The 442,996-nt window shown below is 40.0% G+C and overlaps 68 protein-coding genes, 2 long non-coding RNA genes, 1 other non-coding gene and 1 pseudogene across 119 annotated transcripts; 36 read left to right on the forward strand and 36 right to left on the reverse strand.

Moving 5' to 3' along the window:
* Positions 1-562: 562 nt before the first annotated feature.
* On the forward strand, positions 563-1,805 carry LOC133845160 (neuropeptide-like protein 32). Of its 2 annotated transcripts, none has more exons than XM_062279528.1 (2): positions 563-857; positions 906-1,805. In XM_062279528.1, the coding sequence occupies exons 1-2, from the start codon at positions 647-649 to the stop codon at positions 1,001-1,003; spliced, it is 309 nt and encodes a 102-aa protein (XP_062135512.1). In that variant the 5' UTR covers positions 563-646; the 3' UTR covers positions 1,004-1,805. The 2 variants fall into 2 exon arrangements, with proteins under 2 accessions (XP_062135512.1, XP_062135513.1); XM_062279529.1 differs by having other exon boundaries at positions 915-1,805.
* Positions 1,806-9,741: 7,936 nt separating this feature from the next.
* On the forward strand, positions 9,742-10,322 carry LOC133843986 (neuropeptide-like protein 32). The gene has a single exon (XM_062277765.1). The coding sequence runs from the start codon at positions 9,823-9,825 to the stop codon at positions 10,177-10,179; it is 357 nt and encodes a 118-aa protein (XP_062133749.1). The 5' UTR covers positions 9,742-9,822; the 3' UTR covers positions 10,180-10,322.
* A 3,000-nt stretch (positions 10,323-13,322) lies between these two features.
* LOC133843987 (uncharacterized) lies at positions 13,323-13,804 on the forward strand. The gene has a single exon (XM_062277766.1). The coding sequence runs from the start codon at positions 13,383-13,385 to the stop codon at positions 13,689-13,691; it is 309 nt and encodes a 102-aa protein (XP_062133750.1). The 5' UTR covers positions 13,323-13,382; the 3' UTR covers positions 13,692-13,804.
* Positions 13,805-14,584: 780 nt separating this feature from the next.
* Positions 14,585-15,557, forward strand: LOC133839966 (odorant receptor 47a-like; annotated as a pseudogene).
* An 845-nt stretch (positions 15,558-16,402) lies between these two features.
* Positions 16,403-16,955, forward strand: LOC133839967 (putative odorant receptor 98b). Its single transcript, XM_062271622.1, has 2 exons — positions 16,403-16,664; positions 16,765-16,955. The coding sequence occupies exons 1-2, from the start codon at positions 16,403-16,405 to the stop codon at positions 16,953-16,955; spliced, it is 453 nt and encodes a 150-aa protein (XP_062127606.1).
* A 109-nt stretch (positions 16,956-17,064) lies between these two features.
* On the forward strand, positions 17,065-17,727 carry LOC133839968 (odorant receptor 47a-like). The gene is made up of 2 exons (XM_062271623.1): positions 17,065-17,616; positions 17,677-17,727. The coding sequence occupies exons 1-2, from the start codon at positions 17,170-17,172 to the stop codon at positions 17,725-17,727; spliced, it is 498 nt and encodes a 165-aa protein (XP_062127607.1). The 5' UTR covers positions 17,065-17,169.
* A 57-nt stretch (positions 17,728-17,784) lies between these two features.
* LOC133844412 (cuticle protein CP14.6) lies at positions 17,785-19,407 on the reverse strand. The gene is made up of 4 exons (XM_062278373.1): positions 19,303-19,407; positions 18,576-18,754; positions 18,440-18,515; positions 17,785-18,328 (listed from the first exon to the last, which is right to left on the reverse strand). Exons 2-4 carry the CDS (start codon positions 18,749-18,751, stop codon positions 18,173-18,175), a joined length of 408 nt encoding a protein of 135 aa, XP_062134357.1. The 5' UTR covers positions 18,752-18,754; positions 19,303-19,407; the 3' UTR covers positions 17,785-18,172.
* Positions 19,408-22,862: 3,455 nt separating this feature from the next.
* Positions 22,863-23,650, forward strand: LOC133844869 (larval cuticle protein LCP-17-like). The gene has a single exon (XM_062279144.1). It carries the CDS (start codon positions 22,916-22,918, stop codon positions 23,528-23,530), a length of 615 nt encoding a protein of 204 aa, XP_062135128.1. The 5' UTR covers positions 22,863-22,915; the 3' UTR covers positions 23,531-23,650.
* Positions 23,651-24,438: 788 nt separating this feature from the next.
* LOC133844870 (endocuticle structural glycoprotein SgAbd-9-like) lies at positions 24,439-25,138 on the reverse strand. Its single transcript, XM_062279145.1, has 2 exons — positions 24,985-25,138; positions 24,439-24,902 (listed from the first exon to the last, which is right to left on the reverse strand). Exons 1-2 carry the CDS (start codon positions 25,093-25,095, stop codon positions 24,513-24,515), a joined length of 501 nt encoding a protein of 166 aa, XP_062135129.1. The 5' UTR covers positions 25,096-25,138; the 3' UTR covers positions 24,439-24,512.
* Positions 25,139-27,077: 1,939 nt separating this feature from the next.
* Positions 27,078-27,787, reverse strand: LOC133844871 (larval cuticle protein 1). Its single transcript, XM_062279146.1, has 2 exons — positions 27,600-27,787; positions 27,078-27,535 (listed from the first exon to the last, which is right to left on the reverse strand). The coding sequence occupies exons 1-2, from the start codon at positions 27,609-27,611 to the stop codon at positions 27,146-27,148; spliced, it is 402 nt and encodes a 133-aa protein (XP_062135130.1). The 5' UTR covers positions 27,612-27,787; the 3' UTR covers positions 27,078-27,145.
* A 3,813-nt stretch (positions 27,788-31,600) lies between these two features.
* LOC133844350 (nuclear transcription factor Y subunit beta) lies at positions 31,601-33,066 on the forward strand. Its single transcript, XM_062278293.1, has 3 exons — positions 31,601-31,731; positions 31,798-32,229; positions 32,320-33,066. The coding sequence occupies exons 1-3, from the start codon at positions 31,699-31,701 to the stop codon at positions 32,953-32,955; spliced, it is 1,101 nt and encodes a 366-aa protein (XP_062134277.1). The 5' UTR covers positions 31,601-31,698; the 3' UTR covers positions 32,956-33,066.
* A 1,119-nt stretch (positions 33,067-34,185) lies between these two features.
* On the reverse strand, positions 34,186-35,333 carry LOC133845465 (uncharacterized). 4 transcript variants are annotated; one of them, XR_009894777.1, is made up of 4 exons: positions 35,193-35,332; positions 34,884-35,099; positions 34,713-34,826; positions 34,186-34,464 (listed from the first exon to the last, which is right to left on the reverse strand). It is a non-coding gene; the product is annotated as an uncharacterized LOC133845465 (long non-coding RNA). The 4 variants fall into 4 exon arrangements; XR_009894779.1 differs by having other exon boundaries at positions 34,884-35,031; positions 35,095-35,314; XR_009894778.1 differs by lacking the exon at positions 34,186-34,464 and adding an exon at positions 34,645-34,663.
* Positions 35,334-35,895: 562 nt separating this feature from the next.
* On the reverse strand, positions 35,896-41,441 carry LOC133843318 (uncharacterized). The gene is given in 4 exon segments (XM_062276820.1): positions 35,896-36,198; positions 36,201-37,502; positions 37,557-38,187; positions 41,179-41,441. Coding segments are annotated over 4 exon segments (2,010 nt in total). The 5' UTR covers positions 41,194-41,441; the 3' UTR covers positions 35,896-36,136.
* A 2,152-nt stretch (positions 41,442-43,593) lies between these two features.
* On the reverse strand, positions 43,594-44,909 carry LOC133844638 (troponin C). The gene is made up of 4 exons (XM_062278720.1): positions 44,762-44,909; positions 44,492-44,666; positions 44,175-44,426; positions 43,594-43,780 (listed from the first exon to the last, which is right to left on the reverse strand). The coding sequence occupies exons 1-4, from the start codon at positions 44,771-44,773 to the stop codon at positions 43,752-43,754; spliced, it is 468 nt and encodes a 155-aa protein (XP_062134704.1). The 5' UTR covers positions 44,774-44,909; the 3' UTR covers positions 43,594-43,751.
* A 4,021-nt stretch (positions 44,910-48,930) lies between these two features.
* LOC133844450 (cuticular protein 47Eg) lies at positions 48,931-49,518 on the reverse strand. The gene is made up of 2 exons (XM_062278449.1): positions 49,391-49,518; positions 48,931-49,319 (listed from the first exon to the last, which is right to left on the reverse strand). Exons 1-2 carry the CDS (start codon positions 49,400-49,402, stop codon positions 48,975-48,977), a joined length of 357 nt encoding a protein of 118 aa, XP_062134433.1. The 5' UTR covers positions 49,403-49,518; the 3' UTR covers positions 48,931-48,974.
* An 832-nt stretch (positions 49,519-50,350) lies between these two features.
* Positions 50,351-51,160, reverse strand: LOC133845928 (trafficking protein particle complex subunit 2-like protein). The gene is made up of 5 exons (XM_062280585.1): positions 51,049-51,160; positions 50,818-50,987; positions 50,670-50,757; positions 50,528-50,607; positions 50,351-50,454 (listed from the first exon to the last, which is right to left on the reverse strand). Exons 1-5 carry the CDS (start codon positions 51,079-51,081, stop codon positions 50,409-50,411), a joined length of 417 nt encoding a protein of 138 aa, XP_062136569.1. The 5' UTR covers positions 51,082-51,160; the 3' UTR covers positions 50,351-50,408.
* Positions 51,161-51,222: 62 nt separating this feature from the next.
* LOC133845926 (protein Vhl) lies at positions 51,223-51,965 on the forward strand. The gene has a single exon (XM_062280583.1). It carries the CDS (start codon positions 51,349-51,351, stop codon positions 51,895-51,897), a length of 549 nt encoding a protein of 182 aa, XP_062136567.1. The 5' UTR covers positions 51,223-51,348; the 3' UTR covers positions 51,898-51,965.
* Positions 51,966-52,095: 130 nt separating this feature from the next.
* On the reverse strand, positions 52,096-55,769 carry LOC133845922 (WD repeat-containing protein 48 homolog). The gene is made up of 9 exons (XM_062280580.1): positions 55,522-55,769; positions 55,127-55,346; positions 54,083-55,074; positions 53,916-54,020; positions 53,716-53,855; positions 53,458-53,653; positions 53,210-53,404; positions 53,034-53,139; positions 52,096-52,874 (listed from the first exon to the last, which is right to left on the reverse strand). The coding sequence occupies exons 1-9, from the start codon at positions 55,561-55,563 to the stop codon at positions 52,831-52,833; spliced, it is 2,040 nt and encodes a 679-aa protein (XP_062136564.1). The 5' UTR covers positions 55,564-55,769; the 3' UTR covers positions 52,096-52,830.
* A 509-nt stretch (positions 55,770-56,278) lies between these two features.
* LOC133845927 (uncharacterized) lies at positions 56,279-57,396 on the forward strand. Its single transcript, XM_062280584.1, has one exon. The coding sequence runs from the start codon at positions 56,279-56,281 to the stop codon at positions 56,732-56,734; it is 456 nt and encodes a 151-aa protein (XP_062136568.1). The 3' UTR covers positions 56,735-57,396.
* On the reverse strand, positions 57,232-61,413 carry LOC133845921 (F-box/LRR-repeat protein 6). The gene is made up of 9 exons (XM_062280579.1): positions 61,081-61,413; positions 59,499-60,552; positions 59,223-59,433; positions 58,987-59,156; positions 58,780-58,920; positions 58,539-58,706; positions 58,249-58,481; positions 58,050-58,184; positions 57,232-57,984 (listed from the first exon to the last, which is right to left on the reverse strand). The coding sequence occupies exons 2-9, from the start codon at positions 60,540-60,542 to the stop codon at positions 57,792-57,794; spliced, it is 2,295 nt and encodes a 764-aa protein (XP_062136563.1). The 5' UTR covers positions 60,543-60,552; positions 61,081-61,413; the 3' UTR covers positions 57,232-57,791.
* A 362-nt stretch (positions 61,414-61,775) lies between these two features.
* Positions 61,776-62,974, reverse strand: LOC133845924 (CIMIP2 protein GA14893). The gene is made up of 3 exons (XM_062280582.1): positions 62,829-62,974; positions 62,356-62,770; positions 61,776-62,300 (listed from the first exon to the last, which is right to left on the reverse strand). The coding sequence occupies exons 1-3, from the start codon at positions 62,867-62,869 to the stop codon at positions 61,785-61,787; spliced, it is 972 nt and encodes a 323-aa protein (XP_062136566.1). The 5' UTR covers positions 62,870-62,974; the 3' UTR covers positions 61,776-61,784.
* LOC133845923 (NADPH:adrenodoxin oxidoreductase, mitochondrial) lies at positions 62,897-65,001 on the reverse strand. The gene is made up of 4 exons (XM_062280581.1): positions 64,694-65,001; positions 63,968-64,340; positions 63,740-63,911; positions 62,897-63,680 (listed from the first exon to the last, which is right to left on the reverse strand). The coding sequence occupies exons 1-4, from the start codon at positions 64,930-64,932 to the stop codon at positions 63,028-63,030; spliced, it is 1,437 nt and encodes a 478-aa protein (XP_062136565.1). The 5' UTR covers positions 64,933-65,001; the 3' UTR covers positions 62,897-63,027.
* LOC133845929 (uncharacterized) lies at positions 64,395-64,915 on the forward strand. The gene is made up of 2 exons (XM_062280587.1): positions 64,395-64,536; positions 64,589-64,915. The coding sequence occupies exons 1-2, from the start codon at positions 64,455-64,457 to the stop codon at positions 64,675-64,677; spliced, it is 171 nt and encodes a 56-aa protein (XP_062136571.1). The 5' UTR covers positions 64,395-64,454; the 3' UTR covers positions 64,678-64,915.
* A 337-nt stretch (positions 65,002-65,338) lies between the features above and the next one.
* On the reverse strand, positions 65,339-65,894 carry LOC133843831 (CIMIP2 protein GA14893). The gene is made up of 2 exons (XM_062277570.1): positions 65,743-65,894; positions 65,339-65,690 (listed from the first exon to the last, which is right to left on the reverse strand). The coding sequence occupies exons 1-2, from the start codon at positions 65,756-65,758 to the stop codon at positions 65,422-65,424; spliced, it is 285 nt and encodes a 94-aa protein (XP_062133554.1). The 5' UTR covers positions 65,759-65,894; the 3' UTR covers positions 65,339-65,421.
* A 185-nt stretch (positions 65,895-66,079) lies between these two features.
* LOC133843829 (uncharacterized) lies at positions 66,080-69,501 on the reverse strand. 6 transcript variants are annotated; one of them, XM_062277566.1, is made up of 3 exons: positions 69,235-69,501; positions 67,211-67,631; positions 66,080-66,444 (listed from the first exon to the last, which is right to left on the reverse strand). In XM_062277566.1, exons 2-3 carry the CDS (start codon positions 67,536-67,538, stop codon positions 66,341-66,343), a joined length of 432 nt encoding a protein of 143 aa, XP_062133550.1. In that variant the 5' UTR covers positions 67,539-67,631; positions 69,235-69,501; the 3' UTR covers positions 66,080-66,340. The 6 variants fall into 6 exon arrangements, with proteins under 6 accessions (XP_062133550.1, XP_062133551.1, XP_062133549.1 ...); XM_062277567.1 differs by lacking the exon at positions 69,235-69,501 and adding an exon at positions 68,713-68,842; XM_062277565.1 differs by lacking the exon at positions 69,235-69,501 and adding an exon at positions 68,176-68,278.
* Positions 67,945-68,026, forward strand: Trnas-cga (transfer RNA serine (anticodon CGA)). Its single transcript has one exon. It is a non-coding gene; the product is annotated as a tRNA-Ser (tRNA).
* Positions 69,502-69,852: 351 nt separating the features above from the next.
* On the forward strand, positions 69,853-70,196 carry LOC133843833 (cytochrome b-c1 complex subunit 9). The gene is made up of 2 exons (XM_062277571.1): positions 69,853-69,988; positions 70,059-70,196. The coding sequence occupies exons 1-2, from the start codon at positions 69,857-69,859 to the stop codon at positions 70,092-70,094; spliced, it is 168 nt and encodes a 55-aa protein (XP_062133555.1). The 5' UTR covers positions 69,853-69,856; the 3' UTR covers positions 70,095-70,196.
* Positions 69,863-70,870, reverse strand: LOC133843827 (large ribosomal subunit protein uL18m). The gene has a single exon (XM_062277557.1). It carries the CDS (start codon positions 70,774-70,776, stop codon positions 70,207-70,209), a length of 570 nt encoding a protein of 189 aa, XP_062133541.1. The 5' UTR covers positions 70,777-70,870; the 3' UTR covers positions 69,863-70,206.
* An 80-nt stretch (positions 70,871-70,950) lies between these two features.
* LOC133843817 (tafazzin) lies at positions 70,951-74,999 on the forward strand. 2 transcript variants are annotated; one of them, XM_062277541.1, is made up of 5 exons: positions 70,951-71,469; positions 72,649-73,012; positions 73,833-74,069; positions 74,130-74,518; positions 74,584-74,999. In XM_062277541.1, the coding sequence occupies exons 1-5, from the start codon at positions 71,323-71,325 to the stop codon at positions 74,629-74,631; spliced, it is 1,185 nt and encodes a 394-aa protein (XP_062133525.1). In that variant the 5' UTR covers positions 70,951-71,322; the 3' UTR covers positions 74,632-74,999. The 2 variants fall into 2 exon arrangements, with proteins under 2 accessions (XP_062133525.1, XP_062133526.1); XM_062277542.1 differs by lacking the exon at positions 70,951-71,469 and adding an exon at positions 72,431-72,573.
* On the forward strand, positions 74,972-77,388 carry LOC133843816 (serine/threonine-protein kinase mos). Its single transcript, XM_062277540.1, has 4 exons — positions 74,972-75,111; positions 75,172-75,329; positions 75,385-75,598; positions 75,652-77,388. Coding segments are annotated over exons 1-4 (1,209 nt in total). The 5' UTR covers positions 74,972-75,109; the 3' UTR covers positions 76,487-77,388.
* A 590-nt stretch (positions 77,389-77,978) lies between these two features.
* On the reverse strand, positions 77,979-127,662 carry LOC133843810 (uncharacterized protein DDB_G0284459). Of its 5 annotated transcripts, XM_062277528.1 has the most exons (9): positions 126,995-127,662; positions 113,980-114,731; positions 100,012-100,192; positions 93,129-93,197; positions 83,355-83,407; positions 81,871-81,940; positions 79,179-79,745; positions 78,337-79,116; positions 77,979-78,276 (listed from the first exon to the last, which is right to left on the reverse strand). In XM_062277528.1, exons 2-9 carry the CDS (start codon positions 114,012-114,014, stop codon positions 78,028-78,030), a joined length of 2,004 nt encoding a protein of 667 aa, XP_062133512.1. In that variant the 5' UTR covers positions 114,015-114,731; positions 126,995-127,662; the 3' UTR covers positions 77,979-78,027. The 5 variants fall into 5 exon arrangements, with proteins under 5 accessions (XP_062133512.1, XP_062133513.1, XP_062133514.1 ...); XM_062277529.1 differs by lacking the exon at positions 93,129-93,197; XM_062277530.1 differs by lacking the exons at positions 81,871-81,940; positions 83,355-83,407.
* LOC133843836 (uncharacterized) lies at positions 85,909-86,554 on the forward strand. Its single transcript, XR_009894544.1, has 2 exons — positions 85,909-86,033; positions 86,113-86,554. It is a non-coding gene; the product is annotated as an uncharacterized LOC133843836 (long non-coding RNA).
* Positions 127,663-133,933: 6,271 nt separating the features above from the next.
* On the reverse strand, positions 133,934-134,557 carry LOC133843830 (uncharacterized). The gene is made up of 2 exons (XM_062277569.1): positions 134,250-134,557; positions 133,934-134,177 (listed from the first exon to the last, which is right to left on the reverse strand). The coding sequence occupies exons 1-2, from the start codon at positions 134,461-134,463 to the stop codon at positions 134,026-134,028; spliced, it is 366 nt and encodes a 121-aa protein (XP_062133553.1). The 5' UTR covers positions 134,464-134,557; the 3' UTR covers positions 133,934-134,025.
* Positions 134,558-135,451: 894 nt separating this feature from the next.
* On the reverse strand, positions 135,452-137,792 carry LOC133843811 (uncharacterized). The gene is made up of 6 exons (XM_062277533.1): positions 137,515-137,792; positions 137,143-137,457; positions 136,771-137,085; positions 136,399-136,713; positions 136,027-136,341; positions 135,452-135,969 (listed from the first exon to the last, which is right to left on the reverse strand). The coding sequence occupies exons 1-6, from the start codon at positions 137,579-137,581 to the stop codon at positions 135,626-135,628; spliced, it is 1,671 nt and encodes a 556-aa protein (XP_062133517.1). The 5' UTR covers positions 137,582-137,792; the 3' UTR covers positions 135,452-135,625.
* Positions 137,793-138,919, reverse strand: LOC133843821 (uncharacterized). Its single transcript, XM_062277548.1, has 2 exons — positions 137,887-138,919; positions 137,793-137,829 (listed from the first exon to the last, which is right to left on the reverse strand). Exon 1 carries the CDS (start codon positions 138,871-138,873, stop codon positions 137,953-137,955), a length of 921 nt encoding a protein of 306 aa, XP_062133532.1. The 5' UTR covers positions 138,874-138,919; the 3' UTR covers positions 137,793-137,829; positions 137,887-137,952.
* Positions 138,920-149,349: 10,430 nt separating this feature from the next.
* On the reverse strand, positions 149,350-150,854 carry LOC133843826 (uncharacterized). Its single transcript, XM_062277556.1, has 2 exons — positions 150,325-150,854; positions 149,350-150,269 (listed from the first exon to the last, which is right to left on the reverse strand). The coding sequence occupies exons 1-2, from the start codon at positions 150,733-150,735 to the stop codon at positions 150,111-150,113; spliced, it is 570 nt and encodes a 189-aa protein (XP_062133540.1). The 5' UTR covers positions 150,736-150,854; the 3' UTR covers positions 149,350-150,110.
* A 5,669-nt stretch (positions 150,855-156,523) lies between these two features.
* LOC133843822 (epimerase family protein SDR39U1) lies at positions 156,524-157,915 on the forward strand. Its single transcript, XM_062277549.1, has 4 exons — positions 156,524-156,655; positions 156,725-157,173; positions 157,230-157,460; positions 157,713-157,915. Exons 1-4 carry the CDS (start codon positions 156,634-156,636, stop codon positions 157,905-157,907), a joined length of 897 nt encoding a protein of 298 aa, XP_062133533.1. The 5' UTR covers positions 156,524-156,633; the 3' UTR covers positions 157,908-157,915.
* Positions 157,916-158,782: 867 nt separating this feature from the next.
* LOC133843825 (general odorant-binding protein 67-like) lies at positions 158,783-159,726 on the forward strand. Its single transcript, XM_062277555.1, has 3 exons — positions 158,783-158,900; positions 158,962-159,171; positions 159,231-159,726. The coding sequence occupies exons 1-3, from the start codon at positions 158,853-158,855 to the stop codon at positions 159,606-159,608; spliced, it is 636 nt and encodes a 211-aa protein (XP_062133539.1). The 5' UTR covers positions 158,783-158,852; the 3' UTR covers positions 159,609-159,726.
* A 409-nt stretch (positions 159,727-160,135) lies between these two features.
* LOC133843828 (general odorant-binding protein 67-like) lies at positions 160,136-160,879 on the forward strand. 4 transcript variants are annotated; one of them, XM_062277561.1, is made up of 3 exons: positions 160,136-160,232; positions 160,289-160,421; positions 160,524-160,684. In XM_062277561.1, the coding sequence occupies exons 1-3, from the start codon at positions 160,185-160,187 to the stop codon at positions 160,544-160,546; spliced, it is 204 nt and encodes a 67-aa protein (XP_062133545.1). In that variant the 5' UTR covers positions 160,136-160,184; the 3' UTR covers positions 160,547-160,684. The 4 variants fall into 4 exon arrangements, with proteins under 4 accessions (XP_062133545.1, XP_062133542.1, XP_062133543.1 ...); XM_062277558.1 differs by having other exon boundaries at positions 160,137-160,232; positions 160,289-160,465; positions 160,524-160,878; XM_062277559.1 differs by having other exon boundaries at positions 160,169-160,232; positions 160,272-160,465; positions 160,524-160,878.
* A 309-nt stretch (positions 160,880-161,188) lies between these two features.
* On the forward strand, positions 161,189-162,528 carry LOC133843172 (uncharacterized). Its single transcript, XM_062276601.1, has 2 exons — positions 161,189-161,772; positions 161,827-162,528. Exons 1-2 carry the CDS (start codon positions 161,376-161,378, stop codon positions 162,471-162,473), a joined length of 1,044 nt encoding a protein of 347 aa, XP_062132585.1. The 5' UTR covers positions 161,189-161,375; the 3' UTR covers positions 162,474-162,528.
* Positions 162,529-162,877: 349 nt separating this feature from the next.
* On the reverse strand, positions 162,878-165,413 carry LOC133843820 (putative uncharacterized protein DDB_G0294196). 2 transcript variants are annotated; one of them, XM_062277546.1, is made up of 3 exons: positions 165,262-165,413; positions 164,543-165,208; positions 162,878-164,102 (listed from the first exon to the last, which is right to left on the reverse strand). In XM_062277546.1, the coding sequence occupies exons 2-3, from the start codon at positions 164,613-164,615 to the stop codon at positions 163,045-163,047; spliced, it is 1,131 nt and encodes a 376-aa protein (XP_062133530.1). In that variant the 5' UTR covers positions 164,616-165,208; positions 165,262-165,413; the 3' UTR covers positions 162,878-163,044. The 2 variants fall into 2 exon arrangements, with proteins under 2 accessions (XP_062133530.1, XP_062133531.1); XM_062277547.1 differs by lacking the exon at positions 164,543-165,208 and having other exon boundaries at positions 165,262-165,393.
* On the forward strand, positions 165,269-171,912 carry LOC133843806 (nucleoporin Nup188). Its single transcript, XM_062277509.1, has 8 exons — positions 165,269-165,570; positions 165,630-166,867; positions 166,922-167,031; positions 167,094-168,052; positions 168,113-170,171; positions 170,241-170,395; positions 170,452-170,665; positions 170,913-171,912. The coding sequence occupies exons 1-8, from the start codon at positions 165,545-165,547 to the stop codon at positions 171,837-171,839; spliced, it is 5,688 nt and encodes a 1,895-aa protein (XP_062133493.1). The 5' UTR covers positions 165,269-165,544; the 3' UTR covers positions 171,840-171,912.
* Positions 171,913-172,340: 428 nt separating this feature from the next.
* Positions 172,341-181,609, forward strand: LOC133843808 (glutaminase kidney isoform, mitochondrial). Of its 9 annotated transcripts, none has more exons than XM_062277516.1 (7): positions 172,341-172,782; positions 175,865-175,971; positions 178,487-178,516; positions 179,208-179,447; positions 179,506-179,879; positions 179,940-180,970; positions 181,044-181,609. In XM_062277516.1, exons 1-7 carry the CDS (start codon positions 172,525-172,527, stop codon positions 181,197-181,199), a joined length of 2,196 nt encoding a protein of 731 aa, XP_062133500.1. In that variant the 5' UTR covers positions 172,341-172,524; the 3' UTR covers positions 181,200-181,609. The 9 variants fall into 9 exon arrangements, with proteins under 9 accessions (XP_062133500.1, XP_062133503.1, XP_062133506.1 ...); XM_062277522.1 differs by lacking the exon at positions 172,341-172,782 and adding an exon at positions 175,471-175,615; XM_062277524.1 differs by lacking the exon at positions 172,341-172,782 and adding an exon at positions 175,747-175,767.
* Positions 181,610-182,045: 436 nt separating this feature from the next.
* On the forward strand, positions 182,046-195,274 carry LOC133843823 (uncharacterized). Of its 3 annotated transcripts, XM_062277550.1 has the most exons (6): positions 182,046-182,271; positions 185,352-185,499; positions 194,145-194,368; positions 194,428-194,650; positions 194,724-194,888; positions 194,956-195,274. In XM_062277550.1, exons 2-6 carry the CDS (start codon positions 185,393-185,395, stop codon positions 195,095-195,097), a joined length of 861 nt encoding a protein of 286 aa, XP_062133534.1. In that variant the 5' UTR covers positions 182,046-182,271; positions 185,352-185,392; the 3' UTR covers positions 195,098-195,274. The 3 variants fall into 3 exon arrangements, with proteins under 3 accessions (XP_062133534.1, XP_062133536.1, XP_062133535.1); XM_062277552.1 differs by lacking the exons at positions 182,046-182,271; positions 185,352-185,499 and adding an exon at positions 189,025-189,308; XM_062277551.1 differs by lacking the exons at positions 182,046-182,271; positions 185,352-185,499 and adding an exon at positions 193,514-193,648.
* Positions 195,275-195,893: 619 nt separating this feature from the next.
* Positions 195,894-197,072, reverse strand: LOC133843824 (uncharacterized). The gene is made up of 3 exons (XM_062277554.1): positions 196,779-197,072; positions 196,463-196,717; positions 195,894-196,400 (listed from the first exon to the last, which is right to left on the reverse strand). Exons 1-3 carry the CDS (start codon positions 196,797-196,799, stop codon positions 195,990-195,992), a joined length of 687 nt encoding a protein of 228 aa, XP_062133538.1. The 5' UTR covers positions 196,800-197,072; the 3' UTR covers positions 195,894-195,989.
* A 126-nt stretch (positions 197,073-197,198) lies between these two features.
* On the forward strand, positions 197,199-199,832 carry LOC133843809 (zinc finger and SCAN domain-containing protein 12). The gene is made up of 5 exons (XM_062277526.1): positions 197,199-197,433; positions 197,494-198,871; positions 198,935-199,255; positions 199,317-199,386; positions 199,451-199,832. Exons 1-5 carry the CDS (start codon positions 197,430-197,432, stop codon positions 199,697-199,699), a joined length of 2,022 nt encoding a protein of 673 aa, XP_062133510.1. The 5' UTR covers positions 197,199-197,429; the 3' UTR covers positions 199,700-199,832.
* Positions 199,833-200,662: 830 nt separating this feature from the next.
* On the reverse strand, positions 200,663-214,760 carry LOC133843807 (V-type proton ATPase subunit C). Of its 6 annotated transcripts, none has more exons than XM_062277511.1 (12): positions 214,597-214,760; positions 210,486-210,628; positions 210,268-210,421; positions 207,047-207,205; positions 205,861-206,938; positions 204,986-205,287; positions 203,054-203,240; positions 202,858-202,956; positions 202,533-202,788; positions 202,360-202,457; positions 202,133-202,271; positions 200,663-202,067 (listed from the first exon to the last, which is right to left on the reverse strand). In XM_062277511.1, exons 2-12 carry the CDS (start codon positions 210,615-210,617, stop codon positions 201,969-201,971), a joined length of 2,703 nt encoding a protein of 900 aa, XP_062133495.1. In that variant the 5' UTR covers positions 210,618-210,628; positions 214,597-214,760; the 3' UTR covers positions 200,663-201,968. The 6 variants fall into 6 exon arrangements, with proteins under 6 accessions (XP_062133495.1, XP_062133496.1, XP_062133494.1 ...); XM_062277512.1 differs by lacking the exon at positions 214,597-214,760 and adding an exon at positions 211,144-211,162 and having other exon boundaries at positions 204,986-205,083; XM_062277510.1 differs by lacking the exon at positions 214,597-214,760 and adding an exon at positions 211,144-211,162.
* Positions 214,761-215,293: 533 nt separating this feature from the next.
* On the forward strand, positions 215,294-220,038 carry LOC133843814 (hydroxymethylglutaryl-CoA synthase 1). Of its 2 annotated transcripts, none has more exons than XM_062277537.1 (2): positions 215,294-215,433; positions 217,968-220,038. In XM_062277537.1, exon 2 carries the CDS (start codon positions 218,066-218,068, stop codon positions 219,458-219,460), a length of 1,395 nt encoding a protein of 464 aa, XP_062133521.1. In that variant the 5' UTR covers positions 215,294-215,433; positions 217,968-218,065; the 3' UTR covers positions 219,461-220,038. The 2 variants fall into 2 exon arrangements, with proteins under 2 accessions (XP_062133521.1, XP_062133522.1); XM_062277538.1 differs by lacking the exon at positions 215,294-215,433 and adding an exon at positions 216,628-216,790.
* A 3-nt stretch (positions 220,039-220,041) lies between these two features.
* Positions 220,042-222,834, reverse strand: LOC133843815 (alpha-N-acetylgalactosaminidase). Its single transcript, XM_062277539.1, has 11 exons — positions 222,326-222,834; positions 222,236-222,265; positions 222,095-222,142; positions 221,532-221,709; positions 221,230-221,468; positions 220,844-221,170; positions 220,701-220,773; positions 220,521-220,637; positions 220,423-220,458; positions 220,281-220,356; positions 220,042-220,215 (listed from the first exon to the last, which is right to left on the reverse strand). Exons 1-11 carry the CDS (start codon positions 222,412-222,414, stop codon positions 220,184-220,186), a joined length of 1,245 nt encoding a protein of 414 aa, XP_062133523.1. The 5' UTR covers positions 222,415-222,834; the 3' UTR covers positions 220,042-220,183.
* A 653-nt stretch (positions 222,835-223,487) lies between these two features.
* On the forward strand, positions 223,488-224,791 carry LOC133843819 (nuclear pore glycoprotein p62). The gene has a single exon (XM_062277545.1). It carries the CDS (start codon positions 223,588-223,590, stop codon positions 224,740-224,742), a length of 1,155 nt encoding a protein of 384 aa, XP_062133529.1. The 5' UTR covers positions 223,488-223,587; the 3' UTR covers positions 224,743-224,791.
* A 152-nt stretch (positions 224,792-224,943) lies between these two features.
* Positions 224,944-226,642, reverse strand: LOC133843813 (U3 small nucleolar RNA-associated protein 18 homolog). Its single transcript, XM_062277535.1, has 2 exons — positions 226,569-226,642; positions 224,944-226,504 (listed from the first exon to the last, which is right to left on the reverse strand). Exon 2 carries the CDS (start codon positions 226,493-226,495, stop codon positions 224,987-224,989), a length of 1,509 nt encoding a protein of 502 aa, XP_062133519.1. The 5' UTR covers positions 226,496-226,504; positions 226,569-226,642; the 3' UTR covers positions 224,944-224,986.
* Positions 226,643-226,692: 50 nt separating this feature from the next.
* On the reverse strand, positions 226,693-229,314 carry LOC133843835 (sodium channel protein Nach). Its single transcript, XM_062277573.1, has 7 exons — positions 229,056-229,314; positions 228,511-228,999; positions 228,357-228,453; positions 227,684-227,787; positions 227,546-227,624; positions 227,134-227,488; positions 226,693-227,075 (listed from the first exon to the last, which is right to left on the reverse strand). Exons 1-7 carry the CDS (start codon positions 229,262-229,264, stop codon positions 226,837-226,839), a joined length of 1,572 nt encoding a protein of 523 aa, XP_062133557.1. The 5' UTR covers positions 229,265-229,314; the 3' UTR covers positions 226,693-226,836.
* On the reverse strand, positions 229,250-231,293 carry LOC133843818 (putative gustatory receptor 59e). Its single transcript, XM_062277543.1, has 3 exons — positions 230,298-231,293; positions 229,458-229,613; positions 229,250-229,391 (listed from the first exon to the last, which is right to left on the reverse strand). The coding sequence occupies exons 1-3, from the start codon at positions 231,213-231,215 to the stop codon at positions 229,308-229,310; spliced, it is 1,158 nt and encodes a 385-aa protein (XP_062133527.1). The 5' UTR covers positions 231,216-231,293; the 3' UTR covers positions 229,250-229,307.
* Positions 231,294-231,361: 68 nt separating this feature from the next.
* LOC133839971 (putative gustatory receptor 59f) lies at positions 231,362-233,385 on the forward strand. The gene is made up of 4 exons (XM_062271624.1): positions 231,362-231,432; positions 231,910-232,822; positions 232,875-233,027; positions 233,084-233,385. The coding sequence occupies exons 1-4, from the start codon at positions 231,362-231,364 to the stop codon at positions 233,177-233,179; spliced, it is 1,233 nt and encodes a 410-aa protein (XP_062127608.1). The 3' UTR covers positions 233,180-233,385.
* On the forward strand, positions 233,244-234,244 carry LOC133841907 (eukaryotic translation elongation factor 1 epsilon-1). Its single transcript, XM_062274751.1, has 3 exons — positions 233,244-233,438; positions 233,503-233,808; positions 233,866-234,244. The coding sequence occupies exons 1-3, from the start codon at positions 233,358-233,360 to the stop codon at positions 234,016-234,018; spliced, it is 540 nt and encodes a 179-aa protein (XP_062130735.1). The 5' UTR covers positions 233,244-233,357; the 3' UTR covers positions 234,019-234,244.
* On the reverse strand, positions 234,063-237,328 carry LOC133841906 (serine-threonine kinase receptor-associated protein). Of its 2 annotated transcripts, XM_062274749.1 has the most exons (4): positions 237,194-237,328; positions 236,614-237,097; positions 234,636-235,301; positions 234,063-234,571 (listed from the first exon to the last, which is right to left on the reverse strand). In XM_062274749.1, the coding sequence occupies exons 2-4, from the start codon at positions 236,732-236,734 to the stop codon at positions 234,372-234,374; spliced, it is 987 nt and encodes a 328-aa protein (XP_062130733.1). In that variant the 5' UTR covers positions 236,735-237,097; positions 237,194-237,328; the 3' UTR covers positions 234,063-234,371. The 2 variants fall into 2 exon arrangements, with proteins under 2 accessions (XP_062130733.1, XP_062130732.1); XM_062274748.1 differs by having other exon boundaries at positions 236,614-237,235.
* A 1,567-nt stretch (positions 237,329-238,895) lies between these two features.
* LOC133843812 (membrane-bound alkaline phosphatase-like) lies at positions 238,896-240,760 on the forward strand. The gene is made up of 3 exons (XM_062277534.1): positions 238,896-239,337; positions 239,403-240,093; positions 240,152-240,760. Exons 1-3 carry the CDS (start codon positions 238,945-238,947, stop codon positions 240,655-240,657), a joined length of 1,590 nt encoding a protein of 529 aa, XP_062133518.1. The 5' UTR covers positions 238,896-238,944; the 3' UTR covers positions 240,658-240,760.
* Positions 240,761-242,395: 1,635 nt separating this feature from the next.
* Positions 242,396-244,274, forward strand: LOC133845564 (membrane-bound alkaline phosphatase-like). The gene is made up of 3 exons (XM_062280055.1): positions 242,396-242,918; positions 242,974-243,664; positions 243,718-244,274. Exons 1-3 carry the CDS (start codon positions 242,532-242,534, stop codon positions 244,221-244,223), a joined length of 1,584 nt encoding a protein of 527 aa, XP_062136039.1. The 5' UTR covers positions 242,396-242,531; the 3' UTR covers positions 244,224-244,274.
* A 72-nt stretch (positions 244,275-244,346) lies between these two features.
* Positions 244,347-250,293, reverse strand: LOC133845560 (DNA repair protein RAD50). Its single transcript, XM_062280042.1, is given in 12 exon segments — positions 244,347-245,011; positions 245,071-246,670; positions 246,726-246,828; positions 246,894-247,154; positions 247,214-247,383; positions 247,445-247,801; positions 247,854-247,920; positions 247,985-248,955; positions 248,957-249,155; positions 249,218-249,431; positions 249,485-250,055; positions 250,127-250,293. Coding segments are annotated over 11 exon segments (3,930 nt in total). The 5' UTR covers positions 250,196-250,293; the 3' UTR covers positions 244,347-245,011; positions 245,071-245,722.
* Positions 250,294-250,580: 287 nt separating this feature from the next.
* Positions 250,581-255,496, forward strand: LOC133845563 (potential E3 ubiquitin-protein ligase ariadne-2). Its single transcript, XM_062280054.1, has 3 exons — positions 250,581-251,704; positions 253,063-254,420; positions 254,488-255,496. Exons 1-3 carry the CDS (start codon positions 251,626-251,628, stop codon positions 254,638-254,640), a joined length of 1,590 nt encoding a protein of 529 aa, XP_062136038.1. The 5' UTR covers positions 250,581-251,625; the 3' UTR covers positions 254,641-255,496.
* Positions 255,497-255,582: 86 nt separating this feature from the next.
* LOC133845565 (uncharacterized) lies at positions 255,583-256,583 on the reverse strand. Its single transcript, XM_062280056.1, has 2 exons — positions 256,112-256,583; positions 255,583-256,052 (listed from the first exon to the last, which is right to left on the reverse strand). The coding sequence occupies exons 1-2, from the start codon at positions 256,478-256,480 to the stop codon at positions 255,618-255,620; spliced, it is 804 nt and encodes a 267-aa protein (XP_062136040.1). The 5' UTR covers positions 256,481-256,583; the 3' UTR covers positions 255,583-255,617.
* Positions 256,584-256,688: 105 nt separating this feature from the next.
* Positions 256,689-260,410, forward strand: LOC133845561 (transcription factor SPT20 homolog). Of its 8 annotated transcripts, none has more exons than XM_062280049.1 (6): positions 256,689-257,315; positions 257,374-257,487; positions 257,549-258,719; positions 259,299-259,592; positions 259,660-259,836; positions 259,902-260,410. In XM_062280049.1, the coding sequence occupies exons 1-4, from the start codon at positions 256,902-256,904 to the stop codon at positions 259,565-259,567; spliced, it is 1,968 nt and encodes a 655-aa protein (XP_062136033.1). In that variant the 5' UTR covers positions 256,689-256,901; the 3' UTR covers positions 259,568-259,592; positions 259,660-259,836; positions 259,902-260,410. The 8 variants fall into 8 exon arrangements, with proteins under 8 accessions (XP_062136033.1, XP_062136034.1, XP_062136029.1 ...); XM_062280050.1 differs by having other exon boundaries at positions 256,690-257,315; positions 257,549-258,707; XM_062280045.1 differs by having other exon boundaries at positions 256,692-257,315; positions 258,753-259,592.
* On the reverse strand, positions 259,548-262,023 carry LOC133845562 (solute carrier organic anion transporter family member 1C1-like). The gene is made up of 6 exons (XM_062280052.1): positions 261,854-262,023; positions 261,564-261,793; positions 261,176-261,493; positions 260,264-261,114; positions 259,897-260,207; positions 259,548-259,831 (listed from the first exon to the last, which is right to left on the reverse strand). The coding sequence occupies exons 1-6, from the start codon at positions 262,021-262,023 to the stop codon at positions 259,633-259,635; spliced, it is 2,079 nt and encodes a 692-aa protein (XP_062136036.1). The 3' UTR covers positions 259,548-259,632.
* Positions 262,024-263,572: 1,549 nt separating this feature from the next.
* Positions 263,573-268,567, reverse strand: LOC133841901 (solute carrier organic anion transporter family member 74D-like). Of its 3 annotated transcripts, none has more exons than XM_062274742.1 (7): positions 268,446-268,567; positions 265,913-266,110; positions 265,626-265,855; positions 265,243-265,563; positions 264,344-265,185; positions 263,982-264,292; positions 263,573-263,908 (listed from the first exon to the last, which is right to left on the reverse strand). In XM_062274742.1, the coding sequence occupies exons 2-7, from the start codon at positions 266,044-266,046 to the stop codon at positions 263,701-263,703; spliced, it is 2,046 nt and encodes a 681-aa protein (XP_062130726.1). In that variant the 5' UTR covers positions 266,047-266,110; positions 268,446-268,567; the 3' UTR covers positions 263,573-263,700. The 3 variants fall into 3 exon arrangements, with proteins under 3 accessions (XP_062130726.1, XP_062130728.1, XP_062130727.1); XM_062274744.1 differs by having other exon boundaries at positions 268,520-268,557; XM_062274743.1 differs by lacking the exon at positions 268,446-268,567 and having other exon boundaries at positions 265,913-266,401.
* A 189-nt stretch (positions 268,568-268,756) lies between these two features.
* Positions 268,757-273,485, reverse strand: LOC133841900 (solute carrier organic anion transporter family member 74D). The gene is made up of 7 exons (XM_062274741.1): positions 272,310-273,485; positions 272,019-272,248; positions 271,618-271,950; positions 270,564-271,429; positions 269,688-269,849; positions 269,311-269,630; positions 268,757-269,247 (listed from the first exon to the last, which is right to left on the reverse strand). Exons 1-7 carry the CDS (start codon positions 272,708-272,710, stop codon positions 269,073-269,075), a joined length of 2,487 nt encoding a protein of 828 aa, XP_062130725.1. The 5' UTR covers positions 272,711-273,485; the 3' UTR covers positions 268,757-269,072.
* A 24,122-nt stretch (positions 273,486-297,607) lies between these two features.
* Positions 297,608-354,314, forward strand: LOC133841496 (homeobox protein 13). 2 transcript variants are annotated; one of them, XM_062274021.1, is made up of 6 exons: positions 297,608-298,958; positions 323,719-324,430; positions 349,105-349,314; positions 349,400-349,629; positions 351,625-353,498; positions 353,585-354,314. In XM_062274021.1, the coding sequence occupies exons 1-6, from the start codon at positions 298,890-298,892 to the stop codon at positions 353,742-353,744; spliced, it is 3,255 nt and encodes a 1,084-aa protein (XP_062130005.1). In that variant the 5' UTR covers positions 297,608-298,889; the 3' UTR covers positions 353,745-354,314. The 2 variants fall into 2 exon arrangements, with proteins under 2 accessions (XP_062130005.1, XP_062130006.1); XM_062274022.1 differs by lacking the exons at positions 297,608-298,958; positions 323,719-324,430 and adding an exon at positions 335,219-335,246.
* Positions 354,315-364,147: 9,833 nt separating this feature from the next.
* LOC133840170 (uncharacterized) lies at positions 364,148-367,758 on the forward strand. The gene is made up of 6 exons (XM_062271854.1): positions 364,148-364,165; positions 364,315-364,429; positions 364,750-366,025; positions 366,087-366,303; positions 366,364-366,623; positions 366,685-367,758. Exons 3-6 carry the CDS (start codon positions 364,752-364,754, stop codon positions 367,646-367,648), a joined length of 2,715 nt encoding a protein of 904 aa, XP_062127838.1. The 5' UTR covers positions 364,148-364,165; positions 364,315-364,429; positions 364,750-364,751; the 3' UTR covers positions 367,649-367,758.
* Positions 367,759-367,971: 213 nt separating this feature from the next.
* Positions 367,972-386,365, reverse strand: LOC133840171 (protein windpipe). 3 transcript variants are annotated; one of them, XM_062271857.1, is made up of 3 exons: positions 386,055-386,365; positions 379,835-379,873; positions 367,972-370,793 (listed from the first exon to the last, which is right to left on the reverse strand). In XM_062271857.1, the coding sequence occupies exon 3, from the start codon at positions 370,741-370,743 to the stop codon at positions 368,638-368,640; it is 2,106 nt and encodes a 701-aa protein (XP_062127841.1). In that variant the 5' UTR covers positions 370,744-370,793; positions 379,835-379,873; positions 386,055-386,365; the 3' UTR covers positions 367,972-368,637. The 3 variants fall into 3 exon arrangements, with proteins under 3 accessions (XP_062127841.1, XP_062127839.1, XP_062127842.1); XM_062271855.1 differs by lacking the exon at positions 379,835-379,873; XM_062271858.1 differs by lacking the exons at positions 379,835-379,873; positions 386,055-386,365 and adding an exon at positions 385,243-385,261.
* A 6,177-nt stretch (positions 386,366-392,542) lies between these two features.
* Positions 392,543-394,926, forward strand: LOC133841655 (OCIA domain-containing protein 1). Its single transcript, XM_062274284.1, has 3 exons — positions 392,543-392,696; positions 392,751-393,240; positions 393,301-394,926. The coding sequence occupies exons 1-3, from the start codon at positions 392,637-392,639 to the stop codon at positions 393,543-393,545; spliced, it is 795 nt and encodes a 264-aa protein (XP_062130268.1). The 5' UTR covers positions 392,543-392,636; the 3' UTR covers positions 393,546-394,926.
* LOC133841654 (cytosolic non-specific dipeptidase) lies at positions 393,560-396,752 on the reverse strand. The gene is made up of 6 exons (XM_062274283.1): positions 396,577-396,752; positions 394,628-395,396; positions 394,493-394,560; positions 394,144-394,408; positions 393,832-394,083; positions 393,560-393,769 (listed from the first exon to the last, which is right to left on the reverse strand). Exons 1-6 carry the CDS (start codon positions 396,612-396,614, stop codon positions 393,725-393,727), a joined length of 1,437 nt encoding a protein of 478 aa, XP_062130267.1. The 5' UTR covers positions 396,615-396,752; the 3' UTR covers positions 393,560-393,724.
* A 2,200-nt stretch (positions 396,753-398,952) lies between these two features.
* On the forward strand, positions 398,953-402,636 carry LOC133843834 (disks large-associated protein 4). Its single transcript, XM_062277572.1, is given in 7 exon segments — positions 398,953-399,172; positions 399,459-399,678; positions 399,722-399,806; positions 399,808-400,845; positions 400,904-401,000; positions 401,065-401,219; positions 401,285-402,636. Coding segments are annotated over 7 exon segments (2,181 nt in total). The 5' UTR covers positions 398,953-399,006; the 3' UTR covers positions 401,705-402,636.
* A 404-nt stretch (positions 402,637-403,040) lies between these two features.
* Positions 403,041-423,543, reverse strand: LOC133841852 (protein apterous). 2 transcript variants are annotated; one of them, XM_062274627.1, is made up of 8 exons: positions 421,782-423,543; positions 418,958-419,169; positions 418,682-418,898; positions 418,327-418,466; positions 405,309-405,482; positions 404,987-405,243; positions 404,523-404,719; positions 403,041-404,460 (listed from the first exon to the last, which is right to left on the reverse strand). In XM_062274627.1, exons 1-8 carry the CDS (start codon positions 421,818-421,820, stop codon positions 404,287-404,289), a joined length of 1,410 nt encoding a protein of 469 aa, XP_062130611.1. In that variant the 5' UTR covers positions 421,821-423,543; the 3' UTR covers positions 403,041-404,286. The 2 variants fall into 2 exon arrangements, with proteins under 2 accessions (XP_062130611.1, XP_062130610.1); XM_062274626.1 differs by having other exon boundaries at positions 418,958-419,172.
* Between the last annotated feature and the right edge of the window lie 19,453 nt (positions 423,544-442,996).

Here is a 442,996-nt window from a genome sequence, read left to right on the forward strand (position 1 = left end):
GTAAACTGCTAAACAATAGAGCTGTTAAATGTAGCTTTTAGCAGGGCAAATGCTAAGCAATTGCATCCAAAATTTGAGTTTTAATTCACTTTCGTTTTTAAATTCTTAACTATATCAAAGTATTATGCCATTTAAATCACGCATATAAAAATGAAAGTATTAAAATTAGTACAAATTAAAATAATAAGAATACAAATAATGCAAGAATTTAATCCGATAGCAATGGAAACAATGAAAATAATGCACATTCATGGCAAGTCGCACAACGGAGGCTTGCTAATTGGTAAGCAAAATATGTGCTCTACATCGGCTGGATCTTCGAGTCCAGCAACAACAATGTGTGTAATAACAAACGAAAGCAAACAGAGATCGCCAAATTAGCAATACTTGACTTTAAAAAAGTACCTTCTAATTTATATGCGGCTTACACACACGTAGGCATACACAATATATCTATTGTACGTACAAATATACGATAAGTACTTGAAATTAGGTGATACAATGAGAACAGGAATGACAGCTCATCCAGCTTGTTTAGAGAATTTGATGACATATAAAAGGCGGTTGCATTGCCACTGAAAGCAGCAGTTACACCGAAAATCTCAAGCCTAACGCACATCAATTGCAATCGAAGTGAAAGTTCAAAATGCGTCTCTTAATTGTGGCGCTAATCGGCGTGCTTTGCATCGCCTACTCTTATGCCGCAGCTGCTGGAAGTGCCGCTGAAGTCGAGGATAATGCACCGATCACGCTGCTCGATGTGGCCGAAGGAGAACAATACGACGCCAACGATGCCAGCAGACAGGCCCGCAGTTGGGGCTGGGGAGGACGCGGCTGGGGCGGCGGCGGCTGGGGCGGTGGATGGGGAGGACGAGGATGGGGCGGCGGCGGCTGGGGAGGACGAGGATGGGGAGGCGGCTGGGGTGGTGGCTGGGGAGGACGTGGCTGGGGAGGCGGCGGCTGGGGAGGACGACGATGGGGTGGCGGCTGGGGTGGCTGGTAGAGCTATGCACTCTGGACATAGCAAAGCTAACCAAACTGCCTAACTTTGCCTACCTGCCAACGTCCTGAACCGTTTATGTTAAACTTGTATGTAAAATGTTTGTCAGTTTTGTGTGTGTAAATAAAGAACATTCCGAAAAAAAATCAATGTTGTAGGAATTTTGATGGATTACAGAATTGCGTAGCCCAAATTAATGGTTTTTTGGTCTTATATTAAGAATTTTCAATTTTTCGGCCTAATGTTCATAGTTTTAAGAATTTGTTTTAATAACTAAAAAAAGCAATTAGCAGTAAAGACAGGTTATTTGAAATACTAACTTTTGTGTTTATATTTTAGCGTTCATAAAATAACATATGAGAAAATTCTTTCATGAAATATAGCCACAATAAACCAACAATAATTTCATTGACGGCATCAACTCGTTATATAATTACTATATAAGTTAAATGTATTTTTGGTGCTCACACTGCTCGGGAATTTTTAATTAGCAGCTATTTTAATTATATAAATCACTTAATAAAAAGCTGGGGAAGATTTAACAATATTCTAAGCATATATCAATTTTAAAGATGTGGATTAGCAATATTTGATGCACAAACTCTTCATGTGAGCCTCGTGATTGTCTGCCACTCCTGCAAATAGCTAATGATAAAGGAAAAAATGTTTTGAAATTATGTATCAAATTAATTATTTCAAATTTCGTCATTCTATTATAGAGATTCCTAGTTTGTTGTCAGCTTAAAAAAAATATATAACAAGAATAAAATTTAAGGTGAAAAAATCTGGTTTAATTTAATCGCAACTTTTTTAAATGCTAAACATTTTATTTTTTTCTCCAAGCTTCTGCTGCACCTTGCAATTAATTTGAGAATTTCGATTGCGTCGGTCGGTGCGCCTTAAAAACTCAACCACATGCATTCTTATAGATACTATGTGTGGTCGTTATTTGGGCTACTTTATATTCCATATAATATCCCTAGCAACAGTCAACGTTAACAGCATTTTAGTGTGACCAAATTTAGGAAGGTCTCTAAATTATCGGAAGTATATTTTATGGAATTCAATGCCATCAGTTCAAATTATATAAATATCTAACGAAGAAAATATTAATAGTTATAATTATACTCATAATAATTATAACACTTTGTTAGAAGATTATAAAATAAGGATTACATATTAATTTTTCAGGAACTAATTACAATTATCAGTTGTTTCCTTTCTTATTAAAACTGTTTAGAATTGAGCATTTATTTAGCCTAAAAGTATGACTTTGTTTTTATTAAAAACTTTAACACGTAAGTGTTAATTAAACTGTTTAATTACTGTATAATTACAAATTATTTGCTGTTAAGGGAATTTTTATTTGTTTTATAGTAAATCGCCTCTACAATTCATAGAGCTAGGCAACCGTTACTATGTTATTATGCACTTCACTATGGAAGCAAAGGCAAATATTCAGACTTAGACGAAGTCATACAATGCCATTTATGGGGTGTCAATACATCTTTAATTAGAGTCCCAAAGTGCAAGATCTAAAGCTCAGTACAAATACATAAAAGTAGCAGTAGGACCTCTATAATTTATAGAGCTAGGCAACCAGTTACTATGCACTTCACAATGTAAGCAAAGGCAAATATTCAGACTTAGATCAAGTCATTCAATGCCATTTAAGTGGGGTGTCAATACTTCTCTATGAAATAATAAATATGATAAACAATGAAATGTGTTGATCTTTAAACGCCAGGTCAAGGGCTTTAATGAGTATATAGTACGTGTGAAGTGCATAGTGAGTAGTTCTCAAGTCATTTCACAAGTTCATCTAACAATTAGTGACTAGGCCAATATTTCGATTGTTTCTCGACTTTACTGCTCTTTGTTATTGTTAATTAGCTACGGTAGAAGAGGGAATCACACTCTTGTTGTTGATATTGAAATTGATATCAAAGAATTTAGCTTTTTGCTCAACCCCTTGACTTTAAAATATCTACACTACATATAATGCAAAAATAAGCGTTGTTGATTTCGTTCTTTCGAATTAACATCGAACAGTTTAAGGGTATAATTAACAGGATTTTTATAACCGCTACCCATAGGGTAGAAGGGTATTATAACTTTGTACTGGCAGGAAATGTATGTAACAGGTAGAAGAAGGCATCTTCGACCCTATGAAGTATATATATTCTTGATTAGCGTCAATAGCCGAGACGATCTAGCCATGTCCGTCTGTGTGTCTGTCCATCTGTTGGTATGAACACCTAGATCTCAGAGACTTAAGAGATAGAGCTATAATTTTTTTCCGGCAGCATTTGTTATGTATTACGCAGATCAAGTATGTTTCAAATTTTTGCCACGCCCCTTTTCGCCCCTGCAAATCAAAAAAAACGAATAACAAGCGTTATTTTAAAGCTAGAGTTACGAATTTTGGTGTATGCAATAATTGCTATAGGAGTTATGATTTCTGAAAATTTGGTTGCGATAGATAAAAATTGTTGAAGTTATTAAAGAAACACTTTTGTATGAGGAAAAATGCCTACTTACTAGGGGTCTTAGTTGCTTTGGCTGACAATCTGGTATATTGTGCCGTCTATGGTATATTTTGAATGCGGTACTATATCGATATACCAAATATACGATTTGGTATATTTTTAGTATTTTTAATATTTTGAAAAATATACCGCAATATTTTGCCTTTATTAAAAATGGGTAGCGGGTATCTCACAGTCGAGCACACTCGACTGTAACATTCTTACTTGTTTTTTGTTCGTTGTATTATTGTTAGTTTAGATTGTTTAGTTCATTTTTAAATGAATGTTTATACTAAGGGTTGTAAATGTATAATTATAATTATAATTATAGCAATTAAATTGTCGAGAAAATTGAAAACAACAGCTTTTCTTAGGCCCGCCTAGTACAAATAAGGCAACATTTATAGGCAAGATTTTATTGTAAAATTGTATTTACTTATAAAATTTAATGATTTTGTATTTCCCGCCAAGCAGATACAACCATACCTGCATACGTGTGTATGTATGTACATATGCTTGTTTTGATCGTCATTCATAGCAAGCATCCTGCATGCATGCGCAAAAGCTCGCAAATTATTATTTCTCCACAGCTACACCACAGACAGGTCAATACTTCTCTAATTAGAGTCCCAAAGTGCAAGATCTAAAGTTCTGTACGAACACATAAAAGTAGTAGTTGGTAGCCAAATGGTAGACAGTTAAATTTTGAATCTTCGTCAGCGTGAAGATTGCAATCTTACTCTCCTTAGCAATACTTAGCTTGGTCTACGGATTGCCAGTTGCCATGGATCAACAGTTGCTGTCACAGGAGCAAGGAGTTCAAGAGGCGGTGGCCAATACTGATGCCATGGCAAGTTTAACAGAGTTGTCGGATTTGGGTAGCCAACATTATGGAGAGGGAACACGAAGGGCACGATTCCTGTGGGGTGGTATCTAGGCAGGGTCTTATTGGCCCCTTTATTACTATAGCTACTATCGTCCTTGGAGCTATCGCTATTGGTGGTAATTGTACAACAATAAAAATGATGTATGAAATAATAAATATGATAAACAATAAAATGGGTTGATCTGCTAACAATTTGTATATTGATTGTATTGCAGTAAAGATATTCTCGTCTTTCTTTCTTTAAGTATTCATTTGCATAACGAACTATAATTATTAGAAGCTGTCAGTCTTGTTAAGAACATTGTGAATATGATTTTACTCAGTTCTATACAATTTTTGTGCAAACAACTTTTTTTGATGCAACCCTCTACATTTTTTTAGTGTCTAAAATGTTTGACGCTTGCTAATAAAATTTCAAAAAAAATATTTCTGAAGAATTTTGAAAACAAAATATGTTTAGATTTTGGAATAAAAGACGCGTGTGTTCTATGGAAGAGCATCAATTGCAAAGGAAAACATTTGAAAGATGCGTCTGTTTATCTCAACCTTCATTGGCATGATCTGCTTTGCCTTCAGCTATGCTGCACTTACTACTTATGGCAAAACAAATCCAAATCCTGGTGTTGGAATCGGAGCAAATATTGGTGCTGGAATCGGTGCAAGCGATGGAGGTTATGGTGGTCAAGGTGCTGGATTAGGTGCTGGTATCGGTCTTGGTCTTGGTGGAATTGGTGCCAATATCGGTGCTGGAGTCGGAGGCGGTGAGGATATGGCAACCAAGGTGCTGGATTAGGCGCAGGTGTTGGTCTTAACGTTGGTGGACTTGGCGCAAATATTGGCGCTGGTGTCGGAGGCCAAGGAGCTGCAGGCTATGGCAACCCAGGCTACGGCAATCAAGGTGCTGGACTTGGCGCTGGTATCGGTGCTGGATTTGGAGGTCTTGGACTTGGATTGAATGCTGGAGTTGGTGCCTATGGCTAAATGTTCAGAATGTGTTTGCTGCAGTAAAATATAATGATAATCGAGAACCGCTATTTCTCATTTGAATGAATTTGTTTTGCCAATTAAAAGCTTAAAAGCTTAGACGTCTATTTTTAAGCAGTTGCCTCTAACATTCCATCCAGAACAACAACTCAGTGACGTTAGTGAAATTACACATACATATGAATTTCAGTGTCTCCATATTATAATATAGAATAGGTTTTGTTCATTCATGCCTTACATTATAGAGGAAAAATGTCGGTACCCTTATAGAAAATTAATCGCTCTGATATTATTCGTAGCGGACTTTAAAGATTGACAGGCATCGTACCATGATTAATTAGCTAATCGTTGAATGAGTGGTTTTTCAATTAATTTCCCTGAATTGTGAATAAAAGGCGACTGCATTACAATGCCTAGTTTCAGTAGTTCGGTCACGTTTGGCTTGAAAACAAACTAAGTTGAAAATAAAGGAATTTACAACCGTAAGCTGTTGGAAGATGCGTTTAACACTTCTATTACTTGTCGTCGCGCTCAGTGTGGCATACAGTTATTCACTTCCTGTGAATGAAGAAAATGTCCAGGATGAAAAAGTGAACACTTTGCTAAATCTTGCCGATCAGGGTGAAGCTCATGCCAATGCGAGCACTCGAGCGGCACGCGACGGTGGCGGTTATTGTTGTGGTGGTGGACACGGAGGAGGAGGACATCGTGGATACGGTCATGGGCATGGTGGATATGGTGGACATGGCCATGGTGGATATGGTGGACATGGTCATGGTGGATACAGAAAATAAGCTGTGTAAATCAATGTGTTACTGAAAAAAAATGAGAAAAGTGGATCTAATGATATACATAAATGTTTTCAAAAAGTGAATAATTAGTACGGATTTTTTTTACCATTTTTTGTTAATCATATATGTACATAGGTAGTGGTTCTCTTAATAAATATTCCAAAAACTTTTTTCTTGAATACAGATAAATAAAGGTTATGTAATAAAAGTTAAATTTGATTGTTATGTCAAACTTATTTATTTTGTGAAATTTTATTTAGCAAAATAATTTTTAAAAGTGGTTCATTTTTTGGTTTCGCAGCTGAATGTTTCCAAATGAGTGAATAAAAATGAATTATGGAATACCTTCTTTTGTGCTTCAATTATATTGACACTACTAATAATATAAACCAGCAAGTTATTTAGATGTATTAAAACAGCCCTGTTATTAACAGAACTCATAGCAAAAACAGTGCTCTTGAATGGTAAGACTCTGCAGCAAACAAAAACGTAAACTGCTAAACAACAGAGCTGTTAAATGTAGCAGCTGTTAAATTTAGCAGAGCTACTGCTAAGCAATTGCAGCCAAAATTTGAGTTTTAATTCACTTTCGTTTTTAAATTTCTAACTATATCAAAGTATTATCCCATTCAAATCCAAAAATCCCGCATATGAAAATTAAAGTATTAAAGTCAATACAAATTAAAATAATGTAATGGACCCATACAGTAAAGAAAAACAACAATAAAATGTAAAAACTTAAAATAACCCCAAAAATAAATAAGACGTTAGATTTTAATTTAAATATTTAGGCGCGCATAGGCGTACGTTAGATATGTGGGTGACAGTGAAGAGTTACAGCGTTGTAAGTGACAGATGCAAATTCACCATTTGGTGAATTTCGCTCTCAGTTGAGCTGGTTAATATCTGCACTATTACACATATCTAACGTACGCCAATGCGCGCCAATTTGTCCTTTTTCCGGACAGATCTGTCCTGTTTTTAACGCTTCATTGAAAATCATCCGCATACCTGAAATCTGTCCTTTTTTTAGATTTTTCATCCGGAAATCTGTCCTTTTTTTAAAATCTAATATAAATTCTTTATTTTTCTAAAATAGTTGCTTTCGCGCTCCAATTTAAATTTATTAGTAGCTGTAAAATTTGAAACAGATGGCAACTTTTCGCGGCTGCCATACTTATATCGACAGTTTGGTAAAAAATGAATCGAAAAACTCTATTCACGGTTTACTTGCACTCTCTGTTTCGGTACTGAACACACAATTATTAAATTAAAAATGTCAAAAAAAAATGTATAAGGAAAAGTTTCGGGACTGTTGGCTACTGCAGCCCGATTTTAAAGTTTGGATTAGCCGGCATAATTCAGACGTTAACAAGGCTTATTTCAAATACTGCAAATGCAGTATTAATTGTAAAATTGACCAAATAAGAGTGCACATGACGACAAAAAACATACGCAAAATACATCAAGTTTTGTGAAACAAAGTAAAATTTTTTTCGAGCCGGTTAAATCTACAGAAATTTGTCGCCAAGAAGCTGCGATAGCTATGTTTATAGTCCAGCATTGTGCTATTGAGCCGGTGGGCCACCTAAGTGAATTAGTAAAAACACATTTTGACGCCAAGAAGGTTAAATTGCACAGAACCAAGTGCACTAACCTTATTAAAAATTTAGTGTCTGACAGACACTGTCTGTGCCTGAATAGTATCTCCAAATAATTGGCTCCATGGCTACTTATGAGGACAGCAATAATGACGAATTAAAAATAATCGAAGCTGCCCTAAAACTATTATCTTAATAATAAAAAATAAAATTACTGTAAACAAACTTATTGTCCCTTTATCTATCCTTTTTATAATATTTTCATCCTATTTTTCCTGTTTTTTGTTCTCAATCTGTCCTTTTTTTCGATTGGCATCAGGTTAGATCTTTTTCTATCAAAATCGCATAGGGAGAAGACGTCTTGGAATAATTCTGCGAAGGAAAAAAATATATCCAACCAGAAGTCCCAAAAGTCTTAAGGCCTCGTGGCCAAGAAAATAAAAAATTTTCTTATCCTGGACAATCTTGTTAATCCCCGCCGCTTTTGCCACAAAAAGCTGGCATCGACATAATACTCCACAGTGCCGTCCAGGCAAGGTAATTATTATAAAACAAGAAAGCTACAGTCGAGTGTACTCGACTGTGAGATACCCGCTACCCATTTTGAATAAAAGCAATATATTTTGCGGTATTATTCTCAAAATATACCAAATATATTACAAAATACTAAAAATATACCAAATGATATCACATATATATCGATATAGTACCGCTTTCAAAATATACCATAGGCGGCACAATATACCAGATTGTCAGCCAAAGCAACTAAGACCCCTAGTAAGTAGGCGTTTTTGCCCATACAAAAGTATTTCTTTAATAACTTCGACAATTTATATCTGATCGCAACCAAATTTTCAGGAATCATAACTACTATAGTTATTACTGTATATACCAACTCTAGCTTTAAAATTACGCTTGTTATTCGATTTTTTTGCTTTGCGGGGGAGGAAGTGGGCGTGGCAAACATTTGAAACAAACTTGATCTGCGTGCAAACATAACAAATGCTGTTGAAAAAAAATTATAACTCTATCTCTTATAGTCTCTGAGATCTAGGTGTTCATACGGACGGACGGACAGACGGATAGACACACAGACGGACATGGCTAGATCGTCTCGGCTGTTGACGCTGATCAAGAATATATATACTTTATAGGGTCGGAGATGCCTCGTTCTACCTGTTACATACATTTCCTGCCGGCTCAAAGTTATAATACCCTTCTACCCTTCTACCCTCAGTCCTCTCCATTTAGGTACACTGCTATTCTTGTGAGTTTTCTTTTCAGTTTCAAATTATTTTGTTTATGTGTTTTGTTTTATTCGCATGAGGATCGTTTTATGCATATTTTATGAGAGACTCTATAATAATTCACCGCTAGCATAGCGATCATTAGTAACAGCAACAATCCCCGCACATCCCGGAGCTAAGCTTAGAGCTAAGGGTTCAAAGGGTCCCGCTCGGCTGGTGATGATGATCGAGGACCCGCACACGCAATTAGGAAAAGAAAAGCAGTGTGACGGCGCCGCATGCTGTAAGTAATTCTGTCGCCCAAAGAAGGGCCAGAGATATTATAGGAATTTGGCCCAACAACGTGGAACAGATATTACAATAATAAGAATACAAATAATGCAAGAATTGAATCCGATAGCAATGGAAACAATGAAAATAATGCACATTCATGGCAAGTCGCACAACGAAGGCTTGCTAATTGGTAAGCAAAATATGTGCTCTAATAACAAACGAAAGCAAACAGAGATCGCCAAATTAGCAATACTTGACTTTAAAAAAGTACCTTCTAATTTATATGCGGCTTACACACACGTAGGCACACAACATATATCTATTGTACGTACAAATATACGATAAGTACTTGAAATTAGGTGATACAAAGAGAACAGGAATGACAGCTCATCCAGCTTGTTTAGAGAATTTGATGACATATAAAAGGCGGTTGCATTGCCACTCAAAGCAGCAGTTACACCGAAAATCTCAAGCCTAACGCACATCAATTGCAATCGAAGTGAAAGTTCAAAATGCGTCTCTTGATTGTGGCGCTAATCGGCGTGCTTTGCATCGCCTACACATATGCCGCAGCTGCTGGAAGTGCCGCTGAAGTCGAGGATAATGCACCGATCACGCTGCTCGATGTGGCCGAAGGAGAACAATACGACGCCAACGATGCCAGCAGACAGGCCCGCAGTTGGGGCTGGGGAGGACGCGGCTGGGGCGGCGGCGGCTGGGGCGGAGGCTGGGGAGGACGAGGATGGGGCGGCGGCGGCTGGGGAGGACGAGGATGGGGTGGCGGCTGGGGTGGTGGCTGGGGAGGACGTGGTTGGGGAGGCGGCGGCTGGGGAGGACGAGGATGGGGAGGCGGCTGGGGTGGCTGGTAGAGCTATGCACTCTGGACATAGCAAAGCTAACCAAACTGCCTTGCCTTGCCTACCTGCCAACGTCCTGGAGCGTTTATGTTAAACTTGTATGTAAAATGTTTGTCAGTTTTGTGTGTGTAAATAAAGAACATTCCGAAAAAAAATCAATGTTATTTAAATTTTCTTTTGAACCCTTTTCAGTTTCTTAAGATATTTCAGCTACGGTGAAATTCTTGCAGCTAACCAGTAATAATCTAGAATCTACCTTTAATGGCTGCAAAGGAGTCGATTCAATTGAATTACCCGCTCATTATTTGCAGCACTTATATTAAGTATATTAATCGATTGAATGGAATCGTTCAACAGTGAAGATTCAATGCAAACAACTTTAAGAATACAAATAAAATTCACATCTCTCAATCAGACTTATCCTATTTTTATTTGCTCTTAACTTCCAACTAGCAGCTGGTGTTTATTTTGACTCAACTTAAAATACGTCACTGGTCTGAGAGATAGCAAAGCTGATGACACATTCACAGTGGATTCAGTTTATTGTTCTGCTAATGCCATAAATTCAAAACACTCAAACATAAACTAAAATGTGAGTTATTTTTATGCAGATAATCATCACAGATAATTAGTCTACATTTTGCATAAGTCATTGTATGACGTGAACCATCTGCGAATGGGCGTGTCATGCTCTCTTTTTGTATATGAGTCGAAGAATATTCTACAATCTTTTTTTGTTTGTGTCCGACTGTAATTGTTTTGATTTTCAGTTCGGCATTGTAAAATTCCATTTGATTTTTGTGGTTTCTGACTTAGGTGATTTTTTACTGTCAACACAATTCCACATCTACGTACATATGTACAGTGGCGTGCAAGTGTGAGTACATGTTTGCAACTACTGACTTTGGGTTCGCATAAAAAAGTTATTAGTAAAGTAAATGAGTCCAAATTTTTTGTGATTATTCTTTGAATATTTATTAACAAAATCTTATACAAAATATACCAAAAATCTTTTGGTTTATTTACGAAATAAAAAACAAAAAAAACTCGCATGTACTCAGTTATGCTCATTTTGAACACTTTTCACCAAACGTTTTTTTTTTTAATATTTGGTCCAAAGACCGATATTTGTAATTGTGATATTTATTAATTCTGGTATATTTTCTACCAAATTTGGTAATATTTATTTTAGAATAGCTCTCCATTCGTGCTGGACTCGTTGTTGTATCTTGCGCTAACTTGCTGGTACTGATTCGTAGAGTCCCAATCATTTTCTCATTATCGACCACAAATTTTCGATTGGATTTAGATCAGGACTCTGTGCTGGCCACTCCTTTAACTTAAAATGTTGTTTTGCGATCCATTCCTTGAAGATTTTGGACATGTGTTTTGGACCTCCATCTTGTTGAAATGAGATGTCTCTCCCCTTATATGCCCATTTGTCAACAAAATCGCAAATATGGGTTTGCAAAATATCTGGAAAGTCTTCCTTTTGCATAGTATCATCTATTTTCATAATTGGTCCAACGCTCTACCAAGTAGAACAGCTCCAGGCCATGACATTTCCACCTCAGTGTTTCGCAGTTCCTTGTACGTGGCGTCCCTATAGCGACTCTTCAGGTTTCTTCAAACAATATTGTTTACAATCCGACTGGAATCGATTGAATTTCGTTTCATAAGACCATATAACTATTTTCCAGTCGTCCAATTCCCAAGTTTTATGGAAGAAGCCAGAAGAGTCGTTGCAGATAGGCCACGTACAAGGAACTGCGAAACACTGAGGTGGAAATGTCATGGCCTGAGCTGTTCTACTTGGTAGAGCGTTGACCAATTATGAAAATAGATGATACTATGCAAAAGGAAGACTTTCCAGATATTTTGCAAACCCATATTTGCGATTTTGTTGACAAATGGGCATATAAGGGGAGAGACATCCCATTTCAACAAGATGGAGGTCCAAAACACATGTCCAAAATCTTCAAGGAATGGATCGCAAAACAACATTTTAAGTTAAAGGAGTGGCCAGCACAGAGTCCTGATCTAAATCCAATCGAAAATTTGTGGTCGATAATGAGAAAATGATTGGGACTCTACGAATCAGTACCAGCAAGTTAGCGCAAGATACAACAACGAGTCCAGCACGAATGGAGAGCTATTCTAAAATAAATATTACCAAATTTGGTAGAAAATATACCAGAATTAATAAATATCACAATTACAAATATCGGTCTTTGGACCAAATATTAAAAAAACGTTTGGTGAAAAGAGTTCAAAATGAGCATAACTGAGTACATGCGAGTTTTTTTTGGTTTTTATTTCGTAAATAAACCAAAAAGATTTTTGGTATATTTTGTATAAGATTTTGTTAATAAATATTCAAAGAATAATCACAAAAAATTTGGACTCATTTACTTTACTAATAACTTTTTTATGCGAACCCAAAGTCAGTAGTTGCAAACATGTACTCACACTTGCACGCCACTGTATATCTGTAGTATTGTTATAAACAAAGATGCATTGCGAGAGACCCGTTTGTCACAATGAGTCGTGATATTGAATGTTTGTTTACTCGTGACTCGGTTGAACCCGAAGTCAAGTCGAGCCAAGTTTGAGTAATTGAAATGCTTAGGATATCTGTGCCGAATACTAAACAGGGTACTCAATTAGGTTTAGATAATCAGCTGATTTAGGATTTTCAGAACCATTTGGGATTTCTATGATGACAAGTTCTTATTTGTAGTGTGTACAGATTTGTTTTGGTAATTAGAACATTTTAACGCTTTGAATAAATTAAATTTTAATTATATTATGTATTAATTAATTAAACTGCGCTTCAACGGTGTCCCAGTTGTTTGATGGACATTCGAGTTATCGCATTTAACAACCGCAAATGACAACAACAGGTGTAATAATCTTTGCACCAAAACACAAATAAATAATCTCTGTGAAAGTAACAATGCCTGGCCTCGGATAAAAAAAAGCCCCCGCCAATATACAAATATTCGAATGTATGTACTTATGTACATATGTATCATATAATAGGTTGAAGTATACTCAAAAGACAAGCACTTGGAATTAGGTGATGCGTTTTAGAACAGGAACGTTAGCTCATCCGGTTATTTGGCGTCTCGGATGCCAAATAAAAGGCCGTTGTAGGGCTCTCAGAGGCATCAGTTAACCAACAATCATCAAATCAAACGATTCAATACTTCAAGATGCGTCTTGCACTTTTTGCCCTCATCGGCGTGCTCTGCCTCGCCTACTGCTATGCTGTCGACCCGGAATACGAGCAGATCGGACTACTGGATGTGGACGCCTCAGGAGTTAGCCACGAGAATGTCGGCGAGCGAGAGGCCCGCCAATGGGGGGGCTACGGTCGCGGCGGAGGCTGGGGAGGACGTGGCGGCTATGGAGGCGGTGGCTGGGGAGGACGTGGAGGCTATGGAGGCGGTGGCTGGGGCGGACGCGGAGGTTATGGAGGCGGCGGCTGGGGCGGACGCGGAGGTTATGGCTGGGGAGGTTAAGTCTTAGCTTCAGCCACAACTGCTGCTTTCCTGCCAACGCATTCCGGCGTCCAGACACAGCGATATCCTTCGTATCCTGTCTGTGCAAATAAAGAACATTTCGCAAAAAAAAACAGTCTTGTGATTCTAAATATATTTTTCAGGTTAAATCCGCTTTGAAGGGTTTGCAATGTGAGGATATTCCTTTAAGGATTTTTCAAATTCCTAAACGAATTAGTAAAATTCTCATTTAATTTCTGCGTCGTCTTCGCCATTTAATTATAGCAATTAAATCGATTAAATGAAGTTCAACATATGCAAATGTCAAGCCTAATTATATGCTCATTAACCCACGGTGCACAGTGGTGTAAGTAAAGTCAACGATTTATTTAATATTTAAAATTTCATCAGTTGTCAAAAATATAATATGATGGGTTCCCCTGATGAGGATAAGAAAAAGTATTTTGAAATCTAGAAATAGTATTATACAGTTTGAAAAAAGGCAGCAAATAAATCACAATAATAGAATCATTAGATACTAATTAACTGGAATCACTGTGCACTTAGTTTCCATATAAAGAACAACACTCAGATGCGGAACTTAATTTGTTTCTGATATACCAACAGGATGCAAACATTGTCCGGTAATTTTCTTAAGCTGCAAGTCAAATACTTTCGTGTTATAGGCTTTGATATAATCGGAAGCAAACGCAACTGGCTGCAACCTTGGAAGACTATTGTCTTGATGGTTTGCGTATCCATAACTCAGTTTATGGTCGTTTCCTTTAGCATTGTCAATTTTGAAGACATTGAAAAGCTGACCGATGCACTGACCGCAATGATAATGAATCATTTGTCCTTGTTGAAGTACGGTTTGATTATTTGGTTGCGAAACGACTTCAGACGGATTATCCATGAATTTCATAAGATTCTCGCAAAAGGTATTTAAATGTGATTTAAGTAAGAATTTGTCTTAAACTTACTCATTCAAAGAGTACAAAAGTGAAATTGCCGCCCGCATTATAGACCAAGAGAATCTACGTGATCAACGCATAAGCAGCGTCTACGCAAATTGTTTTCTACTTGCCGCAGTCTTGAGCGCTTCGAAGCCTATAATAAGAATATTGCTGCTCGTTGTGACCTCAGCGGAAGTACAACTAGAAATGAATATACCCTGCTAGTAAATTGAACAGCAAAAATAATTTAAAAAAAACATTAAAAATTTGTATTACTTTCAGTTATTTGTGGGACAATCTAAAGCTGCACAATTTTCTCATTTCCTGTGGAATATTGAGCACTGCCAGCTTTGGAGTTGTTTTATCCACAATCGCTCTAGATACTTTTTACGTATCTTTAACACACAATTTGGTTGCTCTCTTCAAGACAGCGCAGTACAAAATGCAGTTCTTCGCGGTGACAACGCCACAAGAGACAAATGATCGACTGCGTGACATTATATATCTCTATAAGGTCAGCTTGGACATGAGTAATCGGCTGAAGCACTTCTTTCGTCTACTAATCTGCATTCAAATGGTGCTCACCTCGGTGCATTTGTGTGTGCTTAACTTTACACTTTCCTACAACTTTGGCCAACCCCAGATGTTCTTCTATATCGTTTTTATTATCGCTGTTCTAATCCAACTTCTTATATATTGTCACTGCGGTGAGTACCTGAAAACCACCAGCCAAGGGTTTGCAGTGGCCATCTACGATAGTCCTTGGTATGAGACAATCGCAGTGAATCCAGCAATTGGACGGTATCTGCAAATCTCAATGATGCGATCTCAGCGTGCCATTCAAATTGATGGATATTTCTTTGACGCTAATATGGAAGTTTTTCTATCGGTGAATATTATAAATTCCAGCAATTTCATTTGAATAAATATATTTTTTGTAATCTACAGATTGTAATGACAGCCATGTCATATCTAACGCTATTGCGCTCAGTTTCTTAAAGGAATTGTAATAATTTTAAAAATTTATTAAATAGAAAATTAAGTGAAAAACGCTTAACGCTACTACGATTCGTTTTTCAAAAGAATTTAAGGACATTTATTTCGTTAAGTATTTCGTTAGCGATACTATTTCCTAATAGAATTTAAAGACATTTTGCAAGCACATTGTTGAATAAAAAATTAAATTGAAAACGCTTTAAGTAGCTGACCTCTAATTACAACAGACACGTGAAGTCTACAATATTTATAACTAAATTGATCTATGATTACTTGATATGTACGTAGTATAGAATGCACCCAAAAAGTACACAATTTTAAAGCCTTATCGATTAACTAGCCCGCAGCTATATTGGCGATAATTATTTCGCAAGGCATTAGTACAGTGTGTATTGGCAATGAATAATATTTCAAATTCAATTTGTAAACCAAACTGAAATTAAATACTTGCATGCAAAAAGAGAAAAATGAATAATGCGTTTTTTATAAAAATTAGTTGAAAAGAATTCTAAATTGTATAAATATATCTATAAAAGAAACTATAAATCTAAATAATTTAAAACAAGAAAACTGAATACTAATTATATGCAAGCGCATAAAAGTATGTTTTGATTTTTTTAAATGCAGTCGACGCGATTTATTCTACGTCATGGAGTCGACTTGTATATTAATTAAATGGGTGGTGTTAAATACATTAAATATTCACGAATTTTTGTGATAGAACCGGTTAGCTGCAAACACTTTGTGCACTTCTGTCAATAAGCTTGCCGAATTTACAGAATGTACACGTTGACCGAGGACTTTTTAAAGGTGCAGGGCACATATTTTCGAGTTTTGGGATTTGACATAGTCGATGGCAGAAATGGTTGGCTGCATCCGTGTAGAACTACTGTGATGATGACTGCATTGATTGTAGTACAGCCTATGATTGTGGTTTTCGTTCTACAAAATGTGGAGAACTTGGATAATCTAACCGATGGCATTGGATCAATGCTTGTCGATCTCTTGGCGCTGTTAAAGTTCAGTATAATTATGTGGCTACGTAAAGATTTGAAGCGATTAGTTGCGAAATTTCGCCATATGCTGGAAAGAGGTAAGCTTTTATGATTATTAAGTAGTATTTTATGTTTGTTTTTTCACAGAGTGCATAGATGAGGTGTCGGCCTCCATCATCAGACAGGAGAATCAAAGCGAGCAACGTGTGAGTGGCATTTACAAGAACAGCTTTATGCTAACCGCAATACTCTCCTCTCTGATGCCCATTGTGAACACGATTATTTTCTATTGGCAGACTGGCAATGTGGAGCTGCAGCTGACCTTTCCCTGCGCGTAAGTTGTATCTATCAATAAAAGAGATGTTTTGAAGTGATGAGAGTAACTTTTTCAGTTATCCATGGGATGACAATAAGATGTCCTTTGCTCTGCTCTCTTACGTTTTAGTAGTTTGTGCCAGCTTTGGCGCTATTCTTCCCACCATCTGTATAGACACATACTTTACAGCATTGACACACAATCTGGTTGCATTGTACAAATCGGCACAGTATAAAATGCAATTGTTTGGCGTCGAGACTCTTGAGGAGACACAAGAGCGTCTCAGTGAAATTCTGCAACTCTACAAGAACATTTTGGACATGAGTGATGTGTTGAATCGTTTCTTTCGTCTAACCATCTGCATGCAATTGATTGTCGCCTCATTGTTGCTCTGCTTTATTGGCTATACGCTGTCTGAAAACTTTGCCCAACCAAAGACGCCATTCTATGCGACTTTCATGTTCAGCGTGTTGGCACAACTCTACATTTATTGCTATTGTGGGGAGTATCTAAAGACCGAGAGTAGAAGATTCGCCAATGCCATCTACAACTGTCCTTGGTATGAGGCAACTGCAGTCAATCCCACGGTTGGACGTTCCCTCCAAATCTCAATGATGCGCGCTCAACGAGGCAGTCGCATTGATGGCTACTTCTTCGAGGCCAACATGAGGGTGTTCCTATCGGTAAGCAGTAAAGAAAATGGCTATTACCTAAAGAATAATTAATATTTCTTATGCTTTTAGATTGTAAAAACTGCCTTGTCATATCTAGCACTTTTACGATCGATTTCTTAGGTTCTCATTGCGTATACTTAATGTGCTGCAAATTGGAAATATAAGTAGAAAATCCCATTTACTTTCGAGCAATATTTGTTTTATTGCATAGCTTGCGTTTTATCGTACGACATTTAACAATCAAACTTACATTATGTACAAAACATATTTTACACAATTCGTTAAAGTCTAGGTGGGATGTGAGCAGGATTGGGAATTGGAAATTGGGTGAACTTTGAGAATGCATAAATATACACATTAAATGCTGTGAGAGTCGAAACATGAAGAATAAAGATGCGTGTCTCTGCGTGTATGTGTTTTTTGAGTGGAGAATGAAGAAGCTAGAAGTGGTCTGTGAATAATTTGTGGCTGATCACCAGCTGAGCTTGTTGCCCTGAAGCTCCATCGGGATGCGCTATCATACAAGTTAATCCAATTAAACATAATCATTCCACGGTCACATCAATTACTTGAAGAATCTGCCCGGGCCGCCAGCTGGACGAACTGGAGGCGGTGTTGGAATATGGGCACCTTCGGCACGGAATCCGTTCTCATCAGCGATATAGGTAATGGTGTAAACGATGCCATCGGGTCCAGTGTACGAGTACGAGCCTTGCATTACCTGTCAGAAGCAGAAATCAAGATCAATCGAGGCACCTCAAAGTATACAACAGGAAAGGTGAAAGTATTTAAGGCAGCACTCAAAATGCGGCAACGAGGTTGGAAGACAAACCTGAGCTTCGATCTGGGAACCGGGATTCTTCAGGTAACCCGCCTCATCGGCGCGAATGCCGTTGCTCGTTTCGTAACTGGCAAAGTGAATAATGCATTAATATTAATCATATTACGTATACGTAGCGTTAACTTACTTGTACTGATAGGAGCCATCCGGGTTCAGGTCGAAGTTTTGCTTCAATATCGCTGCGTTGGCATCGAACGAGTTGCCCCGTGGCTGAGGCAGACCACGCTGAGGCTGTGCGGCAACGGAGCTGAGGCAGCAGATCGCAAGGGCAGCGACAGCGTAGGAGTAGGTGAGCATCTGCATGACCTTTTGGTTGGTTCGTTCGTTTGTTCGTTCGTTCGTTGGTTGAATCGGCGCCGGCGCCAGAGCATCGTGCGAGAGTTGTAAGTGGAAGACAAGCGAATTAGATGATTGGTAGATTGAGACATAAGTTTGATTCGACTGCGTCAATTTGTTGACCTTTATAAAGCCAAGCTTAGATTGGCGTAATTATTATATGATCGTTATAATAATTTGCCTTAATCTTTTAGCAGTTTTCGAAAGTAAATCAAAATGGCAATGAGATGGTTTAAGCTTGGGAAAATATGCATGTGCTTGCAAAAGATTTCCCAACTTGTCAATAAGAGTAAAGCGTATTTTAGGATATCTTAATTAATTCTCTAATATAAACTGAGCGTGAAACAACACAATTCAATTATCCTTTTTATAATTTTTTGGATTGTGAAAAAGTCCTTTCAATATTTAAACTGAATTTTATTTCGATTTTTTGCTTTTCAATATTAATCCTTTTCTTTGGTGATTCAGATCCTTGCACACAGAACACCACAACAACAAGGAACACTATTAAAACTCACTTCGAACTTCGCGACTTGTTTCGTGTTGGGAAGAATGATTTTGGTAGAGCGATCTACTGCGCTTGGAAGGCTCGTCAAAACTGTTTTGACTTGACTGCAGTCAGCACAAAAGTTTTTATACCAAAATTGCATTCACTGCAGTTCCAGTCTCAGATGCAGCAGCAGCAGCAGCAAGAGCAACAGCAGCGACAGCGACAGCATCCGTAACAAGAGCAGCGCAGCGCAGCGTAGCTATCAAATGGCTGGCAGCAGAAGCGGCTGAGGAGGGCGAAGAATGAGAATAAGAAGAAGAGATGGCAACATGCCAAACTGACAGCAGTGGCAGCAGCAACAAAATCGGAAGAGGCTGCTGTACCATGCGGCGTATGCGCAACGAGTTTGAAATGCAAATGGGCGTTGCGCATACGCCGTGTGCTGCAGTACGTATACAAGCAGCAGCATACAAGTGTGAGTGGCAGTAATATTATCAGCTACTAGACTCATTCTGTGGGTGCGTCAAAGTATGTGTGTGTCTGTGTGTGTGGCACGCCAAGTTGTCTAGGTATTAATTTATGTGAATTAGCAATACGAAGTTCATTTGATTAGCCCACGCTGGCGTTTGTCCGAGTGTGTCACTGTGTGTGTGTGCGAATGTACAAGTGTACGCGATTCAATTTGAGATGCGCCGCAACATGCAATAATTTGTTAATTCAAATATTAATTAAAAGATTAATACTCGACAGCTGAATAGATGTTGCAATTGCTTAGCTTGATGAATCGCCCATTTGGTTTTGTAGCATTTCGAATCAGATTCAAGTGGCTTCAACTATCCGTAAGTATAATTCATGTTGTTGTTGTTGTCGTCGTAGACTTCTTCGCGTTTTTGTCGTTTTTATTGACATTTGCAATACAATTGCAACAAACAGCGACTCAGCCGCGGGGCGGGAATTGCCACAATGAAATGTTTGCCCACTTGTTTGTGGTCTATAAAAATTGTGCATTGAATGCGCCGTTAAAATGCTTAATGCACCTCATTGTTGGTTTGCCATTGTTTGCCGATGATGCATCATCATCATCATTATCATTATCGTCATTGGCGAGCAGCATCTGCAGCCGATGATCGTTCACCATTCAGCTGCTGCTGCTGCTGCTGCTGTGCAGCAAATCCATACACACAATTTAGACATTTTAGTTGGCCAACTGCTGACCGAACAAATTGCCACTCCCAATTGCACCAGTTCCCACTAAAGGTGAACCAAATGACATGCAAGGGACCAGAGCAAAGGCGGGGGCTGTTGTTGGTTAGTTATGCCGGCCGGCGCAAACAAATTGCAATTTTCGGCTTAAACTTTAAACTTTTGCCGTCTCTTCTTGTCTTCGTCTTCGTTTCGCTGCAGTCGAAGCATTAGCCGGGACAGCAACAACAACAGCAACAGCGACAGCGTGTAGGAAATGTCAGTTGCAATTCATAAAAATTGCAGCAATAACTGCGGCCACAGCAACAACAGCATTAAAGAGTGCGCGATGATCACGAACATGCCATGATGAACATCGCACGAGATTAACGCGCCTCCAACAACAACAACTACAGCAGCAGCAACTAAGACGACGCCTTCTCTCGCAGCACCTCCCACCTCACTCCACTCCACTCCACTCCACTCTACTCTACTCCGCCCGACTCCACTTCACTTTACTGTGTTGCCACCCTTTTCTAGTTGCTTTCGGTGGATTTTACCTTTGGATTAGTTGGCCGCCTTTTTATGTTTTTTTTGTTGTTGCTGGCCTTCGTCGTTAACATAGTCCGCATCTTTCGCTCAGCCTAAGTGTATTTTTCACATTTGACATACGAGCTGGTCTCACACTCATATTACACAGTTGCCTCTGCTCTCCGAGAAGTTTCCCGTGTGCCCAGCGTTCAGTCTCAGCTTCAGATTCAAATTCAAACTCATTCAAAGTGATGAATGAATCGCATGTGGTCGCGTTGTTTTAGTTGCTGCTGTTATTCATTTCTCTGATTCAATCAGCGCATCTTAAGTGCGCTTAATACCTAGCTTAATTTATGTAGCTTTGTTTACGTTGTTTTTTGATTCTTTCTGTGCTTGCTGTGCTGTGTTGTGTTGTTAGCCAAGTTACTTTTAGCTGCAAACAATGCGCCAACTTTATGCTAATTGCAGTGCAGTTTCCTAAACAGTTTCCAACGATTTCCATTTGATACATGCACCGACTACTCTTGCAAGAATGACAAATTGTTGTGATGAAGTCGAAATTATTTGGGAAGAATTGAATAAATATTTATACTATTGGTCACAATTTCGATAGTAGAACGAGTCTTTAATAATTTGTCACTCTTTTCTAGGCTAGTAACAGGTGAGGAAATTACCCAATCTAAGCCCTAAAATATAATTATATTTTAAATTAAAGTATTATAACTAAAACCCATAAAAAATAGAGCTAAAGGTCTAACAAGTTAATAGTCCACAATATACACAGTTCCCTTCTCTTCCATAATTCATATAATCTTAAAGATTGTCAAATAAAATTTAAAAAAACAGGTAAGAAGGTTTGCTCGACTGCGACCGCTTCTCATACAACAAAATGACTCAAGTTTACCCATGGCTATATTTGGTATGTATTACATTCAAAATATACCAAGAAGTACAAAAAACCCCAAATTGTCAGTCAAAGAAATTAAGACTAAGTAGGCGTTCTTCCCCATACAAAAGTATTTCTTAAATACCTTATACAATTTTTATCTGAGTTATAATAACCCTATACCCTATCTGTAGCGGGTATAAATATATACTTTATATATACATATACTTTATTTTGTTGTTGAAAATATAAATGCTTCATGCATATAAAAATATTTGTTATTTTTCAATTTTATTAAGCAATTTAATTACTTTCATAGCTTAAAAACATTATTTATTATTAATCTAAAAATAAAGTTAAATGCTGCATTCAAATATTTTAATTATAAACAAAAAAAAACACAATTTATTTGGCAATTTTGTAGCTAGTTCTTCATTAATTTTTTTAAAGTGTAGGTGGGATTTTGAATGTTGTGTTTTGTTAGCGATGCAAACGAGTTTGTGACGTCGATTAATTAAAAATTCAAACATTTTGCGGATTCCGCAGACCCAAAAGACATCATCAGTCATACCGTAGAGGTGACCCAAGTGTGTGAGATGAGAATTTTTGTGTGGTGTGCCATGATTGATGGGACAAATCAATTAGTCAATTCGGTATCAGCATCAAGTGGATCGATCGTCATATTATTGCCAGGCTACTTGGCAAGACGACGGTAGATGGAGGATGGCAGATGGCAGATGGTGGATGGTAGATGGCAGATCGTTGTTGATATTTCGCCACTCGTTGAATCATAAACACTCGCAGTTATGCAAATGTTGTGAGCTGTGAGTGTTTTATTAAAGCACATTAGGTTCGTTTCTAAAGAATTTCTTTTATTTTTCGTTGGTTTCTTTTCTTAGTCTTTGTGGTTTTTTCCTTTTTTCTTTGGACAGATAACGTAATGGATGCTAATTTTTTGTTGGTGGTCGCTATAAAAGCCGAGGTCTTTGGTCTTCTTGAGTCAAGTTAAGTAGCAAACATTGTCAGGAACGCACCACGCAAAATGCTGAAAACTATTGTCTGTCTGTTTCTGGTGGCCAGCGGTGTTAGCTGCGCCTCCGTTGGAAGCACTGTCAACGTTGTCGGCAACTTCGGCACCGTTGGACGTCAGGCCAGCGACATTGAGAAGCCCATTGTGCAATTGTTGAGCTACAAATCTGATAAGAATCCAGATGGCTCCTATAGCTTCGCCTACGAGGGTGACGACAACTCCTACCGCCACGAGCAAGCCAGTCTGGCTGATGCTGGTACCGAAGACGAAGCTCTCGAGGTGCAGGGTTCCTACCGCTACGTCGATGCCGATGGACAAACTATCGAGGTGCATTACACCGCTGGCAAGAATGGTTTTGTGCCCTTTGGCACCAACATTCCCAGCGAGATTTCTCTGAATGCCAAGGCTGCTGCTGACTTGCCCAATGTGAACACCTACGAGGAGGAGCAGGAGTTGAAACTGAAGCAACGTCGTTCTCGTGCTCAAACCGATGTGAAGCAACACACTGAATCCAGGCCACAGCTGAAGGCAGCCACATCCCAAATTGTGCCCGTCAAGGTGCTCGTCGAGGAGAAGCCCGTCGCCAAAGTTGAGCAGCCAGAGAAGAGCAAGAAAGTCGCTGTCTAAGTAGTCTTTAGTTCTTAACTATTTTTAGTATTATGTATACGCAGCGGTGTACGTTCTAATTTAACTGCTAAGCAATAAAATACCTATGTCTTTAGGCAAAATCATAGCTGTTAATTTACTGATGATTGGCACATCAAAGATGCCTATAGAGATAATAGACTGACTGACCTATGAAAAATCAAACACGCAATCTGTGTGTATTGCAGTTTTTTTAGACAACAACTTTATGCTAATTGACGGAATGATGATGTCATAAACTTCATGGTGAAGGCAGAGATGTGTGTTTGTTTTTTTGCTGATGAAACACTGTGTAAATGGCTGAGCCAAATTTCGTTGTAGTTTTTATTGATAATAACAATGGTAAATATATTTTTATAAAAAATACAAATAACTTTGTGGCGGCAACTTAGTTTGGCTGGCAAATTAAGCGAATTTTAAATCTCTTCACTAATCACTAATATTCTTTTATATCGCATTAATTTGGCTGCAAAGTCTGATGATCTTTCTCTAACAATATTTGCATAATTACCAACTTAATTAATCATGTGAATGTTAGTTTATTGATAATAAAGACCCCATAATGAAGAGCCCCAACTAGTGATAGATGAAAGCAATACGTCATCTTAAGTCTGGTGTGTGAATTAATCAACACTTTATAATATACATATAATATATGTATATATATAACACCTTTGGGATCATTGCGTTTTGCGTCTGTGCCAAATTGATTTTCAAGGTCTTTTGCGTCGGGAATTTCTAATTTATCCGCTGGCACTATTTGAGATTCACAGTTAGATTGAGAGATGCAAAAGCAAAGTCGCAAAACACGAGCCACAAATTATTGAGCAGCTCTTTCGTGATAATAATAATAGACGATATTTAATTTATGTATATGAGCTAGTAGTTTATTTTTATTTTACATTTACATTTTAATCTCACTGGCATTTCAGAGTTACACAATTATCTACATTTTGCTTCTAGCTTATTCCTCAATGGGAGCCTCACGCTCTGGCTTGGGCAAGTACTGAGCATCAGAAGCAACCTGGGAGATTTCTGGGTTAACAATTGTTCCCACGGGAACATATCCATTACGGCCAGCGGTGTAGTTGACAACAACCTTCTCGTCGTTCTCGTTGTAGTAGCTGTAGGCGCCAACCAGCTCGAGATAACCATAACCATCTTCATCGACGACGTTCTTGGCGGTCTCCTCGCGGAATGTGCCATCGGAGTTCTCAAAGATGGAGTGGTAACCACCATCGACATCCTTGGTGATTTCCGATCGGACAATCGTCACGATGGGTTTCTCCTCTCCCCTATCGGTAGCAGGTGCGGCCAAAGTGCAGGCGACGCATCCCAGGACGAACAGTGGCAGCTGCAAATCATTTGAGTTGTGTTTGAGTCACATCAATTAATAAATCACACACAATCACTATCCAATCGCGATGATTACTTACGAACTTGTACATCTTTATATAGTTTTTTTTGTTAGTTTTTTGGTTGGAGCTGGAGCTGGAGCAGCTGAAGGGAACTGGAGCACTGAAAGCGAGAGTTTGAGTGAATAGCATTTTGTGTGTTGGCTTTTATATGCGCTATGCGCTGCGCTTCGAAAGCGACGCAACACGCAATGCGATCGAAATATCTTAACGCCTCTTTCGCTTAAACATGCCAAACATGTTTGCATCCCGGTTTATGGCATCTGCGCTACGGGCCAAAACTTTAAACGATGCTCGAAATTGCTTCACTCTAAATGTCAGGGTCAACTTCGACTCGTTCGCACTGGTCTCCCTCTCTCTCTCTATCTCTTTCTCTCTCTCTGTCTTATTCACTTCCAGTTCCCCGCATTGCATTGAGAAATGTGTCAACCACCTGGCCGGCTTAGCGATGTCTGTCCCAGTCGATAAAGACAAGACGACAACAACGTGCCAACCATTCCAGTTATTCCAGAGACATTGCACAGCCACTTCCGTACCGCATTGACTCATGACAATTGAATCTTTATTTTTTTATTGATGGCATCCATCAATCGATCAATGCAGCCATTAGCGCAGACTTTTTTGCAGTGCCGCGCAGTTGCCATTAACTTTCGATGCTTTTTGATGCCGCTTCACCCACTCTGAAAGTCTTGAAGGTGTCGCGATTAATTTCCACTTGACAGTGGCATAAATGTATGTGTGTGTGTGTGTGTGTGTTGCCGTGTGGCATCGGCATTGGCATCCACCAAGCCCACAAATGTGTTTTCATTTAGCATGTAAAATGTCAGCGCTTTGTGTAATGCTTCTCGTAATTTATTAACAACTACTCACTCTTGTATCTGCATCGTGTAATGTGCAAATTTCAGCCAATGACAATTGCAGAGGAGGAGACGAAGGAGGAGGAGCCAGAGTTCAGCAGTGAAGCATTGACACAATGCTCCGAGCCAAAAACACCCACAATCCCATGATTCATTCCAATTTGTAAGGTGTATTCTTGTATCTGACTTCGCGAATTATGTTTCACATAGGAATTTTTGATAATTCCCAGAACAAGTTGAACTGGAATTCTAACGGCAAACTAAATTGAAAACATAAACGAAAAAAAGCAATATTATAGATTGAAATATTCATAAATTAATCAACATAAATTTGTTAATTTTTAGCATCGTTGTTTATTATTAATTACATTGTACTTAAGCTAGAGTTTAACAATCAAACCTTAACTACTATTCAACTACGAACTTAAATTGACAAATGACGCAAATTAAAATTCAAATGAGCTGCATAAATAAATGCCAATGCATTTTATCGCCTGCACCGTTATTATTCGCAGCATTAATTCAATTAACAAGAAATATTCAAAACTATAAATAAATTAATACCGTTTCTTCTAAGAAAATGGAAAGCACGCTCACTGACTGCTTCGAGTTTATTTCGAATCGAATTTCGATTTCATTATTCGCGCGTCAACTGTGGCGAATAACAGACGACATTTGGCAAAGGGCAAACTCTATACTATATTATGGAAGAGTCATCATCAAAAGCTTAGCTGTAGACATTGCCCTGGGTTACTGGGCCTCTCTTGGTTCAAGACTGACTGAAAATTACCATGTTGTGCATAGTGTCAGAAGAGGGCCAATAAAAATTGCAACAATTTATATTTCTGACAGCCAAACGAATTCACATTAAAACCAACAACAACAGCAGAGCAGCAGCAGCAGCAGCAGCAAAAGGCAAAAAATATGTTGCATCGTCAACACGATGAACATTTTAAAGTGCTCAGCCTCCAAGCTGATGATGAAGATGCACATGGAGACGACGAGGTGCTCGAGGAGGAGGTGTCTGCCGGCCACTTGGCCAGGCCACTTGGCAACCACTTGGCCATATGGCGCTCCTCATTGGCATAGTTTAACGCTGAGCTGGCGCAGCTTTTGATTTGAATTTATTGGCCAAAGCCTGTGGAGCTAGCCTCGGTATTGTTTATGAGTCGCTTATTTCGATAATTGTTTAAATAACATTTGCCGAAGTGAGCGCAATCAATGCATACGTAACACGATGCACCACAAGAATTCATGTTAAACAAATCATTAACTATTTTTTACTACTTTAATAATACTCAATATGTAGTTTCTTGCAGTGTAGCTTAACTCTCTGCAGACTGCCTCGCCGCATCGCTAATCTCCTTGGGTATATTTGTGCCCACGGGCACAAAGCCATTCTTGTCGGCCACATAACTGACCTCCACACGCTGCCCATTGCTGTCAATGTAGCGATAGACACCCGAGATCTCCAGTTCCGTCTCATCATTATCATGGTCGTTGTGATCATCAGTTGGTGGCGTGTTAATGTTGTTGATGCTCGATCGCTTCACAATTCCCACCTCTTCCCGGTAGCTGCCATCGGCACCTTCATAGGCAAAGAAGTAGGAGCCATCGTTCTTCTGCTCTGCGACTGACTTAATGATCGGCACCGTCAGCTCCGTCTGCGCCCCTTCAACGCGACTGCCGCTCAGCATTAAAGTCAAGATCAAACACTACACAGATTAGACATTAGTAGCCAACTGGAGTTTAGTTTGTATCTGCAGTGCTTCTGCTTACCAATGCGAACATATTTTATGGACGGCTCTTGTGAATTTATGCTAATACTAAACCGCAGACAAAAGAGTTCTTAGCTTTATATACAAAGACGTTGGAGTCAAATCATTTCTCTGCTTATGCTGGGTCAATAGAAAGTTGCGGCACAAGTCGAGAAATGGCCAGCGGCAGTTTGTTGAACTGTTTCTATTTGTTTCGTCGTCCGATTTGCAATTTAAATGGCAACGGAGTGTGTTTGTTTATTATGTAACTAATTGGCCATTGTCTGCACTATGTTACAGCGTCAAAAAGAACTTGGTGCGTACTCTAATATGCGTGTGGGAGTGTGAGATATTTGTATATTACGTATACGAGTAGTATGTTATTTAACATATGTGGTGTGGGTGCAGTTTGCTAATCAAATTTGTCAAATTGCTTGTACAAACATGTCGCCTAGTGGGCGGGGCGTGCCCCGAAAGCGAAAGGTGCAGAAAAGGTAACGGCTGAGTGGCTGACAAAATAGCTTGCAACGTGCTGCAGTTGCAGTTGCAGTTGCAGTTACGGTTTTATTTGCAGACTTGTAAACGTTTTCCACTTGACTTCCATGCAAATTCCGATCCATTGCCATTCTGTGTTTCACTTTCCGCTTGCTCTGCATTCAGTTTTGTGGCCACATTTGAATTTACAGCCAGTTGTCTAGTTGCCAGTTTCCAGTTGCCAGTTTGCATCGAGTCTCGTCTTGTGGCGTCGCGTCGCGTAGCCTCAACTGTTACAGTGGGTGGGCACTGAGAAGCGACTAACATTTATGCCACAAGAATTTAATAATAATTTTAGCAATTTCGCAACCTTACGACACTGTAACTGCAGCAGTGGCAATTCATAGACCAACACCCTGTATCCATGTCTTAAGTGGGGAGTAGCTTGAATGCCAATTTGTAAATGTAGATGAATGCAGCAGAAACTTCTAGCTTATATTGTTTACAGAGTATCTTTCAGTCATTGCCATTTCCCAACTCCCAATTCAGTGCTGGCATTTGCCTTGGCGCACAAAAGGCGTTGATGGCGACACGCCCAGTCGCGAGAGGCCCAGGCCCAAATCCGAGCTGCACAAAAAACATATTAATAAATTGATTCTAATAATACGATTGCTTTGCAGATGTTTGCAAAACTTGTCCATTGAAGTTGTAATAGAAACTCATTAACGATCCGATTGCAATGCCAACGAGTGTATAACTTAGATGCGACACATTAACCTTTAGAAGATGCAAACTGAGCACAAGCAACTTGATCTGAAACCGGAACAGCAAGCGGGATACGCACAGATCTTGAACTGAATTAATTTTTACAGCATTTCGTTGGCGGTTTCGTTACAAATCATAAAACTTGGCCTAATGGAACCACATTTGCAACTGAGTCAAACCAAAATGTCAAATGCCTTCATTTCAACTGTGAAGCCCACAGCGATTAATAATACTCACAGCCGTGGGAGGTGTGTCCAGCTCCGGTTCCAATGCAATTTGTTGCTTGAAATCCCCATCATTTCTCATTGTTGGGATCATTTGCATTAATGCATTAATTTCAACAGCATCTTCATCTGCACCTACTTTATCTAATTCAACACGATTACTGCTTGTCTCCCAATTTGATGTAACAACTGAATCGACTTATGCAATACATTAAGACAGCGACAGAAAAAGTCAAAACTGAAAAAAATATTTAAATTGAGAGCAATGCAAGTAACAAAATGGAAACAATTGTTAACGAATTCTCTGCTTAATTATTAATTATTTGCTTAAGCGATAACTGATCATCGATTAATTGCACATCTATCTCTCTCTAAGGGCTTTCATAATCAGTCGATGACAGTTACTAATTGCAAGTACGAGTATAAACCAATACACAATTACAACATGAATCGAACATCTTTGTTTTCTCATCCACTTACTGATCTCATCTCATTGTAAACATTTGCATAAATATCGCATATAACGAAATGAACAAATTTCTTTGCGCATTTGGCTTTTTGCAATATTTGCAGATTGTTAACTAATCTCTGTGTAATGTAGTTGTCTTCGACATTTCAAAAAAGAGAAATTGGTTGAAATTTTGAATTTGATTAATTAGCGTTTAGCTTCAGTTTCAATGTCATCAGTCGATGCAATGCGTGATCGAATTGTCTAATAAAAGGAAAATTGAAGTAAATATGAAAAAAATATAATTTTTCCTAAAAATTAGTTCTTTACATCAGCAAGTCTTAACATATCTAAATATGTATACATATATTAAAATTATTGTGATCTGCAAAAGTAAGTAATCTTCAACTATATTACAGAACACCTACATGCATTGCTTGTAGAGGATTCAGCAGTTGTTAATGACTAAAACCATTTTAAAATTATTTTAAATTTCCATCACATACTTTTAGGTATTAGTATGAAAATTTTAAGAATATGTTGTATAAGTTGGGGCGAAAATTCAAATATTGATTTTAGTAAACGCGTCGAAAAAATACAGCTAAACGAGCATCAATAAGTTGATGTTGCCAAAATATTTAATAACAATACTTCAACTTGAAAGTAAGATGTGCTATAATTCGTTTTCGCTTTTCCATTTTTTGCATTTTAAATTTCAACAGCATAACTAAGAAACAACTTCTTCTTAGAGTTAAAAACGTAAATACTCTCAAATAGTATTTAAAAATAAAGTAACTGCTTTCAAATAGATTTTAAAATAATGTAACTTCTCTCAAATAGTAATTAAAATCTACACAACATATAATCTCCACTGAAAATACTTATCGTAACCATGTGAAATGCAATTTTTGGACATGGTCATGAGCAACAGAAGCCATGACCTTGCCTTTGCCGCCGTGAAGTAGAATTAAAAATCCCATAAAAATTAACACATTCAATTAGGCAGTCGAGAATATGAACATAAAAGTAGGTATGTTCAGGTTAGCTGTGTAAATTGCAAGCCAGAACGCATGACAAATGTGAAAATCGCATTAACGTCGAGTGAGTAAAGGCAAGGCAGTGTTGTTACAAAAATGACTTATTGCAATCATAACAGATGAAGCCAACAACTGGCAACGCCTCGATGTATGACGAATGACAAATGATGAACTCCATCCAACTGACAATGGACAACAATGGATTATGCTAAATCTTTGGGGGTGTCTGAAGTCTGCCTCCTTGATAGATAGACAGTAATAAATGATACGGGAACATGCGATCTTTTATATTCAAAATTAGCAAAGTCTCTTTAGTATGGGATTAACCTTGACTATTGGAAACAAAAAATTGCGTATACGGCCCAGTAGCCCAAAAATCAACTGATGCCATAACTCACATAAACACCTTAAGAACAAAAGACAAGAGCTAGAGCAAAAAGTGCGGCATTTGCATACGGCAATGTATCTAGTGGCATCTATCTGATGCATGCAACATCATAAATACTGACTCGCTGTGCGGTTCAGGAGAGCGACGGAAAAACTCAAGACTCAAGCATGGCAATGCCAGCTATGAAGTTCGCTAACAAATTTATTTGTCCTTCTGTCAATGGCCAATAAAAAGCCAATAAAGCTGCCAACCAACTACCGGCAACCGCCAAGCTGGCTGTTGGCTGTTGGCTGTTAACACGATTCGTATTCGCGGGCCGTAGATAAATTACAACCCATCTTGTATCGTCCATCGGCCAGTAGCAACAACAAGATCAAAATCAAGATCGCCAACAGTTGCGGTGCAGATGCTCAGATTCTTGATACCACCTAGGGGCAAGGGGCATGTGGCATGTGGCAAGTGCATATGCACACAGGAAGCGGCCGCTGGGCGCCGGCGATTCTTATGATCGAGCTGCGCTTTAGGGCTTGAGCTTGGGCTGCGGCTTGGGCTGCGACTGTTGAGCTTGACTGCCTGCCTCGGATAGCTGTATAAATAGAGCTAGCTAGATGTGATGCAGTTGCAGTCGTTGCACGTCAATCGGCAAGTTCTAGTGGCACCAGCAACAGCAGCAGCATCATCCATTCCTTCCCATCACAACTCAGCGCGAAAGTGAAACGTCAGATTTATCGAGCGTGTAATTTGCTAAACGTTTTGTGAGATTTATGACAACGTTGACAGCTTAAATGCCTTCCAAGTGCAGTGTTCGGCCGATGCGGGTAAACATGATCTCGTCTAGCTGCAGTTCCCTCCCGCATCACCAATTAAATATGTCTCATCTACAGTGCCTAGTGTTTTCCGTTTTATGGCTGGCGCTAATGAGCGCTGGCCAGGCCCAGATTCCCCAAGCGCCCTTTCAACAGACGCCGTTCCAGCAGCGACAGCAAGGATTACAGCTGCAACAGCAGTCCGCCTTTCAGCGCCAGCGACAACAGGCACCCGGACAAGGCATCTTTCCAGCTCAAGGCACTGCGCTGAATCCACTTAACCCACTTAACCCGCTCACCTCACCCATAACACCGCTTGGCGCTGGCGTACAGAATCCATATCGATACAATCAGTACAATCAGGGCAACTACGTTCCCATCACAGCGTATCAAAATGAACTGAATCTCGATGGAAGTTTCTCTTATGGCTATGCAGCAGCAGATGGCACCACGGCCCAGGCTCAGGGCTACGTCAAGAATTTGGGCTATGGCGAGGGTGTCGAGGCGCAGGTGATTACAACTGACGACTGGTCACTCTAATGCTAGACTACTGTAGAAATAGTGGCATACTCTTAGGCTTAATTATACTTTTATTTACAGGTTATACAAGGTTCATATTCGTACACTTCTCCCGAGGGCACGCCTATAACTGTGCGTTATATTGCTGATGAGAATGGCTTTCGAGCCGAGGGAACTGGCATCCCAGCGACGCCGCAATACTTTGTGGGCGCTCAGCCATATCAACAGGGCGCTCTCAATCCGAATTTAAATCCCTATCAAACCCCGTATAGACAGTTACCGCCATCGTCTGCCGCATTTCGTCCAGCACCTGGACAACAATTGACGCCACTGCAACAGCAGCAGCAATTGCAGCAACAACGAAACTTTCAAAACTCCGGACAATATCAACCCGAGCAACAGTTTAATACGCTGCATTCGGGCAATTTGCCCGCCCAGTATGCCGGACAGTTTGGTCAACAGCTTGGTAATAATTTAACGCCACAGCAGCAGCAACAGGCACAACAGAATCTTAATCAGCAGCAACAACAGCAGCAACAACAACAACAACAACAGCAGCAACAACAGCAGCAGCAAAAGGATCAGCGCAACGAGCAACAGCAACAGGCATTAATCACACAGCAATTGCGAGGCAGACCAAACCAGTTGGTGGATCCCTTTGGCTATAACCAATACAACAGACGCTTCAAGAAGTCTTCAAAATCTGAAAAGCAGTAAAATTCATATCTGAGTTGTTTATTTCCAGTTAATCGACACTAACTTAATCGTTAATTATGTACATTTAGTCGCATTCAAATGCATGAAATACATGCCCATGAAAAACTAAAACGACTTTTTATTTTTGGCAAATTTCAGATACTCCAACTGTAATTGCAAAGTTTGTGATTATTAGTTTGCTATAGCTCAAGTATCAGTGGAAATGCTAATGTAAACAAATTAAATCTGAAATAAATTAGAATCACGTCCAAAAAAATTGTATGTACCAAAATTTTGAAAAAATTGACCAATTTTAGCAGAAACGCACCACAAATTTTTTCACCAAAGATTTTTTGTATTTCACAATATATAACCTTAGATTGGCACATACATATTTTCTCAATTGACACAATACGTCGCCAACCGACTGTATGCGATATTTTCCAGTGTTTTTCAGTGTTCATGGTTCACTTTCTAACTGATACAAAATTTGTGTCTGGTGGAATAGACCCAATATGTGTGAACATAAAATTTTATAAAAAATTGTAGTCCAGGCATATTGAAAATGTACCAAAATTGGCAACCCTGATCAGATGTGTTTAATAGAGCCTTAGATTCCTCTGACCCACTGCTTTTAACTATAAATCTAAAGGGACGCAGCCTACTAAGAGATTTTATAGCTCCTGACAGATATCTAAATCAAATTTAAAAAGCGAACTTGCTAAAAACATATTAATTAAATATATATATATATGTATGCTTTCCAGATATTTGAAAATATGGTAAAAAAAAGTTGCACAAAAATATGCTTCCGAACTGAAGCTGACATAACAAATAGTCAAGGCCGAAAAAATTAAATTACAATAAGATGCGTTGATTTTTACGTTGTTAAGATCAAAATTTGAGGAAGAAAAAAAAATATTCTAATAAGTAATAAATAATCCTTTTGCAAAACGATTCAAAAAAACAAATCGAAATTTCCGCGAAATTGAGTTCGCCTTCTGTTGTTTTCCTTGACTGCGTTTCGCAAATCGTTGGTCTGTCACGCTGCAGTTTATACGAGAGTTTATCCTTCAAAAGCGTATCCAGCTTCCTTTGCATTGTCAGCTTGCAGGTCACCATTTTCCTGCTTCTGTGCATCCTTGGCCGCAACTCATTCTTCTCATTCCTTAGCTTGTCTGCCGCCTTTTGATGCGCTTCCACCTGCCTTCTCGATGGCAGCCCAATGAGTAACGATATCTTTAATTTGCGCCTTATTTTCCGGTTCGAGTGCGACCTTCTGCTCTTTCAGCTGAAAGAGCAGAAGAGCGCACTGAGTTCTTCCTTCAGGTTTTCCAATTGTGCTTGAAGTTCTTCCAATTGTTTTGGCAAGTTTTTCACTTTTCTGCGACAGTTTCAGCTCACTTTCGGCCTTGACTATTTGCTTTGTCAGCTTCAGTTCGGAAGCATATTTTTGTGCGACTTTTTTTTACAATATTTTCAAATATCTGGAAAGCATTTCATTTTTGGCCGCACTTAGTAATAGATCACCTGGAAGTATAAGTTTTAAACAATCCTTTTTAAGTAGTGTTGTGTAAATACTGCTCTTTTAGGCGAACACTGTTCACTTGTTCTTTGTTTTCAAAAGAGAAAACTCGCTAATATTGCTCAGTTGCTCATTGCTCAGATGTTGAGTTGCTCACTGGTTGTTCAGTGCATTACCAAGCCAATGAGCACTGCATCTCAACGACTTTTCAAAAATATATTATGTTACATATGTATTTAATTTTTAAACTTACCGATATTTCTAAGTTTCAATTTGTGGCAACACTTTTACTCTCTTCATTGGGCATTTAAAAATAGTTAAATAAAATCCTTCATGGATAATTGAATTTTCAAAAAAATGTAATATGCTACAAGCAATGAAATCATTATTATTAAAATTTAACATTTTTAATTTTCAAACTTACCGATATCTCTGCATTTGATTTTGTGCTTCGTTATTTCACTTTTAAACATCCCGCATCGTCGACTTCGATATCGTTCTCATCTTTTATATCGCCTCGGCAGATGTCGCTGATCAAGAATATATGTATACACTTTATAGCGACATCTACACTACTTAGTTGATGGTCGATGCATCAATGGCTGCATTCTATTCACTTTTAATTCGCTGCTTACCGTTACTAATTTTTTTAGGAACACGTTATGTTGGTTAAAATTTTAAATGTTGATTGACGGCACTGTGTACTATATATGCGTGATTTGTTGGTATTTACTTGATAAAATAAATTAATAAATATAAAAGCGCGTTAAAAGTGCAAAGGTAAGGCAAATATAATTTTAAAAATTTGTAATGTTGAAATTATTCCAGCGATGTAATCGGCACAAAATATTGTTTTCGAATGAATGTGGAAGTTAGCTTCAGCTTACTGAAAGGACTCTCATGTTTGACACTAAATTCAAAGGTAAAATGATTGCAAGTTGAAGCTGAAATTTGTGATAGAGTAAACTGAAATTAGACTCAAGTCACTCTGATACTCTTTCATCTCTTACTCGTTGCATATTTCTCTCATGTGATTTAAATGCGTCCTAAAAGTATCCCATTTATATTGGTAGCTAAAATTCTTCTGTAGCAGATAACGTAGCCATCTATTGTAAGAAAATTAAACTATTTATTGTTAAGGACAAGCCTAAAAGTATGCAATGCAAAATTATTCAGCACAGCGCAAACATACAAATAATTGGTGTCAGCTTAGAGTCACTAGAAATTTTACTTAATGGCAATACTAAGTAAGTAATGCCACGGCAAATACTTTAATAAAGTAATGTGTAAGGGTAATGTTTACAGTTTCAATACCATTTTCCATTAATAACATTACTCAAAAATAATTTTAATGGTCTTCAATCAAAACTAATATAAGCCCACTTTGCATAATAACAATCCCATTAAACTCTTATTAAAACAAATTATTTAGATGCCACTAGAAACATTTATTGTAAATTCGAAAACCTGAAATCTCATCTTAAACATACATTCGAGAAGATCATAATTTTGCAAGTCGCCCTCAAACTGTCTCTTAACATCCGGGAAGCTTATTTACATAAATATTTAAAATTATACATCGAAAATCTGGGGAATCTCTTAAAAAACTACTTCATCTAAGAGTATTATCCGGCAGAATGCGTCCTATTGAGATGTTATCTATCCAACCTAAGATGTCTAGTAGATGTAACCAGACTGTGGATCAAACTCGCCGTTGCCTCGTCCTCCGCCAGCCGCAGGGGGGGGATGTATTGTGAGCCAGGTCCGCCAGCGCCTCCACGTCCTGCGCCACCACCAAAGCCACCTGCTCCACCGGCGCCTCCGGCTCCGCCAGCACCACCTCCAGCACCTCCTCTACCGGCACCACCACCGAAGCCTCCAGCACCGCCAGCGCCGCCACCGAATCCGCCAGCACCACCTCCAGCACCTCCTCTACCGGCACCGCCACCAAAACCTCCAGCTCCACCGGCGCCTCCAGCTCCACCAGCACCGCCGCCCGCGCCTCCTCTACCGGCACCGCCTGCGCCACCACCGAATCCTCCAGCACCACCAGCGCCGCCTCCAAATCCACCTGCTCCGCCACCAGCACCTCCGGCGCCTCCACGTCCTGCTCCGCCACCGAAGCCACCAGCACCTCCTGCGCCTCCGGCTCCTCCAGCTCCAGCACCACCGCCATATCCTCCTGCACCGCCTCCTGCACCTCCGGCTCCGCCTCGGCCAGCACCGCCGCCATAACCTCCAGCTCCTGCACCACCGGCACCGCCTCCATATCCACCTGCTCCTCCGGCTCCGCCGCCGCCAGCGCCGCCACCTCGGCCAGCACCTCCGGCTCCTCCAGCGGCGCCACCGAAGCCACCAGCGCCTCCTGCTCCGCCGCCAGCTCCCGCGCCACCACCTCGTCCGGCACCACCACCAAATCCGCCAGCACCGCCAGCTCCGCCTCCATATCCTCCAGCGCCTGCACCGCCGCCTGCTCCTGCTCCACCGCCTCGACCGGCACCTCCTCCGAAACCTCCAGCACCACCAGCGCCGCCACCGAATCCTCCAGCACCACCAGCGCCGCCGCCTGCTCCTGCGCCACCACCGCGACCGGCACCTCCTCCGAAACCTCCTGCTCCCGCACCACCGACGCCACCTCCATATCCACCTGCACCTCCTGCGCCACCTGCGCCTGCGCCGCCACCTCGTCCGGCACCACCTCCGAAACCTCCTGCGCCGCCAGCACCACCGGCACCGCCTCCATATCCTCCAGCGCCTGCGCCGCCACCAGCTCCTGCGCCACCACCACGTCCGGCACCACCTCCGAAACCTCCTGCGCCGCCGGCACCGCCACCAAAACCTCCAGCACCACCAGCGCCGCCTCCTCCTGCGCCACCTCGACCAGCTCCTCCGCCTGCACCACCTCCATATCCTCCAGCGCCAGCACCTCCTGCTCCACCTGCACCACCTCCATATCCACCTGCACCTCCGCCGGGAGCTCCACCACGGCCGGCACCGCCACCACCGCCATATCCTCCACCACCTCCAGCACCGCCGCCAGCTCCTGGAAAATAAAGTTAGAACCACTTTCTCAAAAGTAAGTGCACAATAAACTCACCAGCTCCGCCAGCACCTCCGCTATAACCGCCTCCTGGAAGCGGGGAAATACCTTGGGCAGCCAGAGCCTTTGCGATTGCTTCCGGAATAGGCGGCGGAGTGGGTAAAGCAGCTCCAGATGGCACGAATCCATTCTCATCAGCTGTGTACGAAATCTCGACAAGTTCACCTTCCGGATTGGTGTACGTATATGAACCCATCACGGATGGAATCTCGTTCTCCGAACCCTTATTCTTCACGGTGCCCTCCTCCTGGGCCTTGATGCCGTTACCCGTCTCGTAGCTGAAGCGATAATTGCCATCGCCGTCGTTCTCATTGACAAATGACAGAATTGGGATCTGTGGTCCAGGTGCAGCTGCTGGACCGGAGGGTAGACGTGGAGCCGAAGGAGCTTGTCCGCCAGGTGCAATAGGTTTGCCACCTGAAAAGCCACCTAATCCATTATTAGCGCCGCCTAATCCATTGTTGCTGCCTCCAAAGCCGCCGCCACCGCCACCACCACCTGGACCGCCTGGTCCCTGGAGTCCAGCGCCGCCTCCCGCAGTTGCAGCATTTGCCGGCGGGGGCAAGTATTTGTTATCCAGTCGCGCCCCTTGCGTTTGCGACAGCGTCAAGAGAAGCGCCAACAGAGCCTACAACAACAAAAAAACACAACGCCATGTGGCATTACTAATTTATGCAAGGCATTCGGCATTCTGCATTCTTCATTCGGCTGACTCAACGATGCGGGCAGACAATGTGGTGCTGTTGTCAGTGGGTCAGCAGTGCATGGCAAAGACTCAGTGGGATCTCTGCACAGCGGCTGCACAGCTGAACACCATAGAGCAGAGCACTCCCCAATACAAAGACTCGTCTTTGTATGTCATCATGATGCACGTTTTGCCAAGGGGGCGTTGCTTTGCCGGCTTACAAGCCATCAACCTGACTGAACTTTCAACCTAATCCCAAAATACGAACATGGATTATGATAATGAATTACTATAAAGCTTATTAGCTAAAAGTATTATTAGTCATTCCATTGCTTGAATTATGATAATGCTTTACTATTAGCTAAATACTACGAGTATAAGTTAAATATTTGTGAATTAATGCTCCAACAAGATTTTTTATATTAATACCTTTGACAGTAATACAAACATCTTTATTAGTGATCACATCCGATCAGCTTTGGTGTTAACAAGACAGCTAACAACTTAAAATCTTAAGTTTTTGTATACCTCAGTTGGTTACTCCTTTACTAGTTGTAATTATTAGACTCTTTCAGATTTTCTTTAATGCCTTTAATACTTCACTTTAGAGCAATCTAATAATATACCCCAGTCTATACTTTGTAATCATTAAGAATCGTAAAGCTAACAGTTAGTTTGTTTGATAACCTCAGGTTCACAATTAGCTTCAACTATAATGACATTTTCATTTAAAACTGTGCAGCAAAGCATTTGTTAACCAGCATTAAGGCGGAGATACAATTGCATTTTGTTCACCTCACTTCTGTCTGAGGTCTACAATCTTTTTTTTTCGCTAAATATCAGAAGATAATAGAGACCTGTTCTTTTTTTTGGCAATAATAATGAATCATTGAATCACTTGCTGACAGCAGGTGAGCCGCATGTAAACAATGTCAGATGACTCGACTGTCGTCTTATGAATGAATGAATATATTCAATTTAGCAACGAATCGGTAATTCATAGTTTTGTTTGAAAAACTTTTGGTATTTTTTCAATGCGATCACGTTTTTCATTTGGGTCTATTAGCGCTCTTTTTGTGATTATTGTTGTTAAATGCGAGCTAAAGACGACTATTAGACTATCATCAGCATCATCATCATTGTCTTCTTCAGCTGTGTCGAAGTTTGCGTTGCTGTCATTGCGGCAATATCAGAGCTTTGCAGCCTGCAACGAACTCTGGTATTTGTAGTTGGGACTGGGAGTTGCAGCTTGCCAGTTGCAAGTGGCAGTTGCAGCAACAGGCGACAGCCCAACAGCGTGTGAACCACAAAGAAGACATTGGCAGATGCTGCCACAACTTGTTGCTAGAAGGTTAAGTAAGCGTTTGCCAACGGCAAGTGGCAACTGCGAGTGGCACCAGCCAAGCTACTGCAGCAGACCGAGTGTCAAGTTGAAGTTTAAAGCGTTTAGTTAATTGGCCACAGACACCGCACAGCTTTATGGACAGCTTCAATCATCTTCGTAGCCAGATACTCGTATTTCTCGCTGAAGCATCGGTCTGTCTGCCAATAATGAAATATTTGACATTTAAAGGCCCAAAATCGTTGTGGGTTTGAGTCATCCCAGCACCACAATTGCGATTGCATGTGTGCTGCATGCAACGCCTGCGCCCCGAGGCCCGAAGCCCGCTGTGGCCTGGTCGACAGTTCGTGACCAGATTGCGGGGGATGTTGTATGTAGTGGCATCCAACGAGGTAATCCGACTCGAGTCCGATGTTTATTTTCCAATCTTGGTCTGTTTATTGCTGCTGCTGTTGATTGCTGATTGTTAATTTTGCTTGCCACAAATATAATTGATGCAATTTCAAATGGGCTGACAATTGGGTCGACGCTGCATTCATTTTCAGCCAACACAAAAAAAAAAAACTCGATCTTCTTGGGGGCGGAGGCGTTCACGATGCCCCGCGATGGGGCAACTTTGCGTGCTGCTGCTGCTGCTCAGCTGCTCAACTGCTTAGCTGCCTTGGTAATTTTCGGCTTTTCACATTTTCCATCATCAATGAAGCAGCTGAGTTGAAGCAGCAGAAGACGCTTTGGCTTTTCAACTGATTTTGCTGATGTTTTTTTTAATGGCCTTTTAATTTATGCGTTTCGGTTAAATCTTTTTGCCCCATCGCTTGCTGCAGCTGCTTGCAACATGTTGCAGCAACACGGGGTCTTTTGCATTAGCATTGCGTGCGGCAAATAGCGCAAAGAACGGAAACAATACATTGGCTGGCATTTGATCTCAATTGGGAAACATTAGAAGACGATTTCAGAATCACAATGCACGATGTGAGAAACATAAATGAATTGCAAATTAAACTCAATTCACTCAATTTTAATTGATTGTTTGGTGTGAAACAATCATTAAATTAGAATGCAATTTGAATTATTGTAAGAAGCGGATCACACAAGTCTCTGAATTTAATTGCTATACTAATCAAGCATATAATAAAATTTCAGAATTATGATGAGACTCGTGACACAAGTGCTGATGTTAACAAAAGCTATAAAACTGAGATATCAATTTGGTTGCTATTAAATATCAATAAAATGTAAATGTTATGAGGTTAACTATCCGAAATATGCAGAGCGTTTCTTTGAAAATGATTTAAATTTTCAATAAAACTGTTTTAGCACCTTGAACTGATTTCCATAATTTTTTTCAAAAGTGTCTTCAAATCAAATAAAAATGTTAATTCCCAAGTGTTGGGCTATAAAATCCTTCCAGTAGCTGTAATTTTTTATGGTTTTTTACTAGTATATTAAAAATGTATTCAGCCAATTAATAATATAACTTTTAATGGACACTTAAAACTGGGAAAATATTTATCATGCCTATAAATATAATTGAATGATCCAAAGTACTATACATGTTTAATCCGAGTGTTTTCGCCAGGCTATAAACTCACCAATTTCAGCTCCATGTTTGTTGATTTTATTCCTTACTCAAAGGACAATGTCTTAAGTATATGTTAAGTGTACTAGAGACACACACACTCACACTGTGTCTAACACAAACACACGCACACACAATCAGTTCACAAATCACAGTAGATGCTCCTGTGTCATCTAAGGAATCCTTGGAGCAAAGTTAAAGTATTTTATGATTGAGTTCTTTGCTCGGGAGTGGAGTTGTGGCCTCGTCTATTGTCACGGAACTTGTGCGCCGATTGCAACTGAAGCTCTCCAGCTTTATATAGCAAATGCACTTTATGCCGAGATCGGTTGGGCACCAAATGCAATCGAATGGAATGGAATGAACGAAAACGCTGCCCAAGCTGCGACACAGCTAAAGATGCAGACGGAGAGGGAGGCAGCAACAACAGCAACAGCAGCAACAGCCACAGCAGCAGAGACACAGACAGAGGCTGGAGCGGAGCTTAGATTTTGATACTTTATGGCATTTATTGCAATCGTGTGCAGCTTTGTTTGTATGTGTGTGTGTGTGTGCTGCAGCTGGCAAAAACAATTGCATGGCGCTTGGTAGGGAGGCAGACACGACAGCAACAACAACATCGACGGCAGCGTCAGAGGCAGCAACATCTCTTGGCTATGTCCATTGTGTTGGCGTTTGCTCAATGTGACTTTGCTAGATCAACTAACACTCTCAACACTCATCACTCAGTAGTACTCAGAGTACTCAATACTCAGTACTCGGCACTCTCGTAGCACATCTTCAATTTACTAACAAGTTGCCAGTTGCCAGTTGTTAGATTTTTGCGCTCATAAATTGAAAGCCAATCGAAGCTGAACGCTTGAGCGATGCTCGGCCGCATCTCATCACATTCGATTGCACGTTTGCCCAACCAATTTGAATGCGCTTCCAATGCAACACCATCAGCAGCAGCAGCAGCAGCAACTACAACTGAAACTATTTACAACTGCAATTGCAATTGCAATTGGCAAGCAGATTCTTACAGCTTCATTGTGAAACGGATGTCAATAAATCTGTGGCTGACCCTTTGAAGCGTGCAATCGAATGTAATTCTTACCAGAGCTTTGCTGACCAGTCCCTCTTTGACCTTTTCTCTTAGTCTAGCTCTCTTTCACTGCCTGGTCATAAATACTATTAATATCGACAGCGACACCCAAGTGGCTCCAGGGCAACAACAAATTGCGAAAACCAGTAAATTGCCCCCTTTAAGCCTGGCAAAGGGCAGTTGTAATCGAATTTTACTACGTTTTTGGCGACGACTGTGTCATTTAACTTCTTTTTTTTTGTGTAACTTGTTGTTTATTTATTTTTGGTGTTTTTGGGTGTCTATGGCCAAGTGCAGAATGTTTAAACAACAGTAACAATAATAGCAAAAGCCACATACATCATTTGGGCTGTGCACATTGACATTTTGAGGAATTGCTAGTTTTTTTTTTGTCGTCGTTGTTTTTATTGTGATTTAGAAAGGCAGCTGACGGCAGCAAACAATTGAAGACGAGCATTTTCAGTATGTTGTCAAGTCTTTTTTTGTTTTCAGTTTTTGCTTTTTTGTCTTTGTGGTCTTTGTGGTCTTTGTGGCATGCATTTTTGTCATTTTGCATCTGGTGTGCCAATTGCGGGGCGGGTATATCGCTGGATCACTGGATGCTGTAGGTGTTGTTTAGTGTAGCATATCTGGCCGTTGAGCATTATGTACACAGACTGTGCGAATGCAACTGGTTGTGTGCTCATTCACGCCCAAGCAAACAGCCAAACAACCAAACAACCAAAAGCAACATTGACCATTTTGACGAGTGTTTCTTTTGTTCTTGCCCCATTCAATTATTGAGGCAACAAGCCGTGAGCTACTTGCAAGCGAAGGAGAGTTGAGAGTGGCAGAGAGTGGTGGAAAAGACCCAGAAGGTTAGCCAAGTGGCAAAGGAATTTCAAACGCACGTAACGCAACATGGTGCGTATACGTGTTGTGATGGTATGTACTGCATCATGCTAATGCGATGTTTATCATACGCCGCATTGGCCTTGCCAAATTTACACAAATTAGCACATAAATGCAACGGCTGCTTAAAGTACAATGCATGCGAATGTATAGATTCTCAATCTGAGACGATAATTGATGCTTACGGACATCAATTAACCCGTGAGTCACATCAGCAACAGCAACAGCCAAATGATGCAATGAATGAGGCAAGTGTTTGCCGCCTTCACCATGTCACTCCGTGTGTGTGTTTGTGCTTAGCTATTGGATTTTCCTCAACAGCTCAATCAGTTCCTGTTGCCAATTGTTTATTGTTATTAACAATAGATTGCTTTTAATACAAACAGCCAGCGGTTGGTTAGGCAATTTCTCTTGACACAATCGCAATTAGAATCGGCATTAAATGGATCAACATTCTTTTTGATATTATGAGATGGGTGATTGTACTCGTATTTTATTTAGCCATTTAGAGTGTGGGGGAAGGGAGGGAACTCTTACGATAAGATAAACATGATTGAAAAAATAAATATTTGTATATTGAATTTTCTTTGATAGCTCCAATTAGTGTTTGTTTATTCGCCTGTCATCATTTCCATGAATTCTGTAAGCAAAAGAGAAAGAGAGATACGAAATTAGTGAGCCGCAATGGATCACACGCAGATATCATGGTCGAGCATTTAGTTACAGCTCTATGCTGTAGATATAGATACTCTCAGACATGGATACATATAAAACAAAAGATACCTATAAATAGATAGCAGATGGCAGACTAAGCATTGTTCTGCGTGTAGAGGCAGACACCAATAATTTTTTGTGGGCGATCAGCCCGATTAATGGAGAAGAAGGAGAGCATTATGTCGCCATGGCCGCTTTTAATATTGGCTTTGGGCCAAAGTGCCGGATACTACTCGCCACTGATTTGACAGATGCGGCATTTACTAATTGGTCTCAATTGTGCCAAAGTACAAGTATATTATATATCGAAGTGTACTCACCATCGAAATCAACGGTGCCGGAGCCGTCAGAATCGATTTCCTCAATCATGATGTCCAATTCCGGGTCGGTCAGCTGATCGTCCAATTCGCGCAGGATTTCACGCAGACAGGAGGTGGGAATGTAACCATTGCCCTGCTTGTCGTACAGGCGGAAAGCTTCACGCAGCTCCTTCTGCATGGCCTCGTCATCTTCCTCCACAATGAATTTGGCGGCAAGCTGAACGAATTCCTCGAACTCCAGGCGACCGGACTCTGCACAAACATAAGCACACTTTTTAGAGGGAGGGATTTACAAAATGTAGTGGGTGGAAACTTACTGTCCTCATCGACCTCATCGATCAGCTCCTCGAGAATCTTCTTGTCGAAGGGCTGACCCATCAGACGCAGAATATCGGCCACCATTTCGGTGGGAATGCTGCCAGTCTTTTGGTGATCGAAGCTGTTGAATGCCTTCTGCAGCACAGCAATCTGCTCGGGGGTCAGATCTTCATCCTGCAATTGTGCATTAGCATTGCATTTAGTATTTCATTTTCATTCCAAGTTTCAGCATTCCAAAGCTATGTAAGTGCTCGACGTGTTCTACTTACAATGTTGTCCATGTTTTGAGATTTGTGCTTTGTGCGTTCTTCACCAGAAAGATCACTGCTAACGACTGTTGCCACTGCGTGCGCCGCCCAACTGAATTAGTTCCTTAATTCTTGATATGTTCGAAGCACACCCGCACCACACACACACACACACACTCACAATCACAAGCACTTTCTCGCTCACACTCACGTCAGTGAACGCTGCATTCCAAAAGTAACAAGCTAATTTATGGTTTTCAACAGCATTTCGAAAATAAAAGCAGGCAAAACAAACAACTCACACACACACACACTTGTATTCGTACAAGCACTCTCTTCTACACACACACACACACACTCACATGCTCAAATATTATGAAAATTTGTATTTATTTTCGAAAAAAGACTGTAAAACCATTGAGCATTTGGAGGTCTTTACTGTGCTGTGGCTGGCCAACAACACTTCACCAGCAAGAGCAAATAATATATTCTTGATTTTTGTAGTGGTTTGCTAAGCTTAACGTGGAGAACAATGATTATATTTATACTATCCACTGCGAGAAAATATCACCAAATAGTTTGTGTAATCTAATTTATAGTTGTTTGATCTAAAATATATTCACAGAGTTCTTAATAAAAAGTAATTTGATATATATTTATTTTCAGAGATTTTTCAAGTATCTTAGACTTAATTTATGGAGAACTTACCAAGTAGGAATACATTATTATTTCTAAAATAATAATATTTATTTCCTTTTTTTTTTCTTACATTTTACAGATCAATAATATATTATATATTGTTAACTTTACATGTAAGACTCTTTTTGAAAATTTATTTAATTTGAATTTAATCAATCCGAAATTTCTTTCAGTGCATAATTTTATGCCCGCTAAATATGTTAATTCAATTACAATCTCAATTGCAATTTCACACTCTAATTTATGGAGCCAATCAATCAAAGGCGCCTAAAACACATCGTGCATGTGTAAAAATTATCAAATTATCAGATGATCAAACCAAATTAATTAATTGGTTGAAAGCATATTGCCCGCCCGCCCACACACATGCGTTCATCAGAAAATTTCCCAGCGTCCCACACACTTTTTGTGGGCCAAATGAAATCGCAGACATTTTTATAAACGATTCGAAAATTGTGGCATTTCGTGTCTCATTTCCTTATTTAAATTTTAATCGGCAGTATTATTAGCACTTGTTTTGCTTTATGACAAAAGCAATATATGCACACACATTTAGAACAGTATTAATTGATTTATATATGACATTTAAATAGCATCTATATCAACATCTATATCTCTATCTCTATCTCCAGCTGCATCTGTATCTGTGTTTTGCTCGGCGCTTGTATTTTAATGAGATATTTGGTTCGGTTTCTTTCAGAAATTTAGAAAAAACGCGACAACTTTTTTATGAATTATGAAAGCAGCACAGCGGAGAGAGATGACAATAATTTTTGACGTCATTTTGACATATTGGCCATTTGTTTTATATACTTTTAATTTGCTGCTCGGTAAAATATTGGGCTAATAACTTAGCCTGTTTCGCATCGCACTTTACTTATGGCCAACAGCTGCCCAGCAGTCAAAACAAACTCAAGACACATTTGTAGTAACAAACATGATCTATAACTGCACGATTCGATTGCACTGTCCGCGCCAAAAAGAAAGTGAATGTCGTTGAATGTGTTGCTTGTTTGATTTGCGACCCGATTGTGCTTGAAGCAGACTCGAGAACAATTCGTTTGCAGATTTCCGAATAGGTTTATGCTCAAATTCACTTCAAGTATTTTCATGCTGCATGAAAGAGCACTCATGATGGACATCGTCGACATCTGGACTGACATGTTGACGTCTCGGCAGCTCAGCAACTCGACATTGGCATCGCCAACATCGGCAACTTGGTAACTTGGCATCTCAACAACTGGGCATAATGATGAAAATTTGTTTTCGCTTACACTCTGTCAATATTCTCATGTTGAGCTTCTGATGCGATTAGCTGCTATGTGTTTTGGAAAACCAGAACAAACAGTCTGATCAACGGTTTCAATGCTGTTGTTTTGACATTTGGCAACGGCGACGGCGACGACGATAGCCAACCTCTGGCAGTTTACAAGAAGATGTTACCTTGATCGTCGCCTAAGATCACTTTTACAGACAGCGCAGACGAGTCTCTATTTTTATGGGTAATTGATGATGGCAACCGTTACGGCATTCACTTTACGAGCATAGTATAGTATAGTATCTAAAGCTCACACCAATTTGCCAGTCGTTAAGTTTGCCGCTGTGCTGGCTGTGTGGTGGCAAATGCTAAACGATCTCTACACTGATCGATTGCCATTGTTGGGCTCAAGGGCTATCAGAGTGTCAATCGGCATTATGAAAAGAGGCAGCTAGGATTACGCTTTATTGTTGTACATGGGAAAAGACTTTCAGACCTTGGGATATTAAATATGATCAGTTCAACAATTTTAAAGGTTTAAATTAATTCTTAAACGTTGTTGAAATGCAAGAGTTCAAAATGATTAGTGCTGACAATATTACATCATCTGCAGGATCAGTTTACTGTTCAAATATAAATTGAATGCTAAACAAGTAGTAAACAAGATAAAATCGAGTGTGCTGTGAGATTCTATATTTGGTTTATATGCTATTTCAAATATATTATATATACTCTATGGGTAGCGGGTATAAAAATGCAATAAATAAAATTGATTGGCTAAAGCCCTGTTTTAATAGTTAACGAGTAATCAATTCTGAGACAATAGCGTAGTGCCATTTAAAAAAGAATAATGTCCAAGTTCAAGGGTAGTAAAAACTGAATACCAAATGAAAATGAAATCAAAAGTGTGATGTTGACGTTTTTGTGAGCCGACCCAAAATACATGTCTGCTGTTTAAATTTACATATGCATCCATACATATTTATAATAATGCGTGATTAAATTGCCCCTCATTTGCATGACGATTCGTTAATTTGCGAATAACTTGTTTTCATACCCTGTGAACATTGAAAGTGAGTAAAATGGGTATTCTAATTTTGTGCATCTTTGACCCAATGAAGAACGTCTATATTTATCTTATGTCTGTCTGTGTGTCCTCATAAATACATAGATTATAGAGATCTTTAGAAGCTGGGAGTTTCAAGTTTTGGTTTGTAGCTTCATTACGCTGATCAATTTTGAATGTCACGTCAGTTACTTTCTACTCACATTTTTATGCAAATTGCTTATAACTAATGATGTGTAATTTGGAAAACAATCAATAATTTTGAATGAGTAGAACAAAAGAAACTTGTTTAACAATATTTCATATTTATTTATATATTTCTACATCTTAAGTTTGTTTACTGCACTAATGGGATAAGTGTTTTATGATTACAAACGTGATCCACTGGGTATCTCAAAGCGTAGCACTCATGACTAAAGCGTTCCTACATGTTTTGATACACGTATTGCTTATTTATCTATCACAACGGAAACGCATGTAGAATTCAAAAATATGCCAAATAGTTAAATCAATTGATTAGAATTTAACTAATTAAAGTGAGTAAAAATAAATATGCACGGTATTAGGTAGTAAGCTGAGTTAACGAACAAGTAGTTGATTTTAAATATAAAATCAACTATGTTTATAAATACATATACATATGTATATGAATACAGCTGGTATGGTACCATGTTTTTGTTTATCAGATTACTTTTGGTTATTGCATTTTTGGTTAACTTTAAGACTTACTTTTATATATATATTCACATATGTATATTATATATTGACTTTCTTACTGTAATAAAAGTTGTATTGGAATCTATAATTTATTATTTTCTTTAGCGCTGCTAATAAAAAAATTCAACACTTACGGTATTCGTATACAAATATTTTGGACTATAACCACTGCATATCAAGTTCTTGTAATATGTAAGTAAATTTCAGAATTTAGATTTAAACTTGTGTTTGTCGAAAAAACAAAAACAAACATAGTCTCTTTAAATCGTAGGACCAGCGTGATTACTGCTAGCAATTTTGGGTTCCAGCCGATCTTCTTGTTTTTTGAGTTCCATGGACAAACAGAAGTTTTAATGAATATTTGTCGACCCCTATGGGTAGCTAAATAAAATTACAATTCTGCAAATTCAATCGAACTTAAGGTGATGGATAAAAACTACATATTTTCATTTAGAAATGCTTTTTTAAACTTTTATTTTTTCCATAAACTTGACTTATTCTTGAGAGGGGTGGGCTTCGATGTAAGCAATTGCCTTCAGAATGGCTTCTGGGATTGGAGGAGGTGTGGGCAGAGGAGGATTGGCACTAAGAACTTTGTAACCATTAGCATCAGCCTCATATTGGATTGAAATTGACTCTCCTTCAGGGGAAGTGTGGCTAGCTGCGCCATTCACAACCCATTCCTCACCGTTCTTCAGATCTCCACTTTGTTCAGCCTTAACACCATTGTCAAGTTCAATAACATAACGGAAATTTTCGGGATTGACTTCTGCTTCCGACCTAAGGACACCAGCATCTTCATTGGCGAAGGCCACGGCCAAAAGGCATGCGAAGAGAACCTACAATTGATTAAATGGATGAAAGGAATTAATTAATCTTTGCATCGTCGGCATTAGGATGAAATACTCACAAAGAATTTCATGTTGATTGCTTGAAGACTTAGTAAGACTCACTGATGGCTACAATGTGCAACAGCAAAGCTTTTATACCCAGGCTCAGAGTTTGAAGCATTTGATTAGCATGTATTATGTTAATATATTAATATTTTGGATACAAATGAATGAATACTTTTTTCTTGGTCAGCTGCTAAAAAAAACGCATATCGCATATCACTTCAATTTACCTCCGAAGATACTCGTTTCACATTCAAATATAACAGGTTTACGGCATTTGAATCAAGCGGAAATTGATGTGCAAGACTTACACTATTTGTCAACTAGAAAATATCCACGGACGTCATAATTATGCTCTTTTCTTAAAGTATTTTGATTTTGTCAAAATGCGTAGATTTCAAGATTTTCAAGACTAGTATTATTATTGTTCCACAACCTATTTAATTTATTTCAATTTGACTAAGCAGTTCCCTGTTTAAATCATAATTAAATCCGTACGTAATCAAACTTGTTCAACTACAATTTAACATTAACATCAACTTTTTTCATAAGACTTGGTTTCTTTGGGCGTTTTTCACAAAAAAATAACCGAAATAATTATTATACATTTTGTACCGGAAATATACTTAATGTAATAAAGAAATTTTTATAAATGTCTTAGATTTATATTTGCCGCTTTACATATGCAAATTTTTAACGTCATTATCAAAGGTTAAAACAAATTTCAAATAACAAGGGACAAATGAAATTATTAAAGTAATTCATTTCAATTGATGCTGCAAACAGTTTATTAAAATGTATTTCAAAATTTTCAGTCTTTTCGATGTTGTGGGACAAGCTCAAAATATTCTTTTTTTTTTTGTCACTTAAAGTAGGTAACGTAATAACACTTTAAGTCCATCCAAATTCACCCAATTTTTAATAAAGTAAAAGATAGAACTAAATATTTTAAATATAAATAAAAAATACATTGAGAGTAATGTTAATAGTACTGTATTTGTATTTATTTTGAGTAATTTCTATGTACTACTTAAATTAAGCACTTCCGTTCATCAATTTTTGCACAGCTCTATCAAATTTCCTGCAAAACATTAATAAATAATAAATTAGAAATACATAGTATCAATTGATGTTATAAAAGAGATAGCACATACTTCGAGACCAATTGCTCCCCCGGAATATAAAACGGATTACAAACAGCATCTGTATAGAGCATATGCAAATTGCGAAATATCTAGAGGGGGACACAAATACTGTTGCAAGTTAAGAGTCTATACAAATACTATGAATACATACCGCACGAACTTCGTTCTCCCTCAGAGCAACATTGCTGGAATCGATGACGACTATGAACTTGACTCGGGAATTTGTGACAAATCCATAGCTGAAAGTACATTCACATATTTAATTATAGAATTGAATTAGACTAATGTAATGCTCTTACATTTTGTGAATCTCGGTGGAATAGAGCAATCCCAAGTACAGCTCCTTAGAATCTGGAGCACCCTTGCCAATTAAGCACTTTTCCTCGACCACGTCAAGAGCTGCATGAACATGATATTGTAAATCCAATTCCCGCTCCAAGTCCGATGTGGCCAAGTATAATGGGGCATTCTAGAACATAGATATATCATTTAATGCACGTTGCAAACGCAATAATTTACTTAATACATACATCCTTGCCAATTACAGCTATACAAAATGCCATTGTCGTGTTTTAAATATTTGCTTGTATTTTGTAAAAACATAAACAGCAGTCAGCTGATAGAATGCTCATAATAACAGCACTGCCAACTTAGCGCATTGCAGCGATGTGAATGGCAAAGACGCATCCACCGAATGTGAACGGTGGAAAAAGAAGAAGATCCGTATACACACTTGTACGCTTTGAAAGTTTTTAGACCCTTCGGTGCAACAATCAAAATAAAGAAATTAAGCATTTCTTGTTATTACCATATTACATTCCCAGCTGGAAATGTATCTACAGATTGCGCCCCACCAAAACCGCAACCTGCGGGAATTGGCTCAACAAGGACCGCCACAAGATGAAGTCTTGGTGTACGTGCTGTTTGTCAACACAACGAATCGCACTGTCGATTTGTATTGGGTGCGTGAGCGCGAAACCGAAAATATTCAATACACCTTAAAGCCGTTTGAAGAGGTACGCGTAAATACATTTAATACGCATACCTGGTTTTTCCGTGACTACTATACAGGCGAGCGGATGCATGTTCGCTCCCAGCGTATCTTTTGCCCTGTGCGCATACGCATGCCAAGAGATCCACAGCGTCCCGAGGAGCTATGCGATGTTCGCAGTCAGGTGTTGATACACTTCCCTTTACGAACCCTTAAGGAAAACTGCTTGTGGCTGATCGTTAAATGGTTAAAGCGTACGTGCAACGCACCGCGAGACTACATCAACAATTACATGATACCGGCAACGTTGAAGCAACAGTTGCTCACAATTCTGGCCACCATCGAGGTTTACTGCAGCCAGGCGCAAGCCGCCCGAATTCGAAGGTGAAGAAGAACATCTAGACAAAGGCCAGTTGAACATTTCCGCTACTGATGCTGATCGAATCGGCTTGAATCCTAAATGTATATTATGTATTAATCCGTAGTTCTTAAGACAGAAAGCAGCGACTATTACGATTGAAGAGTGATAAGATATGTGCTATATTGTATCGTATTGTACACTATATTGCGGAAAGAAAAGCCAAGCTTGATTTCCAAATAATTTAATAAGATTTTGATTCGATTTTTATATTCATTTTGTTTTTACTTATGTACAAATTGGCTGCATATATGCGTTTATGTTTCCTTCTTTTTTTTTACTACAATTGCATTGTTTTGTGTAATTTATCATATAACAGAATACTTAGAATTATGTTTATATGTATATGAATCTAATTAAACAACTCGGATGACGCCGAAGCGCTTATTATATACCTTTGTATGCAACGCGCGTCCGTCGTCGTCCATTTGATGCTTTTTGTCAAAACTTTTCAAAGACGATGTTGTTGTTGTTACTGTTCTTGTTACTGCTGCTGATGTTTAAGTTTTAAATGTATGTATTTATATAAATGGTATGTATATAAGTGTGAATACAGAGTTAAATTCAATATTCAATTTGTTATGTACTGTTGCAAACCTCATTATTTAATTCTCAAATATGAACTTGCTAAATCCTACCAAAAAAAAATATATGTATAAAACAAACCATTCTATTACTTGTATTCTAAACATAAGTGTTTGAGCAAATAAAATGAAAGAACTTGATAGTTAGTTCAAAGGACAAACAAATACAAATACATATCTTGCGAAACATACATACAATAAACACAAATGGTTGATCAATGTGTATAGCTCATATAATAACGAAAGATCACATGCGTCTTGGGGGGGAAAGCAACGCCATAGGTAAAGCACAATACTCTGGTAGCTGGTGATAGCGCGTTTAATATTTGCGAGTAACACGCTCCAAACTATCACCGATTGAACCTATTGGGTGGATAAATACAACTAACAATTAGGCTAGAAATTAGCAATATTCATAAATCTCTGTGAATGTGTGTTCGTGTGTGTATGGAGTATTATGTTGATCGTGTAATATTGTTTCGTGTATGTGTGGATGATCTGCTTCCATTTCATATTATTTACCATCGAAATTAAAGTTTTGCTTTGTTTTATATTGAAATGTTAAATCAGTCGATTGCTTCCATATAAAATGGCGAACTGTACGAAGATCCATGTTGGGATCAACAACCTAAACAAAGAGAAAATAGAACGGGTATAATATGATTTCGTTGGAAAGCAGAGAAATGCAGTTAACTGACCACATCGTTGCACCACAACTCAATGCGCTCCTCCGCTGGCAGCTGAGATCCCTCCGAATTGGCATCGCTTTGACTATTTTGTAATGAATTATTTGCATTGCCGCCGCTGGGAGTTGTCTCTGCGTTAAGCACTTTTTCAAGGACATGCTCACAAACCTTACGGCACTGAATAAACTCATTGGCCACCAGACGATCCTATAAATAACAAAATTTAGTTTACATTTCAACGAAAAACTTTACTTTGTTACCTTTTTAGTACGCTCCGGCTTGGTCATCTGTGGATGTGGCTGCAGGAAGAAAGGTATTTTAAGGAATTTTGGTATATTCCTCTCGATCACAACGTCCGTCACCCATTGCGGTGCTGTCTCGTGAAGCAAAGTACTTTCACTATCGCCGGCAGCATCGCGTACCAACAGTCGACACACAGTGCGACCGCCGACCTCGCTAAAAATATAATTGAAAAATCAGCGATCAAACTGCAAATTTAATATTTTCGATTCACCCACCTAAATATAACTGGAGTGTGCTTTGGCACTTGAAAGTAGCCGTTGCCACGCACGTCAGGCTCCATTTCATTCGGTGGTATACTGTGCGGTGGCGTCCAATACTCGAGTAATGCCTCAAGCAGCAATTTTCCATAGTTAATCTGGAATATGACAATAGTAAATTCACTAAGCAAATATCCCAATCCTTGCGATCAACATACCTTCATCTCAGTTGTCGGTTCATCACACTCTGGAAGGCCGGCCTCTATGGATACCCAGGCCGAGAAACAATCAACTTCCTCTTGGCCCAAAACTATCGTTGGCATCTATACAAAGAAAACAATACTTATATGTAATCTATAAAATACGATAAGAAAACCGCACATACGCCTGTTTTTAGATCGACTGTAAACCAATTTGGAATGTAGACTTGTTTGTTGCGCTTCTTAATCTCCTCCTCATAGTCGACTGGGCCCAGATCTTCTTTCTTGATCACGCGCAGCACATCATATACCACCACCTGATCCTGTGAGTCCTTTGTGATAATATATCGTTTATCGTTCAGTACAGTGCACTCTTTAATGGCAGCTCCACCTTTAATGCAAGCCAATTCCGTGCCACCCTGCGTCCATTGGGCATCCATGCCTCCAGAGCTGAGAGTACATCTGTCATACATGGGCAGCTTCCAGCAGCGAATATCTGAATTCCATGTGGTTGCCCAGACACCGGTTTTGTCAATGTTGTAGCCCAAACTGAGCACTGGTGCCTTCTCCTCGCACACAAGCATCTTGTTGCTGGGATTGCGCATTTCCGTTACGATAATGTTGCGATCCCTACTGCCTGATATTATATACTGAAAGTTCTCACTCATCAGCAGCGACCACACGCCCTCCTTGTGTACATGTATAGTCTGTATGCAACGCTGTTGGCCCAGATTCCACACCTTAATCGTGCCATCCGAGCTACCGGAGACCACTTGATTGCCGTCGGGCGAAACAACCAGGCAGCGTACGTTCTCCGTATGACCGCGCAGTTTCATGCTACGCATGCAGGTGCGAGGATCCCATATACGCAATATGTTCTCTGTCGAGCCACTCACAATAACAGTACCGGAGGGATTCATGGCCAGGCTATAGATGGAGTCCTTCGAGCCTGTTAGACTAGAGGTCGTCACGGTGTTGTTGCTGGCAGTCAACGCAGTGAGCGTATTCACGTCCCACAGAAATATTGCTTTGTCTAGACCGGCACTAGCCACCTGTTCGCGATCCTTGGCGTAGGCCAGCGCCTGTACATAATCTCGGTGAGTACGTAGTGTGGACATGCAGAATCCCTTGTGGGCATTCCACACCTTGACGGTAGTATCGCAGCTGGCGCTGATCACTGCAAGAAACATAGTAATACATTTTCCCAAAAATTATTTGGTTGTTCTTACAATTTCGACCGTTGCAACAGAGCACAATGTCATTGACCCAATCGTTGTGATGCTCCATGGACTGAATATATTTCTCATTGGACTCTGTCCGTGTGTTCCATACACGAATGATGGCATCTCGACCCGCTGAATACAACTTGCCATTGTTGGCATCCAGCTGTAGAGCATTGACACCATTCCTATGCTGTTTCTCCTCTGCGTCTCGTATCACAAAGGAGACCTGTAATCGCGAATAGTATAAATAATAAATTGTCTCATTAAAGACCACATAATGCTAGCGTAAATTCGTCCATTTTGAATTCCAATTAGCAAAATAAGGCAACCTCCTTTTTTTGCAATCCATACCCGGTGTTTCTTATTGGGGTATCGTATCGGTATCATCGGCTTTTACTCACCTGCATTTTTTTCCGTGCCTGGCAAGTTTTGTGCGTCAACATCTCGTAGACGGGCCAAGCCTCTGAAGCAGTTGTAGTAGCGGGAAATTTGTGGTGACTTCACGTTGACGTTGTCTCCTTCTGCACATTAAATACGCGCATTAATTAATTTCTTATCCTAGTTGCAAAAAAATTTAGCACTTTATACGATTTAGTTCAGCGTGACCGCAAGTTCAATTGCAAAATATACTAATTTAGCGTTGCCAAAAAATACTAAAATGTACCGTAGCTTGACTGAACTTCATATTATTTTAATTTTTACGTCTATGACAACGCTAAACATCTTGGCACAATAAATTTCGTATAGACAATATGATTATCAATAAAGACCTCATGCATGTTCCAATATAATAATAAACACAACATGAATTCATTGAAAGCTTTGAAATTATTACCTGTGTGCAGCGCTTATTGGAATTTTAAAAACAAAGCATTGCCACTATGTTTTTTTTCGTTGCCGGTTGTGGCGGATGTACCAACTCTTCATTCATTATTTCAACATACATTGTATATTTAATCAAAATCAATGAAAAAATAAAATACAAATTACGTACACATACTGATTTTAAAGCTTATGTGTATTAATTGTTGGTAAACAGATTCAAACAAGAAAACCGGCATTATTATTTTATAATTGAACCATTTGACAACACTGACATTTACATAACTTAAGAGAGCAGCACTTTTTTGCATTTACTGCATCCAAAAATTACAAACAATGGCCAGCACACAGAATAAAGGTTGCACCATTTGTGAAAAAGTGGGTTTGAAACCCTTCACCAAGGAGAATGTTTTCAACTATTACATACCGCTGCACGGTGTCGTCAGCTATGGAGCACTCAGTGTCAACGTCATGAATCCCCAAATCGTTCCACAGTTGCTGCCCAAGAAAGATCTGACAAATGTATTTCTCATTTCGGCAATTGTTGGCAGTGCTTTTTACATTTACGGTCGTCCACACTTGAAACACGTTAAGAATGGCAAACGAGGCGCATACGCAATACTTGGAGCTACTCTCTTCAGCATGGGATCCGTGCTTGCCTGGGCCCTGATTAAGTCAGCGCTGCCCAAAGATAACGCACTTCTGGCCACAGTGGCTGGATTAGGAACAGGCGCCGCTATTGTGAAGATTGGCACGGATTACATTCAAGAGGTGGACCAGCTGAAGAAATAGGATGGCACGCACATTCGTTTTGTAGAGTTACTGACATGCCCCACATACATACATAACTTGCTCATAATAAACTGATAAAATAAAGTGTTGCAAACTATGTACGTAATTTGAATAAAATGAAATTATTTAGTGAAAACAAACCATTTTCTAGACTTTGATATGTGTACCCATATACTATATGTATAGAGAAAAGTTTGAAGACTAGTTCAGAATATTAAAATTTGTTTTATTTAAAATTAAATGTACCTTTAATTGCCTTCTCTTAACTGCTAGTAATGCTTAACAATTGAATTGTTTTGTTTTCCTTTTTTATTTATGTGTGTTTAATTAATATACGTGTGTGTGTATGGTGAAATCAAAGTCATTGATATATATATTTATATATATATATATTATGTATACTATGTTTTCAATTTGAATAAAGAATGATTCTTAAGCGCCAATACTTATTTACAAATTTCTTGCTTGGTTAAAACATCCTACAAACTGTCTTAGTGACATTGAATTGACGACTACTTTTTATTTGTTAATAATTGTTTTGTATTGCAAAAACATACAAATTACTCTCGTTAACTTAATCTTAAATATGCATACATATTTTACAAACATACAGTGGTCATCAGTGGCTTAAATATGTTCTAATCAATCGATATATATATATATATGAAAAAAACATTATCTTTATAATCATCTAAACACATCACTGTTAATATTTTCGATATTTGATATTATTAGTAACGTGAAATGGTTTTCGCGTCAGACATTCGAAACAACTAAATTATATTGCATTTACACAAAAAAATAAAATAATAACTCAAGGGTGCTGCCTAGAAACGAAAATTGAAAGCATGATTGGAAGATGCGAAGCGATTTTCGACTATTGCATTGCTGTCCCAACTCGAACAACAACATTAAACCATTTTCACAGGTGATGAAACAAATGAAATTAGTTGGGTGGCAATCCAATTACGCAGAGCTGTTGGCGAACTGTTGCCACGACATCTGTTAATTTTTATAGCTGCTACTTCACTCTACTCCCTTCCGATCTTGAGTGCATCTACTGCACTCGCAATTGCACTCCAAGTACCTCACGCAATTCGTGCAGCTCCTGTGGTCCTTGCATTAGTCGCTTCACTCCTCGCGGTAATCCACGACACGACGCTAGATTAATTGAGCTCATGTGGACGCAATTCGTGAGTATTTCCTTTACTGCCTCCTCAGAAACGGATGATCCACACAGATTCAAATGACTGCCAGTAAATGGAAAAAGAAATAGTCAAAGATTTGTCTGACATGCCGACATTCATTTACTTACGCCAACGGAGACTCACTGCCCTTCTCCGCAAGTGCACGAAGTGCATTGTCTATGGGTTGCTGGACATTTGCCCAAGCCAGATCCAGCTCAATAAGACTATGTGCCCACTTCGATGCAATTAATTCTAGTCCAGAGCTGCACAAACGCAAATGAATGTTATTAATTAAAACTAATTCTAATAATTTGTATGACAACGTACCCCACATCACGGGTAACCGAGCAGCCCGAGAGAAATAAATGTTTGATATCCCATGCCGGTAGACGAATTAGACTTTCGTGTGTGAGGCGAGTGCAATTGCGTACATCAAGTAGCTTCAACTTTGAGCTGCTCTTCAATATGCGCTGTAAATGATCATCGCTAATGATGCGTGCTTCATCAGTCAGTGCAGCCACGGACAGCTCTTCGAGATCGGGAAACCCAGGTGAGTCCATCTGTGAAAGACGAAATTAATAATCTCTAATACATAAATTATTTTGTCTGCTACTTACAATCTCCTGCATGTTAGCTGTGCTTGGTGTTATGTGTGAATTGGTGACACGAAGCACCTTTAATTTCTGGCATCCATGCTGTAGTTTCTCGATATTTAGCACGCCGTGTGAAGTTGCCTGTGTGGTGACATTTGAGAGATCCAGGAGTGTCAAGTTTGGACAATGCGCCTGTAATTTGGAAATGGAAGTATGCATTCAGTTAATATGCTTTCCTTAACACTTGAATCCATTATTACTGTACCGCAAGTATGCTGACAATATTGGGTATGCCCGCAAGACGATTGTGTGCTAAATAGAGGTGGGTCAATCTACTGCCCATTACTTGTAATGCACTGCAAAGCGAATTAATGCCCACAGCGCTCTTGCTGGCATTCATTTCCACCTATAATATGGAAACAATTAATAACAAACGATTTAGATTTGGATGAACTGCATCTGATTAACATACATTGATAGAGCTCAAGTCTATTCGCTGCAGCTTTTGCATGTTATCGACCAGAAATGACAACTGATCTGTTGTCAAACTTTTCCAACCAGCTAATGTGATGCCCGTAAGATTGGGACAACCATTGGACAGTTTAAGAAGGAAGCAATTAATGTCTGTTACCTTCCAATTGGCTGCGAATTACAAAATGACAATTGGGTTACAATAAATATTGCAGTTAAAGATTACAAGCTACTTACAAACATTCAATTCAGTACAAGCACTGCAGCGATTATCCACAAACCATTTAAGCTTGAGTTCCGTGCGATACTTTTCTTTAATCCAGGTGGTCAAATCCATGGTGCGCCACAGTGTTGGCCTCAGTGAAACCTGTCGCCACAGCGAACACACTCTACCCAGGCGAAATAGTGTCGGCAAACAGCCCTCCTTATCGACAACAAGTTGAAATATCTGTAAATTGAAAGGAATACGTAAAATAGACTTCTAAAGTTCTTTGTCCGACTTCGTTGTCTTACACGAAAGAGCACTTCTTCAGGTAACTTTAGGCCCCACGCACTCTGCTCGACTGGCTCCTTGTCCGTACTGCTGCTTGTTGATATTTTCTTCTGTCGCTCCCCATTGTTGCTGCTTCCTCCGCTGCCGCCTCCTCCACCTTTTTTCTTGCGTGGTTCAGACTCGCCGTCATCACTATCTTGTGGCTTTGGTTTGCGAACGCGTTTCCGTGCTGGTTTCGATGGAGCTGCCGGTTTGTGGGCCACCGTTGGAGAAGTTACTGTAGCCGTCGCACCCATGGACAATTCTGTTGCCGTGGCAACAGCATCTGACTTTTTGATACACAACTTGATGCCCACTTTGTTGTCACTGATCTCGCTCTCGTACATGGGCAAAGCCTTCGGTTTGCGCGTTCGTGATGCACGAGGCGATGTTGATGCTGACTTATTCAGTTTCTTGTTGAGTGCCGTGACCAGCGGTTTGCCTCCCGACTTTGGAATGGTGCCATTGACCGTCGTTGCCGTTGCAGTTGCCTGATCCAACAGCTCTTGTTTTGGAGTTGTTGGCTCCTTTGCTTGTGGCATCTGTGTTTCCGTTTCACCGACTGGCGATCGCTGACCTTCGGATGCTGGGGAGCATGATGTCGACGTGGCCGTATTTGTTTCATCCGTTTGGGTCTCTGATTTGGGTGGCGATAGAATATTCTCTGGTATGGCTGATGTTGTTGCTGTCACTGCTGCTGCAGTTGAGGATGCTTCAGCCGCCAGCAGCTGTGGTGGCGTCTGTGAAGGTGTCGACGGAGTCAGCGTATTGATGTCCACTATGGCGTTGCTCACTGTGGCATTCAACTGTTTGACACTCAAGCTGTGATCGCTGTGTGCCTGCACATTATCCGTGTCCATTGGTTTTGCTTCTTCTGCTGACTCGACGATATCTTTGGATGATGATTCTTTAACACTGGTGGCCACTGATGGAGCAGCTGCGTCCACTTCTTGATTTTGCTGCACTTCACTCTTCACTGCATCGTGGGGGGTGGTCGATTTCTCGATGCTTTGCGTTTCACTCATTTCTTTCGTGCTGCAATATTTGAAAATGCAAAAATGGGAGGATTAATAATTATTAGGCGGCCGGAAAATCGATGCAAAACAAACTCAACCCATTTTGGCGGTTTTTCCAAGTTCTCTATACGTTCTCATTCTTGAATTTCACTCACTTCGCATTCTCTCCTATCAACAGAGCAACTCAACATGCAGTCGTAAATCTCACCTTCTATAGCAAATTACATATGTGTATGTATGTGTGTATGTATTTTTTTGTTTTTATTTTTATTCGTTTGTTCGCCTTTAATAAACAAGTTGCGGTAGGATCACACCGACCGAATTATAACCTCTTCGAACCTCTATTTCTCTACTCGAACACCGTTTGTGATTTGAACTGGGATCTGACACAGAATCTTTATCTTTTGCTGATAAGAATTTTCAGAGAGTTGAGGCACAAATCGTTGATACATGTTGATTTTCACTTCTTGTTAGCCCCACAATTGCTGCACTTATATGCCGCGCGCCACAATTGCGTGCAGGGTGCAATAATCGGCATTCAACTCACCACTTGAAGAGAGGTAGGTACACAAATGTATGTTATCTCCGTACAGTACTGCTTAACTCGCTCACACTCACTGCGGTACGTATATTAGGTCGACGGTAAAAACAGTGCGGCACTATGTGTGTGTTTGAATTGTTCGATTCGGAAGAGATTTTTTTCTTTTGGCGTTCATGGAATTTTTTACGCGTTTTGTTGTCTAAACTGCAGCGTTTACATTTTTGCCAAGCACTTGAGGCACTAAACAATAATTGATCACGGCATTGACATCGATCCGAATAATTTAAACACCTCAATTCGATGAAAACTTATTTTACTTAACCACTAGTGCAACGACGTAGAAGCTATTGCTAGCTAGAGAGAGGATGTGTTGTTTGTGTGTCAACACACCACTATGGTGGTGAGTTCGGCGCTTAAATTAACATTTCTAAATACTGCAATTAACAGCATCTATAAATTATCGGTAAACAAAGTCGAATTATAAATTAGAAATTATTTTAAATTAACTTTTGTAGAATGGTTTAAACTAATACTTAAATTAACTTAATGGAAACAATTAACAGTGGCAAATGAGCTGCAACAGTTGTGCCTTTACGCAATGTTGCTTCAATGAATGTATCGATACACGTTATCGTTTTATGGCGTATTATTTAAAAAACAAAATCGGCGGTCAGTTTTTATTGTGTACATTTTATTTTGTGAAGCGAAACCTAATATTCATAATCTAAATTGGCAATCTCAGGCAAAACAACAAGATCCTTATGGATTTCCAACCACCGTTTCGCATGATACGTTGTCTTACCATATGTGCGACCAAATTTGTATAAATGTCCCGGAACATGACCGGCATAGCTGGGATTCATGCCATGATCGTTGTGATAGAGCACAAAGTGACCAACCGGCGGACATTGGATGGCGGGTGTGGTCAAGTCCTGGCCACAGCACCACTTGTCGCGTTTCTTCTTATACATGTAGTTGGAGAAGCTGCAGAGAGCATGATGGGTCAGCACCTTGCTTGGCTCTCCGAACCGCGTCACAGCCATTGGAATATGTGCAGCATAGCCATTAATGATGAACTTGTCCTTGTCGTCATCGTCCAGGAAATGTGGCGTTGTGAACTTGCTGTACTTTAGCTTCTCTGTCGTTGGCGGACACTTCTCCTGCTTTATGCCCTTGGAACGTCCAGTTACCGGTATTAATGGGGCACGATAAGTGGTTCCCGGTAGCTGTTTAGAGGAGTACATATAGCAGGAACTCCCTAAACCCTCTAAATGTACTCACCAATCGCTCATTCAGTTGGTGCTCGAAGAGACCGTTGCCACTCTCGAGCAGATCACGATGACGCAGTGTGCGCCTATCACAGCGATAGCGTTGCATGAGGTCCTCATGTTGAGCTACGCCTGCAGTGGCGGCTGCCACATACCGTTTGCCGGTCTGTGTAAACATGTTGGGTACAAAACCCGCATAACCGGGTATTATGGGATGCCTGTAAACGGAGTCAACGAATTCCTCGCGATCACGCAGCGTCTTCAATTCACTCTGGGTGGGATAATCCTTGAGATCGGGCTTAGCGTCGATGGGCGTTACAATTAGCTCTGGCGCATGGTTAATGCATGGATCGATAAGCAACTTGTGCGTCTGGATGCCATAAGATTTGCCAACACGATCGCGATTCTGGGCACAATGGCCAGTATAGCTAACAATTGGAGGTGACTTCTACAAATGCACAGAACAATCTCTATTTAGGGTCTTACCCTGGTACCAGATGAGGTTCAGGCGTTATAGTTTGCTCCATTTTGCAATTAAATAAAAACACTGGGAATTTGGAAAACTAGCTTTTATCTTAGCACAATTAAAATACAATATGAAAAGGCCTATTTACAACAACATTTCTACGTCAACATTCTATAAAAACATCATGAGTAACATGATCCCTGATTCTTAGCACACATATTAAACACCTGCAATACGCAGCATCTCTGGAATACTGACTATCTTCTCCCGTGGCTTGCCCTTCGCTTTTCCCGCTTCAGTTTCATGTTTGTCAATGCGCTGCCATCCTTCCCAAGTCACAATAGGTTTGTTGCTCGGATCAAAACCTGGCTTGAGAGATGTTGTGTCGAAGGCATTCGCTGCAATGTCATCGCAAATGGTTTTGGCCACGGCAAAGGCGCCGTTCATGGTGGTCAAGATGACACCTGTTGGTCCAGTACCCAGCCAGCCAGCCACATAGAGACCAGGTGCCGTTTGCTTTGTTTCTTTGTCCTGCAAGACGCGACCTTGTTCATTGCACACTTGACCTCGTCGTGCATCGAAATTAATGCCTGCATCCGCACAACTCGATTTGTAGCCAATGCTGCGTAGTATCAGATCTGCGGGCAGTTTTTCTGTTGCACTGGTCGCCACCGCCGAGTTCTCCTGCACCTCGGTAATCGCAAATTCCATTTCACGCTCGACAATCGCTTTGGGCGCTCGCAGAAAGATGGGCAGAAACTGCTTGCTGATGTCTCCAGACTGGCGGTTACTCTGCTCCCCCAGACTCTTAAGCATCAGTTCAGTAAGTCGCTTGCGTGGACGCTGCAGTTTGTCCAGCTGTGCATCCACACCTTAAAAGTGGTCAAGAGTCAATAAATGGCTTAAAATGTCTTGTGACTTGTGATTTTACCCGTGAAATCCTCAGGACGCCAGCGAGTCTCTACTTGTGGTAACTTGAGCATCTCGCGCAGCTCTTTGATGGTGAATGCAGCTTGCAAAGGACCTCGGCGTCCCACCAGATGCACTCGCTCCACCTTGCTGTTGGCCAGCGCCTCCAGTGCGTACTCTGTTGTGTCTGTCACCTATTTAAATATACGAATTAGTAATGCTTTTAAATTGAATTGCTATTCTGGGACACCTTTAAGTTATCAATTGGACTGAGCAGCATGCGAGCCACATCAACGGCAACGTTTCCTTGGCCAACAATCGTCACATCGCGGCCACTTAAGTCCGGCTGCAGCTGCTCGGCGCCCGGCAATCCATTGTACCAAGCCACAAATTTTCTCGCCGATATGACATGCGCCTGTTGCTCGTTGTGCAGTTCCAGCTCGCGATCCTGATCCGCTCCATAGGTGAGCAGCACGGCATGGTAACGTTCTCGTAGTTCCTGCAGAGTTACATCTGTGCCCAGGGTGACGTTACCGAAAAAGCGTAATCGTGGATTCTCTGCTGTTTTCGTAAACGTATTGATGACGTTTTTTACTTCTGGATGATCAGGTGCAACACCAAAGCTGGAATGTCAATAATTTGCATAATGACCGAACTCATTAGTTGATAAGTCGCACAGAGATTCAATATAAACACCTAGAGTTAAGTGGCCAATCGCATTTCTCGCTGGGCTCAAGATGTGGACGGTTTTATTAGTGATCGTCTGCTTGTGGACCTTAGCAGCTTCTGCTCCCCTCTGGAGTCCCGAACAAGTGGGTGGTAAGTACAATAGACTTCCCTTTATTCTCTATTCAATCATTTCATTTTGTAGATTATTTTAATGGCATCTTTCGCTCTGTTGTTGGGCCGCTCTTTGGCCTAGACGATGGCAATAATAATACTACACCACCCAGTAACTAATTAATCTCAAGCTTACCGCACCAATCCAAAAGGCACCGGCAACTTTTCGACGATGTCCACAGAACAATCACTCAGCTGTTTAAGTAAATATTGCGCCGCATAGAATCCTGCTGGACCAGCGCCCACAATACAAATTCGTTTGGGTTGCGCCACTTGTTGCACACTTTGTGATTTAATTGCACTTGTACTAAAGCTGTTGTTATAAACATTAAAAAATTGGCGTCTGCAATATCGCAAATTTCTTGTGTAATTCATGATTATTGGTTTGTTTACTACTGTACAATAAAGAAAGCTGTGCAACGGTGACTATTTGTTTCTCAACACCTGCGTCGCAGTGTGACCACAATCAAACTTTCTTAAATATACCAAACACACAGTACATTATTGAATAATTGCCACCTGGTTACATTTTCACTGTAACGACGATATAAAATGGCGCGTGAATTTAAACATATTACTTGTTTTGTCTAACTTATCAAATTTTCGATGAAAATAACATACTTCGGAATAAAGAAAAAGATCCACTCTTGAGAGAAATCAAAGAAACACTTGTTTTTCAAGTACTTTTACATTTTTAATTGCTTGTGCCCTTTAAAGTGATTTGAAGATTGATGCTTTATTTATTTAGATGATAAACAAACTCGAAAAATGGTACGTACGATTAGAGGCAATAACAATTTTTATTAGGTGCTAAACTAAGTGTACAATAACAATTTGGAAATGGTGATTTTCTGTGATTCAGATTTAATCGCGGTGCAAAGCCAGCCAGCGTTTGGCATCCACTGTAGAGCTGCCAAAAGAGTGACCCACATTAAAGATTTCACCGGGTACATGTCCTCCATAGCGCGGCAACATGCCGCAGACACGTGGATAAATAACGCCGTTGGTAATTGCAGACGATCGACCTACGCCAGCACTCCGGATGGGAACCCATTCGACACTGCGACGAAAGTACATGTCGTCCTTGGGATTGCACCAGCCGCCATCCGGTAAATGGAAATCAAAACCATAACCTGGTCATAACAGGATTAGCTCACATTATGGAAATGCAGGTGCAACACTTACGATTGGAGTAGGACATAATAATTATATTGTGTTAAAAAGCAGACGAATCCCATGAGCGGAACAGTTCCGAAAAACAACTACGACTGCCCTCAACTGACGGAAGTCGCTTCGACAAAACGATTTATTTATTTTCCATGGCAACGGGCCTATGAGTTGATTGGGTGCTGACAGGCCATAAATGAATCTAAAGGCCAAAATCAGGATGAAATAGCAACAAGTTCTGTTAAAGCCGTTAAAACACGGTCACGACACGACATGTTCATGATGTTTTCTTTAATGGCATTTTATAATGTCAATAAACAAATAAAGTCACCAATGAATTAAACACGCACTCAAATTTCAATGTATATAACTTGTATATTAAGTATTATGCATATTTTCTACACGTACACACGGGAGGGGGGGAGATATACAATTTTATCATTTACAGGAATTTATTTAGATTTTCAATTCTCTCAATTTAATATAAATTTAATGAATCTACGCTCGGTTGCTTTTGCCTTTATTGCCAGTATCCAGAAGTATTAAAATCTATAGCCATGTGCTGGCTTCAATTCACCATCGTCATCATCATCATCGTCGTCGTCTAGTCAATAAATCAATTCGACTTCTTAGCCTTCTTCTGTTGCTTGCTCTTGAGTTTCTCCTGCTTCTTCAGCTCCTTCTCCGTTAGCGATTTGTACAGCTTGTAGCCAAAGAGAGCTGCAATTGCATAAATTGTGGAATGTTAATGAATATTGTTTTAACAATACTATTAGGGGCACGTGTAATTAACCGAATACTGAGACGATAAGGAATATCACAGCTACCAATATGGAGGTGGAATAGGTTTGAGCAAAATTCGTATGTGTCACCAATCGTCGCTCAATGCGAGCGATGGCCTCCTGAAAGGATCCTTTCATCTCGCTGACGAACGCGTGTCGATCACTCTCAGTCAGCGATTCCATTTTGGTTTGAAGTCTGTTAATCTTTTGCATCAGATCTTCGGCAAACTTGCTGTTGGGTCCAGTTTTGGCCACAATCGCTGCCACCGAGTTCTTCAGCTGCTGAACGATGGACTCATCGCCAACACCGACACTAGAACTCATTGTTGCAACGGGAATTTGGATAATTTGGTGTAAATTATTACTGCCAATAGGTTGATCGGCATAGCACTCCACTAGAAATGAGTGGGTAAAGCTTTTATCGTGACGATTTGCCGCGTTTAACATGAAATTTTGTGGTGGATTTCTCCTATCTTATCGAAAATCGAACACCTCTCCAATATAAACCAACATTCTCAGTAAATGTTTGCATGTGAGTGCTTTAACAGCGCATACTTTACGAGTAGAGTAAAACCAATGTGTAGTTGATGGACACATACACAATTTCAACATAATTGTAGGTGTCACATTTGGCGAGGGTGGTCTTAATAATTTTGATTGTCATTTTTGGGAATGGAAGTTTCCTTGTGGTTGTCGCTGCTTACCAAAGACGAGCAATATGAGCGTTATCATCACAAAGAACACAATATACTCTCGAGAACTGTGGCCGGGATGTCCATACTGCCTCATGAAATCCTCCGGCGATGGCGGCTTTGGATTGAATATACTTTCGCGCAGCTCGGCACGCTCTTCATCCGAAATGCCTTCCATGGACTCGACCATTTTCCATATCTCATCGGCGCTGGGCATTTTAAAGTCTGGACTGCCGGGACCGGCGCCAGGTGGCGCTACGAAGCCCTGATCTCCGCCAGCTGCGGCCGCGGCAGCCACATCATCGGCGAATGCTTGTTGATTTATTGGATCTTCTGCCATTATTTATTCAATTCCCTCTCTCTCTCTTCTAATCACGACGCTGCTCTTAGCTTAAGCGAGTTACGAGTAGTTTTGCTTAACGGTTTATTGTGTCTGCATTTGGGGGGTGGAAGGTATAAATTCTTAGAGTTGAGTCGCAAGCGCCACGAAAACATATTAAATAATTCACAAAAAGTCTTCTAATGTTGATAATCAATCAGATAATCAATTTACAGCATGCAAATAGTAATATTGCTGACAATTATAATTTGAATGTAACATACAACAAGAAATTTCATTCATCGTACAGTGTAAATAAAATACACTGCTATGAAACTACGTGGCAGCAGCTGATAGCAAACGAACATTTCAACCCCCAGAGGCAAACTCGCCACTCAAATAGCATTTTAGACGATTGCCATCAACAGCAGTCGTGGCCGAGTGGTTAAGGCGTCTGACTCGAAATCAGATTCCCTCTGGGAGCGTAGGTTCGAATCCTACCGGCTGCGATACAAGTAATTTTTTTTTTACTTTTTTTAATTAAATAAAACATTTTCTTTTATGCTCTTTTAAATACAACAACATTTAACAACTGACTTTAGAAGCACAAAATAGAAATTCGCGCTTTTCATTGAATTATTGTTTGGGAGCTACTAACGTGTTCTATAGACCGCTGCCTTGGCAAACTGACTGAACGCTAATTTCAAATCTAAAATACAATTTGCCACTTATTTGTAATCTCAGTCCGCTTATATTTTTTGTTCTCTTTACTTATTTGTGAGAGATATGTGCTTTTAGTTTCGCTGCGCTTTGTATTTTGTTGTCCAGCGTCAGCATATTTTTAAAGGTAGTCCGCAAGAAGTCAGTAAATAAAAATAAATAGAAACAACTACAGCTACATACGATATGCGATAAGATTCCTCAATACTGCTTATCAATCCAAGCAATACACAAGACTGTACAGTAATGAATGAAGTTTGTAAATGAACCATGCAGCTGAAGCTTTAGCTAATACATTGTAATAAATGCAAATTGATTTGTGGGCATCAACTCTCAACATTCAGCTGTCAACACGTGTACTACAACCAACAAAAACAAAAAAAACAATATACAATATACATATATAGTCAACAAACATGTGCGGTTGCCCCACAGTTCGAACTTGTGTTTGCTGCCTTCGCTTATCACTACATACTTATCATTTAACAATATTGGAGCGCCAATATTTTTCGACAAGAAAACTTGAATACGTGGGCAGAAAATAAAAACGAAATTGACCAGATAAGTAGAGTAGGATGTCTTCTCAACGTACACGTATTCACTACGTTTGAGCACTAGCGAGCTTTTAGTTTAATGCTCTTCAAATCAAAACATTGCGATAATGCACTCTTAGAAAAGAAGGCAGATAATGATGGCTGTCGAAACAGTAGCATATGAGAGTCAATGGCAGAGACAGAGACAGAGACATAGACAGATACATTAAGAGGGGGACACTGAACCTGGAGTTGGAAGCGAACCAATTCTCGTTTTGATTGTGTGGTGAAAGTTTCGTTTTGTTTTTTTTTTTTGCGACCCAATGCCATTCTTTTCGGCTCTTTGATGTTGATTTGATTTTAGTAGGGACTTGGGAACGAGTAAATTGGGGTTTAATTCATGCGTGACGCAATATGAAGGAAATGCATCTAATACAATGCATCTATCGCAGACTCAGACTCACCTGCTAATCCGAAAACAACAACAGCCGGCACATAAAATGCAAGATTGGGAATTGACTGTTGGAATGGTGAACCGGCATCAGTTAAATCGACCATGGTGTATTAATTGTAAAAAAACGAATAGAACTTTAAGTCAGGCACGTTCGGAGGCAGCAAAGTAGGCAGCTCTGTTGTCGTCACACTTTCAAGTTTATCTCAAAAATAGCCGAAACCACGACTCAAGATGAAAATATTTTGCAGTCCTTGCCACCCTGTTTGTTTGCTAACAAGGTTGCCATGCTTTTCAAGTGTTCGACTACGTAGGTTTATAATATTTTACTACAGTTTTGTTTTGAACCTTTGAAACAGATAAGGAAGCCGACTACATATACATCATTTGTAATATTTAAATGTACTTTTTTTTTAAAATATATAAATTTTTAATATTATAACGCCATAAAAATCGATACCTAAAATATATCGAAACGTAGACATAATAGTGAGACCGCAAACTGTTCAGAACATATTTATCGGCGTTAAAGCGTGTATCTTAAAAATATTTCTTCTGGTCACATTCTGACAAGTAAAGTTGTTTGTTTCAGCTGTTTCGTGCTCGAGTTTTGGAAAAAATAAAATTTTTGCAAAATGAAGGTCATCTACAACACTTTGTTCAAGCGCACATCCACCTACGCAGTGGCCATCATCGCTTCGGCCTTCTTTTTTGAGCGCGCCATCGATGTCAGCTCCAACGCGATCTTCGATTCCATCAACAAAGGCGTAAGTACAATTTGCTGCTTATGTAAGACTTTAGAATGCCCATTAATATTATCTCGCATTTTGTTTGCAGAAACAATGGAAGGACATCAAGAGCAAATATGAATAGACGTGCTTAAGAACGCTAGTTATAAATAAAACAGTTATGATGTTTCATTGTAATTAACATAAAAATGCGACGTTTATTGTAAACGTAACGAAATCCCAATAAGGCTTTGTTTTTATTTTTGTTTATTTTGCGTAACAGAAGTCACTGATTGCTCCGACACCTCCCAGGGCTTCTCATGTCGATAAGCATCCCAGGGCTGGGTGTTTGGCAGTCTGGCGGGTTCCTGGAAACTGATGCCACTGGCCTGCACAGCTTGCAGCAGCTTCTCCAATTTGCTGCCGGCCACAGCCTCGACGTTACAAGTCATCTCGGTGATACCGGCGTGAAGGCATCTTTGGGCTAGAACGTGTCCCAGATTCACAAATGCCGCAGTGTCGTTGGTCTTGAACAATTGCTGTTTAATCGCCCACTCTGATGTGCTAGCACTCAAGATGGTACCGTTCTCGAAGTGTTTTACATCCGCACTCACATAGCGACCGCTGGTATTGATCTCGAGGGTATGCCAATAGGAACGACCAGGCTTTTCCAGATGATAGCCGCTGGGCTTGTATGCAATGCGTAACCTCTCCAAATTGCGGGGATTGCGGTTTGTTACGTATGTTGTGTCGCTTGCCGGCGCCGTTAGCTCCTTGATCTTGTGCAGCACTCGTGCTGATGTCAGGGGACGTGCACTACGAGACATTATTTATTCAGAATCGACAGCGAAAAAAATAATTTCTGTTTAACCACGTTAAAAATAATAACATCAATAACTTGACTCGAAGTGTTGTCGATATATTGTATATATTGGTATCGATATTTTAGCTCTAATCAGCTGACATCAGTGGCTTATGTAACTGTGGCCCTGTGAATGGCTAAACTGATCAGCTGTTTCGGCTTGTTTACATTGAAAATTTATAAATTATTTCAGATTTCCATTTGGCCTAGCGTATTTTTATTGCTCGATTTGCATTAATCATAAAAATTTAGACATGCGCGCTTCGGCCAAAGTGCGCCGAAGGCACAAATTCATATTTTACGGGCCGGAATGCGCGAACATTTGCCAACCGCTCGCTCAACCTTACAAGACAATCGTCGTCGGTGACGGCTGAAGCGCAAGTCCAAATTGTACAAGTGTAGCGCGTTAAAGATAAATTACGCTTATGTAAAGTGCGGGTGCAATAGTCGAAATTTGCTAACTACCATTATATTATATATATAAACATATCAAGCAAATTGAGTGTTCATCATGTTGATGGCAATATTTACTACAAGCGCCAGGCGGATACGTCCTGATCACCTGAATCATCTGGCCACGCGGTGCTTGTGGCATTGGGATCTGGGGCACCTGCAGCGGACTATTTATGGACAGCGAATTTACGCCTTGGGGTCACGGGTAAGATTGTATATTTAAAGCTATGTGGCCAAGGCCTCTGCCATTGCCATCGATTTTCGATTCTATATAGTAGATGGGGTTAATAAAATTCATATATTTTATGCATATAATATATATGGGGGCAAAAGAGGCCACGCGTTAAGGCCCCAACGATATAGGTGCTTTCTCACCAATCTGTAATTCACCACAGTGCGACCAGGGGTGCATTTGTATCAGCATTTTATTTTGGCGGGCTATTCAAAATGCACATTGCCTGTTAGCTGCGGCATTCATCTCTGTTGCTGTTTCGGTTGCTTATCTCCATCTCTATCTCAATGCAAATAGTATGCAAGGTTAAACAAAGCGAAAATATCTGTGAAAACGTGCTTTCACTGCAACACTTTATTTGAACTGATAAAATGTTTACTGACTGATAGCATTGCGAGCACTTGACTGTTGCTCAAGCTCTCTTTCGGTCGAATTCTCTTTGTGATCAGCATGTGCGCGCCCTTCTACGCACCTAGACTAACACTAACACTGCATTTGCACTTGACAAAATTCTCAAGTCTAAAATCAGTTACACTTTCAAGTTCCCAACGCGCGGTCGTGTCTGCAATCTCTTCCGCTAATATTGTAATAGACGACGACGACGACAACAACGAACGGCAATCAAAAGAGAACTACGAAATCTAATTGAAAAAACGTATATTTTTATTTTGAATTAATTGAAGGCGAGTCAATTAAATATTTGAAAGAATCTTTTTGATTGAACTTTGAGTGCCTAACAAAAATCACTAGAAACGCAGAAATTGTCGCGCTTTTTGCACTGCGTATTTTTCATTTTCATTCTACGCGTTCTTTGTGCTTTTGTTTGCTTTCCACATAAAAACAAACAACAAAAAGTGAAGAATAATATGCAGTTTCATGCTGAGGAAACATTTCTCTGCTTATCTCTTGGAATAAGCCTTTCCGTATATCTCATGCTGAGGTTCAAAAGTCCTTTTAAATAATGTGTGTGTTCGAGTGTGATTTAAGCTCAGTTGAATTTGTGTATTAAATCAAATTTTGTATGTGAAATGAAGGCAATTAGAATAATTAGCAAAACAAAGTAGTCGTTGACCCTCCGTAAGTTGGTCATGACTGACTTGTATTTAGCTTGTTTTGTTTGTGATGTTAAACTCCACTTCCATTGACTCGCAGCATTACGTCCAGGCCCCAGAGGCTCACCCCTTGCCAGATGGTAAATCCCCATCCGGACTGCAGCATCAGCAGCCGCAGCAGCAGCAGCAGAAGGGAGAGCAGCGCCAGCAGCAGCAGCAGCAGGATAATCTTTCGCAGCATCTATCTTCGCATAGCATTCGGCCGCCAACGGATAATCCTGTGAAAAAGCAAGACTCTCAGACGCAGGGACGACAACCTTCATCCTCAAGCATGGCATCAAGTGTGGATATTCCCTACGACATCAGTTGGATATTTCCCCGACTGCGAAATCCCTCCAAGCTGTGGTATGTCGTCAGTCAAATTGTGGTCACTCTCGTAGGCCTCCTCAGCAAGGTTATCCTCGGTAAGTTATATTCCCCGTTGTCATAACATAAATTATTATTTATGTTTGCATTTTGTTCCGATTGAAATCGAGAAACAACACGCAACAACATCTGTTTTCGTTTATTTTAAGCGTAGTACTTTTTGTCGGATTTTATTTTTGGTTGCGTTTTGTGCTTTTCGCACTTCGGCATTTCTCGCCCATCTAAATTGTCCATGGTCATGATTCTTGGCTATAAGCAAATCTGGCTGATAAACGACATCTCTTCCTGCATTCGCTCGTGTATTTGCACTATGCCTATCTTATATATAGAATCTAATAAGTACGCCATAAAGTTGCATATAATATATGCAAATCCACATATACTTTTCATTAAATTAGATTAACATTGTGAATCGCTGGGTCACATGTTTTTAATGCATTGTAATGTAGCGAAATCTTGTTGAAGATCTTTAGAAGATGTGGGAGATTATAATACAAGTCAATGCAAAGTATTTGCTTTATATTTTGTTAAATTGAAATCTTAAAAAGAAAAGAGAATACTCTGACCTTAGTATAGCAACTTAGCAAGTGTGAAATTGAAAATTAGTCTTGACAATTTTGTGTTGTTTTAAGTGAAGCATCCGTGACAAAAGAAAATAGAGCCCTAACATCACAGTTTAAAATTCTTAGTAAGGAACTTTGCAAATAAAAGAACTTAACCCCATTGCTTACTAATATTAATTGAATATTGAAAATGTAATTGGTTTTTAATATTGTGGGGCGCCTTAAAGTATGCTATATATTTTTAGGTATTTGCAATTTGAAAATTCTATTAATGAGTTTCCCATTATTATTGCAGTCGTGTTGAATCATACGAAAGTGTACAATAAGGACCGACTTATCGCTGCGGTGGGCAAACGTCCCAAGGGCGTGCCGCTCGTAACCGTTTCCAATCATTACTCCTGCTTCGATGATCCCGGAATATGGGGCATTTTGCCCATGAATTTGGTGTGTAACACTATGCGTATTCGATGGTCGATGGCAGCTCATGATATTTGTTTTACGAAAAAGCTGCATGCGACCTTCTTTATGTATGGTAAGAGAACATCCTATTTGAAATTAATTTAAATATTAATTTATATTCAATTTACAATAGGAAAATGCATACCTGTTGTGCGTGGAATTGGCGTATATCAAGATGCCATCAATCTGTGCATTGAGAAGTGCGCGTTAGGAGATTGGGTGCATGTGTTCCCCGAGGGTAAAGTTAACATGGAAAAGGAGGAGATGCGTCTGAAGTGGGGAGTCGGTCGGATTATTTACGAATCGCCCAGAATGCCAATTGTGCTTCCCATGTGGCACGAGGGCATGGACTCTGTGCTGCCCAATGTGGAACCGTATGTGTTTAAATTCCGCAAGAATGTCACTATCAATGTGGGTCAACCGTTGGATCTGAACGATTTCGTTCAGGATCTGAAAAATAAACAAGTGCCCGAACCTGTGGCGCGAAAACTCATCACAGACAAAATACAAGAAGCCTTTGCTGTAAGTTTAAATAATGAACCACCCATTAATTGTATACTTATGGTGTTTATTTTCTTTATTTGTAGACTCTGCGGTTAGAAACCGAAAAATTACATGAGCAGCGCACTCAGTGACCGCGTGGAATAATAGCTTATTTATTTTGATAGTATTAAGCCTAAAATGATGCCTCGATAAAATGTTATCACTATATAAATATTATTTTTAGCATTTTCTTCCTTCCAACATGCTGCAATAGCATTAGTGAGGCCAAAAGCTGCCCTGTCGTCTGTTATTGAACAAATTATTGCTTTAAGTAAAAAGAGTGTGAATTGAGATTAAGTGTAAATATATGAAATCAAGTCAAGAAGTACATTAGAAATTTTTCCGATATTCTTAATATTTACAATTATAAGATTAAACAACTTATGTGGGATTAAGAGAATACACTGTATTACTAAAACTTGGAAAAAGAAAGGTACATTAAAAAGTCCGTTTTAAAGAAGTGCTTGGACTTTTATTTTAACAGAGTGGCAGCTTTGCTCAACGCGTTGCCAGACTCGCCGTTCAAATGTAAACAAAGAGCAAGCACCGTTAAATGGCACAAGTGTAAAAATGTAAGCAGAAATTTTGAAAATAATACTTTTAAAGAAAAAAACTAAATTGGAATAATCTAGGTCGTATATCAGAGTTATTAATAATGAGAATGCCATAGTGTTGACCACACCCAAGCGCAATGAGCTGCTCCGAGACGGTCCAACGGAGTCCATGTCCCACAGGTGCCACGTTTTGGGTCGCGGCGCTTACGGCACCGTGTTCAAGGCAATTTATCGAGGTGAACTTTAATGAATATTTATGCAATTAAATTCAAATTAATTTCTTTTCTCTAGATCACTCTGTGGCACTGAAAGTAATTAAAAACAGCGCTATATCCACTTTGCACAACGAGTCCCACGTTCTCAACTGGAAACACAAAAATATAGTTCGTCTGATGAGAGTCGAATCGAATGCTGAGTTTGGATTGCTCATCATGGAGAGACCCAATGGATTGTGTCTACAACGAGTGACGGACACGCTTGCTTTGCCCATGGTGCACAGAGTGATGTAGGTGGAATAATTTCACTTAATTCCATAACTAATAATCACTGTTTTTCTAGTATTACGCTTGATGTGCTGGCAGCTTTAAGTTACTGTCATGGTCAGGGTGTATTGCATCTGGATGTCAAGCCACCGAATATATTGATTGCATTGGGGGCCAAGTCAAATCCGATGGGAAAACAATCAGTATATTATCGCAGCTATATATGCAAACTATGCGATTTTGGCTCCTCCATCAAGCTGGATGAGCTGTGCAGCAGTCAAATGAATACAAAGGGCACGCTGCGATACATGTCTCCAGAAGCTTTGCGATCGGCGCCTTTATCATGTGCCTCTGATATTTATTCCTTGGGGATCACCATGTGGCAACTGCAGGCACGTCGCCTGCCCTTCTATCAACTCAACTGCAATGATACCATTGCCTATCAAGTTGTGAAATACGATCTACGACCTGATAACTCCGCACTACTCGAGGAACTACAGCTCGGTTCCGATCACACCGAAATTGTGCCCTTAATCAACTGCGATTGTGAGGAGCGTGGCCAAGGTATAAAGAATAACAACGCCGTCGATCGCATGTGTAGATACATGAACCGAAATAATCCACAGTTGGATGTAGTACTATCAACGGAGTTGTACAAAAAAGCGCGTCGCAATCTCAACTTTGATAGCTCACATGGTCGTGTGAGCAAGCGAACACTTAAACAGCGCAACAAGAAACCCAGATTGGCGAATTATTTCGATAATCTGTCAACTATTTCAGTCACATATCTGGAAAGTGCATATAGCGAACTATATAAAAGCTGCTGGCTCAGCGAACCTAAGTTGCGTTTAAGCTCACTTGAGCTGCAAAAACATCTCGAGCTGATTTTGGCTAAATGCTTTGCCAACTAGTTGTAAGTTAATTGTTTTTCATATTTGTAACTGTCTAGTATTTATTCTTTTTATTGCAACGATTAAGTTTTAACTGTATGTAAATTGATTTTATACCCCTTCATGTATTATTTTTGTTAGAGTAATAATTTAAGAGAGCACTTTGTTTTGGTTTAATAATTTATTTTTCGTAACTCTTTTTTTTATTTTGTTTTGTTTATTTGTACTTGCTACGCTAAGAAAATACATTTATAATGTTTATACGAGCTTAAATTTATAATTTCTCATTTTTGTCGAGCGTAGTGCGTTTGCTATGGGTGTATATATCTGTATATATACTATAATATATGTTTTATGTATGTAACTTGTATTTAGGATGTGATGCAAACACGAAGGAACAAATAACTAACTTGTTCACTTTGCTTTAGGCTGATTTTTAGTCTCACATCGTGGCTACTTTAAGAGGGACTAACTAGAGTTTGAAGAAGAGGTTCTCACCCTTATATATACGCGATACGCTCGTTCATTGACTTTATTTACAAATTATTATTGTTGTCATTTGTTTTATGTTCGCTTCGAAACCTTCTATATGCATGTATGTACCTTTATTAGTATTTGATTTGATTCGTTATTGTTATTATTGTTATTGTAAAGATGTCTAAATATTTTCACCCATTTTCGCTACACTTTCGTATCCAACTGCGCTTTGACTGTGTGTTTGTGTGTGTGTGTGTTTGGTGTGTGACTTTAGGAGTTGAGTAATGCACTCTACAAAACTGTTTGGTGTTATCTAACATATCATTGCTGATAATCAGAGATAACCTACATCTGATGAATACATACATGCTCTTTACTTTTTATGCTGTTGTGCGGAAGACTACAATTTTATAATATTACTTTTACATCTGCTAATAGTTTGAAAAGGTTTTAGTTGCACTCTGCTCAGATACTGAACAAAGCTTTGGCTATTCCAAAATTAATTATCATTATATTGTATACAGATTATATATATATATTTTTTAAGAGAAATCTATTCAGTTGGAAATGCAATTTTCGAACACATGTCTTTGGGAACACTTCGTACGTCGTTCTACAAAATCATATAGAGCGCGTCGAGTGCGTTTGCTTTTTGTTTTCTTTTGTTGAATACTTGGAACAATTGGCAATTACAAAACGCTAAATCGGGGAAAACATTCTCAAAAAAACTTACAATATTCAATATAAATATGATTCGTATTTCGAAGATACGCAATTTACTTTTGCCTTCTTCACTCTACTTCTGCCTCTGTCTCCTCAGTTTTAGTTTGAATATATCACAATTTAGTCTTTTTAAATCTTTAAATATATATATATATATATATATATGTGTATGTTGTGGAGTGTATTCCCCAGAACTATGCGCGTACTCTCGATTTGGGAATAGTAACTCTACTCCACTCCGCTTACGCTTAACTTATACTTATAGGGTTTCTCGTATCTTTTGTCGTTTTATTCTTTTTGAGATTGTTTTTGGTTTTTATGTTTTGGGGGGGAAGAAGGGTTCATCGCATGGGGGCGTCTCTTTAACTGGCGTAGGAACGACGCACAGGAACCGGCGGTGGAATTTTGGATTTACGTTGCGGCTGCTGCGTTGTCAGTTTTTGCGGTGTCTGCGGCGACGGTGACGATGGCGACGATGACGTTGATGATGTTGACGTCGATGTCGATGATGAGGAGGATGTGTGAATGCATGTTGGAATTCTTGTTGGCGGCGCTTTGTGGCAGCTCTTTGGCAGCTCCGTTGCCGTTGCCGTTGCCGTTGTCTTTGTTTCCTGCAAAATGGAATTTTGTGTGAATTGTGCAACAAACAAATTTGTCATCTCCCTTCTTACCTTCTTTGGTGAAACAAGCGCAGCCGCTTGCACGGGCGACGTCACACGCTTCCAACCGTTGCTGCGTCGCCACGAATTCGCTGGCGGCGCATGCCGCTGCAACAGACGTTCCTTCAGCTTGGTGACCACGGCGGGAGCTGGCGGTGGCTCCTTGGCCATTTTGGCCATCAGCGAACAACTGATGCTATCGCTGCGGACCACGCTCGACTCGAGTTCGCGTCGCTGATTGTGGCGCAGTATGCAGCTGGGCTCCTGATCCTCCAGCACCGACTTGGACTTGACCAGCACGTGGGGCGGACGACGCAGTTCCGTCTTGATGATCTGTGCTATGCACTGCTGTTCGTTGAGCAGCGGTGCGGTGACCACAGCATTGATTAGCGGCACATCCTCGATCTCAATGTCGCTCACACGTCGTCGGCACTCCTCAATCACTGCATAGTCGTGCTCCTCCTCCTCCTCCACCTCTTCATGCTCCGGCTGTGGCTGTTGCAGTGATGGTGGCGGATGTGTGACTGAATGCTCATCGGTTTCGCTGGAGGAGCAGCTCGTCAGTTGCGCCCGTCCCGCCTCGCTGGGCGTGGGACTGTCACGCGCCTTGGCCTGGCTCTCCGACATGCTCGAGTCCTGCTCGTCATCTTCGTCCTCATCGTCCTCGTCATCGGTCTCGCCCTCGAGGTAGGAGAACAAGCTGCGCGACGAGTTGGAGCGTATGTTGACCAGCTTGTAAAAGTCGTTGGTAAAGTCAGTGCAGGCCACCTCCTCATCCTCCGAGTAGACAATCTGTGCAACGCATTGGAATAAGTAAATGGGAGGAAATAGATTTTAGGAAGAGTTTTCCTTACCTTCTGCTGCAGCAGCTGCGCGATGCCATCGGTCAGCGAGTCAGTCTCAACGGTTGTCGAATTGATAAAGTCACTCGAGGGCCAGAGCCAGTCGTGCTCTCGCTTCCTTCGCTGCAGCTGCAGTTGCAACTGTTGCTGCTGTTGATGCTGCTGATGATCGCGCTCATCGTCGAAGGTTATCACAGCCAGCTCCTCCTGCGACATGCTCCAGTCTTCCATTTCAGTCGAGCACGGCTCCGCTGGCAGCAGCCACTGTTCCGGCTCCTCGGGCAAATCCTCCAGATGCCCATTCGATGGCTGCGGCTGTCCGCTGCTCATCGTGCAGTAGCCCTCGTCCCTCCCCTTGACCGGACTCGCCGATAGCGCCGCATTCTGCGCCTCCAGATCACGCACTCGACTCTTCAGCATGCTGACTTCCTCGCGCAGATTATCCTCGGCCACAATGGCGTCCACCACCTTGCGCATCACATCGTCCAGACAGTGTTCGTATTGTCGGATGCGCGTCAACAGCGCTCGATTCTCCTGCTGCATCGAGTGCAGTAAACTCTCTTGGCGCGCAAAGCGAGTCTGTAAAAGAGAGAAGGGAAGGGAAGGGGTTATTAGACACTTTTGTTTGGGGGGAAAACCTTGAGGTGGACAGCTGCATTGACGAGGGTCGCGCCCCCACCCAGAGTCATTTATCACACACACACAATTTGTGGCACTTGCAATTGAAGCAAAGTGCTAAGTGAACAGTTGTTACATGCAGTCCCCCAACCCCCAACCCCCAGCCAAATGTTCAGCAGCAATCCATCGAGTAGTTGAAAAACCCATGAATTGATCGAGCAAACACACAGCTGACAGCCAACTTGTTAACTTGGCCCGAAGGTCAATGCAACTATCGAGACATGTTAAACCTTGGGATTGGTTTCATTAGACCCGCTTTACGAAAATTCAGTTAGCTTTGGCTTCAACACACACACACGCCATTCAATTGGGAAATCTTTGTTGTTGCTTAAAACCCGTATTCCTTCTGCGGTGGGTAATGAAAAGATGCCCCCCTTTCCCCCTTCCCCCTTCCCAAAACACTCTCGCTGCTCAGCGAAGCGCGTCTAATGCGAACGCTCAATCAATTTCAGGACTTACCCAAAACAAAACCAAACAAAAAAAAGAGCAACACTAACACAACAAAAAAGCAGCAAAGAAACTAAAACAAGAAAGAAGCAAAGAACAATTTAAAGTCGCGTCTCGAGAACAACAACAACGGCCCAGATAAGCGACAATTTGTATGCGCCGAATATGCGAGCGAGGGGAAACATTGTTCTTAAAAATGAATTTATGCGTTTATTTATGACTTCGCTGAGACTTCTCAACGTCTTCGTCTTCGCTTTCGACTTCAGCTCCACCTCCAGCTCCATTTCCATCGCCATCTCCATCTCCATCTCCATCTTTGGCTGCTACTGTCGTCATCGACAGCAACTGCGACTCCAACTTCCAACTTTTCATTTCCAAGTCGCAGACTAAGCGCGCGGAAAACTCCAACTGAAAACTCTTTGCCGCAACGCGGCGCAACAGTGCAAATTGTTTTTTCACATGCTGTGCACTGCGAGGGCGGTTTATAGAGTTGCTGCCTTATAGAATGTGGAAATAACCGTTTGACTTGGAAGAAGCTAAGTAGAATAATAGCTAGAGTAATACTTTGCAAATTACTCTTTCAGTTCTTAGGCGATTTCTATAAAATAGTTTCATCTTTTTGCTATATAAGCCTTTTGTTTAACTTGATAGATGGAGTCATTAAAGATGACTACTAAAATAGGAAAAACTAAGTAGAAGTAGTAATAATAATAACTCGACGAATACCTTGCGTATTATTTTACCAATTCTTAAGCGATTTCTTTAAAATAATTCCATCTTTTCGCTATATAAAGCTCCTGATTTTCTTGATTGAAGGAGTCATTGAATAGGACTAAGAAAATGTCTTCAAATAGGAAAACATAAGTAGAAGTAGCAGACATAATAACTCGTTTAATAACTTGCAAGATACTTTGTCAATTTTTAAACTGTTCATATTCATCTTTTCTTTGTAAAAAGAACGAATTAAAGTAGAAGTAATTATAACTTACTCTATATCACATATGAAGCAGCTTTAGGCAAAATTGTTTAAAAATGTCGAACGAATATTCTTCCCTAATATTTCTACAAGAAAGGTGTTCATAATCGACAAGATAGATTTTAAATGAAATGTAAATATAAAATAAATTATATGAAGTATAATTTATTTATAAAAATTAATTGAAATACAAAAGAGATTAATAAGGAGAGCCACAAAACTGGCTTCCGTTTAAAAACTCCTCAATTTAATGCCAGGTTTTCCGTTATTCATATAACTTTTGTTGAAATAAAGGCAGGTGCAATTTAGTTTCGTTCAAGAATCTTTGAAGGGTTTTCTCAAATTTTTTCTATATACTTCAGATTATATGCTTCACTTGATGGCAACTTGTGATGCTGCCCTCGCAGTCTTGCTGTCAGCGTGACCCCCCCAAGCACAGCACATTAGCAAGAGGAATAGCAAATTGAACAGCATCACAGCGCCACCGCCAAAGCCACCGCATCCACCACCACCACCTCAGACATTAAAAAAGGAGCAGCAACATCCGCTGCATGTAGAGACAGAAAGAGAGAGTGAAAGAGAGAGAGAGATAGAGATACATACCTGGAGTGCCTTGTGATCCCGACATGTCTGCAGTTGTTTGCGTTCTTTGGATTTCATAATGCGATTCATGCTGAAAGCGGACGAGGACGAGCAGCACATGGAGAGAAGAAACACACACAGAAAATAATAATAAAATAAATGTTGAAATGAAAACAAGTTGCAAAAACGATGCAATTATTTTGTTGTGTGTGTGTGTGAGTGAGTGTGTGTGTGTGTTGTGTAGTGAAAAGTGCGTGTGGCTAACAAAGTTTTCGGGCCAACAAAAAACTATGCGCGAATTTGAATTGCCCCGTAATTACATTTTGGCATATAGCGAGAGAGAGAGACAGAGAGAGAGAGAGAGGTGAACTCGCATTTTTCGCTGGGCTGCGGTCAGTTTCAGTTCAGTTTGGTGCGGCACTGATGGATGGCTTTCCGCGGAGCATGTTTCTAATGGATAATGCCTGGCCCTGACTGCGAAATAAATGCTTCCTGCTGTTGGCTTTGATTTCAGTTGCTGCTGTTGCTGCTTTCCAGACCATTCGCTCTGGTTGTAGGCAATTCTTCTGGCGCTGCTCAGTAATTTGGAAAATTGCATTCAGTGCCGTTAACTTGCCGTTTCTTCAGTGCTCTCTCTCTCTTTCTCTCTGTCTCTTTCGCTCTCTTGTTGGGATGCGTAATGGGCTGGCGTTGACTGAGGAAGTTAAAGGCGTTCTCAGTCACGAGTTGCTATGAAATATTTACGTACGTATTTTGTGCCCAAAAGCAGCGCGAAAAACTGTTTTACAATTGCATAATTATGTGGGATACAACCACGGAACAACAAAATATAGAATAGAAAGAAGAATACAGCCCAACAAGAAAGAAAACAATTCATTTTCATGCTGTGCCAAAATTTAATGCCGAGCACAATTTTCTCTACATTGCAGTTCAGTTTTTCTAATGGAATGCATAAAACATAAGGCGATTCCAGAGCTCGTAAATATTTAAAGCTTGCCACCATATCATTTGCATAATTCTGCTTTTGTTGTGTGTGTGTATGTGTATGTGTGTGTGTGTGTGGCTATAAATACTTGTGTTTTGTAATCATAAATAAGCATAAGTAAAATATACTTATGCATGGAGATTGTGTATCTCACAGATACTGCGTATCTTTATGCAGTTGCTTCATTTTGGCATTGTCTTTTCTACTTTTATTATATTTATGCCAGCTGCAGCTAAATTTATTTCTTTAGTCGAATTAATTGCTTAACTTTAATGCTAATCTAGCTGTTGATTTAGCTAATCTAAGTCTTTGAGATAAGATAACTAATATTATACAATGATTTCCTTTAATATAATACCCTGATAATCTGTAACTATTGTGTAACAAATTAGCCACGTTTTGTGTTCTGAATAAATGAAAATAAATGGTGTATTACATGCTCACATTACACACTCACACACTCACACTCACACACTCTTGTGTAGCTTTTAAAAAATACATTTGATTTGTTGTCACTTACTTCTCAATTTGTTCGCGCAGCTCCTTCTCGAAAGTCGGTGACCCGCATTGGCTCTGAAAAAAGTGCATTGAAAAAGCGTCCAAGTGAGGGGGAAAAATGGAACATAATAACAACAGATTAAATGAAATGCGAAAGAAATTAAACACAATAAATTAATACGTTTTTTACAATGAATTAAGAACGACAATTTAATTGCCAGCGACTCTCGCTATCAGAGTGCGGCAATCAGATGCACTTACAACCAGCAACCAGCAACTAGCAACCAGCAACCATCAACGGACAGCTGATGGAATAGTGACTAAAGTGAGAGCGGGTGGTGGAGACTTAAATGAAATTGATTAGAGCGGCGAGGTCGAGGTGTGCAGACCAATGAGACACAGTCTAGATATACACAGACGAAGCTCGAATGTGGAATTAAAGTTGAGGCGAGAGAATGCGGAACTCTGGTGGCAGCAACAGCCAGAGCCAGAGCCAGAGTCAGAGCAACGGCAGCTGACAGAGACGGCGCTGTCTGTTGCATGCAACACAATAAATCACCAGAGTCAACAACCGACACGGAATAGCAGCATCAACTCCCCATTCCCCATTCCCCATTCTCCATTCCCCACTCCTCCCCGCAGTTGAATCCTGACTGCTCTTTTTGGCGTGAAATGTAATCGATAAAAAGTTACATCACGGCGATTTCATCTGTGTGACGTGACGACAACTCGAGACAACGAGACTGAGACACACTTAAAGATACAAATACAGCTAGCTGGAGATACATCCACAGCTTGTAATAAATCGTTTAGTTTAGTGCAAATATAATGAATGACAACAGCATCAAGTGTAAATGAAACTGGGCAGCTGATTGAAGTGCGATGCGAAGTGAGATTACAAACTGTTTGTCTTCTTACATAATGCTGGCAATCACGACTAAATCAAGTAATAAGCAGATAAACAGCTAGACAGATGAGCAGACAATTGAGTTGCCTGTAAATTACTTCTATTGTCTTTAATATAATTCATAGAATTAAATAAAAATGCAGAACCTTATTGCTCCCCTCCTTCCGTTTCTATTATTAAGAGGCCAAGTGCTTTGAGTGCCAATATTGAAATATTTGTAAAACGCTTTCAACTGCAGACATTGCATAAAACCAAGTCTCAAGTTGGTCTCTAATGAATTTCGTAAACAAAACTGCTTCTCTAGTTCATACACAGCACACTCTCAAATCTCATCTCAGCTTCCCCCGAATGTGTTGTAGGCAGATAAAACGATAATAAAAGCTTGTGGCACGCGCTATCAAAATGCCTGCAACAGACTGTGGACTGAGAAGAACTCAAGTGGAGGCGCAAGTTGTTTTCGTTGTTGTGTGTTTTTTTTGGGAGTTTGGGGATGACTGAAAAGTGCCGTCTGCTTTACCCTCCCCTCCTCTACCCCATAGCACATTCAGTATAACAAATATATGCAATAATTTTTATTAATTCGCCCGCCGCCAGCTACATGCTACAATATTAAAATGCCGCCGCCAAAAAGTATGGCAACAGCCGTTGTCATCGTCATCGTCATCGTCATCAGAAATCAGGCGGCAAATGACTAACCGAGTCTCTCGCTGCTGGCAGACTGATTGCCGTCCACATCTCGTGGGGTAGGCTGGGGAGAGGCGCCACTTGTGCCCCACCAACTGTGCCATAGAATGATGAACGTGTTAATAAAATTAAAGCCATCTCAACAGTCCCCCAGTCCCCCCATTTCTCTTTTCTCTCTCTTTCCTCTTTCCCCTTGGCAAATGCTATTTTGGGCAACTGGTGCGGCTGTCGACAGCTGTTGACTGTTTGGCTACTGAATGCCGTCTTGGGCCGCATTCTCATTCACATGCAACACAGTGAGCCGCATAAATATTAATTGTGAATTTTTGGCCATAAAACGAGCCTAGACTGGAGGAGCTGGTCCCATTGATTGTGTTATAAAATCGAACGAGTGCGTTTTGGCCTTAATTAATACAGGCCAAGAGCTGCTGAGAATGTTGGACTCTGGCTTAAAGAAACCCAAAACTGGACCCCACAAATTTCCATAAGTTTCAATTAGCACATGACATACGACGCCCCTGTCGTTGGCAGTTGTTGGTTGTCCAGTGTGTGCCAGGGTTGCCAGGCCACTTGCCAAATATGATTTAAGGGTGCAGCAAGAAATTAACAAAACAAATCCCGGCAACACGTTGCATAACACCATCACAGGGGAGCGCATAAAAAATAACATCGAAGGGTGTTCAGATCGTAGCACAATTTGCACCCGCAAACCAACTGTAATCCTCCGGATAAGAAGCCAACCCCGTCCCAAACGAAACCTGCAATATTTTGGGGGAAGTTTATTAAACGGGGGAACGAGTGCTCAACGCCTTCTTGGCTGATTGACGATCTGACCTGGCTGAAGTAGAAGTACTAGATGTAGAGTATATGGGGAGATTCCATTGAAAATATGAACATGCTTATTATTAATTAACATGCGGATTGAACAGCGGGTGGCAAATACAAAATATTCATAGTTGGCCATAAATGGGGAGAACCTTTGACTGTCATTTTGGACTCACTTATAAATAAGTTATAAAATAGTATACTACATAAGCGAGTTATTTCTGGATGAGAACATCAAGCAATTATTTTTACGACTTACAAGCTTCGAGAATAACTGACTTTAAGGTGAGCTTGAGACAGCTTGAGGTCAAAGCCACCCGATGTTATTTTCCATTCCGTAATTATATTTATCGCTCTAAGTCAGCATGAAGATAAAGAATAACTGACTTTGGGGAGCTGTAGCTTTTAAAAAACATTCTATGACAGCTTTGGGGTCAAAGTTTTCTGCTAAAGGAACTATTCATGCTCTTCTATGGAACGAGATACACCTTCAATGCGATAACAATAGCCTGCAGATAGGGTAACAAGATGTGAATAGCCTTGGGCAGCCTTTTAACTGTCGTAGTCACAAAGTACTCGTACTTTGCCGTCGGGGATATTGTCGTAAATCGCGTTTGGGGGCATGAAAACTTATCCAATTTATATCGAAATCTTACCATTTCAATATCAATGACTGTTTTTTATTGTTGTTTATCTTGCTGGTTTCTCTGTGTGTTGGTGTGTAATTTGTGCAAAGTTCTCGTTGGCTTGTAAACCACAAAACCGAACCGTAAAAATAACAAGCGGTCAAAAGGCCACAACAGCAACCGGTAGCAAAAAGATTTCTATGTACATTTGTTGCACAAGTATGCGTGTCTCTACATTACTTAATGTGTGTGTGTGTGAGTGTGAGCCAAGCCAAGCCGATACAAACAACGCGACACAAAGGCGACCACGACGAACCGTAGACTGAGACGGGGCGATGAGGAGACAAACAAACAACCCGGCGTGCCGCAGCCCGGAGCTGCCTGACTGGCTAGCCTCGAGGTCTGTCCCCAAGCGTCATAATGTTTTGGCGTACGGCGGGCCTAAAAAACCCCCAAAAGCGTAACTTAAATTAGAGGTAAAGTTATAATTTCCATAGCCCAAAAAATAATGTAGAAGAAAAATGGGAAAAAATAACACACACACACACACGCGTAGCACAGACGGCGACAACGCGACCGATAGAAACTGTTTGGGGCAGCACAGCCGGCGGAACACTGAAAACGGGCGAACGAGAAAACAACCCTCGCTGTAAGCGGAGAGCAACAGCTTACGAATTCGCCGCAGGCAGCAAGCGAAAGAGAGAGCGAGCAAATGTCAAGCAGCTGCCCGGCAAATTCACGATGGTTCCTCTCCCACTCTCTGCACCCGTTGACAGGCTGGCAACCGGATCAGCATCAGCTGAGTCTTGTTCCACATTACCATTCCATTCCACAAGCGATACGCTTTTTGATGTATTACTTTGGCAACGAATTGGCTGTTTTTAATTTAATGAACCGCGACGGGCGAAACATCAAAACGGAATTGTAGAAGCAACCAAGAGATGGACAGAAGGATGGAATGAGAGACAGGAAGAGACACAGCCCCTGACCGAATGCTTTTGTGTGTTGTGTGTTTGGTAAACAAAAAAGCAAACATTTTGCAGATGTGCCACAGGGTTGACGTCGTTGTCCTGGCACTCGCTGCTCCTAGGGGTGATCTATTGCTGACTGTCCTCTGACTGCTTCAAAAGTTCTCTGCACACATTAAACGTCACTTCAAACCGTGCACGGTTGTCCATCCCCCCACTTGAATTTCGCGAAATTTCCATCACATAAGCGCAAAATTAATTGCATTGCACTTTTTTGCTAAGGGGTTTTTTATATTTAGGACTGTGCAAACACACAAGTCCTATGCGAGTATAGAAGAGTATATAGTCGACAGACTATATATATTTATATATAAGAGACTTTAAATGCATATATAGTGGTGGTAGTTTTCGCATTCATAATTCGGATGGTTTGAGTGGGCGTATGAATCATCGGAACAGCAGTTAAAAAACCGAAAGGGTCTTGAGGGTCAGATGGAAGAGGTACGAGTAAGAACACATTTATAATGCGGACATGGGGTTGCTTTTTGCCCAAATGCTTCAAAGACTTTAAATGAATGTGCAACAATCAAACTTTAAAGGCGACCTACCCTAAACAAGCTTGAAAAGCGACATTTCTCACATTTCATTTTTAAGAATGTTTCAGAAACAATTTAAAATATTTGTAATATAGAAAATCTTACATACTTTTTTCTGACGACCCCTAAGTAAACTTAAAGTAAGTTTTCTACATTATTCAAAGAAATCTCTGTATTAAATACATCCAAATTGTTAAATTTCCTCTGCCTCTCCTTAATTCCTAGGAACTTAGCGTTCTATAACATAGTTCTAGGAATCTTTATGAAAAAAGAATTATATTCATTAATTTCTTGCAGCTTAATTTAATTCTCTTTTTGAGTTGCAGCAGTGTCGCTCTGTCAACTTAGTTGAAATAGCTAATGGAACAGTTTAGTTGAAATTGAATTATACGATACATTTAGCCTTTAACTAATTGCCTTTTAAGTGCATTTTGTAAGACTTCGTTCGCCGTTCTCCGCGAGGGAGTGAAAAAATGTTTAATTGGGCAAGGGACACAACGATGCCGACGATGCCGGCTTGCTCTTGCAAGTATTCAATCAAGTGGCGCACTCCATGGGGCGTCTGCCCTTGAGCACACACTGAGCACTGAGATAGAGACAGCAACAGAGTGGAAGATACTGGATGTGGATGTGGTCGCTGACGGCGCCTTCATTTCCGAGTGAGTGAACCATCAAACGTTTGTGACAAAAATTATTAGCAATTCAACGTTGGACGATGGACGCTGTGTGTGCTATACATACTTATACATGTATGTACATTCATCTTCAGCTACAGGCAATAATGATAATGACGTGGAGGATGAGAGGTCGTTGGGGTAAGATGTTGATAATAAAAAGTGCTCATGTTGCGACTTCCACACTGGCCGCTAGCTACGAGACGACACAGTCAAAGCTAAAGCTCTCGTAAGCGACCAAGTGCCACTCGACGTCGTCGTCGTCGTCTTCGTCAGCGAAAGCGCCACAGCGAAGGCACAGAGACAACGCCGGAGAGCTGCCGCCAAGTGCCAAGTGCAGTTGCCCAGCGCCCAATGGGGCACGTCGCCTTGACAGTGACAGTTTGATATTCTTTTCAATTTCTCGGTCTCCGCTACATTTTTTTTTGTTGCCCTGCCCTGCCTTTCCTTTCTTTTCAGTCTGCATGCAGCTGAGCTTATTAGGGCGCAGATTTTCAATGGAGTTGGGATTTGCATAGGAGGGAGAGAGGGGGAGGAATAAGGGGCGGAACTCGCGACGACGACTCGCAATTTAAATTAAAAATTGAGCACGTGCTGGTGTCGAAACTTGGCTATTGTTGCGCTTTGACGCTGAGCCGAAGCTGCTTGCGTGTGGTTCGTGTCACGCGATCATCTCTAGCACGACGCGGACGCGTGCTGTCGCATGAGTTTGAGTCCTCACTCAAATGCAACGTCAGGCAGAGCGGAGCTGAGCTGAGCTGTCTGCCAGTTTTGTGCCTAATAAATTGGCTCGCCACATTTATGAACGCACTTCGAACGCCTTTAACTTCTTCCTCTTTTTTTCGTTTTTAGCCTTTTTGGACTTCATTAGCAAATGGGCAACCCGTCCACAGAAGCGATGGCGGAGAGAGAGAGGGAATTTGCGCAGTTTGCATTTTCCGGCTGCTCGGCTTGTTGATTTATCACTGATGAAAAGCACACACAAAAACCAAAAGCAAAAATACAAACAAACAAATACAAACACAAACACAGCGACAAAAACAAATCCCAGTTGTTTTTTGACACTCGTCCGACTGTTTCGCTCTTACTCTCTCTCTCTCTCTCTCTCTGTCTCTCTCATTCGGTGTCTCTCTGAGCTTTGTGTTGTCCAAGCATTTCTAATTTCATGGCTAAATATTTGATTTCCATATCAACAAGAGAGCGAGAGCGAGAACGAGATAGCAAGCGAGTGCCCACAATTCTCATGCCCATTGTGATTCTCCCTGCAAAAGGGATTAAATGTCACATGAACCACTTCAGCTTCAGCTTCAGCAGCATTTCTAGCTTCATCTTCAGCTCCAGCTTTGAGCTGGTGTCCCCTCGACACCCAGAAGGAGAACTTGCCGGGCTCAAGTCCCGTCTCAGCTGTTGTAACAAAATAGCCAAATACAACAACAGCTGTCAGCAATTTGAGTAGGGTTAAGAGCTTGCCACATCAAGTGGCATTCAGACCTCCAAGAAGAATGGAGTTGCAAACTTCAAGTTGTGTCTATGGTAAGCGAAACGACGCTGTCTCTGAGAGAAACAAAGCCCCGAGATCACAATGTACAAATCACTTGAAGCTGCTGCGATTTCGCTAACAAATCTTACAAATTTGCAATCAATACAAATAATTGTATGCCAGCAATATTGAATATACAAAAGAACTTATTTTTTGCTTACGGTTGATTTTTTTATAATAACAATCATCAGCAAAATTAATGCTGGATTATAAAAACCTAATGCAACCTTTATATACAATATTCCCTACTTGATTATTTTTCAAAATTGAATGAAAAGCAATAAAAATGAATTAACCTTTGTTATATTCCCTATTTCAAGATTTCGCACTAAGATTTTGACTATGAATTTTAATCTCAAAAGTGTATCGCGAACACGAGAATCTTAAAAGTTTGAAAAGGCAACTTGATGTCGAGAACATATTTCTATTAATAAAAGAGACAAATAAGATCACAAGTATTACTATAAAATTACAAAATATTACTTTTTTATGAATAAATATTCTAAGGAGACAACTTCTGAGGAAGACAGTTTTTAAATCAAATTCAAACTTGCATTTTTCCAAATTGAATACTGTTGCATATCTAAATGTCTATTCAAATTTTGTTCTTGAAGAAAAACTTTCCTTGCTTTTTTCGCTTCCCCACAAACCACTTCCACAAATTGTGGCGCATTCATAAAAGGGGCAGGAGAAAACACAGCAGCATAATGCAGCATTCCATTTTGCGCCTCTGCTGTCTCGAATACGATGCTGCTGCAAATCAATAAATCATCTTTTGTATTGGAAAAACATTGACATTGCGGTCTCCGCCTGGAGACTGTTCAGCCAGACAATTGATAAAATGCATTAGACAATGGAGTATGAAGTAGAGACGGAGGAACTTGCAACTTGGTTACGACTATTGTACGACCCGTAATCAGATGCGAATCAATTACGTTTCGACTACGAATCGAGCCGTAATCCGAGCACTTGCTTTGCTCTCCTTCTCCTTCTTTTGGCTTCCTTCTTGGGTCTAGTTGATGTGTTCTCTACTACTCAGCAAGTTGCCCAAATTAGAAACAGATGATGATGATGATGTGAATGCGAATGTGAATGTGGAGATGAGGATGATGATAAGAGCATGGCGAATCATAAGATGGATATTCATTGAATCGTGCCATTTATTGCATGCCACATGGCCGGCAAGCTGTCTTGGTTTTCCCTCCGCTCTCCCTTTTTTTTTTTTTGCTCATTGCCCTTGCCACAACATTTTGCAACATTCACACTTTTGGGCTGACTTGTCATTGCCTCCTGGTGTCGGTCTCGCTTTCTCTCCTGTCTCTGTTTCTCTGTTTCCCTCCTCTCTGATCCACGCTGTGCATAAACTCGACGAGCCACTGATATGCCAATAACAATAAAGCACACACCCAGCGGGCGTGCCACACACAGCAAGTACAAGAGCAGCAGCAGTAGTGGGAGGTGGCAGACGCCAATGCCAAGTTTGTCTAAGTGAAACCAAAGGACAGTGGCAACACAAGCAACGAGAGTTGGGCTGGCAGCAGCAGCAACATAGTTAATCGTTATTTACAGACAGATAAAGTGCAGAAATATTGTCGAGCAGCAGACGTCGAGGAAACGGTAGCTCATGTATCTCATACGACGACCACCAAATGTCGAAGTAAAAGAACCAAAAGCAGCACAGCAAAGCAGCAAAAAAAAAATAAAGTAGCAAAAGTGGCAGGAAAAATGCGCATACGGCCAAAGTAATCGGATTCCCATGCATGAGCCCGAGTCGAGAGAACACGAAGGCGAAGGCGTGGTGTAGTGATAACGAGGCTGAAGCTGGCAGTTGGAAGCTGGAGAGGAAGGAAGCCAACTGGCGGGTGGGCTATTGCCATTGCCAGGCTCGTAAATTTGCGCTTTTGCCAGGCCAAGAAATAGAATAGAAAATCAGGCTTGGCACAACAACAAGAACAACAACAACGACGACGAGGAAAAAAAAGCACTCGCCAAAAATGTATTTCTGGGAGGCTCTACTCTTATTTCTGGGCCATGTTTTTGTCTCCGTCGCTTCCTGTGGCCGGGCGTCAGCAATTTCGTTGCGGAAATCATTGGCTAGAAAGAAGCAAAGCCCATTTTCTTTGGGGGCCCGACGCACGCTGCGCCTTTTCACACCATAAACTCTGTGCGTTTAACTCGTTGCCCATTTATATTTGCTGGGTGGGCGTAAGGGCGTTTGGGGGGAGGGGGGAAGGGGAAAATTGGGCCAACGCGCACTAGCTCAGTATTTTCGGTCTGTTATCAAATTCAATTACCTAAAGCCGGAAATGCGTATGCGAGCATTGCGCCGTGTCTCCGGCCATAAAACTTGGGTTAACTGCAAACTTTTCTTCCTGCCTGCCTGATGCCTTCCAAGATGGGCAGTTTAGATTGAGATTTTTGCCGAGATGATGCGTCGTCGTCTCTCAAGGTGTTAAGCAAGTCGTTGACAATCCGAAAACCCTTCGAAAAGGGACATCAAGCAAACTGAAACCCTTGAAAACCAAGAGTCGTCGTTGTCGTTGTCGTATTTTGATAATTTCATTTTGGATTCGTGTAATTAAAGCGTGTAACTTTTAATTACTGACCTTCTGTATGCAAAGAGCTGATCCCCAGACTGGTCAGAGGTTCTGTGTAGTTGACCACATAAACCACAGAGCGCAAACGACTGTAAGCAAAATGCCAACAGTACGATTAATGACCCGACGACCGAGTCTCAGGCAACGCCTCTACAGCCTAAGCCTGCTCACAAAAGGAGGGGGAAACTGACCATTTCCATTGGCATGTGAACCAAGTTTGAACATAATACAGCAGAGTCGTCACCACCCGTGACCACATACAGGAAATTAAAATCGTTTCGGGTATTTTGGACATTTGGTTAAGCGAAATAGAGAGAGCGAGAGATGCTTGTAGCTCGTTGTAATATCCGGATGGAGTTGTAGCTGCTGGAATACTCACTTTGTGAAACTGCTCCTGCAAACGCAGCAGCGCGCCTTCAACTTCAATCATGCGCTTTTCCAACACATCCTGCAAAACAGCAAAAAAGAAAGAAAGAAACGCAAACTGAAGAACGAGAATGCCAATGCTCTATATCGGACAGTTTCCCAATTAGCTATGAATACTATATAGTCTAGCGGTGCGGCATGTTTGAGTGTGTGGGTGTGTGTGGGTATCATGTGTGTGTGAGTGAGTGTATCGAATGAACCCAAGCGGCGTATGCGTGATATTTATTATGAGTCTGAGTTGTGTGGTTGTGGTTGTGTGTTTGTGTGTGTGTTTGTGCAAGATAAGCAAATGTTAACAACAACCAAAGGCGAGAGTAGTTTACATACGTGAGTATAAGTACAAATATATAATTCTTTTTATATAAGCAATTCAATAATTTACTGGGAATTTTGTTTGTTTTATCAGATGGAACCCAACAACAAAAACTAAAAAAAGAATAAAAGAAACCAGATTGCTAAACTGCGATTTGGCATTACAAATGTAAAGGAATAATTTTGAAAAAGTCTCGCGTAGTATTTGAAATAATGTCTTGTATCCAGACTTCAATCTGCAGTCAGCATTATTATTATTTGCCCCACTTTGTGGCAGGTCAATAGAAGCAAAATTTCAAGAGATTTTTATTTTAAATAAATTTACGAGCTTGTCATTCGGTTTCACTCGAATCGCTTTAAGCTAAATCGTAGTCGGACTGCTTGTTTGTGCCACACAATGGGGCAAGCAACAGCGGCGACGGCAGCGGCGGCGGCATTACAAATAAAATTTACTTAATCCGCACGCGATTTGGGTAAAGGTCTGGGCTGGCAATGGCGATGACGACGACTGCAACTTCAACTAGATTGCAGGTGTGCACGTCCAATAATTCACCAAGTGTGGCAGCATGCAACAAACTGTGGCACGAACACGCCACAGCCAAATCACTTGCCGTATTGTGCCATGCAACAGCCCCCAAGTAAAGAGCGATCTCTTGTAGAGTTGTGCACAGCGAGAAAACAAATGATCGTAGATATATAGTAGATGAAAAATGTAGATTATATTCATCCAAATTAGTGTTGACTTTTTATAGAATGTTCTTAGGAAAACATTTAAATTCGTATTCTTTATACACTATATGTTTGTATAACTAAATGCTTTAATTTGAATTTATTTTTGTTTATTACTTTCTTTTGAATACTGTTACAGATTTTGAAGATCTAATTCGATTTTCATCTTGATTTCAAGTTCATGATTCAATGATTTTTATTTAAAGTACACTGCATTTAAATTAAATTACATCTCTGAGTTCGTTTTGATTTGAGATATATTAGTACAACCTTTTTCGTTGTTTAAGAATTTTATACAATTTGCAATTTAAAGTAAAGCAAAGTTCAATTGATTTAAATGCTTTGTTTTGTATTAAAACAAATTTAGAAAAATTATGCAAACTAATTCTAAATTCAAGAATTCTTTTTGAGTTCTTTAATCGCAAACTTGAATAAAATGAAAATTCAGATATTTCACTTTGATGTAAGATAATTAATACTTAATAATTAAATTCTTAACTTGCAGTTAAACGTACATGAAAGTGCAATTTGATATCGTATTGTTAATCCTGTTATTGAGAGATTTGAATAGGTTATAAAAACTTGTCATTAAGTCCAGAATTCTATTCGAGTTCGTTTCTTGCAAATTTAAATAATGATGTAATAAAACAACCTAGTTTTTATTTTGATTTCAGATGGATGTAAAAGATTAATATAAAATGTACGCTAAATTAAGAATTCCATTCGTATTTATTACTTTCTATTTAGAGTACAACAACAAGAGTTAATTTTCTCTTCCAGATTTAAGATGGTAATTTCTCTCTGTGCTTGCATACCTGATGCGATGCGAGTATCTATAGTGTGCTACGAGTATGGATTGACTCCACAATGGATCCCCCCATATGGTGTGTGCATTGTGTTTGGCGTGGGCGTTGTGCGGTAAGCAGGAAGTGGGAATGACAGTTTCATAATTGGAGTTGCAGCTATTTTACGGGCAGTTGTCGCCAGCCTGGAGAGACGTTCGACGGCTTATTAGCCCCAGAGTCTGAGGCGTTGCCCAGGCGCTTGACAAAGTTGCGGCCACAACACAACACAACACACAACAAAAAAAAAGGCCAAAAACAAAACCAAAAAAATACTTATTTAAGTGGCATCGTAAAAACAAATGCCAAAAGCAACAACAGCGAGCTGAGAACTGTGAGAGACAGCGACGACGAATGAGGCTCGTAAAACATTTTTCTAAAACACTAAAAATTAGTTGGGGAAGTTGTAAAAATCATTATTATTACTTGAAGAAAAAAAACCAAATGCAATAACAATATTGAAATTGTAAATTGTAAATATTTTGCAATAGACAAATTTGTTTTAGCGTTGCCACATTTGGTGTTCTATTAAATTGTGGCACAATAAAATGCGATTATGGTACGTGCATCGAGACGTCGACTCCATTCACCATGAAGGAGTGCGCCCACAATAAACACGAGCCTGAACCTGGCTGCGAATATATAACCGAGTACTCATACTATATAGTAAGTATGTCTGTGAATGCCCATGATTTGTGGCAGGAAATTACGCAGACGCCGAGTGGGTAAAGTGCAGTTTGCTTTTTTGTTGTTGTCGCTGTTGTTTTTTATGGATTCACAGAGATTACATACATACATCACATGCATCACAAAACATGCACTCGCCATACATCAGAGCTACATAAACAATGAGATCGTTTTGTTACAAATGCGACTGGCGATAAATACTAATGCTGGCCTAACCTATTTGCTGCTCCACCGGCTGCGTAATCTCGACTATAAAACACCCGAACGAGACATTTATTTATACATAGCAGAGTTTCTTTCGATAGGAATCGCAAAAGTGCACATTTAACAAACTGAACAAAAAGGAGCAAAAATGTTTGGAAATTTATTTAAGTGTATTCGACTTGCAAATACTGCAAATATACTGCTTACGTTGATAATAAAATACTCCAATAGCAACATATTTATTTTAGATTCTACTATGTTCAGGCTTTAATAGAGTATGCTCGACTTGAATAGGTTCTAGTACAACTAAAATATTAATGAAAGAACTTTGTGTTTATTTTACTGAGTAACTTCGACTTAAAAATACTGCAAACATACTTTTATGTCGTCAGTAAAATACTCAAATAATAAGCCTATGCTTAGAAATGAATAGAACATATTTCACTTAAAGATGTCAGAATATGAGAAAACGAATTTCGCAGCTATTTTACTGAGTATATTCGACTTAAAAATACTGCTTATGTTGACTGTAAAATAAAATATACATATTAGCAAATTTTATGTTGTCACTCTAAAAGAGATTTGAAGAGATTCTTACAAATCAGTTTTTTTTTAATGAATTTTTCAGAGTAAGAAAAGGTTTCTCTTAAGTTTAACTTTAAGATCATCTCCAACCCTCCAACCCTTAGTAACGCTCTTTCTTGATTAGTAATTATTTAAGAGTCAGACTTCACTCTCTAGCTTAAATACCCTTCGCAAGCATCAACTGCAGGGTATACAAAGTGCTAAGTTCCACATAGACACACACTCACATATGTTGGCAGCTTTAAAGCCATTCACAGATATGCACGCAGTCGTTGACTTCTGTGTGTGGCAACTGTGTGCGCATGTGCAACTGCAACTGCAACGGCAGCGGCAGCAGCAGCAACAGCTGAGCGCATGTGAACCCAAAGTTGAAACTGAAACCGAGCCGATACTCAACAGGCTGAGAAATAAATAAAAACACACAACAATAACAACGACAACTACAACAACAACAACAACAGGGAGCGAGGAACAAACGTTGCACATAAATTGCATAACGTTCAATGAACTTTTTCAATCACACGTCGCACAAGAGCAACAGCAACAACAACTGCAACAGAGGCAACTGCAACTGCAACTGTGGCGGCATCCACGCAATGTGGATGTGGACACGAACGTGACTGGGTTCTGGATGCCAGTTCTGGCGATGATGATGATGCAGGGGATGCAACAGCAACAACAGCAGCAGCAGCAGGTCTATTGTATGCGACGTCTGTCAGACGTGGAGACTGAGCGACGGCATGTTTCAACAATAATCAAGATGCCATTTAGCGAATTTGCAGGCTGACGAGACGGCAAACTGCAACGGCAGCGATTGCAACTGCAAACTGCCGAGAGTGGGTGTCTCTTTGTTGCAGCATGTGTGTGGTGCACGTTGGTCCCCCTTCCCCCACCGCACCACTCTCTTTCGACGCTGGGAACATTCTGATGCGATTATTATGCTTTAGTAATCGATACACGCAGCGCGTCAAAGTCGTGGCCAACAGCTGCGCACTTGGCTTAGAGCAGCTTCAATTAGGCATCGCTGCAGCTGTCCCCAGTCTCAGTCTCAATCTCAATCTCAGATCCAGTCTTGAATCTCACAGGAGAGAAAGAGTTCTGGGAAGAATTACAGCATTTACATAGAAGACGTTTCGCCAAGCTCACCTCGACTCTAGAGTTTAGTTCATTTGCAGCTGCTTATGGGCCATGGCCATGGACAGAGTGAACGTTGTGTTTGTTGTGTGTTGTGGCTAACCATAAATCAAGTGCTCCATCCACAGTTCGGGCATGCGCCATACTTAGCGCTATTAAAGCGTCACGGAAGTCCGAACGTGATCGGTGAACGGCAGCAACAACAACAACAACAAATCGGCCTTAAAGTTGCCTTTGTTGTAGTATGTAACATAGTAAATGCAAACACTTAACTACTAAAACTCTTAGCCATGGGAACAGCGACTAAACGAGATCTAATTCTTCACAGCTGTTGTTGAGCCTCAATTCAACTTAAAAAGGGTTTAACATATAGTATCATCCATGTAACTTTATTCACAGAAAATAAAAAAAAAAAGAAGAAACAACTCAAGCGAATGGCAAATGTCAACTTTGGAATGCAAATTCATTCTCGCTTCTTGAGTGGATGGATGGATGGAGATGGTTTCAATTTAATTACAGTTCACGTACAGACTACAGTTTGTTCACAAAGTGTTAGCGACACACACTATAAGGCTATTATTTACCATAATAGATGGACAGCTTCTTGCTGCACAAAGCTGGCAACATTCATTTTAATTATATAGTTTAGTCTAAGACTTTTGTAGTTGCCGGTTATTAAAGTAGATTGATTGGGTATTAGCGACATTTGTAATTACATATTATTGCACATTAATCTATAGACAAAGAGGCTTGTTTTTAACTTGAAGATTGTGAACATTCTAATGCTTTGCGATTGCAAGTTAAATATCATTGCTTATCACTCAAAGTGCATCGGCTCTAAGAAATTCTTATATAGTGGAAGAATATTATGAATGATGGCTCCTTCTTCTCGAATGTGAGATAGCTACTACCCTTTGTGAAACACTGCGGTATTCATACCACAAAAATGCTAAAAATATACCAAAGACTACATCTGGTATATTTAAAATAACCCGTTGAGTGGAAAATATACTAGATTGTTGACGATTAATGTATTAATTTTAAAATATACCGAATTTATATACCATAATTGCTAAAATATACCAAAGGCTACATTTGGTATATTGATATAGTAATACATTCAATTAAGTGGATATATACTAAAAAATATACCAAATGATAAATTTTGTGTATTGATACATTCAAAATATACCATATAGTGCAAAATATACCACATTGTTAGCCAAAGCAATTATCGACGGACACATGGACACGTCTATATCGTCTCGGCTATTGAAGCTGATCAGCAATATATAATATTATATATACTTTATAGAGCCGAAGATACCTTATTCTGCCTATTACATACCTGGAGGCACAAAGTTATAATTCCTTCTACCCTATAGGTAGAGGGTACTCTCAGTGATTGCAGAGATTCAAAAGGGTTTTCAAATCTTTGCCTATAACTATTACTTAAAGTTATTCTATAACAATTCAACTTTGAAATTCACTAAGGTTATAATTTAGATGCAGTCTTGGCAACCCATTCTAAGTAAAAGAATTTCTTTGTTTGTTACTGACAAATCGCTATACCTACTTAGACAAACAATTCGAAGAGTATCTCAAAGCGTTTCACAAATGCAACAATGACATTTTCGGGTAATTATTGAGTAGCACAACACATGAAGCATACGTGCAGCTAAGATCTGAGGATGCGAAACACGCTTTCAAAGGAGACAAAAGAGGCAGCTGCATGTTAAGTTCACATTGCTCATTGCAGTTGCTGGCGGAGTTAGGAGAGGGCGGAGAGAGTTCATCAATCTCTGTGCCGCTGGCGTGATGTGTCTTAAATGGCACGTTAACGAGTTCAAGTGGCTCTCCTCTACCCCTCTACCTCTCTCCTCTCTCTCCGCCTCGTCTACTCGGGTTCAAAGGTGTTTGTTTCACAGGCTTTGTTTGCATGCCAAGTTTTCTCGCACGCCACACGAAAACTCGCCTGAAATTTGTATGCATTGCACGGCGATGCGCTTTTCCATTTTGCATTTCCACTTCAAAGCACACTCCGCTGCAATCAAAGGAGAAGACGCTGGGAAAAGTGGGCCACAAAGCTGGATGCGCACATAAGGATGCGAAGAAGAGATGAAGTTAGTCTGCAGCGGGCAGGGTTATCACAATGACAATAATGATGAGCAGGAATTTGAGTTTCTGTTTTGAGTTTCGATATTGTACAGAATGTTGAATGGGATATTGGGAAGCAACTACATCAACCAGTTACCCAAAAGCAACCATTACCAAGGCAGGTGTTAGGGGCAGGTGGTAGATGGTAGATGTTGTCAACTACTACTATGATGGATTATGACTCACCTTTTCGCCACGCTCCAAGGTCAGTGTGGCGGGACTGCGACTGCCGGTCATCTCGTGGTCCAGGGAACGCGGTTGATGCACCAACTGGATCTTGCCCTGCGAGATTTGTATGTAGTTGGGTGGCGGCATTATGTCATGCACATCGTCCTTGTCATCCTCGTCGCAATCCTTTTCGTTCTGCCTGCAAATACATTGCAAATAGAGCGCTCGATTAATACAAACTGACAGCCTTCAAAATGTGTGCTCCACACTAAATTATTTCCACACACACTCAAAGTGCAGCCGCCAAGTCTGTGGCGAAAACTTGCTCGACCAGCTCCACTTCACATACTAGAGTGGGCGTCCGGTCTGTTGTTGCTGCTGTTGGTCTGGCTAAGACTCTGAAGAGTGGAAGTGGAGATCGTATCGCTTGGTATCGCACATTGCTGCATAGCTCAAATGTTTCCCAATCGAGCCCATAATCGGCCTGGCACCCCCAAGAAGTGTCAAAATTATTGTGTTGTGTGGTGTGGTGTTGTTGGCCCAAGCAGGCAGCTGGCCGATAATCTGGAACTCGAATGTTGCAACACACACACACACACTTACACTCACACAAATCTCCAAGTGCTTCAATGAGCACACTCACACACACACACTCTACATTCGCTTACACACAATAATGCAATCAAAATCCGCTGCACACTGATTCGACATGGCCGCAATAAGCTATACAAAATTTATATGACAATTATCAAAGGAATATTGTCATAAAGAAATGTGCAACATATTCTGCATAAATAATTTTGAAAATAGTGGACGACAATGGGGAGACAAATTGAGAAATTATGATGTGTTAATTAACGCTCTACGCATGTTTGAAGAGAATTTTGATATAGCTGAGAATTAATCATAAATCCTCTAAAACGTTTCTTCATCACATATTAGAGGCTTAATGCTCTTCTATGAGAAATGGCAGAAAATTAATAAACTATATTTTAAAATAAATAGTTAAATATGAATAAAATGTAGCAAAATTCAATGATCGGTTGTTTTACAGTTTGACAGGAGTCAACAATACACAAGGACTTGTACTCATATTTGCAGATATTCAGTGTGTTTTGTTATTACTATTATGATAAATAAAACATTGAAATAACGAGTAGAGCATAAAAAAATCCATTAAAAAATATGTTTGAAAAGTAATAAAGAATATGTATTTTGTAAAAAGGTGTATTGAGAGAAATACTGATGGAGAATTTTGTTAAAACTTTGATAATTTTGAATTGATTCGATATAAATTCAAATAACAACTTAAGTTCTACTTGAAGTAGTGCAAATCATTAATTTAACCATACATCATGTTCTTGATAGTATACGATATTACGTAATGAAACTGAAAATTCTTAATAAATATAAAGTTTAACAATAGATCTAGTTCTGAAAATAAACTAATGGAGTGTAATTTCATAATTCCTTAATAAAGTAAAGATTTGTGATTTTACCCTTTTTTTATATTTTACCCTAAAAATCCTTTATAATTTGATCGTTACATTACTTTTCTTTAGTTTCATTATTAACTCGCTTGAAGAAGAAATTGTCCTCTTCCCAAAATTGCCTTGACATCTGTATGCAATATTATAAATCCACATTTAAGTACCTGTCAATGTTAAATATTTTGCAAATAAATTCTTCTACATAATTTAAAATGAATGAAACTTTAAGCTAAACAATTGACAAGCAGATTTACTTTTCATAAATCGAAAGGATTTATTATTGATTGGCAACCACTGTTGCTGGGTTGACCCAGTAAGATATATATTTTAGGTTCTGCTGAGACAATTGCTGATTTGCTGCGTGGTCTGCGGAGTATCGACGTGACCCAATACGGCTGGGAACCATATCGATTATTGCACCTGCGAAATTGCAACGGAGCAGAGGCACATTGAATGGCATGGAAAGGCATTGGACATGGGACATGGGATGGGAATCGTTGGACTGACTCTCTACTAGTTTGCATGTCATATTGAATGTGAGCGGTTAGCGTGCACACATGTCGACCATAACCCGATTGCTAACAACAACAACAACAACGAAAACAGCAACAACAATTTGCTCGTTATTTCAAATTGAATTTGCGAGTTAAGTGCAAATAATTTGATAAAATTGGCACTTGGAGGCATTCGAGTGGGCAAAAGCCAAGACACCAGCTCCAAGCTACAACTGTGGCCAAAATGCCACTCGACTCCACTTCTTTCGAAGCCAAGTAAGTTGCAATCCAGTTTGGTCAACGTCGAGCTCTCCTCTCTAACTAGAGTCAAATAAATGGACGTACAAAGCAGCCAAACAATCTTACAAGCTAATCGCACAAAATGTTTCGTTTCGTGTTTGATGTTGTCGTTTCAGTCTCGCGCCTCTTTCTCTCTCTCCCCCCATTGGAGTTGCGAGTTGGGGAGTTGCAAGTTGGAGTTGGAGTTGACGTTGACACCGCTGCAAAGTGGGCAGTTGACTCTGCTGCTACTCGGATTTCAAAGAAGTGTGTGTTTTTGTATCGGCGGCCATCTGTGGCAAGTTTTTCACTTTGCTTTTCAAATGCTGTGGCGCCCACGTGCTGAGCTCTACTCTGATCTGCTCTGCTGGTCAGAATTTCTATGCGCCTTTGATTTATGGTCATCAAATAAAGCAATCAAAATCAATTTAACTGTTATCAAGCTCGCCAAATGGCAACTGGTTGCGCCCCGCTTCTCCCCCTCTCTCTTTCCCTCTCAGTTGCGTGTTGCACGTGAGTCATGCCTCCATTCGATTAGATGCAAACTTAATTAGTGAGGCATCGCTGCTTGCTGCTATCGATGGCAAGTCAAAAGGCCAACTAATGGCATTACAGCGCCTTAATTAACAGTCAACGATGAGCGACATTCCGCTCTCTCTTCTCTCCACTTCTTTCTTCATCACACACTCTCGGCAATCAATTGACAGTGAAATAGTGCATGCAGCAAATAGGTGCAAAGTGCAGACATTGCACTTTGGGAATCTAATTTAGCAACGCGAGTGACTCATTCCCCAAGGCGTCCCTTTTAAATGGTGTCCACCACGCCCAGCTGAAACAACAGAACTCAGGCAGCAGTTCCGTCAGTCAGTCAGTTCGTCAGTCAGTCAGGCAACAAGCCACAACATTTGCATGCCTTCCAGGCAACTGCTGGCTTCCGTTGGCACATAAACCATAAAGAATGCAAATATGCATTGACTGTGTGCACAGCATAAGCATACGCGAAACAAACTGACAGCAGGATGCCCAACTAGCATATACCCTTACTTGGACATTGTATTTGATTTTTATCGAATGTGGATATGAGAATTAGCTGCAATTGTAGTTTAAAGTTTACATTTGAAGCATTGCATACAATTTGTTGGCATAAATTAATTTCGACAATACACAACTATTTATTTCTTGTACGTGAGAATGAATTGATTCAGCAGTTCAGACTAGAATTAAATAATTGTGTGTGCAGGGGGAAATTGACAGCAAATTATTTACAAGTAACAGAAGTATTGGCATATTCCGTTAAGAGTATAGCATAGTATATATTAATAGCTCAATATTATAATATGGTAGATAGTACTAACACAATATTATACCATTATATATATTATACCGTAGTATATACTACTATCTGAATATTATACCATAATATAATAAACTACTAGCTCAACATAATGCCTTAGTATATACTATTAACTCAATATTATAAAATACATAATAAATGCCAAAATTTATTGTGTAAAGGTTTAGTAGATTCCTTTAAGATTATGTTCTAGAACCTCAATATTATAAAATTCTTGACAAACGCCAGAGTTTATTGATCAAATAGTGGTGTATAAATATGTGCGTATAAGTCCATGTCCAAGCCTGACTAATTCATACCGCTTCGATTCAAAGTAGCACATTATAAACTGAGATTTTCTGTACGACATTCTCATATTTTGCAGATTTTCATATAAAGTCAGTATATTTAAAGTATAATTTTATTTTTGATATTTGTATTAATTTTATAATTGAGAATTGATATTTATATTATATGTGCATTTAAAAGATTTACACTCTTTAATATAGACGATTCATACTCACACTTCGCAGTTAACTTTTATTTATTTATATTAAATGTTCTATATTTTTTGCAATTTAATTTTGAGTACAATTTAAAATGCTTATCCCGTTTTCTTTTATTTGTGGACTGTCAATTGTTGACGTTAAATAAATACAACATGCTCGCACACAAACATTAGCATGTCACAAGCATAAATGCTGTGTTGTCGAAGGTGCCACATGGGGCACAAGCACTCACAGACACACACTGTCAAGTATGTGTGTCCCTGATAAGGCGGACAACGTGGATGTTGCACATTCGTCAAGCGAGCACAAACATTTCCACAGCGGAAGGAGAGAGAACAAGGAGGTGGAACAGGCGGAGTTGTTCATCCGTCTGTCTGTCCGGCTGTCCGTCCGTTTGGTCATTCGGTTAATCCGGCACTCTGTGCCGCATTCATTTACTGATTATGCGTTTTATGTGACGACCATAAATTTCCGCTGTCGTTGTCCGCCCCCCCATTCGCCTCCTCCTTCTCCTTTTGCTGTTGCTGCTGCTGGACACTCGTCCGGCGCTTATCAATGGGCATTGCAGTTGGCATATAAAAATAAATATTGCACGAAACGAAGCAAAAATAAGAAGTCGCAGGCAACCAACACTTTGGCTTGCATTTAATGGCAATTTCTTTTTGCCTTTATATTTTTAATGCTAGCTACAAATAAGCCACAACAGAAGCCCCCAACATGGAGCCGACCCCATTAAGCTTCATCCCAAATTTCTGAGACCCTTAAGAGCGATTTATGGAAAGTAATTATGTTGTGCTCAACTTTCTGGCGCTTCTTCCACAATAATTGTGGGTTGCCCACTGTGGAAGCAGATAAGCTGAGCCTTCGAATCATTCGTTCACTTTAGTATAATTACAGCCTCTTCTTTTGCAAAAAGATGCGAAGATAAATAAATATACTAAGAGGCTTTTAAATGTGTCATTCAACGGTTCGTTACTTTAACCAAAAAAAAAATGTTGAACAATTGTTGACCGAAAACTTCTTGGCTAATTAACATTTGCAACATTTACAACTTGATTGCAGTTGAATTTTAATTAAAAGCTGACTCTTGACTGGTTTAAGTTAAGTACCATCAAACACACACACACATATGTATAATTACTGGCTATTATAGAGCGTTTACACCTACTGTGCCAATATAAAATGCGAATTTTGCATAAAACGCGTTGAATTAATTCGACTGACACGATAAACCCAAAAAAGCAACAAAAAAAAAAAAAAACGCCCGAGTCAATTGCTGTGTAAAGTGTGTGTGTGTGGAGTGTGTGTGTGTAGTTTGTGTCCGTATGTGTAGACTTAGTGTGTCCGTGTGCAGTTAAGTTTTAAACCGCTGACAATGAGGTCGACAGTGCAAATAATTTACAGTTCTGCAATAATTTTTGACTGCAATTCGAAAGCTGCCTTCGTCTCCACCTCCGCTTCCGCCTCCATCTTCATCTCTGTTGTCGCCCTCGCTCCATTCCCCCGCTCCGCCCTCGTTGCATGTCGTCGTGTCAAGCGTATTGAAAATCGAAGCTGCAACGCCCAACTGTCCAACTGTCAGACTGCTCTGTGTTTGCTCAGATCTCCGCTCTGTGGTTCTGTCGTCTAGCTGCTGTCTCTCTAGTGGCTGCTGCTTGTGGGTGCCCAAGCTTTATTTGGGGCGTGGGCGCCGCCCAAATGGCCACTGACCACACGCAAATGCAGTTGAAGTCGGAGTTGGAGTCGGACTTCAACATGGCACATGCGAGATTTAAAGCCAGCATCCTCAGGCCATAAAAGTTTTCCAAGAAAAGGCAACGAAAGGAAAGAGGGGGAAGGGACGAGGGAGAGATAGTCACGCGGCGAGTGGAGCTACTGTGTCTGCGAGAGGAATTTTGATTTGTAAATTGCATAATTTATGCGACTAAAGATCGATTAATGGTGGCAGCGTATTGGCCTTTTATGGTAATTGATTAAGAGCTGCACACAGAGAGAAAGAGAGTTGGGGATTGGCAGAAAGAGAGGGACAGAGAGAGGGATACTGATTGTATTTAGTATAAAGTGCTTGCAAATCGGAGGCAATTGTTAATTTATTCATGAGCGAACTGAAGCGGGCTAAGCTTCCGTTATTCACTCGTATTCGTATTTGTTATTCGCATTCGTGCTCGTATTCATATTCGTTTATTCGCAGCCGTTCTCGTAAATCGCCGTGTTGCACGCTTCGTTGCACATTCTAAAGGGCCGTTCGCTCAGTTGTAACCCATTTTTGCAGCGAAATGAAACAAAATCCGAATACACTTAGATGCACATGTACTCATGTGACGGGTACTCATCCATGCAGCAGCAGCATAACCCAAATAGGCGTGTCCACCAAGTCTGTTTACAATGCAAATGGGGTCTTCACTCTTTTCTTTTCTTTTCTTTCCAAGTGCAAAGCGTGCAAAAGTGTGAAGCAAAGTCAAACAAGCACACCAAGTGGCAAAACACAGCGTGTCAACCAGCCTCCCCTCCCAAAAATACAAAAAAAAAAGGATCCCATCACTCGCTCTTTCTCTACACATATTTAGCAGCTGCTTAGAAGACGCATCGTTCCTCTTCCCGCTGACTGTGGGTGTGATTAATGTAATGTGTAATTTGAGTTGTTGTTGTTTTTGAGATGTTTGTGCTGCATGGTGCATGCATCTCATTTCAACACTCCTTTGCACGCTGACAATGTGCTGACTGTTGACAATCTTGTCGAAGACTCTACTCATATTAAGAGTATACATGTATGTATATATACATGTATATCGATGACCCAAATCTCCCTCTCTGTTGTTTTTTTTTGGGCATCTTCCGCTTGTGAGTATAACTGATTTTAAGCCCACACTTGAAATTTGCATAATTTGACGACATGATACGAAAGCAAGCACATTGAAAATATCTGTGTAAGATTTATTATGGGCACGCTCACTCTTATGTGCTCTCGCCCCATACTCGAATACGGGTAAAACTGATCCGATAACCATCATATAATTGTGCTGCGGTTTGTGGCGATTGACTCTGCAAACAGGAAACCATCTATATAGCATACTCTCTTTGCAGCCACGACATAATTGAGTGCGACGTCGGCGTCGGCGTCTGATCGCATCAACGTAATGAGATCCACAATTGTAATTGTAATAACAAAAAAGAAAAAGTAAAGCAACCACAAGCAAGAAAAAAAGTGCATGAAGTTGGCTGCGTTGCGCTTTGATTACTGTTATCGATATCGCTATGTTGATTGGGTGGCAGCCCCAACCAGTGAATTGCAAGCGAACATGTAATCGTTATCGATGTCGATATGCCATAAGCCATTGTGAATGACATTTGAAGTTTATTGGGTGGCAAAACAAACAGAGTCTGGCAGCCCGACCCAGTCAATTGACACTCAAATGGGGCGCCAAAGCGAAATGGAACGATTGCCGCGCACATTTGTAAATATTTATGCAAATATCAACAATGAACAACAAGGGAAACCGACAGACCGACGACCGACACATGTATGGTAAATACCACCACAAAATATGGGGAATGCCTATGCAAATGCAGCGAATTAAACCGCAGAAATAGAAAAATAAAACAAGCAAGCAACTACTATTTTAGCCGGCACAACAACATTGTCGACGTCAGCACATGTCACGATTGGTGTTTGGTGTTTTCTGTTCGTTGTTCGTTGTTCACTGTTGCGATTCCGGGAATCGTGGCAAGCTCACGAAGCAATCACAAAACGGAAGTCAAGTGGACACTTTGTGTTTACCTGGTCAAACACTTCAAAAGTCAACTGATTGACGTATACGCCTTGGAAACGAAGCCAAGCCTAAGCAAAAAGTGTAGAGCGGAGAGTAAAGAGTGGAGAGTGTGTACACATTTGCATCTTGAGCTTGTGCGCGTCTCCACACATAAAGGAAGCCGTCAAGGTGCAGCCATCAGTTTAGAAAGTTATTTGCATGCAGCAAGTCCGCCACATTCAATGCACATTTCAAACAGATAGCGACAGTTGGCAACACTGCTGAGTATTAGCTATCAGTTATCGTTTGCTTGGGCCTCAAGGACAATGGCATGCTAATTATTTGGAGAGCGCGAGCAGGGTCGCAATTTAACCTGAAATGTTTGTGGCTGACAAACTTGGCCAGCACCCTAATGACCTATAAACACAAGCTCAATATGCCATTTCCGACCGTTACCGCGATAGATAACGCACTCTCCCCATTGTTGTCTCTTCTCCCCACCTGCAACACCCAGTCATAAACATATACATACGTCTATGTGTGTATGTCTATCAGTGTGTACCTTTTATTTATCAGCAAACAAACGCAACAACAATAGTTGGGGCTGGCGCTCAGCGGCTGTAAAACGCGTCGACGCCCCAAAAAGTTGAGGAGGGTAAGTGGGAGAGAGTCGGAGGGAAATTGGGCGTGTTTTTGTTGCCTCTGGTCACACTCCCAGCGCCTAAAACTAAACCTAAAACCTATTCACAAAACAAGTTTGCGTTTAAAGCAAACGTTAAGGGCAAACTTTTAATTAGAAAACAAGTACAAACTGCTGGTAAAAAAAAACAACAGCAAATGGGGAAAATTCTATTCTATACATACTATATAACTATTTATATATGATATATACTGTGTACAATGCTATATATACGAACATGTGTATATTAGTTAGAAGGAAGGAAAAAACGCACTTTGCATGTTCAGCTGCAATAAACATAACAAAAGTGAGCAACTATTTGGGTAGGTTAGGGTCATTCCACGCATTGAAGGTTGGAAATTTATGATTGAAGCTTGCGGCTAGATGGATGTCTGCAAGAGACCCGCCTTCAGCTGCTCAACTCTCTGGCTTTGTGAAGCGAATAATAATAAATCGCTTGGCTGACATTCCCCTTCCCCACTCCTCATTCCCCACCCCAGATATACATGCATATTCATATGTCAGCTACTCATTAAAAAGGTATTCATCATTATGGTGACTGCGAGACGCGTCTCTTGCTGCAATTGTCACACCCAAATTGAATGTGTATCGGTGTCCGTTGTATCTGCATCTCTCTCGAATGGCTGAAGCCAAAGCTGAATCTGATGGTGATGCTGACGTTGATGCTGAAGTATTGCTTCGTCTTGGTCTCTGTGTGCAGTGTGTTTGCTGTCAAAATGCTGCAAAGACAGCCGACTATTTGACGCTTTCATTGTCCTCAATTGGCATACACTGCTTTTGGGGCATATCGATCACAGTTATCGATAACTCATTTTCGCTAATTACCATTCACATTTTAAATGTGATAACCGATCACAGGTATCGATAACTACTCTGCGCTAATTAGCAACGACATTAACCAACACTGCAGCAAGTAAAACAGTTGTTCATTAATTTGGAGCAAATTAAAATGTGTTCAAGTTGTTTAACTTTAACTGTGCAATTGCAGTAAGTGCATTTGCTATTCGTTGCGTTGTTGTCTGTGCCTGATTTGTTGTCGCTTCGTTTTCTTTTTGAGAAATTGTTCAATAATTTTCTTTTGATTTGGCCTGTCTCTGTGTCGCCCCTGTCGCCTTTGCCTTCGCCCTCGTCTCTGTCCCCTTTTTGTGTCGTTATGCGATATGTGCGCCACTTTGGCTTATGATGGAATTGACACTTCAGTTGCTCTGACAGCAGCTACAGCTACAGCTACAGATACATTCACAACTAAATATACAAATACAAATACACATTTGGCTAGATGTGCGATAGTGCACAGACTGAGACGGAGATGGAGTTGGGAGATGGAGATGGAGACGGAGACGGCGACGCACTTGAAATGCATAAAATGGCATTTCTTTTGTGTGTGCAATGAATGCCACATGGAGTAAGGGCTGAGATGCGAAGAGGGGAGTGCAGAGGGTAGAATGGTGGGTGGTTTGAATGTGGGTGCGTTGGCTAAGTGAAGTTGAAAATGCGTTGTTAGCTCTAATGGCGCATTTATGACAGCCAGACGCTGAAGAGACTCGTCTCCTAACTAACAAAAGCAAAAGCAAAGCATTGTGCGATGATATATAGAGAGTGTGCTCTATCTGCATACATATCTATCGATCAAGTGGCAAGGCACACGCCCCCGAAAAAGAAGGGAATCGAGGCAAACAAACGATGTTCTTGTCAAACCTAAAAGAGACTCAACTGCGAATATGACACAATAATGGGCCAAGCTTATCGTATGTCTTATGCTTCGTTGACAGTCGACAAAATGTCACAGCAATTAGGCAAAACAAGCGAACAAATTTGATATGTCGAATCGCAAGTTGATCAAAAACTCAACCGCGGCGCATATCCGGCCAAAAAAAAAAATGCGCAGCCCCAGTTCATTTCAGTTTAGTTTAGAGTTGCCTAGGGCATACATAAGTATATTGTAATCTAAGCTGGAAATTAGCGCGAGGCTATCAACATACTGCAGATACAAGCAACAAGAGTCAGATACATGCCTATTACACACACGCCTAAGTAGTACACACAGAGTGTCGTGTAACTGTTGACTGCCACTGTGACTGCTACTGCTACTGAGACTGAGACTGAGACTCGCAGTTCCCACCGCCTCACGCTTTGTTGCATCACATTTCCTTTTAACCCAACACACACACACAGACACACACATATGAGTACAAATACAAGTGAGAAGTATGTAAGTGGCACATGCGCAGCGTCAGAAGTTGTCAGTTGTTACAAAAAAAAAAAAAAAACTGAAAGAAAGATACATTTGATAAGTCCACAACGAGCCAAGAACAATGAGACCAAGGCGAAATGAGCACAAAATGGAAAACGCCGCTGGGGCTCGACTAAAAAGCAAAAAGCAACAACACTGACAATCTCTTTGTTGTTGTTGTAGTTGTTGTAGTTGCTGCTGTATCCGATTGTGGCAAGCTCATTGCAACAGGAAGCAGTTTCTAAAACTAAAACTAAATCTAAATCCAAAACTTATCTCAACCGCTCCCACATTAATAACTATTGGGTCAGGCAGTGTATATATATATTTTGGAGTCGTTTACAACATTAGCTGCTGCTTCCCGTATCAATCATAATTAGACATGCAATAAATGCAACTTCTTGAGATACTTGGATGCGTGTAATTATATCTTACAGATGCACAGAGAGAAAACCATCATAAGACAAAGTATTTGAATTGAATTGAAGATACTGAAAATAACAAATGCCTCTGAAAATAGTAGAGCTAAATTTACATATTTTCTTTTAAAATATAAATAAAAAATAAAAAGTACACATTTAGTATAATAATTATTTTTATTTATTTAATATAGTATTAAGAATTTATAAATCAAATTATTTAAATACTATGTAATTATTTATTTTAAGAATTTAAATAGTCTGTTTCTGTTTTCATATTTGTTGTTAAGTTGTTCTTGCTTGAAAGGCAAATCTTTACTTTTATTTTCAAACAAATATAAAGAATAAATAAAGAAAGTATTTTTAAATATTTTTTGGTGTACATTTTAATATATTTTCATTTGTATTTACCAATTTTCTTTAAATATTTTATGGTGTAGATTTTTAGTTTAAATTACTTGCAAAAATAAATAGATATCAAAGATATAAATATTTATTTTAATTATATTTTTGACTTCAACTTAAATTGCTTTAAAGTGATGATATTTTGTATTGATTAGAAATTATATATTTTTTTAGTTTTAAGTAATTTGCAAATGGAATTAGTTAAATAGTCTTTTGTTCAGATTGTTTATATAATTACATATATTTTTATATTTTAATAACTGCTATTATTTTGTTCTAGATATTATTCTTTAATTTTGAAAACAAACAATTTTTGAAATAAACATTAGCCGAATGTATTTTTCTCAGTGTACACTCTCTCATCAGCATCAATTGCCATTGGAGTTGAGCGAAAGAAAGTTTTTCCATTCGTTTGCGTTGTTTGCTTTCCCGCGTCATCTTAAATGATCTGACTAAGCACTAGTCTTTATATGCGTGAGAATCCATCATATTTTGGCTCTGTTATTTCGGGAAGTTGTTGGAAGTTGAAGTTTATGGTTCTTGGGGTCTGCGATGGACTGTGGCTTGTGCTTGGGGTTTTGCTAAGTTGGGGTTTGGGTTCGGGTTTCGGGGAGTTTTAATGTTTGTGCCCACATAAAATGTTTAATGTTTAATAAAGTGTGTTATGTCTTTCGTGTAATTATTTTTAACTTTAGTCGCGCTTGATTGCCACATTTGCCGTGCCCCAAAAGCTGAAAACTCCAAAGAGATGGGAGGGAGGCAGCAACAGCAAAAGCAACCGCATCGGCAACAGCATCGCCAGCATCGCAGGCGTTTTCTAAGCGTTTAATTCCAACGAAATGTTGTGTGTGGGCCTTTAAGATGTTAAGCCACAGCATGCCGCAGCATGTGCATCACGACGAGTAATACAAGCGTTCAACATGCTGATGAGAATGCCACCTACTACAAGCAGCAAGTTTAGGCCTTTTGAATTTTCAATTTGGGTTCGGTTTTTGGGTTTCTCGTTTGTCGGTTGTCGTTTGTCGGCTGCTCGCTTTTCTATTTGCACAGGTGTTTTTTTTAGCACCTGGGCTCCATAGTCTATTGTGTTGTGTTGTTGTGTTCACTTTGAGCGCCCCCTCGGGGACGTCCACAGTGGACGTTAAGTGCTAAAAGGCATTTGCCTGCACTTTTCTGTAATAATTAGCACATCATGACTTGTAAACAACTAACAACACACACTCTCCACTCCCCACTCTCCACTCTTTTTGGCCATTCATCTGGCTGAGTGGGTGTGAATTATGTAGGAGACTCGACGACAATATTGGAGCAAGAAAACCGAGCCAGAATAGACTCAGAATCAACTCTCTAGCTCTCTCCTCCATAATGATCTACAATTAGAGGCCTATTCTCTAGTCGAACTTTCCACGAGTTTCCCACGAATAGCAGTAAGTGTAATTACCGGGTATTTGGCAGATGATGTTTTGATTGCAACTCCAAAAGTTAATGTTGCCTCTCTTCGTTTTGGGCTTGAGGCTAAAACACGCGTCCGCAAGGCAGTTAAGAGTCAATTTGTGGTATAATTCAATTTTGTTTATGGATAAATGAAACCGGTTTTGTGGTCAGCAAATCGGCTAATAATAAAGATTTTAAACTAATTGGCTCATTTACCAATTTGAACAAAAAAACAGAAAACAGAAAACTGAGTAAAGTGAAAAAGTAATATTCATAAAAAACTAAGCAAAAATCATTATGAAGCAGATGAATGATGATTATGCTGATGGGGCTGCTGTCGAAACGTGCAACATTTTAACAAATCAGCAAATTCATGAGCTCCAATGTCAAATGATGCGAAGCTCTGATGATGTTGACTGGCAATTAAATGGATAGAGACAAGACGAACCGAGACGAAGACAAAAACGAAGACGAAAACGTAGCTGAAGGTGTCCCCATAGATACAAATGAGCTGATTCTTACAGTCTGCCACAACTTCAGAGCTCAAGCTGTGCTACAAAATTAATTAGACAAATAGAAATAGAAGCAAACACATTCTGTGTTCGTTCGTTCGTGGGTTCTGCTTTTTTTTTTTGGGACATTGTCCGCGATTTGGGGCGTTTTGCAAATTGAAAAGCGCCCCGGCATGTTTGGCTCCCCACTGACCTTTATCGCGAGGGTCATTAACAGCGGAATTGGGCCATGAAAACGAAGGGACAACATTGATAAAAGAACAGGAAGCAAACAGTTTGATAACGCACCTAGAATACACTTTCTCTCCCTCTGTCAGTCAACCGAAATTAAGTATGCGCCATGTGCAACCAAAGGAGACAATTTTCTTATAGGCATCATTGAGAAGAAAAAGGAAAAGAGAAACGAAAAATATTGTGCACTTTACTCACTTGCGTGCCAACCGTTTCCTGATGCCCGCGAACATTTTGGCAGCTTCTCCTCAGCGGATTCCTTTTTTTCTGTCGTGCTTAATTTCTGGATCGGGATCTGTTTCTTTTTATGTGTTGTTTTTCCACACTTTTTGCTTTCGTTTTCGTTTGAGTTTTGTGTTTTTTTGGGGCGGCCCTTTAAATCGTCTTATTGTAAATTAAATTGCTGATTTCCGGCTGGACACACACACACACGCATTTACACACGCACACTCGCGACGGCAACAGAAACGCTTCAAATTAATTAAAAAACGCGCGTAGCAAAAAAACGCGCCCGAAACGCGCACGCAATTGTCGCCGAATTGTTGTTGTTGTTGTTTCTGGGTATTGGTAAATTGTTGTTACTGCTGCTGTTATTGTTATGGTCGCTGAAACGCCTCATTGCATTGGCATTGGCCCAAGACAACAGCCAAAGACAAAGCCAAGGGAAAAGCAACAGCAAAAGCAACTGAAATCAATTAACCAAAGTAACAAAACAAACGACACGGAGGCAGTTGCAAGTTGAGCTTGTTATTTGTTGTTGTTTGTAAATTGTGCAATCACGAGATTATTTTCTTTTATAGATGTTTAGCTGTTTATTCAGTTGACGAAATCAATAATCTGCCTTAAGCTCCACAATCCCATTCCCATCGTCAGTGTTGCGCTTTTCTTTACATTCACTTCGCTTGCGCTTTGACAATTTGTCTTTTCTTCTTTCCAGTTGGTCGCTGACACTGAAACGAGCCAAAGAGAAATTCACACATTATTTACAAATTTATTTGGTGTGCATTTTATCCGAAAAAACGAGACAACGAATGAATGCACGCAAGACGCAGAGCTATCTTCAAATATGCTGTGCGTATAATAAATAACATTCGAGTGCTCTAACTCAGCGAAAGAGCGTGCTCGAATGAAGATGATCTTTGTGCGTAAGGAAAGTTGAGATCAATAGCTGATGAACAAATTTACTTAAGAAATATTATGGAATAAAAAGTTCGAAATTTATTTTGATTGTATTAATAATATTAATTTAATCTAAAACCTTTTTATATCTTTCTCTTCACAATTTATGTTCTTTTAATCAATGTGCTACACAAATGAAGCATCATAAATAATAATTTTCCAGCATTCACTAAGACCTGATGAACAAATTCTTGCTAAAAATATGATACACTTACATTTCGAAGAAAATCGTGATTGATTTGTAAGTATAAATTATGAAAAAAATCCAATTTACCAATTTTGTTCTTGCTAGTATACATAAAAATAAAATCATAATAATATTTGATCAATTTATGTGCTTTTAGTTTTAATATCAGCAACATCAAATTTAAATTCAGTTAAATTATTTATTGGATTTACGATATCAACGAAAATGTGATTGGATTCTTGAATATAAATTATGAAAAACCTAAACCTAAATTGTCTTAGTTGTTCTAACTAGTATACATTTTAACATTATATTAAAGTGAATTCAGATTATAATAATCTAGCATCAGCATTTTATTTTTCGTCCTCCTTTCTATTAATTTATGTTATTTTAACCTGTATGCAACATTATTAATTAAAAATTTGCAGCATTTAAAAATATGAGCAAGTTAAGAACCTATATCAAATATAAATAATGTAAAGCAACTGGCCAATTTGTTTTTGTTGTTCTAGTCATTATTATGTTTTCCAGATTAATAGCTTTCATATAAATAATAATTAACCATTAAGTATTTATTTTTACAATATTAAACCGAATTTGAATCGAAGTATTTTAATATCTTCCCTCCTAATTTACCCAAAAACATTTTCATTGCCTTTCTCTCTCTTTTCTTTGCAAATGCAACATCATCAACTATAATGTCTTCAGTATTTATATTCCTTATAGAGCATTTGACTGTCGGCTTGCCATTAAGCAGCTTCGTTTTTTCTTTGGTTCTTACGTGTCATGCAGCACATAAGCGATTTATATAATTGACGTGTCGAGTGACAAATTAAAATGTGTCGGCAATCCGCTGCATGCTTGTGGCAAGTGGTTGTTCTAGAGACTTCATATGTGTGTGTGTGTGTGTGTGTGAACTGCAGCAAGATTTATGAGCTTTAAATTTGATGTAAGTAAGTAAAATGAAGTAAAGTAATGTGAGGCAAGCGCGAATTTTTGTGAATGCAGCTGTTGGTGGAGTGGACACAAGAATCGAATCGATTGCGAAAGCAAGAGAGCAAGAGGATGGCCTCTTAGCCACATGCCGCATGCCACATTGCCGCATGCCGCAACGGAATTGGGCAACTCGCAAAGAGCCAGAGAACAACATCAATCAAAGCGCGTGTAATTAGAGTCCAAAGTAGCCAAAAAAAAAACCAAAAAAAAGAAAAAAAGAAAGGGGCGCAGCAACTCTAGATACATTAACAGAACCAGGCACAGATACAGATACGAATGCAGCGCATCGATGTAATTATGCACGGTGTGCCCTAATGACGCATTTCGTTAGCTGAAATGGGCCAAAGGGCAGCCCCATGCACTTGGCTCAGATACACAACAACACAACGCGAGCTGCAGATACCCATTGAGAGAGATACAGATACAAAATGTGGCATGCCAAGCAAGCATGACAAAGAACATGTTTTTACATGAGAGAATCAGTTTGCCGTGAAAGAAGCAGCAAACGCACAAAACTCACGCACACACACCGAACAAGAGAGTGTGTGTGAGTGTGTGTTAGTGTGTGTACTACCATTTGTATCTGTTGTTTGCCGGGTGGTGAGTGTAAGTATCTAGAATTGTAGATTGCAACACGTACAATTCGTGCATACAACAAAAAGCTGTCGCGGGCAATATTGACGAGCTACTCTTAGTGTAGTCCAGCTCTCCCCCTTCCCACTACTCCTTCCCTTCCTGTTGCTTTACCCCTTGCTGCTGATGCATGTTCCGCATTTGGTTGTGCCGCTATTTTAGGTCGTTTCTCCCGGTTTTCCAACGGAAACCTGCAACATACGATATGCTTCAGCGCGCGTGCAATTACCACCGCAAAACATCGCATCGAAATGTGAGAGCGGAGAGAAGGGGCAAATACATAAAGTAGCGACTGTGAGTATGACAAAGTGAAATTCAAGTGGCAACACAGCCCAAAAATAGTGGCATACTATCATCATCAAGTAGAACTCTCAGCTGAAGTGTAGACAATAAGTTTGGCCAAGCGCAAGATACAAATGCTTTCTAGCTGTTCGTTTTTGGGCAGCTTACAAGTGCCACAATTGAATAACAAATAACTGAATAACAATAGCGCTCTGCTGCTGGCGTCAATTGTGCAACGTGCTTGTGTCCGAGTTTGAGTCTGAGTCGCAAGATTAGAGCACAATTCACTTAAAATGGCATGGAATTTGCATCAACTGGATTTGCTGATGATACTCGGCATTTATGACAGACTGACAGAGACAGATACGGATACAAACTGTGCACAATAGCAGCGGGAATTTCGCCCAGCTTCTCTCAGCTCAGATTACCCATTATCCATTAGCGCACCCACATTTCTCAACTCCAGCCATCTAGCTAATCTTATTCTTATTCTAGAGAAAAATAATTTAATTTAATTGCAATTTCAGTTTATTTTGTTAGCTTAACTCAAAGCTGAAGACGGGTAATTTAAATGTCCGTTAGACAAAAGTTAGAAGAGCATGATGATTTTGTAGCAAACGTAAATAAATGAAGTAATTATAGTATAATTTTATGCTAATCAGTATATAGTATGAATTTTAAAATATATTATAAAATAATAGTATAATTTATGGTATCATTTTTATACTTTGTTAGTATAAAATTATAGTATAAATTTTATACTGCCATATAAATTTATACTATGATGTGGACAGCTTTAAGGGTAAATATCATACGTCAGCTTGACTTCGTAGCTAACTTAATTGAATGATTGAATTATAGTATAAATTTTATTCTATGTCAGTATAAAGTTATAGTATTCATTATAAACTACCTTATAAAACCATAGTATAAATTATAGTATAATTTTTAAACTATGTCGGTATAAAATTATAGTATAAATTTAAATTACAGTATACATTTAATACTATGTCTGTATAAAATGTCAAAATAAGAATATGGTATAAATTTTAAATTGGAGTATAAATTTTATACTGAAATAGTCAGTATAAAATGTCAAAATAAGAATATGGTATACATTTTAAATTGGAGTATCAGTTTTATACTGACATAGTATTAATTATAATATAAATTTATACTCTCATGGAAAATATATACTACATTTTAATCTTGAAATCAATTAATTCATTATATAAATTTTACACTGACACAGTATAAAATGTATACTATAGTTCAGTCATTCATTTAAGTTTGCTACATTCACTTAAGCTGTTCACTTTGTAGTATAAATTTAAGTGTAAATACGTCAGCTTGTCCATTTGCAGATAGTTCACAAATTTGCAAACATCAGCAACATCATTTAGCCTACGCAATTTTGAAATTTAGCACTCATTAAAAAATTAACATAAATACTCATTTTTAAAAACAAACTTATAAGGCTAACAAATGATTAATAAAATACCAATACCACTTAAGTGGTCAGCACTGTAATTTATGAATATTAATATTTGTAGTTTCTTTTTAAAATAATTATTAAAAAGAGAATTTCAAGTTCCTTAACCTGCTAGACAACTTCATGATTTTGATAATTTCATTTGTTGTGCGTCACATTTCCGTATATGTACTCATATTTGGTTACCAGGTATGTCGCAGTTGAGCAGACTCCACAGCAACATGCTGACTGCTTTGTTTAAGCTGCTGCTCAAGTTCATGCCGGGGTTAATGCAACAAACAAATCGGATTTAAATCGTCGACTAGTCTGCAACTGATTTAATTACAATTAATACAGTGCGCAGACAAGTCAAAGTAAGAATATGAGAGAGAGAGAGAGAGAGAAAATGAAAGGGGAAAATGCTTGGATGAAAAACGAGCCAAGAAAATGCGACGCGCAAATGTGCGAAATACAAAATTTCATAACGTGAAATTAGCGCAAATACCTCGTATGCAAATGCAATTTAGGCACGTCGAAGCAGCAGTCAGATAAATACGCATATATATATGCGTATATATACTGCACAGATCTGATGAATAGGGAAAAGAGAGAGAGACTGAATTTGGTCATAAACGAAGCAGCTGCTCGTTGCTTTGGTTTCGGCAGTTTGAACTCAGACAACTCAGACTCTGGGGGCAACATTGCCATCGAGCTGAGGGCGCCTTTGGGGCTATATGTGGCAAGTATGATATAGTAGTACTCTATATATCTGGGGGCATCTCGGCGAGCTAATGGAGCGCCCGCTTGTCTCTGACGTCTTGTTTTGCACTGCGTTGCGTTGCTCGTCTGAGTCTCGGCAAGAGTTTATAATTAAACATAAACGCACTCACGCACTCATTTATGAATTTGCCAATATAACAAGACGAACTGCACTCACACACTCACACTCATGCACTCATACATATCCATATGCATTCACTGCACTCGCTGCAGTTATTAAAAGCAACTCGCGTCCTCGTTCCAGCTGCCAATGCAGTTGCGATGCTGCTGACAGCGCATTTCAAATGCTCGGTGAATGTGAGTGAGTGTGCGTGTGAATGTACTCACATACACTCACTCTGCAGCTGCGAATGTGTCACCAAGTAAACAAACTTAGAAAGTTGCGGTCAGCTAGCTGAACTTGAGCATACCCGAAAATTCATGGCGATAAATAGCATAGAAGATGAAGAAAATCTATTCAAATACTCTACTAATCATAATCATTAATACACCCTCTACTTTTCATAGCTGCCGGGTATCACAGCAGTATGCAGCGAATATTGAAAACGAGAACGCAAAATAAACAAATCATAAATCTGGAAAATATGCGCGATCTTCTCGACCACCCAAAAGATCTCCTCTCATTCCGATTGCATCATTTGTCGCAGTCTTCACTCTGCGTGTGTGTACGGGTGTGTGTGTGTGTGATCCCTGTGATCATTTTGCTCGCTTTGCTTTGCTGCCCGTTTGTCGGGCCATCAAAATACCGCAAAAGTTGTCAGCGCTTTATTTGAAGTGCCATTTGGGTTAATTTTTCGTTCGTCGTCGTCGTTGAGAGAGATTCTCGTAAGATTTTGATGTACATGTTTATGATGTGTCCAATTAGAAGAAGGCAAGGCACACTTTGCCTTTGGGGCACAGGTGTGCTCCTCACACACACACACACACGCACACCCTAATAAATTTTGTGTGTTTTGTGTTTGCTTTTCATTTTTTTGGGGCTCTCTCTTAATCGAGTGTTCAACTTGCAAGTTGCAATATTTGCATATGGCAGAAGGTAAAACTTTTGCTGGCACAACTGCAATCAAATTTCCATTCAGCTAGCAAAATAACAAGCAAAGTTTGGCAGGCAGGATGTAGAATATAGGAGGGGGCAGAGGGCAATCAAATGGCGTGTTAAACTCGTAACTAAAACTCAATTTCCAAACTTGATGATGTCAAGTTTCAATCGAACCGGGAGCCAGTGTAATCCACTCCAGAGGTGGCAGGTGGCAGTTGCCGGTTGCCACTTGGCAGGTGGCATGCTTCCAGCTTCTGGCATCCGAAAAATGATAGAAGCACATTCGCCCGCTGGGACTTTAATTGTTTGCCCTTAATCCTAGCGTTGAATGTTATTTGCCCAGGCAAATTTGTGAACTGTAACTGCGACGGTGTCTGCGATTGTGACTGTAACTGTAACTGTGGCACACCCAGTTTGTTGTGCCATGCCACACACACACACACATACTCCGCACCGCACCGAAATAAAAAGCACACATAGAGAGCATTCCCATTGTTATAAATCAGTCTGGCCTTATCTAGAGTAAATGGTTTTTTACTTTTGCCGATAAAATGCGCCACTCAGCGAAACTATGCCAAGGCAAAGACTGAGATGGAGACCGAAACCGAGACGAAGATGGAGACAGTGGAGCCACCGTGTTGTGTTTGCCACAATCTATCCACGAAATGCTGCGCATGAAGATTGCCGGATAACGAGAGCCAAAGCGAACCCGGGAGCCAAAAACGTTGCTCTCGGCCATTGGATTAGCATTGAAAATCTCCGCATTCGTATTTGACTTTATTTGCCAGACATAAAACTGCGATGATGCTGCTGATGCTGCTGCTGCTTCTGCTCTTGTTGCTGAGCTCTATTTTGGCCCACAGTTTGTTTAAGTAATTAGCGTAAATACGAGACCATAAACTGGCTTAGACTGTGCGACTGAGACTGACGGCTGTAAATTTGCTTTGGCTCTAAGCTTCAGTTCTATTTAAATAGCATAGATATAAAGCGCTTGATGGCACATCAAATTATTGACTTGGCTTCTCTATTTTATTTACTTGAAATTGCCAATGACTTATTTCACTTTTTGCAACTTTAAGTGAGTCTACTAATAAGAGGGAAATAGATACAGCATTAGCATCTGAGAGATACTTTTTGTGAGCCGCTTCTAATAAGATTACTGCCTAATGGACAACGTGATATTTGAGGGAGTGTTAATTGAATTACTAAAGTGTGAGACATATCAAATTATTACGCTTGCATAAAAGAAGAGGTGCTCCATAAATATGAATGAAGTAAGGCATTTATGCAATAGAATTATTAAAGAATACAGTTTATATACTCTTTAAATTAAATTTCTGATACAAATACAATGAAAGTATTTTAGAATGCGTACCATTTACTCGACAAATTATACGCTTCGCATTAAAAATATAAATGAAATATTCTATCATACAGTTGACATGTTTAAGAAAACATTCCATTTGCTTGATGAATAAATCTTTCGTTATAAAATTAAATTGTGGATGCAATATAAGTACTTAAAAATGCATATCATTTGCTATTAAACTTTCATTATCAATAGTATAGAAATTGATGCAACACAAGCAAAAGTATCTTTAAGATACACTAAGCGACAGCCGAACCATATTATAATGCTTGAATTAAAGAACATATCCATTGAAGATATCAATGAAATACACCACTTAGGCAGGTCATAAGAACAGCATAAATAGCGAAGAAAACGTTTCATTTATTTAATTAAAGGATTCAAGAATTGACATTCCATATGAAATACAGATACAATTGATAATATTATAAGAATAAGTGATGTATTACCAATACAGAAAAGCAAACTGAATTAATTGTATCTTTAAGATACACCAAGCAAGCTGCTTTAATGGGATTGCCACAAAAGTTGCGCGGATAATTGCGAGTGTGCTAATTAAATGGCTGAAGTGACAAGACAACAGCAGTTGGACAGATATGCGTATACACGTTGTCAGCCTTCAATTATGGCCAAGTCTTGTGTATAGGCCATATTGATCCCCTCAACAAATCGCAGGCGGAAGTGGCTGTCCATAAAGAGGCAAGACTGATCCGTTTTGCCGAAACGGCACAGAACACACACACACACACACTCACACATGAATAGTTAGATAGACAGTCTGTCTGTCAGGCAAAAAAAAGTCTTAACACACATATCAATGGCTAAATCAGTTAGACAACCAGTTGGACGGCTTTTGGGCCACTTTGGATACAAATTCAAACTCGCAACTGAAGGCGACAAATGTTCTTGGCAAAAATGATTTTTATGCACAACGAAAATAAACTTGCTGAATTATCATCATCAAAAACTACAACGTCATCATCATCATCATCACGATGACGCTGTGGATGCTGTGGATGATAATAATGATGTTTGTGTTTTCTGTATTTATGGTATTTTGGTGTTTTGTGAAACCAGTTCGGCAACTTGTTTGTTGTTGTTTATTTATTTGCTTAAATTACGCACAACAACACCTACAGCTAGATTAAGTATATATTGAGATAGAGATACATATATGAATATAGTAGATAGACACATGTATAGTTGGGAGTGCAAACAAAGCGGTGTTGATTTCAATTGTGAAGTTGAAGCGTAAAATAGGCGGCAAATTGCGGACACAGTTCCGATCTCTCTCTCTCTCTCTGAGTTGAGTATAAAAGAGGTGTCAAAGTAACCTTGCGACTGTGGCGCTATGCTTAAATTTAAATGAATAAAATGTAAAGAAATTACCATAAAATGCGAAACGTGCCCGTTGACAAACAGTCGACAGTAGAAACTTTGTTGGCCAACTAACCAAAAACTCGCACACTTGACTCCATGGCTTTGAATATCAAAATTAGTGCGTGCCTCCAAATGGGTTTTGCTGGGCCCAAAAAACACCGACAGACAGACAGACAGACAAAAGGCATATCAAAAAGTTGCCAAAGAGACGACAGAGAAAGAGAGAGAGAGACAGCGAGGAGACCTCTCTAAAGGCACTTTATGGGGTTGGGGAGGTCTACAAAATTTACGAGCAGCCCTATGAGATATGGTTATGGCTGATGTGTTTATATTGTCAACTGAAACCGAAACTGAAACTGAAACAGAAACACACACTCTGGCAGCCAGGCAAGCAGTTAGATATTCATAAGACTGGGATAATCATAGGAGGAGCCTCGTGCTATGTTTGGGGCCTATGCAAATACAAACACAGATACGAGTATGAATGTGAGTACTCACGGGTATGAATACGAATAGTAGCTGCACACATGAAGCTAAAGCTAAAGCTGGAGCTGGAGCTGGAGCTGTGACTTTATTTATTTGCCAGCCACACGAAAAGTTATGTTCTGTTGTGTTCTGTTTTTTTTTCTTTGCCCTGATTACAATTTCTCCTGCTCCCTCAATTCTCATTCTCATTCGCATTTGAGAGTTGAGAATAGTTCGTCAGTTTGCTGTGTGAGTCAACGCTGTCGTTGCCTCGATCTGGCCACAGATTAGCCCGATTGTGTTGAGGCAAAACTTTTCGAGTGAGACAGACTCCAGAGTTCTTTCGTCTACCAGTTACGTTAATTGGCTCAAAAAGTTCCCACAATGTCCGGCGTTTAATTTGATTTTGGGCCCGTTTTAATTACGTTTTGTATCTGCAGCAAATGTCTTTATTTATTATGCAAATTTCATACAAATTTCATATGTAGCAACATTTTAATGTTCACTTTGTCTCGCACGCACGCAGTCAACGCTGACGTCGACAGCGACGCCAACAGCGACTGCGACAGCGACAGAGGCGCACCTTTCTTCCGGTGCCGCTCGAGGGGTCACTCTTCGTTTTGTCAATTGCCTCAATGCTTTGTTGTTTCTAATACCCTAGCCTAGGCTAATTAAATGGGTATACCTTAGTTTTAATGTATTATGAAAATGTTACAAATTTTATATTCATTTTGTAAATTGTATTTAACGAGCTTAAAAACCATGTTTTACATTTGAAACTTTTTAAAAATGGTTTTGCAAACAAGACAATTTCCAATTGAAGTAATATAATATATAAAATATTGGTTTTCTGCAATCTAATTATGTTTTCTATTTATAATAACAAAGTTTTTGGACTTGCTTCTTTCTATCGCATATAATTAATATATTAACTATCTGCAAATTTTAATAATTTTTTAAAACTGTACATTTAAAAATAAACTTTCAAAAAAATAAAATTTTATGTTTGAAAAATAAGTTTTTTAGTAATAGGCTTCTGCAATCTAAAATTACATCCCAAACTTTAAGGTTAAGAATATATTTGTTATAATATAATATATAAATAAAAAAGAGCTTAAAAAACCAACTATATATGACTTTTAATTATTATATCAGCACATCACAGCACTAATTAAATTATTAGGTATTTGCAAGTCGCGCAATTCGCGACATTTTTCTGCTTTCCCATTTGTTTACATTCGTATTCTAAACGCATTTGGCATTTTCACTGCTAATGTTCATATTTTCCAGCCGGGTCGCAGCACGTGCGTGAAAATCTGCCCCGCTATTCCCTTTACCCCTCTACCTCTACATCCGACGCTAGGTGTGTGGCTGGGGCAGACCATTATGATTGTTGTGGCAACCATAATTAAACGCCAAAATGCTGGAAATTACAGTCGACGGTGTTCTATGACGTAGCCTATTATTGTTCGTTGTTCGTTGTTCGTTGTTGTTGTTGGCGGTGTTCGTTGTAGCACGTTGCGTTGGCGTTTGCTGTTGAGTTTTTTATTTCACTTGTAGAAATCGAGGCGAAGATTGCATAATTACGTATACGACAGCGACACCAGCGACAGCCGTGACATTTTTGCCATGCCTTTTAATGATGGAAAGTGTAAGTGCGAAACGAGAGAAAGAAAGACTCGTAAAGCAAAACAAAAAGCAGAAGCAGTTCTTGACAGCTAAGAATTTGCTTACTTCCCCGGAAATTTGACGAACTTTTAGACGCAACTTGATATGTGTATGTGTGTGTGTGTTAGAGCCGTGGTAAGTCATCCATAAAAGACGTAGGAGCATTCCTCACGATTGCGCAGAATTCATTAATAATTTCCACTGAATCTAATGGCCGCTTAATCTTATCAGAATGCGTTCGGACTATGAGCATTACAATTACCATTACTCATGACGCTGGAATTGCGAAATTCCAAATGGGAAATCGAAAAAGGGAGAAGGGGAAATGGAAGTGGAAGTGGAAGTGGAAGCAGAATGAAAGCAGTGGCCACTGCACTGCGTGTGTGTGTGTGTGTGCGTGTTATTAATTGAATCAATGACAAAATAAAAATACACAAAAGAAACGTATTCGAAAAGCGAGTTATCAGCTCGGCGCCATGTGGCGTATGCGCAATATTATTAACCATACGACAGCGGCGACCCCGAAGAAGAGAAATTGTGCAAGCGGCGAGTGAAAAGCAAACAAATTGAAGCATTTTCGCAACCCAAAACAATTAACAATAGCGCAACGACCATAAAACATAATGGAGGGGCAATATTAAAAAAGAAGTCGATGTGGGGAGCGAAACTATAAATGGGAAAGTAATAAATATTTAACTAACCAATCGAATGCATAATAAATGTCACTATTTAAAGCAATTGAATTGAATTGATTATTTAAAAAGTTTTTCAAGTGCCACAGTACTTCAAATCATTTAATATCAGTTTCAATTTCCGTTATCTTTGGCATGTTCTCTCTTCTTTCTTTAGGTAAATAAATGACAAGTATTTGTTCAGTGAGTTTACTCATTTTTATGTGCAACAAAAGCATTTGCCCGGTTGCGACATATTGGGGCAACGGTTGCCATTGCCTGGACACTATCAGTGCTTGATATCGGAAGCGACTACGTCGACGCCGTTGTCGTTGTCGATGTTGCTGATAAGGCGCCCTGATAACGATGACGACGACGACGACGACGCCGCAGTCCAAGTCAATGTGGAATTCGTCGCCAAGCACTCATTCAACTCGCACTCACTCAACACTGGCGCCGCAGGGCGTCCAATAATAACAAGCAAAGAAACTGGCAAAGGTTGATCGACTTAACGATTGCGCTGTAAATTCGATGATAAGCAATCGATTAATCGATAACGATAAGATGAAAATCAATGCTACTTGTAAATTAAATAGCAATTAAACTAAAATGTATTTTAGTAATTAAGATACCCCTTTGCTGTGTTGGTTTTACAGGGTAGACGGGCAAGCAATAACAACATCATCAGCAAAGACACGACAACAATCATTGAGCAATTGACAAGTTCATTTGGGAACTGCGACACTCGCTTTATAAGGCTGTCCAAGCGGACGCCCTGCAGCCAAATTTGAATTTGTCTACATATGGAGAGATAAAGTGAGAGCGGGAAGGGGAGATAGAATGGACTGTGGGGTGAGAGCGGGACACGGTTTATGATGTGGCAGCTGCTGCTGTTGCCTGATAATGTTGTCAAATTAACATATTAGAAGTCAAAGCGACCAGATAATTATATGTAAATGGGCGCTTTTGTCGCCTGGCTGTCTCTTATCAGGTGGTTATAACCCATTATGTAGCATAGACAGTCATTGAACTTGGACTAAGAATAGCAATCGTAGATAATCCCCAAATTGTAGAGTTTGACCTCTGCACTTACGTTCAGTGTTTTGTTTCCACTCCAGTCCACTCCACTCTGAGATCGTTGTAGTTTTTTTTTTGCTGATGAAGTTTCACACTTTTTCGACAGCTCGCGAAACCGGCAAACGTAAGAAGGCGAAAACCAACAACAACAAAAAGAAAACCATGCAAGAATGGGAGCACACAACAGACAGGCAGCAGGTGTGTTTGCTGTGTTTGTCTTTGTCTTTGTTTATGTTATTTATTTGTCGTTGGCTTTTTTTTTGTTTTGTTTTGTGCAACGTTCGGCAGCCAAGAAACCCAAAAGGCAACGGGGCAAAGCCAAAGCCAAAGACGATGGTGAAGGCAAAACGACGAAGAAGCAGAATAAGACGTAGACGATGCTTCAACGGCGTGCGGCAGCTGTCAACACAACGCGAGCGGCAACTACGACGACGACGACGACGTCAACGATGGAGTTGGCTGCAGTTTTTGAGCGTAACGCAGCAAAATTATCGCATAATTGTAATGCAGCAGCAGCAACTGCAAATTTTGTGGTGCATAGAGAAGCACACACACACGCGCACGCACTTTTTCACACACACACTCAGACACTCGTTCGTCAACTCGCGATACGAAGCAGAGCGTCAAAATAGACGACGACAACAGCATGCAGCGTGCACTACTAAACGAACTGCTCGCGGCGAACTCTCCAGAGAAACTAAATGCTGCGTATAATCGAAACTGTTAACGATTATGCTTGCGCGCTGTTATTGCTAAATGTTAAATCTACCCAGCTGCTCTTATACGCGCGCGCACTCTTCTACACGAAGTTAACAGCAGCGCAGCGAATTCGCCGCACTCGAACAGCTGAGCTGCTGCTGTTGTTGCCGGCTTTTTGCTGCTGCATGCATTTTACTGGTGGTGGCTGGTATAAGAGTCATTGACGCGCGTATAAGACGATGACAGTCACGTTTACTGGCTGTATAAGTTTGCGTGTGTTTGCTAAAGTTAATTGTGATTAAATCAGATCAATACACTAAGTGTAAGCGAAATCAAAGTACTCACATTTTCAATGCCATAAGCAATCCATTAGCCCAGCCATTGAATAAACATGTCTCGGTATTCACTATTCAGTCGACTTCCCTTTCATTCGACCATAATCAAATCATTTAGCCAAAAACTTATTCAAAATTCATAAAAATACAAAAGCCAAAAAAAAAGAAAGTAGAGAAAAGGATACGCTCAACTGCACAGGAGCTGACGGCAGTAGCGACAGCAGCAGCCTGGGCCAAGTTGTTGCTCTGCCTGCAAAGGACCTTTTGCATTGTTGTAAACAATCCATCATTATCGCATAGACTTCCGGCGCAGGAAACGCAACAACAGCAACGGCAACAGCAGCGCCACAAGGAAGCAAAGCGAGGGAGTGCCAACATTGCATTACAATTTGTGGCTGCTCTCCACTCCGCTCGCTTCTCTCTCCCCCCTGCTATCCCCTCGCGTCTGCACTGGCGCACACAAGGACACACAAATTGCTACGTGGCGCACGTGTCTGACAGCGCTTGCTGCGGATTACGGACAGGCGAGGCCCAGGCCCAGGCCCAAAGAACTTTCGGCCAGCCAAACAGCCGGGCAACAGCCACGAAGCGACGCGACGCGACGCGACGCCACGCTGCGAAACCGAAAGTGAGTCGCGTAGCAGAAGTGTAAGGATATACGGGCGAGCAGACTGCTGGACTGAGAGCCTGGCAGACTGGCAGACTGGGAGCGAGTGACAGACGGACGGATGGGCAGAGTAACTGCCAGCTTGACTGGCAGCAGGGCTAGCTGCGAGACTGTGAGACTGAGGCAGCCAGCAAGGCACTCAGTCAGTTGGTCGTGGTTTTTTACTACCTCGCTTAGAGGCAAATAAATGGGGAATGCTCAATATAGAACCGCAATATGATAATAAGGATATATTATTAAATACATAATAAACAGAATAATTTACTTAAGTGTATTAAGCAATATACTTTGATCCGAAGTGTCTTCTAAATGTAGCTAACACAATTGTAATAATAACTTCAGCTAAGAAGATACGATATTTTTTACAATCTTTTTTTTATAATACTGTACAATAATTAAGTTGTTTATTCTTTAGTTTTAATTCAACTCGATTGCTCTCTTACCTTTATTTTATTTTCTAAAATGATAATAATACATTTCAAAATATTTTACAAAATATATTCTTCAAAATATTATACTAGAACGCACTTTAATAATATTTGTTTAGGAAAGTATGCTTTATTTATTAAATGCACATATAAGAAAGATATGTGTTATAGCGAAAAAGTTAGATTTTTAACGAATAATTTTAGGAAATAGTCACGTTATCGATAATTCTATAAGAATACCTTTTATAATTATTTTCCAATTTTAGAATTCTACTATTAACATACTAATATATAGTCTAGTATCATAATAATACCGCTAGAATTCATATTTATACTATTATCATAGTTTTCTTTTAAACACTGTATAAGTATGAATACTACTTGTATGATTATTATTATTATGATTATTACTTTATGAAACAAATGAAAAACGTTCTTTAGCACATCAGCTCTGATACCGGGTATTTTGCTAGTCAACCCCATAAGTTTTGCAACACGCTGCCCGCCTATGCCTCATCACATTTGAAAGTTGCATTTACCAGCAATTTTCCAACGCTTTTTTTTGTTGTCTGGGGGTGGTTGTCTCATGGGTTGGGGGCGCTTAACTTTCAGCCACGGCGGTTGTTGCGGTTTATGCAAATTAGCAAAGTTAACATTTACCAAATTGTTGGCGCTGCTGAAATTTCATTGGCCAACATACTCCACCACATTTGGCTGTCTCTCAGTCTGCAATTGCAACTCGTATTTGTTTGTGCGAAAACAAAAAGAAATCTTGTCTCCAGCAGTGCGACAGGAAGCGTGGCAACATGCCCCAAAAAACACGGAAGTGCACTAGCTTAGCAGACAACGAAATGTGGCCAAATCAAAGCGTTTGCACGTCTCCTTTTGATCAGTGAATGTGTTAAAAGATAAACCGACGCCCCCGATGGAGTTGCAACTTGCAATGCAGCAGCGTTTATGCTGTGGCTATTTTCGACTGCTTTATTAAGCTGATTCTCGAGTTGACACTCGGCCAAGTGACGGAATGCACCTGCAGCATGCCACATGCCACATGCCACATGTCGCATGGCTTGCCACACGACTATCTATCATAATTAGAATTCAGTTTTTTTTTTCGGGGCCGAACAAATGTGCTGACGAGTCGACGCCAAAGTTGCCACGCTGTGGCACAGCAAAATGCGTGCACATAAATTACATCGTGTGGCGACGTAGACAGAGACAGAGACTGTGCAGCAAATAGAGCGTCTAATAGGATTTCGTTTAATTTCCTGCCACAGCCGCTGCGGGAGGAGCGAGCCTAATGAGTTTTTTAACCTGCAAAGCGAATCTTCGCCCACTCTAAACGTGGCTTATGCCGCGTATGAGCAATGTCCGAGATGCCAATGTGGATGCCAAGGCATCCACGTCGTCGAGGAGTTGCACTAATTGCGCCCAAGTGTGCCGTTTAAATTCAGGCAAACTTCAGATGGAATAACTGAATAGACTTAAGGGTCCATAATAAAATGTCAAATGGCTGACAACAGCAACAAATATGCTCTGCAGGACTTGCTTACCTTTGACAGCATAACTCAGCAGAGTGAGAAAGATATAGAGGAAGAGAGAAAGCTTATGATAAACAGATGAAAGGATGCACAAGCTTGTGCCCTTTATCCTGCAGCGTGGGCGCTTTGTCTGCACTGTTGTTGTTGTTTGTTTGCCAACAACTTGGTTTAGTTTTTGGAGTTTAGCGAACCCGAACTCCAGTCGCTGGCGCTGTTGCTGTTGCTTTTGCTGTCGGAGTCGAAGACCCAGACACTTGGCTTGACTTGGCTTTGGCTTTCTTTGTGTCTGCCACAGACAATGGGAACAGCATTTTGAATCCATTTCGAGTCCACGTTGTCCGCAGCTCTTGAAGAACGCATCAGCAACAGCAACAGCAACGCAGGCAATGAACTTGCGATACAATTTATGCTGCTAATGTGCACAGTGCACATAAAATAGACAACATCAAGCATAAACCGAAGCATTTTCATAAAATTTATGAATGTGCCGCACACAGCGTGTGTGGCAATTAGTTGGTTGCACGTCCAGATTCCAAAACGCAGTAACAACTACCTGAAAATTTGCATAAATTGCACATAAATAAATTAACATACAATGTGCGGCAGTTTGCATTAACTATAATTAGGCATCTACTTGTAATCGGTCTCTCTCTCTCTCTCTCTCTCTCTTTCTTGTATTCTCCATCTCTTTCGCTGTCCTTCTCCCTTTGGCTGTCTTATAATTAAATGCTGATGAGCTGCATATATGAGAAGAGCGCACCTGAAGCAGCTGCCAAAACTAAACTCCCATGCACCGACAACTAAATAAAGTACAAACACATTAATTACACACACAATCACACACACATACAAGCACACTCTATCGCATACTTTCACACAATTGAGGTCTACATGCTTTGAGGATGTTGTTGGGTCGTCAGAGTTATGCCTGAAAGCTGCGAACTGGGAAACACAGCACGAAATGAACCATCAAATGGCAATTAGTTGATTTATACCCTCACCTCTAGCTGAAGTAATGGTTATATTTTACTTTTTTTTATCTACGTCTTGACTTTAATATGTATGTTTAACTGAAAGAATTCCTAGTTAAGTTCAACCATCTTATAATTGAGCAATTCGGAATAATCAACACACTTCGTAGTATAAATTATATGCTGCTCATTTTTAGAGCACGACGGTTTTTTTTTTCTATACTATTATTTGTTGAATAACTTAAGAAAATATAACTGTTTGGTTTAGTTTCATCATAAAAGTAAATCAGGGCTTACAAAATTTCGAAACAAAGTTATTTTCACAGTTATATTTATGATTATTATTTCAAGATAGATAAATATAATTTTATTATTTTATTAGTTACTTTACCATTATTTTTAGCTACTATTTTAAAATACAAAATTAATTGTATGTATCTATGCATTTAATTAATGCATTGTTAACACAAATCTTAGTTCGAGCTTTTATGGTCGAACAGTTTATAACAAAAAAATAGACAAACACAAAATATATCATATAGTACAGTATATATATGGCATATATACTAAATATACCATATAGTATAGTATATATATATGGTATATATACTGAATATACCATATAGTATAGAATATATATGGTATATATACTAAATATACCATATAGTATAGTATATATATATAGTATTTATCTATACTTGGATTCCCTAATTTGTTACTTTATGGGTAAGCAAGTCTTTCATATCAGGTGCAGGTATACTCTAGTCAACTTGCAGACTTTTCCTCAAGCTTTTCTCACCAGTTGTGTTGCAATTGGGGAATGTAAATGTTGCAAGCTGCTGGGAGAAAGTCTTGTAGCTGTGGATTGCAGCTCGTGTTTTGGGTGAGAGAACAATGCAATCACTGGGAGACGCCAACTGCGCACTTGCAGCTCCCCCTCACACTTTGCAAAGACACAACTCCAAAATATTATTGGGGTGACCGCAGCTGAAGAAACAAATCCCTTTCGAGGGGGAACGGACGGGCAGGCAAGGGGAGCACTTAAGTAAATTAAATCCTTTGCACGGCTCTGATTTGAATATTTGTCGTTGTTGGAGAACAATGTTTAGATTATGAATTCATTTATAATCATTTAGTTTGAGTTATGCACTCGAACATTGAAACACACTCAGGAGTCTCGAGGCGAGGCGGGAATTTGGCTCGCATAATGAGCATATTCTATTAGGTAAAGTTACCCTTAAAAACATGGCCAAGTTACAATTTACCCTTAGAGCAGCTCTTATTTCGGGGGTTGGCATTGCGCCGTGGAAATTAACAAAGCAAATCCTGGACACATGTTGCATTCAAAACAGTCAGACAGTCGACTATGTTGAAGTCGGTGTTGTAGTTGGGAGTTGGGGTAATGCCATGTTTTGACAAACCCCAAATAAGCAAAACTAATGATGATGATGCTGATGGGATGGCGATGAGGAATCCTTTTGAAGATGACAACCATTTGCACCCGCTAACCACCCAGAGAAACCATTCCATCAGCATTCGTTGCTTTTTTTGGAGGAGTTGACAACCACTCCCGGACTGCATTCACCTAAACAACAAAACCGCCACAAAGGGTTAGCAAGGATGTAAACAGGACAACCCCAAAGCCAAACACAACTCAGCACGGAGTGGAGTTCGCTTCTTTTTTTGGGGGGGATTGATAAATGATACGGAAAAGCGAGAAAGACGTATTTATTTAGCATAATGGAGAGTTGATGCATTTAGAGCTGTGGTCTCACTTCGTTGAAAATCGAATCAAATCGCGTGAAATTTAATCAACTTAACAACACATCGTCTCGCTGTTGGAGTCGCCAACTTCTAGTTGCAATTCCCCAGGCGAGAAAGAGAGAGAGGAATGTGAAATCAGGAAATGGAAAATTAGCACAAATCCATGTAATAAAGTTGCTGCTATTTGCATTGAATTGAGTTACTAATGGGAATGCTATAGGGATCGATGGGATGGCCGAAAACAGGAAGACAAAAGCAAACACAGCACTAAGCCCAAAAAACATCCAACACGAGGGGGCAATGGCTCCTTACTTTCCTCTTTCCACACTGGTCAAATGCCAACACACATGAGATACTAGAGCCAAGAGACCAACGACGACGACGACGGCGACGACCATAGCCATTAAATAAGACCCAAAGCCGACGCGACTTGCTGGCGGATGTGTAATGTCCGTTTGGCCAAATAGACACGCTGTCCATGCTTCATGTCCGAGCCAGGAAATTAAGCCCTCTAAGCGGATTTGCTACTTAGAAACGTTGACTTCGTTCGCTGCGAGTTACACATTCGCATTCACTTTCATTGATGGCCATTTATTTGATATCATTCAAACACACACGCTAAGCTGATTTACATGTCCACTACTACTTGCTGGGACGGCGTCGATTGCTGCCAAAGATGCGCAACTGTTTGCTCCGTGACAACTCCCTCGCCTCACGCTGGCTGAGCTCATAAAGCTCCGCTTCCAGCTCTTCCAAGTAGATGGCCAAAGCAGGCGGCGGCAGACGACTTAACTCTGTAGATGGAGCAGTAGGCATAAGAATTCAGCTGAGATTTAAGATTCGGAATAGACTACGCATTCACTTACCCTGCGCTTTTTGCTCATCTTCTTTTTGGGTTTTGGCCTTGTTGATGTTGTTGGCCTTGGCCGCTTCCTGTTCGGTTTTTATGGCCATCTCGATGATGGAGCTAACACTTTTGCGTCCACGGGGACTTTCCTCAATGTCCGCATCGGCATCTTCTTCGCTGTCATCGTTAGATGATGAAGATGCTCCCTCAACGTCATTGTCTGCCTTATCCATTTTTCTATTGAAATTACAAGTTGCAATGCGAATACTGCACTTAGATAACTGCTAAGCTGTCGTTCGTTTAATTTGACACTTCATCAGTGTTGCTCTATTGCAGCAAAGCACTCGATAACTGCAAAGCGTAATTTCGATCAATTTATATCCGTTATAGCAAGCCATTGATGCATTAGTTGGATAATGAGCATACTGCCTCTACATCATTGTCCGTCTTATTTTTCGACTCAAATCGTAAGTTGCAATGTGTATATTACAATCCGATAACTGAAAAGCTTGAGTTCGATTAATTTGACAGTCGATCAGTGTTACTCTATCGCAGCAAAGCGCACGATAACTGCAGAGCGTTAACTCGATAAATTAACAGCAGCAAACCATCGCTTCCATAATTAGACGATGAAGATGCCATATCATTATCTTATTCATACCTTATTCATTAGTGGCACTAACCGAGAAACAGGCAGAGAGAGAGAGAAAGAGATAGCAACTGAAGTCCCGAGTTGCAGCGTCTTATCAACAGTATCAACTCATGCAATGCGTGTAATTGCGGGTAATGTAAACACCAATAAATATTGCTTCAAATTAAACATACTTCATATAGTGTGTAATATAATATATCATTCTATATGTGTATGCTGTTCTTTAATATTTTTTATTAATTTCAAATTAAAAAATGTTATATACATATTTTCAAACTTTCGTTACGTTACGTTTGTACAAGAAAATTGTGCAAAATAAAAAATAAACTGACTGTTCCCTGAAAATGTTTTGATATATAGTTTTTAAGTGCCTTTGAACACTGTATGAAATAAAATAGAGTGGAAATTGATTCGATTCAAATGTACTATATATATATATATATATAATATATTATATCAAATATCCGACCTATCGTCGGCTTTTCTGACATTTGTCGAATTTTTAATTAACAATCTTACATAAATATGGATTAAAAAATGTCCTAATGGGCATATCCAATATATGCATCTATCAATATTAGAAATATATAACAATTTAAGCTCCAAACATTTTCTATTAAACTGAACCACGTTTTGATCTACAATATTATATCTACAATATTTATAGTTGAAGTCGTACTTTATGATCCCGATGGCAATCCGGTTATAAGAAAATTGTATAAGAAAATTGATAGTCAATTCTCTTAAACATCTCTCAAGACTCGAAAATTGACGATAACCGGATTGCCATCCGGATCATAAAGTACGACTTCAACTATTTCATCGGGACCATTTTCAGCTTCCCGCTTCTCTGGGGTATTGGGATGGAAGTCTTCATCAGCAATATCTATGAAATCGACACTCTTTTCTGGAATCTTGGAAATATCAGAGTCAATCAAGCAATTACCACTAAGAGACGGCTTCGAATAGTTAGGCGAATCGTTGTAGCATGGAGCTCTAAATATTTGCGAACTGGTCGAAGATAAGTTATCATTAATCGCCAAATCGGTGTCAAGAATCTTGTGAGCATGGCTTTCTTGTGAATCTCCTGCAAGGGTTAGTATTGTTTTATTCCCATCTAATTTATAGGGGCTTAGTAACTTACCCAATGACCAATCTTTTTCTGGGCTAAACACCGATTGTTCATAATATGATTGGTTAATTATTTTCATTATGATTTCGGGATCTGATTCTGAATTCTGAATTAAGGATTTATTTACGAATAATTCGACACTCTTTTCCGGAATCTTGGAAATATCAGAGTCAATCAAGCAATTACCACTAAGAGACGGCTTCGAATAGTTAGGCGAATCGTTGTAGCATGGAGCTCTAAATATTTGCGAACTGGTCGAAGATAAGTTATCATTAATCGCCAAATCGGTGTCAAGAATCTTGTGAGCATGGCTTTCTTGTGAATCTCCTGCAAGGGTTAGTATTGTTTTATTCCCATCTAATTTATAGGGGCTTAGTAACTTACCCAATGACCAATCTTTTTCTGGGCTAAACACCGATTGTTCATAATATGATTGGTTAATTATTTTCATTATGATTTCGGGATCTGATTCTGAATTCTGAATTAAGGATTTATTTACGAATAATTCGACACTCTTTTCCGGAATCTTGGAAATATCAGAGTCAATCAAGCAATTACCACTAAGAGACGGCTTCGAATAGTTAGGCGAATCGTTGTAGCATGGAGCTCTAAATATTTGCGAACTGGTCGAAGATAAGTTATCATTAATCGCCAAATCGGTGTCAAGAATCTTGTGAGCATGGCTTTCTTGTGAATCTCCTGCAAGGGTTAGTATTGTTTTATTCCCATCTAATTTATAGGGGCTTAGTAACTTACCCAATGACCAATCTTTTTCTGGGCTAAACACCGATTGTTCATAATATGATTGGTTAATTATTTTCATTATGATTTCGGGATCTGATTCTGAATTCTGAATTAAGGATTTATTTACGAATAATTCGACACTCTTTTCCGGAATCTTGGAAATATCAGAGTCAATCAAGCAATTACCACTAAGAGACGGCTTCGAATAGTTAGGCGAATCGTTGTAGCATGGAGCTCTAAATATTTGCGAACTGGTCGAAGATAAGTTATCATTAATCGCCAAATCGGTGTCAAGAATCTTGTGAGCATGGCTTTCTTGTGAATCTCCTGCAAGGGTTAGTATTGTTTTATTCCCATCTAATTTATAGGGGCTTAGTAACTTACCCAATGACCAATCTTTTTCTGGGCTAAACACCGATTGTTCATAATATGATTGGTTAATTATTTTCATTATGATTTCGGGATCTGATTCTGAATTCTGAATTAAGGATTTATTTACGAATAATTCGACACTCTTTTCCGGAATCTTGGAAATATCAGAGTCAATCAAGCAATTACCACTAAGAGACGGCTTCGAATAGTTAGGCGAATCGTTGTAGCATGGAGCTCTAAATATTTGCGAACTGGTCGAAGATAAGTTATCATTAATCGCCAAATCGGTGTCAAGAATCTTGTGAGCATGGCTTTCTTGTGAATCTCCTGCAAGGGTTAGTATTGTTTTATTCCCATCTAATTTATAGGGGCTTAGTAACTTACCCAATGACCAATCTTTTTCTGGGCTAAACACCGATTGTTCATAATATGATTGGTTAATTATTTTCATTATGATTTCGGGATCTGATTCTGAATTCTGAATTAAGGATTTATTTACGAATAATTCGACACTCTTTTCCGGAATCTTGGAAATATCAGAGTCAATCAAGCAATTACCACTAAGAGACGGCTTCGAATAGTTAGGCGAATCGTTGTAGCATGGAGCTCTAAATATTTGCGAACTGGTCGAAGATAAGTTATCATTAATCGCCAAATCGGTGTCAAGAATCTTGTGAGCATGGCTTTCTTGTGAATCTCCTGCAAGGGTTAGTATTGTTTTATTCCCATCTAATTTATAGGGGCTTAGTAACTTACCCGATGACCATTTTTTTTCTGGGCTAAACACCGATTGTCCATAATTTGATTGGTTAGATATTTTCATTACGATTTCTGGATCTGATTCTGAATTAAGAATTTATTCACGAATAATTCGTTTATTTGCAAGGTATTTTTATTTTCAGTTAAGGATTTAGCACAACTTTTGATCTGTAGCGCAACCAACTTATTTATGTCTTTATAATTCATTAATCCGTCAGTGACTGAAGTAATTTTGAGAGCCTTTGTATTATCTATGTTAGAGAAGATGTTGTTAATGATGATTAGATTTTGTTGCATAAACGTCGATTTCTCTTTATTTTGGTCTTCACGCTCTGCACTGAGATGTGTCATATGTTCCTGTATATTTGAAACGTCATCTTCTTTAGCATAGATATCATTATCAATGGGCAACATCTCATCAATTGAATTGTTTGTTTTCAAGTCATCAGAAACTGAATTATCGGCTATGCTTAAACATCTCATCAAGTTGTTGAGGTTTTCAGTATCAATCAGTAATTGTTCCTCTGTAGTGATGGTCTTAGATTGCGGAATCTTTTTTTGTAAGGCGTCAATATATCGATTGCCTTTATGATCGACTTCTGGATCGGCATTGTGATTGACTTCTTTAACGACTTTAACTTCTCGATCGACTTTATTTCTTGGACTCATACTATAAAGTTCGTCATCGTATTCATCATCTCTTCTATTGCTACGCCCTTGGACTTGCCAATTCTTCCACATTAGTTTCTTCCACATCATTAAGGCATTTATTGCAAAGAAGAAACTTGCGACAATGAACATTAGCATGATGATTGTTAATATCGGCCATAGCAACGACAATTCGCATCGCGTGTCCGGTTTATATTCTGTATAGCATTCTAAGGATTTCAGTCCAAATTGTTCTTCCTCATAATCTTGTCCTGAAATCATCCCAAGCGATATAATTGAATAAATCACGATTTTGGATAAAAACACACACATCATTGGGTTTTTTTAGTTAAAATATTTTGATTTGAACTGACTCTGAGCTCTGGGATTATATAGTCTAGGTAACTTTACTAAGATTATGTTTGCAATGGTATCTGAGATAAATAGAATATTATTTCACTTCATTTCGACTTGTCATCAAACTTGATAGATCTAGGTATGTGTTTTTTTTTATGAAGATACGGAAAGATGAACATTTCATTGACATTTATATTTAAGAATTAATAACATTATTATCTCGTTTGTTTTTGGTAAATATACGAGTATGTATCTGAGATTGCTCATCTGAAATTGTAGAAACTACGCACTATGGTCCAGGAGACCACTTTTTGTGGCATTTATTAATAACTCCTGAACTAGATAAGATTTTTTGATGTGGTTTTTTTATTTTTGTGGTGTATGCGTTGCGTGATGTGTGCATATGAACTGACTTTATTAAATATGTATGTATAAGAAATTGGTGATTACAGAGTTGCCAGATTATTATTAGTATAATAATGTACGATAGTATTATTGTTAGTGAGGAGAGATTTTAAAGTTTTTAATTTCAGTATATATAACACATCTCCTCCCTAAATTAAGAGCGATTGTTAGTTTTTGATTTTCTAAAATCTTTTGGCTGGAATCGGTTAACTCCTTGGCGAACTCGTGTGCTTTGGCGGAGTGGTATTCCCGATGGACGTCGTGCTGGTTGATCTTCCTTGGTCTGTTGGGTTACGGTTGCTGGTGTATCAGGGGCTTGTTTCTGAGCGGATGATGAGTTTAACGGTTCATCTCGGTATTGAGACTCTGGACTTTTAGTAGGGATGTCAGGTACAAACCAGAAGTTGGTTGATTTGTCATCGTCGTTATCATTTGAGGATCTTGATTTGAGCTGATTATAATGGCGTTTAACATAGCCACTTTTGGTGCGAACTATGTACATCATTTTCCCGACTGTACGATCAATTATTCCTTCAATCCACTTTTCTCCCCTTGAAAAGTTTCGAGTGAAGACCGGCTGATTAACTCTGTATTTGGTGTCTTCATGTTTGTGTTGCACAGGCTTCTCAAATATTTGGCTCAATAATGTTCGAACTGGTCGACCGTGTATTAATTCCGCAGGGGTTTTTCCTTGGGCATTTGGTGTAAACCTGTAGGATGCGAGGTATTTGGTCACTGCTTCTCGAACTGTCAAACCATCAGATAAATTTTTCTTTACAGAAAATTTGAAAGTCTGTACAAAACGCTCTGCCAATCCGTTGGATGCGGGATGAAACGGTGCTGTAGTAATGTGCTGTATTCCATTTTGTTTGCAAAATACTGCGAAGGCGTCAGCAGTAAATTGTGGTCCATTGTCACTCACTATTGTTTTTGGATATCCCTCAATTGCGAAGATTGAGGATAGTGCTGCAATCGTGTGGACGGTTGTAGTAGACGGCATTTGAACAGCAAATGGAAATTGTGAGAAAGCGTCTACGCAAATTAGCCACATGGCGTCGAATATTGGTCCCGCGAAGTCAATGTGAATACGTTCCCAAGCTGTTGATGCTTCCGGCCAACTGTGATATTCTCTCGGCGGTGCTGGATTGTTGCATTTGCAAATGGTGCAAGAATTGACAAGATTTTTGATGTCTTGGTCAATGGTAGGCCACCAAACATGTTGCCTGGATAGCTGCTTCATACGAACAATGCCCCAATGTCCTTCATGCAGGAGCTGCAGAATATGGGCGCGAAGATCGGCTGGTATAATTACACGACTGGCATCTGTGTGTAAGCAAAGTAGTTGTCGGTTAGTAGTGATTGCAAACCTACGATTAAAATATGGCAACAAATCGTTTTGACTCGGTTGAAGTTTTTCTGGCCAGCCTTTAGTGACGAATTGTACGACTTGTTTGAGAACTTTGTCGTTGCTTAAGTGTTTGTGAATTGTGTCAGCATTAATGGGCGGTGACGATTCAAGAACTGTGTTGCAGGCTTCCTCTTCTTTGTCGAAGTCTGAGTCCATACCTACTGGAAGGCGTGAAAGAGCATCGGCGTTGCCATGTGCTGCTGTGGCACGATATTGAATCTCAAAGGTGTATGCCATAAGAATGATAGCCCAACGTTGTAACCTATTTGATGTCATCGAAGGAAGATGCTTGCCTGGATTGAAAATAGTTACAAGTGGCTTGTGATCTGTTATCAACGTAAATTTTCTTCCATATAAATATTGGTGAAATCGTTTTACTCCAAAGATTATAGAAAGTCCTTCCTTTTCGATTTGGCTGTATTTCACCTGGTGTTTGTCTAAAGTTTTTGAAGCGAAAGCTATTGGTCTTTCTGTGCCGTTATGCTGACGATGGGAAAGCACTACTCCAATACCAAACGATGATGCATCAGTTGCAAGTATTAGCGGTAAATTTTCGTCGAAGTGGGCTAGTTGCGTTGCATTGATAATGTGCGACTTTAAATCCGTAAATGCTTGTTGCTGCTGAGGTCCAAACGTGTAATCTACATTTTTCTGCGAAGTTGGTTCATGGGAGCAGCCAATTGCGAATAATTTGGAATAAAGTTGCAATAGTAATTTACTTTACCCATAAATGCTTCCAATTGCTGCAGATTCTCAGGAGGTTTCAGTAGTTTAACCGCTTCTAGGCCTGAGCTGTCTGGAAGAATTCCATGTGCGCTAATCTTCATCTTCGAAAAAGAAGCATTTCGCGATTTTGCATCTAATTCCATTTTCCTGAAGGATTGCTAGAACTTGGTCTATTCTCTTTAAATGTTCTTCACTGGTCGGCGCTGAGATGATGATGTCATCCAGATAATTTCCACAACCTTCTATCCCCTTTAGAAGTTGCTCTAAATATCTTTGAAAGATTGCTGGTGCGCTGGCTATGCCGTATGGAAGACGCTGATATTGGAAAAGCCCCAGCGGTGTGTTCACGACCATGATTTTCTTGGATTCCTCATCCAGTTCCATTTGTAGATAAGCATCCTTGAGATCTATTTTGCTAAATTGCTAACCATGACGGATGATATGAAATAGAGATTCCTTTGTAGGCAACGGATACTGTTCCACATCGATTTGTGCGTTTACTGCTTGCTTAAAGTCGCCACAAATCCGAATTGCTCCACCTGGTTTTGGTGCTAGAACAATTGGGGATGCCCAATTGCTGAACTTGACTGGTTTCCATATTCCGGCTTGTGTGAGCCTGTCTGCTTCTGCCTTGAATTGCTCAATTTGTGCGAAAGGAATTTGGCGGCTTTTGTAAAATTTTGGCGTTGCTGACGATTTTAGGACTATGCTGGCTTTGAAGTCTTTGATAGCTCCCATTGCTGACTCAAATACGTCTTTATATTTTTTGCAGATGTCACTCACTTCGTTACTGCGCACTTCATTAATGTTCGACACTGGCATTATATCAAACCCGAATGTTTTGAATAAATCCATTCCGAAAAGATTGGTCGAATGTTCCACATTTGCCACAATTATGATTATTTCTTTTTCATTTTTGCCACACTTCGCGACAGTGTGCAGCTCTCCGAGTAATGGAATTGGTGTATGTCCAAACGCATGTAACACTCGCGAGCACTTGTGCAATACTGGTTTGTTTAAAAGCGCATATGTATTTGAATTAATTACAAAAGCTGTTGCTCCTGAGTCCATTTGAAATGAAATCACTTGTTTAAGTATTTCAAGATCAATGACTTTTTTGTTCATTTCACTTTTACTACGCCTGTAATACTGTTCACTGCTTCTATTGCTTCTATTTCGTTTGTTTCGCTTTTGTTTTGTTTTGGCCTTGGAATCTATTTCGCAACTGTGTTTTGTCTTGCTTTGACATACAGACGACAGCTATATGTCCTTTTCTACCGCACTTATGGCATTCAGCATCGCGAAACTTGCACTTCTCTCTTTTGTGAGAATGTCCACAACCCGAGCACGATTTTAATGCGTTTTTGTTTGAGCTGGTAACTCTCGAGTTCTTTGAATACGCGTTTACTGCATTAAGTGGAATATTTTTTTCAACATTTTCTTTCAGCGTTGCTACGGTTTTGTCGTTGTCTCATAGGTTTCTGCAACTATGAGCACATCTTCCAGAGTTGGCTGTGACTTCTGAAGAGCAGATGCACGAACTGCATCGTATGGAGTATGTACTATGATCTGATCTCGTATCATTTCATCTACATATTTTGACAAACAACCTTCCGATTTACATACAAACTGACATTCACGAGCGATCCCGCGTAAATCGGCTACCCACTCTCTATGTGTTTGTGAATGTTGCATTCCTCTTTTAAAGAATTCGTACCGAGCTGCCACAATGTGTCGTTTCGTTGTGAAATGATCTGTGAGCTTGTCTGTGAGTTGTTTGTATGTATATGTGTTCAAATTGTTAGTGCCGAACAGATTTTTATGAGTTCAAATATTGTTACACCACACCACGAAAGAAAATAAGCTTTTGTTTTGATCTGCACTGACCGAATATGCATTAAAATGTTGCGATAATTGTTCGAGATATGACTCCCAATTTTGTATTTCTTTGTCAAATACATGAAATGGAGGACACAGAGATTCACCCGCGTGGCTTGAATCACTCACATTTGGAGCTGCGTTCTTTTCTAATATTTCTTGCATCCAATTGCGTTGCTGCTGCAATATCGCTGTTGTAAATTCTTGCTGTTGAGCAAGAATTGCTTGTATTAAGTTGTCATCTGCCGGCATCTTGATGAATATCAACGACTACGCGACACGATTCACTTTTATTTTATTTTTCTTCGAATTTTTCTCCTCGTCGCCAATAATGTTGTGTATGCGTTGCGTGATGTGTTCATATGAACTGACTTTATTGAATTGCCAGATTATTATTAGTATAATAATGTACGATAGTATTATTGTTAGTGAGGAGAGATTTTAAAGTTTTTAATTTATTTATTTATTATTATAACAGTTTTCAATATCAATCAGTAATTGTTCAAGTGTAGTGATGGCCTTAGATTGCGGAATCGTTTTTTGTAAGGCGTCAATATATCGATTGCCATTATGATCGACTTCTGGATCGGCATTTTGATGGACTTCTTTAACGACTTCTTGATCGATTTTATTTCTTGGACCATCACCGTATTCATCATCTCTTCTATTGCTACGCCCTTGGAGTTGCCAATTCTTCCACATTAGTTTCTTCCACATCATTAAGGCATTTATTGCAAAGAAACTTGCGACAAACAACATTAGCATGATGATTGTCAATATCGGCCATAGCAACGACAATTCGCATCGCGTGTCCGGTTTATATTCTGCATAGCATTCTAAGGGTTTCAGTCCAAATTGTTCTTCCTCATAATCTTGTCCTGAAATCATCCCAAGCGATATAATTGAATAAATCACGATTTTGGATAAAAACACACACATCATTGGGTTTTTTTAGCTTTTTAGTTAAAATATTTTGATTTGAACTGACTGTGAGCTCTGGGATTATATAGTCTAGGTAACTTTACCAAGATTATGTTTGCAATGGTATCTGAGATATTTTAGAATATTATTTCAACTTCATTTCAACTTGTCATCAAACTTTATAGATCTAGGTGTGTTTTTTTATGAACAAACGGAACGATGAACATTTCATTGACATTTATTTAAGAATTAATGACATTATTATCTCGTTTGTTTTCGGTAAATATACGTATCTGAGATTGCTCATCTGAAATTGTAGAAACTGCGATTAGAAGTTCTAATGTATGTTATGTACTATGTAAATATTATATGGTTAGTGGTACTACATCAGTACATTAATAGTGTAACTCCATTTTAGTAGCAGTGTTGTAAACCTTCGCAACTCTGTTATCGCTGCCATCAAAGCACACATTATTATCCTAGGCAAGTAGTAAACATACTCACACCTATTCAAACTATTTGAGTGCCATAATTTATTGAACTTCGAGCTGCCCTTGGGCACTTTCTCCACTCGGTATCTTGGGTTGCCATCTTGTTGTGTCGGGCTCTCAAAGCATAGTTTAATTTATAGTTGCAATCGACTCACCTGCTTATGTTCCGACATATTTTGAGTTCATTGTAAACATCATTTCCTGGCATTGTCTGGCAATGGCTGCGTAGTAAAATGGCAACGCAACTGGCCTAAAGCGTTAACCCAAACTCACAAATCGTGCGCATATTAGCTATCTGGCGGCGTCATTAACTTTTATAAAGGGCAACTGGGGCCATTGAATATCGCCCGCCCCATCCCAAGCCATTAACTTCAATTTGTTGCCACATAAAGGCAAAGTGGAGATTTTTGAGTGTATTGCGTAGCAGACGTATCCTTTAAAGCCAGACCGGAGCAGCCCCTTTTGCCATTTTGGAAAATATGTTTAATGAGCTGCACAAAATTAATTGTCGCAATGAAATCACGTGCCCAACAAAAAAAAGGACCGCAAGCATCGAGGCCACAATTCTGGTTAAATGGCGGAAATGGAAATGGCCATATTCAAAGTTCGAACTGAAGGTGAAACTGAATGGGGCAAAAATAATCGAATACGAATACACGAGTACTCGACTACTTGTTTATGCAAATTTGCAGCTGTAAAAGGGTGTCGCCACCAAAAGAAGCCCTGCAACCTGGCTGTGGCGGGAGTTAAGGGAGCAGAGGACAAGGGGCATTCAGCAGCTATTAGAAACCGTTTCCAAAGGACTCAAATTCTTGTAAACAATCCATCATTAACACATGCAAACACTTCTCCACTGTCTCTCTCTCTGTCCCCTTTAAACGTTCGATGCTGCCCCAGGGGGTGTTGCACGTGTCCGTGTCTGTTTGCGTTGTTGTCAGCTTAGACGACAGTCAGACAACGACGACAACACAACGACAGGGACATCGAGAGAATGGCAACATTTTGCCCGAATATGTGTCGTGGCCAGGACACAAAGGACGCGTGCTTATTATTCCTTTATTCGTATTGTTGTTGCCGCTCTTCTTCTTCGAGTTGTGAGCGTTGTTGCCACCGCTTGTGGCATGTGTTTTGTCTGTCGCCCGGTTTACTTGTTTGTTGTTGCTGCTGCTTTATGACCAAAGTTCGGTGTTTAGAGGCAAAAGTATCGTTTTTACTTTTACTTGCGGCTCATGCAAATTGTACAAGTTAAAATTTCAAAATGTTACTTTGCCCCCATTCCCCCTTCTGACTGCTACTGCTGCCCCTCATCGCAAGTTTAACCACACTGCTCGCCTCTTACTACTTTCACAGTGTCTAAATGATGGCTCATGTTATGTTATGGGCCTTGCTGCTGTCCGAAATCGCTCCCCAGGGAACTGAGACACTCTACTGTGTACTTTACGAGTATGTGCGTACACTGGCAGAAATTTATGAGCATCATATTGCAATTCAAATAAATATTTCATGAATAAGGCGTATTTATGTTCGGCCAGTTAGCATGTTAATTTGTAGAAAATAATTGTTTTATGAGTCGTATACTTTATTTTGACTTTTATTTTTGCTGTTAATGTTATAAGATTGGTAAAATACACAAGATTTTAAACCTTAAATCTTAAATGAAATTTCTTTAAAATTATGAATATTATAGATGGTTTCTATAGCAGCTCTATTTGTTTTTAATATCATCCTAAAACGTCATCTTATGTACTTAAATTAAAAGAACAAATTGAAAACTTTAATCGAAGGTGCTCGACTGTGAGATATCCGCTAACCATTTTCTATAAAAGCAAAAATATATTAAATAATTAATATACTAAAAAAAATCAAATATATATGGATATACTATTAGGTCATAGAGTACAAAATATACCAGATTGTCAACCAAAGCGAATAAAATCTGAGAACAGCACACTTTTAAAAGGTAAAAGCATAAATGAAGCACCATCTTGACTTCTCTCAGTGCAGCTTGAGTATGTAGAATGAGCACATTACACTGCACTTTATTTTGCAAGGATTTCCATGTTATCATCGTGCGGCACGTGGCGCCGCTGGAGTTGCTGTTGCTGTTGCCTTTGGCTTTGATTTGTTCCGTTCTCGCTGGAGAGGAACGGCTTTGAATGCCTTTTTAAATGGCTGCTGGCGTGTGACCCGGACTTGGAAGGAAAGCGCAGAAGGACGAAGGACGGGACGAGAAGACTTGTTGTGTGCCACATACAGAGGAGTATAATAGTATGTACGTAGGCAGCAGCTGCTGTTGCTGCTGTGGCACAAGAAATACGGCCAGCGGGTTGAACAACCTAAACAACAGACCAAACAACACAACACAACAAAACAAACATGCAGCGAAGCAGCCAAAACAAACTCGCTGACAGGGCAGGACATTGCCCCAAATTGTCGAGGCTCGAGCCTCGAGTGCTGTGCTAAACGAATGCGTGTGGCATGTGGCACGATGCACTTGCAGCAGCAGCTGCATAATGGCTGCTCCCAATTGGCAATTACCAAAAGCATTTCCAAGTCCAATGCCTGCCTCTATTTGTTGTATTAAATTAATGTTAATTGCACTCAGCGCTTCCAATTTTAATTAATAACGTTTCGAGGTTGCATCTCATTGTTGCTGTTGCTGCTGTTGTTGCACATGCAAATTGCGCATTTAATTGGATTAACGCACATTTCCTACGTCGACTACGAGCGATGTCTCCTCGCTGCCCAGCTGGCCAATTCATCATCGCTTGAGTTTATTTATGTTGCGTTTTAATTATGTCGCAACCGAGTCACCGTTGGAAGTGTGCCATGTCTGACTATGGAAAACGTAATGGAAATGGGATGGGGAAGGGGAACGGTAAGCGGGGGATGCGGATGTGCGGCTCGTTGCATATCTGGCGCATAATTCATATAACTTTGACTTGCATTGCGTCTTGATTAGCCACATTTCACTTTTGCACGAAACGAACTCACAAGTGAATAAAAGAAATCCATCCAGCTGAGCGACTGTCGATGCCAATTGATACCCTTTAACAATTTGTTATGATTGCCTTGTATCTGATTGCATTTGCAATCGCCATCGAGTACTCGTATTAACTCTCTTTACGGCTCACTAATTTTTATGCTGGCAGTTGCAGAAACCCAATTGCCCGATTCCCGATTGTTGTTCACCGATAACAATGAAGTTTCTGCTGCTGTTGTTATGGTGAAAGTAAATATCTTTTTCTCTCTTTCATGCTCTGAGCTCAGCTGCCAATCTGACAGTCAGTCCACCGAAAGATGTGTAGGCAACACAGAACTCCGATAAGTCCCTGAGAAATGCAAAACGCAAACCGCAAAAAACAACAAAAAAAAACCAAAAACAAAATGACAGCGTCATAATGCATAATCCTCAACCGCTGACATCAATACGCCAGTCAAAAGAGCACTCGTATTTGGATTGTGATCTCTGTGGTACTCCCCTTCTTCTTATTGTTGTTGTTCTTGGGTATCCAATATTTGCGCAGATTTGCATTGTTGAACATTAAGTGTGCCAAAATGTTTTTGTTTATGCGAAAATCCCATGAAAACTTCACGAGCATTGGCAAATTTTGCTGATGATGGGAAATTCTACGTTGTGATTGCGGCAATCGCCTGAGGAATTGGGTTACTCTGTGTGTGAGTGTGAGAGAGTGTGCTTGCATATTCATTCGACGCAGCTCATTCACATTCAAAGCTCATCAAAATATTCCTTTTAATGTGCACAATACTCATCGTAAAATGGCCCTTCACACAGCAGTATATCCACTTCAGTTTGCAGAGCGTTGACATTATGAAAGGGCCATGTCAGAACAGGACTCGAGGCCATCAGACATCAGCCATCAGCCGCCTGTTGCTGTTAATCTTGTAGTTATAATTGCTGTATTTTTATAAAAATGAAAGTTGATTCACGTTAAAGAGAATCCTTCAGCGCATAAAACTGGTCGCCAACTTGTCTCATGTCTGGCGACATTTATATATTTTTTTTCTTTTCCCTTTTTTTTTGGTTTGTGCTCGCCGTTGACAATTCATAATACATGCTTAGTCCTATAATTATCCTGCACCCTTTGCAGTCTACGACGTGGCTTGGCTTGGCCATTTTGCACCACCAGCTAAGTTAATGTCAACTCGAAAAATTTACGGTCACCTTTTCGTTTTATTAATTGCCGTGGCGCACGAAACTAGCAACCGAGTCCTGGGCCATGTCCTTGGTCGCTTTAGCTGCTTGTCGTCGCCAAATGCAAATCATAACAGTAGCGTTAAAGCTGAGCTCTCAACTATGTTATACCTGCACCTTTAAGAAAGTATATATTTAAATATTAATGCTAAGAGTATTATAAGCGAGCGAATCTTCTCCGTGTCTGAATATCTGCAACTTAATTGAGATACAAAACATCGAGGGAACTTTAAACAACCCCTAAAGATAGTCTAACTTTTCATATTCATAACTTGAGCATACCCTTTGCATGTGTTTCTGGGACGCCCATCGAAAGCATAAATATTAAAAGCCTAATTAATTTAACCCGGCATTCCAGTTTATTGTATTTATTACATTTCGTTGCCAATAATTGTAGCGCAGGCGCAGCGCAGCAGGTGTGAAATATTCACTCGATTTTCAGCTCCTTTTTCAGGTCCTTTTCAGCTGCCACACGACGACGGCACGCAAGTCGCGTTTTGTCATTTTACATGTAATAAACATTGTTAAATAATTAAAGTAAATTTTACAAGGATTACAAGACGAGTTGTCAGCCAAGTCTACCAGTCAGCTGCCTAAAGTTGGCTAAATGCGTCGGGACATGTCTGAAAGCTTCTCTGCAGCTGCAGGGCAATTATCACGATTTGATAACGATGCCAACTACTCAAAGTTCTCTTTCTACTGCTTAACTACGCTCTGTCTAGTCCATGACATGTCTGTTCTCCAGCTGCAATTGCCACGTTTCAGCCAGAGCAAATGATTGATGACGCAGGCAACATCTGAAAGATACTTCTGCATCTCGTAGATACTTTAACTTTAAATAGAATTTATATCCATGAGGCATCTCTCTAGATTATGCACACTTAATTTCAAGCCACTTTTACTCTTCGTTCAACTTCTTTTGTTCAGTAGTTGGCAAGTAGGTAAAAGTAGTTCGTCTAGTTTGCTCACAATTGAATGGCAAGCGCCAGGAGCAATCAATGAAATGGCTGTGTCCATATCCAAATCGATATCGCCGCTGGCCAGTTGTACTTTTAGTTTCATGAGTAGTCTACAGCAGGTGCTCCATGCGAAAGGCTTAAGCTCACTTACCCATTCACTATGCGCCATACTCTAACTTCAAGTCTACGCAACACATTGATTAAGATTGTAGTTAGTGCCATATAATATTAAAATCTTCTTGAATTATACAGATCACATAGACTAGAATTTGCGAGAGAAAGGTGAAGCATAGCCGACGATTAATGGTCACCTGTCCATAGAGACGAACGTCTGTCCTCTCCAAGCTGAGATGTAAACCCAGCAAAGAGTTCTGTAAGAGGTAGTTTTAATCTTAGGATATCTTATACTTCATTACAACAACTTACACTTCGTTCCAGCAATTCAGGCTGATCACATGAGCGACGCAAAATATCCTTAGTTTCCTTTGAAAATTTTTCCATTCGTCCTGTGGCGCTTCCCTGTGTAAATAGCAATAATATGCTGTTGATGCACAACGATGGCATTAGTAGTTGATATTTTAGGGGAATAATCATTTTGGGCTTCGAATAATAGATGCGTATGGTAAAATATAAAGATGTCATACAAAAATACGAAGTACGCATCAGAAAATAGAATAAAATGTGACTATAAACCGATGAAAATGTCTTGGTTACATTAATCAATTGCTGATGAATTCGTTGCAGACGTCGTAACTCTTTGTACTCTAAGCAGCGATGTTCCAAATCCTCCAGCCAACTTAGCACATTACAAAAGCATCGCCTGATGTTCCAGAGCATATATATACCAAAAATATAGGCGCCATTTCCAATCACTGAGCAACAAAGTTTATACACTCTGAAAAATTTAAAGTGCGTGGTGTCATCGCAAGTGACCAACACTATGGCATTCGATATGACGAATGCCATATCTCTCCAAAGATATAGTTTCTCTAGTTTCGGACTTTTGGAATTCATGCCAAAATATTTCTGAATTTTCTGCAATTCGCGAAATAATTTAACAATTTCAATTTGATGAAACTGAACCAAGTTTACGTAGACGCAATACCATCCGACATATTGATAACTATTGACAAAACTAAAAACACGTATAAAGTTGCTGCGAATAGCATGTATACGATCATGTTCATAAGTTGAATATATAGAAAAACACAGTAGACACAGTCCTAGGAAGTTTACAAAAACTGAATAATAGCATAGAAATCGCGATTTTCTTAATTGCCCGATGTCCATGTCAAAGTAAAACTTGCTGGATCCAGTGAAAGCGAAAAAGTATGACACCCAGGCTAACAGTTTATTCCTTGGCCAGCTCATCGTAATGACTATCAAAAAGTTGCAACGTGGTAGCTTGATAACTTAGTTAAGTTGCTTATAATAAATGCATGGATGTCAACCAAGTGACATTCGGATTATCTGTTGATAACGAATCAGCAATTTGTGTAAATTAAAGTCATCTTTATTTACTTAGCAGCAATAGTAATAATAAAGAGCAAATATATTAAAATTAGATTGGAGATTTGATAATAAAAATATGAAAGTGTGTTTTTCTTATAATTATGGATTTGATTTGATAATACAAATTTGATATACATACATTTAGTTATGGTCAACTTATCTATATTGAAAATAATTAGGAAATTTTTTGGATGATTGAAAGAGAATTTTTATCAATTAAAATTTAAAAAAGTAAATTCTAAAATAATAAAATAAAGAATATTCAACAGTCGATGCAACTCAATTTATTCCCAGTTTTTTGATGCGATGCTGCTTCTGCTGCTGTTGCTGAGGCGGTTGCAACTTGCAGCGTTCATGTTCATATGGTTAACGATATTGATGGATAACAAGTTTGCCGCTTAGCACTTGGAAAGTAGGTGAGTTGGCCAGGCCAGTGCACGATTGGGTGCATTTGAAAAGCTGTGCGGTGTTGTGTTGTGTTGTGTTGGGCATTGTGAATGCCATGAGTCATGAATAGTAATGAGGAAATTGCTTTGCGCTTAAGTTAATTGTTAAACGTGCATTCATTAACCATTGTGCCGCCTGAGTGAAAACATTGATTGAAAATTCTTCATTTTTTCTTCTTCAATCAAAGCATTTCACTTTGCATTAACTGCTTGCATCAAAACGTTTTACAATTAATCAAAGCTTAATATTTACATTAATTATGTTTAGAAAGCTCTTCAAAATATTATGGCTTGCAGTGTATCACATTTGTATATCGATAACTTTTGGTAATTAATCGTTTTTATGAGCTTGCTGTAATAATAAATGTGTGGCAACACTGTTAAATTGTAAATACAAATTAATCATGTCATTAAATACAATTTATGTTCATATGTAAATGAGATGTTAGTTTTAATAAGAACCTAAAAATGATTATTTTGATAAACATTTTAAATTAGAAATACAAAATAATCATGTGATTAATTATGAGTTGAATAAGATGTTCCATTTGAAAAGCTTAAATTAAAAATTTGTTTAATTTAAAAATGAACATGTCATTAATTAAGATCCAAATAAGAAGTGAATGAAATTGTCTTGAAAATGTTTAGTTTGGTATCATTTTAAAACATTGCAAATTCGAAAGCAAATTAGACTAGCTTCCCCAATTGAAAATCCTGAACTTCTTAAGAAGTCTTTGATCAGCAGCAGCGTAACTGATCGCAATTGCAAACTGTCAGACTGGGAGATCCTTTAAATCTGTTGTCGACTGCATCCGCTCAGCCGTTTGGCCAAAAGCCATGCCATCCTATGCCATGCCATGCAACGCCATCTCATCGCCCTTTTGTTGCCAATCCCATTAAGCGAGCGAGCTGACGACTCGTCGTCACTTTGAAGTGCCACAAATGAAGTCGTTTGCTGATGATGAGGAGCACAACAGCCAGAGCATAAACAAGTTCGAGTTCCATAATTTCCTTGGTTTCTAATTTTAGCACAAGCAAATGCTGGTTGTTATGCATTTAGTTGTTGTTGTTGTATGCAAAAGTAGCCGCCAGATCATTAGTGCACACAGGATGCGGATGCAGATGCGGATGTAAATGCTGCAGACACCGCAGCATATTTTTGCCCTATAGCACGTTAATGCGCATTTCGTTGCAGCAGCAAAAAATAAGCGAAAAAGTTGTTAAAATTAATGTGACAAATTGTTTTTTGGCTGGAGAGCGCGCGCGCGCTCGACATTTGACCCACATGGCTTTGACTTCCTTGGCGTCGACTCCAGTCTGTGTTACAGTCTCCAGTTGTTTACCTCAGCAATCAGCGCTCAGCACTCTTGAAGAACTCATCGATAGCATGCGAATTGTGAATGCGATTGCGAATGTGGCTGACTTGGGGAATGACTTTGCGACCACCACGACGACAACAACAACAACTCCGATGGCGACGACGACGACGGCATCTTGGCTGCTCGGTTGTCTGACGTCGCCGTTCAGTCTGACCCAGTTTCTCGGTCTTATGGCAGACAAATTGTCTGCGCGATATGTTTTCAGCCCCACACAGATTGTTTATGATGCTTTTGAACTTTGCTTTAAAAGCGCCCAGCACAGCAAAAGAAGAGAAGTCGCAAAAAAAACAACAACAGCAATCAAAAACGACGTCATCGAATGTGGCACTTTTGGTAGTCAGCAGCAGCTCATCATGTCTTGTGCCACCAAGGTGACCTGTCTGTTTGTGGCATATTTAAGTGGTGGAAAGTGGCATGTGATATACGGTAAATTCAATTATCGTGAATTGTGGGTGAAAAGTCATCTAACCCTTGCTTGCAGCAAAACTAGAAGGGAAACAGAGTCAACGTCAAACAACACTTTGTTATCTGCAAATTAGTTTTCCAGCTATTTGGCCACATTTTACATGCATCAATGGCTTTTATTTGCACTTACTTGCAGTTCTTAAAGCCAAAAGCCAACTCTCTTTTTTCTCCACATTTGCTGAGGAATTCACGAGTCAGCAAAGGTCTGAAGCAGCAAAAACACATGCATAACTTGTTAGTCGCCTCACCCAATATCGTAATTGTGACAGAATTAAGCTTTATATGCGTATGTGTCAAGGGACGAGAGCTCCCCATCATCATCATCATTCGCAATGCAGACAACTGTCGAAAAAGTGCAACTGGACAGCAGCCGCATTGCCACAACGTGGCTGATGTCAACAGCCAGGGGAGCCAAAGACATAGTTGGAGCTGTGAGCTGAGAGCTGGGAGTTGTGAATGTTGATCCCCCACAGACACAACCGCAAGAAACGCAACAGCGGCACATAAAACTGTCAAAGTCGTGTGTGAATGCACAGTGCCAGCTAACTGCAATGCTACAGTTCAAACTAAAAGAAATTTAGTTTTTAAAAAGTCATTGAAACTTTTACAAAAAGTACAGCTTAAAGAGACAGTTTTAAGGTAAAGCAAAAATATAATTTTGTTATGTAAAAACAATGTAAAGAAAATGAAACATATTTAACTTATTTCGAAGCTTGACAAATTCATCTAATGCACATAAAGTTGTTTGTCCTGTCTGACCAGAGCATGACTGCTTATATATTTACTTATTTACCACTCTTCAAATTGGAATGTGCTGTATTGTATTAATACCCATTTAATGCGAATACTGTTAGTCGGCACTGTGAAGCCACACACACAGAATTCATATCCCTAGTGGCTCCATTCGCAGATTTTGGAAGCTGCAACTGCCGCCCACATGTCAACAGCAACTTGCAACTAGCAAGTTGCACAAATCAAGTCAACAATAGAGGAATCCATTGCATTTATTAGATTTAGATGCAGCTGCAGTCGCTCTTGGAGTTGGAATTGCAGCACGAGGAGAGTTATTTGCAAGTATGAATATGTGCATATATATCCGCATGTTGTTGGTGTTGGCCACATTGTGCCATTGACTTTGCAACTTTACGATGTGGCGACTGACGAGAGGCGAGCTGCTGCTGTTGCTCTCAGTCTGTCATTTAAAGGGGCAAACAAAGAAGTTTGTCATCGGCCAAATACACACACACACACACACACACACGTCCAAACGGGTATTTACACTGCAGCATAAGTTGCGAGACAGTCTGTAAATTGTACTTCCACTTGTATTGGCATCACAGCATCGCCAACCGGAAGTGCAACTCAAACAACAGCCCAACAACAGACCAACAGCGTCAGCAACACGCATCCCAAAACTGGCTACTGAAGTGCACACACAAAAGCAAGAAAAGTTTTGAGTTTCATTCGAAACTGACTAGAGTTGATGCCACTCTCAGTTCTATAGAGATTCTGACGTTGCTGCTGCTATCAGTGTTAGTTTCATACTTCATGCTTTGACAGTATTTGCATTCGGCAAATCATATTTTCTTTTGTCTAGAAAGTTTTTCACTTTTACGCAAACCCTTGCCAGAAGAGAGAAGCACATACAAAAGTTGCATATTTAAAACTATTTAAAAACGATAATTGCAGCATAAATCGATTTTGTTAGTGTGGTAGCTGAAAGCAACATAGTTATCGATTTATTGTCGGCTTCTTAAAGTGTTGGTTAAGTTTTAAAGCTTTAAGCTTGCGTTGAATATGCAGCTTCCGTAGTCTGTTCCTTTCTCTCTCATTGTTTCCTTTTATGTACATTGCACGCTCATTTACAGAATTATTCAGTTTATTTTTTTGGACGTGAACGTGGTCGCCAGCTGATGGCAAGGCATAGATAAAATGGCGCAGACGCTATAATTATGGCTGGCTAGCTGGCGTTTTATTTCATTTTCACTCAATGAAGCGCAATAATTGCTGCGATTAATGCAAATTCTTCTAACGCTTCAAAGGCATAAAATTTGACTGCACAAAAGGCGGCGGCACATGGCTAACGCCATAGTCAGAGCACAGAGCACGCCCAGCACAGTTATACACCCGCTGGCAAGCATATACATACATACATATAGAAGTTGGGTCGCGTCGAGACAACTGTCAACCCCTTACAACAACGACCTCTTTGGTCTCCTTGCCTTGGCGTCGGTTAATACTGGCAATGTGTATGCAAATGAGTTTCCAATGACTTGGTCCGAAAACAAAACATCGCACAAACCAACAACAGCAAGGATGATGTCTGTTGCACTTGAACTTGGCTTCTGCCACCACTCCTTACAGTGCTGCCGGCTGCCTGCTGCTTTCCTCTGCCACTTCGCCATTAACCATGTGTGTGTGTTGCAAAGAAAGCGAGCAAGACTAGCATTTTGTGCATAGCTGGCACTTTTACTGCCAGCCGTCTGTGTGGCATGCCCCTTGTGGCTTGTCGCACTTTAAGCGCTCTACGCTCAGTCAGATAAGAGTTTAGTGCACGCTCTTTATTTCCACCGGCTTATCACAAAATTTAAAAGCCACTTCGCATTGACACTGGCAGCCGCAATGGTCGATCAACCTTTTAAGTCCATTGCTTCGGCTGCATGTCACTAAAATTTTACGACACAACTTGTCCAAGCGGCTGTTCGCCCTTCCAGCTTTTAATTTATTTAATACGAAGTTTACCGCGCAGCTTTTGAATCTCTGAAGTAGTGTTGAAAAGCGCTACAGTATTTGGGAAGCGTTACCAGACAAATAGAAACTTGTTGCTTTGGCGCAAGTTGGCAGCACGAGCATTTTCGTAAACAAGAGGAAGACGGAGAGCTTATAAAACAACAAGAGTTTGGATAACATAATAAAATATTAGCTGCTGCTAAATGTCTAAGCACACTTTAATAGGTACGTTTAACCTAAGCCTGCAGTATGGATTAATTGAATAATAATAATATTAGTGGTCCTCCTTGATAGGTGGCGGCACAGGTTTCATTGGCAGTCATCTGGCCAAATATTTGACCCAAAGAGGCTATGAAGTAACCGTCGTTTCCCGGATGCCCGGTGCGAAACGGATCACCTGGCACGAAATCGAAAAGAATGGTCTACCAAGCACAGTCAACTCGGTGGTCAATGCCACTGGCCAGAATGTGCTGGACCCGAGCCGCCGTTGGACACCTGGCTTCAAGCAGAATGTTTGGAACTCGCGTGTGAACTCGGCAAAAACGTTGTGCAATGCTGCCAATGCATCGTCCCAGGTCACATCTTTTGTTAACCTCTGTGGAGTTAGTTTGTATCGACCATCGGATACTAAGGTGTACACAGAGGAGGACAAAGGCGAGGATTACGACTACATGTCCCGCTTGTGTCTGGCATGGGAGGAAGCAGCTCGCACTGGCGACAGCACGGAACCATCAATCAAATCAGTGAGTACATTAATACTTGCCTACAGTTGTGTTTAACCTTATTCCATTTTTCTTAGGCCATAGTACGCACTGGTGCCGTTGTGGGGCGTGACGGAGGCCTGATCAAAGGGATTTGGCTGCCATTTAAGCTAGGATTAGGTGGACCCATGGGCACTGGACAGCAGATAATGCCTTGGATACACATGCACGATCTGTGTGCTCTCATCCAGTACATAATTGAGAACTGTAAAACGGGTATATTTAATGGCGTGGCACCTGAGATAGTTAGCAACAAAGGATTCTCCCAGGTACGTTACCGTTTTTAGAGCTTTCGTTTTTGAGAAAAGTAAAAATCCATTTAGTAATATCCACTTGTCTGCCTTCTTAATATTCTAACACTCGGCTAAAGTGTGTCGAAATTCTTTACCTTTGAATCTATAATAAAATGTTAAGAAATTAAATGATATAAAACTTATAATTACATAGTATAAGTTATAGTTATGATTTCCCTTAGATTTCTTACATTCTAATGGCTTTAATCTGTATACATTATTTTTTAGGCCTTTGCATCAGCAATCAATCGCCCCTGCCTCTTCAATGTGCCTGAGTTTGTGGTGAAAACCATCTTTGGTGAGGAGCGCGCTGCCTTGGTGTTGGAAGGAGCCAAGATCGAACCGAAGAGAACTCTCTCCTCGGGATTCCAATTCAAATATCCCAATGTGAAATCGGCTGTTGCTGAAGTGATCGGCAAATAAGTTAAAAATACCTCTACAAATGCTTAACATTGGCTTTCCTGTGTTATTTGTTATTTAGTTGATATTCATTTGTTATTTTTAGTATAACCAAATTAAACTAGAGCATGCACGAGTCGCAAATTTAATGAATTTATACACACAACTCTATTATTTTGGGGGCAGTAATTTGAAAAATGATCGAATCTAATATATTCATCCATTAGTCACGCACTCTTTGCCCCTCTTCGCATCTATTATGACTTGGTTAACTAATTGCTACCGCGCTATGACAGACGAGTAAAATCTAATTAAAATAGGAACTCGAAGCTATCTTTAGCACGATGAAGCTTAAAACAAAAAAAGAAAGTATCAATACTTAGAAACACGTTTCTAAGCAAAGGTGTAATAATTCAGTTATAATATACGCTGATATTATGAAATAGAAAACAATTAAATCACATTGTCAACAACAATAATGATTTGTATAAAAAAAAAATAAAAAGATGAACTGTGATTCACACTATGAATTGCTTTATTTTTTGTATGAAAATTGTCATGTTCATGGGAATGAACTTAATTATATTTAATAATGCAAATAGATTAAAATAAAATTACAAGACTCGATATCATTTTCGTGTATTCCAAGAAAAAATTACATTTTTTGCACTACGGCCTGAAATTTTCGATTATCTAGAAACAAAAATCTGAATGTCAATTGAATTAATTTTGGCAATCTACGACAATAATGACATACTATATAACAGATTGTTTCAAAGTTGGCAAAACAAAAAAAAAACCTTCATTTGTTTGTGCCGATGAACACCACGAGGCGTCGAGTTAATATAGATGATTAAGTATATATTCATAATTACACCCGCAACAGAACGTTGAGCTTCAGCTCATAGTATAAAATAGGCACACATCTGAAAGCGAACCTCAGTCAGAGTTTGAAACGCAAAACATAAAATGCTATCGAAATCTCAACAACTATTGCTCGTGCTCGGTTTCTGTTTGGTAAATAAATGATAAATAGTTGTCAAGTTAATTACTACTATTAGAATGCATCACGAACTAGGGCGTGGCTAGCGCGGATGTAGACTGCAGCAAGAGGCCCAACTTTGTGGATCCCCACACCTGTTGTCCGCTCCCAGAGTTTATCTCAGACGACTTGAAGGAGAAATGCCAGGAGTACAATGTAACAATGCCACCGCCGCCAGCGATGTCTGGTGAGCAGAACGGAGAAGGCAGACGTCATCATCCTCACCACCACAACCATCCATCTCCAGTAAGCGTATTAGCAGAATCCTATGGAGCTTCCCATTCAGCTGATTGTTTCCTTTGTAGTGCTTCATGTCTTGCGTCTTCAACGAGACCGGAATTTACGAGGACGACAAAGTTGATTCGGACAAGCTGAAGGACTACCTTCAAGTGGTCTTCAAGGATGATTCCGATCTGCAGACTTTGGCCACCGATGCGTTCACCGCTTGTGCCACCAAAATTGAGGAGTTCAAGAGCAAGATGGGAAATCGTCCACCACCTCCTCCCCCAACCGGTCTTCCTTTCTGCCCAATGAAGCCTGCCTTCCTTATGGGCTGCGTGTACAAGAAGATGTTCAAGGACTGTCCTGCTGCTATTTGGACTGATACCCAGGAGTGCAACGATGCTCGGGAGCACTTTGAAAACTGCAAGCCACCACATCGTCGTTCTCCCAATTCCCAGTAAAAGAGTTTTCAGGCAACCTTCTTTCAAATATGTCCTAAACAAAATACCTCATTTTCAATATTCAAAATTTGTAACTGCTCAATAAATAAATAATGATTTTACCTCGGAATATTTTAAATATCAATTTGCTTATTATTTACCTAAAAATTTGATGCTGGGTTTTGAAAGAGTCTGCAAAATATCTCAATTTCAAAAGAATAGTAAAATTTGAATTCAAGATTGAATTTCATTTCAATTATGTAATTTCCAAAATGCCATAGAGGATAACCTAGTAAGGAATGTTTATATTTACACTCCTTTATCATTTCAACTTTTTAGTAAACGAATTTTCATTAAATCTTTGTTTTTCAACTTTACTATTAAAATTGCATGTGAAACATACGATAATCTGGGAACAAAAATTCTGTCAATAGAATTAATTATGGCAATACATAACAATAATTACATGCTAGTTAGTAATATTAAAGTACGAGTATCTGATCATAATTACAGTCATTACTTTAGCTTCAGGATGTCTATATAATGGGAACTCATTTCAATTCAACCTTAGTCAGATTTTGAAATACAAAACTCAAAATGCTATCGAGATGTCAACTATTATTACTATTGCTTGGACTATTTTTGGTAACTAAAGGATAAATAGTTCAGAGGTATACTGTATAGAATTAAACGAAATATAGGTCGTAGTTAACGCGGATGTGGACTGCAGCAAGAGGCCCAAGCTTATGAATCCCCGAACCTGTTGTCCGCTCCCGGAATTTATCTCCGCAGACCTTAAGCAGAAATGTGTGGAATACAACGTAACACCGAATGGTGAGCCGATCACAGATGACACACGGTTTCATCAACCATCTCCAGTAATACATAAACGGTCTATAGTGGATTTGGCTGATCATTTATTTATTTTCATTACAGTGCTTTGTCTCTTGTATCTTTAATAAGATTGGAGTCTACGAGAACCAGAAGGTTTATATTGACAAGCTGAAGGACTATGTGCAGGTACAATTTAAGGATAATTCCGAAATGCAGAATTTAGCCATCGATGCATTCACAACTTGTGGCTCCAAAATTTCTGAGTTCAAGGATATGAAGGGTGATTTTCCTTCATTGTGTTCCTGGACACAAACTTTCCTGGTGGTCTGCGTGTATAAAGAAATGTTAAAGAACTGTCCAGCTACTCTTTGGAGTAATACCCAGGAGTGTAATGATGCTCGAGAGTATTTTGCCAACTGCAAACCTTCCAAAAAGTGAAAAGTGAAGTAAGGTTTTTAAAAAACCTTATGTGCAAGTGTACCAATATGAATTGATTGCTTAAATAACTAATGTGTAACATGAATTATTATATTAAATGTCCTTCAATAAATGTTAAATGAGTTTGGATTTAATTAGAATAACAGCAAATGCTTTGGTGTTATAATTTCATAATTTAAAAATAAATTCATAATTGCCAACAACTAAATATGAAATGAATTGAAACCTTGATAAGGTTATTTTATTTTACCATAAAAAATCCAGAGTATAAAGTAACTTCTAGTCGAACAGTCATCTATGTAACTCATTTTCAATTTAACATTTTAGTATTCAGTGTTGGGTTTTCCTTTCGTTTGTCCTTTGTGGTTCTTATCGGAATGTCGCACGTCTGGCCGCGCAATGAAATAGAAAATTAGATTTTCAATTGGAAATTGCTTATCGAGCGCATGTGCCAAGCAGCCAGGCAGTTGCTCAGTTTAGTCCTTACTTTCAATTGCTTCCTGGCAGGCTTCCGACATGGACGTGAAAATGGAGAAGCTCGAGCGAGAACTGGAGGAATTCCTTGCTGACTGCAGAAAGCAAAAGTTCAGCGATGAAGAAATGCGTTTTATATGTCAGCCAATCGTTTGGTACTTTCGTCGATTGACTATCCGGCGATGGATTCTATGGTTCCTTCTGCCCATCCTGGTAGTCTATTTGTTATGGAACTATTGCGACACCTGTGCTTGGTCAGCCAGTGCTGTGGGTCGATTGCTGCTCATCCAGCTGCTGCCCTATTGGGACTGGACTCCATATTACTACAACAGATGTTTGATTGAGCGAGCGGAGCCAGCGGATAGTAAAATCGACGAGCCCAAGCCGCTGGGCAGGCACGAGACTCTCTGGGAGAACTGTGTGCTCTGCGAATCGCTAGGTGAGAAGACTCAATTGAGTAAGCTTTAATTATCCTCGGCTATTTCCTCTGCAGATACAATTCCTATAGCTTCTAATGTGAGTTACTCCATGCTGGAAACGGAATATCTAGAGCGAGGATTGCCCGTCATCGTCACAGATTGTCAGGTGCAGCAAGATTTGGATAGTTTGCTGCAGCGAATAAACGATAAGACGCCTCAAGTGCTAAACAGCAAACCCTGCGATGTATCCACGAATCTGCTATTGAGGCATCTCTTCAATATAGATGCGGCACTTGAGAAAATAAGTGGATATCAAGCAACAGCTTCCTCAATGGCTTGGCATCTGCAGTTCCGCAACTGCGAAACGAAGAGTGTGAAGGCATCGAGAGTCTATGCACCTCGACCTTATTACTATCCACGTCATCTGGAACCCTTCTACTCCAGCTGGCTGCTGATGGCGCACAACACGCGTCGTCCGCTGCAGGAAATCTATGTGCGTGGCTTGATCTTTGTGCAACAGCTTAGCGGACACTTTGAGCTGCGTTTACGTCCCAAGCAGCCTTGCGATGGAAACGTTTGTCCCAATCTCAGCTTGCGTCTGTCTGCTGGTGAGTGTCTGGTCTACTCCACGGATCTCTGGCGACTCAGCTATGGCTTGCAGAAGCCTGATCCTAGAAACACCTCCGTAGCCACAGTGCTCGAAGTGGACTGGGAGCGATAATGAAGCTGGCTTTCAAATGTGTGCTGTTCAATGCTAATTATTTCAATATATGAAGCAATAGTCCTTTCGATCATGGTTGTCTCATAAAAATAATACTAGTGTGAAGTAAATATTTAAAAATTAAGATTCAAACAGCTCTTCACTTCTTCTAATAATAATAATACAATTTCTCCCCTGAGAAAGTCAATAAAAAATAAATAACACAGATTGTAGTAAAAAAATTCAACGATTACTATCAATTATAATTTAACACCTAAATAACTGAATGTGAAAACCTGAGCACCGCTGTATGTTCCGCTTTTGGCACAAAATTCGTACTACAAATCTGTCAAATTTGGCAACCGTGCGTATGAGCGATATCCTACACACGAAATTTAATGAAGAAAAATAAACGAATTTGATCATTTGTCATGAAGTGGCCTAAATTGTATTTACACAAAAACACAGATTACACATCGAATACTATATAGGATATGGATGGAACTTATGGAATACTGCAAAGTTGCCTAATCAGTCTCCAGACGAAGCTGGAGCTGGATCTGGAGTTGGAGTTGAAGCTGAAGCAAAAGCATTAGGCACGCCGGCACTTGGCCTCGACGAGCTTCTGCAGGGTGGCGGTCAGACTGTTGATGGCATCGATCTTCATCCGCTCGATGCGCTCCTGTTGCACCAGCGACATCTTCTGGATTTGCACCTGTTCGCGTTGCAGGCAACGCTGCAACTCCATCTTCTCACGCTCCACATCCAGCTTGCGATCGAAATAATCCTTCCACCAGCTGTCATCCGATTGCGACGGCTGCTCAAAGAGTTTGCTATGTGGAGCCATGGCCATCTGGTTGCTGTTGCTGTCGTTCTGCTCGTGCGTAGTGCTGCCAGTCTGATCTGCATCGTACTCCAACTTGGGCTGACGCACCTCCGACAAGCTGTTGCTGTCCTCGTCAAACTCATCGTTCGACTTGGTGTCCAGCTGCACCTGCGGCTGCAGCAACACCTGATCCACAGGTGTTATATAGGGTTGATCCTCGGGCACCGCTTGCAGCGTGGCTTGAGGTGTTGGTTGCACCTGTAGCTGCAACTGAGGCGTTGCCGGCTTCGGCTGTGGCTGCAACTGTTGCTGTTGTGGTTGTTGCTGGGGTTGCAACTGTTGCTGTTGCGACTGTTGTTGCTGTGTCTGCTGCTGTTGTGGCTGTTGTTGCTGCTGCTGTGACTGCGCAGTCGCTGTCGGCAGCTGCATGTCAAAGTCCGCCTTCTTGCCCTGCAAATACTTGAACATCTCCTCGAAGAACTCCCAGTGCACATAGCCGGAAACATATTTCTTGTTTAGATTCTTGTTGTACGTGATGAGTATGTTGTGCCACTTCTTCTGCACCTTGGCAGCGCTATAGCGAAAACCCAGACGTTGCAGTTGTCGGGTGCAGTGCAGCCAAAGCGCTGTCCGCTTCTGTCTGCCCTCCGTGAAGCTGCCCTCCATGGGACCGCGTATGTGGATGAGGGCACGTGTTGCCTCCGTTGTCCAAGCACGCTCGTATGGGCCGCGTCCAATGCTATTGACGCCGCCCTGAAGCTCTGTCTCCTCCAGCAAGCAATCATCGTCGAGGTCATCTAGGTCATCGTCGCTGATTTGATAGGCTGTAAACAGTTGAAAATTCGTCAGTGTTACACTTGTTGCATTTCACACACTTCATGTTTTGCGTTGAGCTAAAAGCTCTCTTGGCCCTTGACATTTGAATGCATAATAACACTGCTCTTAGGCTGTTCTTGCTCTCGTGCTCTCTGCACGTTACGCTCTTGCAATCGCTCTCTCGCTGTGCTGGGCTCTCGCTCTCGTGAAGTTATTGGCTTACCACCCACCACCAGCCTACACAGCCTAGTCACCGCCCGCAGCTGCAAGGATGCTAGCGCTGCTGCCTCTGCTTCTGCCTCTGCTGCTGACGCACAATCATAGCTACATCTTCAGCCGCAGCATTCCTCATCCTTCAGCATTTCAGCATTATACTTATACACACACATTTTCACCATATCAGTAGTACGAACACTATGATTTTTATAGTTTTTATTGTTAGACTTACGTTCATTCTCCTCGATGCAGCCATTATTATTATTATTTGCATTATTTGCACCATTCACAATAGTCTGTGACATTATTGCAAAATTGCTTTGATGCTTGAGCTTTAATTAATTATTGCTCTGCATCTAACTTAGACCTGAATGCTGTCAATAGTTTTCTGTTACTAACGAGGACATTTTACTCGCGCTGCCTGCAGCTTTCAGCCTCCTGAGAGAGATTTGTGTGCGCCAACGCTCTCGACCAAAAAAAAACTCTCACAATAGTACTTTACAAGGCACAGGTACTGTTGCCTGCCTTTCTGCTTGCTCTCTGTCTCTCAGATCTGTGGGAAGCTGTGACACTGCACGGCGGCTAGCCCATAGTGAAGTATCTAGAACAAGCTGCTGTGATTGCTGCTGTGTTGGGCTGCTGCTTTGCTGGTTTGGTGGGGTGGTTAGCATCTGCGCACTCTTGCAATTAAGGTGATTAAGATGATTTAAGGTCTGGCAGCTACCCTTGTAATTGCAAGATGCATTTTATGCTAACTTCATCATGACAAGATAAAAACATATGTACATACTTTAAATTAAAAAGCAGAGCATTTAATAAATAACAAGTCAAATATTATTTTCTTGGCAAATCGTTTTGGTATGTTCTATATCTTTCTGGCTGGACATCGTTTGGGAATCTTGTCAAAGAAATGCAAATATAGAGCAATTATTATAGTTTGATTATACTCACTTCAGTAGTATTTGTATAACGCATTTTAAGAAGTATAATATGAGTCTTGTTTTAATGCGCATTTCAAATTTTAACCGTCTATCTGGCAACACCACAGATTATCTGGCAGCGACATCGGGCGGCGCGTTCAGCTGATTAATGGCGTTGCCAGATGATTTGCGCGTTGCCGGTAAATTTCAGCGAGTTGGCAGTCCGTTATGCATTAAAATTGCGCGTGTAAAATATTTGTTGTTAGTTGTAGTTGGTTTCACTCTAAAATTTTGTATTAATTAGATAAACAAAAATGCCTGCGATCGAAAAATGTGTCATGTGGGTAGCAGAAAAACGAACTGATCAACGGAAGTTCATTACAAGTCTCCGAATTACAGATATGACTGGAAACGGCTGTGGCAAATGGTGTCTGGCATTCACTATGAGACGCCGCAGGACACAGTGAAGGAGGAACTGCATAATGTTAGCTCAGAACTACAAGCCGGCGTGTTGCAGTTCAAGCCTAAAAGCGCCTCAAATCTACAGCTTGAAGCACTTTTAAAGGAGAAGAAGCAGGAGAAACTGTTGCCCTTCACAGAGCGTTTGCAAGAGCTGCTAAATTTGGAGACAGCCCAATGCTGGGAGATCTTGTGTTACTACTTGACCAAGGAGTATCGTGGTTCGGCTAGTTTGCTAACCCAGCTCATCTCCACGGAAACAAACATGACCAAACTGCTAGAAGATATTCGACACTACTATTCACTGGAGCGCATGATTGTTCTAAAGATTGTGAAGAACTTGCTTGTCTTCTACAAAGTAGCTAACCATCCATATCACAACGAATACAAGGAAGTGGTGGATAAGATTACGTTACCTCGCTTGCTCGACTCGTATCTCAATCAGCTGGATAGTCTCATCAATGAACTGCCTCCCCGCAAACTTCTTGCAGGCGAATGCTTCTACTCCCCAGAGAGACTGACCAGTTGGTCGGAGCGTAATGCTCGTGAGATTAACGAAGTGCTCCATATTCTGCTGCTGCTCGCAGAACACATACCCTTCGAATTTGTGCATATCAAGCGACTGTTTGCCACCATTAAGCAGCACTCCTTTGGCCGCATTCAGAACTATCTCGATGAGAGCAACGTTTACCACCAGGAGCTAATCAAAAACCTAACGTACTCTGAGCTTGTGTTGCTGTTGAAATGCTTCAGCTTTGAGCATCCCAAGCAAAATGCCCAGCTGATTGAACAAATCATTCAGGAACTGCATGTAGAAATAGCAAATATGCATCATCGACCCGAGCATGGTCCCCTCCTCTTAGTATGGATGCTGTTGCGCCTGCGTGGCACCAACGACTCTGAGGATGCATCCAGCTTGTTGCGCTGCCGGCAATTGGGTAAACGTGCCGTGGAACTCAAGTGCTTTGTCCAGCTGCAAGCAATTGTGACTCACTCTATGTTTGCCGATGATAGTCTGCTGTCTCGTATTGTGCGTAAGACCGTTTATAATCAACTGGGTTATTTGTGCGAACTATTCGATGGCGACGGCAGCTGCGCCAGATACGAGGGCATTTATGAGTTGCTCTGCGAGCTATTGTCCTGGCCCCAATTGGCCAAGGACTTTTGCAATAATGAAGGTAAGCAAGTAAAAGAATCTTGTGAATATCATCACTAATTTCGTATATTTTTAGATGGTGGGGTACGCTCACTTTACAATACGTTGCTTGAGAACTTTCCGCTTGAATTCATTAACTTGGCTAAGTTGGCACAAGCTCTAACCAAGGCTGGTCAGGGCAGCTATGTAAGCAAAGCGATAAAGCTTTTATTTGTACTACCTCTTGACTAATTGAATTTTTTTTATAGATTAAAACTCAATTGGAATCTTTGCCCATGCTGGCGCTTCTTTACGATGAGCGTCAACATAAACTCAACGAACTGGGCTCTGAGGAATATGAGCTGATGAATGTTGTGCAGCCTTTTCCCCGCATTGATTACACTTTGCCCGCTGGCACTTCATGTACAGCAGTGCAACATCCAAGTGGTTTCTATATGCACTTCCGATGCAATGTAAATTTCTTCAATGCACTGCATCATGAGATCAATTGCCTGTTGCGCGAGAAAGCCCAACTGCATGGAGACTTTGACTCGAATGAGCGCATACTGCGCGTTGAGGCTGGCCTAAAGTATTTGGTATTGGCAGTGCAGCGCACCAAATCAATAGACGGCATCAGCACTGAGATGGTTCATCCCACCGAAATGTGCATTGATTTGCTGGGTAAATTCAAGAGTGTACAATGTCCACCTGATGGTCTGCTGTCCAGTTGCCTCAATGTCTGCACCGCACTGCTGCCGCTGGTCGATGAAGAGATCTTTAGACGTGTGAGCAATCTCGATATATTGCCCACGATAAGCAACGGTTCACTGCAGGATTACAAGCTATATGCAAGCGCATCTTACTTTGAGTCGTGTTTCTTGGGCTCAGTTATTGATAATGTGGAAAAGAAGCAGGAACGCTTCGAGTTCCTAATGGCCTACCTTAGTTTTCTGCGCACCTATACGAAGTTGAAACGGAAGCGATATCTGCAAGTGGAATTGCCGGGTCTTATTTTTCTGCTACGCGATGTCTTCCCCCATCTGCATACCTGGCATTTCAAGTCGCAAACGGAGAAGAATAAAATCTATTTTGAAGTGCTCAGCTTTATTTGCGATCTCTTTGACATTCTCGCCGGCAATCCGGAGAAGAATTGCAAGGAGAGTCAGCTGCTGCTGAATGTCTGTGTTTATTCGCTGCTTAATCTGGATAATGGTTTAATTTTGCTACGGTTTGTTAACTGATGAATCCGCTCTTACAAAGATTCTATACTCTTTCATGATCTTTGTAGATTTGTGGGCGTGGGCAACGCCTTTCTGCAATACACCATGGAGCTGGAGACGAACTGGATGCAACAACAACCGCATGGTCTGATGATGCTGGTGCGCCTCTCCATGCGTATACTCATGCAGGTGCTCTGCTTGAAGAGTCATGTCTACAGCTCTGATGCATTGTCACCTTTAGAGGCTCTTATCTACACCCAGCCCAAGCAACGCGATACTTTGCGGATTATACCAACAGTCTGCAGCTATATGAGCAATATCTTTGATCGCTGGCTGCCCATTGCATCATGTCGACTGCTGAAGAGGATTGCGCTGGAGTTTAACATGTCTTTGTTGGCCTGTCTGGACATGGAGGCAGATCAAATACGTTTAACGTTTATGCAGAAGCTGCCCGACGAGCTGGAAAGTGATTCGGTTAAGATAGCCATACTAGAGCTGGTGGACGCTTGCATTGCCAAACAGCCTGGCGTAACGGAGGCCTTCTTCAAGGTGAACTACGGCAACGACAAGCGCTCTTTCTTTGGCAAGGAATGTACGCCCAGCATTGGCGACAGCATCGTCACCTACATGAAGGAGTTTCTCGATGCCCTCGAAGCTGAACCTCTGACAATCCAACAGACTTTGCCCAGCAAGATTATGAACATATTTCACTCGTTGTGGAAACACAATCTGCAAATGCTGGTGGATGAGCTGCTAAAGAAGCCCCGCTTCTGGACAAAGCTCTGCAGTCCGCTCTTTACTAAACCCACAGCTCAGCCTCAAGTGCGCGTCTACACACAGTTGATGAACATTGTGTCGATTGAGGCCTACAGCATGGGTAACAAGCAGAACGATGAGCTGCGCGATGTGCTGAAGAAATTCTTCGATCGTGACTGCTTCCAGCAGTGGCTCAACTATATCTTTGATATGCCCAAGGTGCCAGCAGTTCTTTCTGCAAATGAGGAGCTGCCTGACTGGATTTGTTGTCTGCAGTCTTTCAAGGATTTGATTGTCATACTGCTGAAGAAGCAGCCCAATTTAATCACCATACCCGACGCACAGTTTAAGCAGCTAGCTCAGAAGTGCCTCACTGTGCTGGTGGATCGTGCACACTACTTGGAAGACATGCGCCCATTCATTATGCTGGCTGAGCTCTACATTTTTCTAATACTGCGTTTTAAGCATGCTTATACTAGCAACAGCGATGAGGAGCATGAACTCATGGAACAGCTGCTGCAACTAATGAGTCGTATCTGCTCTTGCTACGAAGATTTGCATGTGCGTGCCAAGGAAGCGTGTCTGGCTATCATCACCAAGTGCGCGCATCTCTACACCAACTTGTTGGTCAGAGACTCATCGATTGCGCTGCGTTTCCTCAACTCGATGGTAAGCATCATTTGCACTGAGCTGCAGAATATGGAGAAGTCCGTCAATCTGGATCAACTGTCACAAACTCAGCCGCCGCCTGAGGAAACCAACGGCAAGGCATCCACGAATTCGCTGATCTTGTGCCTCAATCTGCTGAAAGCAGTTGCCACAATTTTCAATAACGATGGACCTGGAAACTGGGATCTGCCTTTTGTTTCAGTGCGTCTGTTCCAACGGCTGCTGCGTTGCGTCTCCTACACATTGCCACTGCATCGCAAGCGTGTACTCACTGTCCAGCTGCTGGATGTGCTAATTGTGTTTGCCAAGAGTAACTGTTCAGTGGAGTTTCTGCACTGTGATGTGGGCGAGCATCTGTGGCTCAAGATGCTGCCACCACGTGAGCTGCTGCAGACCAGATACGAGTTCAATAAGGCCACCAATGATATGTGGACCATGGAGGAGTGGTGGCCCATATATGCGCGTGGCATTGAACTGGTTGACATCATCTTTGACAAGCACAAGAAATGCTTTCTGCAGGATGCGCTGCAATTCGTTGGTATCCATGAGGTGTATCTCGTCGACTCGCTGCTGCTGGGCAAGCAATCGCTGGAACCGGCGGCCATGCAGCTCATCAAGGCATCCATTTCATTGGTAGCCAGCCTCACGGAGCACCACAAGGAATGGGCGCAGGAACATTCCGCCTCGCTCTTCAATATTATGGTAATTCGAATACGTTGCTAGATTACTTTCTGTTTCTTAAATTAATAATTAAATTTATGTTCTTTGCAGAGTGCTGTTCAGGGTCTGATGTGTCATGCAACGTCCATGTTCCACCAGCAACGCAATTTGAAATGTCTTCTGGCCGGCAGACGGTCGCAGCTCGAAATATTGCGCAACACGGAGTCCATAGCAATCGATGATGACATCATCAATGCCTGCAACGAGTATGTAGCGGTTAAGCGATGTATTCCCAATTGTATATTCATTCAATACTCCACAGCCTCACAGACATCATCATCTACTGCGTGAAGGCGTTGCTCAAATTCAGTCCCGATCTGTTGTATCTCTTGTGCTCCAGCATCTATGAGCCACACAAGTGGCGACCGTTGCTCGATGTTAAGTTTGGCGCTCCCAAGTTGAGTGAGAGCAATGTAACGCTTACTTTTGGCATGGTATTGAATATGGTCAGCATCTATGTGAAGGCACTGAACATGGTAAGAGTTGAAGTTATGGAGAAGACTTACTGATAATTAAGTGATAATCACTGATAAATAGAAAACAAAAACGTGCTAATTGGTGACTAAACAAGTTGTCAAAGGAATCCCAGAAAACAACTTAATAATATTGTTGTTTATTTACACAAAAAAAACTCGTTATACGTATTCCGATTTAATTTAAGCAACTGTAATAACAATTAAGTTCATTTTTAAAATGATGCACTTATTCGCACACTTTCTACAGCAAAATCATGGATTCAACGAAGTGCCACTAAATGTGCTGCCAATTGTGGAGGATGGCGATGTGACAACCAATGTGTCCAGTAACAACAGCTTGACAGGCGAGACGAGTCGAGGCCAACGAAGCTTCACGAAATCTCTCTCGGTTAATTCAATTGCATCAGCTGCTTGTCCCTCAAACGAATTACTTGCCAATCTGGATGGTCAACTGTGTCTGGTGGCGTTAGAGCATCTGCTCATGCTGGTGGCATCCCAAAGCATTTATGTGATTCGCTCGCCGGAGCTGGAGCCACGCTGGAAGCAGATTGTGCGACGTGACATCAGCAGCGAACTGTTGTGCTTCCATGAGTTTGTGCGACGTCGGGTGATTGTAGACTATCGGGACTCGCGCTGTCAGTGGGTGCGACGAAAGCATGGTCTGCTGAAGCTCAAGCAATCAGATGCAGCGATTCTGGCGCCTAGTCAACGCAACGCCACAGAAGTGGTGCGGCGCACGAGCAGTACTGCTAATGAGTTAAGGGTCAATGTGGTGCGACGTCTTCATCTGCAGCAACAACAGCATGCACCACAGTCGAGTGAAAGTAATTTCGAGGTCACACAAGTGCTGAGTCCAATTGCGGCGCCTTACAGCTCAGCTGCTGCCCACAACATCGAAGCCTCCACACCGCAAGCAGGCATGGAGCTGGGCGATACTCCTAAAGGCCATTTGGAGAGCAGAAAGCGGCCGCATTTTGGCCAACATCAACACAATCCACAGGATGAAGCAGCGCTGGCCATTGAGGTGCAGTACTTTGCCCCCACAACGTCGAGTGGCTACAGCGAATTGTCGCAGGTGCAGCTCGTCGAGGAGGATTATCTGCAGCTGATGTCCGCACTGTTTGGCGTGATACCGCAGAGCGAGCCGGCACGTGAGAGTTCGAGCGGCATGTGAATGAATTATTTGTTTAGTATAAGGCATTGAGAAATGCGAGAAATGATTGAAATAAAGTTGAAAGTTTACATAAGTGTGCGATATGTGACGTCACATTGGACGAGCCCCCCCAAAGAGTGAGAGAGCAGGCAGCAGTCGAGTCAAGTCAGCTGAGAGCAAGCTGGAAAAGCCCTCCCACGAGGTAGCATGTCAACACTAATCTCAATAATGCTGCTGATTTCTCTCGCTCACTCTCAGCTTTTCTCTCCCTCTCCCATGTGTTTCCGCTGCCTTTGCTGTTGCTGTTGCCGTCGGCTTCGTCGTTGCCGGGCAGGTTGCTTACTCACAACTTAAACATTGCCACGCAAAATTGAAAGAAGTCTCAAACTGTTGTTGTTGCTGTTGCTGTTGGCAATGGCAATGTTGTCGTCAGCGTTGACGTCGTCGTCGTTGCCGCAACCGGCGTGCTGAGCTGATTGTGACTTTAGCACAAACAGTCGGTCGGTCGGTCAGTACCTTGTGAGTAGTCAAAGAGAACGCATGTGCAGAAAAGCGACCACGCACAAATAAAATAAATATAAAGAAAAAAATAACATAACGAGCTACACGAAAGGTTAACAGTTTGAAGTAGAGAAGAAAGCAGAGTTGAGTTAAATACACAACATCATCGGGCCCCAAAAGTCATTAGTGAAGAGTGTCTGTGATAATGTTTAAAGGTGTTCCAACGCTTGCGAATCTTAATCTGCGATTGCTGAAGAGTCAGGTCAAAACTCCACGCCTCACGCTGGTCAATGGCCTAGTGCTGGTGCGACGCAACAAGGCAACGGCTACCTCTCTGGACATCGCCGACGCGGATCCCAAGACCGATCAGATTAATCTCGATGTCTATAGTCAGGAGGACCTCTTGAAACGCGCCAGATTTGGGCATACGGGCAAACAGGTTCAAAAGAAAATCGCATCTGAGGTGAGTTGATAAACTTCCCTAACAACCCTAGTCAAGCACAGCTGACTTCATTTTCGGGGGTTGTGCGGAGTAGAAACAAACCAGGCGGTTCCTTTGTGATTTGTTTGGCCACACACCGAAAATTTCGCATCATATTATTATCGATTTTTACATGAGAATTTAGCTTGCGCCACACATTTTTGGTATAATTCGCAAACACTTCCCTATTTGTGTTCCCATTTCCACATGTGTTTTCGGTTCAAACGCATGCATATCGCTTCACACCAACAATTCCTAGATTTCTAAATATAGCTCACAATTCGTAGTTTTGCGATTTAATGCGAAACCAAAGTATTTCAACAGTTAAAGAGATATGGATGTTTTTGTTTACTTGCTTCCAGACCAGTGTAAATGTCTAGAACAGTTTACATTAGAAAAGTATCTTTTCAAATGTATGTATTTCGCCAGACACGCAAATATTATACTGGGATTCCTTATCTGATGAAGATACTTATTCTGCAGCGTGACAGTTAGCTTGTGGTTTTTCGCTTCATTAGATAACTGTGTAATTAAATCCACCAAAAAAGTTACGTGCCCAAAAATAAATTTATATCATACGTTAACCGCTTCGTTATCTTATCTGGCTGGGCATCTGTTTAGTCAAAGTGTGACTACTGGAAATTGGATTGGCAAATATAAATCATGACGTCTAATTAATTTTATGAATTAGTAGTCTAGACCAAAGGTACTAAAGTACTAATATAGTCGTACGATTCCATTAATCCGCATAAACAAAATCATTTCCTTTATGTGTTTATGTCTACGGCACCAATTACATATCCTCCATAAATAACGGCTAGATTTCTGATAGATAAGAATATTGACCGAGACATTGAAATTGATTTGTGAATGGAATTGAATAGCGAGCTATTTGTTCGTTGCTCGCCTGCCCCTAAAACGAATACGAATGCGAATACGCGAGTACATATCGCTGAATCATACATATATTAACACATTGGTTCTAAACATGCCAAAGTCACGGGAATAATGTCACAAAAAAGAAATCCGAGCGAACGTGAATGTAGGCAGCCGAAATGAATACATTCATATGTTAAGTACATTCAAATGGCACTGACATACAGACGATTTGGCGTTGCTCTCGCTTAAATAAATTAGCGAATTATTAATAGTGATGGCACTATCGAAAGAAGATGATATAGATTCCATATATATTCAAAAATATAGAATGAAGTCGGAAAAATAAGTTGTAAAATTTAAAAAAGAACGTGCGTTTATTTTGTTGGCATAGTGAGGCAATAACACAAACATAAGATTGATTTGCTATACTACTTATTAATAGACTTTATTAGCTCTAATATATTTTGCAATCAATTTATTTATCAGTGCACCTGTGCAATTGTTTATGACATTGTGAAATATAAAGTACTTTTTAGTTTAATTTATTATGATAAATAAAATCTGCTATATAGTTGAAAATATAAAAATATATACTTTCAACATACTTTAAAGTTATATACTATATTTCAGCTTAACTTTTATCGTTTTACTTAAATTGTAAACGTTTAAATAATCTTTATTTTAATTAAAATTTCATAACAAGTTTTTTCCAGTTGAAATGTCTTTAACAAATTGCTTAATAATCCCCCAATATCGTGTTCCATCGCTAGCTTTAGCACCTGGTGTTAAAACGTTTTGGCAACGTTCCGTTTCGTTGCTATGGAAGAAAATAATATTCTTAGGTACGCACAAACGTACACACGCTAGACAGATACGAGAGTTCGAGTATCTATGTGATGTGTGTTGAATATTTCGGGTGCCAAAACAAGCCCCTCACACATACAAACCCAAACACCACATACACACATGAGAGAGATGAAGATCACATGGGCGCCGTTGTTGAGTTGTTGTTGAATTGTTGAGAGCGCGCCAAGCAAGAAATAAACAGATGCAACTTATGAGCAAAACAAAATCTTAAAAAAAAAATGTAAATGTGTGGGATTATTTGTTATTTTCGGTTATATTTAAAAATCAATTGTGTATTTGCATTTCGTGCGTCAAATCTTGCAAATACTTTTTCTTTTCATTTCGCTTAATTTGTGAAAGCTGTCAATCCGCGACATCTTGAGCAACAAAAAGAAGAAAATACAATAATAATTGAATGTTTTTTTCTTTTATTTTTCAAGTGTAGTTGGGTTGTTTTCTTTAACGACTACATCGATCAGTTGTTATCTCTCGCATTCGCATTCACATGACTCTGTTTACCGAAGAGAGTCTCCGTCTGGATTTCGAATGCAAATAACACGTGTTGGGTACTTTAGACTAACCGTCTAAGCATTCCGATTTCCGTTTGATTCGCAATCTCTGCGGCAAATTGTTGAGCCAATCAATTAGCAAACTCCCCACCCGTTGTCTCCATGCAGCCCCCATCTGAGGGGAGGAGCATCTGGCCGCGTCCCATGGCTGATGTCATGCGGCACTTGCTGGTAATCCAATACCCAGGTGTTCAATTACCCCTTCGCAATCTATTTAACCCAATGATTGGTTCATGAACTAAATTAGATTAATAAGTAATTCGATATGGTCACGAGATTGACTCCATTGTCTCTGAAGTAATCATTTTCATTTGGTTAAGAGATAAGAAATTTCTATTAACTGCAATCGATATTATTTATCCAGTTTTAACTGACAACATCTAGCAAGCGAGGAGTTCATTTTCAAAGCTTTTTATTTAAGTAAACATTTTTTGTTTTTTAAATTTTTTGCTTTGGGATTATCCTCGGCATTAGTTATGAGTAAAAAATGCATAGGAGTCTTTGTGTTTAATCTTTTCAAGGTAAAGTTATCGCTGCAGCATTTTAGGCGTTTCCATTAAACATTATGCGAATTAAAGCTATATAAATTGGTAACTATTGACATAGCCATAGTTCACTTTTGATTCAATGCTGTCAGTGGCCACATCGAAGCGCAGTACGTTTCAAAATGATAGTACGTGGTGCAGCGCAATTAATTACTCATTTATTATCGAAACGTGCTTTTAAAACTATTTCAAAATTCTCACACTTTTTATCATTTCACATTCCAGAAGAAATTGCGAACTCCACCACTATTGGACTTGGTGTTTGCCAATCGGAAATTATCCTTTTATGATCCCAGCTCTGGACCGAAGCAACGCGAGGAACATGCCAAACTGTAAGTAACTTTTACGCAAAAGTATCTTATAACTACAAATTGCACAATTGAACAACATTTGCACACTAACACGAATGCAGCCAGCGCACTCTGATTCAAATCAAATACTTTGCAAAATATTTGAGTTGCCATTTGGCACCTCTTGCTCCTCTTGCAACTCTTCCAAGGCTTTTAACTCTATCCTCCACTTGACAACACACGCGACACGAATGCCACGTGGCTCAAATGAATAGTATCAATAATTACGGGATAACAGATCATTAATAGATCGAGTGGTGCTGGTCACCAACTGTAACTCAAACAAATTGATCCATTTATAGATCTTGTGCAAGTTGACAATGCTATTTATAGAATGCCGCAAACCTAACAACCGATCTGTTATGATGTACTCTAAAACCTCAAGTTGACTCGCGCAATTAGCGAATTAACAAAGAAAGAAAAAAGTGCACTGCTCTTGTTGTTATTCAAAATTCATATTCAGATTCAAAAATATTTACCTTGCATATTTGCAATATGTTTTTTTTTTTTTTGGGATGCCTGCCAGAAAAGTCAGAAAAACATTGAATATGTTTTTGTTTTCTTGATTTGTCGCTTGTCTGTCCTAAGCAAGGACGTTAGACTTGAGTAGATACCCTGTGCTTTTTTGGGGTTGTTAGACTAGTCGGATTCCTACTCAAATATTCTTTATGTGGGGATCGTCGACATGCGAATACGCGCTAATTGAAGGCAATCGCGGCAATCGCATAAAAAAATAAATTAACATACGTTTATTAAATGAAGATAAAAATCGAAACTCGACTCGATTCGATTCGTTTTGTGCGTTTGGCACAAATGCTCATGGTACTGTAGTATGAACATGCTCTGCCAACTATAAAACTGTTGCCCCATCGATGTGACGCTCATTTCGGCATCGGCATCGACAACGACGGACCCAAGGCACCAAAACCCAGTGTGTGTGCGAAAATTTAACAAAGTGTTGGACTAAAATAAAAGTGCGATGACTGAACGCAGCCTAAGATTGTTGCAATATGCCACGGAGAAGGCGCCACTGCCTCTCGATGGTTACACTCCAGAGGAAGCTGCCGAGTTCAAGGATAGCATACGACAAAAGATACTCGACGATCTGAAATCGATGACGGGCGAGGAATTAATCGAGCTGGTCAAACAGAATGCAGCCAAAGTCGAGGAGGAGGAAGCAGAGGAGCGTCAACAACAACCTGTGGCTGCTGGTAACAAATCCGATCGAGTGCAGGATGATTGCGATCTGATTGATGCGGGCATCATTGCCGAAATGGTGGCGGGCATATGCACAAAGAGCCAAAAGGCGACGTTCATCAAAGTGATAACCAAGTATATCAGGTAATGCGAAAGGAAAACTTTAAGTGACTCATTAGACGAGCCCACAAGCTGATAGCACAGGCAGTGCATAGTACAATATACCCCATACTACATTGTCATTGTCTGTGAAGCTTCTTAGGCTGGGCCGCGTGACGTGAACTCTTATCGCTAAGATGGGGAAAACAAAGTGCGAGCGAGCATTACGAGCAATAAAAGTGCCTCAGAGCCTCAGCCTCAGTCTCAGTCAGCAGAGCTATTAGTCGACCTATAAATTCGCACCTATGACCAAGGCAGACAATGGTGATACTAGATGCCATCATATTATAATGGAACATGTTTGATCCACATTATAATACTGGCAAATACAAATGCGCTCTTCTCCGAGTTGTTTGCACGCTCGAAAGGGGAGTTAATTAATTTATTTTATTGGCAATAACATGATTTAGAAATTAGCGCCTTTTCGCACTGCCTGCCAATCCCAGTCCCCATTCTGTCTATAGACGCGAAGCGACTCCCTCTCTTCCTCCTCCTCGCTCTCTCTTTCTCTCTCTCAATCTGGCTGTGTCTGGCAATAACAACAACCATAAAATATCACACATTTGGATAATGTATAAAATGCCGGTCGGTTGAGCGTTGTGTTTCATTAAGCTTGCAACAGTTGAGCAATAGAGTTCAGACCCTTGAAAACATCGATCAATCAGTCAAGTTAGAATATTACGCATACGCCATGGTGTTATCCGAAGAAATCGATGCATTGAAACGCCAGAGCGAAGATGAGGAGGCCAAGCAGCGTGAGGAGACCTATAGGCGAGACAAAGAGCAAGAGACAACAGAGACAGCTGCCATGATCGAGGAGATCATTGAGGGTATCTCCCTGCAAAATCGTCGTGGCACAATCGTTCGCACTATTTCCGCAATTATCAGGTACTGATCTAAGTCATTAATATATTCATGATGTTGGCATTCTATAAATAGCACTCGGTCAGACAGACAGTTAGACACACCTCCTTCCCAAACACACACACACACACAGATTATTATGATACTGAAATTGCGTTGAATTTTGTTTTCCAATTTTATGTTTATTACACACGACATATGGAAATGGAAATGCGTAATTTGTCGTTTAATCAACAATTATCTATACATAAATATCTATAATATTTTATTCCCTTAGGGAACAGCGACGCAACTATTCGATGAGGCCGTGAGTAAATTGATTTGTTACGGTGTTTTATGCTTTATTCTGATTCTAATTTATTATTGATATCAAATGTAGAGCCTAGCAACTGTACATTGTACCCATTGTACCCTGCTTAAATACAACATTCAGCAGAAAAACACTCGTTAAACTCCTCCCTCACCAATTGAAATGAATTGAAATGTGGCAAAAAAAAAATACTTTTTAATTGAATGGTTAATGAATGTGAAAGACGCTCTGAGATTTGATCAATTTGACACACAGTCACCCTCCACAGCAACAGATTCCACTCATAAAACTCAAGTCTAGAAAAACGTGTCTGTCTATATTTAGTCTCGAATTCGCATCCCGACATCTGAAATATATTTCATGCAACAGACCTTGTGCATCGTAAAGCGAGTAGATTATACGACTAGACGTCTGATCTCCAATTACCACCTCCATCTAACTCGTTTACATCGCAATTCACCAGTTGAGCACGTAGTCTCTTGTACTCTGTGTAGTGTTTGGAATATTATTACTTTTTTTTGTGAAGTTCAATTTTTTTTTCGGTATTTTGAATTGCTTTTTTTAATCGACATACGCATGCTAAAAAAATCGCTTTTTAACCGCAAAAAAATCCCCCCTCTTGTAGTCAATTAGCGGTTGAATATGTGCCAAATATTTTTGTTAATATTCTGGGCGTTGTTTCTTGCAGTCATCGCGAGCAGGAGCAACGCAATGCCGAGGATGTGTTGTTCGATATGTTCGCCAGCGAGGAGACTGGACTCATATCGATGGGCAAATTTCTGGCCGGACTAAAGACCACAGGAATTCGACGCACCGATCCTCGTGTGCGCGAGTTAATGGACAACCTCAAGAAGGTGCACAAGCTGAACAACTACGAGACAGGATCCTCGGCAGAGACTCAGCATCTAAATCGCGAGACCTTCAAAGCGTAAGTCCAAATGGAATTTTCTTTCAACTTGTTTCTAATTTCTATTCTTCATCTTTAGTGTCGTTTCGCCAAATATTGTGCTCATTGCCAAAGCATTCCGTCAGCAGTTTGTGATCCCCGATTTCTCTAGTTTCACCAAGGACATTGAGGAGATCTATTGCAACTGCAAGTCTAATACGCTCGGCAAATTGGCCGATTACATTCCCCAGCTGGCACGCTACAGTCCCAACTTTTGGGGCGTCAGCATCTGCACTGTGGATGGGCAACGCTTCTCCATTGGCGATGTCGACGAGCCCTTCACACTTCAGAGTTGCAGCAAGCCCCTGACCTATGCCATTGCCCTGGAGAAGCTCGGGCCCAAGGTGGTGCATTCCTTTGTCGGCCAGGAACCGAGTGGTCGCAACTTCAACGAGCTGGTTCTCGATCAGAATAGTGAGTATACCACCCATGGTACCTTTTGATCTGTTCCTAACTCCTCTTTTCTTTTTACAGAGAAACCTCATAATCCCATGATCAATGCGGGTGCCATACTTACTTGCTCTTTGATGAACGCACTGGTCAAGCCGGACATGACCTCTGCTGAGATCTTTGATTATACCATGTCATGGTTCAAGCGCTTGTCTGGTGGCGAATACATTGGCTTCAACAATGCTGTGTTCCTCTCGGAACGTGAGGCTGCAGATCGCAACTATGCCTTGGGCTTCTATATGCGCGAGAACAAGTGCTTCCCGAAGCGCACTAACTTGAAGGAAGTGATGGACTACTATTTCCAGTGCTGCTCCATGGAAACCAATTGCGAAGCCATGTCTGTGATAGCTGCCAGTCTGGCCAATGGTGGCATTTGTCCCACCACTGAGGAGAAGGTCTTTCGGCCTGAAGTCATCCGGGATGTGCTCTCGATTATGCACTCTTGCGGCACTTACGACTACTCGGGTCAGTTTGCCTTCAAGGTGGGCTTGCCAGCCAAGTCTGGTGTGAGCGGTGGCATGATGCTGGTCATTCCCAATGTGATGGGCATCTTTGCCTGGTCGCCGCCTCTTGATGATCTGGGCAACACTGTGCGCGGTCTACAATTCTGCGAGGAGCTGGTCAACATGTTCAATTTCCATCGCTACGATAACCTGAAACATCTTTCCAACAAGAAGGATCCGCGCAAGCATCGCTACGAGACCAAAGGTCTCTCCATTGTCAATCTGCTCTTCTCGGCAGCGAGTGGTGATGTCACCGCATTGCGTCGTCATCGCCTCTCGGGCATGGACATCACACTGGCCGACTATGATGGACGCACTGCTCTGCACTTGGCTGCCTCCGAGGGTCACTTGGAGTGTGTGAAGTTCCTGTTGGAGCAGTGTCATGTTCCACACAATCCCAAGGATCGTTGGGGTAATCTGCCCGTCGACGAGGCCGAGAACTTTAATCACTCGGATGTTGTTGAGTACCTTAAGAGCTGGGCTGAGAAGGTGAAGGATGCACCCGAGGAATGTTTCCCCGAAGCTGTGACCACCAAAACAGCAGCCGATGAGGTCAGTTCAACAAAGCAAAATCCCAGAAGTGCATTCGACTAAATCAAGTATTTTTCATCTATGTCTATTCCAGGAGATTTCAACCGACACTGTAACCAGTCCAGATCGCAGTGGCAACACCAGTCCCGTACCTTCAGAGGCTGGCTTCAGGAGCCCCAGTCCAGTGTCCTCGGAGTCGGACAGCACGGCGAGTGTTGCCAGCGTGGACAAAACCAAGCCAGGTCTCTAAGCAGATAGCAAGCAAGTGAAAGAAGAGAGAGCGCGAGAGAGATTGAAAGATACGAGACATAGAGCTGTATTGACAGAAGATATACATACATACCTGTAGAATCTCGACTAAATTATTGCTTTATAATCTAGTTAATACATGATTTTTAGTTAGCTATCAAGTTGTGGAACTTGTAATTCTATTCATTGTAAGCCCAACATACCATACCACTATATCATATATACTATTATACACGTACATAAGAAAATTAGTTGATGTGTACATATTTATTATTTACGCTTCTCCGATCAAGCTGAATAGCGGCATTTGTACTACTACAATTCGTATGTGTAGGGCTTAGATAGATACCCACTTTTATGGTGCAGAGTTATCGAGAGCAATGACAATAAAAATGTATTTAAAAATATGAATGTTATGCCCATTGTTAAATGGGTGCGCAGGGTTTTAGTATACATATTACTGTTTATATTTGTGACTTGTGAATTTACTTACATGTATTACAGAATTGTCAATTTCTTTGTGTACTATATACCATATTTGACGTACAATATATATTTATGAATAAATGCAAATACACTTTATTGCAAATTTAAAAGGCAACAGCAAATTATTTGATTTTGTTTTATACTTTATGCTTTAATGAGATATTTGAACCTCTTACTCCACTGTAAAACCATCGCGACGTCGTGCCGAAGCGACGCTGCAGCAGCACACGAAGCGCATTTGTTCCCGATTCCCGAAGCACGACGAACGATAGCCGAATGCTTATTCCCGGTTCGCAGCTCGTGTCGTTCGTTTGCCGGTCCGGCAGCAAAATCAGTTCGTTCGCAGCATTCGTGACGAGCGGAACGGTTGGAGCTGTGATTCTCTTTGATTTGTTGCCCGTGGCATCGTGCGAAAGCTGCTTAAGAATTAAATGATAAATTAAATAATAACTCGCAGAGTTAATCGCACTGAAAACAGCAGACAATTTTGTGGGCATTTAATGAATTAATTAGCTTGAATCCCTTTTGGCATAAGTTATCCCAGTAAATTGGCAAAGTTTGCATTGCGCATTGTGTAAAATCTTGGGGTAGGTTATAGTTCTGCGAATGCTTATTTGTATTGTTTGGCAGGAGAGTGACAACAGCAACAGCAACAGCAACAACAACGCGAGCAGCATCAGGAACTGCAGCATCAAGGACTGCAATTGCCTGGACCTTTATACGTTTCCGGCTAACACCCATTGTCGCTGTGTGTGTGTTTTTACCTGTGTATGTGTGTGTGTGTGTGTGTTTTAAACTTCAAAAGCTGTGCCAAAGTACCCGGAGTGTTGAGGTTTAAGTCCAGAGCCCAGAACCCAGCTACAACAACCGTAAATCGGCTTATGAACTTTTGTCTGCAATCAGAATATACTTCAATATATGTACAATAAAGAGACTACAGAAAACCTCAGGCTGTTGCAAAGTGCCGACTTATAAACTTTTCATATATTTTTAATATGCAACATAATTAAATGAAGTGCAACTGAAAAATGTAAAGCAAAACGTAGAGACTCGCTTTAAGTGCGTATCCGGCAAACAACAACAAAACAACAAAATGCGGCTGCCTAATTTCGAAATAAATTTTCGGTTGCATGTTCATCCATTGTATTCCAGATACGGATGCGGAAACAGCGTTACGATGCGACGCCGCGTTGCATAATGTGCAGTTTCCTCCACATACTTTCATAAATTGGGTCTGCTCTGATAACACCTAATAATAATACTTAATAATAATAAAAGCAACACAACGAAACAATAGATCCACATTCTCTCACGCACTTTATCAATTGACTGACATTTAGAAATATTAGCCGCTAAATATCTCTCGATCTTTGTCGAGTGCAAATGGGTTTACTAATTTTTGTATACCCTGTAATTAGCAGACAGCAAAATGGAGTCTAATAATACACAAGAGACAATTTGATTGGCCAACAATTAATTCGTTAGGAAAGTACACAAGTAAACAAACTCAATCCGAGTGTCCAACTATAGTTATGACTAGAGTTGTCTATGGCCAATTGGCCAAGTCAAGCGTGAGAAGTGTCCACATGTCGGTTATGCAAACGTAAAGGGAAAATCGAAAACGAAAAGGAAAAGGAAGTTGGCTTCGATATCAGTCCCTCAGACATTTTGCTATGCATTGAAGTGTCCATCAAATGTCGCCTAGCTGAGGCCAATGAACTGCCAATAAATAGAACATACTCGAGTACATATAATTATTGGTTTTCCCCACTTGTGTGTGTGTGCAATTGTGGGGGCGAGCAGCGGATGGAGGGGGATGGAGACAGAGGCGGAGTCATTCATTCAATCTATAGCACAAAACGACATCGATGTCGGAAATTGGCGCTCTCTTTGATTCTGCAGAACGCACTCGGACGTATGATAGTCAATTTTACACGTCGACCGCTTGGCACTGGCCACAATAACAAACAAAGGCACAAAAAACAAAGTGTCCACTGCAAAGACGTGTGTATACTCTTTCGTAGTAAACAAAAGAGGAGTTACAAAAAAATGAGTCAAAGGCAGAAAAGTTTATCCTTTAGGATCATCATATTTTATGTCTGTCTGTCCAATCATAACTTAGAAACTTTTCCTCGCAGTGATTGAAATAGAGAGAGAGAGAGATAAAGATAGACAGAGATAGAGAGAGATAGACATTAAATTACTCTTATGTAATCTACGCAGTTTACTTTTAACTTAAAAGTTATTCATGGCCCAGCCTCTCACTAAATTCGTCGATAACATAATTGCAAATTAATAATTGAATTGAAAGTATTTCATTAAATTCATTAAATAACATCAAAGGCTTAGCTGAGTACTCAATTATAAGTTTACTTTTATTAAATTTCATCAGAAATATAATTTTGTAAACAAGCTTTGCAAGTCAACGACAGCTTCATGCACTCAGTAAACAGAAACAAAATCCGGGATAAATACGCAAAGTTGAACTCGAAGCGCTGTCAATATTTTTATAGGAAAATACTTCACGTTTTTAATACCTAAATGCTTAAAATTTAGTAGTTTAAGCTTATTTTGACACTTAAATACTTAAATTATATTAAGTTAAAAATTTCATCTCAAATGAACTCTTAAAAATCTGGAATTAAATCAAGCTAAAATCTTGATTTTTTCAGGTACTTTATTCTCTGTAGATACTCCTTTAATATTTAAAGAGTATTTTATAGTCAACCCACTGAAATGTTGCTGGCTTGTTAGTGTGTTACAAAATCTCTTAAATAGTTGTCATACCCTTTGTTTTGGCCACAGCGAACGCGGCTCAAGTGCAATGCACCCTGGCAAAAGTGTTGATGCTGCATTTCTACCTTCAGCTTTTCAGATATTACGACTGCGAGTGTTCGCTCACTCGCTCATACATACATATGTACATACGTATGTCGCCCCACAATTTCCGAAAATAAAACTCAATTTCCATTTTAAGCATAAAAACAAATATTGTTGTGCTTGCCCGAAAATAAAAGAGCATGAATTGGATCAGAAATCTGCGCTGCTCACTGCTCATAACAATGTGGCAGACAGACACCACATTTTGATGTATGTAAATATGTATCAATGTATGTATGTATGTATGTACATGTGTACATGTCGTACTTATTTATGTAGATGGTAGCCACGTAATGAAAAGTGGCATTTAACGGCGCCGCTATTCATCACCGGACAGATCAGAGCTGCACAGTCGGAGGCTGAGGTTTTACGCCCAACTCCAGATGGGAATACCACTGCCTCCACCTCCACCTCCACTTACGCCTCCTCCAACTCCTTCTCCTCCTCCTCTGCCTTTGCAATCTCTGCCACATCCGCGTCTGTCAGCAACAGTTCGCCGCTTCCGTAGCTGCTCCTCCTGCTACTCAAATATTATGGAAAACATTTTTATGAGGCTACAAATGAAAAAGAGCGCGGGCGGGGAAATGCTGCTCATGGAAATGGATGTGGAAATGGCATCGAAGTAACAGCAGCCAGCAACTTTACAAATGTGAATGCTGCATTTATAATGCGGCTTGTTCCTCTGTTTGCGCTTGTCATCGTTGCTCTTGTTATTGTTGTTGCACTCGGATTTTGATAGGCAACACACAGAATGAAACACTGACTAACGTTGAATCCTTTTTGGCAGGCTACACCACAAGCACAACTATCAAAATTGATTGCTTTCACATGGATAGCAATTCGGTGAGTCCCCTGCCTCCCATGGCCGTGATGGAAAGTGAGAAAACGCCCCCCGGAACGCCCAATGGCGATATGCCGCCACCGCCGGATGAGAAGTAAGTTTGCAACTTTCAATTGAAAATAAAGCTATTCAAGAACACAATTATTTAAATGACAAATAGAAGCTTTAAAGACTAATTATCTGGAATATTAACGAAGATACTTCTAAAAGATAATATTATTTTTTTAAGAGTTTTAGTTTTCGAATACAGTTTAAGTTTAAGAAATCTTTATTAAAATTTGTAGGTGGAATATTACCAAAAATCTTATATCATATGCTTGCAATTTTGAGATATCTTTACAATCAAAAGATGAGATTAGTTGACCTAGAAACAAAACGTACAGGCAGGCAGATTACTACGTCTATTTATGTCGTCAACCAAATCAAGTATACGCAGAGTGCGTCATACACTTCTTAGCCAAAGCAGAGCATTACAATGTTACTATAATTAACTAATTTAACGAATACAAATATTAATAAATATTTTATTACTCCTTAATGCGTAAATTGTTAAGCATTGCCAGCAGCTTAAACCTCTTTAAATAAACAAAATAGATCTTTCAAGACACAGTGTGTCGTCAATATGATAATTATGCGGCCCACGCATGTGTTCATTTCCTTCTCTCTGCACATTTGTCAGGCACTCATACATCTGAAGCAGATGATTTAAGAAGGCACAAGCTGTGCTTGCTCTTTTTCGTTATTGTTTCTATTTGGATATAAATAATTTAATGAAGACAATTTACCAATTCGCCAACTCAACAGCGCATTTGCGTGAAAATATTTAAATGAATTGTGTCGAGCATGGAGAATTTGAAACCACACACATGAGAGAAGCCAATTGGCTGCGTCTAGCCAGCAATTGGAATGCCAAAGCGATTCCATCCATATTCAACTGTGAACTAGGCAATTGGGGAACTGGGAGGAGGGAAGAAGCAAAGCATAGTTGAAACTGTGCCTTGACCTCGTCCGGCAGGAGTTGTCGTTAAAACTGGGCACATTAATCGCTGCTAATGGCTAAAGTGTAACATTTACATTTTCAATGTGGCCGCGTTACGTTACGTTGCGTATACGCCGCGTAATTAATGCCGAGGCGCAAATAACAACAACAACAGCAACAACAGCCGGATTTGCAACCACGCCCAGGTCGTACTCCTTTCGCTTTTTAACGCGCCAATTTCCTAATCCCACAGTACCGAAGCGAGGTCGTAAATTCTATTTTAATGCGAGCAGCTCGCAAATCACACACACACACAACAAGCTCACACATACATTCAACAGTTGATCGCGTGTGGACTCACAGTTGGCGCCAGACGCATATCCTTGTGTCCTTTCATTCACTTGGTCTGTTTTTGTGTTGTATTTTGGCGCACAGCTGCCTTCGTTTTCCCCTTTCTGCTGCTCTCGCTCTCACTCTTGTAATTACCGACATATTTTGTGGCCTCACATTGAACCTTTTGCTCATTTCATTCATTTCGATTTCAAGTAATTTCTGGGCGCGCTCAGCCAAAAAAAGCAACTGAAAGCCAAAGGAGTTGCCGTTGCCGTCTCGTGATTCTCACCTGAAAATCCTTCCTTCCGGTGTGCTCCTCCTCCTCCTCTACGTCCTCCTGCTGCTGCTCCTCCGTTCATGTGTAATGATGACCACGCATTAGCAGGGTGTGTTTTGTCAGCTTGTTGTTGCTCCATCGTCGCTTTGTCGTCTCCTTTCTGTAATTACCGACCTAGTATAGTCTCTAGTTGGCTGGTTTGTCCCACTTTTGCGTTTAGCATTTACCAACATTGTTGATTATTTATGTATTTGATTAGTCGCAGTTCCTTTTGATTGATGTTCATGTGCACATGAACTTTTTTCCTACCTGATTGTATTCATTTATTTATAGACATAACACATAACTGCTATTAATACAGAAGCACTGAAGTATCCATTGAACCCGTGTGAACCTCAACTTACCTTCATACTTTATATGTAATTATATTTCATGTTATTAACCTGTCTTCTTTTGGTTTAAACAAATTTACAATGTTTCGCTATCTTTTACAGTGTTTGCTCGCTGTCTTGAAATAATTTCACAATAAGATCACATGCGCCATTTGAATGTACTTCTTATTATGTATTAGGATCGCATGAGATGACACTTCTTACACAACTTGAAATGGTAACAAGTGAACAAAAATCACGTTTGAGTGAAAAGTTAGCCAGAATGAGTCAAAAATTGAGCGATCTTGAAAGCAAAATTCTAACAACTTCTTTTCTATCATATTTAAGTAAATGTTTAGCTTAAATTTTAATTATGCATTTAGTTTTCATCATTTATGTATTCTACAAAAAATAGAATTTTCAATTGAAAGTATCGCAGCCCTCCAAATTCAACTACATTTTTCACTTTTCATGTGTACAGATCGTAAAGCTCAATGTTGGTTTGTGTCTCCGCTAGAGCTGACTTCTCGTGTCTTTGCTATATTAACAGTTCTCTTTTGAGTTTAACAGCGCATTTTTGAGCATAACATAGCATTAACATAAACAGCGCTGGTTTGTAAATCTGGCGTTAAATTTGATTTAAATTATGCGCATAATCTGCATTATTTATGCATAATTGTTAATAAAATATATAGTTTAATTATTTTTTCGTACTTTTTGCAAGCTATTCAACTTCTAAAGCACTTTAAAATTCTATTTACGAGTACTTAAAAACGCCGCCATTTGTGTCGTCTCTCTGCTCTGGGAGATTCAGCGGCGACCATAACATTTTCAGTTGGTTCGAGCGGTTCATTCGATGCTGATCGGTATCAGACGTAGGTTGTGCGGTTTTCCGGGTGGTTTTCGAGCAACGCGTATCGTGTAAAAAAAACAAATGTATGTTGAATTAAGTGTTGTTGCTAAGAACAAAAGGAGCAATATAAACAACAACCTTGCGCCATTATATAGAAAGTGTTTAGACAATGTTTAGTTGTGTCTGTGTGTGGTTTTAAATGTGTGTGTATGTTTGTGTTGTGTGTATGCGTAACTTTTACTACTAGCTTCGGTATTTTGATAGACAGATAGATAGATACACCTGAACATATCAATGGATGCTCGTTACATGTTCCGCGCCATTGTCTCTCAATTAAGAAATCGAAAGTTTGTTTTTCTTTTTTGATTGTTCGTCGAAACTGAAGAAGAATGCCATTTGCATACGTATAAATCACATTAATTAAATACTGTCCGAGCGTGAACCCAATCTACACTCTATACGGCATTCATGAATAGATAATAATCTTACATTTGCAACCCGTGATCGATTTGGGAACTGAAACTGAACTCAAACTTTTTGGCATCTTCTCTATTTTTTTTTTGATATTTGTTTCTTTACAAATTAACGCACTGATTAGCAAGTCGATTCTCTCGACAGTTCTGATTGAAATATATACGTTAATCTACAGAGTGAAGATTCTAAATAACTAAATAATTACGTAGCCAAATGTCAGTCTCGTGTAGTCGAGCAATCTCATTCTCAGTCGCAGTCACGCAACAAATGTTTGTCTATTTTTTGTGTGTTTATTTTTTACATTAAATGTTATCGTTGCCTCTTTACACTAGTATTTACTAGAAAATCAATTGCAATTGTGGGAAAATTCGAAAGCGCTTTTACACGCTCGTACACCGAAACAAACGATCGATTCAAAAAATAGCCCAGTGACGTATTGTATTCGAAAATCGCGTATACGCCGTGTGCAGTCCCAAGCATAAAAAGAATTGACAAAATTGAAATAAAACTACTACAACAACAAGAACAACAACACTCCACCAATCTACATACATAAATTCGCCTAAATGCGTGATCGTCATTTGGGCAAAATGCCGCGTGGAGGAACGACAACAGCGTAAGTCCATCAGATCTCGAGGGTTGCTAGTGATATAACATCTAACATACTGTGTTTACTTAAGATATTACTCCAAATTAGTATAAAACTTATCTTCCTGTGTGTGTGTGTGTGTGTGTTTTTATCACAAATCTCAAGGCATTTCACTAATTAGTACACTTTTGACAAGTTCTATACAGATAAATTTTCGTCTAGATGACCCTGAGTTTATTTCAAGATTAGATCTAAGAGAGAGCGAGCTGAACATTTTATTATTTGACACGCCCGCAGCGTGATGCTGATGCTGGACAACACAACTGTATAAACTACCCTCTGGCTGAAATAAATAAATACATTTAAATTGATAAATTACGGTTTAAGGGAGTTGGGAGGAACAACACACAGCACACACACTCATAACAAATATACATATATGAGTTATGGCTACAAATAAAGTAAAATGTCCGCAACAAGCTGCCTTCGCTTTTAATTCCAATTCGAGATAAAGTGAAAAAAAAGGAAAGAAAATAACATGGCAAATAAATAAGGCAATGTTTATGAAAATGGATAAATAAATATAATAATTCAATGAATAATAAATTGCAGGGCAACTGTTGGTGCACAGTGTCGCATTTATTGCGCTTCGCTTCGCGTTTTATTACTGCGAATTTGATTGTATCTTCAAGATACAATTACAGACACACATGCAGGCATGCTCGAAACAAAAGCGAGCCACAATTGAAACTCCACGAGACGTCGCTATCGTTGTCGCTGTAAACAATTGTCGCCCACTGTAAACTTATACCATTATTATTAACAAGCGAATGCGAGTCAGACAGAGTATTCGCTCTTCATCATAATTAACCCGCAGGATACACACACACACACAATGAGTGTGTAGATAGTTTTTATGATTTGCAGTCGTGCATGCCAGGAAATGTTGTTTCAATTTCGTTACACACAAAGTTTTAATTGTGCATGTCGAGCTGACATGTGTACTGTAAAAGTGCTACACTTATGTTTAGGGTATATAGTTTGAATGTAATCTGTAATTTGTGGCATCCTACGCTTTCTTTAATTGCCAACAAGTTGCCTATTCTCCAGTGCTGCACTTAATCACCTACATCTTCAAGTAAATAAGTATCTAAGTATCTTTGCCGCTGCTCGATGTGCTCTTTCTTGATTTGGCTAAACAAGCCACGCTCCAGTTTTACGCGCGTGGCCATAATTAGCCCGCTTTATAAGGCAGACTTCTTCTATCTACAGTACATCACATGTCCCCAATCGTAACTCAGATTTGTGTTTGATGGACATTACAAATTTTCTCTTTTAATACCAGCTACCCATAGGGAAGAAGGGTATTATAACTTTTTGCGTGCAGGAAAAGTATGTAACAGGCAGAAGAAGACCCCATAAAGTATATATTTTATAGATTAGAAATGTCCGTCTGTCCATCTGTCCGTCTGTCTGTATTAACGCCTAGAACTCAGAGACTATAAGAGATAGAGCAATAACTTTTTTTGACAGCACTTATAATATTTGCATGCAGTTCAAGTTTGTTTCAAATTTTTGCCACGCCCACTGTCGCCCCCCGAATGCAATCGGGGTTTCGTTGCCTTGTCTGACAATCTGCTTACCTGTATGTTGCCCTGTATGGTATATTTCCAATGTAGTACTTCATTGATATACCAAATATATACTTTGGTATATTTTAGTATTTTCGTGGTATATTATTTCAGTATATTTTAAGAATAATACCGCACTGGTTTAATTACATTAAAAATGAATAGTACACTGGACTGTAGCTTTCTTACTTGTTTTAAGCTGCAGCTCAGAGACTAGGCTGAATGTTGATGAATCCGAAAATGCAGCTAGCTAATTAATTAGTTGTGTCTAGTCGCGCTTTCGCTGGGTTAAAGAACTGCCAGCTTAGGATCCTCACAGGTTTCTCCAGACAGTGTGTCGAGTCAAAGTTGTAGGCGCAGTGTCAACTGCCTCCAACTGAGGCTGACCCATTAGCCAAACAAATGGCGTTAATATGGCAAAGGCAATAACCACAGCGACAACTTCAACTTCAACTTCAACTGCAACTATGACTATGAGATTGGTTGGCAGGTTCAGGTTCAGATTCAGTTTGAAAACGAGTTTGCAGCAAAAGCAAAAGCTAAAGCTTTTAGCGAAATTTTCCCATAGCGCAGCCAGTTAAAAAGTGAAAGAGATACAAATGCACATGCACAGATGCGGCAGGCAGATACAAATGCAGATACAGCTGCAGGCAGCCCCTGCTGCTGCTGTTGCTGCTGCTGTGGCTGCTGTTGGCTGTTTACTTTTTTACAACAATTTGTGGTCGTTGTGCGTTGCTGTTGCTGCTGCACTTGGGCCCAAGCGGCAAGTGAAATGTGTGTTACTCGTGAAGCGGCTGCTTGCTGCCTGCGGTGCAATGTGTTGAAAGCTAAATGCCTGCGCTTACAGCAGCCACAGTCGCCAAGTGGCTGCCACACCAACACACAAACACAAACACACACCAACATACAGATAGGCAGACACAACATATTGTTGCAACGGGCGTTCATTGACATCTCGACTGAGAGTGCAACTGCAACTGCAACTGAGACTCTGGCTGCTCGCGGCTAATGAAATTGTCAGGCGTAGCAACGAACAACAGCAACAACATCAGCAACAACAGCAACGATTGTGGGGCATTGTCGTTCGGTCAAACACAGACTGCGCATGTTAATTAAATAGCTTATTACGAGTCTCTATCAGAAAATGATGCAAGTGATACATACGACACCCAATCCAAATATCAATTTAGTTGCTGCTGAGAAAGTGCGTGCTTAATTAAATACTCGTATGTAATTTATTATTTTTGCTTTAGCTATGCGCTTTGCTTTCCATTATCTGCTGCGCCGACCGATTTCTTTGCTCTGCGCACTATTAATTTAAATAATAATTGTGTGTTTACTTTCGTTTCAATTTTGTCTGTTCGCCTGTCACTTCAAGTGCAACCGCAAGCAGCTCTTTGGCATGATTAAGCGCCTCGTTGGCTGCCAGATATGTGCCTAATTACCACTGCCCCAGAGACTTGCCACAATTCCCCCCACCCTCCCAACCAACACACACGATAATCTGGAGACTGTTTACATTTGACAGCTGCTCTTTGCATTGTGTGGCAGCATTCGAGTGTCGCATCTGCTGTCGCTTGCAACAGCGCAGAGTGTGAGAACTTCCAGAAGTTCGTTGATGGATGTGTTTCGGCAACTGAGATCATCGCTTGTCCCCTCATCACTCCCCTCACATCAAACACGAGTTGGTTTTTTGTCATTTGATCAGCAGCTCACGCAATAAACGACAGCGAATACTTAATTGAATCGAGTATAGAATTGCATATTTGATAGCAAGCGACCCACATTGCCATCTAACGCTATAGTACACATAACAGTCAATAAAGTCAATTTGTGGTAGCCTCACTGTACTTACTGACATCATATTAAAATTAATGCAAAAACTATTGTTATGCTTGTAATAATTTACAAGGCATTTGCCTCAAGGAAACTCCTAGCAAAATATTACGTATACGAACTAATTTAATTAAGATTACCTTCACTCTACTTGCTATCATTGTCTATATTAAGAAGCCAAAGTGTGAATATTTATTATGAATACTATTATTTAATTAATCTTGTCCTTACTGTACTTAATATCATATGAATACAAAAACTATTGACATATTTAAGATAGAAAGTCTTTGTAGATACTTTAAGAAACTCACCGAAATTTGAGTCTTGTTTTCAATATACTTATTGTTATTGCCTATACTTATCAGAAAAATTGCGAATATTTATAGAAATTCCTTGAATACATTACAAATACTAAGAAATTTAATTTGTCTTGTCTTTACTATACTTAATATCAAATTAATACAAAGGCTGCAGATTTTTTTATATATATAGGGAAACTCTTTATGGAAAAATGGAATATGTTCTTAGCTACTGTTTAGTATTTTATGGTATATTTCCAGTATAATACTTCATCGTTATACCAAATATGACTTTCGGTATATATTTGTGTTGTATTATTCGGTATATTTTAAGAATAATACTGCACTGTATTGCTTTTATTTAAAATAGGTAGTCAGTATCTCACAGTCGAGCACACTCGTAAGTAGCTTTCATATAAAAAAAAAGTATGAGCAAATTTGTTTTTATCGTGTATTTACTGTTCTTACTGTCAATCACACATGTTCATTTTTAAACAGCAACTTTTGTAATGCTTTCGAACTAACTCCGCATGGGGAATATTCAAACAAACGCCAAGAAACTCAAAGACAATATTTCGCATCTGTTCGATCGAACAAAAAAGTAAGAATTTGCCATGTGCAACAGACTGTGGCAAGCGTGGCTATCGCAAAGAGCTCGTCGCGTAATTACATTGTGCCCAGCAAATTAGATAATTGCAAAACTTTCTTAACCTCTCTCGCGCGTACTCTGCAAATGTTGATATTTGCTTTTGTAAATCAATTTAGTCGATTAGCAGCGCATTCAACTCACAATTAGCGACTCGACTCGACCAAGTGAAAATTTCCTAATTATACAAAGACTCTCAGACTCTCTGAGACTTGAACTGAGACTGAGATTGACTATGATAAATTGTTGGTTGTAATTATGCAATAAAGACTGCGTTCGTAATTGCTCTTAATTCTTAAATCTTTTAAAGTTATATTTAGTTTGGGCCACACACACACACAATTAACTTACTATGGATGGTATTGATCGTAATTTTATTGATAAACTTAATCGTATGCTGCTGCGACGTCCCAAATTAGCAAAAGCTAATCACTTGCAACTCTCTTTGCAGACGCTATGAGGAGGATCCGGATAATGCATGGAACGCCTGCTCCTGGTGTGAATACATGCTGATCGTGATACTATCGACCATTCTGCTGGTGGGCGTGCTCATCCTGACACTCTTCTGGGTGATGTTCTATCGCAATGGCTTCGCCTGGACAGACAAACCGCTGCAGCAGTTCAATCTGCATCCCATACTCATGATTGCGGGCTTCGTAACGCTCTCCGGATTTTGTAAGCAGCAATGTGATAAAAGTATTTTGCAATTCCATTCTATAATATTCCCATTGCAGCTATCTTGATTTATCGACTGTGCCGTTGCATGAAGCACATCTATGTGAAGCTGATTCACATGTTCTTCCATGCCATTGCGATACCCTGCATTGCCCTCGGCTTCCTCTCCGTCTTTGACTCGCACAATGCATTGCAAAAGGTGAATTTCTACAGTCTGCACTCGTGGCTGGGTTTCGTGACAATGGGCATGTTTGTGCTTCAATTTGTAATTGGTTTCTTCAGGTGGGTGCCCATCATAATCATCAACATCAACATCATTGCTAATTACACATTCATAATGTGATCTTTTCATTAGCTTTCTGGTGATGCTCTGCTGTGAGAACAAGACCTATAGCTGTCGCTCGGCCATGGTGCCCATCCATGCCAGCTTCGGTTTGGCCAATTTCTGGCTGGCCATTGCCACATCCGTCACGGGTATCATTGAGAAGGAACGTGAGACCGCCGAAGATCCTAACTTGAGGTAAACATTGAGAGTTTTATTAACATTTGAATCACTATTTAATCACTCCGTATTCATTCATTTCCAGTGCGGAGAACCGACTCATTGAGCATTATATTACGAGTGCGATAGGCATCACATTGGTTGTCATTGGCATCATCGTCACCTTTGCCGTGCGAAGGACCAACGCTCCTGCCTCCGCCAAGGTCTATGTCACCGAGCGCATTTAGATGTTGGGATTGAATGCCATGCCACGCCTACGACGACTACGCCCACATACCACAGCCAGTGTTATGCAGAAAAGGCTTCTATGTTATATGTTCCACTTCTCGAAGCATATAAATGTAGCTGTGCAATTATAAATTTGATACATAAAATCATTGTTGTGTTAGCACAAATGAAACACACGCTTTTTGCATTCTCTTCCCTCTCTCTCTCCTATCTACATACTATCCATACAATACATAAATCTTTATGCCAAATCCTAATCTTTTTATCAGCAGCTACTCGACTCGTAGATAAATCAAAATTAGCTCTTTTCTAAATGCCAATCTTTAACTGCTAAGTAGATTTGTAGAGATTAGGAATCTCATCTTGAAACAATTAAGACAACTTTGCATAATAGTAACTATAGGACCGCCCAGCCTCTAGACCAGACCATAACCGACCAGATCAAGATCAGACCAAGCATACTAGAAGACTACACGCAAAACACAAAAAACTATGATCAAAATCAAAAGAAAGGAACAATATATGCAGCCGAGTTCTTAGCCACACCACTTTTTGGTAGTTTTCTAGACATTTTTGATATATGTACTACTATTCGATATATACTATTGACTTACATATTGTACGTACTATACAACTGCATAAGATTTACACAAATAATATATATATATATACATACAATACATATTGTCGCATTTGATGTTTTTGTAATCGTGCAAAATATATAATTGTATTTCATAACAAGCTAAGCAATATAAGTTGTAAACCAATTTTTATATAATAAATGATTTTTTTATTTATTTACAGTATGTATAAAAAAACAAGCATATTATTCTCGTTGTAGAAAATGAATAAAAAATATAAAAAGAATATGGATATCATCTCATCAGAAATCTAACTGTACTTGCTGCCTTTGAGTCGTGGCAATCGCAGTTTTGGTCTCTGTATTAAAATCACACTCTTTTTGCCTGATTTCGGCGATTGTCCCGTCACAAATATGGCGCCATTATTCGAGCTTATTGAGTAAACGCTCACATTCTGTGGCTCTAATCTATTAGATGGCATATCGAAGTTGCGAACTCGCGGTTCCGGTTTCGTGTTCTCCGGCATGTTCTCCACATCTAATTTGAATGGTGACACAAAGTTGCGTATCCAAGGTTTCGGTAGCTGTTTTTTTTCTTCCAAGCAAGGACTGGACGCCGTCAGGCGATTAGCAGTCGATCCCTGATCTATTGACAGCGATAATGCTGGAGACGGTTTTAGTTGTTCATAGTTCAATTCTGGCTCAAAAGCTGGCACTTCGCCCTAAAACGATATTGTTGTGTTACTAAGACTTGAGACTTGTCATATTAAATGACCACACTTACTGTACACAGATGCAGTTTCTTGGCCTTGGTGTTGTCGGCTATCAAAAGTCCGCATTTGCATTCAACGTAGCCATGAAGCCGATAGATGGGTCCGATTTTCTTGATGCTAAAACAGCGTTTAACATGCGCAGTTACATTTTTAAACTTATCCATCGATCGGCCACAGCTGGGGCATGTTCCTTCTTCGCTGATTTCATCGACCGTGTACCAAAATGTTTTTCTATCCTTAAAAGATTTGGATGCTTTGCTTGCAGCCTTTGCATGAAAATCAGATTAGTATTTGTGTGTTAAGCATGAATATATTCATTAACCATACCGTTGATTCTTCGCTAGACATTCTGCAGCATAGATATCTTAACAAAGTGTTGTTTAACTTTAAATATTATTTGTGTTGTATGAGAATTTTCCAGCTTTTTAGATCCAACAGGTCTGCAGCATCAGTAGTTTGGAGCTACCATTATTTATAATTGAAAATGAGCATTTGCAAGTACACACTCATATATATTTAACTGAATTATCACTTTGTAAAACGTATTTAATTTGTTTTCACTTTTTTGTGCATAAAATAAATATATTTTGTTGATTTCAATGTACTTTCAGTCTTATCGAAGCTGCTGCCGATAGCGATTAATGAAATTATTGTGAATGGACTTATCGCTTTGACCATTTTTGCTATTTTCCAGCACTGCTATGCTGTCGTTCGTCTATCGGACGCAGGTATTTTGTAGCCGCCTATCGTTTACCCACCACAGATTGTCTCAACAAGAAAACATAAAATTAAAAATTAATTTAAAAGAAAATGTAAACACGTTGTGAATTTTAATTAAAATAACACTACAATTATAACCTGTTGAGTAAAATAATCGCTACACGCGTAAACAAAAAACCATAATTGTTTGTGTACTGGGATAACAACCATCAAATGGAATTATACATACATATGTATATAAAGATTTGTTAATGAAATATGGGTAAGATGCACAGTTCAAATAGATATTCCCAAAGGTCACACACAATTTAATTTTCTATAGATCTGCCAGTGCCTGAGAGCTGCATACTCTGTCTGGAGGAGCGTTCTCCGACTCAGCAGCAATATATGGATGTTTACTCTGCGAAGAGTGCAGAGCTCAATGTGCTGCAGATAATCAACAAACATTTACCCATCCAACTAGCGGCGGACAGTGAGGAAATGCGTAAAATGTGCTCCATCTGCTGGAAGACAATCTCAGCTTTCCACACGCTCTACGATTTCGTGAGTGCCACGCAAAACTCTTTGCGGGAGACGAAAGTATTGATGATGGAAGATGATCCATTGACGCAGAGCAATGTCAATGAGAGCGCTAAGCAGAGTGCAGATCAAACGGAACTGAATGGTCGCAACTTCTTCTATCCGGAGGTAAAGATCGAGGAGCATGAGCTGGAGCAGTTGCCAAAAATCGAGGTGCTAGAGAGCAGTACAAGTCTGCAAACTATCGATCTCGATCCATCGCCAGTACGACGTTTAAGGAAGCGTGTGAAAGCGGAGGCCGAACCATTAAATTCCAGCACTGAGTTGGGTGAGATTAATAATGGTGAAGCAATTGCAGCAACAGCTGATGAAACTGAGCCGCCCATTGCGCCCAAGAAACGTCGTGGACGACCACGCAAAACGGAATTGCCGAAGGAAATCCCCGAGGCAGAGATCAAAGTGGACAAACCCGCGGAATTGGAGCCAGACATGAAAATGGAGCAACAAGCCGATTTCAGTGACGATGATCAAGATTTCACCTGCAATTTCGATGATGAGCTTGCTGCTCATAGTAACGGGAGCAGCGACGAAACGTCCGAGAGTGATGATGATGACTCGGACTTTGAAATGGACAGACCAACCGAATTAACGTTTGCCGTGATACCGAAGCGAACGCCTGTGCGTCCGAAGAAGTACAAGAAGCGAGCGAAGCCCAGCGAGCCAAAGGTGCGCATGTCACGGGAACTGTTGGATCAGCGGAAGAAACAGCAGGAGGAGTACGATAGCATCATTGCCAAGTTCTTCAGTGTGCTGCCCTGCTCCATATGCAATCTGGTAGTGCACAACTTTACGGAGATGCAACGCCATCATCGACTCACACATCAGGTCGATCCGGGCTATATGATCTGTTGTGGTCGCAAGTTTACGCAACGCAAAGTGCTCGCCGAACATGTGCTGGTTCACTGGAATCCCGAGCATTTTAAGTGCATCACCTGCGAAAAGGCATTCCAGAACTCACGGCACCTGGAGTCACACCAACAGGTGCACGTGGCCAAGGTGTCCTTCCAATGCGATCTATGCTCCAAGGTGTTCCTCAGTAAAACGGCAATCGACTATCATAAACTGAACAAGCATGTGCCCAAATCCGAATTCAAATTCACATGCGCCGAGTGCGGCAAAAAGTAAGCTAAAATTTGAGTAAAAGAAAGATTGAAAACTAACACAGTAAATTTCTGAATTTGCAGATTCCTGACTGAGCGAAAGCTGAAGAATCACATGAGCTCCATGCACGATCCGGAGAGCATCATTATTTGCGACAAGTGCGGCAAGCAGATGCGCACTAAAATCATATTAAAGAAGCATCAGGAGCTGATGCACTCGAATACTCCGCGACCGGAGCCGGAGCTGAAGCAGTGTCAAGTCTGCGGAGCCTGGCTGAAGGGCATGACGGGACTGAAGCAGCACATGAAGAGCATACACGTGGAAAGCGCTGGCGAGCATCGTTGCCATGTCTGCAGCAAAATCTCACCCAATGCTCGTGCCCTGCGTCGTCATATCTATCACAAGTAATACACCAAAGTTATCGAATCTTGGCATTTTTATTAACTTACTCCCTTTATTGAACAGTCATGAATGCGAGCGTAAGTTCAAGTGTACCATGTGTGACAAGGCTTTCAAGCGACCTCAGGAGTTAAAGGTGAGGCGAATTTTAAATCTTCTAAATAAACCTAAACCTAAGTAACAAATTTAATTTCTTATAGGAACACACATCAACGCACACGGGAGAAGTGCTGTACACCTGTCCAAACTGTCCAATGACGTTCTTCTGCAGCGCCAATATGTACAAGCATCGACAGCGCTTGCATCGCGCCCAATACGAGGCGGACAAGAATCAGCCAAAGCCGCCTAACATATTGCAACAGGCGGTGGGTGCCACGGCGGCAATGAAGATTAAACTCATGCAGAACTCCAGTGCAGCCAGCATAGAATCAGACATGAAGCATTTCTAGATCATAATCAGCGATTAGTCTATGCCCATAACTGTAGTTGTAGTCTATCTATAGTTTTGTAAAGTTAAACTAAAGAAACAGTAAAGTACAGTCGATGTCGACCACTTTTCGTATATACTTTCATAATCTCATATCTATGCTTATCATGTTGAACTCACAAACGAATTGTGGATTGGATTTATGGAGTTGCCATTTCAGCAGACAGTCAGATATGATAATTACCAACTGTATATAAATAAAATTGCGAGCCGTCTGATTAGTTTGATTGCGATGACGTCCATAGGTAAAAGTCTGAATTTCCAGTTTGATTTTCATACTATTGCGTCTGCTCTACTCTATAATGGGAGATTGTCAAAACAATTGGACTCGAAGGAAATATGGAACTGATTTAGATGGACTTTTTGGTTCCATCAGCGACAACATGAGTCTGTCGGCATTTATCTGTAGCACCCATCAACCAAGGAACATTTTGTCCTCAACAGCAATAAGAAAACATCGTCCATTAAAAAATTTATAATATCCAATGTTCCATTCCAGTTATCTATATTTCCGCTAAACAAGTTTTAAGCGATCAAGATCTGTTGACAAATTGAAAACAAACAATGTTGGAATGTCTTTCTTTCTTTATAATTATTTACAAGGATGACTTAACTGCACCTTATATAACGCATTTGACATTTACATAATTTGCATAATGCATAAATTTAAAATATATATTTATAGGATACTGCAAGATTTGTTTCTTTTTTTTGTTATCATTTTCTTTCTTAATTTTTTACACATTTAGAGTTTGTTTTGTAGCAGTAGCAAACAGTGAAAATACTTTAAAACTTTACATACAAATATTATTGTTCTGTTCTCATTTCAAGTGCATTAAGTTGTCCTTTCAAACAAAAAATTACGTAGAACAAGTTGCCTCAGAAGTATATATAAAGTATACATTTACTTTCTTGGCTTTATAACGTTGATTCCTCGAGGCAGCGCCCAAAGCTTCTTAAAGTTTCTTGATTCTTGATCTCAATCTCGTTATGGGTTCTATTCGGCTGATGGAAACTCTGTATAAAGTTTCACAATTTGCAAAAGTTTTTTTTTTTTAATTTTGTAACATGCGCGTTTTGTATTTGTTAATAAACTCTTTTGATATCTACGCAACATTTATAATTAGAATACTTTCATTTAATGAATTTCCAATGGCAAGGAAATTTCATTGCATCGATTTGTTGGTTAGTTGTTTGTGTTGTTATAAAGCGTTAATCAAACAGTTTATTTGCGACACCATTTATACTTGTAGTTATTAACTTTTTGTTGGTTAATTGGATTAGTCACAGAATCACTCGGGAGTGAAGCACGGGCACAAAACACAAGACAAGATCATGTAAAAACATTTTCAAAACATGTGTAAATCAAATATTTATTGTATTAATTATTAATAATAATATTGTAGTGCTGCTAAAACAAATCAAAGTTTCGGCTCATTTAGTGACAATCTATATAAATTTTGCTACGTGTTAAATCATTTCTTGTTTTATCTCATTCCTCATTCATCCATCAACTAAATATGTATTTATGTAAAAGAACAAAGCACAATTATTGTTTCTAAACAAACAGAACAAAAATAATAGAAATAAAAATTGTAAACACAAAATACTGTTGAAAACTGAAGCAGAACAATAATAGTAAAATATAAGCTTTTATACAAGAAACATAAGATAATCGTTTTATATATATATGTGTGCATATATGTATGTTTGTATTTTGTATAAAAGTTTTTGGGGGACGCGATCTGAATTATTTTCCTTTAGTTTTTTTTGTTTTGCTTCGTAACGCGCTGCAAGTTTAAGATTTATCTTTAGTTTAGTTTACTTATCGCTTTTGTTTGTTTTCTTCTTTTTTTGTTTTTTTGGAAGTTGAACCTGAAACGGAATTCTGTGAACGCGTAACATAAATAACAACAATAATTATATAACAATGACTAAAATTATTTATCGTAAACTATTATTTTTTGCGTGTTATTTGCGTGGCAACGGTTTGTTGGTTTTGTTGTTTTTTTGATTCTAACTATGCATTTTTAAAGGTATATTATGAGCAGGATAGACTTGTGGGGTTTTCTTTTTTTTTTTTTAGCTTTTTAACAGATTTCCAGGCTGCTCAACGAGTCGCAGCTGAATTTAAATGGATAATTTTAGGTGTTTTTCATATTTTTCTTGTATTTGCTTTATATTAATTTTGTGTGTGGGTGTGTGCTAAGCAGAGGCATGAGATTGACCCCTTACAGCTTGGTTTGCTCAACCATATCGATGTTCACCTTGTAGAACACATAGGGATAGTATTCGGACTGGCCAAAGCCCAAGCCGGGAATATCGACATTCTAAGGGAAAACATAAAGCATTAATCAATCTGTGATAATACAAAGGAACAATTCAGTTAACTTACATCAGCACTGCTGACATGTCCGCCGGCGGATGCACCATCCAAGTGTCCATAGAGCTGGTTCAGAACATCGCGCAAACGCTTCACGCTCTTCTTGTTGGGCTCAATCAGAATGGCCTGGAAGTTGACTGGCAGGCCGTACCTGTGTGATTGAAATCGATATAGAAATGATTAATGCATTGGGTTCACAACCTTGGCTAGCCAACAACAACAACATCAACTATACGCACCTGAGCACGGACTCAACAAACACACGCAACGCTTTCACGTGTATCAAGGCACAGAATGCCTCACTGAAGTTCACCTTCAGCCAGCGCACCAATGGGCCCTACAAATACCACATGCATATAATTAGTAATCACAAAGGGTTTCAGTATGTAGTCTATTAGCGAGTAGCACTTACAAACTGCTTCTTCTTGTCGGTCATCAGTTTGGTCATCTCGTTCTTGCCCGCTGCAAGTTCCTCCTCATTGTAGACGAAGTCGCGCACAATGAACTTGCGCTCACGGGCATGCAGCTTGAACTCCTCGGTCACCTTCTTGAACAGCGTCACATTGAAGAGACAATAGTCGGGGTCCTCCTTAATCAGCTGCGACGAACGTGGCACAATCATGTCCGTAATTTTCTCATAGTTGGCCAGCCAATCGTTGGCCATGGCTCTGCAAAAGTATGACACGTTATAATGACATAAGCAATACAAAAAACAAAAGGGAAAAGGAAAGACTTACTTTGGCACAATCACCAGGAGCGTGGTCAAGTACTCCGAATCCAAAATGAAGTGCTCCTTCTTAACCAAATCCGCCAGGTTGCGTGTCAACAAACTGCCACTATGATGATGACGATGATAGAGGATGAGGAAATGCGTGTGTTAGGTCATTTAATTAATACAATTAACTAAACTATAGTTAACTAGGTGCTGCTTACGTTTTCTTCTTCTCCAAGTTCTGCAAATTGCCCTTGAGGTTGTTGTAGGCCTGCGATTTCGTCTTCAAATCGCCATCAATTTGACCGATTTGTTTGGAAATGATATCGGCGATATTGCGCAGCGATTGCTTGATTGGATATTTGGCCATGTCCCATTGGAAACGCGTTAAATACAGCGGCAGATCAGCTATATTTCGATCGAGAAAAAAACATTCGATTAGTTAAAGTTTTAGGAAGTGGTTTAATTCTTTTCCAGTTTCGACTTAATTTCACTGGCATTGACTAAAATTAATGTTTAAGTACAAATAAATAAATCATAAATCATAAAAATTGCTGTAATTGATCTAAAATATTATAGGTTTTTGGATTTCAGTTTAGTAACGAACAAACTTAGTAAATATTTTCAAATTTAAATAATAAACGAACAAAGTAGATTAATAAATATTGCACGTAAGTTTCAGATAAGATAAAAAACACAAACACAAATACAAACAGACGCGTTCATATAACGATCACACACACACACACACACACTTACATACATAAGCAAACAATAATTTAAACAAATCAAATTCACATTAACAAACAGCTAAAACAATTATCTAGAAGCATTTTGCAGTGCTTATTGTAGTTTCAATTAGATAAGATAACTTTTTACACTTTATAGAATATTATATAATAATAAGTTTAATATTTATAAAGAATCAACCTCTTAACATGCAAAGGATAATAAAGCTACAATAAGCACTTGGAACATAAGCAAATGGGATGCACTAAGTATTTTTCAGTTACAGTGGGTGCTAACAAATAAAACTCGTGGGTTAGAACAACTATACAGTAACTAAATTTGAATAATTTAAAGGATTAACGAGTACCTTTCGTAATACGAGTTACATTTTAAACGGCACAAAATGTTAGCTGATTTTTGTATGTCTAGTGTTCAGTATAATAATTAGGCTTATGTTTTAGACACTTAATGGCAAATCAGAACTAAATATACAAAACTAAAATAAAAATAAAGTAACTGGCATTGTTTTTCAAAAAATAAATAAAACGTTTCTGTGTGTGTGTTGGCGTATAGAGATGTGTGTGTGTGTGTGTTGGTGTGAGCTTTGTCTTATTTAGCTTAATGGAAATCGGCGTTAATCGTGGGCTATGAGATATTTGCGCAGCAGAACAACATTTTGGTGAGCAGTACACTGAAAAAACAACATATTCGCTTTTACACTGTTACAAATAATTTGGTGTATTTATAATTGGAGAATAGAAATCAAGTATATAGGGAGCCACAAGGTACTTTTGTGTGCTCGCGTGAACTAAAACTGCAAAATAGAATAGAAAATTGATAAAAGTATATAACAATAATAATAATAATAAGGAGAGAGAAAGAATTAAAAGTAGTTGAGAACACACGTGGAGCAGAAGAGAAATCAAAAGTAAAATCAAAATCAAAAGACTCGGAATGCTTTGCGAGGAATTGGTATAACAAACTGTAGTTGTAGGTGTACACAGATGTACATATGTATAACACTTAAACCGTATAACAGTTAACCAATCCAACACGTTTCAATCAAAAAAGAGGAAGCAAAACAATATTGAACTTTCAGTTGAGTTTTGCTTTTTGGAATTTACAATTTTTTTTTTTTTTTTTTGGTGTGGAATATTGTATATATATATATAAAGATAGTTAAATATATATAGACAGAGAGAGAAAGAGGAATAGTACATCAAGTGGTGGGTTTGAATAAAACGAAAATTGTAAAAAGAAAAGGATAACAAATGAACGAAAAAGCAAAAATACAATAAGAAAAGACAGAGCAACGTCCAAGGGCCATAATAGAGTAAGTTATTTAGAAACAGAGAGTGAGAGAGAGAGAGAGAGTATTGTATTTTGTATTTTTGACCCGGGGGGCCAGGGCCAGGCATGCTAACCTGGACTCAGCGGAAATTCGGGCGGCTCAGCGTGATCCGTGTCTGGACTGGAACGCCCCTGGCTACTACTGCCACAACAACTACTCACTGGAGACGATCTATGAGTTGGTGTTAAATTAAATCCATTGTTTATATTTAATTGACTCGGTGTAGAACGTTTGCTATAAATTTGATCGGCAAGAGAATTGAAGAAAGAGCGATAACTAGAGCGCGGTGTGGGCGATGTCTGATGCCAAAATGTCATTGGTGTTGTTGGTGGTTGTGGTTGTTGTTGTTGGATCAGTTTGCTGGGTGTCTGTGCACTGTGTGTGTGCGTGAGTGTGTGAGTGTCAAAGTGTGCGTGTTTCATTTTTTTTTTCAAGTGCATTTTTGTGTGGTTTTTATGAGTGGAATCATGAGTGATTGATGAAGTGAATGATTTAAAAAAAGAAATACATTATTATTGCATTTTATTGTTCATCTCATTTAATGAAATCAAACATTTATGGATGAGAAGAGCTGAGAAAGACAGAGGCAGAGAGAGAAGGAGGGAAAGATAGAGAGCAGGCAAAGCGGGTGCATAATCTTTTTGTATCTTTTGTTTTTCTTACAGGTGTATTTTCTGTGTGGTGTCTGTGAGAGTGTGTGTATTGCTGTGTTTGCGTGTATTGGTGATAGCACGCCCGAGTCAAATGAAGAATGACTGCGAGAGGTTTCTTTTTTTTTTGAGGAGAAAATGGTGAATAGGGCGATTTTTAGTATATTTTTTGGCATTTGACGATGGGCGATTGGCAAATTTCGCATTAAATGTTGACATTCGAATGGTGCACTGCGATTTTTGGCAACGGTACGCTACATAATTTTTGTTTTTGATTAATGCGATGATAACAAGATACCTGCACTTCTTAGAGTTACGCTTCGGTTTATTGAACCACCAGTCGAATGTCTCCGATAGCGACGATGCGCTATGCGGACTCTTTGGATCATCGAGATCCTCATCCAAGTCCAAGTCCGTGTCACATGACTTTTCTGTTGGCGATAGCAATGGCGGCGAGAATGCGCCGCATTCTCCTCCTCCAGCTCCTGTTCCTCCAATTCCCAATCCTAATCCTGTTCCCCCCTGTAGCTGTAGTTGTTGCAGTTGCTGCTTTGGCGATTGTTGTTGCTTGTGTTGTTGTTGCTGTTGCTGTTGCTTATGCGGTGACAACGGCATCGGTGACGGCGATTGTGGCATATGCAATTGACTTATGTGACTGCTGGTGCTGCGAAAGCTCAGTTTGTTGCTGCTGCTGCTGCTGTTGTTGTTGTTGTTATTGTTGTTGTTGTTTATGCTGCAAGTGTTGTTATTCAGCTTTTTGCTGTTAGAGCGCGACATGCTGTGCACCGAGCTGCTCGCTGTTGGCGCCGATGTTGAAAAGTAAGCCGACGAGCATAATGTGGAGGCAGAGCTTGTCTTGGCAGGCGCTGCGTTTGCACTTGCAGCAGCTGCAGAAGCGCCATCAACAACAGTTGTTGCAGCAGCAGCAGCACTTGTGCTGCACAACATGCTGCTGCCGGTGGCAATGGCGGTCACCGTGGAGATGGCACAGCGCGTGGCATTCAGCATGGAGGAAGCTGTCTGGGAGTAACATTCATCGGCCATCAGCGTGCTCGCTGTGGCGCTGGCGCTGGGCGGGGCAAAGACGCTGCTGCTGCTTAGCGCATAGCATTCATCGCAGGCACAACCAGGCGGTATCACAAAGTCAAATTCACGCTCCGATTCATCGTGCGTTGAGGATAAATTGTTTAGGCTGCCGCCGCTGCCAATGCCGATGCCGCCGATACCACCGATACCGATGCCACCTGGACAGCCGGGACATGCCGATGCACTTGCTCTAGCTGATGTGGATGCGGAGGCGTACGCTGAGGCGCAGGCGGAGGCAGAGGCAGAGGCGTAGGTGGTTGTGGCTGATGAGGCAATGTTGTTGGCGGCGGCTGTTGCGGTTGCATGCGTAGTAGTAGTAGTATTGGTATTGGTAGTAGTAGTGGCATTTGTTGGTTTTGTGCTGTCACGACTAATTGAGAGATTTATGTTCGATTTACCCTTGATATCCATGGGCAGCTGGTGGTGATGATGTGGATGGTAGTGTAGGGGATTGTTTTGGTGGTGCGTGTGCTGGTGTTTACGCTGATGTCGCAGGCTCAAATGCTTCAGGCGGTTGTGGTGTCGACACGGCATGACTTCATCGGGTGGACCAGGACCTATGTATGTGTACACCATATTTTACCATTCGTTACGGTTACGAGATTACGGTTCAGGATCAGGATCATTCGTCATTCGTTTATACAATTTCATTTCGATTTTTTTTGTGGATTTGTTTTTGTTGTTGATGTGGTTGTTGTTCAGGTACAGGATAATAACACAAGTTGTTTAGATTTTTGATTTGAGAGATTTTTTGGTTGTAATAGCATAATCGACGCAGTTTTAATAATGAAAACAAAACAATTGATTGATCATTGATAAACTTAAAAACTATAGCATACATTTCGGGGTTGTATTTTGTTTAAATTTTTGTTCTCAATACTCGATTCCATTTTGTGTGAACCAAAGTCAAAGGAAACAAATAAAAGATATTGATATATAAATAAGGAAATAAGAAATAAATGAAGAGATTAACTGATATTCCAAAAAAGAAATCATACTTTGTAAGTATATATTCAAACTCATGTGTGCATGGTTTTTTTTTTTTGTTGTTGTCGTTGTCGTTCTAAGTGTGGTTGTTCTCTTTATGTATGTAAAACCAATATATAAGTATATAATAAATCATAAATGTATATAAGTTCATGAACAACAGTGGAAAGAATGTTGCAAGAAGTTTCACTTCTTTTCATTTGCTTTTTTGTTTTTGTTTTTTGATGAATGGGCCAACAATTTTGTATTCTATTCAGTTTTATATTTTTTTGTGTAATTGTATCATACAAATTAAATAATTTTGTACAGTGTAAAAGCGTTACATTGTTTGTTTAAACATTTATCGATAACTCGATTCGCTGTCTATCGTTGTCAATCAACTACGGCAATGGATGCTAAAGAAGCGAGATAAACATGTGAATGGCAAAAAACGTAACAAACAAAACACAACACAGCACACACACACACCCAAAACATACAAACACACAGACACAGACACACAAGTGAGATGAGAAGATCAAGTGCTGAACAAATGCGATTAAAGATTAGTAAAGAAAATGTACATTATCATTATTATTAGTATCGTTAATTATTATCATTATTGTTATGGGATGTGAGGTTACGAGCAGAGAGCACAGAAAACGATGGATGCCATGAATCAGTCTATCGATATAAAAAAGCACACAAAACACACACACATAAACAAGACACACACACACACGAACACATAGAATAAAAGTAATTTGTATATGGAAGAATAAAAGATTTGAAAATTTAAAGCACACTCTTAAAGTAGTTGTAAAAAAGAAAGCCAACTAAAAATTTGGAAAATTAATCTTAACAAAAGAAAATTAAAAACACACGCGCTTCGCTTCTTCTTCTTCTTTGCGGATAAAATCAAATGAACGGGTTTAAATAATATACATTAGAATATATATGCAAAATGTTGCGATGTTTAATTTTTAGATATTTTTTGAAGTCAATTTCAAACCGCCTTTTATCATATGATATTAGTATATACTCTTCTTCTTCTTATTTTTTGAGTGATGATTTAAAAACTAATGGGTTTTCACAACGAAATTTCAAGTTCGAATTTTGTAGAACGGAAACGAAAAATAAAAAGAAAATCATAAAAAATGTACAACAATTTTTAAGTAATTCATGTAAAATATACAAAGTGTTTTATTTTTTTTTTTTGGTCTGGGTGTCGCCCCAAAAGAGTCCTTTGTTTATAGCGTTGAGTGTGTGTTTGTTTTCGTGTGTGTGAGGCACAAAGTAAGTAGAGTATCATTTGGATATTGGGTTTTATGTTTGAGTTTCGGGTATTTTGTTTTTATTATTGGACTGCCTTCATTATCAATGTGTGTGTGTGTGTGCTTGTTTGTATGATTGTCAGTTAACTATATAGCTTTTGCTATGTGTGTGTGTGTGGGTGTGAGTGGGTTTGAGTGTGTGTGTGTGTGTTTGCATGTAGATAGATAGAATAGATATTAGAAATGTACAACAAATGCAACACAAAATTAACAACGCAAATTATTTTTGACTTTTCTTTTTTTCTTGTGGTATGGTCTAAAAATCTTTAATTCCATTGTTGTTGTTGTTGTTATTATATAGTAAGTACTAGTATAAAACATTTACATTTATCAACTTTAATTTTTTGACAAGTTTTTTATTTCTTTGCTTTTTTTGTTCGTGATTGATGATTTGTGCGCATGAGTTTCAACATAAAAGTAAAAAATAAACATAAATTCAAAAAACCCAAAAAAGAAAACAAAATAAATAAAAACAGATAACTTAAAACATAATTAAATAAACTGAAGAGGTAAAAAGTACATCAAGGATTTAAAACCAAACGTAAAAACCTCAAGTTTTCAGCTGAAAATCGATTAGTTTTTAAATCTATTTCGATACTGAAAAACGTATAGATAAATATTTTTGCTGTTGAATACGAGTATACATGTAAAATTATGTACTTTTTTTTTTACTGTTTTTGTAGGTTGAGTTAGTCAAAAATTTGAGAGAGAGAGAGAGAGAGACACCGATCATTCCACATATTGAGAGGTATAAGAGAGGTTTACTTATGTTTTCGAATTTAGCGATTTGTTTTCGGATACTTAAGAATCACCAGGGGGGGAAAAAGAAAGGGTACGAGGATTTGTTGTCTTTGTAGGTAAAATGTACGAGTGTGTTGAATAAATAATGTATGCACTATATTCTTAATATAACGAATATAATTTCATTTGGGATTTCATTCGCAGAGCTGATGTTTGTAGTTGTAGTTGTTGTTTGTTTGTTTTGGTTGTTGTTGTTAGTACAATAACAGTAAATCGTGTGGAAAACAATATATAGAGTATATATAGAGGAGAGAGAGAGTAGATGTGATTCATTCCGTTTTTGTTTTTTGTAAGTATAAATGTTTAAGTAGATAAGTTGATATTCGCTACCATCAGCTAAAGAAACATCTTATAAAATAACTAAAGAAAGGAGAGTGGATCTAAATGGATAATCGCTGCGAGCGCTGCGTGACAAATCGAATCACGCTCCAAAACTAAACTAATTTATGCTAAACTATAACTAAACTGTACTAAACTGAGCTAAGCTAATGAAATAGAGAAACTTCAAAGTCACTTACTGTTGTTGGCCTGCAGATTCTCCTGCAGCTTGTCGCGCTGATCCTCGAGCACCTCACCCAAGTACATGGCCACCTTGCGGGTGATCTGCTCCACATAGGTATCCAGTTTGCCCAGATCATCGGACAGACCGACAAGCTGATCCAAGGTGCCAACCTGAGGATTATAAAATCATGTTTATCAGTATAAAGAGGGAAATACGAGACGAGACTGTGCTTACCTTGAGATCGGGTATATGGAACTTGTAGTTGCTGCATAGATTATGTTGCTTGCTGGTGAGGTTGTTCATCGTGTCAAAGGTTTGCTGGCACGTCTTGTCGCCAGGCGCCGATATAATCCAGTATTCCGACATTGTTTTGATAGCTGCCGAAATGCGAGAATAAATTTATTATTATATTGTGGCAGTGAAAACCGAAATATTTTCCATTATGTAATTTGAGCCCATATCGATTTGTGGTCTAATGCATTATGCAGATATTTCAATAGCGACAAACACTTTGCAAATTCGCATGAATAGTTAATGATTTTGACCTCCAAAGCTTTGGTCACTTCCAACTTTTCCAACTTTGATGCGATCGACCCTCACAATGCATTTCATTTTAGCCCTGAGTTCCATCGACACGTGTGTGTGAGCTGTGTCTACTAGTGTGTGTGTGAGTGTGTGTGTGTGTCTCATTTTCCTTTTTTCCTTTATGCGAACAAAGCTCTTTGTGCTGGGCGCCTGGGCAGACAACAAAGCGCAGACAGTTGGCGCCAGGCAGACTTCTGACTCCATACGTTGTGTGTTTGGCATTCTATATACTTATATGTATCTAACAATTTGGGCCACCATGAGTATACGCAATATTTCGATACGTATACGTCTTCAATATGCTTACGCATTGTGAATCCTATTTGAATCCTAGCGTTTCCAGAGTGTAGACAGAACCTTCTCAACTTGCAGCAATTGCAGCTTGCTGCGCATCTTTTTGGCAAACACTACGCCAACGATTCGCACATGTTTCGCAACGAAACCAATTGAAATTGAGTTGAATTGAATTGAATTGGAGAGAAGTGAAGAGAAGCCGTGCACACTCGACGAGAGCTCGACGCGAAATGAACGATAGAGCAAAGTCGGCGCCCGTTGCTCGCTTGCCATATGGCGAGCAAAAGTTGTTGGTGCCGAAAAGGCGCAGCCACGAAGGAATCGATGACGAAGCAGCGTCACGCAAGCCAGCCGCCAGCCTGAGTTCAATTTGGTAAGTGTCGTTCGCCATTGTTCTTGTTGTTGTTGTGGTTATACCCAGCTATGCTGAGCTTAGCGGGTAGCATAACTTATGGCATAGCAGAGAGAAAAGTTCGAAAATCTATATATTTTGTTCGAAAAGTGAACGGATAAAAGACTTGGAACAAGTTTCTTGCTTTAAAGAGGCAAGTTTGCACCCGAACCTACACTAAAAACCAAAGAAAAAGCATCCTTAAATATAGCTTAGGTAAGTTTTTACTGTCAATATATTCTGGATCATCTCAAAGAAACAAGTGATTAAGCAATACTCGTCTTTCTATCTAAAAAAAACACCTAATTATTAGAAATAGGACTACTACAATTCATTCCGGGAACTATTTAAAGTTCCACGTAAACTTATATTATAATGCAATACCAAATAAAGAACTACGCTCTATTCAAAGTTGGAATATTGAATAGTGGAGTTCATTAAAATAACCGTAATCTGAATTCTTTCTGCAATAGTGCCCCAAATCTTTGAAAAATTTATTAAAGTCTGGCTATCAACCGGATTATGTAATTGCTTTAGTATTATCAATTGCAATTTTAATAATCTTACCATTTTATAATTTAAGAAAATTCCGAGGAAATCAATTTTACCCAATTAACCAAATTTTATTTTGAATTATAGTAGTTACAGTAATTTTATTAACATGAATTGGAGCCCGACCAGTTGAAGAACCTTATGTATTAATTGGCCAAATTTTAAGCAACATTTTTGTACTATGAAATTCAAATCAACTGAATTCTCAGCTGCCTTTACCATTTTGCTTTGGGTATACCAAAGTCGAGCACACTTTACCATAGCTTTTTTTTACTTGTTGTCGTGGGTTTTGTTGCTGTGGCTGCGACTGCGGCTGTTGCCCGTTTGTAAGGACGTCGGTGGCGTATGAGTAATCATCAGGAGATACAAATCTAACTTTGGTCAGTCAGTTACGTTTTAGTAGTCACTATCATTACATAACTCCATGATGGCCTTCAAAAAGCACACTCACAGCTAACAACGAACCAAAAAAACGAAAAAAAAAACGAAACGAAACTAAACTAAATGACAAGCGAATCGGGCGCTGACCATCCCCAATAATTCGAACCGCCCCCAACAAAAAACTACCCTGACCCTTCCCATTAACCCCAACAACACATAGATAACGTTCAAGGCAGTGCATTGTCCTCAACCAGGAAACAAATAGCCACAAAAAAGCAACAACAACAACAACAATTATAATGCTAGCCTGGCAACCGCGCTGCAAAAGCAACAACAACAAAAGGGCCCCCAGTCTATTTTTAGCGGCGAAATCTAAATTGCTTTTGTACAAAATCAGTAGGTACTGGCGACACCCAAAACGGGCGGGGGGTGGCAGTTATGCTTCCACAAACATATACAAATATATGTATATATGTATATGTATATTTATTTGTTTGTTTGTATGAGTGTTGCGTCCTGGGGCCTGTGACGCATTCTGCATATCAAATTATACAGAAAGTGCTAGTGCGTTGGAGAGAAAGAGAAAGAAAGTTCCTCCGAAATGAAAGCGAATGGCACGCCAACAGAGTTGCCACCACTTTGTCTATAAAGTTTGCTTATCAAAACTTTCCCCGGAAATTGATAACATCATCTACAAATATGTTAGGAAGCCTTTTTTTCGAAAATACTTTTAAATTCTTTGTTGTAACGAGTGAAACTTTTATTAAATTTAGCCATCATTCAATTACATTTTGTTTTTGGCAAATTGGCAACGCCAGCTAAACTGCAAACTGAAAACAGGATAACGAACAACAACAAACAAGACGTAAATGATGTTGACATAAAACGAAGAAGAAACTGTCGCCAGTCAGACTGGCCAACGGCTGTCGCCTAATGGGGTTTGGGTGGAGGTGGCAGAAGAGCAAGAAGAAGCACTCTACGAAGCAGCAGTTGGGGTAGGGAGGGGGCTGGTTACACACAGGAAATTGCAACGTTCGTTGATGTGAGAACGAAAACAAAAATAGCAAGAATAACTATGATGATGTTATTTACATGCACACACACACACACATACACATACTTGTCTGTATATGTGTGTGTATCCTGCGCCGGGCGTCGGGTGGGCGCCCAAATTAATTAATAATAATGTGCTGCCCCAGGAAGAAGAGACATTTGTAGCTTGTCGCTTGTAGCTTAGCCTTTAAAATTGTGTGTAAACCCAGCAGCTGTTTTTTTTTTTTTGGCCAGCTGCTGACATTTTTTTGTTTTATTGCCGCTAGAAATGTACGAAAATGTGTGCGTGTATATTTTGTAAATATACATATTTGACTTTTCGTTTCAAGTTTATATCTGGTCAACGACAGTCAAGGCCTTTTTTGCGGCACGCAATATCACTATTTGATGAAGTCCTTGTAGAGGCGGCCATATAATAATATTAAGTGGCAAAATGATTTTCAAATTTAACAGCTTGACAATTTGTTTACGCAGAGAGTTAGAGAAGGAGAGAGTGACACTCAATTGAGCGAGAGCGAAATCGCAGAGACAACTTACTATTCACCACACCTTTAACACACGCACACACACTCACACTCTCGCACTCACAGCTGTGGTGAATTGAATGGCCAGTCAGCTGTTCGTGACAGTCACATGACAGCTTTTCGATCGATATTTTTTCAGCTCACGGGTTTTACAGCTTAAAAACAAACTCAACTAGTTATTTGCAAACATATTTTCAATTATACGAAGCACACTAATGTCTGTCACTATCTTAAAATTGCTTTAACATGTCCCTCGAAACGTCTCCTTGACATTGCAGCCAAAGTTACTGTACAAAATCAAAGCGAGGCAACAGTTTTTCAGGGTCATTTGATTTGCACATATACACATATTCCATTATTCATTTAGTTTTTTTCAGTACAAAAATCTTGCATTAATGCATTAGCACAGTCGTTATTTGACCAATACGCGGCTAAATTCGGTTTGATAACAGGTCACCAGACCTGCTGAGCAAATTGTTTTTTTTTTTTCTTCTGTCTCAAGCGCGTACTTGCAACGTTGTCGTTTTGTACATAATAAGTTATCTTGAGTAATAAAATCACTTACATTTAAACGACACTGCTTCACGTTAACTCGTAGATGTTAATTATACTGCTTTACAGTTTGTGCGTTGAAAATTAAAAAAAAGTCAAGCAACACGACAACCGCACCACCCACAATACACGTACGAAACGGAGCACAAGTGGAAACTCAACACACAAATGACAATTCACAACCGCGTGACCACAAGTTGAATTTCCAAATATTCCTAAAAAATTACTAGTATTTTTTTGGTATTTAGTTTGCAAAATAAACAATACACCACATAAGGTAACACTGTGAAGCACGATACTTGTGATAGATTGCGATAATCATAACATGTCAATGCAAACAGCTGTTTTTTATAATTTACTGAATTTTGCTCTCTTCCGTACAATTTTATTTTGATTATAAATCTAAGCAGCGGGAGGAAATCTCCCGGATCGTACGTTAAAATCTTTCAAACGATTTTATATTTTGTGTTAAAACAGAATTGACACACATTTTAAACCGACGCGGCTTTTCACATGTGTTTTCAAAATATGTAATCTCTAGGTGTTGCCGTTGTATGTATTTCGATAGTTCCAATCAACGGAAATATGGTAAAGAACCTAATTCTGATAAATAAAACAGTTTTAAATATTCGCATTTTTTAAATATCAAAATCAAAATAGTTATTATTTTTTTTAAATAAATAAATGTAAAAAACATCGAGTCGATTTTCTAAAAAATTATATCGACGTTCTTCCACCTCTAGTCTATATGTAGGCGCCTCCCCACTACGTGCCTGATTTTGTTATTAAATTTAGTTTAGTTAATCCTATTATTTGGCACAATTAAGGTGGCAATAATATACCAAAATATGTAAGTGCAACGTAATGTGTGTATGGAGTGCTTTTCCCATCGCCATGTGTGTTGTTTCTCAGTGAAATCGTTATAAATTTCTTGACAACTGCAGCAGCTTTCATTCGATATGTCGGCGCTGCAATTTGTTTGTTGTTAAACATTTTAAACAAACACTGACGAAAGTAAATCTTACGAAACATTATCATAAACTATGCAAATGAAAATCATTTCATTGGGGGGCAAAGAGCCAAAGTTTAATTCATTTTGTGGGCAATTTCATAAGCTCATTTAAAAAAAAAGTAAAAAATAATACGTCAGCCAGTGTCTGTTTCATAATACAATTATGTTCATATAACAACAAAAAGAAAAGAAAGGAAGAAAGAGAAGAAAAGGTTCTTTGCGACACGTGCGCTATAAGCATTGGGTTTCAATGTAGGGGCCTCTAACCTTTGGTGCCTGTCGATTGCTTTGTGAGTTTTTGCGAAATTCGGTCGATGACTCAAGTTGGCTTGCTGTGAACAAATTTGAATAATATAGCGAATGGATTGTGTACACACTAGGGCGCAACAGTTCCAAATACAATAGATCGCAATAAGTTTGAATTGTTTACTCAATATCTTGATGGGCTAAAAAATAAACGAGTAAAAGTCCAATTGTTTAGCCTGCTTTTCCTCAATTCCCCATTTCCATAACATTGAAACTCACTTATTTGAGAAAACAATTAAACTCAAGAACCTTTGAACGCGCATCCATAAAATAGAAAACAAATGCGGATATATTGCCTTTGTTCACTTACCGGCAGCCCGACATCATGATAAAGGGGAGAGTCTTATCAGCGCAATCGAATGGCGCGATCACCCAAAACACAAGACCTATTATGTTACTGCTTCCGATCTTATCTCCAGCTCAGCTTAACAACAGCGTCGTAGCTCATAAATATGTATAGTAAATATATTTTTGGTAAATACTCAACTCGATACGCATTTGACATTGGCTTACAACACGCCCCAAAAGCGCACTTTGCATACTGTGCTGTTGCTTCTTCCTTTCTGTCCTCAACTTGTAACAGCGTCGCTGCCGCTGTTGGCGTTGACGCTAGCGTCGACGTCGACGCACTTGGTGTCTTTATGGTCATATGCCGTTGTTGGCGAAGCGCCGCTGTTCAGTCTGCCAAGAGATTCGCTCGAGTGAGCTACGCGTTCCGCGGAGAACCAACGAACACACACAACCAACATACATAAGTGACAACAAAACCCAACAGCAACAAATCAAAAAATCATCAACGTTAAAAGTGAAAACTTGAACACAACAACAGTCTTTTATATTTTGTGCGGTATTTTACCCATTTTTTTGGTGCCAGGTGCTAATTGTAAAGGTAAACATCACACTTATTGAGCATGCGACGCCTCTCTCGCTCTATCTTTCTGTCTCGCTCTCACTCTCTTGCGTTGCCGCGCTTGTTATCAGTTATACAATAATCCCCGTTAGACGACACCGTGACCAAGTTACATACATTGAAAAGTGTCCTACTGTCCTATTGCACAATTGGTCTACCGACTGTCCTAAGGAGCATAAATCTGCCAACTGTCCTATTCACTGCTCTTCAAGCTCAACGATCAATGAAGCTGACCCAGTCCCAAAAAGTGAAAAAAAGAAAACTACATATGTATCTGAAATAGTTGTCTGCAATTTGTAGTCACCAATTGTTCTTGACCAACATTATTTGGAAATTTAGAACAACGCTAAAGAGTTGTAGAAAGCCACTGATAACTTCATAGAATAATTAATCATTGTCTAAAGTGTTGAGAATTGGCAAGACATGTGTTTTAGATTAAATCAGTGCTAAAAGAAAACTGTCGAATGTCTTGTATTGAATTTGGGTTTGGTATGAAGCGACTTTGAACATTTATTTGCTGCTGCTGCTGCTTCTTCTTCGGTTGTTCTCTTTAGCAAAGTTCGACTGCGTGGAGAAAGTTTCTCCACCTGATTTTTAGTGCTTCTGATCGCAGTTGTTGTTGTCGCTTCTGCTTGCTTGTTGTTATAATGGCCGTCGCTCTGTCTGTGTGTGTCTTCGTTGGCATTCAGAGCTGTGGCGTGCCTAAAAAGCTCGCAGCGAAATCGAAATCACTGTGATGGGCACCACGGTCGCTGCCGACGTTAACGTCTACGTCGACGTCGCTGCCAGCGTCGACAACACAATTTTCAAGACGCGCTCTTTCGGCACACGGTCAAAGCAGCTCGAGCGTGCAACAGGTGGTTAGATTTCTTCATTCATTAGCTGCGACGATATTGTGTTGAATTTATGTTTACCCAAGAAACCAACCCAACCCAAGCGCAATCTTAAGCGAGCGATTACAACAAGCAATATGCATAACTTAAAGAGACATTTTTTTCTGATTGCGCAGAATATCAAGAGGTGAAAGTTGTGACGCCACCATGGCCATTGGAATTTCTGTGTCTGCGTTTGTGTGTGTGTGGTGTGTTTGATTAGTGTTGAAATTTATTTGACTACAACCAACAACAATAAACAAAGACCCTTTGATTACTTACAGAACTCAGGAAATCGCACTCTCTCAACTCGCATATCGCGCCAGTACAAAATCGAGAAATCAAACCGAAGACCAATTAGAAAAATAGAAATAATCAAATCATGGCAAGCAGCAGTTGGCCCGAAAATGTTGGAATACGCGCCATTGAGGTGATCTTCCCATCCCAATATGTGGACCAAACGGAACTGGAACAGTTCGATGGTGCCTCCACCGGCAAATACACAATCGGCCTGGGACAGGCGAAAATGGGCTTTTGCTCGGATCGCGAGGATGTCAACTCGCTCTGTTTAACGGTTGTCAGCCGCCTGCTCGAGCGTCATCAAATCAAGCATACGGAAATCGGTCGATTAGAGGTGGGCACCGAAACGATAGTCGATAAATCGAAATCCGTTAAATCGGTGCTAATGCAACTATTTGCCGAGAGCGGCAACACTGACATCGAAGGACTGGACACCACAAATGCCTGCTATGGCGGCACTGCGGCGCTCTTCAATGCGGCCAACTGGATTGAATCCTCCAGCTGGGATGGTCGCTATGCTCTGGCAGTGTGTGCCGACATCGCCGTCTATGCCAAGGGCGCAGCGCGTCCGACGGGCGGCGCCGGAGCCATTGCCATGCTGGTGGGACCACATGCACCCTTGGTGCTGGAGCGTGGCTTGAGGGCAACGCACATGGAGCATGCCTATGACTTTTACAAGCCCGACTTGGGCTCTGAGTATCCGGTGGTGGATGGCAAGCTGTCCATCCAATGCTATCTGTCGGCGTTGGACATCTGCTATCGCCTGTATCGCAAGAAGTTCGAGAAACAGCATCCTGAACAGTCGGGAGCGGGTCTGGACAATTTCGATGCCATACTCTTCCACACGCCCTTCTGCAAACTGGTCCAGAAGTCGGTGGGTCGCCTCAGTTTCAACGATTTCCTGCTGAGCAGCGAGGATAAGCGCGTTGAGAAGTTTGCCGGCCTGGAGCGTTTCTCCACCGCCACGCTAGAGGGCAGCTACTTTGATCGGGACGTGGAGAAGGCCTTCCTTACGCAGTCCGCCGAGGTGTTCGAGGCCAAGACGAAGAAGTCGCTGCTGCTGGCCAATCAGGTGGGCAACATGTACACACCGTCGGTCTACTCGGGTCTGGTTTCGTTGCTGATTGGTGTGCCTGCTGCTCAACTGGTTGATAAGCGCATTGGTGTCTTTTCCTATGGCTCGGGACTGGCTGCCTCGATGTACTCCATTAAAGTGACAAAGGATGCGGCGGCCTTTGAGCAGTTTGTGGATAAACTAGCGTATGTGCAGCCCATGCTCAACTCTCGCGAGAAAGTGGTGCCCGAGCAGTTCTCGTCGCTGATGGAGGTCAGGGAGAAGAACAATCATGCGGCGCCATACACGCCCACTGGCAGCATCAGTGCTCTGTTTCCGGGCACATACTATCTGAAGGATGTGGATGCACTGCATCGACGCACCTACGAACGCACGCCGACCATCAGCAATGGAGTGCATTAGCCAAAGGTTTCATCTGGCTTGGCGAAATGAAATCACAACTACACACACACACACACACACATTACTTAACTTGACAATAACCTATGACTAACTAACACTAACTTTTAACTGTAGCTGCTAACTATTTAAATATGACTTGACTACACCAAATGCATCTGCATTGATGTAGAACTCGAAAGCTATCAGTATAAGCCGGCTTGGGAGAGTTATCCTTTCGCTGTTAATCCCTTTGGTTTTTCCTTCTTCATTAGCATCTTAATTGGTCTTATGGTCGTCTTAACACTGCAATACATACTATTATTTATTTAATGGCCTGGCAAAAATTTCACACATATTTTCATCGAAGTTTAAAGTCTTATTCATACCTTTATACTACATATTATGGCTGCAAGCAACAGGCAGGCCTCTTTTTAATTAATGTCGGAACTTGAATCTATGCCTATAAAATGTGTACAATAATATAAACTGTATTTATACAAAACAAATCAAGCATAGTATGAGTACTCGTATAATGTGCAAAGCGCATATTATAATTTGTTTGTAAAGTGCTAAATAAACAACAAATTCAACATGAACAATGCTTTTCGTTGTGTTTTTTCTTAATGTTTTCCTTCATTTAATTACAAAAGTTTATTCTTATCGACAAACGTATTCGATGCCAGCTGAATGACAGCCCACAAATTTGCATATTTTAATTACTTCATTAGCAGCTTCGTTTGTTTTTCACAGCGCTGTAAACTTGTAGAAAGTTACACCTAAAACAAAAAGAAATATAAAATAAAATAAATTGAATTTCAGGTAAAAAAAAGAATGTAAATACCGTTGGGTACCACACGCGTTGAAAACTGACTGTCTGCCTCATAAACGCCCAAGTTGCTCTTAGGTTCAAACAGATCCTTAAAACAGAATTAAAAATTAATGGTTTACGACTGATATCAATGTCTGAAGAATTAAAGTCTCACCTGAACACTATAACCTTTGCTGTTTGTCAGCAACAACTGCGAAATGAAAACGAAAAATAATAGCGTATTTAAAAAATATTATAATATATTTGAGTTACCTCTTTAAGTGAGAAGGTTATGCCGTAAGGTTTGCCATCTGCGCGACGACTGACAAAGGCCACAGCAAAGGAGTATTCCTGGTCATCATTTTTGGGCGTTATGGGACGGCGCCAGACCTGCATAGCAAGAATATATCGTTTTGCCATTGCACTTAAGAACAAATTGAAAGACAAACTGACCTCAATATCTTCTTTAACGAGTAGACGACGTCCCTGGATGCCCAACGGATCCTGATTCACAGCAATGACATCTCTTTATAACGATAGAGATTAAAACTAATATGAAAAATATGAATATTACAATAGTAAAACAGAACTAATACCTATTCTGCAATATGGCCTTGATCCTCGGTTCCACCTTGGCCAAGTCGTTGGACATGATTAGCGGTGCCGCAAGCACAGCCCAAACAGCCATCTGAAGTTTACTTTGATCGTAGCTTAGTCCATAGTTGCCCAAAATCAGCATATCGGGATCATTCCAATGTCCTGGGCCGGCTTGAGGCTGGATACTATCTTGGTTTTTCGCAAAGTAATCCATAATCTGGAAAACCGATTCCAGGGAATCGTCAATATCATCCCAATTGCGCCACAGGTTGCAATGTTTTATTAAAGATTCATAGTCCGGGTATTCGTCATCCAGATAAGCAGGCCTACAAAACCCGTACAGTTATGATAATCTATGATAAATATATTAAGTAGAGAATATTACCAGCTGCAGGAATAAACCATTGGTCTGCCAGTGGCATTGAGTAGGCGTCCAAACTGTGGATATCCTTCGGCCATGTCGGTGACGTTGGCATAGCAACCATCCAGCTTAACATAGTCAACATCCCAATCGGCAAAAGTTTGGGCATCGAGCTGCATGTGATCGATCACACCCGGGTACCCGGCACAGGTAAGGGTGCCAAAGTCCTGATACAACCCAAATTTAAGACCTCTGTTGTGAACCTGTAGAGTAAATATTTAGAAGAAATTTAATAGACTTCCATTACAAGTCTATTTCTCCCTTACATGATCAGCGAGAGCATTCAAGCCGCTGGGAAAACGCGTGCGATCAGCCACCAACTTGTTCGTTTTATTGTCACGAGTCTTCTCCAGCCAACAATCATCAATGATCACGTATTCGTAGCCCACATCAGCGTAACCCTCGGAAGCAAGCAAATCCGCATGTCGACGGAAAAGTCGTTCACTATAAATAAATTAAAATTATTCAAGTTTCGAACATGAAAAAATCAACATTAAAATATAGATTTAAAAAATAGTTATCATTTTTAAAGGCAGCATTATTGTAACTATTCACTCCACGTTATTCCTTCTAAGTTTATCATTATGTTTATGCGGATCAAGACTTCATTGTTACAATAAATTTAAAAACTATAGATCTACATATATGTTAATAGGACACTCAAAACTCAATAGTATTCTATACTATTGGCAACTATTCATTTCAGTCCATATATTTTATAGTATAACATTTATATAATTGTGAGTGACGCTTCTACGCCTCTATAATTTTTACGTCTCACTAATACCCTCTAAAACTATGTAGATAAGAATCATCAGACACAACATACCTTATGCACTCATCAGGAAACTTGTTGCAGTCTGTGATGCAGCGAAACCTGTCGCAGATTAAACATTATATAAGAAATATTACACATTGTGTAAAGTCATTTAAAGAAAATAAGAAACTACTACAATTAACATAAACTTACCGTTGCCAGGACATCCAGCCCATTGGTGGACTGCAAAGAAGAATTCAAATTATAAATTTATACCACAAATTAACCAGACAGTTAAATTACGTTCGTGCCAATCCGTTCTCCAGAGCATGTCCAGAGTTGAGCAACTGCAGCAGCAGCAGCACAATTACTGCCGGCGACGTTTTGTACATTGTGCTTTGCTGAGCTTTCCAAACGCAATGCGTCCTTTTCTATGCGGCAGTCACGATTTTATAGGAATGTGTAAAGTGAAGATTAGATTGTTTATGTTTATGCTGGTTGGTGGCAATCTTGAGCTACCGATAACTATGTTTACCAAACACCTTGCGCAAACACTAGCGTTGCCTTGTGTTGAGTCGATTGTCAATTGTTAATTGCAATTGAAGTACACAGCATTGAGTTCACAGCGCTTTTAAGCGCAGCAGGGAATCAGTCCGACTGTTTTTGCCTTTGTTCAGAAGGCTCCTCGTTCTTATCGGCGACACTAGAAAACCAAAAGCAAGTTCACAAACGCGTCGTTTCAGGTTATCAACTTGTACAGAGCGCGGGCGCAGGTTCTGTTCTATGTGTTCTTTGCTTTTTCGTTTTGCCTTTAAATCAACTGGCTTTTACACTATACTACAAGATTGCATAACTAGTAGATAAACTACGGGGAAATAGTCGTAAATTTGCAATATTGTATAAGGAAATGAGGGTGTCCATTTTTAATTTTTTTTGTAAATTGAAACTTACTATGTATTACTGATATAATACTGTAATATACATTGAACACTAAGATTTCAAAGTCTGCGAGTAATTGACTTTGTCATTGTGTCATTTACTATCACTTGTACTTGTAATTAAAAAAAAAAAAAGATTCACTCACTGCTTGACCCAGATGACACTTTATCAGCTTCTTTGTTGATAAAAAAAAAACATTTCGTGTTCACTTACAAATCAAACCACTTTCAAATAATTCACTAAGACGAGCTCTTATCATTATGTTGCAAACAGCAATACTTAAAAAAAGGAATATTCATTTAAATCCTAATAATAACTTTATATTCACACTACTTAAAATTGGCATTCTAGTAGCCGGCATTTATTTATTTGCGCGGGCTGTGTAAATTAGTTTCGCCAATTGTTGTTGCAACAAACAAACGACCATTGATACTTTGCAGCACTGGTTGCGTCGATAACTGTTGAAAATTTGCGTATATTATAAAATATTAGTATTTTTCCTAATTGAATCAGTATATTCGATAATTCAATTGGCGGTCACATTGTGTGCGAATTTATTTGTTCGTTCGGCGTGCGCGTTTTGTTAAATTCATTATTTTGCGTTTTCGACAAATTCAAACATAAAAATGGCGTTCCAACTGCCTACAACAACCGCAGCTAGTACAACTGGATTCTCATTTGGTTTGAACACAGCGCCAGCAGCTGCAAATCCCGCCGGCGCAGCTGCCGCCAAACCAACGTTTTCGTTTGCCGCGCCGACAACAACTAATCCAGTAAATTTGGGAGGTGGAGATGCGGACGCTACTAAAGCGGCGCCACCACCATTCGGTGGCTTTGGACTGGCTGCCACAACAGCGGCACCAGTTACATCTAACCCACTCACAGGACTTGGAGCTAGCCTCGGTGCTGCTGCTGCTCCAGCAGCAGCTGCCCCCGTTGCAGCAGCTGCACCAACATTTGGCGGCTTCATGGCGCAGCCAGCTGCTGTCGCAGCCACAACCACAACAGCTGCTGCGGCCGCAACAAGTGCTCCACTCGGCGGAGGCTTGACCCTTGGCCTGACCACAGCTCCCAAGAGCACCACAGCCATAGCGCCCGTCGCCGCAGCAGTAGCGCCTCTCGTTAGTGCTGCACCAGCAACCCTGGGAGGAGGTGGTGCTTTCGCTAACCTGTCGACAGCCACTAAAACTACAGATTCCGCCGTAGTTGCGAATGCTCCGCAATTGTCTTATAATCAGCTGGAGGAACACATCAACAAGTGGACACTGGAGTTTGAGGAGCAAGAGAAAGTTTTTACCGAACAGGCGACTCAGATCAATGCTTGGGATAAACTCTTAATTGGCAATAATCAAAAGATCATCGAGTTGAATGACGCTGTACAAAAGGTGAAGAACGATCAACAGGTGTTGGACCAAGAGCTGGAATTCATTGCCACCCAGCACAAAGAACTCGAAGAGAGTCTTGCACCACTGGAGAAGGAATTCGTGAACTTGCCACGCGTGGATCAGGAGCGCAGTCAGACTTATTTGATGGTGGAGAACTTGGATACACAGTTGAAACAAATGTCCGAAGATCTAAAGGAGATCATCGACAATCTGAACGAGGCCAATAAGGGACAGGACAACACAGATCCCATTATACAGATTGGCAAGATTCTCAACGCGCACATGAATTCGCTGCAATGGATCGAATCACAGTCGACACACATTTGCACGAAGCTCGACGACATTGGCAAGATTCACGAATCCCAGAAACGTGACATCTTTCGTGCTCCATATTAAGTAATAATGTATTTTCGTTGAATAAAAACACGTTTATATTAAAACTGCATTTTCAACAAGATTTTGAAGCTACAGGCGCTGCGTGTCTTGGGTAAGCACTGATTGGAGTCCTTGCTATCGAGTTTAGGACCAATTTATAACATAATATAGCTTAAAGCTGTCCGTGCGAAGATATTAAACTAAGGAATTCAAAACAAAGAATTTGATATATAGAAAATAGGTTTTAATTTGTTTACTACAATAGTTAATAGTTCTTGAAATGCTTAAGTCTAAACAACGGTGCCTTCTTCCCCTTGCAACCGATGGCGAAGTAGCCACTGCCCGGTGAAAAGGCCATGGTGTTGACATAACCAACATCCTCCTGTTGCCCAGGGAAGTTGGAATAGATCGTGGCGCTGGGAAAATGCGCCAGTTTTAAGGCATTTGGCACCAAACGCGACCCCATTGCTAGCAACTCTGACGTGGGATTGAATTTCAGATCAGCAATTGCTGTTTGCAGATTCATGAAGCGCTTCTCTGGCTGCGGTGCCGCCGATTTGTAGATGTTCTCATAGTCGTAAATATTGACAACGCCTTCATTGCTGCCAGTTGCAAGCATTTGTTGATTTGGTGACAATGCAATTGCTCGGCCATTAATACAACCATCATCGATGAAAGTGTGCTCGATGCGCAACTCCCGCATGGAAAGTACATTCACATTGCAGCTGGAACCGGAGCAAATGATACGCTTCGAGTCCGCCGTCCAGCTCATGCCACGCAATTGTCCCTCCTGCTTGAAGGTGTGCAGCAATTCATTGGAATTGGCAGTGAACACATGAATATTACCAAATACGCCCATGGTAACAATATATTTGCCACACGGCGACACCTCAAACTTGTGCGAAGTCTTGATGTTCGAAGGCATCTTCAGCTTGGTCGCCTTGGCCTCGAGCAGATCGTAGGAGTAATAGTGACGTTGCATGGCGCCAAAGAAGGCTTTGGTACCGCAAGGAGTGATGCGGGCACAAGTGATGGCGAACTTTGGGAAGCGTATGTTGTGCAGTTTCTCGTTCTTTTGTCCATTCACACTGTATATGGTAGCCAGACAACTTTCACCCGCCACCAGGGCAGCGGTGCTCGTCGGATGGAACTGAACACTGTTAATGACGCCTTCGCTGTATGTGGCACGATTCAAATCCTTGACTCTCTTGAAGAATATGCTCTTGGCTCGCAGTTCGCGTGTCTTAGCCTTGTGATCGATGAATCCAACAGTTTTCAGTAGTGCTTCATCCTCGGAATCTTCGCTCTCGGAGTTCTCCTTCTTTGCCTTCAACGTTGCCCATTTAGGTTGATTAACGGTGCGTTGAAAGCGAGCCGTTAAATACTCCTTGTATGACTTGTCCATGCGCAAATGGTTTAAGGGTCCTGTATGTCGTGTTTGGCGTTTCACTTCGCCCACCTCGAGCTCTTCGTCATCGGAATCATGCCAGGCTGCTTTGGGTTTCTTGGCCAAGTCTGCTTTGTCATCATCTTCGTCCGCATCACTATCTTCTTTATCTTTCTGCCGTTTTTTGCCCACCGACTTAGCTAGATTGCTGAGAAACGTTTGCTTGTCACCGAATAGCACTTTTTCCATAGGCACTTCAACATAGCCAGTTTCGACTTCGTCTTTGGCCGACTGCGGCTTTTCCTCTTGCGACTCGTCATGCTGTTTGTAAATGGCCATCAACGCCTTCAAATCCTCCATACCATCGCTAGACTCGTCGTCACTCATTTTGTCAAACTATGAATCGCAATTTATCAGTAATTAGTTCGGAGCTGATGAATTTATTGAAATAAATAAATACCTTTCTTTGCACTGCACGTGTATTCTTAGCTAGAGATGAAAGTTTGTTACAAAAAACATATGAGTTCGCCGATTGAATATCAACATAAGAAATCGAATGTTATCGATACTTATAAATTTGAATTTGCTCAAAATGTATCGATTTGAGCGCGCCAGCAATAGTGTAATCATTTATTAAAAGCCAAACATAATTACAAAGTAGTATATCTGCATTTAGTTATTAAATGTATGACTATAATATTGTCTGTTATTTGTTCGGCAATATTGTTTTAATTCACATATTCAAAGAGCGGCAGCTCAGCGGTCTCAGCTCGAGAAACATGACTTGGACTAGTCCTCCGTCTAAACGCCGGAATAGCTCGCCGACAGCGTTCGTGAAAATTTAGATGAATAAAGCGAATTAGTTTGAAAGTGTCCAGTAAGCAGTTGTAAATGATGACGTAAGATATTTGCACTGCCCCCATGACACTGATGCCCACAAACAACGCCATGACGCCACCAAACGAGACTGTTGAAAATACAGGGTTCAATTAAGAGTTAAAGACAATCTAGAATCTAGGTTTTACCAATGAGATCCTCAAAGCTAAAGACAACATCACGTCTAAAGCGCACCTTGGGTGGTATTAGATCCCAGCGAAAGCTTGATGTAGCCGATTCAGCACTCGCCGCTTCTTCGTTGTTCTTGATGCCCCAAGAGCTCTTTTTAACCGTCTGCATGGTGTACTCGATCTCAGTGCATGTTGATGGACATTTACAAATGTGTAGCGCCCAAATGGGCCATTTGAAATCCAGCAAACACTCAAAGCCAGCCGGATTGCAGCTGGGTCCTTCCACAAAAGGATAGAAAAAGGGCACGCAGTTGCACATTTCCAAGGCCATGATCGCTCGACATCTTGCCAGACAGAGAGATTTACTATAGATCTGTTTGGGAATGATGTTTATAGAGTATTTATTGTAGCTCTAAATATGTTTATATACCTTTAGATTTGAGGTTTCTTCATCATTAAAGACGCACTTGCGTTGTTCAACGCTCAGTTCTCGCAGATTTTTAGATGCTCTATCAGAAAGGATTCTTACTTTAAATTACTTTTTATAGCTTGTTAGTTTGTTACTTACACGGTCTCGAGCACCTTGAATGAGGCTGTGATTTCGTCTGATTTGTGCAGGGCCACAATGTTGGCCTCCGAGGCGGATACTTCATATGGCGAGTGCACATCTAGCTGCGAAAACAATGTCAATTAAAAATCTATAAAAAATGAAGTATATAAAAGATCCTTTAAGAAAGATTGTTACTTGTTGCCAATGAATGTCGCATGCTTAAAGTCAAATACTTTTCATGATAAATGTAAATTATCAGCAGAAATTTTGTTTTCTAAATAAAAGCCAAAATGTAAAATATAAAATCAACCCCAAATGTTAAAAGTTTAATTTGTATATAAAGTGAATAAATTATTAATGAATTATAAATTTTAAATAAAAAATGTATATCTTCAAAAGAAGTGATTACAAGGTGTATATTATGTAATATATATGAGTATTAATTTAACATTTTGTGTTTGACCTTTAGAACTAAATTAGATAGCTTTAATCGTAGAAAAAATACCTTGTTTGGAAATTATGATTGACAGATATAACGATTTAATGAATTCCTAACTTGTAAAAAATAAACAAACAACTAATTCATCAAAAACTGCACAAAATCATAACCTTTGTTTTACTTATTATATAATTTTTTTTTAGATAGTTGTACAATGTCTCCTTTGGAACAGTCTTATGATTATTTTCTTACCACGCCCGTGCTCTCGAAGAGATCCATTCGAATGTAACACTGCTGCTTGCCATACTGACAGGTTAGCGGCGGAGGCAGTTCATCGTACTGGACAGGGCTGCAATTAACACAAATTGAGCTGCAAACAGTTTACTTCTCTTCCTCTGCTACTCACTCTTTGCCCAGCACCGCAGACATGGGTGAGTTGATGGCGTAGCAGGAGCCTCGCTCCGTCATTACCATCTGGACATGCACCATAAAGTTGCTATCAAACGTGCTAATCACCTGCTCAAAGGGACGATTAATGCCCAATATAATATCATAGAGATCAATCTGATCGAAACGTTCATCGCTTGCGAATCTGGTGAGCTCGGCATAATTACTTGCAGTGGCATTGACGACGGCGTACAAAAAGTCCATGATATAGAAGTAATCCTCATCGATGATGGAGACATTCCACAAGTCCTGTATCAGCTCATTAGCCTTGAAGGAATCAATGTGATCGTAGTAGCAAAGTGTAACCGCTGGCAAGGATCCATTCCAGCCACGATAATCGCGATCCACCGAAATGACGGTGGGTGAGTTGAAGTAGCGAGCGATTTGCACTTCGCTCAGCTGGTAGACGGCAAAGATGCTGGCGATGAGCGCGCACAGCCAGAGGAGTCTTTGGAGAAAACAGCTCCTTCAGCAAGGATTTAAATAGCACAGCGTTCTTCTTACCGCTCGGAAAAGTGCAACCGACGATCCACTGTGAGACGTATGGCCAGCACGCTGGTCTCGGCTCCAGCTTGTGCTGTGATGTCTGTTAATCTTCGAAAGACATTTTGAGCTACGCTAAAGGACACTCCCAACACTAGCTGCGACTTATGATTTATCCAGGTGCAGCAACGTTTTAACCAGCTACTAAAAACCAAACCGAACCGGACCATGTTGGAAATGTAAGTGAAACTACGGATTGTTAGCGCTTTCTTTTTAAAAGGAATAACCCATTAGGGATTTATTGCCCAGATCGATTTGTATTAGGAATATAACAATGGCCGACAAAGCGCTGATAAACTGCCGGGAGAACAAAGCGCACGTCACTTTAATGATATCATTTGGGGATTGTTGTGGGTCACTTACCCCGCCCACTGCGAGGGTGTCCAAGTCGACAACTCCGCACACTGTTGATGGGCAGACGTCGTGTGTCTGAAACTGCAGCAGAAAGTGATTAACAGCGCGTTCCTGTCGCGTGTCCTGCAAGTGGAACTTGTTGAGCAGCAGGCACAGCTGGCACTTCTAAGCAGGAATTACAAAAGATATACATATATATTAGGATTATAGCAAAAAATTATATGGATAAAACGATAGTTTCACAGAAAAGAGATAGGAGTGAGGCAGGTTCCTTTTTATACCCTCTACACTTATGTAAAGAGGTATTATAACTTTGAGCCTACAAGGAATATATGTAACAGGCAGAAAATGGCATCCCTGGCCCTATAAAGTACATACATATATTTTTGATTACCGACGTCAGCTGAGACGATGTAGTCCTGTCCGTCTGTCAGGCTGTCGACTGATTTTTGCATACAATATTAACATCAGTTATGCTTCAGATCAGATAAAAAATGTAGAAGTTGTTTAAGAAATAATTTTATATGGCAAGAAACGGCTTCTTTACTTTGGTTGGTAATTTGGTATATTCTATGGTATATTTTAAATGTAATGACATATCTATATACCAATCTGCTTGATAATTATGTATATTCTTTGGTATATCTTACATTTATTTCACATTAATAAATTTGGTATATTTAAAGAATAATAGTACACTGTTTAGCTTTTATTAAAAATAGGTAGAGGGTATCTCAAAGTCGAGTATGGTCGAAACTTTTTCCTATTTTTAGTGTTATTAAAATGGCTATCTGGCTAAGGAATAGCTCTGGCTTACTCTCTATGTTAATCTTTTCACCTTTTACTCACCTGCTCCGCAATGCGAGTATTGCCAATGAGGACACACCAGATGCGAGTGCCATGCATCAGCAGCCAGAGCAGGCGATAGATAAACAGCACCCATTCCTCCCACTGAGCCTGCTCCACCATGCGGAACGTATTGAACAGTTCGTAGCAGAAGCTTACAAGTGAATTAACAAAGCTCACCAAAAAGACGACTCCAAATCTATCCAGGAGCTGTGAGTGCATGTCGTTCAAGGCAACCACAATGCCACGCAGTTGCTCCAGCTTGTGTTCAAACTCCGCAGTTGTTGGTGACAGAATGCAAATGCTGTTGCGACTGGGCTGCAGTTGCTCCAGCCGTAAGTTAAGCTGCTGCAGCAGCAGGCAGATGCCACGCAGGGCGAGCACATATTGCAACAGACTGAGACTGATCATCAAACCAACGAGATTGTGGGCACAGTTGCTGTAGAGTGTGAGGAGCCAATTGAAGTTCAGCCAAAGAATGTCAATTGTCACACAGATGCCGTGAAAGGCAAACACCATCAGCAAAAGTTTCAACACATAATTTCCCAGTTGATTGTAGAATCCCTGTGATGCCCAAGCATCGACGAAGAGCAACGTCTGCAGTTTAAATTGCTGCATTGCCTGGCTCTCAAAGAAACTCGCACTGCGGTAGACGTAGAGTGAAAAGATGGCTGTGATGATCATATTCGAGGGATACTCGATGAGGTACATCAACTTCTCGATGGCCAACACTTGCATCTGTGACTTGGATATCAGCAGACTTGTGCACACAAACCAGATCCAGCTGAGCAGCATGAGAGACCAGACCAAGTGCACATGGCGATACTTGCTACTCGCTGGAGATACGCCCAGAAGGCGACTCACAATGGAAAGGAGACGCAACCAGCGATTGCCGAGTGGTTTCTTGCTCCAACTGCCCATGTGAAGACGGTAAATAATACTAATTGTTTAACTGGGCAATGGTAGATACTTAAGCGGTGTTAATTTTGATTAATTATTGCAGTCATTAATTAATTATGCTGCCCATAGCTATGAAAATTGTAAGCAGCATTTATCACTCATACGCAATGTGGCTGCCCAAATTGAAGCAGGCTTCACGTAAAGGACGCAAGGTTGCGGCACTGCAATGGGCAAAGAGGTGAGCTAAATTATATGTTATATAACTTTAATTTTAATTTAAATTAAAGCGTTCTATGTATGAGATAGAAGAGAGAAATTATGTTTGGTTTGGTTTGTGCGTAACATGCAAAAGGAAACAAACATACAATAAATAATTCAGTATGTATATACATATATATATGTATATTCAGAATCCGCATCAATAGACGATCTGCATTAGCCACCCCCGTCTGTCCTTACGTCCGTACGTAGATCTCAATCACTATAAAAGATTCAGACACCAAACTTTTTGCATATGAGCAACTTCCAAATTTCCATCCCATGATTGAAAACATGAATAATATTTTATTTATCTTGGGCGAAGACTCATTGTTAAAGCTCCAAAATATATGGATATTATAATAATTTAAGAATATATATATAATATTTAATTCAATAAAACTGATATTCAATAATTTATAAAAATTCATTAAGTACAATCTTAATTACTTCACAGGAATTGGAATCTTACACTGCAGCTGCACAAATCAAGCTCCGATCAGTTGAGAGAGGAGCTGAAGCTGCTGTTGTTCATTTGTGTGCTGGCTGGGAGTGCTCCGATTGCAGTCTTTCCTCGCTACCGAAGCCGATGCTATGATGCAGTGCAGCAATCTTGGCTGATCGTGTTGTATGCCTGGCTGTGTTTTGCCGCCTACTGGGATCTGCTGCATGGTAATATAAAACTCAGTGACCTAGAGCAAAAGTTCTATGGCATCGAATCGATGACGTACCTCATCCATGTGCCCTGCATCATGATACTCAGTGTTAGCTGGAAGCAAAAGATTTGCGCTGTATTTGACCGAATTGCGCAATTTGATTTGGCCAGTGGTTATATTGTGGAACGTCGAAACATCGGTCCTTGTATTCGAAAACATTTGCTTGTGGTGCTGATCCTCACTAGTTGCTATATTCCAATCTCGTATTGCTTCTGTCAATATGAGGTTAATAGGACTATAATCGACTTGAGCACATTTGTGTTGCCCAATATCTTGAGCGGCATTTCATTTATACCTTACTTCATAATGTTGCAAGGAGTCTGCCGTCGTATGCACTGCATAACTGTGTCTTTGGGAGCGGAGCTTCAAAAAGAATTTCCCATTCAACGTGATCATCTTAACCAACTGCGATGGCAACACATTAATCTGCTGCAATTTACAAAGGCAGTGAATCAAACCTTTGGCGTTTCCATATTGTGTGTCTATGTGAGCTCCTTCTTCAATGTCAACACTAATTTGTTTCTGGCTTACAAGAATATTGAGAATCCCGATGTGTCAGATTGGGCGTGGTGGACGTACATCCTTCTCTGGCTATTTATGCACTCAGCCAAGGTGTTTCTAATACTTTTTTTCAACCACGCAATCCAACAAGAGGTAAACATAGAAATTCAATCATATCATTAAAATAAATAAATATTTTCTTCAGCAAACCAACTGCTTGAAATTGTTAAGTAAGTTTCAAGCTTGTAGCGAAGATTTGCTGGAAGCCATCAATCACTTTATGCTCCAATTGCAAGCCAATGTGCGAGCTTATGTTGCATGTGGTCTAATTGTGTTGGATTACAAGTTCATTACGGCGGTAAAGAAGATTTTTATTGCTCTATAAATGTAAATTAAATATTTCTGCATTGACAGCTTTTGATGGCCACCACAAATGTTTTCATATTCTTTCTGCAATACGAAATTACTTATCAAGCGCTGGCAGTTGCCGCCAACGAGACAAAAATTTGAATTACATACGCTGATAATATCGATAACATGTTGTTGTTATCGACACTTCGCCGTTTAAATCGAGTGCAACCTTGCCAATCATCTGCACTGCGCAGCGCACAGTAGAATTTCGCACGCTTTTCTTGTATTATTATTAGCTGACACAAACAAAATAAATAACAATTTCCATTAATTAAAAATGTGTGACGTTGCAACAGTACAGAAAATTGCCAACTGTCTGGGCGTTAAACCCGGCAAAGTGCAGCTGAATGAAGAGCAAGTAAGCATTCATAATACATGGTACATATAGAAAATGTGACATTAATGGAATTTATATTGTCAAGGTCGTAACTCGCACAAGCGCCCAAAACAAAACCGTTTCTGGCTTTGCCACCATACTAGAAAGCTTGGCCCGTGAATCAAAATCGGAGACAGCCCAGAACAGCACAGCATCCAGGGAAGTGGAGGCGCAGGTGTATCAATGGATTGAATTCGCTGTGCTCTACGTGTCTCCCGGCTCCAAAGATAAGCATGTGGCTAAGCAATTGTTGGGCGACTTTAACAAACTGTTTGTCAACAAATCGTATTTGGTGGGCCACTTCATCACACTGGCCGATCTGGCTGTCTACTATGCCATTTATGATCTTGTGGTAAGTGTTGTAATTGCACTTTATACAATATATCTACTTATACCATATTTCCTATAGAAATCCCTTTCGCCACTGGATAAGGAGAACTATCTGAATCTATCGCGTTGGTTTGATCATCTGCAGCAACGTCCGGACATCCATCAGGGCGAGCAATTGCTGAACTTCACCACAATCTATCTGCACAACTGGGCTCAAGGAACCCATGTTTAGATTATCACCCTAATATGCTGTGCGGATTCCATTTAAATCGCAAATCGCATTGAAAAACTTAAGTTATTTATTTCTATTGAATTTCACATACATCAAATATGTACATTAATGCCAATGAATTAAGCGCTGGAATCGAAAATATCATTTGCGTTATTGTAGCCGTGTTTTTTCTTGAGTTTGAGAAATATAATTACAAATTATTTGATTCGATTTGTATGTATGTTAAGTATGTTTTTGTTGATTCACTTTCTATGCATTTGCTGCTGCTGATGCTGTTGTGGTTGTTGTTGCGGTGGCTGCGCTGTCGTTGTCGTTGATGTTGTCGTATAGCAGCGACTTGTGCTTCTCCAACATCAGTTTGCCGGCACCTCACGTGGAGAGTTCAGGGAATTGTTCAGCTCACTGGGTTCCGTGCACTTCCACAGTCCATACGTTTTACCCACTGTTGTTTGCCACAGTCGCAGCGTGCCATCCTCGGAGCCACTGGCGTATAACTCGCCATCCGGACTGAATTTCACCGAATGCACGGGTCCAAAGTGACCCTTGAAGGATTCTGTAAAACAAATCAAAGTCAATTTAATTCGTTGTGCATCTTAAGTGAACTCCCAATTGCTTACCAATTTCGTTGCCTGTAATGTAGTCGAATTTATACATTTTAAAGTCCTCGCCGCCACAAACGAATACGTGTTTGTCAGGATGCAAACTAGCCGACGCCACATTCGTTGGCACTTTCACCTCCTTGAGCTTCTTCAGCGTATCGATCTCCCAGAAACTAATCGTCGAGCCATGCGTTATGGTCAGCACATGATTGTCGCGTGAGATCTCCAAACTGTTCGGATTGCTCTGGAACTGCAGTCGTTGCACTTCAATGCCGGTCATGCGATCCCACAAACGCACCGTCTTATCATCGGCTGCCGAGATTATGCACTTGTCGTCGCGGCAGAAGAGCGCACGCTTTATGGCACCCGCATGTCCGCCATACAATTCTGGCTCGGCATCGGGTTGCTCCAGGTTGAAGACACGCACCAGTTTCTCGTTGCTGCCGGTGACAATGTTCTCCGAACTGTTGTCGAATGCCACGCTCTTCACAATGTGCTTGTGCTGAAAACTGTGAATCTCGGCGCCACTAACTGCATTCCACACCTTGCCCGTGAAGTCGGCAGCGCCGGAGGCGGCCAGTGTGGCACTGCGATTGAGTGCAACGCCCCACACGGCACCCTTGTGTCCTTCAAAGGTGCCCACCCAATCGCCGGTATCGCCGTGACGCAACATTGGGCTGCCATCTGCGAAAGAATACGAGAAACTTCAGTATAAATGCAATTTTAGAAGAGTGGAGAATGCTTGACTGTGAGATACCCGTAGCACATTGTTGTATTAATCTTAACATCCATATGTATAATGATAATTAAAAACTCTCGTGAATTAATTGCTGCTAATTATTTTTACTCTTGAATTTTTAACATGTAGTATGAAAGTAAACATATGAAACACCTTTAATTAAATTAATTAATATACAATGTTTTTTTGTATTATCTTATAATACAATAGGGCATAGTTCTATATAAATTTCATGGGCTTCCTTGCCTTTTACATAATTTCTCTCTGTCTTTAGTTATTAAATCAACTTCTAACATAAGGATAGTGAGTACAAAAACACACTACAAAATATATGCATGCAGTTTTGAGTGTGTTTTGCATTTGTGAATGTGAATGAGATGTGTGAGCGGCGGAAGCCACCTTGACTCAATGACTACATTCAATGCCAACGACCTGACGAGACGCCGAGCGATTCGACGAGCACGCAAATGGGCAGCCAAATGCATCAAGTTCACGTCATTTCCATTGCAATGTGATCGACTATAGTTAGACAGAGACAGTCAGACTGACAGTCGGAGAGCGGGACGGAGAAAGAGCTAGAAGAGCGCAAGCTTGAGGCAGGTTGTGAATGCTTATGTGCAGGGACGCAGTCAATAAAAGCTTTTAGTTAAATGGTTATCATTTTTAAACATTTTTGAGGTGTTGCAGCTGCAATTCATTGCATACTGTACTATACATATTTATTTATTTAGAAGTTTCAAGGTGCTTCCTGCAACGCAGCCAGAACGAACAAGCTCGAAGCTCGCGAACAAGCTGAACAAAAAGTTTGTTTTTTTGAAAAGTTGCAAAGCAAGGGGAAGCATTGCATTAAATGGCGATAAAATGTTAACTTGAACTTGCAATGGAAATTTGCTTTCCGCATATATGCAAGTTTTTGTTGTTTTTGAAAGCACAATCATCTGAGCACACATACAAATGCATTTATTTAAAGCTCACAGACAGACTATCAAGGTAAAGAACGTAAGCATTTATTGCATGCGAGCGAGTGAGAGAGTGCTTTACAAAGGGTTCGCTAAAACTGGTTTTTTTATTTTAATAATTTGTGTTTGCATTTGGGTCAAGGTTGCAGCTCACAGCCAGGCTAGACAGACGTACAACAAACTATAACTTGAATCTAACATATTAAAAAAATTGCTTGCATACATAAATAAATATAAATAACACAAGGACGCGCGCTCGCTTGCGCTCAATTTATCGCATGCGAGCGATTTCGCTTACCTTTGCAAGCCGATATGAGAAAATAGCCGCTGTCGCAGATATCGCTGAAATCCAAATGCACCACAGGTCTGGTGTGTCCACTGCAGGTCAATGGAATTTGTCGCAAATTGTTGGCAGCCATTCTAAAAAGCTAAATGATCTTCACCTCTTTCTATCTTTCTTTCACTTGCACTTTTTTTGTAATACTTTCGTTTTTATTACACTTGAAGTGTATTTTTTGTATTTGTAATGAGGCAATTGGTCTAATTTGATGGGTATAACAATTGCAAATAATTGATAAATAGTTGTTGATTTTATAATTTTGTACTATAGTTTTTGTTTAATGCCGTCTCATGCTCCTAGCTGCACTACTTTCATACAATTCGTGTCCTTGGTGGCTGCACTGCGAGATTTTGTTGTTGTTGGTATTTGCTACAAATTGGTGTTGATGTGTGGAGTGTGTGTGTCTGTTACTTGTGTGTGTTCGTCAATGTTGGTGTCGGCACTTTGTTAAAACAAAAGGAAACAAATTATTTATAATTGATGCGTTGTTTGGCAATTGTTTTTATTATTAGCAAGAGAGATAGAAGAAAATAATTACGCGACACGCTGTTGTTGTTGGACGATTTGGCAGCCGAATGATTGCTGCGCAGGGTGACCGCAACTACAATTTAAAAATATACCAAAATACATGGGAAAATATATAGCACGGGGCTGCATGAAATACTTTTAGTGATGGTACAATATGCAACCAATTTGGAAATGGCGCTGCTCATTATTATATGTAGGTACTTAAGTTATTTTTTATTATTGAGTAAATTATTTCATTAAGAAATAACAAACAAACTACCAGCCGTTCAATTTCTACACAAACAAACGTCAGTATACGGAATATACCACAATATCGATTACTTAAGAATCAGCAGCTAGCAACAGTTATCGATCAGTGATTATCGTTTGTTAAAACCGTTACTTTTTAAATTATCATTTTTCACACACTCAAAAGATTGTTCTTTAAACGAGATGATTTGAAATGTAAATTCAGCCATATCACAATTAATAAGCTAAAAAAAATATTCTAATAATGCAAGCAACAAAAAGATTACTTAAAAAGATAGATTTAGCTATTTTTACAACTATGAATAATGATTACCGAAACGTTTGTACTAAACCTATTTTTAGTATAATAAAATGACAGATCTCGCCCATTCTAATCATATTCGTGCTTTAGAGATATCTTTTCACGTTCTTGCCAACGGGGTGTGAGCTCTGTTCATTTCCTCACGTTCAGAAATCGTGAGTCCTCTGAGAAAAAGTGCCGACTTTTATTGCATCAGCATTCATTACATATTTGTTCATGTGATTTCAGCATTTTTTTTTATATACATAGATAAGAGATTGTAGCCCGAGAGTTTAACGTACGGTGACCAATCAAAAATTATTTTCCACCCTACTCACAGGGTAGAATTATATTATAACAGATGAGAGCTTCTTTAACCAAATAAAGAATATATATATATATATTCTTGATCACCATCCTCAGCCGTGACGATGCATTGTTATATCAGAGACAATAAAAAATAATAGGTACCAATTAAACCACTTTCCATCGTTTAACGCAGATCAATTTTGTATCTCATTTTCGCTTCCTTTATCGGTCCTTAAATAATTAATGCCTACTATTTAGACACAATAATAGCTAAGGTCTCAATGATTTACATTTACATTAGATAAAAAGCTTGGAAGTTATTTAACAAAAATGTTTTTACCCAGTGCAGCTGCACTTGAGAAGGTGCTTTAGTTAATTAAGTGAGTAAGTATGACATATTTTGTACACTACGATATTTTTTAAGACAATGGTACTTTTAGTTACCTAATAGTGTTATATTGGATATATTGCTAGTTTACTTTCAGTATATTTGTATGATAATGTGACGCCAGTAAATGAACCGCTGATAACCCACAGTCGAGCCCTCTTCACTAAAGTTTTTTTTACTTGTTTATCTTATTACAACATTTTTAGGTTGTAATTGTTAATAAACTGCAATTGGTAATTAAAACTGTAAATTTAACCTACATGCTAAAATTACTCATTAAGAGGGGATCATGAGTTCTCTTACTGATGTGCCATGAGCTCCGCTAAGAGAAGATAACCAAAATAGCAAGCACCAGAAATAAAATATATAGTATAATCGCAATAAAACCATAAAAACTGAATTTATCAAAAATGTGAGACTAATCCAATTGTCTGTAGTGCCGAGCAAACTCCAAAAATGTATATAAGACCTTGTCGACGCAGCAGAAGTTGTATCAGTTTTAAACATCAACAATTCCAAACACATCATCGAAAAGATGCTGTACCAAAAGCAGCTAATCTTGCTCGTCCTGCTGGCAGGAAGTGCCTTTCCAGCTGCCGTAGATAAAGCTCACGATGTCGAAAATCTAACTGGCCAAAAAATAGCGAAAGCTAGATTCTCGACTGACGTAGCTACGGATAAGTATACGCCCCCAGAGGAGATGGATCCACAATTTTGGTACGATTTGGCCTATGAGGAGATTGCCCAGAGACTCGAGTTGCCCCAGCCCAATGCGAAGAAGGCCAAGAACATCATACTCTTCCTGGGCGATGGCATGTCCCTCTCCACAGTGGCAGCAGCGCGAATCCTGAAGGGTCAACGTCAAGGAAACACTGGCGAGGAGTCCTCCCTCAGTTTTGAGAAGTTCCCTTACACAGGACTTAGCAGGGTAAGTTAGAAATTAGTCAACTAAATGGCAGACGATTCTGATTGATTGAATTCTTCTGCTTACAGACTTACTGTTCCAATGCCCAAGTGCCCGACTCTGCCTGCACAGCCACCGCTTATCTGTGTGGTGTGAAGACCAACATCATTGAGATTGGCGTCAGCGCTGCCGTCAACTTCAATAATTGTACTGCCAGTCAGGATCCCGCCAATCGTCTGACCTCCATTGCGGAATGGGCACAGAATGCGGGCAAATCAACTGGTATCGTTACCACAACAACTTTGACTCATGCCAGTCCATCGGGTGCTTATGCCAAGACTGCGAATCGCATGTGGGAATGCGACACGGATGTCGAATACTATGGCGTCGATCCCACGGAATGTATTGACATGGCCACTCAGCTAATTACCCAAGTGCCCGGCAAGAACTTTGAAGTTATGTTCGGTGGTGGTTTCGGCAAGTTCGTGCCAAATACAATCAAGGATCTTCATGGCAATCCTGGCGAACGCTCGGACGGTGTTAACCTCTTGTCTAAGTGGCAAGCTCAACATCCTGGTGGCGTTCTGGTCAGCAACAGGGATCAGTTGCTCAAAGCCAATCTTTCGGCGGTGACCAGCATTGTGGGTCTATTTCAGACGGAGCTCATGAAATTCCACTTGGAGGCGGATGAAACTTATCAGCCTACGTTATCCGAGCTGACAGAGGCAGCCATCACAAAGCTGAGCCAAAATGAGAATGGCTACTTTGTGTTCATTGAAGGTAAGTTCCTTATTAAACAAGTAACAATTGTTGCTCTAACTTTGCTTCTACTTTTCAGGCGGTCTTATTGATTACGGCAACCATTACACCCAAGCTGGCTATGCTCTTGATGAGGCGCTAGAATTCGAGAAGGCCATTAAGTTGGCTCGTGACATTACTGACATTGAGGACACTTTGATTGTGGTCACTTCGGATCACGGACACGCTTTGTCCATTGCTGGTTATCCTGGTCGTGGCACGCCCATTCTTGGACTCAATCAGCATGACACCGATGTTAATGGCGTCAAGTACGCGGTGCTCAACTACGCTGTTGGACCCAAGAACTATCTGGATAGCGAGGGAAATCGCATTGATTTGAGCGATCAGATCGGCGGAGATGACTTTGTGTTCCCCGGCTATATCACTAAGGATCAAGGTGTTCACTCAGGCGATGATGTTGGCATCTTTGCCTCGGGACCTCAAAGCCATCTCTTTACCGGGGTGATGCAGCAGAGCACCATCCCCCATCTGATGGCCTATGCTGCCTGCATTGGTAGCGGACCTCAGGTCTGCGATGCTGAGTAGATCGGTCAAGAAGGTCAAGAAAGAGAGGAAGGAGTCTAGTATATATTAAATAAAAAAAACTGAGATCCGTCACGTCAAGCGACGTGAATAAATGAGCATAAAAGTTTGAGTTTTATTTATTAAAATGTTGCTTAAATATTTGATGAGGCTTCCACGGCTATGCTAAATATAATATGATAATGATAGGATAAGAATGTATAAGAAGAAGAGACATAGAGGAGGCTCGTGTATAGTCTGGTTATGGATTATAGTTATATAACCATAAATTTATGATAGTCATTAATGAGACTCACGAGATCATAAAGATATATAAACACAGAGATAAACCCCTAATTACTTCAGGTTGGGTTATTGCACCTACATAGTAAAGTACCCAAAATGCTACTCACATTTTTTGGGTATATGTATGAAGGTTTTTTTTGTTAAGGGGACTTATTTTACTAAGCGTGGCGGAAATAAAAAAGGGTTATTGGCTTACACGACAAACATTAACATGTGTTTAGGTTTGGACTCTATATATTAAATTATTAATTGCCAAACCCTAAAAAAAGTTGATACAATTTATTTTTTTTCCAAACCTTCAAATCTAACTATTAATTTTTAAGAGAACTTTATGATATAGCTGAAAGATTTGACCCCAATCAGAATTAAAGTGTTTAGAAAATTACTAAATTACTATATTCTAACTATTAACTATCTATTAACTATCTACTATTAACTGATCTATTTATTCAGAAACAAATGTTAGGAACTATTTTTTCGCATTTCTTCAAATCGTGTTTTGCTGTGAATAGAAAACCAAATTAAAGTAGGTTGATAATCATATTGTTAGTAATAATTATCTTCAGCAGCAATAAAACTGCTTATTATACTTTCTAGTTGAACCAAGCAAAAATAGGTGCGATAAGCTGCAGTTTCCGCACGTTCTAAACTCGTGTGTCCTGAGTATAAAAAGCACCGACTTCATTGGCCTCTAAACGTGCTCAAACTACTTTTCTCGTTTATGGTTTATTTGCTCATGTGATTTCATCATTTTTTAAAAGATAAGTTCGTATACGCAATGTAGATTCATTTATATTAGAGGGTAATGGTGATATGGAGGAAAAGCGGTAACATATTGTAAGTGACAAGCTTTATATACCTCAATCGTAATTATGGAGGAATACAAAATCTCATGAGAGTATTCCTATTTCTATTAAGTTCAATAAAGGAAAGCTAATAAAAATGTAAAATTATTGAAATATAAAAAAATTAATTAAATATTAAATTTAGATAAAAATATTGAATATAGATTATTAAAATGAATTAAAATGTACTTATTAATTTTTTTTTAAAAACCGATCGAAAAAATATTATATTTAACATTCGATTGTATATTTATAATTAAAATAAAAAGTTCAGGCTCTCTTATTTTTATAATTTATAATTATTTATGACTTAAATATTTTTGGGGAAAGGGTATTAAACATAAAATCCATAAACTGTGCAGTCTATTAAAATTTTTTTCTATTTTCATAGTCTATTATTTTGGATACTCAATGGAACTAAAGAGTGGAAATTAAAATAAAAACAAAATTTAATTATTTCAGTGGTCATAATTAAATTTCAATCAATGTATTTTTCATCAACCTATTCCAATATTCTTCGACTCCACTTTACCGAGATAAAAACTTTCACTTAATAAGTGTGATTTAGAAGATGGCCAAAAATCCGCAACACGAGATGTTAAAGACCAAGATAATAAAATACTAAAATGTGGTTTGGCTAATCGTAATGAATGTGCTGAAACATTCTGTAGAAATTGTATATAAAAGAGATATTCTCCCTACAAAATTTATCAGTAGATCATATTCCGGATTCCAAACAACATTAAAATGTATAAGAATCAGTTGATTCTCCTAATTCTCATGGTCGGAGTAACCTGGGCTAGGGTAGAGGAGATTCATGATCCCGAGCAACTAACTGGCCAGAAACTGGTGAACAATCGGCTCTTGGAAGGCATGGCCACCAATAAGTATACGCCTCCAGAGGAAAAGGATCCACAGTTCTGGTACAATTTGGCATACGAAGAATTAGCCAAAAGACTCGAGTTGCCACAACCCAATGCAAATAAGGCCAAGAACATCATATTCTTCCTGGGCGATGGCATGTCCCTCTCCACAGTGGCAGCAGCGCGAATCCTGAAGGGACAGCGTCAAGGAAACACTGGCGAGGAGTCCTCGCTCAGTTTTGAGCGCTTTTCCCACTCCGGCCTGAGCAGGGTAAGTTTATACCTCGATTACATTTTGAGATAGTAACTAAGAACTTCTATTCCAGACCTACTGTTCCAATGCCCAAGTGCCTGATTCTGCCTGCACAGCCACCGCTTATCTGTGTGGCGTGAAGACGAACATCGTCGAGATCGGCGTCAGTGCTGCCGTCGACTACAACAATTGTACCGCAAGCCAGGATCCCGTCAATCGTTTGACCTCAATTGCGGAGTGGGCACAGAATGCAGGCAAATCCACTGGTATCGTGACCACAACAACTTTGACTCATGCCAGTCCATCGGGTGCTTATGCCAAGACTGCGAATCGCATGTGGGAATGCGACACGGATGTAGCCTCTTATGGCGTCGATCCCACTCAATGTATTGACATGGCAACTCAGCTAATTACCCAAGGGCCCGGCAAGAATTTCGAAGTTATGTTCGGTGGTGGTTTCGGCAAGTTCGTGCCTTCGACAATTCAGGATCTTCATGGCAATCCTGGCGAACGTTCGGATGGTGTTAACCTCTTGTCTAAGTGGCAAGCTCAACATCCTGGTGGCGTTCTGGTCAGCAATCGAAAGCAACTTCTAAGTGTTGATACAACCTCTGTGTCCAGTATTATAGGACTGTTCCAGTCTCAGCTCATGAAATTCCATTTGGAGGCAGATGAAACCTATCAGCCTACGTTGTCCGAGTTAACAGAAGTGACAATCAAAAAGCTGAGTCAAAATAAGAATGGGTATTTTGCTTTTATTGAGGGTGAGTTTGTCGGAGTAATGTTTGCAAACTAATCTAATAGTTATCAATTAAAGGTGGACTCATTGATTATGGCAACCATTACAATAAGGCTGGCTACGCTCTCGATGAGGCGCTGGAATTTGAGAAGGCAATTCAGTTGGCTCGGGAGATGACTGACATCGAGGATACTTTAATAGTGGTTACTTCGGATCATGGTCATACCTTGACCATTGCGGGATATCCTGGTCGTGGCACGCCCATCCTTGGACTAAATCATCATGACACCGATGTCAATGGCGTGAAATATTCGGTGCTCAATTATGCCGTTGGACCCAATAACTATCTGGATAGCGAGGGAAAACGCATTGACCTGAGCGATCAAATAGGCGGCAATGATTTTGTGTTTCCCAGCTATATAACGCAAACGCAAGGAACTCACTCGGGTGATGATGTTGGCATCTTTGCCTCGGGTCCTCAAAGCCATCTCTTTACCGGAGTGATGCAGCAGAGCACCATTCCCCATCTGATGGCTTATGCTGCCTGCATTGGCAGTGGACCAAAGGTTTGCGATGCTAAGTAAGAATAAAGAGAGATTCCTTCGCCTTGTACGAGGAGTTTATTGAACATAAAGAGTTGCAATTATATGAATATTGGGAACTATTATAAATTGAATGGGGATTTTGAAGTGTACTGTGTATAAAGGGGGGTTCATTTCGAACATACTAATATATTTTTAGTTTAGATTACATTCTATTTTATGAACCACTTCAAAAAGTATATAAAATTTCTCTAGCTGTAATCCAGAAGGCTCTAATAGAAATTTCAAATACTTTTTGAAGAAATCCACTTTAAGAATATTAGCAATTTGCTTTTTGAAATATCCTTTAAAGCATTTTTCTTCACTGGTAGAATATTCTCTATTTCTTTTTCTTCTTGCCCCCTTTCTTGCCTTTCGTTCCCTTCTTGCCTTTCTTTCTTTTCTTCTTTTTTTTTATCTTACGAACTACTTGGTTAGCAATCTTCACTCCTTTTACCGGCATGAATTCAATTTTTTTGACCGGAGGTGGATAAGTTACACATATTTCTTGTTTGGCGATCTTTTCTTTGTCAGTTATCATTTTAACCGGCACGACGTGCCAGTTAACCATTTTCTTCTCTGGATATATCTCAACATCACAGCAATTGGAAAGTAATACTACGTCGTTATTTCCCGTTACAGTTTCGCGCAGTCGCAGCTCCTTGTTACAATCGCAACAATCGGTGCTTAGTCTGCGTATGCGAAATTTCATGGGAAATATTCGACCAACTTCAGTTCCATCACTCAACAAACACCAATGCTTATAATCGCGCCTTGGCGGAGGTCTTTGTCTGAGCTGTCAGGGTGTTGTATTGAAAATTATCAAAGCCAGGAGGTTGGAAATATTTACCTCTTTTAAATGCAGACTCGTACTGAGCGGTCTGCATTTCGAGGAGCACAAATTGTGTGGATGACGATTTCTGGCCAGAGCATTAAGATTGCAAGTTTTCTCTAGTTTACGATAATCCGGCGAGCACTCTTTCTTTATATCTATTAGACGACGCACAGGAGATTCAGGCTCTAAGAAATTGCGGACATGTCCAACAGTTCGGTTGTTGCCATCAGCACATGGTTGACCTGTAGGTTCAAAGCAGCTTTTCGCACATGTCTGCGGCTGGTTTTTTTTTAGGATACGATGCCATAAACGACAACTATTGGAAAGTCCCGACATTTAAGCGGGCAAATCCCCAGAAGAAAACTTTTAAATTTATTAAAATTTAAGCATGACAGAAAAAACTTTAAGGATATAATACGAATTTTATTCAAAAACTTAATAATCATATAAAAGATTTTATCTGACAATATTTAAAATGCAATAATGAAAGGAACATACGCCTCATGATAATGTTTAAAAAAGTTGACTGCAGCTTTAAATTCAACTGTTGATACTTTAATTAGTAATAAAATTAAGTTTAGAAAATAGTAAATGGCAACAGAAGTATTCAATATCATGGTGACATTCATTTTGAAATGTGATTGTTCCACGGAATATAACGACAGTATTATTTTCCGTCAACACGCACCATTTGTATGACGGATTTGCATTGCGAGTTGCGTTGCACTCGATGATATCTATTAATCTTACCCAAAGATGAAATAAATTCTTCGTCGTGAGTGATTATAATCAACATGAAATTCGATTGGATTTGTCGTTCCTCCACAATGCTATTCAGAGCCTCGCAAAGCGACATAATATTATCCCTGTCCAAGTTTGTGGTTGGTTCGTCGAGAGCTAAAACGCCACAGTTGCTGCTAAAAGTCTCCGCCAGAGCCATTCGAATGATGAGCGAGGCCAGAACACGTTGACCCGCACTGCAGCGACCTCGCATCTCAATCTCCGAATTGTTTTTGGACTGCACTACCTTATAGTTGTAGGTCCTGCGTCGATTTGCAGCTGCAGTTTTCGTCTCGGGCTCTTCGGCTTTAATTTGAATGTAATCAATGTCGTTACCTTTGTATATCATGCGCCAATACTGACGAATCAAGCTATTAATGTTGTTCATTTTCTCAGCGTGAAACTGAATCAATGCCCATTCCAAAGCAGCCCGATGCTCGCGAAGATCATCAATGCCACAACGCTTGACAGCAATCTCGTACTGAGCACGTCGATAGTTCTTAAGAGATTCCTTGTACTCGGGCTTATTGACTTCCACTTGCAGCTTCTTTAGATGGTTCTTTATTTCGCCCAACTGGCCAAACAATTCACCACGACGCTCTGACGATATATCCTTCTTCTTAATCAATTCGGTCTTTTCTTTCTTGATGTTGGGAAAGTCCATGTTGCCCAATTGCTTGGCCAAAACAGCACAGTTTTCAGCCAATTCCGTTTCCTTCTTTTGCAGCTGCTTTAGCTCACGATTGTCCTTTAGATCACGCTCAAGACTCAGTTGACTAAGGCACTCGGTTTTAATTGTTTCGAGTTTTTTGCTACAAGCCGTGATTTCAACATCCTTAGGAAGCAAAAAGTGTTAAATAAATGTATACATTGAAGGTATCAGAACCTACCAATTGACTGAGCTCATCTTTGGTAATAATTATGGTTGAATCAAGTTTCTCCATTTTCTCAGTTAGTTTCATGTTAGCAAACTCTTGTGCTTGCTTATTCAATCTAAAAGTGAATTTTAAATAGTTATATAATATTGCTTATATTAAATTAATTTATTATTTGCAAACCTTTGAATATCCTGCACAATCATCTTGTAGTTGTTGTATTTGCTGTTCAACTCCGACAACTTCGATTGTTCACTTTTCTTAAGTCGTGCCTTTTCCTCAATTGCGGCGTTCAAATTCTTCTTTAATGGCTGCAGATTTAACTCGAGTTCTGACATTTCAGTTGCTATTGTAATCAACATTCGTGTTAGTTCCTCGAGTCGCTCCTTAAATTGTGGCAGACTCTGCTGTCCCTCCTGCAGCTTAATTCGCTTCTCTTTTAAGCTGTAATATGGCAGTTTATATCAAGTCAATTCTTCAAATGAGCTTATATTATATCTAACCCGTTTCTAAATTGTCTCAGGCGATTCAACGCCTCGGTTTGTTGCTCAAATGTATGTTGATACATCTCCAGTTCCTTGGATTCGGTTTCTAGCTCCTTGGAGACTTGATTTTTTTGAGCTTGCAGTGCGTCAAGTGATACGCTGGCATCATAATTCTCTGGTAGTTTAAGCTAAATTGTAAATATATGTAAATATTTAATCGAATACTTTTCTGTTTCGTTGGAAACATACTTTGAGCTGATCTAGATCTTTGGTGAAGCGCAACGATTCCTTAAGCGCTTCGTCAAGCAGCGTCATGTCACCCATCATGGAATTAGCCAGCTCCATGTTACATGTAGGTTCGGCAAGAAGACTCATTTGAGTCTCATACTCGGCGACTGAGTCACCTAGCAACTGCTTGATATTCTCCAATTCCTTCTTTTTCAGCGGCAGAGTTTCCTTGAGTTCTTTAACCTTATCGATAGCTGGCTTGATTTGCAACAAGTCTTCATATTTTGACTGCTCCGCCTTCAGCAACTTTTCGGATCGAGTGATGTTATCAGGCAGCTTTTGGATTTCGTCTGTTAGCTCTGAGGTCAAGTCGCAGGCCTAAAATGTGCGCAATTCAGTTAAAAGTTTCATGGTGAAAATGCTTACGCACCTCATCACCTGACATATTACGATGGCATAATGGACAATTGGTTTGTTCTTCTATTTTTTGAATATACCTAAACAATAAACAAAAATTCAATTACAGATAAGATCATTACATATTAATGTCATAGAACTTACTTCTTGTACATGGCTTCCGAAGATTTGAGGGCACCATGTTCAAGTTGCAGTTTGGCAATTGTTGTCTTGCTGCGAAGCATCAGCTCATCGTATGAAGTGGAAAGACACTTTTGATAAATATGTTCGTCTAACTTTTGTATTTCCTTCTCTATGCGCTCAATGTCACCAATTAGATTCTTTCGTTTAATCTCATACGATTGCTCTTTAAGCTTTTGCGCATTGGCTTTGTCGTTCAAGTCCGCGATTTCACGACGTAGTTTATCGTAGACATTTTGCAGTGAACGGCGATAGTTGTTTGTGATTGGCTCCTTGAAGAATATAGCCAAATTATCGCTGTGCTTACTCCTTACACGATTCACTTCCTGATTTTTCTTCTCTAGCTCTTTCTCTTTGAGCGTAATCTCAGCCATTAGCTTAGCTATGGAGTTCAAGAATGTTAGCTGCTTATCCAAACTCTTAAAGCGCGTCTGCTTATCAGCAACACTTGCCTTTTTGCTGACTATAGTCTGGCGGCATTCGTCATGATTAAAGCTGCGATTGGCGCTCTCATATTTCTCATCTGTATCGGATATTTGCTTATCGAGTGCTTTCAACTGATGCACAGAAACCTCAATTTGCTTAATTTTGACTTCTAATTCCTCGCTCTCCTGCACGCTAGCTTTCTTTTGCTTTTCCTGCGATTTGAGGCTTTGCTCCGATCTGGTTATTTCAATGCGGAGCTCATCAACCTTTGCCTGCCGCAATTGATCCGCCTGTTCGTTGCGTGTGCTCAGCTCAGTAATCTCAGATTGCTTGCTGCTCAACGTCACATCGATCATTTCCTCCAAATTCTCACGATTTTCTCTAGTCTTTTCATCTATGTTGACTTGCAATTTTGTGCAAAAATCGTTGATATTCTTTGTTAGCTGCAATTTGCAGTCCTGCTCGTTCTTGCGCTTTTGTTTTGTCATGTAAAGCTCTTTATCGTAAGTGGCCAAGGTTTTTTTGCAAATCCACATGGGAACCTTTGATTTTTGTGAGTTGCTCTTCTACTTCAGTGCGTTGAAATTTTACTTCTGACATGCGTCGATTGAAACTCTGTATTTCCAAGTCAAGTTCGACCAGCGATCCTTCAAAATGCTTCTTGATATTCTTCGAAAGTTTTCCAATTTGCTCCACACAGTTCTTGTGGCTGCAATAAAAAAAAATATGAATGAAATGGCTTGAATTTAAGAGCAATTAATGGCACATTACGTGGTATCCATTTCAACCTTTCGCGCATTGTATTTGCTGATCTCGTATTCAATATTTCTAATCTCCTCCAGTCGCAAATCAATGGGCTTTACTTCCTCATCGCACTTTTCGCATTGCATTTTAATGTCTTCACATTGTTTCTCGTATTTTTGCAAATTTAGCGTCTTGTCATCCATCTCCTTTTTCAAATGAGCCAATAGTTTCATGTTGGAAGCTAAACAACGCAAAATTTTACCATGTACATTTTTTATTATTTATTTCCCTTACCCATTATCTTAAGATCGTCGCTCGCCGTCTTGTGCATGCTGATAATATGATCAAGAGCTTTATTGTAATTGACAATGCCAAATATGGCATCGAATTTATCCTTAAGTTTCTTGCCCTCGTCTAGGGGCCAGCTGGAGTCTTCTTGATGGCAAAAGAGGACACTATTTATAATCGCATTGGAGACACCCATGAAATCCCCAACCGCCTGATCCGCGTCTGCATTTCGATAGCTCATTGACTCCAATTTCTTGTCACTGCTATTGCTATTGCCATGGTGGGTGATAGTGGAGTCCATGGTCTTGAATTGCCTTTTCTTGTCACGAGACAGCGAAACTTTCATGCTGCGACAAACCGAAAGGCGCGCATTATTCTTATCCCTTACGTCCATTTTGATTTGGGCCAGGGATTCGTTTCGTCCCGATATCTTCGGATCGTGCACAAAGTTCTTACCGCTATCGCTACCTGGCGGACATTCGCCCGTGAGTGCATATTTTAGGCATTCGATAATCGTTGTCTTGCCACAACCATTTTGGCCAAGAATCAATGTTATTGGTGATGTGAATGTGATGCTCTGTTAGTTTGGAATGCATGATTAACTGCTGCGCATTTCAGTAGTTATTTATAATTGAGAGGAATCGTTACCTGAGCGTCTTCAGCGTTGGATCCAAAGCTACGTATGCCTTGAATAGACAGCTTTTCTATAGTCGACATATTATTTACGCCAAAAAAAACTTTGAATAAACCACTTATTTCACAATAAGCAGAAACTAGAATAACGCAAATTTGCCGGTCTTTTGGGTAAAGGACCGCAATTTGAATTACAAAATGTACTATTTTACGTCAGAAGATACTAAAAAAAAATTAAACAAGATTTGTTTGATTCAATGCTCGCAATTTTTGTATAGATTATTAGATATCAGAAAGATTGGTAAAATGCAAATACATTTTTACTTATCATTCAAATGTCTCTTTGAAAAAAGCTAGATTTTGTTTAAAAAAGTTTTATTGGCCACACTCGCATATAGTTCCTGTTCAGTGTGCCCAAACTCATAGTTATGGAAGTAATATATTTATATTTACTTGAGACTACAGATTGCCCATCGCGTTAGCTTTGGTCACACCGGTTTTTTCGTAGCTCTGTGTCGCAGAGCGTTTAATTTTCTCATGTCTTATTAGTAATACTAATAAATGTAAAAGTGCAATAGCGAATAAATCAAACTGCGCAATTTGCAATTAAGATTCACTGTGCGTCGATGTCGCATACCCGTCGTTGCGATTGTGTGTGTCGTGTGAGTGGTAGTGTGTGGGTGAGTGCAAGCAAGCAATCTAAGTGAGCGGGGGGTCAAGTGAAAGGGGAGAGTAACGAAGTCAGTGCGCGAGAACGAGAGCGAGTGCACAGCGGTCGTCGTCGGTTGCTGCTAAAAGAAAAAATCGTAAAAGACAAAGGAAATTGTATGTGGCCAGAGTCAAAGAGTCATTGCATTCTCTGATTGCATTAAGTAAACGCAGCAAAGTGATTAAAACCTGTGCGCACTCGTTGTTGCACTGTTGTTGTGTCCTCGGTGCATATGGCTATTAATACTCACAGACACACACACGCACAGCATTGACTGCAGCTGTAGTGTATGTATGTATGTCTTTGACTGAAAACGAAAATAAAACGGCCTGTGTTGTGTGTTCCGGGATCTATTGACAGCGCCCTGCTTTATCCACCCCGCGCGAAGCCAACAAAGCTGGAAGAGTTCCAGTGTGTAAATGTTGTAAATGGGGAGTGCGACGTAACAAGAATTGCAACGAACCCCACGGCAAACAACAACAAATAACTAAATCTTCCACCACCACAATCACCAGCAGCAACAACACCACCACCAACAACAACAGCAACTGTTACAAATATAGCAGCAATAACAAAAGGAACCCCGCCAACCCCCTCGCTCTTGCAATAGCCTTGTAAAAAAGTATTTTTACGTTTTTGCTTTACTCGCCGCCCTTCAGTCAGGCAAGGCAACGGGAACAGCCAACTAAACAGCAGCGAACCGAGCAACTTGCACACGCATACTAACGCACATATATACAACGACGGCAAGGCTGCGCTCTTGTTGTTACCCCACTTCTACTCCACTCCTGCTGACAGAGTTGCAATGGACTCGGACATTGAAATGGAAATGGAATCGGACAACGATGGGGAATTTGATGACGATTATGATTACTACAATACAGGTAGGCTATGGGGGGCCACAATGTCCCAAGGACGCATTCTGCAGTTTATCGATTACACTTTCGAATCGATTACACACAGTTTGTTTTCTTATTGGCAGAGCCTTTTGCAATGCATATGTAAGTGTGTGTGAGTGTGAGAAGCTCGCATGCGATTTGGTTATTCACCTTTGTGTAATAAATACAAACACACACACGTACACATGGCCTTTGCATTTAACCTTCTGCATAAAGTCACATGCAAGTTGGCGAGTTGGGTCTTGACATTCGCCTTTTGAGTTTCATTTGCCTACATAACTAGGGGTCTTCTCACCCTCCCTTCTCAAGCAAGCAACTTGCCGTAACCACAATACAATTTGTACCTAGTATTTGTTCGGTTCGTTACGTTTTGCTTTCTGACCATGAAGCTTAAATTATGAAATTGAACTTGAAATGGTCGTTCGTTCGTTCAGTCAGGCCAAAAGCGAGGCATTATTTGTTTGTTTGTGTATATGTGTTTGTGTTATTGCCACCTCTGCTTTGCGCTCGCGTAGCACATGCGTTTTTTACCTGCCCCCGCACCACACCTTCTCTCTCACCTACTAGAGAGATGCGTGCTCAAGTGCATTCTGCCTTTTTTACGTGCATTTTCTTTGCTCAACTGTTTTCAGCGTCTGCTGACCTGTCTCTCTCCCCTTACCCCATTTCCTCTCTCTCACCATCTCTCACACTGCTGCTCTTCTTATTTACGCTTGCTCACGTTTTGTTGCGAGCTGCGAGTAGTGACGGCATAACGAAAATCTGATTTGTAAGCCGTCGACGTAATGTTTGGCCTTCAATTTCAATTTTGGTGAACACTCGTAAAAATGGCAATCAATCCAAACGAACCGAGTTTTATTTTTCATTCCTCATTGTTTTGTTGGGGGTTTTTCTTTTGATTCTCCACACCTGCAAGCAGGTAGTGAAAATATCCAATTCAATTCAATCAATTATTGATTGCAGCTGGCGCATGGTTCTCAGCAGCAGGACAATAGCACAATTTTAAAGTCACAATGAGCATTTGATAATACTATACTAAGAATTCAAAATCAAAACATATATAGAATGGTTCGACAATCTGTTATAAAGACGGCTATCATCTGTAAAAGTTATTCATACCAAGTGAAGTTAGACCACTTTGACCCGCATTGTTATTCAAATTTACTACAAAGCGGGACAAGATAATAATTTTCCAATAAGAATCCTCATTTGATCAAAACATAATATAAACTTAGATACATTTTCTTAATTTATAAGAACTAGTTCACAAAAATACATTTTTTTTTTAAATTTTGTAGTACTAATTGAAACAAAAATATTAAAATTTCGTTGCATACTTTTAGGCGAAGACTGCGATGTCGAAAGACTCGATCCGAAGCGTGCTGATCCCGAGTACTTTGAGTATGACTGCCTCACAGTCGAGGATATTGAGAAGTTGCTCAACGAGCTGGTGGAAAAACTTAACACAATACTGCAAATAACGCCGTCGTTGGCTAAAGTGCTGCTCTTGGAACACCAGTGGAACAACAATGCGGTGGTGGAGAAGTATCGCCAGGATGCGAACGCGTTGCTGGTAACAGCGCGCATCAAGCCACCCACAATCGTTGCCGACTCAGCCTCGACGAGTGCAGCTGCAGCGGCTGCCAGTGCACAGTTGTTGAGAATAGGCAGTTGTGGCTATAGAACTGCGTCGTCATCTGCATCCTCCAGCAATAGCAATAGCAACAGCACGAGTACGAGTTCATCGCTGCTGTCTTCACAGTATAGGAAAATGTGCCCGGTATGCGCCAGTTCGCAGCCGAGCGATAAGTTCTACAGTTTGGCATGCGGACACTCGTTCTGCAAGGACTGCTGGACCATTTACTTTGAAACGCAAATCTTTCAAGGCATCTCCATACAGATTGGCTGCATGGCGCAGCAGTGCAATGTGCGAGTGCCAGAGGACTTGGTGCTAACGCTGGTCACACGTCCGGTGATGCGTGACAAGTATCAGCAGTTTGCGTTCAAGGACTATGTGAAATCACATCCCGAGTTGCGTTTCTGCCCGGGACCCAATTGCCAAATAATTGTGCAATCATCGGAGATCTCCGCTAAGCGTGCCATTTGCAAGGTCTGTCACACGGGCTTTTGTTTCAAATGCGGCATGGACTATCATGCGCCCACTGACTGCCAGATCATTAAGAAGTGGTTGACGAAGTGCGCCGACGACAGCGAGACGGCAAATTACATAAGCGCACACACCAAAGACTGCCCCAAATGTCACATTTGCATCGAGAAGAACGGCGGCTGCAATCACATGCAGTGCTTCAATTGTAAGCATGACTTCTGCTGGATGTGCCTCGGCGATTGGAAGACGCATGGCTCCGAGTATTACGAGTGCTCGCGCTACAAGGACAATCCCAACATTGCCAATGAATCGGTGCACGTGCAGGCGCGCGAAGCACTTAAAAAGTATCTGCATTACTATGAGCGCTGGGAGAATCATTCCAAATCGCTCAAGCTGGAGCAGCAGACGATCGATCGAATGCGCCAACGCATCAATGCCAAGGTGATGAATGGCAGCGGCACCTGGATCGACTGGCAGTATCTCTTTAATGCAGCGGCGCTGCTAGCCAAATGTCGATACACGCTGCAATACACCTATCCCTATGCCTATTATATGGAGGGTGGTTCGCGAAAGAATCTGTTTGAATACCAGCAGGTTAGTTAACATAAATTATTTCTAAATGCAATAGTTATACTCATAATTGATGTTTTGTGTATTGCAGGCGCAATTGGAGGCTGAAATAGAGAATCTATCGTGGAAAATTGAACGAGCCGAGACAACGGATCTGGCTGATCTCGAGAATCAAATGGATATTGCGGAAAAGCGTCGCACCACTCTACTCAAAGACTTCTTTCCTGTGGTTGGAAAGGTATAGGCTTCCTGAAAATCTACAAATGATAAGATGATGAAATGATTAGCACAAGATTCATTTTATTTCGTTACTAGCCACTGACAGTATAAGAGACGCTTATATAATAATTATAATAAACAATAATTATAATAATATTAATAACAATAATCCATATTCAAGTAGTCTAACAATTTGTAGCTAATTTTTAAATTAAAACAAAAAACAAATATTCAAGTGCATATGTAGCTATAATCTAGTTTCTATAACTTTAAAGTATGATTAGTTATTATCTTATACTAGCTGTGAAATTTGAAAATTCACTTAAAATCGATTTAACTGCAATATAACGCCTTGCGCAGATCAATAGCGATTAATGATATAGGGAACCTGGGAAACAGCTCTCATCAGTTTTCTAAAAACTTAAATGACATCAACTTAACTCCTCCAAAACATTTAGCGTCATTGTCTGTCAATATTTCAATTCAATTCAATTCATTAATGATAACAATGAATAAAGAACATATGAGCCTTGACGGTTTTAGCCATTGTGAGAGAATTGAAGGAATAAATTATGGTTTAGTTCTAAGTCTTATTATGTCGTATTAACTTATTGTAGCTGAATGCTCAGCTGAAAAAACAAACAGCAACAACAACATTAACATTTTCCCAAAGTATATTTGAAATCACACACCCTCTAAATATGAAGTACGAAAATAACCCGAATGAACAATTTAAGTTTCCCTTCTTCTGAGTGTTGTGGATGTGCAGCGCTGTTTTCATATTAAGCTGAATTATACATTTTAGTTTATAGGACTACGCTAAGTATGCTTATGCGACTGAATTTAAATTAATTAAATGCAACATTAAACAAATTGAAAAACTTTAGAATTCTGATTGCTATGGGGGTGAATGCAATTGACCTATGAAAACATTACAGAAATTACGAACTACCATAATAATAGGCGGTATCTTTACAAAATTTACAAATTTATTTAAATGCATTATTTCTTTTTTCCTTTTCCTTTTCCCTTGCCTTTTCCTTTCTTTCCTTTTGGCTCTGGTGGTATATATACCACTGACGGCATCGCTGCTTCCACTACCTCAATTGGTTTCTTTTTCGGCTCCAATTGGCATACTTCATTCAATGTTCGTTTCTTCATAACTTCATTACCGGTTAATGACAGAATTGGAACACGATGCCAATTGTCAATATACTTGCTGGTATAAACTTTGATATCACAGCAATTTCTGAGCACGACTACGTTGGTGTTGTCGGTAATGGGATCACGAAGATATAACTCCTTGCCACAGTCCAAACAATGATTCTTATCCCGACGTATTCGAAATTTTACTGGAAAAACTCGACCGGCTAATGTTTCATGATCCAAAAAGACACTATGCTTATACGCTGGCTTAGGCCGAGGACGTTTCGTGTACTAAATTAATATAATTTTAAAAAATATGCATTAAATTTTAATAAATTTACCAAAATTACCTCCTTTAAATGCAGAGATGTGCTCAGCGGTCTGCATTCTGTTGAGCAAAAGTTATTTCGATGAGTGGCATTTTGAGCATCGTTTAGTGTACAATTATTTAGTTCCTCTCTGTTGTAACACTTGGCGCATAGACTTTTTGTGTCTACTATATGGCGAACGGGACCTTCATAGGGCGCAGGAGGAACAGAAACTTCTGGTACTTGAGTGAGATCTTCAGGTGTTTCAGCATAGTTTACATCTACTAACTTAATCTTGAAGTCAGGACATGGACCGTTGGATGACTCGAAGCAATTACGGCTACAGATTTTTGGGAAGCTTTTACTTAAGATGCTTTTCCATGTTTGACAACTATTTCCCGCCTCTGTCATATTGCGAAATAGATGAAAACTATTGCATTTAAGTATTCAAATTTTGAGAATTAATTTTAAGGAGACATGTCTGAGACATACACAAATATGAACTAAAATTCATTTTATTAGCTTGTGTGTAAATAGAACATAATACATTCTTAGTTCCTCAGTAGTCTAGTAGAATTCTGTAATTTCAAAACCAATTTGTTGAATTTACGACAAGTAGTATTAAAAAATAACGAAAAACTAAAATTTATTAAAAAATCGTTTATTAACGGCTTGTTTATGTTTTTGAATGTCGATAAAGTATCGATAAAACTTAGCTATCGGTTTGCATTTATCAACACTCCGAACTTTTGCGTTTAGCACACTGCTCTGCTATGTTCAGTTAAACAGCTGTTGAGCGGCAATTGGCCGCCAAAATTACGGGATTTGTGCAATGGAGTTTCCACTCTCAGATTTTAACTTACGGGACTTACTCCGAGAACTACACAGCTATGCATTGAGTACAGAGGGCACAATGGAGGAGCTACGAGACCGCTTGCAGACGGCTCGCAGCGATGAGGCCGAGGCTCAGGCAGAGGGTCGTGTGCGTCCTGGAAGACCACCAATATGCAAGTATGGAGCTTGTGTGCAGCCAGATGATTTCTCCGAGGTGGAAGTGATGCAAGAATCGGAGTACGAGGAGTTCCTAAAGAAATTACAGTGGAGACTGCGACGTGTTAACAAATCATATCTACGCGATGGAATGGATTACTATCATCCTGGAGTGCTCCATCAAATTGATAGGACGAAGACATATACCTTTAATATGTGCGAGTTTTCTCTGCGACAGATGCCATTTATTCACAAGGTAAGTTTCCTTACCTCAGTTGTTTGCTTATTCACACAATAATAATAGTGTTTGATAGATATTTGCCATATTCATATCGAGCACAACGGAACATTATCATCGTCTCTGCTATGCAAAAACTTTTGCCAAGACTCGCACCTTGAACATGACGAAGGAGCAGTTGAATGCACCTGTAAGTAGAATGACCCTATATTGCTTGCATAACACTGATATAGTAAGGACCTTCGTTATAGGTTGTCACACGTGGAGATGTTGGCAGAGCAATGTCAAATATATTGCTCGAAATCGAAGTTAATGGATTGGAGAATTTCGTTGCTGTCATCACGGACAATAATAGTGTCATCCTCAAAGCTTTGGAAGAGGTTAACATGGTCAACAGGGCCAAGTTACCTCCTATTCTTCTCGATAGTGGCCAACTGCACAAGATCTTTCAGGATATGTTCTGTGCGAAATCGTCTCGTTGCCTAATACAACTAGAGACTGCGCATTTCCAAAAGAGCACTTATAAAGCTCAACTTGAAAAGATTGGACAAAACTATACACAAAATACAGATTCCGCCATGGTGTTTGAAGACCACTTGGCAGCTATACCGAAAGTATTGGAGGCCATGTGGAAGATCAAATCGCACAAAGATAAACCCATTTCATTGGCACTCTTAAATAATTCACGGTTAAATATGTTTGCCAGTGAGGCTGAGAACAATATTCCTCCGATTCCATATGAGGATAGTGCCATTGGTGGCGGAGTCTTGCAATTAGTTCTCTTCGATACGTTATGGTGTATGTCCATTGGAACCGAAATAGAGGAAAAGTATGTTGTTGAAACGCAAGACAAAGCAGTACTAGAGTTTGTTCATGGGCCAGAGCCGGAGCTGGACTTTGACCTGGAACTGGATCCAGATATGGACCCAGATCTTGAGACAGATCTGGACCAGGATCATGATGAGTTTCCAAAGTTAATATTAGAAGAAGTGCAGGAGTTAATGCAAGAACCAGTGCAGGCTCCAATGCCCGGACCAATTCAAGTAATAATACAATTGCCTAGGCAAGATCAGATGCAAGATCAAATGCAAGGTACAACTCAAGCGTCATTGCAAGCATCCATTCAAGAGACAATACAAGCGACAATTCAGGATCTAATACAAGACCCAAGGCAAGGGCGAATTAATTTGGTAATTCAAATGCCGCCACAAGACCCACTCCAAGGGCCAATGCAAGGGCCAATGCAAGAGCCAATGCAAGGGCCAATGCAGCAGTTAATTATAGAGCCAATGCATGACCAAATGCAAGAGCCAATGCAGGAATTAATGCAAGGCTCAATGCAAATAGAAGATCAATTGGAGGAGCTGATTCATGGCCCAATGCAAGAACAAATGCAAGACCAAATCCAAGGTCTAATGCAAGGTCAAATACATGGAATGCAAGGGCCCATGCAAGGACCAATGCACGGACCAGTGCACGGACCAGTGCAAGCGCCAATGCAAGGGCCAATGCAAGGACCAATGCAAGGACCAATGCAAGGACCAATGCAAGGACCAATGCAAGGACCAATGCAAGGACCAATGCATGGGCCAGTGCATGGGCCAATACAAGAAACAATGCAAGCGCCATTGCACGACCAAATACAAGAATTAATCCACGGACCTCATCAAGGGCCAATGCAAGGACCAATGCATACGACAATGCAAGCTCAAATGCAAGGGCTAATGCATGGGCCAATGCAAGAACCCACAGCGGAAGAGCTGCAAAATGAAATGCTAGACCAAATCCAAGAACATATACAGGAAGAAATGCAAGGACAAATGGAAGATCAATTGCAAGGAGAAATCGTGGGCCAAATCGAAGAGATGATGGAGGAGCAAATGCAAGGGCAAATGGTAGGCCAAATGCAAAACCTAATGCAAAACCAAATGCAGGAGCAAATGCAAAACCAAAACGCATCACAAATGCAAATGCATCACCAAATGCATGAACAAATGCAAGGCCAAATGCATGTTCACACTCAAGAGCATTTACACGAGCAAATGGAGGAACACATGCAGGAGGATAGTGAGGACGATATCGAAGAAGACATCCAAGACGATATGCAAGAGCAGATGCAAGAGCTGTTGACAGAGCCAGCTCAGCAGTTACTGCCAGAACCGATACAGGAACTATTGCCAAATGAAATACAAGAGCCAATACAAGAGCTAATACAAGATGCAACGCAAGAGCCAGTGCCAGATAATTGGTTTGATATATTGGATCCATAGGGACTCGTCGTATGTGATCTTTATTGTAAGTTTAAATGTTTGGAAAATCTTAGTGATCCAAGATATTAAAGTTTTTCTTCTTTTATTTCTAGTTGCAAAGTGCTGCCTAAACCTTGTAGTATATTCTCCTCTTTGCGCTTCAGCGATAGCTTTGTCTCTTCATTCTCATCGAATATTTGCAAATGCTTGGCGTAATACCAAACAAATATATTGCAAAAACCTCCTAGAAGAACAAATGTCGCTGCCGTGTAATTGAGCACATATCTAAGGTATTAAATATATAGAAGAATTTGTTAACATTAAATCCATTTTAATTGTTTCATATTTACCTCAGTGAGTATGTGTCGTAAAGCCAACAATTGCCCTTATTGCTGCACGTCTTGCCCCAAACCAAGCAGTATTTATCGATTAGCCAACCATAAAATATCGGACTGGGTATAAATGCCAGCAACGAAGTGACCATGCTGCCAAGTCCCAACCCAAAGCTTTTCTGCTCCGGTGGAATGCAGCGCAACGATATGAGAAAGTTGGTTGATTTACTGGACGCTCCCACAAGCTTGAGGAAGCACATGACGACTAGGAAAATGTAGAACTGTTGAGTGCAATCAACAGGACAATGTCCACCGACTGCAGTCTGCCACTGAAAGAATCGATTATCAGTTTTACGTTGAAATTCCACTTCCAAGCATTACTTACGTGGGAGACATCAGTGTCAGTAATGTTTGGAGCCGAAATACACGAGCATCCTGTGTATATTTTGCGATCATTATCGAACGGATCTTTGCTCATGGCAGTGCAGCCAGCATGACAGGCGGTTGTATAGGTGACATTATTCGGACTACAGATCGGGGAATAAAATGCATAATCACAATGACAAGAGGCACTGCAGCTGTTGCTGGTCGTCGCCATGGATCCCAATTGATCGCTATCTTTGCAGCCAATCAGCGAATAGCACAATATGCCAGCAACTGTTAAAAAATCAACTATAACATTCCATGAGACAATAGCACGAGCTCCTGGCTTGAACTTGTAAATGACGTAGCCTGAGAGCACAACACCCACGGCGGAAAATGAGAGTGGCACAGGACCCGATGCCATGGATGCCACAGATGCCGACTGACGGTATTGGATCTCGATGTACTTCTGCGAAAAGGTCCAATAGACATTGTATCCAAAGAAGTAAACGATTGAAGCAGCCATGTTATACACATAGACTTTGTTCACGGCTAGACCTTTGACCGATTTCCACATGTCGCTGACTGAATGCGCCTTATGTTTATCGTTGGGATCTGGTTCTTCAGTTTTTGCCTGCTTTAAACGTCTTGCCTTCGCACTGGGCAACTCCTTGGGGAATAGAGCAATAACGAATGCGCTTAGCAGTGTGATAACAGCCAATAGTATATATCCAAGCCACCAGGCACCCATCCATCTGGGATCTGTATTCTTGATAAGTGGACTTAAGCGGGGATCAATGTACAGCTTCAAGCACTGCGAAGATAGTAAGTATCCAGCTGACGGACCCATCATCCTAAGAAATGTGGATAAGGCTAAGGCAAGCGATAAGTGAGTAAGCGCATATAAATAATTAGTTTTAAGATTCACACATACTCAGCATCGCTGGCGCTTTCGACTTGGCCGTGTTGTCATCCATGTAGGCCACGCCCACAATTATTACCATTCCCGCTCCAATTCCCAATATTAGCTGGGCAACGAACAAAATGATAATGGGTGACCATGATTCGATGTCCATGTGACAATTGGTTTTCTCAGATGTGCACAATTGTGAGCTGCTCAATGAGGATGTTGAGTTCCCAGTGATATTTCGATTTCCAAATTCCTGAGTTAATTTTAAGGCGTCTTCACCGGCTCCATAAAGGAAGTGCAGCGAGGCATTCATTATGCAGAAGACTGTGATTATTAAAAAGCCTAAAAAAAATGCAGCAATTGAAAATCTGTAAATAATGTAATGTAATTGTTATTAAAAAATAATTTTTACCCAAGCCCATCCAACGTGGTCGATGCACATTTCGCAGATAATAGCCTATAATGATCGATGAAAACATGGCACTTATATCATTTCCAGTTGATAATACTCCCAAAACTTTCGTTGGTATTTTGTAGCGTTTTTCGAGCGTTGTCATTGTGCTATTGAAATACGCAAAGGACATGGCCATAAAGCAGCTGGTTATGCCAAAGACGGCCACAAAAATGGTTCCAGTAGCAAGTCTAGTAATAAATAGTAATAATAATTTGAGATTAAAAAATAAATTTACGTTTTGAAATTACCTTTGCAGAATGGGTCCCTTAAATATCCAAAATCCACCGGAAGTATCCTTGTCTATGAGTTGAACATCCATTTCAATTTTCTCGGGTTTCTCTTCAACTGGTTTCTTAACTCCATCTCCATCTCCAAGAAATGGAACTGCTTCAGTTTGTTCCTTTACTTCAACGCTCATTCTCGACTTGTTTCATTCAAAAGCACTAATCGACTGAACTAAGTTGGTTTCAAGTTTAAACTTATCGCGACACTTTACGTCAATAAAAGACCTTTCATATAAAACAAAAGATTACAGAGATGCATTTATGACGACTGGTATAGTCTGCCTCTGGAAGTTAATTCCTCGCGTGATAAGCTAATGAGATGCTTACAGTCCAGATATAGCATCAAATGATAATACATACGTGCGTGTAATCGCACCACCTACATACATCAATTATATTATTAAAGAGTTCTTGTTTAGCACAACATAAGTAAACAATTTTATTTTCATCAAAGAAAATATTTGTTTTGTTTTTTTTTTTTATTGGTACAAAAAAATAAACTCTTCACTATCCACACTCATTCGATTTATAGAATGATTCTTCTATAGTTTATCTTTACGCAATCTATCATTAAGCTCCCCTGCATCGTGTGGCTATCTGACTAGTCTCGTTTTTTCTGCTCATCATTAATTTGCATATTTAAATAGACTGGCGCCAAACTAATTCCAGAAGCGTGTTCAAATCGCATATATCTCGGCAATGCAAATAAAACACCAAGCAAATCATAATGTGATAATTACTGCTTTAACGCTTATAAAACTTTAAGTGCTTTATTAAGACCTATCTAGACTATTTACTTAACTAATTGTGTCTGATAAACCGAGGTGAAAATCTAATTAAGGAGAGTATTTTAATACGATCGCCTTATGAAATTAAAATGCTTTCCCATGATGATTATGCTTATAGAAATTCTAATATTCGTTACTCATGCTATATTATTGTATATTTTCATGCGCCCTATCAATCAACCATTTTTATAGACGCTACCCATAGGGTTTAAGGTCTTGTAACCTTGTTCCTATATGATATGTAACAGGCAGGTGGAGATCGCATATATTTATATATATATATATATGTAGATATATACATATGTATATTCTTGATCAGCGTCAACACCCGATGCGGTATAGCCTTATCCATCTGTCTGGTCTGTTCGTCCGTATAAACACAGACTTTAAAAGATAAAGCAACAATTTGTGTTTTGACAGCACTTGTTATTGTTGCCTACAGATTAAGTATATTTTATATTTTTGTCAAGCGATTTCTGGTACATACAATAATAACTAAAGTTTTTATGATTTCTGAGACTTTGGTAACGTTCAGATTAAAATCTTAAAAGTTATTTGAGAAACAATTTTATACAGCAAAAAACAGATTCTGCACTTGGTTCTCAGTTGCTTTGGGTGACTATCTGGTATATTTTGTACTCTATGGTATATTTTGAATGTTGTGGTATACGGTATTTTTGTTATATTTAAAGAATGATACCGCACTGCGTTGATTTCATTTAAAATGTGTTGCGGGTATATCAAAGTCGAGCACACTCGACTGTAGCTTTCTCACTTGTTTTATTTTAAAATTTACTCTGCTTGCCCTTTTTATATTAATGTGACACCCATTTTATACTTCAGGTTGGCCTTCTAATCTCGTGTATTATTTATAAAAAAAACAAACACAATAAAATTCAACAATGAATTATATTCAGTATCAACACAGTAAATAATGAATAAAGTACACAGTACAGTCTCTTATAAGTTCTAATAAATTCTAGAATGCCAAAAACTAACATTTTCTGATGATGATGATGATGATTAAAGCTCTTCCAAGGGCTGTTCCACAGGCGCTTTAATCACATCGGTTATTGAAAGTTTGCTATAATCATCATAGTTGCCATCTGGTTTCTCCTTCTCCTGTGTGACCTCGTCGAACACCTTAAGATCCTTGGCATTAAGCCAAACAGCGATATTTAAAACACCGCCGAAGAATATGAAAAACGCAGACACTAAATTAAACGTGTATCTGAAATATGAATAATATGAAATGATGCATATTAATATAGTATATTAAAAATTGTGTGTGTTGAGGGATTTACCTTAATGATTGCGTATCGTAGAGCCAACAATTGCCCTTATTGCTGCACGTCTTGCCCCACACCAAACAGTACTTGTCCAGGAGCCAACCAAAGAAAATTGGACTGGGTATTAGAGCTGTCAGACACGCAGCCATGCCAGTGAGTCCCATGGCTAAACTCTTGTCCGCTGGCAGAATACAACGGAGGGTAATCAGCACATTGGTTGACTTGCTGGAGGCACCGATGAGCTTGAGGAAGCACATGGCGGCCAGGAAAATATAAAACTGTTTGGTGCAATCCACTGGACAGGCGCCATCAACTGCCGTCTGCAACTAAATTAAGGATAAGGTTGCTATAGGGATTAATTGTTCATTGTTGCTTACATGGGAGAGATCATTTTCGGTTGTATTGGAGGCAGCAATACAACTGCAGCCTGTGAACAAAGGACGTCCGAGGGTGTCCGTACCTCTGCCCGTGCAGCCGGCGTGGCAAGCAGAGATGTAGGTGACATTGCTGGGACTACAGATTGGCGCATAATGCACATATTCACAGTGGCAAGAGGCACTGCAGCTATCTCCTGTAGTTGCCATGGAACTCAGTTGATCACTGCCCTCACAGCCAATGAATATATAGCCCACCACAGCAGCCACCGTCAAGAAGTCGACTATAGCATTCCAAGCAGCCATAGAGCGTGCACTTGGCTTGTACTTGGACACCACATAACCAGACAGCAGCACTCCGATGGCAGAGAAGGTGAGTGCCACAGATCCAGTGGCCAATGTGGCAGTTGCCGCCGATTGGCGATACTGGGTCTCAATATATTTGGGCGTAAAGATCCAGTAAGCCAAGTAGCCGAACAAGTAGAAGCTGGAGGCGAAGGTGTTGTACATGAACACCTTGTTACGGCACAAACGATTGACGGACTTCAGCATGTCCCCCACCGAGAGATCCTTGTGTTCATTGGGATCATGTTCACCAGCCAGCTCCATCTTCAGACGTCTGGCCTTGGAGCTGGGCAGCTCCTTGGGAAACAGAAACATTAGGAAGGCAATGATGAATGTGACGGCTGCCAAGACGAGCCAACCAAGCCACCAAGCGCCTATCCATCTGGGATCTCCTGGCTTAATCAGTGGCTCCAGACTGGGATCGATGTACATGCGAAGGCAAACGGAGGCCAAGGAGTAACCAATGGCAGGACCCAGCATGCGCAGGAATGCAGTTGCACCTGAAACAATTTATTGTTAAAAGAGTGTCTTCGAGTGTGTTTAAATCTTTTGCTTACTGAGCAACGCTGGCGACTTGGCCTTGGAGGTGTTGTCATCCATGTAGGCAACACCCACACTCCAGAAGAGTCCCACACCAATGCCGGAGATGAATTGGCCGGCAAACAGCATCACTTGCGGCACCCAGATGCCATCCTCTACGATGCAACCCGGCTCCTCTTTCATGCACAGCTTTTGAGCCGTTTGTGTGTTTGTTCCGTTGGAAGTCAAGTTCTGGAATCCACCATATTCTCGTGTCAACTTCAGGGAATCTTCGCCAGGTCCATATATAAAATGCAGCGAACTTGTCATCACGCAGAATACGACAATCGTAAAGAATCCTTTGGATGGAAAGTCAGAAGTAAATGACAAGTACATTTAGAAATTATTCACTTTGATTTACCGAAAGCAATCCAGCGTGGTCGATGTGCTCTATGTGTGTAATATCCTGCGACTACCGATGTGATCATCATGCTTATATCGTTGCCCACTAAAATCACTCCAGACATTTTTGTGGGTATCTTATAGCGCTTTTCCATAGTTGTTATTGTGCCACTAAAGTATGCCAGACTCATTGACAACAAACATCCTCCCAAGCCATAGATGAGCACATACATTTTCTCCGTCGCAAACCTGAAGGGGAATTTATTTAAATATCTTTTCCAACATTAAATCTGCTCTGCTCCTTACCTTTGTAGAAAAGGTCCTTTGAATATGCCAAACCCGCAGGCGACATCCTTGTGTGGTTTCTCCTTGTCATTCTTTTCGAAGTGATCTTCGCGTATAAATGGTGCGAACTCCGGTTTATGTTCTTGTTTTTCCATCTTCACTTTGTTGATGCTCCATGCATGTCTTTAATCACACTGACTGTTAAACTGTTGGGTGGCGCTGATTTAAATAAAATGTATCTCGTCGTGAATTGCAAAGTGTTGAGCATAAGTATTAAGAGGAAAATATAACTTTAATTGCAATATGAAAGCTTTACATCTTGCTTATCTTTAATATCTGGATAATCTAATGACACGCGGCCGCTTGTCAAACTACTTGATGATGAGCTTATCAGCAACATGTGCGAATGACGGTGAATGAATTTCATCACACGAGTTGCACGATGATGCACGAGAACTTTTTCGTATCAACTATCTTTTTCGGTAACTGCCAATTTTATGATCACTTCATGACAATCCCTTTTTTCTACAGAATGATAGTAAAAGATTATACAAAGTATTTCACTAGAACACTAAACTGCACAAAACTTAAGATTTTGAACTTATAAAGACAGCTGCGAATTAAAGTTTTTAGTCAATACTTTTTACAAAATAATGCTAAACTATGTAAACGTGTAAAAACAGGAAATCTTCGTATTGATGTAATATTGAAAAATCTTTATTAATAACTCCAAATTTAAAAAAAAAATTTATATTCTTAATCGATGTCTTCTAAAAATCTTAACTAACAAAATAAAAAAGAATTTTGAAATATTGTTAAGAAGTTTGAATCGCAGTGTAGTTGAAAATGTCAAGTTAAATTTCTGTAAATTCATTATACGTTGCATGATTTATATTGGCCAGATGATCGTTGAGAACGAGCCTCTTTATCTCCAGCAACGATGATAATGGCAAACAAACTGATCTTTATAAGTTTGTTATTTTTATAAAAACTGTGTCGAGAAGGTCGTTCAGATCATATAATAATTAATTATCTTGTTATCTTGTATCATCTTGGAGTTTTCCTTCAAATTAAAATGAGTTTAGATAATATAAGATAATATATACTTTCAATTAGCTTCGTTTCGCGACTGTAAGAATCTTTATAATTACCATGATACTTATGGTTAGTACCGAGATTGACATTTAACTTGCTATAAAGCTGTTTTTTTTTTTCTTAAATCACTAAATAAATTCAATATGAGTTTTGATGCCTAACAAGATTTTTTCAAAGTTACAAGTTTCTTTTTACAAATATTTAATTTTAAACGAAGAGTCTTGCCTCTCACATTTTTATACCCGCTACCCATAGGGTAGAAGGGTATTATAACTTTGTGCCGGCAGGAAATGTATGTAACAGGTAGAAGGAGGCATCTCCGACCCTATAAAGTATATATATTCTTGATCAGCGTCAACAGCCGAGACGATATAGCCATGTCCGTCTGTCCGTCTGTGTGTCTGTCCGTCTGTCCGTCTGTCCGTATGAACACCTAGATCTCAGAGACTATAAGAGATAGAGCAATAATTTTTTTTCGACAGCATTTGTTATGTTTGCACGCAGATCAAGTTTGTATCAAATTTTTGCCACGCCCACTTCCGCCCCCGCAAATCAAAAAAATCGAATAACAAGCGTAAATTTAAAGCTAGAGCTGTGAATTTTGGTATATACTATAATTACTATAGTAGTTATGATTCCTGAAAATTTGGTTGAGATCAGATAAAAATTGTGGAAGTTATTAAAGAAATACTTTTGTATGGGCAAAAACGCCTACTTACTAGGGCTCTTAGTTGCTTTGGCCGACAATCTGGTACATTGTGCTGTCTATGGTATATTTTGAATGGTGTGCTGTATCGATATACCAAACATACCATTTGGTATATTTTTAGTATTTTTATTAGTATTTTCGGTATATTTTGAAAATAATACCGCAATTTTTTTGCCCTTATTAAAAATGGGTAGCGGGTATCTCACAGTCGAGCACACTCGACTGTAACTTTCTTACTTGTTAATAATAGGATCTTGAGGGACTTGAAAATTATTAATATTTGAATTAGATAAACTAATATGTTAAAAAACGTATTATTCAATTCACGATCTGATAGTTTTTCAATACTCTGCGAGAAGTGGAAATTTGTTCACAACATTAAAAGATTTTTTTAAAGCTGATCTCTTTTGTTGAAATGACTACAAAATATTTTCAATACTTCTTATGCGAGTTCTTACACTCTTGCACACACTTTATTTTTGGCGACTTGAACTCAACTTCTCTTTTGCTTTATTTATGGCATTCGTCTTATTCTTGATACAATATCACAAGTATTATAGCTTCTTCAATATTTACATGAAGGGTGTAGGGAAAATTTATCAGATATATTATCAACAATGATGAGAACTTTCTCATTTATATCAACAATCAGATCGGCCAATGACTGAGCAAACGATCATCAAGGTACATAAATGAAATTGATCTTAGATAACAATTAAACAGGTTGAACCAAAGAAATACATATTCAACCTTAAAGTAGGTTGTAGAGAAGTAAACACTAGATGGCTAAATATAAACCAAATTAAAGTGAAGTATTTAAGCACTTGCGAATATCCTTTGAAATTCTCGAGTACATCGGCCGTCGAACCACTTTAACAAACTGAACGGATCCGGATTGTGGATTAAAAATTTGAAGATTGGCTAAAATGCATCTTATCATGATAAAGTCAAATAACAGAGTCTTGCATTTTATGAGGGCCAATGATATAATTAAGATAAGGGGTATGATATCAGATTAGACCTATAGAAACTGGGTGATATTTAGACAAAAGGCGACTGATATATATATTGTATATTATATAGTGTGGACTGTCGACTGACATTTGTGTACTTTATTTTAGATTGTTCAAATATAGACATGCGTATGGCAAATACAAACACATACTTAGATTGTACATTATAAAACTATGATCGTAATTGTATAGTTCGTGGAGCAATGAGAGCCTTGACAATTGGATTTATCACAACTACGAATACGAATAACGAATAACGAATATGAATGCATTGCATTGGCACCACAAATCAACTCAACTCTTGGCCCAACTTCACTCCACTGAATTTAACTCACAATCACTTAAGGATAGGCGTTAGCTTAACTTATATTTCGGTATTCTTCTCGGCAGTCGTCTCTTCCTCGTGCTGCACGATTTGCATTTCGACTTCCTTGATCTCCTCGTCGAAGATCTTAAGATCCTTCACATAATACCAAACACCGAAATCAAAAATGGCTCCCAAGGTAATAAACACAGCTGCCGTAAAGTTGAGTGTATATCTAAAAGCAAAATAAAAGAATTGTTTAGATACTAAAATCCTTAAATACTAGACTTGCAGTTACCTCATGGACTGCGGATCGTAGAGCCAACAGTTGCCCTTGTTGGTGCACGTCTTGCCCCACACGAGGCACATGCGATCAAAGATCCAGCCGAAGAATATTGGACCGGGTATAAAGGCAAACATGGAGCACAACATCATGCCAAATCCCATGGCGGCGGTTTTATCCTTCTCTGGCACACAACGCACTGAGACTAAGAAATTGGAAGCTCTGCCCGAGGCACCAATGAATTTGAGGAAACACATGACCGATAGAAAGGCAACAAACTGAGTCCAACAGTTCACAGGACACGCACCCGGAGTAGCTTGACCAGCGGCAAGCATCTAAAATGAATGCAAAGATTAGAGCGAGAAGTAGAGAAGAGTTTGAAACAAACTTACGTCCAAGTAGGAAGTGCTTGATGCCGTGGTAGAGGTGCTGAAATCCGTATCCCAGTTGCTGCTGTTGTCACCGGCAATATCGAAAGCTGTTAAGCGCTTGAAGGACAGCGACGAAGAGACATTCTCACTAGCTCCAGGTATGCAGGAGCAGTCGTAAAATACCTGACAATGAAGAGAGATAAAGAGTGGGTTATATCATGCGGAAATTTGTGAGAATGGAACACAAACATAAAGCTTAATTAGCCTCTAACTTAATGTCTTTCACCACTTATTTCAAATTCACATCGGCAGTCAAGTGTGTAAGTCTCTCCGTCTCTATAAATACCTAGCTTTCAAAACTAGAGCTCCATAGTAGATTTTGCTTCCATAAGAAGAATTCCACCCTTCCTTATGTTTCTGCATATCAAAAAAATCTCAAATTGCGATTTGAGGTCATTGATTCTTGTATAATTAAACAATAAACTTTTAAGGTACTTCCTGAAATGATAATGAGCGATCTCTTCAGGGCTTCCTCTTTGGTGCCAAGGTCTAACCTTAGACGATATATAATATTATAATTAGGTGTTTAGACAGGGTATTTTATAAGATAACTAAAAATGTTGGTTTATTTGTCTTTTTTGGTTCGTATGTAGTACTTACTATACCTGTAAGCAATGTTTTTTGCTTAACCTTCGATTTCCCCTAATATAAATAAAAACTTTTTGAAAATTGCACTTTGTGCGAACTTCTTTTGTTAGTCGTTATTTTAAAGAGCAGAGCAAAGCATGTCAATAAACTGCTAATCAAGACTTTCACAAAATTTAAAATGCATTTTTTAACACAAATACCGTCTTAGGTGGTCATAGGAGGGTTAAATGCACTCAGTCTGGAACTTACCTTCTTGCCATCGCCGTTCACATGGACCATTTTACAGCCAGCATGACAGGCGGAGATGTAGGTCATGCTGTTCTCGCCACAGACCGGAGAATAGCGCACATAATCGCAGGAACAAGCCGAGTTACAGGTGGCTGTATCATTTATGTCACGGTTGTGAATATTCACAACGACCGAGGTCTCATTATCCGGGCAGCCAATGAAAGCATAGGTCACCACACCAGCCACAACCAGAAAGGCGCTAATCACATTCCAGGCGGCCATGTAACGTGCTCTGGGCTTATACCGTGAGATAATAAATCCGGAGAGCAGCACTCCAATCGCAGAGAAGGCCAAGGCAACGGTGCCAGTGACCATGCTGGAGGTGGCCGCCGACTGGCGATACTGCACCTCAATGTACTTGGGTGTGAATATCCAGAAGGGCGTGTAACCAATCAGATAGAAGATGTTCGACAGCGTATTGCACATGTATGTTTTGTTTGTGGTCAGTCGCTTAAAGGTGACCAGCATGTCGCCCAGCGATGCCTTGGGCTCTGCCGTTGTCTGTGGCTCTAGCTCAGCCGTTAGTTTCTCACACTGGTTGGCAGCTTCCTTTTGCTTCACCGAAAGGCGCTCGCGACGACGTTTCTCCTCGACCAGACGGCGGGCGACCGCACGTGGCAACTCCTTGGGAAACATGGAGAGAAAGACGCCCGAGAAGGCGAGCAGCCCGCCCATGACAATCCAGCCCAGCCACCAGGCACCTAGCCAACGTGGATCCTTATTGTTGATCACCGGATGCAATTGCGGTGCGATGTACAAGCGCAGACAGAACGATGCCAAGGCATAACCGATGGCAGGACCCAGCATGCGCAGGAAATACGAGAGACCTGGAAATTGGAGATAATTTAGAAAACATTTTGGTTGATTTCCAACGGAAGCTGGGCAACAATTAACTACGCGTTTCGCTCTTTCGGGACTAATCTTTATGGGCAACTGTAAAACAATTAGCTACGTGCTAGATAGTTCGATGTGCGTCATAGTTGCCAAGTGTTTTTTTAGTTTGTGTGTTACTCACTCAACAGCGCCGGAGTTTTTGATTTCTTGGTGTTGTCGTCCATATAGGAAACGCCCAGCGTGTAGTAAAGCGAACCGCCAATGCCCGAAATGAACTGTGCCACAAACAGTAGCACTTGAGGTGCGAAATTGCCTTCGCCCACCTCGCAGACAGCGCCATCCCCCTGCAGGCGACAGAGCGTCTTGGAGCGCTGCTCCTCGATGGCCTCGAGTGTGGCGTTCTCATCGGGAATACCGCCAAACTCCTCGGTCAATGCCAAGGCATCTTCGCCGGGGCCATAGAAAAAATGCGGCGATGTGGTCATCAAACAGAACACAACAATAGTGAGCAGTCCTTTAAATGAAAAATAGAAATTATATTTCATTGGTTTGCGAAAGGAATTAAAACCTGAGGCTGCCTACCAAATCCAATCCATCGAGGTCGATGTCCTTTGCCAGCGTAATAGGCGAGCACGGCGGAGACCAAAGTTTGACTGATGTCATTGCCCACGGAAATGATGCCAGTGTTCTTTGAGGGTATTTTGAAGCGCTTTTCAATCGTTGTAATGGTGCCATTGAAGTAGGCGTATGTCATGGAGAAGATGCAGCCCACAATGCCATAGAGCAGCACATAGGCTGTCTGATTGGCAAAACTATAAGAGCAAAAGGATTTAGAGAACACAGAAGAAGAGATTACATATTCCTGAAGCTTACCGTTGAAAGAAGGCACCACGAAACAGCCAAAAACCGCAGGTCACATTCTGTTCCAGTGGCATCTCATCCAGCAATTTGTTAATTTCATCCGTCATGAGGCGATCCTGTTCCGATTTTTCCCGCTTTAGCTTGGCCTTGACCCTGGCCTGTTCGCTCTTGTCCGCTGGGCCGGACGTTGCATTGTTGCCGCCGCCGCCATGTGCGTTGCCATTGTCCAGCAATTTGGCATCGGCCTCCACGTGTCGATCGTCGTCATCATCCTCAAGCTGCGGCGTCGTCGGCGCTTGTGGCAACGCCGCCTCGACGTCCTGCGTCTGCGTTTGTGTCTGTGTCTGTGCCAGGGCCTGAGCTTCTAGCTCGGCACTTCGCCTGGCATTTGCATGCTCCTCGCTCTGCACCATTGTTGCTTGTTCTCGGTTGCTTTGAGGGGAGTTTGGGGGAAATTTTGTTTGTCTGTCGGACTCTGTCTGTCGCTGCGTTCACATTGGGCTCTTCCGGCTAAACAGACAAACACAGATCTCAGCGCCAAAGCTTAAGCAATTGAGCTTTGCTTTGCTTTTTGTATTCTTCTCTTTTGCTTGACTGTTTTGTTGTTCTTGTTGTTGCTTGCTTTTAATTTTCTCAAATATTTCACGAGCAATTAGCTGAGGCGGGAGTGCGGTTGCCTTAGACGCGATCAGGCTGATCTTGATGTAGCTGTTGCTGTTGCTTTTGCTGATGCTGTAGAACAACCGCACGCGTCACCATGTGCGGATCGAGTGGCATGATGTGCCCAAATTACGAGCGATCTTAACTGAATCTTAACTGAATATGGAATCTACACACAGACACACAGACACACACACGCATACACTGTGTCTGCTATCTAGTATTTCCGAGCAGAGGGCAGCAGCAGACGCTTATCGAGTTGCCTGACAGCTGATCGCCTTAGTCTAGCCTCCGCCCACGCTTATCCACAAGAAAAAAAAAAGAAAATAGCAAAGTTTGAGCACACTTGTTGACTTCGCTGGCAGCCTGGCGGATTGCCTGTTATTGTTGATGTTGATGTTGGTGTCCGTATCTGTCTATCTGTCTGACAAGATCTCGCAAATGGCGAAGCGTCTTTGGTTAATCTTCAAATTTTGAGACACAAGAGAGCGTTAAATATTTTCCCTTCAACAAATTGCAATCTTTATCATGCATTGCTTCCGTTAATTACCGCAAGATTTACACTTTGTTTGCACACAATAAAATTATAAAATTCACCAAGATAACGGCACTCGATGATAACAGGCAGACACTTGCACACTCTCACACTTATCTGCATCTGCTGCAACTGACAGTGATGAACCATAAGATACCTGGATTAATATATTTTTAATTTATATGATCAATCAAATCAATTCTAATTGCATTTTAGCGGGGGATTGACTTATAGGATTATTATTATCACGTTATGTACTTCTATCATGAATAGTTCCTGAGACCTAAAATGTCTTTTCCTGTTGATATGCCACAATTTATAAATCAATTCATATTCAATTTTTGGCGGGAGAAACTTAAATCTCTTTAAACTTTAGGATTATTATTATAAAGTTTGATAGCTCTGTCATGAATAGTTCCAAAGTTCTAATAATGTAAGATGAAAGCTGTCATTTCTTTAGTCTATAACTTTAATTTTTGATAGCCACCATCTTAGAATACCTTTTTAGCCTAAAAGAGACTGGGTATAAAAATGGCAGACATTTACATAAAATGTCTATAATCATGGATTATACACACGCACACACTATCAAAAGACTTAGACAAATCTCTCCGCTTATCGCAGATTTAGACACAACTACATATGTAACTATATTTCTTCGTGGGGGAAGTTATAATACTCATTCTTGCACTATCATTGTTTTTATTTATTTTCCACTTTTGCTATTTATAGTTTTTGACAATTAGACGTGTTATTACTCACATATGAATAAGCATGAATGGTTTTATGTTTCTCGCAATTTAATCTAATTTCCTAAATCTTTGTATCTACGGAGTCTCACTTTATTTGTATTCTAAGTCCTGTAAATTGTAGCACACCTGTTTATCATAATGTGATAACTATATTTTTATTTGATACGGAAATTCATATCGTTTTTATTATATTTTATAGCTTCAGCTTTGATGATAACTAAAATGTAACAATTTGTAGCAATATTTTTGAAATATTTTAAAAATCCTATTATCTTTAACTAAGCCTACATTAAAAGCTTAATAATTTATACAAAATGCGCTCTATTTGTATGTTGTAATTCAGCTATATAAGCGTATATAAAGATCAGATTCAAGAGAGCGTAGCTTTTCTTGCTCTCTTTCTTTATTCTTTCATTCGTTATTATTTTGATTTTCGAGGCTTGTGTGTGTAGGTGTGCTCAACGTGGTCTATTATTTAATGTAAATACAAATACAACTAGCTACTTGAGTACATATATAATATGAAACTATGTGTGTGTGAGTGTGAGTGTGTGTGTGAGTGTCACCGTCGCCACAATTCACTTAGCATATTTAAATTTATGCGCTGCTTATCACATGAACTTTATCTTGATTATTATGTTGTGCTGAGAATTATAATACACATATTAAGATAAGAATTTTCACAGTTCTATAAGCACACATCGTATAATATTTACTTTGGTTATCGTTATATTTTAATATTGCATTTTATTATAGTATAAACTTATCACTTTTGGTCATATTAGAATCATTCAGTTATTGAGACTTTCAGATTAAATGCTATTAATGTTAATTCGTTTATGCTTTGGTAAATTGTTTGTTGTGGTTCCGAGAAAAAAACATTCGCTGATTTGTCATCACTCGGATGATATGAGAAGTCCCGTAATCGTATCACCGTAACCGTAGCCCGTAATCATAACCGTTGCCGTAACCGTAACCGTGCTCAGACTAAACTAAGTGAACTAAGCTCTGCGTTTATGGTGCTCTAAGATGAATGAGTTTTGAGCTGGGGAATTGGAAGGCATTGGAAATGCTCAACACGCTAAATTCCAATTCAGCGTAGATCGTTGATTGTGGATCGTGAAGCAAAGCTTGTCGTGGGTCTCCGAGAGCTGTGTGTTTTGTGTGTGTTTTTCTGCTACGATATGTGACTGTGTCACTGACATCAATTCCAAACCGTCTTTTCAGCTGCCGTTTTGTTCTCGTCTCTCTACGATCACTATATAGTAATTCTTTATTAGATTTGCCTGGCGGTGCTTGCACTTGGATCAGCGTACACAAATTCAAAAGTGTAATAATAAGCACACACAAATACAGTTTCTGTTCTCCAGGCGAATCAAGGTGAAACTCTCAGCATTTAGAATTCTTCGAAGAGAGCATCCAAGTTTCGTTATAGTTAGACGCGTATCAATCGAATTGGAAAGCACCGAGTATCATTTATCGTTACGGAAATAATGGAACTAGTTAGTGCAACCTTGCCGCTGTTCTCTTGATATCCAATTTGTGGTGGATTCGCAAATATTATCACTCAAAATCAATAGACCGCGCTTACACACACGTTGCACACACAGTGTTTGCGGTTTGTCAATCAACCCGAACCCGAACTCAACACAACTGATATCTGGTGTCAGACGCTGACAAATGCTTGATAGCTTAAACTCAGATCGAGAACTAAACTCAGATTCAGCTTGAGATCGTAAACGATAAGACCATCATAGCTGTCAGCTGTGTCGCGTAGCTTCAATTGAATTGAAATTAATCAGCGAGTGCACGATTGTAATATACCCTGGATTAGTTAAAAAAAGACGTCTGCAAAATGGAAAAAAGCATCTATTACATTGGGAATTTAAATGGGAGTTGGAGAAAGAAACACTTTCAAATAATCCCGCAACATGCAAAAGCCGCCCTGTAATTGGCCATGTGTGTGCAAAGAAGAACATCATATGTTTGCCACGGCAATAAAAATCAAAAGCATAATTTCTTGTATCAATTGAGCGGCAATAAAATGTGTGTACTATATAAGTGTGTGTGTGTGCATAGTACTACAAACCAGCATGTTTATTATTATTACGCGTACGCGCGTATGTTGTGTGTGTTTCTCAGAGTATTTTGCTTTTGGTTTTTGTACAACTTTTTTATTTGCAGAAGGCAGCCACAAGGACTGTCGACTACTGTCGCGTTTCCTTTTTCCATTGTGCACAGCTGTGTGAGAGACAGAGGTAATTGCAGTATGCAAAGAAGCAAATGTGTGTGGGTGTGTGTGTGTGTGTGTGGTGTACTTGTAACGGGGGGGATTTCAATGCCAGGCCAGTGAGCAAGGCTCAGCATAAATAACAACAAATGAGACCGCATTTCGATGTTGCTCCGCTGCGTCTTTATCTCTCTCGTAGCTTCTGTGGCTGGGGCTGGGGCTCATTTTGCGCACAGCTCGAAAGTATGCTACGAAAAAAAAACGACTGCAAATTATGCTGGTGGCACGCGACCCACAAGCGCTGCTCAAGATTCATATTGCCATTTGGTTGCGATTTTATTTCCTTTTGTTGCCGTATGCAAATGACGCCAGCTTCCCCCCGACGGTCTTATCGCTGCCACACACATGACCGAGGGAGGGTAAGAGAGGGGTGCAGCAGCAGCAGCAGCGCAGCAACTTTTGCAAGCGTTGACAATAAATAATATTTTGCAAATCAAGTGAAGTCTTAAAAAATAAATTTTGCAAACCGCACGATAAATGGTGGGGCGTGGCATAAGGAAAACCCAGTGCTTATCGCTCGCTGAGAGGATGAGGAAGAGGAAGAGGAATGTGTGGAGATTGTTTTGAGAGACTTGAGCAATGTGGGAATTGTGTGGAGCAGTCTTAAGTAATGCCAAGACGAATGCTTCCAGCTTACTGCCGCCTCAATTTGCACACAGCTTGCGTTCTCTCTCACTCTCTCTCTCTCTCTTTCGCACACTCGCGCCTGCTCACGTTTACTCCCGCTTAACCCCTTCGTCCTGGCGTGCTCTGTGCTCAAACAGACGTGCCAACTAAACCGCTTAAGCACTCAATTTGCGCGTGAAAAGGAACTTGACACCCAACACGCCACTCACCCACACATGCAAACACACATGTGTGCGTGTGTGGCAGGCACATGTGTGAGACCGCCCACCAGCCGCGGCACATGTCAGCACTTTGTTGTGATTTCCGTTTTGCACCCTCCTCCATCTCCATCTCCATCTGACGCCTCCTGTCACCCCGTTCGTTTATTGATATTGTTCACATAATGGCATTTAGCATACGCTACGGAGTACTCTCTTTTTTTTGTATATATATGTTTTTGTATAACCCTTGATAACCACACATGTATTTATTTGTGACTTCCTGTGTCAAATTAGGGTTAAATGCTATCCTGCCCCAACTCCCTGTAATAATTCCTGCCCCATCTCTTGTTTTTTTTTTGTTTGTTTGGTTTTTTCTTAGCTAATTTGATTGCGTTGATTTTCAGTGCGTGAATGTTTTTTGTAGAGCCTTAATGCCTGTTTTTGCTTGGCTGCTTTGCCTACCTTAAGTAGGTCTTAAGTCTTCATTTGTCTATGCGCGCTCTGGCAGCATTTGGGACATAGTCGAATTAGAGCGACGCTTAATATGCCGACCGCATGAAAAACCCACAATTTTGCCGGCCAATTTTGCTGTCAATTTAAGTTGTAATTAACAGCCGACTCGAGTCGAGTCTGCTCCAAAAATAGTGAGAAAAAAAAATGAAATGAGTATAAGCTGTGTGGCCATGTAGCATGTGGCATGCAACTCACGTGCGCTCATTACGCATTTGATAAATTTAGCATGAAGCTGATGGTCGGACAAGGGGGCAGACAAGGTGCGTCCGACCTAATCACCCAAACCTCCAAGGTGGTAGAGACAGAGAAAGATGGAGTAGGAAGAAAATACCGGGAATTGGAGTGAGCTATAGCAAATGTCAAAACAGACAATGCAGCGATTACTCTCGACTCGACTCGACTCGGTCTCTACTTGACTGCGGGACTATTCATATTCGGCACATAATTAATCAAAAAAGCCGTGTAGTTTTATTCGACACAATACCCGGCGACGTTAGCTCGGGATTTGGGCCATTAAAATGTGGCATTGGGCGTGCATAATGAGCCAAGCGAGGACGAGAAGTTCAAAAAGGATTATGCCATGGCATTGGAAATTGTGCTCGTAATGTGGCCGCTGCGGGTCGCTGGCTTTCCATTTGTTTTGTTTAGCTATCCTCCATCCTCCATCCCCGTTTCTCCCTCCTCCACCTCCCACTTCTCATTCCATTCATGACCGTTTTTAATTCCAATGCTTTTCATTTCTGATTTCTTTTTCGCAGCATTTTTACGCTTCTTATGGCGGCACTTGCCGAAAGCCGCTCGGAAAAATAAGCTTAGGAGCGCAAAACAAACCGCTTGAACCTTTTGTCCATTGTGGTTGTATTTATTCTCTCGTTTTTCCCTTTATTTTCCCTAGTTTTTTTTCTCTTCTGTTCTATTCCGTTCTTTTTCGATTTTAATTCTTATTTTTTACGCGAGCACTCGGCATTCGTATTCCGCTCAATTAGAGACGTGCTCTGGGCGTCTCCATAGCGCATGAACCGACTCCGGATCATTTTGATTGCCATTCTCCATTACACGTATTTCCGAAACTCTGTGAAATCATCTCGCCCCTTTCACTCCTTGGGATAGGGCTTAGGCATTTTTATTCTGATTGTTTGGTCGCCAGCCGCTGTAAGTATTCTTGTCCATGCCCACTTAAGCATTCTAAGCTCACAGCTTAATCCATCCAGAGGGTTGACCTTTCCTGCAACAAACATCAACTCATCCCTGGTATATCGCACGTTTTTTGGATTGTTTCCCATTGTAAATATCTTGTTTTCTTTTCGGATGAAATTTCAGTATTATATTTCATATTTTCTTGTGTACATATTTAATTATCACATTTATAGCTGAATTTAAAGTTGTTAGTATGAGTGTTTTCTTTAAAGAAAACTTTACAATAATGATACGTTGATTTAAGCTAATGTTCTGTAACTGAACTGTAAGAAGAATTGTTCTGTAAGTTTATAATTAATTTTGCGAGAGTATTGTTAATTTATTCTCTTTGTTTTGTTATAAAAATAATACATAATTTATAAATCAATAATATTAGACTAAATTATAAATTATAAATCTATAATATTAAATCTATAATTATTTTTAGAAAACATCTTTAGGCTCTCAGTGTCTAGAGTTTAGATATGACTCTAGTTTGAATAATACTCTGGATAATACATAAGATTTATTTAAGCTTTGACAATCTGTAGTGTGCTATTAAATTATTATCTCCATATTTTCCTTAACGAATTAGTTCTCCTTATTGTTTACTATCCTTATAATTAGTTTTCCTTAAATCTTCCTTATCGTTCCCTAAATGAATTAGTTATGCAATTGAGCTGGACACAAACTCTAGCTCACAAAAAATATATATTCATGACAGTGTTGAGTTATGTGGCAAAGTCTGTGTCCATATTTCATATCTGCATAAGCAGCTAATTTAAAAAGCAATTTCAAAAACTTAATTTTTCAGCGATTATGTTTGTAAACAGCGTCGAGAGCTAGTGGTGTCCATGTTGCCCACACCAGCAGCAGGAGTCGAAGAATCCTGAGAAGCCTCAGAAGCAGGAGTAGAAGGACCCAAAGACAGTCGAATCGGTGAGCTTTTTATCATGCGCAAACACAGTAGCAGTCGTTGTCTAACCCTCCCCCAACTTTTGCTCTTGCCACCCCCAACCACAGAGTAAATGGCCTCAAATATGAATTTATTTTCTTTACTTTTCATCTCATTTTTTGCCTCGGATGTGCGCTGTTCTTGTTGTTGTTGTTGTTGTTGCTGCTGCTGCTGTTTTTTTGCTGTTTAAAAAGCATTTAAGTCCCTGTAAAGTGACCCTTTTAATTTTTCTTGCGCTTCGTCGCATTGTTGCCTCTTAACGCACATCCACATCCACATCCTCGTCCTTCCATCTTTGCGCCCAAGGACTTGCAGATCTGCCCGGGATTGCGACGTTTCCGGCATGTCTTCTATGTTCCCATCCCCCTGGCTTGCCTTTTGTAATTTAATATATTCATGCGGCGCATTTTTTGCGGTTTGACACGCTTGTTCTGTTGTGATTTCGATATCATCTGGGGAGTGTCATTGCGCATTACCCAAACCCCTGACAAGTTCTTCATATTCTGTGCACTCAAGTCGATAGTGAGACATCAAATTTAACATTTACAATATATTGAACAGATATAATTTAAGCTCACTCGACTGGAGTATTCTATTTAAATAGATACTTAGATATTAGCTGAGCAAAATCTAAGACCAACCAAAGAGTCAAAGAAAGACAAGAGGAGATCAGCAGCTGCAGACAGAAGGTCGCTGATACGCATTTACTCGACACAATAGAACTGTAGAAAAAGCTGTTTGCTATAGATGTAAGTAATCTTATTAGAAAAGTCGCAAGAACTTTAATTATTTTCAACTATTTATAGGAAAACATAACATAAACTTACTTTCAAATTAACAAATTAAAAGTCTTTCGACTTTTTGCCTAGCCGAACACTGATATTAACAGCGCTTACAAATAAATTATTATTGCTGAGTTGAATAAATCAACTATTGAGCTCTCAAATTAAATTAGTTGGAAAATTACAAGTTGTAAGTTGCTGTGCAATTTCTAGGAGAGCTTGACTTAGAGCCAAGACCAGCCAAAATGCGAAAGTATAAAAGCATATATAAAGTTCCTTCTGATTTTGTTGTAGGACGAAGCCGTCGCGGACTTGAGACGCCAACTGTGGCAGGGACTTAACGTCGATGGTTGTCCCGTCACGGCAAAAAGTGGCAAATGAATTCAATGGCTTCGGTTTGGTTTGGTGCTATCCTTCCGGTTGAGAGAGCTCCTCCATGTTTTTGTGCCGAAATCGCTGAAGGCATTAAACGTTTTCTAATTAAGTGCGCCACGGCTCTCCGCCTCTCCGGCTCTCCACGTTTTGTCCTTATTGTCGTGGACATTTTATTATTTTTACGCTGCGAGTCAACAACACAAGGATAATTATTGTTTTTTCGTCTTGGTTTTTGGCCAAAGATTTTATGCGCGCTCTCGATGTCCGTGCCCAGCGATGCGCTTCTTTTTGCTACGACGTCTGCTTTGGGGATTCGACGAGCTGCATTAAAAGGGGTAGCAGGATATTAAGTTATGCCACGGAACTGAGATTTCCGGGCAGTGCGGGGGCAAGATGCCCACGCTCGCTCCCAAGTGGGCTTATTGGATTAGAATGTGCCGCTGTCTATTAATTCGAACTTTTAATGGGCGGCTTTTGCCCAACTGCGGCTTCCCTGAATTTTCTTTATTTATTTTCGTTTTTTTTCTTTTTGAAGAAAAAAATGCTTTGTGCAACGATTTGCTTCATTATACACAAAAAAAAATTGTAATGTAAAAGACGCGATTATCGTTGTTCCGCTTCCTATTTATAATGCTCTGTCCAAGTTGAGGTTCGTCCGCTCATTTCTTTTTTCTTTGGAATTACAACGTGGACAGTTATTGAATATTCCGTTTTGTGTTTGTTTAATTATGAACTTTTTCTTTGACAAATACCTTGATTTTTTCTTCGGTTCTTGCTCATTTTAATCTGCCTTTTAATTTCTCTGCAAGTTTTCTTTGATGTATAAACTTTTATATTTATTTCCACGGTGTTTACCAATTTGCACAGAGAAAAAATACTGTGGAAGAGCTTACATTTTTAATTAGCATTTTGTTTGCTCTTCGACGCAATTGATAAACATTTTTTTAACGAAATTATTTAAGCGTATTTGGCTTAGAAATATATGGTATCGATATCTTTCGGAGATTAAATATACGAATACAGCGTCTTTTGTTGTAGCTCCTTTATAAAGCCCTGAAAAGTATGCTACATATTTGAAGAAAGGGAATAATTCAAGGAAGGATGCCAACAATATACATTTATTCAAAACGATTGAATTTAAGTAAAGAGAATATATTTATTTCTTTATATCTAATATATTTACATATATCTTTCACTAATGAAAATAAAACAACTTTGCACTTTAATTCAAAAGTCTACTATAAGATAATATTCTTAATTTATTTGCAAATATTTTCAGAACTTCTTCAAGCCATTGAGAAATTCTGCTGGCAATCCATTCACTTTTAATTCCGTCTGTCGCAGCAACAATTGTAATAATTTGCTTTCAAATGAATTCACCGTGATCTATGCACTAAACTAATTTCAATTGGGACCCAAGCAGGCGTGAAATAAACAAGAAATCACTTAATACCAACAATTACATAACCAATTAGGACTTTTGGCTTTATGAGAGAGAAGGAATCACCAAGGCGGTGTGCTTAATTTTTGGCATCACAGCATCCGCACAGGACATGGAACATGGAAGCTGTGTCATTGTCCTCATAAAAACCGAAAGAGAAAAGTTTTCAACAGACTGAGGGGGAAGTAAGAGTGATAGGGGGAAGGACATATCAAGTCGATTACGTTTATGGAATATATAAACGAATGTAGTAAATGCTTCAAATGTTGCTTCGAGTGTTCCAATACTAAGCTGGACAACGGAATATACAAAGTCATCTTGAAACCAAGACGGGAGAGCACAAAAGGTTGCCAATTTGCTGACTTGTTTGGCAGTTGGCAGTTGATACTTGATATGCTTAGATGGGGATAAGGATGCTGCAGCTGCTGGTGTCCAGCGACTGGACACAGAAGAGCAGCTCATTGCTGTTCCTGTTGTTGTTGTTCCTGTTGCTGTGTAGACGTAAGTTTGATAAGCTACTTGAGCAAAAGCGATTGCAGAGGGACAACGCAACGCTGAATTTCGCAGATTTTTGCCATTCGTTTTTTCATTCAATCGGTCAAAGCACATGCTTAAAATATTTATGAAAATATGAAAAGCCTGCTTGTCGCACACACTCCCCCACATACACACACACTTAAGCTGATGTTGTCAAAAGGGTCCTAAGCTTAACTAGGCGTATGCGTAATATAACCGAGTAGCTACACTTGCATGTGTAGCACAGAGACAGAGATAAAGTCACCACAATGATAAATCATCTCTATAATATTTATAAAAAAAGGCAACTTACCAGCATCACACAGAGCTTGTGTAGTGTATATATAATCGAATTTTTATTGATACAAGCGGCTTACGTTGAAAGGATGCCGCTTTTGCTCAGACAAGGGAAGAGCACAAGCAGCAGAAGCATAAATAAGTACAAAATACTCGGGTAAGTTGCAGCTGAACGAATAAAAAATACATACACTAATACGCAATTTTATCAATTGGTCAAGCACAGCGACTTCTTGTTTCCTTTTTGGGAGTATTTTCTTCTTCTTCTTCGCGTGTAGTATTTCCTTATCAGGCTTAAATTTGACCAGTCGACTCTTGTCTTGGGGGTAAGACTTTTGAATCACCCAATGAATATGTTAGTTTCAGCAAATCGATAGTTTCGTAATTGACGTAAGCTCATTTTTTAAGGACTTGAGTGCTGCTGTTCAGCTCGGTTCGGTTCGGTTTGAAAAAGGGCTGCTTTGGTTGCGGCCACGCCCAGAGCGCAAAGAGTTCAAGTCCAGCCTTGAGCTTACTCAAGACATTTGGCTTTTAATAAAATTCCACAATGGAGAAGCGAGCACTTCAAACTGTTTGTAACTCAATTAGAACAAAGGCAACGTCAGCTGCCAGCTTGCCATCTAAGCGAGAATGCTCAAGAGTCAGACTCAGAGAGAGCCTTAGAGCCAATAAAGAAGGCAAAAATTGTTGATAATTCGTTTTCCATACTCTAGCACACAAAAAGGGTCTATGGGAAATTCTAAAAGGGTTAAGTGTAGCTCGTTTTATTTATTACAAAGTGTATCGTCAGTTCGTTGTATAAACAGTAATGCTTTCTTATTGTTTAGTATAACTTTGACGTCGCTGCTGACAAGGCGGCGACGCTGAGCTGATGATGATGATGTTGCTCGCGCAACCCTTTCGTTATATGTATGTGTGTGTGTGTGTTTGGGTGCGTATGATGGCAGCGCCAGTATCTTGATAAGATTAATCAAATTTTCATAAAATGCTCTGTGGCACAAAAGCATAAAGTAGCAGAAAATATGCTTGGCGTGTAAAAAGGATTTATGCGTAATTATATAGGAATAGCGTAAAGGAGCGCCTTCCCTCTTCTTACTCTTCTTAAAGTTGTTGGTGCAAATATAAGTCGCAAATCAAAAGAGTTGACGTTGACAGCAGCGCTAAGAAGTCCCATCATTTAGAAGAGCTGCCTTTGAAAGGGTTATGGTTATATGGTTATATGATTACGGCTTTTAGTTTGCCCCCAGCGAATGACTTCTTTTGTGTTGCATACTTTTAGGCTGCGGCATTAATTAGCGAGCAGCGAGCATATATTTTGCTTTCTTGGAATTCACTTCGCTCTCCATACGCATACAGAGACGATATATCGATATGTAAACGAAGTTGGGTAAGCACACAAATTAAAACCGCAAAATAAGTCTTGAGGTAACGCTGTGTATATATTTTCTTCCAGCTTGTAGTTGTAGTTGTAGTTTTCTCTGTAAAGTGGCAGTCATTGAGTATTTGCATTAAAAATGAGAGACGTCTGAAAGCTGCTTACAGTGGAACCCAATTGCTTTCAAATTGAAATGAAAATAACATCGAAAAATTGCGGACTTCAGTTTTGCAATTCAAATTGTGTGACGCTTAAACTATTGGGCATAACAAAGATTTGCTTTTTTCACTCTTCTACAATCTCAGTTAATAAATAACTGCGCAAATGTTTATTTGCCATTTATGTATGTTGATTTAGTTACTTACTTTCCACTGTGTTTATCATTCGACGCAAGGACCAACAGATTTTGCCAACAAATATAAAATGTAAAACTAAATTTGCACATTACCTGGAGAACATGTGCCATCACCACCGCAACACCAACAGCAAAAGCAAAAGGAACAGCAACAACAACAAAAATGAAACCCAACAAAACTTACGAATGCTGAAAAGCAACGGAAACATTTTGGGTTTTACCCAAGTCGGCGGCTAAGGAATAGGAACATCTACTCTCACATCTGTAGTGCAGACACACCTGAAAGCAGAAGCTATTAGCTGGCAACAGCAGCAGCAGAAGTGGAAAGAAATAAGGACTTAGCAATCTTGACAACTACTTTCCGCTTGACAAGCAATTTCCACATAGATAAATTGAAGCAAAGCTGCACAAAAAAGAGTGGCGAAAAAATCAAAAATCGTTAGGGAAGCTAAGAAAAAGATGCGCGAGAAAGCACAAAAAAAAGTAAATTAGATACCAAATAATTGCTTGGCAGCTGCACTATGCTGCGTATACGTAATGTGCACGTATGAATGAAAAAGTGTTCGTCTCCTCATAATGATAGCTGACTGGCTGTCTACAACTGTGTGTGGGTGAGTGTGTGTGTGTGTAACACTGGCTGACAGCAGCGGAGGCGGATGGATGGGAGCGAGTAAAACATCAACAACTGTCGGCAAAAAACCCAAACTATGGGCGACGACATGAAACGGAAACTTACTTGAAGCCGGCACGAAATGCATTCTCAGTCAGCTCTACTCTACAGCACTTAAAAGGCGGTTGGCAAAAGCAAAAGTAGCAAGCAGATAGTTAAGTCGATATCGCAGCAGCAGTTTCCGTCCGAAAGCAGGAATTTACTTGACATTTTCATTAGTGCGGCACAGCCGCAAACACTTTGCCAGCCCCAGCCCAGGCAGCCAGAGAGAAGTAGCTGGGAGTTGGGTTGGTGTCGCTCTTTGGCAGAGACATAGACAGACGCGATGTTTGCGGTTTGATGCAGAAATAAAAATAGCAAAGAGAATGCGGATAGGGGAGTGTCATAGTCGTAAGCAACCCGTCTTCCTGCCACACACACACACACACTCCCGCACACACTCGTATAAACCCATTTGAAATGGCTTATTATTGGGGTTTGTGCTGTACGAAAACATAGCGTCGTTCCACGTCGACAGTTGAGTTGTCACTGTGGACGTTGTCATCACCCACCCCCGCTCTCATCCCTCATCCCCGACTCCAAGTGAGGAGCTCACATCTTGATTTCGCACTGGGCTCGACGCCCTGCGCCCTGTGCTCTATGTTCTATGCTCGATGCTTTGTGCCTCAGCTTCAGGTCCTGGTCTTGGTCCTTGGGGCGAGGCCATCGCTCTGCCTAATGTTGTGGGAAATTGCATTAATTATTCTATTAGCAGCGTAATTCGTTCTTAATTGCATGATAAACTTTATTGCCTTTTAGGAGGATTGAGGACAACCCCCACCCAACATTGTGTCTAAGGCATGTGCTTCAGATATGCGACTTCGCCTTCCTCCACTCCACTCACTCTCCATCACAAATATGAGCATAAGTAGACGTTTGAATTCCAGCATAAGCACACATTTATTTCAGTTAAGTGGACATCTTAGTTGAAGTAAATGACTTAAGATTGCAGTCCAGTTCCTGCTCGCTCTCAGATATGACACTACATTTAATTGCGTGAGGGAATTCACACGATTAGTGTGCGCTTTATGTGGGGCTTGTAGGAGAAACTGATTTATTTCAGAATTGGGGGATTAATTAATAAGAGATTGAGTTCTTACTAGAATATTAGTAATATATTTTAAATGACAAATTGTGTTGTATGTAAAGTTAACGATAATGCATTCAAGTTTATTTTAACTGACTTCCAGAATGAGAGGACAGTTATTAATATTATTATTTGATTAGAAATTTAGTTATTTGCGTATACCAACAAAAAAAAAAGACTTTCTGTTTCAAGTTTTGGAAATGAGGAATCATAAATACTGTAGGTATTATTGAATAACCTACAGTATTAATGATTCCTTAAAATGTGGATGCGATCAGATGAAAATTGTATACTATAAGTTATTTAAGAAATACTTTTTATGACAAAAAACGCCGTCTCCCTTCAATAGCTTCTTAACTGCTTTGACTGGTATGTTTAGTACTCTACTATATGGTATATTTTCAATGTAGTACTATATTAATATACCAAATATAGCCTTTTGCTCTTACTCGAAATGGCTACCGGGTATCTCATAATAGATCATACTCAACTGTAGTTTTCTTACTTGTGATACTACTTGTGTACTAATTAATAATAGAATACTTTCATTTCAAACATATTAGCTCCTAATATTAATTGTAATCCTTTTCAGTATTTACTTTATTAATAAATCGTTTATTATTTCTAAGTATTATGTATTTTCTTTAAGTTTCATTTGATATATTTTGTGTAATTTCACTTTATTTAGAATTTGTTATGTGAGCTTACATGATGCACATGCTCTTTTTTTTTAGGCTACTTTATACAAATTTCATTTATTTATTTAGTTCAGGAAATTTCTGTCTTTTCACATATTCTTCTGCCTTAAAAATTCCTACTTTAAAATCTATAGTCACTATTTAAGTTCCTATTCCTAAATAGTGACTACATCAAGTATATATATTATATATTTCTTTTTTCATATTTAATTTAGTAAGTGGTTATACTACACATAGTTGTAGCTGGTTTAAGTATTTGTCTCAGAGTTCTATTGTGAAAATTCCAATCGATATACATACATAAATATTTTCAATATATTAGTTATATTTGTAAATCTTTATAATATTTCATTATTGAGTTTTCCATTTCCCTTTTTGCTATTTGTCATTTAATATGTGTACTTTCGCAAAGCAACCGGAATAAACAAACTGAGGGCACTTATCACTCGTTTAACTCATGAGTGCAAATGAGTAGTAAGTGCAATTGGTTGCATATTGTTTTCAGCTACTTAAATAATGTGTGACAGTCTTTGTCTGTTTTCTACCCTTTAACTATTTGCTTGTCTTTATTGATTAGCTGCGATTTTGAGTAATAAACAATCCGTTCGACAATCAAATGGAAGTTGTCGTGTTGTTTGCACTGAATTGTGTTGAGTTCAGTTCAGTTGAGACTTGAAGTACTTGAGAGAGGGGGAAGGAGAGTCTATGAGAATGAATATAGCCGTGACTTGCCATTATCTAAGCGAAATCCAATTAAGCTTTATCGCCTCAAATTAATCAAAAAAAACTCACGCAACAACAGCTGAACACAATAGCTGAGCAAATAGAATCGAACCTAAGTCAATATTAATCAAATCGCAGTCGCCTTAAGTTTGAACGCCGCCTGCTAACTTATCGTCACATCGAGAGAGTGAAACAGAGCGACAGAGAGTGAGAGAGAGAGAGAGAACGTTGCTGTCATTAGCGTGATTGAGGTGACTCCGAGAGATAGAGATAATAGATAATACTCGTAGATAAAGATAAGCATAAGCGCTCTTCAGTTCAGTTTTTCAAAGTGATTCAATGAAATTGTTTATTCATAGATTCTTATCACAATTTCTTTTGATTTCAAACGTTTCCCCCCTATATATGAATGCATATTTTTCGATTTCAGAATTTTTGTTTGACTTTTTGCGGCTGTCTGCTCTGTTTGCTAAGTCCACAGCAGTTGGCAGCCCTAGTCCAGGACTGCGTCTGGTCATCCCGTTTGAATTTCACCACGCTGACCAATATTTGCATTGCGGCTGTTTTCCACATTTTGATACGCGACGTCGTCGTCGTCGACGTCGTTGTCCCACCTTCCGCACCTGTCATCCGTTTCCACATTTCATGCAATTAATTTAATTATGCGGTCGCTTCAAACTACTGTTGAGTGGGTGGCCCACGTCCGTTGGTCACTGAGTGTGAGGAGCTCCTGCTGCTGCTCCTGCTCCTGTCCCGCATATCCTCATTAGCTTTCGTTGCTGTTGTTGGCTGCAAACTTGTTCCTCCTTTTGTAGTGCGGCACTAAATGCGATGCTTTTAGCCATAAATGAAAATGCGAAAATTGTGTTGGCCATCCTCTTTCAGAGTTCAGAGTTCTATCTTAATTAGATATACTATATACATATATTTATGCCCTGCACATATGTTTAAATTGTGTAGTTTGCATTACATGTATGTAAATGGGTTAATTTCATGTGCTATATAGGTGAACAAATTATTTTGCTGCTAATTATTAGCTGAAGTATAGAAATTTCAAGGTAAATAAGAGCAGAGAGTATTTTGTAAAGTTATTTGACATAAATTTCAAAATTGTTCGTGTTTATCTTTAAAAATATAATATTTAATTTGCATTTAAATAATAAATGTGAGCAACTAGCTAGCAGTAATTTATAATTTTGATATACAGAATGTCAGACCCAATTTTTTGATCTGTGCAGCTATCGCATACATTATTTTGATTTCGGCATAATTATCTGTGTTATCTTTTTAAATAAGTAGCATATCGATCCCTATTTTTAAACCTAACGCAAAAGGAGACAGTCTTCAACGATTTTATGGCATTGTCTTACTTATTATATTGATGTAAATATCATGTGGTTTGGAAATTTTCAAGATAATTAAATAATGAGGAAGTTTCTTGATACATTTTATCAAATTATTATTATCCTATTTCATATTAAAAATAAATACTATTTTCTATACTATATTATTTTCTTTTAAATGATTATTATTAATTTTTTTTTAAATTAGCAGTGAACTTTCTTATATAAAAATAGATAATATTGTGTTCTTTACATTGTTTATCTTTAATTTCCTTAAGTAGAATACCACTGACAGTAACTGCACTCATTATTTTGTGTAAACTTCATAGTCATTTGTGAAAAATAAATATTTTTTTAAACTGTATGTGAATGTATAAATAAAGTTTGCAATGATTAAAAAAATGCTTGCTTTAAATTTCACTTATTTTTTTTAGCAACACATTTGTTGATTAAAATAAATGAAATTAATGCAATTTAAAGTCGAAGCACCATGGAAATGAGTAAATAGATTTCGAAAAGCACAAAAAACATTGACAAACAGCAAACGTTGCTCTTGTCCCTCGGGGACAGAGACAGAGACAACATAGACAGCGACATCGACAGCAACATCGACATCAACGACGACCCCGAACTGAATGGTAATGCAAACAAAGTCAAGTGGTGCCAGAGCTATGACCATTGGCAACTCAAGTGGGGGAGTTATGAGCAGATCATCGGCGGGAGTGAAAATTCAAAGTTTTCAGCCAAATATGTGACTGATGAAGAGCCAAAGATATGTGGTATCTGTTTTAATTAGGGATTTGTCAAACAAAAACAGCAAACACTGAACAACCTTTCACATCTCAATCCGCATCCTTGTTGCCAACGTCAATTGTATTCGCTGTGATCGCGATAAGCAAACACGCCTGTCAACATTCCACGGCGGCATGACCAAAAGACTACGGCGGAAAGGGAGAAGGAGAATGAGAATGAGAAAGAGAGAGAAAGTAGCTGGGCGCATCTTCAGCTTGGGTTCACCTGACATCGTCAAAGACATCGTCAGCGACATCGACATCGATTTTCATATTTTCATTGTCAAAACTGCTTGGGCGAGAGAGAGAGAGAGCTGTGAAGCCTGAAAGTCAAGCACTTTGCTTTTTTATCTGTTATCACTGAAAATTGTTACAAATCGATACGGCGTATCGCGTATCTCGTATCTCGTACCTGGTATCTGGTATCTTGTTGCACGGCGTGTTTTTTCACGGTTGCCAATGCGCGTTTGAAGATGCCGTGACGCGTGGTGGTCGGGGGATGGGAATTGTGCTTGATTTTTCTTTTTTTTTTTTTCTTTTTCAAAATTGTCAACTCTTGGTTAGCTGTGAGTTGGAATTGGAGTGGGAGATGGGGGGGTGGCTGTGGCATCAGTGCGGCGACAATCAGTGCCACATCCGAGACATAGATACTGAGATACAAGCCAGTCGAGCTTGGAATTTATCTATTGATTTGTTGAGTGTTTCTTGTATTCGGTTCGAGTTGCCTCGCATTTGCTTTTGCTTTTTTTTGTTGCTTTGTTGGGGCATCAGTATCAGTATCAGTTAAATCAATTAAGGCTTTCAAGTGGAACTTTTTGCCGATCGCCGTGTGCTACAAACATATGTACATTGCTTACCAATGTATTCGACTGACTATATATGTTAGAGCTATCGGTATCGGTTCGGTATCGGTATCATCATCATATATGCGGCTCTCTCTGTGTGTACTTGGCCCATGTTCTTTAGTCGCTTTCAATTATTTCAAGTGGTAAATGTGGTTATTCCATTTAATCAGGGGTGGGGCACAACAAACCACCAGCACAGCACAGTCAGCCAAACATTGTCAGCTAATGTGTCATTTTTTCTTTCCAACTCCCTCTCTTTTTCTCTTCTTTAGCCCCACCTCGATGAACAACTAATTGAAGTGCGTCTGCCGGCTCAAGGTCTTCGACAGCTGACTGACTGAAGCTCGGGAAATTGAAATTCAAAAACAAAAATATTTCATCTTTACTTCGCTAGCATTGCATATATAAATATTTAAATTTAAGAACTATTTGACATCTGAAATTTGTATGTACCTTATGTATAATTTATATCTGATAGTAATTTAGATAAATCCAAGCAACTGAAAAGATGTTACATATGATAGCAGGGTTCATTGGATAACTGCTATTTTTGTTAATTTAATATTATTTATACAATTTACTTATTGTTAAAATAGACCAAAAAAAGAGAGAAAAAAATATACTATTATATTGACAATAAATGAAAGTTTCAAAAAGAGAAACTAAATGATATAATATTTCAAATTTTGTATTGCAAATCTTTCAATACAAATTTTTTAAGAAGTTTGTTTTTTAAGATTTTTTTTATAACTTTTAAAAAGTTGAAGTCTCAAGGAAAACCTAAATTACAGCATATGTTTGCGTTAAATATGTTTTGAGTATTTTTTAGTATATAATTTTTTTGCGACTTATGTACTTCAACATAAGAAAAATAAAATTAAGTACTTATTTATATACATTTCAAAAGAGTTGTCTTCCAGGTTTTTTTTTATTTTTATAAAGTTGAATTCTTAAATTTATTAATGAAGGGTGTATAGCTCTGAATAATATATTATTAAACTTATTATATGATGCTTGTTTTTAAAATAAATCTAAATAAAAATGTGAAGCCTAGAAACTTTTCTGAAATTATATTTTTTTCATTTCATATCATAAAAACTGCAATAATTTCTGAAATGAATTCTATAAATTATTTATATAATTAAATTTCAATATTTTCTGAAAAACAATTCTTCAAATTAAAAATGTTCGTTACTTTGTAAGCAATAATGTTTCCATTTCCAAGAAATTTAAAAATAACTTGTATTACATAATCTGCAAAAGTAAAAATGAATTGGAAATTCACGTTCTCTTTTATAATATTATTAAGTGGTTTGCATTATCATGAGCTTAACAAAAGATTAAAGTTGTATAAAATATTTGGAAAATTGTCCGTCGTTCTCTCCCTCCAGTTTTCTTTACATAAAGCACACACACACACACACATACGCATAGATATAGCTCCCTGGTATATACACCAAAAAAAGCGAGGAATATAAAAATCAAGTAAAACCCAAAATCAGCGCAGGCGCATTGGAGGCGTTGTCGTCGGCAGCAGAAGCGAGAGCTCAGCGAGAGCTCCAATGGCACCGCCAGGCTATATGCTCAACTTCCCCCCTTGCCACACCCCCAGCCGCAGGCAACTCCCTTGCCTCGCCTCGCCTTCGAATTTCCGGGGCAACATTGGCAATGTCAATACTTGAGCCAAGCGAATGGCAGCTCTTCAGTTTCAGCTATGTGTACATATGCACACACTCTGGAGCAGATCCCTGACAAGGATAATGCTGTCAGTCCACAAACACACACATACGTACGTACACTTACATATATAGTTTGGCTGTGGTCTTAATCGAAGTGCTGGCAACTCAAGTTGGTTGGCTGTTGGCCAACATATGTACGAGTATCTGAGCAGATACATATTACATAGCCAACTTGGTCTAAGTTTTATTTGCATGCCCAGCAATTGCAGTATCATTAGTTACCTCCCTGTCCCCTCCTGCTGGGTGATAAGCCAGGACAACTGGTGAGTAGGGGAGGTTGCAGAAGCTGCTCTGACTGGGGACACATCACCCGAAAAGCGGAAACGTCAAGTTGACGCTCTCGCCGGAAGTGCTCAGTGCGATAGAGAGGACAAAGGATGGTGTTGGATGGCGTTTGCGTTGGTGTCGGCGTTGGCATTGGTGTATCCTTCTCAGCATTACCCATTACCCATTATGTTGGCAGTGCGTTTAATCAACAATAAAATCAGAAATCAAAAACTTAATGAATGTCCTTTTGTCATTATGCTAACAACGACAATGACGATGATGATGACGATGACAACGATGAGCACACTCTCCCTGAAAGAGGGCTTGTCTGATGTCCTGCTTTCCTGCTGGCAGCCTTGATGGCATTATGGCTACCACGACGATGATGATGATGATGATGATGAAGAGGATGCTGACGAGCAAGTTGACGGCAACGACCGTTTATGCGGCTGATGGTGGCACATTGAGTAATAACAATAATAAGTGGAGAGGCCACGTCAGCCAACCACGCACTTTATAGTTAGGCCCACCCAAGTTGGCTGGACATCATCAGCCTGGAGGATCGCGATGCGACGCAACGCGACACGACGCGACGCATTCTAGTCCCAGCCTCGAGTCCTTTTCCCAGTCCGGTTGACAGTCCTGTCCGTCTGCTTAAAGTTGAACATTTCCACACGTTACCAGTACTCAAATGCCTTTTGCACTCGCCGCTGGCTCACACACTGTGTCGCGGTTGTTGTCCTTGCCCTCTCCCCCTCCCTCCCCATCATGCCACACACTTTGGCTCCTGTTTGTCTCGCGCACCAGAAAAAGAACCGTATAATAAAAAGCAAACAGCAGCCGCCGAAAGAACTTTAATAAAATTATTGATTTTTCCTTGGGTCGCACAGCATGTGAAGTCCTTTTTGCATGTTTTCCTTTTTCATATCTGAATAAATGATGTCGCTGATGATTACACATCAGGTGAAATATATTTGTAGGTTTATAGGCAACCGCATAAATTTACTATACATATTAATAAAGCTGATCCTAACATTTTGAATTCGAAGCATTTTATATTTAACACTTTTTCAACTTATTTTTCACTATCAATCTTGTCTAATTATAAAAATAAATTTCATAGCAGCTAGATAATTTAAAAAGAATTTATTTTTGACTTAACAGAAAATATATATAATGCTAGGATATACTTAATATTTTTTAGCTATCATACAAATACATAGAGTTTCGCAAGATTTAATAAGAATATAATAATTCATTTGACTATTTCAATGTTGTAAATTGTATAAAAAGAACTAAAGATTAATTGAGTATTTTAATAATACTTTAAAATTAATTCATTAAATTCATACAACTTAAATTGTAAAAGGCGATAATAACAATAAGCCATGCAATTGGAAATTATAAGCGAATTTGAAATAACACATATCATAACAATTATCATGGAGAAATTAAATATATATTTCTCTATTCGATTTATTTAGAGATTATAATCTTTCTCACATTTCTTACCAAATTTTTGTTTTTATTTAAAGTGTAGATTCAACATCTATAAGGATTAGTTATAATAAGTAGAATAATAATTTTTGTTTACTTCAGATCTTTCTCATTGCAATATATTTCAATTTCTAATACTTAAAAGTATTTGGAGATAAAAACGTAATAACATGCATTTGGTTTACCGAAAAGTATCTGAAATTACATTAGACTAGAGATACATACATTCCATTACATATTCTAGGAACAGCGCAGATTTCGAGCATGAAAATTTGGTAAAGCCCTGCCCAAGAGCAATTGCGGCACAGCGTGGCATCTGCCTTGGCCTCGTGGTATCGTTGGGTGGCTTTGGTGGGTTGGTTGGGGGCCCTGTGAGGCTGTTAACTAAGTGGAAAGACGTCGACGTCGTCGTCGACGTCGGAGGCGATAAAACCGCAGCCAACTAAGGAACAACAACTTAGGAAAGCAGCGCAAGCACTCGGGGCAATAACAACAGCAACAACAACAAGTACAAATACAAATACAAAAAAAAAAGATGAAGTCTTGGGCAAAGGCAAAGCTTAGCCAATCAGCGTACGCCGAGGGCGGAGTCTATCCGAACTGGTTTGCCGGCGCTTTTTATATGTTTATTTTGTGTGTATTTTTGCTGATGTTGTCGTTGTGCCGTTGTCGGTGTTGTTGTTGTTGTTGTGTTTTTCGTTTACGTTTACACTTTGCTCATCTTGCTTTGCTCGAAATTTTTTTATGGGTTATCTCGCTCTGGCACATCACTGACGAGAGCGAAAGGGAGAGAGCGAGAGCTTCCCGAATAGTGAGTGCTTGTGTGTGTGTGTTTGTGAGTATTGCCGAAGTAAACGTGAGTCATGAGTGTGTGTGAGTGAGCGAGAGTGGCATCGAAAAAAAGAGCAAAGTAGGAGAGGGAGAGCGTACACTAAAAATATTCTGTAAGAAGGCGGATAAGGAAGATGATAAAAAGAAATACAAGGCTTTTTTTTTTTTTGTTGAGCCAGATGATTATCTGTGCCAATTGCAAAAAGCTTCGACCGCTTCCATTTCCATTTATAATTAGTATTGCTATCTCTAATATATTTGTGTATATTGTATATTGGTATAGCTGATTTAATGCCTTGATAGTGTTAATGCAGCTATGTGTAATTATAACACGTTGAAACTCCACCCAGTTGAGGGTACTACTCTATATGTACATATCTCGTATGTATCCTGAGGAACAGCGAGTGCGAGTGCGAGTTCCTATTTACCGTAGCATGTACTCGTTACTCGGCGTCGGCATCGGCATCCTTCGCGGCGGTTGGCTAAACCCAGCTCCCCGAACACCTAATCACATGTAATGCGCGCGCATTATCTGCGCTCTTATCTGCCGTCAGGTCTCTGTCTCCGTCTCCGACACCGACAAGTGGTCACTTCGTGCCATTTGCACGAACCAAATATACAGACACCCACACAGGCTCACTGTGATACACATACACATAATCGCCATCCATTTCCATTCGTCGAGGTGCTAAGTGCGGAGTGGGTGTTGCTACTGTGCTTCTGCTTCTGTTCTCTGCCCGCTGCTGCTCGGCTCCCCATAACGACATAATAATAATAAGCGCTGCCGATTTACTCTTTCATCCCAGGCACAGGCGCGAAAGTATTCTCGCATCGCACTCGCACTCGCTGAAACCGCTTAGCCGAATGGCCCACGCCCACGCCCACTCTCTGCAATAACTCAGCATGTGTCTGTGTCTGTGTATGTATGTGTGCGAGTGCACGAGTGTGTGTGGCATAATTCCACCCGAATTTGCAGCAAATCCATTGAATTTCGCTACAGCGCACAAAAAGTAAAAGAAACGCGCAGCCGAACAACGAGCCATCGTGCATTGGATATGTGTGTGTGTGTGTGTTTGTGTGGGGAGGGTGGCTAGATGTCTGGCAGGTGGGTGGGGGAGTCAAAGTTGTGAGACAAGTGCAATTCTGCGCCGGAACAGGTTTACCCCAGTTTCTACGTGTGCGACTGTTTGTGTGTGAGGCGGCTCTCTCTTTGCTAGCAGCAGCAGTGTTTGTTACTCTCCGTGTTGCCCTCTCGCTCTCACGCTCGTCGTTGTGAATGTGTGCGTGTTTTGTTTTGGTCACACACATAAGTACAAGCACAAGCACATTAAATGACTCTCTCTACTACTATTTCTACTACTATTTGCAGTACTACTTGCAGAACACTAACAAGCGATCCTCTAAGGTGACTGAAGCGTTGTTTTAGCTGAGGAGTATTATGGATACATTAAATTTATTTACATTTATTATTTTATATTATAATAAATATATTATTAAATAAGAAGTTATGTCATATTAAGTTTTTTTTTTTAACTGGACACTCAAAATTGATTAAAGTTAAAATCTAGGATGGTAGCAAAGATTAAAATATTAATTTCAAAGTCAATTCATTCAATTCAGTTTAATTTATTTCATACCATCTGCAGTTTTGCTACTATTTTCACACACACAACGTAAACTGAGAGAGCGCACGACGACTATTGAGAGAGAGCGCGAGAGCGAATCGTTTGTCGTGTACGTTGTTCGTGTGGTGACGCACACACACGCAAAAGGCAAGCAGCAAATGAACAGAGACGGAAACGAACGGCTGACGTCGCGAGCCGAGTGCCGGCCGGGGCGGGCCGGTGCTTTGTATGTGTGCTGTCTGTAAGTGTGTGTGTGTGTGTCTCTGGTGTGGTGTGTGTCAGTGCGAATGCGAAAGAATTTGTCAGTTGTGCGACAACTTGTGCTGTGGAAGGATGTCTTGACGCGCGTCCGTTCAGCAGTCAGCATTAGAATCATACTGTAGCGTAGTAATTGAAGTCGCAGCAGCAGCAAACAGTGAAAGAGCAGGCGACGAAATTGTTTGCAGTGCTGTTGTTATTAGTTATTGACAATCCGTATAATGGACAGTCGAGTACGAGATACTTAACACACACACACACACTCAAATAAAAACGTATATGACCAACTAGAGCCGAAAAAAAGGCAGTCAAACAATAAAAGAGAAAACAAATCAAAATCAAGCGAACAAAGTAAACAAAAAATCACAACAGGCTGCGCTTATCACAAGCACAACAACAATACTAACAACAACAACAACAACAGCAAGAGTAATACTAAATGCAAACACCAATACAAACAACGAATAACGTAGAACGCATAACGAATAACAACGAATCAATTCTTGCGCACTCAAAACCCAAAGTGGCAATCAGTCAATCAGAGAATCTCTCTGGCAATAGACCACAACACACACAACTATATATCGACTTGCATATTCCCTACGATATCTCGATATCTCTTTAAGTTCGCGGCGAGTTCAGACGTTCAGTTGTTCAATTGTTGGAAGCTCGAGTGGTTGCTTGTGTCGCGTTTCAACGAGAGGATCACTTTTAGCTTCTTATCGCCGTCGGTTGGCTCGACTTTTGACACGCTCCTCCTTCTGTTCCTCGTCCTGTATTTTCTTCAGCGAGGCTGAACGTTAGCTACTGATATCCAAAGATTTCAAGCGCGTTTTTTATGGCGTGCCCGTGCCGCCAGTGCTAATGATGTCGCGTCGAGAAGTGCAGCAGCACAACTGCAAGAGAACAACTGCATCGAATCCGTTCCGGCAAACAGCGACTTCGACTCCAACTCCGACTCCAACTTCAACTGCAACTGCAAGTGCTTGTGTTTGATTGTGATTGTGTCTAATTTGCGTCTCCGTCGTGGCAATAAAAAAGTAAAACACTGTGTGAGAAACCAACCGGTAATCGGAAAATCAAAGCGTGCTTTAGTCTTATCGCAAATTATAACATTACAGCAATAATAAATTTATAGCAACATTTTAATAATTGCTACCAAGCAAGACTAATTAATTAATGCCAAACGCGCCAAACTTGACGCAAATCATATATAAATAAAACCTCAAGGGTCTGCAACAATCATCGATCCGAGTGAACACTGAGAACTCGCAAGTGCAAACCGAAAATTCTAAAACCGAAAACGATCCAACGATCATTGTCAATTTCCATGATGGACTTTCAAAGCGCCATGGAAACCTTTGCCGAGGCCTGGGTAGCTGCCAATGCCGGACAGCAGGTGAGTTTTCCTCTTTAACAACTCTATTAAGTCGGATCTGAAATGCCGTCGCCTTCAGTCTAGACTCTAGACGCTAAACACTTCGCAGTTAGTTTTGGCTCAGATCAGACGTGAAGCATTTCAATGGGTTGCCATGTTATGCCGAGTTAGTCACCGTTGAGCACTAAAAGCAACCAGCAACCTGCCTGCTTCTTCTCCCTGTACACATCTGAATCAGTCTAAGCAAACAAGAGCGACAAGTGCACGTTCTAAACGAACTCGATATGCGCTACAATCGCTTTTAAATCGATTAAGAAAATTTCAGAATTAGCGCAGATTAAATTATCTGTAATGTGTTGTGGGAAATTACGTTATTATGGCTAGGAAATGATAATTGCAAAAAGTCTGGGTAAAGATCAGCGGAAGATCTAAAAGTAGTATAAAAAAAATCAAAATAGATCATCAAGATCGAATTTGTAACAATCGATTTTTAATTAAATTAGAGACTTGGGAAATTTTGTGAATTTTATATCATTTTTAATTTGTTTTAAAATTTATTGAAGTTTTCTAAAAATTTATTAAACGATTTTATAAATTTAAAAACTTCTGAGAGATTTGCAAATATAATATTTTTTCTATTATTGCATTGAAGAAAAAACTTGCATATGAAATTTGTGAACAAATAAATTATTATAATACAAAGAAAAAGATTTACAATGATTAATTAGAGATTAAATGACGAAATATTATAATACAGAGACAAAAATTGGTGAAGATCACATTGTGTTGTTTATTATAAGAACGTAATTTTATCTTCTTAGTTTTTAGGATGAAAACTTTTTCAACTCATTTTTAATTTGGGGTTTTAAATAAATACTAATGATGAATTGATAAAAGGGAATAATAAATGGGTTTAAGTTTATTATGTTTTAGTAAATAAAGTTGTTAAAAACAGTTTGTCAAAAGAAGTTCCGAAGTTTTTGCAGGGTATTCAGGAAACGTGACAACATCTTGTATTAGGAAATCACAAATAGGCGTATAGAATGACTGCAACCTGGTCGGGTTCGTTGCGATAAAAAGCCTTGTTTATACACAGATGAATTTTCTTTTACTCATTTTTTTTTGCTACGAGTATTTATGCAGATTAAGAGATAATCCTTATCGGCTGCGTGGCAGCGTGTTTAGAGTTGAGATTGGAGCAGCAGATAAGCGAAGTGGGGCTGGTGCTGATTGTATTTCTCTGAAGGTGGAGGTGGAGGGGAGTAGGGAATTGGGGGTCGCTATGTACATAAGGTGGGTGCAAATAGATTGTATGTGCGTGTGTGTTTGCTGGCTTATGTGTATTTGCCTATTTGGGATCGTTGGCTAATTGCTTTGGTATGATAGGTAGGTGGGTGGAGGCGTCTTGGCCAAGTCGGGGCATGCCCTACCTTGGCGCACCCCTCGCGAGTCCTAATCTCTGCCAGCTGGCGGAGCGGCCGATATCCAAGTGCCGCCACATCGAAAAGCTTTTAGCTGCGATAAGATAATCCCTCGAGTCGCGACTTTGCTTATTGCTAATTTGGGCATAAGGTGATGATGTTGCCGCTGACGTTGCGTCGCACTCTCTCTCTCTCTCTCCACTTAGATATGGCCCGATAAATGCGATAACAGCGTTGTAACTGTAACTGTAACTTTAAATGTACTCTATATAGATATATATGTATGTAGTTGAGTGTTGAGCATAGCGTCATCGTTGGTGTTTTTATCGGGAATAGTTGGGAACTCTGGAACTGCGTTTGACGTTTACGTCGCTGTCGCTGTTGCTGTCGAAGTTGATGTTGGCAGCGCTCCGTCACCCTGTCTATGATATCGCAATTAATCCAAATAAGTGCGATAAAATTGATTATGAACATGCTGGCGTGATTAGTGCAACGCACACTGTGGATCCCGCACACACACACACACACATACAGTGGTACACTCACACACACACACTCTTGCAGTGACAGACTACATGTGTCCGGGCGTTTATTAGCAGGCATAATTGATTATGTCGTGTGAGTGTAATTATTATTTATCTGGTTGAGGTTTGTCTGTCAACCCTTACCGCCCCCCCCTGCCCCCTGCCCCCCTGATGGCATATGGTCGCATTAGTCAGTGGGCAAATCTATGGGATGGATTTACAAGTGTGGCCCTCATTTGATTTCTGTCTCTATTTTATGATTTCCGAAAATGGAAAAAAACCAAACAACGAAAAATAATACTGTTTGGTTATTTTATATATTAAATAAATCAACGCATTAACTGAATGTTACCGCTGTCGATATCAAGACACACACACACATATACATCTATAACATTCCTCGACTTATCGGCATTGTCTTCTTGCTTAAATCATGCCAAGTCTACAAGTCTACGAAAAAAAAAATGTTAGCTGCGGCAAGAATTCTTTTTTAGTTTTCTTGGCGTTTATATTTTTTGACAGTTTTATGTGTTCGACGCATACGCTTAGTGAATCGGTGAATGGGATTAAGATAAGACTAAGTTCGAGTCCCCCCATATGGCACACAGATAATAAAGCTTTAGGTATGTAGGTCTTTATATGTGTATTGAGTTCTGTTTCGTTCGTTCGTTTGTTTTTTTTATTTAATTTGTGAGCGTGTTCCAATCGCTGCTTATAAATAACTAAATGGACACAAGTCTCAAAGAACCCAAAGCGAATAAAACAATAACAAATCAAAAGAATCTCGATTCACGAATCAAAAACTATAACAAATCATTTTCTATATTCTTGTTGTTGTTGTTTTCTTTTTCTTTTTTCCTTTTCTTACGAAAACACTATTACACTTGGAGGCTACTCTATCTGTCGTTATAACGTCGGTCGGAGTTGTCGTAGCTTCTTTTGATTTTGCAACTAATTATAAAGCATTTAGTTTTATTGTTGTGATAATTTCTCAGCTTCGACGCCAATATCGAATAATCAGACAACCAACAAAAAAACCCAAAGAGACACAATGATAATGACATGCGTTTCGCTTTGTAGTTATATCACCTTTTTCATAGATAGGACTTTTGAATTGAATTGAATTCATTTCGTTTCATTTCATTCATTTTCAGCCAGATTAGCTGTATTGATTCTATGCGATGACAGCGGCAATTTAATGATCTCTTTCTAGGGCTAATCTCATAGCTCTTTGCTCCTGTCCTGCTTTGATTTCCTGCTTAGCGAGCGAACGAGAGAACGCGTCATTTCCGTATTTGAGCTAATCAATAATCGACTGCGCATCGAATCATTTCATGAATGAATGCAGCAAGCTCCCCTTTTTCACCTTGCCAGCTCGTTTTGGTAAATTCCGGTAGTCAAATGTCCATTAAATGCCGCTCATAAATGTCCAAACTGTTTGTCATCCCGCTGCTTTGCTTTGCTTTGCTTCTGTCTCTCTCACTGGGTTGTTGTTGTTGTTGGCACGCCTCTTTGTTTGCGCCTCCGCCCCCGACTAGCTCTGGCTGCTCACTTTATTGTTGTCTTGGCTTTCTTTTCTGCAAGTGTGAGTGTGAATCACGTGTATGTGAGTGTGTGTGTGTGTGTGTGTCAGGTCTAACACCTTTTTAAACTCTTACTGCTGCCGCATTGACTGTGACTGTGACTGCGACTACGACTTCGACTTCCACAACGAAGCATTTATCAGGGCTTAGGCGTGTTCCTTTCACACTCATACACACATAGACACACACTAATACACACTCACACACTCTTGCAGCTCGACAAGCGACAGACAGTCGAGAGACACAGATCTTTTAGCCGCTTTTGCTTTTCTTTTGATTGTAACACATTTTTAGCATTTCATTCTACGCTTTCTCGGCTCCCACTTTGTGGTAGATCGAGGGGAGTGGTGAGGAGAGTGACGAGGAGAGGGGGGGGACAAGTTGCGGTGGGTTCAGCGCCTTTTTACGGTCCGATTATGTGCTGCGGAGTTTGCGTATGCGATTTAAAAATTTATTAATTATTCAAAGCCGATTGGATTATAATAATTTATAATCATTATTACCATAAGTTGCTTGGCATCTCTGTCTCTCTTGCTCTCTTGCTTAAACTGGATCTGAAACTGGACTTGGAGATTGGATTTGAAGTTCACAATAATGTTACTAAGAATGAGACTGGGCTGGGCTTTCATATAGATCGCTCGATCGATCGATCGTTTTGTCATAATCTCTTTACACGAATTATGCATATTCAATGTAAAGTCAATTATTAGTCTTAGTCATCCGCACAGTGTATATAAACTTTAAGTAGCACTATACTATATATAGTATATCGATCGGTTGACGAAAATCAATTTGATATCGGAGCGCAAGAAACGCGTTAAGTTAATTACAACATGTCAAGTTGTCTGTAAGTTTGGCATTGCCGGCTCGAATCAAAATGGCTTTAAATCAATTTCTGTGGCATGTTTTCTACTATTTCACTTCACTCGCGATCTTTTCAAATATGCCGCCCTCTGATAATCAACAAATGTGTGTGTATCGCTGTTGTTATTGTTGTCTACCTTTTTTACCTTATTTTTTTTTCCAGTTTTGTACTCACTGCATAGTCGAGAGTCAAGAGTCGAGAGAGTTGTCGCGTCTGTTTTGGGGTTTGTGCTGCAGCTATCGTAAAACAATTTTGTTTCGCAGCTAATGACACAATGATAAAACGATTTGTAAGACATTGCGATAAGTGCGGTTCAGGCTTTGTAGCTTAAGGCACATCGCACATCCGAGCAATCGAGCAGCGATAAAATGGGGCCAAATGACGTGTTCGGGGGAAATTAATATGGTTGCCTCTTGATCTAGAGATTGCTTCCTTGGAACTCACATTATCAATGAAAGCAATTTCCACAAGTGATCATCAGCTAATGCCTGAGTACTCTTTCATATTTCTTGGCACACTCTTCGCTTCGACTCATCGTAGTCAATCACAGAATTCAGGAACAAAAAAAAGCTGTCAGCTCTGCCATTATGTATTTTTAAACACATTTATTAAGCAGCTTAATCAGCATACCGAAAAAAGAAAAACGAACATGAAAACGAAACATGAATAACATTTACAATCTGCGCATTTCCCTCCCAAATTCCCAGTTTGCTGTGCCCCCCATATTTATCCACCGACGCATTGTCACCTATCTCGCTTAATTAGTGGATTTGGCCTCTTCATGCGAGCATATCTATCTCTTGTGTTTTTTTTTTCCTTCTTTCTTTCTCCCCTCTGCATTTATTTATATACACACGTATCGCATCCAAATCCGAGACTGCTACACAGAGACAATCGCATAAATTTGACTTAATTTTGTTGGAAAATTATGACAAGTGGGCTGAATGGAATATAGTATTATTTGGGCTGCATAAACTTGCCGAAGACAAGTGAAAATATATACTACAAGATCTTCGATGTGTATCCCTCGCTGTCTATTTTTCCAATGTTTTCATATCGCAAATCATTTCTGGGATATTTTTCGATCATATTTCAAGTTTTTGGGGGGATGACAAACACAAACACAAAAAAAAACTTACATAAGCCAGACTATATATATATAATATATATAGATATGTTGTGTGCTTTTGTTTGTATGAAAAGATTTATAACATTTCATTTCGTTAATTTCGAAAGGGGCTCGACTAAGTCGCCAAGTCGGCAGGTCGGCGGCGCATATTACTAATACGTCCCGTTGAAAATCATAAGCCGCCAGCCAACAAACGATTTCTACAAGTCACAGCGACAATCGGCTTAAACTAATACGCCGTCGAAGACGAAGACGGAGTTTTGTGTCCAAGTCTCTCAGCAGTCTCAACATATTTTTGTTAATAGCAGCCAATGATGGACAAAATGTCGGTAACCTCGTCTTATTTAAAGTATTAACTGCTAACTAATGTGCGACACATTATAACGAGGGAACCGAAATCAACCGAACATCGAGACTTACAGCGCGACTACGAGATACCCATTAGCTCAAGACTACAAACAATTTCGTTGTAATTGTAGCTATTAATTTATTAATTGTCTTCAATTAATTGCAGTTCTGAGTAGTTGAAATTTTATTATCATTTCGCTCAGTTAGGAAGAATTGAATTCACTTTATTAACTAATTAAATTTATATGTTGTAATTTGAAAAAGAAAATCTCATTAATTGAATACATTTTTCAGATTTGACTAATTTAATTTGTCATCCATAATTTGAAAATAAATCTCTTTCATTCCGTAAAGTTTTTAGAATTTTAATTTGATTTTGCCCTTGACTTCTAGTATAAAGTATATAAAGTAAGAGTTAAAACTTTATTTTATAATTTGATAAGGAAAATTTACTAATTTGATCGAACTTTCAAATTCAAATTAAATTGGTTTTTTAATAATTTTGACTCATCAATTGTTTAAGATTTTCAGACTTATTAAGCTTGCATTCTTTATTAAATGGAAATGAATAATTTGAAAAAAAGTTAAAGGAATTAAATTAAATTTTATAAATTTTTGTTGTATTATATATTTTTATCTCTATCTCTCTATCTTTTGAATGGACAAAGGCGTAATCAAATTTTCACATTTTTGTTAGCTTTATTTTTAGCTTTTAATTTTTTTTTATTAATGTTGATAGTGTAAAATTAAATTTCTTAATGATGAAAACTGTGTTTTCAACATGTTTCTTAATAATTTCAAAACCAAATTCATGACTAATTTCAGTATTAGGTTTAATCCAATTTTGAATTGATAAAATATGTATTAAATTACATTTTGAAAATATAATATCTTTTTATTGAGATTCATTGTCTATTTCGAAACTAAAGGCCTTCTGCAGGGTATTTTAAGTTGTCGCTCGTGCTTAAAGCTGTCTATCCATAGCTACACCTCGTTTAAGTCCAGTTTGCTGTCACAGGAGTCAACGCCAACGCCAAGGCCAAAAACAGGTGAAGCTGCTGCTGTAGCTGAAGTTGAAGTTGAAGCTAATGCTGAAGCTGATGAAGCGGTGATCATGCGAGCTTCTACAAAAGAGATTATATTTTCTAAGCGCTCCCAACAAAATGTGCGCCACACAAACGTGTGAAAGAGAGGGAGCTGTAGAGAGAAAGAGAGAGATGGAGAAAGAGATGCTGTGTGTGTGTGAGAGAGTGGAAACGCCTAATGCGCAGTGAGCGGCGTTCGCTGAGCTGCTTAACTAAATCCGGCTTAAGATCCGACACAAAATTAATGTCGTTGAAAAACATAGCAAAAGTCACACATTAACGCCGACTGCGACGGCGACGGCGACTGAGACGTTGATGTAGACGCTGAGGAAGTCGCTGGCGAGGCGAAGCGATTACCCATGATCTCGCACCAAGAGCTGTGCTCCCCATACTCCCATTCCGAGTTGGAGATGGAGCGAGGTGACTCTGTGTAGACATTTTACAGCGGATTATTTTGAATTTGCAGCGCAAAGCAGAATGGAAAATAAGCCATTCGGCAAGGGGGTCAAAGAGGGGGGGGATGTTGTTGCTACCCAGCAGCTTGTCAATAACTAAATTGATTCAAATTACCAACGATTTATTGGCCATTGCGCTCCACAGCAAAAACTGACAATGGCCATCGGCATTTGGCAATCGACGATGTGCGATCTTCGATCTTCGATCTTTGATTTTCGTGGCTACTGTTGCCTCAACAACTAATCCACTTAGCTGCGCTCTCTCTCTCTCTCTCTCTCTCTCTCTCTTCTTCTTGCTCTCGCTCTCTGTCTGTCTGTCGACTAATCGCAGTTACACATGCTTTTTTCCTAGTTTTGTGTTTTTATTTTTTTTGACTAGTCATAAAGCCGCGGCTTTTGCTTCGCGTTAATCACAATCGTAAAATGACAAAAAAAAAAACAAAAATGTGTCGACTGGCCGTAAGACGATAAAACATGCACAGCAAATCGTTAATAACTCAACTTTAATCTATATAATGGGCCGCCTTTTATCCAAATCTAATCAATTCCATGTCTCCCCTCTGCCCACCTCATCATCAAACTGTAACTGTATCTAAAGGCGACACATGTTTCATTACTTGCGTTTTATCGAAGACCTTTCAACTGGCCCGTATTTGTGTGGCTGGCCAAGGGACTGATCGACTACTCGTCGTCGTCTGATCGACCATCGATATCTTTAATGTTCACATTATGATATACACATAATTGTATACCATTTGTATGTGCGTATGTATTTGTATTTTCGGGTTAATCTAATCGTCGCGACGTCGCTCGTCGCTGAGAATTACGCGCATGTTGACCAGCCGCTGACGATGAAGATAACCGGAACGGAACGGAACGCTGGCAAGCGGGGCTACGGGTCAGAATCGAAGGGGTTGGCGACAGCTTTGGCCTAGGTTTTTGCTTTTTGGGTAAATTTATCAAATCCAATTTCGATAAATTACTTTTTATCTTAATGAAGTGCCTTAATATGCTGTGTAGCCGACAAATAAACAAACAAGGCAGCGCTTGATTGATTAATCACAATTACCGAATCACTTTTCCCCATAGTCCAACCCAACAGTTGCGTTCGACATCGACATCGGGATCGTGCTTGTGCTTTAGGGGAAGGAGATGAGGGTCGTCGGATAATAGGCCAAAAGGTGTGCGTACGGTCACATGTCGAAATTAAGTGCAAAGCATTTAGATTATGACTCAATAGCTCAACTGTAAGCTACACATATTTATTGAATTTATTTGTATATATATTTTGCAGCATTCTCTATGATATTTATGTATATTAGGGATCTATGCATAAATACAAATGATATGAAATTAATCTATGAATAAATATAAATGATCTGCAATCAATTCAGAGTACATTATTAAAACTAGTTTTCTTGATTTATGAGTGAGAATTTCTATTGTATTACAAATTTTATTACTGAAGATAAAAGAATGCATAAGAATTGCATTCATGCCATAAACAGGCATCAACATAACTTTTGAAATATTCTAACATTATTTTTTTTTTTATAATTTTTTGCATTTTTTTTTTTAAGTAGGTCAAATTCAATCATATTGCAGGCGGAGTGTAAAAAAATATACTTAAGAAGCAGTCTAAATTTCATAAGAAACATAAACTTATATTTAAAGTTTGTTACCCGCGATTGCTTGCCCTTACAGTAAATACATTACATTCGATTTAGATTAAACTGTGAATAAGACGCAAGCTATTATAGCATTAATCAATCCAATTTTCTTGAGAAACAGAAAATGTTTTTTTTTTATAATTCTGAGAACTGAGCGCTTGTTCGATTCAATAGTGAGTAAAGTTTCTTGACATACAAACAATTTAAATTAAACAATTAATTAAACAATTTAATGAGGATAACTTCAAAACTGAATTTTTAACATGTTTAATAACTATCAAAATTTCAATGAAACAGTAAAACTTTCTATTTAAATCTCAATTTATAATTTGCAAATACAAAAATTTCAATATATCGTCTATGGATTAACTTACTATAAACTTGCTTTGTAATTCTGTTTTCAGTCCGAATTTTTACTGAATTTTTTTTTAATAACTAAAAACCTCTTGTGAAGCTTTAAAAATTCGGAAGTGTTCTTTTTCAATATATCTCAATGATAACTTATTGATTAACCTAAAGTAAGCTTGCAACAAACTTGCTTTGTAATTCTGGGTGTAAGTGCGAATTTCTATTGCATTTTTAGCGCTGTTTCGTTGACATTCTCTTCTCGGTGTTGGTATTCAGGGTCAGCTGTGAGCTAACTTAAGTGGTTGTTGTTTGGTTTGTTGGGCTCAGCGATGGGCCAAAGCGATCCGGCGTTGAACACCAACGCTTCAATGCGCAAAATGCAGCGATGGTTGTCGTCATCGTCGTCAGCGTGTTGCGTGCTTGACACGAACCCTCAAAAACAAATCAATTCCTGTACAAATTGCAACCTTTGGCAGAGGTTGTTGTTGTTGTTGTTGTTGAGGTTGTTGCTGTGGTTGTTGCTGTGACTGTGTTGCAGTTGCATGTTGGCCTCTCTGGGGCGGCAGCTTATCGGTGTCGTCGGCCGGGTTGCGTGTTGGCTAAACCTAATCCACAAGCGTTGCAAAGGGGCGTGGCACAATCTAAGGGCGATGCAGAAGGAACGTGGGCAAGTGCATGTGAATGTCAGCTAATCTAAGTGTGTGAATGTGTGTGAGTGTGTGTGTGAGTGTTGTGCCATTTAGTTTTGCAAATTACACAAGCAAACACACTAATTAGTTGGTCGATTCCCACTCCAAAGTGCGATTCCGATTGCGATTTGGATTCGAGTTGCTGCTGCTGTTGCTGCTGTTGGTGTGGCAGGAAGTTGTCAGTGCTGTAACGAGTGCTTGACACACTCACTACTCATTCACTCATTCATTCAGTCAGCCAGCCAGCCAGTTATTCACTTATTCGCTCTCACACTCACTTGCAACCGGAGTAGATCATGGAAATGCGCTTATGTCGGATTATCCCGTAATTTATGTTTGCAGCTCACTGCAATCACAATGGATACGACTTCACCTCACTCACACATACTTCCACAACTAATTGCCACGATCATTACACACACACACACACAGACACACACTTAGAGTCTGGGGCAGGCTAATGACAATGGGCTACAATGCGAGAGGAAACGGCGGCAACTCGCAATTGCTTCAAGCGTTTTGTCTTGCCCGACAAGCGGCTGAGGAGAGAGAGGGAACATCGGCAAGGGGCAAGCGGCAAGGGGCAGGGACAGATGACAAAACAGAATTGTGTCATTCGTGTGCACAGGATCGCTGCCAGGGAGACAACAAAAAAGTAGGAAGCAGCATTTGGCTTCGTGGGGAGAAACAGCAAAGGGAAGGCAAGCGCATAGGAAGATGTAGTGGGGAGGGCAGCGGAGAGCATATCAACCGGAAGCGTAATCGAGCTAAACGGACACACAGCCAGGGAAGTTGCCAATGTGCGTGTGTGCGTGTGTGTGTGTGGGTTAACATTAACCCATTGTATACACACCAAACAACAACAGCAATGAAAAAAACCAAAAAGAGCGGGAAACGTTGAGGAAAAACGCCATGAGGAAATTCAGCCAACAGTCAAGGCTGAAAAACGTTGCAACAACGCGTTGGCCAAATGGCAGCAGCTAAAAAAAAACCGAAATAAAAGCGGCAAAAAACAGAGCGAGAGAGAGCGAGCGAGGGAGACGGCAAGAGTTCGCCGCTCACTGGGTCAGAGAAACAGGTGTGAGAGCAGCCAGCGACAAGGACACGCTCAATAGATAATCCTAGATAAATGTGTGTTGTCAGCTTAGCTCATTTGTTTAACTAAATGCTGCTGCAACAGCAGCGAGTCGCTTTTGCTGTTGGCGTCCAACTTCCTGAACTCGTAAAGTGGCAGCCAATCATAAAAAAGGGCAGCTAGTCGCGATCTGTAGCTACAAATGTATCTCGCACTTTAAATGTATCTTTAGCTGCTGTAAATGTATCTGCTATGGCAAATGTATCTGCTACTCTTGCTGCTTGCAACTGCAATTGTATCTGCTTCTTTAAAAGTATCTCTTACACACCAATTGCAACTGCAACTGCAACTTCAACTGCAGCTGTATCTGCAACGTGTATCTATATCTGCATCTGCATCTGCATCTGCAGTTGCGAGAAACGACTTTATGCGATCTGCTGACAGTCTGTCGACCAGGTCGAGACACGAGACACGAGACAACTTCTTGCTTGCTTGCCTGGCAATTGATTGGGTTAATTGCAAGTATTTTCGTCGAGATTCAAGTGCATGGCATTAGGCATTGTGGCATGCGCAATGTGGCATATGTGGCAGCATAAAAAGGTAATTAAATCGCAATTGCAGTTGCAACTAATACGAAGGCAAGTGCTTGGAAACCGATTATGGAGCCGATAGGGCCCACAGACTGTTGTCATTCACTCGGAAGGCACGCGCCATGAAATGGGGCGGCAACACTGACAACAGACAACCAGCCGCATGTTGCAAGTTTGAGTTGGAGTTATGCGTGCGAAAATGTTGCAGCGACAAAACTGAACTGATGGCAAGTGGCACCTTGGCTGCTGCCACTGCTTTGGCTGTCGCCGAGACACACTTGCACTTTAATGCTTTTCTTGGTGTGAATTAATTTTATTGCCTAATTGTGTGTCTGCGGCACATGTTGAAACTATTAAGCGCATTTTAAACACACACACAGCCACACACAGAAGAACTTCACTCCCCAACTCCTCTACTATGTAAGTTTATGGTTCTCTGAGTCCCTAGCAGCATTTAACGAGCCCCCAAACACTGTCAATATGTTAGATACTTTTTTTTTTTTTGTTATTTTCAAAATGGTTTTCAATGAATTTCACATTTGTTGGAATTTGTTTTGCGCACAAAATGTCTTTATTTATTTTAAACAGAAATTGACAGTTGACAATTGGGAAATTGCTTAAGGAAGAGCGCAAAACGTTTGACTAATTACCCTAAAAAAAAAAACACAATGTACATAAAAAACTAGCAGCATCTTTTATGGCAATTTGTTGGAAAGAAAATATTGCCTGCTGCACGTGCTGCAAAAAGCGGCACACGTCGTTGCTGCGACGCTTCCTGCCACGCGAGTTTCACTTTCAACAGCAGCAGCAGGACGTTTGTCTGAGAAGTAGGCCAGCAAGGACTCGACTGCTGTTCTGTCTTTCCCGTTCGAAGGGTGCGCATCCCAAGATGCGACTCCCCAAAAACTCACGTTCCCCTCTCCCTTTGGCTCTCCTTTGCTGATATGATAATCTCGAAATCGAGAGCTCGCACCTCGTCAGGAGTTTGTGTGTCATTGTCTGCCATCGTCGTGCTTCCTGTCTGCGTTTGCCTGTTGGCAAAAAAAAAGAAATAAGAAAAAGAACGGGAACTTGAAAAAGGTGCAGACAACGCTCAGTTGTCTCAGTCGCTTGTCTAATCGCCCCCGTCAGCGAGGGCTGCTCGTCATTTGCTGCCTCTTATCATTAACGACTTTGTCCATCTCTTTCCCTCTCTCACTCGCTTGTTCCTTATCGCACGCCTAAGATCTGCGTGCGTACCTTAAAAAGTGAAAACAAAAGGCCTACAAATGAGTGAGGCACAAAGTGAAGTACTTTGCATTAGCTGCTGCAAGTACAAGCTGCCGCTGCTGCTGCTGCTGCTTGCCACAAGACAGGGGGCAAGTTACGCATATGCAGGAAGTGACCTATCACAATGGCAAATATTTTAATTGGCTCTACTCGCCACATCTGCTCTATGTCTAGTCTGAAAGTGAGATGTTGTCGTTGTTGTGGCTGTCGCTGATCTAATCAATGGCCTCTAATGCTAACGGTAAAAGCCTGGCCAAAAAGCGCTTTATTAGGCTTATCAAACATCAGAACATCAGAAAAAAGAAAACAGACTAAATCGAGAAATCGCCTTTGATGTCACACACACTCACACACACTCACACATATGTGTCCTGTGTGTGTCCTGTCTGGTCTGCCTTCACATCCTGTCTGTTGTTTAGAAACTGTTTCTGTCTGCGACTTTGTTTCGTTTTCATTTGCTTTTTTCTCTGCTGTTTTCCGCTTTTGTTTTGTGCACTGCTGTTTTTTTCTGCTTTTTTTTTGGCCAAAGCCGCACACAAATTAAGTTAACTTCCTGTCTGTCTATCGCTAATAGCAAATTAATAAGAGCTTCCGGTCAATTGCCTGGCTTGCGGTTTTCGCTTCTTTTCTCTCTCTCTCTCTGTATGTCTGTCTGTCTGATTGTGGGCTGTTGTGGGTGTTGCCACTGGGGCAGCTGTGGCAGCTGTGCCATCCGCTTTTTGTTGGCGCTTGTCCTTGACACACATCGTTGTCCTGCTGCCCACGTCTTTACTTTTTACGCTTGAGCGCTTGTCTTACAACAGTTGCTGCTGCAGTTCCTGTTGCACAGTTGCTGCTGCTGCAGTTTGTTATCTATGTAGGGCTCTCGGCTATCGGGACTGCGGGTGCTGTTGCCTGTTACTTGTTACCTGTTACCTGTTACCCACTGTCGCGTGCTCAACGAAGTAAGTAAGTGAGTGCGAGGGGAGCTCGTCTTTTGGCTGCTTCCGGTTTTTGTTGGTGAAGTGAAGCGACTTTACAGCTGTTCAAATGTCCACAATTGGCAGTTGCTGCCACATTTCGCTCTTTTAATTGTTATAAATGATATCTTATCTCTAATTTTATGCAATTTGACAAATTTACAAAACGTTTTTCACTTGATTTGAGTAGCTGCTGCTTCTGCTTCTGCTGCTGCTTCTTTGCTTCTCCTCGCTTAATTGCCGCACGTTGCAAGCACATCACAAACAACAAACAGGCCCAAAGCAACTGGTATTTTGCCAGCTCAGCTAATAGATGCAGCCGGGCAGCCAAGGCAAACAATTGCTGCCCCTTGTCTTTGCCACACCTTGGGGGAGGGCGGCGCTGAGGATGGCTGAATGTTGTGGCAAGTTGCACGTTGCACGTTGCACGTTGCAAGAGAGTGTGGGGCGGCACCTTCAGGTGCCTTGTTGGGTGTTTGTGTTTTGGCTTGTTAACTTTTCAGATTGTTTGATATTGCTCTCAGCTCGTCGGCTGTGTGTCTGCAACAACGAGCACTTTGGCGCTAAAAGACATGTTTCAATTATGATTGTTGGCGTGTCTTATTAATTACAAGCATCGGCATAGACTAAGTCGGGCCATTTAGTTGGTCATTTAGTTGCAGCGACTTGCGACCTGTGTGTGTTTAATTGTGCATTGCATTTCGTTGTGGTTGCAACTTTTCGTTCACATGAAAGGATATCGCAAACAATTTTCTAGTTTAGCCAACTATGACGCAAAAGGACAAAATTGTATTCAATCAAGCTGATCATTCTATCTCACTCAGCTGCTATCTCTTTCCATCGCTATCAGTTGCTAAACAGAATCAGAATCGTCATCTTAAGCGCGTCAACTGAACAATCTAACTGATTGCTTACAAATGAATCTCAATTAAAATTAATTCAAAACATGAACTGGGTATTATTTACCCGTTTGACACTCACACTCACCACACTCTGAATACACTCGAGTCGAGTATTCATATATATTGTATATTAGAAATATGCCACACCACAGATTGACACACATCTGCCTGCTGATGCTGATGTTGCAAGGGGCAGGGGCAGGAGAGGATCAACTGTATCTCACGATAAAAAAAAAGAGACGAGCTGAAGCTGAGACTGCAGACTGAGGCGCCTCAGTGTGGCAGAGTGGCAGCGTGTGGTATGTGCTGCATATATCAGCATCAATTAATTTGGTATTCGTGATTCTACTTAACATCGATTGACCCCAACAGATTAGTCGACCAAAGAAATGTCAGTCGCCGAATCAAGTGAACCAAGTAACCAAGTGTGAATGCCAACATTCTTGCGACTCCTCTAGCTATAAAAAGAGAGAGAGAGAGAGAGAGAGAGAGAGTCACACACATACACATAGAAAGAAAGAGGGAATCGAGGTCGAGCATTTTTCGTGACGCAAATGCTCAACTTATATTTGCGCTCATTCGACTTTTGTTCACATATTCATATGTATATTTATTTATTTACTATATTCGCTCGCATTGTTGATCGCTTTTCACGATTTTCTCGCACTCACTTAATTGCCCAATGCCACAGCTTTATAGCTATATAGCTCGTGCTGCTCGATCTTTAGCTGACTTCTTTTTTTTTTCTTCTTTTTTTTGGGGCGCCTCTGGCGACTATCTTAATGCTTGATTGAATTAAAATCGTTTGCTGCCACTTGCTGTGTTATGGTTAGTGCATAAAATTCGCCCCCTTCTTGGTGTCGATTAGTCTCACAGATCGCTTGATTGCTGTTGCTGTGGCTGTGGCTGCTGCTGTGGCTGCTCGATTTGCTTAAATGATTGATCAATGAGACAATTGTCAATGTACGCCTCATGTGTCGATCTTCTTCTGGCGCAGTTTAGAATTTGCATGAAATCTCGAAGACGAACTCAGAACACACAGATCATTATATCTATCAATCGATTGTCGGTCTGTCCGTCTGTCTGTCTGTCTGTCCAGAGTTGAGCAATCAGTGCGCGTTGCGTTAGTTTTTTGTTATTGAGTGTGGCGTTATTGATTGATAAATAAATACGAATCTACGAGTAACTGGTCTCATTTTTGCGTATCAGCCGATTACATAACCTCATCGCAATTTACATTTCAAATCAGCATTGAACAATGCAGGTGCACTATATAACTTTTTAAATGTAATGAATATATTATTATTATATTATTATTTTAATGTACTTCGCATTATTAATGAGCTTGGAACATTTTGAATGAAAACTTTTTAATTTCAAATAGCTTTTTATTAGTTTATACATTTATTTTGAATATTATAAATATTTTGTCAAAACTTGTTAAATTTTGTTTTTGTCTAATTATATATTTTCTGCACATGATTATAAAACTTTATCGCGAATTGAATTTTATTTAAATTAAGCTCAAATTTTGATAAAATATTTGAGAATTTTTAATTTTTTTTAGGCATTTTGGAAAAAGTTGTACCAATTACTTACAAATTTCTAAAAAAAAAACACTTTTTTCTTTAATATTATGTTAACATTTTTTTTTAAATATCTGGGAATTCAATTTTTTATTTTAAATGTTTCAATTACAAAAAAAAATTTCAGATTTTATATCAACAAATTGGTAAAATGGTTCAATTTGTTTGAAAAATTGTTAATTTTTCTGTGTCTAATAATTTTTGGTTTTAATTTTTCATATTTTCATGCTAGTTTATAAAACGTTACAACATTTCTGTAATGTAGCTTTTATTTTAATTCTGACAATTATGTTATTAAGTTGTAAAAACAACTTTTATTTTGAATACTTTTTGCTATAACTTTTGCAAAACATTTTAAATGTTCTACAAATCTCAAACATTTATAATTTGTAGCACTTATCTTAATTGTTGCAATTATGTTATTAATTTGTATAAATTAAAATTTTTTACCTGTTTCGTATGTTGTGGTTGAGAGAGGGGCGAGCTCTGTGAATGTCATTTCCATTTGTGTATTCGTTTTGCGTTATTGCCAGAGATCAAATTAATGAGTTTTAAGGAAAGTGTCCTGTCAACTGTTTTAGGGGTGACTTCAGTTGGGATGCTCCTTTACTGTTGTTGTTGTTGATCCTGAGAAGAGTCAACTTCATAAATTTAGTGCTGTTCATTCGGGCCTGACAAAATGTGTCCCTTTTTCTTTTATTTTCTAACTTGTATAAATGCTAACCTATTTAATTGACTTATAATTGGAGAGGGGCAGGGAGGGAGAGAAAGAGGCTGGCAGCAGCATATGGGTAACTAATAATTTTGTGCGAGGAATTCCTCAAGCGCAACACGGCCAAAATGAAACGAGGGCCGAAGAAGTAGAAGTGGAACTGGAAGTAGAAGTGGAAGTGGAAGTGGAAGTGGACACATCCCCTGGCTAGATGTTGGCTAACGGAGGCACTCGACAGGATCACAATCACATGTGAAAAGTTAGCGGCGCGCAAATGCAGCCAGTTACAGTTGAACGAGTTTCGAGTTTTCGCTTTCGCCCGAGGAAATGCGAATGGGAATGAGAACGTGAATGAGAATGAGAATGGCACTGCGACTGTTGGGAATGAATAAAGGAGAAACAAATACAAAATAAAACCGAGAGACCGAAGGGTGCAACGCAAATTATGCCGCCCGCCATGTTGAACTTGAAATTGTAATTGGCATTGGCAAGGGCACCTACATATGCATATGGCTGGCTGGCTGGCTGGCTGGTTAGGTTGACAAAAGTTAACTGCCAGCCGGCTGGCTGACTGGCCAAGTTCCTTTTGAGCCACTGTCAGCTGTTCCTTTTGCTGCAGCGACAACGGTACTCGAACAAATATTGAGACAACATGCGATGACTGACTGCAATGGATCAGCTTCGACTTGGGCTTAACTAGTTGCTTTTGCAATGCGACTAATTGCTGAAGAGACTTTCAATTATGTCGGTATTCGAAAAGATATAATCATTTAGTGGCCACTCCAAATGTACATACAAAAATGACATGCAAAGCAATGAAAAAATACAAGTTACTTATAAACTACAGTATGCTGTCGATAAATTCACCTGCATTGAGTAATGTAATTGCTGGAAACGGTGATTAAATTGAAAAATGCAACTTATTTACTTTAAATATTTTACCTTAATTGTATTGCATGTAACTGCAATATTTCAATAAAAAACTTCTGAAGAACTAAACCATAAAAAGTAGTCGATTGATTTTGTTTTTAAGAGAATAATTGCAGAGAATTATATAAAGTTCCTAAAATGGAACTTTATCGAAGAAATTTAACTTAACTGCATTGCATTTAAGTGCAATATTGAAATATTTGCAGGTAACTGCTAAATCGATTAACAAAAATATGTACACATATATGATGCTTTTTACAAAATATTAACAGAAAATTATATGACAATCATTAAACACAGCTTGCTCCAAAGTTTTTAACTTATCTGCATTGCCAGTAATTGAAATGACTTAATCAAAAAAACTTAAAGCACAATCGCCTTTGCTTTTGATAGAGCATTTAAGTTAATTCCAGAACAGCTGCTAAGTTGCTTCATTTATCGGATCATCAAATATAATATCCTATAATTATTTTGATCAAATGTTAGTGGACTACTGCTCGAAATATATTTCTATCATAAGTGCATATTGCAGATAATTGCATCATTAATAGTGTAAATGTTGGATGAAAAATTGTCGATATTTTGTTACTAATTTTTAAAGCAGAAAAACCTTAAAATAGTAAATATTATGCATTTCGAAGAGTCTTCTATATTTTATGGTATATCCTTAAGCAACTTTCAATGATACAATGAAATTTATTATCTTTGAAATTTTGACAACTAGAAAATGTGAAATTTTCAGCAATTCGCAAAAAGATGAAACACAGATCAAGTTTGATTTGTAGCTATATTATTATTCTCAAATCAAGCAAATATTTTTTACAGCTTAACTTTATAGGTTGATTTACATATCTTGCCCATAATCTCGATCATATTCTAAATACTTCTCTGTCAAAGAAAAGTTGCAACTTTCTGATTGGTTCAAACTGCAATTTCACAGTAAAGTTCTGCATGTTCAATCATTTGCAGTTGTCTTTACATTACTCCAAGTGTAAATACCATTGAATTACGTTTGTTCATTTTGCAGTTACGCGATGTGACAAAGTGTTAAGTTAATAATTTGCCCGAGTGGAGAGTGGAGAAGAAAGAGACCAGTTTTCTGGTCTCTGGTAATAATTGAAAAATGCCAACAGACATTGCGCTATGGCACGAGAGAGCTTTATTAATTTTTGTATTTAAAACATTTCAAGCACTCGACACCTTCTGCTGATGTTGCTGCTGTTGATGCTGTTGCTGTTGCTGCTGCTTCTGATGTTGCTGTTCAGTGTGTTTTGCCTGAATCGAAGACAGTAGCAATGATCTCAAATTAATGCCCAACTCTGCTGGCGAGTAGAAATAATGAGTCTGCAACGAGCATGTGAGATGAGCAACAGAAAGCAGAGACAGTGAGAAAGAGAGAGAGAGAGAGAAGGGATTGGGAGGAGTAGAAGATGCGGCACAGTAGCAATTGGAGCTGGCGACGTGCGACGAACGCGCGCATAATCAAGGCTTCAACATGGACATCGATGAACATGGACATGGACATCAGCATCAGCAAGCATGCAGCATGCAGTTGCAAGTTGCCAGTTGCAAGTTGAGGCAAGGGCCTAGTGTGTGTGTGTGTGTGTGTCGTCTTGCTTGGCGATTTACTGGCTGCCTTGTGCGCAGCCTTTATGATTATTGTTATTATTGAGTGTATGCCTGCAATTCAGGCCAAGTCATCATTAATGCGTCGAGTGCAGCATTACCAAAAACCCGGCAGTAAAATAAAATCGAATGAAATATAATTAAATGTCGCTGTTGCTTCTGCTGTTGCTGCTGCTGTTGCTTTTGCGTAGTTGGTAGCTCTCGTAATTTGGTAAACATTCTTCTGGAAGACGCGTCTGGCTATCTGGCTATCGTCACAGCAGATCGCATACCATATTGTCAACCGGTTTATCTCTGACTCGTTCTCTCACTCACAAGCAAGCAATCTCTCTCGCTTGCTCTGTCTTTAACCACATCTCTGTCTCTGTCATTTGGGGCCTGCTTATCTGCGGCTTTGTGGCATCTTTAAATGGCGTTTTTTCGCACTCGCAGACGTGCGGGCGTCGGGACAGAGAGAGGGAGAGAGAGAGAGCTGTGGAAGCTGTTGGGAGAGCCAACAAAACGCTTGCTGATTTTTAATTATTTTGCACCGATGTTCGCCATCGTTGAGGGAATGCTACACAGAATTGGAGTCCAAAAGCCAGAGCTCCTTGGCAATCAGGCAGCCAGTTAGCCAGCTCAGGCAGCCTTTCGTCACTTCAATATTGAAACACTTAATCACAATTTCGTTAAGGGCATGCCAAGAGCTGGAGCCAAGAGCCAAGAGTCAGGAGCCAGGAACAGGAGCAACAGCATATGCACATAAATGGCAAATGTTAAGAAATTCCAAATATCTCATACAAATTACCAAAAGGCAAAGCAAAGCTGACAGCAACAGCAACAAATGCCACGAAACTGATGCTTAAAGTGAAAACAAGCAGACGAAAATGATATTTTCACAAAGCACAAACAAAGCAAACACACAACGAATGCCAAATGTTGAACGCTGAATGCTGAATGCTGCATGCCACATACCACATTCTGGTGCTTGCCCCAACTGTAGCTACTGTAGCCAAAGATTGTCGACTCGTCGCTTGGGAATTTGTGAAGACAGCAAACAGCAACGGCAGCAACAGCCACGACAACGTCGACGATGACGATGACGATGATCGCGGTGCTTTGGACGTTGATAATTAATAACAGACAGCCAGCCAAAGAGCATAAAAACGGCCAACACCCAATCACAAAAACGCTACAGCCACAAAAGGCCAAAAAGGCAGGCGGCAGCCAGCCAATGGTAATGGCAATATCGTTGCCTCGCTCATTGGCCACCAACAACAACAACAACAACAAAAACACGAAACTCCAAAACACGAAACTTGAAGCTTGAAGCTTGAAGACAGACAGCAGCGACTAAAGCAGACATAATCTCAGACAAGCTGGAATGTCAATGGCACTGGGAACTGTTTGCGATTAAGATCACAAACCCAATTCGATCGACGCCTACTCAACTGACAGACAACAACACGACAGGCAACAACCACAGAAGTGACAACTGTGCAATTAGAAAACGACGAACAACAAATTGTTAGTTCAGCTAATCTAAACTAATTTTTGCCATATGCAATACTAATTCTCATTCCCATAACCATTTTCATTTCCATTTCGCATTTGGCATTTCACATTTTGTATTTCTCAGTTCTGGCATTTCGCATTCGCATTCACATCACGCAGTTTGTCGTGAAACAGAAAACTGATTAAATGACACAAAAAACAATTAATGCCTATGGCAGCTAAATCAAATGGTATTGCCAAGGACAAGGAACCAAGCGACAAGCAACAGATCGACAGAGCGACAGAGAACACAACAGCAGAAGAGGAGCGCCATGGTGCCAAGGCAAAACGATTTATAGCCCAATGGAATGTGCCACGATGCAAGGATCAGATGATGGAAATCGCCCCGTCGATAATAAAAAACAATTTAGTCTGTTGCGCAGGGCAAATCAAAGAGGAGAAGGAGGCTGAGGTTGAGGCTGAGACAGTAGGCAGTAGGCAGTCAGGCAACTGTTGATGATTAAAACACATTAAAAATCCAGTAGCAGACCCAGTTCCCGACTGAGACTCAGTCTGGAGACTGCCGAGGAGACTTCTGCAGATTTTTGAGTTGGAGTTGAGTTTGAGTTTCAGTTTGACGACTTTTTCCACACATTGGGGCAACAATCGCATCGGGCATCGGGAATCGAGCCAACTAATTTCATATTTTTCATGCAATTGCTGAAATTCCGCAGCTCCCGAAAAGCCACAAAAGGGGATCCAATTCGCCTTTCTTTCTCCCCGTGAATTTGTATCTGCGCAATCTGCCTGTATCTGTGTCGCAATCAGAATCAGTCTGTCTGTCCGTCCGTCCGTATGTCCGTCTGTCTGTCTGTCTGTCTGTCTGTCCGTCTGTCCGCTTTGATGGCCGGGGACTACCTGTTGCGACGTGTTATTAGGGCGACGTATTGACGACAAGCAAACGTCAACCCAAACGTCAGCTCATCATATCATCGATTGATGCGACTCCTTGTCTTCTGCTCTCCTGCCACGCCCCAACCCGAACCGACCCTCCCGCCCATCATCAGTCTTACATTTTTTTGAACAGAAGCTGCGGCTGCGCTTGTTCGGCTGGTTGTTTGGAATTTTGTAGTTTGGGCAGCCGAAAAATGTAAAGGGTCCCCTCTAATTTTGGACAGTCGAGCGAGACAAGTTCAGGCCACATCCCCCGATCTCCGATCGCCGATCCTCAATCCCCGATTCCTGTCGAGGTGCTGCTGGTGATATTTCTTAGCGCAAACTGGCAAACAACTCCAAACAACTTTGGTCAAGAAACCCATCTCCCCTCTTCCCCCCTTTCACCCTCTTTGTCTCTCTATCTCTCTCGGTTACTTGGACAACGTGATTTTGCGCTTTAATGAGGATTATTAAATGCGAGATTATTATGTGCTGCAATTACTTTTCGCAGCCACTGTGCTTCGTTTATTCATCATCAATTTTGTAGTAATTTTTGTTCCTTTTTTTTTGCGTTTTTGTTGTGCGCGTTGATTTATTTTATTGAACCATAAAAATGTAAATTTTTTGTGCTGGCTCTCGAACAAAAGACAAAGTTAATCGTTGTCAATTATGGCCTTTGACAGGTTAATATTAAAATGTGCCTTGTCCCAGCTGAGGAGCAGCATCAGAAGCAAAGATCTGGAGCACGCTGATATGCTCAAAAGTTTTCGAGACTTAAGATTAGCATTTTAAATGCGACTCCTTGCATTCCTTGCCCAGGATCAGCTGTGGCCAACGAGTTGTGTCCATTAAGCCAAAAGAGGCTGAACTCTGCAGCAACAGCAGCAGCGTTCAATGTGCCGCTGGCAAATCAGTTTCCGGCTGCAATCGAAGCGAGCGCCAACGCAATGTATTCCCTACTCCCCGTTTACCCTCCCAGGATGACGGTGGCAAATCGAGGCTACCTCTATTAACATAATCACAACACGAGTGGAGAGTCGCTTGAACGAAAATTACGCACAGCGAGATCAATTTTGAGACAGAGAGAGAGACCAAAAGCAAACCAAGCATCACTGCAGGGCGATCAATTAAAATTTTGATCGAATTTTCGTCAATTTTTTGACATGTGGCCAACAGAAGCCAACAACAATAGGGGCGTGGCACACACACACACAGTCACCGGACACGGAGACAGAGACAGCCGAGGAGAGTCTCGTAATATGGCATCTTGGTAGGCTGGCAACATCCCGGCCAAGATCAATGTAAGCTCAAATTGTCGGCGGTTGCCTTAGGCACAAAATCTCGCAGTCGCAGTCGCAAGTCTCTGTCTACTTCTTAGTTGCAACTTGGAGACGCGGGCAGGCTCTGAAATGAAATGAAATTGATTAAAGCGTAAATGAATTTTGTACCTGGCCTGACCATGATTATAACATAAGATCGATTGCTGCCTGTCGCTGATCGCTAACTCGACGCGGCTACTGTAGAAAGCAGACATCGATCGACCCAAAGAGGATGTTGCCTGCCTCATTCTATACCCTTAAGCAAGAGCTACTATTTAATGCCAAGCTTTAGTCTCTTTCAAGGGTAATTCTGCTTCTTCTTCTGCTTATTCTTTTTGTGTTATTTTTTGGCAATGGCATTTGACAAAAATCGCCAGGGGCCAAAAAGCAGAAGTCGGCAGCAAAAGGGTTATGCTTCGGCTTGATTTAAGTTGATCCCCACGATCAGCGCCGCAGATCTCAAATGCCATAATTTCTCTCCCCCCAAAAGACAAAAAAAAAAAGACTTTTGTGTGGAATTTTGGCATTCTTTGCGTGCCGAGCCAGAAGAAGGTAAACGGTAAACGGTAGCTGCCATATAATTAGGGTAGCTACTAGTCGAAAGAACTGTGCAATCCATGGAAAAAAGCCGTCGCTTCGATTTCAATTTTTGAGCGATCTCGATGTCGATTTCCATGAGCCAATTGCCACTCGATTTCCAATGCTTTTGGCTTATTAATAGTGCGAATAAAGTAAAAAAAAAGGCAAAGTCTTTAAGTGAAAGAGAGGGCGAGCGTGAAGCGTAAGCGAGATGGCTGCAAACATTAATTTAGTTACGCTCCGACGATCGCCAAAGCTGTGGCTGAAGCAGCGCATCGCAGCGATCGGGATCGCGAGCTTCGCGTCATTAAAGACAATTTCGTGATTCGCCAAATTACTTGCTAAATTATAGAAAGCAAACAAATCGGCGAGGCGCCCCAAACGAGCTCTTTTCCACACTCACACACACACATACACAATCAATAGAAATCAAGTGAAGAGGAGAATCTCTTTTACTTGAGCTGCCACTATCGATGAGGCCTTGCAGCCCATTGTCGACTTAATCAATACAGCAAATTTGGGTTGTTTTTCTTTTCTTTGCTGTGTTTATTTTTAGCGCCCCGAAAAGAATGAAGTGAAATCGTTGCCAACAACTTAGCTAGACAAACAAAGCGACACTTAAATAGTTTGTAGTACTTGTCATCGACATTGTTAGCTTCAAAGCAACTTATCCAAACCTCTTCTCTTCTCACTTTTTTTGTTTTGCAGAGCCAGGCTTTGGCACTTACTCGAGCGGCCAATGCGGCGGCGGTTGTGGCCGCTGCCAATGCGAATGCGAATGCCAATGTTAATGCCAAATCTCCCTCGGCCGCAGCCAGCCTCATGGACATGGCTGTCAAGAAGGAGCACTCGTTGTCGCCGCCGCACAGCGTCATCCCCGAGGACTCCAGCTCTGGCCTTGGCCAGCTGCAGCACAGACGCTCCTCGCTGCAGGGTGTGCAGGAGAAGCTCACCCAGCTACAGATGCAACATCAGCATCACCAGCAGCAACAGCAACAGCAGCAACAGCAACAACAACAGCAGCAACAATCTGCTGTGGAGCAAGTCAATGCTGCTGGTCGTCGTTCCGCTGAAGGCAGCCCCCATTCCTTGACCCATCTACAGCAGCAACATCAACAGCAGCAGCAGCAATCACAGCAGCAACAACAGCAACAGCAGCAGCATCTGCATGGCTCCGATGGCGGCGGCAGCGCCTTGGCCTCCTCGGCGGCATCTAGTCAGAATGCCTCGTTGTCAGCGACGCCAAAGAGCGAGCGGGAACGCGAACGTGAGCGTGAGGAACGTGGCAGCATCTCCTGCCTGCCACCAGCTGCTCTGGGCATGGCTGTGGGCGTGCAACAAGCCCAGCAGCAGGCGGAAAAGCTGCTCAGTCATCCGGCGCTCGAGTCCCGTCGCGACTTCGATGTCAGCAAAGTGAATCGTGAGTATCTGTGTAATTTATTATGAATTCTCGATTATTGAATTGAATATTCATGGGGACGAAAATTCATTTAGCTAGAAATTAATCTTATTCAGTTGGTCGCAGATTAAAAAAACGTGTGCAGATCATTTCCATATGATAATGTAATTGCATTTTAATCGAATTTAGTTAGCTTGTTAAAAGCTTTGATAAATAGTTTCAGTTATTATTCAAGAAATAATTTCATATGATAGAAAACGGCTGCTGCAGTCAGGTTTTAAGTGCTTTGGTTAACAATCTGGTATAATTTGTACTCTATGGTATATTTGGAATGAGCTAGTATATTGATATACCAAATAGTTTTTAGTATTTTCGACCAATTTTGAATTTGAAAATGGGTAGCGTAATGGTAATGTCTATCACACTTGACTGTAGCTTTATTACTTGCATTTTATGATATGGTTATGCGTTAATGTAAACTAAAATTAAGCAGTGTATGAGATACTCAGTTAAAACTTTTTATAAATATAATATAACGAGAGACAACAGAGTTACTTATATTAAATTTAAATTTGCCATATATATTTGAAAAGACTTTTTACGTTATATTTTTTACCTACTACAAAACGTTGCAGCTATAACAAAATTGTAAAAGATAGATTTCAAATTCACAAACTCGTTTAAAAAGAAACAAGCAAACACATAAAAAGATACACAAAGTTTTTATGTGTTTCTTATAAATTTTATCAGTTACAAATTCGATTACAATATTAAATTATTCTACTATCGGAAAGTGTATGGAAAACCAGCTTAAAGTTGATTTCATTTACATAATTAGCATTTGAAATTCTTTTTGATTGTTAGTGCAAAATAAATATAGACCAAAATTGAAGCGAGAGTTGCATAAATCAGACAAATCCACAATGCCAAATCCCGACCAGCGGTCGCTAGGGAAGGAGTGAGGAAAAGGGCAAAAGAGGGGCAAGGGATAGCGCTTTGCTATTTCCGTGCCGTTGCACAAATACCCTTAATCCGGTCTATGCAGCGGCATTCGCATCGACTCTCTCCCTCTCTCTCTCTCTCTTTCGGTCTATGGAGGGCTCAATAATTGCCGGGAACCACATCATTATAAAAATGCCAGTGGCGATGCTGATATCAGTGGAATGAGATGAGAAGGCGATGCCTTTTGTGTTGCGACTCGTAACTGGTGATTATGGCTGCTGCTGGTTCAGCTTTAAGGATTTGTGCAACTTTAAGCAGGGCACAAACCGATATTTATACGCACATATGTAATACAATGTTGCATGCAACATGGCTCAATTGAGAATCAACATCTGAGCAACTGATTTGCCACCCATTTAACAGACCCTTTCTAGCTTTGAGTAGCTACGAGAAGCAGCAAAAGGAAAAGGAGGAGACGAGAGCAGAAGGTAATCCTGTTTAGTTCATCAATACTAGTTTGGCCAGGGACAAAAGAGTGAACCTGTCTCCATTGACAATCCACAGCTACAGCTACAGCTACATCTACAGCTTCAGCTAAAGATACAAATATAGTTGCCGATACAGAGATACAAATACTGTTGCAGATGCTCACGCAACAACTCTGTAGCTGCTGCTCAGACTGTCAACTGTCTGTGCGAATATCTGTGAGATAGATTGTCGAGTGCACAGCCAAACGATTCAACTTCAGCTTCAGCCAACAACAGCACACAACACAGCACAACACACACTCATCGTATATGCATCCAAATCCCCTGGATTAAGCATATGAAGCATTCATAACGTTTATTTTGTGAACCTTCTCTCTCTCACTCTCTCGCTCTTTCGAGTATCTTTCTCTGTCTGCGAGGCAGCCACAAATACACACATATACAAACACAGACACAGACACAGACAGAGAGACACGTACACTCACCCACAATGAAGAAGGTCTGCTAAATGCCAACCCAGGGGCTGTTGTTGTGGCGCCAAATGAACGTCAACACACTTGTGGAGCTATTTGGCCATATGGCTGCACACACACACACACACAGCTCACACACCCACACATACACACGCACACCAAGCAAAGACGGAAACGGAAGTCGAAGTGGCAAGAGGAGGCGTGACAGTTACAGTTTACGAATGTTTGCTCCCTGGCTGCTTTGGTCGCTCGGCACTCGCGGCGTATACGCAACACAATCGCCTGCTGCCTGCCGCCTTCTGCCTTCAGTCTGTGTGTGTGTCTTTTTTTTTTGAGTGTTTGCTTTTCAGACTGACTCAACAGGTTGCTCAGCATTTTGGCCAATTTATGGCTGCGTAGTTGCGGCATTTAGCGCTGTGCAAATTGTGCGACAATTTTATTAGTAATTTAATCATGTTACATGTAAAGTTTTTATTTTTATTGCAAATTGCCATAGTTTTATTTATTTAAAGCAAATGCTGGCAATTTTCATTCTTGTTTGTTTTACTAATAAATATTTGAATCGAAATTCGATTTGTTCTTAATCGCTTGCAGTAGATTTCGAATTGGTTAATACTTGATTTGCATATTTTGCATTTGATGGGGTGCGAAGTCGTATTTTGTCGTTTGAAATTGCTTGTTGTAGAGATTCTTCCTGGTTGCTGTTAAGCTGCTGGCTAAAACGTAGGAGCCAAGAGAAGGGCAAAGATGAAGTTGGGAGGAGTGAGAAACGTGCGTTAGATTTGAATTTCGTTTGAATTTGTGAATGGCTCACTAGCATATGTCTTTCCATCTCTCTTTCCCACTCTCTCTCTCTCTCTCTCTCTTTCTCACTCTTTCTATCTCTTTCTGCTGTTCGTGTGTATGTAATGTGTTTTGTAGTGTATTTTGAGGATTTGCACAGCAAAACGGCATCAAGCGCATAGTCGAGAATGGAGAGGTTATTGGTTTTGTCCTTGTCCTCGTTGTTGTTGTTTTTGTTGTTATTATTGTCATTTCATACAGCTGCAACTGTGTATGTGTGTGTGTGTGTGGGTGTGTTGTGAGTTTATATGTAAATCTGTTTATTTGTTTGTTTGGCTTGTTGTATGTGCGTGTGTTTATTGCGTCTGTTTATTGCGCCTAAGCTGCTCAGCGACGCAACACGATATTTATCCCCCCCTTTGCAACCCCTTCCCACACACACAGTGTTGCCAAACAGAGCTTTCATTTTTGGAAAATTTTTATACTCGCATTTCGATTCGATTCGATTTATGCAGCGTTTAGTATGCAAAATTTTCATACGTTAGCCTTAATAAATCCCCAACGGCCGCACTTGTCAATATGCAGGCTCCCTCCACTCTCCCCCTTTCCCCTGGTCTCTGCTGTGTTGCAGCAGATGCGTATGCCAGTGTGGCACCTATAAGCTTATGCATACACATACACACACGTGCCACACACACACACACACACACACTGCAACATTGTCGTGTCGCGTTCTGCAATTGAAAATCACTGCGCCTTAGTTAACGACACGTTTGTGGATCAACGCGTTCACCAGAGCAGAGCTCTCTCTCTCCCCACATGACCAACTACTCCGCTCCCGCTCCCTCTTCCTCTCTCCCTCTCTCTGCCCCCCTTCCCTCTGCTGGGCGAGTCATCAATTGACCTCCACTTCGGCCATTGTTGTTTGGCCAAAGCTTTGTCGCTGTTGCAGTTGCTGTTGCTGCTGCAGCTTCACTTGCCAGGGTCACCGTATGATACATTTGGGGCACTCATGTGGCAAGCATGGAAGCTTGCTACAGCCAGCCATCGAGCCATCCAGCTGCCATAAGCCGCCCGGCTATTTTCTGTATACATAAGCATGCTGCTCAGGATTCAAAAATGCGCGTCCAACCATCCTCGCATTATGCATATTTCAAACGGAGATCGACTCTTATGTCTCTGTCGCTGACGCTGTCTCTCCCCCCTGAATCTCTTTCTCTACATACTTTTTTTTGGGTGGCTTTGGGTTCATTTCAATTTAAAGCTTGTGCCACACAATTGCCTTAAGGTTGATCATATCACAACTTGCTTTTATAAATTATTTTTGAGTTACCAAATGAAACAACAAATTTAAATTGGATTTTAATTAAAATGAGGTTTATTCAGCTTAGCTTATTAAATTTGTAGCATGAATAATAAATGATTTTACTCTTTGAAATTGAAGACATGTATCTTAACTTATTGAAGAAACGTATATTAATTTTTGGTATTATTATTTTATTTTTAAACAGTAAGGAAAAATGCTTGAATAGTAAAATAATAAAAGAAGTATCATTTAAAAAATATAACTAAAAAAATGAACACTTCACAAAATGTTTGTATGTAGATCTTACAGACTCCGCATAATAAGTATTAAAATTGACATAGAATCATAACAATTTTTTTTTTAAATATGCAATAGATTTTTATGATCTTCCATTTACAAAAGTTATCACCAAGTTACTACAGATTTAAGTTACTGAATACTTGCCATATTTTATTCATAATCTCCCCCCTTTACTTAGAAATTGTCAATACAATTTTCATTGGCAAATAAAAGATATTTTGAAGCAATTGTTGCTCCTGCTGCAAAAGCTCGAGTGTCGTATAGTTTGTTGTTAATCAAGCATTGCATTGATAAAGACAGGTGGCAAGGGCAACTGGAGGCGATTGGCGGTTGGTTTTGTGCCACAAATTTCGCAATCACTCGCAAAACTAGCGGATGTTATGTGAGCTAACATATGGAAGCAGTTACAGATACATAGATACATCTGGCGGGCGTACTTATTCTCGAGTGCCGTTAGCCAAGTCCTCCTAGGGAAGAGACGAGGGTGGAGATTGGCACGCGGTGGCAGCTTAAATGTTATACACAGATAGAAAGAGAGAGAGAGAGAGAGATGAAGAGGAGCAACCAGCAACCGATTCGGCATTAGAATCAGCATCGAGAAGCAGCAGCAGCAGCAGCAGAGCGGTTTAGTCGAGTCCAGTTCATTCCCGATTTGTTGGCCCATGTGCAGCCTGGCTCAAATTCCAAGTTGTGCAAAGGATTTGTGCCACCCCCCCACTCCAAACACCCCCCCCTAATAACCCCATGATGTGTAGACGCACAATATGTCGCCCAGATGCAAGTTGCCCAACTGTCCAGACTAAGCAGACTACGTCCGTGTGTGCGTGTGTGTGTGTGTGTGTGTGGCGCTTAGATTCAGATACAAATTCAAATATATGCCAAAAGCAACAGGAGGCAACATTTTCGAATTATAAGCAAAAAGGGATTTAGGGAACAGCAGCAGCAACAACAGCAGAAAATGAATAAAGAGCAGAAGAGATAGAGAGATGCGGAGAGTTCAAGTCCTGTTGCAGTTGCAGTTGCAGGTGCTTCTGATTGAGTTAAGCCAACATCATGTTCTCTCTTAGCAGCATCTGTGTCCGCTCAGATACTAGAGACATTGGCAGAGAATAGAGAAAGGGGAAGGCGAATGTGGAGGGGGAAATTGCAGTTGTCGCAGTTACTTGTACCTTGTACTCTTCAGCAGGCTGGCAGTTAATCCTTATCTGCTTGCCATTCTCCAATCCCCAACTCCAACTGCGATTTTGTCTCTGTCTCTGGGGAAACGAAATCGACAGGTTCCGCTCTCCACTCTGCTCCCTTGACATCCTCTCCTGGCTGAGGCAGCTCAAGCTCGGGTGAGAAGCTCAAACTACAAATTTTAAGGATTTAAATGTTGTGCAAAAGCAAATCGAATTGAATCGCAACGTAACGCAACGCATCGCATTGAACTAAAACAAAAACAACATTGGATGAATCTGGCAACAACCTCATCCACATTTCACATTCGCATTCACATCCACATCCTTTGGGCACCTTTTGTGTTGTGCATAAACTCAACAGTGCGCATTACGAACGGCTTAAAGTCTTCAGCGACGCATGTGGCCAAAAGCAAAGCCAATGCCAGCACTGGGCCATGGCCATAAGCATCCGTCTGTCCGTCTGTCCGTCCGTCTGTCTGTCCGTCTGTGTGTGTTGCCGCGACCTCGCTTCTCTTGCAACACTCACTGACTTATAATCAAATAAATACTTACTCCAGCCATATATATCTATCTCTATCTCTAGCTCACTCTCTATCGTTCGGTTGCTGCCACACTCTCTGCCACGTGCTTGACACAACTGCTCAAGGCGCTTGCAGTGAGCAACCAAATAGCCAATGCTTAACAACAATATTACAGTGTTAAACAATAGATATCCAGCTAATAGCAATTAGTGGCTGAAATTAGTTAAATAATGATTGAGTTTGCGAAATATATGTTGCTAAATTGTTGAAGGGATAATGCAATATCTAATATTCAAGAAATAGTAAATAATTTTATATAGGAAAAAATACTACTTCGGTATTTTTTGTACTCTATGTATGGCTTATTTTGAAAGAAGTAGTATATTTATATACCAAATATAGAATTCCGTATATTTTAGTCCTTTTTGGTATGTTAATTTGGTATATTTTATGACTCGATTGAAGCTAAGAAACAAATTGTATCCGATGGTATATTTTTAATGAAATTCTACTGATAGTACCTTTTAACCTTAAAATATTTCAAGTGCACCTTAAAGCTATATCATTTAATCAGATAAACAATATATCAAACTTGATTCATTTATAGCATTCTTCATTTTAAATTCATCGTCTTGGCTTACTTTTCATATTTAAGCAAAATAAAGCTTATTAAAATTAGTTATTTAGTTAATTCTTTATTAGTCAATTCTTCAAAGAAAAATACATATATGTATGAAATCCATAAATAAAATATTGGCTTAGTCAGTATATCCTTTATTATTATATCATAATTGTGGTAAATCTCTAAATCCTATTCTCAAGGCAATTCTCATTATAGAGCTACTTAGAAAAGTTACCCCAAATACCTTTTGCAGTCATATAGCATATAGAGTATTACGACAACAGCAACAATAATAATGATAAATCACTTACGATAACTTTGGCCAACTATGAGGGTGTGTGCGAGTGTGAGTGTGTGTATGAGTGTATTCTGTATTAATACACAAGTGGAATTACATTTTGGGTTTCTTAAGCATGTTTCGGCATAGACTTGTAATTAGGAGCTGCTGTTGCTCTTGTTGCTGTGTTTCTGCTTAGGCTTAGGCTAAGATTGGGCCAACAGCCTATTGGCCAAGCACTTGTACTTGCATTTGTATTTGTATTTGCATTTGCAATTATATCTCAAGCTGCATTTGCTGTTGTGTTTACTTTCAAATAATAAGCAGATGAAGACGCATTTGCCATTTGCCATTTCCACTTCGATTTCGATTTCGATTTCCAATTCAATTTCAATATTTTGCATTTATTGTCGGTTGGATGTGGGCTCGGTATAATAATTGGTCTGCACTTCCAGTGAAATATATATGAAAAACTGATCGGTTTTATGGAACTCGATATCGTTCTTTAAGGCGTTTGCGCCGCGCCCTCGTCTTTCTCGCTTGGCATTGGCGTTGAGTAATGGCTGTTATGGGTTTTTATTTATTAGATAAGATTTGTCATAAATTTTGTTGTTTAACATACGATTAATGTATTAATGTCGCAATGTGATTCACATGCGCTGAATTGTAAGTTTTATTTCGGCACAATGATAGTGTCCACCTGGATTAGTCATTCACCCGCAGTGATAATCAATAAAATAAGTACTTTTGAAAAAAAATAATATATATAATTAATAAATAGATTTCACTTTCACAACTACTCGTAACTATGCTATTTATAAAGAGCTGATTAACTTTGTGTGGCAGGTGTTTTTGATTTAATCCCCCCGAAGTGCAACTTGATGCAAGGACGTTTTTAATCCGATAGCGACAACAAGAGCATTATCAAAGCACATCTTCATCATTTGCGTCTCGAATGCAGCAATAACAACAACCACCACAAAACCAAGGACATTAGCCGAGAGCTAGAGAGAGAGCATCAAGTTTGCGACTTATCCCCGACCTGGACCTCAACCCAAGGCGTAAAAGAAGGCCCAGAAGGGTTGTCTCTCTAACTGTCTGTGTCCTCCAGTAGCTGATTGTCTATGCCTCACTTCCTCTCTCTCTGCCTCTGAGTTTCGTGCTGCTTTGCATGCGAATTTGGCGCCAAAAGTTGTCAGCCAGTTTGCAGGGGTTTTTTGCGGGCAGCGGCAGCAGCAGCGACAGCAAACAACTGTGGCCTGAAACTTTATTTGAGTGCGAAGGGCAGCAAGGAGTTGAAGCAGCAACAGCAGCAGCAGCACGCATTTGGAATTTGAAATCCTTTATCCCTTTATCTGGCTTTAGCTCTAATCCCATCAGACACAAATGAAGAGAAGTTTCACGTTTCGCAGACGCTGCCAATTCGTGGCTGCTGCTGCTGCTGCTGCTGCTTTGCCAGCGAGTTAAGCTTTTGTTTTCGTCCTTGTTTGCTTTTGAAGTGCATGGAAAGAGTCGAGCAGAGGCAGCAGAGGCTGAGGCAGCGGCAGAGACTGAGGCAGAGCTCAGGGCAGCAGTTGGGATTAGGCCGCAAGCTAAGTAATGTGTGTGTGTGTGTCTCTGTGTGTGTGTATTTGCCAGGTGCAGCCCTGGAGCCAGGGGTTGAGGCTATGGCTGAGTCGGGCTCTGACTCTGACTCTGGCTGTGGCTGTGGCTGTGTGGCTCTCTGAGACTGGGCTGCTAATCCCAATGCCAATCCCATCACATGCCAAACAGCCCATGCTACAACTGTCTGCTAGACTGACTGCCTGTCTCGCTCCCTCTCCTGCTCTCTCCCTCACTCTATCCGTCTGACTGATGCGCAATGGCTGGGCGCTCTTTATTGATCGCCTTGAGGATTATCCACAGCGCCCCCAGCATATTGGGCAGTTGCCTTGGTCATTTTCAATTTGCGCTATACACAGACTCACACTCACACACACACACACACACACGCACACACACAGTTTGAGTTTGGGGCAGCAGCTTTGGCTCTGCTGTAATCCGTTTGAATGCCCCAATGCAGCATGCATAAATGGAAACGCACATGGCTACCACATGCCACATGCCACAGTTGATGTTGTTGCTGTTGCTGTTGTTGTTGTTGTTATTTGTGTTTAAAGCCAACGACTGGCTGTTGTTTTAGCCTTCATATGAATCATACGCAACGTAATCCCAATTCGTTTAAGTCGCAACAATCCATGTGAACGCCAACGCGTCCACTCGCATCGCTCTCCCCTCACTCTCCCTACCATTGTCCGTCCAAATTATTTGCTGTGCCTCAAACTGAACTCTATTCGACTGGACTGCCAAAGGATGGAGAGTGTGAGGGGCGCGGAGGGACGGGTCGAGCATATTTTCGCAATAAAGTAGATCCCGCATTAATCCCAACGATTTTGTGCTCTGCCCATTGCGTGCTATACTTCGTCATGTGTGTGTGAGTGTGCGAGTGTTTGCCTGTGTGTGTGTGTGTTTGTGCGCTGGCAATGTTTGTGTCTGTGTTAATCCTTAAACCGGCAGCGCTGCCAACATCGCTGAGGCCCAAAAGCACGTTGAGCCACGTAGGAGGAGGTGAGCAACAGAGAGAGACGAGAGGAGAGAAGAGCAGGCAACTTGCCACACACAGCGCGACGCACAGTGACAGCCCCCAATGGCAATGCCATCCACTGGCAGTTGAAGCAGTCGGAGTTGGCGGATGAGTTGACGTCGACTGCGACGGCGACGGCAACGTCGTCGACTGCTGCTGGGGGATTAACTTTTTTCCAGGCAAAACTGCCGAGGTGGAGACTGAAGGCAACGGCAACTGCGGCGTTTCAGTTTTTGGGTTTGGGTTTTGTGCGCTTGGTGGCCGTTGCCGTCGCCGTCGCCGCCGACGCCGCGTGGGCGAGGGATTTAATTTCGTGCGGGATTATTATTTCGGATTTAACTCTTCGTTTTATGGATCGCTTGGTATTATAATGAGCAGTGGCGTAGTTGGCACATCATTGACGCTCTGTTTGCCAGGGGCAATGGGCAATAATTCGCCTCATTTGGCCAACTCAACTGTTTAGTGATGGGATTTTAATGAATGGGTGCCCTAAAATATAGTAGTGCATAATCAATGCATATTTAATACTTTAATAAGATTATTCTTGGAGGTGAATATAATATTTTGTCTACTTACATATTTTTTACCTGTTCGTATTTCTTTCCTTTTTATTATTATTCACACCTATGTATATATGGCATGGATTTATAATATATTTTGTTGTCGCGCTATCGCCGCCTCTGTCTTATAACCCGCTTTGGCATTATAAACTCGGGTGTATTTTTATATCCCAAGCCAAACCCCACGGCGATGGCGACGGCAACGGCAACGGTGACTGTGGCAGCAGCGCGAACCTGAATCCATTATAGCGTAAGCTGTTAGCAATACCAAACACACACACACAGAGACACACCGACACACATAAAGAGAGACACGCACGCAGAATTATCCCAAAACGAAATGACATCCCTTGGAAATTAATCCTTAATTCCATTCATTTCGTATAATCCCTGAGATATACTTTGATAAGCGTAATGCGGCCCAGGCTCAACAGCGTACGAAACGAAACGAAACGATGCGAAGGGAGACTGAAAATACATTCAGAGAGAGCAGCAGCAGCAGCAGCAGCAGAGTTGTGGTTGGAGAGAGGGAGCAGCAGCAGCGACGGAAGTGAGAGAGCGCGCTCACCCAACACTGTATGTGTGTGTGTGTGTGTGTTGGGAGAGCAACTACTGCAAAGAGCTGAGCCACATGTTGCTATCTGTGTTTGCCCATGCACGAGTGTGCGTGTGTCTGTGTATGTTTTCATCGCATGGGGCGCCAAAACGAGCCGTTCGCTCCGCATTCGGTTTCAGTATCGTGCCAAACATGCTGGAAGAAGGTTGGTCTCTCATTTTGCTCTCTTTCTTCCATTGAAATTTATTTCGTGCCGTTTGAAAATATTCGTCTTTAACTCGCGCCGGTCGAAACCGTTGTTCGTTGTTATTGTTGTGATGTTGTTGCTGTTGCTTGTGGTGGTGTGCAATTGGATTATTTTTAGGGCATGGGGATTAAACGTGCGCGCATGGGTAGAACTTAGTATCAGAGTTAAGCACGTTTACACCTCGAACTCTGAGGCTTTGGTTGCTGCTGCTGCTGCTGTTGTTGGTGCTGAGTATTGAGTGATTGAATCTAGCGCGAGTTTTAACTATATCAAGCTGCCATTAAAGTGACCTATGCCAAGTGCAAAGTGTGCTAAAGACGTAAGACTAAGTGAAGACCATGTGTAACCGGCATGTGTATACAAAAAGTGCGAGAGAGAGAGAGGGAGAGAGGGAGAGAGAATGGGTTGCGTTGCTGTCGCCAGACAAGATTTGCAACACCACTGTCAAGTTGCATTTGTCAACAAAGGCGAGCAGAAGGACAGTAGCAAAAGCAACAATGCATAGACTACGCTCGCACACAAATACACACACACACAGAGATATACACTCGCATACGAACGCAGTGCACAAATGAACTTAAAAAGCAGAGCGAAAGCTTTTAAATCTGTTGCTTTCGTGCAGGCTAATCCCTATGAAGTTCACTAGATTTTGTTTTCTGCTTCTGTTTGGCGTCCCAGTGGGGCTTGCATACACACACAGACACACACAGAGACACACACACACACGTATACGCAGACTAAGCAAGTCTAAAGCTGGCAGACGAGAGATGGCTCAACAACAACTACAACAACAACAAGAGGAGCAATCACAACAATGCATGCGGCAACAATAGCAACAACTAGAGCAACAACAATGCCGTCGCGCTTTTGCACTCAAAGCAATAGCAAAGTGCGCTCATCCTTTGCGCCTTACTAACGGCACATTCACATCCACATCCACGTCCTAAGCCACAGCAACAACAGCAACAACAACAATAACAACAACAACAGCAACGGCAGCAGCAAGAAACTCACGTTAAGCTCAACAGGAATAAGGCTGTGAAAATAAAATAAAGGCTGAAATGATAAGTGAAAGCATCTGACAGCCAGTAAACTGTGAACTGAGAACTGTGAAAAGAAAACTGTAAACTGTAAACTGGGAATTGGTTGCGTTGCTTAAATTGCGACAATTATAATACTAAATAGAACTCTTTTTAAATATGACAGTTAATTAATGTAAACTATACTTGGGTTTAGTTTATTAAGTTACAATATTGTTGCCCATCAAATTTCGTATTGAAGATTAATGATATAATGGTATTGGGGATATTGTGGGTTTAATCTTGAAGACAATCGAGAAAGAGGGGTAAGTCCCAGCAATGTTATTATTTTCGCTTAAACTCACATAAGCATTTTATGGCATTTTCTTCATCCTTAATGCCTTTAAGAGATTAACATTTATCTCTCACTTTAACTCGCATCCAATAGAAGTCTCCACACTATCAACCCTGACACACACACACATGACAATTGCCCATTTAATTCTCGACTCGTGGCTTCTGTTTCAAGTTCTTCTCCCGCTGGGTGGGGAGGAACTCGGATTGTTGACTCCACAGGCGGTTGTTTGATATCAACTGGTCGCTGGCAGGCGAGAAATCACACTCACATAGAGATTGTGTAAAAAATATTGTAGGAGAGGAGAAAGAGAAAAAAAACTCAAACTGGCATTGAGTGAAATCGCAAAAAATTAGCAGTTAATCCCCTTAAATTGAATACCGCAGATGGTGTTGATGTTGATGATGGCAGTGACAAAGAGTAACAACGCCAGCAATTGCTGTAGTTGTTTTTATTGGTTCAAAAAGAGAAAAAATACAAATAAAATATCCAACACTCAATTCACACACACACACACACATACAGTAAAGCACACTACTGTTGCAGCTCCCACACAACTCCCCCCCAAAGTCGACCCACCACAAAGCAACAACAAAAACAAATGTTACGGGCTATATGGACTATATGGCTATGGCTTTAGTTGTGGCTGTGTTCCTGTATCTGTATCTGAGACTGTGTCTGTTTGTGTGTGTGTGTTTGTGTTTGTGTGTTTGTTGGCCACGCTTAATGCGGCCTGGCAATTAGCCAGAGTTGCCACATAATACGCGCGGATAAATGTTTAAGATTTTAAGTTGCTGCCGCGTTGGTGGATTCCACACACAAACAGCAGACGGACAGACGGACGGACGGACGGACGGACGGACGGACAGACAAACCGCGCGTATCTTTTGCGAGCTTTAGTTTTTGTTACTGTTTGGACTTAAGCTGTCAGCCGTGTGGTGTAGCTGTCTGTGGTTACACTTTGAGTGTGTGTGTGTGTGTGTGTGTGTGTGCGCCTCTGTGGTTTGGCTTTGTGTCAAGAGATGCGAATGTGGCACCTTTTGCGGGTTAAAAGCGTAACCCGATGCAACTAATCCGCCAAGAACTAATCAATGGCAAGCTGCACAAAATGCAAAATGCAAATGGAAATCTGTTCAGAAATTTGCTTAATCCCTGTGAAGCGCAACAAAAATCGAAATCCAACACAAAAACTGGAGAAGAACGAGAAGCTCAAGCTCAAGCAGGGGCCAACAATAAGATGCCGGGGCAGAAATAAAATAAAAAAAAAACGCAAACGCAAAACGGGAGGCAACTGAACGAAAGAAAGAAAGAAAGAAAGAATTATAATGCCACAGCGTAAATCCCTCCTCAAATTAAGCTCCTTGGCAGCGCAGCGTATCGGCAACTGGCGACATCGCTGCTGCCACCCTTTACGCCTTTTGTGGTTGTTGCTCGAGTAGCAGCAACAGCAGCAGCAGCAAAAGGTTACGCTTAATGCAAATACATCGCAGCCGCGCAGAGGATCAAATTTCATCCCCACCAGACAAAGCCCAAATATCAAAATACCAATGCGAAATGGCAATGATGATGCCGATGCCGATGGCGATGCCGATGCCGATGACGATGACGATGGATGGGCAAATGCGACACCAACAACGGAATCCACAGCTCTCGACATCCTTCCTAACAAGTCAGTCGCTTGAGTAGAGACGATACAACAACCAAGAAGGAGCACTAATAAACCGAGAGCATCAAGAAACTGCGAGGCACCAACTGACTCACGCTCTCCCTCTCCTCACCCCCCTCACACAGTCAGCGTAAATTCAAAAAGCAGCCAAAGCCGCTCATCTGGCGACCTCAGCAGCAGCAGCCGCCGTCGACAGCGTCTCCACTCACAGTTCGCAGTTCATTGGCAGCGGATTAAGCCGCCGCGCATTCGCAGCGAGCGACACAAAGACGCTTTGCCATTGGATCGATTTAAAATACAGCGAAATACTTAACAACGAGCACAACACAACAACAACAACAAAAAAAAGTATAAAAGAAAAATCAGTTGTGGGTATTAATGGCCTCGATATGGAATGGCAATTGGAATGGCACCCGAACGGGTGGCGGGGGGGGAGACTGAGAGGGTAATATGCATAAGCACCATTAACTTGTACTTAAAACTGTGGCCAGGTGGTAGGTGGCAGATGGCGGGGGGCGGAGGGCGGAGGGAGGGGCAGCGTCATCTTCGACGTCGTTGTTGTTGTCTCTTGGGTGTAACTTAATTCGCAGCCAGGCCACGAGCGTGAGGCGTCTTCAAGCGGATTATATTAATCAATGCTGCCGCCGCCGCCGTCGTCGTCGTTGTCGCTGTCTCATAACCAACTAGGCGTATGCGTATTCTGTTTCCTCTTTAAACAGCGAGCGCACCTTCTTATGCTTATAGTATGTACATATATTCAAAGTACTATATAGTAGCTTTGTTTTGCTGTTGCTGCTCTCTTAATTGAATCAATGGGCCAGATCGCGTGTTGTGCTCCTTTCGAACACCCTCCTCAACCCCCATCCCCCTTCTCCTTCTCTTCACTGACTTTGTTTGGCTTTAAGCAGGAAGATTTAAACGCAAATGTAATGCTAGAGCAACGCCAGGGCCACCCAGTCCAAGACATATCTATATACCTTATAAGCACCATATACACACACTCATACATATGCCTATAATTCACTCACACACACCCCGAATGGAAGACAGAGAGAGAGAGAGATAGATGCGAGGGACTGTATAAAAGGCAAAGCGTCTTAAGCGTTAAGTAGGAGCAACGTAAATAAGTAATATTGATAACTAAAGTGATTAAGGTTGCCGCCATGTGTGGCACCAGCGATGACGACGACGGTGACGGTGACGATGACTGCTGCAACTGCAACTGCGACAGCAACTGTGACTACTGACTTTTAACTGCTGACGCTCACTGTACTTGCAAATGTATTTCAAAAATAAACGCAGATATAGAGCACTTATAAATAAAAATATATTTATAAAATGGCAGAAATGAAAGCGAGAAGTATATATAAATAATTGATACTTTTAAAGAATTTCAAAACAGTTTTTAAAAGAGAAAATAAACTAATGAACAAATAAACTTTAAAAAGTTTGAATTGCAGAAATGAAAGTGAAAACTAAACTTAATAGTAACTTTTAAGAATTTGATTTCATTTTGATAAGAACTTTTTTTTACAATAGAAAATTCAAAATATAATCAATTATTTTATAGTTAAAAAAAAACACTATTTTCAAAACACAAAACACTATTTGAAAAATAATTTCAATAGATGCTCTTCAAGAATCTATTTATTATTCGATAATTTTGGTGATTTAAAACTTCATTTCATTTATCGCATATTTATAAAGTTAGTTTGAAAAGGAGACTTGAAAATAGAAAAGGTTGCGAATTCAAAAAGACACTTTTTGAGATACTTATATAATTTTTTAACAAGCTTAAATATAAAACTAATTTCTGAAAAATATTGATATGGTTATTTTGTATATTCCAGTATTTTGCTGTATCGCAAATTATGTATTACACCTGTTTTCTAAGTAGCAAAAATGTAGAAGAAAAAAAAGCATCTTCAAAATTATCTTAATGAAGTTCAACTTTTTTATTTGTAAACAGCAAAAATGTAAAAAATTCTTAAAAATGCATTTCATTTTGTTGTATACTTCAAACTTTATTTAATATAAAATCGCCTTTCTCTAGATCGCTGCGATTTGAGCAGCTGGCAAAGAGCACTCGCTGTTTGAAAAGAATGCAAGTGTGATAATGTGAGTTGACATGCACTCAACGGAGTTGAGGTTGGGCTTGGGTCACGACAGGACACGGAGAGGAAGGGGAGGGGATGTCATTGACATTTGTGTTTGGTGCGCTTATTTCTGGTTCAACTGCACATCGAGTTGATTTTTGACATTTTGCGCAAACATTTAACTCAAGCAAGCCGACTCAATTGTGCGATTGTGTGTGTGTGTGTGTGTATGAGTGTGTGTTATTTGTGTTTGCAGACATTATCGACATTTAAATCCCTCTCAGAGCTGCTTGCCTGGTATAAGGACTAAACACAAGCCAATGCCAAGCCAAGCCAATGCCAATGGCTTGTCCTCCACTTGATAAAATTTTGACAAATTGAAAATCCTTTTGTGCGAGCGCCTTTGCCGTTTCTTTTGTGCTGCGGCCTTCAGCTTGTGGCTAAGTCAATGCAACAGTGTTAGTGTGTATGAGTGCACGTGTGTGTGTGTAAGGATGTGATCACACATGACTGCATACAGCTTGCATGTGCTGTTTGTCATATCCTTTGCTTCATAATTTTAATCCTTTTCTACATTTTATGTGTATTTGCATTCCTATTCTCTCATTCTGATCGGACAATACTTATACCCGGTACCCATAGGGTAAAAGGGTGTTATAAAGAGACATCCGACTCTATAAAGTATATATATTCTTGATCAATGCCAACATCCGAGACGATAAAGTCATGTCTGTTTAAAAAATACTTGTGTTTAGGCAAAAAAGCCAATTTACTACGGCTCTTAGTTGCTTTGGCTGACAATCTGGTATATTTTGAGATCTCTGGTATATTTTGAATGCAACATATCGATATACCAAATAGAGTCTATGGTATTTTTTACTATTTTTACAATATGTATATTAATTTGGTATATTTTAAAATGAATACCGCAATGTTTAACTCTTATTGAAAATATGTAGCGGGTATCTTACAGTCGAGCATCCTCGACTTTAGCTTTCGTACTTGATTTGAGTTTTGAACTGCCTCAAGATCTGTGTAAATGCAAATTTCATTTCTTCAATTGACAACTTTAAGAATGTTTTTGCGAATGAATGCGATGATGTGTCCCAATCATCAATTAATCAATGAACTTCACTTTCATGTTGCTGGGAGCTGGGAATTGAAATCGCTTTGCGCTTTGCGTTTCGCCCTTTTCCCTTTGCCATTTGCCATTTCCATGCAGAAAAATCTCAACTCTCAACAAAGTCGTTTGGCACTCATCAAGAACGTTGCTTTGACCAAAAATACACATCATAATCCTTTTGTAAGGATTTGGCAACTTCTTGTGATTTTGCCCTCCACGTTTCGTTGCACATGGCTTTTTCTGTCGACTGTCGACTCGGCTCAAGTGTAGGAAGGGGAGCAGGACGGGGGAGGTGGGGAGGAGGGAGAGAGGGGGAGTTGGTTTCTGGCTTGGCTTGGCTTGCATTCAATTATCGTGCGCAGTTGGCCATTGTCTCAGGACGGATGTCCTTGTTGCTGTCGTCTTCGAACCTCGTCGGAACTAATGAAGTGCTGCAGTGCCTTAAGCAGCTGCTAATGCCACTAGAGCCGGAGCCCGGAGTCTTCACTCGAGGCAGCTCTCCTGCACTTGAACTCGAGGCTGTCGAGGCAGCAGCAGCAGCAGCAGCAGCAGCAGCCACTTGGCCGCATGTATAAGCATGTTTTCTGGTTTGCTTCACAGACAAAGCTTAGAACCACTTAAGAAAATCCATTCAGAGGACTCACTTTCTATCTCTGCCCTTTCCTATGCTCCGGCTGGGAGCTAGTTTAGTTTTTCTGGCCAAGCAGCCAGCCTCTCACCTGATGATGGCCTCCCAAATCAACATATCAGCCCAGGGATGAGGCTGAAGTGGAGTGGAGTGTGTGTGTGTGGCTTGGACTTGCTTTGCTTTGCTTTGCTTTGCTTTGCTTTGTTGTCGTTGTTGTTTGGGGCAACAACAAAAAGGATTAAATCTAAGACAGGACACACACACACACACCTACACACATTGCGACGCACACATGTGCATAGTTTTACATATCTAAGGACAAAAAATTAATTTATTACACAACAAAACGAAAAGTTGAGACAATTTAAATGCCTTTTGCTCAGTGCGTGAAAACTGTGTGTGTGTTGTGTTGGGGAGAAAAACGAAGTCGAAGTCGAGTCCGAGGCCAATTTTACAGCTGGGGTGCAAAACTTGGGGCTGGGTTTAAATAAATTACCGCTACGGGCCATGCTTATTTCATTAGGATTATTTCGGAGCATCGAAGTATCCATTCTCGAGTCACTTGGCCACTTTTCTTGATTTCCGGTTATGTTGTTGTTACTGACACACTGAGAAACTGCAAAACAGAGAAGAACAGCAAACAGCAAACAAAGCTACCTTTTCCCCACTGAGAGCTGACTCGAAGGGTGGCAGGGGAGATGGAATGTTGAGGGAAAAGGGAAAGAGCGTGGCATGTAGTGGGCGCTAAACGCGAAAGCGAAACGATAAGAGAAAGAAAATGCCTAGCGGCATTAATTATAATCCGCTTAAAAGTTTCAACATGTTTTCCAAAGAAAGCCCTTTCGAAAATACGCCAAACGAAAATACACAAAAGACGCCACAGACTGACTCATTGACTCACCAAAAAAATATCAAGCAAATCGCATATATGCGATTGTAGAATTAACAAATTTATCCAGACAACTGATAAAAAAAATAGAACCGAATAATAATTGATAAGCGCAATTTTGTAGAATGACAAATTTGTAGATAAATACGATAGGGAAATTCATATAATTAGGTGAATTTCATAATGTTTTTCATTAGGCATATGACATTAATCTAAGAAAGTATTCTTAAAGCTTGTCGGCAATATTGTCAACCTTAGAGTAATAGCTTTTTTTAGATACTAATTGAAGAATGAGTTTTTAAATTCATGATTAGTTCAATAATTTTTTTAAAATGTAATGAAGAAATTTTTATTAATGTGACAGTCCAAATATAACTAGTATTTTTATGCTTTATAAAATATTTTCATTTATTATATTTTCAATTTTTAAGAGAGCTATATAATAAAGGTTATTGCATAATATTTGAGTAAGACATTTGAGATTTCTTAAAGCTTGTCTGCTATAATATCAACCTTAGACTAATAGAATGTTAATGAATGCTTAATGCTTATTTTAGCTTAATGATGAGATTTGAAATTCAAGTTTAACCATTTTTTAACAACTTAATGAGCATATCTTTTACCCCTAAAATTTTGAGGCAACTCAAAGTAATAGAATTTCTTAATACAATATAAGTGATATTCATTCTATTTTATTATATTTAAGATTCCTAAGCGAGTTCAATTTAAAGTGTATTTTAATTTCGTATATATTATTATCATTTCATTACATATTCGATTTTTAAACTAGTTCAATTTAAAGAGTGTCTTAATTCCATATAAGATATTTTTGCAAAGCTGCAGCAATTTTGCAAGCTCACATTTTGTTGCCTGCAGCTCAAGACTTCAAGGCAGAAGCAAGTCGATTTTCCATTTTGAAGCTCTTCTTAATATGTTTTCTTTTGCAGCGTGTGGCAAGGCACGCGGGGGGGAAGTGGGGCAAGGGGCAGAGCAAGTGGCAGGACTTAGACAGGGATATGCAACTAACAAAAGGTGTGAGAAGCTGCCAGCAAACGATGCATGAGCCAACCAATGTAACTGTGTGTGTGTATTCCTGAGTGTGTGTGTGAATCCTTGTCTATACATGTGTGTGTGTGTGTGTAGAAAGTTCTTAAGTAGCCCCGATGCTGGCTCGGCATTATAAATTAAAATGCATGCATTAAAAATTCTACTGGAAAAGAGTTTGCAATTAAGTAGGACTTAAGTTGAAGTGTAAATAAAAATGCATACACAAGCAAACACACACACACACACACATACATACATGCGGACATCCTTCGACACTTAAGGAGTTTGGGAAAAGACATCAAATTGCCTGCTTCGTGGCATCCAAAAAAACTTGTGGCAATTTCCTTAAGACTATTGCTTAATTTCCGGTCACTCTTACTTTCACACACACACACAATCGCACACACACACGCACGCGTAGACAAAGCAAAAACATGCCTGACACTTAAGTCCTTTAAAATCCTTAAGATTTTTGTGCGGCTCTTGGCACTAAGACATTTCAATGGTCAGCCACTGATAAGCAAATTCAAACAGTTCACTTGGCTTAAGCCACGTCCCTTCCGTCTCTCCGTCCCCGCCCCCGCTCCCTCCCCCCTGGCAACTAACTGTTTGTTGTCCTTTACACATATTATCAAATGGCCTTTACGGTTATTAAAACTTTGCTCTGTAAAATTTTAATTTTCAAACCCAAATCACTCAAATCATTTTAATAAGTAAATTATGAGCATTTCCTTATAAATAACACAATACACAATTTATTCGGCCACCCGAGCAAAGCCTTCACCCCCCCTTTCTTTCATCCCCCTTCTCTTAAGGTCAACTTGAAGCAAAAAAAGCAGAACTACAAATATTTGTTGCCAAGATATTTTCTCGAGCAAACTAAACCGTAAAACTTACATAATCCTTGCCAGCAGTCACTTCAGATGTCCTTCCACACCCTTCTCTCAGTGTGTGTGTTTGTGTGTTTTCCTAGGTGAGGATTAAGTCGTTTTGATGTTGTGCGTAGGCGATTCATAATTATTGCAGTCCTTGTCCGAGGCTATTGTGGTCAGCCAATTGGTTAATTTCTTAGAAGAAAGTCGAGCTCAGTATCTCACGCTCCTCTGCACACACTTATTGAGAGAGCATCGAATTGAAATCAACTTGAATTGAATACAACAAACACTTGAATTCGCATGCACACAAAAAGTTGTGCAAGGATTAAAATCTTCGGGGGTTGATTGTGCCCTGGTAATTGGCCGCATCTCTTGACATTGCGTAAGAGCTCGGCAGCAGCAGCTTAGCTGGATGGCAACTAACAAGCAAAGCGAATCAAAAATATCCATTTATTTGAACTTTCAATTCAGATGGCGATAAGCCAAGCCAAGTAACTGCAACTTTAACTGAAAACAGACTGCAAAATACACTTAAAATCATTCTTGCTTAGTTGATAGAATTGCCAGTTTTATAGAGTAAAAAGAAAAAGTAAAATAGTCAAAGCGTATTCCAGTCGATTGGCAACTTCATTATATTTCGGCTCACGCTATCGACAGTGACATCAACGCTGGGCGCAGGTTAATAAATCTTAAGCCGCAGTCTGGGAAAGCGAAATGGGAAAATTGAATGAGACGCAAAGACAGCAGACAGCAAGATGATAGCAGCGTCTAAGCCTATGCAAGTGGAGTTCATTACAAATCGTTTGTCAGCTTACGAAAGTCGCGGCGAGACAGAGGGCGAAGTCTCTCAGTCTGTCTCTCAGTTTGTCTGTCTGCCAGGCTGAGATTTAATGCCTCAAACGTTTTTAATTCAATTTGTTTGGCTGTCTCGATTATTTTTCCACTGATAATGCTAATAAGGATAAGCGCGGCGGCCTCGTCCTGGGCCACTTAAGTGCTGCACTGGCTGCACAGACGTTCAATTTATAAAGCAACCCCATTTCAGTCGACTCTATCTTTTCCCTCCTCCTCCTCCTCTTCATTTGCAAACAGACAGTTTTGAATGCCATCAAATCCGGGACTGGGTGACGCAACAATTAGCGAGCTCAACGTGGCCACTGTGCGAGTGGTCAACACAAGCACAAACACACTCACACACACGCACACACACATTAAGAACTGCATATATGCACATATGCATGGGCAGCAAATCCGCTTTTGTGTTAGCCCCCAAATCATGGGCCAGGATAATGGATTTAATGAGTTTATTATTCGGTTGCAGTACGCAGCATTTGCGCTCCATTGTTATTTGGCCGCTTTTTGCAGACCACCATTTCAACAATTCACCTTTGGGCCAATAACTGGTCGGCCGACATACGTGGCGTATACATAATGCCAATGGCGGGGCTAAAGCCAAAGCCAGAGCCAGACGAAAGGATTCGTCGATGAAAGTGGTAATTGCGATTATTACGCAAAAACACAACAATATTCGAACACTGGGCTACTTTAATGAACATTGACGAAACAGCATATGAAATAACAATGATATTAAATCAAGTATACGAATAGTTGGCCAGTTTAAAGAAGCATCGTCAATTAACGAGAAATTAACTGTGATTACGGCATATCTTGACTTTAATTGTAATACCATATCATCATATGTAAATTGCGTAGCTCTTCCGCATTTCATTCTTTATTCTTTTTATTTCAATATTATTGTAAATTTTATATTATTTTCTTCTTTGTTGTTTTTTTTTTGAGCTGTACATATTTTTGCGAATATGCTCATACAATTGATTTATTCAGTTTTAATGCCCAATGAGGATTTTATGGCAATTAAAAGATTTGCACGAACACACAAACAAATACATCAATACACATGTAAGTGTGTGTGCATGTGTTTGTGAGTGTGTGTGCGTGTGTATTTATCGCAAAAATCGCTCATAATTGCGCTGAACTTTTGGCGCGTTCTCTTCGCTGTTTTAAACGCGCCAAAAATGCCAATCGCGAAAGCGAAATCGCGGCAATCGGCCATCGACAATCTCTGCTGCTTACAATTTTTATAATTGGAATAATTAATAATACCATTATGGCTGGCCCCCCTGAAAACAGCACATTGCAGGGCGTTAAGCCTATTTGCTTTTCGTGTGTCCTGGCCACTCACTTCTCCCCCTGCCTCTTCCGAAATTGCATTCGGCTTTGGATTGGGCGCATTTTGCATTTTCTATTGCTATTGGCGAAATTTTTGGTAAATTATTTTTAAGCTGTCCATAATTGGTTGTGGAACACACACAAAACAAAACAAAAAAAGAAAGAATATTTTACCAATCGTTTGCATTAGGTGAATTATTATGTTCGCATTCTCAAATATGGAAGTTTTTAGATATATTTCCACACTTCAAAATAGTCTGAGCACTCTAATATCGATGGCTGTCTGGTCCGATGAGCTGCACTTTGGAAACTCGCCAACTAGTCATACAATTATTATTCATTAATAGTAGTAATAATTTAGCATGCTATGCATATTCATAATCTTGATAGTCGGGGGACTGAGACTGGGGCTGGGAATGCGAATGCGAATGGGCCATTTCGCTTTTGGTGGCGGGGTAAGCGGCTAAAACCATTTTGTGGCTAACCGCAGCAAGCAATAATTTATTTAAATACTCTCTCATGTGCGTGAGGGGCGCTCAATATATAAAATATGTTTTAATTGCTTATTTTAATTTGCCGATTTGCACTTGCCGCCATTTGAAGCGTTCCAAACTGAGCTCTAAACCGATTAACAGCTGCAGCAGCAGCAGCAACAACAACAACCACAGTTGCAACCAACAAAAGAGAGGGAGAGAGCAAGGAGGGATACAGCTAGGCAGTTTAGTTGCAGTTTAGTTGCATTTTCGACAACGGCAACAAATTAGTTAGATACCCTGTTATTACACTGATTTCGATGGCATGTTAAGCCAATTAGCTTAAGCAACAACTGACATAATTCAAAGCTAAATTGATTGATTGCATTCTAAGCACAAGTAAAGATAAAGTTAATATTTATATGATATAGTTCATATAACAAAAAGTAAAGCTATACAAAGTAAAGTAAGCAATGGCTCTCCAGGAAAATATATAAAAATATTGTATTAATGTGATCTATATTTGATCAATAAAAATTAACAGAAATTGGTTTCTAAGGCAGCAACATTATAAATTACAGACCTGAAACTAATTGAAAATAACTAAATGAAATACATGATTTAAAATTTTTACATAAATAAAAATCCAAGTCACAAAGATTTAAATTTTATATCATAGACATTTTAGTCATAATAAAAAATAAACAAAGTTTCTAAAGAAATGATTTAAACTGAATTTGAGAATATATAACAATTTAAAATATAACATATATCTAGGGGAGTATATATGTCTAGGGGAGTCTTCTTTAAGGAACACATACTGAAATATTTATCACAATATAAGACTACAAATTTGTTTCTAATGATTTTTTCTAATTTAAAAATTTTGTAAAGTAATAAAAATAAATAATTCTTTATTGGAGTTTTAATTAATTATCTCTATTAGGAAGAAATATATGATTATTAAATCTTAATAGGCAATCATTCGCATAAATAAATAATATAACCCATAATTTATTTTATAATATTTTTATTAATAAAACCCTGTCGATAAATATATGTGTTCCACTTAAATTAAAAGTCTATCTATATATTTTTTGCATTGCATTGAAACTAAGAGTCTATCTCCTAAATAAACTCTATTATTTTATGGTATCTTGCCTGCTTTAATTAAAATACACTATGCGAGTGCAGTAGAAAGACGGCTTTCATTTAGATAAGTTTATATTTTATGGCCCATGCCACCCAATCATTATTCGTGTAGGGTATTAGTGAGTGCAACAACTAATTTGAATAGTTGCCTCCCAAGTGGAGTGCCGAGTTGTTCGGGGCGGGTTTGGGAATCTTCAAAAGCACTTAGCGACCGCGGCAACAAAATGGAAAATTATTAAATGCTCTCGCATCAACTAACAACGCCCCTTCACTCTCTTTTTTGGTTTTTGTTTTACTCTACAGCGAAATCGCTTCCACTGCACTGCGTGGTGGAGTCTGTGCACTCGTTGCATGCCTCGCTTACCATAGACACACGCCAGCCGTGGAAACGGCGACCGAACATCGAGACAGACAGCTACGTGATCATTGCAGCGGCCACGCCCTGGAGCGAAATAGTGCAAACGGCGCTGCAGCGTCTCGGCTACTCCCAAGAGGTGGCGAACACAGCCAGAGGTGAGTCGAAGTTAATAATACGTGTTTGGGAACATTTACACTAATACCCACACTTCTTCTGGTAACTTCTTTTAATTATGCTTAGGCTCGCTCATCATCAAGCACTGGAAACCAATACCGTTGGAACAGATCTCCGATAATCCGGCTGTGCCGGTTAGCGACATTGTCGGTGAGCTGACATCGGTGATAACGCTGCGTATTGTCATCTTACGGCCGAAGACATCCCCCTTTGGGGAGATCAAGGACAAGCTGCTCAAGCTGCTCGTCCTGCAATCGCACGGACTGCTGCGTTCCACCGGCTGTCCCCTGGATGAGGTGAGTAGCGAATACTGAGTTGAGCTAATTAGACATTCGCTTTGAACTTCGGGGCTCGGCTCGCTAAATGTTGCACTAAGACGACAAAATTCTATAATGATTCATAAGCGGTTTACGACACACACTACATACTACACTACACACACACACACACACACTCAGAGGCGAGGCTATTATCCTTGTCTTGAAGAGTTTGCTAAAACTTGTGAGGGGTAAAAGTAAACTCAAAACCCAAACCGCTAATTTGCGTGAATTGAGGCATAAACACACGCACACACACACACACACGCACACGTTGGCAACAAAAGTTTTGCGTATCCTTTACCCCCACGTTATCCTTGCTGCCATGACTCAAGACTAGCAAGCAACACAAGTCAATGTTTGTGTCTGTATGTCTGTCTGCATATGAAATTCATTGAAAATGTTTTGATAATGACTACAAAGAAATGTTGTTAAGCCGAGTTCATTTATTTTGGTTCACTTAACTAATCCTTTTTTGCAATAGTTTTCATTTTTAATCAGCTTTGCGCTTATCGCCGCACACATCAGCACACTCTCAAGTATATATATTTGTATATATATACAGTTGCGTATTAAATAGTTGCAACAATTTGAAGGCAGATCATAGTCTTACAAAGCGCGTTGATATCGTTGCAACTGGCAGCCACATGACCCACATACGTTTTGTACTCCGAGTAGAGTATTACATATGTGGCGTATGAGGAGTCCAGTTAAATCCCTGCCTACCATAAATCACCGTCTGTCAATGTCTGAACTCGTTGTTCACTGTCTGCTATCATGGGTCGGAAATCACGACCAAAATACCCTTCAATTGATATTGCGACTGATTTTATATGGGCCCTGATTAATATTAGCAAAAGTATTTTCTCTAATCACATGATAATTCCCTCTGCACACATACATACATCACATTGATTGTGGTCATAGTGTGCTTATAGAGCTGTGACTCTCGCAAGTCTCGTGGTAAATATGCTTTAGGTCTCTGTGGTCTGTGTTCCAAGAAATTGCGAAAGGGGGGCGAGCGCGATATGAAAATCAATTTAATAATTGCCGCGCCCGCCTCCGTCTCCGCCTCAAACTTCTCCTCCTCCGCGTCTCTCTTGCGCGTCAACCCATTTTATTTACAATTAGTTGTCTATAACACACACACTTCCTCACCCCAACCCTTCTGTCGACATCCCATCAGAACCGCAGTTCGTGTGTTTCGAGCAGCTTAAGTGATTTGGGGCGCCTCCTTAGCTGATAGCGACAGAACAGAGAGACATTATCTATCTATTCGAGGAGCAGCCAACTCAGCAGCAAGCAGCAGTATCTATGAGCATTTAATTCGGTATACAGCAAACCCCACACACTTACCCCACCCCCCTCCCGAAAATAAAAAGAAATACTTACGATTGCCATTGCGTAGCATTCACCGAATGAATTTCGATTCTATTTCTGAACATTAAATTCAATTTTAATCGCATAAGCTGGTGTGTCGTCGCCTATCAGCATTTCGCTTGGCTCGGGTCTTTGGGACTATCTATTTATCGCTTCAAGCTAGTTAGGTAGCTGGCTGGCTAGGTGGTTAGGTTCGCTGACGAGGCGTCAAGTTAATATCAGTTTGCAGAGCGTGTGGTATCAGTGTTTTTCCCTCTTCCTCCATCGCGTATATCGATATCGTACTCGTAATAGGGCAAATCAGAGTCAGCTACATTTTATGGCTAAGTAAATCCCGGCCACTTCAGGGCCTTACCCGACTCTCTTTCTACCTCTCTCTCTCTCTCTTTCTGCAATTTCCCCCCCATTTTGTAGCTTGTGATTTTTATGACAGCCGCTTAGTAATGCGTGTGTGTGTGTTTGTGGCAAACCCCCCGGGGGCTTAGACCTAGCTAACATGACTGGCGACAGCACTTTACTATCTATCAAGGCCTCTAAGTTAATCCCATTCGATGTCCATTCTTTTTTCCATTCCCTCCCTTTCTCCTCCTTCAGGTGACGCTCTCGCAGATCTGTCGCAGTTCCCATCAGAATACCTACGCAATGCCCGGTGGCGAAATCTCCGATGAGCTCCGTCGCAAGTTCGATCAATGGTGGTCGAATCAACTCTCTCCCCAGTCCGCGATGACGCCAAAGATGCTGCCCTTCATGTCCGCCCCGAATGCGGTGCCCGTGGTGCCCAGCGAAATGGACTTTCCCGTGGGCACAGCCATGGCTGCCGCAGCTGCTGCGGCTGCTCACGCTGCTGCCGCTGGAGCTGCTGGCGCCGCAGCCAATCCGCTGAGTGCGATGGGCAGCCGGGAGTCGTTGTTGCTGGCCAACGAAGCAGCCGCTGCTGCTGCCGCCGTGGGACATCATCCCAATGCTGCGGTTAGTCAGGCCCAGGCGGCCGGGCATCATGGCAATATGCTGGTGCATCCGATGCACGCGTCGATGCATCATCATCATCATGCGGCCTCGCATGGCGGACAGTATCCGAATCAGAAGACACGCATGCGCACCAGCTTCGATCCGGAGATGGAGCTGCCCAAGCTGCAGAAGTGGTTCCAGGAGAATCCGCATCCGTCGCGCCAACAAATCCAGACCTATGTGGTCCAGTTGAATGCTCTGGAATCGCGTCGCGGTCGCAAGCCACTCGATGTCAACAATGTGGTCTACTGGTTCAAGAACGCACGTGCCGCACAGAAGCGCGCCGAGATGCGTGGCGGTAGCTTGGGCAATGCCATGACGGCGTTGGGACATGCGGCCATGAATGGTTATCTCAGCCAGCATGCGCCGTTGGGTCAGAACTCGAGCAGCAGCGCCGGAAGTCAGCCGTTGAGCATGGGCAATCTGTCGATGTCGCATGACTATCTCAAGAGTCCGATGAGCCTGAAGTCCGAGGACATTGACACCATGTCCCAGCACTCCGATGAACTAGAGGAGGAGCCCAGTCGTCCCACAACGCCACAGCTACCGTTGTCGCTGACCACACACGAACGCCATCGCAGTTCACCTATGTTGGACGATGATGACGATGAGGATCGCAGCGAGCAACAGCAGCAGCAGCCACAGCGTGTGAAGAGCGCTGGCAGCGACTTGGCCAATGGGGTGACGGAGCGCGATGAGAAGCCAACTGGCCTGAAGACTCAAGATGAGTTGGAAATGCATGACAACGACAATGACAACGACAACTCCAATGACAATTGCAGTGGCAATGCCAGCGGCAATGCTGAGGCAGCCAATGATGCCAACGATGGGGTACACAACAACAACAGCAGCAACAACAACAATAACAGCAGCAGCAACAACAGCAGCAACCACAACAACAGCGGCAGCAACAACAACAACAACAATGGGGAAAATAACCAGAGTCACAACGAACGCGATGAAGCCGCCTCGACGCCCAAGCACAGCACACCCAAGGAGGAGGACGATGATCTGGACATGGATGAGGACGATGAGGACAATGAGAACGATACCAGCCATCTGGATGAGTTTCGTTCGCCATCACCCGACTTGGGTGGCAGCGTGGTTCCACACAAGGATCAACTGCCTTTTCCCATGGTCCCCAACTCGATGTTCTCGCAGTCCTTCATGTACATGAGCCATTACATCCCGGCCTTTGGCCAGGCAGCCGCCGCCCATCCGCACGCACATCATGCGGCCGCTGCGGCAGCCGCCGCTGGCATGCAACCGAATGCGTTGATGGGCGGTGCCGGACTCAATCTGTCGAGCATATCGAATGAGGAGCGACGCAAGCGCAATCGCACCTTCATCGATCCGGTGACGGAGGTGCCCAAGTTGGAGCAATGGTTCGCCATGAACACGCATCCCTCGCACAATCTGATCCTCAAGTACACCGAGGATTTGAACACCATGCCCTACCGGTGAGTAGCAAATTCGCGAGTGAAAAGTCAACACCCCACTAATGGAATTTTCGTTTGCTTTGCTTTTCTTTTTCTCCATTCTGCAGTCAAAAGTTTCCGCGTCTCGAGAGCAAAAATGTGCAGTTCTGGTTCAAGAATCGTCGGGCCAAGTGCAAGCGTCTCAAGATGTCGTTGTATGACAACAGCCAGTGTGGCCAGCTCGGTGGTCTCAGTTCCTTTGTGCCCAAATACGAGGAGCGGGATTAGGCCAACCGGTTAGCAGCATTTTGTAAATACTTGGCAGCTAAATAAACATAATCCTTTCGCCCTAAGCACAACTCTTTCCAAGTATTATGACACAGCAAAATCAAATCCCAGTTTAACATATAACATTAAAAGCCCAGTCCCAAGAATGTTTGGGGAATATTTAGCAAAAATTAGATGAAACCTAGTTGTAGATGACATTACTATAATTTAACGGATCGCAGAAATATACGAGCATATTTTGTAGAATATCAACTAATCAAAAAAGAAAAAAAAACGTATAAATATCCACACTCTACAAACATAAGTTAAACTACTATTTGAATTTGAATTAGAAGATGAAGACGAAGCGACGTAGAAGTGTAACCAAAGAAAGCCAATCCGATGTGTAAATATATGACTATTATAATAATTCTTACTATTATGCATATTATATGAGAGAACTCTGCTAATTTCTTTGAATTGTGTAATTTCTTGTTTCGAAACATTTTGCCTTATTTTAGATCGTTTTCCAGCCTAGCAAATAAGCATAGTATTTCTATAAATAATAATAATTAATAATAAAAAAAAGAACCTTTAAATGGGTTCTGTTCTACAATATATCTTGGTATCTAATACCTATTGGCAATTCTTCGGAAATTCACATTTTATTCTTATTACTGAAAAAGAAAACTGAAACATTTAGTTGATAATCATTTTTTGAGATAATTCAAATTAGCAGTTTGAATAATTACCGAGTATAATGAATAGATTCACTTTGATAGCTACACTTAAACAATGTTTAATAAATTGTTCCACTAGACACATAAGTAAAATCAATCGAAAATAAAATTAAATTAAATTTACTTGTAATTTATTGAAAGCATGAATACACACACACACACACACATACATCAATTACCCACACACACACACATACAAACATTATATTATAATATGTATTCCCAGCAATTATTAAATGATTAAATAAATACAATTTTAAATGTCAACTCTGAGCAAAAAACTCTTTCTATTCACTTGGGAAAATGGAAAATCGGGAAGCGACATCGGGAATTAGCATTGTCAAATAGTTGTATATAGATATAGACAGCTCGATAAGCTTTTACGTTTGATTTGCACGATGACAACGAGCACGTAGTGAAATGTCTTTACAAATGTCACGTCACGAACTCGGAGACAGCTTAAAGTCTATGAAATTAAAGAAAAGATTAGATTTCTTAGCAACTAATGAATGCATAACGACTCTTAACGAATATTGAAATCGCTTCTTGGTTAAGTGGAGATATTAATATTAATTTAAATTCGTTTAGTACCGAATGCGATCAATCATTTGATAATGTGTCCCCAAAAATAGCAAATTGATTGCAAACTAAATTTAGAATAGACATTTCACTTGGTACTTTATTTTACATAAATGTGGGTAAAAAAAAGAAAGCGATACCTTACACATGCCCTGTGCGATTGTCGCTGCAGGAGCTGTCCTTGTTGTGGCTGCGGTTGCTGTTGCTGTGGCTAATGTGTTTGGCAATTTCTCATATGCCAGAACTTTTTGCTTTGCTTTATTTCGTTCAGACTCATTTTTGTTAGTCGCTGATAAGCAAAAGGAGAAATAAATATGCAAGAAATAAAAAAGGAAAAAGCAGCTCCCACGCTGTCCTGTCGACCAACCGGGCGTATGAGTTATCTCTGCCCAGGCGCGTATATGAGTATATTAGCGTTGAGATATGAAACAATTTATTAGCTCCAAAGTTTGCTCCGCGCATTTCTTTCTTTCTTTCTCCGGTATAGATAGAGACGAATACGAATACGAATATGAATGCGTTAGGGAGTGTGAGTGTATTCATATGAGTTACAAGTCCTGCCACTGCGGTTACTAAATCAGCAGTCAACATTATTTCTTATTTTAAGTACATTGTATCTGGGGTGTGTGTGTGTCTGTGTGTGTGTGTGGGCGCAGGGATGTGCATCATTTGTTATCGCAAACTTTTAAATTAAAAATGTGAGCAACAAACGCTGGAATAGAAAAGAACGGGCGAAATGAAGCTAAAGCAAATGGCGTCACACTGAATTTATGAGCTCCTTTTTAAGCTTCTTCCCATATTAACTTGGGGCTTGGCTTTTATTTATGAATTTAATAAAAAAGACTGTTGCATACTTTTGAGCACCGACCAACTACTTGGCTGTTAATCAGTTATTGAAATTGGCCAGAAATGCGTGAGAAGTAGAAGACTAGAAATTCCCACAGAAAGAGCGTTAGAAATGCCTTTGAGTTTTTGCGCTGAAATATTTTGAAGAGTTATGCATATAATGTCTTGACTACCAGCAACCAAAGTAGCTCCTCGGCCATTGGTAGAATTTGGACAGAAAGTAAGACAAGTGGAATTTCAGAGAACTTTATCCATTAATTAAAATTGTTAGCATTTTCTTTGCGTTGTGGTTGGCTGCTGTGCTGTGCTGTGCTGTGCTCGTTCACCTTCGTTTCAGGGGGCTGCCGCTATTTCGAGTGGCATTAAAAGTAAATACATAAACAGCTGCGAAACAACATTTACATAGCTAACTATGCCGTACTTGCGGCTTTTACGGCTCTGCTGCTGCCACAGCTTCTTTTCCTTCGTCTTTCTGTTGATGTTGTTTGTGCAACTTTCCTTCAGTCTTTTTTGTACTTAAAACAGAGCTCTATATAATTTCGTTTTTTCTGCCGTGGAATTTGCAAGTGCGATGCATAAATCGTGCTCTCGAAAAACTTTTTCCCACTTGATATCATAATGATGCTTAATGGCAAATAAATCTGAGTAATGTTATCAAAAATGAAGTGCAACACGTTGATATAATTAAGTTAGCAGTAGATGATCAAAAGAGCTTTTGATTCATTATGGGTTTTGATGGCAATGCGGTACAATCGAATAAATAATATAAAGCATAGCTGCCAATTCATTAAAAGAACATTTCGTTAGACATCGAGACGAGGCAAAAGCAGCTGCGATTTCGGGCAATTAATGTCCTGGCAAAGCACACACAAAACAAAGCCAAAAGCAAGTGAGCAAAAGAAGCTCGCAGAAAGCGCTGCCAAAAAGCAAGTGCAGTGTCCTGGCAGCATAAAGGACAAACCGTGAATGGTTGCCAGGACCAAAGTGAATATATATATTGTGGTGGTGATGGTGGTGGTTGTGGAGCTGTTGCTGTCCGCTGCTTTGCCGCATAAATAGTTTTGCGGCTTTGACTGATATGCCGAGCAATAAAACTAATGAGCGTGCGAGCCAAATAGTTGTCGGTGGTTGATGTTGCTGCTGCTGCTGCTGTGGTCTTGTTGCCGTTGCCGTTGCAAAGCAGCACACTCATTTGCCAAATTGACTGTGCAAGGAACACAAACAAAAACAAATTGGCGAATGGGGCGAATGGCAAACTCAAATGAATAAACTCAAGTCCAATTAAATGGTCATAAGTAATAATAATTCCGCTTTGATTTGTGATATTCGCTGCGTCTTCTACAGAATACTCTCTCTCTCTCTCTCTCTCTCTCTCTCTCTCTCTCTCTCTCTCTCTCTCTCTCTTTCTATAAAGTTGAAGGCCAAATTAGTTAATGAGAACTGTGTGGATTGCATAGCAATGGGCAAAGAATACTATCGGGTTTCTTTCAGCTTTCCATTAAATTTACTCTTAGTAAAGTAGTGGCTAATGCTTTAGTTTTCCTATCGTAGCTTCTCAGTCACTCATTCCCATAGTTTTAGTGCCCAGCATCCGCTTCATCCCTCATGCCCCATCAAATGATAATAATTCTTGTTGGACTTGATAAGATTTTCGAAATACAAAACTGCGACGACGTTGCTGTTGCTGTTCTAGTTAAGATATTTTATAAGTGTATGACAACGTAGGCTTAAGGCGTTCAAAGGCGCCAGCTGACATGGCCAAGCTCACATACTCGTCCTTTGCTGGTAGTCCTTCCCTTCCTATCCCCCCTCCCAGTCCATGTCCATGCGTCGGCTGCTACGGCATCGGGCGATTATTATTTATTTTCTTAATTACGTCTTAACATCCTGCATGAAGTGGGACAGGCAAATACTCACAACACTGGCACCTGCCAGCCAAGGTCTAGGATGTTGTGTTTGGTGTGTGTGTGTGTGTGTGTGTTTTCCATGTCTGCCAGCTCATGTGCTGCAAGCAAGATACTACATGAAAAGTATCTGCGTGGAAAATTGTGCGTCTTTTCGTTGATGGGGCAGCGTCCAAAGCCTGCACATGCTACCAAACTCTAAGCCTTCCCGTTCAGGAGCTTGTGCCTAGCCCCGCATCTTATCCTACACACGGCACGTCGTTCCGCTTCCTCGTCTCCCCATCTCTCCGCCTCCCGCTGTCAACTGTCGTTTGTCTTGGGCGCGCTTTGGCCGTAATAAAAAGACTTAACAACGCGAGTTGTTTAATTATTATTTATGACACTCGGCGCTGCAGATTATTGCCCGAAAAACCTAACTGCAAAAGGGGCGCGAAGACTGGGAAGATTGGAAAATGCTTTGATTTACTACTTACTCACTTACCTCTCTACAGCATTCTTAGATCTACTGCAGGCAATTGCTCTTCTTGGAGCGAGTCGCGACTATTTAAATCAATTGTAAATTCACATTTCATTTTTGGCTCAATCTCAATTCATTTTCATAAAATCCAAGAACTTTTACTTACTCGCATAATTTACGATGATAATTATGGCAAACAGTGAATTACCCCCAGGGGAGCGAGGTTGCTTCTTCTTCTCCTTGGCGTTTTGGCTTAGCCTTGGCTTCTTAGTTGAGCGTCCTTTTGTCCACACACTGCAAACAAGGTGTGGAAGTCCTTCTTGTCCTTGGTTGTCCAGCAGTCCAGCAGCTCTCCGGCCGTATCCTGCCGTGCAGCAAATGTAAAAATGATAATCCCATTGTCAGGCGATAATTCAAAAGTTCCATTAAATATTCATAGTCCAACTAAGGTGTATAAATCTGACTAGCTCGACTCCAGCTCCCAGCTGCTGGTAACCAAGTAACCAAGAAATATTATAATTCTTCTTGGGCGAAAGAGATTTATGCAAATTCCCGTAAAGCAAAAACTGTGAAAGCAGCGTGAAAAGAAAGCGTCGACTGTCGAAAAATGCTCAGCCTTGAGGTATGCAATGAATATGCATGCGTTTCCCGTTGAATGTTTTTTGAGTGTATTGGTATGATTCTGTATGGAGTAAGCGAAAAGCTCAAGGACATGAATTATGCCAAGTTTAAGTCCAAGTCCTTTTGCCTGACTCTTTTTAATTGGCAATGTTTGGCGATGTCGTTTTCTGCTGATGCTCAGAAGGCGCGCCAAAAAGATTTGCTCATTAAACCAGCAAACGCTGTAAAGTTTACACGTTGCAACAAATCATGAAAATAACATTTACAAAATTTTTAGATTTTATGAATAAATAGCATAGTAGTAAATAAAATCCAAGTATTAGGTAAAGGTATTCAAACAAAAAGTATAAAAAAAAAACAATAAAATAAATCATAACAAAAAATTAAAAAAACTTCTCTTCTCGTTTTTTTAATTTTTGTTAGCTTGAAATTTCATTATATTCATTCAACATCAAAACTTGATTTTTATTTGTATTTTTTACAACGACTTTTGAGGATAGGTGAAGTTTGCTACTAAATAATGGGTTAAATTATAATATAATAAATTTAAATTTTATGTATGTTTACAGAGCATTAAGTGATAATGATATAAAACGGAGCGACAATTAAACGAGATATATAATATGTATCTGTGTTATTCTAACTGAGCTCCTTATTTTTAGTAAGATAAAAAAAAATCAGTTATACAGTTTCGAACTTAAAAAATCCATATTGTTTTTATTATTTTGTTTTAGATAAAAATTAAGTTTGTTTAAAAGCTTTAAAACCATATTTTATTAGCAAAATATTTTTGGCGCAACATTTACGAAGACATTAACTTTCAAAATTCATATTTGGAATTCAAGCAAATATTCAAAACTGTAAATTTAATAATTTTTAAATAATAGACAATTAATATTAGTAAACATAAACATAGTATTTCTTATAATTTAAGTTTAAAGTCTTTATATTTTCTCTAGAAATAAATGATTGACATTTATGTACGTAATAAGAGTTTACAGACGTATCCTTCAATGTAACTCTAACTTATTATCCATACATTATTTTATTTATTGTGAATTCATTTAAGTAATACCCGCTTTTGGGATGATTGCGATTGTGTTGGGCATAAACGCTGAGTCCGCTGGTGTAAGTGTGTGTGACACTGCACGCCGCAGGTACACATTTCATAAAACTAATACGAATTGATTTATGGCGTTGTGCCGCTGCTGGCAAAAGGCGAAAGGATTGCTGCGGAAGGGGAAAGGGGAAAAGAAGGGGAGAGGGAGGGGGAATGGGGTGCGAGTGCTGGAACTTGGAGGTATTTTGTTGGCCTCGTTTTGCTAGCCGCATCTTAAAAATGTGAAAATGCCAGTCGGGGGTGCTCAGTTAAATCGCTGAGCTCTGAGCCTCCCAAAGGAGTCAAGGCGGGGAAGGGGGGAGGGCAGAGGCAGCTACGCTTGCTGCTATCAGTGCGAAATGCGAGTAACAGAGGAACGGGCTGGCGTCTTTGTCTAAATCTTTGCCGTGCTGTCATCTTGCGCGGGCGGGAGAAAACTTTTGCGTGGAACGTTGAAAATTGCTCAAGGTGCACGTTGCATGCCGCACTCGCCCCCTTTCACATTGCTACTGCTGAATGGGGTGTGTAGAAGTGGAGTGGAGTGAGTGGTGGTGTCTGCTTTTAAGCTTATAATTCATAAAGCATTTAAATGGGCAAAAATCGAAATTTATTGCTATTTAAGATATTTACTAAGCCGCTTTGATTTCGCCTCTGCAAGGTATGCCAGATATTTTCTAATTAAAGTCACTGACTTAAAGTCACAGTCGCAGTCGCAATCGCCGTTGAAGTCACAATCGAAATCACAGTCACAATTGTTGTTAGCGAGAGTTACATTTGTTGCTTTAATCGACGGAAGTTGCCGCGGCAACTGCGGCGTATGCAAATTCAAATGTGTGTGTGTGAGCAAAGCATCTTTATCATCGTTATGTTTATATGTGACGTATCGTCTTGCAGATAGACGCAAATTGTTTTTGTGCCCCTCACTTAAATCACGCGACAATAAAAACCTAATTTTGAGGGCATGCTTCAAGGCGCTAAGGCATAAAAATAATCAAAGCCTCTCCAAAACGATGTCGTTTATGTGCGATGGCGATTGGCAGTCGGCCTCGATTAGTCTGCCTCCATAATGTGGCCTCAGTGTTATCTTTATGACATCGGCGCAAGACATTCAAGTGAATTAATGTGTGTGTGTGTGTGTTTGTGTCAAATGCTTAACAACTTTGTGCTAAGCTATCAGAACTTGCTTCCTAGCTGGACAGCAAGTCAGCGAGAATTGCCATTCACATTGCTAGCTGACTTCCGCTGATGGCAGCTCACCTGGACACATTCAAGTTACTCCTAACAATTTTTGCTTTATCGCCTCTGACTTCTTCACTGTCACAGCCTGTGGCAAGTAGCGAGTGGCAGAAATGGCAGAAGTGGTGGCGCTTATCTCTGGACACCGCAGCTGTCATTCAACGCACAAAACTTTTCGACTGCATTCGCCGCTGCCGCCATCTGCAGCGTTTTGCTGTCAGGGCTTTTCACTTCCTAAGTAGCGCAATAAAAAAAAAAAAGAAAAAACGAAGCGAAACCCAAAAATAAATAAAAAGCACTTCTTTTCTTATTAAAAAGCAGCCAGAAATTGCCCATAAAAAACCGCAGCTCAGGCAAACGAGCGTTGGAACGAGAAGTAGAAATGTTAAAATCAAGTCACCCAGATTAGATGAGAGAAAATTCAAAATCAATCCATTAACAAAAGCACACAATGAGCCAAGGACCACCGCATTAACTTGTGATTCCAACTGTGCGAATTCCCAACGCCCAACGCAAAGGACATCGCTGACTTTGCATGGCCCGAGCCGCTAATTATCCCGTCACAAGGCGACTTGCCACTCGCCTCCCTTCCCCGACCCCTTCCAAGTACAATGCGGGCCAACAAAGTCGTTGCGCTTCATTAAAATGGCAAGGACACTGTTACCGCTGCTTCCCCTCTCACATCTTCTGCTTGCCGCTCATTATCTATGAAGTTATCCGCGAGCGCGTGTTTGCTGCCCGGGTAACAGAATTTGTCGCATGAATTCGCTACTGACAATGAGACAAACCTTAGCAGCGTCTTCAATAGTTCCAACTTAAAGCGAGGGGGGGAGCAGTGCGACCGGGTGATGGTCTGCCGGGCTACATCCTGTCAAGCTTATCAGGTTGCTGGCGTTATGCTGACGCTGACGCAGTCGCTGACTTCTGCATTCTACTTGGACGATTTCGTTTGTCTCGTCTTTAAAAGCAAAGCGTCAACTTATTTATTGAATTTGTATCGTTGCTACGCTTTTAAAAACATTTGCGCTTTATACACTGCATCTGCAATTCCATATATCCTCAAGGGATGCTAAGCTAACTCAAAAACTTTGGCAATATTAAATGAAATATATTGAAAATGTTTATTTAGATATAAGTTAGTTCAAAATAAATAACATACATATTTATTGCAAACTAATAAAAATACATTCAACAATTGTATGTACATATTTATGATGTAAAAATATAAATAGAAATATGTATATTAATAAATAATTGGATTAGGAAAAACATATTAAAAATAATAAATTAACATGTTAGTGATATTTTATAACTTTCAGGTTATAGTGTTAGGAAACCATTAAATAAATGAATTATGTCTTATGCTACAAAACGTTACCCTAAAAACTGAACAAAACAGAGTACAAATTTAAACATTTTTTTTAGAGCATACAAACTGCACCCTTAAATTTTAAAATCATTTCATTTGTCACCTTACTTTTTCAGTTTTTTTTTCCACTTCCCACCCCGCATCATTTAAAGAGAAATATGTTGCTGTCAACACGTCAGTTTGTTGTTTTTTATTTTAATGTTTTTTTTTTGTATTCTTATTGTCATGGTTGTTGCTATTGGCTGTGCCCGGATTTTCGTTTCATTTCCACTGCATCTTTATCGCGCTGTCTGAGCGATGGCGACGTTTCTATTTTGTGCACGCTTCATTACAATAAATCCGGTTAGTAGGTGTCTAGCGTCTGGTGAACATCAACCTGCATCAATTGAGAGTTGCATCCAACAACTGAAGGTGGTGGGATATTCACTCTTAAGTAGTCTCTTTGTCATTCTGTTTTTTATTTTTTAAAATTACCTTTGTTACCTTTTTTTGGCAACCGAAGTGAAGCGATTAGTTGGTGCTTTATAAATTTTCTGATATTTGTAGTGTTCCCCAAAATTGTGGTTTATATGCATAAATTTTCAGTTCATATTCAAGTATGCAATAATTTCCAGCAAACAATTGAAGCGCAATAATAAGATAACCGCCTAAAAGTATGCAGCGAAAATAAAATACGAACGAAATTTCCAATGATTGCATTTTAATTGGAAAATTTTTTTGCCAGTTTTTTTTATATAACTAATAAAGTTTTTCTCAATACAAAAAGTATCATCATTTATTATTTTTTTAGTTCACTTACAAGTCTGGAATAATATCCAGCAAACAAATATGAAAGCGCAGTAATTAAGTAAAATGCCTGAAAGTATGCAACAAAAATTGAAAAATTAAATTCAAAAGGAATTTTCAACCATAGCGATTGAACAATATTACTTGTTTTCGTTTCCTTATGTTTATGCTATAAAATTAACAAAATAATTTATATTAAATTAAGAATAGTCAAAGAATATCTTATATTTAAAGTGTCTTAAACGGATTCCAATCAAAATGACTTTAAAAAAATCATTAATATAATCAAAAGTCCAAGATATACGCTCGTTTTATATATTGAGCAATTGCTAATGTAAATTACAAATTAGTGAGTTAAAATGTATGTCTGATTAAATATACATCTATATGTATGGAGTACAAATTCAAATAGACTTTGCTGATAAAAGAGAGGGCCAAAATGTAAAACTTCCTGCACTTTTTATAAATTTCACAATTGCAATGCTTAGTCAAAGTAAACTTACATATGTTTTGATATATATATAAACTTATATATAATATAATAAGTGGCATACGAATTCAAATGGACTGCTCATAAAATGAAGAGCTACACAACACAGTCGACGGACGCCGCCGTTGTTGTTCAACACTGAAAGACCGTAAACTATATCAGTGGCTTATCAGCGGCTTATCTTATCAGCATGAAACGGTTCGTATAGTGGCAGGTGAGTAATTTTTCATTCAGTCAGTATTAGCCGACATTGAAGAGACATCAGCGCCTGTTGTGTTGATCGCGCCAGTGCAATTGGAGTTTTCGTAATAAAATGTAGAGTGCGGATTAAATGCCAATGTCACGTTTTCGCAACTGAAATTTGTCATTGAAATAAAGTTAAAGGAAATTCGACTGTTTAATGTTTGCTTAAATGTGCGGCGTAGCTGTTCAGTGTTTGGTGCTCTAATTTCGATATTCCCCAGGCCAACAATCCCCAACAACATCGATAAGATAAGCGCTCCAACTGTATAGAGCTAGACCAAGAGCTAGCGCAAGCGCGTTGTGCGTTCTACGAAAATCAAAACAAACTCGAAGCAGGTGAATACATTCCAGCAGTGACGTCATTAAATTGCCAATTATTAGAAATATATTGCAAATAGAGACAGTTTTCAAATGTGATTAAAAGTTTATATATAGATTTTGTCTATACTCTAAGTTGTGGCTGAGTCCAAGCGTCGGTCCCCCTTTACTTGTTTATTGCAACAAAAAGATAATGATAAGGCCCAAATAAAATGCATGCGCAATAAAACGACTTTTCAATTGGGGACAACGCAATATATAGAGTACGATTAAATCGCTAAACGCCAAGCATCTCACAGCTGATTCACATTTCGATTGCGAAATTTGCCTCTTTACAGACATGTCTCGCAAGCGATCATTCTTCCTCCTTCTAATCGCACTGCTCGGTGCTGAATACAGCTCGGCAGTTGAATGTCCTGTCTCCTGCAAGTGCACTTGGGTCGTCGATAGCTTGTATGCGGACTGCTCACGTCGTGGTCTCAGCATCTATCCCAGCTTTGGCACAGCTCCCGTCGAGCACTTGGATTTGTCGGGCAACAAATTCACAGAGTTTCCGCGACAATATGCGGATATGACCTCACTGCTGTACCTCGATTTGTCGGATAATTTCATAGACACTCTATCGGACGATTCACTCATTGGATTCTCCTTACTCCGCACTTTGCTGCTGGCCAACAACACGATCAACAGCTGGACAGCGATTAGCGCAAACGAGGCATTCAAGTATGCCACAAATCTGAAGCGTCTCAGTTTGCGGGGCAATCGCTTGGGCAGCTTTGGTGGCCCGGACTACAGTCAGCAGATCAACAGTCTATCGCTAACGGAGCTGGACATTTCTGAGGCTCACATCAGCCTGGTGGATGGCGACATTGCCGTCAATCAGTTGCCCAACCTAGAACGACTTTCTCTGGCCAACAATCAGCGAATGCAATTGTCGCGTTTGCCCTCGAGAAGCATTCGAATGCTCGATCTCAGCAACTGCAGTCTGCAGGGACTTGGCGCCGCCTTCCTCGAGGCGTTGCCCAATTTGGAGGCACTAAATCTATCGCGCAACACGGCGTTGCAATTTGGTGCCAGCGATATAGCGCCCATTGTGGCCAAGGAGCTACGTATACTTGATCTCTCCTACTGCAACCTGGATGAGATTGATTTGAGTGGCTTGCCCGTGCTCTCCGAGCTGCGGCTGCGGGGCAATCTATTGCGCGCTATTGGAGTCGACACCTTTGCCAATAACACCATACTGGAGGTATTGGATCTGTCTGAGAATCTGCTGCGTTCAATTGAAAACGAAGCTTTCGGTGCACTGAAGCGACTCAAGCAACTCAATTTGGCCTTTAATGAGATTGCGTATCTGAATCGCAATTTGATACGCGGCAACGATGTGCTCACCGAGCTCAACCTGAGTCGAAATATTATAAAGAAGCTGACGAGGATTGTCAGCAATTCGGTGCGTCACATCAATATGAGTTGGTGTGAAATATCCGAGATTGAGAGCACCGCATTTTCCAGTTTGTCGGTTATACAAAAAGTGGATCTGTCGAATAATTTCATTGCTGAGCTGCCCAATCAAATGCACTCGGAAACGCTGTGGTATCTGAATCTGGCCAATTGCAGGTAAGTTTACAATGCAAATTAAGTATACGCCTGGTGTTGACTTTCTTTTATTTCTCCCCAGAATATCAACAATACGCAATAGCACTTTTAGTGGTTTCCCAGAGCTTGCTGATCTCCATTTAAATGGCAATCGTTTGACTAACCCGATACCGCCTTCCTTCTTCCGTGCCAATAAGTTTCTCGATCAAATCCGACTGGGCGACAATCCCTGGATCTGCGAGTGTCAAGATCCCTTGTTCGTCGAGTTCTACGACTTTCTCACAGCGAAGCCAACAAAAGTGAGTATCGGGAGTAGTTTATTGTTGTTCTGTTGTTAATAATATTGTTGAAATCTTCAGTTAAAGGATCGCTATCATCTGCGTTGTGGCTCGCCGCCTGGTTATGAGGGCAAACAATGGGATTACGCCTGCCTCACTGAGTGGACAGTCAGCGCACGCAGCAGCAAAGGAGAGAAGGTCTGGTCCACCGTCATGCTTACCATTCTAGGATTGGGTATTGCGGCACTTTGCTACGGTTGCTGCCAGAGATTGCTGCGCAAGCGAAAGGAGCAAAACAATCGCCGGGAATACGAGGAAAATCACGACGAACTGCGTCGCATGTGAGTTGATAAATGTACAATACTGCTGCTTCATATTATAAGAAATAACTCATCCCCTTAGACGAGATCTCAATGATCGCATGATGCGAGAAGAGTCCAGCGCAACGCTGCAACCTACACCAGAAGTGAGTCTTCTGCCTTCCTATGAGGATGCACTTCTCATGCCCAAGATGGAGCGACCCGTCAAGTCCATGCTGGACTTGAGCATCACGGACCGAGCGCGCAAATATCTGCGTCGTTCGCAAACGCAGCAGGATGGCGAACAATCCGCCGGGGAGGAGGAGCTGCAGCTGGACAACCGACAGAGATTCCGCAGCGTGGAGATGCTTTCGAATCGTGATAAGGAGAGAACCGCGCAGTATGGACCCTATAGACGCACTGGTCGCATGGAGTACAACAATCAGTCGGGTAGTCGACGCTTCAGCATTGAAGATTCACGTTTTCCCGCCGCGCATTTTAAGACACAAAATATGCAAAGCGCAGAACAGATTGGCAACTTCCAGAGCTACGAGAATAGTCCGTATACGAAGCGTAAGCCAAAGATCGCCGAGATACCGCCATTTAAGCGCGTCAACATGATGGCCGACAGTGTTGAGTTCCTCACCGATCCGGAGTACGAAGACTTGGGCAGTAAACCGGGCAGTCCATTCGCGAAGCGCAAACCAAAGTCACCCATGAACATGCAGGTCAGTGCACAAGTGTACACAATGCAACAGCATCAACGAGGTGCACCACTTGCGCCGGCCATCGAAGACTACTTCAAGAAGGCGCCATCCTCGTCGACCATTGCCAGCGACTTTCAGGAGGTGAACGAACCAGATCTCGCCTCTCTGCCGGAGAGTGTCTCCACTTCGGGTGCCGAGCATGATGTGGAACAAGGGAAACGGAAGAAGCGCAAGAACTCGGCCAGTCGACGGGTCAGTGGAAATTTCAGTGCTGCTGCCGCAGCGGCCGATGAGTCTTCGTCGAGTGAGGGAGAACGGCTGGTTCAAGTGCATAAACCCATGCGTGAAACATTATTTTAAGCCAAACAAACGACAATATTTTATTTTATAATTTTCTTTCATTTGTTACACTAATCCATACTGTTGTACATAACATTTAAGACTTATTTAAAAATGATTCATGTAACACACATGGCGTTTTTTGTTCGAATTTGTTCTCACTATTTTTGCCACCACTGTATTGTTCGTTCAGCCGAGACACGAATCAAGCCCAGACACATTTCGTTCATCGAAAATGGTTTAGCGCAGACACAAACCTAAGTGTGGTAAGATTTTTGGTCTGTGGTGTATTTAGTTGTTCGTAAGTACTGAAAACTTTGCTTACCAAGAAAAAAAGCTTCTCATTTTATCGAAACTATCTGTTTTTATTGTTGTCGTTTTTTTTGGTTTTTATTGATAGGCTTATATTGAATTGAAGAGTCATTCACACGAAGAGTAACACAATATAATTTCACAAGAGAAAAGCGCTTAAGTATTATACATTACGGATTCATATAAAATTCACATATGTATGTAAGTAAAGATGTGTACATCACATGTACATCAGATGCAGTTAAAGATCATTGTTCAGATGGTTAGGATGCATCAGAACTTAGAAGAGGAATAGTTTCGCAAAGTGTTGATCCCTTTTTTTTTGTAATTCGCGCGTTTGGTGGAAAACTTTACATTTAAGATATTTATAACTTTGGTATTAAACTAGATTTATGCTTAGATAATAATTAATTTACTTAATCGCTAGACTACAATTGGTTACACATAGTATATTTAAGAGGGGAGTGTGTGTGTGTGTGCGGGAGCTTAAATCGAATAGTTTTGCTCTCATTACTTCATCGATCACCCTCGATCAAGTTTGGGGGCTGCTTTTCCTGCTGCTTCGGCTTCTGGCTGCTGGCTGCTGGCTGCTCTCTCTTATTTTGTAGTTTGAAAAGTTCATGTTGTTGATTTGCTTGCTGATTGCTGCTGTTTGCTGCTGCTTGGCACTTACACTTGGCTATGGACTGACGCCACACTCAGTGACTGGCCACGCCATTGGAACCTCCAACTGGCACCTGATGTGTGGGCACAGGCGTTGTGATAATGTCGCCAGCATTGGATTTACTGCGTGTCACCAGCATCGGTGTCTTCGGCTTGGGCGTTTCGGTTAACTTGATCTTCACGCGTCCTGTCTCTGGCGAATAGACCGGCGAGTAGCGACCCGATTTGGGCGACGATGGCAAATATGCCCCATCCGGTTCGTTGTTGTTGTTCGGCTCGGCCCCCTCGCCCTGCGGATGCTGTGCGTACTTCGAGGCACGTGGCGACTGTGGCGTTGGGTATCTGGGTGTGATGGGATAGTATTCATGGGGTGCTGGCTCGCCGGTGCTGGGCTCCTGGATGGTGGGCACATCCTTGTTGGACTCGCCATTGGCCGTGCCATTGCCATTCAACAGCGGCTGCTGTCCGGCGCCATCCTTACTGTCGTACGGCTTCTTGCCGGAGCCGTTGACAATCTGTGCATCATCGAGTTTGGATTTCTCACCGATGAGAGGAGCCTGTTCGTGTCCGTTACGTGCCAAGGGTTTGCCCAGATTCTTCTTGTCCATGTCGAGCAATTCGGTTACGCGCTGTGCCTCCAAATCCCGTGCTGCCGCATTATTGTTGTACTTGCAACGTCTGATGGCCACAAACAGAATGAGACCGACCACAATGAGAGCGATAACACCGAGCAGGAAGTAAATGGCATTGCTGTCATCCTTCTTGCCAATCTTGGCGGCCAGTATGTCATCCGAGTGCTTGTCCGAATCGAGTGGAGCATCGGTGATGACATCTAGTGTCTGGTCGGTGTCCAATTTGGTCTGTACCACGGGCACAATGACTTCCTCCTCGACGGGTTTCGCCTCCTCGGACTTCTCCTCCACAGACTGTTCTGGCTGCTGCTGGGCACCCTTGCCATCACCAAATATGTTGAAATTACTGTGGAACACGACTGGGGACTCAGTTGTTGGCGTCTCCACGGGCTTGTTGTCGAAAGTCTCGTCGTTGGTTTTGCTGTTGTCGTCGTCGTTTTCGTCGTGTTTTTGCTCAGACTCTACCGAATCTGGTGTCTCAAAGTCATCGACATTGTCAGCGTTGTTCGTGAATACGATGGGAACGATGGGCAATGGTCCACCACCGCTGCCAGAGCCATCGTCCTCCTCATCCTGCTGAAGGTTATCCACCACAGCTTCGACCTTGGGCTCCTCCTCTGTTGCGGACTCTGAGGACACTTGCTTGGCAGCCACGATCTCCATATTGGGTTGGGTCAAGTCGCCAGAACCCTCGAAATCATTCAGCACTGGCGGTGCTGGCTCTACAGCTCTGGTTGACTTCTTGCCATCGATGACCAAGAAATCCTTGCCAAGTTCATCGACTTCCTCCTCATTATCGGCAGGTTGGTCGCCCATCATCAGCTCATTCTCATCGCTCTCGTCGACATCGGGCCAGCTATAGTTCTTCCTGCAAATCTGCGACTGTTTGATCTGCAGCCAGGACTTGCCGTAAGCCTCGCGAGGCTGATGACAGACCACAGGCTTGGCCATGTACATATTGCGTTCCTGCAGCCAATTGCGCACCTCAAGCGTGGAGCACGAACAGTTGATGGGATTGTGGCCCAGCTCCAGATGCTCCAGATGATGCAGATGCGTCAACTCCATGGGCAGATATGTGATGTCATTGTGCTGCAGATTGAGCACCGTCAAGTGCTGTGGCAACTTCAGCAGCTGCTCCGAGGTGAGGCGATTGTGCTTCACATGAAGTTTCTTAATCTGTTTGCTCAGATGTCCGAGCTCGTGGAGTTCGTTGTGTGACAGATCCACTGAGGTCAGATTGGGCAGCATGTCCAGAATGTGTCCCACTCGCTTCAGTCCCAAGAAGGAGAGATCGATGGAATGTATGGGTATGTTGGCTGGCAGTGGCTCCTCCGAGTACTGCAATCCCCGGGTGCTGTTGCATTTCGCATGCAGTGTCGGTGTGTGCGTGTGCTGGGACAGTGTGCAGCTGCAGTCCTCGGGACAGAAGTAGGTGGCGGGCGTTGAGGCGGTTGCTGCACAAATGCAGAGCAACAGAGCCAGCAGAGCTGGCAGATTGGAGTGCTTCATGGCTGCTGTGGGATGTTGGGGTTGGATCTACTTGATTACTCTGTGCTTATCTGAAAAACAGTATAAGAAAATTCCAGAATTATTATGGGTTGCGATTATTTAAATTTGAATTATTTAAATTTCGATATATTTAAATTTGAATTATTTCTGTTTTTTAAGAATAATAAACAATGCTGGATTCTTAACGTATTTTATTATTGTAATAGAATATTTTAATAAATATAACAATTAAATATAACATTTATGTGTACAACATTTAAAATTATTTATTATAATAGAAAATTATTATTTTTTTAATGCAATTTCTTTTTGTTGGGAATTACTCTTTATTATTATGATAGATTTTACTGTATTTTGTATTCATATTCTTCATTTTTAATTTTGATTGCTCTTCTATTATTCTTTTTTCATTTTATTTTATATCATATTTATCTTTACATTATTTATATTGTTTAAATGTAGAATTTTAGATTTTTTGCTTATATATTTCATTATTTTTTGAAGATTTTATTATTCATTATTATTATTTTATGTCACAGTTTACTGTATTTTATATTTTATTTTTGTATATAAATTTTGATTTCATTATTTATTTTAATTCGATGATATACTTATTCTAACATTGTTTATATATTTCCTTTATTACATTATTTTATTATTATTTAAAATGTATATTACATATAATTAGTGTTAACCTTATTCTCTTTTACTTTATGTGTACTTCATTAAGTATCAACTTTTTGCATTTAACTGCAATTGTCTTTATTGCTCTACAGTCTATGATTTCACGTTAAAAAAGTAATCATATAATTACTAATGTGTCAACAAAGACCAACTAACTATGACTACAATCGAGTCTGTTCCATGAGCTTTGATCGCGAATTGTGAATCGCAATTACGTCATTCATATGTCACTCTATCTTCGTAACTCTCTCACAGTGTTTCCGCTGCGGTTAAATTATCGATAACTTCGCTGGTTATCGTGATTAGATTTGCTTATCGCCCAAACTCTACTGACAACATTATCTACAGCTCGCAGGCAATTCATAATTCTTTTGCTATTTTCTATTTTATTGATAAGTTTTTAAGTTCAACAAGACAAGTTTTTTGCGGTGCGGCCATTTACGTGGACTGTGACATCAGCAACTCGAGCACCTGACGCACCTTTTAATGCCGAAATGTTGTAGAAAAATGACTCAGGGGTGGTGTAAAAAAATAGGTGTTGCAAGCTCATTATTTGACAACTATTAAAAAGTAATAACTGGGGAGAGTTACTTCCAAAAACAATTACATTTTTTAAGTGCAAACTTATGTGGAGACTATATGTTATAGTAATGTGATCCGACGGATTTTCACAAAAATAAAAGCTTCAATAAATATAGTGATGCTCCCCAAATTTCATCATGATATTTACAAAACTGTGTGATTAGTTTGCATTTGAAGAGACGGACAGACAGGCAGACGGATTTTTTAATTCAGTTACTAATTAACAGCTTTTGTTATTGTTAACATAAACATGCACAATTTATGTTTAGTTTATTAGCACTTGTTGATAGATCTAATCATTTGTTGTCAGACTTTCACTGTTCTTCGGCTTAACGCTTAATTAAGTAAATCACCTGTCAGCATTTGTCTCTCTCTCAGCATTCAACTACTCACTGCCCACACACACACACACACGAATCTCAACAAACATTATCACATAGATAAAGATCAAACCCATTTAGCATTCGGCTGGTTAGGTTAAGGGGTTGAGGTCGGTGAGCAGCTGTTATGCCGTTGCCAGACTAATAAGCGGCTCGCTTTTAATCTCAATCTACTACAACTGTCGCTGTGTGTACAAGTGTGTGTGTGTGAGTATCTGTGTGCTCGGCATTTATTGCCTGAGCAACGCAAAGTGATTGACGTCTGTCTCGTGGATGCAATTTAAGTGCAATTCGCGCTCTTCCTCAGCAGCACAGTTGATAAGCAACAGCTAAACCGCAGTCTCTATCTCTCGCTCTGACCGCAAAAGCTCTCAACGAACAATGGGAACAGCGTGGAAACAAATATACATATATGTAGATAATCAACTGGTCAAGTACGTTGATAGATGCAACAAGGTGCACTTCGCATATGCAAAGTTGTTGTTGACAAAGTCTTTAAAGACTTCACTCTAGAGAATTCCACCCTGAGTTACATGTTTGTGCTCAGTAATTAACCGTGAGTAATTATGAGTTGACACTCGCATTTGCTGTTGCTGTAGCTGTTGCTTATGCCTCGTCATGCTGATTCGCCGTGAACTTGCAACAAAGTTTTCCATGCCAAAACTCAAGGGCAACTTTTGGGCAACTCTGCCTGCACAGTATGCCACCAATTTGCGCAGGCAGACGGCAACAGAAAAAAATAATACAAATATACTTATGTATGCCGGGGCATGTGCAGCAGCTGCTGCTGCCGCAATTGGTGGCACAACATAATTGGGGCGCAGTCGCAGCAGCCGTTGCGATAATGATGCGAGCTGCGGCTGCGAAGCGAGGCAGAAAATGCCAACTGGAAATGAGGCGTCACACGGCATGCAAATGTGCCACAGACGCTCAACAGATTCAACCGAAAGATGAGACAGAGAGAGACTGAGAGAGAGAGAGAGAGAGAGACAATCAGTTAGCTTTATGTTTTTGGGTTGCTGGTCAGCCTCAAGGTCAAGGCGACTGTAAACAGTTGGCTGCCACTGTGGCTGACAGAGATGACGCCTCAATGTGACATCTGAAAAGTGGTCTTAACAAATTGCGCTTAAACATAGCCAGGAAAGCAGCAACAACAGCAACAAATGTCTTCTTCAAATGGGCTGGTGTTGACAAATTGCCAAGACGCGGCTGGAAAGACTTTCTCCACAGACTGTTTGCAACGGGAAAAATGCAAACAGCAAAACGTTTCTCAGGCTTATTGTGAGCGAACAGTGAACAAACAGTTGGTGGCGTTGAGGCATTTATCAAAATCTGTCAATTTGCCTTTTTGGCCACCTGCCCGACCAGTTAACATTTGCAGTTGCAGTTGCAGTTGGCAATTAATGTGCTTAATTGCATTTTAAATGTGCGAGCGTGTGTTTTGAGTATATTTTTTGTTATCATAATTTGATCGTGATTTCACTTAATTGCCAACGTTGTCTCCTCCTCAGTTGTTCGGCGACAGGAAGTGCAAATTAGGCACTGCCGAAAAAAATATATTTATATTGTATTAAAAAAACGAAGATGGAAAATGCTGGCTGTGCAGCGTATGGCTGCCAAATGCCACTTAATGGCGACATCAACTTAGAACAAACATTTTGCAAATTGAAAGAAATCTGCGACAACAACAACTACAACAACAACAACAACAACCTCAACAACGGCGGCATTTAAGTTAAACGATGACAAATGCTCTCCCCTAACCTTGACTCAGTGCGTCCAAAAAATTGAAATGAAGAATCAACAACATTAGCAGCAAGTATTACGAGTGACGCTCTCGCATCTGACAGACGCACAAATACCCTGCAAATACCTGTGGCTATAAATAATGGCAATTGTCGCCGGAAAAGCATTAACACATCATTCACATTTCTCTCTAGCCGAAGAAATGAACTCATTATTTTCCTATATTATTTTGGCTTGCCTGCGAAGGTGGTTTAATTGTCTCGATATTATATATGGATATTTAAATTTACGAGCAGGCAACGCTGCAGTTAAATATACATTATTCTCTCATAACAAATCCCAAAAATAAACACGATTTCGACTTTTTGCATTTTAGTACATAATTATAATATTTTTGAGGTTGGCGTAAACTGGTTTGCCTCTCTCATTTTATATTTTAAGTCAATTACTCAGCATATTCTCGAAAAAAAAGTGCAATTCAAGTATTACTGGTCACGAATTGTGTAATCTATATTCAGCGTGTAGAACTGTTTTTAATTTCTACATATTATCTAGCTCTATAGACATTTCTTGTCTCTCGGTCAATTGTCGGTCATCATCATCATCATCATCATTTGATGTCTCCGCAGCAGCAACACAGTGAGTATGCAAATAGTTTAAAGCCGTATTTGATTGTTGAGCAAACATAAAAACAAAGTGGAGAAATATACTCGTAAAAGCATCATATCATATATGATATGAGCGAGAGATTTGCGAACATTTTTCGCTTGTGTTTTTTGCGGATTTAGATTCGTGCAAATCTCTTTTTTATAGGTACATTTAAATTGTGCACGCTGTGCGACGCCATATAATAAAAGGCATTTGGCTTTGCCTGATTTCGAATATGTATCGTAACGGTATACATATGCAAAGTACTATATGTATAAATAGATATGATAAAAAGATAAAAAAAACTACGCATACTCAAAGCTTAGCTCAATTTAGCTCTCGTATTTCCAATTGAGTATGCAAAATGAAAACCACAAAGATCATCATAAGTGAGTGCGACTTTTTACGTGATCAACTACGAATAAATGGGGGCATTTCTAGAGTATGGCCAGTGGAGAATGGAGAGTGGAGAGTGGAGAGTGGAGAGTGCGAAGTCAGCGCGTTACAGTTACCGTTAACTTTTGGGGTCGTTCATAGTCGCATGGTTTATTGAACTGTTGCCAATTCTGCGCCGCAACCTTTCTTCTTCCGCAGTTTGCTTTCGATTTCCCTCTTCACATTGTTCTCCCTCTATCTCTTTTTCTCTGTCACTTTCTTTCTACTTCTTTTAACCGCTCTACGCAGTCGAAATGATGACGCGCAGCAATTAAAACATCAGGTGATTTCGTTGTCTTTACCTGCGCAGCTTTTGCATAAAATCACACTCACACACACACACACACAATGGACAGCTTTGAAGCTTGCGTTGCCAGAGATGACGTCTAAGCTCGAAACAAGCCATGACTCAGTGAAGGCGATTTGGCTACGCTCGCTTTGCTTGCTGCCATTCACAATGCAAAAATAAAATTAAAATAAAAAAATGGAAATAAAAATAGAAATAGCAATAGGAGTAATAATAACACAAAAACACGGCACAGGCACAGTTCATTCAAGGCGAACTGTGAATTTTTAACACACTCACACACTCATGTCGTCATACTTCTAGACAACGAGTTCTATGAGTGTTTTTGTTTTTTTGCGATAAACCGTGGGCAGGTAAAGCACGCAAACACACACACACACACACACACATTTGCAAAGAGTCGGCGAGCTAAAGACAATTAGCATATGTGAATTGTAATTTGGTTTTGTTCTCGATCGGAACACTAAAAACTCAGAACTCAACTGCAGTCGACGTTGCTGTGGGTCTAATGACCCAATTCGCTGCGCTTCGTCTGTTCGTCTCTCCTTCGATTGGCTACGTCCGAAGTTTTTGTTTTTTTTGTATTTTCGTTTAGTACTACTTTATCAATATGGTAATTTTTGCAAAACAAGGGCAGCTTCAATTTGCCAATTAGGCAAACTCTGGCCGCAAAGTGTGGCAACGCCAATCAACTGCAAATGAGCCTTACTTAAGTCACTTTTTTTATTAATAAAAAGCGAAACTAAAGAAGAAAAAAAACCACACCAAAAAGAGCCAAGCCAAGAGTTTTATTGATTTCCACGAAAAGTACTCATACTCGTAGTCGTAAAAGCAAAAAGGAAAAAAAATGAAATATACAGAAACCAATCTTGAAAAATACGTAACTAAAATGTGAGGCAAAAAGCGCAAAGCATAAGCGAAAATTATGTGAATTATGCAAAACGTGTTGTGGCCCCGCTTGCTGGCAGCGGACAGCAACAACGCCCCAAAAACCAAATAAGTAAAACGTGTAGCCAAGTCAATGCACCAAGCTCAGTTCAAACCGTTAGTCAAAAAAAAAAGACCAAAAGTAATAAAGTGAATTGCAGCTCACATTACGTATGCGACCTGTTGGCCAAAGCGTTGCCCAAATAGCATTCAACTTGAGTTTTGATTTACACATTTAATCGACCATGCGCCATTTCCTATTATTAGTTGGACGCACATTTGCATTGAACTTGAACCTCGTCAAAATTAAATGAATCGCATCGATCAGCGACGACGCCTTCTCTATTCTTTGCCGCAACTCTACTCTTGGCCACTTGGCCAATTGCCAAGGCAGTCGGCGCATTTGTGGCTTCCCAAGAAAAGTATATAGACAATTCACGATTCACAATAAAACTGAATCACACTGACAATAACAATATACATCATATATGTTGTATTGTTGAAAATGCCGAACGCACAAAATGACTCATTAAAAAAAAAATTACCCATATGTAATTACTAAATGATTTTATACTTTTGAAATGGCATACATTTCCGACACTCACTGTTATGTATTTACTACAGACAGACGGAGAAAAAACCCCAGAAATAATAATTATTGAACTGAGATTAACACCTCTTCGATGGAGAAAGTTAGAAAGGTAAACCCAACAGCCTCGCATTTCACAATTTGCAAAAACAATAACAATAGACTCTGGCAAAAATAAGTTTATTATACGCATACGCATACATTTGGTTGCCACTGTTTTGCATTAAATCGGACCGAAAATATCTCAAGTATGCGCAAAATGTTCAACATTCTGTCGCTGTTGCAGTTATTTCTGAAAATATATGTATTCCTTATGTGAAGTTCAGTTGAAGCAAATGTTTTTTTTTGGGGAGAGGAGGATCGAAATACGAGCCGCAAAGAGAAAGGTGGCCAGCCAGCCAGCCAGCCAGCAACAACAACAATTCAATTCGAGCACTTTGATTATTTCATATTAATTTAGTTATGGTTCGCAGTCCGGTTACGATGGCATGTGTGTGAGTAAGTGTATCTTTGTGTGTGTGTGGACACCCACGGCACAAGTTTGTCGCGGTGACAGCGACGCCTACATAAATCATTGTCTTTTCGCATAGATACATTTGAACAGACAGATACATATGCAGATACAGATACAGATACAGATACAGATAGAGATACAGAAAGGCGACGAGTGATGAGTTTGTCGTCTGAGGCTGATTTGTGCCAAATGCGGCTGCACTTTTGTCCGACACTTTTCAATGAAACCCAAACGCCAATGGGCGCCAGCCAAGCACCTTGTAGTCTGTCGCTTCTTTCGTAATTCAACGCTTAACAATAGTCGCATTCACGGGCAATCTTAAAGAGCTTATCTAACTGGGAAACGGGACAAAACGTATAAAGCAGCATTTAAATGACAATTAGATACAGAGCTTCATGGTTATGCGCAAAGTGCAAGTACAATTGCAATTGCAATCAATAAAATAATCAGCGAATGTATTAAAGTGTCTGTTACGAGTGTTTAAACTATCGTTATGATTGTTCCTATTTGCTTAGCTGACACTTGCATTGAACTCTGTGTGTTCGAACGTAATTAGAATGACGTTAATTTAGTCAGCATCGGCAGTTAATCAATGCCTTATAATTGTTTACATTTTCAACAAGTCTCATGCCACGTTGCTATAATTAGTAAAGCACAAAACAAGATACGAGATACTTGAGATAGAGATACTAATAGTTAAGCTAAATTATTATCCACAGCTGCGTTAATTGGCGAACAACGAACGACAACGAAGATCAGCAGAATGTTGCTGTTGAACAGTTTTCCCCCCCTGCTGTGTTCCGGGAATTTCCAACTATGGTGACATTATGACATAACAACTTAATTGAATTCGAAACTAGAAACAAGACACCAAAATCGAAAACTTGAACTCTAAACTGAATTTGCGTGGGTTTTATTTCTTTTGCTATTCTCGATTCGTGTTTGCCAAAGTTCAGGGTGTGTGATCAGTCAGTCAGCAGCCTCTATTTACAGCATTGACTAAGCCGAAAGACCTTGCAACTCAAAATGTGAATCACATTAATTAACACACTTCAACTACTTCCGATTAAAAACAACGTGCAATTAACTCAACTCGAACTCGGGTCGAACTATCAAACATGGTTAATTTACTCAGGTCTCGAGGTTAATACACATTTGTTGTAATTTATAGTGGCAAACAATATGCTGAGACAATGATTAATTAATGAAAATTCATTAAGTTTTGTGCTACCATTTCGATCAGAGTTCAACAACCAACTATAAAATATTACAACACGCCATAAATATCCCAATTGCAGCGTGAAATTATTGGCCAATTGCACCTGCCATTTGCCATTGCGTTCCGCCGGATTTCGCTTTTCAGTCTGTTTGTCTGTGGCAATATCTTAAACTACAAAGAGCTTGCAACACAGCACAATAAAAGCAGAGAACATAAACTGGTTCTGGGAAACTTTGTAGCACAGTGCTTGGGCTAAAGACACGTGTTCGCAGACTCCAGACACTCGATTCTAAGTGGACAAATAGCCCTGCGGTTAAGTTTTGGTAGCAGTTTAATAAACTATGTATAAATACAATATCTATAAGGCCAAGGAGAGAGCAACAGCAGCAGCAACAGTAGATCGCATGATCAGATCTCTCAGCTGGCAGTGGCAATGGCAATAAGCCGCATCTCGAGTCGACCACTTTTGCCGGCCAAGTTGACACGTTAAGAGCACGCACGATTGCTTGCCATTAAAGTCGTAGTATTGGCAACTGCTGCAGCCAAGATCGAGATAGAGGCAGTTGCAACGATGCCAAAGCGTTTGACAGTTATGACCACTTGTTGCTTTGGCTTTGGCTTTGGCTTGCTTTGCTTTGCTTTGCTTTTGCCGGCCGGCACCCACCGACTTGGCTGCAACTTAACAAAAGCAATAGCAATTTTACTAGCTGGTTTTTGTTTTTTGTTTCTTTTTCGTTGAACTGGTTTCATAATGCTCATCATGATCGTGTTGTTGTTGTTGTTGCTGTTGATGATAATGACGATGACGCCGCTGTTATTGTCTGGGCTGGGAAGCCGGCTAACGATGCGGCTAAAATACACAGCAGAAGAGCGTTGTCGAGTTGCCAACCCAAAATTGGTACATCTCAACTGGCTTTTTGGCCGGGCGATTTTTTGGGAATGCCAATGCGACGTAGCAAACAGCTCAATTTGGAGGCCTGTTTTGTTGTTTTTGTGTTTTGTTGTTTTTTTTCAGTTTTGTGTTTTGTGATCGTGGCATGCTAATGTGCGAGCTGATTACCTTTTATAAGACATAAATGGTCGTCAGTCTGTTCCAGACCTGCAAATATACAAAACAACAAAAAACACGAGAAAATTGTAAATCTCAAAATGCTCGAATCGAAAGTGCAACTCGTGTGTGTGTGTGTGTACAGTCATAAGCCAAGAGAGGCTGAGATAGAGGCTGAGATACAACAGGTTCATAGACAGAGGCAATTTCGAGAGTCTTTTGCATTCGAAATGACAAAATGACTTTGCACAAAACATATAACATATATTCTCCGTATAATTTCTTATATTTATTTAACTATTTTTTATGCTTGTCGCAATCTGTTACTGTTGCCTTAGCTGCTTTGCTGCTTTGCTACTGACTTTGATTTTAATTGTGTATAATTAGCGTTTTAATTGCTAGCGTCTAAATTCATTTTTAACGAACGCTTGTCGTTGACGGCTGCTGCCAGCCAGCCTTTCATTATTTTACATGCTTAATTCATTTGCAAATCTCAAGAGTTTTGGCAATGAACTGTGAAAGTTTTCTGTTTTAACGGAAAGGAAATGAGCGAAATTTTATGGTAGTTTTCAAGGTTATAAAACGCCTAAAACAACACACAAAAGAAATATGACAATTTGAATGCAGCTGCGTGGTCAACAAACAAAGAAAACATCGAAAAACAAGTAAGAAAGCGAAGCTCGAGTAAACTCGACTGTAAGATACCTGCTAATTTTTCTCGATAAAAGCAAAAGAGTGGGTATTATACTTAAAATATACCGAATTAACATACAAAAATATACCGAAGGCTATTTTTGGTATATTGATATAATACTACATTCACAATATTCAAAATATACCAGATTTCCTCCCAAAGCAAACAGTATTATGCTTAATATATCAATATTTACAATACATTCTTAATATATATAAAAGTACTAAAATATATTGAAGGCTCCATATGGTATATTGATATAATACTGTATTTTTAATATACCATAGAGTGCAAAGCATACCAGATTTCGAGAAAAAGCAAAGCACTATTATGCTTAATATAACAATATTTATAATGCATTCTTAATATATCAAAAAATACGTAAATATATTGAAAGCTGTTTATGGTATATTGATATAATACTGTATTTTTGATATATCATAGAGTGCAAAATATACCAGATTTCCAGCCAAAATAAATCAGTATTATGCTTAATATTATATATCAATATAATAATGAATTCTTAATATATCAAAAAAATACTGAAATATATCCATATTGTATAATGATATGATACTGCATTTTTAATATACCATAGAGTGCAACATATACCAGATTGCAAGCAAAAATAAATCAAATATAATAATGTATTCCTAATATATCAAAAAATACTAAAATATACCAAAGGCTATATTTAGTATATGTATGTATCAAATTGTCAATCCAAGTAACTGATATACAATTTTTTTAATAACTACAACTTTATTGTGATCGCAATCAAATTTTCAGAAATCATAAAGACTGTAAAGACTGTTCTTATTGTAATGATCTGACGGATAAAGCTATATTATCTCGAATATATATACTTTATAAGGTCTGGTAGGTATAAAACAGTAATACCCTGCTGCTCTTTAAGTAGTTGGTATAAAAAACTAACACTTCATTCATAAACCGCAGAATGCATTTCCCATACAAATCACCGCCCTAATGAGCTGCCCTTTTCCGTTGTTGTCATCAGAGTTGTGGTTGTTGTTATTGTTGTTTGTATCTGGACAGCGCCGAGCACTTAAAAGAGTGTCAAGCGAATTTGTTTATCTGCTTGTCTGACCGCTGATTAATATGCGTCGAACGTGCCCAACATATTGTCACGTAACTCGACTCGACACAGCCGCTGGGGCAACTGACTGCTGTTGACTGACGACTGACTGCTGCTGCCTACTGCTGTGCAGATTACTCATACGCCACCGGCACAACACTAAAACAGTAAAACATTAAAACTGACAGTGCGACTATACCACAAGCCATGCAATCGATCCATTTCACTATCAGCTACTGCATCCAACGCAGTTGTAATCCCAGACGAGGTCGCAATGCTCCACATTTGATGCCATTTAAAAAAAAAATATACAAATAAACATGACGAAAAAAAAAAACAGAAAAAAACTGAATGTTTGCTCGTGTGTCTGCCTTTGATTTGCCTTTGCCAATTGACAAAATTGTTTGGCGTGGGCTATAAATATCCATATGCAAATTTATATTCATTGATCAACTAATATAAAGCGATGGCAACCGAAAGAACACAGAAAACACAATTTATCAGGCAAGTGCAAAGAAATTCAACTGCACTTTGGATAAATGCCATTGTAATGTAGTTGAAATGTTAATGTAAGAAATTTAAATGAACAGAAGCCAAGCATGCTCCCAAGGGGAAAATAAATTGCTATAAAAGCAGGAAGAATTCCCTATCGAATTCCATATAATATTGCCTCGAGGCCTCAACTATATGTACTTTATATATCGTTATCAAAGGCGGCAGTTGGCTGGCTGGCAACTTATCTTATCTATCGAGCGGGGAAAACGCTCAACACTTGCTAATTATAGCTATGCTTGGCAACTCTGCAGTCATGTGCACTTGGCGTTAAGCCCATGAATTTATATTTGCCTCGAAAAGATTCAAATGACAAAATGCACTAAGAGTATCGCTTGGAAATACAAAATCTACAGAAACAGTTCTTCAGCCCTCTTGAGTCGTTGCATTGTTTTCATTGTGTCGTTGTAATTGGGCAACTGTCAGCATGCGGTTGTTTTGATTGCGCTCTGATAAGTGCGTGTTGTGCTTTATCGAAACATCAAAAAATACCCCAAAATTTATGTGTTGCTCATCCCCAAAAACCACAACGTTATCTACATGTATCTAATGGGGCAATGGGGGCAAGGTTGCATGAGTCTATCACTCTCTATATTTCTGTTTACACAATTCCCATTTGCTGCGTTTCCATTTCAATCGAAGTGCAGCGCCGATGTCGCCAGCATGTACAGCATATTTATTTAACTGCCGCTCCGATTGCAGAATCCAATGCGAAAGGAAGTTCTGTAAATTGAAACGCCCAGACTCTGGTCGCCAGAGACCAAAACTTGTGCGATAAGCAGTGCAATTACAAAACACATTAAGTATACGCGATGGTAAATTGTGATTTTGATTTCATAAAAAATTGGCAAACATTAAAAGTTAATATTCTGAATGAGTTCGTTGAACAGTTCAAAAATTTGTTATAACCCCTATAAGGGATTTTTGAGAATGCATTAAAATACAATAAATTGACTTTTTGATTGAAATTTTGTAGCATTTATAAGGAAATTGAAAGGCGACAAGCATTCCCTTAAATCAGCTGTTATTTCTGGGTTTATTATTGGTTATTTCCAAACGGAAATTATAGTACAAAACCGACATTAAGCATACGTCATGGTAAATTGTGATTTTGATTTCATAAGAAATTGGCAAACACTGAAAGTTAATATTCTGAATGAGTTCGTTGAACAGTTCAAAAATTTGTTATAACTCTGATAAGGAAATTTTGAGAATGCATTAAAAATTGTTTAAATTAACTTTTTAGTTGAAATTTTGTAGCATTTATTAGGAAATTGAAAGGCGACAAGAATTCCCTTAAATCAGCTGTTATTTCTGGGTTTATTATTGGTTATTTCCAAACGGAAATCATAGTACAAATAACAAAGATAGTGCTGTCGTCATAGGCAGCGTCATAGTCACAAGTATTGCTATCGCTATCGTTATCGTTATCGCTATCGTTTTTTGCTATCATCTTCGGCGTTGTCTTCGCCTGAAACTTTATTTTTGGGATATTTTTGTCTGTGGGCGGCTGTTTTGAGTTATATAGTTTAGTTTTATATATCTGTCGTGTTGTTTTTTTGTTTTCGCAGGCAGCAGGCACCAAAAGGCGTCAAGCTGTTGGCGGTTGTTGAAGTTATTGGCCATAAAAACGAAATGTTGTTCGTTGAAACTTGGGCCGCGCACTCGCACATTTCTGTGAATTATGCGCCACAAATTAGCACCTGTCTGAAGAGCTCTGAGTATTTCTGAGTCTGAGTTTCACACATATCGCAGCATGTTTGAATGTTCCAAATGTTGCGTAATCTCGCCGACGCCTTCTTCCGACCACGTCATGTGAATGAGAATTACACACACACACAATCATAGATTATTATATATTCCAGCAATTCTCAATTAATTATGTTATGAATGTAATCATTACAATCGCTCGACACGAAAACAGATCATAAAACGATTCAAACGAAATCGACATTTTGATAACTCAATATATTAGAATGTTGTGTATTTTTGCAATCGCCACGAGTAAAACGCGAGTAAACAAACAATTACAATTACACACAAATATTGTGTAAATTAAAAGTCGGAAGCGCAAGAATCCCCAAGATACATAGCCGCAAATAAAGATAGAGATACAATTTGAATCCGTATCGCATTCGAAGATCAGTGTGCGAGGCGTGTGCGTACTTTTTATTTATTTCTTGGGTTTTTACGTAAACGCAAACTGCATGAATAGATTGTGAGTGCGAGTGTGAGTGCGAGTGTGAGTGCAGAGTACTCAGAGTGTGTTTCAGAGATTTCACATGAATGTAAAATGCGTGCGTCAGTGAGTTTTCACAACGTCTTAACACTGTAATCGCAAAAAAGGTTGAGTGTGTGTGTGTGTGTGTTTATTTCTTGTACTTTTGTTGCTTAAGTAATTTTTTACATTTCGTCTGTTTTTTTTTTTTAAGTGCCTGCCTTTTTCCCGCGGGGGGTTAAAGTAACAATTTTATTTTTTATTAAAGCTCTTCACTCGTCTTTGCAGTCGGTTTCGTGGCAATTATATAACGATATAACTGTAGCTCTTACTGTTTGCTGTTGTTGTTGCTCGTTCGGTTGAGAAACAGGGTCAAGTTTGCCGCAGATCAGCAGCGCCAACCGCAAAAACACAAATGAAATTATAGGTAATAAAAGACGACGACAACGATTCAGGCAAAAGTCAAAACTCAAAAGCTGAACGCAAGTGCAACTTCAACTCAGGCTGGAAATTGCATAAACGCTCCAATTTCGCTTCACTCGCAGCTCAGCTTAGCTTAAGTCATCCGATTCCCACATGTTTTTCAATATTTTTTTTTGGGCGAGAATATCAAACAAACTGAATCGATTGTCGATGGAATTACAGCCAAGTTGCGAACTGTGTCTTTTATTTACATACGAATTTAGTTGTTGCTAATTCAAATCAACTCAAACTTGAGCTTCGAATCGAATCGAGTCTAACACAAAGCACGCGAGTTGTTTGCCTTATCACGCTTTAGGCGAAGCTTCTTGATATTCCATTAGCAGCTGACCTTGATCTTAGATAACACTAACATTGCGAATGATTAATTTTGTACTCACAGCACAGCAAAGACTCTTAACAATTCTTTCAATTTTTCTCACTTTTTAATTTTGTTTATAAAGTTGATTTCTTTTTTTGTGGGTTGTATTGTATATATATTTATTTATCTATTTAAATAGATTAAAACACTTTTCTCAGTTGCTAGGCTATATTTAAAATATATATTTTTTGATATATATATTTTATTCTCTTTCTTGTTTCCACTTCTTGTTTTTTTTTCTTTGTTGCACCGGCACTATTTGAATTATGCTCTTTATGCTGTATCTTTGGGTCTATTCAATTTCATTGCTTTTCACCGAAAGTCCTTCAACGCGTTTCAAGAAGATCTTGACGATCTTGGCAACGATCTTTGCGATCTGGCGTCTTGGCTGCCTGCGTTGTGACTGCCGTCGTCGCTCGTTCGGCTGTTTGTTCGCTATCAATTTTGGTTTCGGCGCAAAAAATAACAATTTCACATAAAAGATATAACAAAAAAGAATTTCGAAAACGAGACTGACGAACACGAAATGCCGCAGCCGCAGCAGCAGCCGAAACAAATGTCACCGAAACCTGAGCAAAAACAACAGCAAACACAGAACCGAGCGAGCACCAATCACAGACACACACACACACACACGCAGTCACACCAATACAGAGGCACAGCAGATGACAGGGAAGCAGACAAGAACAAACAAACTGCAGCCGCATCGAAAGCCCATAAATTGCTCTTAAAGTCTGCTACTTTGATTTTCTTATGTGCACATCATCATACCCTATACTCAATTGAGCACTTTCATTGGTTCACTTATTTTGCAAAATTTTGTTTAATTACCTAAAGAACACTGAGCGGTGACTTTGGAATCTGCTCCACACTCCACAAAACACACACGACGGACACACGGCACGATCGGAGCCAACGAATGTAACTAAAATCAGTTTTGCCGCCTTGATTGTCGCGCAGCTGCGAATCGCGTCGAAACTAACTCGACTGTCTGACAGAATGACTGGCCAGAGAGAGAGTATAGCGCATAGGCGTTTGCGGATCACAGAGGACGCAGACACACACGACCGTTCGATGAGAACGCTTAACGCCGAATAAAAAACGTCAGTGCTAAAACCTTCGCGCAAACCGACACTGAGTAAACCGAACTGAAACTTCACCACCGGTTCACACACATATAAATACGCATGGACACACACACACATACACAGACACATAGAGAGAGAGAGCCGAAATATAGCTAAAGCACAGCAGAGCAGTGCAGAGAGATCAGACTGGAGCTGGAGATGTTGCTGTTGGAGTGAGCTTCGATGAGCGAAACTTTTGATCTCTCTTTGGCTGAGCGCAAAAACAAAAAGCATTCGCACTCACTCTCTAACGGTGCGCTATACGTATTGTGTTGCACTAGTATTGGTAGCCGCGCCATTTCTAGTGTCATTATCGCCCCATTAAACACGTGGAAAGCAGTCGACACACGCGCAAATAGTTACAACTGCAGTAAAACATCGAAGTCTATGAATTTTCAGCATTGAGTAAATAACTCAATCGCTCTCTTTATTTTTGCTGTTAAAATTATACGAGTAAATTTAATTTCGTGAGTGAAGAAAGCTGGCTTATCAGACAGTGCGAACTGTCGGTGTGTTATCAATTTGTATTTGCTGTTTGCAGAACTGTGTATGCGTTTCCTCACACCTTACGTAAAAACAAAAATAGCCGAGTGCTCATACGCTGTGTGTGTACAGAATTCAGAATAAAACTTTGGCAGTTTTTGTTGCAACCAAACCAAACCCAACCCAATCGTATCGTATCGTATCTTATCAATGCCATATCTCGCATATTCTGATAATACCGCTCTTAGTGTATTACTCGTTGCATTCACATGAATTTCGAGTTCCGATTGCGTGCTGTTTTTTTTTTTGGCTAATTATTGTTATGCTCGCAACGAGCTAAAGTTAAGCTTTTATTTTAGCTGGCGGTACAATAGAAGTCAAGTGCTGCGTGGGTGGCTTTTGTTTACGTTTTAGTGGGTTTCTGGGTCAAAGCTAATGGTCACACTGTCTAGCTAAAGTGCGTGCCAGCATTGTTTTAGCTAGGCATGCGCAGCTCGAGTCGAAGAGAGAGAACGAGATGCACAGCTAAAAGGGAATGAGAGAGTACATTATACTTGTTTGTTTAATTTCAATTTTCGTATTGGAATTTGGAGCGAATTGTTTTTGGGTAAGTCGCGGTTGCTAGCCACAAAAAGAACACCAAAGGCAGAGGCAAAGGTAAAGGCTGCAGCAGCGGCAGCTGAGTGGCAAAACTTGTGTTAATACCAATGTTAAATATTTGAGTTGAATTTATCTTATCGCCGTATCTCGCGCATACACATTTTGAACCCGATACAACGAGCGTTACGTGTATTTGTTCTGCCAGGTACGTGTACTCATACTCCCCAATATGAGTACCCTCACATTCATACCTCTCATTCTCATACTCATACTCATATTCGTGCTCGATGATATCACCACGCAATCTATACCGAAAAAGTCACAGTTTTAACTAATACACATACTTATGTAGTTGCAGTCGTAGTATCTTCAGCTGACATTGTTGTGTATTTATTTTTTTTTGCTAAGTTGTATTTCACTCGTCTCTTTAATTAAACAGACTTTAATTTTGTTCGTTTCGTAGGTTTGCATAATTTTTTTTTGCCTTTTGTTGTCTAGCGCTAAAAAAAGGCTTATCTCATCAACGAAAAATTCGTCTTTTCTTTAATCATAAACGCAAAATGCCAGAAGGCATGGCACAAGTATGTTATATTATTGTATTTGCCTTTAACCTTGCATGATTCAAAAGAGACGCCTCAACAAATCCAAATAAGATGTTAGACAAACAATTCTGTATGTAGTCGACTAGCTGCTACCCTGCAATGTAAACATTTTTTATTTAGAGCTTATATAAAAGAAATAATTTTTAAAATTTTGTATTTTTTCAATTAAAATGTTTTTGGTTTTAAAATTTCGATCTTTAAGTGACTTATTTTAAGAACACAATTTTTAAAATGAATGTTCTTGATTTTAGAAAGTGGTATTTTTTCACAGAAAATAATCTTTAAGCGAATGTACATTGAATTATAGATATTCTTGTATTTATTTGCAATAATATGTATTTAAGAATATAAAACTACTCCACTCTTAAGTAATCCAATTATTTATATATCATTATTATTAATTATAGATTTTGGCTCACATTAAAAGTGATTTTCCTTATTTTATTATTTTCTACCCACCCTTAAACTGATATTCCCCACTTTAAGCAGTTTTCACATAAACTTTAAACTTGATATATGTATTTATATCTCTCTCTGTGCTTTGTTTATCTTATTGCCGCTACTTGCTAAAAGGCAAATCGAGTGAAAGACTCCTCACCTGCCCTAAACGAGTGCCTGTGTTGCTGCTTTTGTATACTCACTCGCACGTCAATTGAATCGGAAGTGTCCAATAGCTGGCAAAAATTAAAAATAAAAAAAGAAAACCAAATGGGAGGGTGAGAAAGAAAAAAACAGGTATGATAAAAGCAGAAGCAGAAGCAGAGCTGAATGAAATTTGTTTGAGAATACCTAAATTTTAATTGCAAATCGGTCTAACCTTGAATAAACCTGACGTCAGAACGTGAAGAGATCACCGCAGAAAGTTTGCCGATCTCTCAAACTGAATATATTTACCATATACAAAAGTGGATTCAATAGGTGTGGTGGGCGTTATTAAAAGAATGTGATATGCTATATATACATATAGTACACAATTAATATGTTTTGACTCTAGTAAGACTAAGAACAAATAAATATAATGATAACATCTGAAATGGGGGCCTATGATGAAGTGCTATCGAATAAAGCGTTATTTGTCATTGCCAATGTGTATCAAATGATTGTTTGATTAAAGAAACATTCGAGTATCATACTTATGGAGTTGCGTAACACGCTGTGCAAATTGTTTGCACTCAGTCAATAAATGTATATATACTTATAACTGAGAAATAGGATACAATTAATAAACACAAAGCGAAAGCTGAAAATTATTATTTACTGGTTTCGCAGTCACAACTAATTAAGTAAATAACTGGTTAACTGGTTAAAAGAGAACATACGTTCGAACAAGATAAGATAATTGTAATGAATTGCTTTATTTATTTTTAGTTTTCTTAAATTATACAATACTTCTCCCCCCAAGGTCGAGAAAAGTTTCTTGCTTTCGAAAGAAACTCTCTAAAAAATAAATAAATCAAGAAAAAACTGAACTGATTTATTATTTGATTAGATAGCCGTGATATTTATTAATGCCATTAGCTTACTTTAACTGACAAATAAATTTCTCACTTGCGACACTCAAATCGGAGTGCAAACTTCTATCAATTATCGTAGTACTCGCAATCAATATAGCCAAAGTAATTGTATAATCTCATCGAGTCTTATGCAATCGCACCTGTTTATTTGCTCTGCAGCAGATGTCATTCAAAGAAGTGTTGTATGCCACACAACAAATTAGTTGAAGTATCGATTTCAATTACCTGCTCCTAGTATCAATTAATAATGCCAAGTACTTCAGTTCCTGGAAATGAAAAACACAGATATCGCAGTTCCTAATTGCAAATTTTTTGGCCAATCTGTAGCGTCTTCTCAGTTCCATATGTTCCTAGGAAAAAACCCAGTTAACAACTAACTAACGCAATGCTTACTCAATCGATCTAGGCAGGCACATGACTAATAATTCTCATTTAGTGCATATGATACCTTTGTTGACAAGTTTGACATTGCGATTAAAGTTAATTTCGGTAAATATTTATTTACTTTTCCGATACGATATCAGGCTGCCTTGTGCGATCGTTTAAATTAATTTCTAACACAAAATGAAAAGAATGGCAAATAATTTCTCTAGCTTGATATAATTGAAACTGAGACCTCATTAACGCACACAGTTTTAGCTCAAGATTAGTTTTGCATTTTTTATGCTTTGTTTGTGGATTTGCTTTTGATTTCCGCATCTCGTCGCATGCGGCTTTGGCCGTTAACCTAAATGAAGAATTTTATTGACTCTCCCGGTTTTCATTTTCATTTTCATCTACGAGAGACACAATGGAGTTGAGTGAGCGAGCTGCAGCCGAGTTAGGCAAATGAGTTGCACTGAACCGGAAACATACAATTAACCGTCAATCCCCGGCAATGTTTCATAACCAATTGCATCGAAATCGCTTCAATCGGCAAACGGCCAAAGACACAAACCCATTTGGGGGTGCAGTACTCAATACTCAAACTACTCGGAGTCGAAAAATGTAAATATGGAAAGCGCAAATTTGGGAGACCCACCGAGAGAGAGAGAGAGAGAGAGAGAGAGAGAGAGAGACGATCACGTTCCGGCTCAGCGAGTGTGCTGGACATTTCATTTGATTTTGGGTGTAATTTTCCGATGCCTTCTTTAGTGCAAAGATACCGAGTATACAAAATAAGATTTGTTGTGGAAGCATTAATTGTTTCTACGTGCTGTTCTAGAAATGCTTGTCGCCAGTCATCATATACGACATATCAGCATGGAATTATGATCTACCCGCGACGTGATACCCATTTTTGGGGCTCGGCTTGGCCCCGTTTATGCTATCAGCGATTACAGTTACAATACGATGACGACTCTTCTTACCAAAATCCGATGATAATGGGCAGTGTAAAATTAATAAAATCAACCGATAATTTACATGTAACTGTAGTTTCACTTTTGGGTCTCTTGTTCCTAGAACGTATTCGAATTCGCTTGCGTGAATAAGCGATAGATAGATCGAATGAATAATTCGAAACTATTCGCTATGTCCAGCGATTGCAATTTATTTAATTATTAGCCATTTCAATTTAAGTGACTTGTTGCGCACAGAGACGCAATCAGCTGAGAGTCTCTTCGAGTATCTGCATCTGCAGTGAAGATTGTATCTGCATCTGCATCAGCATCTGCAGTTGAGTCGTCGTCGTATGCAAATGTGTTTTGCAGGTGGTCGCTAATCAAGGGGCATTGTGCAGCTCAACTATTGCAATCAGGCCAAGAATCAACTAAGTTTGGTTCTAGACACTGAAGAGGATTCGAATGAGCCAAGTTTACTGCAAGCAGCCGGTTTTCAAGTTGTCGCGTAATGAACTTGATTTTACCGTTTGGCTCGAAGATGACGTTTAGCTGGGTCAAGGTCAAACTCATTGCAGTATTGTTTATCATCGTTTAGCTTAAAGAGCAGCAGCAAAGTAAACAGCGTCAACTGAATCTCACTTTCGTCTGTGTCTATGAGGAGGGACACTCCAAGGAGCTTTATGACGTGCTGCACACCACTTGGCATGCGTGGCACGCTCTCACACACACAGACATACATAGCATCCATTGACAAGCTGCCACCAGGCAGCGACGATGCATCACCCAAGTCCCAATCTGTTGGCTGCTGTATTTGGCGCTGGCATTGCGAGCTGCGTTCCTCTGTGCCTTGCTTTGATTTTATTCATGCGTCAAACACAAAAACAGTTTGCTGTCACAACGAGTTGCAGCGACTTGCGCGTACACGAAGCTGAGATTTTTCACAAGAAAATATCCATGTGAAGGCGAAACAAAAGCAAGCGCAGGCGCATTGCGAATTGCGCAGGCGATGCCTCATGTTTTGTCAATTGTCTGGGACGACGACGACGACGACGACTGGGAATGGCCAACTGACGTTTTGCGTGACAGCAGCGGTAACATCTAGACATTGATTTGACTTTGACCAGTTACCAATTTTGGCAACCAGACTTTCATTTATTGTTTTAGTCGTCGACAGTTTGTGGTCAATTGTTCGCATAAAGGGTACCCCAATGGCGCCTGACCTCATTGGAATTCAACATGCAACTACAATTGTTCGCTTTCAATTTTCAAATATTCGATACAACCAAAATAAACTTGACTGACCAACGCCTTGGAAATGTTTTCGATTTAAATCTAAATTCAAAAAGTTCAAAGAAAGTAGCGTAAATTGTTAGCCGACAAGTATGCTATAAAAATATTAGGCAAATGTTCAAATTGTTTTAATCGGGCGCCTAGAAGTATGCTGCAATTTATTAGCGCTCATTTGCGATGTACAAAATAAGGTCCGCTGGGATGTAAGCAATATATCGGTTCTTATCTTCTAATGTTAATTACATTTTAAGAAAAGAGTATAAACAAATTAATAAAAAAAGAGATGTTTAAATGTGTGACATTGATTTACACTGCAATGCATTGATAGTATTTTTGTATTAAATAAAGTGCAAGCTGCTTGTAGTATATTTTATGCAGCAATATGGTATATTTTGAAATTTCAAGTACGGTCACGCTGCCGAAATCGCCGGCTGCTGCAATTTCGTGAAACTTTTAGAAATTTTAATCATTTATCATGGATTTGCCATTAAACGATGGAAATAGGCAACAACCTCCACCCAATCAGCATCCACTGGTAATTATAATGAGTACTTAGCAATATAACAATTGCTGATCATGTCTCTTCCAGGCAGACTACAACTTCAGTCCCGATGAATTGAAAGCGTTACGTGAATGCAACCAGGAATCATTTGTCCAGCGATCGCTACCCTTCGGCACGGGATTGGGACTGCTGGCCTATTTTGGCGTTAAGAATGGTTACATTCAGGGCAATGGCAAATACGGAGCTGTGCCGAAAGTGGTTCTGGGTGTCATTCTCGGCTACTTTGTGGGAAAGTTCAGTTATCAGCAGAAATGTGCTGAGAAGATAATGCGATTGCCCAATTCACGATTGGGTGAAATATTGCGACAACGCAGACAAGGCGGTGGTGTCATCAGCACCATTACACCAGATGAGAATCTGGGCAGGGCATTCACTCTGGCTCCCTTCACCCCCAGCTCCGCTGATGTCTACACTGATGAGGGATTCCAGCCGTCTCGAAATACAGCTTTGAATTTGGACACGGACTCGCGACCATCGCTGTCCGGTCTAGACGACATCTATAGACCCACTCTGGACTGTAAGCGCGCATGATTGCATTTTATTTTAAGGCAATTTATACAATCTTGTTTTATGACAGCTGCCAGCACTTTGGTGGACACGGAGTTGCCATTGGAACCGGCCAAGCCAGGTGAATCCTACGAGGATCTGCGCAAAAAGAATCGCGACGAGTACTTAAAGCGTCAGCAGAGTCCCTACTCCCGGTCATATGAAGCACCAGCCCAGCAGCCGCAGCGTGCAATTGTCGAGTTGCCTCCTCAGGATCAAAATGTTCCAATTGCAACTGGCAAGAAGAATAAATACGGTGATTCCTGGACAGATTAAAGAGCCAAAAATCATTCAAGTGCAGTTTGTTAATATTTATTCGCTTGTTGAATACAAAACGTATGTAGTAAAAAATTTTTCAAGGATTAGTCGTGTGTTATGTGTATCAATTAAAATGTCTAGCTTTTGTGATGTTCCATCGTGATGTAAGCTTAGGATATGATCCTGTAAAATCCACTCTACAATTTGCCCACTTCGTGCAAATAGGCGCCCAGCAGTTTAGTCTAAAAAAGGAATTTTTTAGGCATCAGTATAGCAAAAAATTTGTAGAATTCGTGCATCTTACTCCTTCAATGTAGTTGTAGATATCGATCTTCTCGTTTTGCGAGTGAGCGCCATCATCGCATGCACCGACGGGCACCAGAATGACGTTCTTGCCTGTGGCCTCTTGCAGGGTCAGAGTCACTGGAATGGAGCCGCCCTCGCGGGTCATGTCAGGTTCGACATTGAAGACATGTTTTACCGCACGCTTGGCGGCCTCGTAGTGTGGATGGTTGGGATCCTCAGTCCAGGGTTTGCCAGCGGACAACATGACAACCTACAGTTAAATATAGTCAGTAAAACAATACTTGGGAATAATTATAAAAGGATTCAAGACCTTAATCTGGTTCGGAGAGCCACGCTCGGCCCACTTGTCGTTGATGTACTTGACAACGCATTCCTCAATGTGCTTGGGATCCTGGTTGGGCACCAAGCGAATCGAGAACTTGCCAATGACCTTCTTGGGTATGACAGTCTTAGCTCCAGGCTCGTAGAAAGCACCTTCGATGCCGTGAATCGAGAGACTGGGATAACGCCATCTGGCCTGCAGCAGGCGGGTCTTGTCGCTGTTGTGGGGCAGGTGTTCGGTGCCAACGTCTTTCCTAAAAGAGAACGAGCGCAAGCATGAGATTAGTAAAGAGCAAATAATTTATAATGCCACTCTATGATTAGATTAAGCAACTAACTTGTATTCGTCCACTTCAAAGTCGATGTTTTTGTAGATTTCTTCCTCGTTCTTCAATTGGGGAGCAACCTGAAGAAAAATTAAATCATGAGACCTTAGCAACATGCAATACAAAGCATGACTAAGTTGCACTTACATCACGATTGACACCAGGAATGAGAATGTTGGTGTCCTTATCAACCAGAGTGCTCAAAATGTAGCAGAGATCAGGCATTGCCTCGTGCACGGTGCCGCCAAAGACGCCGCTGTGCAGATCCTTCTTGGCGCACTCGATCTCCACCTGGAAGTAGGCAAGACCACGCAGTCCATATGTGAGGCAGGGACGCTTCTTGCCCAGCCAATAGTTGTCGGAGATGCACACAAAGTCCACATCGGACAGGAAGTCATCCTTGCGTGCCATCAACAACTCATCCAATCCCTCGCTGCCGCTCTCCTCCATGCCCTCGAAAACAAACTTGATGTTCAATGGCAGCGGAATGTTTAACTTGTTATACGCTTCGATGGCATGAATCCAGCACAGCACAGGTCCCTTATCGTCGGTCGAGCCGCGTCCATAGAGTTTGCCGTCGATTTCAGTGAGCTCAAAGGGTTCGGTATCCCAGCCATCCTCCTTGAGTGCGGGCTGCACATCCAAGTGACCGTAGACCAGCACAGTCTTCTTCGATTTATCCTTGCCCAGTGTACCCAGCAGTGCCTTAGGCAGGGGGAGCTCCTGTCCATTGGGCAGTGTCTGTTTACCCAGATCAACCAACTCGATCTCGGTACCAAGCGCCTTCAACTTATCAGCTGTCCAGTCGACCATGCGATCGATCTCGCCTCGCTTCTCTGGCCATGCGGACACCGATTGTATGGCCACTGCAGTCTTCAGGGTCTCGATGTAATCAGCCTTCTTGCCGTTGACGAACCTATTGTGGTCAAGTCGATTAGTTTTATGATTGTGCTATGTAGATCATCTTGTGGTAATGTCACTGATAAAAACATACAGAACAATAACTATGTTGGAAATTTATGATACGTGTGGTTAACCGATATTAGTTTGTAGTCTTATCGGAAAACCTAATTGATATGCATTTATTATCAGCAAGGAAAACGTGCATATATGGGAATTTCCAAATTGGATCGTTCGCACAACAAAATTCCTTATTAAATAATCCCGGGCATATTCTAATATGTATATCTTTGTTGTAGCTACTTCTCTTATCTATTAAATTTTTATAATACTATATCTGCGGTTTTAATTTGTTTGTTTTTTGAGTAATTATTATTATTAATTTTTATGAATAGTTGTTTCATAAAATAGAAAATAGATTAGAAAAATAGCTTCCATACTATATGTACATACATATATACAAAGAAAAATAGAAATTTATCAAAAACAATGTAATAGAAAAATCCAAAATCAAGTAAAAAGCTTGCAAATTCTTTGTTTCAGACACAACAAAAAACTAATATATACATTTTTATAATTTTCTCTTAAAAAAAAACGTAAATTTATAATTTTAAAAATTAATATAATGTCCTAGTTGGATTTTTAAGGAAATTCCCATACCCTTACTCTTTTTTGCAAAAAGAATTTGTGAAAGAGCATTTGAAATTCGCAAGCACAGTTCTTCTTGATCTTGTTCCATCTTGTTTTTTCCATTCTTATTGACAAAGAAAGGCGACAATAGGTTATGTGCAGAGGAAAGAAAAAAACGCCTTTTCATTGCGGCTGCTTTTAGCAATTAATAATAATAATGAAAATCAAGTGCAGCTGGCTTGTGAAATTGCAATTTTAAATTCAAGGCATGAATGGGCGTGCACTTTTATTTTGAGACTTGACAACTCGTTATCACCCGCAGACGTTGCGGCCCTTATTATCAAGCATAAATGTGAGTTGACACTTATTTACCATAAACAAGTTGCCGATAAGCAGGATATACATATATGAGCAAACACACATACACGTGCGTATATGGGATGCTTGCAAATGTGTTGGTGAACGTATGCACCCAACGCAACGTCATCCCACCACATCAATCTCCCATCAGACGAACACACACACACACACATGCATAGATAAATATTAGCGGCTATTTTACTTACTCGAACAACTGCTTTAATTCATTTGAAAGCTCTGCCATTTTTAAACACACACTTTTTATGGTAGCAACAAAGATAAGTAACACGTACTATTACTACTTAAATTCCTGTGACTTTAATTGGCACAAACAACAAATTCCAGACGTCTTTCCGATCCGGCTTTTAACGTGCGAATGCGGGAAGAACGTATAGCAAGTGCAAAAGAAAACAATTTCTTGTTACGGAGCGGGTCGGCCTGCTGAGAGGGAGTCAACAAGTTTAATATTGAGAGAGAGCCCAAAAGTGAGATAGCAATATAAACTGTGTGGCCGAAACGACCGTTAATATATACCAAATAAATAAATTCCTGCATTAGAAATTGATTAGAAATACTTAATTATACATTTAACAGATATATTAAATTTAATAAAAAAAATTCCAATGAAATAATTATTATCATTTAAATAATCTGCCAATTAATTAATGTTAATTTAAAGTAAAACCATTAACATCGCATTTGGTATTTGTATACCGTCGTCTATGCGTAAAATAAATAAATAAAATATGCTGTTTTCATTAATATGTAGCTAATTTAATATTTTGCAATATGACTTTGAAGGCAAAACAAGAAAGCAATAGATGATTCAAAGATTGCGCTAACATACAGACATGTTCTCTCACCACTGGGAACAGTGTTACCAGCTTAATAATGATATTGTCAATTGCATTGCGGAAGCGGTATATTTTGGGTGCAAATTGGTATATTTTGAAATTGAAGTTGCGGTCACGCATACGGCGCAAACGCTGCAGTAGTGAAGACATTCTCGCGAGTTTTAATTGCAATAATAAAATTATGTCACAAAGCTGATATTCGCTTCAATAATCATACAACATCAACGACAGCAGTGTTGCGAAGGAGCGGTAGAGGTGTGTGGGTGTTTCTTGTTTATTAATTAATTACATGGTCGTGTCTGTGAGTGCGTGTACCGTTTTCCATATATACAATTGTGAACTGCGCTGCTGCAGTGCTGTCATCTCTCGTTTGGTTTCGTTTCGTGTATGTGTGGCGTTTGCATTTATAAATCTGTGACTGTGTGCGTGTTTTATGTTTGTATGCTTCTATGTGAGTCTATGACTAAATAATTTTTATGATAAATCTGCATATTTCCTTCGATCTGACAGCGCACTTCCAATTGGAAAGGACTTGGCCTTATTTTGTGCCAGATAATTTAACTGCGAGCAGAGTATTCGTTTTATAAAGTCATTATAATAAATTTCAGCGACTAAAATAGAACATATTGCGTGCCGCTCTCTTCTGGCTTGTAGTTCTTGTTGTTGTTGTTCTTGGCTGTTGACTCCAAATACCAGCGAACGCTGCTGTTGCCGCTGCGGCCGCTGCTGCTGCGCTGTCGAGCGACATAGTCATGTTTTCTGTGACTTCTTCTTTGGCTGGCATTCCGTTTAACGTGTTGCCCACTTTTTTGTTCGCTTTTTCTTCCGCTCTCCCCTTTTAGTGTCACTGCTCTGCGCCCGGATTATAAATAGTTGGCGTTTTTTGTTGTTGTTGTTGTTATGCGCCGGAGTTTTGCTGCCTGGGGCGCTGTTGCTGCCAATTATTTGTTTGTGTAATTAGTTCCAAGTTGTCTCATGTTATGGGAATTAGACGTAGAAAGAACAAATTTGGTTCAAGACAAACAACAACAACAATAACGGCGAAAAGTTAGCAAAGCGGAACTGGAAATGTAGACGTCAGTTGGGTGCCGTTAGAGCTGCTCCCAGCTTTCAAGCTTGCCGACTTAGCACCAACTACAGCAACAACAACAAATATGGCGTAAATAAGAAGCAGAGAATGCCAAAGAAGAGTAAAACAATGTAGCAACAACAATAACAACTGATCTCCAATAGCGCGCAGCTTAAAAAGAGCTTTCAGCCTCTGCAGTGCTTAACTGAGTGTGTTGTTGTTGTTAGTCTTCTGTCTGCTTTGCCTCCCACCCTCACACACACACGCAGAGAGAGCGAGAAAGAGGCAGTTGTTCAGTTTGTCGCCTTGGCAGTGTCCAAAACGAGCTAACGAACCAACCGATCTGCAGTCTGGCCTCTGTTTCTGTTGTTGTTGCTCCCCTCCAGAGTTTCCGCTTTTGCATAAATGGCAAATAATTATTATAAAGCAATCGCCCATTTGGCATTTGCTCAGTTGTTTTGTTTATTTCATTATGTATGGTATATCTCTTTTTTGTTTGTTGTAACTGTTGTTGTTTCTCTTTTCCTTCTTCATGATTACGAATTATTGCATTTCCCCTGTTTTGTCCAGTGCACAAAAATAAACAAAAATGGGCGTTCATTTTTCGATCGCTATAGCTGAGCTTTATTCACTGCCTTCAAACGGAAGTCAAGTGTTGTTGTTTAGTTTTTAGTTTGTAATAATTTTTGTTGTTCAATTTGTATTCATTTTGTATGAGTAGATATCAAATTAAATGTAAATGTGTAAATGTACGTAAAATCAAGCAATACTCTCGATCAATCAAAACAGCAGCCGACAAAATTCCTCTCATGGATCGCAGCTTGGATTCCATTGGCAGCTGCTCACTAGATGTTGATGCCGATTCATCCGATATATCAGGTATAGCAATCATCACAGCACACACACGCACACACATGTTAATGTGGCGCACACCTAACCACAAAAAAAAAACTACTAAAAGTGTTGTCAACTCTACTCTTTTATTTTTCTCTTTTTTTTCTGTTTCTGTTACCACTTTTGTTTTTGTTTCTGTTTCGATTTCTTTATTTTTTTGCTGCTGCTTCTGCTGCCGTTGTTATTGTTATATTCGGGTTTGTCCAATTTGCATTGCCAAAAAACTTTTGCTTGCGGAATTAAATTATCATTTCACATTGTAAATTCACAGATACCAGCGGCAGCTTGAACTTTCCAACGCCCATCTCGGTGAAGGACATAACGCGTGAGTTTACGGCCAATATACGTGAGCGTTGCACGTTGCGCTCCCCGCTGCAGCCGCAGCCGCAGCGAACGATAACCGCAAACACCGCCGCCTACGTCAATCTGGACGGAACCAGGACGGGTGGAGTGCGTATGGTGCTGTCACCGCCAGTTAACGACGACGACGACGCTGTTGCAGTCGATGAGTCGACTGCCCCATTGGAGCACAACATCATCGGCAAAAAACAGTCTTGTTGTGGATGCCGTTGAGAAGAAGCCGAGCTATCTGAATTTAGCCTGCTGCGTCAACGGCTACTTCCAATCTGACCACTTACGACTCCAAGATACGCCAGGATATTAATAAATCGCGCGAAGTCTCGCCCATACGGCCCTCAACCAGCAGTCTGCAGTATTGCAAGCGCAGCAATTCGCTGGCAGCGCCGGTGCTACACACGATGCCAATACATACGAAGCAACCCATCACGGCTGCCAGCAACACAGCCAACAAATACACAACACTCATCAACGAGGCCCACAACAATAATAATAATAATCACAGCAATGGCTTACTGGAGAATGGCGATCACTTGTATAGCAATGGTGGGGCTGGCGATAAATCGCATAGCACCACAACGACCAGCAGCTTTATTCAGCAGCGTGTCGAGCGTCTGTATGGACCGGGCGCATTAGCGCAGGGCTTTTACAGTCCCAAGAAGCATAGCTCCAGTTTGTCCCCAGTGCCCAGGCAGAAGAAAACGCAATATCAACAGCATGAACTCGATGTGCCACCGCAGAGCACGGAGCTGTCGCGTAAATTTAAACAGCTCTCGCCCAGCAAAGACTACGGTGAATTCCGCAAGAAGTTGCAAAATAATTGCACGCAAACGGCGACGGCACGCTTGCAATTGGAGACATCAGCGGCGGCAACAACTGGCCACAATGGTGATGTGGATTTGCCTGTATTCAGACACTTGAGTCACGAGTTTCGCGCCCAGTTGCCGACGGTTTCGCCCAAACGCAGTGTGCCGCGCACATCGCCGGCGCCCGAGGTGCCGCTGCCCGCCACGAATGGCATCAAATTGCCAGAGTCGGCAACGACAACGACAAATGTGGATGTGGTGGATCATGAGCCAATCAAGACGCCACAAGTGAACTCCGAGGAGTACATCAGCTCCACCAAGATTGAGCCGATAATGAAACCCACACCAGAAGTTGAAGATGCTGTCCCTGTTGCTGTGGCACAGCCTGTGGCAGTGGAGAAGGATGGTAACTATTTTCTGAAAATACTCAAGGACGAACAGGTTCGTCTTCTTGCGCTGGCCGCCGTAGCTGAGAAGTATATCGATGCCTTGACTGTGAGTTCGCATAGTAATCTCGTTATTAGCTAAAACTAACAGTTCAAAACTTTTGCAGAACAATCCCGATATCACAGAGGACACTTTTGGTCTACTCCGTTCCGCCTCGGGCAAGGCACGTCTGCTGGTCTCACAGAAAATGAAACAATTCGAGGGTAAATCTCATACAAATTGTTAAAGATTTCAATGTGCTAATTGGATTTTGACACCTCTTTGCAGGTCTGTGTCACAACAATTTGAATCGGTCTCCGGAAGATGCGTTTCCGACCACAATTGATGATTTGCAAGGCTTCTGGGATATGGTGTACTTGCAGGTGACGCATGTGGATTCGATATTCGCTGATATTGAGCAATTAAAGAGCAACGATTGGCACGTGAGTCATAGTCACAAAACGGCTGCAACAATCATCTGTATTAATACGTATTCATTTGTTTACAGCGTGTTATCGAGCCACCAAAGGCGGACACAGCGCCGCTTAAATCGACAAAAACTCCAAAGACTGGCAATCTAAAAACGAAATCAACAAGCGGCTCTGGCGGCGGCAATGCAGGAGGCGCAACTGGTAATAGCTCGAAACCACCTGCATCCAATTCGGTGGCAGCTATGAAGCGTGAGGCGCAACGCAAGCAATTGATGGAAATGAAACGTCAGCGTCGTGAGGCTTTGGCCGCCGCTGCCGCAGCCGCTGCGGATAACAATAAAACAGCCTGTGATGGTGATGGTGATGATACTAAGGCTGATGGTGTTGGTAATGGAGTTGTTGTTGATGTTGTTGGTAATGGAAATCCTAATGCTGCTGAAGTGCAGGCAACAACAATCGGTGATACTGTTAACATTGCCGTTAAGAACAGCAGCTGAATCGTGCTGACTGCATTTTGTTTGTCTGCAATAAGCAATACACACATGCTCTCTAGTTATATATTTAGATTAACTCACTCACAGACACACCACATATATACAAACATACATAACACACACTCACTCACTCACTCATACACACTTCAACGAAAGAAACAAAAACAAAAAAGAGAACTTAGAAATTTCTAGTTGAATTAATCCTTAACTAGTCCCAACTAAAAAATATATATATATTCACACGGTGTGGAGCTTTTAATATATCGCATAATAATTTAATCCAAAAGTGTCACAAGGTGTCACCTATTGTCACAACAATAAAAATAACAACAACAACTTCAACAACATGAGATCCAAAAACAACAATTAACGGCCGCAGCAAGTTAGCAAGACTTTAAGCTCTTGCGTCCATTGATTAGACATACGATACAAATACAAAACAAATACAACCAATCAACACAAATTACATAGTTATCATCGTTAACGGCTCGTTGTAAATTGTTTATAAAGTTTGCCTTATCTACGTGTTTTTTGCTCGTTAAATCATTTTGCTGTGCACTCTAAACAACATTAATTTGTTTGTAATTTTTTACACATACTCACACAAACACATACACATAATTTATAAAAGACATTTATTTTTGTGTAATTGTAATAGCAATTTAAGTACAACTAATGCAAAACACCAAGAAAACAAAACAAAAACTAAACAAGACAAAACAAACGAAACTTTTGTATTACATATTCAAATTTTGTGAACGCAACGTAAAAGAATCTAAATTATACAAATATATTTTTTGGCATATTAGCTACATGTATTGAGATTTAATAATTTGTAAGTTATGATGCAAGTAAAAGCAAAAAAATGATAAACAAAAAAACAATCTCACTCTCTATTAATTTTTAATGTTTTGTAATAAATTATTTTTCACCTACCTGGGCATTTTTTATTTGAACTATTAATAGAAATGCGTAATCATAAATTTCAACTTAATCGTGAAATTATAAATTATTTTCTTTTTATCAATCGGGAAAATATGAAAGTAATTCGTTAATAATCGCAGTACGTAAATTCCAGACATAAATCATGACTAACAAGGCAGTAAACTCAACCCCTCAAGCAGTGCACTGCTTGCTTAACAGTGCTGCCATTGAGTGAGACACTCTTGAGTGAAAATGTTAGCATTGACTGTTAAGTGAATTCTGTTAACATTTGCTGTTCTAAGTGAATTAACACTCACTCAAATGTTAAATGCTCTGAAATTTGAGTTGAAATGTGAATTTCTTGAAGGTGCAGCAGAGAAAACTTCCCAAAACTAAATTGAAATTAAAGAAAAAGGATTTATATATTTTTTAATCGCTTTTATTTGGCTTCTATGGTACGACTTATGGTTAATCTATTTGTAAGTACAAATTTCTGTTATTCACTTTGCTTCAATTGCATTTTTCCATTGCTCATCATAACTTGATCTCGATTCATTTAATATAATTTCATATTTCAGCGTCTCATCATGTGTGGATCGAAGCAAGTAAATTAGCGTAATACTACGACAGATAATAATAATATATATATCTATATATATATATATAGATCGCTTCGTTAAACTAAATTCATCTCTAACTATATAATTTGGGCAATAAATATGAAATTTATATATTAGATTTGTTTATTTAATATATGTATGGTAGATATACAATATATATGTATGTATGTATGCATTGTGTGTATTCATATGTATACATATATATGTGTATATGTATATATACTATATATAGTATAAGTATTAACAATAATTTCTTGTAAGCAATTACTAAGGTTCTAGTACATATTTACAAATGAACGATAGAAATAGAAACAACATTTTTGAGGGGTGCATAAGATCTGATCTCAGACACTGCTACTCGATAAAGAGGATCGATCGAGCGATCGATCGATCGATCGATGGAGGAGAAGCTGCTTGGAGGAGTTCTTGTATTTAATCGCTAATCAATCTCAAGGTCTGACCGACTGACTGACTGACTGACTGATTGATTGATTGATTGATTGACTGTCTGAATGGCTAGAAGCAACTACAAAAATACTTAATGCAAACAGCAAACTTGAGGCAGCCCGTCTAAACAACATTCTCTAGGCGTTTGTGTGTGCTTTGTATGTAAATATGTGATGTACATATTGATGTAATTGAATGTGTGTATGTATGCATGTTTGTAAAGGTTTCTCTCTCTCTAGTATTTGAGTATTTTGTGGCCAAGTACGAGTACAACAACTACTAATCGTCAGTGCCATTCAACAGGTCCGCCAACGAGAGCAGCGCCGGCGAGCAACATCCGTTGTTGCCACTCGATGCGTGCAGCAGTTGCAACTCAATTGCGTAGGCAGCAGCTGCGGCAGCAACCGCTGCCGTTGCTGTTGCCGTTGCTGTGGCAGAGGCGGATACGCTGGTGGCATTCGAGTTGGAGGTGGAATTGGAGTTGGAGGCGTTAGTGTTCACATTGCTGGAGTCAGTGTTGCGATGCTGTTGCTGTTGCTGCTGCTGTGATTGCTGCTGTTGTTGTTGCTGTTGCTCCCTCTCCCTGAGCAGCTGTTAGTCAAGATTGTGGGGCGGCGTGCTGTTCGCACCGCCCAGCATAAACGATGAGGGACTGTGCACCGAAATGCTATCCAGGTCCAATGTGCCATCGCCCTTCTCCAGCATGCCGCTGCCATCTTGCTTCATCATCATGCGACGCCATTTGGCTCGCGCATTCTGAAACCAAACCTGCCAAAAACGAGAGAGATGAGTGTCTGTTGTTGTTTGAGTGTTGCAAGAGCTTTGCTCACCTGTAGGACTCTCTTTGGTAAACCCGTTTTCTGCGACAATTGCTTCAGATCCTTGGCATCGGGATTGTGATTGATTGCAAAGTAGGACTTCATGGTGCGCAGCTGATGATGCTTGAACGAGGTGCGCATTCGTTTGGTCCGCGATGAGGCGCTCATGTGTGAGCCGCGCCCAAAGTCCACATACTCGGTGTTGAGATCTGTCAAACAAAATGCAAAAAGAAATCAGAAAAAATCACATTCAGTTGTTGTGCAGTTCGCGACTTTTACAGCTTGAGCACAAATGTTTCGGTTTACGACTCGAACATGCGGTTTTTTGAAGCTCGTAAAGGAATACTCGTAAAAACTTTTGGTTCGCTGCACTGGCGCCAGTTTGAACCAGGTTCAGCTAAACAGCAACACAGCTTCAGGTTGCAAGCCATTAAGCAGGTTTTTTTATGGCTACGTTTTTGGTATTTACAACCTACCTATATTCGCTGTGAATGCCTCGATATCCTTGGGCTTGCGCTTGCGCGGTCTCCCCTTTTGACGCGCCGGCTGAGGCAGTCCGGTTATGACATGCGATGTGGGCACAAAGATGCCCGTAGGAACAATACTACGACTGGGATCCGAGTGCGGACTCGACGAGTCATTGTGCGGCGATCCAAATTGCGTGCTATACGGATATGTGGCACTCATGCTCGACGATGCAGCGTCTCCCTCCCTCGCTATGCTATAGTGTGTTCTGTTTGCAGATTTAAAATCGATTTAAAATTTAATCTTCAATTGAAAAGTGTACTCTGAACTTACCTGCAATAGATGTGCGCATCAATGATGCCATATTGATCCCCCTTGGTGAGCGGCGTGTGGCACACGGTGCAGCAGAAGCAGTTGACATGAAAGACCAGGTTGCGGGCGCGCATGACCAGCTCGTTGGAGCTTATGGAGGCCAGGCAGCGGGAACAGCGGCGAGTACCAAAAAAACTGCAAGTAAAGAAATACATTACAACATCATTAGTTGATTTGCAGTAATAACAAAAAGTAAAAAAGCTTAGAAGACTACAAATTTCATCGATTACCTACATATGAAACATCAATAGACGAATATAAATTATTCTATTCTAAATAACGTCAAGAAAAGAAGAATATTTGGTATTAAGTGCGAAATTATAATTGAAATTAATCATTTCATTTATAGGCAACAAAAGTAGAACAACATTATCTTTGGAATTAATAATGAATTTACACACAGAAAAAAATCTAGATTCAAAAGAATATTGGAAATCTTTATATAAGATATAAAATATATCCTTTTTTTATATTTACATAGGTTGAAAAAATATTAAATTAAGATTTTTATGGTAAATATGCATTTAAAACTAAAAACATCTTATTTAAAGATTGAAATCTTCAAGAATGTTTTATTCCAGATTCAAAAGAAGATTGCGAAATTTGATGTAAAAACTTTTCAATCTTAAAAAAAGAATATAGAATAAAAAGAGAATAAAGTATTTTGTTCTAAATACTCAACTTTTGCAATTTTTTATTGATAAAGAATTTTGTTCTAAATATTCAACTTTTGCAATAATAATAATTATTATTAATAATTTTTTAAAAGAATTTCGTTGCCTTTAGTCACTCATTAAAGTTAACTAAACAAGCATATGTAGAATAAAATTCGATTCTTTTCCAATTAAGTCTCAGAATAGTACTTGGGCACTAAGGTGAATTATTCGTTTGTTCTATTTCTTCATTGACTTTAATTTTAAAAATTATTGATTTACAAATGTAGTTTTCGTATACAACAGAAGTTCTATTGTAATTATTATTGTCGATCTGTTTGATAAATCACAAATATTCTTAAGACAAGTTTGTGCATTTTATAAAAACCTGTTGTCTGATTGCTAGTTGACATAAACTTCAATATTTTTGCAATTATTAAAGAAAGATTTGTAATTAAAAGCAATTGTTTAACATCTTTTATAGTATTAATCATCATATTATTAAAACATTAACCAGAACTGCCTGAATATATTATATAAGTAAAGTAAGCAAACTTAAATACAACTATTAAAATGAAGAACTTTAATTTAAATTCAATGCTATTTATGTCTGCCTTTCTGTCTGTCCATCACCCTAAAGACCTATAAATGTAGGTACAACTATTAGAGATACAAAATTTGTGAACTACTTTCACAGTTAGTGAATCAATTTCCGCTGGCATTGTGCTAGAGTATGCGCAAGTGTAACCCCAAAGCATTCTTGGCCTTTGTTGCCTTTGAACTCGACAACTACTTATGCACAATTATATGGCATGATATTAACAAAAATCGAAGCCTATTTGTTTGGGGCAATAATCTCGGCAGAGCCCAGGGCCAAAATTATGGTGCCTCAGTCGCAGCCTAATAACATGTTTGGTCAGGAAGTTGAGCTGAGCTACTGTCGAGACGCAGTCGAAGTCAGAGGTGCAGGCAAACCGGGAGCGGCACAATAGATCGGTTAACAAAACGCCCACTCATCGTCATCCTCAGTCGTCAGTCCTCGATCCTCAATGGTAACGGCAACGTCATCGTCTCAGCAACATCATCTTTAACGTCAGTTGGATATTCGTGCATTTGGCTACTGTTTTCACTTTCGCAAATGACAGATCAAAGATTACCAACATCAGTCATAATCATCGGGGTGTTTTGTCGATTTCGTGCCAAATAATGATGACCCTGGACACAAGAGAGTGCCACAGAGAGTACCCAAGTGAAGAGTGTGGCAAAAGGAGAAACATCAAATACGCGAAACACGCGATTTCTTTGACATTAATCAAAATAATTGGCGCATTTCACTCCGACTCCGATTGCGACTCAGACTCGCAACTTCGCTCAACAGACTCATTCGCACATCGCTGTCGCTGGGCTAAAATAAAACTGCAGACACAGAGCTGCAACACAAAAACAATTCCATATAAATTTATCATATTTATATAGCGCACTTTTGTGGCATGCCCCTCTCGATGTAGTACTTTGCCTGCAACTCTCCTCTTTGGCTCCCATTTGCATTTCGTTGAAAATGATTTGGGATGTGACGCCGAGATTTTTGTCACATTCACATTCACATTCACATTTGGCTTGTCGCACAACTTGTCGCCGGCAAAACACTTGCGAGATATTCTTCAGATACAGTTGGAATTGGAGTCAGAAACGGAGAGTCGCAGACTCTCACTCGATCTTTCACTGTGGCAGCAGCAGCAGCAGCAGCAGCAGAGGAGAGATACCTTGTGCCGCAAGACGCAAGCCCCATAAATAATATTAAACATGGATGCAGCACAGGCAGCGTCAACATCATGCGACTCGACGGCAACAAACGGCGACGCTTTGCCTGCTACCAACTCATAAAATTGTTTCAGACTCGTACAACAACGAGGAGAAGCAGCAGCCAAAGCAGCAGAAGCAGCAGCCGGCGATGCCTTCATTTCGCTGTGGCACTTTATTTCATTCTGAGGCCCCCCTCTCCACCTGCCACGCCCCCTTTTTTGTGCCTCAGCCGAGCTGAGCAGCGAGAGCGAGTGCGAGAGAAAAATGAATTATGATTATTGCCATGTAAAAGAGCAGGCGAAATGTCAAAGTGACAACGCCTAATATATGATTATGTTTTCGAGCGCTTCGAAATCTGATACTCTCACACACACACACAGTCGCACACTCACACACACACACACACACACACACACACACATACATATTCAGAGTGTGGCCAGCAATTGCAGTCTCAGCTCCAACCGTCAGCTTGTTGATGTGTTGTTGTCGTTGTCGTTGTCGCTGTTTTGGCTTCTGAGTGTTGCCCCAGACAACAACAACAACAACAACGACTATTTCCCACCACACGGCGTACATCAATCCCAACACAACGCGAACTCGGAACTCGACTCCAAACTCGACTCGATCCCGTTGCGAGTGCGATCCCAAAAACAAGAACTCGACCCGGTTGACTGCCTTGGTTAACCGCATCGTTCACTGCTCTTCTGGTTGCTGCTGCTCGATGTTGTTGTTGTTGTTGATGCTGTTGTCGTTGTTGTTGTTGTCCTGCACTTGTTTCGGAGGCGTTGCCCACTTGAAGCGTGCGAAGCAATGACACATGTGAGCATCACCAGCAGCAACAACAGCAGCAAAAGTATCACCAGCAACCACAGCAACAGCAGCAGCAACATCAACATCATGCTCTTCATCAGCAGCAGCTGCTGATGCAGCTCTTATGATAGGCCCTAGACGGTCTACTATATTTTATTGAAGTCAAGATTTTTGTTTAGCCTCTGATTACGCCAATAGATAAGTTTGCACTTCCAAGGAGAGGAAAGAGAGGTTGCTGTTGCTGTTGGTGGTGGCTTTTTGCAACTTAGACGTGGCTGATAACAGACAACGAAATCGTGGCCAAGTGGCGCGCGGCGTCGGCTGCCACTTGGGCCACTCTCGCGGCCACTCCATGGACAACTCGATGATGCAGCTCCTGTTAAAAACCTGAATAGAGCCAAAGTTTTCAGGGCGGAAATGCATATGGCGAACCGAGAGCTGAGAGCCGAGAGCTGAGAGTTGAGGAACAGGACACGCTGAAGTGTAAACCGACGTGTGGCGCAACTGCTGCTGCTGTTGTTGCCTCATGCAAAAGGGCCTTTTGCTGCACCAGTTGCTGCATGAGTTTTTTTTTTTTGGGTGTGTAACGTGAGAGCATTTGTAACGCATTCAGGGATTGCGTTCACTCTGGGATGCGGCGCTGAAGTTTCAAGTGCCACCCGCTGTGGCCGGCTCTTCCGATTACAAGTAGTTTGCCGCTGCCTGCAACGGATTTCCCAGACGTGCCACCCCGTTCACAGCAGCGGCAAAGCAAAAAAAAAGCAGAAAACAGCAAACACAAACAACACAAAATATTAAATACAAATAAATGTAGTCGTGTAGATTTCGCTGTCGACGGGGATAACGTGAGAGCGCGTCGCAAGTTCGCTCGGGAGGACGTCCCGTGGTGATAATTCGATTCTAGGCCCTGGGTAAACCCCTCCTTGGATTCTCCCCTCCTCCCGAGAGCGCCGCCCTGCCTAAACATATACAATAATTATTTGCATTTATGTGTGTTTTTTTTCTCTCTCTTTACTGTTGAGTGTTGTGTTTTGGTTTTGTTGTGATGACTGTGATCCTAAAAATTGCAGCGCGACAAGTTTTTCCTATACGTGTTAAATGCGCTGGAAAATTAGTTTGTATTGCTGTCTTTTTTTGTATTTTTTATTTTGGTTGGGTTTGCCGCTATGTGGCCGTCGATTAGGTCACTAATCCGCATCTTCTTCTTAAGAAGACATCAATTTTTTTTTTTTTGGGTTGATGTGTGTGATGTTACAAGCAACGCTTCTTTCTGTTGTTTTTTAAATGGTTTTACATTTGAGCATTTACATTTGAATTGTTAAACGTTCTTTAATAGAACTCTTCCGGCTTCCAAGAACCGCATGCTCAGTGAAATTGCATGTATAATTTTATTCGTATTTTTATTTTATAGTTTAGCTGATTAGATTAGCGCCCCATTGTTTCAGTTAGCTGCTGGAACGCCTGGTTTTTCGTTTTCGTTTTTTTGTTATTTTATTTAGACCTTAGGGTTTCTTTGGCTGCCTGTGGCGGCTGCTTCTCTTTATATATTTTTCTGTGTGTTTTTATTTTTTTGGTTGAGCTCTTAAGTGTCGGTTCGCCTCTATGTGCTCTCGCATAAATTCGGCGTAAAATGATTTTTAAAGATGCCCATTAAACATTTTAATTATCGCGCTGCGAGTAGTTTTTCTTCTCTTTTTATATTTTGTTTGTGGCCAAAGAGGGAAGTCAAGAAAGGTTTAGGCATTGAGCAGCGAAGCGAGCAAGTGACCCGCTGCTGCTGCTGCTGCAATGTGGCTTAAACGTCATGGCTGCAGCGCCACCGCCACCGCCACCGCAACTTGATGTGGCTTACAGTGGAATAAATAGCCAGCTCAGGTGTTCAAGTGCAAGGGTTAAGCGACGAGTTGATATTTGGTTTGAAGAATATTAGTCATCTATGTTACTTCATTTGCATTCTAATGTCTGGTTGCGTTTAGCATAATGATATCGCGGCCATCTAATCTGATGTTAACCTTTTGCTGTCATCACAAATATTACTTGATTTATCAGTTCTCTTTATGAACGAGTTGCATATATCATTTTGATCATTTTTTAAAAACATAAAGTGCAACGATGAATAAATGTTGAGAATAAGAAAGCATCGGCAATTTATATTTAAATATTTGGAATTACTTAACTTAGATCGTAATTACATGATGTTAGCAATAAATATTATAAATGTCAGCTAATCATTTGAAATTTAGATCCTTAAAAAGTTGCATTCTAAACTCTTTTCATTTAATTCAATCCAACTATTTTTGAACTATACGGAATTAAGCTGATATTTAGATGCTCAATAACTTGAAATCCAATCTAATATTACTGTAAGTTAAGAATTACTAATCATATAATGGAAATGCTAGGTATCAATAAATATAACCGATAAGAAAGTAATATAACCCAACATAAATGTTAATAAGAAAATACAATCCGATGAAATCAGATATAAATGAACGTAAAGAAATTTTCGACAGAATTATTATCATCGGATATTTATATAGTAAATAATTTCAATTTCGTTTTTCTAGTCTAACTATTTCTGATCTATCTAACTAACTATTTCGGATGGTATATTGCTAATGTTAAAAATAAATACTATCAACTTAAATGTACATTTCAAAAATCAGATAATTTTTATCTAATTTTAGTCTTTATATAGTCAAATTCTTCTACATTAATATCTCAACTTTTCGATGATCTGTTTAGCCTATATTGTTAATGCTTTTTACTCTGATTTCTAATACATAGCATATTGGAAATGAGATCTAGCTATGGATAGAATTACTACTTAGTTGAACCTTAGTTGAGGTTTGTCATGAGATCAACTTTAAAAAAGAGGATGTATATAAACAATAAAAATTAGCATCATAATGGCTTGTTAATTTAGCATATTTGCTATCCCGTTAATCTAATCCAATTCTGTCATATTTCTGTCAACACAACCGGCTGACTCGATGCTTATTTGCCTCATCTTTGTTTTATTGATAATAGCTATTTATCTAAGCTTATTATTTCTGATCGCTTATTTAGCTATTCTCAGCCATTGTATGCCGCGTTTTTGCCTCGATGTTGGGTGTTGACGATGGCGCTACATGGGATCGCTGACAAGTGCTCATAAAAAATAAATACTGCGCTTTTTTCTCAGCCTCCATCTCGCTCTTCCTTTCCCTTTCCCTCGCTCTATCCCGCTCTCTTTCTTTCTGGCAGTTTTTGTCCCTTGTGCATGCCGCAACATTGCTCAAGTTTTTGATGACGCCACATAGAGTGAAGTGCCTTGGCGCTGGTTTTTTTTATTTAAGGTGAATCTGTGGCGAGGAAAGGGGGCAAGGGTTAGGAGGCAAGTGGGGGGTGGTGCGGCCAGTGGCTAGAACATAAAAAAACGTCGTGAGATAGAATCATTAAACTGTTTGGCTGTTTAAGTCGTCGCTCTCGCTCTGCCTCTTTTTTATCTCCGTTTTTTTTCGTTTTCCTTCGAGTTGTTGTTGTTGTTGTTGCTTCTCTGTTTACTTAATGAATTCTGTAAGTTTTCTATAGTGAGTGTATCTTGTGTTTTTCGCATGGGGCGCGCTTCTTTGAGCAACGAGAAATTATTTTTATTGCATAACGCGCGATTTCAGGTTGGCCATAAATTTGGTGCTCGAGTATCTTTGCCACTCGTTGGCCACAATTAAATGGACGCGCTTCGCTGACTTTCCAAACTGTAAACATTTTATGCCAAACTTTTCCCTACCCTCGTCTCTATCTTTCTTTCTTTTTTTTCTGCCCCTCTGGCTGCCCTTTTTCTCCCTCGATGTGTTTTTTCTATCTAGTCGCTGATTAAGACATTTCGCCACAAGATGAAGAGACGAACGCATCTTATTCGTTTTTACTTGTTTTATATATTTTTTCCATCGTTGTGTTTTTTTTTTATGATGTTTCCCTTTGGTTTTGGGGCAACTCGCAGTCCGCTCTGATAACGAAGCCAATCAGCAATTTTCCTTAGACCTCTGCCTCGGCAAGAAGAACGTTTCTGACTTTGCGCTTCTCACTCGGAGGCCACATAAAAATTATGACACTCTCCCTCTCTCTCTCTTGCTGTGGCTCTGGCGCTTTATGGCAGAAGCCCCAGTGAGTGCAACATGAGAGTGTGTGTGTGAGAGTGTGTATTAAGATGCTGAGCCGATAAAGCAGCCCCGAGGCAGATGCTACCCGGCCTTATCCGGCATGCCATCAGCACAACATCATCTTGATAGATAAGACGTGAACTGAACTGAGCTGAGCTGGATGGGATGCAATGGGTTGGAATGGGTTGCATTGGGTTGGAGACTAGCTGTGCTGCGACTTTTATGACGTTGTCGCTGCTCTGGCAGGATGGCCACGAAATATGCAGAAACGAGGTGACAGCTAACAATTTTTTATTATTTCTCAGCAGTTGCTGCCGTTGCTGTTGGCAGCGAAACGAGAATTGCGGAGCGAAACAGGTACATTGCCTGATTGTAAAATGTCAACGAGTGCCTGCTGGCTGGCTTAAAGCAACAGCAGCAACAACAAGCAGAAATAAGTAGAAAAGCTACAGTCGAGTGTGCTCGACTGTGAGATACCCCGTTGAATAAAATCCAAACAGTGCGGTATTATTCACAAAATATACTAAATTACTATACCACAAAAACACTAAAATATACCAAAGGATATATTTGGTATATTGATATAGTACTACATTCAAAATATACCATTGAATGCAAAATATACCATTTTGAATAAAAACAAAAGAAAAATACCTAATTAATACATCGCTGAAATGCTGAAATATACTAGAGATTATATTAGGTATACTACTCCATTCAAAATATACCATAGAGTGCCATACAATTTTTAATAAAAACAAAAGAAAAATGCCTAATTATTTCATCGCTAAAATGCTGAAATATACCAGAGACTATATTCGGGATATTGGTATAGTACTTCTTTCAAAATATAGAATAGAATGCAAAATATACCAGATTGTCATCCAAAGCAACTAAAACCCTAAGTAAGTAGGCAATTTTTCCCATACGCTAAAGTATTTCTTTTATTTCTTTCTAAACTTTTGCAATTTTTATCTGATCGAACCCAAATTTTCAGAAATTATAACTACTGTAGTTATTATTGTATATACTAAAAATCGGACAGACAGCCAGACGGACGTTGGTATATAGTCTCGGTTATTGACGCTGATCACGATTACTCTATGGGGTAGGAGATCCCTTCTTCTGTCTGTTGCAAACATTTCTTCCAGGCACAAAGTTATAATACCCTTCTACTCTAATGGTAGCGGGTATAAAAAGCCAATAGCCAACAGAGTCGGAGCTGAAGTCGGAGTTGCAACTGCATCAAGGCGACGGCTGGCAGCGGTTTTAGATTTTTTTGTGCCGTTGTCGTTGCCGTTGCCAGTCTCTAGAGTAATCTACTAAAATCCAATTATTTGCTTTGCGAGCTTAAAACCTAAACAACAAAATTATGACCAGGCTCAAACAGAGAGTGGGCAAAGAGGGGAGTAGAAAGAGGGGCAACACACGAGCATAGTTAACACCGCCAACAAACCAACAACAACAACTGAGACGGCGATGCCGAACATATGTTTTGATGGCCAGATTAGTGCGACAAAATAACAAAAAACCATACTGAATACACTCAAACACTCATGCACTCATTCGAATACTCGTTCGCATACTAACTCAGATCTAAGCGGGTCTTGAACGAACTCTCGGCCGGGTTTTGCGGTAGCCGATGTGACATGTGTTTTTGGTGCTTATCAGATGCTTTGTTTTAAGTTTATTGCCATCAAAAGTCCGCTTATTGCATGCCACAAATTTGTTAAGACTTTGGCTTTCATTTCGTTGCACTGGCAAGGCCATTGCATCAACAGCATATTGAATGCAAAGTGTTTTAAATGCTAAGCACTCAAAAAGCTACATAAAGTCCAAATATATATGCTTGATCGGCTTTGGCGCTAAGGCGTCTTTTAGTGCTGGAGATAACAAATCTGCTAGCAATATTCATAAAGTCAATATGCATTTGAATTTTCGTATGCCTGCATATAATTTGAGCCGAGTAATATTAGAGGCATAAAATTGGCAATTAATTTCTGATGTGCTTCAATTTAATTTGCTGGAATTATTAACGTAAATGATATAGATGCTTTAGCAACGATTTATAGTCATGATTAAGTATTTTAAATTTTATTTCAGCTTAGATTTTCCTAAGTTGCATTCAGGATTGAGTTGTTTATCCTGTATAAAGCTTAAAATGGTAAGTCATTTATAAGTCGCTTGAATTTTAGTTGGCGGAACTATTTTATTCGTATTTTGTTGATATAGTTACGATTCATTTTTAATAGATGAAGAAAAAGAGTGATTATTATGCAGAGAAAAAGATCCTCAATAAAATTAAAGTATTTTTAACTCGATTTGAGCGTAGCTTAATTTAGTTTCTAATTTGTTTCTAGTAAATTTTTCTGGAACAGATGCTATAGCCACGATTTTTATTAAATTGATATTAAGTAATAGTCTGTCAATGAAAAACTATACTTAAATAAGTCAAGTATTTAACATTCGATTTATATACAATAACAACTGCGATTAGATAAAAATTGTATAAGTTATTTAAGAAACTCCTTTGTATGTCAAAAAACGCCTATTGCAATATGTTATTAGTTGCTTTGGCTGACAATGTTTGGTATCCTATAATATGTTCTGAATGTAGTACTATATCAATAATGAGAAGTGGGTATCTCACAGTCGACTATACTCGAATGTAGCTTTCTGACTTGTTTAGATTTGCATTCCCAATAAGATTGTTAAATTTTTTCTGTTTGATGGTACCAAATGAAAAATTGAACCTAAAATACTTTATTTAGGCTATGACTAAATCAAACCTTTTAAATTTGATCTATTACTTTTAGCTTACTTATTTATTTCTTAGCCTAATTATTTCTTAATTATGCTGCTTGTCACTACCGTTTGATATTATTCATTTATTAACATATTTTTGTTGTGTATAACTATTTAATTTCTAAAATCATTATTATATTACTCAAATTATTTATTTTTTTAATGTATTCACTCAGATCGAAGAGATGTCGCGAATTCTTTGACTGCTGCTTTTTCTATAATAATTATGTAAAATTTTTTAATATTTATATTCAACGATTGAAATTTATGCTTCAACCGTCAAAATAATTGTTAAACATGCCAGCTTCTATTCACAACTAAAATGTAGATTAAAGACTCAAATGTGCACTTTGATGTCGATCTGTGATTGTGCACAAAGTTGTCATGCGGCTTCAATTGAAATATTTTTGCATGTTGCCAACAACAACATTTATGACACGAATGTTTGTGTGTGTGAGTTTGAGTAATTATTTTTCAATAATTACAGTTTGACCTGCGTTGACCGCACACATGAGAGTGAAATTCAATGGAAATATCGATGGAAATAAATGCGATGAAATGTTTTTCAATAAGCTGGGCAATAAATGAAAAGTCAAATCAAACAAGTCAAAAGTCTGATTAGAGCGAGAGGGAGTGACAAACCGAAATTTATCCGTAAGTGTGCTTAAACATTATTTTGATATTTTTGGCTATTGATTTCAGCTTTTCAATTATGTACAAAGACGAAGCAGCAGCAGCAAAGAGAAACATGTGTTTTTATTTAATATGATTTGAATGTGAAAAATGTCTTCTGTGTGTTTTTCAGTGTTTTCAAATTTTGAACAAAACATGAATTTATTGCAGCGATGCGTTCATACGTTTTTCTCATTGGGTCGCCGCAAAACACCCACAAGATTTTTGTCCCCGTGCAGAGTTAACGGTGCATAGTAAGGCATAAATTTTGCCTGGCCCCCCAAACATGCCCCTCCTCCCCTTCTTCCTCCACCAGCTCAGCCCCTGCGCGTTGACTTTTTGTCGACTTGGCGTTGTCATATTTGACATCAGCTATATAAATCAACAAAGAATGTCGTTGTCATTGTGCGTGCAGAGAGGGGGGGAGCATCGAAGTGGAGAATAGAGAGGGAAGGAGGGGGAGGGGGCTGCAATTTGATTGATAATAGCGAGCAGCGACGAGCAGCCCAAAAGCCGACGGAATGAAACGAAATGAAACATTACGGCGGAATGGATTGTGGATTGGACTCTATGTATGACATGAAGCGCATCCCCATGCCCCCTTTTGGAAAGAAAGAAAAAAAACGCTGACAGATCGACCCGAGACTCCGAGCGGCAGCGGAGCGAAGCGGTTGGCGTTGGGGAGATCAGACATCGAAGCAGCCTGCTTGCAGCATCAACTGCAACAGTCTCCGTCTCTCTCCGTCTCCAACTTCAACTCCAACTAAACAACTCCGATGTGCGTCTCCGATTCGGAGATCTGCGATCGGCGACTCCGACTCCGACTGCTGACTGCGTACTTTTTGAAATATGGAGCGGTAATAAATGTCACAAGAATCATTTGAGAGGAAATACGAGTGACGAGCGTGACTTGCTTGGATTTATGGTGCATAGTATGTTGTATAGTTTCTCTGTGTGTGTGTGTTGCATGTTGCATGCTTCAGCCTGTTTGTTGTTGGCTTCGTTTTTGGGGCCGCTTGAATGATAAACTTTTTGATTTACGCAGCCCGTTGGGCAGGTGTTGTTCGTCGTTGTTGAGGAAAACTTTTGACGCTGGCAACTTGCAACTGCAGCAACTTGCAACCGGCAGTGGCAGCAGCAGCACCAGCGGCAGCTTTAATTGCCGCTCGAGCAGTTCCCTAACAAATTGTAGGCGTTGTTGTGCACAATTGAAAGAAATGCTTGTCTACACCCAGCTAAAACAAATGCTGCTGCTCTTTCGTTCGCTCAGTCTTTGTCTCTAAAATTTGGCATAATTATAACGAGTTTTACTTTAACATTTTGTTGTTGTGTGTGTGTGTGTGTTGCCCCTTTAGTTGATCGCGTGTTTGCTGCACGTTGGAGCGGCGCGTGAAATTGCAGTTGCAATTGCAGCTTCCTAGCAAGTGTGGAGGCCACAACACAAGTTGAAGCAACGGCAACGGCAACGTCACCCACCCAAGCGCAGAGTGTCAACCTCAAAAAGCGACGTCGAGGTTTTTGGCTTGAAGACTGCAGCAACGTGCAGCGTGCAACGTGCAACGTGCAACAGCGTCTATCTAGCGTGCGCCGAGGTGAGCGAGCGTTAGAGTCGCGTTCTTGAGAAACACCGCGGAATGGGAATTCAAACAGCAGAACACACGCAGGCCCATTCAACCAGGCGCAGCTCCGCAGTAGCCGCTGGAGGAGCAGAGGGAGCAGAGGGTATGTGTAGTAGGAGGCAACTGCAACTGCAACTGCAACTGCCACTGTCTTGGCTGTCGCGGTCTCGGTCTGCTTCTTGGCAGCAGCGTCACCTAGCCATAGCCTTCGCACAGTGGTGCAAAAACAATGCATGCATAAATATTTCATTTGCGTGTTTGGAAATCATTTTCTAGTCAATGTCTTGGCATGCAGTTCGAGGCTTTATCTGATTCATCACAGTCACCCTTTCCCCTCCTCTCGCCACTACACTTGCGATCGCTTCTCAGAATTGAGAACTCTTAAGCTTGGGCCACATCACATTAGAGTCAGAGTCGGAATTGGCACTCTCTGTGTATATTGTGTGGAGTTTGTTATTTAAGTACGACTTACCTATAATAATCGTTTTTGCAATAAATGTTGCCATCACGTGAGTAACATGAGGATTCCCGTTCCAGCGGCTGCCGACATGCATAACACTGCAAGCAGCTGGCATGCCAGCGTTTTTCCACAGCGGAGAGGTAGAAGCGATCCTGCAATGAAGCATCACAAACTTAGACTTAGACTATATCTATATCTATGTTATGTATATATAAAATAAACGACTATTTCCTCCCAACAATTATGATTCTTAGTAAGCCGCTAATGAGTATTATGTTTAATTCTTTTGCTGCGCTGTCATTATTTTAATTGCACAAATAAATCGAGCATTAAATTTGTGCAGTTGCCGTCGGAATTGGCTTCTTACCTGTATTTGTCGGCCACAGCCAGCGCAATCGTCGGGATTGCGGGTTACTTTGCTATCGTTGGTGGATTCGGGGCTGCTGGGTGGTCCAAAGGGTTCCGTTTTGAATGATATGCCCGATGTGGTCTCATCGCTAACCTCCGTGCAATCCGTGCGACTGCGGCTAATTGAGAATTTTGCCGTCGAATCCTCGAATGTGGCGCGATCGGCGGTCTCATAGCTATAGCGTGAGATATATATATCAGTTCTATGATATATCAATTCTTGACTCAAACTCACCTTCTATATGACTCGCTGCCGTATGCATTGCCAAATGGCTTTGTACTGTGATCACAAATATCTGGACACGATGAGGATGTGGAGCATGTGCGAAACAATGGATGATTATTATTTGCACCTGCAGCACTGCCACATTGATTGCTCCCTTGATGTGCTACAGGTGGTGTTGGACTTTTCTCCCTTGCGCCGGGCCCAAGAAATCTTGCGCTCTGCTGCTGCAAATGTCCAAAAAAACAACAAAAATATAGTTGTAGTTCAATTTAGTTAAATTTTGTTTGATTTTCATTTTTTAAGTTGGGGTCTTTGACGGCTCATTGCTGTGTCACTCAGCTCTGAAATTTTTCACAAATTTCAAAGGATGAGCCTGGCCACAAATGATGCATGAAATTTTCAATGGCGGCACACAGCACAGCATACAAAAGTTAATTTCAATTAAGCAAACTTTTGCAGCGTTTTTCCACGAAAAACGTTGCGCGACATTTGAAGAGCAAGGCAGATGTGCGTGTGAGTAAATGAAACAGGCGACAAAATAACGACAGATCCCGAACAACAACAACAACAACAACTCTCCCCCAGACAAGACATTCATTGAAAAATCCAAGAGATCACAGACCATATAATACGAGTATGTATACTCGAGTACATTATTTCGAGTACGAAACGGAGCGCAGACATCTTGAAAAAAGAGAAAAAGGAAAAAATATATACCATAATAATATTGTGTACAGACGATTTGCTTAGCCGGGTATCATCGATGCTCCAGTTTACTTATTTTTGATTAATTAGTTGAAAATAGATTTCAACTGTGTTGGCTGCGCAAAGTTATAAGGATGACAGGTTTCTATCCCCCAAAACGAAAACGAAAACGAAAACGCAAACGCGAAAAATAAAATGCGAAAACTTCAGATTGTGTACATTGCGTATTTTTTGATTTGCCAAGAAATTATTGCGCTTGCTTGTTGAAATTTACAACCATTTTGTTGTTTCGACTCTGTACAAGTGTGTGTGTGCTGTGTGTGTGTGTGTGTCTGGGATGTTGTCTCTGCTTTTTGGGGGAACATGCAATTACCTTTAGGGGCAATTGCAGTACCAAAGCATAAAGCAATGCTACCGAATTCGTGCTCAGCCATTTTTGCTAGATATTTCAGCATCTATTTTTGTTTTTCGTTTTTTTATGTTTGTCCATACAACTAAAATAGCCAATGGCTAGCTGCAACAACAAATCACAACTGACAAGATAGTATAACCACATTTTTATGGCTACATTGCTTTTGTTGCTTTTGTGTTTTTGGTTTTGGTGCAACATGATGGCTTGATTTGCTTGCAACCAGTCCATAAACATAAAACTTGGCCACATTACACAAGTTATGCCTATAATGCTTGCGAAATTCATTGAAAATATTGTTGTAACAGAGAGTTAACTAATGCAACATAACTTAAACATAACTTGCAAAGACAACAACTCTATTATAAATCAAAATATTTATGCTTCATTCAAAAAGTAATTTTGAAAATAAGTAACCAATAACTTGCAAAAACAACTCTATTATGATTTCAAATATTTATACTTCTTTTGAGCAGTTTAATATAAGTAATCAATAATTTGCAAGACAACAACTCTATTATAAATCAAAATATTTATACTTCTCTCGAACAGTTATTTTTAATACAATAATAAATTATATATTGCCGAATTTCGTTTTAGTTTCAGTTTCAGTTTTAAAAATCTTTAAATTTTTTATAACCAAATGAAACCCAGTGATAACATAGCAAAATGATCCTTAAATCAATCTTTTCTTTCGATATACATTTCATGCCTCATAGATACGAAAACTGTTAGAAGATTTATTCAATTTGAGGTTTATAATTTTCTAAAAAAACTAATCTCAGCTGCTGATAAATGAAATTCTCAAAATGTGCACATCATCTTAGCATTTATTTTGTATACAGTACGTATGTATGTAATAATTTTCTAGGAATGCCATTATCATGACATTCAGCAAAGTTCGTGTGAAATCCGATTAACCACGCAAGATTATATTGAGATTGAAATTTGCTTCGCGTGTCGCTTTTTGTGATGAAGCTGTTGCAACTCAATACAAAGCAGATTTTGTGAAAAGAATGGATTACAAACTAAAACAATTATGAATAATGCAAGAATTGAAACTAATCCAACATAAATTACAAGTTTCAGAATTTCAGCTTTGTCTACTTGACGTATACGTAATATGACAGTTGGTGTTTGAATTGCATTCAAATGATTTAGAAATCTAGCAATGACAGAAATCAATTGTAGAAACGAGTAGATGATAAACAAATTGACAGAGTTGGAAACTTGATTCTCATGTGATCTGTGTGCAACAGAAGCTCATCTCGATTGATCTTGTGTTATCGACAGATGATGATTATGATGATGATGACAACCACAAATACAACAACTAATCGTCGTGCTCTCAAAATGTATTCAAATAAAAAAATATACACAAGGGGGTTTTGCTTATCGCCGTCGCGTTGTCGTTGCGTTGTCTCTGCGTTCTCGTTATCGTTGTCTCCTCATTGGATGAGCATACGGAGAGGGAGAAGGAGAGGGCGGATTGTAGCTTTTGGTCTGGCATTGATAACATTTGTAACCCGAGCGCGAGATAAATCACAAATTAATCAGCACTCACAGACCTGCTGCTGCTGACTCAAAATTGTCTATAGAATGAAGCACAAACTAGAGAGAGAGAGAGGAACCCAGAGAGTGGGGTCAGTTGTTGGGGACTGATCGAACTTTAAACTGTTAAGTTTTATTTGTTTTTTTGTGGGATCTTTCGATGCTTACCCAATGCATCACAGGGCGCTCCTCGGTGCAGACGCCCATGTGCGTCTTTTGGAATGACACGAGGTCTATTTCCAACGATGATGATGTCTGTCTGGTGTATGTTTGTTTTGTTGTTGTTGTTTGTTGGTTGTGTTTTGTTGATCTTTGTTGTTGTCAATGTTTGCTAATATATCCTGAAGGCTTTTCGATTGGTTTATTGGTCCAGTAATCCCTTTGTTTTGTGGCGGCGTTTTGTCTTATAAGATATTTAATGGCTTTATACCCGATATACCCGATATATAAGCATATACACGATATACTTTAATATATTAGATTTGTGTGTATGTCGTTCACTTGACACTTGGTTGTCTCACAATTTACGAGCGAGTTTGCTAAACATCAAATCACTGAACATCGATTTATAGGTTTAACATTTTAACGATCGGATTCTTTATTTCTTTTCTTTTTTGATGTGTGCCAAATGTTGTCGTCAGCAAGGAAACTTCTTCTTATACAATTATTAGGTATTTAGTTTTGTGTATTTTGTTGTTTTGCATTTACATATATATTTCACTAAATACGTTTTGCATTGATATTTTCATTCGCTTGTATTTAATTAAATTTGAATTTCAGCTTCAAGGTAATTTAAGGAACATTTGGGTTTTAGATGACACGCACACACACACGAGCACTCGAACACACACACAGAGAAACACTTGTCTTCTCGTTGACTTGTTAGCAGGTAAAGTTGACTTGTTTTAGACAGCCGCTCCTGAACGATATTAAAAAACCCCGACACGGGACACGGGATACGGACTCGACTCCCGAGATCGACACCGGTTGCAATGTCAAACGATAACAGAACGTTAAAAGTCCCAGATCCCCGAAAATTAATTTATGACATTAATTTACGAGACAGCGCGAGAATGGCACTCCGAAATTGAGTTGGTAGACATACACGACATACACGTATGTTAGCAAATGTATATAGTTGTTTAGTAGTAGTAAAAGGTCGGTCCACTGTTCGCTGGTCAGTCTCTGTGTGTTCCTACGGCAGCCCCAGAAGATGCGTGCTGCTGATAAGGCATTAGAGAGCAGCGGCTGAGCGGCTGAGAGTCTAGAGGCAGAGACGTAGACGTAGACGAAGACGAAGACGGAGGCAGTTGCGGATGCGCTCGGCTTGTCCGCCTTTCAGTTCACTTTGGTTCAGTTGAGCTCTGTTCGGTTCTGTTTATTGCCGATTGTGTTTGAGTATGTTTTATTTTTTTTGTGTTTCGTTTTTGATAACTAAATAAGAATTTGAATTGGACGTGGACGGTCTCGCAGCTGCGTTCTTGATCTTGCTGTGTTGTGTTCCGTGTTTGCGCTGCGAATACAATTCGTTGTCATTCAGTCATCAAAAAACCAACCGACGGCACTTGTATTATGTGGTATTGAAGTATTGCGATGCCGTCGTAATCAGCGAGGTTAAAGGTTACACTCGCGGCAAACACAAACGAAGCGATGCTCGATGCTAGAATTCTATTTCAATGTCTCTCTTTAGTATTTATTTTTTTTTATAAAGTGTTATACAGTTGTTGTTGTGGGAAAAAAGAAACGAAAAAAACGTTGCGAACCGAGAGCGACGTATGAGCGACTGTTGTTGTTGCCACGCGTTTTGAAACTAAGCTGCCACAAACGAAATGAAAACTCGCGTTACGTTGCGTTGCGTTGCGATCCGATTCGATTCGATTCGAAACTTCCGCGCAGACAACCAGTCAGCGTAGCGGCGTATTACTGTGTGTTTGTGGCCTGCAGCAGCGGATTCACACAAGCTTCAAACTCAGACGACGACCCGCTCTTTCCGGCACTAACACTGAGACACAGTCACACACACACACACACATGTACACAACTCAACTGAATCAACCACCTTTCGTTGTATCTCGCTTGCACTCGTCGGCTCTCGCTGCCAATGCGGCATTCGCTCTCTTTTGTGCACTGCTCTCGCTCTCTCGTGCGTTATGCACACACAGCAAATGGCGGCGCTCTCAGCTGATTTGTGTTTGTATGCCTTTCTCGCTCGCACGCACACTGCAAGTGCCGTTTGAGGGCGTGGTGTTCGTTATTGTTGTTCTCGTTGTTGTTGTTGTTGTCGTCGTCGTCGTCGTCAGTCAACTGTGTGTTGACTCTGTGTGTGCTGCTGTTGCGGCTGCTGCTGCTTCAGCTTCAGCTTCTGCCGCTGCCTGCCCCCGCTGGCAAAGAGTTGGGGGCACGATGGCTGGCTGCCAAACATGAATAATGCAACAGCAACAGCAACAGTGGCAGTGGCGGTGGCAGTGGCAGCAACGGTGGCAGCAGCCGCCGATTGTGGCATCACTTGGACCCCATGACAGGAATTTTGCGCTCGCTGGCAAAAGATGTTGGCAGGCTGGCTGGCTGGCTGCTGGCAGCCTTGCTAACCAACAACTAAGAAGACGTTGCTTGTCTCTCTTGTTCTTGTTGTTGTTGTTGTTGTTGTTGGTGTTGTTTCGTTATTCTTGTTGTTGTACGTTGTATATGCGTTTGCCTTTGGCATCTCTAAGGCTGGCCTCCTTCAGTACTTTTGCTGTTGCTGTAAAAGGCAAAAAGTTTTGAAGAAAATCGAGCAGGTCTTATTTATTTAGATTTTTTCTTTTGCCATTTTATGATATTTTTTTTTATACATTTTTATTATTACTGCCTTCGTTTTTTATATTTGTACTTTTTGCTTGGCTTTAAAGTTGTTTTGTTGTTGTTGTTGCTTTGCTGTCGTTGTCGATTTCTTTTCTGGTACCTCTTCTGCATTGTTGTTGTCTTACTTTGATGGCTTATAAAAAAATCAAATAAAACTAAAAAAATAAAAAGCAGTCAAGGGATGGCGTCTTCTCCTTCTCCTTCTTCTGCTGCTGCTGTTGGTGGGTGAGACTTTGGGTTGGAGACTTTTGCTCGCAAGTATCGGATTCGCATTGTCAGCTTTTCTTATTCGGTTTATTTTTCTTTAAAAAAGAAAACGAAGAAAAAAAACAACAACAAACATAAGTAGGTACACGAGTACATACGAGAAATGTTGAATACATATGTGTGCTATATCGTATATTATATACAACAAAACTTATATAAAAGTTCTTCGTACTCTGCTCGTTTCTTTTCTTTGGCTTTGGGCAAAATGTTTTCTGCAGTCGTGCAAAGAGTTCTGATAAATGTTTTATGTTATATACACACAGAAGCATGGAGTGCAACTAGGGAACTTTAAAAACTTATTCTACAACTTCCTAAAACTCTCATAATCCATTAGCAAGCTGTGCTACGACATTACGTATACGTCTCGTGGTATCTGCTTGTCATAACAATTTTATTAAAATGAGGTTACTTATAAAATGTAAAGTGTATTTCATTTTTGTCGTTTGAAAGTTTCCATCTTTATTTTACTTTAAAAGTTGTTTAAGACTACTTTAAGTAGCTTGATTCAATTTTTGTTTTGATTAATTAATGACGCAAGTGAGGAACTCTCTGATAGAGGTAGAAGTATCTCAACTTTCTTATGCTAATTCTGGTGACTGTGGGATCCCATTAAATAACTTGTTATGTGGCTACATGGAAAACCAGAAAGCAAAGAGATAAACCAAAAATATATGCACCCTTTAGTCATATTTCCATATGGATTCATCCATTTCTTATGCATGCTGGATATGAAGACGAAATAAAAGGAGAGAAGGATCAATTAAAAGAATTGATAGATGCTCTCAAGTTGACAATGTGATTTTTATGCCACAATGGCGATGCTGGTGATGCTTCAGCTTCCACTGGAGGATGGATGGAGGATGCTTTCGCTCGGCTCCAGCTCCTGATGTTGCTGACGTTGATGTTTCTTGTTGTTGTTGTTGCCGTTGCTGTTGTAGCTGTAGCTGCTGCTGTTGTCGTCGTAGTCGTTGCCGTTGTCGTTGTCGATGGCTGTCATTGAGTTTCGCATTTCAGAATAAAAATTCAAAAGTGCTGGGCATGTGCAGCAGCTTCAAAAAGGGGGTAACACACACACAGACACACACACACACACCTGTTTTCTGGTTATCTGTATGTGTGTGTGTGTGTGGCATGTTTGTACATCAACGCGCATACAACAAATAAACAAACAAACCAACATACAGAGAGAAAGAGGAGACTTTTAGCTTGTTGTGTGCGCTTGCAATTGTGAATAACAGCAGCAACAACAACTACAACAACAAAGAGAACTACAACAAGCACTGCAACAACAACAACAACAACAAGTAGAAGAGCCCAGCGTAAAACAACAATGTGCTGAAATCTTTTGCAAGTTTGCTGTTGTTGCCTGCCGCTCTCTGTTTTTCTTTTCTTTCATTTCAACCCAACGCAGTTGCCCCGTACTCGTATTTGCTTTTTATTTTTATTTTATTTTATTTTCATTTCATTTTTTTTTTGTTTTTATTTGCAAGCTCTGTGTAGTAGGTTTTCTTGTATTTCTGCTGCTGCTGCTGCTGCTGCTCTTGTTGCTCGAAAGTGTTGAATGTCTGCGGAAAGTTACAAAGGTGGTGTCGTCGTCGTCGTCGTCGGCGGCGTCGCTACTCCCCCATCTGCACCACCACCACCACCACCACCACCACCATCACCACCTCAATCCCTACATACATTCGTATACATGTATTCATCCCATTCCCCATTCTCAGTCTCACAGTCTGAGAGACCCATTGCTATGCTTAGCCAGAGCCCGAGGCACGCTCTTCAACATTTTCTGTGCCGCTTTGCAGTACATGAAGTTTGAATTTTTGTTATACCCTATAATCGCATGACCGAGAGTGATTAAGCGATAACAACGATGAGCTTTAAACGTATAAAAGTAAACAAATAGCAACAAGCAACCACAGTAGTATAAGACATAAAGAAGGATAGTTAATATCCCTTTAATTATACGATTCCGAGTGAGCTAAACAAACCGGTGCAAACCTTGAACATATTAAATTTAAATTGGCGTTGTAAACTAGAACTGCTTTAAGATGAATTAGGCACAATATTTAATAGTTAGTCAAAAAATAAAATAATGTAATAATACTGAATAACTAATTAGTAAACAACTTTAGAGAAAATCTAACAATAAAATAAAATAATGAAAATATTACAAATAATTTCAAATTTGTTTCTATTCAATTATCTTCTTCTTCACCATTTAAGTTGTTTAAGAAGATTTATCAAAAGATTAATCTATAAAATCTAGGAATAACTTAATTGTTCCACAACTTAAATGTAAATTATAAATAAACAAGAAAGTCGTATTAACAATAATATTTTCATATTACATTTTAAGCATGTGCCTTTTAAGTGATCTCTTAAAATGTATATTTAATTTAGAGTTTCTTCTTTAAAAATTTCTGTAAACTTTTACTACTACAAATATTTATTATTCATTTGATTTTCTATGATTTAAGAATATCATTTAGTGAAATGAATATTTTTATTATAATTTGTGGAATGTTTATGTAATAGTTTATTAGTTTATTTACTTGCAGCTTCTTAACTACAAAGTTTAGAAATCTTAAAGCACAAGTTCAAATTGATTGTTCCTTATAATATACAAAATATTCTTCTAATGTACATAGATCCTTTTATTAATTGCCAGGGTATCTTCAGATCATGCAAAATCGTAAACAAGTCTTCTTTATTTGTTATCGTTTCTTGTTGGGCTTCTGGTACTTCTTGGCAGCTTCCTGGCACGTTTTGTGCTGGGTGTGGCAGGCGCACCCACTCATACTCACACACACACACAGACACACTCGAACACACACACACTTAGAGACAAAACATAGAGAAATGTATGGACGCCTGCCGCCGAAAAACCTGGACTTGAGTTTACTTGTCTTTTGCCGTTGAATTTGCCATTTCAACTTTTTGTTTTGAAACAGCTCCCACGTTGAGGTTTTCGGCTTCAAAATGCGAGAGTTTGAATGTGTGTGTGTGTGTGTGTGTATATATACATATGCAAGTTTGTACGCTCCATAATATTTCCTAAAAGGATTCGAAACGAGGGCTTTGGTTTTGCGTGCAAAGTTTTTGTTGCTGTTGCAGTCGTTTTTCTTTTTTTTTTTGTGTTTTGTGAATGCAACGCCAAAGCGCAGCACTTGTGTAACAAGCGTCGAACACACACACACAACGACACAGACACACTGAGAAGTGGAAACGTAATATCGGATTTTCGTATTTACGTAACTGCGGTTCCTTTACACACACACAGACACAGCAAAACACACACGAGAGGCAAAGAGTCGTTGCCGTCGCAGTAGTTTTTGTTGCTGCTTCTATGTACTTTTGAAACACCAAAAGGTTGCTTTTGTAGGGCATGCCCACTCACACACGCACAGATACACACTTGTCCTGCGCCGTGATCCTGCTTCGTCCTGCACAAAACAGCAGCAGCTACAGCAGCAACAGCAACAACAAACAAAACAGCAGCACACCGCACTCGAAGTGAAACGTAAACTTTGACAACCATCCAGATGCCGTAGCCGATGACGACGTGACGATGACGATGACGATGATGATGATGATGATGATGATGATGATGATGATGATGATGATGATGATGATGATGATGTGGAGTCCTAGCATCTGGTTGGAGCAAGGACCCGACCAGCAACCAGCTGCCAACTGACGACTGCCAACTACCGACACCGCCCGCAGTCACAAGAGCTCCACCTTGCAATTCCTTTGGAGCAGCTACAACATCATCATCATCATCATCATCGCCGTCACCCCTTGTGTGTGTGTGTGTGTTTTAGTCAAGTTTCAAAGGGCAAAATGGTTTTTATGTTTCTTTATGTGGGCGCTGGGCAAAAAGAATTTTCAACAGCCGCCATGTTGCCACCCCTAGCCCCATTTCCCCACTTCCCCATTTCCATCTCCCTTGTACCCCATTTTCCTTTTCCCCATAACCATCAAAGTTAAATAGACAGAAAATTGTGTACAATTTTGTGAGCTTGGATTTTTCAATTCGTTGCCTAGCATCATTGACTACTGAAAGACTCTGAAAGCAAAGAGTATGTTTTTTTTTTTATTTCTTTTTATTTATATGTTTTTTTTTTTTGCTTTCTTTTTGTATTTCATTTGAGCCTTGGCTACGTTGAAAGCCGCGCACCACAAACATCCACAAGGGTGGCTCGATAGCTGCTGTTTGAGGGGGAGAAATCTGCTCGATATAGAGCAAGGGGTATACGCATATCAATGTAAGATGGTGGATTCATTTTGATACTCTATTTTTATTCTCTTTTGGGGGACTGAGTTTGGCATTGGCAGCTTCTTTGAAGTGGGGGGACAAATTCACCACCAAGGGGCGTGCCTTTGGGGTTTTTGTTATTTCTTGGCAAAAGAAAACTTTTTGCCAAAAAGTTTCTCTCACAACAAAATGTGCGAGTATTGATGGACTTTGATAGTTTTGTGGATTTGATGATAAAATTTAACAAGAAGAAAGCTTTGGAAATTTCTAAAAATGGATGAACATATTTATTCATTTTGGGTTTATTTTATTGGTATGCTTTCATAAGGAATTTGCTTATATTAAATAAATAAATACTGATTGCAAGTTTAACCTTTTCCATGGAAAATTTGCTTATTTAACTTTTCCAAAAAAAAACTTGCAACATTTTGTTTCAGCTTATATAATTTTCTAAATAAATAAATTTGTATGTTACAATTTAACAAAAGAAGAGCTTTCAAATTTTCTTAGTGTTGTCCACATAATAATTCATTACTAGTTTAACTAATTTCTTGCCAATAATTTAGTTATATAATAAATAAATAAATTCTTCTAAACACAAAATTTGTTTCCAGATTTTATAATTTTGCTAAAACAAATAAATTCTGATGTAAAAGTATAACTAGAGGACCGTTTTAGAAGTTTCTCAAATAGAGTGAACCTAAATCACTTTTATGTTAAGTTACGTTTTTCATAAGTAATTGTGTAAATAAAAAATTAATGTTTTAATTTAAAGTAAATATTATTTTTTACAAAATTAAGTTTTATCAAATTTCGACACTTTAAATAATGCAAATATTTTATAACAATTTGAATGATAAGAAAATTTACAACATTTACTTCCGCAGACAAATATAATGTTTTTCGCTTTTAAATTTCAAAATTTATTGACAGAAATTCTATATTTTTAGATAGAAGCCAAACGCATCAACCTTAAACTATATAAAATATAATAAAAGAAAAATAAAAGATTTCTTCTTTCAGTAAGATCTACACTCTATTTGAATTTTAAGTAAACTTTGCAAGGAGCAAAAAGTGGTTAAAGAAAATTTAAGAAAATTTTTAAAGCTTATCGTTCATTAAATTTACTTTGGGACCCTGATACTTTCATTGATAAGATCAGCGATATCGATATCTAAATAATTGATACAAAAAAGTAAATACGCGAAAAGCGCTTTTTAAGGGCCACTAAAGCAATCGTCTGGGCAACGTTTATGTTGCATACAAAATTGTCTACTATTCTGTTAAGCTCCTTTAAGCAGCTCATTGATCAACAAAAGCGATGCGATAACACAATAGAAGAGTGCACAATGAACCATATCATAGCAGACCAAAGTAGAGCAGTAGAGCTGAATACCATACCGCAACAGGAGCAGAGAGAGGAAAGGGGAAAGTTGATGCCGCAGCACCCACTAAAATCGCACTCATTAATGCAGTGTGAATGACAATGGTCATGGCTATAAGTATGTGCGAATGTGTGTGTGTGTGTGTGTGAGGCGTGTGCCGGTCATTTTGGTTGAACTTCTTTAATAGACAATGCGAGGAGGCGGCGAAACTGAAACTGAATTCTGTGTACCGAGTACCGAGAGTGCGGAGCGAAACAAGCGGGCGTGGCATGCGTGCGACCAGCCAAAGGTCTCTGCTACTGCTACATGCTACATGCTACCTATTACTACCTTGCCACACCACCCGCTGCCCCGCATGCCCCTTGGTCCAACGAATGGAACGTGTACTCGTGCGTGTAACGCATCTGAAGTGATTTGTAAACAAATTAAAGGCGTGCACGTGTCGGCCTCGTTAAACTTCCACTCCGTCGGTCGCGTTCTCTCTCTCTCTCTCTCTCTCTCACTTTCTGGTTGTCTGGCCTGGGATGCGGATGCGTGTGAGCCGCCATCGTCGTCGTCGTTGTCTGATATCAACTACTATGCTGCAATAAGCTTTGCGGTGGGCGGTGGGCGTCATCGCCAGTCACCAGTCGACAATCGACAGTCGTTTAGTCGTTTTGTTAGCTTGGTTCACACAAAATGCGAACTGAGTTCATCATCATCATCACTCGCATTTAGCTCTCATAAGCATATTGTAATTATCGGTGGATGTAATCAGTGGCTCTGCACCCAAAGTCAGCAGCCCAAAAAAAAACAAAAAAACAAACAAACAAGATCCTCAAGCCTTTTGTTGCTGCTGATTGTGGTTTTAACTTTTATCCCTGCCTTGTCCCTTTGATGATATCAATTAACACGTGTCGTCCCAAAGAGCAAGTCAAGTGTTTGAGCATACACAAAACAAGAGTTATCAAAGGAATCGAGAGTGGTTTATGGGCTTATTCGGTAGTCAATTTGATCATTAGTTACAAGATATTAACTTACTCAACACATGGGAACTCAAAATTGAGGTATTGAGGTATCTACATTTAAATCATTTTAAGCTGCGAGGGAAACGATTATGGACCAGCCTTTAGCATTTACATTAGAGCAGATAATTATTTTCATTCCCAGAGCATTAATATTGCAATTGACTTAAGCCACAGAGGAAGTTATTATCGACAAGGCAACGAAATTAGTTAAATTAAGAGCAGTACGTATGAGAAGGCTTAACTTGGCTTAATAGTAAAGCTTTAGCTTCTATGTGGTATACAAATTATGGAATAGAACAATTAATACAATTAATTTTGAATTTAGAGCTGAGAATATTATTGAAACGTAAGAGATATTTTGACTAAGCGGTTAAAATTGATGAAAACAGTTAACATTGGTATGCTTTGGACTCTATAGTATATTTTGAATGTACATAGTACTATATTCAAATATCAAATAAAGCTTTCGGTATATTTTAGTATTTTTGTAGTAATGTAGTAGTAATAAGTTAATTTGGTATATGTTAAGAGTAATACATTATTTTTTCTATTATTTAAAATGCTTATCCGGTATCTCTCAGTCGAGTATACTCGACTGTAGCTTTCTTACTTGTTTTCTCTGTGTACTATATGTGTAAAAATGTGTGTTAAAATATATTTTAGAGTCTAATTTCTAATAGTAAAAATTTATAGAATTCTGATTTATAGAAAAATAGGTAAATAGTAATCATATTATATTATTTTCAATGCTCACAATCCCAAACCGATTAGTCGCAAAGTTCACTTCAATTTCTCGTCATTCAAATTGAAATTTTTCTTCTTTAAAATTCTCGAGTAAAATTGAGAAATATAAGACAATTAATGTTGACAGCAAGCTATATTTTAACTCATTTGTTTGTTGATATTGATAACAAAAAGTTCTACATGTTTATATTTGTGTTGTATAAATTTCTCTAATATTAATAAATATTATATATTATTAATAAAGTATGAAACAGTCATTTCTTGAATGTACTTTTGTTATATTTGGTAAATTTATGTTATTATATTTTAACAAGCTGAGAATCAGTCACTCTCTCTCTCTCTCTGTTTCTCTCTCTATCTCTCTCTTTCTCTATCTCTCTCTTTCTCTCTTTCTCTCTCTCTCTTTCTCTTTCTCTTTCTCTCTCATTCTCTTTCAAAGCCATTTGAAAGCTTCGTCAAATATCAATCAAATTGAATTTCCGTATTTCTATTTCGCTTGCCATTGGGAAGTGTTTCGCTGTCTAGATGCCAAATTAGAATCAAACATTTGTCAGCTACTCACGTCGCGTAGTCCGTTAAGATTCCCAGTTTGAGGCGAACAGCCACCGTTATGTGTTAGGACCCCGAGACCAAATAAGGTTGCCAATTTTTCTTCTCGAGCTGCCATATAAAAAAATGTTGAACGCATGCAGAAGCCATTACAATAATGTGCAGTGAAATGTGTGACCAACTCGACGACGTCGACAGTCGTCGTCTTTTGGCCAAGTTTATGGTTACTATTGGAGGGTTTTTTTAAATAATTTGGTCCCCTGGGTCCTAATTTGTGACTTGCACCGTATTGTGAAACACGATGTCCATGTCGATTGGCAAACGAAGCGATGCCGCCAGATTGACTCTTTGTCCTTATGGCACGAGATCCGTATACACAGCAGCAGCAGCAGCATCGGCATCATCGACTCTGGCGACAACTTTTATGTGTCCCTAAGGCACACAAGCCCAAGTGCTGGCAGTGCCATAATTCTTGACGGCGCTGTCGTAAAAAAAAAATGATTCCCGATGCTGCACACGTAATAACAGCCAAAGCAGGAACAGGATCGAAAGCAAGGTAAAGAGTGCAGAGCCAGAGATTTCATTGAAGCCATTTAGCTGATTATATGGCCGACATATGTTCGAGCATTTGATTTGATTAGCAAAACACATCGATGGCGCGACTCTGTTTACATGTGCAACACACACACACACACACACACACACACACAATCTTAATGAAGTGGTCACTACTTGATTTGGCTTCTGATTCCAAGGGGAACGGAATCCAGTGTCAAATAGAGTTATGACTGCGATAATGCGATCTAAAGCGTGCCGACAACGCCCTTGTACACTTCTTTTTTTTTGGGCATTGTGATTCCATGTTTTGGGGTTGCTTATTGCGGGATGGGGTGGGGGAGTGAGTGCAGCTGAAGCAAGAAGCAAGTTGCAAACAACCCTAATTGAAATTATGCGGCATGTCATTGCTGGGCGATTGCTCGTTTAGGCGTATTGCCAAGGGAGCGCTAAAGGATTTCATTCAGGACTTGTTGTTGTTGTTGGCAGTGAACCTTTTGCGGCGGAACTGATTAGCAGACAATATGTCAAAAAGCTCAAAAGCGTGTGCACAGGTCCTGTTTGTCCTCAGAGAATACAGAGTGAACCAACCAACACACACACACAAACACACACACAGTGGAGAAGGGAACAAAGTCATGACAAATAAACGGATACATGTGTCGGCAATAGTTTTGCTCATTGCCGCGATAATAATCGACATGAAACAACAATGGCCTTTGTGTCCTGCCTCGGTTCTCGGGTGCCCCCTTGTTGTATGTTGCAGGACTACGAAAATTACAGGATCGTTTATGGTACGTGGCAACGGGTACCCGCCGCGTATCTGTCTGTGTGTGCGTGTGTGTGTTTATGTGTGTGTTTGTAGGCTTCAGTCGTCGACCTAAAAACAACCCTAAGGCGATTATCTCAAGTGCTTGTGCCCTGCCCGTAAAGTATGCAATGAGGACACACAGTCTGCTCGCCTCTCATCTCTGCTACTGTGTGTGTATGAGTGTGTCGGTGTGTGTGTGTCGGTGTGTGTGTGTTTGTAGATGGTTATCGATTACAGAGCGCGCGATGAAATCATTACTTCGAATTAAATAAACGTCATACTCGCTTTTCGTCAAAACAATTCCTGATGTCTCAATGCAAACGCCCGGAAAAGGGGTTCGCGGGAGTGGTGGAAAGGGAGAGTGTGGTGGGGGGGGAAGGGTAATACCCGAATCTAAATTTATGCTCTGTTTACCGGCAAACTCTCAAGCATATGAGTGCTTCGGTTTTGTTTACGGTAAACAAGCGGTAATTGTAATTAGTTGGGCTTTAATGAGTGCCAACCCATTGGTAACCGCCCACTTGTGGGCATGACCATCCAACTTTTTTGGGGTCTTTTGCTGTGACGTCACAATGTTAGCTTTCTAGTGCTGCCTGAGAGTCCAAACAGCTGTCCAATTGTCCAGTCACAACTCTCGCTGTCTACTATACAAAAATTATTATTATTTATTTTGTTGTGTACTTTACTGTTTTTTTTTTCGCTTTTTTTTTTGGTCATGTGTGTATTTTATTTATGCTCGTTACATTGTTTGGCAGCGCGTATTTGTGTATTTGTACAACTTTGTTGTGATTACGGCTGATAAAGCAGCCAAAGAAAAGTAAATCACAATAAACACCAGGAGTAGCAAACAGACAGCCCAACAGCAGACCATCTGAGCCATCTGAACAGCAGACAAACAGTCGAATAGACCAAAAGACCAAGAGACCAAGAGACCGAGAGACCAAAGAGACAATCAGACAAGCAGACAAGGCGAAAGAAAGTGTGAATAAAGTAGCGCACAATGATTAACAACAATGGACACTAACAACAATGATATAGTATAATAATAAAAATGAAGAAATCGTAATAATAATTGTGACCACGTCATGAGCACGTCAGAGAATAACCTACAAAAGAAACCGATGAACAACGCAAGCATACTCTGTAATTTGTAAAAGCTGTGATTAGAATTTTCTGTTTTCGATTTCAAATATTGCTATTTTTTATTTATTAATTTTTTTAAATATATATATTTATTTTTTCTTCTTTTTATTCTCCAGCAAAAACAGTTGAACGAATAATAAGCTTTTAAATTACAAACTACAATGGATAATAATAATTAGCCTTAACTTTAATTTAATTTATTTCTCTTTAACATTTTGTGGTTCACTAGAAAATGAAAATTAACCAAAATTAAATAATTTGTTTACTTACAAACTACAAATAAAATTCAATCTAGATTTAAGAGCAGATTTAAAATCTTAATTTTATGAACTTTTCTATCTTAAAAAATGAATCTTTGAACATGAATAAGAAAGAAAGAACACGATTTCAATGTAAAATTTGCATTTTATGATTAAGAAATCTTAATTTAAGATTAAAATAATGTTTTATTCTATACAATTAAAATATTGTATTTTAAAAATTTCAGGAATGTTTTTTTTCTGTACAGAGAGACAACATGACGTTACAACATGACGTTTTAATGACTAGAATAAAACTATTGAATTAAAAACTTATCGATCTTAAAAAACATTTTGAAACCACTGAGGAATTCCAATCTGATCGTAGATTAAGTAATACAATAGAATCTAGAGGAAAAAATAAGAAATTAAACCCAATTTATTATTATTATTATTTTAAATTAAATACATACACACTTAAAGAAATAAAAAGAAGTTTAATCACACCTTGCTTAAATTATATATTCATTACTTCCTGCACTATACTTCATCAAAGCATTTATCTCTAGAATGCATATACCCAACCTAATGTCTTTTTTTAAAGAAGTAAAACAATTGTTGGACACTTTCTGGGCCGTTGAGATGGTAGTGTAAATTAAGTTACTTTGTAGCCGGCTGACAGGCCTTCTTCCGTTTGGCTACTGGTCTTTGGGGGCCCCGAAAAAATATATAAAACAAATAAAATAAAGAGACGACCAAAGACCACAAATGAAAAACACGACTGAAACCAGTTGCCGGTTGTTGTGTTGTTCATCATCGGTCAGATGGAGGCATTATAGCCATGTCGGATTCAATGGGTGTATGAGTATCGAGTGTGAGTTCGAATGTGAGTGCGAGTGCGAGTATTTGCTCTCTGCATGCGTCAGCGTAAAATTAAATCGTCAACAGTTTTATTGATTGTTCGGTTCGGAACAATTTTTGCATGATCATTGCCGGCTTTTGATTTCATGGGCATTTCCTATAAACTTGTCGTGGGATTTATCTCCCCCTTCCCGCTTCCAGCCCCAAGACAAACTCGCTTCCTCTACCTTCTACCTTGGCCCCGCAATAACTAAAATGCCGGCACGCACGCCTCAAATTATGAATATCTCATACGCCTGCAACATAATGCGTTCGCTCTTCTCCTCTGGGGGCGTTGTAATGACACAATGCGCTAACTAAAATTGCCGGCCAAATTATAGCAATAGGCCAGGCCACAATCGATGACAGGAAATGCGAAATTCGGTAGCCCGTTTATTAACAAAAATATATATTGAGTAAAGTATTTCTCTGCGGAATGTTTTTTTTGTATTTTTTTCTTTTTTTTTGGGCAAACCTGGCCGCAGGCAAACGAAGCTACCTGCGTGCCACATGGAGGATCACATGATGATGATCACACGGCATAGGCGCTGCCATAAATTAGATGCTTATCTCTCTCTCGCTCAGAGTTTCTGGGAGGGGAGAATGAATAACATAGGAACGTTCGCATCGTGTCGCGTCGTGTCTCTGGGTGGTTGCCTCTCATTTTGTGGTGCCGAGCCAATTGAGTGGTAATTTTTATCATCTCTGTGGCGTCTGTGGCCCCATTTCAATCCCCAATCCTTGAATCCCCAATCCCAACATCTTTAGGCGCATATTTGCTGACAAACGGAAGCGATATGTTCACATTGTTCGGCTTAAAAATACCTTAGCCTGTGACTGAGAACTGATCACTCTTTGGGGTCACTTCAAAGGAACCTTATGAGATTCTCTTTTTGTTTTTATTTTCATTATTGTTGTGTATGTGTGTTGTGTGTATTTAACCATTTGTTTACTCTGCGCTTGATTGACTTTTATTTGACTGTGCGAGTTCATAAAAAGTATTTAAGATTGCATTGCTAATCAACTAAACACATAGATCGAAGCTGCTTTGTTTATATTGATTATATGCATGCCCATGGCGTAGGTGCGACTTTTGGTCACTCACCCAGTCCAGTCAGGCCTCCAATTGTTTGCCAATGGCTACGCCGATCGAGTATCGGTGGTCTCTCTCGATTTTGTGTAGGTGCAATGACAAACACTAAAACGAAGTCGGAGTCGAAGATCAACGCCAACGCAGCGTGTAGTTCGGTAGTCGATAGATGGTTGTTGGTAGTTCGTAGATCGTTGTTCTTCGTAGTCTATGGCCTCATGATTGGAGGCGTACTTTCGGTTATGCCTATGGATTACATAGCACGTTAGCGGCTTGCTTCGGTCCAAGGTGTGAAATACTTTGATCATTTCTCTCTTAACCTCCGAGTAGGCTGATGTTAAACGATTGGCTTTTTATTTACTCGTTTCGATCGTTTTGTTAGCCGAACGACTGCAGAGCATGCGTCAAACATTTTGAAATAAAAATTTATTGATTAATTAACTTAATATTTAAATAATCGATAGAAAATCTATAGTGAACATCAATATAAAATTTAAATTATAATAAATTCAAAGGAAACTAGTTGTTTTGTTAAAAATTATCTTGATTTTCACCTATAAATTTACTATGTTATATTTATGACAATGATTTTTTCAATTTCATTAATCTGTTGATTAATCAATTCTGGATCACTGTGAAATATTAAAATTTTCCAAATGAATGAATGAATAGTTAATAAATGTTACAATTATTAATAGTGTTAGTATAATTTTGTTCAAATAAAATCATCAAATCACAATTTTATTAAAGGTATAACTTAGAATTTGAGAATTATTAAGTAAAAGTTGTTGTTAATAATTTATTGTAACAAATTTAAGTATGCAAATAAATATACTCTATACTTTTAAATTCATCACATTGTGATCAATTCTTTTTTGTCGTTCTTTGTAAAGTCTAAATTTGTAAAGTCGCCACAAAAGGTAACATAAATTACAAAATTAATAAATTAAAACCAAAGAATTTCCATCGAATTCCAAATAGTGTATTCACTATTGCATAATATTCATAAAAATGGATTTACAATTTTATTTTTTGTAAATTCCTAATTCATAATATTAATTAGTCATAAGTAAAGAGAGTTGTCTAAAGTACTCGTAAGCAAGCGCATGTCTAAAAGGACTTTGGTATGATTATTATGTAAATCGCTGCTTTAATTTCTCAACAACCATTCAGTTAAAAATGTTCTTCAAGTAATTCAATCAAGCTGAAATCGAGCCCTAGAGATAACTATATATATTTCAGAGTGTGTATATCTAATTGATTATGGACAATATGCTGGCAAGTTTATTGCTCGCTCTGATTTGAAAGACGCCCCTGCAAGACACGCCCACCCGTTGGCAATGGGCAAAGTACAAGGGCAAAAAGTGTGTGTATTGTATTTAAACAAAAAAATCAGTAACTTATTATTGCTACTGAGAATTTGCGTCATTAAAAATAAATATGCTTGGCGTTTTGTCTGGGGATTGGAAAAGCAACCGAATTGTAATTGAGGGGCGGGGCAGAGGGCTGGGTGGATGGGTGGATGAGTGGGTGGGTGTCATGGGTTGAATGACGACGGCGACGGCGACGGCGACGGCGACGACGACGACGTCGTTGTCGTGGTGGCTGCTGCGGCATTTCAGATTACCCAAGTGGTGTCAAATGACACGGTTTGCGTGCTTTAATCCATGGAAATACCTGCGGCGGTGCTGGCAACCCCGCCAAGGCTATTATACCGGTCACATGCTGGGTTTTTCGGGTTGGGTTGGGTGGTTGGGTGGCTGGCTGCTTGGTGTTAGTGCAGTTGATGCTGATACTGATGTTAATGGTGGTGGCTCTTTGCTGGCTGTGTTTGCTGGCAACTTGTGCGAAAATTTGTAAAAGTCAAAATCTATCTTTTAAGCAAACAGAAGCCTGACTGACTAACGCTCTCAGCACTCAGCTCTCAGTTCAGGCAGTTCAGGTGGGTTGAGTTTGAGGTTAAGCTGCGCCCAGCGGGTTGCCCGGTGGGTGAGACGACGACGCATTTGTACAAAGCATAATATTTTACCCTAAAGCTATGGCTTTTACATATACGAGTGCTGACTGACGTGACTGACGTAACTCTGATGCACAAACACACACACACACACACATATGGTTGTGCAGTTGTCGGTGCTTGATTATGTAAAATCCCGTGCACGTGCTCAAAGCAAAGATTTTTCCAATGCCGAACAAGCTGCACGTGTTTGACTGCTACCCAAAACCAAAAACGACAGAGAGCAGAAAAAAAGGATCCCATACCAAAGTATCACCCACTCCCAAAATCGAGAAAACGCAACTCGACGGGGAGTTTGTTTTGCGCCGTGTGGCGTTTATTCTATTACACAAGTTTATTACGACAATCCTCGGCCGTAAGAAGAACATGGAACGTGTGCACATCAACAACATCATGCAAGTCAAAGAAACTCCTGCCAAGCAGGGCAAATTTTGCTATTAGGCAGTCATTAGAGCAGAAGAGCAGCAGCAGCAGCAGCAACAGCAGCAGAAGCAGCAAGCTGCCACTGAAGGAGCTGGAGCATCTCAGAGCTAGCTGGCTGATACGCTTCGCTTGCTCATAACCCAAGAGCACACCCAGATGCTGATGACGATGCTGATGACGATGTTGATGAGTACTAGTCGCAGTAGTATGTAGTATGATGCACTTAGCTAGCGTATGTGAGCTGGATACCCTGCTAGATCCTTCCCGCTAACTTGGGGTATTACAATTTCCCCGTGTTATCGTCGTTGTCGTTGTGTCGTTGTCGTCATTGCCGTGTCGAAAGTGTGTAATAAAGCGAAACGCTCCCACAAATTGAGGCACGCTACTTGAACCCTCAATTATGTGGCCATTGCCGACTCGCCGGTCCGGGCGCCCTCCTCCTTCTCCTCGCCCTCCTGCTTTGTGAAATGAGTGCAACATATGTCTGTGTTTGCTTCATGGCTTTTGCTGCCGATTTGCACGCTATAATTGGAGCTGCTTTGACTCCCTGGGTTATGGGTTTTTCTCTCGTTTTCCTTTTTTTTTTTGCGCTTTGCCTTTGCTTTTGCTGTGGCTGCCTACTCGTCGGTCGGTGCTTATCATTGCTCTGTTTGGCAGCTGATTAAATTAAAATAAATCATTTAAAAAGGCGTCTGCAATGAATGGGGTCAGTACTTACACTCACACACACACAGACACACACATACGAAGAGGGAGAGACACTTGTGACAGGTGCAGCTGCACAGATAACCCTTCAAAAGGCAACGCCGCATTCGGATTCGCATTCGCATTCGCAGTTGCATTTTCAGTTGAATTTATGTTAATGATAATGGGGCGCTGCCAAACTGAAAAGTGACCTCAGCTGACAGCAAAGGGATAATCCAATGAGCAAACAATCCACGTGCTGTTGCTCCTGCATCCATCCCTTCCCTTCCTCTCCCTTCTCTTTCCCTTTCCCCTTCACATTATATTTTCTGGTTCTTTTGGGTCGCAATGCAAATCGAAAAATGGCTGCCATCGAAAGCTCAAAAGTTAATATGGCAACCTGTCGCTTTAGCCCTTCGTAACTGTAACTGTAACTGTGAACTGTATCTGTGACCAGTGTGACCAACCCCCCATCCTCGGGCATTAAGTTGTTTGTGCGTATGATTTGGGTGCTTTGTTGGCTGCAAATGTTGTAACCAATTGCTGCGATATTCCATGAATAAAACCATGGCAAATAATGCGAAACCATGAAACGGGCTTTGATATATCGAGCCCCCTTTTTTTTATTGTTGTTGTTTTTGTTTTTTGCTTTTTTGGTTTTGCTATTCATGTCTGCTCGCATCGATGGACTCGTTTGCTGTGGGTAGTGTGCCATTCCAAGTGGCGTGAAATCACTTTAAAAATCAGTTTGTTGCCCAGCTGCAAACAATGCCTGGCATTTTGCACCCAGCAACAGCAGCAAAAACATCAACAACAACAACAGCAACAACAGCAACAGAGACAACCCACGCACACGAACAATATGAACACGCAACTGTGTACAAAAGACAGAAAGATTGGATGTGGAACTGGGATTGGGATTCAGATTCGGATGCGAATTGTGCAACAGCATAAAAAGCTAAGGCACAGTGGATATAAATGCAGCAGATTATCAGAAAGTTTAAGAGGTATGTTTTTACTACAAAAAATTGAAGTAAATGAAAATGTATTTTTGAGTGCCTACGATAAATAAAGAATGCACAAAAAGCAAGTAATATTGGCAATGACGAAAGTTTAGAAATAAGAATTACAATTCAAGTTGTACAAAAATAAAATGAAAGAGAGAATATATCCTTTATACCAAGGGGAAGAATTCGTTTCCTTTTTAGCTAAAACATATAATGATTTAACAGAACTTATCTTTCGATCTTTATTGCTCTTCTCAAAGCTTTAAGTTGTAGGAAAATGAAAGAAATTAAAGTATATTAATAAATTATAAAAAAATTTGTAAATCAATTTATTTCATAGCATAATAATGAAACAAATGAAATAAATAAGTAGGTATGAATAAGTATAATAATGAAACTAATGAAAAAACGTTTGTTATTTTATTTTATTTTAAATATTTGATCACTCAATTTTTGTAAGCACCGTAATTTATTCTCCACAGGTATTGACAACTGTGCAAAAATATATAAATTGTGCAACATGAAAAAGAAAAATAAAACTGCTGCACAGTGGATAAAATACCTGGCAATTTCACAGAAAATATAAAATAAAAAACTTTTCTTTGCCAAATGAATTAATAAAACAACTGTTGTAAATTAAAATAGTTCTTTATTCTCGAGATGTGCATGAAATCAATAAAGAAATATTGTTTTTATATATTTTTATAAAAATTTGCTGCCAACTTAGTTCTTAGCCCTTAAACAGCGAGGAAAAGCTTAAAGAATTTACTTCTTTTCGTTCACCTCACCATTCTGAACGCCTTGTTGGGCATGAAATGCCATTGTGCGAGTAAAGAAGACATCACGGATTATCCCAATTATCGTTGGATTCAAGTGAATTTTTGCCCTGGCCTTTTCGCCCCTCAATTTCTGTGCTTTTCCCCCCTCTCTCTCTCTCCATCTATCTTTCTCTCTTTCATTTCTTTCCCTTTTTCAGTTTACTGTGAAGTGCTCTATCAATGCGTATCGTGAGCGTGTTTTGTGTGCGTTTTAAATTTCGCCTTTTTGTTTCCGACAGTGACATGAAATTGTATCAAATGAATTCACTACATTTAAGTGTATTTATTTGCGTACTTCGTTGTGTGTGTGTAAGCATCTTAATGTTTGGATTTGTCTGTAGTCATTTGGTGGTCGATGTGTTGCTATTGGTTTCACTTTGAGCAAGCTGCCAGCAGCATCGCCGCATTTACAGTTTGTTGGGCGTGCAAAATGGCAGATTTAAAATGCAGCAGCTTAACAATTGCTAAGCCCATTGTCTGCCGCCTCTTGTGGATGCTGTCGATGCCAAGGCGATGTGCGATGTCGACGTTTCAGGCGTTGGCAGTGCCGTTGCCGCTAAAACCAAAGTTGCCTTTTGTGTGTGCGCTCAACGTGGCGTATGCGCAATGCTGGTTTCTTGTGGAGAACGCATTGATTTTCCACGC

The sequence above is a fragment of the Drosophila sulfurigaster genome, chromosome 3 (assembly GCF_023558435.1).
Source record: "Drosophila sulfurigaster albostrigata strain 15112-1811.04 chromosome 3, ASM2355843v2, whole genome shotgun sequence".
Taxonomy (NCBI): Eukaryota; Metazoa; Arthropoda; class Insecta; order Diptera; family Drosophilidae; genus Drosophila; species Drosophila sulfurigaster.

Excerpts from the sequence above, each read along its gene's own strand:
- LOC133845160 (XM_062279528.1), top strand. The coding sequence starts at position 647 with ATGCGTCTCTTAATTGTGGCGCTAATCGGCGTGCTTTGCATCGCCTAC. Across the intron at positions 858-905 it reads GGGCGGCGGCGGCTGGGGCG|GATGGGGAGGCGGCTGGGGT; the intron begins GTGGATGGGGAG and ends GGGGAGGACGAG.
- LOC133843986 (XM_062277765.1), top strand. The coding sequence starts at position 9,823 with ATGCGTCTCTTGATTGTGGCGCTAATCGGCGTGCTTTGCATCGCCTAC.
- LOC133843987 (XM_062277766.1), top strand. The coding sequence starts at position 13,383 with ATGCGTCTTGCACTTTTTGCCCTCATCGGCGTGCTCTGCCTCGCCTAC.
- LOC133839967 (XM_062271622.1), top strand. The coding sequence starts at position 16,403 with ATGTACACGTTGACCGAGGACTTTTTAAAGGTGCAGGGCACATATTTT. Across the intron at positions 16,665-16,764 it reads CAGTATAATTATGTGGCTAC|AGTGCATAGATGAGGTGTCG; the intron begins GTAAAGATTTGA and ends GTTTTTTCACAG.
- LOC133839968 (XM_062271623.1), top strand. The coding sequence starts at position 17,170 with ATGCAATTGTTTGGCGTCGAGACTCTTGAGGAGACACAAGAGCGTCTC. Across the intron at positions 17,617-17,676 it reads ACATGAGGGTGTTCCTATCG|ATTGTAAAAACTGCCTTGTC; the intron begins GTAAGCAGTAAA and ends TTATGCTTTTAG.
- LOC133844412 (XM_062278373.1), bottom strand. The coding sequence starts at position 18,751 with ATGCAGATGCTCACCTACTCCTACGCTGTCGCTGCCCTTGCGATCTGC. Across the intron at positions 18,516-18,575 it reads GATGGCTCCTATCAGTACAA|TTACGAAACGAGCAACGGCA; the intron begins GTAAGTTAACGC and ends TCACTTTGCCAG. Across the intron at positions 18,329-18,439 it reads GTTCCCAGATCGAAGCTCAG|GTAATGCAAGGCTCGTACTC; the intron begins GTTTGTCTTCCA and ends TGCTTCTGACAG.
- LOC133844869 (XM_062279144.1), top strand. The coding sequence starts at position 22,916 with ATGCTGAAAACTATTGTCTGTCTGTTTCTGGTGGCCAGCGGTGTTAGC.
- LOC133844870 (XM_062279145.1), bottom strand. The coding sequence starts at position 25,095 with ATGCTATTCACTCAAACTCTCGCTTTCAGTGCTCCAGTTCCCTTCAGC. Across the intron at positions 24,903-24,984 it reads ATATAAAGATGTACAAGTTC|CTGCCACTGTTCGTCCTGGG; the intron begins GTAAGTAATCAT and ends AATGATTTGCAG.
- LOC133844350 (XM_062278293.1), top strand. The coding sequence starts at position 31,699 with ATGCCTTCCAAGTGCAGTGTTCGGCCGATGCGG. Across the intron at positions 31,732-31,797 it reads GCAGTGTTCGGCCGATGCGG|TGCCTAGTGTTTTCCGTTTT; the intron begins GTAAACATGATC and ends TCTCATCTACAG. Across the intron at positions 32,230-32,319 it reads GCGAGGGTGTCGAGGCGCAG|GTTATACAAGGTTCATATTC; the intron begins GTGATTACAACT and ends TTTTATTTACAG.
- LOC133844638 (XM_062278720.1), bottom strand. Across the intron at positions 44,427-44,491 it reads CGATGAGGTCGATGAGGACA|AGTCCGGTCGCCTGGAGTTC; the intron begins GTAAGTTTCCAC and ends ATGTTTGTGCAG. Across the intron at positions 43,781-44,174 it reads CGGCACCGTTGATTTCGATG|AATTCATGGAAATGATGACA; the intron begins GTGAGTACACTT and ends TTTTGCTTACAG.
- LOC133845928 (XM_062280585.1), bottom strand. The coding sequence starts at position 51,081 with ATGGCATTTTGTATAGCTGTAATTGGCAAGGAT. Across the intron at positions 50,758-50,817 it reads TCCACCGAGATTCACAAAAT|CTATGGATTTGTCACAAATT; the intron begins GTAAGAGCATTA and ends ATGTACTTTCAG. Across the intron at positions 50,455-50,527 it reads GGGGAGCAATTGGTCTCGAA|GAAATTTGATAGAGCTGTGC; the intron begins GTATGTGCTATC and ends AATGTTTTGCAG.
- LOC133845926 (XM_062280583.1), top strand. The coding sequence starts at position 51,349 with ATGTATCTACAGATTGCGCCCCACCAAAACCGCAACCTGCGGGAATTG.
- LOC133845922 (XM_062280580.1), bottom strand. The coding sequence starts at position 55,563 with ATGTTGACGCACAAAACTTGCCAGGCACGGAAAAAAATGCAG. Across the intron at positions 55,347-55,521 it reads AGGCACGGAAAAAAATGCAG|GTCTCCTTTGTGATACGAGA; the intron begins GTGAGTAAAAGC and ends TCGCGATTACAG. Across the intron at positions 55,075-55,126 it reads CTGTTGCAACGGTCGAAATT|TGATCAGCGCCAGCTGCGAT; the intron begins GTAAGAACAACC and ends TGTTTCTTGCAG.
- LOC133845927 (XM_062280584.1), top strand. The coding sequence starts at position 56,279 with ATGGCCAGCACACAGAATAAAGGTTGCACCATTTGTGAAAAAGTGGGT.
- LOC133845921 (XM_062280579.1), bottom strand. The coding sequence starts at position 60,542 with ATGAGTGAAACGCAAAGCATCGAGAAATCGACCACCCCCCACGATGCA. Across the intron at positions 58,921-58,986 it reads TAGACTTGAGCTCTATCAAT|GTGGAAATGAATGCCAGCAA; the intron begins GTATGTTAATCA and ends TCCATATTATAG. Across the intron at positions 57,985-58,049 it reads GGCAGTGAGTCTCCGTTGGC|TCATTTGAATCTGTGTGGAT; the intron begins GTAAGTAAATGA and ends ATTTACTGGCAG.
- LOC133845924 (XM_062280582.1), bottom strand. The coding sequence starts at position 62,869 with ATGGAGCAAACTATAACGCCTGAACCTCATCTGGTACCAGG. Across the intron at positions 62,771-62,828 it reads GAACCTCATCTGGTACCAGG|CTATACTGGCCATTGTGCCC; the intron begins GTAAGACCCTAA and ends TCCAATTGTTAG. Across the intron at positions 62,301-62,355 it reads ACCAACTGAATGAGCGATTG|CTACCGGGAACCACTTATCG; the intron begins GTGAGTACATTT and ends TCCTCTAAACAG.
- LOC133845929 (XM_062280587.1), top strand. The coding sequence starts at position 64,455 with ATGTGGACGGTTTTATTAGTGATCGTCTGCTTGTGGACCTTAGCAGCT. Across the intron at positions 64,537-64,588 it reads GAGTCCCGAACAAGTGGGTG|ATTATTTTAATGGCATCTTT; the intron begins GTAAGTACAATA and ends TTCATTTTGTAG.
- LOC133845923 (XM_062280581.1), bottom strand. The coding sequence starts at position 64,932 with ATGAATTACACAAGAAATTTGCGATATTGCAGACGCCAATTTTTTAAT. Across the intron at positions 64,341-64,693 it reads GTGCCTTTTGGATTGGTGCG|CTTTGGTGTTGCACCTGATC; the intron begins GTAAGCTTGAGA and ends TTGACATTCCAG. Across the intron at positions 63,681-63,739 it reads GCGTCCTGAGGATTTCACGG|GTGTGGATGCACAGCTGGAC; the intron begins GTAAAATCACAA and ends ACCACTTTTAAG.
- LOC133843829 (XM_062277563.1), bottom strand. The coding sequence starts at position 66,953 with ATGTTAAACGCGGCAAATCGTCACGATAAAAGCTTTACCCACTCATTT. Across the intron at positions 66,445-66,517 it reads CCTTATCGTCTCAGTATTCG|CTCTCTTTGGCTACAAGCTG; the intron begins GTTAATTACACG and ends ATGCAATTGCAG.
- LOC133843833 (XM_062277571.1), top strand. The coding sequence starts at position 69,857 with ATGAAGGTCATCTACAACACTTTGTTCAAGCGCACATCCACCTACGCA. Across the intron at positions 69,989-70,058 it reads TCGATTCCATCAACAAAGGC|AAACAATGGAAGGACATCAA; the intron begins GTAAGTACAATT and ends TTTTGTTTGCAG.
- LOC133843827 (XM_062277557.1), bottom strand. The coding sequence starts at position 70,776 with ATGTCTCGTAGTGCACGTCCCCTGACATCAGCACGAGTGCTGCACAAG.
- LOC133843817 (XM_062277541.1), top strand. The coding sequence starts at position 71,323 with ATGTTGATGGCAATATTTACTACAAGCGCCAGGCGGATACGTCCTGAT. Across the intron at positions 71,470-72,648 it reads TTTACGCCTTGGGGTCACGG|CATTACGTCCAGGCCCCAGA; the intron begins GTAAGATTGTAT and ends ATTGACTCGCAG. Across the intron at positions 74,519-74,583 it reads AAATACAAGAAGCCTTTGCT|ACTCTGCGGTTAGAAACCGA; the intron begins GTAAGTTTAAAT and ends CTTTATTTGTAG.
- LOC133843816 (XM_062277540.1), top strand. Across the intron at positions 75,330-75,384 it reads GTTCAAGGCAATTTATCGAG|ATCACTCTGTGGCACTGAAA; the intron begins GTGAACTTTAAT and ends TCTTTTCTCTAG. Across the intron at positions 75,599-75,651 it reads CCCATGGTGCACAGAGTGAT|TATTACGCTTGATGTGCTGG; the intron begins GTAGGTGGAATA and ends CTGTTTTTCTAG.
- LOC133843810 (XM_062277528.1), bottom strand. The coding sequence starts at position 114,014 with ATGTTCGCGGGCATCAGGAAACGGTTGGCACGCAA. Across the intron at positions 93,198-100,011 it reads CCTTGGAGCGTGGCGAAAAG|GATGTGTTGGAAAAGCGCAT; the intron begins GTGAGTCATAAT and ends GCTGTTTTGCAG. Across the intron at positions 78,277-78,336 it reads CGCTTGTTTCACCAAAGAAG|GAAACAAAGACAACGGCAAC; the intron begins GTAAGAAGGGAG and ends TCCATTTTGCAG.
- LOC133843830 (XM_062277569.1), bottom strand. The coding sequence starts at position 134,463 with ATGGATAAGGCAGACAATGACGTTGAGGGAGCATCTTCATCATCTAAC. Across the intron at positions 134,178-134,249 it reads AGATGAGCAAAAAGCGCAGG|AGTTAAGTCGTCTGCCGCCG; the intron begins GTAAGTGAATGC and ends CTCCATCTACAG.
- LOC133843811 (XM_062277533.1), bottom strand. The coding sequence starts at position 137,581 with ATGAAAATAATTAACCAATCATATTATGAACAATCGGTGTTTAGCCCA. Across the intron at positions 137,458-137,514 it reads AGAAAAAGATTGGTCATTGG|GAGATTCACAAGAAAGCCAT; the intron begins GTAAGTTACTAA and ends TAACCCTTGCAG. Across the intron at positions 135,970-136,026 it reads AGAAAAAGATTGGTCATTGG|GAGATTCACAAGAAAGCCAT; the intron begins GTAAGTTACTAA and ends TAACCCTTGCAG.
- LOC133843821 (XM_062277548.1), bottom strand. The coding sequence starts at position 138,873 with ATGATGTGTGTGTTTTTATCCAAAATCGTGATTTATTCAATTATATCG.
- LOC133843826 (XM_062277556.1), bottom strand. The coding sequence starts at position 150,735 with ATGCTCTGGAACATCAGGCGATGCTTTTGTAATGTGCTAAGTTGGCTG. Across the intron at positions 150,270-150,324 it reads CTGAATTGCTGGAACGAAGT|AACTCTTTGCTGGGTTTACA; the intron begins GTAAGTTGTTGT and ends TACCTCTTACAG.
- LOC133843822 (XM_062277549.1), top strand. The coding sequence starts at position 156,634 with ATGTCTAAGCACACTTTAATAG. Across the intron at positions 157,174-157,229 it reads CGGAACCATCAATCAAATCA|GCCATAGTACGCACTGGTGC; the intron begins GTGAGTACATTA and ends CATTTTTCTTAG. Across the intron at positions 157,461-157,712 it reads GCAACAAAGGATTCTCCCAG|GCCTTTGCATCAGCAATCAA; the intron begins GTACGTTACCGT and ends ATTATTTTTTAG.
- LOC133843825 (XM_062277555.1), top strand. The coding sequence starts at position 158,853 with ATGCTATCGAAATCTCAACAACTATTGCTCGTGCTCGGTTTCTGTTTG. Across the intron at positions 158,901-158,961 it reads TCGTGCTCGGTTTCTGTTTG|GGCGTGGCTAGCGCGGATGT; the intron begins GTAAATAAATGA and ends ATCACGAACTAG. Across the intron at positions 159,172-159,230 it reads ACCACAACCATCCATCTCCA|TGCTTCATGTCTTGCGTCTT; the intron begins GTAAGCGTATTA and ends TTTCCTTTGTAG.
- LOC133843828 (XM_062277558.1), top strand. The coding sequence starts at position 160,185 with ATGCTATCGAGATGTCAACTATTATTACTATTGCTTGGACTATTTTTG. Across the intron at positions 160,233-160,288 it reads TATTGCTTGGACTATTTTTG|GTCGTAGTTAACGCGGATGT; the intron begins GTAACTAAAGGA and ends AACGAAATATAG. Across the intron at positions 160,466-160,523 it reads GGTTTCATCAACCATCTCCA|TGCTTTGTCTCTTGTATCTT; the intron begins GTAATACATAAA and ends TTTTCATTACAG.
- LOC133843172 (XM_062276601.1), top strand. The coding sequence starts at position 161,376 with ATGGACGTGAAAATGGAGAAGCTCGAGCGAGAACTGGAGGAATTCCTT. Across the intron at positions 161,773-161,826 it reads TGTGCTCTGCGAATCGCTAG|ATACAATTCCTATAGCTTCT; the intron begins GTGAGAAGACTC and ends TTTCCTCTGCAG.
- LOC133843820 (XM_062277546.1), bottom strand. The coding sequence starts at position 164,615 with ATGTCACAGACTATTGTGAATGGTGCAAATAATGCAAATAATAATAAT. Across the intron at positions 164,103-164,542 it reads CTGCATCGAGGAGAATGAAC|CCTATCAAATCAGCGACGAT; the intron begins GTAAGTCTAACA and ends AACTGTTTACAG.
- LOC133843806 (XM_062277509.1), top strand. The coding sequence starts at position 165,545 with ATGCCTGCGATCGAAAAATGTGTCAT. Across the intron at positions 170,172-170,240 it reads CCTCGCTCTTCAATATTATG|AGTGCTGTTCAGGGTCTGAT; the intron begins GTAATTCGAATA and ends TGTTCTTTGCAG. Across the intron at positions 170,666-170,912 it reads ATGTGAAGGCACTGAACATG|CAAAATCATGGATTCAACGA; the intron begins GTAAGAGTTGAA and ends CACTTTCTACAG.
- LOC133843808 (XM_062277516.1), top strand. The coding sequence starts at position 172,525 with ATGTTTAAAGGTGTTCCAACGCTTGCGAATCTTAATCTGCGATTGCTG. Across the intron at positions 179,448-179,505 it reads AATCGCGAGACCTTCAAAGC|TGTCGTTTCGCCAAATATTG; the intron begins GTAAGTCCAAAT and ends CTTCATCTTTAG. Across the intron at positions 179,880-179,939 it reads GCTGGTTCTCGATCAGAATA|AGAAACCTCATAATCCCATG; the intron begins GTGAGTATACCA and ends TTCTTTTTACAG.
- LOC133843823 (XM_062277550.1), top strand. The coding sequence starts at position 185,393 with ATGGATAGCAATTCGGTGAGTCCCCTGCCTCCCATGGCCGTGATGGAA. Across the intron at positions 194,651-194,723 it reads TTTGTAATTGGTTTCTTCAG|CTTTCTGGTGATGCTCTGCT; the intron begins GTGGGTGCCCAT and ends TCTTTTCATTAG. Across the intron at positions 194,889-194,955 it reads GCCGAAGATCCTAACTTGAG|TGCGGAGAACCGACTCATTG; the intron begins GTAAACATTGAG and ends ATTCATTTCCAG.
- LOC133843824 (XM_062277554.1), bottom strand. The coding sequence starts at position 196,799 with ATGTCTAGCGAAGAATCAACG. Across the intron at positions 196,718-196,778 it reads TGTCTAGCGAAGAATCAACG|GCTGCAAGCAAAGCATCCAA; the intron begins GTATGGTTAATG and ends TTTCATGCAAAG. Across the intron at positions 196,401-196,462 it reads AGAAACTGCATCTGTGTACA|GGCGAAGTGCCAGCTTTTGA; the intron begins GTAAGTGTGGTC and ends ATATCGTTTTAG.
- LOC133843809 (XM_062277526.1), top strand. Across the intron at positions 198,872-198,934 it reads TGCGCCGAGTGCGGCAAAAA|ATTCCTGACTGAGCGAAAGC; the intron begins GTAAGCTAAAAT and ends CTGAATTTGCAG. Across the intron at positions 199,256-199,316 it reads CGTCGTCATATCTATCACAA|TCATGAATGCGAGCGTAAGT; the intron begins GTAATACACCAA and ends TTTATTGAACAG.
- LOC133843807 (XM_062277510.1), bottom strand. Across the intron at positions 202,458-202,532 it reads CCGACAAGAAGAAGCAGTTT|GGCCCATTGGTGCGCTGGCT; the intron begins GTAAGTGCTACT and ends TGGTATTTGTAG. Across the intron at positions 202,068-202,132 it reads GACATGTCAGCAGTGCTGAT|AATGTCGATATTCCCGGCTT; the intron begins GTAAGTTAACTG and ends GTTTTCCCTTAG.
- LOC133843814 (XM_062277537.1), top strand. The coding sequence starts at position 218,066 with ATGGCAAGCAGCAGTTGGCCCGAAAATGTTGGAATACGCGCCATTGAG.
- LOC133843815 (XM_062277539.1), bottom strand. The coding sequence starts at position 222,414 with ATGTACAAAACGTCGCCGGCAGTAATTGTGCTGCTGCTGCTGCAGTTG. Across the intron at positions 222,266-222,325 it reads GAGAACGGATTGGCACGAAC|TCCACCAATGGGCTGGATGT; the intron begins GTAATTTAACTG and ends TCTTCTTTGCAG. Across the intron at positions 220,459-220,520 it reads TAACCTTCTCACTTAAAGAG|TTGTTGCTGACAAACAGCAA; the intron begins GTAACTCAAATA and ends TTCATTTCGCAG.
- LOC133843819 (XM_062277545.1), top strand. The coding sequence starts at position 223,588 with ATGGCGTTCCAACTGCCTACAACAACCGCAGCTAGTACAACTGGATTC.
- LOC133843813 (XM_062277535.1), bottom strand. The coding sequence starts at position 226,495 with ATGAGTGACGACGAGTCTAGCGATGGTATGGAGGATTTGAAGGCGTTG.
- LOC133843835 (XM_062277573.1), bottom strand. The coding sequence starts at position 229,264 with ATGGTCCGGTTCGGTTTGGTTTTTAGTAGCTGGTTAAAACGTTGCTGC. Across the intron at positions 229,000-229,055 it reads CGGTTGCACTTTTCCGAGCG|ACTCCTCTGGCTGTGCGCGC; the intron begins GTAAGAAGAACG and ends TTTTCTCCAAAG. Across the intron at positions 227,076-227,133 it reads TAGCTTTGAGGATCTCATTG|TCTCGTTTGGTGGCGTCATG; the intron begins GTAAAACCTAGA and ends TATTTTCAACAG.
- LOC133843818 (XM_062277543.1), bottom strand. The coding sequence starts at position 231,215 with ATGGGCAGTTGGAGCAAGAAACCACTCGGCAATCGCTGGTTGCGTCTC. Across the intron at positions 229,614-230,297 it reads ATACTCGCATTGCGGAGCAG|AAGTGCCAGCTGTGCCTGCT; the intron begins GTGAGTAAAAGG and ends ATTCCTGCTTAG. Across the intron at positions 229,392-229,457 it reads ACACCCTCGCAGTGGGCGGG|TTTATCAGCGCTTTGTCGGC; the intron begins GTAAGTGACCCA and ends TTCTCCCGGCAG.
- LOC133839971 (XM_062271624.1), top strand. The coding sequence starts at position 231,362 with ATGTGGCTGCCCAAATTGAAGCAGGCTTCACGTAAAGGACGCAAGGTT. Across the intron at positions 232,823-232,874 it reads ACCACGCAATCCAACAAGAG|CAAACCAACTGCTTGAAATT; the intron begins GTAAACATAGAA and ends TATTTTCTTCAG. Across the intron at positions 233,028-233,083 it reads ATTACAAGTTCATTACGGCG|CTTTTGATGGCCACCACAAA; the intron begins GTAAAGAAGATT and ends CTGCATTGACAG.
- LOC133841907 (XM_062274751.1), top strand. The coding sequence starts at position 233,358 with ATGTGTGACGTTGCAACAGTACAGAAAATTGCCAACTGTCTGGGCGTT. Across the intron at positions 233,439-233,502 it reads TGCAGCTGAATGAAGAGCAA|GTCGTAACTCGCACAAGCGC; the intron begins GTAAGCATTCAT and ends TATATTGTCAAG. Across the intron at positions 233,809-233,865 it reads ATGCCATTTATGATCTTGTG|AAATCCCTTTCGCCACTGGA; the intron begins GTAAGTGTTGTA and ends TATTTCCTATAG.
- LOC133841906 (XM_062274749.1), bottom strand. The coding sequence starts at position 236,734 with ATGGCTGCCAACAATTTGCGACAAATTCCATTGACCTGCAGTGGACAC. Across the intron at positions 235,302-236,613 it reads TCTCATATCGGCTTGCAAAG|ATGGCAGCCCAATGTTGCGT; the intron begins GTAAGCGAAATC and ends ATTCTTTCGCAG. Across the intron at positions 234,572-234,635 it reads CATTACAGGCAACGAAATTG|AATCCTTCAAGGGTCACTTT; the intron begins GTAAGCAATTGG and ends TTTGTTTTACAG.
- LOC133843812 (XM_062277534.1), top strand. The coding sequence starts at position 238,945 with ATGCTGTACCAAAAGCAGCTAATCTTGCTCGTCCTGCTGGCAGGAAGT. Across the intron at positions 239,338-239,402 it reads CTTACACAGGACTTAGCAGG|ACTTACTGTTCCAATGCCCA; the intron begins GTAAGTTAGAAA and ends TTCTGCTTACAG. Across the intron at positions 240,094-240,151 it reads CTACTTTGTGTTCATTGAAG|GCGGTCTTATTGATTACGGC; the intron begins GTAAGTTCCTTA and ends TCTACTTTTCAG.
- LOC133845564 (XM_062280055.1), top strand. The coding sequence starts at position 242,532 with ATGTATAAGAATCAGTTGATTCTCCTAATTCTCATGGTCGGAGTAACC. Across the intron at positions 242,919-242,973 it reads CCCACTCCGGCCTGAGCAGG|ACCTACTGTTCCAATGCCCA; the intron begins GTAAGTTTATAC and ends CTTCTATTCCAG. Across the intron at positions 243,665-243,717 it reads GTATTTTGCTTTTATTGAGG|GTGGACTCATTGATTATGGC; the intron begins GTGAGTTTGTCG and ends TATCAATTAAAG.
- LOC133845563 (XM_062280054.1), top strand. The coding sequence starts at position 251,626 with ATGGACTCGGACATTGAAATGGAAATGGAATCGGACAACGATGGGGAA. Across the intron at positions 251,705-253,062 it reads TTATGATTACTACAATACAG|GCGAAGACTGCGATGTCGAA; the intron begins GTAGGCTATGGG and ends GCATACTTTTAG. Across the intron at positions 254,421-254,487 it reads ATCTGTTTGAATACCAGCAG|GCGCAATTGGAGGCTGAAAT; the intron begins GTTAGTTAACAT and ends TGTGTATTGCAG.
- LOC133845565 (XM_062280056.1), bottom strand. The coding sequence starts at position 256,480 with ATGACAGAGGCGGGAAATAGTTGTCAAACATGGAAAAGCATCTTAAGT. Across the intron at positions 256,053-256,111 it reads CATCTCTGCATTTAAAGGAG|TACACGAAACGTCCTCGGCC; the intron begins GTAATTTTGGTA and ends ATATTAATTTAG.
- LOC133845561 (XM_062280044.1), top strand. The coding sequence starts at position 256,902 with ATGGAGTTTCCACTCTCAGATTTTAACTTACGGGACTTACTCCGAGAA. Across the intron at positions 257,316-257,373 it reads AGATGCCATTTATTCACAAG|ATATTTGCCATATTCATATC; the intron begins GTAAGTTTCCTT and ends AGTGTTTGATAG. Across the intron at positions 257,488-257,548 it reads AGGAGCAGTTGAATGCACCT|GTTGTCACACGTGGAGATGT; the intron begins GTAAGTAGAATG and ends CCTTCGTTATAG.
- LOC133845562 (XM_062280052.1), bottom strand. The coding sequence starts at position 262,023 with ATGAGCGTTGAAGTAAAGGAACAAACTGAAGCAGTTCCATTTCTTGGA. Across the intron at positions 261,794-261,853 it reads AAGGGACCCATTCTGCAAAG|ACTTGCTACTGGAACCATTT; the intron begins GTAATTTCAAAA and ends ATTTATTACTAG. Across the intron at positions 261,115-261,175 it reads GAAAGCGCCAGCGATGCTGA|CCTTATCCACATTTCTTAGG; the intron begins GTATGTGTGAAT and ends CGCTTGCCTTAG.
- LOC133841901 (XM_062274742.1), bottom strand. The coding sequence starts at position 266,046 with ATGGAAAAACAAGAACATAAACCGGAGTTCGCACCATTTATACGCGAA. Across the intron at positions 265,186-265,242 it reads CAAGTCGCCAGCGTTGCTCA|GTGCAACTGCATTCCTGCGC; the intron begins GTAAGCAAAAGA and ends AAATTGTTTCAG. Across the intron at positions 263,909-263,981 it reads TACGATACGCAATCATTAAG|ATACACGTTTAATTTAGTGT; the intron begins GTAAATCCCTCA and ends TTCATATTTCAG.
- LOC133841900 (XM_062274741.1), bottom strand. The coding sequence starts at position 272,710 with ATGGTGCAGAGCGAGGAGCATGCAAATGCCAGGCGAAGTGCCGAGCTA. Across the intron at positions 272,249-272,309 it reads CGTGGTGCCTTCTTTCAACG|TTTTGCCAATCAGACAGCCT; the intron begins GTAAGCTTCAGG and ends TTGCTCTTATAG. Across the intron at positions 269,850-270,563 it reads TGAACGGCGATGGCAAGAAG|GTATTTTACGACTGCTCCTG; the intron begins GTAAGTTCCAGA and ends CTTCATTGTCAG.
- LOC133841496 (XM_062274021.1), top strand. The coding sequence starts at position 298,890 with ATGATGGACTTTCAAAGCGCCATGGAAACCTTTGCCGAGGCCTGGGTA. Across the intron at positions 298,959-323,718 it reads CTGCCAATGCCGGACAGCAG|AGCCAGGCTTTGGCACTTAC; the intron begins GTGAGTTTTCCT and ends TTTGTTTTGCAG. Across the intron at positions 353,499-353,584 it reads TTGAACACCATGCCCTACCG|TCAAAAGTTTCCGCGTCTCG; the intron begins GTGAGTAGCAAA and ends TCCATTCTGCAG.
- LOC133840170 (XM_062271854.1), top strand. The coding sequence starts at position 364,752 with ATGTCTCGCAAGCGATCATTCTTCCTCCTTCTAATCGCACTGCTCGGT. Across the intron at positions 366,304-366,363 it reads TCACAGCGAAGCCAACAAAA|TTAAAGGATCGCTATCATCT; the intron begins GTGAGTATCGGG and ends TGAAATCTTCAG. Across the intron at positions 366,624-366,684 it reads CACGACGAACTGCGTCGCAT|ACGAGATCTCAATGATCGCA; the intron begins GTGAGTTGATAA and ends TCATCCCCTTAG.
- LOC133840171 (XM_062271855.1), bottom strand. The coding sequence starts at position 370,743 with ATGAAGCACTCCAATCTGCCAGCTCTGCTGGCTCTGTTGCTCTGCATT.
- LOC133841655 (XM_062274284.1), top strand. The coding sequence starts at position 392,637 with ATGGATTTGCCATTAAACGATGGAAATAGGCAACAACCTCCACCCAAT. Across the intron at positions 392,697-392,750 it reads CACCCAATCAGCATCCACTG|GCAGACTACAACTTCAGTCC; the intron begins GTAATTATAATG and ends TGTCTCTTCCAG. Across the intron at positions 393,241-393,300 it reads CTATAGACCCACTCTGGACT|CTGCCAGCACTTTGGTGGAC; the intron begins GTAAGCGCGCAT and ends GTTTTATGACAG.
- LOC133841654 (XM_062274283.1), bottom strand. The coding sequence starts at position 396,614 with ATGGCAGAGCTTTCAAATGAATTAAAGCAGTTGTTCGA. Across the intron at positions 394,561-394,627 it reads TTCCTGGTGTCAATCGTGAT|GTTGCTCCCCAATTGAAGAA; the intron begins GTAAGTGCAACT and ends ATTTTTCTTCAG. Across the intron at positions 393,770-393,831 it reads TCTACAACTACATTGAAGGA|ACTAAACTGCTGGGCGCCTA; the intron begins GTAAGATGCACG and ends TTCCTTTTTTAG.
- LOC133841852 (XM_062274626.1), bottom strand. The coding sequence starts at position 421,820 with ATGGGCGTCTGCACCGAGGAGCGCCCTGTGATGCATTGG. Across the intron at positions 418,899-418,957 it reads GGCAGCGAGTCATATAGAAG|CTATGAGACCGCCGATCGCG; the intron begins GTGAGTTTGAGT and ends CTCACGCTATAG. Across the intron at positions 405,483-418,326 it reads TGCAAAAACGATTATTATAG|TTTTTTTGGTACTCGCCGCT; the intron begins GTAAGTCGTACT and ends CTTTACTTGCAG.